Genomic DNA, 576,716 nt, shown 5'->3' with positions numbered 1-576,716 from the left:
ACAGGCAGAGTCCACCTCCTCCAAACCATGGGCTTGCCAGCGGTGCTGACAGCCCTGGGCCCTGTCACAACAGCACCCCAGGCATGGCTCAGCCATTTTAAAGGCTCTCATGATCAGGCTGGGGCTCCTGCACAGCTGCAGTGCCTTGCCCCTATTTTACATTCACTGAAAGATTTTTGAATGGACTTCAGAAGCCATTAGGAACCCAAATGTCGACTTGCACTTGCAAAATGTCTCTGGTTAATGTTTTCCTACTGACGCTCTGCTTTGCTCCCCGCCTGCCAGAGTTTCCTGTGACCTATTTGAAATATCACTCTCCTAAGTGAAAATGTGCCTCTCTTTTTCAAACTTGCAAAACTCACAAAAATAAATAGCCTAATTTGGCCAGTTAATAGCCCTCTCCTGGGGCTCCTCTCAGCAACTAAGAGGCCTTTTAAATACAACATTTGTGACTGCGTCATTAAAGCTCTGCATGATCCAAGCAGGCTAAACCAAAAAGAAAGAAATGCCTTATTTGATCTAAGTTTTCTTTTCTTTTAAATAGTGACACTAGAGACCCATTTATTTTTAATTACACAATTGCTTTATTAAAAGCCTAAATCCTGCAGTCCCTAGTCATTGCTCAGGCAAAACTGCTATCATTGAAGGAAGGACCTGTAGGAGTCAATCCTAAAAATAGGGCAGCTGACAAAGTCTGCCTTTCTAAATGGGTTTGCTTTATTTTTGAAGGATTTCCCAAGTCAAAGAGAACTTGCCTCTGCTTTGCTTTTCAGCCCTGTAACAATTTGAAAGCTGAATTTAGGAAAGCAGTCGCTCCAGAAAGTGAAACCACCCTCAGTTTTCCTTTCAGACTGGCTTTGCTGCCCTTTTTACCCTGAAACACCACCCTCTACAGAGCCATGGTAGTATTTACTGGCATGAGATATGCATGAGAGTTCATAGAATCATAGAATCTCCAGAACTGGAAGGGACCCACAAGCACAAGGATCATCATCAAAGGCCAACTCCTGGCCCTGCACAGGACAGCCCGTGGACCACACCACGTTCCTGGGAGCGTTGTCCAAATGCTTCTTGAACTCTGCCAGGTTTGATGCTGTGTCCAGTTCCCTGCTGGAGCAGCGGGAAGCCCACGTTGAGTCCTGAAGCACCTCTCTGCAGCCCTGCTTCACATGTGGGGAATAAATCCAGCTGCTGGGAGACTGACAGAGGGCAGGATTGATCCTGTGCTGCTGATCCTGTGCTGCCCAAATGCGTTTCTGTCTTTGGACTCTGAAGGTCAGATCTCCTTGCTGGGTTAAAATGATGCTGCTAGAAGTAGGAGTGGGAGCAGGGGAGCCAGCCACATATACTGGATTATATTTCTGGGCTAAACTCCAGAGCCTTCAATTTTATTATCTAATTACCCAACCAAACTCATTCATCTTTATTTTTCAGTCTTTCCCACAGATCCCAGTTTAAATGCAGCTCTGCTATCTGAAGTGCTGCCCAGGCATGCTCTGCTTGGAAAAATTCACAGTTTCTCAGCTTTATTCGCTCAAACTGTGTTTTCTTAGTGTAAAGGATGAATGGCAGGAATCCCAGCCCTGGTCAGCAGCAGAGGTCTGTGTTTGGCTGTGCTGAGGTGAAGGTCGCTGCATTATCGTGGGAAACTGTATCAGGGGAAGTGAGAGAAAGCAAATAAACCTCTAGTTAGAAGTAGGCTTCATCACCAGTGTGACACATCATTAGGTTGCACACAGGGCTCTGTGGTGTGGCTCACTGCGATGCACAGCTTCATCACCCAGTGTAAACACCAAGAGTTAGTAAATAAAAACAACAGGGGGAAAAAACTGACCTCGCCCCCCCCCGAAATTAATGAGACATCAGGAATACATCCTTGGAAGATGGAGTCTAAGGGGGGAAAGGTGATCCATCCTTTTTCCCTTCAGGTCAAAGCAGGAGCTTGGCCCTGCCCTCCTGTTGTGTGCCGGGATAGGGCGTGGCACAGAACCCCCAGCCACGCGTGCGGGAGGGGAGCAGTGTGCAGGACGTGAGCCCTCCTCCCCATATGTTGCTGTCGTGTAGATGTAATCCGTGCCCCATGCTGGGGCAGAGACTCCTGGTTAGCATAACCCTGCCCCGGGGAGGGGCTTCGCTTGCAAATACGTTGCTTTTTCTGTGCTCCTTGCCTTTATTTCCTAAGGGAATGTGGATCCTGCCAGGTTCAGTGAGCGTCCAGAGAAGGCAAATGGCTAGAAAGTAGAAAATTTCTGCCCAGATTTAACAATATTCCTGTTTGCTCTCCAGTTTGCAGGGGCTGGGCAGGGGGAGAGAGGGGAGAGGTGGCAGATGCTGCAGAGCTTGAGGCTGCTGTCTTGCCAGCTTGCCCTCGTCTGAGAGAGGAGAGATGGGAGAGAAGCCCCTGTGCAGCCTTTCTCCCTTGGAGGCCTCTTGCAGAAGGAGCCCTCCTGGCGCTGCTTCCCAGCCCCAGCTTGCAGCCCACGGGATTTGGGCTGGGGCAAAGGCACAGATGCTTTGTGCTCAGTTTGCCCTCCTGGCCATCAGCTGCCCACTGAAGGTGTGGGTCCTGGGCTGGGCCATGCCAGGAGCTGCTCAGCAGGGCAAGGAAGACCTGTTGCAGCCCAGGTAGGTTTGTGACAGGAAGGGTGCTCTGGCCAGGCCTGCACTAGTGGAGATGTTCTACAGGAGGTGCTGGACAAGCCTCAGTTCTTGCTGAAGGAAGGAGCCTCCTGGGGCAGAGCATATGGAGCAGAAGGGGAAATGGAGATGGGTCTGATCCAGAGTAGGGAATGAGCAGTGTCAGGAAGAGCTGCTACATCTGGTGATGGAGGTGCTGAACCCTTAGTGTGCCAGGTAAAAGCCCATCAGGATGCCAAGTCATGTTGTGCTCGTGGGGGCTTTACTCAGAGATGCTTTTACATGCGGCCACTTCTGTTCATTCTGCTTCTCTGGTGGCCATGGTATTTCTCCTCACCTCGTCTCTACCTGCTGTTGTCTAGGCTTTCTCCAACCAGGGACCAGCTGACTTTATCTTCCCAGATGTTTCTTGTGATCTCTCCCCTTCTAGCTTTTATCCCTGACACAAGCAGCACTTGGAACAATTAACACCTTGTGCTCCTAACATCTTATGGTTTACAAGGCAGCTGGTTACTAGGGCAACAACTGCACTTTTTTCTTTCAGTGTATTGACTGAAAATCAACATTTTATATTAAAGGAAAAGAAAAATAATATTCTCTCTAGCCACAGTGAGTTACAACACCATCTCTCCTGTAATCAAGATATTGCTGAATTATGGTGCTATAAACAAACACTTCTGATATAACCACAAACACTGTGGGACATGTAACACATTGGCAGTATATTTCAAGTGACAAACTCATTTATTGCAGGGAGTGGAGGGAGAAAAAACACCTTTCCAGAAGCCACTGCAAGGAATTACAGCAAAGAATGACCAGAGCTTAAGGATACAGGAACAAAGTAATTCTAACAACCTGGCCGGAATAATGCACTTCAAAGTACGAGCAAGATCAGAGCAGTACCAGTAGCTCAGAAGGTGAGGACACAGGACTTGGTTATTCTCTCCCTCCAAGTGGCATAAATCATGATGAATTCCACAGCACTTAATAGAATCACCATGCTCTGAGGCTGGTGTAAGGAAGTAGCTCCCAGGAGGTTGGGGAAGCAAACCCACAGCTATCCCATAAGCTTTCTAGGCTGCTGTGGAGGCTTCCCTGCTTGCAGGTGGGACTCGAATAACAATCATGAATCATTAAGGTACATAACTATCTGGGAGATCAAAGAGATCAGCAGCTTGAGAGGTGAAGTTAGCTTGTGCCAGATGCTGTGGAGGCAGAGAACAGGCTGGGAGCTGCTTGCCAAAGAGATTTCATCTCTTGCTGCTTTCCAGGTGGCTGCTGGGTCACTTTGGTCAGTGGGGTTGGAAGAGAGCCATCATCTGCCTCCTCGACGGTCTGCCAGCCCTGGTGTGTGGTGAGTTCCAGGTCATGAGACTTCCTTGCCCAAACAGGGTGGTTTTGTGGGCTGTTTTACTATGCCACGATGTGCTAGGTTGTTATGGTAGTGATCTGCTGCCCAAGCTGTTAAATACATGCGAGCTGTAAGCGGTGCCTCTCTCGTCTGGGAGCAGGACCATGGATGGAGGAGGGGAAGCAGGATGGGCTGGGCAGCTGTTTGGTGTCTCCCCAGCCACAGATGAAAGGACAGCCATGCTGTGCAGTGGAAATGGGAGAAGGAAACAGGGATATTGCCTCCCCACATCCTCTTAGTAAACCTGCCCCTAGAATAGGTAATGTATATAACCATCTAGGTGCATACATGAATTTGATCACCTGTGGTCAGGAGCTACCAGTGCTTAAAGCTCATTGCCTGTGTATTAAAACTTCTGTATTTATACCAACATGCAGAGTATTAACAGGTTATCCAAAGCTTGCATGGGGTTTGCAGGACTGATGTTGAAGTAAAAAACCTGCTAGATTCTGACGTGTAAGGTGACATAGCTGACACTATTGGTGAGGATGATCAGGATACCATTGCTTCTGGAAGGCTGGGTTTCCAAACGTGGCCTTACAACAACACTGGGGTTCTCTGCCTTTGGTTGTAAGTGAGTTTGGGAGTGAGGGGAATAAACCTTCAAGCAATCCCACTGTAGAGTTTGTAAATGAGAACAAAAATGCATTGAATGGGAGCTGTACAGCTTACAGACTTCTGATGGGTTTGACAGCTCAGCTCGAAAGTTCTGTGAATAATAGGTCTGTGATTTCTGGCAGCCTGTAAGCACTGAACTTCTTTAGATCTCAAAGCAAATAGATACATCTTAACAAAGACCACCTTGTGTCAGCTATCCTTAAAATTATAGCACATAGATTAAAGTAAAATGTGTGTACTTGTCCCTCCTGGGACACCAGGGAAGGGGAAAGCATTATCAGAATTCTTTAAACTCATCTTAACAGTATTGAACCAATTATTTTGTTAAATCTGGGTTTGTTTTCTGCCTCTCAATGAGAACATTTGAAGTCTATCATTTCCATCATTTACGAGTTACCAGTATGCAAGTGTAAAATTTCCAATTGGAACATATGGTATCAGAGGGAACAAGGGGGAAATATCTGATTGCTCACGCTCCCCAAACTCCAAATCTACTCCATTTAGTATTTTGCTCACAGTTCCTGCAGGGGGAAATAAAAGAAATCATCTCTGAGCTGAGACCAAGCACTGAACATTTCACCCTGAATAGGAATCTGTTAGAGAAATGTACAAGCAGCTGAAAAGGGAATAGAATAGAAACTACATTTCTGTTTCTTCACTGAGGTTGTGGCTATGGACAGCTAAGGGCAGAACCTACTGCTGATAAAACCCCTCTGAACCTTCTTCTCCAAGTTCTGACACTTGGTTTGGTGATGTGCCTGAAGCCCATGAAATACCAATTTTCCCTATGAAAGGAGAGACTCTCTGTGACTGCACTAACAGAGGAACAGACACTTCACCTGCCTTAACCCAGGTAGTTACCCCGTTTGTTCAGGGGCTTGCCATGGATGTGGAGCGGCCTCGGGCGCTCACGGGTGGTGAACAAAAGTGTGCCAGGAACTGATCCCCAGCTCACAGGGATGGCTGAGCTGGGGTGTCACAGGAGCCATGGCTGGTGTGATGGTGGATGGACAGTGTGGGCTTGCAGTCTTCCCTCTGCCTGGAACGTTGTTTGTACCCTGAGCTTTTACACAGAACTGGGTTCTGGGGTTTTGTCTGTCCAGGCACGAAGGCAAAGTAACGCTGCTGAGGCAGCCTGCTGCTGCACAATGGCCTTGCCTCTGGCCAGTGCATGGAGACAGAGCAAGGAAAAGGCCAGATACCAGTTGTTCTCCCTCCCCATGGCATCAGGATCATTCTTGTTACAGAGAATGATCGTGCAGAGCTTCCCTCTGTGAGGATAGCAAACGTCCCCTTCCTTTGCTTTCCTGCACACCAGAGGCTTAGCCCTAAGTAACCAGGCTCCAGAATGCAAGAAATAGGCTTCTCTCTCTTCATCCTGGCAGAATCAGGAAGGCCTGAGCCTGTAACCCTGGGAATGGATGTGACCAAATCACGGAAGAGGAGCCTTTCACTTGGCAGCACGATGGTTGTACAGTGCCACACGAACAACCAAATCTATCCTCCCTGCCATTCAGACAGAAAGCAGCTTGTTTTGGAGTAACTTCCCTGGGAGGGGGAGGAACAGATGTTTGAACCAGAAGCGTATGTGACAGTTGGGAGAGACAGCGTGGAAACGCACAGTTGAAAGGAGAAGTCTGATGGGAGTGTGATGACAGCAGCAGGACTTCAGTGACAAGGAGTGGGAAGGAGAACAAGCAGGGAGGAGTGTTACTTCAAAAGCTGAGCAAAGTGCACAAGAAGATGTGTCAGGAAAGCGTCAGAGAAAGGAAGGGAGGAAATGTGAGAGTAGAGACAGGCTTTGGGATCTGTCTGCAAGCATGTGTGACCTGTTGCCTGACAAACAGAGAAAGGAAGGCCTTTTATTCCTCTGCCTTCTTCCACTGAGTTAACTCTTCTTGTGGCCAAGCTGGCTGCCAGCTCTGCTGGAGCTCTTCGAGGTCCCAGTTATAGCTCCTGAAAGATGAAGCTTCTGAAGCTGCTCCACAGCACGGCGGTCTGGGGGTACAGTGTGGAGGGACTGTAGCAGGGATGGCCCAGCCTTTCCTCTGCCTTGGTAGGGTGGCACAGCAGCCACGTGCCTTGCAATTTCTGGGCACTGCAAGAGGAGGAGAAGGAGCAGTGACAATCTCACGACAGGCTTCGGCTCTGCAGCGGTGCCAGGATCACAAGGGCAGGATGCGGAGGAGAGCAAGAGAAGTGTGTGTGAGTGTTCCTCCTGCAGCAGGGAGGGACCTCTCCGGCAGTGCCTCAGCCTGGTGACATCAATCACAGCTCTGCAGTGTCCAGTTTTACCTTAGTTCAGCAGATGTGCAAGGCAGACTGGGAGCGTGCCGCTGGAGTGTAAAGCCTCTGAGCTGGGGGAGGGGGGTGTCTGTAACTTCTTCCGCTGAGGGATTTACAAAGGCAGTTTTGCAGACCCCTCCCTGTGCTCAGACTCACCACTGACACCCCCTGCCCCGTATGCCTTGAGAGATGCAAACTGGTCAGTTCTGCTTTGTGTCCTCTTGTAGAGAAGGGAGAATTTCTCTAAGTACGGAGTGAGCATTGAAATGTAATAATGAAGTGATTGCAAGGTAGATGCCAGCCATGACCAGCTAGGCCAGGAGCTGGGATCTGTCACTGGATGTTGCACGGCTGGTGACTCTCTCCCACGTCACAGACACACTGGCATTTGTTTCTTGGTGAGAAATCTCAGCAAATTAGGAGTCAGACAATATCTCTAATGTGGGTGTGAAAGGGGAAAGGCTGCACCAGGGTGATGGAGAGAGGCCAGGGTATGCTATGTCTGGCAGCTCTGGGGCAGAGGGGTCTCACCATGGAGCAGCAGAGACCTGTCAGTAGTATGGGCTGTGTAGGGCTGAGGCTCAGCCAGCAAAGCGTTCCTTTGTTTATTTATTTTAAGGAGGAAATGGATGGGGAGGAACGCGAGGGGAAACCACTGTCAGGACGCCACAGCAGGGCAAGGATGTTGAGTGCTGGTGGAGAAGCAGCTTGATGAAGGTGTGAAAACTTGAAGGATCTGCCCTTCCTCCCCAGGAGAAGCAACGCAGGCGCACAGTAAGGGAGGAAAGTCTAGGAAGCATAAGGGTGATGCACAGGTGATGTTGGGAGGGTAAAGGTGATGAAGGCCTTTCTGGTGCCTGCTGTACTGGCTGACTCAGGTGCAGGACCCTTCTTGGAGCCAGTCAGAGGAGAGCAGCCGTGGTCCCTTCTCACTGATCAGTACCTCCAAAGTCTCCCACATATGGAAAGAATTTGGGCCAGTATGGCTTGTACTGGTTGTTCTTCCCCCAAGGCTGTGGTGTGAGGTCAGGTGGTGAGGGGCAGAAGGGGGGACCTGCAGGCTGCCAGGGTGGTTTCAGCAGGAAGGAGCATGGAGAACAACTGGCACCTTGATATTTTCACCCAGGAGCAACGAACTTCGCAGCAGGATAGGGCTGAGCATGCCCCAGATGCTTAGCTTTGTGTAGCAGAATCACACCTTTCCTCGTGTGATCTTGCACAGGATCTTAACCTTTGACTTCACTAAGAGTCAGGGTCAGAGCCAAGGTGTATTTTCTAAAGGAACTTGTGCAGGTACTGAAATTAAAATCTCATGAGTGAAGACCTGTCTTCCCTGCAGTCTAAACTCAGAACAACAGAGCAGCCTTTAGTCTCAGGAGATGGTATAAAAACCTTCTCAATGTCTGTGCTGCTTGTAGAAAAACAAATTCAGACAGTATTTGCTCCAGCTGACAGTGGCCAGCCCTTGGTCGATACGATAAGGGCACTGTGTACCAAATTAATCACGGATTCAACTCCATGCTGCCTCATACCTGGGAAACGGTGCATCACCAAAGCCTGGAAGGATGCTGGAGTATCTCTGGAAAGCAGGCTGCAGGAGAACACGGGTGATTTCTGCCTCAGCCCTCCCAGCCCAGGCTTGCAGAGAAGGTTTCCTTAGGACCAGCAGCCTGACTTCCTCTGGCTTTTGCTGCAGCCACACTCCTCGGGGAGCAGAGCCATATATCACCCGGCATTTTATGTGTGCCTAGGAAAGGGAGCCTGAATCCCCTTCCTGCACGGAGAGCTGCCAGGCTGGGGGCCAACACACAACCCTCGGCATTTTATTTATTTACTATAAACCTCTTACATAAAGGCCAGGGGATGTTTTTCATCTGCCATGTTACTGTATGGAATCAATCACTATAAATTTAAATGGAGAGCTGGTAGGAGCACACTTACCTTTTATGTAATAATTGTGCGAGCGCCGCTGCCGAACTGCTATTTAGGATTATTCAGAGCTTCTCGGGTTTCATTGTAAAACATTAGGCTGCGAGAGGTACTGTAAGGGTGTGATTATCCAAAGAGGGTAAGTAGTAGTGAGGGTTGTTGGCCAGAATTACTACAAGAGGGGAGAAATAGTGAGTAGCTGGAAGTAGAGGAAGCTGAGGAGCAGCTTCCATTCATAAATACAGTGCTCTGTGCATGGAGAAATCCCACCTGATTTCTGTCTGGATCAACACAGGCTTGACAAGTTTGACTTAAATTGTCATCAGGCGCGATTCAAATCCTTGGCTGAGTGTAGGTGTTAGCCCTGTGCTCCTCTGTGGAAACCCTAATACAGAGTACAAGTCACGCTGACACTCAGCACGTGCTGCCAAATCCCACCGGCGTGGCCACGCTGCTTTGGGGCATCAGAAGTCGCGCTCTGCCTTCGATGGGTTTGACTGCTAAGGGCCTGTCACAGGTCCAGCTGTGAGCTGGAGGCTGGAAGGGGCTGCCAGCTTGGTGGAAGGGGTGACCTGTTCTGCTTGCTGCCCCTGCTGTGGGTGCAGTCTCCCCTCTTCTGAGCAGAGCAAAGAGCTGGTAGACAGGCACTTGGTGAGGTGGGTGATAGCTTGGCTAGAGGAGCAGGGACCCAGGGTGGGGGAACACAGGCAGGGCTGGGTGTCTGGTGCCCAGAGAGTCACTGCTCTGAACAGAGCTGAGAAGGGACACAGTGCTGGGACAGGGCTTGGCTACCCTGTGATAGGCACTGGCTATCTCACAGTGTCACCTCTGTAAGGACAAGGTGCCTGCACCTTCTTCTAGGAGGCAGGAAAAAAAGAGCAGTTCTGTGTATACACTCGTCTGCTGCCTTGATTCTTCACCTGTGATTGAGATTTTAATTTTACATCCCATATGATTTTCCTGTTGTAACACACGCCTCTGGGCTGTCACTGTAACAATGCCTTTTCTTGGCAGGGAAGGCAGATCTGAAAGGGAGCTCTTGAGCACTCTACTGTGCGAGTTCCTCAAATGATGGCTGTGTTTCTCTCTCTCGTTCCACCCGTTTTCAAATAATTTTCATGCTGGGAATAAATCTGAGTGCAAAACAATCATGTTCAGCATATGATAACCAGAGACAATTGTATGTACACAAGCAGCCACATGGAAAACAAATGAGCTGATTGAAGGACAAAAAGAGCACAAGACAACCCAGACACCACAGTTACTATGCTCACAGTAAGATCAAATAACTGCCATTTACATGTAATTACACATTTTTTTTTCCCCCAGTAAAACAGGATTCTGGAAAACATTTTTACGTCCCCAGTTTATGCAGTGGTGGGAAAAAAACATCTCCCAACAGCAAAAATGCTATGGGCCAATTACACTTAAGCAACACAAAGTTGAATTCTGTCCTGAATTTAATCTGTGAAATTCCATTGAATTCAGTGGGGTTTTGTAACCAGAGGTCAGGAATTGGACACTAGTTTATAAATCAAAGAACAGCAGGGCCTGTGCAGGGTCTACGCTATTTGGATATTTTTAAATATACACTGGGCTGCTGCTGATATCCTAAAAGTCTCTGATGATACAAGGAAGGAAGTTTGGCAGATTTTTTATTTTGCTTTAATCTTTTCAGTATGTTTGTCTTTCTTTTGTCATTGAAGCTGTTTCTCTTTGAAAGGCGTCTACTTTTAGTTGGGGAAAAGCACAAAGCTGAGACATTTGGAACAATTTTATCAACCACCTTTGTCTTGATATGAGAATTTGTAATTAATTAAAAAAGTTAATTATAGATATACAATACACACTCCAATCTCAATAGACAATGTCTTTTAAAACTGAAATGGGTTAACAAACCTAAAAGAAAATTTAAACAGTGCAATTTTTTAGGGAGAAATTCACCTTCCTTTAACTGTAAAGTGATTCTTAATGTATATGTGTTTACATATGTGTGCCTCTATAAAGAATATGTGCACGCATAAATTAAACAACTTAAAAGCCATTTTCATTGTAAATATATTTTCTATTCACTCACTGTAATGTTTCTACACTCCTATGCATAACAGGGATTAAACATATTAACAAAACAGATGTTCAGTGAATGTAAAGTAGAAAGAATTCAGGAGAACTTGGCAGAAATCTACACCCTTTACTATTAAATTCCTTTCCCAAATCACTTGTTCCTTCAACATCATCAAGGATCGATGTAAGCACTTGCTGGTAGCAACCTGAGTTGGATACCTTGTCAGAGTCTATGACTTTCCTGTGCTTTTCTGTGATGTAAAGGTGTTCATGTAAGTCCCAATTGTGCATTGCAACGTTCCCTTTCCTCTCCTTCATCGCTCCACCATCCTGTTGACCTCTTTCTCTCCCTGCTGTCCTGCTGAGAGGAACACCTGCATGGTCCAGCAGCAGGACTGAGCCTCACATGCCGTAGTTTTTCCTCAGATCCATCCTCACTGCTGGGCATCACTTGGGAGGCACCTGAACTTCTGGTCTTTCCCAAAAATGTCACCCCCAGGCTCTGGTAGCTCGGGCATTGCTGGTGGTTTGGCCCATGCCAGCACAGAGGTGTGTGTAGGGGAACTGCCTAAGGTGGACCCAGCTGCCCTTGAGGGGAGCTGTGATCCAGGTCTGTCTCCAGGAGGCAGTTACTTCAAAAGCAGCTCAGTGTGCCATGGGAGCTGCTGTCATACCTTGGTGACAATGTAGCTGTACACAAGTGCACTACTGAAAACATTCCTGCCTCTACTGATAGTTTAATCAGTGGCATTTACTTAATTGTGTATATTCTGTTTTAGTGGAAATAAACCTAGAATTACCCAACTGATGATTTTTCCAGGGAGTCGCTCAAGGCTGCTGCGGCAGGAGGGCCCACCTGAGTCAGCCAACAACTTCCAGTTGTTCGAGCTGCTGTTTGCTGTCTGTTGCTATGGTGAAGTGATGGCACAAAACTGATACCAAAAAGGAAGCGATATTTTCTGAACAGATTTATAAGAAGAAAAAAAAAAAACATATAGGGGAAAGAGAGGTCATGGGAAAGACTGGGTGAAGCTTAAGGGACTTTGAAGGCTTTCCTGAGCCAGTGTTTCTCCTTTGCTTTTTAACTGAAGATCCACCCCACCCTTTGAAGACAATCCAAGAATCATCCTGTGCAGGGTCACCCTGGTGGGTTTATTTACAACCAATTTAATATTCTCCTAAATTGTAAATACTTACAACTTCACATTTTCCCCTTGATTTTTGGGAGTTTACATGCATATGGACAATGTATTAATGTCTTAGCTTTACAGTCAGTTTTTCAGATCTCATGTCCCAGCAGTGTAGTGCAGATCACAGATCAAGAAACCTGCTTTACTCTCCACTTTGCAGGACCTTTATTTTTGACAATTAGATTTTTAACCTCTCCTAAAGCCCTGTTGTGCTGGCAGCATGTTTCCCCACCTGGCTGGAATCACCCAGTGCTTTCCTTGTTTTCTTACACCCAGACCTTCAACCTACTTAAGATGCCAGCTGGAGCAGCTGGACTGTGCAATGCAACCCTGCAGCTGATTGCCCAGCAACCTGACCAGGCAGAGAAGAGACCAAAGCACTCAGTTCACAGCTCCTGTGGAGAGAACTTGTTCCTCCTCTCCAGCCAAGGATTTTGTGTGTCACTCCCTGTCTCACAGTGACACGGGCGTCTGGAGACAGGCAGCTGGTCTTGAAAAGTTACAAACCACAGCCAGACCCAAAGCTTCATTCAGAAATGTGTTGTGAGACAGCGTAGCACCAGGATTCTGCTTCCTGCAGAACATTCTCCTCTCTCATTCATCTGCATGTGAGTGGTTGTAGTGCATCATCTCATCTGTATGCCGGGCGCTGCCATGGTCCTGTTTGGAAGGGTGCTCAGTGGCCAAAGAGGAAAGGATGCACCCTGGAGTTCAGATATTGCTGAGTGCGGGGCTTGGGTGTGGGGTGGGGGCAGGGGCAGGTATTCATGGGTTTGGAAACACTTGTTTGGTGATCTGAAAGCAGCTGTCCTTATAGCAAGATTTCAGGACTGTGAAATAAGTATCCAGTGCAGCTTTCTTGTCCCAGTGCCAGACGCTCTGATTGCTTTGGTTAGTGTCACATCAGTGGTGTCTGAACTACACTTTACCTGTATCATCACTGGCTTCTCTCTAATGTGGGGTCATGCTTCCTTTTATATCCAGCCCTTTGCTGGACTGCTCTTGGGTTGTAATTGCATTGGATTCTTAATAGAGTTTCTTGGTCTGCTGTCACAGCGTGATTGCAAGAACTTGTGTTGCATTGAATGTGGTCTTGATTACTTGCCAATTAAAGTGCAAGGGAAACACTTACAATCTTCTCCTTTAAAATTACATCTAGATTCCGTCTCCTCTGAAGGCTGTGGGAAACTTGCAGAGATTGTTTCCAGTTGTCCTGTCTTCCTACTTTTAGTCTTTGGCTTGGTAGGGTAGGTAGATAAATACACTCTTTCTTTTTTTTTTTAATTCATTAAATAGCTTTTCTTTTCTGTGTGTGTGATTTTTTTGCATTGAAAATGGAAGAAGAAAGGCTCTTCTGAAGTTGAGTGTTGCTCATTGCTCTTACACCAGGTCGTTCGGGGTTTACAAGGTTTGGGATAGTGCATCTTTAAAAAGAAGATACGTGAAAGCAGATGGTCCTGTGGTAGCTGAGCGTGGAAGGAGACGCCTGAAGAAAGTGTGTTGTGGCAGCAAGGATGTGTTAGATGAGGGAGCAGAGACGAGCCAGGAATGTAAGGAGGCAGTATGCAGGGGGCACTCGATTTCCAGGAGCCTGGTAGCGTAGGAGGTGCTGTACTGCGGTAGCAAATCTCATGGAGCAGGTGTGCAGGGGCAAACTGCCTGCCTGCCACCCCCTGGGCAGCCTGGCAGCGTGTGCTGGGAACAAGCCAGGGCTGAGGTGTGAAGGGAAGCAAAAACAGGGAGAGGAGAAAGGCAGGAAAAAGCCAAGAGGAATGTGGACAAGATGACAAAACGCAGGGGGAGCCCACCTGTGAAGGTAACCGTGAGTTTCTGTTTATCTTGCCTGTGGTTATACTGCAAGGAGGTTTTGAACTGCTGCCTAGCATGGCTGTCAATTATTTTAACTTGTATTTCTCACCTCAGTCCCCATGAAGTGCATTTGACAATAATTAATTTTGTGTGTGCAACTGGGAGTGTATCCTACTCCTGCAGAGGTGTCAGCTTAATGGGATATGGCTACAGGGGATAACAGTCTGTGCCACCCCACTAGGGAATTTGGGGTGTCACCTGTTCATCTGGACTAATATTTTAATTGTTGGAACATTAGGTTTCTCATAGTTGAATTGGTACCAGATTAACCTCTGTCTCTCTGAACTTGCATGCTGCCAAGCTCCTTAAACAGCATTGCTAATTTTATTTTCTACTTTCAGCATGTATTTAAGATAACTCTTTTTGTTTCATAGGTTAAAGAGGAAATATTCTAACTGGCTGAGATCCCAGTGAGCAATTACAAATATTTTATTATAGTTACGGGATTTGGAATTCAGCCTCAGGCCGTGGGCATCAAAAATCCATGTGTGGAAATCCCACATGTTGTAAGACTGGGAGGGTTTTGTATGGAGGGATTCCTCCTTGTCTTGCTGAAGTCAAACTCTTCATTTAAAAATAAAAACCCCAGCTCTTGGACTTGTAAATCAGACCTCTGCAAAGAGCTTTTGACTATACCAGTTAGAGAAGGGTTAATTGAGCCTCTTCATCTCCATTGCATGTTAACACAGAAGGTCAGTGGTGGGAGAAGCTAGGTCCACACTGAAGGCTTTTGAAACAGCCCCCTAACTAACCTAATGAATATGCTGGTGAGATGAACAGGTCATTTAACACTTTTCATGTTGCTATTGTCCATCCAACCTTAAATGTCAGCTCTGTCACTCTGATAGGCTGGTTCTGCTTAAAAAGGTTTCCTGGCTTTGTGAGATTCCTAGGAGGGATTTCCCCCCTCCCTCTTTCCTAATTGCTGGCAGAACCCTACGGATGTATTTATATCAGCCTTTTCATTAGGGTCAAGTCTTCACTAGAGAATTTTGCCAGTGGGTACGGGTTGTGAAGAGATGCGATGTGGACAGAAGTGGAAGTGCCAAATGCAGTTGTAATTATCCTGCTGGAACTGCAGCTCAGCGCCCACAGTGGAATGACTGGCTTTGCTGAGGGCAGGATGGTTTGATACATCTGATGAAGTGCTGGGATTGCTGTGTCCACACCAGGACCGTTTCACAGGGCTGGTGAGCTGGAGCTCAGCTGTCCGTGAACCCCCCGAGTCCACTGTGGTGCCACCCTTGGAAAAGGGCTGGGAATGGGGCTGGTGGGGTGCACCTTCTGCTGGCACCTGCCTTGTAGCCCAACCCTCGTGACAGAGTGGGTATCCCCTTCTCTGGCGTTTCTGCCAGGTCTGTGAGCACATCTTTAGCGTGGTGACGTTGGATATTCAGGTTGCTTGAAAAAAGCATCTCCTGTGAACCAAGTTGCATACCTGGTAGAACTGAATATTTATCACAAATGTTTTCCTGAACTTCCTGACTCTGTGAACAGCAAGCATGTTTCTTCTTGGGAGACTTCTATTTTTTTCTGTGACCCATGGTGTTTGGTTGCCTAGAAGGCCTCAGAAAATTACTTATCTCAGGAGGACAGCAGGCAGATGGTCCCAGGCTTCCCTGTGAGATTTCTTGTCTCCTGTACTCCTTGACTTGAATAAGCTCTCCCCACCACACACCCCAGTGCCATGGTCAGGAGCACAACAGAGCAGGTGCTTCCGATTTAACCACACAGTCATGGGCTCAACGTATTCCAAAGGTGAGTAAAGAGCAAAGGGACTGATGCTGTGTTGGTATCCAATACCTCATTGCAGCTATCTGCCACCACAGGCTTTCTTGGCTTTCTGATACCTGCATCAGCTGACGGATATAAAGGTGGGAATTCAGGTATCAGCACTGGAAAATAAAGGCTAATTGGGTGAAATAGCACATCTCCAAGTGTGTATGCTAGAGACCAGAGGAGCTTATGTGGCTATTGCCAGTAAAGCTGCCAAATCTGAGTCCAAGAAGCTCCTCTGTAAGGAAACTGCTTTGACAATGCACTGTGTATTTGAGCTGTGCCTCCAAAATGGGAGCCAGGTAACTTTTATTCCCCCTGGAAATTATAGTGTATGTTTGGGAAGCTTTTCAGCACGATAGCTCATTTTGAGGATATCATTGCACTGAAGGCAGTCCAATTCACTGAGATGCTTTACAGTTTCAATGTGTGAATTCACACCAGCCTCCTCCTAGCTACTAGTAGGTGATGCAGCCCATGATGAAGATAGCCAACAGAACAAGCACAACATGCTCTGCCCAATATAGGACAAACCCAGTAAGAACATCACATCAATTCGAATGAACCCTTTGGCTGAAATCATCCCAGGTGCTGAGCAATTGTCCAGTGAAACCAGCAAAATCTTGAGTACAGGTTAATGTCAGGCTAACTTTCTACATTAAGACAATCTGGATTCATACTGGGAAGCTTGTGAGGGGTTTTGTGGACTAATCTTTTACACACAGTTGTTATCCTCCCTGATCCCTTCAAGGCATTCACTGTCTCACCGATGGGAAGGTGGAGGTACATTGTGACAATGAGTGGATGAGCTGTGGAGCTGATCAGTGGTGTGAAGGATGTAGTTTCCCTACTACACCCACAGAACAGTGTTCCACAAAAATCAGTTATGACTCTGGTCATTTTCAGCACTTTTGTTTCTGAACAGCTTGAGTACATGGTGGGCCTTAATTTGCTGGCCCTCTGGCACAACAGAAGCTGGATAGAGCTGTCAGAAGGCCAGCTGTAATATTAGAACAAATAAAAGCGCAAAAAACCCTGATAAAATTTGCCAAACCCACACCTGAGAGTGTGTCCCTGCTCCTGGCTCTGTCCTTCTGCACACTCCACACTCCTTTGCCTTAGCTCTTGTTACTTGTTTGAGTCCTTGATGCGCTGATTCAGGCCAGTAATCCATCAGAAAGCTAACCCAGCAGAAAAGAAGGTAGAACTTTGGGCTTTGTTTACTCTTTGTTGGGTTAGTGAGCTGCCTTGTCTCCCAGAGGAGCCAGGTGAGGACCCAGAGCTGAGCTGTGAGAGGAGGAGGGACTGCATGGCCTGGAAGATGTTGCAGCAAGGGGTTAGATTTGCTCAGCCAACTTTCTAGGCTGTTTTCTTGGTGCACGGCAGGAAAGCACCCGATGGAGGGGCCAGGTTTCAGTGCGTGGGGCAGAGGCCACTGCAGGAGAATTTCGGCAGTGGCAGTTCTGGGGGCGAGTTGAAACTTTCCCTATGGGGGTTATGTTCACCCATTTGCTACTCAGCCCTCCTCTGCTTTCAAAAGCATGCTGCGAGTGCTAGGATAAAACCTTCAACCCAGCTGTCTCTCAGCTACCAAAATATCTCCTTTGCCCCTTGACCAGCTGTCAAAACTTTCCTGGCCTTCCTAGAACTAGCGTCTTAGGGAATGTTTCCCTTGGCCAGTGAGAAATCGGAGGGATGCTCTGGAGATGCCCAGTGCCTGTCCTAAGCCAGCTCCTAAACAGCCTGTCCATCACCTTGGTAATGCTCCCTGCTTGGTGTTCTCTGTAGGATGAGATTGTGGTTCGAGGAAGAAAGTATTTCAGAACAAAAAAAAAATGTGCAACTCAGGAGCCAAGAAAAAAACCCCTTAATTATTCAACTAGTTTAGAACACTTGAAAGTATCCCTAAAAATAGGTGAGAGGGATGTTTGTCAGCTACAAAGAGATTATCCTGCAGTAGTATTGCTTGCCTTATTTTATGATGATGCTACAGAATACGGTCCCTCAGGTAGCCTCATTAATGTTTATGAATGAACCCCTTGTTTCATGTTTTTGGTTTTAGAAAGTAGAAATAGGGCAAGAGGCTAATAAGACTGGTTATACCATATATGCTTTGGAAAGCCCAAGGAAACGGGTGTAAGGTCTCCATAAGCATATGGATAAAAATTGGATTTTTGGCACTTGCTGGACCGGCTGAGATGTCCCCTAAGGGAGAAATCCAGCCAGGACTTTGGCTAAAATCCTGGGTGAAATTCTGCACACTTCCCAGTGTATCTGTCAGCAGGAGGCTGGCACTCCTCTGTGTCTCTCATCAGTCGTTTTGTTTTGATCTCTTCCGGCAAAGGCAACCTGTGACCATATGTTGTTATAGCCATGAGCACTTCCACAGGGCAGTATCTGGTAAACCCTGCTGCCTGACAGCGTCTCAGCCCAGGGTGGAGGCTTCTTTTCACTATCTGTTCCTTAAAGAGGGCAACTGTTTCTTCTGGCTATCATAATAGGGTGGCAGTTAAGCCCAGCCCATAACAGTATGGGGTGGTTTCTGAGTCTTACAGCTCCATCCTTAAAAATAACAGCTCTTTTTTCCGAGCCAACCAACAATTGTGGTCAGCCACTAATACCAGTTTAACCATTTGGCAGCTGCCCTATAGGAAATAGCTCTTTCAAGAGAGCCAAAGGAGCCTGTGGCCCCAGAACCGCGCTGGGCTGTTTTCAGTCAGCAGGGCATGTTTACAGATTTCCTTGTGTGCAACCGGTCTCTTTAATAACAACCAAATCCTGGAAAGTTAATACCAAACAAATCGTGGGAGCATGTTAGAAAGAGTAACTCAAGTTGATCCCTTCGGCGTTTCATTTGCTGAGCGAGCGGGCAAAACTCCGTTCCTCCCCACCAACACGCAGTTTCTCGCTCTGTAGTTCCTTTTCCATCCATCGCGTGTTGGGACTGTCAGCAGAGTTTATTTTGGGCTCGGTTCCCTCCCAGAGTAGTAGCCGGCTCTACAAACAGCGCGCTGCGACTGGAACCGCCCCTTACGCGGCTTTGGGGCAGAAAGCAGCAATAAGGGGTCGGTGCTACTGTCGGCTGCCCCAAATCCCTGTGGCTCCGCTGGGCTGACCGCGGGGCTGAATTTCCGGCGGGGCAGCGCCGTGGGTGAAGCCCCCCCGGGGGTCCCGCTCCCGCCCTTCGTGCCGTGGGGTACGGGGGGAAGGGGGGAGGTCCCCGCGCCGAACTTTCCGCGCCCGCCGCTCTCCCCCTTTCTTTATTTTTTATATATATTTTTTTTAATTATTTCTCCCTTTCCCCCCGGCGGGCGCTCCGTTTTGAATGAATGACCTCACCCGCGCCCGCCAACCGCCGCGCGGCCGCGCTTAATATTCATGAGGCGCCGCGCCAATGAGCGGGCGAGGAGGTTGTTTTAAACGGCGGAGCCCCGCAGCCAATCAGGCCGCTCTCGTAGGCAGCCAACGCGAGGCTGAGCCGCGCCGAGCCCCGCGTCGTGCCCTGCGCTCCGCTCCTGTCCACACTACTGCGAACAATACAGGTACGTGCAGCCCCGCCGCAACTTTTCGGGGGGCGGCTGCCCCCCTGCCCGCCCCGCCCTGCCCCCCGCGCCTTCGCCCCCTCTCGCCCTGCCTTGCCCCCCAGCCTGCCTTTTTTTTTTTTTTCCGCTTTTTCGCCCCCCCCCTTGTTTTTTTTTTTTTTTCAAATCGTGTTTTCTGTTTCTTCCGTCCTCTTGAGTTTTAGTTTGGGTTTTTTTTTTTAACTGGGGAAAAAAAAAATCGGGGAAAATCACCCAAAACTTTGTTTCCTCCTCCCCTCCCCGCCGCCTCTCTTCGCGCGGGGATCGGCGGTGCCGGGGCAGATGCTGCGCGCAGCTGGCGGGGCGGTGGGCAGCGGGCGAGGCGCAGCCTTTGCCCCCTGCCCTCCTCCCCTGCCCCGCCGGGAGCTCCCCCCGCCGCGGAGGGGCCACCTGCCCCCCGGTGCAGCCCCGTAGCTCCGCGCCGGGCTCCCGTGCCGCCGAGAGTAATATGGCTGGTGCAGCAACTACACCGGGACTAACTCCTCTTCTCCCCCGCATGGGCAGGGATTTTTCTCTGCCGCCTCCTAATGTCGCACGGCAAAACGCGCGGCGCCCTCGGCTTTTATGTGCCCTCTTCCCCGGGTGGGCTCGGTGGGGCTGGCGGCGGTGGGAAAGTTGTCGGCCGTGCGCAGTGCCGTGCCCGCTGTTTATTCTGCATTAATATGGCTGTCGCTTTAGCATCTGACAGGGATAAACCCTGCGCGCTGCGCCCGGCGGTCCCGGCCAGGCAGTTTTTTTCTCGCCACCGACGCCTCCAAACTCCCCCGATCCTTTCGCTTCTGCCTCCGCTGCTCTTCCCCCACTCGAGAAGGTGTCTTTGGTGGGGCTGCGCCCGCGGCGGGGCCCCGCATCGCCTTCTCCCCGCGCCGCGCCGCCCGTGCTGTGGGCATTAATATGGCTGGCGCTGGAGAGCCCCGGCGAAGGGAAGAAAGACGTGTGAGCGGCACGGCGATAGGGAGGGGGATCGCGGCGGGGAAAATCTCCTTCCCAGCGCCCCGCCGGGGGCTCAAACCTTTCGCTTTCGCCCCGGCTCCTCTCCCCCCACCTTCTCGTGCCCTCGGACGGGCTCCCGGGGGCCGCCCCGGGGCTCCCCGCACTCTTTTTCTGGCGGCGCGGAGGAGCGTAGCGGCGGCGGTAATGGCTGCACGGGAGCCTTTGTTAGAGAGCGCTGCGCTAGGCAGGGGCCGGGGGCTCCCGCCCGCGCCCCGGCCCCGCCGCCCCCGCCGCCCGCCGGGGCCAGCGGGGAGCCCCTTCGCGGCGGGGGCGGCGTTTTGGCGGGGTCGGCGGCCGGGGGGCGGCGGGCGCGGGGGCCGAGCGCGGCGGAGGGGAGCGCGGCTTTGTTCGGCGGCGCGGCGGCGGCGGCGCCGGGAGAAGCCATCTTAGCGAGCGGGGCCGGCCCTGGGCGCGGAGCGCGGCCGCCGCCGCCGCTCCCGCTGCCGCTCGCCCCGGCCGCCCGGGGCCGGCCGGCGCCCGCGCCCCGGCCGCCGCCCGGCCCCCGGCGCCCCCGGCCGCCGCCCCGCCGCATTTCAGGGGCACTTTCTTTCATCAGGAGGCGTTTCACAAAATGGAAGATGAATTATTGGCGTCTGGCGGAGCCGCCGCTTGCCCCCGCCGGCCCCGGCCCCGCCGCAGGTGCCCGCGCCCCGCACCGCGGAGCGCGGCCGCCGCCGTGACCTTGGCGGGGCGCGGGTGCGGGAAGGGACGCTGAGCGGGGCCGGCGGGCCGCTCGCCCCCAACTCCGCTCCCCTGCCCCGCTTGGCGTCCCGGCCCCCGGTACCGCGGGTTTTCCGCCCCCCGCGGGGGCAGCGGGGCATCCCGGCAGCGGCCGGGACGGGCAGGGTGCCTGGCAGCCGCTTGTGCTGCACCTGGGGGGGGTTAATGGGCGCAATTAAATATTAACACTGTACTAATAAAAATTAAATTTTCAAACGCCTGGGAAGCTGTAAATAGGAAATATTGTTGCGGGCTTTTTTTTTTTTTTTTAATAAAAGGGGAAAAAATTATTGCGGAAGTGGGGAAAGAAATAGAGCCCAAAAGTTAGCATCATCCTCTCGGTGACTTGCTGATCGCATCTTTGCGCTGACCACTATGCCTGGAGCATGTGTCACTTGGTGGAGCAAGAGCAAGCACTGCTCACCTCGCAGGGCTCCACGGGTCCCATTGTGGTTAAAGTCGGCTTTTATTTGTGCCCTTTTTTATATATAAAAGGTTATTGCACTTTTACGGGGCGAGTAATCTGTTCTGCCTTCCTACCTGAGCAGCAGCTGCTAACATGTGAACTCCAGCTCCTGAAGGGATAAGTCACTGCCTGGCACTGTGCATGCCACTCCAGCCCCAGTGTGGTAGCCAACTAAAACAAATATTTTATATTAGTTCATATATAATGCTTAATAGGCAGAAGTATGTATATTTAATAGGCTGTCTCCAGACTTAGGACATGATGTAAATATATATTAATGTAAAATTTAAATCCAGTGACTGGTTTCTCTTGGCTTGTCTGCAACCCTAGTGTCAAGGAAGAATAATTTAAGCCTCTGTATGGGGAATAGTAAGAGGTGTTGAGGGGGAAAAAAGGACTGTGTTACTGATGGGATATAACGTCAGGAGAAGGTGGTGTGTATATATAAATATATGCACACCATATATGTATATATACATAGGTGTATGCATTCATCCATATGTCATTCACTTGTTATTTTTCCCCCTCTTCCCTGCAGAGTCAAGATGGCTAAAGGTGATCCGAAGAAACCCAAGGGCAAGATGTCTGCCTATGCCTTCTTTGTGCAGACATGCCGTGAGGAACATAAGAAAAAGAACCCAGAGGTTCCAGTCAACTTTGCAGAGTTTTCCAAGAAGTGCTCAGAGAGGTGGAAGGTACCTTAATTTGTGGCTTCCTGAAGGGATAACTTCTTACAGTATCTGCTAGGATGGCTTGTCTGTGTCTGAACACGAAGGGAGCTGGTGCTGTTTTGGTCTTTGAGCTGTTCTTGGCAAGCTGTCCAGGCCATTGATTGCGTGTGGCTGACGCCTGTAGCACTTCTGAAGGTTTCAGCCTGGTATATCTGCTCACTTAGGTGCTTCCACTACAGTCTGGCCTTTTTTCTTCTTCCCAAGCAATGCCCTTCAGCAGTCACCACCTCCTGTGTCCCAGGCATGTGTCCCAGAGAAGACTCTGGCTGTGCTTGCCCCATTCCCTTTGCTTCCCTTTTACTGTGATATGCCAGTGGTGGTTGTGATTCCCGGTACTGGACCTTCGTCCCCAAGGTGGTCCAGTTAGAAAACAAACAGATTCCGAAAGTCCCGTATTGAGTTGGTATGTGTTGGCTTGTTTACATAAAGTTTGCCAGCTATTGAACAGTTGGGTAATCACAGGTTTTTTGGCTTGTTTTTGGGGTTTTTTTTAGACCATGTCAAGCAAGGAAAAGGCTAAATTTGATGAAATGGCAAAGGCTGATAAGGTACGATATGATAGAGAAATGAAGGACTATGGACCAGCTAAGGGTGGCAAGAAGAAGAAGGACCCCAATGCCCCAAAACGACCACCGTAAGTAACTTTGAGGCTCTAAATGTACAAGTATTTCGGTTCATTTTCACAGTCTGTATGTAACATAGGTTTCCACAAAGGAAGGAAGTAGATGGGGGGGCCATAGTAGGATTGGTAGTTCTACTGTCTTGTAAACCTTTTAGGCAGCCTGTAATCTTGAGCATGTATAGTACTAAGAGTAGTTGTCAATACTTGCTACCCCCATGCTCATAGTTATGGAAGACATGGAAGTGACTGGGTCACAATGAGCTTTGTGTATCTAAGATGAAATTAGGTGGGGGGATACATAGCACTTAATTAAAAAGAACACTGAGTGAAGGCTGCAGGTCTGGGCCTCGGTAAAATTGAAACACGTTTGGGTTTATGTTTCATTTTATAAGTGAAAATAAAGTTTCTACTCAGTGTGTGAGTGCATGTTTGAATGCTGTGGGCAAGGGATGGAGGAAGGGGATGCTCCTCGGGCATGGTGCTGCAATGCTGACCGTCCTCTGGTGTTTTTCCCCAAGGTCTGGCTTCTTCCTCTTCTGTTCAGAGTTCCGCCCCAAGATCAAGTCCACAAACCCTGGCATATCCATTGGGGATGTAGCGAAGAAACTGGGCGAAATGTGGAACAACCTCAGTGATGGTGAAAAGCAGCCTTATAACAATAAGGCAGCTAAACTGAAGGAGAAGTATGAGAAGGTAAGTGTGGTTGTCACTTGTGCCTCCTCTGTACCGGCTCTTGCACTGATGTGTTTCTGTAAGGTAGACCCAGTTCAGGTGGCCCCAGCACGGTGATCACCTCCTGCTTACAGCCCTGTTCTCATCGTGCTGTGCAGCTGAGCTTCGTGTAGGTTGGGGCAGAGCAGGATAGAGAGCCACAGGTGGATTCCAGTGAGGAGGGAGAGCTTTCCCCAGCGATGCCCAGTGTTGCTCCAGCAAAGGCTTTGCTATGCTGTTACAGGAACTTTGTCCCGTTATCAGGAAACTTTTAAGAGAGGCTGGGTTCTCATCTCCTCTTCAAAGAAATAGCCATAAAACGCAGGGTTCACGGCCTCTGTCATCCATGGGCAGTTGAGCACCCTGAGGTGTCAGCACAGTGTGTACTCCAGTGCTGGCTGTCTCCTCTCTAGGGGTGCAGCTCTGGAAGGCCAGTCTCTTTATGTAAACTCCTGCTGCTGTACAAATGCTCTGTGTGTTTGCTGCTTAGAGCAAATTAAGACATCCCCTTGACTTTGCAGGATGTTGCAGACTACAAGTCTAAAGGAAAGTTTGATGGCGCAAAGGGAGCAGCAACCAAAGCTGCTCGGAAAAAGGTAGAGGAAGAAGATGAAGAGGAGGAGGAGGATGAAGAAGAGGAGGATGAAGATGATGATGATGAATAAAACTGTACAATACTTGTCTCCATGTGAATACCATAGAGTAGGGGAAACACCATAAATGAAGCACCTCTTATTCGAGATGGTGTCTCTTGCCCGTATTAGGCTTAATTAAAAAAAAATTTGGATTCCGATCGCGTTGTAGTTTCTAAAAGTGCTCTAGAAATTGTAACTGGTTTACATGAAGTGGCCATGGGTGTAGTGAGCACCCTGAAACTGTATCAAAGTTGTACATATTTCCAAACATTTTTAAAATGAAAAGGCGCTCTAGTGTTCTCCTAACTCTGTGCACTTTGCTGTTGGTGTAACAAAGCATTTAAAAATGTTTCAAGCATTTTTTTAATTTGTAAGGTGGTGTTACTATATGGTTATTGGCTAGAAAATCCTGGGTTATAAACTGTACATATCTATAGTTTGTAAAAACTAGACAGATTCTTGTGGTACATGCTTAGAGTTATGATGCCTTAGAGGAGCAGTGATTACTTGGAAAGGCTGTACGTTCCCCGGGGTGCCATGGCCCAAAGCATGCACTGTGAGGGTAGATCTATTTACACTACAGTGGGCGTCCATTTAGCTTAAAGTTGTCTTTCTGTATATAGTGAAATAGCATTCTGCTGCCATTCTTAGTTGTGGAAGGGGGTTCAGCTGGCATGAGAAGTGTATGGATTTTTTTAGTTAAGTGCGGTAGTTTTTAAACTGAAACTGTAGACATCTCTTCATCGTCAACTAAGTGAAGAGCCAGTGCAGCAACTGAAGTTCAAAAACACTCTGTACTTAAATGAATTTGCAACGTTCTGTTTTTTTTGTATGTTTAGAATGCTGAAATGTTTTTGAAGCAAAATAAACAGTATTACATTTTTAAAACTGTTCTTGACAACATTCTAAATTTCTGGTTTAAAAAGGATCTTAACAACAGCAAGAGGTTCATTTTGAAGTCTGTGGCATCCCTCAGGGCTGGTGACTTAGGAAACATTCTGACTCAAGGATTAAAAAAAAAAAAAAAATTAAATAAAAAAATGGTGGCCAGCCAAAACTGGCTGAATTGAAAGAGATGGCTGCTCCAGCTAATATGCAATCGTAACTGTTTATGGCTGAGTGGCATAAGATGCTATGCAAGTTTGAACTTTATTACTTGAACTTGGGAGCCTAAATGAACATTCATGACGTAATTGTTTGTTTGTGTGTGTATATAGCAGCATTCAGAGATGCAGAGAAAGGTAGGTGGCTAGGAATGAGGCTGACACCATGGAATAAGTATAAAAGCATAGTTTGGATTTTTTTTTTCAGTTGTGTTGGGTAAATTTATAGCCCAAATGCATTGCTGTACATATTAAAATGTGCCTTTTTTGTCCTGTGTTAAACTGTTTCAGACTTGTGGTTTTTTCTAGCCTCTTGATTCATGGCAGGAGCCAGGCGCCTACCCTAACTCCCTGCTGAAGTAGGAGCGTGGCGCAGGTACTTAGTGTGTGTCCTTTCTCTAACAACGGGAGTTCTAGCAGGAATTGGGTGCTGTGGGGTGGGTTGGGGCAGCTGGGCATGTCTTTCCCCTTTGGTGACCAGCTGGCTGTGTTGAAGTCTTGCCTTCTTTACAAATCCGAGCTGAGGATGTTTTGCAGCCCTTGAAAGCGAAAGGTAACACGCCTGGTCTCTGAACTGGTGACTCCAATCTCATTTTTACTTAGCATGGAAATGGCACCAGCTGGGAAAACTACAGCACTCCCTCTCTACCCCTGAATTCCTTCCTTGTGCTGGCCGTAGCTAGCAGTTGGTGTTGGCTTGGCAGCGAGGAGGAGATGGGGTGTGCCAGGGTACTTGGATAAATAGCAGGTCAAAGCTGTGGGCTGCTGTGTTCAGCTGATTTAAGAGGCCAGGGTAACTCAGGGGTGTAAATGGTGGGTATGGGCTGCTGCCACTGCTGCTTTGGAGCCAAGTCGTAGATTAATGAGCGCCAGGCTTACAGGCAGTAACTACTTAGAATGTGGTTAAAACTTCTTTGTTGCCTAATTGGGTAGCACATCTGGCTTCCTCTGACTTCTCAGCAACCCTACCATAACTTCTCAACAACAACAGCTTGGCAAAAGTCTGATCTAGTGTTGAGATGAACTGAAACCTGAAAGCGAAACTTTCAGGATGGAGCAAGCTAATAAACTTTCATGAAACATAGAAACATGTAGTAACGTTTATTTTTAAGGCTAAGTTACAGCTTGATCACTTAGAAATACTTCTATAGTTGCTTAATTTTGGTAATTTTTAGTATCTAATGCACAAAAAAAAAACCCAAGTGTGAAATTTGCCCCTATTTTATGGGCAGTTGCATTTAAAAAGCCTCAATAAAGCTGCATCTGGAAAAGAAATAGGTACTTTTGTATTTGCTGCCCTTTCTGCATGTCTCCCGATGCAAGGGAGAAGGCAACTGGAGATTCCAGCACGTGGAAATTTGATGGGGAAGTGGTGGAGTCGAACAAAAAAGTGATGGCATCAGTTCAGGAGCTCTAATACTGTTTCTATTGTCTAGTTGGCAAAATCTCCCCTTAGCCACGTATGGGAATTAGTGTAGATCACTGCTGTGCAAATCGAGCTTGGCTTTGAATTAACTGCTAGTGAGCTGAGCCCCTATTGATAGTATTAGCAAATGAGGACTAGAGCTGACACCTCTTTGTCTTTGTTATATTGGAAATCTATTGAGTTGCAGAGCTTGATTAAGGTCTTGGACCTTACAGTGCGCTGCCTATTGCTGCTCTGCACACACCTAAAATAAGGAATTCCTCGGGAATGCTGGTCAATACAGCGTTCCAGCAGGACTCCAGGGACTCAAATTTGGGTATTGCAGATGTAGTGATGATGTTTCTTCCCCCGGTACTCTGCTGTTGATAAATACCACAGTGTGGATTTATATAAATAACACAATTCCACCCCCCTCCACTGTTCTCTGTTCTGAGATGTCATCTCAGCTATTGGGAACTGCTTAATTTCACCCAGCTCTGTTGTTTTTTGATAGAACACCCTCCAAATGCTCTTCCTCTGCTTTGAAATGGTTGTGGTGTTTCAGAGCAGACATGTCTGCTTTGAGCTGCTGCACAGCTCAAACTTTTAGTTTGACTTTAGTCCCAAGCCAAGCACAGTAAATATGTCTCTTATTAACTCCACAATATGTAGAGAAGGGTAACGATAAAATAGATTTGGGCAAAAGGAGGGAAGGGATGAAGAGAGACTCTTCCTTTCTTGGATTTGACAGAGCTGGCTTGAGAGTGCCTGTGTTTGCAAAATGTGATGTGTTGCATCCCCCTGTGCCTGCTCAAGTTGGGCTGAGGTGGGGACTGGGGGCTTGGTTAAGAAAAAGGGAACATGCTGGCTCTGCAGCTGCTAAAACCTCCTCCCTGCTCTGGGGTAGTAGAGTGTGGTTTGACTGGGCAGGATGGTCCCTCTGGATGCCTAAACCAGTGGCAGAGGTGTGAGAGGTTTTGCTCAAGAGAAAGTGTCTGAGGGTGTTGTGGGGCAGAGCTGGGCAGAGAGGGACAGCACTAACCCGTGTCATGCAGGTTGTTTCCCATGGTTTGGTGCTGTTTGATTTGCACTCAGGACTGGGTGTACTTTTGAGAACACCGTTGCTACCAAAATGCATCACATCCCTCTGAAACAGAACCAGCTGGGGGCCTGTGCTGTGCAGGGCAGAGCCTGCCTGTGCTGAAAATGAGCCCCAGAGTCTTAGCACTACCCAGGGAGGCAGAGGAAACTGCTCTGTACCCTGTGTATTCTGAAATTCAGTTGAGAGATGGTAAATATCTGGTATGAGCTAAATGTGAGCACTTAGACTGGGGGAAGGGAGGGGGGGGCTCTGGGGGAGAGACTGAATTGGGGGAGTTCCCCTGTGGGTCTGGGGGTCACTCTCCACAAGCAGGCACGAGGAAAACCACGTTGCAGGATGGTTTCCTACTGCTGTGTCGGTACCCTAACACATCTGTGGGGAAGCAGTGCATTAATTTTTCTATAATAAAAATTAATTAAAAATCCTACTCCAAATGCATATTGAATCAATTAGCAGCGAACGTCTGCAGCTCTAATGGAGGTCCATAGGAAGGTGAGAGTCTGCTTTGGGGATAGGGCTGGGGATACAGGCAGAGTGAAAACATCTCTCTTGTCTGCTCCCTTTGAACAGCTGATTTTTAGGCAGTTTTATTCACTCCTAATAAACCCTGCAGGAGCAGCAGCGAGGTGCAAGGGCTTCTGTTGGCTCTGGATCAGGTGGTGGCAGGTGAATGGCTTTTCACTTCCAGCCTCCAGCACAATTCTGGCAGCTGCCTCAAGTTTGTTTTCCCTCTGCTCACTCAGGCTGTTGCTTCACAGGCAGAGGAACATCTCCCAAGTAAGCCCTCTTCTGCTGCAGGTTTTGGGAAGCTTGGATGAGGAGGAGAAGCTGAGATGGGAGCAGGAAGCTGCATTTCTGGCCATTCTTTCCGATGAGCCCCACGCTCCCCTCTCTGAATATTCAGCCGAGCTGGCTTTCCTCTAAAAGATAACGGGAGGAACTGTGACAAGTGGCATATTTATTTCTTTCTGCTAGGGCTGCACCACATTTTAATGCAATAAACTGAATTGCAAATCACAGCAGCACTGCAAACAGTGTGCTGGGAGACCCTGTTAGGAAGCTGCTGCTCTTTAAATGTGTGTCAGCTTGCAGTGGGGAAGGGACCAAATAACCAGCATGCCTGAGGGAGTGGGTTTCATCCCCTATGAGGTATCTTTGTCCCTTTCTGGCAGCGTGGGCTCCAGTGGGAGTGGGGTGTGTACCTGCCCCTGCTTGGGCAGCATTTGGCAAAGCACTTTGCAAACATCTCATCCTTCTGATAGGTCTCATCTGTACAAGGTAAGGCAATATGTGGATGAGGGGGGGTGCTCCTTGGCTGTGCTAATTCTCTTGATTGGAGTTGTCTGCTGCTAAGAGCTCTTCCCTGAGTGTCCTCTTGCACCTGGATCCCTAAATTAGGCAGGAGGAAGCAGCACAGCCCTGCTGGAGCTGACAGCTATGTGAGCTCTGACAGTGGTGAGTACCTCCTCCTCTTGTTCCTGGATGTGGCGTGGACTCACAGAAACACTGTAAAGTGGCTAAACCAGGGCTAGTCTTTTATGGAGCAGGATTGGCAGGTGACCATTCCAGAAGTGGAGAGCCCGAATGTTGAATAGCAAGCTGGTGCTGTGATGGGACTAAGACCTTTGGAGGCTGGGATGGATAAAAGCAAACCTTTGTCTCGCTGAGATGAAAATGCATTAACCGTGGTAAAGGGATGTCTGTCCTGTAGCTGTGTGCCCTAACACGGTTGACTTCTTTTGTCCCTGGCTGAATCCAGCAGCCAGGAAAACCACAGCTGGGAACCAAGCCTTGCTGTGGGGCTGGGCACTCTGGTGGTGGTTGTGGTTGACTTTTGAGCCGGTGAGTGCAGGGTGCTGCTGCTCTGACCCCACACCTGCCACCTTGTCTCGCTGCTGGCTCTGTGCTCCTTGCCAAGACACCCGAGGAGCCAGAGCAGCCCCTCTGCACGGGTGTCCTGGGTCTCTGTAGCCAAGCCTGTGTAAGGAGACAGGCAGGTAGGATGCTGTGAGTGATAGAGTTGCTTTTTCTTCCCAGCCCTTCCCCTTTGTAAAGCTCCTTCAGGTATTTCAAGTGAGGAAAAATGCTCTTTTTAAAAATACTAATCAAACGTGGCCTGGCTTTGTTGTTGTAAGAGCTTACTGCTTGTAAGTGTTTTTAACTGCTGCTTTGTGAAGCTTAAAATTTGCTTTATTTAGTTTAGAAAATTAATACCCGTAGCAGGATGAAGTGGTTTGAGGGATTGCTTGAGACAAATGCCTCTTGTCTGCTGCTAATGACTGTGTGATTGCTCTTTTACTCTGTGTTACCTGGGATGTACCAGCAGTAATTCGTGGTCCTGCAAAAGAGACTTGAGAAAATTGTAAGCAGGGATAAATTGGTCTCCAGTTTTCTTAGCAAATGTGTTGGTGGAGTTTTGTTCTCTTTAGCTTTATAGCTCAGACTGGGGATCTTCCCTGGGCTTGGCTTCTGCAGTTGTTTAAGGTAGCTGCTACCTGCAGCTGCTAGCCAAGGTTCCTCCTCAGTAGCAGGGAGAGCACAAGGAAACGTGCTGGGTTTTCTGTGGCTTATTTTTGTTGCTTCATATAGTAACTTAGTTTTTGTAAACTGCTGGGAAGTTTTTCAAAGCAAGCTCAAAGATCAAGGTGCCGTTAAAAGTCTTAGAAGAGAACCCTCTCTTTGAAGAACTTGTCTGAAAGTAGAATAAAATGTGACCAAATAGAATCATTGAATGGTTTGGGTTGGAAGGGATTTTAAAGATCACCTTGTTCCAACAGGAACAACAGCAGGGATGCCTTCTGCTACACCTGGTTTCATAGATCTCCTGGCTTTTAAAGACCCTTTTCTTCACCTGTTTAATTTCATCTTCTCCTCCCATTCCCTGCCCAGCTCTCCCTCAGTGCAGCAGCCTCGGCACATCCAACCCAGCGGCTTATCTGAGGTGTTGTGATTTACACCCAAGTTTGGGGAGCAGACTGGCTGGTGCTTTCCCAGTAGTTGGATCACTTAGGGAAGATCTTCAGCTGTCGTGGGCTGTTGCTGTGTGCCAGCTCAGACACCCACTGGTGCTGTTCCCCTGAGATTTTTGTGCTCACAGCAGCACTGGGGTGAGGGTGGAGGTTGCAGGGATGCAGGAGCTGCTGCTGACTGGGAGTGTGCCGGACCAGCCGGCACGTGTGGGGCTGAACGGCTGTGATGGAGGTGGGAAATGGGAGCAGGAGGCAGCTGAGTGAGGGGTGTGGGTCTCCAGGTCTTGAGCAGACGGCATCCAGCCCACAGGGTCTCTCTCTGTGTCGGGGACCATATGGTGCTGTATTTCACAGCCGGCCCTGTGTGATAAAAGTTCGGCAGCGAGCATAGATGAAAGGGAAGGGGTGGTCTCAGAAATGTTTGCTGCTGCTTGTGCTTGGATCTCTCATGGAGATGGTGATTGCCAGTGAAATATGTTAGGTTATGCCACAGCTGGGCTGGACACACCTTCTCATGACAGGGACAGGAATGGACTGCTGTGGGATGAGATAAGGTGTTAGTTAACGTGTTGGTGGGAAGCACCTGCATATATATCCCCATCCTGCCAAACATGAGGTTCCTGCCCATCAGAGGCACTCTGGTAGGGTCTCTTCTCCATTTACCTCTTTCCAGGCTGTGCTTGGTTGGTGGGGCTGTGCCAGAGCAGGTGTCAGAGCCGTGCAGTGAGAGCCTCTCCCAGCGCAGAGCTGCAGGTCTCTGTGATCTGGAGGTGGGATTGCCTCCAGCCCCACAGCCCCAGGGGAGTGAGAGCCTCCCTCTTGCTAGGTGTGCTTGGGCAGCCCCATGAGGAGGGTCCTGACAAGAGCTCAGGGTGCCCATGGTGGGAGATGGGATCCTGCCAAGGGAGCTGCCGGTTTGCTAGAAGCCTTCTCCTAAATATGGACATGATTATTTTTATTTATTTCTTTGCTTGCTCTGGAATCTTTGCATTTTTTCCCTTAATCCTGGAGGAAAATCAGCAGTGCCCTGCATGCATGTGACATGGCTGTGCACACACTCCCTTTGTGACTTCTTTCTTTCACGGGAGAGAAACATATTCAGGAAAAGCAGGGCCCTAACAACAGGAATCAAGTGTTTCTAAATATGGACATCCCTTTTTGGCCTAAAAAGTCTTTTTTGTACCATGCATATTTCCCCTGTTAATCATTTCCTTTTGTTCCTTGCAAACTTGGGTCCTCCAATGTTATAGAAGGAATTATAGCCTCTCTGTTTGTAAACTTTCCTTTATGATCCATGAACTGCCTTGCATGTTGGACGGATTTGCTGGGTTTTCTTTTTAATGTGGTTGGAAAGGCCAGCACTCCGGTTACTCACCCTTGGCTTTCCCTTTTTTTTAAAAAACAGTCATATTTGGCCTGTGCCCGTCTCGAAATATTGGGGATTTTACAGGCCATTGAGCTTTGCCTGGTCCTATTCACTGCTTTTGTGTTGCACTAATTGGCTTGATAAAGAAGGGCCTGGGCTCTGCGGAGCGCTTCTCCTCCAAGGTGAAATGTGAGATGGAGGGGGAAATATTCAGATGTTCACTAGCAGTTATGCTCGCTGGATAATCTGAATGCATCAGAAATGAGCTAGAGCTCAGACAAAGTAGGGGATTAGGAGTCTGAGATGGGCGAGCGGGTGGACATCTGGAAGCCTGCTGTTTAGCTCGTCTGCTGGGGTGGGTTGCGTCTTCAGTATGTGGGTTATAGGCACCGAAAATGAACAGCAAGCTGGGAGCTCTGTGGATATATTCCAAAATAACGATTTCTGTTGTTATTTACGGAGGACCCCACCCTCCCCAGCAGAGCTCTGTGCGTTCAGGCTTCCCCTCTGACGCTGGAGGGACATGCTCTGATGGCACGGTTTGTATGCACCACCTCTGCCTGCTGCTCTGAGGTTTTGGGGAGAAGCCTTGCACGCCCTCGTGGTGGTGTTACAGTGGATGCTCAGGCCCTTGGTTGCACAGAGGTCCCTGTGATTTTGGACAGGTGCCCAAACAGAGTCCAACAGAAGACCAACTGCTTGGGGGAGGAGAGAAACCCAGCCTGTGGCTTCTGAGCCCTTCCCATGTGCAGAGCCCAGTTCTCCTGAAGCTGAGCTTGCTGTTAGCACGGGACTGCTTCTGCCCCCACCAGCATCTGCTGTGGAGCATTGTCTGCCTGGGGTCAGCTTCACCCACCCCATCCCTCTCTCCCTTCCAGCCCCTTGCCCTGATCCCTGCAGGCACAAGGTTGTGACTTGGTCCTCAGACTGTGGGTGGAACAGTTTTCTGCATTTGATGATGAAATAGGAGTTGAAAAATCCTTCTGCCTTTTTGAATACACAGTGTTGGAGAAGGAATTACAAATATGTTGTGAACAGAAATAGCGGACTAGTGGTTTGCTTTGTTTTGTTTTTCCTCAAAAAAGTAATTTCTTTCTCAACCTCTTGGCATGTTCTCCCTTTCTGCTCCTCCATCTCCAGCACTTTGCTCATGCTTCCATCCCCTTTCTGCACAGCCTACCTTGGCAGCTTCAGTTTTGGCCACAGCTGTAATGTCACTAAATGTGGCTGTACACAGCTGGAGCCGTGCAGTGCTCCCAGTAAATACCCAGTGCTGCTGGAATAGCATCCTGCCTGCCCACAGGTGGGAAGCAGAAGCATCACACTGAGCAAGCTGGCACTGGGAGGTTCCTTGTTCAGGGGAGCAGTGTAATTCTCACCCTACCCAGTTTCTGGCAAAGTGGCTTGAGGGGAAGGTAAAGAGGGGACCTCCAGGCATGAATGCGTCACCCTGAGGCAGATGCACGAGGTTGGTGCTGCTTTGGGTCGTGCTTGGGATGATAAAAGCAGGGGGATTTTTAATTAAGAAGAATAATCAATGCTGCAGAAGAGAGGCAAGTACCAGGGCAGCAGGGACCTGGGCAGGGTTGGTTGAAGGACACGTGTCCATTGCTGCTGGACACGATATCCCAGGGAATTAAAAGCAGGACTGAGGAGTGAGCCTGAAGCAGCCGTGCGGCAGCGTCCACTGAACGTGCTGACTCAGCCATACATGCCTGTGTTGTGTCACAGCTGTGCAAAATTTAGGGAGAGAAGGAAAGCACCGTTTCCATTTTTTTCTAGTTTGTGGGGGATAATCTTGTTTCGCCTGTCATCTGCACATCTGACCCTTGGTGCTCTGGGTGCAGCACCAATGGGTGGCAGTTCCTGCTGTGCTGCCCTCTTTTATTGCCTGTTTTTGGTAAAACTGCCTTGTTTTTATTTGGAAAGACCTTACTGGGGAGCAGAGCTGAGTCCTGGTGGGCACTGGCACCCATGAAATGTGGTTGATGTCTTATGTTTTCTCCGTGTGAGCTGAGGGAGCTGCTGCTGAGGGCGACCTGCGGGTGCTGGCTGGTGTGTGGGTGCACAGATAAACCAGCTCCTTTGCTGGGACCAGAACACTGGGGACCCTGCCTCTTGGTCTGTGCTGGCAGCATCTTTTGGCTGGAGGGATGGAGGTCTGGGGGAGTGGTACAACACTGCTGCTGTCACCTGTGGGCACCCTGAAAGCCAAACCTCTGGAAAGCTGGGTTCAAAATCCTCCTTTTAATCCCAGGATGGGAGGAGGAGTGTGTTTTGCCTGAAAAGCAGGGCCAGAAAGGTGTGTGTGTGCACTATGGGGGGACTCTTGATTTTACACAGACGAAGTACAGTTAAGCATCACAGTCCCAATTCTTCCACCAGCAGCTCAGTGCATTGGAACTGCTCCATGCCAGGGGAAGAGCCTGAGGGGCTGCCCAGAGGCTTTAGGACCCCATGGCAGGGACAGGGCACCCTGCAGCTCCCTGATACTCTTCTGGGCTGGCAAAGCCTTTGCTGTGAGGTGGAGGATCCAGGTTTGGGGGAGGCAGCCCTGAGCCCCAGGTCAGCTCCCCAGTTTGAGCAGGGGATGCTCCTGCAAACAGGAGCTGCTGGGAGTTTGCATCCTCCTCGGCCTCAGCCCTGAAGGAAGCCTAAAGCCTTGGTCAATAATAAGCTTATAAGACAGTAAATCTTGGTAATGAGAAAAACAGAAGACGGCATCTGCTCAACACAATGGTGCTGTGTATGGTCTGGTAAACAGCTATTGAAAGGAGTTGCCCGTTATCAGAGGGGTTACGGCTGAACAGCCCAATTTCCCTGCAGGATCGGGGGTTTTCACTGCCCCCAGCCCTTTAGGAGTGGCTGCTGGAATCCTGTTGGAGCTGAGCATGGGGAGAGGTGACCTGTTGCCCGCGAGGCCCAGAGTTTGCCCACAGGCCCTGCTGTGAGACCAGAGGCGAGTTGCCATCGTCCTTCGTGTGTGGAGCTGAAGGTGTGACCTTCACAGCTGTTGTCGTCTTCTCCTCCTGTGCCCATTCCAATGCCTCTTTGCAATGGCTGCGCTGGGAGGTGTACATAACTTTGGAGGGTGCTCTGCTGCAAATGATTGGGGTAAAAATGGGAAACAGTTTCTTCTCTTGTCGTGTTTTTGGAGATGCCAAAATGAGATGAGCTGATTGGCAACAGGCACCCGAGCATGAATGAGTTGTGCAGGGGGTGGCAAGAAAAGGGAGAGGCTGGATCTTCACTTGAAATCCACTGGGATGAACCTAGTGCCCATGGGGTGGGAGCTGGCAGTGGTCTTGCTCCTGCTCCAACTGTGTGAAGCCAGGTCTGCAAAATGGGGAGGAGGAGGAGGAGGGGAGAGTTAAGGGGAAGGAATCTGCATATGGTGTGTAATGCATTTATGAATTGGGTCTTTAATAATTTACATTACCAGTTTAATACTTTGAATACAAATTATCTTGCCCATATGCTGTGCTGACAAACATAAAAATGGAGTAATCAAAGCTGTAATAGCACTACAGCAAAAAGACATAAAATGCCACTAGAAGGCTTAGGATAAATTATTGCATGCACACACTAGCTCTACGGCTCCCTGGTGCCAAAGGATGCATTGCAATTTCTTCCTTAGACTTTGTATTTGGGCTTGAGGACTGGTGCAGTACCAGGAGTACTGCTCAAAATTCCACAAGATGGGCAGCGTTTAACAAAGAGAAGGAAAGAAAAAAAGTCTCAGACTAGTTTGATAAACACCGCAATTTAAATTCTTCTCTGGCATTACATGGGCTGCCAAGGAAATATAGCCCTCTTATTTGCAGGGAGCCCCCTTCTTCTTCCAGCAGGGTTATTTGCATGTATTATAAACTGCAGTGCTGGCTTGCCATCTTCAGGCAGCTGCCATGCACTGCACAGCATCCCTGTGTATCCTTGTCCATCCCTGTGCTAGTTGGAAGTGGTAGGTCCAGCCTGGGTCAACAAGGGATGCCTAAGCAAGGATGCACCAGGTGATCCAGGCAGTGGGCAGCATCAGTCCAGGCAAACCAAAAGATTCACCTCATTCCTCTTCACAACTGTACTTGCTCCCTTCTGATGCCTGAGTTCTGAGGGGCTGGAGGAGGTGGGAGAGGATGCAACAGCCCTGGGCTTTTGGTGCTGCCTCTTGGCCACTCTTGGGCTGTGGTTTGGGTACAAGGAAACAGTATGGATGGCCTTGAGAGCTCATGGATGCTGCAGGTGACTTAGTGGTTTGTTTTTAACAGTCTTTTGGTGCGTGTGTGCTGGTGTACCAGGCATCCCAAAGGGCACAGGACTCTGCAGCAAAAGGAGCAGGTTTGCAGAGCAGAGAAGCGAGTAGTGCTCACAGGGGATAGCTGCAGTTTGGAGATGTCAGTAGACCTTGTGTTGTACCTTGTGGCAGAGCTTTTAAATACCAGCCCATTCACTGGTGCCACATCTCAAATGTAGCATCCCAGCTACAGGCAATCTTTCACAGAAAGAGCCATTTAAGGCTCACATTTGCATACACTGAATTTCTCAGCTATCAGGGTTACTCCATACTGTAATCCATTCTGTGCTTCTAATACGATCAGTGAAAAATGAGGCTTCTTCCCAAATAAATCATCAGCAATAAAGGAAATGGTGGTTTTCTATAAGGCCTGAGGCTCCTGCTGTAGCAACGTCTCTTCCAAAAGTCAGAGAAATCTGGGCGGGCTCATTCTGTGCTGCCTGAGGTCACTGCCAGTCACCCAAGGACCCAAACCCTTTGTATATAAATGAGTTTTTCCTGCCTTTAACTCCCCCAGGATCTGCTGGTGTCTGTCTCCCTGGAATGTGGTGCCAGCAGCTGGGGTGCAGCACCCCCAAAGGCTCGGGTCACCCCTCTTTGGCTCATCCATTAATGCATGCATTGGTGCACACATACCTCTCTCTAATATGCTGAGGGGGCAGGAATGGATGCCAGTGTTTGGGATCCTGTGCCCTGGTGAGGTGGGCATTCAGGGCTGCAGGAAGAGAGAGCGAGCACCCTCCTCCTGCCCACCCTGCCTGTCCCTGTTCTCCACCTTGCCCAGCTTCTCATGCACCCCCAAAGCCTGGGTTTCCCTCTGAACAGGGTGTTTTGAAGGAGTCCCATTCCATCCCCTGGCTCTGGGCAGCAGTCATGTGGCACAGCAACCCTATTATTGCAGCCAAAACCCTCAGTGCAGAGGCAGCACGAGCTTGTCCTGCCAGGGGTGATGGGGGCTGCCTGGGTGGGCAAAGGTACCTGTATGAGCCAGAAGGGGGAGGGACAGGTGGGCATCCAGCCCCCACTGGAAGAACTTTTCCCATTGCCAGGTCTTCTGGAGAATAAGGCCCTCACTGATCCTTTTGCTCCACAAATAAATTGGATGGATCAAGACCACAATGAGAAATATCCCCATCCTCATCCAGAAGGGATTTTCAGCATAAAAGGCTTTATGTGACTCATAAACTCTAACATTTATTTCTGCACATGAGGTAAATATTTCCCTCTCTGAACGTCTAAGCAATGCAATTTTGTTTGAAGCCTCCATTTGTTTAAGTCTGGAGGTGACAATAATTCACCTGTTTTCCCTTCCTGTGTTCCCCCAAGCAATGTCGTAAGCCAAAATAGAGCAAACTCAGCTCTGGCTGTTTGTCACTTGTCAGCTCCCTCCTTCAAACATGTTCAGATGAGCTTTGTCCTGGAGTTTACATTTGGGCACCTTCTGATCTCTAGCTGTTGGTAAATGGCCCTGCGTTCTCCTGTTTAGAGGAAGAAATACAGCACACCTGCATGGAGCCACTGCCAGGGCAGGCAGGAAAGAGAGACATAACTTAATCTAACTCCAGATAAATCATGATTTCACAGCAATCTGCCTGCCACGGGCAGTTGAGAGCCCCATCTCCTTGGCACTGTAACAACACTTGTCACTCAATGTCCCAAAGAGACCTGCTCACGGCCAGAGATCACAGATGACTGAGAAGATGCCTGCAGTTGTAAACACCATCAATCTGGAGAAAACAAACACTGCCGGGAGCCAGTGTCAGATGAGGATGTACGAAGTCAGCGCTTGTCTCTGCAGACCATGGGATGTGCCCATGGGCCACATGGACCCCCGACCTCACACCTCCCCAGGTCTGTTGCCACCTGAAGCTCCAGCAGCTCCAGGGAGGCAAAGTGCTGCCAGTCCTCTTCCCTGGGAGGGCTTGGGTCTCCAGCTTCTGGAGGCTGTAGCCCACTATGTAGCCCCCACCTCAGGAAGGGGGACCAAAGTAGGGGTTAGCTGCTGAGGGGCAGAGGTGTTGGGGGGTGGCCTTGAGGCACTGTCTGCTTTTGCTCTTTGAGGGAGATGAGAAAAGGATGCTCCCATTTTGGTGGTAGATATGGCTTCTGCCTCCTCTACCCCTGCTCTCCTGCTCCCAGCTGGGACTCCCCTATTCCCCCTGCAGCTCCCTGGGTCCCTGCCTGTTGTCCAGGACGTGTCCATGTCCAAGCCTAAACTCAATGCTAACATGCACAGGCTGTTTCTTTATCTGTCTGCCTCTTTTTTCTCTTTCTTCCTTTTTTTTTTTTAAAGAAAACTGAATCCAAGGCTGCCATGTAGTGATGCTGATGACATTATTGTTAGTCGTTATTTCTATTTCCATAGCTCCAAGAGGCAGCAGAGAACAGAGTCCCACTGGGTTAAATGCAGCACATGCCATAACAAAAAGACAGTTTGGGTGCCAAACAACTCGCAATCTTCTTTTTAATGTAAGCAATGTAAAATTAAGATTACTATAGCAACATCTTGCCCACGTTGCACACAGATAGGATTTGTTGGTCTTTATATATATATTTGCGTGTGTGTATGTGTATATATATGTAATGTACATATACAAATCCTAAATATCTCTGGCAACTTTTCCTACAGTTGAATTTATATTTAATTTCAAGCTCTCTGTATCTCAGCTCGAATTTGCATCCAGCTTTCCCTCAGCAGCCTTCCCTTTTCCTTCAAGCTGCTTTCTGCACACTGTGTGCCAGGCTGAAGTCCCCTCTGCCTGGGGAGAGCACTTGGCCCCTGGTTGGGAGCAGGGACATGGAGAGACTTGACTGGAGAGAGGGCCATCCCATCTGCTGGGGGTTTCATTTTAAGTGGATACAACCCTTATAACTGACTTTATGTTAAAACTCTAAATTTGCTTTCTTCAGTTAGGTTTTAGGAGAGTAGGGTGAACCTCTGGCATGCAAATCCCAAATTTTTCTTCCCATCTGTCTTCTCTCAAGTTATTAGTTCAGCTTTAAATGAAATTTCCTATGAATTATGAACCGCAGCTCTCGTTTATTCTCCATGACTGAATAAAACCTGGGCCCAGAAATACCTGCAGGAAGGACAGAGCACACCCAGGAGCTGAGGGAAAAGCAGCAGGAGGAGGGATGCTCTACAGCTCAGTGTCCCTTAAATTCTTCAGGAAAGCAGCAGAAATGCAAGCACAGTTTTCACCTTGTTGCAGAGGTAAGTGGAGTTACTGATAAAGGAGAATTTTAACACCTCCAGATCTGAGGAGCTGTCTTTGCTTACGAGTCTACAATCAGGGAGGAGGGGAAAGCCAGGCACCAAACTGTGCTCAAGAGATCCGAAGGGTACTGCTTTCTGCCAAAGAAAGACACACCAGAGGGATACCCACTTCTCCTGAGGAGCAGGAGGAACTTGCAGCTCATTTGTAGCAGCTTTGAGGCTGTGGAGTCGAATGTGCACAGTTGGAGGGCTGGTGGATTTGCTGTTTTGAGACCAGACTGTAATGGAGATCTGAGAACCAAAACTGAAAACGTCTGCTGGCAGGTCTGCATGGAGGAGCTGGAAAGCAGCCTGGAGTTGCCAGCTGCAGATTTGTGGTGCCTCTGACTTAGCAGAATTAAATACAAGGAAATAAATCACAGGCAGCTCTGCCTGCGGGGTCTAGAAGGAAAGCAAAGTGTCTGGGGTGAGGCAGGTGAGCAACCCCGCTTCCCAGCGTGTCTGTGGGCACGGCAGAAGCGGCAAAGCAAAGAAGGGATCTGCACACCACACAGGGGCCAGCTTTCAAAGCCCACCCAGGCAAATGGAATGGGCTTTTCTTCAGACAGAACTGCTCTATGAGCAGGAATCAATACCCTTCTGCAGAGCCTGCAAAAATGCTGACGAGTGTAAGTGTGCAGAGCTGATGCCGAGTAGGAGGTTTCTGGATGGAGCTATTGAAGAGACGGGCAGGACAGAGCAAGCGCCAAGTGATGCTTCACACAAACACTGGGTGCTGGCGTGGATCTTACAGTGGCAGCAGAAGGTACAGGGGCAGCTGAAGATCGGATCAGGCAATGGGGAGTGGGTTGAAGACCAGTGGAAATTCATGAGCAATCATGCATTATTGTTGAGCAGTCATGTATATATTGTAAGATGGGCACTCAGCTGCAGGAAAGTTGTCCCTTTGCTGAATCAGCCCCAACCCTGGGCTGATCCATAGGTAGAAGAGACATTGCTACCTCCTTCCCCAAAGGAAGGAGTAAAGGCAGGCTCCAGGGGGCTGACATGACAGTGGGACTGGGAACCTGGCTTGGGAGGAGCCAGCAATGTCTGTAGGGCTGAAGAAACCATCTCCAAGACCGTTGGTTAAAATGCACACACACTTTCTCATCTTTTTCTCTTGAAAGGGAACCCACCGGGACAAGAGACTGTTTATGATGAAAGTTAACTCTGGGCTTCCATGGGTAAGGGCAGCTGCTGTGAGCAGTGTGAGCACCAGTGCACTGGGTAAAGGTTTGGTGTGCAACTTCAACCCAGAGACCTGGTTGTTCACCCCTTGGAAATGCTGTGGAGCTTTGCAGGTGTGCTGGAGTGTCCGGTGAAATCAGGGCTTTTGATGGGAGTATGGCAAGAGAAGGGAATCCCTTCCCTTTCCCCAGGGGGTTTCCCATCTGGGGACTGCACAGTTCTGATATGTACCAAAGTGACAGCCTGAGCAAAGGGAATCTCTTCACTGGGGAAAAAACTCTGGCTTTGGAGTCAACTGGCTGCACCCCTCTGTTAACTCTGCCACACTGACGCTGTGAGTGGCTGCACTTCCGTAGGGGCAGGTGGGTACCACACGTCCTCCTTGGCTTCACGGCACTGCTGTGCCAGCCATCATCCCCATCACCTCTCCACTTTTTATTTCTCTTGACCCCCGTGTTCCCATCAGCCATTTTTAAGCAAGCCTGCCACCAAGACCATAATCGGTTCCCATGTCCTCCTATTTATGCTCTCACCCAGCAATTTGCGCAGGGCTGTCGAGCTCTCTGCTCGTAATTGACGGGGGAAAGCAATCTGCTCCACAAGAGGAAACATCTCCACTGGCTGCTGCGTCCGAGCAGGCTATTTCCCATAATGAGGATGAAGTAAAACAGGATCTCACTAACAGCCATGGATGTAGCTGAGCCCTCATTACTGCAGGCACAGAGGTGGTGTTTGGGACATAATTAAGAGCTTGATATTTGGAGTGCAGCGTGTCGCACTGTCCTTCCCATGCTGCTGCCTCGTAGCAAGGCATTTAGAGCCAAGTGCTCCTCAAGTTTGCTCGAGTCACAGCTCCCACAGTCCAGGCTGCAGGAGGGGCTGCTTGGGAAAAAGGGAAAGCTCCTTGTCTTCTTTCCTAAGACAGTTGTTTCTCTCCTTGCAGAGGATGACCATGGCAAATTTCAGCCTTAGCACTGGAAAGCAGCTACCAATGGCAATGGCTTGAGCTGTCCCCAGCTGGAAAAGCAGCTTGGACTTGGTGTGGGCAGAATGTTTGCAGGTGGGTGTACATCTGGGTGAACTGCAGTGCAAATAGGGGATGGGGAGGGGGGAATGTGGAGGGGAGAGTCCCCAGCGCATCTCAGCAGTTTCTCACTAATACTTTCACACCATTCCTGCCCAACAAGGCCAGGTGCCTGAGCCATCCTGGATGTCTGAGGTGCTGCACAAACTTTTGGGGGTATTGGAGATAAGAGGAACCACCTCTGCTTGGACATTATCCATGGAGAGGAGAGCTTTCCCTCCAGGCTCTCAGGGAGGCAGCCAGTCTTATCTCCTAGAGGCCCTAAAAGGGCACTAACTAGCCCTTTTCCTTGGGATCTAAGCACAGATAAGCTTATGTTCCTCCTCCCTGTACAGGTGTTGGTAAGCTAGGTAATACCCTGGTGAGTCCAAAAGATTGGTTTGACCCCTCCAGCTGACCTCTTATAGGAGTGAACCCCAGGATTAGAGGAGGGGAGAGAGAGGGAAGTGAGAAAGGGGCTGCAAGAGCACTGGGAAAACTGAGAGCAATCCAGCATCCCTGCAGGTGCCAGTGTGGGAGTCTGAGAGCAGTAGGATTCCTGTGTGCACAGCATGCTGGGGCAAAAGGGATGGACTGGAAAGGGGATGGCGAAAGGAGACCTGTAAGGAGCAGGAGCGGGTTTGTTGTTGGTTTTTACTGGTAGAAAAGGTACTGGATGAGGAATCTCAATGGGAAAATATGAAGTGCTCCCTTTTATCCCCCTCTTTTTCTCCTGCTATCCCAGGAGGTCTCTGTGGAAGGGAAAAGCCTGGCCCACACTCGCCTGAGCACATGCATTGTGGGCATAGTGTGAGGAGGATGAGTGGTCCTTCTTTTACTTGAGGCAAAAGCAGATCTGAAACACAAACTGGGGGGGCAGCCCCCTTGGCAGCCTGCACAGCAACCAGACTGCCTTTGCTGGGAGCAGGCCCTCTGATTTGGGATTTTTTGGGGGGCAGGATTTAGTAAAATCGTTGAAAAACCCCACATTTCATCCTAGCACCTTGAGACCTGTAGCAAGACCAGTTCCAGCCTGGCCCAGCACGGGATGCTGCCTGATGTAGCTGGTGGTGAGAGCTACCCCAAAGTCCAGCACATGTGCCCCCAGGGATGCAGAGCTGGGTTCAAGCCCCTGATGGTGCTGCAGGGAAGAGCTGGGGTTTCTCTGCACATAGCGGAAGGGCTGGAGATATTTGCTAGCAGAGACTGTACAAACCCCATGCATAATTCAGCTCTGCCCTACAAATCATCCCACCAGTAAAAGCCTTTTCAGAAAGCACGATTTGATTGCAACAAACTTTGACCCAAATGTGCTGCAGCCGACAGCCCCGTATGACAGGTTTTAAACTTTTGCCGTCACTTCCTTCTGAGAGGCAGAGTGAATCTAGGTCGCCCTCACCAGCTTGTTCGTAATGAGGCTAATTCTGATTTCATTCATGTTGCATCCTCGAGTTTGAGATGGGTGAAAAAACGGGAGATTTGAAAAGGCAAGTCAGCCTCAAAGTCATTCTTCTTAAATCCCATCTCGGAGCAAAGGAAGTGGTTTGATGTTGCGTCCCAAGGCAACACTGACGGTGTCACTTAATATTCAGGGTACGAAAGGAATACAGAGTTTTTCCTCTTTCCCTTTTTATTTAGATTGCAGAGTTAAGCAGTTGAGCTGAATGAACGGGGCCTGTGTCCGCAGCTTTTTGAGCGATTAACAAAAAGGCCTATTCTGGGTGAGTGAGCTGTGAGCTCTGCATGAGGCTGCTGCTCCAGGGACAAAGAAGGGAAGTGGCTGAACACGAGGTTATTAGTTTGTCTGGAGTTTCCAGGCAAGCACGACAGCACAAATAGAGCCGCTTGTTTGTTGATCTGTTCTGCGAAGGCAGCTCAGGGCAAGCTGTTGTATTCATCTGTTTATTGCTGAAGCAGCCAGTGCTGTTTTTCCCAAGACTGGGATTCTCCTACGCCATGCACAGGACGGCTGTGTTGCCTCTGCAGTAAATGTTGCTGCACAGTCCAAACAGACAAGAAAAAAGTTTTGGAGAGAGGAACTACTGCTGTATGTGCTTGGCTAGAGAGCTGCAGGTGGATAATGATGATTCCTCCTCTGGTAATGGTTTGGGAACAGCTCTGCCTCCCAGACACGTGCTGGATTTAAGGGCAGAATTGAGATAAAGGGGGGAAAAAAACGGTATTTGCCCTTATGTTGATGCTAACGGCCATGATGCAGGGCTCCTTCACATCCCATCTGGGGATAAACAGCATAGAAGTAGCCCACGTGGCAAAGGATTTATCATCCACGTTTCTGCTTCTGCTTATGTGTGTCTCCCAAAGGCCATTGCTTGAGTCAAAATGCCCACTTTTTGAGAAATAACAGCTTTTATTGCCTGTTGTTCTTGCTGGAAATAAGTGCTTGCTAGGCTGCTGTGGTGAGAGGAGAGGGGTTCAGCTTCACTCAGAATCTTTGCTCTGTGTGTGTATCTGGGGAACAGAGCAGGGGCTCAGTGGGGCACTGTCAAGGGAGACCACTGAGTGTTACTGCTTGGGGACCTCTGTGTTAGGAATGACTTTAAAATTGCCTTTGCAGCTCACTGAGAGTTATTTGCCCTGGGGAAACCACTAACCTGCCCTGTGATCCTGGTGGTCCCTGTGCTTCTGGTACCTGCTTTTGCAAGGGAGGGAGTTACAGATCAAAGATGCCTTGCCTTGCACCCTGCCTGCAACTAAGACAGTCAGCCTAGAAGTTCAGGGGGAGGTTTTCTGGTGCCCTGATTTTCTATCTTTCTCCTTTCTTCTCATGTCTCTTCCTTCCTTTGAAGTGGGACACCAAGGCACCTTTGAATGAGCTCATGTTGGAATTCTGGATTTTCCATCCTGGTATTCCTTATCCAGTGCTAACCTACCTGTTCTAGGGAGTGCCCAGGGGGCCACTAATTATTTTGGTAAGCATGAGGAGTTCCCCAGGTCCAGGTAAAGGGAATGGATATGTCACTGTCCCTAAGCAGGCTCAGTCAAAACAACAAGACAAATTTGCCTTAAATATACTGAATTCAGTAGAGTAGTATTTGTGGAGAACAGCCATTATCTTTGCATATTTGACAAAAGTTAATTGTCTCTGTGACAAAATCAGTGTAGTAGTCAGCCTGTCCCTGTATAGGAGGAGAAAAAAAATCCTTCATTTATAAGCGATTCATTAAGTAGCATTAAAGCTGTCTCTGAAGACAAAATAATCTTTTTAAAGAGGACTCATGGTAGCGAGAAGGAAGATTAATGCCTCAGCTATTTTTCAATTATGTAAGCTTTCATTTATTACAGTATACCTGGATTAACTCTTACTAAGCTGTGTGCCCTGGTAGGTAGGGTTGGGAAGGGGGGGTGTTTTGTGCCCCTGGACACGAGGCAGGGGCACAGAGAGAGGGATGAATGATTCTCTGCACGTGGCTGCTGTGATGGGTGTGAGTGGCATGGCAGGGGGGTGCCAGGTGATGCCCCTCTCGGCCTCACCATTGCCAAAGCTGTGACGTTTTTGCACAAGGAGTGTGCATTTATGGTGCTTCAATGTCTTGCAGTGATTACATTCTGCTTGATCTTCCTGCTTGCACACATGTACACACCCTCCCCAGTGTAGTTTGGGTACTGAAGGGCTGTGTTTTCTGACTCTAATTCAGTTGCCTTCTCCTGTGATCATGTTCATGATCCTTGCACAAGCAAATGAGCCTAAATTCTTCTAACACACTGGGGATACTCTTATTTCAGTATGATTTATGTCAGTGGTTTCCAGTAAAGTGTAATTAAAAAGGTCTTATTGATACCTCTACCTTCATTTTTTCCCTTGCCACTGCTTCCTAGAGTCTTGCCTTAATTGAAGCAGTGAAGAGTCCATTTAGCAGGAAGGTGGGAGGAAACAGGCTGAATATCATTCATCTAAATCACTCTACCGATGAAAACAGTTGCTCACTACATCTATCAAAATTTCTTCTAAGTGTCTTACGAGAGATTAGTTTCTGCAACTGTGCAGATGCACGCACGCCTGGTAGAGCTCTGCAGACCTTCCCATCCAGGACAGCCACACCAGGCTGTGGAAGAGGACTGCTTTTTGCAGGTATAAATTACGCACCAAAATAAGTTGCCAGATGAAAAGCCATTTTTGTGTTTTTCCTGTTGCATCAGTTTCACAAAACATTACACCCCCTCTACCTCGCACTGCTGTGCAAGCAAGGCTTTTTTAAGCACAAGTGAAAGCCAAAATCTTTGTTGGGCAGCTTTGGTGCTCTTGCCAACACACTTGTATGTAAAGTTCAGGTCCTCTGAAGTCACATCCCAGTTCTCCACAGCCAAAAACAACCTGAGAGCATCTTAAAAGTGGTGCAAAAGCTGCCAGGGAAGATCAGAGTGAAGGTGGAAGGTGCTGAAAGGATCTGTCCATATGAGCTGACCCTGCTCCTGTACCACAGGTAGGTCCTGAACACAGAGCAGCTGAAAGTCTGCGAGCAAAATTTTTTGGTTTACACAAAACCTGCAAAACTATGCAGAATTCAGTGTAGAGTCAAAAGGAAGCCCAAAGAAGCTCAGCTTCAAGCCCAAATCCTCTCTTTTGCAATTTGAGAATGCAGGATATTGATCATTACCTTTAAAAACTCAATTTTTGTTTCAAAACCGAGTGCTCTCCAGTCACGGGGGAAAAGGTAAAGAGACAATCTTGTCTCAGTGAAGTTCTGAGTGCAGATGCAGGGCTGGCTCTGACCCCAGGCCAGTAGGCTGGGACAGACCCTGTTTGCTGCTGGTTTTAGCCTGTGCTGTGCTGCTGCCTGTGCTCTGCCGGCGGGGAATGAGCCATCAAAGCGTTCGCTCTCAGCTTTGTTATCGATTCACTCAACTGGGCAGTTGTAAAACCCCCATGACGGGTTGTGACACAGCCTTTGTGTTTGCTTGGGCACTTTGACCTGCACGCAGAGGGGTGGCTTTGGGCTGAAGCCAGAGGAGGTGGCGATAGGCAGTCCCAGCGCCCCTGCCCTCTGTCCTGCCCTCACCCGGGCTCCAGCACAGCGTCCTGGCTGATGCTGAGCAGCTTTGCTATGGAGACAGTCTGAGAGAGCTGGAGTTGTTCAGCCTGGAGAAGAAAAGTTTCCAGGGATACCTTACAGCACCTTTCAGTACCTAAAGGGCTACAAAAGAGCTGGAAGAGAAGCTGTAGATGCTCCATCCCTGGGAGCGTTCAAGGCCAGGGAGAGCCTGAGCAACCTGGTCTAGTGGAAGGTGTCTCTGCCCACAGCCGGGGGATTGGAACTATATGATCTTGAAGGTCTGTTCCAACCCAAACCATTCCACAGTATCCATAAAATTTATTCTCTGATTTTTTTTTTCTTTTCTAAACAAAGCTGAGAGTTCATGTAGTTGCAGTATCGTGTCCACAGTCTGACCACAGAGGCTTGGTCTCTTCTCGCTCACGCTGATATGGAATAAAACAGAGAAAGTGCCAGGAAGCCCCAGCGGCGGGTCTGGACTGCGGGAATCCCGGCTGTTCTCCTGCGGCTGAGAAGCGTGCAAGGGGGCTGGCTCGAGTGTTAAATTACTGCTGAGGCTTTCGCATCGAACATATTTCAACCGGTAAAAAGTATTACACCGAAAGCGGATGGCGTGTTATTCTGTGGCGTAAGTGGTTGAAAAAAGTTCCCATGGGGATGGGCTCGCCTCGGAGGTGGCTGGGCTGGGAGCGGAGCCGCGGGGCAGCGGGAAGCACAGGCAGAGGGGAATACAAGCAGAGGCAAACGCGGGCAGAGGGAACCCTTCAGCGGCTCGGAAAACGTTCGAGGGCGGGCGCCGGGCGAATGTCCCGGCAGCAGCCCAGGCTGGAGGCGCTCCCGGCCGGGCGGGAGGGCGAGTGGGGCGGGCGGTCAGGGGGGCGCGGGGCCGATGGCATCGAGCGGCTGTCACCGCGTGTCCCCCCACCAAGGGGTGCGGGGTCCCCCCCGCCCCGGGCCCGCCCGGCACCCCCGGATGGCCGCGCGGTGGCGCCCTCGGCCCGGGAGCGAAGCGGAGCCCCCGCGCACCGCGAGCCCCCGCCCCGGGCAGGGCGGCGGCGCCGCGGGGAGGGGGCGGCGGGAGCGCCCCGGGACGGGCCCGTGCGGGGCCTGGGGCGCGCTCCTCCCCGCGGCCCCCGGCGGGGTGCGCTGCCGTCGGGCCGGGAGGAGGAGGAGGAGGGGCCCCGGCGGCGGCGGCGGCGCGGGCAGAGGCGCGCATGGAGCGGCCGGGGAGCAACGGGAGCTGCCCGGGCTGCCGGCTGGAGGGGGGCCCGGCTGCGGGGGCCGCTACGGGTCTGGCGGCCGTGCTTATCTTCACCATCGTGGTCGACGTGCTGGGCAACGCGCTGGTCATCCTGTCCGTGCTGCGGAACAAGAAGCTCCGCAACGCCGGTGAGCGCGGGGCGGGCGCGGGGGGCGGCGGGCGGAGCGGAGCAGAGCGGCCCCGCACCGCGCCCCGGGCTCCGCTGCTCCGGCCCCGCACGGCCCCGCTGCTGGCGGGGCAGGAGCCCGCGGGGGGCGGCGGGGGCAGCACCGCAGCCCCGCAGCGGAGCGGTGAGGGAATCTCCGCTGGGCATCCCCGGCCGAGGGGTCCGAGCTGCCCCGGCCGAGGGATGCGAGCTGCCGGGGAGCCGGAGCAGCGCCCGCCCGTCTCTTCTCCCCGGTGAGCGGGCTGCCGTCGGGTTCCCGGCTCGCTCGCTCTCTGTCCGTGCCGTCCCGCTGCTGCTGTCCCTCCGACTTTTCGAAACTTCTGTCCCCCAGAGGCAGCTGCGCGTGGAGGAGCCCGAACTCAGGTAAAACCCACGGCCCTCCACCCGACCCGCGCTGGGAGGAGCGGGGCAGAGGCGCAGGTGAGAACTCCGAGTGCCGGGTTATGTGCGGAGGAAGAGCGCTCAGGTTTTTAAGACGAACCCATTACAACTCTTGCTTTTGTGTTCCAGCCTTGCATATATTTTAGTATTTTCATCGTCAAGCTGCGATGCTGAAAACAGAGTAAGATATTACATGATTTTTTTCCATGGGTAATTTAGAAGTCTGCATTGGAGCCTCATGTGTTAACTCTCTAATGAATTAATTTAGGAAAATTGTGCAGTGGATATTATTAAACATTTTTAAGAAGGCTATATTGTTTGTGTAATTTTTTTGGTTTTCCTTCAAAGTCTTGTTATTTTAACAAAGAAATAGTACAGGATATCAATTTTAGCAAAGTAATATCAGATATAAGTTGCTCTGTAAGGAGTTTCAAGTAGTCTGTTGCTTAAACTGTACCGTAGAGTATGCTTTGCTGAGGAGTACACCACTGTCTGCTTTTATAGAGAAAGACATAAAATGGCCTTCAGTTTTATAGCTTGTAAAATGGTTTTAATGAAATATCTCCAGTGTTCATGATGTGTTGTAAGCATTTTGAGATGCTGATCTCTGTCTCTCTTGGTCCTCTGTGACTATGGAGTGACTCAACAGAGGTCTGTAAAAGTACCTGATGGGTAAGGCTGCCGGGACAATTTCTCCCCAGTGCCTTTAATATTTGATCGATTCATTAATGATGGATAGTACAGAAATGGGCACTGGCTTGGGCAGGTGCTGGATGTAGGGACCTTGAACGGTGAGTTGCTCTTTAATTGGTACACAAAACACTGCCCATAGTACCCACAGTACACAGACATGCTGTACTGGGTGAGAAACTTAGTATAGTTGGGAAAGGTATTTGCTGTTCCCTTCAGCTTTGTTTTAAAATGCAGGTCCTGCGAGCTTATGATCAGTGATTCCGGGAAGGAAAAAGAGAGACATCCTTCCCCTCTCCCAAGATAACTAGTGGTTAATGGTTAATGTTATCTGGCTGGTTGGGAAACAAGCTGATTTGAGGCTATTAACTGCTTTTCTTACCTTCAAATTGTTAATCACTTGAATGGGTTTCATGTTTTACAATAGCCTCCACTGTGAGTTGAGTTAAAGTTCCTGTGGAGTGAGAAAGAACAACTTTCTCTTGAAGTGATCACAGAAATATTTTCCAAATCCTAGTCCTTGTCAGTAGCCTGTTGTCTGCTCTCCATACAAGCTATTAGGGTGTATGAGTAAAGCTAACACAAGTTGCTCACCTTCCTGATCTGAGGGAAGGGGGCTCTTGTTGCACACAAAACTTGAGTGTGACTAGTGGGGAACTCAGTGTGACAGGCTTTGAAGCAGTGGTAAGGTGTGAGGAGATCTATCCTGCTTTGTTCACCTGAGTTCACTCCTGCTCCTCGTTCAGTCACAGCCTAAACTGGGAACGCCTGTGCCAAATCACTAAGGGGTTCAGCAGCAGAAGGGTGACGTGGTCAGGCTGATGGTGATGGTCTGAAGTTCAGTAAGGTGAAATGTCTAACCAGCATCTGACTGTTGTCGTCTTGTTTTGCTGAGAAGGTCACGTGTGTTTAGGATGTTCGGACAATACTGCTTCTCTCCATGTTGGGAAGCAAGCAGTCTGTCAGCCTTCCTGGACCCAGGACAAAAAGTCAGGGATCTCAGCTCAGTTCATGCTCCTCCTGACATGTGAACTGCCACGTGAATGAGAGGGGCTCAGTTGGAGCCCAGCAGCCAGACTGAAGTCCTCTGGACAAAGAGTTTATCTGCTTATGTGCAAACATACTCTAAGCCAGTTCAGTAAATGAAAAGGGCACCTGTGATGGCTGTGTCAGCTCTTGCCAAATGCTGGAAGCGTCAAGCCCTCCATTTCTGGAGCAAGCCCACGCAAGGTCGCCCAGCTGGACCTAAAACTGTGTTAGCAGGATAAGGTGTATTCAGGCTGCGATGTGTAACTGTCACTGCTTCAGTAGCCGTGGTGGGTGATCCCTCCTGTGGGGATGGGGTTTTTGGTCCTTTCCCCTGGACTTCTCTGCAGTACTGGTCACACTTCGGCACCTCTGCTCTCCACGCAGCTACAACGGGCAGAGTACGAGTGTGTCTGTAGGGCAGGGTCTCACATCAGCAGTTGCCTGGAGCTGAATGAGGAGAAGGAGATGGGCGGTGCTTGTGGGCAGAGGAAATCGGGATTCACTGAAAGCCACAGGCTTCCTCTGTGATGGACAGTTCACGTTCTCTCAGTCTTGCTGGAGAACTGCTGGCGTTAAACTTTCCTACATTCAGCTACCCGGACACTTGTAGCTGTTTGTGTGGTCAGAGAGGTTCAAGCAAAGCTCCAGGCTTTGGTCTGTATGTTCACAGTGCAGGACGATTATGTGATTGAGGGTGAAGGGCGTGGGAAATAACTCTGCTCCTCTGACAGGAGAGATGTCTGTCTGTCTTTATGGGAGAGGTGAACTTCTATGGCAGCTGAAAACTCTGACAAACCTGACCACCCTGATATCCCTGCACTGGGGGAGTTGGGAAGCAAAAGAACTTCCCTGTAAAACTTACCAAGAGAAATCACATTACTCCACTTTCCATGTGGGAAGGTGAAATGTACGTTGATGTGCCCAGTGCTGTTATTGGAAGGTGCTCAGAGCACTAAGCACAGATTAGGACCCAAGTAGGAAATAATATGAGTGAACCATGTATTATGTGGCACATGCAGGATCAGGACCAGCCAAAGGCTGCTGGCATGGCTGAGTTTTACAGCTTTCCATTTCTGGCTCTGGCTAGCTTTACAAGTGTGAAAATCATCACTAAAACCAGCCAATGTTTTTCAGTGAGTAACCTGCTCCCTGGGCAGAGGCTCTGCAATACCCTTCCTTAGCTCTTCTGAACTCGCTGCAAACTTAGGCACACAGCCCAAACATGCATTCCCTGGAAACCCACGTCTCCCAGAAGCGCTGCCTGGAGCTTTGTGTGCAGAGAGCAATTTCTGCTGCCTCACGAGCCCATTTCCCTCTTGGGAACATCACCTCTTGGGGGATCCAAAACCTCTGTGGGGGCAGGCAGTGCAGGTATAACTCTAACGAGGTCACTAGGCTCAACTGGATTTTAATCCTCTGGATATACACCATACACTGCTGTTTGCACAGTGCGGGGGATTTTGTTCTTGGGCTGTCACACCGGCCAAAGTCAAGCGTCGCGCAGAAGTCTGCGCGTGTTATGTCAACACAGTTACCTTTGTCAGCCAAATGCAAACTCTCATAAGAAATACTAGATCCGTTTGACAAGCCCTCCAGCCAGAAAACTGTGTTGACTAACAGGAGTTGTGTTTCCACCCCTGGTCGCTGGCCGCTCCCTGCCCCGCCGGGAGCATGGGCAGGGTGACCAGCCTGCACTTCCCGGGTCAGCCGTTTGCCCTCTGGAAATCCTGGCACAGTGCTAAGTTTTTGTTTGCTTGAGCGGGGTTTTTTATTTATTATTCCAAGACCTCTGGAACTTCCTGGCTGGCCTGGGACATGTTTCTGGTGTTCTGTTTTTTGGTTTTTTTTTTTAAGTCAGTGTTGGGAATTTGGTGAGCTCCTTCGTATAAACCTCCCTCTGAGTGCAGGTTTTCTAATTACAGATGTGAAGGATGGTTAGCAGATGGTGTTGGGTATCTTCCCAACTGACTTTTCAGAGAATTTTGCTTCTATAGCTGGGATTTAAGTCATCCATATTTACAAATATAGAAAGTAATGCTTATACTTCCAACATCTTGTGTATCAGGATACTTTCACTTTTTTAGCATCACGCCCATTGTATTAATAGATTGTTTCTTTTTTTCCTGATATACCTATTGCCAGTAGTTCTTTTGATATCTTTTAGCTTTCTTTATTAAATGTGTTGATTTCTAGCTCTTAATTTTATAGTAGATTTTCAATTTGTTACATATTTTATTTAATTTTTAAATTTGGTTCTTGTCTTAAAAAATTCTTTTTTTAAACCACATAAACATGTTTTTTAATATAGTACTGCTGGTTTTGGTGCGAAGGAGGGCTCTACTAAGGCATCTTTAAACATTTCCCAATAAGGATTGTCACATTTACTTATATTTAGGTGTTTTCTCTCGGTTATTTTTGTTTGATTGTTTCTAGTTTTGGTAAACTGACCTTTCAGAGATGTTATGTTGGACCGTGTTCTGTTTCCTTACCTCAAATGCAGTTGAGAGCTCTGATTGGTTTTCTTCCAGCTACTGCAGGATTTCCTTGTCCTAGAAAGCTATCTATATGTAGGTGTGTTGAGATTTATTTATTTTTTTTTTTTAGCACCACAAACCCTCCAGCATCTGCCACAAGCCTGAAATTACATCTCTTCTTGCTGTAGATTGTGGGTAGATGCTTCAGGAGCTGCTCATCTGTTCTGCTGATTCATTTGTCTACAGAAAACTCCCACCAGTGCTGCTGATGTACCCAGCCTCAGGCCCTCTGCCCCTGTGGGTGCTGGAGTGGGGCCATTGGCTGCAGGAGGTGGGAGAAACAGGAGTGACAGTAGGATGAAACCTGCTGCAAAATCAATTTGGATCAAGGGGAAGAGTGAACTTTAAGCATAATAGCAGTGCAAAGTGGGGAACAGTCTTGATCTGTCTTTTTCTAGAAGGTGACTTGCATAGTGAGACACAGGCCTGGCATCTGCTTGGTCCATGTCAGAGCTGTCCAAGAGGTCTGTGTCCAAGCTGATGTGGAGCGGTCTCCAACAGCATCTTCACCTGTTCCCGCTTGGGTGAGGGTTCAGGTTGGGTTCCCACCCAGGGCCTGGCACATCCCTCCTTCCATCAGTGCTGCTCTGGGCTCCTCCTGGGCTGTGGGAGCAGCTTGGTGCCCGGAGTGTTGAGGAGGAGGCTCAGAGCCGCCGTCCTGCTCAGAGTGGCATTTGTGGCCCTGTTTGCTGCTGCTCCCATGCTGTGCTCCGGGAGGTCCCTCAGGCATGAGCAGCTCCCAAGTTTCTTTGGAGTGCAGTAGCTTCAGAAGTATTTCTAAATTGGTCCTTCATGCAGCTCCATAGGGGTTCCCAAGGGCATTCCATCCCCTCAACTCTGTGAGGTCAAAGCCATCGATATTTGGGTTTGCTTTTCTTTTTCTTTTCTATTTTTGTTTCCCAGGGGAAAAAAACCCCTTCGTGTATTTGCAAGTATTTTTAGGAGTGTTGGATCTCGGGAGCCCCTTTGTGAAAGTCTGTGTAACTTCCAGAAGAAATCTCTTTCTCTCTCTTCTCCCAGGCTTTGGTTTTCAGGACAACCCCAGTTTGGAGCAGGACTTGAACACAGTGTTGTAAGTTGTGGATGTGTGGCTGGGGAATGGAGTTGAAGCACTGTTAGTCACTCAGTAAGTCAGGAGGACTCAGCATGCACTTCCGGTTGTACCAGTGGTTTAAGAGCCAGATGGTATGTGGTCAAGTGAGTGATTATATGATAAATACATGATTCGAGAGGAATGAATCATGTTTCCACTAGAAACAGTATTTCTGGCATTTCTGAACTGAGGAAGATTTGTCTTTGCAGTGTTTAACAAAAGTTCTGTTACACACGTAGGTCTCTATGCAGTTACTCACAAATTAGTTGAAACCAAAATCCTGATGATCTATGCCCAGGGCTGGTTCTTTGCACCCATCCAATCCACTTAGTCTCCTGCTTGCATCTGCTGGCCAGTTTCAATGGCAAGAGCCATCCAGATCTCATTGTCCTCCCACTTCCTTGTCCCTGAGTCCCATCTGCAGACTGCTGAAAAACCCTGTCTAGCCTTTTTAGGGATTTGCATTTGCCCTCACAGTGCATTTGTCAGCACTTGGTTTTGGGGCCAGCAGAGAGTCCCCAGCTCAGAGGAGAGCAGGGTCACAGCAGCCTTAGCAGGAGGGATCCAGGCTTGCCTCTCTGCTGGTGAGGGAAGAACGGATGAGAGCTGTGTTTTTAGGCCCACTGACAGAGGAGGGAAGGTTTGGGGATGTCAGGGGAGGCATGTGAGGTTCCTACTCGTGTCCCTGAGGGAACAGTTAGGCAGGGATGGCAGTGTGGTGGCACTTCCCTTGTGCTGCTGTTGGTTTTTCTTGGCTGGTTCCTAGGAAAATGGATTATACCACATTCAAACTATTCACTACTGGATTTAATAATATTGCAAAAATAACTTACATACAAAAATGAATTTTCTTCAGAACCTTGTGGTATTCCATGGAAATGCTTTCTGTTTATATGCCAGTGTTGCCAAGCATGTACTCCAAAGCCAGTTTCATGCAAGTCATCACTCTTTTAAACAGAATGCAAGAACAATAGCTTGTGTCACTAGCTTGGCCCCGTGCTGTCTGAGGACACAGTGTCTGTGTGTTGTATCATTCTCTACCTGCAGCTTTTCCCTGAAGTTGTCTGGGTCATATCTCTGTGTTGGCATCGCCAGAGAGGTGGGGAGCAGAACCAGGGCTGAGTGGCTGGGAAGCCTTCCTCTGCCACTACACCTTTGCCAGCTTAGTTTGTTTTTCAGCCTCTGCACCTATAGAGAATGTTCTTCTGTCTCTGCATGTCAAGGGTCTTCCTCCTCATCCTTTCTTTTGAGATGCTCTGGGACTTTCTGGACATTGCCTCAGTTGTGGAGTGGCTGGGAAGGTGGTGAAGGTCTCTCAACCCTGTCCTGATGTCTTCTCTGCAGAGCTGAGTGAGCCAGCCCAAATAAAAGCCAACCCCAGTCCCTGGGATTGATTGCCCAGCCTTACAGCACCCCCAGGACAGGCCTGTGGCTCCTCTGTGTTGTTGGGGAGGAGGAGGTCAGAGCTGAAATTCAGGAAGAGTTCAGCCAGTGGTGCCATGAGGATGTGGGCATAAAGAGCATTAACTTAACCTCAAGTGTAGTAAACACTCTTTTCAATTCCTGGTACAAAGATTAAAGGCAAGGCATGGAAACAAAACTATTCCTGGAAGAGGCTTCCAGTAGCATTCGGAAGAGTTTGGAGCTGGCAAAGTTAATATTCCTGCTTTCCTCTCAAGCTTCCCTCTCATCTCCACTCTTCTGACTCTTGGTGGAGGGCAGATCACGCTCACACTGTCAGTATCTGTTAATATCTGACTGAAATTATCTGTCTCTTTTGAGGCTTGCACTGTTAGCTTATTTGCAAATGGCCAGTGTGATCGCAGCACCTCAATAAACAGCAGGAGCAAAGATCATAGAAACCTACAGTGGTTTAGGTTGAAATGGACCTTTAAAGGTCATCTGGTCCAGCCCCCCTGCACTGAGCAGGGACATCCTCAACTAGATAAGGTTGTTCAGAGACCTGTCCAACCTGACCTTGAATGTTTCCAGGGATGGGGCATCTACCACCTCTCTGGGCAACCTCTTTTGGTATTTCACCATCCTCATTGTAAAATACTTTTTCCTAGTATTTAATCTAAATCTACCCTCTTTTAGTTTAAAACCATTAGCCCTTGTCCTGGCACAATAGCCTCTGCTAAGAAGTTTGTCCCCATCTTTCTTGTAGACCCCTTTAGGTACTGGAAGGTGCTCTGAGGTCTCCCTGGAGCCTTCCCTTCTCCAGGCAGAACAACCCCCCCTCTCTCAGCCTTTCCTCCATAGGAGAGGTGTTCCAATATGAAGATGATTTAAGGAGTTAGCTGTCCTGTCCTCTGCTTTCTGTCACTGGTTCTGCCTGTTTCCTTTCTGACCTTTCCAAATATATTGGCACCATCTCTGGGGTTTTCAATGCTCTGCTTTGCAGGGAGAAATTAGGCTTGAATGAAGTACACTGGTCCCTTTTGTGAAAAAGTAGATGTTGTCAAGGCAGAGATTATATCTCAGCTTTTTCAAGGGAAGACTATAAATGATAAAAACCTTTTCTACCATACCTAAGATGTGAGCATTAAGTCAGTGGTGAGCTCTGCCTTTATGTCTTGTGTCTTAAACAGTCTTTTTTATTAATTGAAACTGATTAGGCAAAAATTTTGGACTAAGTTGAAAGCTTGCTGACAAAACTCCTTAGAGTCAGTGTAGCTGATAGGCACTAAAATGGTCAGACATTGCAGTATGGATTGCAAGCTCTGCCTCTCTCGTGCTCGTCCCTGAGAGGTTTCTGTAGGAAAGGCAGAACTATGGGGTGAAAAACACGGGTGTGACCTGTGCACAGCACCCTGTGTTTTAAGGGTTCAACAAACCCAGCCTGTTGGAAGGTGCCCTCCTTCAGGTCACTTCTTGCCCAGGTTAGGAGTGGACTGAACCTCTAGGCATAGGTGGGGGTCTTCTGGTCCTTCAGGGATAGAGTGAGAGAATGGTTTTGTTTGGAAGGGACCTTAAAGATCATCTCATTCCATCCCCACTGGCACCAGCGTTATCCTCATAGGAAAATAGAGAATTTGTTAGGCAGTGCACTCATGTTGTTCCTGACAGGTGCTGATGACCCAGTTCTTAATGACCCAACACTTTGCTGGGGACTTGAGAGGGCCCTGCTTTCAGGAGGACAAAACATTCCCTGCCTGGTCTAGATTCCTGTGGAAAGGTGAGGTGATACTTTCTGCCACCACCTAGCTTGAAGTCCTTCCAAAAGACAAGTCAGGACAGAGGAGCTGGAAACTGATGGAAAACCTAGGTGGGAAAACCAGGGTTTCTCATGCAAGGCAGTGAGGAAGTAAAACTGACTTGCCCTGCCTAATTAGGACAATAGACTAATTAAGTAATGAGAGAAGCCTTTCTAGTGTGAATGTACCATTGCAAGCCATTAATTAAAAGTCTTCCTAAATCCCAGGCTAGGCAAAGCCTTTGATAATAGTGTGCAAGAGCAAGAAATAACCAGCGTTGTGTCCCTTAGCACACACAGAGCCTTCTCCGCCTTCTCCGCGGAGTTTTTAAAATAATAAATTTGCTTTGGAATAAATTATACAGATATGGAAACAGAGCAGAGGGGAAGCAACAAACAGGGCTTACAAGGAGCTAGACTGTTTCAGTCTTGCTGTGGCAGCATCTGTTCTTCCTTACTGGTATTTTGACTCCAGTTCTCTCATTTGTTACTTCCTTTTTGAGACAAATTTCTCCCAGGAGAGGCTGGATTTCTTCTGATTGATCATTAGCCTTACAAAACCAGTGGCTGCTGCTGAGCTGTTCCCATTGCTTTGATGGACCAGGCTTTTACAGTTTTATCTTTGAAAGTGATTCTTTTGCCCATTTGTAACAAACGTGTAAAGATGCCCCTTTTTCCTCCCATGTGGAATGAAGACAAACAATCAAACTCCGACACCTTTTCCCTGGAATGTGATCCTGGTTTGTAATCAACCCTTCTACCACAGAAGATAAAATTTGGCAGAGATGGCTGGCATGAAGGCACTCCTGGTGTTAAAGGGAAGGGGGCTGTGCTGTAAAGTTGTGTACTGTGGTCCTGTGCTTGTTGCCATGCAGCTCTAGGACTGGGGTGATACACTTGTGTTGTAAGGGTCCTTACTGCAACCCTGGGGTGCTGTTGTACCAAGCCCTTGGCCACAAGCTGTCCTTAGCTGGGGTAAAATTCTCCCCAAACTGGAATGGGAGGATACAGCATGTCAATGAAGAGAGAGGGCTGAATAGCCCTTTGCTGAGATTTAGCTTTCTGTCATGGGCATCTAATTCATTTTGAAATAGAAAGCTGACCAGTTATTCTACACCATGTCATTCAAGAAAAGCACTTCTTTATTTAAGGAAGAAGAGAAGCCAGTTCTTGCGAAGCATTAATTCTGTTTGTCCTTCCACACACCCTTGCTTCTCTAATTCTGCTGAGACTGATCTTTCACTGAGGAAATGAGGAAGGTTGGGAAAAGGTGCTGTGTTTGGGGCATCTAAAGGCGCTTGGTTGCTGACTGCAGGATGAGGATGCCAGCACAGACAGGCGCCTGGCAGAGTGTTGCACTTCTGTCTTCAGAAACCAGTGACCCTTTTTGTTCTGTTGGGTCTGTTTTAACTCTTGGACTTTCCTCAAAGCAGGGTTCTCAGTGTGTGCTTTTTAAAGTATTTGGGTTGGATTCAAATTGGCAGCCCAGTAAATACTGTCAGTAGCTGGTGGCAGAGCTGCATTTGTTGTGGCATCCTGGCTGCAGTGCCACTAGCAGAGCATAATGTGTTCCTCTTTGCATTAGAGGGGCAGATGGTTGGTGCCGTGTCATGGATGTTGGTGTTTTAATTCCAGCAGCAATGCAGGTAGAGTGGGTGCTCGTCCCAGGACACGACTGTCTCTGCTGGGTCACTTGCACTGGTTTTGCAAGAGGAGACGGTCCTGTGTGCTGCAGGAGGCTGCCTGGGAGCCTGCCGTGCCAGTGCTGTGTGTAGGCTGGCCATGCTGTGGCCCTGCTGAAGGCTGGAGTGCTGACCTAAGAGCACACAGGGCCTGCAGAGCTTGGCACGTCGCTGCTGGGAACAAAGGCAGTGGATGTGACATATGGATTGTCCACGTGTAGGGTGGTGGGTGCCTGTCCTGTTGTCCTGCTGGACTTTGCATTCCTGGGGACGGGAGAGTGGGGGAAAACAGGGTGGATTCAGTAGAGAGAATCACTCTTGCCCTCCCAGGCATCCTAGAGCTCAAAAGAGAATCACGAAATCATTAAGGTTGTAAGAGACCTCCAAGATCATTGAATCCAACTGTTAACCTAACACTGCCAGGTCTGTCACTAATCTGTTTGCCTATATGCCACATCTACATGGGTTTTTTTAACACTTCCACCAGTTTTGTTGCCTTTCTTTGGACACAAATCACTTGAACATTACTTGAACAAATACTTGAACATCTAATGGCAAGGTGGATAATGTGCAATCATGCTAAAAAGATAATGTATAAAAGTCTTCTGATTTGGGACCATTTGTCCTTCTGATTGGTGCTGACTTTAAAGGAGATGAGGTCTCTGCTGGAGTGGCCTTGAAGTAGCACAGGAATAGAACAGGGGAAGCTGTTGTGGAAGTTCCCTGCAGTGTTGGTGAAAGGACAGCCTGAAATTGAAGTGTCCTTCAGTGGCAAAAGAGATCAAGGTAGTTTTGAATACAACCCCTTTCTTACACCCCTGCCTGTGATCTCTGTGGCTGTGTACTTGTCAAAAATGGTTTTCAGTTTCCTGTTGTGGAGGGTGTGAGTGGTTAGAAAACTCTTGTGCTGGCTTTCTGGGCAGTTTTGAACAAACCTCAGTGCTGTTGATATCCCTGCCACAAAACTGGGCCTGGCAACATTTATTCTTATCCTTCACCCTTTGGAAAGTAAGGCAGAAGATGTGATTTATTCAGCATGGTGATGAGCTGTGGGACTGCTGCTGGACCAGCACACTTCAGACCCACCATGTGCTGCTTTCTCTCTCCTAGACAAAGAGATTTAGAGCTGTGGTACCTGGAAGAAGCTAAGATGTATTCGTGTCCATCTATCCTGCTTCCAGCTGGGATAGAGTTAATTTGCTTCCTAGTAGCTGGTACAGTGCTGTGTGTTTTATTTAGGACTGGGGCAATGTTGATAACGCACTGATGTTTTAGTTGTTGCTAAGCTTGATTTAGTGTTTACACTAACTCAAGGACTTTTCAGCTTCTCATGCTGCCCTGCCAGCAAGGGGACTGTGGGGCACAAGAAGCTGGAATGGGACATAGCCAGGACAGCTGACCAAAGGGATATTCCAGACTATAAATCATCAAACTCAGCATATAAATTCGGGGGAATGCTGGCCAGGGGCCGCTGCTCAGGGGCTGGCTGAGCATCAGTTGGCAGGTCCTGAGCAATTGCATTGTGTTTCACTTGTTTTGTATGTTCTGATTCTGTTATGATTGTTATTACTTCCCTTCCAATTCTGTCCTATTAAACTGTCTTTATCTCAACACACGAATTTTGCCCTTTTTTTTTTTTTTTTTCCCTTAATTTGCTCCCCCATCCCACTGGAAGGAGAGGGAAATTAGCAAATGTCTGTGTGGTGTTTAGTTATCTGCTGAGTTAAACCATGACACCACCCCGTGTTCTGGTTTACTTTACTTCTGTCAGTAGTGCCTAGTTCACGTTTTAACAGCTTCATCAGGGATAACACTTCCTCCTCTTGAACAGTGCTGGTGGCGGGATGTGAGACCTATAGATCAGCTGCCTGTGGAGCTATAGTTTCACCTTACATTGTATTAGTTTCTCTGTCTCATTCCTTCTCCCTTCGTTTAAAGTTACTTTTGCTTTTAGGTGCATTTCCAAGCTGTGGAAAGCTACTGACATTCAGAAACTCTCAACTTCCATCACCAAGAGCACAATTCTTCTGCATTCTCTATCAAAAAGTGTATTATAATTCATTATTCCACTAATACCCAAGTTTTCAAATGCTTAGGGGTTGCTTTTTAAACACATTAACTCTATTAATTCAGAAGGCACATCTGCTAATGCATCAAATCTGGTCTTCCTGCCTCTTGTATTTCTGTGTCTTCCTCACAATCATGCTGTATTAATTTCTTCAGAGACTGTCAATGTTTGCCTATAATTGTGGTGGTAGAAGTAAAAAGCCAGCTAAAATTCAGAGCAGGACAAGGCAATCTTGATATGGAATTTGAAAGTGCTGCAAAATTACACATAAAAGAGATCAAGCACCTCTGCTTCTGCCCTTTCCCTTCCCTCTGAGTAGTAAATGACTTGCATTAAAGCAGTTTAACTGAACAACAAAACACAGGTAAATGTAAGCAGCAAAAAGACAGAAATAGAGCAAGAGGAATCCAAAATGATTTTGTGAAGCAGCGTGGTGCCTTTTAACATAAGATCTGTGTTCTGAATCATTGTGCAGAAACATAACCCTTAGTCCCTGTAAATGGATTTGGATAGCGTTTAAAAGGAAAGTGTGAGATGAAGTTTGGTGTTTGGGTTTGCTTTCAGTGAGCACACTGTTTTTGGGGTCACCTCTGCTGCCATCTCCGTCCCCCCTTTCCTGTGATGCTCCCATGGAAATGGGCCAAGACAGTTTCACACTGGGAAGTGATGGAAAGGCAATGAGTGGGGTTTCAGAACATGGAAAATATTTGCTCTCTTCTGCCAGTCTTCTCCTTCCTTTTCCTTAATCTCTGAACATCTCCACGCATAATCTCATCTATAATTATAGCTGCACTGGAACCGAGAGGGTGGTACCTATTAATCACTTAATTAATATTTATTTGTTCACATAAATTTAATTCTTTTTCACCTAAGTTAAAACCCAGATTTTTATTATTATTTTAGTTGTAGTGAGGGACAAGATCCTCCCTGAGCCTCCTTTTCTCCAGGCTAAACACCCCCATCTTCCTCAGCTGCTCCTCATCAGACTTGTGCTCCAGACCCTTTGGCAGCTCCATTGCCCTTCTCTGGACACTCTCCAGCTCCTCAGTGACTTTCTTATCATGAGGAAACCAAAACTGAACACAGGATTTGAGGTGTGGCCTCACCAGTGCCAAGTACAGGGGGACAATCACTGCCTGTTTTCCTAGCTCACGGCTTCATCTAATTCTAATTTTTTCACACCATTCAGAAAACTTCCCTGAACAGGGAGCAGGAAAGACTATGGAAAGCTGAGCATGTGTTGGCTCTAGTGGTCTAGCCTTCTACAGTCTAATTCCTCATCCAATTAGCAAAGCATGATAACTAGAGGGCAGCATTTTGTGTAAACTGATCAAGACAGCCCACTGCCTTGCAGGGTTGTGCAGAGCAGGTTGTAAATCAGGCAGTGCCTCTTAAGATTCATGTGGCTTCCTCCGCTTCTCTGAGTAGATAAAAGGAGCATAAGGGAGAGCAGGTATTGCTCATGCCAACTTTACACATACTTGGCTGTGATGCTTCTTTTAGGAATGTTTCCTTCTCCAAAGAACCAAATAAGAGCTGTCATCCTGAAAATGATGACTAATTAAGAAACTGCAACATGGAAATTTTAGGAGAGGGAACAGCATGTGACCCTTATAAAAGGCTGTAGCAATTGTGGAGGACAAACAACTGGATTTAGTTCCTGGCGCTACCTTTAAACATTCAAATGTGAAGTAAGCCAAGAGGAGCTGGTTGTACAGCTGTTTGTGCATCACTGATGGTGTGCTCTGGTTTTGCTCCAACACCTTCAAGCCAAAACTTTGGAAGAGTTTCAGTAAGAAAAGTACATTGTAATTACACGGCGGTTAAGGAGATACCATTTCTTGACAGAAGTGTATTTGGCCAAATTTTAAAGACTTTTTTTCTCTTCTTCCGTGTCTACTTCTGTTTAAGACCTGCTTTGCAACACTGGCAGTAAAACCAAAGCTTTTTTACTTCAGAACGTGGAGGAAGATACTGCAGATTTAGTGTTTAGGCTGGATGTACTTTATTGGCACCACCACGGGGGAAGCCTGATTCAGATTTATTTGCAGAAATTTCACCATTTGGCAGTGCTGTCTGGCAGAGTTCCTCTTGATTTTCAAATGACTGAATATTAGGATTGGTCTGATTAGAAAGTTTTGTTTGAATGGGAACTTCAACTAAACATTACCTGTGAACTTTCTTGGGATCCTGAGGCACGCACGTGAATGTTAAGAGTTTAGAAGAAGCCAGTAGTTCCTGATCAATTTAATTCCCATATCTTTTTGAAAAGTTCGAAATAGAACTTTTCCAAAAGCTTTTGTCTAAATTTAAATGGACTGTTTATAGCAACCAGCCAATAATATACTGAGCAAAATGTGCTGAGCGTGTGAAGCAAACAGGGTTATTAAGCCATGAATAAATCATTGGTCCAAATCAACTTGCACTAACGATAGTGCCCATTTAAAGAAAATGTACCACGTAATTCAAAGTGTTTTAGAATTAATAATAATAATTACATTATTAATCACCAGGAGGCAATGTTTCTTTCCCTTGTGGCTGAGGAAACCTTAGTAATGCAGGATTTGTACTTCTCTAGATATAAGCCTCTAATTTCCCCATGGCAATCATCTTGGACACATGCCATTGTATGGGATTATTCCCCTCTGCTGAATGGGGAAAGGCAAAGAAAGATTACAAATTTGGCCCTGTATATTGTTTTAGCAAGAAAATGACTTTTTAATTTCTCTACTATGGGGAATTGCTATGTCCAGATTTGAGTTTTGGTATTTAGAATTGGAACAAAAAGACAGAATTCACTGCAGACTGGAGAAGGTTGATTCCAGCTTGTCAAAACACTTTATTACTGTTCAAAAATGTAAATATAAGCATATAAGGTAAAATTGAACTTTTCAAGGCAGCTCCTTCTGGCAGTTGGCACAGGGCACAGGACCAGATGACCCTCGGGTCTGCTTTGATGTGGCTGTTCTCATGCTGAGAGTGTTCATCAACCCTTTGGTCTCCGTGAGGTATTGAGAAAACACTACCTTAGCAGTCCTCTGTGGATTAATTCAGTGTGGTAAATATTGATGTTATTTGTCTGGCTTTCTGAAAACTTAGTGATCCTCAGAAAGTTTCAGACATTATTTATAGAGAGAGCTCAAAACACAGGGTACTAAACCAAAAGGAAAGCAATCAAAATGTGACCTTTCTGAGAGCTTGTCCAAGACACCATGTATTGCAACTCCTTGTCTTAGTGCTGTGATTTCTGGGGAAGCCTGTTATTTATTGTATTGAAAATAACTATTTGACTTCATACACTTTAGATATATACAAGTATATTCCCAATCAAGAGGGAGAATTTAAAGTTACTTTATGAGCAAGTACTTTCTGCAGTTCTTACTTTTTATGGTGCTTGATGCTCTTCATCCTCCTAAAACCTGGAAGCAGGACAGTTCATGCCATGGGATGGGATGAGATGGAGAACAGAAAAGCACCAGAAACAACTTCTTAACTTAAAATGTTGCCTACAACTCCCTGTTAAATATACCCCTCAGAAACACTGTTAAAGTGGTGGTCCTGATGTTGTTGCCACAGGAGCAGTGTGAGTGTTCCTGCTCTCTTCAGTACACCGGGATCAGCCCTGTTGGCAGTGTCCCGAGTGGCAAAGAAAAGAGGGAATTTACCCTTGAGAAGGCAAGTACCAGGTGGGTTAGATTTCCTACAATATCAGGTTTCTCACTGCAGTCCCTTTTCCTTGTCCTTTGCTGAAAAATAGAAGAAAGCACCAAGGGAGTGGGATAGAAATGAGAAAGAGAGGAATGGTAAGGACATGAAGGATTCCCTGGTCTGTGGGGTGTGGATTTATGTGCCTCATAAAAGGGCTCACGTTTGCGAATGGTTTTCTGCTTTTCCTAGTGAGAAGCAGTCATCCAGTTCTGTTCTCTTGAAGAGAAGGATAATTTATGCTCTCAGCATGAGTGCTATTCCCAATTTTCCACATCCCTTCAGTGCCTCTACCATGTCGTGTGAAGATTTCTTTTTGCCGAGAAAGGTTGGGCCGGATGATCCCTGGGGTCACCTTCCAGCCTGATATTCTGTAATTCTATGATCAAGTGTGCATGTTGGTTCTTGTTATTTTTTTTTTTTGCCTTATGTGGTTGTCTGGTGTCCTCCATTAAGGCCTCTGTGACTGTATCTCTGGGAAAGGTGGGTAGATAGGTAGTCATTCTCTTAATACTGTGTGCCAGAGTCAAAATCTGTGTAATTATCTAAATGACTGCATACCTTGTAGGCTGTAGAGTTGAAGAAATTCATGGCTTCTAAGCTGGAATTTATCTAATATCTGGTTTTGTGTTGGATATTATGTGGGTAATTCACATTGTGTCATCCAAGTTTGCAAAATACATCTCCAGAGTATTGGGTTTTGGATGGTTAGTAATGAACATTAATCATAATTAAAGGCATGTCATTTTTTGAACTTTTGAATTTGTGTCCTCTCAGTGTTTATGTGACTGTTGCACCAGCTGCAAACATTGTTGTAAACACAAGACCACATCCATGGAAAAAAATCTGTAAATGATCAGGAGACTTTGATGGATACTGAAGTAGGGCTCTCCTTTCATGGCATTTAAATAAGGTTAACAGTGCTGTTACCTTCCCAACACATTTTCCCTTTTCTTCATAATACAGAGAAGAGCCAGCTTTGCCTTCCTTTACAACAGAGCCCTGCACATGGATAACAATCCAAATTATTCCTGATACCATCTTTATATAACATTTGCACATTGCAGGAGGATGAGTAAGTGAGAGAGGGTAAATATTTAGAGAAGAAAAAGGTACTCTCATAGCCTCACTAGTGGGTGTGTGACATGGACACATCACCCCCAAATGTGTATCAGGCTGCACCGTGGTGAGGTGGGGCACAAAGCATCTTTCCCATCATGTGCCCAAAGAGGCTGGACCCTGTACTTCCAAGAATCCAGGAGGGTTGGGTTTGTTTCCAGAGGGATTGTTCCCACGCAGTCTCCAGCACGCTGCCCTGGCTCGGACTGCGTGTTGTGAGCAGAGCATTTCAATTTCCAGCTCTGCCTATAGGGAAATAAAGGAGCATGTGTTTTAGGACCTACTGCTTCTCCTTGCAGAGGTCGCACTAGTTCAGTGAGAACTGGCTCTGGCTTCCCATGACACAGCAATCTGAGGGGAAAAAATAAGTGAATCCTGGCTTAAATGGATAATGTGAAATGCAGATGTGTCACTCTGCCTTGCCCTGCTGTCTGCAGGAACAGGCTGAGCCTTGTGTTGCTGCTGACATGAGTCTTGCATTGTTCACTGAAAGTGTCAAAAGTGGAAGGCAAGCTGCACTTTTTGGGTCCCTAGAGGGAGTGTGCCATGCCCCTATCCCTGACTTCCCCAGCATCCCTCCATCCTTGTCCCCTTCCTCCCTCACAACCCGTCTCCTGGTTTCGGTCTTCCTTCAGCCAAATCCTATATGCAAACAACAGAGAGAAATGGGAGGGGGTATCATTTTCCTCCTGCTGTCACATCCATCACAGAATGAATTCAGGCGTGGCTTATGACTTTCAGGTGAACCAGCAGAAGTTCTGAGCATTGTCCTGCACATTCTGCTCTTGGTCCTGAGTGCAACCTCATGTTGAGGATTTTTTTTTTAATTGCATTGTGAGGAAGAATAAAATAGTGAGTTTGACATCTTCAGAAATTAAGGTTTTGATGCATAACTTCCTTGGGGAAAAAACCCAACACAACACTGTCAGTTTTAGAAAGAAAGTAAAAGAGCTTGAAGCCCCAGGGAAATATTCTGCTCCCATTTTGTTCATTCAGAAATTTCTTCTTGGTTGATTCACTGTAAATTACATTTTCTGAAGTAATAATGCAAAAATTGTGTTGTAGCAGGAGCCAAACACTCTTGTTCCAAACCAAAGGTTGTTTGTACAACCTGTGTATTGGTGCGTGCCAGGAAGCGAGGAAAAGAGCAGTGACACTCCAGATGCCACACTTAGCCAATCCTCCCATTTTCAGGTTTTTTAAATTACAAAGTTTATTTTATGTTTTGGATGGAATAACACAGATCCGGATCCAACAAACAGTCTGTCTTCAGTGGCCTGATAAATTGTTCTTAATTTTCTGGAATAGGTTAATTTCATTTAGGTAAGCAAAGGCAAAAAAAGCAGGCTTTTCAGGGCACTGCCAAATAGAAGATTAAGTCAGCATCAAATCCATTAGGGAATTGATTTTTCTATGTTGGCTAACACCATTTCAACCTCTTTGTCTTACTTTTTTTGTTTTCCTTGGGTTGCAATTTAAGTTACCCACCATCTCACTGCTGTATTGCAGCATTACATGGTGGCTGCTCTGCTTAAAACCAAGTTTACTGCCCTCTTAAAAAATTTTTTTAAGGAGATTTCGTTAGTTTTATTTTTTTCCTTGGCAACTTTTTCTTCTTCTGCAAATGTACCATTTCTTTGAAAACTCATTTCTGGAACTATGCAATCCTAACCATTGTTGTAGGCTACTGCAGAACATATCTGCAGCATTGAAGCTGCTTCTATAAATTGTGCATGAATATGTGTCCATTATTATTCAGTGCCAGCTTTGAGTTTCCTTTCTGGAAACCTGTTCCTGCTCTCCATGGTGCTCTTGCTTGTGGTTGTCTTGGAGGTCTTTGTTTTCCTCATTTTAGTTTTCTGTGACAGTGGTTTGGAGCCTCATGGATAGAGGTTCTGGTGTCAGTTGAAGTCTAACCACTGATGGGGACTTTTTTTACCTTTGCAATATTTCTGATGTGTCTGCCTTTTCTGGATTCTTTGCTAATTTCCTGATCTTGGATTTTTCAAGTTCTACCAAGAAATGTGTATGCTGGCAATTTCCCCTGCCTTTGCCAGTGTTGCTGAAGCAATCAGGATTTATGGGAAAAGTAATGGCTTAGAGGAGACTTCTGCTAATAACTTCTTGCCCACAATGAGATTTCATCTTTTAACCCGAGACATTGAAAATTAGTTTCACTTGAAGCAGCACCAACCTCTCCAGAGCACTGTTATTTTACCTCTGATTTTCTTGGTCTTTAGCATCATTTGTACAGAAGATTATTTAAATGTTGATCATCAAAATGAAACCAATTTTTACATAGGCTGGTTCTGCCTTTTGTTGAGTAAGACCTAGTGGGAGATGTGTAAGCAGCAGGAGCCTGAAGGGGAAACCAAGGCTGGACCTCAGTTCTTTAGTCTGTTGTCTCTGGGAACAGAGGATTAACTTTGGGCTCCAGTTACAAAGAGGGAATTGTCTGCAGGCTGTGTGTGACCACCTCTATTCCAACACAGGCATAAAGGAGACAAGGAAGACAGGACACTCCCAGTTTACCCATGAGCTGCATCACTGCTGACCTGCGGGGCCATAGGCAGCTTCTACCCTGTTCCAGGAGGACAAACGGTGTGGTTGTTCTTATGTGGTGTGATTTGGGCACTTTAGACACACAGTGGACCTTTCAAGTTATCCCCTAAAAATCAGCTGGTGAGGTTTCCCTGGAAGAGACCATCAGGCACTTTGCCCTCCAGTCATTGCACCTCTGGCAGCAAAATGTGCCTCTGGTACCATGGTGGGGGAACAACTCCATATAGCTGTGTGGGGAGAGAAGTTCAGCATTTCTCATGTAAACTCCTCCTGCTGTGGGGGGTTGAGGGGAATGCCAGGACCAGTAAATGGGGATGTGCCTCTGCCAGTTTTATGCCACTTCTTTTGGTAGTTCTTGTGTGTCACAGGCTCCTGAGCCTGCTCTGCACAGGGCTGTTCGGAATGAAGTGTTCAGGGTGGGAGAACTACCCTATCTCTCGTTTGTCCTTACATTCAGTTTTCCAATACGAGGCTAGCTCTGACTAATTGAATGCAGAATTACGCAGTGCAATCACCTCCTGTCCTCTAAAGAAACAGAGAATAAAACCTGTCAGCACTGCACCCTCCCGCTGTGGGATAATCTGGGGCTGGCTGGCTGGTTATGTACTTAATTTGTTTGGTTTGTCAGTGTTTATTTTGGGCCTGGTTGAAGCAAAATCCCCTCAGGAAATCATCATCCTTTGGCAAAATGTATAGCTTGGCTTGCAAGATGCTTTTTCAGCCCTGAGAACTCCCTGTGGTTGCTGTGGTACCTCCACAAAATCAATTCCGGGTGTGACTTGTATAAGCCTTGTGCAGTCCTGTCCCCTCCTGGCAATCCCATCAGTTTTCATGGGTGAGACCAGTGCCTGGTGGTGTACAGAAATTTTGGAAGTGCTGATTCTTGGCGAGGGGTGTGGCCTTGACCTATGTGGGAAGAAGGAAACGTGTGGTCTGGTCCAGGATGGCGTTGCTGTCACTGCTGCGGGCCCATCAGCATCCTCCATGTTGAGTACTTGCATGTTATAAAGGAATATTGGAACACCAAGTGAACAACAGTAAAATTCAGTCTGGTAAGATTTATTGGAGGATTTAAGCTGATACCAGATTAACATATTCATAGGGTTTTAGGAACTGCTTGGGTATTAAGAGTTACCTTTTCATGTGAAAACTTTGCAAGGGTCTGATGTCTGTTCTGTGCTAATGACTCAGTCTGTCTTTATAAGAGGTTGAATTTCTTTACATGGTGTTTTGAGACTGAGGGATGAAAAGAGGGAAAATGGCCCTTAATTTTTAACAAGTTCCCATTTGGTTTAACAGCTGCTGTGAGATCTGTCTTGTCTTTTCCGCTGTATTTGCCACTTTGGCAGTGTGTTTCTGGCTGTCAAGAGTCATATAGAGTTTTAATGAAGTGCAACACTTTTCTTTTTCTTTTCCCCACAGCTGTTATTTGTCATTTGATAAAACTCTGCCTTGTGAGAGTTTTATTCCTAAATAAATGATAAAAGGACAGCTCTTAGTAGAAGGCAGTGCTGGCATGAGAGTTTCTGCTTTGTTGCTAACATAGGAGAATCCATTGCTCTCCTTTTAAAGGACATGTTGTGGCTGAATTTGGGAAAGACTTTCAACTCCTGAGGGAACCAAAGTCGGCCTCTTCCCCTGTTCTGCCCTTTGGTGCTGTCCTGTCCTAGTTATGAGTTAAACTCCACGCCCTGCGCTCCCAGTGCCAAGACACTGACTTCTGGCAATCACTGTGGGTTTGTTTTCATTGTGATGCAGTAAATGCCGTTTGTTTCTCCACTGTGCTCCCAAACGAAGGCTGTGAGACTTGCTGAGTCAGCAGACGTGGACCTGTGCTCCTTGGGGTTCATCTTCTGCCCCTGGAGCTGGGAGATGAGGCAGTCAGAGCTGGGTGACATGGCAGCCTGTGCACGGCGTGTCCCTGGGGAGGCTCTTGGGTGGTTCAGACTGGAGAGTTCACTGCAAGATCTGGGCTCTGTTATTTTGTGTAAATCTCCTACTGAAGCTGCAAATCCTGGTTCCTGCTAGCTCTGACGTTACAAATAACCTCCTGATTCCTTAGAGCATATACAGATCTTGACTGAGTCATTTCAGTGTTAGACACTTCACGGGGTTGTGCAGGAGTGGTCCTGCCAGGCTGAAGGTGACTCCCATGCTCTCAGAGCTGACTAAATGAATGTACAACCAACACTGATGTGCTCCCATGCCTGACAGGGAAATACACACCATAGCACATCATGCTGCCGGCTCTGCTTGGGAAGCAGAGACTGTTTGCTGGACTCCACTCGCTAATGTGCAAAGCTCTCATCCATTGCCAGCAATGTGCCAAGGAAATTTTTTGACAGAATCTCTGCAGAGATCTTTGTAGTTCATGCTGAGCTCGCCTTGCATCTCCCTGTCCTCTCTCTGTGCTTCTGGTTACTTGCTTTTGGGGCTCCCTATGAAGGAGAAGGTGGACAACATGCTGAGAGTTTTCATTGCCTAGCTTGATACGTCTGTGTTGCACTGCTGCTGAGTGCTGAAGCTCTCATCCTTCCTAACCCTGCCAAATCAACCCCATCTCAAGAAGGTATTTTTAATGATACGTGATATTCCAACTACCCTTAAGATTTCACTGTGATTTACGACATCAGTGTTTGTGACAAGCATTTCTCACCAGAAGATTCTATATTAAGCCCATGCTTTGTTTCATCCTTAAGCCTTCTTTTAATTTGGAGTTAGTTCATAAACAAAATTACTTTATTGATGACAGATAACAACATGGGATTTCAGCAATTAAATGAAAAATAGCAGGGAATCCTGCTAAGGAGAGGAAATGGAGGGTCACAAATGGCTCTGAAGAGACTTGAAGGCAAGAATTAATGTCTTATGCTTAATGAATGACAGCTCTTTAAAAATGCTGTTGTTAGATAAAGCAATATAGGAATGGAGAAGAGGGCTTTTCAGAAACTGCAGAGAGAGAGGTTTTTCTTTTAGAAATTAGGAAACTTGACCATTTCTCTTGTCTTTGGAGAGGAAGGCAAATGAAAGTGTGACCTCTAAAACTGATAAAAATTCAAACACTTCAGGAGCAAAAGGCAGTGTGAAAAGCCATAGCTCTTCCTCTGTTTTTCCCCTGGCTGGGGGGATATCTCACGCTGTCTGGAGGTGCTGTTCAGTTATTCCTTTGTTTTTGAGCTTACTCAGCCAGCATATGCCTAAACCCATTTTTTATAGCAAGCAGGGTAGAATGTAGTTTGGATTTGGATAAGGGCAATGTCTGTCTAGAAGTCATAAAGTCATAGATTTATAAAGGTCGGAAAAGACCTCTAAGAGCATCAAGTCCAACCATTAACCCAGGTCTGCCATGCTCTTGACTAAACCATGTCCACAGGTGCCACATTCACATGTTTTTTGAATGCTTCAAGGGATGGTGATTCCACCACTTCTCTAGGCAACCTGTTCCAAGTGAAGAAATGCTCCTTCTTGTCACTAATTTTTGGGAGGAGATGCTCTTACTGAGGGGGATGGTCAGCCGACCTCACAGGGTCCCTCCTATTCTGTTGTTGCTGATGGGTTTCATAGTCAAACCCTTGGCTATGCAAACACTGAAGGGAGGAGCAGAGTCTCCCTTAACAGCCACCAGCTGACTTAAAAGGCCCCTTTAGGGTTAGTATTTAAAGGGTTGCATGCAGCCCTCTCCAAACCTCCCTGGTTCCTGGTGGGAGTCACGTTACATTTTACCACTTCCAGGTATGGTGGTGTGAATGTTAAGTGGCTTCAGAGAGAAGAAATCTCTTTGATTTATTTCTTGCTGAGAAAAGTTCAGAAAGTTCATTAGAGAGAAAAAGGGAAACGGGGAGAAAAGTTTTAAGGGGACACTGAAAGCACCATCACTTGACGGTGATTATACAACTATAAAAGTAGGCCTGCTCTTATCACTGCAGATGAGAAAGTAGGACTCGGGGGTATTTCAGGATTAGGCAATTGAGCTAAGTACGTCAGAGTTTCTTTGGCTTATGTGGATGGCCTTTTTTCAGCGTCTTTTATTCTTTCTGTGCTTTTTTTTCTTTCTTTTTTTTTTTTTTCCTGAGGGCAAAACATTGTTTGTGTGAGAGCAGAATCCAGTGATGCTCTTGTATCGAAAGCTGTTGATAGCAGAAGTGTCTGATAGCCTCATCAATTATTATCCACAAGTGTGAGATCTGCCTTTGAATGTGTGTATTGCTGCCTACAAGTCTGACTACTGACTTCAAGATGTTCCTCCAGTCATTGAGGTGTCACAGTCCTATGGAATCTTGTTTACCTTCAAACCAGATGAATATTGTCCGCCACTAGACTCCCACTGAGGTCAGTGTTAGAGCACACCCCCTTGAACCATTTGTCCACACAGATTCCTGTTGGAACATATTTACTGTGGACTTTAATGCAAAAACATATTTTCTCTTTTCACAGACCCACATATTGCACCTCAAAGATGATTAAACTTAATAAGTCACTAGGAATAAAACAGAAGCAGATGCCTCCCAGCAATACATTTGGGACTCCCTAGTCCAAGTTTCTCATAGAATTGATCATTTCTTGTTGCTCTTTCTGTACCCAGCCTTGACATGAGTCCTGTAAACCCTGTGGAACATCTGGAGTGAAGCTTTTGATGATGTTCTGGGAAACACTGTTTTTTGGAGTCCTTTCTGGGAAAAAGAGGGCATGAGAGGGTTTTCCCCCTCCCCTCCCCCCCAGTATCATTATTACTCTTACTTAATCAACTGTTTGCATTGGACTTTTGCCGATGTAATTGTATCAGAGTCCATAAAGTGTTTGCAGGTGAAAGTAACTCTCTATGGGATTAGTAATCCAGTGGGATTAGTAAATAGTTATAAATTAACCAGGAGGTCTAGAACAGATTTTCTTTTACTTTCTATTCTTCTACTTACATTAACTACTTCTCTCACAGTTCACATAGTCTTGACGAAGCCATCAAACCTTGGGGCTCTTGCTTTGCTCATCTGTAATGTAAGGAATATTACTCCTCTTCCTAGCAGATTATAAAGCTCAACCTCAGGTAGCTCAACCTTTTTCCTTGCTGTAGGGCTGGATGCTGGGGACTGGCTATGGACAGGAATGTAAGTAGCTCCCTGTCATGCGTACTGCGGCTGTACCTGCCTCATTGCCAGTTCCAGCGTGAGGGCGCAGGAGAAACACACATGGGCTGTATGGAATTCTGTGATCTAAATCTACCCCATGGGGTTTTTTTTTGTATTACCTGCTTTTGTAACACTGGCCACCAGTTTGTTTGTTTTTTTTTTTTAAATATGTGAAGGCCATCAGAAGAAAAGCCGCACAATGGCAGCACAGCACTGTAAGGCATACCGGGACTGTGCTGTAGCCCGCAATGAGACCATCACCTTGGAGATAATTTGGGTCCAAATTATGTTTCTTTTTCCTAACTGTAGTTAGGAAGTTCTGCTGTGCAGAAGTAGAATAAGTATCTTACCATGATTATCACCCTGCTACTGCTCTAACACCCAAGCCTGCATTTAGGTAACCTCTAATCAGTTCAGTACTTAACTGGCAGTACTTAACAAAAATTGAGCAGAGAGGGGCTGGTTTGTTACCAAGGCCATTTATGAGAAATCTGGTATATGCTCAGCATGTCTCCATTGACACAGAGTGTGCTGGCCTCTGCCCACGAGTCTTTGCTTGGCCAGTGAATTCTTCACCCCAAGCCCAAATCAAGGAGGGACTAGCTATGATTTGGGGAGGCATCCAGCCATTGACTGATCAGATCAGCGCACACTTGGTATATGAGACAGGAAGACCCAAGTAGGTAAAGTCTGGAGAATAACCAAGGAAAGAGAGAGTAAGGATGGAGAGAAGAAGGTCTGCTTTCCTTCATTCCCTCCCAGCCATATTTTCAGCCTGTTTACTCAACACATTGTTTATAGCAAGAGGAAAAGGATGCTGTGCCATTACACTGAGGACAGATTTAAGACAAATCTAAGCTGTACAAAAAAGGACTGCTAAGGCACATGAAAGGCAGCTCTGTCAGGGCAGACTGCAGTGTTCATTTGGCTGTGAGCAAGGCAGCTTCCTGCTGTAAGTTGTGCATCCCACAGCTCTCAGTGTGATGGCTCTCTTCCTTACATCCCTGCATTCCCCTTTCTTTGACACCTGCTTTCAGGACAGCTTTTCTTCATTAATAAACCTAAGATTTGCCCTGTAATACTCTAAGAAAAGTGCAGACTGGTACAACTTCAATTTCATGCCTTTCTAGACAGCTTGCAGGGGTAGACAGATTGATAAACCCACTTGCACTGCATTTGTTTCAGACTGGCCCTACCTATGTGAGATCAGATTCTGGTTCAAAGAATGGCATTTGTTTACCCTCTTCAGAACAGATGAGAAAAGAATTTCAGCCAAATAGTCTGTATGGCATGGACTAATCTGTCTTGGCAGTGGCAAACTGACATCCGTGAAGTTCCTGAGGAGGCAAGATCAGCTGGGCAGGGAAACAGCCCCCAGACAAACCCAGAGAGGGGAACACAGATAACCTTCCTCTGGCATGTGAGCCCATCTCTGCCTCCCTGAGCTGAGGACAGTCCTCACCTCACACAGCTCCTTCAGTCCATCCTAAGGCTTAATTAACAGACTTGCCACAGGCTGCAAAGATGTTGCCTCTAACAGACTTGAACAAGATTTGGTCCAGAATGAATTAAAGGCTAAATGTCCTTCACTGATAGAAATATTTCTGTCTGGTAACTTTTTTTTTTTTGGTAGGTTCACCTCCTACTTCCACCAACTAAGCAGAAAAAGCTGGGACTAGAGAGACTGATCCCTGGGTTGGCAAGGCTGGGATGTCAAGCTGTTAATTGTGCCAGGGTAACATCTGCTCCTTTGCAGTGGATGTCCGTGGGTGTAGTGACTGGTGCTGTCACCAAGGTTTAGTCAACAAACCATGCTGGTGAGGCACAGGGAGGAGCAGGAGCAGCTCCTGGGCTCAGCTGTGGTGGTTCAGCAGGGCTCTCCAGGGCAGTCAGAGAAGATTTTTATCAATAAAATCGGCTGTGTGTTCTCATCTGACTGTATGCTCTGCCTGACAGCTGCCTGGGAATCGGTTGCTTGCACACAGTTCCTTTCCAGGCCAGGAACACACTTTGACCAGCACCAATTGCAAAAGAGCATTATTAAGTCTATTAAGCCTGAGTTCACAGATTTTTTGCTAGAATAGTAACAGATGGCAAATGGTGGCAGTACAGCTGCTGGGACCAGGAGAGGATGGATGTTGGTTTGTCATTTCAATGGATGCCGGCAGTAATAATATTTGTGTTTGTACAGGGCCTTTCCTCTTTCGGAGCAGTTTACAAACCAGGTGAGAAATAATGGGCTTGGAGTTAACCTGGGCTGGTAGAGCTTGCCTCTGGGCCCATGTGGCCAGTATGGGAGGGTAAACATAAGGGCATCAGCCTGCACTCCCTAAACAGCCCATATGTGAATTAGGCAATGCCTTAAAATCACATAGTGCCACTCAGAAGGGGTGGATGAAACTCAGAGTTCGGTGGATGAAACAGTGAAATGTCAGGAGTCTGGAGCACATAACCAGAAGAGGCACTTTTTAGCACTTTTTTGTATTTATTAAGAGCTGGACCAAGACCACCACTTATTCCTCCTCCATTACTAGCAGATTCAATGGCCATAAGTTGCATCCAGGAAAAGCATCACGCTAACAAGGGCTAAGTTTAGAAATTCAGAAGAATTGCAGCATTGTGGTTTTGCCTCATGGAAAGGGTCAGTATTTCCAGGAAAACACAGGAAGAAGTCATTAAAAGGCACTTAAATGAACAGCAAATGGTATTTTGGGAAATTTGAAAATTGTTGGAGATAGGTAAAATGTCAACTTTATATTGTTCCCCCTTTCTTTACACTGTATTCAAATCATCTTTTCAGGAAGGTTTGCCTAAGCTGAGCAGGGCATGTTAGGATTAACGGGTAATAATGGGGAAGCTTGCCAAACAGTGTTTCTCTGGGATGGTCTAAGAACTTCCTTGTGTTTATAAAATATCTGGAACTCTGAAAATGGGGAAATCACTCTGCACTGGTACAAAAGAGGGCTGACCACTTTTTTCAGGGTTCAGAAGAAGATGTAATTAAAATACTTTTTATTCGTTCAAGAGTGAATGTCCAGCTGCCATCTGCGTCACAGCAAGAGAAAAATCCTCCCCTTTACATTGTTTTCGCTGTAATGGTGATATAAGGAAAGATATGAAATCATGTGAACAGGGCTGGTCTCTAATTTCCAGCCCATTTCCTCAGGCCTCTGAGCTCAGCTGGGACTGTGAATCTCATTGGCCTTAGCCAGAGGAAAGCTATGACTCTCTGGGGTGTGAGCACTGCCAACTTGTGCCCTTCGCTGCATTCAATCAGAGCAGCTGAAGGCATGGCTCAAATATGGTTTTGGCAGCAATACAATTAAAAGGTCATGACTTAAAAGTAAGTCTAAAATCCAGTAATGCAGTCCTTCACCTGGCAGTGTAAGCAATTCTTTAGCCATCAGCCAAAAGAATATATAGTGCATAGCAAAATAAATGTAATTCAAGCACTGGGGGGCTGGTCCTTTCTTCTCTGGTAAATACTGGGAGGTTTTTCTCCTCCTCCTGGAAGCAAGTCTCTCTCACAGATCCAGAGGGAAAGGCAGCTTTCACAGCTGTAGTGATGTACTGATGAGAAGGCTCATGTAGCTGATGGTCATGGTTCCAAAACAATGTCAAAGTGCCTGATCACAGAAGGCAGAGGAGGAGGAGGAGAGTTCCTTCTGCAGACTGCCTCCTGCCCTGCCTTGGCCTTGCTCCTGCTTAGGGAGCAGCCCTAAGTACCCATAGTTTTCCCATGGGGAATGATGCCAACAAACAAGGTAATGGTAGCCCAGAGCATGCTGCTGTTCTTTGGCTTCATGGTTGTGCTGAGAGATCTCAAAGGACTATTTTCAGGAAAAAGTTGAATTATTCTGGAGTTTTACTCATTTTTTAGGACCTTCATGGTGTCCTTAAATTGGATATTTTTGTGTTCTGTAACCTTATGTCCTAAGGATACTATGGGTTGGCAATACCTCCTGTCCTTTGTATTATTACCCTCTGTATCATTTTATGCAGCACAGTCAGGATTTGAGAGCAGCTGGCAGCCCAACTGCACTGTCTGTTTAACTGCAGGAAACCACGCTTTATCCTCCTCTGAATCCTAATAGAGTAATGATAACAGATCATTAATTGAATGCCTTTTCCTTTCTTTTGTTTATTCCTCTCTTTGAACAGACTCCCTAAATACACAAATAAAATCCTCAATTAAAATTTATGGATTAATGAATTGAACAACAAATCCTTTTTTTTTTTTTTTTTTTTCCCTATTGCCTGGATCTCAGGGAGAGTTTCCCTGATTTTCACTTGTGCTCCCCTGTCAAACATTTTCAGTTGTCAAAATGAGTAAGTACACGCTGGGCTGTCATGTGGGCATGTCAGATGTATTAGTGCCTATCAGAATGGTGGAAAGAGATGGCAATTAACAGTCTGGGATTCCTCCTGTGCCATTGTGTGTGGTGTTCACAGTGCCCTGGAATCTGGGAGCTTGCATGGAGCAGTGCCATGGGTCATAGTCCCCAGCAGAAGGATGGTTCTTAATGTGCTTTGGTGGGGTAAATATTGTCTACCCTGGAAATGACCCTTCAGAGTTGGCGATGAAAGAAGTGCTTGTCAGAGCGAGGGCTGCAGGGTCAGCATCCCCCAACACCACGGCATTGTTGCCCGTTTAAATTGCAGCAGTGCCTGATCGATAGGATGGCACGTGGTCAGTGGTATCTTTATGTTATAAAAGGAAGAGAATTGATCGGAAAGTGTTTCCTATGAACTGCCACTTAGTTTGCAGAACACACTTCAGATCTATAGGCTGGAGGTTAGTGACACACAGGCAATCACACGGCAAAGTGGCAGGTAAAAACAAACAGGAAAAGGAGGCTATCAGAGGTAATAAAGTCTTGTTGCATGCTGAATAAAGCTCTGTATAACTTTTATCTTTTTGCCTGGGGCAAACAGTACATTTCGTTTCTGCTTTGCAGTCAGCATAAGCTTTGGAAGGTTAAACAGAGAGTATTAGATTATGGTAAGTGGTCATCAGAGGCTTGCTTTACAGTCATTGCCTGTTAAATTGTTTACTGAACCTCATTATATATATATATCTCTGTGAGGTTGACGTGTGTCTTACTTCAGTTTATCTGAGAGACATGCGTCTGTTGACTTTTTCATAAAACCTGAATGAACAAACATAAAGTTTAGGATTCTATTTATTATAAGCTGTGGCTTGTAATACTGTTATGATAGTAAAAAGTCACTGCAAACATACCAGTCACAACAATAAACTTTTAGCATTATGTCACTGTGTATCTTAGCACCTCTTCCTCAGTGTAGGTTTTTAGCCCCGCTTTTCTACAGCTGTCAGTTATTCTGGCAGCAGCTGGACAGATGCCAGGGTCTGATCTCACTGCCGGGAAGAGGCTGGCACAGCAAGGTGACTGGTCATGCAGTGAGCCCCATGGCACTTCATGTCCGTTGTCCTCACGGGTCAGCTTCTCACTTGCTGCCTTTGAGGCTGCTGTATGTGGTTTTGTTTGCCTCAAAATGCCGTGCTGGGCACTGTCTGTTTGGACCCAAATCCCTGCACAGTGGCTGGGAAGAAGGGGCAGCCTGGACAGCAGGCTCAGTTGGAGCTGGACTGTGCCAGGCAAGCAGAGGTTGATCCACACAACTGTATCTCTGCTTTGGTGCAAATGCTGTCGTTCAGGACAATTCAGTTTCAGCGCTGGGTTTACAAAGTAACAGTACTGACTTCAGGTTGCTTTGAGCATCTCTGTCTTGTTCACCTGAAGGAAGCAGTTCTGTAGTTGTGTAAGACTTCAGCAAGGAATGTGAATGTGAGCGAGCTTTATGTGGATAACAGAGAAACAAGAGGTTTGGGCGCTTGCTTTGGACATTTTGAGATGTAGAAAAGGAGACAATTTTCATAAAAATATTTTACCTCCTTTCCCCTCCCTCCTTGCCTTTTAACCTCTCTTATAGGTTCAGGATACCTAAACCACAGCCTGTAAAGGACAGCCCACAGCTGCTGTGTGGGAACAGCAGGGAGAGGCTGGATCTCTGTGACTGGAGTTTGAGCACCAAGGGATTTCCAACAGCCTCTTGAGGCAGGCAGGGCCAGTGACCCTGGTGTTTCTACAGCGGTGCTCAGTTAATCTCTGTGGAACAGCACCACAGAATGAAAGTCAGGTGCTGTTGGGGCAGCCTGCCAGTGAAGAGCTTTACGTACGTGGTTTATTGATTTGCAGAATTCATTGAGGTATTTCCACATTTCTTAGAACCAGGGCTTGACAATAAGTCCTCAGATAAACTGTGTCGTTGGATATTCCAGGCAAAATGAGAGGCAGGGCCAGGGAAGTGCTGGAGTACAGCAGCAGACTTGGAGTGGACAGAAATAGATTTATGGGAGGGAGAGGGGGAGCTCAAAGAGAGGAGTACTAGGGTAGAAGATGTTCTGGGATAAATTCCCATTTGTATTATTTGCACATGTCTATAATCTGCTCAGCAGCTGGGCTTCAGGTTGTTTTGGGGTGGGGTTTTTCCAAACAACTGTGGATTACACTGTAAACAGTGTATCATACCTCTATAATCTGGACTTCTGTAATATAAAAGGATTTATATTTTCTCTGAAAATGTAGCCAAGTCTGTATTACTGGTATCCATGTGTTAGACTTGCTCTTCTCCACCATTCCTGCCTCTTCATGTATTACTCCATGACTGGGGGATGGAGCACAGTGGCACACAAACCAGTTTATACTAAGTAGAAGTTAAAAAAGGAACGGAAAATGTGAAAGCTAATAAGGAAATATAGTCACATGCCAATAAAGATAAAAAGATACATCTGAAAATAGTGTCACAGAAGCAGATAAATTTAAATTGGAGATAAAGTCCTGATGGTATTATTTATGGGCAAGAATCCTTTGTTGTATCATGGAAAAATGTAAAAAAAACCCCAGTACTGAAGATCACTGGCAGGATACTGGTCTTTACCTTCCCTAAAAGACACGCATTAGATGGCTTAATATTCTGCAGTGTCCTTGGGAATGAGGGTCTGATCTCATCCTCCAGAGAGAAAGACACGAGCTGTTGGCCACAGGGCTCAGCACACAGTGGTCTGACAGCAAACCAGGGATTGCGAGGCTGAAGCAATGTTTAACCCAAGTTACTCCTATTTTAATAATTAGCCAATAGCACAGAGCACCCGAGCACAGCCTGGGAACCTGTGCACAGTGACTGGCGGGGCCACCTTGGCCTGACTGGGCTGATCCCCAAGCAGCAGAGACACCCCAGGGGTATTTGATGGGGTTGCTGTGAAGGATGCCCATGGCAACAGCTTTCCCAGGAGGCACTTCAAGCTCTTTGTTATGGGCAAAGCCAGCCCCTGGGGACATGGGGTGCAGGCCGGGTCCCATCTTTCTCCCAGTGGACCGGTCACAGATGAGTGCCATTAGAAAATTGAAGTATTTTATTAAGATTTTATTAGGAATTTAATTTTAATTATTTTTGATTATTATTATTAAAATATTTTTTAATTAAATGTTTTAAGATTAAGGGGCCTTTGTCACCCACGGGACCAGTAGGGCACATGAGGTTTATGGCGCCTGTCGGGTCAATGGTGCTGCTCATGTGCTCGCTGTGGGCCAGGAGATGGCCCTGGCTGCCCTGAAGCTGCTGCTGGTCAATGTGCAGGGAAAAGGAGAAGGAGTTGTGGGAAATGTAGGATGGAGGCAGCAGCCTTGTAGCAGTGTTGGTGAGCCCAGCCCTGTTCCTCAGCTGGAGCCTCCTCTTGCATATTCTGCTTTGATGGCATGCAGTGTGCCACCTCTTCTCAGTACTCAGTCACTGAAAATGCACTGATTTTCAGGACTGACCTTCCAGTGTCTGTTATATGGGTCTGACCATCCCATTCGTCTCACTAGAATAAAATTATGAATTTGAGCACATTGCCAAATAAAATGGAAGATGGTTTTCTTTCTATGAAGTAGTACTGAGTGAACCTTTCTCACCGTGTTTACAGGCACTTAACACCCTGCCTGTGCCATGGGTGTGCCAGCTGACAGGGGAGCTGAGACTGCAAGGTGAAAGCAAAGAGCAGAGGAAGGCAGGTTTGCTCCCCAAATGGATGAGATTATTCTTTTCTTGATAAAACCATCTATTTTCTCCCTGCTGGAGCATTACACAATGAAATCATGTCAAAATGTGCTCTTGGATTGAATCCAAACTGTGAAGACCATCCTGTGAATGTTATTTGTATAGATTTTTTTGCCTTATATTTTTTACTTCCACGCAACTATTCAAGTTAGTGAAGAAAGAGCAGTGGAGACTGCTTATTTCTCCCAGCAGCTGGCAGTGATGTGAGACTAATAATTTTCCCTATGACTTTACTAAGCTTTGGATTAAATCCACTGATGTTCTGTCTTAACAAGGAAATACTCAGGCTTTGCCTGATTCAGAACTGGGTGCTGAATGTGACTCTTTCATCCCCAGCTAAGGCAGAGACTTGTTCTCCAGCTGTGTGTGTATATAAATGTGTATCCAAGTGGAGAGTCATAGTCCCATCAGTGCAGTCTGTGTCCAAGCATCCTCTGGAAGTCTCCTAAATTGGGTTGCTGAGACCTCTCTGTTTTTCTATCTTGAAAACTGTTTTGGAAAAGCTTTCCAGAAGGAAATTCTGGTGCTGGGGACGCATTTTGTTGAAGTGCATATTTTTGATAGAATGAATAAAATCTTCGGTTCAGAAAAACGTTCCATCTCTGTGGTGCCTGCACCATCACTAAGCCTGTCGACAGGTTAGTGGTTCTGCCACTGACCAGTGGTTCTGCCCTTGACAGTGGCATAAATGGATATAATTACATGGGGACCAGGTTCAGTGACCGCATTTTAAAGAGCTCTCAGTAAGTTATTAAATCAGCAAGAAAGCAGCGCTCAGCAGCCAGGCAGGCCCAGGGGCCGCAGAAGCTGTGTGCTGTGGTGAACCTCTGCGTGTAAAATTTCTCTCTGAAAAGATTTCAGCACTTCACATGACCTCCACTAATACTTATTTTTAAGTGGCACTGTGTCAGCTGCCTCAGCTCCACAGTGCCGGGGGCTGTTCTCGAGTCTGGACTGTTTTCCGGTCGGCACGAAGTGGCCTGATATGAACTGTTGACTTGTCCTGATGGTTTTTGTTGGCACAAACATAGCTATGAGCCAACTGCAGTGGCAATGTGGCTGTGCTTTCCGACAGCCCTTGGGTGTATTTTCCAAGTGCTAAAGCCAGTGACCTGGCTGAACTGAGATTTGAGAGTCCTTTTGTGGATACTACATAAAAATACCTCTTTTTAGTGATTTTTAAAAAAATTATATGTACTCTAGTAGACAGCAGGATAGGAGGGTTGGAAGAGGAGGTACAGGTGTGAACAGTTGGCTGGGATGTTGCCTGTATCACATAAGGGCAGAGGTGTTAACACCTTAAATATGTTACACAGAGCCTTTACTGTATATATATACACTCTCTCTATATATATTTATATAGATCTACTATCTAGTAATGTTTTCCTTTATGCCACTGCAGTTAAACCTGAAAGCAGCACAGTCAGGAAAACCACTGCATGTGGTTAGGAAACATTGCAGGTTACTCTCCGTTGCTGTTACTAGTAGAGCAAAACTTTATTTTCTAGGGTTTCAAATTCCAAATGGAGACTAGAGCGAAGCCCATGAGAAGAGTTAGGCCTAAAGAGGAGTTCTGAGTTGCAAGCTGTCTATCTGGATGTACATTAACCTCTCATGGTCTCTTTTTCTTTTCTGTAGGCAACATCTTTGTCGTCAGCTTGTCCGTCGCAGACCTTGTGGTTGCAGTTTATCCGTACCCTCTGATCTTGAGTGCCATCTTCCATAATGGATGGACCATGGGAAATGTCCACTGCCAGATAAGCGGGTTCCTGATGGGCTTAAGTGTCATTGGGTCCATTTTCAACATCACGGCAATCGCAATCAACCGCTATTGCTACATCTGCCACAGCCTTCGGTACGACAAGCTCTTCAACCTGAAGAACACCTGCTGCTATCTCTGCCTGACCTGGATACTCACCGTGGTGGCCATTGTGCCAAACTTCTTTGTTGGTTCCTTGCAGTACGACCCCCGGATCTACTCCTGCACCTTTGCCCAGACGGTGAGTACGTCCTACACCATCACAGTGGTGGTGGTTCACTTCATCGTCCCACTGTCCGTCGTGACGTTTTGCTACCTACGGATCTGGATTTTAGTGATTCAGGTCAAACACCGGGTGAGACAAGACTGCAAGCAGAAGCTCAGAGCAGCTGACATCCGGAACTTCTTGACTATGTTTGTGGTTTTTGTCCTTTTTGCCGTGTGCTGGGGACCATTAAACTTTATTGGCCTTGCTGTTTCGATTAATCCTTCAAAAGTGCAGCCACACATTCCAGAATGGCTTTTTGTCCTGAGCTATTTTATGGCCTATTTTAACAGCTGCCTCAATGCTGTGATCTATGGGCTTCTTAACCAGAATTTTAGGAAGGAGTACAAAAGGATATTGCTGACACTGTGGACTCCCAGGTTGCTGTTCATCGACGTGTCCAAGGGCGGGACAGAAGGGATGAAAAGCAAGCATTCTCCAGCCATAACAACCAACAACAACCACGCTGAAATACACTTATGAGTCCGGACATACTATTTATTTTGGATTACAATTGTATATATAATATATAAGAGCCTTTCTAGCTGTGTGCAATTGCACAGCTGGTGTTGCCTGGCCCCTCATGCAAGGAAGGAGTCTGCTGCCTTTCATGCTTAGCTTGCTGCTGCGGCATCAAGGCTTCGAGTGAGGAATGTCAGAATGGAAAGGACTGATCTTTATTTTTTTTGGTGTGCCATCTTTCACTGTGTGCCTCATTAATCGGTTTGGTTGCTTTTGCCCCAGGCATGCCAATACCCCAAAAGGGAAGCGTTCAGAGTGCATGGAGAAATGCAGTTATGCTTGAAATGCAACCTTCAAGAGACAGCAAACTTGCCATTTATTACACATAAACTTTTTTCCCCAGTCTCTGAATTCTATTTTTCTAGCATTAACTTAACCCAGACTATATCAAATGAAGTTTAAACTGCATGGCTTTTTACCTTTAGTTAGGTAAAGGCTGTTATTAGCCAGCAGGAGTTCATATGGGCCTGGTGACTTCCACTGTGTGTGCGTTCATTTCCCTTTTTCTTTCTTCTTAAAGTTTAGAAGCGAGCCTGGACTTGATGTGAGGCAGGCAGAATCCAGACCAGTGAGTGTCTGATGCACTCATTTTAATTGAATATATACAGATATTAAGTACTCTTGCACTCTCCTTCCCAGGCCATGAGTAAGAATATAACATATGACATAATCTAATCGCAGGAAGATACTTGGAGCCTGATTCTAATTTAGGCAGTATCCTGTCATGGCCAGCATTCATTCCAAATGTCTTTTACAAGTCACTGCTACATGAACATCATAAAAAAAAAAAAACAAAACACATCAGAGTCCCATCTGTGTAATGCAGATGCCGGCTTTTAGGTTCCAGTACCATTTACACTTGGAGAAAAAGAGAGAAGGGGAAGGCAGCATTCCAGAAATCCCTCTTGTTGCCCACCACAGAACATGAATTTGCTGTGGGGAGAAAAAGTGGAGATTTTTTTTTTCCATTTTATTAATATATAAAATATATAAAACTGTAATTAACTCATGGAGCTGGGAGACAAAAGCTACTTAAGCGTAATTATGCATCAGTTCTGTTAAAGCCTGAACTGGGCTATCTGTATGATAGACCATGTCCTGAAGTGCTGGGGAGTCCACTACCACATTAGAAACAACCAAATGGGCAAAGATAAGGCTGTTTCTTTAACGGAGTGTGTGTGATGGCAGCTCTCTGTAAATATGATGACTTCTTTGTTTTCTTAGCCTCATCGTGAATTCATCTCTTTATGCTTTTAAATATGTGGATCTTGCTTTGAAACTGTCCCATAAAATCAACAGGTAAAACTCCCCCTGGTGCAACTCTGCCTTCAGGGTAGCACACCTGACAGTGCAGGAGCACCGAGTGGCACAGTGGGGAGAGGAGCAGGTCTGAGCCCCTGGCGAGGACAGCAGGCAGCCCTGCCCCTGGTTGAGGACAGTAGTCTTTTCTCTTTGGTTCTGGTCAAAGCAGGACTAGTTCCCAGGGCTGAACCCTGAAACACCGAGACCAGACTTTGCAGTAGCCTGTAGGCACCTGGAGCTGGAGGTAGGTAGGAATTCCCAAACTCCTGGCCGGGCTGTGTGCCTAATCCATAGTGAAGACAGCAAGCCATTTGGGCATTGCTTGCTTAAGGCAACTTGCTGCTGAATGTTTGTTCTGCTGATTTGTGGGGGGGAAGAGGAGTTGAGAGAAGTTAAGCCCCTTTCTTTAAGTGGGCCAAGAAACACTGTGTTTCTGCTGCCATGTGGGGAAAGGTCTCTGCAGTACCAAGGGGGGGTCTCTGCATTTGTAGAGCGCCCTGGCACTTTATGAAGTTTCAAACTTGAACATCTCAGCCACTTCAGATAATTGTTGTTTTAAAATGCACTGCAGCCAGCCTCCCATAATAGGAATCAAACAGAGTTCTGTTTTGGCTTCTTAATATGCCCGAGCATGGCCAAATAAAGGTATTTTGACCCTCAGAAAAAACGTGGTCTGTTCGCCTTCCAGAAAAACCACCCTGGGTGAATTCACACCATTCCATGCAAGCAAAATCATTTTGAGTTAAACTTGGATAAGAAAAGCACTGTGAGGAATCCATAACTGCAGGGAGTGTTTGTCCCGTTGTGCCAGGGAGATGTCCTGTGTTCCATGACTAGTCTTCAAAGTCATTTGCAATTAGCCACAACAGTGTTAGTTAGACTCACATTAGCTAGTAATTTGAGGCATCTAGCGCCAAGCAGAATGTACTCCTTTAAGACAATCATGAAGAGTCTTGTGCAGGTTTGCCAAATATCTCACATGCCCTGAAACTGGGGTTTCATCTTTATGAATCCTTGTCTTTTTAACTGAATGTTCAGTGAAGGCAATGTGTTGGTTTTTTTTTTTTGTTTTTTTTTCTTTATGCTTGTATTTGCACTATTTCTTATTCAGGCTCCAAAGTAACAGCCAGCAAGTATTTGAACCAAACCAAGTCCAAAGAGGTCCCGAACAGGCAAGCTGTGAGAGTCCTTGCTATACCTGGTAGGAAGGGGAGCAGCAGGAGGGTGGTAGCTCATCTCTCCAGGACTCACAGGGAGTCACTACGGAACCAAACTATGCAAAATGATAGTGGAATCTGCTCATCTTCTGCTGTCGGGTCTGAGCCCAGCTCCTGCCCAGGTCTCCACAGGGCACAGGCTCAGTCCCTGCTGCGCTGGGGCGGATCTGAGCAGCTCCCTGAATGTGCAGGCCCTGCTGCCACCGCAGGGTGGGGATGTGGGTGGGCACCGTCCACCTGGCAGCACAAAGAGCCCTGGCACGACCTGTTCAGAAGGGCTCTGGGTGGCCCAGTGAAGGTGCCCAGAGCTGGGCTGATGCAGCCGCTGTGGTTGGAGTCCTGAGCTCAGTCCTGCTGGAGCTGAGGTTTGCAATATGAACCATGAAAAGCAGGGAACGTGGCATCGAGCACTGTGCCATTTGCTAGCACTTTGATAGAGGCAGCACTTAGGATAGGATAGAGTTTTATATTGAATTATTTAAAAAGTACCCAAGCAGCTCCTTATTTTTGTGTTAAGAAATGGTTAACAGGGTACAGAGAATTTATTTTTGTTAACAGTTGTTTACAGAAAAAGGGAAGTGTGTTATAACTGGGAATCCTGGGCAGTGTCACAGTTTACCTGTGGGAATCTAGCTTTAATCCAAATCTGAGATTTCAAGGACATCCCACCACTTAAATCATGCTCTGACAATTCCACCTGTTGCATACCTGGCCTTGAGTCTCTCCGAGATCTCACATAAAGTGATTTCAAGTCACTTGCTCTGGATTTGACCTGGTGGTGTTGAATACCTATTCTAGCCCCAAACTCTAAAATTGTTGTGGTGGAAACTTGTGGACAGGTGGTATTGCTGTGAAAGAAGATAATTCTCTTGCCATGAAGAAATATTTTTGGATATTGCTAATGAATGTTGTTTAATCTATTTAAGAAGAATGTAACCAATATATTTATATATAAATGTGTATTGCATATGCTGTTTCCATTTTATTGTTTAATTAAGAATCCTTCAGTATACTTTCCTATTGCTATTTTTGTTCATAAAGGAGATTCATTCCCTTTACTTGTTAAAACTGTAATAAATCTGCCATTGGACTGCTTATTGATATTTCTTTTCCACTTGCAGTTATTTTTTAATAAATATTTGGAACAACAGCTTGGGTTTTGTTGACTCCCAGAAAGCAGATTGAATTGACAGATGGGTTCAGATATAACTCGGCTGTCCAGCTTAGACCTGGAAGTGAATGACCCAGAACATCTGAGACACATCCTTGGATTCACGTGTTTTCTTCCACCTGCTGTGAGCCAGCTGCCTGCTGCACTCTGGCCTTCCTCATCAGGGAAGAAACTTTCTCCGTGCTGCTGTTGGTCTCCTCACTGTGTGTCCCTCCAAGACCCTTTGCCTTTCTTGTGCCTGTGTCTATCCAGCGGGTGCGATGGAAGCAGTTTATCACATCCATTTCCTTGCCCTTTCCTGGGGAGCAAAGCACAGCCAAGCTGTGAACAGGAGGGTGTGGGAGCCGGGGTGGTCACAGGTTGGGGCACAGGGTGGCAGTGGGTTGTAGGGGAGGGCTGGAGACAGAGAGTCACCCTGGGCTGGAGGCACAGTGAGGGCTGACACACACTTTAGCCATCGAGGAGCTCTGTGAGCGTGAGGACTGCTGTATCCAAGATGTTCTATCTGTGTTCTTTCCCCACTTCTGTTTTTGGGCATATTTTACTGTATTCATGCAGTTGTTCAGCCAGTAGGTTCTGTCCATAGGCTGTACCAATTATATTTCCATGCTGACTTGACTGGAGCTGGGTTTTGGGGAGTCTCAGTGCTGCTTCTGAAGCAAGGGAGATGGGAGTATGGAGTCATCCAGCTGTAACTGCAACCTGAGCTCCTGTTTCCTAACCAGATGTCACATGTGACTGTGGTGTTAAGGTAGTAAAGGCTGAGATTATCCATTAAAGAGATGCCCATGGAGCAGATGTGTTGAATGAACAGGCAGTGTTCGTTCAGTGACATCCCAGAGCAGTACTGCTACTTTTTTTTGCTAATCTTTTCCAACAGACTTCACCTGCTGTTTCCACAGTAAAGCCTGCAATGCTCGGTGATGGGACACACTGAAAGCAGTGTTTATTATAGTTGCAGATGCCAAAATGTCTGTCTGAGCAGAGCTGCTGGAAAACCCTTGCACGGACTCGTACCTGCTGTTTCTACCCCGTGGAACCGAATGAATCGAACTGTCAGAAGTGTTATCCGTGTTATTTATTTACTTACTTGCCACAAAGTAATAGTAACTGGGAGATAAGATAGAGCTATAAAAGGCAAGAGGTGTGATAATTCAATACCAGGATAAAATCTCACTCATGGTGACTATTTGGAAGTCAATATTTGTCCTAATGTGTTTACTTCCAAGCTTATAATCTATAACATGAAGCCACTCAATAAAGAGCTACTGCATATGTATTTAGAATTTTATTGGAAAAATGTAAATTACTGGACCTAATGCAGTATTTCTTAGCATAAAAACCCTGTGATAAGAAATGCATAATGGGTTCTTGCTAGAACTCTGTGATGGGATATGCAAATTTTTTTTTGCTGGTGATAAGAACCATAAAATTTGTATCTCTCATGAACTACAGTTGTGAATGGAAGCTCCATAATATTGTTAACTGAATTTTCACTTTGTATTGCTTGTTTATAATATCCATTATTCATGTACTATAAGTAATGCGCTGTACAGCAGAGATAGAATTTAGAGAACATGGTCAGTTTCCAGAGCAACCAAGGTGGGTCTGAACCATTAACTGAAATATGTTTCTATGTTTTCTTCCAAGAATGGTCTTCTGATAAGGATTTTAGCTCAAATGATTGCTTCTAAGAGGTCAGGGAAACTTTAATGTCTTTTAGATTAGTTGCAATGTCTGTGCAGTCACAGCTTGCTTAGATTACCTTCTAAATAGACTTGAGTCATCAAACCTTTTTAAAAGTCTGTCCAGTTGGAGGAGCACATAATTTATTTTGTATGTAGAATATTTTATCACAGCACATTTAATAAACTGTTATGTCTTTCCTTCTGCATTATACTCCTGTGCACAGAATTTTTGAATTTCCCTGTAAATAAGATGCAGAATTTTTTCCTCAACTGTAAGCAGGTTGCTTTGCCTTGAGGTAGGTTTCCACTGGTTTTGATAACTGTGTAGGATAGAGGCACTGATGTGGCATCAAAATACAACCATCTCCTGGGTGAAAAGTGACAGCTGTTTTGCAATCAAAAAAACAAATAAAAAATAGGCATCGAAAAAAGTCCAAAATAATTTGCAGGAAGTAATTGAAAAAGATGTCTCTGGTTGAAGTAAGAGAGGAAGGAATATTTGGAGGGATTGTACATGCCCAAACTGGGACCTGGCCAGGACAATGAAGTTAACGAACCCCTTAATATAAAAAAATGGGATTTTTATGACACAGGGACACACAGCTGGCACAGAGCCTGATGTCTGGCTGCAGGATCCCCTGTGACATGAGCAGAGAAACAGGAAATACAGTAAGGAAAACTAAAGAAACCTAGAGAAACCCAGAACATACTTCTGAAAATATTAGATGTGCGCATGCACTGGTAGTTAATATACAAGTTTAGCAAGATTTTCCTTTTTGGTCTTTCTTTCTCTTTCCCTCCCCAGCTGTGATTTAGTTGTAAATAAAATGATTACTGTCAAATGCTCCCAAAGGACCATTTTGGTTTGGTTTGGTGGTGGCTTTGGAGAGCCTCAGGCTGTAGGGATGGCAGCATGGGCACAGCTGGGCCAGGCAGGCCTGGGATGGGGCTGATGGGCTGATGAGCTGCCCCTGTGCAGGGGGTGTCACACCCACCTCCATGGGCTTATTAAATCCCTCTGGGGAGAGGACGTGTTTTTTTGGTCAGTCTATGGCTGGAGAAGGATGAAGTTGCTGTGCTGTGGTTGCCAGAGGGGCTCCAGTGCCCGGTGGACCCAGGACCATGTGCGGTTGCAACGGGGACTGGTGAGACTAAACCGTGAGAGATGCTTTGCTGAGGTAGGAGAGGTCCATTCTGTCCCAGGAGTGGGGGTGCTGAGGGAGTGAGGCTTGCTTCCTTGGCACAGTGCTCTTTTTGTGGGAAAGTCAAAAGATGTTCTGGAAAGCAGAGGTCTCTTGTGTAAAAACAGAGCTGCTCTATCCTGGAAGGCTTTTTCCCTGTCCTGCTGGTGGTGGTGCAGGAATTAAGGTGACAGCAAGGGGCTTTTTTCACATGCAGCACCTGTCCCTGTTGCTGCCCCACACTGGCAGTGCTGCTGCACAGCCCACCCCTGTCCCTGCAGAGCTGCTGTGTTCATGATGGAGCTGATGGCACTGAGCCCCAGGGCACCCAGACCAGCCTGGGGGGTGTGAGAAATGATGAAAGTGTAGGCAGTGGGACAGGTTAAACCCTCTTTGGGTTAGTCATAACCAAGCTGTGCATGAAAAGTGGTGGCTAGGCCAAAAGGAGCCCTTATCTGCACACCTTGAGGGCAATTGCTTCCACATGAGACTCTCTCCTGATATGTCCTACACCAGAAATTTCCCTCCTGCTCAGGACTCACCCCGTGCCTGCAGGCAAGCATTGAAACAGAGGAATAGATAGGTGAAGGAAAAGAGCTGCACTTAGACTTGAAGCCCTTTGGTTTCTAGAGTAGATCTTTCGCTTCTTTCCTCATTGTGTAGAAATGTGTGTGTTTATATTTATGTTTACACAGCCTGGGTTTTCCTAAAGCAGTCAAGACCGGTCATATCTTACAAGGTATTGACTGCATAAAAGTTCTGGGTTTTTTCTCCTGGGTACTTCAGAGCAGATGGAAAATGCAGCAGGTGCTGCTAATGGTTTTCTACCCTTGGGAAAACTTGTCACAGTTACCTGTTTATCTTGTTTATTTTGACATTTTACTGCCTGAAACTGTTCTGTAACATAAAATCACATGCAGGGTGGTTAGAGATGAAATCTTACAGACTCACTCGAACAACTGAAAATCAATAAGCTACAAGCAACTAAGAAAAATATCTTTTTCTATGCATGTGGAGGAAGGTTAGTATTTTTATTTTTACTGAGGAAATACCATGGAATAACAGAATGATTTCGGTTGGAAGGGACCACAAATGCTTATATGGGCCCAACCTCCCTGCCACGGGCAGGACACCCTCCACTAGACCATGTTACTCAGAGCCCCATCCAACCTTGCCTTGAACACTTCCAGGGGTGGGGCATCCACAGCTTCTCTGGGAAATCTGTGCCATGGCCTCACCACCCTCCCAGGGAAGAATTTCTTCCCTATGTGTTATCTAAACCAAACCTCGATCAGTTTGAAGTCATTACTCCTAGTCCTGCCATTACATGCTCTTGTAAAAATCTCTCTCCAGCTCTTTTGTAGCCCCTTCAGGTACTGGAAGGTGCTGTAAGGTCTCCCTGGAGACCCCATATTCCCATCAGGGAATGCAGGGCTTTTCACTTTGTGTGTTAGTGACTAGAAAGTGTAAAATGAGCTTTGCTTTAACTGCCGTGCACATGCTTTTATCTTTTCCTCTTCAGTAGGTGATGGAAACCTCTTTATTTTTGCCATATTCTTAAGACTTCATGGAAGAAGAATTAGGAGACAGGTAATACAGATGCTGAAGGGTTTCTGTGCCCAACAGCTTTAAAAAGTGAAGTTTGTAGAAGATGAAAAGCGAGGCCAGTCCTGCTGGCTGGTCTGCATGAGTCCTGCTCTGCAGCAGGACTCGGCACTGCTCAGTGCCTTTGTGAGAGCTCAAAACTGGGGATGCTTCTCCCCTGCTGCTCCCATCTGAGGAGTGGAGGGATTTGGCCAGGCTTTGTTCCCAGAAGGAAATAAAGAGTTTGTTTGTCGCTGGGGGTCTTTGGGCTGACAGACTGTATTGCTTCGGATGCCAGACCTTTCCCTTGCTCTGTTCTCTGATGCTGAAATTTTGGAAAACAATGAGTAGTTTTTGCTTCTCTCACCCTAATAGGCACCATCTTGCAAGTGCTTGTAGCTGGTTGCTCGCCTTGGAGTGTGTTCGTGGGTAATTGTTGTTGAGGAATTGCTGTTACATATAAGTGACCTCTTTGCACGGGCACTGAGCTGGGCTGGAACAGCCCAGCTGGTGATAATAGCTGGGGTGGTAATTGCAGAATCTCTCCATCTTCATGCTTTGTGGAGTCTGGTAATCAGACTTTTGGGTAAGTAACAAATTGCACCTTCCAAACTGCATCATCCCCCGGGACTGCAGCGGAGAGCACTTATTACAGCCTGAGATGGGTGTGGGATGGCCACCTTGTAGCAATTTTATAGGTCTTCTCAGTTCTGAATTTGCTCGTAACTCAGAATTCTTCACTGTGCAGTCACATCTGAAATTCACCTTTGAGCCTTTAAAGTAAAATGAATCCTGGACAACTAACTGAATTCAGAGCTTTTGGATGAGAGTTATGTCTTAGTATTTAACAGAAATTAATATTAGCCATTAAACCTCTCAACTGCTAATTAAATGAACTATTTCTATGTTATGTGTAAATTCATCCATATCTTCACGTTGCAGGTGAATAGAATTTCATTAAGGCACTTCAGTAACTGTAAAGGGACAGCAGCAGCATTTTCGGTTATTCTGGTTTTAGTGAATTATGTCACTGTTTTGTACTGATTACTAAATACTTTAATGATATGTCTTGTAGAATTTATTTTTGTTTTGGCAGGGCCATTAGCATGATAAATGGCTCATCAAGGAAGGGTAAATTACAGCTGAACTCAGAGGTAGTGCTTGAATCTTTAAGTCCATAGTTGCTGTAAGTTATTACAAGGGTGTGTAAAAACAGCTAGATAACTTTGTGTACAAGTCTATTTGTCAGACTTACTGCATATCAAACACTGATTTAAGCTGCGTTCCTTTATGTGATGACTGAGAAAGGCTCTCTTTTCCCAGCCTCTATTCTCATAACTTTTTTGGGTAGCAGCTGGTATTGACTTGGTTTTCTAGGTTTTGTGTCAGCTTGAAGAGTGGGTGCTACCTAGTGGCTGAAGCAGAGGACTGAGTGGAGGTGACAAGTCAGGACTTCTTGCCTCTTTCTTTGCGACCTTGAAATGCAGTGTTTTCCCTTTGGTTCAGAGGTATGGTTAATTACGCTGCAAAGCACTGAGGACGAGACAATTAAGTTATCTAAGGGGATTGCATAATGATTAAGCCTTAATTTGCTGCGTGGTTTCTTTCTTTCTCATTAACTCTGCTGAAGCAGGACCTTTGAAATGAAAATATAAGGTGAACATCGTTTTTAGAAGTGTGGAAGGCTGAATGATTCAGCTGTGACCAGGGCTTGCATAGCTTTCTGTTTTATATTGGCCTGGGACAAAACCCACCACTTGAGTCCTGGGTAACAGGTTGTCACATTGCTGCTCTCTCCTGGTACTTAATTTTTTTTAACTGATGGGCTGGTATGAGGGGAGGGAGGAAAAAAAAAACCCCACAAACCCCAAATACCACGTGTCAGAAAAAGACTGACAACAAAGCAGCACAACCATCTGAGCTTTGATCGGGTCTTCTAGCTCATGATTCCCCCCCAGACTTGAGGAGTGAAAGGCAGGAATATGTGCACTTTGCTATTGATGCTTCTTGTGTAGGTTGGATGTGGGTTTACTTGTAAGGATAATAACTTGTCAGTGGGGGAAGTTATCTTAGCAGGACACTTGGATGTCAAACACTGTGGCCAAAAACATCCCCAAGTACCAAAATGGAGCTCTGATCTGCTCAGCCTTGAAAGGGGTGGGATCTTTTTTTCTTTTTTTTTGTGCAGCAGAGCAAATGTTGTGGGAACAGAGCAGTGGGGGAAAAAAACAGATCTGCAGGCCATGTTTGATTTGATTAAATGTGTAATTATCAGTAACACATTAGAGTCCAGTCAAGCCAATTCATCATTTCCCTCGTGATATTTATTGAGTTATTTTAATGCAGACATAGGACTGATTTTATTTTGGTTTATTTGGTGTTCATACTAATGTGTACTGTCTAATTCTACTGTATGCAGGGGTTGTGATAACTTAAATGAGCCAGTTTTTGTGATGAAAATGACTAATGACAATGAAACATCAAATTTGCTGCAATACTCTTTGGCCCTAGTGAGTAATTCTTCCTCCAGTATTGGGTCATGCATATGTACTTGTGGACTAAACTCCTCCTGTAGTGTAATAGGGAGGAAACAGTAGGACTGACCTTTTTCTTTTGTTTCCCAGGAAAATGAACAAGACTAATTTCACTGGAAGCTGTGGTTATGCTAATGTAACACTAGTGTAGGAGGAGAACTGGGCCCAATCCAGTATGGTTTGGTTTCATCAGTTAGAAATTAGGACTGTTGGAGGTTTAAGTGGCAACAAAAAAAATGAAATTGAGAAGTGATTTCATGGTATAAGTATAAATAGATTAAAAAAAATAAATCAAAGATTGCTGCAGGAGTTCACGTGCAGACAAAATTAGCAACATGTTTGTCTGTGGGGGAAAAGCTCCATGTTCAGCTGACATGGGGCTAGGGATTTAGCTGGAGCTGGTAGGTAAAAGTAGCAGCCCTTTTAAGAAGGCAGTGTGGGAATTTACTGTCTGTGTGTGAGGTTGGGGGTCAATCTGTCTGGCTATGCTGATTCCTTCTGGTATTAAAAAATCATTTCTGTACTTTACAAAGCTACATCGTGTCTGAATTGAATTTTCTTAAATCCAAAGCAAGATTGTATTTGGAGAGAGAAACTGGAGATACTGCATTAACATATATATAAGCACACACAGGTAATATTGTTACTGCTGGAGTCTCTCAAGTTGAGGAACAGTAGCCGTGGCTGTGTGAACTGGAGAGAGATACATTCATGTAGAAAATGTATATTTTAAGCTACAGTGAAGGCCTGTCAAAACTGAAGCATAATAGCTCGTGCTCTCAACAAGAATATCTTATCACTTAGATTAGAATCGTTTAGCTTGGAAAAGACCTTTAAGAACACAAAGTCCAACCAAGCACTGCCAAGTCCAGCACTAATCCATATCCCCAAGTGCCATGTCTATGTGTTTTTAAATCCCTCCTGGGATGGTGACTCCACCGCTTCCCTGGACAGCCTGTTCCAGTGCTTGACCACCCTTTCAGAGAAGAAATTTTTCCTAATATCCATTCTGAACATCCCCTGGAGCAACTTGAGGTCATTTCTCCTTGTCCTATCACTCGTTGCCTGGGAGAAGAGACTGATCCCCCACCTGGCCACGACCTCCTCTCAGGTAGTTGTAGAGGGCGATAGGGTCCCTTCTGAGCCTCCTTTCCTCCAGGATAAGCACCCCCAACCACTCATCAGACTTGTGCTCCAGACCCTTCCCCAGCTCCACTGTCCTTCCCTGGACATGCTCCTTGTCAGGAGGGTCCCAAAACTGAACACAGAATTCAAGATGTGGCTTCACCAATGCCCAGCACAGGGGGATGGTCACTGCCCTGGTCCTGCTGGCCACACTATTGCTGGTACAGGCCAGGTGCCACTCGCCTTCCTTGGCCAGCTGCTGTCAACCACCCCTCAGGTCCTTTCCCACTGAGCAGCTTTCCAGCCACTCTGCCCCCAGCCTGGAGCCCTGCAAAGCTCTTTGTTTTTTGCAAACTGACTGAGGGTGCCCTCGATCCCCTCATCTAGATAATTGATAAAGATAATAAACAGCACTGGCCCCAACAGAAATTCTCCCAATTAGCTGTAAAATTGCATCCACTGCTTCGGTTTGTCAGCTACATTGAACCCTTACTGCTACCAATTCACATGGGATGAATTTTTTTGTAGATGGGACAAGACTTGTGAGGGGTAAATGTTTTGCAGACAATTGCACAGCTGCTGTGAAATTAGATATTCAATTAAGTTATCTGCTGGGTTTCATTATTCAGAAAGATATCTAAGGCTTTTGTAACATCCTTTTCTGAATTATTTAACTGATTTTAGGACTGTTGTCAGCTGTGTGAAATTCCATCTAAATGCTTGTCCCTGGGCCAGCTTCAGGCAAGCAGCTTGTGCAGTGACATCCTGGCTCTTTACCATGTGCCTTAGATACCTGTTTCCCTCCATTTCCCTGTTACTGGGGCATTGGTGATTTCAGTGCTCAAATACAGCCCTAAAATTGTGTACTGCAATGGAGTTAGGCAGGAATCCTGAGAAACACGGACCTGAGTTAGGAGACCACCTCAGCACTGGACTAGGCTGGCCAATGGAGATCTTTGAGCACCAGTCTGGCTCCCATTGGACTGCTTTTGGCTCTAGATGAGATCATAACGTTATAGTTACTCCATTGAAGAATAATTACCATGATGGGATTTCTTTCTGTGAAGGGAAGTGCAATCACTTCTTCCTTTGACTTACTTCTAATAAGTTGATTAAATCTGCTATTAAATCAGGTGAAATGAAGGTATTCTGTTTTGGGCCTCTGCTCTGTTAACAGTGGAGGGTATGAGTAAAAAAGGAAAAGTAACACCAAGAAAGTCTGCAAAGAGTGAGATGAACAGTGATTGCTCTGAGGACTCCCTGGTCCTCAGGGAGTCCAGTCAGACTGGAGCTCTGCAGTCACTTTTGCCAATAACATCATCACCAGTGGCTTGGCCTTTGGGGTGCAGTTCTGCCAGAGTCCTTCCCAGTGCACAGGACTGCTTGGGAAAGTCTGTGGAAGGGGCTTTGGTGGCTGGCCAAGCCCTGGTCAGTCCTCATTCGATGTTTATTTTTGTGTATTTTCTTGTCAGGATAAAATATGCTTGGGAGTCTAATGATAGGAAAGGGGGACTAATGAGTCTGCAGGAAACAGTGAAACACAGCAGGATTAGTGCTCCTGTCTTTCCTTGTTCCCACTTCTGTCCCACTGGCTGTGCCTGACCAGTTCCAGCTTGAGAGGATGACTAGAGCATCAGTGACCAGGTGGCTCACTGTTGTTGTACTCCAGCAAAGCTGAGTGCAAGAAAAATTAAGAAATACCAAGCAGGTATTGGCAGTGATGAGGTGAAAAAAATGCATTTATTGATTACTTTTTAGGGTGAATCAATCTTAAAAAGAAGAGCCAAAAAGACTCTTTTTATTATAACATTATTAAGACTTAACTTGGGCAAACTGCCATTATAGCAATTACTGTACTTTGGTGTTCTTGAGGCTCCCTGTGAGACAGGGTTAAGAGGTGAAACCATTTGTTATTTCCTCTAGTATCCAAATAATATAAATTATGTGTCCTGTAACATTTGGTAAGGCTAGACTTCTCAGAGAAATCAAAAGCTCAATTATTCATGTTCTATCAATATTTCGTGCACAAGAATAGGCATTTATATGAGCCTGGTGAGATTTTTGAGACTTTTTTTTGTGTTGTATGTAGGGAAAGACTTTAACTCTGGATATGGCTCTATAAACTGATGCATGGACTTAATTAATCTGAAGTTGTCCTGCTCAGCTGGAGCTTTAAAACAGAATGATAGGACTGATAGGAATTGATCCTCATCATGGTGCAGATCCTCTCCTGAAGATGGTGTGGGACATGGAACTCTTGAGACATGATGGGAAGTCTTGCTGTTAACTTAGCAGGATGTGGAGCAAATTCCATCTGGGTGATGTGCACCTCAGTTTTGAGGACTTTGTGCACACAACTGCAAATTTTGTAGGTGTCCAGAGGGAAGCTTCACTGAAATATAGGTCACAGAGCCCACCAGTCTTTTTTGGAGGCTTTACCATGTTAATCTTTACGATATAACCTTGGAGAGTTGCGTTTTCCCATCTGACAGATGAAGTTGTTTGCTCTGCCCATGTGCAAAGATGCTTAAGTGGTTCCCATCTTGATTCTCCTGTGTTCAAACTCACAAGCCTATACTTGAATTTGAGTTAAATCAGTGACATCTAAACAAATTAGGGTAAGTGGAAAAACAATTCAAACTTGAACGTTGCTCTAGGACCGAAAATGGCCGCTATATTTTTGGGCCTCTTCCTATTACAAGAGCTGAAGGCTTCTCAAAGGGTTGAAGAAGTCCTGTGAAGAGCCTCCCAGTGAGCTTTGACTGTGACTTTTCAGTGATGCTCCTCAATGCTCTGCATCATTCACACTTCCAGCAACACTCTGCATTGTCAAAATGGCACTAAACATTAAACAGAATCACTGGAATTTGCATGAGTTTGCCCTGGCTATACACTTTACCTCTAAGTTTGGTCAAGTCAGATGCTTCAAAAAATGAAAAAAACCCCTGCTGTCAGCTTGCTTTAGAGTCAATTGAAATGCCTAATAAGTCTAATAACTTTTTTAAAAATGATGCTTATTTCTGCTGCTGTCCCTTGAGGTATATCTGTATCTAATACTGAGTACAGCAGTACACTCTGCACTTTTTTTGTCAATTTTCCATTCGTTACCTACTGCTGATGGCAACACTTTCCTTACATCTTTGAGTCACTGTGTTCTGTTATTTGAAGGAGGGATTGATGCTTGACGTGTTCTTGCAGTAATATCCAGTATCATTAGGCTTGAACTTAGCTGCGAGTCTTGGTCTGTGTTCCATTGCTAGTACTAATTGATGTCAGTTTTAATTTTGTGAATCCCTGACTATTTGGATGTGTTTGTATATATACAAGTATACAGAATGCCTGTCTAAAACATCATGTCACCAGTGTTTGTGGGAAGCGCTGGGATCGCCTGTGAAGCATCTTAATTAGTTTTTCCTTTCATGTTGGCATCCTAAATTCTAGGCTTGAGTTATGTATTAGATTTTCCCCCCCTTGTTTGTCAAAACAGAACAACTTCTTTAGAGCAGAACATAATGCAAATACTAATTAAAACTGACAAGTCCAATTGATGTCACCTATTTTTAAGCAGAAGGAAAAAAAAATGAGTAAGAAAAATCTATTCTGCCTTTGTTGAAGCTGACTGAAACGTGATTACTGAAATCTGTGAGCACAGAATGAAGCTCCCTATTCTGCCCCTGCTGTTCCTTGAGGCAGGAGTCAGCCACCCGTGACTTCAGAGGGCAGAGCTGTAGCCCATGGGGGAAGGACAGCAATCCCAACTCCCAGCTTGCTTTCAAAGCTGCTGTGCTGCAGTCACCAAGAGGTGGTTTGGTGTTAGCTGCTGGCAGATGGTCTTTGGCCAGATGTGCAAGCTGAAGAGATCAGCTGGTGGGATCATATGTGAGTGTTGAGACCAGTAATCATCAGCTCTGTCTCTTCAAGGTGCCCTAGAGACTGCCCAGAAGGAGTGCCTTGGTTTGAGTCTCGTAGTTTGTACCCTACAGGGGCATTGCCCGTGCCAGTACAGGCAGAGTGGTGAAAGCAGCCTCTTTCAGCTGCTGTTTGGCAGGGGGAAAGGCAGGTGCTGCCCACAGAGTACTGGCTGTTGTCAAAGCTGACAGGAGCGTGGGAGCCCTTATTGTGTAGCAGGGAGTTTGGATGGCTGATAATTACTTCTTTCCCTCCCTCCCTGGGAGGCAGAAGGTGTTACAGGCACCTAATTAGCATAAAAACCTAAGAAGTTCTTCAGTTTAGATCTGGTTTTCTTCCAACACAGAGCACTGCATCACTTCCAGTGCATCCTGGTGGTGCTGATGGTGTTCTGCTGATTGGCCCAATACGTAGTAAATGCCTGCACTTATTTGGTGAAGTGCATTTCCTTGATGGTGAAACATGTAGGTACTAAGAACAAAATTATTTCCTCTGTGAATAGACACCTTGTGTTCAGTGCAACCCTAGCATGCATAAACTTTTATAAATACGAAAATATAATAGATATACTCTGATCGTGTCTTAAAAGAATCATTGTGCTGTGATGATCAGTGCCTTGTATTTCCTTTCAGTCTGTTTGCCCTACTAATGATAGCTACTATTTATGTTTCTTTTTTTTCCATGTCTTGTGAAGACTCTCCCACTGCTCTCCAAAAGCCTGGTTCTTTCTCATGGCTGTTACTCTTTAAGCCACCCCTGGGATCCATCAGTGTGTCAGCCTCAGTGCCCAGAGAGTTTCTGAGTGCTGGAACAGTCCCTAAGTCAGTGAGGTTTTTTTTATTTTCTGCAAGCCCTGTTTGCCTGGGAAGCAAAGGCTACTATGAAAGAAAACCATTGCCTTTTACTTCCTCCAAATCAAACCCTGTTTTTTCATTGGCATGATGGAGTACTGCTCAGGAAAAACCCATTGCTCATGTTTGGTTTTTCTTGTTATTTAAGAAAACCCAACACCTCTTCTTTCTTTTTGAACCCTTGTAGCTTATTGCAGTGGCTGGAATGGATTGGTTTGTCAGTGGCTTGAGAATGAACTTCCAAGAAATATCTGAGTATCTCTTTAACTGGAATTCACACTTCTTGTCGAACTTTTAGACTTAAACGCTTGTAAACAAGCCTTTCAGAGCACAAAACACTTGAGAGAGGCTCCATGACGCTCCAGGGAAGCAGACTGTATAATCCATTTCCACAGATGACACTCGGAGGGCAGTACTGTGGCAATCTGCTGAAGGCAAATAATGGCTCCCATTTTTTTTTTTTTTTTTTTGATGTCTGGGCTTCTGCAGGGTGAATGGAATATCTGCGTTTTTCAAACGTGGATTGAAGGCCAGATGCAGGGCTGGGCTGGTGCCAGCTGCAGTTTTTAAAGTTTAGGTCTGGAATATGACAGGAGCTGCAGTGTGGCATGTGGAAAATCAGATGTCTCGAAAGGCAAAGTGGCAATCAGTAACCTGACTGATCATGAGAGTGATCGTGGAGAGTGAGACCATGGGACACATCAGGAACACTGTGATCTGCAGTATTCTCTCTAGGGAAGGTAACTCCCTGCTCTGGAGTTGCAGGAGAAGCTCTCTGCCTGGCACACAAGTCCTGTCTGCTTGTGCAGCAGGCACCATCACTGCCACCCAGGTCAGATCTAGCCTGTGCTGGTGGGTCACTGCTGTTCCCACCACCTGAGCTACCTGAGTGGGACACTGCCAGGGCTGTGAAAAAGCAGAAGTGAAGCATCTGAAGTCAGCCAGCACAAATCCACATCTTGCCTCTTGAGATGCAGCAGTGAAATTCAGGAAGAGGTGGATAGGTGCTTAATAACACATTCCTTAGAGCATGGCCATGATGCTGCAGCTGAGCCTCCTGGGGTAAGACAGAGTGGTAAGAGGCACCAGGGAGCAGGAGGAAGAGCAAATGGCTCTGAGCTCTGGAACACAGAGGAGCAGATCAATGGCTCTGTAAGGACCTTCCCAATGGCTTGTGTTCATACCAGGCAAACTGCTCCAGCAGGAGAGTAGAATGTTGAATACAGAGCTGAGGAGAAAAAAAACCACAAACAAACCTGCTACAAATGTGTTCTTTGTCATCCTTAGGGAGCCAATTCTTTTCTAAGTGAAGCCCCACGTGACTTGGACCCATTTCCAGGGAATCACGGTAGTACAAGTGTACCAGACTTTCTGCCACTGATCTCAACCTGTAATAATTGGTAAAGATCTGATCCTTATTTATGAGGAAACCTTTCTCTGGTGACGCTGCAGCCTTGCTGCTTTACGTTTTTGAAACAGGTGAGCACAGATCTGAGGGCGTCGTTTGGGCACTTCCCATTTTCCATCCATATGTTACCAGTTTCAGCAATGAGAAATAAAAGCTTTTCTTTGTTTGGCAGCAGTTAACAATGTGATGTGAGCTCATAATACTTTTAACAATTAATATCACATTAAAACCAACAGGCAAGAAACTTGTTTTTAAGTAAGAGTGAAATCTCAAGTGAAAGTTACTGTGACAAAAACTCCTTTCAGCACTATCTCTGTTGGAGTTAAGTAAGGGACACAGTAGGGACTGGATTCCCACACATGACACAGGGCTGGGCTCTCTCTGGCCTGAGCTGTTGGCAAGGACAGTCAGTGGGATTGATGGAGGGAGATGAGGCAGAGCAGGCTGGGCTCTGTCTGCTTTTCCCACAAGCTGTGTCCCCCTTCTTGCTACCTCCTCCCAGCATGACCTGTGGGGAGCTGAATGCTTTTGCAGCAGAAACACAGTCATGTGAAACCTGGATGTTATCACCGTGCTGGCTCGGCTGCTGCAGGTTGCTGTGAGCACACAGCTCTCCCTAGATCAGCATCGTGTTCCTGGGGAGTAACTAAAGAACACTGCTCAGCAGGGAGAGGGGAGCTTCGGAGCAAAGACAGCTCTGTGGCTGAGGGCAGCATAGGCTGCCAAGGGCCCAGGTGCCTTTATCTCCCTTAGTGCTGGGACTCATGTCTGGGCTTGGTGGAACCACTGCTTTATCCTGAGACAATTTTTTTCCAGTGTCTTATCCCACTGTGGTGGTGCAATCCAGTTGACAGGTCACACTGGGATGCAGTCTAAAGCTGCACTTGCTGACTGCTTTATTCTGAATGAGTTCTGGCAAGCAGCCCACGGGCTGTAACGTGGCCAGCTAACAGCAGGCTTAATGTGAATCTGAGCTGGATAGTTTAAGCCTCAGCAAAAGTAACTGGAAGATGCCCCTAAAACATTCATAAGGAAAACTGTCCTTTTTTTCCATGGAATTGCAAATAAGAGCACTATTCTTTGGCTCAATTTCTTAATGTATGAAATTCTGAATTATTGTCATTGCTGATTTTGAGAAAAGCCATGAATTGAGATCAGCTGAGAGGAGCTCAGCTCACCTCTTGCCAACCCTCTGTTGTTACCCAAGATCTTGGCTTGTGACTGAGTGAAGCATGGAATCCATCTACCAGATGCAGAAAAGATCTCTTCTAACATCTGTCCAGCATGATGGTCACAGAAAGCAGATGGAAATCACATAGTTTATTTAACTCTCCCTGGGTAAAATGCACTTAACTTGCCAAAATACACGACCAATTTTGCACTTCATGCGATTTTCCAAGGTTAATGTTTCTTCTGGTGTTGGATTTAATTACTAGAAGTAGTGAAGTGAGGATTGACAGATTACCAAGACCAAAAAATGTTGCAGGTTTAGATAACTTGCAAGTAATACTGGAGATATTAGACTACTGAAATGCTGCTGTTTCATAACCAGCTTTGCACATGTAACCCTGCTAATAGCCAAGATACTAAATATTTTGTATAGGGATATCTTCTTCGAGGCGGGGGTGTGTAGTTACAATGTGGGTTGGATGCTGTTATTTTCTAACTACTCTTCAATTACAAATTTTCTGATTCTCTCTTGACACTAGCTACAGCTTTTCTTCCTTTCTGGTGTTTTACCTGGCAGATACCTCAAACTTTCTTTCCTTAGCAGCTCAAATCATGTTCAAAGTAGAGTATTGTTAATAATGACACCAGGCATTTGTCTTTCTGAAGGCAGATATTGAAAATTCAAAGCTAGAAGACACAAGCAGAGACCAGAAATATTTGAACCTAAAATCTGGCATCACTTTAGATTCTGGCTTTCCTGCTGATAATCTCTCAGAAATGTCAAATGTGGAGTCCCTGAGGGTAATATTTCTTTTTCTTGAGATGAAGGAAGGAACAGAATTGTCTGGAAATGCAGAGCTCAAACCTTTAACACTGGTTTATACATCATTTTTTGAAGTGAGAGGCATTTAAGTTCTTATTTTTTTCTCATGTTTACAAGTGCTACACAAGTGAAATCCAACTTTGCTCTGTCAGAGTGAGAAAGCTTCTTTAGCAACTGGTGCTGAGGTCCTTGGTGTTGTACAGCAGAAGCTGTTGTAGTCTAAGAAACAGGACTTCTGAGCACCTGGGTGCTCCTTCCACATGGTTCTCTGGCCAGCTGAGCAGTCCTAATGGCTTGACCTCAGTATGGTTTTTAAAGACTTCTGGATCAGGATCAAGGGTGGGTGTTGTTTTGCCCTCAAAATGCCTGAATTACGTCAATGACTTGGATTTATTTGAAAACTTAGGAAGGAAACAGAGCAGTAGCAAAGGGGAAAGGCAGCTGAAAAATAAAGATATGGCTCAGGGTCAGTGATACTTAGAAATAATCAACATAATATTTTTGAGAAATGCTATTAATGCTAGAAAGCTGTGTCTAAATGAAGACTACATTGACCCATGATACTTAATCCCTGAATCACTCAGTAAATAAGGACACTTTGTGTTCCCGTGCATGGCTAGTTCATGGAAACTTAATTTAGGTTTGGGGTTTAAAGGCAGCCTCGTGCTCAAGTTGGGCTCAGCAGGTAAGGATCATGCCCTAGTGAATAAAAAATGAGGTTAACGTAAATCAACAGTGACATATTTTGTTGTTCTATTGTTTTATTTTTTTTCCTCTTGGTTCTTCTGCAAGGAATTTAAACATCAGGAAGTAGCTTGGTTTTTCTTATGGAAATTTTTAACACAGACAGACCTTTCTGTTGCAGGGAGATAACTGACATTTGAATGTCACAAATATGCAGAACTTTTCTCCATTGCCTGGAATTTGCAGGACCTCTTTCTGTGGATTACACGACTTGTACAGTAGAGAGGATGTGTATAGACTAAACAGCTCTTTTAAAAAAGAATAAGAGGAGCAGAACCTGTGAATGCCTTCTAGTATAAATCACTGCATGTTTGCATCCTGTCACTGTATGTCAGACACAGGCTTGAATTGGTTAATCTGAAGAAAGTAGAGTAAAAATTCTCTTTCCTGAGGGACCACAAAGGAGTCAGCTGAACAACCTGAATGAGGTCACCCACAAACTACTGGTGCCTCTGACCTGACCCTTACCATGGGATTGCAGATCAAGTGCCTGAGCGAACTAAGTCTAGCTCAGAAAATCTGCATGATTTTCTTCCCCCCACATAATTCTGAAGAAGATGTGGATTTCTTGCCTAGACTACTCTTGTCCCCAGGTAGTTTTTAGTGCAGTCAGGAGCAGGATTTAGTCCATGAATGAGAGAAGTCTTGTCTTTTCTCCCCTTTTGTCCATTTAGTGATAGTTATGCTTTTGATTTGCAAGGTTTAATCCTCAGGGAAGCCTCGAGGAGTCCATTCTCTGGGAGCTCTGAGGCTGGCAAACAGCTTTGCTCCCAGGTGTGGATGCAACTTTGTGGTGGTGGAGGGTGCTCTGAGGTACTGGCTGTGTACATGGAAGGATGGATAGGTATTATAATGTTTTTTACCTAAGCAACTTCTCCTTGGTGTTTGCCCTAATAGGAGCAGAAATGGAGCTCTACTGAAGCCTTTTGACTGCTCATGGTAACTAATGGCACTGGTATGGTTGTTCCTGTCAGTCAACAGCACCCACAGTCCTGGCAAATCCTGGCTAGGTCTTCGATAAAGATCCCAGTGCTGTTTATTCAAGACATGGAATCTGAACCCCCACCTTGGTCACAGGAAAACTTGACCCTGGGAAGAAAGAAAACCACATAAATTGAAGAATATAAAGGAAAACCTCTGGGCCTGACAACTGGGGAATATCTATGAGTTGCTTTCTGAAATGTACAGGATGTCTTGTTTTGAGACAGATTAAATAAGAGATCCTTGTGTTCTACTGAAATGCAGTTAAGGGTCAACTTGGAAAGAATTTCTTGAATGGGTTAATGAGGCTGAAGTCATCTCTTTTAGTCATGGTTCTAAATTTTGGGCAAACTGTCTGCAAATTAATTCTCTGCAACTTCATCACAAGGAGTTGGAAGCCCAGAGTGGCCTGGTCTCCCAGTCTGTTCCTTAACAATCACTGAAGAAATATAATCAAACCCTTGATTCAATTTCTTCTAATTTGGCTCTACTGGTTCTTTCCCTGGGCTCAACCAGAGACCAGCAGTGATGGAGATGGAGATTAGTGGTGATCAATCTAATTTAGTGGTTGGTACATCTCCAGTGAACTTAAATGGACTATAGTTAATCTAGTTTTCAAGTATGCTTGTCTTGTGAGTGCAAGTTAAAATTTGCTTTATGTGCCTCTTACCAGATGGCCTTACAGCTAAAAGTATCAGAGTGGGAGGAAGGAGATCTGGCATTAGTTTGTAGCTTTTCTACAGCTTCTTTATCTCATCCTGGCATGACTCTGTGAGGAATTCTCCCCAACACAGTGACTTAAAAACCTCCTTTCCCCACTCTCTTTTTCAGGCTGAAAAAAACTCAGGGGAGTTTGTTCTTTCACACTTGATTCTGCATCAGATAAAAGTCTTCTTGCTTTACTAGTAGGTGAACTTAATAATAATAGTAATTATTATTATTATTTCAGTTTTTAATTTTATTATCTATATACTCAGATAACTCTAGAGTCAGCATCTCTGATCAGGTTGCTACTGAGTTCTGTGTCTCACTGACTGTACAATTAACCACACAAAACAAATTAAAATGCAAATGGCAACGAAGCTTGTGCAGGTGAGAAAATGCTGATGTGTGCTGCTAGTAAAGGTGGACCTATGAAGACCTTCTTGCCTTTCTTTTCTCTCTGCTGATGTTTAATTTCTTTATTTCCAAAGGCTGACAACCAAAAACGAGGCACTGAAAGGATCTGTCACTTAAATTTTTTTCCACCCAGCCTTTCATGTGATTGTCCAGATTAAGTCTCTAAAATGTATAAACTATATTTATAAAAAATTCTTCCCTGACAAAATGAGGCTAATTCAGATTCTTAGAGTTTTAGGGCTCAGTTGAATGCAGAAGCCCAGGTGTATTCATTATTTTTTAAAATTCCCTTTTAATCTTCAGAAGGCAGTATGTTCAATAATTGTTGTTTGATGCAAAAATATTCTTGATTCTCCCTCATTAGAGCTTACCTTTACCACTTGCAAAATTCTAGGGCTCTCACTTGAATGTGTAATTTGTGGAATAAGTGGGAGGGCAGAGAGGAGAGAGGAGGATCCCAGGGCAGCTCCTTGCTTTGGTGGGGACACACAGGCATGAGGTGGAGTGTGGTGCAATGACATCCACGGTGCAGGTGGGCTTGGGGGATGGCAAAAGTGAGGAAAAGCAGCAAACCTGAAATTAGCCAAGACAGCAGGGGGTTGCCCAGGAATCTTCTGTGCATATCTGGTGGTTTGGACTGCAAGTCCCTCGCCCTTGTAGGTGCTGAGGTGCTCGGGTTGCCCAGAGGGGTGGCAGATGCCCCATCCCTGTAGGCATTCAAGGTCAGGTTGGAGGGGGCTCTGAGCAACCTGACCTAGTTGAAGATGTCCCTGCTCATGGCAGTGAGGTTGGACTAGATAACCTTTAAAGAACCCTTCCAATCCAAACCATTCTGTGACTCTGTGATGCTGTGAATCAGCTCGGTGGAGGGAAGACTAACTCCTGGATACTCCACCACGGTCAGCTCTGAAGCCCACTCTCCCTGAGGCCTTGCAGAGCTTGGTCTTTGTATCTGGCTTTCCAAAACTGACAGATGGGGATGTGAACCATCAGGGGTTCTTGGTTCCCCTTGTTTAGCAAGCCCCAGTCAAAGACTGGGATGAGTAAACCACACCCATGCATTTATAAAGGTGTTAAAATAACGTGGGGCTTGGCTCCATCTGGTTGCAGTGCCTGCCTGCACACAAGTGCTCTGGAAAGAATAATCTCCTTTTAGTGTTGAAAATGAAACTTTATTGGAAGAAAAAGTTGTCATGGAAGTTACTCTTCCTCACTGCAGCTTCGCTCGCTCCTCTGCTGCGTGACTGAAGCAGTGAGTCACTCGGCTTCCCAAGTAGCTTGAGCAGGAGAGCCTACATGATGACATCTGATTATTGGGGGGGTTCCAAATGTTTTGCTCCTGCTGATTTGCAGCAAGCAAAATGAAGGGCTTGTTTTGATGCAGGGAAGACGGAGGGGGTTGAGAGAGTGGGCTTGTTTGCCCTCTAACATTTCTCACTGTACCGCAACCTCTGTGCTTTCCTGGGAGGTGGTTCCTGCCATTCTGCTTTTTGGTTTTTTTTGTGAGAATCACTCAAGATCTGTAGAACAATTGCCTTGAGCAGTTTCTGTTTGGAAGGTAGTTCCATCAGGCAGGAGAAACATGGATTTATGAGCTTCTTTGGGGCGTGGTCATATTCAGGACCAACTGTGCGCAGTCCAGCAGCAATGCATGACTTTCTATGTTAGAGGAAATCCTTATACTGCCATACAGCAGAGCATGTCAAAAATGAGAAACAACAACAGATTTGATATTGTTTTATCTTTAACAGTTCTATGATTCTATGCCAAAGTTGAAAATTACCTCTAAGATTGCCAAGTCCGACCACTAACCCAGCACCACCATGTTCACCACTAAATCCCCAAGTGGTATTTTCCAAAATGACTGCTTGCATAAAAAAAAAACAAAACAATAAAACACTGTGACTTTTGATGCCACAGCATTGTGTAATCCCCAACTACGATTTGTATTAAGTAGTTTATTGCAATTTAAGGTAGAGCTTGTGGTAGGATCTTGGTGTAAAGCAGGCCTGGTTTGCTTTAGCTCACACAGATGAAGCTGCAGAGGCCACTTTTGAAGGCCTTCCAGCCCCGTGTTTCAGGGAAGTGTATTTCCAGCCACTGGCCAAGAGGCTGTGGAGTGGGATGTGCTCAAGGAGGAGCTGGCAGATGTCTTTGCAGAGGTGTGGGAGACCATCCTTGCAGCCTGTTGTATTTGTAGGAAAGCATCCACTTTTCCTCCAGAATCTGATGAGGTCTGGTGAAGGATGGCTGTGCTTCCAGGCACAGCTGTGGTGCTCATCCAAAAGCATCCCCTTGGGCAATCTGGATGAGTTCTTTGATACAGCCTACCTTACGTTTCTGAGGTATTCTATTATCTTTTTCGAAGTAACAGTTAAAACAGTTGGTAATGGTACTGTGTCTGCACGTGGCTTTTCCTCACGCTCCCCTAAATGACAATTTACTAAAGGGTGTTTTGTACATTTTACCTTGTTCTTAATATTCACCTTATGTAATCCATGAGTTATGAAGAACTACATAATACAGCAGTTATTCTGCTGTTTTGGGAGTTCAGAGCCAGGTAACAAAAAAGCTGAGAAACCTGCAACCATAAATTCTGTTAATCCATGCTCAGTATTATTTTAAATATTTAAAAATTAAAGTCTACCATATCATTCGTATTAACTATATGCTATATGTCATGACTTGGTGCTCTTGTGTCTTCCTTCCCAGCAGCAAGTCATTACACTTTATTGTCTATGATAGGAGGGAGTAATAAAATAAAATCTCCTTTTTCATAAATAACTGGATTGTATCATAAGACTATCAGCAGTGACTTGTTTTATGGCTAACCTTACTGAAAGTCACTGTTTCCAATGGTAGCATGAGTTACAGCAGCACAAGAGCAACGTGCCCTGAAGATGGAAAAAAAAAAAATCATGGCATGTAAAATTTCTTGGAATTAATTTATTGATGTTGTGTCATCCCTCAATGAAATAAAAATCATATATCCATATGAAAAATAATTAAGCAAGGCATACATGTGATCGTGAAATCCAGATCTTGTGTATTGATACTGATTTGTTATATGGTTGAAAGGGTTTGAAAAGTTAAAGAAAGGTAGTTTATAGTGATGAACTGTATTACAGTCACAGCATTTTCTGAAATCACTTGTGAACTGTAGCTCAATGAGAGTTTATCACCTGAAACAGATCTTCCACCTGAAAAAATCCCTTGCATGTAACGTTTGGAGAGTTTTCTATGCTGAGAAGGCTTCTTCCAGGCTTTTGTTTCTGCATGTCAACTTTTTGAACTGATAATTCCTGGAAACAGTGTCAGTAACTCCAGCGTCAACCTTCTCCCCTTCGAGTCTCGTTCAGTGCCCAACGCCCTGGGCAGGGGTTGTGTCCCTGGATGAGCTGTGTCCTTCCTGGGGCTTCTCTCAAGGTCATGGTGAAACAGGGACTTGAGGATCTGAACATGATTTCATGTGACTTCTTCCCCACAGGTTTAGTACTCCCAGACTTCAACCCGGAGGCCTGGCTGCTGTAGGGGTTTCTCCATGACACAGCACTGGCACGTGGACCAGGACAGGCACGGTCACTGCTCTCCCCAGGGAGTGTGAACCCTGCAGGTTATGGCAAAGGTTTTGTGTGAACTCAGCTGTTCTTCTGTGTGTATCTCCTCGGGTTCTGCAAATTACCTTTCTCTGATGGATTCCAACACGTCGTGCCACGTCCAGGGTGACATTTTGATTATGTATGATTCGCACTGTTGAAGAAATTAACAGTTGAAGCAGCTGAAGCTTTTCAGGATATTTTTCCCCAAATAAATTGTATTTTGAGCACCAGCCAGATTCTCCATATGGCTAAAATGTACTAGAACACAAAGACAATTAGCATGGCTTAATAAACTTCATGCATGGTTTGCTATTGCAATATCAGAAAGAAAACAAATATAGCCACTAGCTCTCCTTGGAATAACTTTGTTAAATTGCTGTCATTTGAAATGAGCTCTTTTATGGCTTATGGCTGATATAATTTGAATTGTGATAGGTAAAGCAGCATTCTGTATGTTTAATGCCTTTGGATGTGATGCAGGCCTGCTTGGGTCTTGTAGATATTTCCCCAGTGAGAGGGGAAAGGTAATAAATTGATTTTTGGTGTGGAGCAGAAAGCAATGGATTTGGGGGACACTGGGGCTCTATTCCAGACTGTACCATGCAGCACAACTTTTTTCTGGTGGCTTTTTAACCTGTTTTCAGTCTTTGCCTATTTGCTTTTCTTGGTTAAATGCTGTGTCTTGAGAGCCAGACCTTGCTGGGCACACAGACCTATTTTCCCCATGTCTTTCACCAAGTGGTGAGGTGTCCTTTGTGCTGATGCATTTGGTCTGTCAGCAGAGGATACTGCTGAGCACACTGCTAATTGCTTCTGGTTCAGCATCTGAGTTTGGTATGTGTAGCACTGGGAGTGGGGGGAAGCAATCCCAGCGTGTCTGAATTGTGACTTAAATAACATTTGCACAGATAAATCTGGCAGTCAAATGCCTACAAAAGCTTGTGTTTGGTTTTTGGGCATGAATGACTTAGAGAAGACAACTCTGTGTGTGTGTGAGATTTGCAGGGCTCAGGGTGTTATGCTGTATTGTGACCGTGAAGGTACTGTGAGAATCAGGGATAAACTGTGCTCTTGGGACACCACTAATTCCCTGGACGTGGCCTGCCCATGGTGGCAGTGTTCAGATCACCCTGTGGTAGGAAAACCTGCTCTGCCTACCACAGTTGGCTTCTTGGATGCTTTTAGGTGTGGGGTTACACAGATTGCTCCTAGTGGTGAGTCCCACCACAGAGATGCTGGTGCTCGGATCTCATGTTCCCAAACCACTGTTCAGCATTTGGCAATGAAGGAGGATGAGCCTGGGCTTGTTTCCCCTCAAGGAATGGCAGATATCTCCTTGCTACTAATGCAGTCTGTCTACCATGTTTTCATGAATGAGAGTGCCTGAGAAAAATGTTTATTTACAGGCCACTGGTTTGGAAGCACTTGATGTTTTAATTAACTTTGGGGGGTTATGGTCAGAATGGTTCACACAGCTATTCCATAGCCTGATCTGAATCTCTCTGGATTCAGAACACATCCACCCTAATGCCTTCGGAACACATGAGTGAGTTCAGGTTACTGATGTGCACAGGATGAATGTTTCTATTACCCCATCATCGTTATCATCACCATTTTACTCCTTGCTAGCAGAGTTGACAGTGAGGTTGTAATTAATATTGATTGTGCAAGATGGCAGGAGTAATGGGGAAGGTGTTACATGAGAGGGGCAGGCTGTGATTCCCTCACACTACTACTGCTGGTAGCCTGTGGGTGCAGTACTATTTAGAGAAGGGGGAAATACTGCTAGACAGTAATCTTCCCTGGGAACACCTTTTCCTAGCCCTCTGGGCTTAGGAGTTCACAGTTCAGCTCTGGCAGTATGTGAGTCTCTGGGTTGCCACCCACACCACGGGTTTAGGAGTATTTCTCTGCTGATTTCTGTTCCATAAAGAAAAATACTGCAGGTAGGAAAAAACCTTAGTAACTACCGCAAGTATGTAAGGTTTCTTACCTCACCATAGTGAATGGCTTTCCCAGACTGCTTTTCTTGGGTAGGAGATCCACACAATTTCCATGCTGTGCCTGCTCATTTCACCCTGTGAGATATCTTGTAGTTTTTCCCTGTAACGTTTGTATTCCGCTGCTTCATGATGCATTTGGTGGATTCACTCCCGCTGATTAAGAGAAGTAACAATTGCAAAATATTTTCTTTTCCCGTAGTGCACTGTAGCGAGCTGGCACGCTAGGTTTGCAGTGTCTGTGCTCAACTGCTTGCAGCTGACACCAGGCTCTTGAAAATACTGCTTTGGCACAAAAAATAGAGGTGTTTGCCACATGAAAAATCCTGTAGAGAGAGTATAGTGCTCTCAAGCTCTGTCTCTGGGGCCTCAGCCTGAGTGAGTCATTTAGGGATGTCAGGTGGGGTGTGGGGGAACCCCTCTGGTTTCATGCAAAAGCAAAGAGGAAGCGGAGCTGTGGGTAGGAGAGACCCAGCCAGCAAAGCTCATGAAGGTCCTTGTGGTAATGCTGGGGGGAAATCTGCCTTCACTGCCTTGTCATCGCTCTGCAGGAGTTGCAGCATGGAACTGGTGCTGGTACAAACTGGAGCAAAGCGTGGCCGAGTGTGTGTTGGCTGCCTCTGCGAGCCACAAACCTGCTCAGTTGAGAATAGCTGAGATGAATGGCATGTCTGAACACAGCACATAAATAATTGTATGGGAAGCTTAGTGCTCCCATGCCAGTGTGTATAAATATTCATATTATTCCATGAATCTGTCATTATGTGCAAGTGCTTCATCTTTCCAACTTTACTCCTGCCAAAAGTCCTCACTCATGGAAACGCTCTCACTGGAGGCAATCAGATGATTGATGTGAGTAAAGGGCTGGGGGAGCTCTTCTAACAGCCTGATTTACAGCAGTATTTCATTCCTAATTTCTGCACACTGGGAAACAAAACCCAAACACAAACTCAGCTGTTTTTGAGAGACTTTCTCACTGTAGGGTTCTTAGCTTCACGAGGACTGAATGAAACCACAGAGCTCTTCCCCAGCTGCTAATCGTCTGTGTCTGCTCGTTATTATCAGCAATGTTAGCGAAGTAATTTCGGGGGCTGAATCCTGTCTCCTGAGCTGCTGCTTTCCATAGTCTCAACCAGGCTTCTGGCATGGATCATAGCCCACAGGAGTGGCTCCCTTGTTATGTGTTGTTGCAGTTGTTAGAGCAGGGTGAAATAGTGGGGAAGTGATGAAAGAGCAAAGCGTGCTCCGAACTCTGATATCTCTGCAGCATATATATGTATATTCAAGGATACTAAAGCTTCTCTTACTGAGGTTTTAGTGTGGCTGTATCTCCTGTAATAAGTTCCTAATGCTCTCTGCATTAAACTGGATGATGTTATCCACCATGGTAGGTTCGGGAAGCCCTGACACTTACAGCAAGCTACCTGGGGGAAAATGAACAGCAGAAAAGGGACATCAATTCCAACAAAATTATCATTTCCATAATGTGTCTTTATATGGAAGATGGATATTACTTAATTTAATGTTGCCCTTTTGGAGTGCTGATTCCTGCTTTAATTGATCAGCCATGGAGGGTGACTAATAACATTGATTTAAGTTGTTTTTAACAAGAGGAAAAGTGTTAACCATAACAAACCCAAGTTTCCTCCAGAAATGCCACTTAAAGTCACACTGTACACAAATTGTGTATGGAATGATTCCAACTGGTAGTTTCCACAAGATTTTTCCCCTCCCCAAGACTTTTTTTTCAGCAGTTATTAGCAGTGCTGAAACAGAACAAGTTGGGTCAGCCCTTGCTTGAGATGCAAGAGCTCTCAGACTCTTAGGAGGCTGTGGAAGAAAGAAACTGCTTGTGTGAAAGATGTTGGGAGGGAGATGAATTTCCTACTTGTGCTCATAGGGAAAAGCTGAGACCTTTCTTTCCAGAGCTGCAGGGGAGGAGTCCTGGGGCACTGGTCATCTGTCTCACAGGTTGTGGTGGGACTGTTTTGCACCTGCTCTGTGACAAGGTGGTTGTATTTTTGGCTTTCGAGGGTGCCTCAGCAATGTTGGTTGATTTTAGTAACCTTTTTCTGGGCATGTTCAGCTAAATCCTGCCTTGTCTTTCTGGGATGTGGAGGAGAAACTACTCAGTGCAATCAGTCTTCTGTTTTCCCTTTGTAGGGCCTGAACCCAGTCAAAGCAAGAGTTTGAGGGAGCACCTTGTGGTTGGGAATGTCAGGCCAGGCTACATGGTGACCCCTCTGGGATCCACAGGCAGTACATGACCTGGCCAGGGTACCAGGCTGGCAGCCCTTCTTGGAGAACATGTACCAGGAGTAGGAGAGGGCAGAGAAGGTGGCAAATGCAGCCTAGAGGAGGCACAACCAAGCTTACAGGGCAGGTGGGAGAAACAACTCCTGGTATTCTCTCTTTGCACCCAGTGCCTGACAAGGCAGGGAATCCAGAGGGAGAGCATGAGTGAACTTAACAAAAAAAAAAAAATCTCACATTTATATATCCAGCAAATTGTAATAGTTGTAATCCTTAAATATGCATTTAATTGAATTGCATGTAAAACTTCATCTTTATTGTTTACTGGGCAAGCAGGACACACAGTGCTTATGCTGCACCTTTGTTTCGGTGCATTTTTTTTTATTTTGGAAAACAACCAAATGTACTGGACTGTAAGATGGGCCATTTGCTTGCAAAATGTCTTTTTGCTATCAAAACTGATTCCAATCGTGAACACAGTCGCCCACTACTATTGACAAGCTTGTTTTCATTTCCATATTCTTTACATATTTTCTTTTTCAAATGAAGAACTTAGAAATAGCAGAGGTGGATGGTGCCTACAGCTTCTTCTCAGTTCAGAACTGAAGAGAAAGGCTTTGCATCTTCCAGCAAGTGGCTCTCTTGGTGTGGCTGACAGATACAGAGGCTGTGGGTGATGCTGTCCCCCAGATCCATCCATGCCTAGTGAGGGAAAAAGGACCAGACTTTTTGCTCTCTTGTCTTGTTGCCTCCTGCTGACATCAGTGCTTGAGTAGACATCTGTCTGCCATCCTGGGGATGGAATTTGGAACAGAACCTTGTCCTGCCACATTCCAAATTACAGCACTGGAGCATGAGCAGGTGTTGCTGCCCATCAGCTGAGGTGCAGCAGCTGACTGCCTGTGTGCTCCCAGTTGACTGAAAATACTCTGAGTTTGTGTAAACCTTGAGTTGCAAACAGAGACACTGCAGTAAATACAGGTTGATACTAGAGAGAGAAGGGATCAGTGCTTTCCCATATGGCTTTCATGGTCACATGTCTCATCTGTACTGATTCTACGCCTTCTCATGCTTAAATCCTGGTGTTGAGTGTAGAAGAGTGTGGATCAAAATTAACACAAATGCTGGTGCCAATTAAAACTCCCATTGGAGAAAAAGGGTATTGGCAGTTTTCCCAAAAGTATCCTTTTCTCTGTTTTCATGGTTGTGTAGGGCTGCTAATTTCCCCATGATGAGTCACTGAAAGCATTTATAGAGGTGTAAGAGGGATTTCATGCTCTAAATATAGTCTCAAGTCAGCCCACATGGAGCAACCACAGAAGCTGGCTGCTGAGCTAGTAAATACAACTCAGTGCTGGTCCCAGCTCCTCCTGACTGATGGGGTTTGCAGGGAAGGAACAGGGAGTTACAGAGCAGGAAAAGAATCAGCATATGTAGGCTGGGGCCACAAGGCCTGAGAACACAACATGGTGAGATAAATCACAAGATGCAGATGAATGTGGGTGACAATGGGAGCCCTTTTTTGATAGCCTGTTCTCAGCTCCTCTTTCAAGCAGTAGTCAGGTTCCAGCTGGCCCCATCTTTTCTGGCACTAGCTGTTACTTTCTGTAGTTTGGTTTAGAGGAAAGAATATGGTGGTTTCTCATCAGTTAACTCAGTACCTGCTTGGATCTCAGTTTTGGCAATCCAAAGCTTTTCCTAAGTGTTTTATTTGCAATGATTCCAAAGCTGGGTGGGTAAAGACCTCTTAAGTCTTTCTGTGTTGGAATAAACCTAGAGGAAAGCTTTGAAGGCTGTTGTGCACCTGGGTTTAGGTCATTTGAAGTAAAGACCATCAAATCCCAAACACAGTCCTAGACCAGTTACTATGAAGGTAATGAACTCTACCCCAGCCAAAACCAGCACAACAGGACTACAGGTGATCTGAAAATTTTTATTGCATTAGCTCTAATGGACTTTTCAAAGTTACCTTGAACATAGTGTGGGAAAAAGATTGCCTGCATGCTTTATACTATCTGAAATCTATATGATGGCTTTAACCAATTTAGAACTCGTTTAGGCAGAACTGGCTGTAAAATGAGCTAGAAATATTTCAGAGTTTAGACAGATCCTAAAAGTCAATTTATAGGAAGGCTTCTCAAAGCAGAAATTATCTACTTGGGAACAACCCCAATAAACGCACAAAACTTCTTTGCCAATACGAAAAATGAAACTGTATATTAAACCAGTACTTTATTCTTCATTAATCCTGCTGTATTTCCATCCCTTCCCCGCGACTGTTCCTCCCAGGCCAGGGCTGGGCAGAGGCAGCTCCTCTCCCTACACCTGCATAGCTGAGCTCACTTTCCCACTGGGGTGGGTGTCGCTGTGATCACGTGAAGTCTGTGAGCCAGAACAGGCAATTACAGAGCTATTTGCACACATCATCTCCCTCCACATCACTTTTGCTATGCAGACACTGGAGGAGGGTGTCTTGAACTACCTAGTGAAGTACGTGAAGTGGGGGACAAAGCTAAACAACTCCTGCTTTTTCCTGTTCTCCTGTCCCCTGGTGGCGTTAGCTGTGAGCTGTGACAGCTTTGGTGGTACTTATTTTGCTTTTCTCAATCAATTTGCTTACTTTGGGCTAATTAACCACATCCGTCTGGGTGTTCTTCCAAAGAGGTTATCTTCAGACTGCTCTTTGTTTGCTGTTACAAGGTCTCTGGGCTCCTGTGCCGTGACAAATGTGTGATGGTTGTCCTCATCCGTTGGGGGTGGGGGTGGAGGATGTGCTACCAGGGCAATTCCTTGCTGCCAAGTACATCTGCTGGCAGCAAGCCTGGAGGGTGGCTCTGCTGATAACATTGTGGTGTCCATCAAACTAGCTGTGAATTAGAAGGTTCCTTTTGTAAGATTTTATCAATGCTCTTTGGCAGAGCTGTTGGCCAAGGCTAGCACATTTGGGTTTTTTCCTGTGAGCGGTTAAGACCCCTTTGATGCTGAAAGGTCCTGAGCTGCCTGAGCTCTGGTAAGAACAACACTTGCTTGGTTTTCACTGACCCCCCACCCCTGGGATGTGGCTTGCTCCAGCCCCAAAGCCTGAGCCTGCTCCCTGACTGCAAAGCAAATGAAACGAAGGATTCATTAATGTATTTATGTTCAAATGAAGTAAAGCAACTCAAATGAGAGAGCCCAGCAAGCAGCAAATATAGGGGGCCAAGGCATGCTCCACCCCAATGGTGTATTGTGCTCAGGGAGGTTAGTGCCAGGAGGAAAAACTTGGTGTTGGACTTGTATCCTGGGAGGCTTCGCGCCTCTGGACTTGCAGCATCTCACCTGAAATAATGTGCTTGAGCTTAATGATGTGTTTTAATTACTACTTGAGTTGAGGGTAACACCTGTGTCTTGGTTGGACAAAAGGTAAAGGAGTGTAAAGCATTTTGTTCATAAGTTTATTTTTCAGGCAGTCTGATGCTGTCACAAAGACAGTGATGGAAACATGGGCTGGGATGAGGGAATAAGTCACTGGGGTATCTGTTCCAGCAGTGAGGGCAGCCAATGTCAGCTGAAACTAATGTCAAAACTCGAAGTGGGGATGCTGCAGAGTCCTTCTGCACTTCCTGAGCTGCTCATTCCTGCCCTGTAACCCTCGGTCTCCCCTGGCACTGGCAAGGGTGTTATGGGGCTATGCAGGGGGCAGGACTGGGTTAAGAATCTAATCAGCCTGCAGTAAAAAATCATTTTTGTTCTAAACCAGTCCTTCAGTGTTGCTTTTCTGAGTGCAGGAGGGAAGGACAGGAGCAGAGAGGAACCAGCTCTTTACATTAAGTGATGCTTTCTGTCAGCTTAAACCACTCATGAAATTCCAGTGCAGGCAAACACGTGTGTCCGTGTGTGGGAGCTACCCTGCCTGCTGCAGGGGACACGGAACAAGGAAATTTACAAGAAATGTCATCTTTGAGAAGATTAATGAGGCCTGTGGCAGCCTGGGTGGGTGTGCTTCTAGTGCTCCAGTGCGTGCAAGGGCAGAAAACGCAACCTTTGATCCAGCACTAATGGATTCACTTGCTGTGTGTGAAGTGTCCAAGTGCCCCACTCGCTCGTGCCGTGGGCACAGGGCAGCACGTGGCTGCTGGAGCACTCAAGGGCTGGCTCTGCCTGTAACTGCAGAGGGAGACCAGGGAGAGCTGTGGTGATGCTTGGTGTTTATGGCTGGAAACACAAAAAAAAGAAGAGGAAATGCGTCTGTTTACTGTCTACAAAAGCAAACGCGGTTTTTAATGACACACTTGCATGTTAAACTGGGTATATGTATTTCTACGGGTCGTGGTTTTATTTTAAGGATAATTTAGAGAAAGAGAAGGTTAAATCCCTTGACTTCAAGAAAACTGACAGGGAGCATGCTTTTGTTTTAGCACATCCTGACAGCTGTTTAGTTGGGTTTTCTATGTATGGTTTGGGGAGTATGATGGGAGCACAGATCACAAATGTATAGGTCACAGGGTTACCATCCATCTACAAGAGGACTCTCTTCCCACCATCGACATGCTTTGCTATGTTCCACAGATGCTGTGTTAGGCTTCAGTTTGCTCTTAGAGTGGAATAACTTGTTTCTTTCTGGGAAATCAAAGAGCTGTTCTGCTGTCACAAAAGCACACGGCCTGGCTGTGTGCACTAACAGGGGGCAGCACTCAGGAGCGTGGAAGATCCATGCGAGTCCTTCCAAATAGATTCTCCCCATTTATCATCCTGGTCTTGTGTGCTGTCAGAAGGCCCATGAAATGTCCCAGCAGCATTGCCCCAGTCCACCCATGCAGCATCACTGCATCCAGCACGGACTACAGGGCAGAAGCAGCCTCAAGCCCCACTTATTCTTTAAAACACTTCATTTTTCAATTGCCTCTTAGTTCTTATTCCTTAGACCCACACTGGCTGCAGTTTTGTCCTTGGGAGACTCAAACTGGCTGAAAATTTGTCCTTGGGTTGGAAGAGGCTTGCTGTGTGCCTGGGGCTTTCACTGTCTTCCTCCCTTCTCTCCTCCCTGAGTTCTCCTTAGCAGAGGTCTCGCTCTCCCTGTCACACCAGTACCAAGCATGAGCTCTCTGGGAAAGGGCATCCTGAGGGCTGTGCAGGCAATGAGCACAGCCTGACTTGACTGCACAGGGCTCTGCACTTTCAGCTGAAGCTCTGATTTGCCTTCTTAACTTTGCCCTTGGCAGCTCCCTCATCATCTCCTTCAACTAAGCAGGGCTGGAGGAGCTGTGATGCCACCCCCAGATGTGCTATTCCTTCCCCTGTTCTCCTGGGACAGGAGCGAAAATAGGGATGGGAATGGTTCATTTATTTTGCCCAAATGCTCAGGCATAGTTCTGCTACTGCTCCTACTTTTCATACTTCTCCTATTTTCATCTTGTACCAACCTCCTGACCTGTTTCCCTTGTATGGATCAGTGTGGATGGCTGGATGCTCTCAGAATGATGTTGTAAATCAACACAGGGCACTGCTGCAGCCCCATTAGGGTTGTGCTAACCAATCATTGTTAAAGAATTAATCAGTAAAATAATTGCAAATACTGCAAGTCAGTACTGATTTTCCCTTTAAAGTTTCCACCCAATTTTACATTCAAGTCCTGAATTAAATCTGCTTGACCAGATTGTATCCAGATAGTACTGTTATGTTGTTGTTTTCTCTTTAAATCAAATTACTTAGAAATGGTGGCCTGTTGCCTGAACACAAATATTTTGAAGTTACTTTGGAAGATTTTTTATTCACTTTTGGCAATAACTTCCCATAGATAATATTTTCTTTTCTCCCAAGTAAAGTCACTTTTATGATGCACACAGAGTAATTGTAGCAAGTCAGAAAATAAATCCTGTCTGTAGTCCAACGTATAACTAACAAAAAATAATCAAGTGATGGCTGGAATATTTTTGTGCTGATGGCTGTGATTATTTTTTTTGTATTGCTCCTGTTGTGTTCAGAAAACTGAAACAATGAGTTATCCTGGAAATATTCAAGGTCAGTTTGGACCAGGCTTTGAGCAACCTGTTCAAGTTGAAGGTGTCCTGGGTCATTGCAGGGGGGTTTGACTAGGTGACTTTTAAGGGTCCCTTCCAACCCAAACCATTCTTGTTCTGTGATCTGCACTGAGCTGGGTAAAACACAGGTGGTGCAAGCAGCAGCATCACCCCAGCCTCATGGAGGCCCCACTGACCCCACATGAGCTGATGAACACCCAGTTTAAATCACTTGATTTGCCAGCCTCCAAGCATGGAAAGATAATAAAGATGAGAGCAGCTCAGCCAGTGTATAGGAAACACAAACTGGAGAGAAGTAGGGAGGCAGCAGGGAAGTGGTGCAAAGCTCCCCAGAACCTGCATGTAGGGCGTCCCAAACCCTGGGATAAGCCTGCCTGGTGCCAGGCTTCCCTGCTGACTATTGGTGCTCTGCTCAGGAGTTGCCTTTCCCTGTGCAAGTGGAGAGTTAGTGATGAGCTCCCAAACTTTTGGCACTTGCAGGCTGGTACTTACTCATTGTTCCCACCACGTGCTGAAGTGGTTCCTAAAGGATACTAGGACTGGGAAAAATCTATTTGCATCGTAAATGGAGCCAGACTATTTTCCCAACACTGAAATTTATTTAGCAAAAGATCATTTCAATTATTTTTGCTCTCTAGTTCTTTGGTAAATATATCATTGTGTTTATTATTGGCTTCCTTTTCAGCTCTTTGGGGGAAGACAAAGTATTTAGCAGCAGATCTCAATTTTATTGTATGAGAATCAATTCATCTTAGAAGAATTCCATTATGCTAAATGAGGCTGTGATGTTTGTTATCTCCTGAGAAATTTGCTCAAGTAATTTCATTAGTAAAAGATTTCAGGGATAGCCAAGCTCAGGAAAAGAAAAAAGAAACAATGAAGATGTGCTCCTGTCTTAGTTTAGCACAGCTTGTGTGTCTATTTTTTAAGTCAAATTTTCTTATCTGAGGACAGTTTGCAAAACTGGGGATTGAGTTTCCTGGGGATGCCAAGCTAGTACATCCAGCTGCCAAAAAGTATTGGCCAAGTCTGGGACCCCAAGTTGACTTGGGTGCCATCCAGGCACCTATCTGCTTCTGAGTGTCAGAGCAATATTTCACTAAGTAGATAGCTCTTTAAATTGGGTCGGTTGAGCAGTAGGTCCGTGGTTCTTGGAAGCTTCTTAGTGAAGGAGAACAGTCCTGGCTTGGCTCTTTTTGGGGTCCCTGGCAGTAGCTGGGACCTTTTGAGTGGTGGCCCTTGTTTTTGGGTGCAGTGTGTCATAGGGCTGGGACCTGGCTCCCCTTGGTGGTACAACAGCTGTGCACAAGTGACCTGTCATCAATGGGAGCTGCATCTCTGGGGTTTGGTGGGCTGTGGGCTTGAGAGGATGGACCTCTCCCTGGGGTGAGGGACTGCAACCCACACCTGCCACCTATGGACAACAGCTTGCCTCAGCAAGGCAGGGACTGGGTAAGGAGCATGAAATATGGCTGATAAACTATCAGTTGTCATCATTCAATGCAGAGTTAATTAAAAATGTGGAGGGGCTGCTCCATCGTTTTCCCTGCCATAAGAAATGTTTCACAGTCTCTCTTTAATTCACCATATTTAGTGGTGAATTAAAAATGGAAATGGAAAGAATTTGCTGAGGCTCTCAAGAAGACAAATGATTGTGTCATGTGTTACTTCTCCTCTTTCAACCATGCTCTTCCTGTTATTGCCACTTGCTGCTCAAGTGTGGTGTGTTAGGAAATCCCATGGCTGGACAGGAGACCTCAGGTGTGGTGTCAGGGTGTGCTGACCCTGGGCAGGTGGCACAAATTTGGGCTTTCATGTGTGCAACCATGGGGTTGCTTCCTTTTCTTTTTTAATCTGAGTAGTTTTCCCAGCTCTCTGTTCTTTGTATACAAAGATATTTTTGGAATTAAGCTCATGAAATGTTTTTTTCCTTGGTGATTGATAGACAAATATCACAAGCTTCCGAGCAAATAAATTCCCCCCTCCTGCTTTCCCCGCTCAGCAGTCACCCAGAGGACTCACGCTGCTGCATTAATCTGTATGCAAGCAATCAGGTTGGTAATCTGTGCCAATAAAGGGATTTATGGTCTCACAGAGCACAGAGGCTACATTCAATCTTGCTGACAGCACTAGGGTATGCCCCATTTAGTTGTCGGAAGACAGCAGGGTGTTTTTTCCTTGCTGACTTTAAAGTGATTTCTGTGACCTGAAGGACACGAGTGTGAGGAGGACTAAGGACTTTTAAAGCCCTTCTGTGCAGAATCTAGTTTGGAGTGCAGAAGGCGTCTCTAACACCTGCATGAAACTAATAACAACAGTCTTTATGTCCACTAACCTAATCTTAAGTTATGATCTGATGCCTGCACTTGCTGTGCTCTGATGGGGGTCATAGGAATGCTGTGAGGATCTGAGCTTCCTTTAGGCTCTGCAGTGTTTGTTGCTGAGTTGGATTCTCCAAGGAGCCCAGACCCATTTACACATGATAGGTGGGTAAGAAGCTTCTCAGTGCCATGGGCAAAGATGTGGTCTCTGCTCTTTTGGCTGTCCTGGAAATATAATTTTACCTGGAGTACATGCTGGGGCAGAAACTATTCTATTTCTCCGTGCTTGCTAAGCTGGTATTCAGGCTGTTGCAATTTTGCCTATAGCTATTGCAGGTTCCTCATTAGATCTGGGGTGTGACTTCCAGCTACATTAAAGCATTGACTTCAGCATTTGTCGCTGTGATTGTTACGCCAAGGCCAAGTTAGGCTAGCTTATTACTTGGAAAAAACTGGAGAAGTCTCCTATGTCCTCTGACAAGATCCCAGTGGTAGACTGTAGGATGGACAAGATTGATGAGATGTCCCAGCTCAGTGGGGTCAGGAGGACCACCTGCCTGATGTGTGTGTCACTGGGGGCAACTTCCATCGGTAGTGGACATAGCACAGTGTGGAGCGATGTTGTGTCTTGCAAACATAAATTTAATCCAAATGACATTTAAAAGAAAAAGGTTCAGTGCTTTTAAGAGATTGAAGGTGCCAGAATGCTCTTGGAGTGACCAAACTGGCTAGAAAGGGGGAAGAGGCTGTGTCTAAGAAGAACAAGTCAAAGAAAAGACAGAAGATGTTGTTTTCAAAGTTATTTACCTGCCAGCAGATGGGAGGTGGGAGTCCAGCCTCATGGGAGATTCCTGTAGAGATCTGTTGTTCCATGTGATTTCACCTGTAACCACTTTATCCGACTCATAAGTCCTAACACCCCCTCGTACTCCATCACTGGAGTACCTGCTCCACAGATTCCTTGGTGTGACAACATGACCAAACTGAGCAACAAGAATAAAAATCTCCAGAACTTCCTTGACGTTATCCCTCCATGCTGCATCCTGTGGCTCTTGTGGGCTTTGCCACCTGCTTCAACACACAATCACTCCTTTCTCAGTTTGACCTTTTCATTAAAACTACCAGGAAGCCCCAAGGCTTTGGTTGGGATTGAGCCCTCCCGTGTCTATAAACACTTTAAGAAAAATGAAATGCAAAGGTTAGCAGGAGGCTTGCAGAGACTTTGCTAAACAGGTGGCCATGTCATGGTTTCTTATTAAATAAACAGAGCTAGTCTGGAAATCATCCAAGAGACAAAGAGGTGTTGACATTCTCATTTTCATTGATGCATTTAAAATTTTAACTGTTTCTTACCACTGTAACATATGATTGTGAGCTTTTTTGAGCGTCAGTGACAGCACAGTGTTTTTAAGCAGGCTTTCTGTTTCAGCATCTCTCACGGATGAGTGCTCCTCCAGACCTGTGCCTTCCACGTAGGAAACAACTGAGGAAAGAGGTTCCCCATGCAGTATCAATTCAAGAATAGGAATGAAAGTTCCTCAAGACATCTGGCAAAGCCAAGGGGCTCAAAGCAGTTGAGAGGTATGAAAGGGGAACTTGCTAGTACAGGCAACGTATAAACCCAGAGCAGACAGAGTACCTGGGACAATGGTTTCATCACTGAGTGGGGTGTCTACTGAAAATAAAATGCACAACTCCAGAGAAGCAGAGGCGTTGCTAATGGCCCAAAGCTAAGGCAATGATTAACACAGCATTAATTTTATTTGCATTTTACCCTATTCCTTTAAAGCCATATGGGGAAGAAAAACGTATGGGGTCAGAATGAGGCACAGTTTTCCAGTACCATACTTAGCCAAACAGATGCATAAATCCCATTAGCAGTAATGGAAATTGGCTGTCTAACCCAAGTAATTGAAGTGGTATGCTGAATTTGCTTTCTTCCACAGTAGTGGCTCTGACTCCTGCCTCTTTGGTTGCTGTTGGTAAATAAAATGGGCTTTGTTTCTGTCAGGACTATGCATAAAGAAAATGTCATCTTCCAGATTTGGATGTAGTGCAGGATCTGCAGAATCATCAGGACTTCTTGGTAAAGGCCAGTTGCCAGATGAAGGTGGGGACAGAGGGATACTGCCATAAGGGATGTGCTGGACAGATGTGTGTGGAGTATCAGTTGGTGTCCAAGAGATTGTGCTTGCATAGCTCATCTTTGTTCCCTGCTGAGGTAGGATTACATGATTCTCTGTGTTTTCTAAAAAAACTACCACTGTGCTGTCCTGCTGTGATCAAGGATGTGAGCCTCCAGGCTAGGTGTAAAATTGCTCCAGGCCAGGAATTGCTACTTTTCAAAAATTTTAACCGATTTAATACGTCACCTTCTTTTGGTTAAAGCTAGATTCTTCCTTGAGGGCTTCTTGAATTTACTCTCAGCTTCCAGTGGGATTTTAATGTGGGCAAGACAAGGAAAGGACAGCAATGAGTTATCATCAGAACCTTTACTGGCCCCAGATGTTTCCCCCTGTAAAACTGTGTGCCCTTAAAGCTTGAATGTGCTCTTGACAGGTCTGGTCTTGCAATCTGCCACAGTGCCTCCTCCTGAGGATATCAGGCAGCTCTACAGGCAGCCACTCTACCTTGTCCTGCCTGTCACATTTGGGATGTGGACACACTTGTGTGTGAGGAATAGGTCTGACCCGGGCTCTAAAGCCTCCTGGACAAATGAGCTCCCATGTTGTGTAAAGACTCCTGGTTGGTTCTGGGTGCTTCTGGATGGCTCCACACAAAGCAGCTGTGGGGAGAATCCAGCACAGCATTTAATTGAGTAGCAACTTCTTCTATATAAATCCTTAAGGTGGTGTTATTGGGGTTTTTGTTTGGTTGGTTTTGGTTTTTTGTTTGTGTTTTTGTTTTGGGGGGTTTTGTGGTTTTTTGTTTGTTTTTTTTGAAAGCTGGAAGGACAGTGTGTCATGCAGCTTTGGCAGTCAGGAGACATGTTCAGTTCTGTCCATCAGCCCTTTTGCAAATGAGAAGCAGCAGTTTTGGTTGGGATAGGATTTTTATTCCTGCTGTGTTAACACTCACATGAGTAGCAAATGCATTCATAGCGGATCAAGAAATTACTCTGAAAGCTGCAATTCAGACATTTGGGTATGGTCAGAAAATTACTTACCTTTTTTTCTAGTTTATAAACTTGGAAACGAGACTCTACAGAAGTTCCTCCATTGGCAGCACAGCTGGGAGAGACAGATGAGTATCCATTGCTCTGCAGAAGGATTGGGTCAGGTACCAGGCTATGTAGGCATGATATCTTCATTTTGGTTCTAATATGAAATTGATTCTTTGGCCTGGAGCTCACAGACCTAATGAGGCTACTGCTACCTGCCAGCTGGTGGTGTCTGTTTCTGTAATCTCCTTTTCACTGGGGAATCAAGAGTGACTTGCCTGAATTCAACTCCCAATGTGAGTGGGTTTGACTTTACAACTGCTTCTTGTGATTTATCAGTTATTGGTCTTTCAGTTAACTTTGATCTACATTGATGTATCTATACTGATCTTAAACCATAATGTCATGCAACACAAGGAGTCATAAAGTCACTCACTTTAATTGAAAAAGATGTTGAACCAACATGGTGATCTTTATTAGCCATAGCTTGATGGGACACTCATTTGTGTTATCTTTTCATTCTTTTGTGTTTGTGTAGCATATTAGCCTTTCTGTGATTTTGCTTGGGGTTCATGCAAGACTATTGGTTTCATGTCCATCTGCTTATTCTGGCCATCTATTTCTTTCCAGCCCTCTGGAACACCCATAGCATCCCAAGCTTTGTCAGAAGTCAACGCTAAAGGATGAGAGTGGGTGTCAGGGTGAGTGGAATAATAACTGTTGCCTGTAGATATCTCTCTTCAGCCAAACGATTCTGATGTCAGACCCAGTAATGATCAGGTGCAATGAAATGCACTGTTAGCAAAGTCTCATTTACAGACCCCTATGCAAGGGATATCCTCTGAGGCTCGTGGATGTCACAGCTGTCCCTTGATTTGGAGCACTAGTGATCAAAGCCAATGTCAGCTTTCTCTAGGCAGTTTTTCTAAGCTCTTATTTTTCTGGCAACTCCAGCTTATCAACTTGCTTATCAACTTTTTAAGGGTGCTTGTGTTTCAAGTTCTGCCATTTCTTTTCCATTAAAACTCCCTAAAAGTAAATGTTATTTCTTCACACCAGCCTCTAGCTGGGTTTGGGAGATTTTTAGATCATTAATTTCAGGGAACACTTTGACTCAGGTGATGGTTGAGGAGACAATTACTGCTGTTTGGTTTCCCACAAATTTACTTAGGCTAAGATATTGGTATAAATTTGGCTGTAAGAAGAGTCACCTCTGTGGCATTAAGAGTCTAGAAAGAGGCACCAGGGGCGGACTACCTCCCTTGTGTAGGCCCCTGGTAAATGGCTGCCTTGGCCATACTGGTCAAGCCCTTCAGAAACCCCAGGGTAGCCCTGTGTACACAGCTGTAAACATCACAAGGCACAATAACTGAGGGTGTCTAAGAAGCCAGTGTGTTACAGCTTGGCTCACCCCAAGCAGTCAAGACCCTTCTGTGCCCTTAGCACTTGTGTTGTTTTGATATAACTGCATTGAGGGTGGAAAAACGTGCATCAGTGGGGAATGGCTGAACCCAAAGGACTCTCTGTACCTTACTAAAAATAGTGTCATTTAAGAAAAAACAACGACAATTTTTTTGCAGTTCTGTTAGGGGAATGATAGGACAATTTGGCCAAACATATTTAAAATGTGAGCCTTGGGATGGGACTGCAGGATAAAAGAGATGATGTTTCCACTTGCAGTGGATCCAGTATCAAAATGAATGCTTGGTGTAAGTAATCACAGAATGTCATAGAATGCTTCAGGCTGGAAGGGACCTTAAAGATCATCTAGTTCTACCTCCATTGTCATGGGCAGGGACACCTTTCACCAGACCAATCCCATCCATCAAATCCATATTTCTCCAATTTAGAAACAAGTTCCTTATCCATCCCCAGGCAGAACTCCATGCACTCCAGCTGGTCACTGACACAGAGAGCAACACCCTCTCCTCCTCCTCTCTGCCTGTCCTTCCTAAAGAGCCTGTACCCCTATTCCCCATGTGTTTGTGCAAGGTGAGACACCCCTGCATCCCATGTGTGTGTTCAGCCTTCAAAGAGATTAGCACTGATAATTGGCTTTCTTATAATAGCACCACTACCAGTGCTGCAAGATGTGTGAGAAATGTGGCAGCAGTGCTGAGAAATGCACAGGACCGTGGACAAAAAGCTGCAAGACCCTAATTGGCAATATTCCCAGTGAAGGTACCTGCAGGGTGTTGGCTCCAGTCTCCCAGGTAGACCTGCAGTTATCTTCACTGGATGTTTCCAGATGAAGCACAGTGTGTCCTCCAGAAAAGCAGATGTTCTTCACAAAACCCAGTCTGATAGAACTGGAATGGTTGTAAGAAACGGAGGGCAGGGGAGCAAAAAAGACGATCCCTTTGGACAGACAGATTAGGACGGGTATTTTGTTGCAGGGAGGGAGGCCATGTGGAAACACTGATCAACTGAAATTGAAAATAAAGCCAGGAACCAGTTCTCAGCTAAATGAATGCAGAGGACAATGGCCTGTGCAATTACTTATCTTTAGGAGGGACAGAATTAGAGAATGAGTATGATTTATAAATATGGAGAGGGGGGGATTGTTTTGGTATTAAAAGTTGACAAATTGAGTATCAAAATACAGAGCTGAGATGAAATTTAATTATTCTTTTTCAGTACTTAGAACATCTTGGAGAGGCTTGTCTTCATTTCTATGTTCATTTAATAATTTGCGTAGCATAAAACAAGCTGGAGATGTTTATGGAACCCTCAGATACAGTAAATTATATGGCAGTACCAATTTATCTTGATTAAATCAGTATGAAGTCTAGGTACACAAGACAAAACTCTGCTTCTGGCACTGTTGTGTAATGTTCTAATTTGAACTGAAACATCTTAGTTGGCTGAAAAACAGCCCTGAATATTTCACAGGTCTTTAAAGAGGTGTTGTGCTCAAGTCCCATTTCCCCATGTGGCTTTCTATTCTAAACAAGGTTGAATTTTGGTACAGGGCTCTAAATACATGTAATATCTTTTCACATTCCAAGAAATTGTCTTTAGGTTTTCTTATTCATTAGAAGGAAGTTAATTGTATTGCTAGTTACTTCGTTTTGTCTTTCTTAAAGAGTAAACAGAGTGCTATTATGGTTCACAGCCCCAGAGTAAATCAGGATTTTTATGAATGTGAACAAGATGTCTTCTCAGTCACTTAAGAATGAAGGTTGGCATCTCTCAAACCCATTGAAGAGTTTGGGTGTGTTTTCAAAGCTCAAAATGCAAAAGCTACTGTTAAAATATCATCCTCTGTATCATTTTTTAATGTCATTTTTGCCCCCTTCCTCAACTCAAAAATGAGGCAGAAAATAAAACAACATGGTAATAGCTCTTTCAGAGTGAGCCTTTGTTTCCTAATGCAGGCATGATTTAATGCTTATTGTTTCTTCGCCAATTTAATTCTTCTAACTTCTGGCATGTCCACGATCTAAAGTCAGCCCAGATTTGGAATGCTTTTTCATTTCCAAAGGGGTATGTGATTTATATGTTCTGCAGTGACTAGCAGAGCTGCCCTCAGGTAGGGGGAGAGGTAAAATAAGGATACACTCTCAGCAAACAGCTGTTGCTCTAAGGTGAGGTTACTTGTCCAAGTCAGGAGTTGAGGGGACCTGAAGCTGTTTGGTGTTCTAAGCATAGGGGGAAATTTTGGTGTCTTACTGAAATGACTGTGAGAAGTATTAAGTACATGCAGGATTTCTGTTGTGTCGTCTAAGCAGTGTCCTAGGTAGCGGCACATATGAATTATTTTGACTTCACTTCTCCACAGTCCTGCCTACACACTTAATTTGGTGCATTGCAAGTAGGTGCTAATGGCACCATGTGAGAAGCCTTTGCAGGAATGGCTTCTGAACACTGCAGCTAAGCAAAATGCCCCAAATTAATATCATTATTATTTTTCTGTAGAGGAGAGTCATTGCAGCAAGCAGGTTTTTACAGACAACCTCCAGCTCCCTGCAGACACAGAGTCACTTTTGCGGGGTTTCTCATCTGAAGGTATTAAGTTCTGTTTGAGATTTGCTTTCTGCATAGATAAATCTCCCATTTTAGTCAAATGCAAGGTTTTGGGGAAAAAAATCTGAGTGTTTTTTAGTTAAGATTAAGGACAAACTTTTCAGGATTACCTAGAGAAAAATGCTGTGGATCTGATTTACAAAGATGTTTAACTGGTTAAATTATGGAGGGAGGGTTACTGGGAGTTAAGGGAATGCAAGGGTACCTCATTCTTCTTGCAGTCACACTTGCTAGGATTTTTGACTTTTCCTGCCATTCTCACTCAACACTGCTCTGAAACTTGAGGGAATTAAATACCTTTTGCATAAGCAGCCTAAAGCTACATAGGCATAGTTGCATATTTAGCCAGATAGGCGGCTTCTCCTGAGAGCAGCCTCCTACAGCTTGTCTCGGCAGTAGTATTTGCTGAGCGATGTCTCGGTGGATGAAGTTCACAGGCATAGTCCTACACTTTGTGTAGCTTGGATGTTGCTCAGACAGCTTCCTCCTGATTGTTTCCTTGGAACTGTGTTGGGTTTGTTTTTTCACTCTGTGGGCAATATTCACTGTGGGAAATATTCACTGCATAAAGACATCATCGCAAAGCCAAGTGCAATAGTCCCTATAGCTGTTTCTCATTTGAGTATTACTTTCAATGCCCTTAAAAGCATTGATGTTCCAAGCAGATGCTTGATATAGGTGTTCTGCATCATCTGGTGGGAGTTACTTTCACCCACTAGATAGTACTTCATAATTAAAAGTGTTGATCTCTAGAATGCTGCTTACTAAGCAAGGGAGCAGAAGTGGAGAGCTGCGTGAGATAGCAAGGTATATCCATGCCATCTACAGGTAGAAGAATGAAGCTGGGAATGTGCAACTTTGACATCTCCCATGCTGTCTGGGTTAGCTCTCTTGCATCCTGCTACAGGTGGCAATCAACTCTGCCACGTGCTGCAGTGACCAGCGGGAAGGGGCAAGGGCAGCACCCTGGCTATGACCCCCATTGCTCCCTCTCTGGCAGGGTTGGTGTAGGCAGCAGGGAAACAGCAATTTTGTGGTGGGTGGCTGGGACTGTGTGAGTGAGAACAGCTGTGAGGTTTGTGTTCCTCTCTCACCTTGGCAGGAGACGTGAGAGGTGCCCAGTTGTGGGTGCCATGGTGCTCCTCCATGGTACAGAAGAGCTTGAAGAAAGTCATCCAAAACCAGGCTGCTGAAACAAGGTTCTAATAAAATCCCCATGATCAAGGGCAGAAGGTGGAGGTGTTTATAGGAAGAGAAGGGGTGGAGGAAGACAGTGGAGCCCAACAGTTTGTCAGGGAAGAGAGAACTTTTTAATTGACTGTCAAACCATAACCTTGGAAACCTAAGGAGAAGAGGCATCAGCATGTCTGTCAGCACAGATAGGCATCAATCTTCCCTGGCTAGACAGCAACATGATTACTTCTGGGATAATGTCAACAACTTGGAAGCGCATTAAGCTGATCTGGTCTGTTACAAAGGAAGGGAGGAGGTGGGATGGACCTCCTCCCCACCATTTATTCAAAGCTGTTTCATTTAAATAGACTGTTTACAACTACTTTTTTAATTAGGGGAAATTAAACTCTGCATCTTTATTTTCAAACATTTACTTTCACTTTATTTTGGCCTATTCCAAAATAAGGTCGAACTGAGGACAAATATCAACTTAACAATTTTCTTTCTATATTTCCTAATGTTTTTGGGATTTCCTTCATCTTAGCCTCAGATGTCCTAGCAAAACATATGTAGTGGTTGGTAGGAAACACTACAGATATCTTTAATTTTAGCGGAAGAAAAACCCCTTAAATTATCAGGAAAATTTTACTTAAGAACATTTCCCTTTTACATAACTGGACCAAACTTTTGCTCATTGTTTTGCAGAAGTTTAGGGAAGGTAATCAACAGTACCATACCCTGTTGTACAGCACATTTCAAACAACTAATATGACATTTTCTGAATTAAAAATAACTAGTAGCATAAATGATCAAAGTGGTTTGTCAAAAAGGAAACATCTGTGCTCACTGACAAGCTTTGAAGGCACCAGCCCATTAACACCCATTAAATTGATGATATATGGGGCTGTGCTGGAGAGCAGGCTTTGTGGGCATTCTCCAAACAACCTGGGGTATGTTAATTTTATCCCTGAGGTGCTGACAATCAGTTAAAAAGCCCTTTGGTTTATCTTACCTTCTTCATCCCCACCTGTTTTGCTTTTGGAAGCACAGGACTTTGCCTGGAGGCTCCCATGTCCAAAGAGAGGGTGCAAGTGCATTAAGGGGTGTGTGAGTACCCTCTACATGGGCTGACCCTAATATTCTGTCCTATGGGGTCTAACAGGCAATTTCTGATTTTTCAAGCACATCTTCAGTTGCTGATGGAAAGAGGAGGGGAAAGGTTGGAGACAGCAACCATCAGTGCCACAAAGATTTACAAGGAGACCTTAGGCAAACCTCTGGGTCTTGGCCCTGCAGTGTTTGCTGTTCACCCACAGACCAAACATGGATTACACAGGCTGGAAAGCTTATCCCCAGCCAGTATGTGTGTAGATGGATACATGAAAGGGGGTGTATTATGTGTATAGTATGATATCACACCAGGAGAGTGATTTTGCAAATGATTCCAGGCTTGCAAAAGATTTGAGTGGCCCTTTTTTATTATGTTTGTTTTTCTATGTTTTTTTTTTCAGAGGACCCAAAATGCCACATTTGTTATACAGATCTCAGCATGGACTGTTGTAGTGCCTGGAGTTGGGAGGGCAGGAACCAACTGGGCAAGGAGGAGCAGGAGGAGAATCGATGCTGCTGCTCCTGGGCATGCAGGGCTGACTCACTGCAGCTCATGGAGAAGTGTGTTTGGAGTCTTCTACTGGCTTTGTTGCATTAGCAAGTATAGCCCAGTTTCTCTTTCCCGCTGTGGGTTTTTTTAGCACTTAATTGATTAAGCTAATTGGAAATTGTATGTCGATTTTCAAGAGATGGGGAAAAGTGACTCCTTTCACATTGCTGGGAGAAAACAACATCTTATGGATTTCCACAAAGGCTGGTGCGGAGATCCCAAATGAGGAGTACCAGTGTCTAATCTGTGAGTAGTCAAGCTGCCAAGGCTAAAATCTGATGAAGTTTGGAGAAAACTAATCTCCTGAACCTGGGTGTATATTGTCCCGTGAAAATGTTTTCCTGAGAAAATAATCTACATGTGAAATGAATACTTTTTTTATCCTTTGTTCAATACTCACAGCTGAATTTTCCCAATCTAGGAAGTGCTGACCCTTGCAACAACCTCTGGACTGGACTACAACATTTCTCTAACCTTGTTTTATTGCAGGACAAGTGGGTTGCAGGAGCCTGCAGGACTCATTTGTGAGAGCATTTAGCTACAGAGGAAAGAGGTGAGCCCTGGTTTTCCAAACCCAAGGCTAGTGTCTTAACCCCAGATCAATCTTCTTGCCTTTAAGTTGATTTATGTGTAGGATTTCACTTCTTTATCCTCGTGTATACCGTAAGTCATGCAGACACACTCTGTATTAATAGTATTAATGTGTGCAAATATAGGGGTCCTTACATTCCATGTTTAAATGCCCATTTTGACTAAAGAGAGAGGCATTGCATGGATGCAAACAATTGTTTTCATGTCATATGAGGATGTCTGTTTCAGACCTACCTCCAATTTAAAGTGTAGATCCCCTTTAGTTATTCATGCTGTAGAGACACTATATCCATCCCCTTCTTGAAAACAGGGCTTTGTAGCCTTTGGGACTAAAGATAGTTGACTAGTTAGTCAAGTTGATTAGTTTGTCAAACTGGGAAGCCTGCTGATAGATTCAGAGGAGCAAGATAGGATGTTTTGGTTTAAAGGTAAACGTTGAAGGTGCAGTCTGCTGTCAAAGCCCAGTTGTTTACTTCTGTCCACAGCAGTTAGTTATACTGGCTCAATTCCTCTTGATATAAACCTCAGGTACTCTTGATATACATCTCAGCTACTAACAGGTTCAGCCAGCAAATGTCTGATGTAGAAAGCAATAGAAAACCAGAATTTTAGCCCAGAAGCTCTAGGTATGTTGTGCCATTAAGATATTTTTATTATCTCTGCTCAGCTCCACTGCATAAAAATTCCTACCAGCCCTTTTAAATTTAAGCAAATTAAGGGCACACACTGAACTACTTGTTATTAATATCTCAGCACTATTTTCTAATTCCCAATTCATACTTGAAATGGATTAAAACTGCTAATCCTTGACAAGGCAGCAGAATTCAATGCTAATTTATTGATGTGCTCTTTTAAGAAACTTTGGGTTTCCTGTCTATAAATTAAATTTAAACAGAGCCTTCAAGGTCCTCTCCCAGTTAGAGAGCAGAGCTCTGCGTGCTCACACACCACGTGTCCTTGAGCTTGCAGTGCAGTGTGGCTGAGGAGGGCTTGCCTTTGTTCCTAAAGGGATGTTTGTGCCTTGATAGCTGTCTCTTAAGGCTGCCTGTGCCAGTGGCTTCTCCATCCCACACCATCTGAATTGTCTTGGTTCACCTTGAACAGCTCTCCAACCTCTTGTCTTCCAATAAGCTTTTGCTCCTGTGCCCAACTCAGGCACTGCTCTGTTCTGCAGGTGGTGTTCAATGAGCTGTCTCAGATGTGGGACGTCAGTGCTGAGCCTGGAAGAGGCTCTGTTGTTCTGCAGGGAATTGTTTTAGAGTCCTTGCACTTTTTTCATTACCTTGGAGCCTAATTTTGTGCTTAGTCCTGCCTGTTTATGTTAGTAACATACTCCTTTACCAGAGAAAGTTGATTGTTTTCAGAATAATGCAGTTATGTGGCAATTGTTGCTTTCCTGGGTTGTTGCTCCCTTGGCTGGGAAGGAATAAACACTGTGGAAGCTTAGAAAAAAGCCTCTAGTAGAAATCTGTGCTCTGTGCCCTGCTCAACACTGAGCAGAGCTGCCCTTTGCTGTAACGAGCCTTTTCCAACCACACGGCCACTTTTACAGCTCCAGGAAAGATGACAGGAATAGTCTGTGCATCCATGCCAGGCTCCTGAGCCGTGCTGGCTGCTGGGCTGGGCTGGGCTGTCACAGGAGGAGGCATCTCAGCTGTGCTTGGGTGGCCCAGTCATTTGAACTCTAGGAAAAGCAGGTAGCCAACATTACCTTGACTGTGGCTGATGCTCTGGTGAACCCTGTGTGGGCACTGAGACATCAGTTTAGTTTCCTTTGGGTGGTTTGATTTCTTGTCCTACTAATAATTTTGAGGGTTCTGACGTTTCTGTCTCATGTAAGGTCAAAAAAAAAAAATATAATGTTTTGTGAATTTTAAAACTGATAAATAAGTTGAAATGAAAGCTTCCATGAAGAATATTTTTAAAATGGCAATTATCACCTCGGACATTTCTGGGACATTGTCAGCAAGTTTTATCGAAATTTAAATCGCTTTGGAATTAAAAAAGGGAAACTTCTGATGAACCCAAACAAAACTTTCTGACAAACTGACAGCAGTAACAGTGTTCTTGCCAACTCTGAAAAAAAGTCCTTTTTTTAAGACAACTTGTGATTCCAGGCACTACGGTAGGAAGTAACTGTCTTGATGCAGATGTGGTTTTCAAACAAAGAGAGAAATGCAGGTGGAAAGGGACAGACACAGTGCCTCAGAAGAGGATGCAACCGGTGCCACCTCACTCCAGTCAGTGCAGGGGGGACCAAGGCTGTTTAATAGATGCCTTAATGTGGGTAGAAAATAAGGTAGCTCTCCTCGGTCTTTAAAGGTCCCATGTGCCAAGTTTTTCCTTAGGTATTTGCAGCAAGGCATTGATTTTCACAAATGCTGGGCCAGAGGAGTCAGCTGCAGCCACTGCACCTCCTTCTCCATGTCTCTTTGCCTCACAGAGCTCATCCCCAGTCCCTGTGGTGGGAACTGCTCTGGCTCTTGCTCTCCAGCACTGTTTGGCTGTGCTATCGGATGCTGCTGCTTGGACTCATCCCTGAGCTCATTGCAGCAGGTATTTCCTCTCTGTTTTTGCACAAATTGCAGTGTTTGTCCTGCTGGATCCTCTCTTAGGCATCAGGATTTATCAGCATGCTTTGGGAAAAAGTGCACTCAGGCTTCCATGTCCTTCTGCTGTCCAAATTTACCCATGGAATAAGGAGAATGTACACACGTACCCATGAGCAAACACCAGCTCGTGTTTCTGTCTCTTTATCACCCTTTCTGCAACATTGCTGTGAAGAACTTCTATGCCTGGCTGTCCTCAAAGGGTTCTCAATTAGCCCAATAAAGTTCTGGAAATTCAGGGGAGAGTGAAACTTGTAATTCCCAAACGATGAGGCTGGGTTGGTAGGGTTGGTAACTGGTGAAAGTAATGCTTACCCAGGGTCCTTTCTGTGGTGGATGGGAGTTCCTGATAGATTTTCCATCCTGAGACCAAACACATTCCCACCTGTGTGGAACACAGAGCTCAGCTGGGTTTCCTGGAATGCTTTGTCCTCTCCCCAGGCAACAGCTTCTAAGTGGAAAAAGCAAATGGTGTCTCTGAGCCTGGGTATGGCAGGCGTGGGAGTGAGTATCAGGAGCTGATTCCTAGTAGAATCCACTGTCTGCAAAGTTATATGCACACTAAATTGTCTCAATATAGTGTTTGCTTCACTGCTAATAAGGCTGCATGCCAGAAAGAGGGCAAGACTAGATCTGCCTGGCGTTTGAGGCTGGTTTTCACAGGAGGCAGGACTGGCTCCCATTTACACCACTGAAAATTCTCTGACGAAAAGCCAGTGGCTAAGACATGTAATGTTAATTACAGATAATGTCGACTGGAATACCTGGAGGAGACAGGCAATAGCTGCAGTCTGTGGAATCCAAAGGGACTTGTCTGAGTGGCATTAATTTTTAATGCTTTAATCAGGATAAAATCCCTCTGCAAAGTCTTAAGGGGAGTAGGAGTAGTCTGTTTAATTTTTTGAATATAACCTGAAGGAGAAAGCAATAATTTCAGCAATCTCTAGTGATGACAAAATCCTTAACTGGACAACAGGAAAAACAAACCCCTCAGTTTCACCCAAGACACTTAAAACTAAGCTGAAGCCAGAGAGAGGACAGCATTTCCATTACCTTTATAAGCCATTCTGTAAGATTTAAATCCCTTGCATGCTCTTTTTCTTTTTTTTTTTTTCTTTTTCTAGGTGAGATTTCATGCTGCCCTGATACACACTTCCCTGCTGAAGCTGAAAGGCTTTTTTTCTCCAGGAAAAGGCAGGTTTCTCCTCTCTCCTGCTGCTACACTTGGCTGTGGGGTGAACCACGCAGGGAGCACCTGCACGGTGTGGAAGGGGAGCAGCAACAGGGAACTCTCTGCACCCCCAGCAGCTCTTCATCCAGCTCTGATAAAACCCTTCCTGGCCAGAACACAATAGTGTGTTAATAACCTTTCACAACCCAGAGCTCCATTCTACAGGTGTGTGAGGCATATGGCTTCTCCCCTATTAGCAATGCAAATTTAATCAACTGGAATAATATTCAAAGGGTTGGCTCAGCGTGAGCCAACAGCCAACAAGCGGTTGTCACTTTTCCCTGCTTTTGACAAACATGAGAAAGATCTTTGATTAAAACTTCAATTCTCCTTAAAACCAGTGTCCCTTTGAATGAAAGGAAGCAACGTCCTCCAGAAGTTCTATTGTATTTCCACTTTGTATTGTCGCTTCCCAAGAAAACTGCTTTTTATGTCCAGATTTCAGCAACATCAGAGAGAAAAATCTGTTACTTTCCAGTTGAAAAGCAGTCCCTGTCACCAAGCATGCTGTAATTCAGCAAAGTGACAAAGTTCAGATTGATCTGCATATTTTCCCGTGTGGGACTTTTATTGCATTTCAATTTAATTTCGTATCACGATGCTGTTTGTTGTTCCCTGGCTCTTGCTAACAGCTTCAATATGCTGGATGCCTTCTCCTCTGTCTGTCAAAGAGTGTCAGGTCACTGGGTTTATAGACTTCACTGCAGAGCAGAAGTCTGGAGTGTTTCAGTGCAGCAGCACAGCCTTGATAACCATGGTGGCACTCCTGGGAGACAGCAGTGTAGTCACCTTTAATTCAGGTTGTATCGCAGGTGCCACAACTGAGCAGGAGACTCCCTTTGCTGACCCCTTTCTAGCTGAGCAGAGTCCTGTGCTGCTGGAAGGAGATGTTTTTGTTCCTCTGGGTATTTTGGGGAGCTTTGCAGTGTTTCTGGGCTAGCATGGGCCTGCCTGCCACCCAGAGGACTGGCACTGGCCACAGATTACTGATGGAGCTGATATTTTTGTTCTGGCTGACACACCAGGTTTGACCTGATGGCACTTCATTGGAGTTCACTGATGCTGGTGAAGACAAGATCTGGGCCTTGTCTCCAAAATAGCTGTACCCACATCCTGAGGTAGGTCAAACTGCCTCTCTTTTCTCTTTGCCTATACAAGGCATGTGGTGCTGCACCCCAGGGTGGCCTCCACTTGTCATCTGTGCAGTCAAAGGAAACTAACTATAGCATCATCTAATTGTGGGAGGGCCACAGTTAAAATCTCAGATAATTGTTGTCACTTTATTTTTCATTCACTTAGAAAAGGTAAAATTACCACAGCAGATGATTGTGGTAGTAGTTTCCTTGTGTTCTTGTTCATTAAATGCCGATTGACAAAGGTTTGCTAGCGACTCTCCTATTTTAAATAATGGCATCATTTACAGGACTAGAAACAACCTTTTTATTGAAAGCCCTTTTATCTAAAAGGGCCTTGCATGACACATCCATTTGATCATGAAAAATATCAAAGTCCATCTGATTATTGCAGAAACCTGAAATCTGAATTGCCTGAAGATGCAGAAGTAGACTCTGTGGTGGATGATAAAGCAGTGCTTGACTTATCCTGTAGCCTTTGTGCTACAGCAGTGAGAGGATTGTATCCATCTGCTTCTTTCCCAGGACTGTCTGGATGCAGTGGCTTGTAAGTCTGCAGCAGTGGCTTAGGTTTGTCTGAGATACAAACTTACCAGGAATGTGGAAGCACTGTGAGGAGATGGGACAAACCTGGGTGCTGTGTTTCCATGAAAAAAATAAGAATATGGCCAGTCTAAGGAAAATGCAAAGGTAAAACACAAATTCTGGACTTCAGCAACCAGAGTCCATCTCTGCCAGGAGCAGAAGGATGGCAGGCAGGTCTCTGAGATACCTCCTCCCCGTGTGCTGCTCCTGGTGCTGTGCTGTCCCTACTGCTGCTGCTGCTGGCTGCATCCCTTCTGTGCCTGGGAAATGGCACCTCACTGCCCTGAACCTTGTGGATGGGGTCCCTCACCCTGCCTGAGCCTCTGTGATTTACACAGGAGCTTGTCTGCAGGCTCCCTGCAGAATTGTCTGTTGCTGATAAGTTACTGTTGTGGCCAGCGTGTTTCTGGCCCCCAACCAGGTATGTGCAGTGCTTCCTGAGACACAGTCTAGCTCCTTGCTTGAGTGTTTGAGTGCTGCCCCTGAGCCCTGGAGTGCCATCACCCTGCCCCTTCACCTGTGTGTGGCCTCCAACCTGATGCTTGTGGTTTGTGGGAGGGCTGCTGGGAATTGTCTGAGTGCTCCATGGGGTCAGAGGCTGGAGACTTCTGTGGGCAGGGTGGCACCTGTGGCTCTGAGGGTGTGCTGTCAGCTCTGCCACCTCCCTGGCAGGGCTGTGGTGATGGTCAGGCCATGTGGGAGAAAGCAGTGACACTGGAGGGGCAGGAGCAGAACTCCACCACCATGAGGAGAGTAGGACAGAAGGGTGAGCAATGGTCAGAGCTCACAAGGGAGATGAAAGATGCATCTGGAGCAGGGGAATGGAGGCAAATATCCACCCTCACAGGAGGAAGCAAAGTCCAGGGGCTCCTGATGTATCATCACACAGGACTGTGTGGAGCAGAGATGGAGTGGTGAGCAAAGCAGTGTTCTCACTGTGCTCCACAGGGTGCAGGTCTTGCATGTGACTTTCACAGAGCTTTTATTTTTGTTTGCCTGGGGAAAAGTACACTTCAGCATCTCTTTTTATGACGTTGTTTCTTTCTCTAATAGCCAGACAGGGCAGCGTGTTTGCCTGAACGTCTGTTGTGATTCTGGGGTTGTGACTTGGTTTGGGTTTCTTGGTTTTAATAGAACTTGTTCAGCACTGACAAGCAGTGAGTGAAGACTCTTTGGGCACTTTGAATCCCTTGATTGCTGATTTTTGTTTACTTCAACCTCTTGAAAAGCAAAGCACTTCTTATCTCTGCACGGGAGATGAAACTCTCTCTTCAGCTGCAGCCTATTTAAAAAGGGTGTTTTTCTGATGCCTGTGTTTCCCCCTGAGAAAACATGAAACACAATGGAAGGAGTTTAAGCAAAGAGACAAAGTCCTTGGACTGCAAAGGCATCAAAGCTGAGCTACTTTCCTTTGAAAATAGTCTTGGGTGGGCTGTGATTATTCCTAGGTATTTATAATGCCACCCATCAGACAGGTTTTATCCTAACTAATTTTGTCTTACATTTCTTGATGCCTTTATCTATAATTTTTCACTTTTGATGTACTTAGCTAAATAAGCTCAAATATGCTCCCAGGAGAAAACCCATCTCTGGGAGGTGGTGCATCCTGGGACCAGGCTGTGCAGGCAGCCTTCCACAGGAGCCCAATCTTCCCCAGCCCAGCAGAGTGGCTTCTGCATTGGTTGTGTGTACCCAGACCTGGGTGTCCTCTCAGTGACACCACCCTGTGTGACCCTCTCTGTGCTCTAAATCTACTCCTAAACAGCTGTTGCAATAAACTTTCTTCCTGAGCTTTAATGTCTTGCAACAGAAGTGATTCTGGCTGTTCCCAACATGCTCCTGTTAGCCTCCATCGGACCAGCACAGTAAGGTAGTTCAGTATTTTGCTTATTTGCATATAGTTGCTTCATTAGACTTTTTCTTTTGTTCAGGTTGCTAGTTGTTAGTTTTGAGGTTCTTCATTTACATTCCATTTTTGATCTTGTAAATTGGCTGTTGTCAGGATAGCTGCAAGCCAAGAGAAAATAATGGGCCCCAGAATAGAAGCAATGAGATCAGAAGTGAAAAAGGTCCCAGCAAGACAAAGAGTGGCAAAAAAAAAAAAAGAAAAAAAGAAAAAAAAAAAAAACATGAGGGGAAGATTTTGCCTCTCTGGTTTGCACAAATCAAGAATTTATCCTGCAGGAAACCTTGCTGGTATCAGTGGGGTGAATATGGTGAGTGTAAGTGTAACCTGACCTACAGAAGAACTTGCTTCCAGTTTTCTTGCTTGGAGTTCCGTGACTCCCAGCAACCTTTCTGAACGATCATGGTTCCCTCTGACCATATGCTCCAGGGGTTGGAGGTCTCCAGAGCTACTCTCCACAACTGCATCTTACACTTGAGTGGGTGAGTGACATCTCTGCCCATGCTTGTTAGCTCTTTCTCATTCCTCTGTAAATGGCAGGGTGCTCTTGTGGGGGTCCACAGACCTTTGATAGCAATGAAATTTGGATTTGTCCCAAATCTCGATCATCACCTATTTTCAGAGAAAATAAACTACTGCTGGAGGTTGGGTTGGTTGCTTGGTTTTTGATCTGTGAAATTCCCAAGGACCCTAAAAGCAGTGGGATTCCAAAGCCAAGCAAAACCTACTGGGAAAGAGCAAGACTCAGCTGGCAGCAAAGGGGAAGGGCTGCACAGTGCATCAGTCTGAAACTGCACTGCCCCGTTCCTCTCTGCAGAACTACCAGGTCTAAATTAAATTAAAAGTGGTAGCCTTTAGTAAAGGGCAAGTCAAATCTACACGGGACTCCAAGATGAATGTTTATCCATGAGGAGAATGGTTTGTGTTCTGGCACCTGGAAAAGGAGATGCGGGCTCGAGGCAGCTGTTTTGAGAAGGATTCTTCCATCTGGAGTGGCTCCTTTATGCCCATGAAGCTCAGTGGAGGAGAGACATGATCCCAACAGATCCATTCAAGAAAAGTCATAGTGGGCTGTGAGGTACCTATTGCTTGGCTCAGATATTCTGTGATAAAACAAAGGAACACCACACCTCGGATAGCTGACTGTGGAGTTTGATCAAGTGAGGGCATTAGTGAACATGGGATTGGAAAAGGGAGCTTTTGGGAAAGTTTAATCTACAGATGGAGATGCAGTGGGTTTTATAGCTTCTGACACAGAGAGCTTCTGACAGCTAAAACAATGCAGGGTGCAAAAACAGTCACTGTAGGAAGTATCCATAACTTCATCAACCAGCCCTCTGTGCCAAAAAGAAGGGGAAACAGGCAAACTGAAAAGAGAAGTGTCACACTGTTACTGCTGGTGAGTGACACAGATGCTAGATTTATTTAGAGCCTGGAACTAATAGCTGCTCTGAATGATATACAGCTGATGCGGGTGATGTACGAATACAACCCGAGCTTGAAAATTTCACAAGACAGTTTTTCAAGGCAGGAATTGTTAAGAGGTGCCCTTTACACATCACCAGCTAAGTGGTGTGTGCTCGCTGTTCAGAGCTACTGTGCCAGTTGGACAGCTGCCAGGCTTGTAATGCTGCTCTAAAAGGGATCACTTGCCATGTGGAGTTTTTGCATTTTCTGTTATCCAAACAGACTCACTTGAATGTTAATTTGTTCCCGGCTGCCAAGGACCCAACTCTGCAAAAAGCTGAACCCTGTGGCTGCCAGAGGGGTTGTTCCCATCCCTACTCTGCCGGGCTGGGGCTGGAGGCACGTGCTGGGGACGCTGGCTTGCTGCAGTCAGGGATCTGCAATCTGTCATTGGGACATAAAACCTCCAGCCATAAAAGTGTTTCCTTCTTTCAAAGTGCAGTGCTGTGGCCTTGGCATAACAAAAAAAAAAAGGACAGCAGCTTTTCTCTCTCATGGGAGGTGGCAACTGGAGAAGGCACAGAGGAATATTGGGATAAGAAAAAGCTTCTTGGGTTTTGGAGCTGGGCTGCTGTGACCTACCCTGGTCCTTGGCCGGAGTCTGACAGGGGACAACAGAGTGACACTGTGAGTGTAGGTCTGTCAGGGTGGGTGATCCAGCCCTGGTGGGCTCAAAGCTAAAGCAACCAGGAGCCTTTCCTGTGCCATCAGCTCGTTGCTCCCACTGTGTCTGGGCACCCAGGTCCTTCAGGGGTAGGCTGGGGATCCGTCTGGCTTGGAGGGGCCCTCAGACCTTCTTGCCATCCTCCTTTTACCTTGTCCTTTTCAAAGTGGCAAATGGCCTTGGCCTGGGTTCCAACAGGAATGTTTGCATCTCCTTTCTGGTTCTTTTAAGTATCTGTAGTATCTTTTGATAGGAATACATAGATTTTTCCATGTTCATGTGGGTAGAAGAGAAGACAACCAGGGGATGTCCTGGACTGCCTGGGGGCTGCAGATGAGAAGGGAACGAAATATTGGTGCAGGGAGCAGGCTGTGGTAATGGTACCACACTGATGCTTGGTGTGAGGCACTGGATCCATGGGGAAGCAAGGGAAAGACCCTGACGTGTGTAAGCCATTGGAAAGTCAAAAGGCACAGGCAAATCCCATTATTGGGTGGCGTGTGTTTGATAAGGGGCTGGGATCTGCGCTGAAGCTTCACTGCTTTGACTATAAAGCACCCAAATAGGTTTCAATTTAACTGAAATCTTCCTCCTCCTGCTTAATTACTGTGTCAACATTTTTGGATGCTTAAAGAAAAATGTAATTTTTTGTTGTCTGTTTTTAGACAAGGAAAAAATGGGAGACTGTTCAAAATGTGATTAAATATTTAAAGCACAGTTTCTATTTAGAAACTGGCACTTTGTCAAGTTAAACAACCCATTAAGTTCATAATCATGCTCCATCTTTTGGGGCACAATGCCTTTTGCATCTTTTGAAATGAGTATTTGTGTCATCACTCAGCATGCTCTGAGGGGAAATTAATCTTCCATTGCATTGTTTCACTTTACTGCTGAGTGAAATAATATTTTCTATATCTTTTTCATTGTTTATTTGCCTTTTTTTTTTTTTGACAAATGACTTACAGAGGAAATTTGAAAACAAGTCGCAAAACTGAGATCCCTGATAAGCTTCTAAAATTCCTTAAATATTCAGCTTGAATATTCAGCGATTAGTGTGGTTTGAGTAATTACTTTTTTCCCACTAGCAGATGCAGTCTTTGGAACTTCGAGAATTGCTGTGACCTTGAGGCTTTTCTGGGGTTAGGTGATCAAACACTGAGAGGTGTGGCTTTTGCAAAACAGCAGTGGTCAGTTCTGGGGGATGACCTGTGAAGGCCAGAAGGAGGAATTGAATCCTAGACTTCTGTAAGGACCAGGGATGTCAGAGCACATCCCAAACACGGGTGGACAATGGGGCATCACTGGCAACCACAGTGTCTGTTGCAGTGGTGGCATCCCAGATGTGAGAAGTGAGGCTGTGTCTTCCCAATCCCAAGGACTGTCTCTGCAGAGTGGGAAGTGGGCCCTCTCCCACATTCCATGTGCCAAGCAAAGATCCTCTCTGTGCCAGCTGGGCGATCTCTGCAGCGCTCTGTTTAGTAAGTCAGGGTACGCTTTGGTTGCAAGTGCAGTTGCCATTCATCACCCTTACTGCATACAAAGTAATGGTGATTTGACCAGAATTCTCCTCCTCTCCAGTCCTACATCAAGGAAAATTTTCCTATTTTTGTTACCTCTAAAACTACCAGTGGCAGGCTGCTGTTTCTTTGAATGTTGTGTCTGCTTTATATGACAAGGCTGACTTAGAAAAATGTTTCATTCATAGACTGCTAGCTGTGACAACATTTTAAAACCTTGTATCTTTTTGCAAATGTAATATTTTCCATGGAATGACTGCAAGATGTGGGTTATTTGCATTAAGAGACTCTCAATGAATGCTTGCAGGTTAATCTTATAGCATATAACATAAAACTACTGCTGTAAAGGATAGTGACTGCAGCAGCAAAGCCATCACTTGCACTTTATGTGTTGGAAGTGATGAGGTGGCATCAGCAGAGCAAGCAACTGAGCAAAATCTATTATTGTTTCTGGACTGGAAGGCAGTTTGATGTCTAGATTTAAAAGAAATGTGACCATATCACATTCTTAGCTCTGTGCCTCATACTTGGAACCAGTGCCCAGCTTTTTCAAAGCTGTTTCCTGCCACTGTTGATGGTTCATTTACCACAATGAGTCCAAGCATCCCCTGGCATTGTAAGTTAGTTCCCACCTATGTCCCAAGAGCCTGAGTGCAGTGTTTTCTCAAATGAACTCGTCAGAACACACGCTTTCTCTGTCAAGCGTTTCCCAAGCCAGTTCTTTCCCAGGGGTTACCAAAACACAGAGTTGCATCAACTGAGACTGATGAATCTGGTCTTCTGCAGCTCTGCCCCTATCTGAAGTTCTACACTTCAACAGTGGCTTTACATGTGTCACACATTTTTGTTTTCCTCTTGGGTTTCTTGTTCTGTGGTAGTTTTGTGTGAGAAGTCTGATCAGCTTGTTGGTGTATGATAAGCAGTTACATATCAACTCCAGGGTCAAAGTCTCTGAGGATTACTGTAGCTGCTGGTATTAATTAAGTTTCTTGCTATCTACTAGTGCCAAGAAAGGGAGCTTCAAAAAGTACTCAGAGTACAGACAAAGTCTCTTATACACTGAGTTGTCTTTGTTTTTTTTCAGAGCTCCCAGTTCACTGAGTAGGAGGAATATTCACAGGCGTTGCTGCAACGTCCTGGCTCTTGGAGAACTGAAATGATGTTTCTCTCTTCAAATGTGGGGACAGCATCTATAATCTTACACTGAAATAATGCAATGCATCAGTGGGCTATTCTTTTTTTTGCAGAAATGAGTGTTGTTTATTAGATGAGATATTTCTTCATCCCAAATTTTCAGGACACATTTATTTCCTTGGTGAATATGGGTAATTTGCTCACATTCTGCTACATTTCCTGTTTGATTCTGAGGGAAATACTTGCAGCATCCAGCCTAGAGGGTTTGGTCCCCAATGGGAGGTTGACATGACTTAAAATACCAAAATATTGAGGAAAATATAAGGAAGAGGTAAATATAGCTGTTATTGTCAAAATTCGTAGACTCAATTAGATTGGAAAAGATCATTGAGTTCAACCATTAAACCAGCACTACTTAGTCCACCACTGAGCCCTGTCTCCAAGTGCCACATCTACATGTGTTTTAAACCTCTACAGTGATGGTGATTACACCACTTCCCTAAGCAGCCCGTTCCACAACCCTTTCTGTGAAGAATTTCTTCCTAATATCCAATCCAAACCTCCCATGACACAACTTGAGGCTATTTTCTCTTCTCTATTGCTTGTTACTTGAGAGAAGAGACCAACCCCCATCAGTACAACCTCCTTTTGGGCAGCTGTAAAGACTGATAAGGTCTCCCCTGAGCCTCCTTTTCTCCAGGATAAACACCCCCAGCTCCCTCACCACAGCAAATCTTCCACTGTTGTGGAACACTACTAAACACTGAAGTGACAGAGGAGAGGTGAACTGCTAGCAGCACATCTGCATAGGTGGGGAAACCACTGTTAAAGCTGAAGTAAAAGCCCCAGTGATACAGCAGGTTGTAGTAGGTTACAAATTAGGAGAAAGCTTAAATATGTATGGATATTTTATAACTCCATCATAGGATAATTTAAAGCACAGGCCAAGCAGCAGTGAGAAAAGACTTAGGGATATAATTTTTACACAGTGTTTAGTCACATATTAAATGTTTACAATATACTCCTCTTCCAGAACCCAGCCTACAGGGAAGAATATTCTGCTTCTGTGGAAAAGTGCTTGTCTAAGTGAGAAAACAGGTCAGGAGATACTTATTTACCCTCTATAAAAAGATTGTGATGCTTGCTAGGAGGGGCAGGTTGGAGGGCGCTGTCTAGAACAGTCGGATGCGACCCCAGGTAGTGACTGGAGGTCGTAAATAAATAAAAATCAATAAGTAAGTAGCACCCTGGAATTTGTTCCCAGCACTGAACATGCTGTGATTTGGGTGCTAAAGCAGGAGATGTGTGTGCCCATAAAACAAGTCCAGCTATGAAGAGAATTGTGTGCAGAAATGTGCTTCCTTCGGTGATTCAGGTGTATATGGGAGGTGGGGTAGGGTTGTGATGCCTCTCACATGCTCTTACCTCCTGTTCTCCTGCTACCTGTGGTGGTCTTCCAAGTAGACTTACTTCCTAAATAAAAAATATTGGAGAGTAAATGTAAATTGCTGTAATAATTTACTCACTCCTGCTGTGTTTACTATAAACCTTGGATAAGAATAGCTGTACGTTTAGAAGGCCTGACTGCCTCCTAAATCATGAGAACGAGGGATTCTCTTGGGTGATAAATACTGCAAATTAAAACATTAATTTCTTGTAAATGTTCAACAATTTTAGACTGGCCATGATTTTCCTTTATTTTCACAGGGACCAAAGTGGGGCACTTAGTAGAATGATAACCTTGGTGCTTGCCCAGCCAGGGTTGGAAAGCACATAGAGACTTGTCTTTCTGTTGGACTCTGTAAACCCAGATCTAGCCTGTTGTACCACAGCAGATGCAACTTGCTTTTTCTTTGTTGGAGGGACAACATAACCAGGTCTTTCTTACCCAACAGTGCAACCGAAGGACCCACCGTGCTGCACCTGGAAGTGGTGGAAGGTTCGATGGCTTCAGCAGCTCTGAACTGCACCCCAGCTGCCCAGCATGATGTCTGCTTGAAAGGGAAGCTTCCCTGCAACCAGGGAACGTACCTGATCACTTCCTAATCAGTGTTGTCCTGCATAAAGGTACACTGCTATTTTAAACCCCTGTCGCTGCAGTGGTGTGGATCTGTTGTAACCGTCTGCTCTTCTTTTCATCTGTCTGTCACCAGATGGCTGGTTTTGATGATTTATAGGATGATGTTTCAGACCTCATTAACCAACATAAGAGCATCTATGTGCTAATTTCATCCTGTCAAATATTATTTGTAATAAACATGCTGGTAGTTTCACCCAGTGGGGTTTATTGACTGAAACAGCAATGAGGCAGTGCCCACACACTGACCTGGTGGGTCTGTCATTAGTGAGCAGGCTGGTGGATGCAGCTCTGCTCAGCCATCATGTGCTCCTGAAACCAGCCCTGCTTCAGCATCTGTCAAATGAGAGAGCCCCATTCAGCAATCTCTGCTACTGTCAATGGAATGGTAACACTTAGAGCCCTCCCTTTCCCTGGTAATTTCCAGCATCTTTAAAAGCACACTCATAGCACAGCTCCATATGTGGGTATTTTCTTTTTATCTTAAAGCTCACGCCAGCATTCGTAGCTCAGGCAACAAAATGTTATTTATTTCAAGAGCTACTGAGGTACCATCTGTCAGCAAAGCAAGAAAAATAGCAGTTTCTGAGGGCACAGCTGGTCTCACAGCTTCTGGCTTTGGACCCAACTTTCCTTTCAGTGATGCTTTTGCTCCAAACTACGGAACGGTTGGGGGTGACACCCTCAACGTACCTGTTTTTCTCTGTGCTACCAGAGACTACTTTTGGTGTGTGATTTCTGGAGAAGATTCAGGAAACAAGGCAAGGTAATTAATCCCACATTCCTATTCAGGGTAATTTGCTTTTGCCAGGAAAGGTTGCATTAAAACAGCGTTTGTCTTACAGCCAACTCCTGGGAGGACAAAATCAGTGAGCAGAAACTCCAGAGAGCAGCAAGGCTACAGGACAGACCCTGCTCTGCTTCCTGGCTGGCCAGTGAGGCTGAATGCAGACAGCAATCCTGACAGCTTAGGATGGGAATTTATTTGTCTCTCCTCCAAAATAACTGCAGCCCGTATGGCATTTGCTGACACTTGTAAAACTAGAAAATAATCCAACTTCCCTGCAGTGGGAGTGCTGGGGTCAAAGAAAGACAGTAGTGCTGGGGAAGGCTGTACATGCAGGGCTGAGGAAATGTGAGATGCCTGTGAGATCCAGCCTGTAAAGCCAGAGGGGAAAGCTTCTGGAGAAGACTGTCTTCTCTCCAGGCTGCTGGTGGGCATACCTGGAACAGGAACACCTTCACTACCTCCCATACCCCCACTTGCCCTGGGCAGAGGGCAAGGAGTGGGCAGCTGATCACTAAGGGTTTGTTGCAGGACTCACTTAACATTGTTGTACAAGCTGTTGTACAGCCTGGGACGTTCATTACGAAGGCAGGCTGTTGGTGCAATATAAATAACAATAAATCCTGCTGGAATAGCTATCCTGTGGCTAGGCCCTTTCCAATATTTAGAAAAAAAGAGAGTTCTATGTATTTATTAAAGGCTACAACTGCTGTGGTGACGATTGGTACTGCTGGTGCCCATCTAGATGAACAGATGGTGCTTCTCCTGTGTTTTGTCACTGCTGTCACAGATGGGAGAGCTCTTGTCTGGGGAAAGCCCTGTTTGGCAAGTGTTACCTGCTGGGGTTTGGGATGAAGAAAGTAGCCTGGATGTCAGATCCTTGCAATCTCCATCCAAGACTCCATGACCACTGCCATGGATGGGCACTCTGCAAGCGTCACCAGCAGATAGGACAAAGCTAGGCTGAGAAAAGGTGTTATAAGCCTTCTGTGCCAGCCTTTAGCCACCTCTGATGTTTCACCACAGCCCAGGCAGATTTGCAGGGGGAGGGAGGCTTTTTAAAGTGTGGCAGCTTTTGAATTACTTCCCTGCTGTGTTGCATGCTCCATGCTGCAGGGCAGAGTGTGTGGCACCACTGCACAGACCAGTGAGACCCATTTGGCTGCTGCTCCAGCAAGAGAAGCCTTGCATTGCTCCCACTGTCCCTCAGCCTGCATCCAGCAGCGTTCAGCATCCGCCCGCAAGGCCTGGCTGCAATGCCCTGGGTTTGCCACATATTAATGCATAAGGCACATCCAATCTGAAGAAGAATCTGTGGCTGGGCCATTATCTTGCAAACCCAGGTAGCTGAACTTTTGTCCTGCAAACCCATTTGTGGCTTTTATCAGGGCAGACTTGTATTAGAGTGGCTGAAGCTGCTGTGCAGTGCACTGGGGAGGAAGATTTTTTTTGGAGTAATTTACAGGATCCTTCCCATCTTGCTCCCTGGGCCACTTTGTTTTGGCACATCATAAAAGCCATTGGATGGTTTGGCAACCAGACAAGCCCCTGGTTGTCTTGCCTCAGTAACCCTACCTGCATTACCAGCTCCCAGTTTAAGCTCCTGTGCTGCTTCAGCAGCTGCAGTCTGACTCCAACTGCTCTTAAAATCCCATTTACAGGATTTCCTCTTTGCTTTGCAGGGAGACAGTCCTAAGCAACATGTTTAACTGCTTGACAGGCTCTTCTGGCAGCTTCAGCAGTGAAATGCAGCAGAAAAAGGGGAGGATGGCCCTTGATCCTAAAATATTCTTGTTCTTCTCTGCTTATCATTGATTCTACCACTCAATTTCCCAGCAAAGAGTAAGCCTAAATAATTTAATGGTAGGGATCTTTCCTACTCTGAAAAGCTTCTTAATAGAATTGTAACTGGAAGGAACATTTTCCATTTTCTTAATCATAGGAAAAAAGTTTTGGAGATGATCACCAGTATCAGCACTTCTCTAAAAGTCACAAGCCTAGAATTGTTCAGGATTTATTTTTATTTCTATTTTTATATAATTTGAATGCACAACCAAAATAATGAGAATGAAATTTAAAAGAATTGAAGCAAATGGGCTTTGTTTCCACAGAAGTCTGTTAATGAGCAGAGTATTGATATTCACTTTAGGAATGGGCCTCGGAAAGTTCGGTAATAGGATTTCTATTTTAACTCTCCTGCCTTAAATCTTAATTTACCTCTGCAGCATCTTCAGTTTTCAGATGAACAAGCAATAAAGAGGTTGTTCTTTGTCAAGAAGTGCTTCAGGATATTTCTGCATGTTGGCAGAGGGACACAGAGCCTTCTCAAGGGATTACTTTGGGTCCCTGCACCGGCATCCAAACTTCTGAGTGCCCTGCTCTGAACTGGACATGCGGGTGCTCGAGGATGTTCAGCTGGCTCAGTTACAGCCTGACAGCTCCATACCACCTCAAACCCTTAGAAACCAGTTTTCACAGACTTTTATTTCACAGGTGGATGGAAGCATAATTTTTTTCAGGATTTTTTTTTCTTTATTTTCTGATAAATTTCACTTACTGTATTTAAGCGAAGAGCTGTCTATCCCCATATCTGACCCAGCAGTCTCTGCTCTTTGCCCTGCTCTGTGATACACTGTGGGCACTGAGCCCCAGCATGCTGGGCACAAAGCCTCTGTGATGCACCCACTCTTGCCTTCCTGTGTTTCCCAAACGTCCCCGTCACTTAACCACGCCAATTTAGAGAATAACACTCAGATGATTCTCAGTACCATCTGCCTAAACATTGCTTTTTCTAGGAAGTCAATTAAGCTATAGTGCTTCTTTGTAGAGAACGATGGCTGCACTCTGATGAGAAATGCACTTGATAATTTAATAGGCATTTTGTCTTTTTTCTAACAAGCTGTGTTGATTTCTGAGAGGTCTGCTATTCACTAAGGGAGGAAAATGTATGAACTGAAGTAAAACATAGAAGATTCATTAATGTGAAGAATGTTTAATCTCTGCAAACTAAAAATAAAGCTTGTGAGCTATTTGGATTATTGGCATTTCTGAAATTTCTTTATCATTCAAATGTTAAGACAGTGTGTGGGGAAAATGGCAGCTATTTAAATTAAAAAGAATTGTTTTGAAATAACGGGAATAATAATGTTTCTACTTTTGAAGTAAGAAAAAGAATATTTCCAAGGTCAAAATCAAAATGCTCAGTAATTTTTCAGGGCTCCAGTTTGAACAAATCAGTCCTAGGCTGCAAGAGGACTTTTTGACATGTCAGTTCACAGAAGTTCTTGACTGTGTTTGGTCCTGGAATATGGCAAATCTTCAAAGTCTCAAGTGCAATATGATGGGAAAACTCTTTCCCACTCTTGCCTGGTGCTTTAATTGACTGTCTGTGGTAGAACTGTGGAGCTCCTGCTTGTAACAGCAGGGTGGGCTTTAGCTGAGGGCAGTGACACCTCAGCCTGGCAATCAGCATAAAAATGGTTTCAGCTGAATGTTCTCTATCTTTGGCCCCTACACAGGTTGGATTTGATATTCTAAAAATGAGTTAGTTTATCAGTTAGAAAACAAATGGGATTTTATTTTTATTTACTTTAGAGCGATGTTTGCACGTCTAACTGTGCGCAGGCACAGCAATGTTTAGTTGGCAGATGGTGAATCTGAGGCTGAAAACTGCTCCTGGGAGAGCCTTTTTGGGCTGGGGGAGAGCAGCAGTGTTCTGCTGAGCTGACAGCCTTGGCCCTAACGATGTGATGAGTGAGGCTGCTTCACCCCTCCTCTCTGGGAAACACAGCAGAGGTTTTCCCTGGGAGAGAGCTGGGAAAGGCCCAATAATCCAGTTGACTGTAGCACAGTTAGTAAACAACAGAGCAAACTTCATAAAGGACACCAGGTTTTAGGATGCTTTCAGTTAACTTGAGAGCAATATAAGGTTTATGTAGCAGTTAATAACATGGTATAGGCTCCTTATGGGTTTACTGGTCTCTATATTGTGAAAATTGCAGTTCTTGCTACTGAGTTGAAAGCTCTGAATATAATGTCCTGAGACTAAACTCTGCTGCTTTTTGAAAGTGAGTGTATGTAAATGCCAGAGAGAAGAACAGAGTGTAAAACTGCTGGGATTATGCCTGAAACAAGAGCAAACAGACAGATTTCATGTTTATGACACTGAAGAAATGTGAAATGGCCATCTGCCAAAGGTTCCTGTGAGCTCTCAAATGGTACTGTGAGGTAAAACAATATTGTGATTTAACCAGAGGGTGAGTAATGCTGCTTCTGGCAGCTGCACAGAAGCTGGAAATATTTGCATAGCCTACACCTAAGGAGCTTCTCCGGATCCTGCTGGCAGTGCTCCTATGGAAATGTCAGGTCCTGGCGCCTGGGCAGGGACCCAACTGCTGGGTCCTGGGGCTTAAAGGGCCAATGTTGTTCTGGTGCTGGCAGAGATTCCTCACCTGAACAACACCCAACAGAAGCCCCTGGAACAACCTCAAATACCCTTTAATCGAAATGTATGATTTGGTTTTAAAAAAGCCAAACCACATATTAAATTACTGCAATAGTTGAGGCAAGGACTGAATGAAATGAAATGAAGCTGCTTCATTTGATTAAAAGCTGTAAATTAGTTTTGGAACAGGATTGAGTCTTGTGGCTGGATAGGACCAAACTCTAATTCCCTTTGCTGGCATGTACCTTTGGATATCACGGGACTTAGTGCTGAGCTTGCTAGCATCATATGGCTTTAATCTGCATTTTACATGGCCAACCCCCACCCTGCTCTTCCCCTTTCTATCTGGGAAATGACATCTTTAAGTTTAGGTAAAGGCTGTAATTCCCCTGTTCCCAGATGACCCTTCTGAAACGTGGACAACATTCAAACACTGCTTTTAGTCATCCCTTCCCAGGGCACAGACCCAGCTCAAGGCCAACTTGGCATGATTGTAGTTCCGAGTGATTAAAATTTAAGGTGGCTAATCTGTCAGAAAGCATATGTTAGAGCAGTGTTTGGCTGATCAAGTGCATTGTCTGATAACTGCTGGTAACTTCTGCTGTGTGATCTACAGCCTGATTCCGAGGGGAAGGTATTTAACCTGCAGCAGATTATGAGACTAGAAAGAAATCGTAAAACCCAGAGTAGACTTAAGGGAAAAAGATAAAACAGAAGTTATTGGAAAGCAGCTGGTGAAACAGTTGAGTTGTTACAGCATCAGCAGTAATCAACAGCCCTGCTGAACCGTTGGGCTGCGTGACCTTGGCTGGGAGCAGATAGGGAATGGGGAGTCTAAGTCAGGCTAGCAAAACTGCAGGCAAATGAGGAGATAAAATAGCAGCCTTTCAAAACTGATCCTGTTCAAGGGTACCAGAAAGGATTTCCAAGGCAATTTTTTTTTTTTTCAGGATTTAATTAAAGTGCTTTGAAATTTCTGGGAAGCGAAAAATTGCTTGGCAGAATTGTTGGATTTTGGCGCAGTGAAGGCTGAAGAGCGAGCCCTCGCTGGAGGCCAGGAGGTGGAAATGTGCTTGGCTGGGTCTCATTTTGGAAAGTCTCAGGATTGCCATCAGCATTGTAGGCATCCCGGGCATGGAGGGACAGTAGGAGGTAGGGATCAGCAGGCAGCCATATCAGCAGGCTTGGCTTTGGATACTGCAAATCTCCCTCTTTCCCACCCTGCTCAGAAGCCATATAAGGTTGCTTTGACTCATTTCAAAAATGTTCTGGAGATGATGTTAGTAATCCAAGCTTCTCATAGCCTGCCTGTGGAGAAGTATTAAACAGTTTATGCACTTTTCCTTCAGCCTGTCACGATGTTATTTATGTTCCCATTTGAGCTGCTGGGGCTGTAGCAGTGTGGAGGTGCTGCCTTGACCACACACAGTGAGACAGGACACAGTGGCCTTCCCATCCCTCCTGCCACCTATTTGCTGCTGTCGTGGTCCCTTGAGCAGGTGTTTTCTAGGTCAGGCTGCAATTTACTCAGAGGTTCATTCAGCTAATGGCCCATGCAGTGCCAGCCTGAGGATGAGGGACTCTTTGCCCACCTTCAGGCAATGAATCCAGCAGCCCTTTGCCATCACTGCTCCCTGCGTCCCATTGAGGAGGGCTGGGGTAGCTCTGCTTTAGAAAGGGGAAATGTGCTGATGAATTAGGAGCAGTGGCAGGCTCCCAAAAGGACTTGTCCTTTCTTTTTAATAAGGTGGTTTTCTTTGTAACCTCCCCATCATTTTTAATAAGCTCTTGTGCCGTCAAAGCCACACTTGGCTATCTTTCTCATTTTCCATCTGCTTATGAAAAGGGCTTACGGGAGATGAATGTTTAAGAGGAGATTCTGTTGAGGATGGCTGCCCTGTGCAAGCAAATCAGGGTTCCCATCTGGGTTTTTTTTGGTTGGGTTTTCCAAAATAATGTTTCTGAAATGGGGAGCACACCCTGGCACACGTGTATAGCTCAGGCTCCTTTCCAAAGGGGGTTTAAGGTAGAGGCCAAGAGGGTTCTTGTGATGAGAACTGCGATAGCAAAGAAAGGTTTATGCCATAAATTTAATTTTCTATCTCTTCTTGTGTCTCCTGGAACTGTACCTGTATTGCTAAGTGGGAATATGGTCCTGCTGCCTAGGTGTGATCACATCAGTCAATCTTTTTAGCAAGCTTTCTTCAAAACGTTTAAGTGTGATATCAAAGTGATTCATCTTCAAATTCAATCTGAATGCTTCATCATGCAGAACTGGAAACTCATGTTCAAAGCTGTCCCAAACACTCCTGTGAAAGGCAGAAATTAGCCAGCAGATCGTCCTCACCATGTCTGCCTTGGAGTGATTTGTTACAGCAAAATGAAACTGTCCAAAACTAATAAATAAAAGAAGAAATCCTCTCCATCAGTGCAAGGAGAATGTAGTCTCTATAATTTATTATGGCAGTGACAAACACATCTTTTGCATGTGACTAACTTTTGGAGCTAGTAAAGATTTCCTACAGCTCCTGTCCTCTTCCTTCTTTCAAGACATTACCCTGGTCCAGAGATATTTGCTGTGCCCTCCAGACCCACCTCCCATAGTGACCCACAGGAGCTACGTTTTTGGCTCTTTCTGCCTCAAGCAGCTTGTTAAAGCATGAGTCTCTTCCCAGATAAGTAAGAGGGACCCTTGCAGTGCATGGCAGCGGAGTTGGTATCACAGTGTGCAGTTGTGCTTTTGTTTGCCCATGGGGATGAGTGTGTTGTTGCTGAAACTCCTGCAGAGTGTTCAAAAAGGAGAGGTCTTTTGCGTTTTCATGCTTCAGTGCTCTCAGCCAGTGACCAGTCATCTGATTTAATTGAAGAGTAATTCCGCTAAACCTAAGAAGCGTATTAGTCAATGCTATTTCCTAAAGCTTTGTCTGGATAAATTCGTATATTTTTTCCATTGTAGGAATACCTCAAATGAAAAGTGGAGCTTCTTTAGCCACTCTTTTTGCTTCTAAGAGTCTGAAACATCTTTCTTTTTTTTTTTCTTTTTTTTTTTTTTTAAATATCTAAAAATAGCAATGAGATTTATGAAGGGCTGCAGTACATTCAAAACAATTCCTGGTAGCCTTTCCAATGCAATATTCCTCCTTCTTTTCATGATGTCTCAGACCCTTTGTATGCTTGCCAGGCTGCCTTTTATCTCACACTGCCTGGGAAAGCTGCTGTGTCCCGCTGAAAGGGGAAACGAGCTCTGTGCCCTAAACCTCCTTGCTCTGCTATGTCCTCACTTGGCCCTCTGTACCCAGAAACACTCAAAGACTCACCTACAGCCAGCTCAGGGCAATGGCAGGTGAGGTCATTGCTGCAGGTCCTTGGGGGAGATGCTACAGCCAGAAGAGAGATCGAGCCCTGCTCTTCCCTCTCACTTCCTACACATCACTCACAATTTTCCCAACAGCCCCTTGAAGCAGAGGGAGAAAAGCCCCCCAACCTCCAGGCTGTGACGGGGCCGTTCAGCTGCTGTGGATAACACAGACATCAAGGTAGGAATAATGCCACCTCCAACCATAAGCTGCCCTTGAAATTTTAATTGGGTTGTTACATTGAGATGAAATGTGCTTTCCACTTTTTAATGTGTTTATTAAGTTGGCATATATGATTTATTATGTCCTTAATTATTAATTTTCTTGTTCATAAGTGCCTGGATTTTTTTTGTAAATGATGAGATAGGGAAGTATGATGCTGTCACAGAGGAACCTTAAGTGAAATGGAGAGTTTGGCTTCTTAATGCAATTTATATTTATGAGAAACTAATATGAGACGATTTTATATTATCAAAGTAATATAATACAAGATGATGAAAAGAATTATGGTCAGATAGGTCCAATATGAACTGATGTGAGCAGAAACTGAACAACTGTAGGATTTAGGCCCTAATTTTGCAAAAACTCAATTTGATGGGTAGGCAGGCTGTCCTGTGCTAAGTCCCAAGTTTGAAGAAAGTTCCTGAGCATGGCTCAAGACTGCCTAATATTCTGCTTTCTGTAAATTAGGGTTTGGTCTAGGGCAAAATTGGACATAGGATATATTCAAGCACAATTTGTGCTTGGACTCATTCTCACTGAAGCTTTCCCTGCTGAGTGTTTGCAGAGGATGCGTGTCAAGAGTGTAGTGAGCAAGGCTGGATTAAACTGGTTTAATTCAAGTTTGTAGTTTCTGGTTTGTTTTTTTTTTAAGCTCAAGTAGTGGGTTTAGTTGTAACAGGCACAGACTACCTTGAATAGCAGTGGGTGTCATTCAGACAAGAAAAAGAGCCAGCATTATACCACTTCAGTAAGTTACAAGCACAGGGCACAATTGACACTTTTATTAGTGCAGGTGAGAAGTTTTCTGAGTCTGTACAGAAGTTACTCCTGTACTCTCAGTGTTCTATACTCAGTGCTGTGTCAGACTGAAGTTTCATAACAAAGTCATTCTGAATTAACTAGTCATTGCAGGTAAATAGAAGAAATCTATTTGAATCCCTTGCATTAAATGTTCCTTTAATTCACAGCAATTTCATTTTCATAGAACTGTATGTGCTGCATGAGGATAGCAATGCTTTTATTCTGTAATTCCAATTCAAAGGGGGAAAAAGCAATAGTATTTGAATCCCTATTTCAAACTACTACCTGACAAATTTTTTTTTCCTGATATAAATAAAGGAGTTGTCAGAATTCACTTTTCTCAAATGTCAAGGTCAGCTAGAGGTTTGTAAATTGGTTCATGCCAAGAGAAACTAATGAACCAGTTAAAAAACTGATACAGAGGTTTGGCTCTGTGAACATGTTGGTTAATCATCTGAGAGTCCACTAAATATGCTTTTGATTACTTTCTTGGCTTTATTTCTGTATTTAATTTGAATAAATCACAGTCACACCTCAGTTTGCTAGGAGACATCTCCACTGGGGTCTTCTTGGAACCTTTTTTGGTTTTCTATTAAATAAGTATAAAGCTCTATACCAGTATGTAGAATAACCATAGCAGTTAGTATACAGACATCTTAGATACATCAATATCAGTGTAACATAAAACAGGAATACAGGTCATAGGGCTTTTTAAAGGAATAATCTACTCAAGTGAATGGGTAGCTCTGGTGGACTTTGCAAACACTATGGGGTGATCATTTCCTGAGGACTAATACCCAAAAAATGTCATGACAATTAAAACTTCCCACTCACACTCTGGAGAAAAGAGGAAGAAGGATTCAGTTACAGGCATCCATGGAAACTTCATCATCTCAGAGCTCTGAGGATCCCAACAGACCTAACCCAGGCAAGGAGCAGGCAGCCTCCTTGCCAAGAGCAGGGGCCTGTCCAGACACTGGCAGCAGGAACATCTAAGGTCTCTCTCCTCAGTTTTCTCAGTCCTCCAGACGTTTTTAGTTCTGTGTCATCACCTTGATGTTTTTTCATGGGTTGTTTGAACTTCATTGCCTCTCGCTGGAGAGGCAACAGCAGATTTGCAGAGGCTGTACAACCTTTGCCTGAGGTTTTCCTGATGACATCTTCACGACTGGGCTGTTTCCTCTCCTGATTTATTGCAGTGCATTCCTCTCAGTTTTCATCAGCACACCGAAAAAATCACAGGCACTGGCTCATGAAAATGCAGATTTCTTTTTCCTCTTCCAATTCCAGCTTCATTCTTTCGTAAGAGGGGAACTGAAGTTTTGAGTCAATAGCTTGACTACATCTAATGTGAACTGATGGTAGATGCAAGCATCCTGATACTGCGTTTTGGCTCCTCCACTTCTATTGGAACTCAAGTATATTCTTCAAAATCAGTGTCCCCCAGGCCTGTGTTGCTCTGCTGACACCCTGACAGATGCAGCTGATCCCTTTTACTGTGAAACACAACAGTGCCAGCTCAGCCAGGAGGGGAAGGGCCCAGCTGAGGATTACAGAGGCGTGAGAATAGCAGATGGATGAGTCATGAGGACCCTCTTTCCACACCCTTGGGGAGAGGACACATCAGCACCCCAGCCGAGGGAGAGGATCCCCTGGATAGCTCTCAGGAAAGGCAGTTCAAGAATGAGAAGGCAAGAGGAAGTTTTCCCTCTCCCCAGCCCTTCCTGTGGTGCGTGGATGTGGCAGGCAGGGCTGGACCACTCACCTCACAGACCTGGCCAGGGCTTCACCCACGGAGCAGACCAAGTCCCTCCAGGGGATCCATGGCCACAGAGGGACACCTCTTCCCCCAGGGATTCCTGGCATCTGCTTGTACTTCCAGCTCTCAGTCTTTCTCAAGTCAAAATTCCCACTAACCTCAGTGGCCCAGACTGCCAGGCCATTTTAAAGCCTTTCAAAGGGAGCAATTTAAATAAACATGTGATCTGACCTCCCAGAGGAGGGTAGATAATTAAGCACTAATTTGGGCAACATTTTAAAAGCCATTATGGATTTTATTTGCAGATCAGTAACTGTTTAAATGGCTGGCTCTAGGGCAAGAGAGTGATGTTCATTCTTGCTGGATGGGGAAGGTGCTCTCTATGGGCAGGCAGCGTGTGTTTGGGCACTTTTTGGTTGTGTTTCTGAGAGCTAAAGGAGAGACTGCTTCGGTCCTAGCTTTTTTTTTGCAACAAACATGCATTTTAATTGCTGACAGAGCACTGGAACATGGCAATCTCACATTTGTTTCACTCATCACCAACACAACTGAAGAAACCAAAGCAGATAATTTGAGCTGATAATAAAACAAAAGCATTTACAGTAGGTAGTATTAGAGCAGCACGTGTAGCTGATTTCTAATCGTAGAATCATTAAGGCTGGAAAACACCTTTCAGACATCAAGTCCAACCATCAACCCAGCACCACCACCATGTTCACCATCAAATGATGTCCTCAAGTTCCATATCCTCATGTTTTTTTAACACTTGCAGGGATGGTGATATTAGGGTCTCTAGTGACACTGGGGTTATGGTCTCTCCCTCATCACTCATTAGTTAAGGACAGTGAGCAAATCCCAGAAAAAGAACCCAAAGCTGTAAAATTCATCTGATCTATCATCTCTTGGTGTTCCCCACAGGACATTTCTGCATTGCCTCACAGTTCAAAGAAAGCAGATTATCTGACAGTGAAGTAAAAACATTTCTCTGATTTAAGTAATTAAATGTTAAAGCAGAGAATTTCATTGTACAGCAACAAAAAAAAAAAAGGGTAAAGGAATGCAAAAAAAATTTAAAAAGCTGGGTGCAGTTTTATTTATCTGTCTAAGGGCAGCAGGAAAATACTGATGTCACTGATGTTCTGACTGCACAACATGATCCTGTGTGTCAAGGATCAGCGAGCTGCTGGCCATCCTGCCCCATGGCCTGTCCCTGTGTGGGCAGCTCACCACAGGAACATGCTCACCTTTTGGCCTTTTCAGCTCCAGAACTCAGAAGCCGATATTTCTTTTGGAACATGAAGCTTACAGAACTTCAAATGTTTTCAGAGCCCAAGCCGATGTTGTGCTCATTAGTCAGAGAAATATTTCTTCCTCCTCTGAAATCCTGAATCAGCTTTTGGTCTCAGATCTTATGTCAGAGATTACCACTGGAAATTGTGTTGGTTTTCAACAGCTCACCCTCTAGCTGCGTGTCCAACAGTGAATTGCCTAGCTAATCTCTGCAGTATTCCACATCCCGACCCTGTTACATTACCTTAAAACATAAAAAACCCACAGGAATGACAACAAAAACAACAAAGTGGCTACATCCCTGGGAGCCCTGAGACCTGTTCCCTGGGGTGTGATTAACCACCTGATTTGTGCAGTACTAGCAAGAGCACTGAGGGAAGAATTAGCAACCTGAGGAGAGCACAATAACACCTTAAATCTTGGCCTTGGCTAAGTGGCAGCCTACATTAATATATAATGGTATAAGCTAAATCAAGAAACATAAATAGAGAGGACTACCTTGCATTGGCTTCCATGTGGATCCAGAAGAAATGAAATAACACAGTTTCTGATTTGGAAGAAAACTGAACTGAGGTCAGTTTTTTATTCAAAGACATATCATAACTACTTATATTAATAAGTGCTGGCTGTGACCTAGAATAAAACATAGCTGGATTATTTTCTAATTGTTCTACAATTATCGTAGAAAAACAAAGGGTAATATGTATCTATATTAAATGTGTACCATTACACTGAACATCTGTAAGCTCCGAGTCAGGCAAAGTGACAGCTGGTGATAGACTGTGTTTTGAAACTAAAAGTGCAGATTTTGGTGCTGATAGTTGTTCCATGAGTAGATTATCATCTCCAACTTCAAGACTTTTGGATAGAGACCATGTCAGGCTGGGGCTCTTACAGCAGGTGAGGTGCACAGCCATGTATGGAACAGGAAGATGGGAGTCTGGGCATGGTTTTTTGCATACTGAGCTGGATCAAGGGCTTGCAGTGACCTGCACAGAGGCTCCTGGCAGCACTCTCACTGTGACAGTGTGTGCAGGTTGGGTTCCACACTTGACAAACCTGTGCAAGAGCATTTCTTGTTTTCTCACCGATAAAAGGATGACTGAATGAACAGTTCTTGGTGACAACTCATTGTGGAAACCACACTGAAGAGGGATTACTGGATAGAAAGCAACTGCAAGATCACATAAACAAGTATTGCTAGAGGCATGGTAAGAGGTGTTGTGCTGTGCTGTGCTCAGAGGAAGGGCTGGGTTTACTGCAGCCCAAATCCCTGTGGGAAAGGCAGAGAACTAGTGAGACACACAGATTTTCAAGCAAACACTCAAGTGCAGCATTGATGTTAACCCCTGTCAGGTGCCCAAATGACTCCAAGTTGCCAACCTCTTCCTCACAACCTGCTTGATTCACACCACTGCCCTAATTAGCCCAATTGGGACCCAGCCAATTCCCATATTGCTCCTTGTTAAATTAGTTTCACTTAGGTAGGGGCAGTTGGAGGCTTGTGGCTGGTGAGCCATCCAGCACCTGGTCCCAAGAGAGGAGTGAGGACAAGATTTGCTCCCCCAAGTTCAGGTAGAAGGTAAGATAATAAAAGTTCAGTGTTCTATAGTTGTGCATGGAGTGTTCAAGCCTGTGTCTTTCCAGCAGTTTTCCAGGGGAGATGCCCTCAGCAGGTGGTTGCTTTTCAACTTTGCTCTTCCTGCTCTGTTACAGGGCAGTCAGGTTGATCTTTGTGGATGAGCTGTGGCAGTGCTGTGGGAGGTTGTGTCCACTCCAAAGCCCATCCAGGCTGCGTGGGCTTTCACACCCACCCTACCTTTGAGGGTGGGGGACTACTTGTCCCTTTCTCTCTGTAGTGAGAGGTAGAGGCACAAACCCTGTGAAACCTCCCTTGTTATCTGCCTTTCTGTTTTGTGGGCGTCTGGAGCAACTTCAGCTGCAAAGAGAGAGATGGACCATGGAGATCTTGTAGTTCAATTTGAGATTGTGATTCAGAAGTAGTGGGGTAATTATCTTTCTAAATCTGTGTGTTTTGACAATGCAGAAAACAATTTAGAGGCAAACAGGGGTCATCGACTTGTTTTGTTCTTGTTCTAGAATGACAAAATGTGAATTACTACACCATCAGTGTACAAGGGTTGGTGGTAAGCACGGAAATGTGTCATGTCTCTGTCCTGCCCGGAATGAAGACTTCACCTTTGTGTGCTCTGGGTTCAGTTTGTTGAAATACAGCAGGCAGCATGAAAAGTAAATAGGAGCTCTGTGCTAGGTGTGTGCTAGCTTGCAAAGAGACACAGGTAGAAACCAAAATTCAGGTGAGGGAATCACTGAATGAGCTCAGCATGTGAAGAGGCTGGTTGCTTTGCTGAAGGATGGTAGGTGACAGAAGAGGTGAGAGAACAAGGGTGCCTGAACAGGGCCAGCAATTGATTTGGCTGTAGAAAGTGTGTTTGCAAAGGCTAATCTCTGAAAATAATTGGCATGATCAAATCCAGCTCTCAATTCATGTACAGTCAGGCTACTGCCTAGTATATCCTGCCCATCTCACTTAACATCCAAGAGCTAGCAGCAGTTTGTGCCAGGAATATGGGATGACTCATTTGAGCTGTTTTGTTTGAAGAAATCAGGTCCCTGATTGCACTGGTTATTCTAAAGCCTTTGTCTCCCTCACTGAGAAGGACAAAGTATACCCAGAAGATGTGGAAGGTTTTTTTTCAATATGCAAATAATGTCCTTCACTAAGTTTGTCTAAGTAGAGGTGAAGGGTGCCCTCCACGCTCTGACAAAAGATGGTGCAGCACATGCACATTAGCCAAGAGGTTGTTCTTAGGCTGTCTACAGCTGTCACCTAATTTAGCATCACAGGACAGTCGAGGTGAGTGGGCAGCTCTGGAGAGGGGACAGTCCAGCCCTGCTCAGAGCAGACCCAGCTAGAGCAGGCTGTGCTGTGCCATCCCCCTTTGGGTTTTGAGTATGTCCAAGATCAGAGTCCATCATTTCTCTGGGCAACCTGTTCTTGTGTTTGACTACACTCACAGTAAAAAATAAACAAACAAGTGAAAAACTTTAACTTCTAAACAAAGAGGAGTCCATGGAGCAGAGTTCTTTGCTGTCAGTCCATCAGGTGTAAGATGCCCATGGCGGCATCTCAAACCTGGATGTATTTTTATCTTTTCCTGAATATGGGATTCAGCTGCCAAACTTGTAAAAACATAGACTGTTATATCCATATTTTCCCCTTTTGTCCCCCAACACCACATTTTTATTGGTCTGTTCTTGCTAGCTGTTGCTCTATTTGTCCTCTCCTAGAGGACTGGGCGTTTTTCCTGGATGCCAGTCAGCCTCCTGTGCACTTCACATCATCCTCTTTCCTGTGGCATGTCTGCTCCTGGGCTGGAGGGTGATAGTGGTTTGGTGGTCAGCTTCAAGTTAAGTACCAAAAGCCAGCCAGATCTTGAGCCAGGAATGCAGGGTTTTTTCTGAGGAGAAAAAGAAGATAAACTTGACCTCCCCTAGCACATATGTTCAGTAAGGCAGCAGCTGTAGAGCTGCCAAGAGGAACCCAGGAGAAAAGTGAAATGTGTGGCTTTGGGTTTTTTTTCTCTATTTTCTAATAGAAGGAGGAATTCTTCATCCAGCACAGTAAACTGCTAAGCCTCTAGGTCATAAAAAAATTAAATAGTTTAAATAGTAAAACAATAATTTTAAACAAGGCACAGAGCTGGCATTGCAGCTCTGCTCCCCACAAGAGCTCTATGTGTGCCATGGAGCTGGCGCTTGCAGAACTCCATTATTCCCAACAAGTGCTCAAAGCAGGAATTGGCCCTTGAAGAGAGTCATGGAAAATAATTCCAGAACTGGCATGCTCAGCCAAACAGGATGGGCTCCTTCCAGGCTGAACCCTGAGAGTAGGTGGGGCTGGGGACCAGCTGGAGATACTGTCCAGTTTCCATAACCAAGTGTGTTCATCCATAGCTGTCAAATAAAAAGAGTACTGGTTCACAGCTCCCATGTCCTCAACAGCTACTTCTCCTGCTGGGATCAGAGGGAGAAAGTGGGCAGAGGTTCAGGGCTTCACAGTCATGTTCTTTTAGAGCTGCAGAATCTTTGTTTAGACAAGGAACTGAGAAGAACCTGAAAATAAACAGGTTTTATCCTTTTGTATCTGATTATTTATTTTTTCCCCTCACAAACAAACACTCTTTCTTACATGTAAATACCAACATTTCCTGCAAAAAACTTCCAGCAGAGGTCTGAAATAGTTGTGTCTCTCCAGAAAGTCACATTATTTGAATAATTCCTGCTTCAGACAGGCATTTAGGAAACAAAGATGTCTATGAGTAAAGCATTCCTTTTTTACAGTGAAAAGAGCAGTACTTTGAAGATTATAACTCTCAAAGAGTCATGGTTTTTACGGCTGCGTTCATTCTGCATTCATATTTCTACTGGAAATGACAATTTTGTGTCTAAGGAGTTGTCAAACTGTTTTTCTGTTGAGTGAAATGTTGCACGTTGCATAGAGCAAGTGGGAAACTCTAACCCCAGGATAGCTAGCAAAGTTTTAATATATGTTGTGGGGTGTAAAAAGTGTAAAATTTCATAACTGTTTTGTAAATCAAAATTCCTCCCCCAAAGCCCTTCCCCATTCCAGCAGCTGCTCTGAATTTCTCTGTTTTGGGAATTTTGTGACAGTTTGAAAGACTTCTCCCTGATCCTGTGTCATCAAGCATGCTGATCTGCTTTTTGGTTTATTGTCTTAAAATGCCTTGTAGGTCTGTGTCTTTATTTCCTTGCAAGTCAGGCTGGAACCTGAAGTTTCTCTTTCCGTGTTTGTGGCTGTTATAACTGAAAAGAAATAAATCTGCCCAGTCTAACAGCCATGACCTTTTCAATCTCAAGTGCTTGTACTGAATTCCATCTGAGCTGGCAATTTTTTCCTCCAGCATGCAGAAAAAACTCTTTGCCCTACAAATAACTTTAACAAATGCAAAAACTGGTCACTAATCAGAAAGAGAAATGTCTGTGTTTGGTTAAGACTTGTTAAGCTGGTGTCTCTCGATGTGTGCACTGCTGCCAAAGGGCACCTAGGAAGGAGGTGAGCTGGTATTTGCAACCAGGCTGTTCCACCACAGGAACATCTGGGACAGGGAGGTGATCTGATCAGTAGAGCTTAAGCAGCACTTAATTTGTTGCTATTGATCTTCCAGCAGAGGCACCAGACACAGTGATCAAACACCAGGCTGTTCAACCAAGATTAAAGGTGCCTACTTCTAATTTCCTTTGCTAATAACATGGCCAAGCTTGTCGTGATGGGAAAAACACTCACACACCGTGAGGGAAGAAGGACAGTGAGGTGGGCTGAGAGCTGGCAGAACGGCAGATCCCAGAGGGTCCTAATCAGTGCCACAGTATTTGTCTGGGAGCCTGTCACTAGTGGTGTCCCCCAAGGTTCAGTAATGGGCCCAGGACTGTTTAGCTTACTCATCACTGACCTGGATGAAGGGGCAGCAAGTCTGCTGATGACACAAAGCTGGGGGCAGTGGCTGATACCCCAGAGGGCTGTGCAGCCCTTCAGAAGGGCCTCGACAGGTTGGAGAGATGAGCAGAGAAAAACTGTCTGAAGTTCAACAAAGGCAAGTGTAGAATCCTGCACCCAGGGAGGAATAAGCCCTGACACCAGTACAGACCAGGGACTCACCTGCTGGAGAGCAGCTCTGAGGAGAAGGACCTGAGGGTCCTGGTGGGCAACAAGCTGTCCATGAGCCAACAGTGCCCTTATGCCAAGAAGGCCAAAGGTATCCTGTGGTGCATCAGGAAGAACATTGCCAGCAGGTTGGACAAAGTGATCCTGCCCCTCTACTCAGCCCTGGTGAGGCACATCTGGAATGCTGAGTCCAGTTCTGGGCTTCTCAGGACAAGAGAGACATGGAACTCCTGGAGCAGGTCCAGTGGAAGGTGACAAAGGTGATTAATGTGCTCTGGGATAACCCTGCTTGAGCAGGGTGGTTGGATCAGATGACACACTGCAGCCCCTTCCAACCTGACCCACTCTGTGATTCTGGGGCTGGACATGACTCAGCTTGTACCCTGTGAGGTCTGGGAGAAAGATATTTTCTACAGAGCTTGGCTTGTACCAGGATAACTGGGAAGTGGTCTGGAGAGCAAGGGGTAGCTGAACCAATGTTTGACTGATGGGCAGTTAGTCTGGCAGGGGTAGATGAAGCCAGCAGAGATACCTCTCTCTGTCCTAAGCAGGCTGAGATATTCTGTGTTTGTTTTTGTAGCCTTACATGGGAAAAAAAGACTAGTTATTGTGAGAAACGTGCCATATGTTGTTGCATATGGCGGAAACATCTGCATATGTAACCAAGGATCTGATATATGTGATGAGTTTCTGTTACAAATCTAACAGTGAAGGAATTATCTTTTGGGAATTTTTTTATTCATTTTTTTTAAACTGTCTCTAAGGCTCTTTGAGGGAAGTCAGCCTTGGCTTTACCTTCGTGGGATTTCATGAAACCTGCAGGGACCAGTACATATAGACTGTACAGATGTTTTCACAGCTTCCATCATGCTTTTTGTCCCTCAGTGCTTCCTATGACTCATGAAAGTAGTACAATATAAAGAAATCACAATGTACTGTGCATTCAGTGGTGACACTGTTAAGGTAAAGAATTTAAGAGAGTTACAAAAATAAGCTGGACAACAATAACAAAATCTGTAGTTATAGCAGTTCACATGAAATGGGATAAAGAAGACTGCTGTCATGCTTAAAGATGTCATTGGTAGCCCAGCTGACTAGTTAACCCAAGACATTCAAGACCAGTGGCCACAGGAGATCTGTTCATCGTTACAGAGATCCTTCCATTTTCCCCAAAACTACAGTGTCTTTATCAAGAAGGAGTTTATAAAACACTGCTTTTGAACTGTGTCCAGCACCCAGCACAAGAGAATCTCCCATCCTGGCAAAAGTTGTTAGACTAGAATGGTTAGTAAAAATATGATATATCAGGGAATAAAGTGATGCTTGTCTCATTCCCCACAAAGCTAGGGAGATGCCATTAGGGATCTGAGGGATAAAGTGCTTTTCCTGGCTGGAGAGATAGATGGAGCTTTCCACATGCAAGCAAGAAGTTCCAGCTCGTTCAGTTGTATTTGGAGTGCAAAATTCTCAACCACATGTAAATTCCTCTGAACTTCTAAGTCAGAAGTCATAGAGTCACAGAATTGTTTAGATTGGAAAAGAGCTCTAGGATGATGGAGTCCAATTGTTAACCCAGCACTGCCACACTCATCACTAAACCATGTCCTTAAGTGCCACGTCCACAAGTCTATGGATCTTGGTTGTTTCCACCTTTCAGGAGTGGCTTTATGGGTTTTAATCCTTTAAACCTCTGGGGTTTGCACTTGTTCCAGGGAATTACCTGCTGTGCTGTGGGCTCAGATGGGTGAAGGGGTGGCAAGGAGACTGGGGGAATTGCCAGGCACTCCTGGAGTACACCACTCATACAAGTCCCTACCCATCAAAGAGCTGCCTGCCCATCCAGGCATTGCTCACAAACATCTCCAAATAACTGCATAGTTTCAAGACAGCTGTAATTGGGTGTGATAAATGCAATCCTAATGAAATCTCTCCTCATAATGGGGATACTTGCTTCTTAATTCAGTATTAAAATGATCTATTTCAATATTGAATCAACACTTCAGAAAAAAGCTATCTGATTTGTGGATGGTCTTGGGTGAAAACCATTGAAAAATGAGAGGAAAGAGCCCAGAATGAAGCCTTGTGCTTCAAAATAACACAAAGTAAGAGATAATATATCATCAGTTTATTCAGTATTGCTTCCAACCTGCTCTTATGTGTCAGAGATATGAGAACATATGATTCCTACAGAAGGTTTCTTGGATGGCAAAAATTCCTAGATACTACTTGAATTATGTGCCAATAGCTCAGCATTTGTGGAAGGTGTCATCTAATTAAACCAGAATTTTTAAGTACCAGACAGCATGAAGACCAGTAATAAGAGAGCAAGATCCATCTGTATTACAGATGGGATGTGCAAGTCTAATAGTATGGCTTCAGGCAATGTTTAATTGAGTAGTTAAATTATCTTTTCCAGACGGGAAAATAAATTACTGCTCATCTCTCCAATTTATTTTCGCTTCTCCACATTCTGTTTCCTGCGGGAGTGGTGAGGGAGTATGGGACATCCCCAGATTTGCCTGGGATGATTTATTCTCCCCATGCACCATAATTCCCCCTTCAAGGAGGATGTCTTGCATGCATGTGTAAGTCGGTGTGCATGTAACTGACTGTATTCTCCTCTTTCCTTGCAAAGAATATCTGCTCATCAGCTGTGGTGCTAATCACAGCTATAGGTTATGTGTGTGTGTGTGTGGGTTTACACATATTCTTTTTGAAAATGCAGGAGAGAAAATTACTGGTTCAGCACCTTTCAGTCAAATCAGGAGCTCGTGTCGCATTGGAGCTGTGCAGTTTGCCCATGAAGCTTTTCCAAGCTTTGGGACAGTCTGGACATCTCCACTTTCACTCACAGCATCTTGTAGTGTGGGGTTTTTAGGGAAATGGTGTCAAATTCCAGGCTGTTATTCCTCAGTTGCCCAAACTCAGCCAAATGAGCACACAGAAATGCATGATACTCTGTGTGGTATGTGGGAGCAGAACTTAAAATGCTGGAAATTTTCAGTTAATTAAGTATTGGATCCAGAGGATTACAGAACATTGTCCATGGTCAAGTGTCTGCATACAGACGTAGCTACGTGAGTGTGTGCTAACTTCTGTTTGTGCTGGCTACAGGGACACAGCTGGTATTCAATCTGGGATGAAATCTTCTGCTCCAAAGTCACTCCTTGGGAAGTCTTGAGCAGATTTGAGTTGGCTGGTTGGGTTGGTACCTGGGCACTGGCTTGTGTTGTGTGACTGGGATGCTTTTTGATCTAGCCTGAAAACAAATTTCTCACATCTTGCAGAACCACAGCCTGAATCCCCCATGATTTCTGAATAGTTGTGAATGTAATAACAGGCCTCTGTGTGTGGCAGACAGCTAGACTCAGTCTGCCCACTTCCAAACAAAGTGAAAGCAAGTCATGACTTGCTTTCCAGTTGGCCACATCCCAGCCATGGACTGTGGTCCAGATGAGATAACCACGTTCTCCTTGTGTGGCCTGAAATTCTGCTGAAATTCTGGGGAACAGAGAGTGAAGCAGGTTTTAAAGCACCTGGGGAGGAAAGGCTCTGTAGTAGTACAGCAAGAAGGGCACAGCCCCTTGGGACAGAATGGGACCATCTGCTAAAGGGAATATCCCTCTGCAAGCAACCAGTATTTTGGGAGCTGGGAGTTACATAGCCCTTCTACCTGTGATGGAAAGGATGGGTGTTCCTACAATGGCAAATTAATTTTTAAAAGGAGGGAGCACAGATGCTTTCTAAGCTGCCTGGAACATGAATTTAGTACAGGCAGTTTCTGAAAGCCAGAACTAGCCAACTTCTTCTCTATTAGCCTGTATCTCCTAGACCAGTTTAAGTTTATGCCTTTCAAGCAGACTGCCCAGAGGCCCTGCTCTGTGTCAGGATCAGGACTTTAAGGGTGTCTGCACAGTAAGGATACAAAGGCTTGTTCTGCACACAGGACTATACATAGGAAGGACAGTATGCTTCCTCAAACTGCTTGCTGTTCTGCAGCTGTGTGTACCCTTTCAGAGGTTATTATAACCCAGAAGGAGCACTGAATTTGCACTTACACTGCTGCTGGCACCTCAGATAGTTCACTGAGAAATAGCACTCACACTCCTGCTGTGGTGTGATGACTCTTCCAGGGTCACCATGATCCCTGAGTCTCAACATCTCAAAGTATGAGAAGTATATCTGTCTTCAAGGGAAACAAGTTGCTATCTGTGATTCAGACAGGTTCAGCTCCTTGGGCTGCTCAAGGAGAAGATGAGTGAAGGTCATGGACCTTTGTGCTAGTGCTGATGGCCACCCTGGGGCTCCCTGCAGGGCGTGGCCAGGCCTCCTGGGCTGCACTGACCTCCTGTTATTCTGCAGGAGCCGTGCTTGAAAGGGATCAGAACCCTGCACACCAACCCAGACAGGCACTGGCCCAAGTATGGGGCATGTGCAGCTCTCCAAGGGGAGAATGCCAGACTGGAAACTACATGGAGCAGCTGGCTGAAGCTGCTGTGACACCACCACACAGTCAGGGTGCTTGCAGCTGCACCTTCCCCACTGATGCAGCGACTTTTTCCACATGGAACATCACTAGTTGTCTTTGAGGACATGAATCTGTCTTTTGTCAGTTGTGCCCAGTACCAAAATCAACTGTACAGGGCTGGGTGTCTGCTTTCTACCCGAGCCACCCAATCCATCCATGTCCCACTGCCTGGGGGTTTGACCCACCTCCTAATCTTGGGTGATGACCTAGAGTTTCTCAGGGTCAAAACACCACCAAGCCAGAAAAAGCAGTGTGCCTTTTTGGCAGATCCACACCCAGGGCATTGCTTCTCTGTACCTGCTCCTCACTGTCCCCAGTTTAGTTCTTGCACCCCAACTTTAGCTCTTCTTGTTGTTGTGCTGTCTCACAACCCAAGTGAGAATGAGAGTGATGCCTCAGCTCACACCCCTCGCCTTGTGAGTGACACTTCAAAGAAATCCATGTAGTGACACAAGTGATTTTTGTTGAGTTGTAGGACTGTATTTTATGTTCTGAAGGAACACTTACTTCATATAAAGGCTTTGACATTTTTATAGAAGTGGCTGTAACTGTGTTATTTCATATGAAGAAGAATTTATTAAGCCTAGATCTGGATCTCCTTTTTATGTTATGCAAATGACTAATAACAACCCTTCTTCATTACCAACTCAGTGCTCAGGCCAGGGCTATTAAATCCCCCCTTCCTTCAGTCTGCATCTATCAGGCTGCCACATTAGGCTGCAACATCATCAGAATTCATAAAACCAGACCAGACTTGTACTGGGATTCAAGGCAGCAAAATTAAAACCTGAGTTGCAGAACACAATGTTTCTTTGGCTGTTGTTGAAGTATCTGGGGGCACAGCGTGTTGAATGAGGCATGACAACACCTTCATCACTTGTGATTATAAAAAATTTCACAATCACCCTATAGCAGGGAAAAAAATAAAGCTTCATTTCTCTCACTGCTCTGCTCAGATTAAACATCCTGCTTTTTGTATTTTCAGGAGTGCTTTCCACTGTGTACCATCCGTATGTGCAATCCTCCCCTCCAACACTGCTACTCCTTTCTCTGCTCTTGTCCTGGAGGTGGCTACAGATGAGGGTATGTGACACTTGGAAGGGCTACTGGGGCGTGCCTGGGAAGACTCCATTGTATTCTTGGTGATATTTAGACCTTTCACACTTGTAAGACTAATCTCAGTTCTCTGAAAAATCTTTCAGTGGGTTGGAGATTTCCTTGGGGGTTGTGTGATACACTAGAAGTTTAAAAGCAATAACAACTTTACCTTATGTGAAGTCAACAGAACAGAGAAGTGACTGACAGAGTAGCCATCCTGGACTCATCTGTGGCTGGATATTTGGGGACAGTCCCCTGGGAGTCAGGCGTGAATTGAACTTTAAAGGTGTATCCCAAAAGAAAAGCCCATTTCTCCTCGGTCTGGGATGACCACCTGAATCTGGGTAAATGAGCTGAGGACAATAGTTGTTTCTCTGGCTTCTGCATGTTCTGAAAATACAGCTGAATTGAGTCCTGTAGGTGAGAAAAGCAGAGGAAGACCTTTTTTTGTGGATGTGGATAGGATTTTGTGTGGGCTAAACACCAACTGTTCAACATCTTTTGTGGATGGATCCAGCCCAACTGATCTGAAGTGGCATGTGCTGAGCGAAAAAATACATATCTGAGGGAGTTTCTGGCCATCATTCATGGAAGAAAGGGAGAAGAAAAAGGCATTCCTGTGAGTTTCATTTTCTTAGCAGGGGAAAGTCAGTGCTCTTGCTAGAGCAATTCCAGGAACTGTAATTATGCTTTTGTGTATCAAAGGAGAAGGGTGTTTACACCCGACCTGGTCTCTGGGTAGATGAGATGTTCTGTCTTGGGAAATTGTCACCCTCAGGCTGGCTGCTCTCACACAGCTAATGCAGAGCACAGTTTTCCCCCGCAGTGTAGTTGTAGCAACCTGCCAATGTTCAGCCAAGGCAACACCAGTTTTCCCTGCTTTCATGGCCTTTAGGTCAGACTCTGGCCTGACAAAGAGTGCTAATGCAGATTCTCCAGAGCTCAGCCTGAGACTTCTGTTATATAGCCTTAACTCCATTAAAAAAATAAATGTATTAGTATTCCAGCAAAACACAGACATAATTTAGATACAGGATAATTACCTGTACTGAAATCTGGATTGATGTGAGCATCAATCTGGTCTTTCTGAATTCATGTCCAGCTTTTCATTGGCACTCCTGGACCTGCCCCAGGTCTGCTGCAGAAATGGCTGTGCCAAACACCCACGGTCCCAGCGCAAGGACAGCCATGTGCTGGAGGCTCTGATGGCAGCTGGGTCCTCAAAGAAGCTGCTGTGCTTTGGGTAGGATACCCAAACCCTGTGTTTGGGTACCTGACAGTTCACTGATGAGCAGAGCAGGTAAGGACTACAAAGCTTCAGTCTAAAAATGAAAAATAGATGCTGGATTATAAAATATTATGCAATTAAACAAGCATATTTTTTCCCCATTTAATAGCTAGAAATAAACTTCTTTGATTAGGGCTCAGCTACCTTTCCCCCTCTACTAAAATAATTTCAGAAAAGTGCAGCCTGCTTCTAGAAACAGCTTTAAAACAGGGGGTTTAATGAAACAGAGTTAAATAAACCCCAGACCCTGCCAGACGTTCACGGCCCCCCAAGCCTGATCTGGGGGCTCAGCACAGCGATGCTGAACAGAGGACCCCGCAGCCCAGGGGTTCGCGGACACGGGTGGGTGGGTGGGATGGTGCCGGGTGGGCTCCTGGGCTGGCGGGTGCTCATTCCCTGCTGCGCAGCTCCATCTAGGGGATGCTGCCTACCCGGGAGCCGTCGGGGCCCGGCATCTCCCGGACAGGATTCCGGGAAAGGGAATGCCGTGGCTGCAGGAGCCCCAGAGTGTGCCAGCTCTGGAGCTGCCTCCAGCCCTGCTCGGGGGCACGGAGGCGAGAAGGACTTTGTTATCTAACGTACTGCAGCCCTGGCATCAGCAGGATTTGAGCCTAAAGGATTTGAAAGGAAAACAGGATGCAGTGGTTTGGGCAGGTGGAGGTGACTCTTCTTTGCGATAGCACTGGACACATTGCTCAGGCTCTTAGAAGCATCCCCTCTTTCCACCAGGTCTCATCTTGAGCCTAATCCGAGTAAATTTCTTCACTGAAAGGATGGTAGAGCATTAGAACAGGCTGCCCAGGCAAGTGGTAGGATCACCATCCCTGGAAGTGTTCATCAAAACATGTGGATGCGGTACTTGTGGACAGGGTTTAGTGGTGGACCTGCACTGTTATGTTAATGATTGGACTCGATGATCTTGGAGGGGAAGTTTCTGATATGGTTTTCTTTGTTGGACTATGTAGAAAGCACTTTACTGAGGACAAGGTCTGAGGTTCTCTGAGGAGGACCTTGTTTTTCAGCTCCTCAGGAAGCTCTGTATTGCTCATGTCCCATGAAGCTGCTCAGGGGGCAGGAACACAGATGATTATCAATGTTGGGCTTTGGGGAGGAATGGGACATTGCAGCCTTTACAGGTGGAAAGAAGGGAAAGAAAAAGCAAGCCCTGTGGCATTATGCATTTTCCTTTATGGAAGAAATAAACCCTAAAAATGTGCAGATTCGGAATGTTTAACATAGGGCAAGGGCTGGGGAAGTCCAGCTGTGAGTCAAGTCACTCTGCTTCAGGCTTCCTGGAGAGCTGGTGAATAGTAATATGACCAAGGACTAATTGCCTTCAAATAATTGGAAAACCAGCTCCAGGGCAGCTACAGCTGACAGGGAACCTGCTAGCTCTGTCTGAAGCATATTCAGGAACAGATCAGCAGCAGTGAGAGTCTGTACATAAAGTCAAGACTCATAAGTACTTGCTAGTTAATGTTGCCAGAGGAAAGATCTCAGTTATGCCACAGCAGTGAAAGGAACACCCTAATCCTTAACTGAGTTTACTGACAACTACAGTTACATCACACTTATCCAGTTTGCAATATTTCAGGTTAATTTTGAGGGGTTTCTTCTAAACTGAAGAAGAATTGGCCAGAAAAAGAGACCTTTTCTCTTCTGTGTACAACAGTCATTATGTCTTAACATAAGATTTCATTAAAGGCCAAACTCCTATTAATCTCAGCAGGAAGAGTAACAAGCAAAGAAAAGAGCAGCAAGCGAAAATACCTCATTACAAGAAAGGGGCAGGGAAACTCAATGAAATGTGACTATTTATTTAGAAAGTAATTGCTTTATCATTGGTATCGATGTCAGTGAAACAGAAACATCCATCACCAGCCTGGAGCTACCACCGAGCTAACTCTCATATTCCCATGTCCTGAACACCATGTACTGAGGTGTGGGCTGTTCACTGCAGCCAGATCAGTTTGGGTGAGGGGGAGAAGGGGTAGCAATCCTTTGGTGTGCTGGTGAAAGGCCTGGCAGAGGTGAAGAGGTGTTTTCTTGTTTTCACACGGATAGCAGGAATGTGTGCCTGTATGGGGAGGGAAGTCATGGGGCAGAGACATGAGGTAATGGAAAGTTATGACAGTGGAAAGCAAACAGAATCCTGCCCAGGTCCTCTAAGGCTCCCTGTTCTTCAGCAGCCTCTCAAAACACACAGGTCCCTACATGCAAAACAATTATAGAGGAGCACTGATGTGTTTGCCTGTGTGCTGAAAAGACTAGAGGTAATGAGAAGTCTTCACCTGAAAGGAGGGGCCATCATGTCGAAAGCAAAGGTTGAGAAATACTGGCCTCTGCAGCACACAGGGTGCTTTGCCCCCTTCATATGTCCCCATGATTGCATCTCGTCCAGCCAAGGTCTGTGGAGCACAGTCCTTCACTGCCTGCTGGAGAGCTGCTCCAAAGATCCCTATCTGTCCCTGTGTTCACCAAGGGGGTCTCCAGTGGCAGGCTTGAGTACTTTGTCTTTTCTTTGCTACTGTATGTAGAAAATCAGAAAAAGTTAAGTCTAAATCCTGACACCCTCTGAGAGCTTCAGCTGTTTCCTGACATGAGTTTTAAAGGCTGTGACTCGTGTCCCTGGTGAGGTCTCAGAGGAGCTGTGGTGGCTCCACATGCCTAGTGAGAGGATCACCAGGTCTGGTGAGCAAAAGAAGTGGTGACTTTCTCCCCTCTTTTTGATACCTCCAGATATGAAAATCTCCAAAGCTCCTGATTTTCATATCCCGTATCCCTTCTGTGGTTAAAAACCAAACAGACACACATTTGCATTTTTAAGGTGTAGAAAAGAACCATCCTCGTAAATATTTGACTACACAGTTGTGCAGTGACACATTCTGTGCTGGCCTTTTTCCTGGAGCAAAGCAAGGAATTGTGTGCTTTGGATTAGGCAGAACATTTCACTGAGACACTTCACTGAGAGCAAGGACATGCTGTTGATTCACTCTGCAGCATCTCCTGGTGACTTGCTCCTCCTTGTGCCTAACAGGAAAGCTGGGTAAAGAGAGAAGCCTGGCTTGCACCTCTCCATCCATCTTGGTGGAGAAAATATGAAGTGTGCTACTCAGTAAATTAAATACATGCATTCATGGTGCCTTTGAGAAGTGTTCATTCACCTGAAAGCTGAACTGAGGCTCTGGCTGGATTCATAAATGTCTTTTGGGTGAGTACGGGATCCAAACAAATAACTCCTGTCTCTGTAGCTGACCTTGGAGAATTTTATTAGCTAATCAAGGTGCCAAATGCAAAGGACAGAACTGAAGCCTCGGTGTCAGTTAAAATTTAGTTACTCTGTTAACTGAGTTGAGGAAATGTGGATTACATCATAAGCTGCTGGCATCCTGTATGGCTATTAGAATATTACTATTCATTTTACTGGAGAATGCAAATAGCATCACTGTCATACTGAAGGATAGCTTAGCATGTAACAGGATGGTGGAAAAGATGGTAATTTTATAAAAGTTTATAAATTTTGGTGTGTGGATGGCCCAGTGAGCTGGATCTCTGCAATGCTTTCCAGGACACAGGACAAACAGGGACTAGTTTTTGTGTCAATGCAATGAAAATAACATAGAGATTCTCCAGAGCAGGGAGAAGGGAAAGCAATTTTCATGTAGCTGATGTTGTGAAGCTTATCAGAAATTCTTCACTTTTAAGACTGTTTCAACAACGAAATGACAGGTTTTTAAATCCTCCCACACAATGCAAGTCATATAGTAGTGTCACTAATTGTTGTGTTATAGTATTATTTACTCCCAAGCACTGTCTTTTTTATCTCTGGTTTAAAGTACATGTGTCTGTATGTGTTTGTATCTATCAATCTTCTGTCTAAAACAAATCTCTCTGCTTAGCTTGAGTCCTGTGGGTTCCCTGCACTCAGCCTGTGCCAGAGTGTTGACTGGTGAGCTGAAGGTGTTCTTTCTCCTCCTTTGGGTATGGATATCTCCACCACAAAGACAAAGGTTTTAGGAAGTGAAGAGATCCAGCAGTGTCTAGGAGAATCTGAAATCTGTATTTCTGACATTTTTGGGGGGAGTGTGGAGACAATTTTAATTCTTTCTTTTCCATGGTGATGCACAGAAATAGTGTCCCCCAAAACATGCTCTTTACCTGGTCAATCAAACAGGATGATTCTTATTTTATCCTTATTCCCAGTGTGTCCATCTATGCAGTGTGGACACAGCTGGCTTGTAGATCTCACTTGGTAATACTATTTGTTTGAACTCTGGTGACTACTCAAATGCACCAAATGCTGCAAAGGCCACTTTGAATACAGCAGCTGTTCTTTCCACCTTATCTGCTATGTTTTGCACCTGCAGACAAATATACAAAGCCCCTAACTTTATCTCACATATGCAAAATTGTCTTCCAGGGCAGCAACAAAAAACAAGGGCAAACAATAATTAAATACACGCATTTATTCCCGCTGTTTTATTTTTACTTATTTATCATCAACACAACAGTTTCAAGTAAAAGGTCCTCAGAAGACTGATTCCCTTTTATTAAAGGAAAAAAAAAAATCTGTTTCATGCACATAACCATGACATGAAAAATGCAAGTTTAAGTCCCTCCTTTACCTTGATCTGGACAAGTTTCCATGACTTGGACAAGCTTTTTAGTATCAGATATGGTAACGGGGGCCCTAGAAGTATTTAGCTGAATTTTTGGGGGTTTGACTGCTCCACTAATAACTTCTTAAATGTCTATAGTCTCTGGTGCCAGCTCCTTACAGCACTTGAACAAAGAATTCCCCAATTCTGGTTATAAAAAGATAACAAGAGGTCTGCCAGGACATGATTAGAGCCAGAAACCTTTGATTTCAAAATAATTTATTAATTTTAAAGGAGTTTGGGACTTGAGAAGTAATCAAAATGAGGTCTTTGTTTCATAAATTGGGTTATTTTCAGAACATATGTATTTCAGACCAGAGAATTTGCATTTATGTCCTTGAATGGGCTAATGGAGTACTTTTACCCCCGTACTGTCCTTTCAAGGACTTAATGTTAGTGGTAGGTGAAGTAATTGCATAATTCCACATCTGCCAAGAGAAGTAATTTTTTTGCTCACCGTGTCACTTTTATAACCATCAGTTTTTTTCAGGTATCCTTTTCAAGTATTTAGCGTTTTAGGTTTTTTTGTTTTGTTTCTGACACTGTGAGATCAAGGTAAAACACTGTCCAATTCCTTCTTGAAATGATGGTATGAGATCCCGAGGGCCTGTGCTGCTTCAGCACTCACCTACAAGCAAGGGAAGGCTGCAATTCTGCTGCTGAGGGTACCTTTTGAAGGAAAAAGTCTCTCATCCCAGAGCTAGTAGGCATAAAGTATTACAGTTCCCATTGCATAAACAACAGCCTTTTTATGAGCAGACATTATTCAAGCCATAAAACCCATGCATGTTTCCGTCCTCTGTCAAATGTGCCTCTAGATCTGTCCAGGGAACAACTGCTTTTCCAGTTTATTTGTATGGGTGGAGTTGAGGAACACATTTAATGTTTGTTGTGCAATCCCCTGCTATTCAGACTTATGGATTGCTCTTTCCCTGCTTCTCCCAGTGCACTGCAGCCCTGGCCACATCCCTCCCAGCCTAGAGCTGAGTGAGCCAGCCCCAAAACATGCTCTACTGGTACAAGGTGTTGCCTGTTTGCATTTCCTCTACTCACCATCTTGCTTCCAGTGGTGCCTGTGAATTCAAGAACAGGGGCTTTCCTGTGTCACCTGCAGGGACTCGGTGCTGCCCAGCTGTCCCCACTTGGTGCCTGCAGAGCACTTGTTGCCACAGGAAAACCCACTCCTGGAGCAAGCTGGCAAAGATGTAATGGCGATGATGGCAGGTACAGTTCATGCCTATGTCTCAGCCCTAATTGTTTTTCTAGTGTAGGTGCAGATAAATTCCTTAGAGAATCAGATAAGGAAGATAAAAGCCTAACACAGAATAAACCCAGAAGACCCCACACACCCCTAAATGAATGGTTTTAGTGATTCTGTGTTGGGATACAAAAGTAGAAACGCCTCCAGTTTTCTATGGTTTTTATAGGCACTTAGAGCAGCCCAATTGTTCTGTATTTGCTGAATATTTTTTTCTTGGAAAATTTCTAGTGTTAACTGAAAAATTATCTCCTCTTCGTGACTAAACCTTTTGGCAAAGGTGGACAGTGTTTGTGGTCTGCCTTAGCTAAACAATACTGTGAAATTTTGTCTAACTGTGTCCAAAGTGTCATATTAATCAGATTTTGCACGCATGATCATGTTACAGCCAAGAAACAAATTTCCATCAAATGAACAGGTAGAACTTCTCTAAATTTAACTGTGGTTGGTATTCTACTGTTTTATTCTGATATGGTGGCAAATAAATTATGGAATTATCCACCTCAACACCCCCACATTTTCCTCCCCAGAAAAGAGAGTTACACTATTGGAAAAAGGATGTTGAGGTTTATTTGGTGCTAGAAGAGAGTAACAGAAAAACTGAATGTTATAGAACTCCAAGTTGCAGACTTCAAAGGGAACACACCTGTTTTGCTTTACTAGCTGCATCCCATGTTCTAGACAGTAAGTCTAGTCCCTGGACAAGAAATTAATTTCCTAGGAATTAATAATTCCTTATTATGATTGGTTAGCTACAAAAATCTGAAAAGTTTGACCTCTACTGTAAGTATAGGCACTGTAATGTCTCAGCAGTTGGGGGTAACAAGCTGAGCATTAATCCATCCACTGGAAGATCTTTTTTGTAGATAAGGCTTTAATCCACAACATTCTCCCTGACATAAGAAGCAGTGCCTGAGTCTCTGCACAGTCACAACCAGGTGCTGGTTTGATGTTGCCTGTGCTTGGGAGTGGAAACAACCACTCAGGTGAAGAGTGCAATGAAAACAGTCCATTAACCTTTGGAGTTACGTCATGTCTGGGGAGCTCAAAGAACAGAAACTGCAGTCATGCCAGGTGTGGAGTACACCAGGTAAAGACCCTACTGGGGCTCCTGTCATGCCTTGCCAATACTAAGATTTATTATATTTCAGGGGCTTTGTTGTGGTCTCTTTAGGTTGAGAGATTTCTTTCACGTGTCAGATGATCCTGTTAATGTCAAAGCTAATTGTCATGGCAATTTTTAAATTGTTTAATGGGCTTTTTAAGTCTTCCAGAGTTTAAATCAAACTGTACTACATTGGGTTTGCATGGCAAGGTTTTGGTGGAGAGGGCTACAGGGTGAGAAGATAACAGAAGCTTCCACTATGTCCAACAAAGCCAGTGCCAGCCAGCTCTAAGATAACCCTCTACTGGTCAAGGCTGACCCCATCAGAAACATCACCCTTATAATTCTCCATCACCACAAAAATCTTTTGTATTTTCCAAAGATAACTATGGCTCAAATGCAAGTGGGAAGGGGATATGTTTTCTGTGCTTTGTGCTAACATACACTACTGTTTTAAAAAGTACACCTCCCCCCCACCACCAGCAAAAGAATTCTACAACATCCACTCCATTGTCAGCACTGTTTGTCTGGGCAGAGGTCTAGAAAGTCTCATTCTGGTTTAATTGCATGTAACATGTAAAACTGTTTCTACATTTTTCTCTACCAAAAAAGAGGATTTCTCTTTCTTTCAGTATCTAGAGTCTCACCTGAAATTGGTAAATATTAGTTGACTTCTATCAGCTGTGGGAATGAAGCCTTTCCCACACTGTTAATGTAGGTGCCTCAGGTATTTCACAATGCCTGTAGAAGGCAACCACTTCATCAGTAGCCCAGTGTTTTCATTGCAGAATGACAGCAATAATAGCAGGAGGTGAAAATTACACTGTGAGACTTCTAAGCTCCATTAGCTAATAGGGGTGTCTAAACTCTGCTCTAGCTTATCCTGGAATGTGCAGTAACAGCGAATATAGCTCTGTAATGCCTGGATAAATGGCTTCTTTGCTAACCCAAGCATTGATGTTACTGGGGTGGTATTTCCATAGCACCTGGGTGGGCAACTATGCAGCATGCCCTATGTTTGTTGGGCTTTGAGCCTGGATGATCATGAACAGTTTTAAACAGTCAGCCAATCCGTTCATTTTACCTTTCGTTAAACTTGACTCTTCTTTTCTGGGGTGTAGAGGTTGACAGAACAGATAAATAGAGTATTTACAGTAATGCTGGAGCCAAGAACATGAAGAAACTGAAAGAGGAAGGGGTTGGTAGGAAAAGCTAACATCTTTAATTGGATCAACAGAAAAAAATACACAATGTTCTAGCACAGAAGTCCTCATTATTCAGCAAAAGAGACTTACAGTCCCTACAATTGTTCAGGCTCTATCAGATGTAATAAAAGACTTTATTGTTCCCTACAAATTCCAGGTCTCTTGTATAGGAATTGTGACTCTGCACTGCATACCCAGTCATAAACAATATATATCCTTCCCCCAATCACAGCAAACCACGACTTGAAATAAACCCCTGTCTGACAGCTTCCTGTTCTTCTACACCATCTCCTCTGGGGCTGAGCTCTAACCATGTACAAACACTTACTAATTGTAAGCAAGTGGATAACAGCTTCAAAGCTAAGGCTGCACAATACTACTTGTTTGCTGCTAGGAAATGTAATTTCAAAAGCCAGACCCCTTCTGCTAGATCAGGCCATGTAATTGAGCTTGTTATTGGTTCTAGTAACCACAGTTTGTTCCCCACTCCTGCTCCTTTTCTGGTCATCTCTTTTATTCTGGTCATCTTCCTTCCTGGTACATTACCATGGAAACAAATCTTGAAAAAAAGGAGTATTCACGAACAGGTGGTTTTGTTTTTAAATACCATCTCTTCAGTTTTCACCTTTGCAGCTCTGTTCCTGTTGGGGGGATTCTCTTTCTCCAGCTGCCACTAGATGGTATTGCTTCAGCAGGCACCTTTCCACCTGCTCTTCACCCTTGCTGAGACACAGACCCACAGAAAAGCAGGGGTTGGCTTTATTTTTTATATTCTCCAAGCATCTCCTGGCCAATGTTGTTGAGGACAATGTCTTAGAACAGCAGATATTTAGTCTCGGAATTGACAGCTTCTTGTGCTTGCAGCACAGTTTCTGCTTGAGGGCAAGTTTTATATTTGCTCTATAATCCAGAAGGTAAGATAGGTCTGTGGTCTGCCTGAAATTTCAGAATTCAGGTATAAACCCTGAAGCAAACAGACCAAACTTTGTATGCTCCTTGTCTTTTAAAAAAGTAACATGAAAATGCAAATGAAAAGCTCCTTTTTCTCTCACAGCTGCAAAATTTTTCTAATAGTTTTGTATTTCCTTTCTGTGCTCACAGAAGAAAAGCAGCTGAACATGCGGGAAGTCATTCAGCAAAATTGTTATAAGTCTAGTAGATGAAGGCATTAGTGTGATGAGATATGAAGTAATTTTACATTAAAAGTTAATGACTTGGTCTGGGGGGATTAAGGGGATTCAGTGCTTTCTAATCCTTTATGTGCATCTTTATGGTAAGTTTACATGAAACTTATTCCACTTTTATGTTTCCATGTTTTGTTATTTTCTTATTAAACTGTCTTACATAATTATTTTTGCTTCTGGAAAAACAAACAGAAAAGTCAAACTGGAAGTGGAAAGAACATCATTTAGTGATTAAATGTTCTCTGCATCCACATTCATACTTTTTTAGTCATCCAATTTATACCTTAACTATAACTTAACTTCACTGATTTTATTGATAAATTATTTCTATTCATTGAGAAATAATCTCAATTCATTGAGTAAACAAAATATTTTGAAGAACTAGTTGGAAGGTTTAAGGTAATATTGCACAGCCAACCCTCCTTGCATCCCCATCCAACTGAGTAGGGGCTACAAAAATGCCCCTTTTCCACACCAGCCCCTTCTGACCCCCTCATGCAAACTGTCTCTCTTGCTGGCTCAGCTGGTGGTGGAATCAAACATGAGGAGGACTGCTCTATTTTAAAAGAGCATAAAATCAGTTGGTTTACAGTGAAAGTGTGACCACAAGAGCCAGGCCTGACCTTGTAAACACTAAACCACCTAAGCTGTGCTGCATCTTAACAAGCAGGAAGGAGCCACCAGCTGAGCTATGTTCATTGCTGGGAAAAAAGAAATGCTTCTGACAAAATGCACCTTCTTTCTCATACATACTGGAGAAAACATAATAAAAGGCCTCACTGTTCAGAATGAGAGGGTAGAAAATCAGTGCTGCAGACAGTGTTGCTCCTTGCCTTCCACCTTTATACACTACAGCTGCCAGGGTAATTCAGTGTCCGTTGCCTCCAGCCCAGGCAGAGGAAACTCACTCATGAGTAAGGTCTGAGAGACAAGCACGCAGCAGGAACTACCAAAGTGCTTGTTTCGTGGTCTTACTGATTGCAAGGAAAACAACCCTCTTATATTTCTTCTCTTGCAGGGCAGCAGGATGTCACGCTGGCCCAGGAGGGAAGGAAGAGGCCACTGTGCCGTGCCATGTGCTGTGTGGCACCGCAGCAAGAAGCAGGGCAGAGGCAACCGTGCTGGGCTGCAGGAATGCTGGATATCTGCACACTGCAGGAAAACATGAGGAAGGAGTCATGTGTGGAGTTAGTGACTCACACAATTAAGATTTGGCATGGCTGAGTGGCAAGATAGCAACGTGGTTTTACCATAAAAGGGGCAAATATGTTATTGCCGTGGTATATGAGGTTCAGTTAAATGGCAAGGTCAATTCAACTTCTTCCAGAGCTTTTGTTTGGAAGTTTGCAGGGCTTTGTTTCCTGCTAAAGCTGTTCATTGAGTATTACCAATTAGTTCTCCTAGCTTCAGTAGAAGAAGCACAGTAGCTTCAACAGGAACATAAATGAATAGCTTGAACAGAATATCACCTTGGAAATTATTATTGCCCACCAGGCTGGAGAAGAGTGAAATCTGTCTGAGTCCTTGGTCTCTCGTTTCCAGCACCTGTTAGTTATGTTGGAAATTGTTTCTCTCAGATTTTGACCAGAAATTTGCGCAGAGAAGGAATTTCGATTCCTCCTAACAGGACAGCATAGAGACAATTTGCAGTTTCCTTTTAGTGAATGCCTTAGCCCTGTGTTATTTCATTTATAGTGTTTTGTACTGGTGAGTTCATCAAAGTGTGCCAGTTCCATGAGTTTTATCGGCTCCAAGACCACTGCCATTTGCTGGAAAGCCTTGACCTTTACCCAAGACCTTTGATGGCAATTTTGCAGTGCACAGACACTCTCCATCTCCCTCAAGGAAAGCACCCATACAGTGGCACTGATTGCGCTGCAGTGAACCTGCACAGGGTGGTTTTTCTCCGTAGAGTCAACTCTGCTCAAGCCCAGCAGATACCGCTTCCCTCCATTGCTCCATCCCCTCTTCCCTCAGTCCCTTCATCTCTCCGTCCCTCTGTCCCTGCATCCCTCCATCCTTCCGTCCTTCTGTCCCTTCGTTCGATCCCTTCATTCCTCCATCCATCCATCCCTTCGTGTCTCCGTCCCTTTGTCCCTCTTTCCCTCTGTCTCTTCATGCCTGTATCCCTGCCTTCCTTCATCCTTGAATCCACTTGTCTCTCTATCCTTGCATCCCTTCATCTTGGCATCCTCTGATCCTTTCCTCCCCGCATCCCTCCATCCCTCGGTCCCTTTAGGCTGTCATTCCTTGATCCTTTCCTCCCCGCATCCCTCCATCCCTCGGTCCCTTTAGGCTGTCATTCCTTGATCCTTTCCTCCCCGCATCCCTCCATCCCCCTGTCCCTCCCTCCGTCCCTCATCCCTCCCCTGCCCGGGGCCTGCCCTCCGCTGCAGTTCCCACCTCCCACCGCTAGGCCGCGCCGTCCCGGCGGTTGCCATGGCGACAGCGGCGCTGCCCCTCCGCGCAGGCGCGGCGGCCCCCGCGGGTGCTGAGGCGGCGGCGGGGCCGCCATGGAGCGGTTCGGGCCCGGGCCCGTGAGCGCCGTGCCCGTGGCCGAGTTCAGGCCGTGAGTGCCGGGGCGGGCACGGGGAGGGCTCGGCGGAGGGACGGTCGAGGGGGTTGGGACGCGGGGAGGGCTGCGCGCCAGGCCGCGGCGGGCGGGGAGCGCGCCCGGCACTGCCAGGAGGCCTCCCGGGGGAACCGGGGCTGGGCTGAGCTGAGCTGAGCTGAGCTGAGCTGAGCTTACCCGCGGATGTTTGTTTTTGCTGCGTAGGGAAAGCGCTGAGAGTATGTCAGTGTAAGAAAAGTATTTGTCAGCAGTGGAGGTTTTTTAACTTTGGTAGTAAGCTGGAGGTCATCTTACTCTCTTCTGTGGGTAAGTGCCGATGGAGGAGTCTCCGATTTCCTTAGGGGAGTTTTGAGTGGGGTTGTGCTCGCCACTCCCGAGACCCCGAGGCAAAGTCTAGCAAAGGAAAAGGTTCCGAATGCCTGTTCCTTTTTTGTGCTGCTCGGATGGCCGGTGCATGGCCAGCAGGAAGTGCTGTTGGCTGCAGAGGAGAAGCTGTGCGGGGCTGCACGTCACTGCCAGGGGATGAGAATTTTTTTTCCCCCACTTCCCCTTTTTTTTTTTTCCCCAAAGAAGTGTCAAGGTTAAAACGTGATTTCAAGCAATATGCTGTGGCACAAATATGTCTCGATAAAACTTTTTGAAACTACTTTTATTTTTAAAAAAAAAAAAAAATGCTTTGAAGGTGCCCGGGAGTTTTAAGAATTACGTATCCCTGACTTGAGCTGGCTTTTGTGCATATTTGTGTTTCAAAGCCCTTAAGAACACATGCCCTTGAATCAGTTAGTCTTTGAAAGTCAGAAGGATATTGCCTGGCTGACGTGTTTACTTGAGCATAAAATGATGTGGTCAGCCAGGCAGAGTGAGTGAGAACTGGATGAAGCACACACAGAACAAGCTCTATGTGGTGTTCTGTAAACACAATACCTGTTCTAGCAGATCAAGTTCAGGGAGACCTTACCAAGAACATAATCCTTCACAGTGATTCTCTGGGTTTAGGTCTGTGAAGGCAAAAGAAGTTTCTGTGTGTTGGCTCCATGTTCTGAGTGTTGTTACAGTTATTCCGGCTTTCTTAATGGAAGCTGAGAAATTATTTTTAAGTAGAGGAACAACACGTTAAAAAAATGAACTTTCAGTAGTAAGATGTTCAAGTCATTCTGTGTACTTTCTTCTAAATCCCACCCAGCCTGTAGGATATGTCATTTTCCTGGACTTGTAGTTACTTAAAAAATAATAAAATAAAGGAACTTGGCAAGTTTTAATACAGAAAACTGTCATGTGACAAGTGCATGTGTCTGATATTTAATAATTATTTGTATATTATAGTATACTGATAAACATATTAACATAATACCCCTAAGTTGTTAATGCTTGCAAGGCAGTAACAGGGAAAAAAACCTAAATATTGTTTTTAATCTTGTTTTTGAGCTCTGACTGGCAGAATTATGACATCATTTTGAATACTCTCATTTTTTATTGCAGCAAACAAATGCATATTCCAGGTCTTTTGCTTTCAAATAATACATTTACTCAACTCTTGAAAAGTAATTTGCTTCGGTTTGGGACAAGTTCTTGTCCTGTTTCAGGCGTGTATATTGTGACTTTCTTCTGTGTGTAACTTCTCTTATTTATTTCAGAAATGAGGGTTCATTAACATCAACTTTAAGAACGCTTCTGTTCTTCACAGCTCTAATGATTACATTACCTGTTGGGCTATATTTTTCATCAAAGGCTTATGTATTTGAAGGTAATTCTGCTTCTGCCAATTAGCATTATTATTACCAAAAAAAAAAAAAAAAGAGGAAAAGCACAATCCTGTAATAGCGTCTTTGTTCTTCCTGTTTTGTTTCCTTATGAAGACAAAAAGTTCTCTAATGTCTGTATTAGCACAGAAAATTCTGTAAATGCTCAGTGCATCCTTCCCTGCACTTTGGTCTGCAGTCCAATATTTACTGTTTATTATACAGTGGCTTATATAGGATATAGTGTATTGTTCCCCTTATCTAAAGGGTATCTAACACCAACCTACAGCAGACTTCTTGTCAGAATCATCAAGGATATGTTTCCTGCAGGTATTGCAAACTAATCATGTGTTCAGGGCAGAATAATTTTGTTTGTGGGGTTTATTTTTTGCTTTTTAGAACATCTGTGTTTGTAAGTGTAAAGAAGTTAATTCATATACGCAGTTTCAGATATTGAATGTGGTTGCTTGTAGAACTTTCTTTTAATTTAAAAAAAGAAGGAAGGAAAAAGAAGGAAGAGAGATTTTTAACTGTTTGTTTGAACAGCTAGCCATGCTGTAGTCTCAATTCTGCAAGGCTTTAATTCTTTCCTCCTGCAGTACTAGGGAGTTATCTCCTTCAGAAGTGGGGAGGAGGGAGGGAGAAAGCAGCTGCTTTTAAGAGCAGTTTGTGAGTATGAAACTGAGTTGTTTCAAGACTTCTCTTTGGTGTGTACTGCTGTATGCAGTACATAGAAGGCTCAAAGCTTGTTAAGTAACTTTCAAGATCCCTTTCAGCTTTTTTTTTTATCTGAAATGTAACAAACTGAGCCTTAACTTCACTGTTAATGACAAGATCTGTCAGCACTGAAAGGATTGAGCTTGTCTTTGAAGGGTGGTATTTTTGGAGTGGTGTAATGTGTGGTTTTTGGTTTGCTCTTTGGGGGATTTTGTTGGGTTTTTCTTGAATTAATTAAGGGAAACAGTATTTCGATGCTTGCTCTTCCGATATTTGAAGGCTTATTTCATATGCGATGTGTTCATGTAATTTAACTGGTGGGGAGTTACTGTTTTACGGTCTAAATATAGAAAGCAACAGTCCTCTAAATGTAATTGTTCTACTGTTTTCTCCTGTTACATTGGCAAATAAATTACAGAATTTTCCCCCTTCCTCCTTCCCCCTGCTCCTTCATTTTCCTGCCCCCCAAAGAGAGTTAGGAAAAAAGGATGTTGCGGTTTTTTGGTGCTGGAAGATAATAACAGAAATCGTTGTAGATAAGCTGTTGACATCAAATCCAGGGTATTTTATCTTAAATATTGAATACTGCAGTGTTGCTTTGTTCCAGAAGTAGTTTCAGGGCCTTTGACTATCACGGTGAATTCTTTCCTACGAATCGTGTTGAGCTCAGTCTTTTGATACACGAGCACTTTTAACTTTGGTCTTTAGGAAGAATTGTGAGTTGCCATGTCAAAGTTCCTAATAACTGATATTCTTCACTCTCTTTGTTTTCCCAGGTTCCTTAGGGATGTCCGACAGAGACAGCTATTTCTATGCTGCCATAGTGGCTGTGGTTACTGTCCACGTGGTACTTGCTCTCTTTGTTTATGTAGCCTGGAACGAGGGCTCGCGGCAGTGGCGGGAAGGCAAACAGGACTAGAACGAAGATCATGTCACCTGGTGTCTACAGACTGTAAATCAAGGGGTTTTTTTGTGAGCTGAAGGAAAAGAATTCTTCAAAATGTATAATACACGTGTACGAAAAGGAGGCTGGTGCCTCAGCTGTGGTTGAAATAAGACTTGTGCTCATCCTGACTGTGTACCTGTGTTTTCTGTGATGTCAATGGAAGTTGTTCTTTAGCCAGCCTCTGTTACGTCAGGCTGAGGAGGTCTTCACCTGCAATTAGGATGGAATAAGTATATATTTTTGAAAACTCCTGTAGCTATTTTTGCCTCTGGCTCACTCCGAAAATAATATTGGCATGAAGCAAGCATTACATTTTCAAGGAATTAAATTGCTAGTTAAAAAAGCTGCACTACTTACTGTCCAACTATAGTGGAAAAGATGGAATTTCACTTTGCTGTGGATAGTTTCCTGATTTGTGGGGGTTGTTGTTTAAGCCCAGCCAGCAACTGAGCACCATGCAGCTGCTCACTCACTCTGCCCACCCCGTGGGATGAGTGGAGCAATCAGGAAAGCAAAGTGAGAAAACTCATGGGTTGAGATAAAGACAGTTTAACAGGTAAAGCAAAAGCTGCACACTCAAGTGTGTTTGCTTTCAGCGCAAATCCAGACCATAGCCCCGTGATAGCTATTATGAAGAAAATTACCTCCCTCCCAGCCAGGTGTAATTAGTACATTTCTGAGTTAGTTTAGAAGTAATTTCAAAAAACAGAATTATTTAGGAACTCAGGTGATGTCTTTCTAATGTGAAATAAAATTTTTTTGTTTGTTTTCAAATATATTTTTTATTGCAGTGTAAAATTTAATCTTCAATTTCCTTTATCTTGATGATGCAAAGGAAAGGGCATAGCATATTTTTTGTATGTCTTTACACAGGTATGTATCTCCTTGATATTTGCTGAAGGATGCAGCTGGGTTTCCTGTGGTAAAGCAGTGTCAGTAATAGCTTTAAGCTGCTGGAATGGATGGCAGGGGAAGGAGCAAAAGAAACAATCTGTAGCCATCTGTAAATGGTGTCCTTTATGAAGCAGAGAACACAGGAGTGACCACACAGAAAATTGCCTTCTCTTCATGAATACTTACTTGTACACTGTGAAATGATACAATATGTTGATTGTTTTCTTTCTTCCTTGGTTGTGTGTAGAACTTTCTCTAGTCAAACCATAGTGAGATTTTTGTGTTGTAGGATAACCCGAATTTCATTCCACTTCTGTGCTGTTAGCAAGCTTTTCAGTCTCTGGATAAAACATTCTCCTAACATTCCAGCAAGGCATAAAACTCTCCTAAGACTGATAACGGCTGTTAAGCTGTTGTGCTTGAGGTTGTTCTGTTAATTTGAGTTTTCTGGATTGTTGTATTAGTTTAACCTTTTTTTGGAAGTGTTTTGCTTAACATGGGGCTTGGCATGGTTTTGGTGCTGCATGTGTCCATGGTGAAACCTAGGCATAAATCAGACAACAATTGGTTATCTCCAGTGGCTTGAGGAATGTGTTCCCACGTCTCAATCCTCTCTTATCCACCCCAGTGCCAGGTGTGCACAGGCACAGACACCAAGGCACAATAATGCAAATCAATTTTTACACTTTGCTTCTGACATGTTAACTTTCCTCACCCAGACCCCTGCTGTCAAGTTGCTGCCAGCAAACTGAAGAATCATCTGAGTACTTGAAACACAAAGTATGTGGGCATACTGGCTTCCCATTCTCCAGTGTATGAACTGTGCATTGTAGAGCAAATACTTCCTTTCAATAAAGAACTACCCTGCAATACAAGGTCCAGTAAACAAGCACGTGTGCTGAACAGTTATTGTATAGTGTGTTTAATACTGCTCATATATAGCACAGGGTGACAGAAATATGTAGCACTGCTCACAGTGGAGAATAAATGGAAAGTTAAACCTGTGGTAAAAGGAGATTGAGGTTTTACTTGGTGTTGGAAGACAGTAACAGAAAAACTGAATGTTACAGAACTCTGAGCTGTTGATTTCAATGGGAGCACATCTGTTGTTCTTCACTAGCTGGGTTCTGAGCTCTATATCTATTTTATGCTTTCACAGCCTGTGAAAGTGAGCAGCTTTGGCCTGAGCTTAGGGATGCCTGACTTAAATCACTATTACCTGCCAGCACTGAGTAGGAAATCTCTAGAATGAATGGTGATGTTGATGATGATGCTGTTAACAGGAATTGTTTGTCATACCCTGGCATTGATTAAGGTACGTGAATTTGAAGCAGTCTTGGTAATACATTTGAAACGTTGTCAGAGAGGGATGAGTAGTAAGTCTCACTTAACATTAAAAATAACCAAACACAAAACGCCAAGAAAACAGCCTAATACAAAAACAACAAACTGACCCTCCCAGAAGGTGTTGTTTTCTCTCTCAAGCTGATGGCAGGTTAAGGCTGTGATTTTGCAGCAGGACAAGCTAGAGGGCAGGCTTGGCTACCTGATCACTGTGATGGGCAAGGGAAGGTGTGGTGCTGGAGGAAAAATTATGTTCTCAGTGCTTTGGTGAACAGTAAGATGTTTGATGTCATTGCAATTTTGATGGCTTTTAGACTGCTGTATTATGGTATTCAATTGTTACTGTAGTTAAAGAAACTGTGCTTAGGCTCCTGACAGCCCACGCAGCAGGACAGGGAGTGCTGAGAGCCTCAGGCAGGGGATGAGTAAGAGATGGGAAAGCAAAAACCCCTTAAATAGCAAACTGAGCCAGACATGTATTACCACAAAATAGCCTAATACGGGGATGAATGAAATTTAGGTGAACTGCAGCCCATGGGGCAAGAGGAGGAAGGGGTCCTTTGAAACAATTTGGGGAGATGGGATGAGGGCTGGAATGTGCTAGCATGGCTTGAGACGTGGCGACTGAGGCACCATATGTTTTGTTTGGAAGTGTTTATTCCACTGCTTTCCAGGGTATTATGCAAAACCATTCATTTGAAATATTAAATGTAAGTCATACAAACTAGTGAGCTAATTCTATTTTTAACTTGCAGCTAAAGTTATTTGTATGTTGACAGCTTTGCTGTGTGAGATCTGGGACACACTTACTCACTTTGTCTTGTACAAACCAGGATTGTTACTGGTTCTGAGTCATCTTTCAGGGCAGAGTCCAGCTCTTGGAGTATAAATTTTTCTTAAAAATAAGAAAGAGCAACTGCCACTTTAATGTTTCATTAACTCCAATCAATTGTCAGTTTAACAGAAACACAGAAGCTGCTTGTTCAAGTTGACAGAAAGGAGTGCCTGCTGTGTCACTGCAAGAGGAGGCCCTCAGGTGCTTGAATGGGGCTTGCAAGAAGAAACTGCTGTGTGGTTCATGGCCCCCAGTGTCATTCTCTTCTCTAAAGACGTGCCAGTGTCTGGATTTCTCAAATGAGGACAAAGAGCTTGAGTTTCTTTGTTAGGAGAAACAAATCACAGTGTTGTGTAACAATGCTGAGGTATAGTAAGATGAGATGGAGGTAAACTTTTGGGAATTGAGTTCTGTTTGAACCTGAAGCACTAAGAAAAAGGATTGAGGAAATGCATGTGGATTTCTGTAGAAAGCAGCTTTTTTAGGTGCTGTTCTCCCAGTTCTGAAACCAAGAGACAGACAGAGCCAAGGAATGTCCTGTTTCAAAAGGCAGGGATACTGACTGAGAAGCTTTGTGGGGAGGGATGCCCAGGGTGAAGAGCTGGGAAAGCTGAGTAGTTAATTTGGTGAGTGGCTGGCTGAATGCCTGGGTCTGAGTTTTCTTGGTGCTGGTTTGCTGTCACGCTTCACAACCCTCTTTGTCCTACTGGCTTTGGATGGCATGTTCTTGCTAAGATGACTCCCCTGTGTGCCCAGTGTTTTGAGGGGTGATCAGGTGCTTACCTGCAACTGTGCTCTTACAACAGTACCAACTACTCACAGGCCTGAAAAAAAAGCTGTTGATGCTTATAGTTGGCGTATGACACAGCATGGTTTAATAGTTTTAGTGGAAATGGCCCAGGGCATAGACACAGGGGGTATGCTATTAATTAAAACTGTTTTTAATTGAAGGATGATTTATGAGTGAGAGTAACAGCAGTCACAGTTTAAGAACAAACACTGCTGTGGGTGTGAGCCCCTGCTGCAGGCACCACTGGGAGCCATTTAATACCTTTGCAGTTTTTCATCCTCGAGATGCAGTTTCTCTTAGCATGCTTGAGTCATTAACATGGTTCTGCTGATGTTGGAGATCAACTGGAAGTTTAGCTTCACAGCTGGAATGCTTCATACTGCTCATTTCAAGGAAATGAGTCTTTGACTGTAGGTGGGTTTATGTCTGAAAGAGAAGACAGAAGAACCCACTTTGCTCTCAAACCATGTCACACTTTGAGCCTTTTCCTAGAATAATTCCTACAGAATTAGCAAGCATTGGATAATTCTTAATGTGAAGCCCTGTGATAGAGCACTTTCCTTTACAAGGTGGTGTTACATCTGCAATACAGTGTGTTTTTTCTTCAGTGTAAAGTGTGCCCTCCCCAGAAAATCCAAACCAAAGGTGATTCTGATGATCTGAGTGTTGAAACTGTTTTGATTGCTGTTTCCAAACATCCCTGAGACTTGCTGGGTAGACACTGAATTCTGTGTGCCCTGTGTTTAGTAGAGGAGTCCTGTCTTAATGCTAAATGGCTTTAACATAGCTCCCAGTTTTACTAAGTGAAAACTGGACCTTGGTTTTTATATTTGAATTATAATGGCATCTCTCTACATGATAATGACTCATACGTTACGTTAAACCAGTTCCTTTCTTCCTATCTAGCATTTATTTCTAAACTGCTACAGTTCTGGAAGCAAATATTTTCTATAGTGTGACATCTCTTGTGATCCCTAGTTAAGATTACATTGAGCTTTGTAGGGAGAGATAAGGGTTTTATACCACTTGGTAGGGATTTTGCTTTCCTGCCCATATATTTGCAGAATTGTTTGTGCTATCAGCTCTGATACCCAAGACGTGACATCAGTAATGTCAGAGGAAAAAAATTCCAATTTTATAGGCAATTCCTGTATCAGGTATCTGTCATGGGCCTTGGGCACAGTAATTAACAACACCAGAATAGCAGCATGTTTCTGTGTTGTCATCGCTTATTAGATTCAGAATAGTCCAACTCTGTAGTCAAATGCAGTTTTATTTTAGCACATTACAAGTCTTAAGAACGTGTAAGTGCACTGGGTAGCATTGGCATTGGGATCCAGGCTGCCTTCACTTCTGCAGCTCTGAAAGAAAACTACACTGAGCCTTTTGGTAAGGAAATACTAGAGAGTCCCTCGGGAATGCATGATGGATGCAGCTCATCAAGAAGCTTGTCCATGCCAAAATGCTGTGTTTGCTTTATATCAAGCTTATGCAAGGGATTAATTTGGAAGCAGAGCTGAGTGGCTTGTGAACTTTCTACCTCGGGTCAGCTGTGCTCTAGCTGCATGGTCCAAATTGCAATTTGATGGGATAAATGACTTTTGTGTGCTTTTTATGGACTTTGTTCAAAGAGTGAACAGGTAATTCATCACAGCAGGTAATTCTGCACAGCACCAGAACTAATTTGCTGCAGTTTTACTCAGTTAAAGATGAAGCAATGAAATAACGTGTCTGGTTACATAAGCACAAGTTAAGTTGATCACATCTGTATGTGGATATAATATGGGAACTGATTGACCAGTAAAGCAGACAGAGTAATTTATTTTGTCTTGTCTCCTTGAATTCTGCCAAGACAATTTTCTTTCAGTTCAAACTCAGCACTTTGTTCATACTCAGATGCCTGTGCGGACTGATTGACCGGTAAGAGGAACTGCTGTGTTTGTAGAAGCCACTGTGCTCTGTGTTCCTGTGAAGAACAGATGAGGCTTCACATCATAAGGAAGTCCCTTTGCCCGTGATAGTGGCTTTTGGAGAATAAACACAGACTGGTCCCAAATCAGATGACAATTAAAGTGCAGAAAATGAAGTATTGGAGATAACTGTGCCAGGACTACAGTGGTTTGGGTGGATAAGAAGAGTTATTCAACAGCAACGGGATGTCATCTGACTCTTCATTTTCTCATTTGCATTCCTAGCACGGGGAAATCAGTATAAAGCCATCATTTACTCTTAAGTCTTTGAAAAACACAATCTGTTTGTAATACTTCCCCAGGAAAAAAAATTCTGCTTAAACTATGCCTTTGAGACTTGGTACAAATTTAAGCTGCTTTAGCCAAAAAAAGAGCTTTTGGATAAAACTCTGGTGGTGTTTTTGATGGATTTTCCTCCTCAGAATACCCTGTGTATTCCCTTTGTGCAAAAAAAAAGGTGAATATCACAGCGTGTGGCAGCATCCTCAGGTTCGTTGTGTTGCACATGGGTGTTTTATCTTCCTAGAGATTGTACCACTAAGTATCCAGATACCACCCTCTAGTGCTTTCCTTGGCATGCACTGCCTGCTCTTTTTGCATCTATTCCCAAAGAATAAGGTAGGATCCAGTGATCCTCAATCTTTATGAGTGCACAGGGAGAGTTGATCACTCTCTTGAAGAAGTGACTGTATAATAAGATCTGTCAGGCATCAAACACAGCAAACATGCCAAAGTGGAAGTAGAGAGGAGTTTAGTGCAGCTGGTACATGATAAGCCCTGGGGTAGTTGGGCCTGGCCTTGGGGCAATAGCACATCTGCCCTCTCAGGAGTGAAGGGATTTGCTTTGCTGTGGCAGATCCCAGGTTCAGAAAGGAAGGGCAGGTGGGGAAGGGACTGCAACTTGAATGTTTTGATCCACTGCTCTGCCAAAAATATCTGCCATTCACCTCCATCCATCCACAGGGATTTTCTAGGGATTGTTTCTGGTGAGATCTTGAATCAGTGGCTACTTGGACTGTTACCTAATTTTTCGTAGCTTGATATTCTCTTCAAAGCCTGTGCAGCTCACATTGTAGCCCATGCTTTTCTTCTTTTTCAGTTCTGAGTATTCCATTAAACTCCTGTTTCAGCACTTTCTTTGACATTGTTCAGCTGGCTTTAGACTTTCCTGGGTTTCTTTCGGGTACACCTTTTCTCTGCCTCATCATTTCCTTCTAAAATCTTAAAGTAGTAAAAAAGGCTTATTGAAATTTGCACACCACTGGAGGCTGGGGCTGCACTTGAACTGTGCGATTCCATTATCCTTTCAGTGGTGTTAGTGCTGTGCTCTCGTCCTACTTCACACTTCAAGAGCACATCCCTTCATTTGCCCAAAAGGTTGAGCTGGGAATGAGTTCAGTGGTCAGGGTGCGGAATATCTGGGGGAAGGGTTGGCATGAGACTGGGAGAATACGTCAGTGAGCAAATGGTAAAGGAATTAAACCAGCATACAGACCCTAATTCTTCATGTGTGCCTTGGTGTATGTACATGTCTTAGTCTTAGCTCTAAGCAGTGCATTGTTTGGGAAAGTACATTCAAGCATGACTAATCTGCATTTGTCTCCCTCTCCCAAAACATTGTTTCATTTGAAATGTTTTATTTTTCTGTTTTTAAAGAATATTCTTTTATAATCCAAAAGCTATTTTTCATTTTTTCTAGAACAATTGGTTGGAGTGTTTCTATTAATCTTTCTATTATTTAAGCACTTCTATCTGCAATACACAATAGAAACAAGTGAATTGATTTTTTTGAGACAAGCTTGCTTTTTATCCTACAGAAACGATGACTCATGAGATTCATCCAGCCCTCATCTATATTCCTCCCCCAGCTAATAAGTTAAATTTGAGTTTTGTGTTTGTATTGAAAGACAGCCTGTGCTTACCTCACCAGGAAGCTTGTTTGAACATGGAGTTCACAAGAGGAAAATTCCTTGCCACAGTAAAACTGTTCTTTGGGCAGTAAGGAGCTTTGCAAAGTTTGCTCCCTAAGTGAAGCAAACAGCATTGGATTTAATTAATTGCCCACATTTAGAGTGATCCTAGACTGGTGTGCTTGTAAGTCTTCGTGGTGATGCCAGAAGATTTGTGGCTCTGATACATGAAGAAGCAGCAGAAGGCAGAGACCTGTAATGCTTTGTCTTTGGGCCTGTTAATTCTGCACATGGAGACTGCCAGGATGTACAAGATGTTGCACTGATCTAGGATAAAAACACCCTCTATTTTCATTCTGACTGAAACAATCCTGCAGAGGATGGTGCTGGTGTAACTGAGAAGGAAGTGTAGAGCATGGGGATGGGTGCAGGTACTTCAAGTCAGCGTTGCTGCTCTCACCAGTGTGGTGAGAAGGCTTAGCTGGAAGCTGAACCTTAGCTGGAGCTGGTTCCATGTCAATGCAGCAAAGCCTGTTTAAAGCTAAAATGAGGTATGGCCTTGCAGCTCCATGGTGTGGATGGACAGTGGGGTATAGCTGAGAGGAGAGAGCCTTATCAGTACAACTCATTGCATAAAAATAGACAATTTCTCTGCAAAGCTTTGGTTTTGTGTTGTGTTTTTCTGAGCATCCAAGTACTCCTTTTTAGTGAAGTCTGAAGAGTTACAGCAAAAGAAGAAGCTGCCCAGAAAGAATTTCACACGCTCTGCATCAACTTGTTCCTGTTTGGACACTACACATGAAATACTGCCCTGCAGATGTTGAGATAACTGGTACTTAACTAAGAAAAGATTGATGAGATTGATTTTCCAGAAACAATACAAACTTAACACACATCCCTTGCCTTCACCTTTCCCTAGGGTGGGAGGGACAGGCTGTAGTTACAGAGGCTGCACAATAGACATGTCCAGCCAGAACTATAAGCCCCTTGTATAACTGACTAAGGCCACACTATGGATTCCTGTTAAAAGGGTTTTGGAGATTTTGTGGCACTTCTGCTTTCCTGGAACTCTCCACAGCAATTATGCTGCTGTGAATGAAGTTCTTGATAGATGAACCTGCAGGAGTGCAGGTGACTGATCTGTGATCTGTACAGCAAAGGGTTAACAGAACGTGCAGCTGCAAGAATGAAGGATGAAAGCAACCTACACCATGAACTTGACATTTTCTAATGGAGAAAGTCACTTTGAGCAGACACAGCATAGGGGAAGAAGAGGAAACTCCACCATGGCAGAAAGGGGGAGTTGAACTCAAAGACTGAATGCTCCAGAAGGCATTCACACTCCTGCCTTACAACTCGGGATTATGGTTGCAAGTGCAGCAAGCACCAGAAGTTTAGGTGAGACAATTCTGCCAAAAAGTATTAGACAGCTGTATGAATAATCAAGGAATGTCTTTATAGTTTGACAGGTAATATTTAGTTTCTCCCACCCCATCTCCAGACAGCAGGAAGAGAAAGATACTGTGATTGACTGTAGGCCAGTAGGCCAAGAGAGATTTTTACATTTCTCTAACAGAGTGGATTTCATTTCATGGACACTTTAACACTAGGACTGACCTAAGTGCAAGTCAGGGGAGTTTTGTTTTGGGTGGATTTCCCTTAGGTGCTATCAACAGCTTTTTTTAATTTGATTTTCATAAGTAATGTATTGGTTGTGCATAATCCTGTGCATGGGCTGAATGTAATATTCCAAACTTAGAAGAACAAGGTAAACAAATTCCCAAAGCAAAAGGCAATCTTGGAAACTTCCAAAGCCTCACTTATGATAAAAGTAATTTCAAAGCAAATATCTGTGTGCTGAAAAACATTCAATTTCAGAGAAAAGTAATTTAAGCAGCATGTATTTTTCAGTTTGATGGTGTTCCATATAACACGGTATTAGTTTCCTCGTTCATTTGTAAGTGTCTACTCATTAAGCAAGATCTTCTTTACAAAGTGTAGGGGCTGTTTAAATGCTTTAGGGGATGAGCATATTTATTATGAGCTGATAATCCTTGTAACTTGTTACATTAAAATATAAATGGATTATAGTCTGATGAGAAGCATGAAAGTGATTACTAAACTGTGGAAATAAATGTGCTAGAACCCTAAATAGTGTAATAATCCTCTAAGGGGAAATTGCACCTCATTCATTTATAATGGTATTGTGATTGGCTTTGTTTTAGTCCAACTTTGAGTCAATGCCTCTGTGAAAATCCCATGACTTGCCTTCCAAAATGACATCAAAGATGAAAGGAGAAAAACAGTCTTGACAAAACCAGGTCACTACATCAGCAAGAGCAGAGTGGGCTGAGCAGCTCTGCTTCCTAAATCAAAGCCTTGCTGCAGGAGCAGCGCCACGCTCCTGATGTGTGTCACAAGTGCCATTCCCAGCAGCAAGGGACCAAAAAGTGTCACAACAGCAGAAAAAGGACCAAAGGCCTTGGCCAGAGCCTGGGACCTCTCCTCCCAGAGCACTGCTGGTGCTGAGGTGAGAATGTGGAGGTCCTCAAGGCATCCCTTCTGGGGGATGACCTAGTCCCAGCTATGATGGAGTACACAAGGAATGAGGTGGAATAGTGAATCTTTTGTGCCTAAATCAAGCAAAAAGCCCAGCAAAGGATCTGAGGTGTTCTGCTAGCCTTGTGCTTCCAGAAAAAGCAAAGGTCCTTTCCCAGTCTTGGCTAGGAACTCCCAGCACTAGGAGAGACTAAGGGTCTCCTAAAGCATCCACATCTGAACCGTGAGGGAAACGTATGAGCCTGGAGCCCACCTCGGTCTGCCTACAGAGCAAGGAGCTGTCAGGAAACCATCATATCCCTCTCCTGCCACAGTTCCTGTGCATCCCCAAAAGAGCTTGTTTCTTTGACTATGGATACAAGGCCAGAGTTTCGGTATTTCCACGTGAGTAGCAGTAACAGGACATGATCTCTGGCAGGTTTCACTAAAGCCATCCAGCAGCCTGTGTAGCAGATGCTAATGCAAGCCACATGTCACAGGCTTTGTTCTTTCTGTGGGTTTCCTCAGGCAAGGTGTACCAAAAGCAAAGACCACTTTGGGCTTGGAATGACACACTGCACAATGTCTCCTAATGCAGCCACTACTGTGTGCTGAATGCTGGAGTCTGCTCCTCCCCTCGAGATCCAGCATTTCCCCAGCTGCACCTTGTTGGCAGAGATATCCCAGCTGGAAGCTGAAGTAGCTCATCAGGGGATTCAGATCAGCTGCCTCTCCCCTCAGTGTTCTCCTCATGCACCACAAGAGCTGCAGGAGCACAGAGAGGAGGAGGCACTGGTAGGTCCATGTCCCAGGGGAGGTGGTGATGGTTAGAAGCAAATGAAGAACAAGAACTGGCATCTGCCCTGACACAACAGGTCATCCAGAGAAGGAAACTAGGGGAGGAAAACAGAAACTTTAGTGATATTATGAAGACTTGCCTTGGTTTCAAGTGAGTTAATATCTCAGTGCAAATTAGTTGACTTCTATCACCTGGGACTTCTTTGTGTAGGAATTTGAGCAGAGCAAGCTAATAATGACTCGGGCTCATTGGGATTTAAAATGGAATTCCTGCTTCTTGGTGTAAATGGAAAGTGATAGTGTAGCATGTGGGAGGTCTTTAAGCTTCTGGATTTATTACATTTTGTAGGATTATAATAGGTTTTTTGAAGCTTTTTGTTTCATCTTGAGCACTGGCAGAGGCAAGAAGGTAACTAAAGGTACACACAGAGCATTTTAATGGGGCTTTTTCCTGAAATCATCTGAGTGGCCAAGCCCCCTCTGACCATAGCCCCGCCCTCCCATCTGCATTTCATAAGGGTATTACAGCTGTAATTAATAGGAGTTGTATAACAGTACCTAATTAAACTCTGATCATATAGTGTAAATTTAACTTGATTATCGTTAGCCTCAGTGAACTCTGCAGGAGATTAATCCTGGTGATTCACTCAGCACAGAAGCAACAGCAGCAGCTCTGTGGAGGACCAAAACATTAGTGAACAGCGATGCTCTGCACCCCAAAACCCTGCAAGGTAAGTCCCAGTACTGATGGTAGCACTGGTGTTGGGGAGGGGACTGTGCTAGGACTGGAGTCTCCCTGTTTTCAAATTGGTTAAAAGCCACTGGGACGCCAGCAGGCTGCTATGGCGCGGTTCTTAAAATCACTGAATAAGGAGTCTGTGAGAGGATTATGGCTTACATAAGAGTTTTATGTCTGTCCTAAAGCTACAGCCCCTATGCATTTGTGCACTGTGTACTGTGTCTGCCAGTGATTGATTCATGGACACCAGAATATCCTGAATGACTACAAGCCACATTTTGTTTAAGATTGTTTCAGGGCCTGGTCCCAGTCTTCTGAAAGCTGGTGAGGTTTTGTCTGTGGGAACAGAGAAAAGGCAGTAATTTATTTATTTATATTAATTACTGCATATTAAAATGCTGTGTGCTTTGCTTCTGCACACTGTGCTAGAAAGTTCTATGCCAAAAAAACAAACAAGCCTTTTGTAAAATATTGGGGTTTTCTGTATCTAGTCCGGATGTACAGGGCATGGGGTTTGTCCTGTCTTTGGCTGAGCACATCTGTTTGTTTGTTGCTATTAATAGTTTAATCAATGGGGCTGATTCCTGCATATTCTCCATCTGACAGTAGCCCAGAAGACCCAGATGGCAGAAAAAAAAGGTTTTTTGTATGTGTCACTTTTTTCTTTCTTTTTTTTTTTCTTTTCTTTTTTTTTTCTTATTGCTTAATTAAAAGCAAAGGGAAAGTTTTACTCTTGTTTGCATGAATGGTCACATCAAACAGTACAGGAAAATCTAGGCCAAGCTGCATTCAGCAGTCTAAGGAACATTATACCAATGCACCGCTTCCTTTCACAGTAGCAATGCCTCTTAATAAACGCCAGGCACCTTTTGAACTCTCTTTGATACCGTTAGCTTTGCTTTTCATAAGTACCCAAAGCCCACCTTGCCCCCCCCGAGCTCGCCGTGGTTGTTAGGAGATGTATCCGTGTGGGATGGGAAGGAGAGGGATGCGCGGGGTGCATCCTCGCTGCCTGCAGAAACGGTGCCGGTTATATAACGCCCTCGCTGGGTAACGAGGTGAAACTCTGTCAACTCTTCTGCAGGAGCTTTCAGAGGGTTTGGGGCTGCTGGCTGGCTGTGGGGTAAGTCAGGGACGTGTTGCTCGGGGTGGGGTGTGTGGCAGGGTGCATACACAGGTGTGAGGGTGTGCAGGGCTGAAAAGGTGCTCCGGAATCACAGGCTGAGATGTGGGTGCAGGCGACGGTACCTCAAGCAAACACGGCCTCTCTGCCTAGTTAGTACCTTGCCTGAAACAGATCGTTTTAGGTTGTTGCCGCTTTGTGAAACAGCTCTGTAACTTATTTGTGCTGTCTGTCTGTTTTCCTCTAACGTGTCTGAAACACAATTAAGAATAAGCTGTGCTTAAGTCACAATGGCTTTCCCTTAATATTGGTAATAACACTTCGTGAGAGAAGGCTGTGCTCAGGCAGTGAAACAGTCCAAGATGCTGGCACTATTCAGAATGTAACTTGTTGGGGCTTTGCTGTTGTTTTTTGCACTTACTGTTGTTCCGTGCACTTGCAGAGCTGTGCCTGTTTGCAGCTCAGCTGCTACATTTGTTTGTTTGTGTTGACTTCTGAGTGCATGCTGGATGACTGTGTCCATGGGTGCTGGATATCCATGTCTGTTGTGATTTAAGACTGAACTGTAGATCTGGATGTGCTTGCCACTGCCATGGAAGAGCTACTCGTGTGCGTAGCACTCTCAAGGAGCTGCTGTCAAACGTGCGTCTCAGAGCAGAAAGCAATCTTTGCAGCAAGATGAACAAAGAGAATGCCTGAGCTTTCGGGGTTATGTTTGCACTGTAAGTGTAGTATGTGCTTGAAGTATGGAGGAGTTACTGGGGAAACTGGTGGCTCCCTTATGGACACAAAAGGACTGGGGAGTGGGGCTGTGAATCCACAGCCCAGTTAGCTGTAAGCTCAAAAGATTCAAACAGCGAGAAACAGAGACTAAATGGACCTAAATAAGTGAGGGATCTGAATTATTCATAAACAGAAATGTTTGTTCCTTAACAGTCAGGTGCCTGAATCCAGAGCAGCCTCAGGCCATGGGACTGGCATTGTGAGGGTGAGCGTTGTCCTAAAATGAACTGTGCAACAGAAAAATCGCTTAGTATGAGATACAGGCTCGTATTCCCCTGGGACTGAGAATCTCTTGTACTCAATTTTTAGACTTTTTTTGTTACAGTCTAAAAGGTACTTACTTGATGCCACAATTCCTGTCACTTTGGCTTTTGCATTTGTTCCTTGCAACATTCAGCTGGAGTAGCAGCTTGCCAGGGCCCACATCCTATTTCATCTTTGTTCTCCTTCTCTTGCTATGCTTGGGGTTGGTGGGCCCATAGATCTGACTGGTCCTTTGCTGATTTTGTGGCCTTTGTGTGAGGAGATGGGTGTAAGAAGAGGTGGAGTTTTTTTGGCTTGGTTTAATTTTTTTAAAAATTTTTAATACAAAACAGGGTTTGTTTTTGATCTGGGATAGCAGTGCAGCTGAAAACTGGTGTCTGATAGTCCTGTTGAGGAACAGGTCTCTCAGGACCCAAAGCGTGGTGTTATACTGCACTCTCCTGACCGTCCTGTCCCTCCCTCACCTGTGCTACATCACCCATCATTCATGCCAGAGGTAGAAACCAGAAGCAGTGGACTATATTGAGATTCCAAGTGGTGCTATGCTTTGGCAAGAGGGAAGGAGATACTTGGGGATGTGCTGCCTCTGCTTCATCCACTTCAGTTGTCTCCCTTTGAGCTGGCTTCAGGTGGTTGGAAGCTGATCAGCCAGTTCGGCCCTTGGCTTAAAAGGGAACCACAACAGCTTCAGTCACAGCAGGGCTGGAAAGCTCAGCTTCAGTCTGCCAGGGTCCCTATTTCTGGGATAGGGTGTAGTGGAATAGAAGCAGCAGAGGACTGACCAGGAGACAAAGACTGCTAAATGCACATAGTCATAAAAATCATTCTAATAATTGGAAGTGTTGGGCAGCCTTGCTGGGAACTTAAACATAGAAGCCAAGAGTCAATCACACCTCAAAAACTGTGTTCCACTGTGTCCTTGAGCTAATTTCTGTCTTGCTGGGCAGGAGGACGGGCAGAAACCTCTGCTTTTCCTTTCCAGGAGGGAGAGAGTTAGTCTTGTGTGCATCAGCAATGCAGTGGTACCCCCAGAATGGCAAAGGCAGCAATGGAGTTTGGCCATCCAATACTGCAAGCTCCCTAGCACTGGGTACATCATTTAGGCTATGTAGAATGCCCTAAGTGACAATAGGTAGAGAAATATCACACAGCTGCCTAGTTTTTCATACATGATCACTGGGGTGCTGGTGGCTTTGTAAGTTTTGAAGCCCCATAGCTGAGCCCACAGGGTCCCTGTTGCCATTTGGAGATGGTGAGCCTTGCCCTATATGTCAAGCAGACTTCTCTGTCTGCTTGCCTGTGTTTAATTACCATTATGAAACGGTAATAAAAAATTAAAAATGTCATTACAGTGTGGTGCAGAGATGGGATTTGCAGTCCAACTGCAAGTCTCCTGTTGGAGAAGCTGCTCCAAGTTTATCTGAACTCTGACACTGGGCAGTTGTGCTGCCAGGCAATGGTGCTGCCCCCTGAGAGAGCACTGTGTTACAGCACAGGGCTGATGCACAGCATCTCTGCATCTGTTAGTTGACAGCCATCCTATCAAAGGTAGTTTCCTTTGCTTCCTCTACAACATCAGGCAGAGAGAAGCTCAATTAAGAAACTTTGGAATTTGAGAACTGTAAATGTGTTCATGTCGCTATCTGTCTGCCCTGGCATGATTTTGGCCTTTAAATGGTACACATAGTTTACCTTTTTTTCATGTTTTGTTAACACTTTTAGAGCAGGGCTCTGTGGTGTGGTCCAGGGCAGCTACTGGGGACAGCAAGAGCTGATGAGAGGCAGCCAGGTGGCAGGACTGGGCTGGGCAGGAGCCTTTCTTGGGGCAGGGGCCATGAGATCTCCACAGAGCTGTTCCATGGCTAAATGGTCCAGGAACAGGAGCAGCACTGGTGCTCTCCTGCTCCTCCCCACACTCCTCATTTTGCTTTTTGGATGGTGCCTGGCACATCAAACCCCCTCACCTACAGGCCAGGAGGAGGCTGTTTTCCACAGGCTGCTGTGTATGTGCCTGGGGTACAGCCACAGGACTAGTTGGAGCAGAGAGCCTGAACAGCACTAGAAGCATCCTAAAGGGTCCCCCTACAACCTGGGGGGTTCTGTTCTTTAACTTGAACTTTTTAGAATAAAAGGTAGACTTTACTAAGAGTGGTATTGTTTGCCAGAATCTGATTGACTCAGACAATTTTCTTCCTACTATATTTTGTTTGCAGGAATTAGCAGATACTTTGTTAAACACCAAACTTGTTTTTAACGTTATGATATTGTAACACACATAGGAAGCAGAGGTCTTCCTCTGCATGCATCCTTTTCTGTCTACCTGAAAGAATAGTCCAGCTCTTAACTGCTACCCTGGGGAAGGTGCTGAGCCCTGTCAGCTGGGAAAAGGAGTGCTGATGTTGTCTGATACCTTGGGCAGCTAAGCCTAAGACAGACCAGTAAACTGCATTGTTTTCATTGACTCTGGTAGGCTTTTTATTAGATTGCCATTCCCTTCACAGACTCGAGGACCATACTAATAAAGGTAACAAGTGATGAGTAACAAAGGTGAGCAGAGATGCTTACCTATCCCAGTCCCTCGAACCTATTTTCTGTTCTGACCTCATCTTGGCTAGAATTTGATTTTGAGTCTTTGGGTGGATTGGGCAGCCCCCTGCTCAAAGCACTGCTTCAGAAAATACTGTGCCAGGCTGTATGTTTATTAATAAGCTGATTTTGTAAGGAGATGGAGCACCATGTCTGAGCTCTCGTGGCAGGGCTAGCTAATGATATTGGACAGCGAGCAACTGTCACTTTTGCTAAATCTGTCATATTGCAAGTAAGCTGCTTACAGCATGCAGTGGAGGTGGGCAGAATGACAGTCTAATCCACCTTAGGGCTCTACCCAAAGTGAAATGTGGAGTCTGCTTTTCTCAAGAACACACTTGTCCCTTGGACACTGTTGTCTCAGAGGCACAAAGAAAGCTAAGGAGCAGAACAGGCATCAGCTTTGCTGAATAAAGTCCATCTGTGTGTCTGCTAAAGGCCTTCTAGACACTCATCCCTGAGCAATGATAAAATAGGACTTCTGAGGAACAGAAGTGACATGGAATTTGTCAGAAAGCATATCTTTGTACATTTCCTAGCAATGCAGCACAGATTTGCAAGCCAATCTGAGGATTTCTTTATATAGAAAAGGGGAACACTGTGAGACCCGGTCAGCAGAACTGGACTCTCAGCAAAGCTTTCATGGGTGGGAGCTGGGGAAGTAGCACACAAAGAGGCTCTTGGTGATCTCTTTCTGTTTCCAGTGCAGCAATATGCCATTTCCTAACCTAGAGACCCCAGTGTGACCTCACCTGCACCAGTTCAAGTGCAGCCTGTGGGCTCTGCGATGGCTGTGTGGTGGGTTTGGGGAGGGAGGAAGAAAGGTGTGGGCACCACCTTCTGCTGACACCTTCCTGTGCCACCTCCCGCTGACGTTCAGCCCTAGGCCATTCTTCCTTGTTGCTGTGTTAGGTGTGACTGTCCCGTCATGCTTCTGTGGTAGGAAAATAGCGTATTTTCCCAGGTTTCTCCCTCTCTTTTTACACCCGTGCATCACGAGACACAACATGTTTTTCAGAAGTGATCCCCCATTTTGGCCTCATTTGGCCAAAGTGCGTAGCACTTCCTTGAATTTGAGTAGATAAATAATCATGTTGATGGAAGTGCTGCTTAATATTAAACTAAGTCTGTTGCTGAATCAGCTCCTTGATCTTTGGCAACCTTTGTGCTACAGAAGTATTTATGCATGTAAACATTAGATTGTAGATGGAGTTTCTTCAGATAATGCTGCAGCATATGGGGCACAGGGCTGAACTTTATGGGGCAATAAAACTCAGCACTGAATGCTGTGAACAGTTTCCTCTTCACAGGTCTTTATATCTGCTTTTGACAACTAATCTTCAGTGGCATTTAGTAGTGTTTAAGAACATCTTCATTACTCTCAAATTGTCCTGTCACCTGTGCAGTGCTCCACATGTAGAGGGTGTTTGATGGTACTGTGGTCTTTCCTGGGGTTGCATGAGAAGCTCCACGGGAGGTTGGTATGCTGAATTAAGCTGGGACTGTAGACTGTGCATAAAGTTTGAGGGCTGTCCATTACAGTATGCATTTTGAAGTGATGGGGCTGTACAAAATATACTTGGAATGGGCTTCAGGAGGCCTGTTGTGGTTCCCCACAAGGAGATCCCCAACAGTCAAAGGTAGAGATGTGCCTACACGACTTCAAGAATTAAAGCCAAGAAAAAAAGAAAGGAAAGTGGTTTTAAACACTATCAGAAAACTGACGATGGGAGATAAATTAAATGCCTTACTAAAATCACTTAGTGGCAGGGCTGTAGGTTCAGTGTGGAATCCCTGGCAGTCAGCCCACCAATGCCAACAACAATCACGTGCCTCCAAGATACAGAGCTGAGGTCCCCCCATCTCCTAGAGATACCAGGAGCACATGAGGCTCATGGATGGCCATCACAGACAACAGGTTGTGCTGTCAAGAGTAACAAGTCGTGAGGAAATGGTTTAAGACCAAAGAAGGGAGTTCTGTCTTCTGCTCCTTTCAATCTCTGCTGCATTGGCACAGTCATGGTGAAGTAGTTGAAAGCTGATCTTTAAAAATCGTCTCTCCAAGCATTAGCTCTCAACCATACAAGCATGATTTTTCACACAAGGGAGATTGGGAGTGGCAGAAGTACCTTTTCAAGGGCAGGATTTGCTTGAGCTGGTCATGGAAGTGCACCCTGAGGGCTGCTGAATCAGGTTGCTCGTAAAAGTCAAGAGCATTTTAATGTAGAAGTTGTTTATGTTCTTTCTTGAAGTGTTATAATGAGGATACAGCGATAGCATCAGGGAAACAGGGTCACAGAGCGGAGCCCTGGGAAAGCACATGCCCAGCTCCTCGGGTGCTTACCTTGGGATATGTTTTGGTTGCTGACTGCTAAACACAGCAAAGCTGGACCTGCATTATCACCCTACTGAATTTCAAAAAGTTTGTTGTGTCTTACTGGAAATCAAGCTTCATCATTGAGAGCCTTAACCAGATGTAATTTAGAGGCTGTTGAAAACCACTCTGTCGCCATCACAACACTCCTATTTTTACCTTCAGGAGGAAGAATATGTTGAAATGACCTTTCGGTTTCCCAAAGATAAAGATGTTTCTAATTGGAATGGTACCTATGAATACATGTAACTTTTTTTAAAGGTAGGAAAATGTTTTCTGGTAGAGTTATACATTTGATTTGGGTTTTCTCTGCAGTCTTCACCTCCACAGAACTGAGTGGTGATTTTCGGATGGCTTTAACAATTACTTAGGAGATGATGAACAGTCTAAGGTTTTCAATACTCTTTAGATGGCTCTTTAGGATGAGGCCTATGATGCTGAGTATGTTGCATTGCCACTGGAGAGATCTAATGAGGCATTTATGTCTAAAAAAATCTCCTCAAATTAGCCCACCTACCAGACAGGACATCCACCTTGAAGGCCTTTCTGGGAACCATGAACAGTGCTGGCGAGCACCCCAAAAGGAGATTTCTTGGAAACTGGGCCCTTTTCAGGCGTTTCAGTTTAGATGTCCTGAGCCACTTTTCAGAAGTTTAATGCTATTTATCTCAAGTGGCCGTGGGTGTAGGTTTTTTTGGAGGAATTTAGTTTTAAATAACATTTCCCCTGCCTAGATCTTTATCATCATTAGAAGGGAACTTACTCTGGTTGCATGTGAGCTACTGCTGGCTCTCACAAGCACGGTGTTTACACAAGCCAGGATTTGTTCCTGGAAAGTGGGAAGGTAGGCACTGCTCCCACCAGTGTGTTGTGGGGGAGAGTTCTGCAGCTTGGCTTTGTCTTGATCACTTAACTGTAAGTTCTCTTTGGGCTCCACAAGAGGATATTCTGCAACAGTTCTCACAGTCTGACATCCCCCAGCTACCCATAAATGCATGCTAAAGCTGGTAATTTTATTTTGGGTGCTTTCATTTGGTTGTTTTGTGGGAGGAGAGCTGGAGTGGGTTTGATCCTTTTGAGCTGGTGCTGTGCTTAAGCTCCTTCCTGAATGTGCTAACCAAGGAAACTGAGCCATATTAGAAATAATATGGGTATCATTTACAGCCTTGTCTCTGCTGAAGGAAAACACTGAAACACAAAAGCTGTGAAAAGCTGTGACTGAATTCTAACTTGGGCAGCAGCACTTTTTTGAACAGTGATGAATCTCAGCATGAGCTCAAGTTTCACTACGGCACTTGCTGAATAAGTTAATAATTATATAATCATGTAATAGTTGGTGCAAGAACTGCCTTCTGCTGTGTAGGAAATGCAGAACGGTATTTCCTTTTTTTTATCGCAGCACCAAAATGAAGAATTCACGTTGCATTCACCAGTGCTGAAATTTGGTGGGTTGCAATGGGTTTGCTTTGATAAAGGGCTCAGTAACAATGCTGACAGTGACAGTGCTGTTGGAACAGAAGCTACCATTGGTGTTTGGAAACAGTTCTTGTATGGGAGAAAAAAAGGCCGTTAAGAGATTCTTCTGTGAAATAGTTCCAGACAAAGCACTGAGCTCACGGTGGAGTGTAGGAGAAGAAAAACGTGCATTAAGGCTTCTCTGTTACATGAGTCATCAAAACTTATGTAAATATGCCTTGTTATAAGCTGTATTTATCTTATTCCTGTAGAGAAAGCAGTAGTAATGCCTCTGTCTTTCAGATGTAGGTATCGAGGGCAGTGTTTTGATAAGCAGCATTACGTGCGTCCATTTTCCTGCATTTTCCCTGTGGATCACAGAAGACAAGAAACCAACTAAAAGCAATTTCCCCTGACCATTATTTGGAAACTTTAACAAAGTCACAGACCCTCTAGTCCAGGATGGCAGTGCTATCTAATCTGTATTTGAAAGACAGGTATGAGAGTCTGAATAACATGTCAGTTTAAAGTAATTATCCTTTTCTTTTTTTCTCTTTTTTGCTGGTATGTATCTGTGCATGTGCTTCAGCAGGGAGTCTGTGTGAAGGTTAAGAGGCTTTGTTAGTATAGTTGCAGTTTTCTTGAAATGTATCTGAACTGAGTTGTAGCTGGCCAGTGAGAACTGGAAAGAAATAAAACATGGTTTGACATGAAGAAAAAGGATCTCAAATTGTGTTGGTTCAAAAGTCAGAAAAGGGCTGTGATAGCCTGCCAGAATGAGTCATGTATTTTGGGACTGTTTGTGCCTCATACTCTGTTCCCCAGTAGAAGACACTTCTCTCTTGGACAGCTTTCAGCCTCATGCAATCAGTCCATCTAATTTAAAGACAAATATATGTATATTAATAATGAGAAGAATTGACTAACAGATTGACATTTCATGGGATTTTAGGGATGAACCTCTCTCTGCTGAAGTCAGAGGCAGCTTTGCCATTAAAAAGGGTATTTAGTCACTGCATAGTCTAACAGTGCAATTGCCTTAATAGACTAGAGTTATCTGAAGGGCATCCTGTAAATGTCAAACAAGGTTTGACTGGGGTTTCTTGTGCGTTATTTTGTGACTAACTAGGGTTTGCAAACTAGATTTTAGAAATCTATCCATATTTGGAATACTTTAGAAATTCATCTAAAGGTAAATGAGTAACAGACCAACATTCCTAGGTTTCTAGTGCTTGTATTTTGAGAGCTACAGAGTATTTTAAAGGGCTGGCATCTCTGAAGAAAATGAGAAATTTTGCTGTGATTTACATTGAGCTTTGGAGATGGTTTTGTATTTGGACCACCCTTTCAACCACAGACATACCCCTATGCTACAACCTATAAACAACCCAGGCAAAACCCTGAGGTCTTTGATGTTCTGCCAAAGTTCTCTGGTGCCACAGAGCTACCAGTGGCCACTGTAAAGGTGAGCCTGGCATCAGGCTTTTGGGGTTTATCCTGGCTGTCTCCCTCCTGATGTGTTTGCCTGATGTTTGAACTCTGTGTAAGTTGACCCAGGGCATCCTAGAGTTTCAGCTCTGGAGCCCAGGAGAACAGAAAGGATACTCTTGGCTCCAGCACCCTAACTGGCTTGTCCTTTGTCTAGGACAGCGCAAGTTATTCTTTCCAAGCAAATATTTACTAAGTAAATAGCAGGGGAGAGTTCGTATACAATTTGTTGGTGTTACGTCAATGAAGATTCATTCTGCTGTGTGTTTTAGAAGTTTAATTAACGTGGGCTTTGCAATATGTGTTGGAAAGTAAATAACAGGCACATCTTTATTTACCTGGCAGAAGAGTAATGCTTCTTTGGAAGGAGATGTGAAAGCTTTTCCTAGCACATGCGACTCTGTTCACTGGTATCATGCAGGCCGTTCTGCAGCACACATGCTTCTTAAATCCCCTGTAAGCCCAAATATCAGGCTTAGGGGAGAATTAAGTGCTGTACAGATTCATGGTGAGCCTTTGCACAGGGAGTGAGTTTCATCCTACCGTCTGAACACTGTGCAAACAAGCAGTCAGACCTGAGACTGAAGGAGATGATCAACTCCAGTTGGCTGTTGTGCAGAGCTGTTTATGGAAAACATATCAGATGCACAGGCTGACGCTGCTTTGTGGATTTTATCACGTTAGTGATCAAAAATATCCAACATGAGCGGAATACCCACAACTGAGCTGTTTTCATTTGGAAGGACTTCTTGGCTGACAACTTGGCTGTCCACTGAATTATAAATCTCAGCCAGCAGCATTTTACAATAGAGTCCTGATATAACCTTTAGCAGTGAACCACAGATGGCAACCATGTGAGAAGGCTACTGTGCTTTTGATGCCGTCTGCGCTGTAATCACTCCCATAACCAATGTGTCGTGTCCTGTAAGTGATGCATCATCCTCTGATGCCTCATCCACAGTCTCTGCTTCTGGGGCCTTGCAGATTATTGACACATGAGGTTTCCATTGGGGATTCCAAGGTACAGGCTGGTCAGTGGTGGAAAGTCACTGCCAGCAATGGGAGCTCTGGTTAGAGATAAGAAATCACACCTTATCAGAGCTGTCAGCCCTGTGAATGCTGCCCTGTGAAGTTTTAACTATCTGAACAAGGAGTCCTCATTAGCTTCCCTGGAATCACCTGCATGCTCAGTGTCAGGGATAAGTGTACACATCTTCAGGGCTTGGGATCAGCTGGGAAGGAAAAAAGCCCTGCTTTGAGAGAAGTTCCTCCAACATGATCATATCCTGGCTCACTGGCAAGGTCTGTCCTCCCTAGACTGCATCCCCCAGTCCACTGGAGATGTTCTCATGCTTTCTCTGGTCCCTTTGGTGTAGCATCTCACACCTGAGATAACAATGTGTTTGTAATTCCCTTTTTTCTGAGAACAGCTTTCATCATTTCATAAGCGGCTAAAATTTGCATAGCCACTAACTTCTCTATTAACGTATTTACAACAGGCTTAACAGCAAGGAACAGATTTCTTGTTCAAGATCAGCCATTTGAACAGTCAAACTTCTCTTACCTTTCTCAATAGTTTTGTTTGCATGTAACTGACCTTTCCTCCTCCTTCATTCCTATTCTGGTTTTGTTCATCAAGTATAATTTAAATGATGTTTGGTGTGAATTAAATGCTAAAAAAATGCTATTGATTGCTGTTATGCTTGTAGTGTCAACTCTGTTATTCTAAGGCATCAGATTGATAAATTATTTTCCAACACCCTGATACAATGAATATTTTTCCAGGTTGTCACAGAGGAGTAGAGCAGAGTAGATATGTATTTTTTTCCAAGGTTGTGCAAGAATAGGCACAGTGTTTGCTAATTGTCCCACATTTCCCCATACACATTTGCTGTTCTGCCACTGTGAGTAGGTTGTTACTGGTTGGTTTGTTTGTAGCCATCCCCTGTGCTTGGACAGAGAAATTGCAGTGGGTAACGGTTTTTCTCTGGACCTCTTTAAAACTCCTCTTTCATCTGCCTCCTGATTTTGCTCTGCCTCTTGAAATTTCATGCATTCTGGGGGGCTGGTAGCCCAGATGTTTTCATGACAATGGTGTCTTTATCATCAGGATTTCATAATTAGGCAATTTTTTTTTTACAATACAGTCATTTTGAGATTTTTGTGTAATAAGCAGTTAGATATTATAATTTGCTGGAGATGCATTTTTTTTCAAGTATAGATTAGAATAGATTTTAATTTTACAATTTCAGAGATCTAAATTAGACATTGTAGTAAAGAAAAACTACTTCTTATGTCTATTAGAACATTTATTTTTGTGTTGTCCTTATGCCAGTAAGAGTGAAATACTTCCATATGTTTTTAATCTTAGGTTAAGTTAAAACTGCTGGTAAAAAAGATGGTGGGAAAATTGTTTGCAGTGATGCAAGAAAATGTAGCTAGAATTTTTAAGATACTGCAGTGCTCTGTCCCCTCCTGCTCTGCAATGGGCAAGTCCAAGTGTCAGAAGAAATAAAATCTTAGTCAGTTTGAGCCAGCTGGAAGGTGGAATAACTTCAAGACATTTTGTTCTGATTATTCAACCACTTCTTTTTGGATGTAGCTGGAATGTTCAACCAAAAGTAATTTCATTTCCACCTCTTCCTATTTTGTGTGTGTGTGTGTTTCAGCTGAGAGATGCAGTGGAAGTAATTGCCTGCAAAAATGGGCATATTCCGGTACAGAGTCATTTCCAATCATTTCTCTTAGAAGCTCATTTTCTAATGTTGCTTACTCTGTCTTACTATTCTTATTTCTTTTCCCTCATGTTCAGTAAAATATTAATCCTTTCAAAAGTTAAGCCCGAGTTTGGTCTTTTTTTTTTATCTTTTGCTTCTTAATGGTGAGTGTTAAACACTGATTTCTGAGGATGTTCACAGCAGCAGATGTAGTTGCAAAGAGCAGTGGATAAATATAATTTCTCTTTCTGTGCCTCTTTTATTTCTAGTAGAAAACTGCCTGAAAACTTTACCCTAGTCCATCTCCATTTGTGTTTTGATGGGAAAACTCCTGATGGCTTTAGGCAAACAAAATGCTTTGAAGATGTAGACGTTTTTCTGAACTGGGGCTCCATTAAACTCTGAAATGTCAGGGTTGTGCTGAGATAACCCAGGCACTCACAGAAGCCTTCTTTGGTCTTACCAGGCTTTTAGGTGTTGATGGCTGTTGCTGTTGCCCTGTTGAAGGGAGAACAGGCATGGAGAGCAGCTTTTGCTGGTCACAGATGTCTTTAGGTCTTCCCCGTCTTTAAAGGGTGTTCTCTGAACACATCAGGGCAGGCTGAGGGAGCTGGATTGAAAACAGCTAAAGTAGCACTGCAGAGGTAAAACATGTCCCTCATGAAGTGTTCCCTTGGACAGTTTCTTTGCCTGTGGCTGTGATGCTGATGGTGGCAGTGGTGCTGTGGACAAAATTCAAGGTTGCTCCATGTGTCAGCACGATGGACTCCCAGGTCCAAACTCTGCTGCGTGGCACACGCGGGTTCAGATGGTGGCTGTCAAGGACTTGATGTTAGAAATCCGTCTCTGTAGTTCTGTCTAACCTAAAGCAGATTTTGTGGTCAGCATGAAGTAAGTGACGACCACATCTCGTCTAACTCTTCCTAACTGGACCCACTGTTTCCCTCTAAAAAGTTAAGTAAGAGGTGACGTCGCAGTCTGAGCTAGGGGTGGCTTTCATGTTACGTGGTGCTCAAAAAGTAGGTTACTGGGTCAGGAACAGCAAGTTCTGACTGTTTGCCAGCTCGGCCTTTTTTTTTCCCCGTGATGTTTATACTGCTGTGACCTGCCACGCTGAAATGAGTCTAAAATGAACACGAGCAGTGCTTCAAAACAGCAAGATGGGTTTGATTGAACTTGTCCTTCTGTACTTGCATCACATTATCAGTTCACAGGGTGGTTGCTGTATGGTGGCTTCCTTTTTTTGAAATGAAAAGTAAAGCTAATTGGAATCCAGTGGCTGCCAAAAAAAAAAAAAAAAAAGACCATCCTTTTAAAATTATTAGCTTGAAGCCAAAAAACTTTCTAAACTCACTGGAAAGTGAAGAGATGAAGAATTCAGTACTAGGAGAATTTATTCCCAGATCCAGGGTTGTGTTGGAGACCATACTTTTCAGATGTCTGCAGAATTTGAATCTAGCTCAGCATAGTGAATTTTGGAGCAACAGGGTTTTGATTCTGGCTACCATCGGCTTGAAATGCCCCCCAGCTACTTGCACTGTTTTATCCAAAACTAGTTCCTCCCCCTGCGGGTGTTCTGTCCTTTTAAGCCTCCCCAAAGCCAGAGCTCAAGACTGTGCTGCAGGGCACGAGGACAGAGGGCAGCTGCTGACAGCGTTGAATCCCTGAAAGGGAGTAAAGTGCCAGCCTGAGGGTGGGAACCCTGACAAGGAATTGCAGCTTCCTTCCCAGCGGGACCACAGGGGCCAGGAGCATGATGGTTAGAGTCAATGATCTTAAAGATCTAAAGCTGACTCAGACTGCACATGGGTTTGTACCTGCCCCAAATATCAGACCCCACAGTCTCTGTGTGCTGGGTGATGGCAGCCTGGGAGAAGACTGCTTGTCCCATTGCTGCCGTGGGCTCCTTCACCCCATGACTGGAGTGTGAAGACATGAGCAGTGGCTGCTTTACCCACAGGGCTGGCACAAGCCCTTTCTGGCTGCCATTAACACCAGTGACACACAGCTGAACTGGAATATCCGAGGTGAAATTCCTTCGAGTTGGAGGCAAGTTTTCCTCTTGCTCGGTGCCTTCATGCCCATATTTCTAGATCCTGATACTGCAGCTCTCCTCCCTCTGCTGAAGTGCAAAGAGTGGGATGGGTGGCCTGGCTTCAAATATTTGAATAATCTCAGCAACAAAAATATTATTCAAAGCAAAGCCTCAAAATACGTTCAGTGGCTCACTGCCAAAGCTGACTTAAGAGGAAACTATGTGGGCCATTCAGTCAAGTGATTCATCGAGCTTTCAGTGCTTCCGAAAACTCATCTAAAAGAAATTAAAGAGAAAAAAAAAAAAAAGGCAGGATTCAAAGAGATTGCACCTCACAAAATCTCTGTCTTCAATCAGAGAGAGCTTTCTGCTGCCAGACCAGATGCAGCAGGACAGAGAAAGAACAGCATCACTTAATGCTCATTGCGGAGCTAAAATGGCATCTCATCCCAGCGCATCAACAGCGCTCCCAGAAAATGGCCCGTGCAGCCTGCAAAGGCCACCCTCAGCACTGAGGTTTGCACAGGCCTCTTCATGTTTCTTCTCCACAACTTGAGAATATCTGACTTTCTGCAACTGGAGGAAAACTGTGTTGCTCAAAGAAGGGCGAGGTGAGTAATGCAGCTAATAAATCCACAAATGTCCCTATTTCAAAGCAGGGATCAGCTCATTTTCTCACCGTTTAATGAAATGCAGTCAAACTGCAGCACCTCTTAGACAACCTGTTATTTATGAGACTATCAACCTCTCAGAGCCACACAGGTTCCCCACTGGCAACAGCTCAGCAGGGCCCTGGTTATCACAGCTGACTTACAGTTCCCTCTCTGCTGGCAGTCATTTCAGCCACTACCAGAGAATATATGTTAGGCCTCACCCCAAAGACCCCAGTCCTCCGAGGTGCCGAGTGTTTGGTGTGGGAAGCAGTGTTACAAGAGGCAGCAAGGAGGTGAACAGCTCACCCCCTGCGTGCCCCCTCTTTCTTAGAAAGATGGATCAGATTCTTAGCTGATAAAAGTAGACATGGCTCCATTGCCTTCAGCAGGGCTGTGCTGATGTATGCTGGTGCAGAATCTGGTGTCTATTTAGAAGCAGAAGCTCTAAAGCTTTAAGGAGAGGCATGGCTTTAAAATGCAAAATAACCAGCATTAGTCCTTGCTGGCCTCATTTCCGAGGGGATCGTGTTGGGGTGAACTTGTCCTGGCAGTTGACCCATATGAAAATCTGCAGCTTTCTCTTGTGCTCCAAGTCCCTGGTGAGTTTGCAGGCACTGTGAAGCTTGATCCTGCCTTCCCCCATCCGATTGCAGGGTTAGTGAAGGAAGTCATGGTCTACTGGTTAGAGAGCACTGGCACAGCACACATTGTCACTTCTGCCCTTGCACTGCTTTGGGATGTGATCTTATGCAAAGCCCGTAGCTGTGCCTGGCCTTGATTTCTCTCGCTGAGAAACAATGACGACAGCACTACGTGAGTTCTTTCACCTATTCTTTTTTTTGGGGTGGAAATTGACATAAAAGAGCAGAAATCTGTGTCTGCTCTTCATCCCTGCTGCACAAATAGCTTTCCAGCCCACTTCAACAGCTGCAACATGAAAGTAAAAATATCAAAGCTTGATATATAAGTGAACTGCTTTGGAACTTGCAAACCATTATTACGGCAAAGGAATGCCCTAATAATACTCTGCTTCCAGTCAAAGAAGATACATGCTTTCTAAATTGGAGAGACATGGACTTAATGGTTGGACCCATGGTAAGGAATTGGCTGGATGATCACACTCAGAGTTGTGGTCGATGACTCAGTTGTAGTCAATGTCTCCATGTCCAAGTGGAGACCAGTGGCCTGTGGCATTTCTCAAGGCTCAGATGATCTTTAAGGTCCCTTCCAACCCAAACCAGATTCTGTGGTTTCATGATGCCCTCCATGTACAGGATTCTGATCTATGAATCTATAGTTACACTTAGTAAGATGCAACAGTCACTCAGGGGACTGATAATAGGATATAGAGTCCTTTATCTCTGTGTCATGTGTTGAAATCCAGACCAGGCCATTAGCAATTAAAAGGTCTTACCACATGATGTCTGTCCAGTGACCTGTGCAAAAGGAGCCTCAGCTCAGCAACCAGTGCGTAAACATTCAGGTTTTAGGTTGCTGATTTTCTCTCTTTTCCTTTTTTCTTTTGAAGGGAGGAAACTGTCTTTTGCAATCCCTTCCCTGCTGTCTTTAGCACCATGGCCAGCTGTCTCTAGACAGGCAAGCAGCCAGGCAGACATGGGGTTGTGGTGTTTTCCTTCCCTAAAGATGGTTTTTCCAAAGCAAAGTGAAGTATGTTAGAGCAAGGCCCTTGGGAGAGCAGCCAGCACTGGCTCTACTCACACAGAGTTTGTTTGGGGACTAAATACACAGTTGTTTTCTCTTGGCTTCTTAATACAGCAGCTATTTAGGCATATAAAAATAATAGTTCATAAAGTATGATGCATGGGTTTCCTCTCTTTCTGTTTCTCACATGAAAAAATACCCCAAATATTTATTTTCAAGAATTATTTGAAAAATGGGAGAGAATGAAGAAAACCTTTACTTATTGCTGCATTTTCGTTCAGACACGCACATATTTGTGTTCTATTAATTTATGGTGAGCCTTTATATTATATATATCTTTCCCATTTATTTATACCTGCCACGGTTTTGGGTTTTTTTCCATCTGAAAACAGCCGGTGAGTGTGAAAGGCTCCATAGTTACCGTTCGCTGTGACAAGTGCTGTGGGGAATGAGGTATTTTCTTTTTCTGTCCTCAAAACAAGGCCATGCTAATGTTCACACACAGATGTTTGCATTTGAGAGAGTTTTATAGCAGCAAAGAGCATTGTTATCAGTGGCTGGTCAAGCACAGAATTCAAATTCTCTGCGAGCTGAACCCAGGTCTGTGACTTGCAGCTGTGCTTTGAACAGTCGCCTCTGAGTGATGGGAACTGGGGCTTCTCAGGGGCTGGGCAGCCCCATCTTGGTAGTCATGTGTGACTCTGTGAAAATGGCTGGTTCCTCTGCCACCACCTCCACCCCGCTGGGAACACCAAGGAGGATTCACGGCTGTCCTTCCCTGTAGGATGGTGAGCCTGGCACTGACCTCCCCAGACCACAGCCACCCAGGAGCCAGCCTGCTGCCACAGTCCCCACCCAGCTCCAGAGGAAGGTTCCACCTCCCACACCTTCAGGCCCTTGTGAAACATCACCAGTTTTGGAGGAAAATGGAAAGCAGGGAAGGGGAGGACACAACTGAGCCCCAATTGCTTGGAATGTTTTAGCCAGCACTGCCACTTCCAAGCAGCTCTTCTTCCACGGTGGAGATCTCAGTTCTGGGAGATTCCCTCCCACTGGAAATATTGTAGTGTGGCAAGACATTGCTCCTTTTTCCTCTGTTTTGGAAGGTGCACCTACTCCCAAATATAAGTGCTAAGGAACATTTGCCCAGTGGCATGCCAGAACAGCAGGACAGGAATCTCCCACTTCCCTTTTCCCAGTATCTCTGAGAGCTTTGAATTCTTTCATCAGAGTTTACATCTTCTCTCAGACAACCACCAGCCTTTATCTAGGGGGAAGGAAATGCAAACAGAACCTGTGAGCCAGGTCACTGACCGATGGGTATCACTGTTGGTCTGCTCGTGGTGGTTCAATGCTGATTAAAATCATGGCACAGCAATCCCTGTGCTCCAGTAAGCTCCACAGTTATTGAGATGTTACCTCTCAGGGTCTAAAATTTTGGCCAAGAACCTTTAGCTTCGTGAGGACCAGGCATGAGAGCTGGGGATTTCTCCCTTTCATAGGAATTTATAACACATTGTGATATTCTAAAAATTGGCAAGTGTTGGTGTACCTGCCTGAGCTCCCAGATTCAGGGAGAAAGATCAGCTTATGTGCAGAGAATGGTGGCTGCTGGAGCTATGTGAGCTGTTCTCACGTGAAGAAACCCTGCCCTACCTTAGACTCCCAGGAGGAATCATGGACTCATATGGGAACTTCTGCAGAAATCAAGCTTGGATCCAGCCTTGCTTACTGTGGTGGCCACACCAAATCTGTACTACTTCTATGCTCAGCATCTCAATTATTTTTGTGCTGCACCCACTCACTGGTCCTGTTCCACCTCTCCAACTACTCCCCAGGACTCTGCACTTGGAGTAGTAAAACTCTTTAAAGAAACTGAGTTGAGCCTGATCCAAATATCCCAGGCAGACATGAGCCCTGTTGCCTCCATCACCACAGCATGGCTAATCCCAAACCCAGGTTGACTGCCTGCAGGCACCTGAGGTGATGCTGAGCAATGCTCCTGGAGACAGGAATGGTGCTGTCAGACCTCACTGCTCAGAGCCCAGCAGTGTCAGTAGTCCCACTATGTCCATTTCCTCTCTGGTGTTTGACATGCAGGTCAGCTAATGCCTGGAATATCTGCCTGTGGCATGGGAGGTGATTTGCAGAATTTACATCAGACTATAATGAATATATCTACAGGGAGAATTCCTCACTGAATATTTGTGTTTCAGGTTTTGGGAGGTGCCAAAGGAGAGGAGATTGAGAATCTCTACTTTGAATGAACTAGAGATTTGAATTTTCTACCTTTCTGGGTTTGCTATCCCCCCATCCATACAGACACTTCTCAGGCTGCTCTTGTGTTTTTCCCTTTCTGTGTTTAACAGTCTGAGCTGATGATGGATAGAGGTGCCATTAAGATAAGCATTTGTACTGTACACAGAAGGATCACAAGCATCCTCTTGGATGCCCTTAATAAAATGTTCAGCTCTTTTTGAAAGACTGAAGAGAGCTGTGACACAGATCAAATCCTCAGATTCTTGTCAGCTTAATGGTACTACTCCAGGTGAATTAAGTGGATAAAGCCAAGCTTGAGCATAAGCTACATTTTCTTAATTGCAGCAAAATAAGTTTGTTTTTGTTTTGTTGTTGTTGTTGTTCTTATGAATAGGAAGTGATCAAGGCAAATGAATTCTAGAGTAGGCTCTTTTGGTAGGTTTTGGTCACCACAGGGAGTGATTGTGTTTTAAATACTAGAAAAGTCTTGAAAGCCCACAGCATGCTATCTTTCTGCCTGTTACTTATGGCTATTTAATTGCTCCTTATGAAGCACCAAGTTAGAAAGGTTAGCTGGAAACTGGGCAAATTAGCCATTTTCGGGAGGGTTTGAAAATGTTTGGAGAATGTAGTCACCTTGACCCCAGATTTGCCAAAGCCCACAGTGAAGGAGCAGTGAACCCTGTGGTCTTTGCAGCTGAGTGAGCACAGTGAGCCCTGAACAGCCTCTTCCCTGGGCTGTGAGGCAACAAAAACCAGCTTTATCTATATTTCAGCTGAAATCACAGAAATCATTGCCTTTTCTGCTCCTACTTCTCACCCCTTTCAATTTTGTGTTGCTTGCTAACGAGGTTTGAAATGGGTCTGGCATTGCAGGGGGGATGTGCAGGGGGGATGTGCAGGTCAGGGTGGTGTTGGCCGAGCAGACGTGCAGCAGCTCAGGGCTGCTGGAGCCCTTCTCTTCCTGCATGGAAGGGCTCTGACTGGTTGTGGGATTTGCTGGCTGAGGAAGGGCCATTAATTCCAGCTCCATGTCTGAATCTCAATAGGAATAATTGCACAGTGCCTACCAGAAAATCCCCCTGTGATTTCGATGGGAAAGTGGCTCCCCCACACCTCCTGTCCCATGTCAGTGTGTCCTGCACTTCTGCTGCTTCACTGCTGCCTTTTACCACAGACTTGGATGGACTTCCCATAACGATGTGTGCCTGTCCTTCTGCCTGGATTTTTCATTGGGCTCTGGGTCTCCTTCAGCTTAAAGACTCTGTTTCAGTCTTGCAGGACATTATTTCATTCCTCTGTGGCTTGGGGTTTTCTGTAGGCAGGGCATTTGCCACTGTTGCTCTGACAGAAGCAAGCAGGGGTTACTTAACTACCCACATCCTCTAAAAATAGAAATTTACAGCCCCGAAGTACTTAGACACATTTTCATTAGTGTATACAGTGAGCTTTCTCCCAGCTATCCCAGTCTATTAATAACAGCTCCAAAACCTTTGGTTTGCCCAAGCGTTTAGGAAAATTCACTTTTTCCAGACAGTGGCTGTTGGTATTTCTGTACTCTGAGATCAGAGCTACCATCCTGTTCAAATGCTTGCTGATGGAAAGGGGGTGCATGGCTCACTCACCCAGTTCTTTCTTTCCTGTGGTCTGCTCTTCCCCAAGGAGCACAGAAAAACATGTCTTTTACCTACCCTTTTATTAAGAACTGACCACAGAGAAAGGGACAGACAGGAATCAGAAAATTTGGATATACATTATAGTGTAGGAAATAGCAGGGAGAGAGAAAAATAGCAGAGAGAAGAAAGCATGGAAATAAGGTGCCTTTTTGTTGTGAAAGGATTAGCTGAGAGTCAGCTTCCAGATGCTTTTTAAATAAGGTATTCTCCTGGAAAACACAGATCCTGATCAATTCCAAAACCCTCGGGGGTTTTTGAGGTCAGAGCTTCCCTGGGAAAGGGGACAAACTAAGCATCAGTGTAGTTTGCAAATAGGGTTGTTACTTTTCAGTGACAAATGCAACCAAAGATTTCATGAAGTTTTGGTGGGTCATTTCCCCCTTTTGCCTTTCCATGAGGCTCAGGCCCAGAGCAGGGAAAGTTTTCCTGCTCACTGTTGTTTTCCTGAACCCTTTCAGACAATCATAGAATGGCTTGGCTTAGAAGGGAACCTTAAAGATCATCCAGTTCCAATCCCCTGCCATGGGCAGGGACACCTTCTACTAGACCAGTTGCTCACGGCTCCATCCAACCTGGCCTTGAACACTTCCAGGGATGGGGCAGCCACAGCTTCTCTGGGCAACCTGTGCCAGGGGCTCATCACCCTCACAAGGAAGAATTTCTTCCTAATATCTAATCTAACCCTATCTAATCCAATCTGTCAGTTTAAAGCCATTCCACCTCGTCCTGTCACTCCATGCCCTTGCCAAAAGTCCCTCTCCAGCTCTGTGGTGTCCTCATTTAGGTACTGTAAGATGCTGTAGGGAAGCCTTTCTTATCCATATATTCCTTATATATATTTCCTCTGCGTCCTTCCTAGTGTTTGCCATAATCCAGCCCTGAGATGTTTGCAGCCCATGAGGTGCAATTCTTCTGTGCAGAACAACATTCCCTCCTCCCTCTTCTGGCCTTCCTTAATTCTCTACTCGCAACTGGAAAGGCTTAGTTGACACACAGGTTGATTCCTGACGATCCAGGAAAAAGCTGCCCTATCCATTTGCCTTGAGGTTACAGTTCAGCCCCTGCTCTGGCTCTGCAGTCCTGTCACTTATTTGCATTTTTCTGTACATGGTTCTTTCCATTCCACACATTAATCTTTCTTTAAGACTCTACCCCGTGCTGAACAGACAGGAGGCACAGATGGCTTGATGCAGGTTTGTTTGTTTGTTTGGTTTTTTACCTCTTTAATTTCTGAAGTCCGTTGAACAGCAGCAAAGTTTAAGTTGCATAAATATTAAATATATTATTTTCAATGGAAATTGCACCTGCTTGTCTAACCCTCCACTATTGCCTAATGCTCAGGAACATTTCAGCTTTATTTTCTGGTGTAGCATTTGGTTATGCTGGGGAAGGGATGGCACTCCTTCTGTGCTATGGAAATCATCTCAGGCTGGTTGGTTCATCTCAGCTGGTTCCCCTGGGGATAATTTTGGGACATCCTTTGGAAGTTCTTTCTCCTTGACACTTATTTAAACAGCCTTCATGCTACCAGAGATTAACTCCAGCACCTACTACAGACTCTGTTTCAGAGTTTTAAGGTCTGGTCAGTGGAGATAGTTTGGGTGCCCATGAACTGTAGGTGAACACCTAAATTAGCATATGGAGTATGTGCTTTGAGTGTCTCCTGTCTTGTTAGTGCTGAGCAGGGAAGTAAGAGCACCCAGCCCCAGGCTGGTGATCCTCTCTGGCTTGGCACAGCAGGTGCCCAGGCCTGCACTCTGGATCTGGGCCAGTGCCCTGGGGAGGATCCCTTTGCTTTCATGGGCCATCCTGCCTGGTGACCACAGACAAAAGGGGAAACAACTTGGCCACTTGTCCCTTCCCACTGAGGGATGAATTGTCTCCTCTGTTTCAAACCCAAGCCTCAGCTCAACCTCACAGCAGGGCAGCGTGTTTCAGAGATGGACCTGATTTTTGGAATGCTGATAGAACTCCATGTGAGAAATTGCAGAATAGATTAAAAATTTCCTTGGGCACTTTATCACTTCCCCAGTTGCAGGGGGTGACACCCTGTGGTGGGTGACACAGGCTCAGAGGTAGTGAGGTTGTTCTTGCATGGGACAGCTGCTTGGGGCTGCTCTTGGCAGTGCTCTTGTATGGTACCCCCAATAGCCCCCACTCCCTGCTCACTGAGCTGCCACTAGTAATTGGGACTGCTCCATTATATTTTTAAAAAGCTGGTTAGAGGCTGATTTAAAAAATACAAATCTGTCACACTGACAATGTAGATTTTTTAATGCGCTCAAGCTTTAAAATCGTCTGTTTTGACTTTTTCCAAAGTTTCCTTTTTGGCAGCTCAATTGCAGTGCTCCCTACTGGGACTGATTTAAGGGGAAGAAGGGACATAATGTACTTCAAAGTGTAAAGGGTGTATGTTTGTTCTCCTGAACCGAGTAAGTGGCAAACTCAGAGGGTGAATAAGATAAGTTCATCAACTATGTACTTTTAACTTTCTTTCCACCAATTATGATGAAGTTTTGTACCTCCCTGTCAGGTCTGCCATATAATAATACTGGATAGTCATGTGGCTTTTATACTAACAGTAGAGAGTGAAGGCACTTATCCCAGCTCTGAAATACAGAACTCATTAAAATGGGATTGAAGGTATTTAATATCAATTGTTATATTTTCTATTTGTATTCAAAAATGACCAGCTTCACTATATGGGGCAAATTCAGAATAGATCTGCTGAAGTCACAAAGCCCAAACTTACACCCTCAGAAACATGAAATTAATCTCTCTCCAAAGAGTTCTCGGAAAACTTGAGTTTCATGTTTCTAGATGAGTTCACTTACATGATTTCAGAAGAAAATTTTTGCAAATACAGAGAAATAGAGAGGGGGAAGGAGAGTTCCTCTTTCCTACCCCACAGCCCCAAGATCTGGGCAGGTAGGGGCCCAGAGTCGGATACAGCCCACAGTACACTGAAAGGATGAAGAGAGATGTAGGGACTAGACACTGGCATGGTCCAAGATCACAATGCAAGTCCCAGTGTGGGTTGATCAGCCCCTTTATGCTGCTCTTCCATTCATCTAAGCCAGCACAGTGTGCTGCCCACTGCTGCCATCTCCAGCTCTGCAAAGAGTTTTCATGAGGAACAGGCTGTGTTTTAGCCACTGCCTGGCCCTCTGGTCACTGCAGGGCTGCCCTCCCTCCATCCCAAATCCTCCATTTGTCCTGGTGCTCATCTCGGCTCTTGTGGCGTAGTCTCTCTATCAGCTTGAACTCTGCTTGTACATTTTTCCTTCTGAGCTTAGAGATCCATGTTTTGGCACATCCTCTTGAACAGCTTCAACCAAGCGTGAAGGGAGGCATGGTGCTGATCTGCAGTGCTGCAGTGCCAAGGGATTCCTGGCAGCAGACGTGACCCTGCAGTTTCCCATACAGTTGGGTTTGCATCAGGGTTCAACTCACCCTTTTGCTAAGCATCAGAGTCCATCTGCTGCTTTGGGATGCTGACTGCATGTAGTCTAGTCTTACCTTGGATATGATGAACTTCTGTCCTTCTCAACTGGTTTCTAATGAGTGTCTGAGGTCTACACTCCTTTCTGGCCAGTTTTAAGGAGATTGTTTTTCCACATAGAGCCCAGCTTATGGACCTTCTTCTTTGGGTTTGTTTTCAGTGCTGAAGGTTGCCCATCAGTCTCTGGTTGTAAGAATTACAGTCATCATGCTCAGGACTGTGTTTTCCCTTCTGTCCTGCCACAAGTACAGGAAATCCAGCACCAGGGCTTGAAGAAGGGGTGACAGTGATTCCACAAAGTGACTCCCCTGTGCAAGAGCAGGACAGGGGTTACTAGGTGGAGGGGGCTGGCAGAAGGGACTGAGACCATCAGGCAGAGACAGAGAGACCTTCCTCTGAACCCCTCGGTGTGACATTTAACCCTAAGCCCAGCAGCAATGACTCCAGTCCTTACAGCTCTCCCGTTGCTGGAAGAAGTCGGGGTCATGGTTATAACTAAAAGATTCCTGAGCTGAGAGTCAATGCTGGCAGAGTTTTCTCCTATACCTCCAAAGGCTACTCTTGGGCCTGGCTGCCTGCCATTAGCACGATGCCACTCATCCAACCCTCAGACAGATTAACCATCAAAAATAATAATAGAAAAGACTACTACAGCCTTCATAGGTTCAGTCCCAAGGGTGCTGGAGGTGGCTCAGGAATGGCTTCATCTCCCATTTACGTCTCTGAGAAAGAGCTGCTGCATCTCACTTTGCACTTCTTCCATCTTCATGGTTGCAGCTAACAGCCACTTTTGTGCCTGTTAACAGATTAACAGATGACATACTTTGCTGCCAGATCATCAGAGGGAAAGGAATATTAAGATGTTACCAGTGTACTCATTCGTTGCCTCTATGGCAGTGAAGAGAATACCTGGGCCGTGCTAAAGCCCACACACTGCTTAATCCTTGCACTTTCCTGCTCTGAGACCCATCTCTGCTCAGGAAAGACAGCCCAGAGGAGGGAGAGACAACACAAATTGTCCTGCTTGCTCAAGCCCAACAAGAGGCTTGTCCTCTAGTGAGGGATACTCGAATGGCAAAGAGGTCTGCATGCAAACTCTTTTGAAAGATACTGGGCTTAAAAGTCCATGAACAAAAATTCAGTTCTCCTCTCACTTTTTTATGTATCTTCATCATTAATGTTAGGTGAGCATAGAGAATCGTGGTTAAAAACACACCTTAAACACCACAAATCAAAAGAAATAAATGTAACCCAAGAAGGAAAGATCCCAGCACACTGGAGGATGGATCATGCCTTTTTTTCCCAGTTGAATTTCTAAGTCCCCAACAAAATACTGGCCTATGCATTAGTCAGATAGTTTCTCTTTTTCTAGGAAGGTGATGCAGGAAAATAAGATGTTTCTTCCTTTTCCAAATTACAGAAGCAAAAAATGCCGTCTGTTATGCAAACTGACTAGTATAAAGTTTTACAAGGCTGCTACTACAAATACTGCTTGAAAAGAGACTCCAAGCCTTGGCCCTATATATATATATAATGTTCTTTACTTTGAATACACAAGGATTTCAAAATAAATTGCAGCATCAAAGAACACTCTTCTGCCCATCGTAGAGAGTATGTGAAGATAATGAAGTAACCCACTCAGAATTGTTCTTTTGCAGCAAGTGCTGGTACATTTTTAAGCTACTGACAAGCCTGTTAAATAACTGGCCATCTTTTAAGCTCAGGCACCCTGGAGTGTAGGAGGCAAATAATTCTCAGGGGGGATTTAACACAGTTATGTAAAATAATCTGAAGCTATCCTGGTTGCTCCAGGAAGATTATAATTAAGAGCAGGGTTGGCTTTTTTAATGTCTGCTATCATCAGTTGATTCTTCTTCGTAACAAAGCAAAACAAAAGTCTTGCTCTTATTTGTCTGAGCAGCAGTTTCTGTTCCTCTCGTGAAGAGGAAGGGGATTCGGACATGCTGCTGAATGCTCTGCTGTGAGTCTGGGTATTTATGTCACAAAATATCTTTTGAATAGTAATTTTTAACATCTGATTGATCTTCCATTCTGTTTGAGCAGAGGAGCGCTATCATGCTGGGCTAGGTGCAGAAGGCACTCAGCACTCCCCTAACCAGCGTCACCCTCTGTAAAGGCTTGCAAGCAAAATCCCTGGTGTTGGTGTTCAGCTTTGACAGTCGGGAGGTTGGCAGATGCATAGCCTAAAGTTGGGGGAACAGATTTTTTTTCCATAAGAGCCTGTGACAACAAGATTTTAAAGCAGTCCTCTGGCATCCTAACACGTCCCTAGCATGCACACAGAGCACAACACACATACTCTGTATGCACTGTCTCTGTGCTGCTGCCTGATGGGTAGTGGGGTGAGGAGGGGACCTCTGGACTGAGCTGTGCCTTCTGTACTTTGATACCTTCTTGTTTAATCCATTTCTCTCCTGTCTCCCCTTACCACATGTCTTCTGCTCCCTTGTTCACCCCTGCCCTCCACATGACAAGTTTTCTTAGATCCTTGATAAAATAGTTTTTGAATTACCCTGGCTCTGTCACGGATTAGAGAGAAAATCCATCGCCATGCTGGCTGTCTGGGGTGGGAGTCTGGCTATCTGTACCATTGCATTAGTTGCTGCTTGTGCCCCATGTGTGAGGAGACCTGAGAGGGAAACCCTCAGCTCATGTTTGGTAAGCTCCTACAGCCATGGCAGATCAGCCACCGTGCTGCTGACACTCTCCCACAGCCCCAGGGTTAAACCACAGTGGCCAGAGCAGAGGGAGCATTGTGGAATTTATTAACTGGTATCCATGCAGTGTTTTTTTAGTGGGGCTGCCATTTTTTTATTGCACTATAACTAAAGCAGAACTTCTCACAGATGACTGCGTTTAGGGTCGTTTGGATGCCCTGCAATATGTTCACATATTTTCCACTGCTGAATGAAAAGGAGAAAAAGAGTGTGATACTTGTTGTAGGTCTCTGCCTTGCTTGTGGATGGTCTAGATTTCTGCATAGCTGCTTCTCTGTTACATGGGGCTTTCAGATTTCACTATTGATTAGAGTGGTTGTTTTTCTAATTAAAAGAATTCCCAAGTCTAGCTATTGACTTGGGCAGTAAATGTGCCGGGTTATTAAAGATAAGAGGCTTTAGTCAGAAAATATGGTACCCTCTCTCACAAAAGAGGTCAGTGTAACTCGAGCAAAAGAGTGTCCTAAAAATCAGAAAACAAGTGGAGGAAACGGGAAAGTAGGAACGAGGCAAATGCTGCTTATGTAATCACGGCAAAGCAAGTAGGACAGAGCAGGGAGCGGGGCAGTCGTGCTCGGCGTCCGCCTGCCCGCTCCTCACAGCAAAGCACAACTGCACGTGTGGTTCGTGTCCCTCCGTATGTGGGGCTGATCTCACCCAGCAGAGCCTGTAAGATGGAACAGAGTGCAGATGTAATCTGCACATCGCGAAATGACAGCGGTGGGAAAGCATCTCCTGTAGGGCTCAACTCTCGCAGGGCTTCAGCGTGCAGCTGCTTGTGGCAGGTCAGAGGGGGGTTTGGAGGTGTCCTTCAACCCCTTCTGTAAAAGTACTCCTTTTCAGCTCTTGACACACAGCCCCAAAATATTACAACAGCACAACCATTTCTGGAAAACAGAATTTTCTGCACTGAGGTTGAAGTCACTGGGCAGCCTCCCATGCCTTGCCCAACAAACTGCTTGTCCACGGCATAAGATGTGCCCTTCCAGGCAGTCTTCATCATCATCTTGGAGCCAGAGTCTCTGAAGGAGCCCCTCACCCTCCACTGTTTCTAGAAACAAGCCAGCACAATTAGCTGGGAGTCAGCACTGAGCTCTTAAATAACTGAACTTGGTTGAGATGAATCCTGCCCTGGGGAACCTGAGTTACTTGAGGTAATGCATAATTACCCTTGCTGGAAGTTATTCACACCTCTGGGCATAGGTCTTGTACGTGGTTCTCCGTGTGTAGTGGTAGTTACAGGATTTGCAACATTTTATTTGTATACTCACATCCACCACCTGAGGACATGAAATTCCTGCTTATAAGTGTCAATAGACAAGTATGCTGCTGGACAAACAGAAATGAGTGTACGTCAGGGATGGAGGTACTAAGAGCCAGCCTTGGCACCGAGGGTGTGATTTGTAGCTCTGCTTGCTCTCAGGCACATGGAGGCGCTTGGGCCCCTTTGCTGCTGAACAAACACAGAGGAGAGCAGCAGTCAGGGCTCACAGGGGTGTAAGATGGTGCTGGTGATGAACCCAGTGAGCAGTGGGAGAAAGGCAGGATGACCAGGAGGTTTGGCCAGGGTGGCTCTGAAGGGCCATGCTAAGCCTTTGTGATAAGCTCCTTCCGAAATAGGCTCCTGCACAGTGATGCAACGACACAGGGTGGCAAACAGTTGGATTTTAATAAACACACACCCATAGGTGGAAAAACCAAACATGTCTTTGGTCCTGCTCTCTTCCCATCAATAACAGGTCTTCTTTTTTCCATTCTCCACCTCAATTTTGTCAATTTTCCTTTGCTTTTAGAGAGCCTCTCCTTGCATCAGATGACTTTTTCCACTTCCTTGTATAAATTTTACCCTTGTCTCCAGTCCTGAAGTATTTATAGCTCAATGGCACACATAACCATTGGGCATACAGTAATTTCTCTTTGAATACTTTCCATATCTCTCCTGTGTGCTTTTCCACCCACACATGTTCCATTGCCTTATCCCGAAGGATGTCTTTATTCCTCCTTTATGCTTTTGGTGTCTCTATTGTTTTTTTCATGTCTTTCTTCTTGATGGGTTGGGTGTTTTTGCACATCACACAGCTTGAAAAAATTTCCCTTCAGACTCTTTCATTGAATCAAATCTTATTCATCTGATATGCACACAGACTAAAATTCCATCCTGAGTAAAAGAGTGACCTACCTGCTGCGGGGAACCTATTTTTGAAGAATTTTGGGGACAAAGGCCTCAAATTGGCCTCTGCAGAGGGAGTAACTTCACCCACAAAGGAGTCCCACTGTCCACAGCACAGCTGTGATTCTGAAAATTGTAATTGTATTTAGATAGTTCTGTTGTTGTTGTTCTCTTTCCCATGGTATTTTTGCACCAAAGCAGAAAACTAAAAAAAAAATTTTTTTTTTTTTTAAGATATTGACACAGTTTTTCTGATGGAAAAAGTAAGAATAATGGTTATTCAAATTGTGAAGTTACTTTCTTCTTGCTTTTATTCAGCCCTGTAGGGAAATACACAGGGAATAACTACCTATGGCAAACACATTGCTTTTGCTTTGGTGTGGACTGGTGGCGAGTCATGCATCAGAGCACACAGATGGGAAGGCAGGCTCACAGGATTGAAAGTAATGACTCTGAACGAGACTTTGAGTCACAGTTAAATAGTCACAGTGCATTAGTTAGAAGGACCACAGCCAGGGATATTAAGTTACATTACTGCTGGTGGTGCAAGCCTTCCTTTAAGTCAAGAAGGATGATGAAAAACTGAAGAGGAACCAGAGTGACAGAGGGACTGGAAAATGCATATTTTGGTGAAGGTGTCCACAACTTCCATCAGCTTGGCTTACCAAAGAAAAGGTTTAGGGCTGACTTGACTGCAGTCTAGAAAGAGCTGATATTCCCAAGGAGAAACACTTAAGAGCAGGAAGCCCTCCAGTTTAGCACATAAAGACATAATGAGAGTCAGTGGCTGGAAGTTGAAGTTAGAATTCCTAAGCCAGCTCAATTTGCACAGGTCGTTATGGCTCATCAGAGATGAGAATAGATCCTCCTGTGCAGGGCAGTTTCAAGGCAGACAGACTTTCTAACATGCCAGTGGTTGGCTTGAAGGTGCTGCCAGCCATGGACACTGACAGCACCACCTCATGTACCTGCACATAAGGAACAGAGAGTGGCTGGTGGTCACGGGCCACACAGGTTGGTGGATATCTGACACTCTTTGTGTGCTTGAGCACTAGTTTAGGCAGCAGTTAATGCAGACATCACATGTGCTGCATCAATGCCTAGAGCACTGATGAGATGGCCAAGATAGATTTATGTTATAGGAGCAATATTAGCCTTTATAAAGAAATGCTGCAAGAAATATAGCACTGTTTGGCCTGATTTTCAAAGACAAAGAGCACCAAGAATGAGTTGAAGTTTCCTTAGCATTTCTGAAAATCAAGCCATAACTAATTAACCCCTGCATGCCTGTGTGCTTAATTTTTTTTTTGCACTTGATTTAAAAGAGGAAAAGAGAAACTTCAGGCTTCTCAAAACTTTGCATCAAGTTTGTGGCATAGTCAGAACTCAGCAGATCCTGAATAATCTCCCCATCACTACTTCTTCCTCCTTTGCAATTAACTGAGCTTTTACCATCATCAATGCAACCTATTATATAGCATAGACCGTGTAAGCTGCAGAACAAACCTCGAGAATACACCTGACTGCATTCCCCTTCAGAGCTGCGATACGCCAGCCAGGAGCACATCCTGCCTTTAATTATACTGGAGAGGTCTTGGTGATTTGGTGTCCTACATCAGTATTAGGAAGCTTGGGCATTGAATTGCTATAAATCAGGAGCTTTGCTGCTCTCACAACAAGCCCAGTGGGAGCCTGACTTTCTCAAAGAGCTTAATTAAAGAGTGCTTATTGTCAGCTCACCCCTGTAGCCCATTAGAGCTCCGCAGAGATTTCTGTTCTCCAACATCATTGTGAAAAGTGGGACAGCTCTTGCTTCTTAGGAAGCTCTGTGTTCGTAATCACTTCCTCACATGTCAATACGGTCCTGGTGATCTTATAGTCATGTTGCAATTAGCTGGTGATAAGTGTGAACAGGGCATATCTGAATAACTGTTTATGGAGATCCTATTGGCTAGACAGTTACTCAACATAGTCATAATTTGCCTCCTAGACAGTGCTTTCTCTGGCTGTATCTTTGTGTGCTTGAAAAAGCAAAAGTAATGTGTGACATTTCCAAAAAGCAATGATTTTCTCTCCTTGGAAGAGCGTACATCCCTGCCCTCTGAGGGCTGCAGCCCCTTGTGATTTACAGAGAAACCCAAGTTCCCCTGCAGTGGAGGCCCTTCAAAATGTTACTCACTGTTGTCTTGAAATCCATGTCACAGTAGAGTTGTGCTGTGGTTAAATGAATTATTCAGACCATCACCTCTGCTGGTTGGTGGAATCAGATTTTTTTTTTTTTTCTGTGCATAAGGCTGGTGTGCTTGGGCCCCAATCAGTCTCATCCATCTTCAACAGGGTATTTGCATGTGCTTTAATACTGAAAAAACAGACATGGGGGTGCACAGTCAGGGGAATGGGTAGGAAGAGAGTGGTTGTCTTTTAGGCCTGTACCTGTGCTGTCCATTGGTGGTATTATCACTCACAGATGTGGAACACAGAGGATGGTGCTGTCACCGGGGTTTCACTTGCACTGCTCATGGTGCAAGGCCACTTGTGGGTCAGTTCCTTCCCAGGCTTGTCCCACCCACTCCCCAAGCTGTGCAGAAGCCATCAGGCACAGTCATCACAGAGCGTGCCCTGGGAGTGCTGAGGGGAGTTTTTTCATTTGATTCAGAATGGACACTTCTCCCCATTGCACAGGCATAAATGGCCACCTTCCTGCATGCTGGGCTTGGGCAGTGTTGCAGCCAGGCAAACCAGGGCATTGCACAACTTCTGGCTCTGCTGGCTAACCCACATCCCTAAGGAGCTGAGAGGACAGACTGATTCAGGTTTGTCCATTCCTAAGTACTATTTCCCAATACATTTATGGAGTCATCCTGCCTCCAAATTTCAGCCCGGAGAGGTCAGGGATGTTTGAAGGCTTAGAAAGAAACTTTGGACAGGAAAAAATGAGAAGAAATCTCAGGGGTCTAGGCTATGCAAGTCCTTCGTAGAACTTTCTTATCCTTCATGATTGCAGTCATGAATCAGTCTAATATTAATTAAACTCTGGCCAACTATATGTGCCAATAAGATTAAGGAGCAAAGGGTAGGCTGTCATCCTGCCAGTGGCCATTCCTAGTGCAAAAAAAAGTGACTTCAACAAAGCCATATGATAGACAGGAAGCTCTTTGCATTGATACCACAAGGAAAAGAGTGTTCTGAATGTATGTTGTGCTGGCCAGAGAGGTGGTGGAGTCTCCTTCTGCAGGGATACTCAAAACCCTCCTGTGTGTGATCCTGTGCAATCTACTCTGGGTGAACCTGGAAGTTCCTTTTTGAGAACAAAACTCCATTTGGTGTGGCGGTAAGAGCAGGTCAAAACAGTGTGTTACATGGGAAGTGATGTAAGGTATTGATGGACACGCACCAACATCCTGGCAGCATTGAGGGCAACACTCTGCACCCTGTGTATCTGCTGGCATGAGACTCAGGGGTCTCTCCCTCACTTAGGATGGGATCTTATAAAATCTCCAGAGCTCTCTCTCTTGCATGCAATGTTTCACACACTCACCTAGTTCCTTCAAACAGAACAGTCAGCCCTCTGAAGTTGTACGTATCATGTTTCACTGAAAATTGGCACCTGATAATTTTAATTGAAAATTCTACCTGATAAACTAACTGAGGAAGTTTCAAACTCCTGGGCTTTACCTGTTCCTTTTCCCTAAAATGTCTTAAAACTGAAAGCTCTGCTCCATTTATTAACAATCAAATCAGAAATTAAGACTTAAGAGCTTGAGTATACTGAATGTCACAGTACTTCTTATTAATGCACACCCAAAGCTACTCCTTCATCTGCACTTTAACCAGATTATCTCTGATAGTAAGTAGGATAAAATTTTCCTTCTTATTTACTAAAATTATACTGGCAAGGAAAATGTATTTTGCACGATCACTTCTCAGCCTGAAACACTTCTAGGCTAAATATATTCTTCCAAGATATATGCTTTGGGCATCTGTTTTCAAGCTGCATTCTTCCTGCAAGCAGCACAGAAGATGCTGTTCTTTGCCATCACTATTTACAGCGTAGGTAGATCTAAAAAGAGAATTCTGCCTGAAGATTTCTGTTTTCTCTTTGTTCGGTCGAAGGATATAACATTAATTTCTCCCATTTTGAATTGCACACAAAATGCAGTCATACGCCTGGCTGGAAATCTTGGTCTTACCTTCCAAGCTAATCTAAAAATACAACTCAGGCCCTACAGTCCCAAAAAATTAAATCCAGTGCTCCAACATGCAGTGGAGCCTAAGAGAGTGAACTTCTTCACAGCACAGTTCTCTCCCCTCATTACAAAGAGAATTGATATTCACAAAGGCTTCATTCCCTTTAAAATTTTACCCATTATATGTTTTATGAGGACATAGAAGCAAAGGTCCCTTCTGTTACCCTTCTGAGAGGATTTTAAGAAAATGCAAGTAAGTTCTCTCCCCACCAGACTTCATGAAGGAAGGGATACCTCTTCTCTTCATCTGGGAAGTGTAAGCAATACTAGTTTGGTAATAAAAAAACATTGCCTGATTGTGAAGCCTTATTTTCACAAGTGTCAGACTTATGCAAAGTTCAGTGTCTCACCTTGACTGATCATTAGTGTATATTTTTCCAAAACACTCTCCAAGGCAACTCTTTTCAGCCTTAGAGGTCATGCTTAAATAGGCCACCATGAGGAGGCCACAAGTCCCACCCAGGCAGTTTTGCTCTGTGAAAAAATTCAGTATTTGTTTCTAGCATTTGCATCTGGGCTCTTGTTTGTTAGATCAAGCAAAATGTTCATTTGCTTACACTCGTCTGAATGAGGAAAGGTCACGATACAGAGACATTAAGTCATAGGATCCTTGAATCATAGAATAGTTTGGGTTGGAAAGAACCTTTAAAGGTCATTTTGTCCAACCCCCCTGCACTGAGTAGGGACATCTTCAAGTAGATCAGGTTTCTCAGAGCCCCATCCAACCTAACCTTGAATGTTTCTGGGGAAGGGGCACCTACAGCCTTTCTGGGCAATCTGTGCCACTGTTTCACCATCCTTGTTGTAAAAACCTTGTAGTCTAAATAGATGCTTTTTTTAGTTTAAAGCCCTTACCCTTTGGTCCCTCACAACAGGCCCATCTAAAAGGAATGTCCCTTTGTAGCTGTGAGCAGCAGAAAAGCTACGTAAAGGAGGGAATTATTCTTCCAAGGATAACAAATAATTACTGTCTGGGATGCCTCAGCTCTGCCAGTCAAACTCAGGATGAAGAGTCTGCCCTGTGGATAACCAGATTTCCAGCACCCACTGCACAGGATTCAAATGCTTTTGCATCTTATTTCCATTTACTGTGCAGTGTGTTAGTGCTGCAGCTGTTGTGAGCAGGGGAAGCTGCACATTCAAACCTCTGCTTTGGCCTGGGCAGACCAAAGCTCACACTGCTCCTGGTCAGGCACAGTGATGAGAGTGGCCTGGATTTTTGAAATCCACTTTCTAGGTGGCTTGGAAAGATGAATTGAAAGACCCACATTCAGAAGAGTGGGTTCTCTTCTGATGCAGAAAAGCAGCCCAAAAAAAGCAAACAGACCATCATTCCTTCTGTTTATAATTAGTTGATGGGCAGAAGCCAGTATCACTGAGAACTCTGGTTCTGAAAATCTGAACAATAAAAAGCAAGCTATTGTCACAGAGAGCAGAAGTTCTTCCAGCTCCCTCTCTTCCCCAGCCTGTCAGCACACCCTGAGACTTATCTGGGTTGGGTCACAGCCAGCTTGCCCTCATTCAGGCCCTGATCCTGGCAGGACAGTAGGTAAGCCGATCAACTGCTCCAGCCAGCCCCAGCAGCCAAGACCTGAAATAGAAACGCGCAGCTGAATGTTGGCCGTGCCCAGGGAGATCTCCGTGTCCTCACGGAGGGAGGAGGAGGACACCTTCCTCAGAGATCATTTCATTGTTCCCTGGCCCCAGAGTGTTTTGGTCAGTGATAGCAAAAGCACCTGATGTTCGTGTGGACAGTGGGTTTTGCCTGTGGCAAGTAGGAAATAGCAGAGTCAATCAGTCCAGCACCTCACACTGTAAGTCCTTCTTTTAGAGGAAACCTGTCTTGCCCATCCTCACCACTGGCTGTGGCTGAAACCTTCTGTACTGAAGTGTGAAGGTTCAAAAAAACCCGAAGCTGTAGTCTCATGGTCACTAATCTGTGACGAAAGCTGCTTTTCAAAGAAGAGGACTGATCTGACTTCTGTGAAATTAAGAGGTGTTCTCCAAGCTCACAGTGGCTGTGATGAAACACTGAGACATGTGATGAGGAATGCAGGAGCTGCATGAGACCGTGTGCTGTGTCTTCCACCAGGAGGGCAGGAGCTGCAGGGCTGGTTGAATCAGGAGGGCTGCTGCTCCAGCGCAGGCAGCAGAGGTGGGTCCTGGGCATACACAGGCAGGCAGTGAAAAATTTGGGCTTAATCGTGGCTGGGAAAAACTCTATCCTTTCTTCTAACATAATGGTCATGTTTTTAACCTCTGTTCTCCCTCTCCACCACTTTCCCTGGAGGCACTGGGTTCTCAGCACTGTCACCTGTTGTGTTGAGGGGAGACTGCAGTGCCCATGCCACCCAGAAATAGTGGAGTGCTGAGACACAGAGGGCTGTGCTTGCTGAGGATTTATGAAAGCACCTGCAACAGGAACAGCCTGTTCCTTTCTCATCCTTATAGATGAAAGGTTAACGTGGCCCCTAGAAAGAAACACTGACTTTCAGTGAAAAAATTAATTGAGGCTTCTTATCACTTTCAGTATTTTGACCTGTCTGCAGTTTTTTGTACTGGTTCTCATATTTCAACCATTCTTAAGAGGTTTTTTCGATCTGATAAGGTCTTTATTCACAAGAAGCTACATATTTATTTACTGAAGGGAAGACAGCCAGAAGGGTTTCTAAGCAGATACAAATGTGTGAACAGTTAAGCAGAGACTATTAGACCAGCTTGTGTTAACAGCATGATTGACGGGCAGGTAACATTTAGTCAGCCACCTGCTTGGGGAGTTGGGATGGAGAGCGCATCACCCCAGCACTTTCTGAGGCACAGAAATCACACAGGCTGCTCCTGCCAGGGCTTATGAGTGCCCAAAAGTACTTGTTTCATCTTTCCTCTTTAGAGCCAAACTGGTCTGTCCAGGGAATACAAGTCAAAGCAAACACGGCGAGCTGGTGGGCAGTCACTACATAAAAGTGCTCAGTGTGGAGATGGAAAAACCCCAACCTTCAATCTGAAAGAAGACCTGTAGTCACTGTTAATTCTTTGCAAAATTTAGCACCCACAGAAGCAGGAAGGGTTAAAGGCACAGTTCAGGCAAAACTCTTTCTTGGGTATCAAAGCCACTATATTCAACTGAAGTATCTAAGTGATTTATGTGGTTCTGTTACTTACTTGGGGCTGCACATGAGCAGCATTTCCTAAGATGCTGTTAAAGGATATGTTGGCTCCTTGCAGTACATATTGGATTCCAGGTCTTAGGAAACACTTTAAAATTAAAAAAAAAAAAATAATTGTAAAGTAAGCTATTGCTTCCGTATGTGAGTGGAAACTAATTTAATTATGAAATGAAACTTCTATACAGCACTGCCAAAAGGGCAAACAACTGAGAACTTCACCAAAAGGAGAAAATTGTCTGTCTTTCAGCACATAACCATTTTGTTCTGAAAGGCAGCAATTATGGAAATGGGCAGAAGACTGTTTCACTGATGATAAATCTACAATATGTCAAGCAATATTTGAAGATTCATATTTAATTACTGTGACTACACGAATTAAACAGTGGAAAAAAGTTGTCAATGCTGTTTTTTAAAGTAGGGAAATAGATCCAAAGCCAAAAGCAACATCATTAACGTCGGTAACTAAAAGGAAGAGAATTTCCCTCTGGGCTAAACCTTGTGATAAAGGAGAGATGTCAGTTGTTATGCACTTTTGAACATGTCTGGCAAGGTTAAGAGGTAAATAGCCAGAATAATTATCGTCTGAGTTGGTAATGGTTTTCTCAGCCGCATATTTACTCTGAGCACATTCTTGGTGTTTCAGGTTACTCCTAACTCTTGATCACAATTCATTGGGCTTTTTTTTCCCCTCCAGAAATTATTTTAAGGCAAAGAACTTCAGAAAACTCCATGTTCCACTAGTTGTCCTAGTCAGGGTAGAGCTTCAATGAGTTCTTATGATAAAGTAAATGCAACTCTTCATCCAACTTGGTGGCATTTGCTCACCCTGTGTCACAGGCTCTGCCTGTTGGGGAGCTACACAAGGTTTGGCATGAGGAAGCACATCTGCCAAAGGGAAGTGTGGGCTTACAGGCTGTTTAGAGCTGTTTAGAGTTGACCAGGATGAACACAGCAAGGACTCTGTGTGCTTTGTTTTAGTGTGCACAGCTCTGATCAGTGGCAGCATGCATGAGACCCCTCCATGTGAATGGGGAAAGACGTTTTCAGAAGCATCTTCTGGAACAAAGTGTTACAGGGCATGTAATCCTTTCTCTGCAGTGGGCTGGCTGGCACAGGGAGTGCCCTCCATCCCCAAACTGCCTATGGTGTCCAGCAGTCATGCAGCCACCCAGGTCATATTAGACACCAGGAAATATCCCACCATAAAATGCAGAAGAATTAATCACTGTGCCTGAATACTGAATCGCTCTCAAGGACACAGAATTTTGTAGGATATATGAATGGGAGTGGGTCCTTAGGAGGATGCTCTGTGTGAAGTGGAATGTGTGCCACACTGCTTCAGTTGTCATGGCAAGTATTCATATTTCCCATGGCAACAGAACCAGTAAATAACTGTATAAAAAGCTACATTTAGTGACCAGGGCATGAGTTATTTCTCTCATCAGCATCCTTAACTTCAGCACTCTGCTGGAGATGAAACACTCCACTGAAAGGTAAGTGTTTCCTTTGGCTTGTGACATGTTTCCTCTTCATAGTTGCATTATGATTCACCCACCAGTTGATGTGCTAGTGACACTATCTGTGCCACGTACCTGGTACTGCGTGGTGTCTGAATTAACTGAAGGAGATGATGACAGGGCAGCAAACCCACAGTAAGTGCTGCTTTTGTAGAGCTTTGTGCGAGTGCTGCCTAATGCAGGTCACTTGCATTGTGCAAGTGAAAGGACTGAAGCTCTACAAGAAACAATGCACGTTTTAAAATTTATTTTCAAAGTCTCTTGCTCTTGTTTTTCCTTGGTTGAATTGATTTATTCTGTAAACTAGCACCGCCACCAGTGTTAAGGGCAGGCAGATGTATTAAGGGGACAAGAGAAGGATGAAAACTGAGGGAAACTAGATGTCACTACAACAGCAATGATGCTCCAAACAAGAACAGTTTTTTGCTTTAATGAAAAGTTATTTGTTGTTAGCTAGCATTTTCCTAAACAGTGGTTTTCAGTGCTCTGAGAACCCCTGGGCTCTGCTCTGCAGAACCATATTGTTCGTATGCTCTGCTGAATGCAAAACCCCACAAACAAACAAACAAACAAACAAAAAGCACCAACAAAAAGCACACAAAATAAAACAAAACTCACCTCCTCAGGCTCATCTGGCTGCCTGCAAATGTGCCAGGAAGGTGCTACTTGGCTCACCAGAGAAAATGGGTGCTCCCCTTGGAGTAAGAAGGCAGAGGGGATTTCTTGATGAGGAGAGGACAGAAGAATTTGATCCTAGGACATTCAGGGGTGCAATGAAAGGCTTTGGGGTCAGGAGGAGAAGTGTGGCAGTACATAACTGCCCACATGGTCACCACCATGTCTGGGCCAAGTAAAGAGACAAGCTGTCCAAAGGAAAAAACCACAATCCATTTCCCATGTCTTACTTCTGCAAAACATTTCCTGAGTTTCATGGCAAGCATGGTCATTAGGCAGCTCCTCTCTCCAATCCCGGCCCTTCATTCACAAGCCCTGATGAAAAATGATCTTGATATTCCTGTTTAGATAAGGAAACTGCAACTCTCTTGGATATTCATTTTCTGTAGACACACAGAAATGCATTTAGAACTGCATAATAGAATCTGATTTCAGCAGGTTAGTCAGAGGTTCATTTTCACTTATTAAGGCTGACTTTTTGCAACACTGCTTGTAGACAAAGTCTGTCAAATAATACTAGTTTCCAGAATCATATTCAATTCATTGATAGTGTTCAGCACCTCCTCTGTGCCCAGAAAAAACATGTGCTTTTCTGTGAGTAGATAGTGCAATAACATCCCACGCAGTTCTGAATATTTTTTGACACATTTCAGTATCATTTTGTGGTAAAACTCAGCGATAAAGTATCACAGACTTGCGATTTAACTTGCTTTTGTTTAGGTATGAGCAGAGTGGCACAGCCTCAGCAACATGTGATGCTTTCAATCCGTCCTGCTCCCTGGGTAAAATCTCTACTGAATATCGGGTCACTTGTTTTATGCATTCACGAACTTACTGAGGTTTCTATGTTTTCAAAAAAAAGGCAGAAAAAAGCCAGTGGAAAACAGTGGAAGTTACCAAAGAACCCTGTTGACTTTGGTGCACTTGGGATAAAGGAGACACATTTTCTTTCCTGTTTATCCTAAAAGACCATTAAGAGAGGTGTTTGGAGAGCTCTGCCCTGGGGCTTGTGCTCCAGGCTTCTGTCCTTTTCAGTGTCTGGCTTGTGTTGTCAGTGGTCCCTCAAGACAATCAGGCTGTTTAGTTCTTCTAAAGAACCACCTGCACAGCCTGTGCTTGAAAAGCCACTGCTTGACATTTATAATCCAACTGTCAAACTGTACCTGATCTTTCCACAGTGGTTAAATGCATGCAGCTATTTGAGGTGAGTGAGTCTGCATGGTATCGGGTACATTTATATATATATGTATTGTTTATTCAGTCTTTGCCAATCAGGGTGTGGTAGAAGAACTGTCAACCCCAGTGTCTTCTCAACACAAATGCCCTGTCTGCTTTCTGCTGTGTCCTTATGCCACCTTTAGGAGTCTTGGTTTTAATGTCTTCTTGTAGAGAGCTGAGAAAGGGCCACACTGTCACTTTGTCTTGGAAAGGAAGATGTTACTTTCCTTACAAAGTGAAATCAGGCAGTAGCTTCTCTCAGCCCCTCGTTGCAGGTCGTTCTGCTGAGGGAGGTCTCCCCACCAGCAAGGCTGTGCAGGGGGTGAGCGGGGCCACTGGGACTGCCCTACTTCGTGCCTGCAAGTCATAGCCATCCTCCAACCCTGTAACCCAATTTTGGAAGGAGATTAGGATGTAGTTGGGAGCCCTCTGGCTGCAGCCCAGTCCAGGCAGAACAGAGGAGGTGAGTGGCAATAGTTGGGAGTAGGTGGGAAAGTGTGGATGGAGGCAGCTCCTGTCCTAGCACAGCCTTCCCAACATATGTGTCCTTTGTCACCTACATGTCCAACCTGGGGGTCTGGTCAGACCCTGGCTTCCAGTAGGAAGCTCAGGTGACAAGGACAGCTTTTCCTCTACCATGTTTGGTCAGGAGCCCACTGGGTCTTGTTTAGGAGTCAGTCATTGCTGCTCTAACTCAGGATGTTGAAAACTCCATGAGATGATGATGTTACCATTGCATCTGCTCTGGGTAAAGACCCAAGAGGAGAAGTGGAAACTATCAGTGCAAGGAACAGTTGACCTGCACAATTCACCATTGCTATGTGTGGGACCAAATAACTGAGAATGGAGATGTACTAGAGGGAAGCTTTGAAGCATTACCACCTTGTATGAATAAAGCTTAGTATCAGCATAAGTATTATTAGGAAATATCCATGTTTATCAATGTGGATTTAGTGTAATGAGTGGTAACCACTGTGATTTATTAGGAAGGATGCACCTGCAGATGAGGGACAGGAATTCTGTACTGACTTGTCTGTTGTTCCTCTGTCTCATCCATGGGAGATACTACAGCTGTTGCTGTTGCCTGATGCTCCCTCTGCCATTTGTCCTCTGCCTGCTGAATTCAGGGGGATTTGGGCCTTTAATGTAATTATTATTAAATTTCCATTTTATGTCCCCGTTCAAGAGGCCCCTCAGTAGCTGATTATACTAATCAGAGGTGACTTAACCCATATTTAAATGCAGCAGCCTGAATTTGTCTTCAGCACAGTCTCCAGAAGATATGAACCCATCATCAAAGAAAATTAATTCTTAGGTACATTATCCTAGGGGATCAAGCTAAAATGTGGTCAAAGAGCTTTAGCCCTAGCTTGTATGCCCTCATGAAAGGATGTGGGCAGAAGAAGGCAGACATGCTCTTGTTTGTGCAAGTTTTCCCCCCTCCCTTGTTTGAGTTAGGTAGAGTAACAGATCACAAGCATACTTATCAGAAAATATTGTACTGCAGTTAAGAGAGAACACTTTTTCTGTTACAAAAATAATAATTATTGTTGGAAGTATGATCAGCCACATTAAAAGTATTCTTTGTTCCTTTTCCAGGCCAAAAATCTGACTTGGGTACCTCTCAGGTTTTCAAATAAATACATTCATTTATCTGGCCATGGTATTGCTCCCACACAAGAAAATACAGGGCCTTAAACACACACAAAGTTTGGATACCACTCTTGCTTCTCTAAGAACTATTTAAACCGTTTATTTTCTACAAAATAAGGTGCTGGGAGATGGAAATGCAAATATTCTAGTTGGTTCTCAAAGGCTTAGGTGGAATTTTGTCCTAAATGGTGATTAACTCATATATATTCCTAATCCTTTAAAGCAGTTGCATAAAGATTCCAAGTGGCCCTCAAAGATGCTGGGTAGGAGAGCAAGTAGTTCCTTCCAGCCCACAGGGATGCAAGATTTTGTGCTAAGGGGGAAATCCTGTTCACAGTGGAGTAAATGTGGTTTTTGCTCTGCTTTTAATGGAGTTTCCGTTCCTTTTTCTGAACTTAAATGAGAATGGGATTTTACCCATCTCCTCACATGACTGTGGCGCGAACCTGAATTCTATTTTTGAATCTTTTTAAATGGGGAAAATTAAGGTGAAACTAAATAAGCCCAGATACCTCTCCAGATGGAGGAGGACTCCTAATTGTTGGGTGTTGCCTGAAGCAGAGAGCTCTGAGCAAACAGTCCCCGCAGCACAGTAGCAGTGCCAGCAGCGCTCCCGGTGCTGGGGAAACTGCTGTGTCACCTGGCTGTGCTCTGCTTACAGGTGGCAGCGTTGTGCCTGGCCCAAGTGCCCTTCCTTCTCCCCACCACAAGTGCAATTGATGCTCGGGATGAGGAAAAGGTCACCCATACCATGGAAAGGAAAATGCACTGCTATTTCCAGGAGTTTTAAGTGAAAGTTCAGACTTCACAAAGATAAGGCTAGATAAGGAATTGCAGGGACAGAGTTCACACGGGCAAACTCTTGGGCAGGATACTTTTTTGTTGTAATAAGTAAATGAGACTAAAATATTTCACAGACTTTCACTATATTCTTTACATTAAATCCAACAATTAGTTATTCATGTCCCAGCTTTGATTTTTTTAAATAACCATTATCATAATTCAGAGGCAGGAATTTAATCCACAGAAAATTCTGTCCTTGGAGAAGATCAAAGTGAGTCCTGTGGTGTTAAGCACACACCTACAGTACTTGATCCTGAAAAAAATTAAATGCATGTTTCAATCAACCTATCCCTTCTTACTGGTTCCCGTGCATTAATCTAAGCCTTTGCCTGAACATTTTCAGTACCAGGAGCAAGGACCTGTGGAGATGTCCACAGTGGGAGAGCAGGGGTCTGAAAAAGCAGCAAGCAAACAGTTGAGAACCCCAGCAGGCTTTGATGGCAATGGCTCTTCATTCCTCTGCATCTACCAGCGCTACAGGAAGAGATTGAAAGTCTCTTGGGTGACACAAATACGCACGATAAGTGCGTAAAGAGAACACAAAGGTGAAATGGCCCTGCTTATCAGGCACAATTAAAATGAATAGAGGATGACTAATAAAGAGGCAGTTTAAAATCTTTACATGACACAGTGTCAAGGCAACAGTGTTGTGCAATAGCACTGACACAATTAACGCTGTGTCCCTGCCTTGGGTAGAGCTGGGTTCCCTCTGGCCTCGCCCGCACGCTCCCATGGCGAGCGCTGGGTGGGCTCCACCGCTCCAGCTCTCCGCTCACCGCCGCATCCCGGAGCCACAGCGAGGCCCGCGCACAGCCAGCCACTTCGGAGCAAGGCAAGGGTGCTTTTTCCACTTTGTCATCTCTGTTATTCTCTTTCCTTTCAGTTTGTATCATCTCAGCCTCACTACTATGTGAAAAGGGGGAAACATCATGTTGAATTTCTGGGGTACGCTTTGGAGTGAGATGAGGCTGAGGTGCCTGATCCTGAATCGTAGATGGTTCTCGACTTAGCACTGGGCAATGCAAGCATTTCTTGGGTAGGAATTTTTGCAGTGTGTAATTCAAAAGCTCCAGGTGAGATTGTAAGTGGGAGTGTGATCTTTCAAAATACAGCCAAAGTTATCCCTCTAGTTCATCATTTAATTGTGTTAGGGGCTTAATGGTGTCTGCCAGGCTGCAGGATTTGCCTATGCAGCACAGGCTGGGTTTTATATATATATATGTATATATATATGCACATAAGAACATATATAACAACATATGTAAGAATATATGTAAGCACAGCAAAGAATATACATAGAGAGATAATATATATATAAATAAATATATATAATATATATAAATATATATACTCTTTGTTGTGCTTATGTTGTGCGTATGTTGTTATATATGTTCTTATGTGCACATATATATATGTGTATATTCTTTGTTGTTCTAATTTTCTAGCCAAAACCAGCTCTCCCTTGGTTTTATTGCTGCTGGCATGCCTTTGCAATGCAGCATTGTTAAAAACTAACAATATAAACAAATTTGAGGCTATGCCAACAATCGCTGAGCAGAGCCAAAGCTGCCCAGTGCTGCAACTTGCTGAGCAGTGTGTGAATTCTGCTGTGGCAGAAATGTCTGTTTCCCCGTTCTGGTTTAGCTTTTGGAAAGATCTTGGCGGAAAGGGTGTTATTCTAAATGAGATACATAAAGTAATTGACATGAAAACTCCCACACCATTGCTGCAGGAGGAGGGGCCCCTATGTTTGCCCAGCCTGCTGGCTCTAGGTGCCAGGGGCTGCAGGGGAGTTCATTGAAACACTTCCAATAAAATGTGTGATTTCTGGACAGAAATTTTTGCAATTATCAGGTAAAGTGGTATTTCCCGGTGATTTGCTTTATTAGAAGAGAGCATAGATGCTGTTTTCTGTGCCTGCCAGGCTTGAGCGATGGGGGATGGCCATGGAAGTGTTCCAGCAGTGTGAGCACACCTGGCCAGCTGCCAGCACAACTCAGGGCAATGGCTATGGCAGTTGTACCTTGAGGGGAAACCTGGTGCAGCCCCTTTGGGGCCATATCCTGCCTTCCTGCACTGCCCACAGCATCCGTCTGTGGGTGCTTAGGTCGTAAGTGCCTCAGTTGCAGAGTGCAGTGTTTTCATTTTTCCAAATCTACTGCCCCAAATTTGTATCTCCATGCCCATGTAGGGGGACAATGGCATCCCCTCAGAGATTGTCACTGGAGTAACAGGACTGCACTGCAGGCTGCAGAGACACAGCTTATGTCAAGTAAAAGTGGAGAGAAACTGCATTTGATACCTTTTTATATCTTGCCTGAAAGGGAGCAAGAAGGATTTTTCCCCACATGAACGAGGAAAGGGTTGTTGTATTTTGTGTGACAAGGCTGCACGACTCAAAAAAGCACTCTAAGTGGGAAAAAGAGATTGGCCACTTGTGGCAGGCAGCACAGCCAAGCTATTTGCTTTGCCTCCAGTAAGAACGTAAGTAGGAAATATTAACTGCATGTAAAAGTGCCCTTTCTCTTGTCCTCATCAATAGCAGCTGATACTCCTCAGGGTTATTACTGTAACAACGTCACTTCCCTTTCCTCACTGGCATCAGGCTTACATTAAAAAACTCTCAGCAAAGTCTTTTGTGCACTGTCCCTTTTTTGGTTCTGCTGTTGTCTCCTGTGCTGTGCTTTAAGGCCCTAGCACGTGTGGGGAAGGGGACATGCAGGCTCCCTGCCTATCTGCCTGCCTGCTCCCTTCTTCCAGCAGAACTGAGGGCTGGGAGAGGAACAGGAAATTTGGCTGAGCAAAGAAAGCCAGGGGAGAGGATGCCAGCTGTGGGAAAGGGCTACTAGGCAATAACGTGCTCCCAGAGGGAGCGGATCTCCCAGCATTGCATAGGTTGAGGAGCAGCTTTCCAAAATGAGCTGAAGGGAGGGGGGAAAAAAGACAAACCCCCCACACAAAAAAATCTAACTTGTTGGTAAGAGAGTGTACGCAGTTTTGGAAGGAGATCACATGATGTAGCTGCTTGCAGCAGCCCGGGGCCGGGGTCAGAGACCCAGCGATGTTCGCCCAGGTCGCCCTGTGGCATCACTCAGGCTCTTCCCACAGCAGCGCCGGTCCCCTCCCGGCAGTGCCTTGAGAAGAGAGGAGGGGGCTGCAGACCAGGCTTGATGTCTTTGGTGCCTACTGCTTCCAGATACAAAAAGGAGCATAAATCAAATCCGGGAGATAGGCAGGAGCCCATGGCACGAGTGAGAAGCGGTCCCAGCCCCAGTCGCCGGCGGGACCCGCTGCTCCAGCCGCCGGCTGCGGCTCCGCGCCCGCAGCTGGGCACGGCTGTAGTCGCAGAAAGGGAGAAGGAGAAGCTCGACGTCCTTGGAGAGGAGGGAAAATAGTTACAATGGAGAAAGGGAATTAAAAAAAAAAATCTATGAGGAAGGAAGCAGCAAATGTTAAATGGGTGAGTCACGGTAAGGGATGACTAATCCCGTCAGGGCACAGCTCGTGCCGCGCAGGGAATCGGTGCGGCGCGGGGAGCGCAGAACGGCTGCGGGACCCGGCGGGGCAGCGGGGGCCGGGCCTCGCCCCGCTCCGCTCCGCGCAGAAAGAGCCGGGCAAGGAGCGAGGAAGGGTCGGTCCCGGCCGGGCTCCGCGGCCGAGGCCATCCCGCGGCCGGTGCCCGCGGACCGGCGGCGGTGACCTACTTTCTGCCGGCTCCTCCCGGCGCACGGCACCGCCGCTCCCCGCGCCACCTGCCCGGCCCTGCCCGCGCCCCGCGCCCAGGGAGGTGCGCGCTGCTCCCGGGCGCTTCCCCCGCCGCGGCTGCCGGTGCGGCGGCTGCCGGTGCCGGTGGCGGTGCCGGGGCGTGCCGGTGGGGCGGGGGAGCAGCGCGCCTGTGCAGTGCCGGGGGGGCCGGGCCCAGCCCTCCGCGTTACACAACCGGCCGCCGCCACAGGCGAGTTTCACAAGTCCCGCCGCGTTCGCCCCGCAGCCCGCGCCCACCCTGCGCACACCCCCGCGCCGCGCCGCGCACCGCCCGCACCGCCCCCGCCCATGCCATGTCACCGCCGGGCTGCGGGACCCCGCGGCCAGCGGTAACCCCTGTCGCCGAGGGGGCACCGGGCCGGGGCTGGGCATGGCTCTGAGAGCGGCTCCGGGACGCGCATCCTCCTAGACGGTACGTACGGACCCTGCCGGGGTGAGGAGTGCGGGGGGGAGTTGGGTGTTCCCGCACTTGCAGCCCGCGGGGAGCGGGGGGAGCCCGGGAAGAGCTGCGGGGCCGGTGCGCGGCACCCGCCGCTCCTCCCTGCCCTCGTCCGACGCTACCCGGACCGTCCCAGGTAAGTTCTGTAGAGGAAAATTGGCAGCCACAACTTAAGTCCTTTGATTTCCCTCTAAAATAAACGTGCCGGCAGGACGGGCATGGGACGCAGGGCAGGTTGCCCGGAGGGCTCTGGCTGTAGAGGGCAGGTGGGAAGTGGGCTCCGGGACGGGGATGCCGGAGCGCGGCTCATCTCGAGGCCGGGCACCGACATCCCCGTCCCGCAGAGCCCGGGAACCCCTGGGCATGGAGAGCCTCGGGAATAGCCACGGGCTGAGCGCAGCTGAGAGCTGCGGGGATTTGGGGTTGGAGGAAACCGATTTTCGGGAGTGTGAAATGGATCTGGTCGCATTCTTCTCGTTCTGTCTGCAAGTTCCGTCGTTGGGAGAACGAATGTGTTTTGCTGAAAACACTGTGGGGAAAAACCTCTAAAATGAGTCTTGCGCCTAAAGATAGCATTTGAAATCCATGTTGAAAAGTTACTCCTCCTGCCAGGGTTATTGTGTCGTTTGATGTTACAGAATGGTTACATTATAAACGGGGAAATATGAAGGTTTTGAAAGTCCCTCATAGGTTTCAGCTGTGGATTTGTGAATGATAACTCCAAGCCTTGATCCTTAGTGGCAGAAATTGTGAACTGATTGCTCTGGGTAGCTCACACTGGAAGCACAGGTCGGAGCTGAGCCCTGTGTGATTCATCAGTGAGGTGTCACACGCGCTTTGGAGAGCTGTTGTCCTTTGTAAAGTGCCACAATCCCCGAAGGCAGGAGGCTCCTGAGCCATCGCAGAACAGGTCTCTCCTCGGTGGATTTTGGAGAAGTCCAGCACATCAGTCCCTTTTGGGACACCGAAGTGCCAGCTACCCCTGATCCCTGAGTGAAGTTATATTCTTCAGCTGTGAAGTGACCCCAGAGATAATGTCCCTGAAATCAAAGGCTGTTAAAATGCCCCATGCCGTACCCACCTGGGAGGGTGAAGGATCACCTGGGAGGGCAGGATTATTTATCGGCTGAAGTTTATTTTGTTGTGTGCTGTGAAAGCAGTGGTGCTGGTTTCACTAATGGGATGAGATGTTGTGGTGTAGACATGAGAAAATGTTAGGAGTCGCTTCATTTTTGAGCAGAATATTGGTTCTCCCCTGTCCTTATTTTGCTGGATCACTGCTGGCTAATCCCTAGCTCTAGAAATGGGAATTTGCCTTAAAGAGACAGCTTCATGGGTTTGATATGTAGGCTTTACAGTCACCACAGGTCCTACGCATGTTGTTTGAAGCAGCAGATAATTTCAGGAGTACACAGTGTGAAGCTCTGGTCCTGAGCATCTGACAACATGTGCTGTTTCGGCTGGGAATTTGTGTAATTTTTATGAACTTCCTGTGTGGCAGTGCCTCACCACAGTTATCCAGTCAGAAGGAATACATTTGGATTTTTAAAAAAAGTAATGGTTTCCCTGTAACGTGCTAATCAGAGTAAGCCAGTGTGTCAGTGCTGCACTGGGGAGGCACAGAGCCCTGTGCAGTGATGCACCGTAACAACAGCACGCGGGGCTCTGTGGCTGACGGAGCCCTGACAAATGCAGCGACCACTAATGAGGAGAGGAGGCTCCAGAGTAAGCCAAAAGTGGAAGTTTCTGTGCAAGGGAGGCATTTGTGTCTCTTGGGCTAAACATGTTTACTACTGAATCTTTAGAATCCTTCTGGAAGATGTAATGGGAAAAATGCAAATGGCTTTAGGAGTGGTTGCTTGCTGATCATGTATCCTGTTCATTCCAAGCTGTGGATTACAGTTACTTGATTTAGAGGGAAAAGTAGAGTTGGTTTGACTTCTTTTTTTTTTTTTATAAACTGCAAACTTCAGTAAGATATATGATATATGTTCCTGGGTTTTAACCACTAAGACTATGTCTGTACTAAATTATTTTTTTGGTTAATGACACACATCAAGTACACAAAAATAGCTCAGGGTTAAAGATTAAAATTAGCAAATGAGTAGTTCATAATTAAAGTCTCATGATGGAGGAAGGAGCACTACAGTGCAGAGATACTGCTGTTGAATCCAATTTCTGCTCATTAGTAATATCAAAAAATTGGTAGGATGTCTTTACAGTTTGGAGCCAGGGCTTGTCTGTGCACAGAAGTTGCATTGTTTTACCCTAAATTACGCAACCTCCCAAGATTCACATGTAATGGTACAAAGGTTTTAATGCCAGCATAGCTCATTCCTTCAAGACTGGAGGAATAAGGTATGTTCCTATACCAGAACAACTGAATTCAGGCTTGTACTGGGACAGTTATGTATCCTAGTGGAATAACATGGCTTTAACCAAAACAGGAAAACCTATAAAACTCAAAATAGTATGAACCAGTCTTTTTCTGGTACTATTGAAATTATAGAGCTCTCTAATCACTTCAGTTCCAAATCTCTATTAGGGAAGTCAGGCAGGTAAAGCAACTGCATTCATTTTTTAGGACCTGGGTGATGGTGACCCCCTCATCTCCCATGAATCCTGTCTCGCTCGGGGCCGTGCCCTGCTCGATGTGCCACATGTTGTTCCACTGCAACAGCAACTCTGTGCCCACTGGCGCAGCCGCGGTGGCACAGCTCGCCTGGCTGCAGCTCTGCTGGGTCTGCCCTATTCTGCTACCCAGGCTGAGGCCATTTCTCTTTTTTCCTGGTTTCTCTACTACTTTTGGTGCCCACAGGACTATATAGCACAGCACTACTTGCCCTGTGGCCTGTATGCTGAAGGAGCAATGCCCCCGTGCAGAAGTCCTGCAAGACCCTATTTATTGTTACTCCAGTCTCACTTAAGCCCAGGTTTAAGTGAGGTTGATGTGGTGGCAGGCTCTGACAAGCACACTGGCCTTGCTGGCTGCACATCTGCCCAGCTTCAGAACCACCAGATTCAGTCAAACTGCAGATGTGTGTGCAATTAATGAAAGTCTTTTACCTACTTCATATTCCTTTATTGGCTTTGGCCTTGTCTACATGGGGAGATTGCATGAATTTAGTTTAAGTCTGTTTTTAAAGTGATTTGATTAACCTGATGTGACCTCACATAAGGACATTCTTAATTTGGTTCGAATGAGCTTATTTGGGTTCAACCAAAACCTGCACTTAGTCAATTTGCACAGAACTGAAATTAGATGTGTCTAAACTGAAAGGAGAACTGATGTCTCTAAATAATGACACAACTTTCTCATGAAAGCAGAACCTTCTGTAGAATCTGGAACAGAGTGTAATTACTAACAAATCTGCAGGCAACTGAAAACTATTCATAGCAAAGTTTTAAAAAAAAAAAAAAAAGAAAACAGGCAAAACTTAAATATCTTAGTGAGACAAATGAAGAAGTACCAATAATCTCAGTCCTGGAATACTGAAAGCAGTGACACAAGGCTTGCATGGCTTGCAACAAGACTGCTCTTCAGATGCAAAAGAGGGCAAGCATTTGTGTTCTATACCTGGAGTCCCTATACAGTCAAAAGGTAAAAAAGCAGTGCAGGAAACTATAGACTGACAGGTTTGAGTGCAATAGTACCCAGCATCTCATGACGTATTTTGTAGGAAAGAATAATTAGACATGGAAATAATGAGGAAGCAGGCTGAATTGCAACAAGATTTTATCAAAGATGGATTGTCTAAACTAACCTAACATCTTTTTTGTATAGCAGTTTATTTAGGTGGGGTAAGGCAGGAATGTAATTTATCTAAAGACAAACATTTGATACCGTGCCCCACACGACATTATTGCTTAAAATGAAGATGGTTGTTCAAGACAAGAATTGAAAAGTGGAACAGGAGCTGGCCAAGGAAAAGACACAACTGTTGCACGAGAATAAAGTTGTCTGGATGGAGAGAGGTATTCAGAGAAAGTCATCAGTGTGGAGGGAGATTAGTGGTGTTCCTCCCATGGGACAAGGCTTGGGCCTGTTGAAAGGATCCACTCTGACCTGTGTGCAGGGTCTGGGTGTGTGCCCAGGAGCTGTGTGGAATGACAAAAACTTGGGAGGTATTGTTAATACGGAGGAGGATCAGGTTATCATGTGAAAGGAATGTAGATGACTTTGTTGATCAGAGTGATAGACATAAAATGACATTTAATAGTGCTGAGTGCGAAAGTTTAAGCATGAAGACCAGTAACAAGAATTTCCAGTATGAAACAGGAGCTCATCAGCTCCTGTCCACGACAGAAGGGAGAGAGATGGATGCACTGGCTGCTCAGGAGATACCTGGGAGCAAGCAGTGGCATGAAGCTGTGAAGGAGACCACTGACATCCTTGGATACCAAAAGAAAAATTGTATGAGACATTTAGGGAAATGTGATACAATCATTGTGCAAATCATCATGCAGAGCATCAGTGGGAGAGTTTTCCATTGTTGACTGAGTAGGTCCTTGGGATTTTGCATAGTCAAGAAAATGTTAAATTACTAGGAGGGCTAAAGATGTGGTTACACAAACAAACTATCTGCTATATGAAGTGAGGTTAAACACCATCATTTGTTTAGCTCTGTCCAGTTCAACAAATGAAGAGACAGGTTCCAGTATTTTTTTTACACACAATTGGCACTAAATAGCAAGAAGACAGAAAAAAAATAAGGTAAAATATAGCATCTGCACAAGATCAAATTGTGTAAGTTGGTCATGAATATATTTGGATGCCAAATTAGAAGAAAGCTTCTAGCTACCTAAGGATTGAAGTTGTGTAAGAGTCTTTCAATTAGGGTAGTTTTGAGATAGATCTTGATAATCTTTTGAAAGAGATTATACAATTAAATCAGAGAGTTCCTGGAGATAGGAAATTACGTTTGCAGAGTTCTTTGATCTGCAGTATAGTCATATTTTTAATGTGTGGTTGAAAGGAGAAGGGACCTGATTTGTTTACACTTTTAACCCCATGCATCAAGGCTTCTGCCATTTTCCTGGGAGCTGAGAAAAGAATTCATTTCCCCTGTTGCTGCAGATTTGAATCTTTTTTTCTCCCGTATCTGCCTTCCTCTCAAGCACTAGGCATTGAAAATGTGCAGTGCAGAGAGTCCTTGTAACATTAGACAGGCACAATTGCCTGCAGATTTTTCTGGCATGCTCCCTGGTTTAACCTGCTCATCAGATTTTGGGCCAAAGAGGTGTTTTTCCATCAGACTGTGTTCCAAATAACCATATTGTACTTCGTGGTGTATTTTCTGTGATCTGTTGCTGGTGTTAATGAACTTGGTGTGGCTACAAGGACAGGCAGTGCTGGCAGTGATCTTCACCTGCCCTTTGCTGTGTCGCAGCACAGTTTAAATCTTGCATGCCTCTGATGTGTATCATACGGTTTGTTGTATGATGAGGATGCGTTCTGGGCCGTCTGATGCTTCTCAGCAGGTTGAAGAGATGTTATTAAGTAGCCATTAACAGAGTTGTTTTCCAAGACTGGAGTGCTGGGGTTGGTGCTCCCTTTTGACCTGATATTCCTAAAACCAGTTGGAAACCCAGGCTTAATATCAGCTCTGGTGCTGATCAGAGCAAAATTCAGTAAGTCATGCAGGATAGCCTCTGGAAGGAAGAAGTGATTTCTGATAGATTAGTAATTTTAAAAATGCAGTTTAGTTGGTGGAAAGTTGAATGTATAATAACCATCTTATTACAAGAGAGAAGGAAAGAAATAAAACAAGACAGAAAGGAAGCAGGCAAGGAAAGGAAGAAAATAGCACAACTTAGCCTGCAGCAGAGATCACCTGCTAAGCTGGCTGTATAGGGAAATTGAAATATGGAAAAAAGGCAGCTCAGAGGGGGATAACACTGAGATGGTAGAAGAGGAAGTGCATTAACCAAACTCCACAGAGCTGTTGAAATGCATTGAATCATCTGACTGTGACTTGTATTCTTGGGCAAACACAATTGTATAATTGATTAATTTGTCGACATTCCTTTAGTGCACAACGCTATGGTAACCAAGAGGCTCACTAAACATTGCCGCGGAGAGCGCTGCAAAATCCATCCTTCTTCGGGAGGGAGGCAGAGACCTTGGAGCTCTGGCTTTGCAGGACTGATGCACACACACAAACACACACAAGTGCACACCTGAGTGGCTGGAATTGGCCTCCTGTTAATGGTGGTGCAAGGTGAGCATTAGGGCAGTTTGCTGGGGATGTACGTGTTGTGGGTGTGACTGAGGAGGTGACACTGCCTTGAATGCTGGTGCCACCTGATCTTGGCAGAGCAGATGGACTGGGGACAACTATACCACCCTCCTGCTGGGTCCCTGACACCTGGGGGTCCTGAGCAGGCAGGGAGACCAAAGGGCTTGGTCTTCCCTGCGCCACTGCTCCCATGGCATGGAGGGCTATGCCACCCTGCACGTCACCCTCCATCAGCCTCCAGGACCTCAGTCCTCCAGGGCTGCTCTGCAGGGGCCTGTGGTGCGAAACAGAAATCCATTTTCAGAGTTTAACACCGAGTTCCCAGGGCTTGGCTGGCTGCTGTGTGGTACCTGCAGTTGTACCTGCCCTGCTCCCTGTGCCCCCTGGGCAGGGGTTTCAGCCCCTCTGTACCTGATGGCAGCGACACAGCTCAGCAGACACTGCACTGGACCTCTGTCTCCCCTCAATTAGTGTTCCCCCTCACCTGTAAGTAAGTGTGAGTTGAGTGTCAGCTATAGGCAGATTGATTAATTGATTGACTAATAGATAAATGCAGAGATACTTGTAGGTGTGTTTATTCTTGTTTACAGACTGGCCAAGCTTAGGCAAGATTTCTCGAGTATGTAGCAATGGCAGGAATCATATCCATAAAAATGCTAATCTCCTCTCTTGCTTCATCTGTTCAGCCCACAAACACATACACATACACACATTCTTAAAAGAAATTAATAAGGTTTGTTGCTTCTTTTCTGGACTCAGCCTACTTTAATCTTGGTTTAACTCACAGTGCAGCACATTGCTTCAGGACAATAAAGTTTTGACCATAAGGAACATACCAAGTAAACCATTTTTTTTGAGTAATTAATGAACAATAGATGAGCTGATAAGAGGTCCTATTGCCAATAATTATTTTGCATAGTCGTGGCAGCATTATAGGAAGATATTCAAGCCAATGTAGAGGCTTTATCTGAAGGGGATGAGATGAACCCCTGGCCCTGATGAAGGCAAAGGCTGAACTTCCATCAGCTTCTATGCAGTGAGGACCTCTCCCAGAGTATCAGCTGAAGAGAAAAATAAACATCCCTAGGAGTCGGTCCTTGGGCTTAGGCTGTTTGAAGCTCTTCTGCACGAACTGCAAATATGTGTTTATGTATAGAGGAGGATGCTGTGTGTTTGGTCCACTGTTGGCTTGTCCCAGCAAAGGCAGCAATTAGAGAGGCTGTAATAGCTGGGCAGGGTTACACCCCTTGCTGAGGAAGTTTGACCATAAACCTGTTAGTCCTGTCTCTGAGTGCAATGTACACTGGTTTGATTTACATTGACTTAAAAATATTCACACCGATCAAACTGTTTCCAATTAAATTTTATTAAGTGATGTATTAAGCGTGTGTGTTAAGTGAGTCACATGAGGAAAAAAGGTGGGACTTTGGTTGACTCCGCTACTGATGTATATATTAAAGATGAGTATTAACAGTTTGACTTTCCTCTCAAATAGAATAATCATAATGGCTTCCTTTTGGGGCAGGCTTTTAATGGAAAGGGCACAGCAGGAAGTATTAATAAAACAAACTCTTTGTGCTAATCTTAACACCTACATTTTCTATTTAATTTTGCTTATGCAGAGGGCTGAGCCTTGTCATTAGTGGAGACAATGTGTCAACATAAGAAAAGTGAGTTACTGTATTTTCTCTCTGTTGTAAGTTCTGGGGTTAACCTCCCACATGGCAGGGGTGATGTGGAGCTGTGTAATGGCAGAGAGGAGCATACAGTGGCCCCTGGGTGCCAGTCTTTGGACAGACAATTCTCATTGCTCATTCTGCTGGAGCAAAGACTTCTGTGAAGCCAAATCACTTTCTTATTTGGCGCATCTTGACATCTCTTGGAACTTGGCTTTTCAACTGCAAGACCTCCTGGTACCTATGTGTCACTGGGGCTGGAGCCAAAATCCATTCTTTGGGAAGTTTAACACAACTCAGAAAGCCTTGCTGAAAATTATGTTACATGGGAAAATTGTCTATAACCCTATTTTTCAACTTTCTGGAAATAATTCAAAGTACAGAAGGAGACAGTCCCAGAAGAGGGTTGTTAGAATAGGCAACCAGTAGAGCCATCAAGATCTGGAGTGTTAGAATGATTAGTTTGCTGGTAGTAGCCCGTTGTGACTAGAGCAGAATCTCTGTTATCACTTGAGAGATGATGAAAAGACTAACACCAGGAAGAACAACTTCTGTGTTTTGATTTTTTTTTGGAAGGAAAGCATATGAATATTAATAAATGATCCAGCTGGGATAGCATCTTTCTTAAAAATTGTCCTTAGAGATAGTGTATTACATTAACAAACATGAATTTGGTTGTACAGTAAGTAAAATTTTATAAATATAAATCATCAACTTATTTCAAAAAGTTACAGTGCCAATGAAACTATTCTGGGATTTTCTAGTATAGTCTGGTTTGAATTGTTTGAATAAGAAGATATACTGGTGAATAAATCAGATAATGAGCTGCTTTACATAGAAGGCATAATGCCTATTTATGATGTATAGAAGTCCTAAGAGAGATGAATTGCCAGTTTAATCTTCTTTGGAATGTGTTTGAAATCTACTTTTATGTGGCATTTCTGACTGTACCAGAGATTACTGTTCAGACACTTATACAGACTTCATTTCTATTTGAATTACTGCTCTACAAGGTCCATTGCAGGCAAATGTTCATTTACTTCAGTTGGTTTTATTTAGTTCCTTGACCTTGAGGTAAAATTTTTAGTGATTACAGGTGTTGCCAAAAGTTTTCTTCTGACCTAGTTGCTCAGAACTTAGGAAGCCCGGTCTTCCCCCTGGATGCACCTTACCAGAAGGGGCAGTAATACAGATCAGCTCTTTTGTCATTTGCATCTCTGGCAGGATGTGGCAGAGCTGTCCAGTTGACCTGAGAGGGACTAAGATTTCTCTCTTGCTCTGTGCAGAAATGAAGAGTATATCGAGATAAATATTTTTTTCTGTTGTGTTTTTTGTTGTTGTTGTTTTGGTTTTTGTTTGTTTGTTTTTGTTTTCTAAGTCCTTGTGGTACGTTTCCTATGGAAAAGAGGATTGCTGGATGAATTAAATCAGTTTAACTAAACAATAGATTTCTCTCTCTAATAGTGCATTGGCATTGATCGTTTACCCATGAAACAGCTTTTATTTGAGGAAAAAACATGGAATTTATTTTTGTGTCTTTCCTGACGTGAACGTCCTGCTTTATGAGGGAATCGCAATCAGCTTTACTAGCAGCTGATTTTTCTCCCAGCCTTGCAACACTTGCAGCAGCTTCTATCGAAGGGCTCTGATGGGGAAACATTGCTGGAAGGTTGGCATGTAATGCCGGAGCCTGGCAGAGCAGGATTGCTGCTCTGCGTAGTAGGAGCATCTGGGAGATACTAAAAACTTTTGACAGGGGTAGTGAGATAATTCTCAAGATAATTCTGTGTCAAGCTCTGCTCTGACTTCTATCTCCTGCCAGGCTTCCCAAGCCCTGGGTCAAAAGGTTAGAGAAAATGATGGGCTGATTGTGTCATCCTTCACCTGTGGCTGCAGAGCCTCCCCGTTGCAGTCAGTCACCACCAGACCCGGAGAGTCTGTCGTCACCCTCCTATTAACGATGACTGTTTCTAAAACATTAACATTCATGTCAGGTCTAGATAGGGATCAGCAGAGGCTTAAATCATTGTCAGGAACAGATGTGAGATACCTAATCAGTTATTTCCTAAGGAAAATGAGTTTGATTGCATGAATAGTTGTAAATATTTCATTCAGCAATTCAGCTACTACAGCAATGGTAAACAAGCTTCTGAGGCTGAAGAGAAGCATTTTGTGGTACTGTACTTGATTTCTTATTCATTTCAACTTTAATGTAGAGGAAAGCTTAGGTACTTTGGATTACATTTTGTGACTGCACTGCTCATAACCAGGGTCTCACTTTGAAGACAGCCAAACACAGAAACATTGAAAGATTTCAATTGGAGGGAACCTTAAAAATCACCCAGTTCCAACCCTTCCCATAGGCAGGGACACCTTCCACTAAAGGAAACCCCTTCCAACCCCTTCCACTCAGGGTCCCATAGAGTTTGGCCTTGAACACTTCCAGGAATGGGGCATCCACAGCTTCTCTGGTCAACTTGAGGCAGTGCCTTGCCAACCTCACAGTGAAGAATTGTCTCCTAGCATCTAATCTAAATCTCTTCTCTTTTGGTTTAAAAACATTCCCCCTTGTCCTATAACTGTCTGTGAAAGTCACTCTTCTTTTTTATAAGATCTCTTTAGTCCTTGAATGCTGCTACGAGGTCTCCTCAGAGCCTTCTCTTCTCCAGGCTGAACAACCTCATCTCCACAGGATGGGCACAAAGCTGGAGGTTCTGCCCCTGGGAGGTGCTCATGGCACAGGAACAAATTTTGGCTTTGATAGGAAGATGACAGCCTGAGCACCAAAGTGCTCCAGTTTTGCACTGCCCGGCTGGTGCCAGGCTCTGGTGGTGAGCACAGTCCTTGGGTGGAAGGTGAGCCAGGATTAGGTGCTCTCTGCCCCTTCGGGCAGCCACTGCTTGGTATCTCATCTGGCTCTTTGAAGCATTTGCTCTACACAAGCAAAAATTACATGCACAGCTTTAATTTTTTGTTTGTTTTGCCCTCCTCACTTGTTAAAAACAAAACTGAATTAAATTGGAAGAAACTTTGGCATTAGACTGGGGTGGGTGTAATACCAATTTCAGTGAAGTAGGTGAGAGTTTCACAATTGATCTTTTGAAAAAGGACTAATGAGAGGACGCAAAGGAAGGAGGAAGTTAGCTTTTCTCTCTGCCTAATTGAATGTTTTCCCTGTTTGAGTTTCAGTTAAACTACTGTGCAGTTTGCTTGTGATTTTTAGCAGATGTGCACAAAAGCAGTGCATGGAGGGAGGAGGCTGGGAGTGCAGATGATGTTTGCTTCTTAAACACGATGTGGAATTCTGAGGAAACTGGGGCTGCCAGCTAAAGGTCATGGGCATTTTTAATTTCTGCTGCTGGCTTCATACTACTGTGTAGATATTTGACAGGGATCTTGCTGGCCTTGGTGGTATTGTGTAGTCAGATTATCACTGAAACAAGTTCTGTGTGGTTTTTTTTTGCATGTACGTTACAGTGTGATTGTTTTCATCAACTGGTCCTAATGTGTATTTTCTCAACCAGCCTGATTTTGTTCTGTCAAATATAGTAATGGATGTTTTTAGTATATGGATATACAATTGAAGGTGCTTTGGTCAGGAAAGCCCTAGGTACTAAATTCATATTTGCTGTAATTTGGAAATTGCTGTTTTCACCCAAGAATTACACAGATGGTTAAAAATAGAGGCATGTGCCAATGGATCTGGCTAAATGAAGAGCAAGCTCTTCAATGCCCTTTTCACTCTGTCCCAGGTGAAATATGTTTTCACACTGCAGCCTTTCTCACACTTCTGGCCTGGTCTCTTACTTGAAAACCAGGGACTGTCACCCTTGTCAGTCACCTCCACACAGCCAGGATTGCTCAGCAGGATGGCAGTGTCCACTGCTACTGACATTAACTTACTTAGTAGAGGGTTATCCTTTGGGAGAGATGGACCCACGTGTTTCATTTTGTGATCGTACTGGAGTCTTGATTTTTACTGATACTAGGAGGATTCTTAGTCCTGGGCTATTGCAGGTGTGAAATAAAGCATATTTTAAAATGTTCTGCATGCTTGCACAATTGTGGTAACCCATAGACAGCATTTAGATGTCCAGAAAAACATGTATGTCCTTTATTGCAGGGATGCCCATTCTTGTGGAACAGGACCAGTTCTCTGTCCTGCATCCTCCCTCAGCCATTGGTGAGAAATCCCCCCGTCTGTGGCAGAATCTGACAGGGGACCCTGCACTCTGCAGCACTGTCAGAGCAGCTAAAGAGACCAGAGCCCCTTTGAGGGCGTGACAGCAGAAATGTTGCTGTTTGATCCATTCCCTTTGCCCCGACCTCTGTGTTTACTCAAATCTTTTTCACATTGGCATTATCTGGGAGGGACACATCTTTTCCGGTCTTCAGTAGTTAAAAAAAAGACAACCAAAACCAACCTTCAGGAGAATCCCCAAAGCGAATTGGACATTCAGGCATGCTGAGTCATATTTTGTTATTATGGCTGATTATCCAGCCAACCATGCAAATAAACTGCAGGGGGAAAAAGAGAATGTGTGTGAATAGCTTATCTACGACAGAATGAGGCCTTGGGTCTTTGTGCATAGTATGTGTAACAATAATGACCTAGTAGAAAAGTGTTCCAGTGACTGACATATTTGCAGGCTGAAAAAGATAATAAAGTAATGAGAGAGAGATCTGTGGATGTTTATCTTCTCTTTTCTTTTTTCTGAAGGGAAGTTTTACTTTCTCATTATGTTTGTAGTACATATTAATGGTACCATACAGAATGATGAATATGATTGCAGTTAATTGTTTAAATATTCCTTTTTTATTCCTGAAGCTTTCAAAACAAATAACTGTCTTGTGAGGAGTTAGTTGAGAAGTGATGTGTGCAAGATAGTGCAAAAGAGAATATTGGATGTAAAGTTAAAAGTGCCTCAGAGAAGAGAAGGAAAAGTGTGTGTGGGTGGGTGTTTTAAAAAAGGACAAAACCCAGTTATATTATTAACAATACCGGTTATATTATTAGCAATATACCAGTTATATTATTAGCAATACCAGCATAAGTGGCAGCAATTCTTCTGGAAAAAAAAACTTGTAAATTTCAATAGTTCAAATCCATCCTTGGTGTACCAGTGGTGGAATTATAGTTGGATCAACATCTTCTCTGTTGCTTAAGTCTTCTAGTGTTACTTAATGCAAATACTACAAATGAGTATGACTTTGTCCAAAATGCATTTGCTGACCTATATTTATCATCTGTCTTCTTCACAGCAAACAAGAGGAGACATCTGTGGAGAAGGTCTGGTAGCCACAGAAAATATTTTGCATGGTGGTGTCTAAGTGGTACCATTATGAGCTATTCTCAGCTCAAAGAGCACTTCTTTAGGGCAGCTGAAACACAAACGTATATTTGGTGTTCGGGCCCCTTTGCGACCGTGTTATATATTTGTAATGCGGGAAGTAAAACACTGGATGGAAAAGTGCCACTTCAAGACACCTGAGAGTGATTTTGGAAATTGCGAGTGATGAGGGGAGTTTTCTCACAACAATGCTCAAGTCTAGCCCTTAATCATACACTTGAAACAAGTGGGCTTAGACCTTACGAAAGGTGTTTACTTATTCAGCTTTAAGGCACAGGCCTTGATCGGATTAGCAGGGTTTGAATAGGAACAGCAGCAAATAGAATCAAATGAGTGTGAATGATGCTGCTGTGCTCTCTATTAGAAAAATATCTGCCAGCTGCCATTGCAGGGTATAATCCTGCAAGGTGCTGACGCCTCCAGTTCCCATTGCCCGAGGGAGCTGAACCAGGGCACTTCAGGCGTGCAGCTCCCATTACTCACCTTGGCTGAACAATGTTTTTTCTCTGAAATCCTTCTTTTCCCTGTTATATAAAGGCTGGTTCTTTTCTGCCTCCTCCTTCTTGAAAGGCTCTTGATGCTTACAGGGACTGAGTGCATTGCTGGTTATTCTCAGCTGCAAGATTACAGAGGATGGCAGCGGTAAGGTCAGTGGGGCATGAACATGGCTCAGCTGGAGAGCAGATGTGAGCAGATCTTTTAAGGAGAGCAGCTGAAATTCTGGGAGCCAAATGAGGATAAGACAAATTGTGAAACCTAAGGCTTTATTTGAATTCCTTTTGATTTAGGTGCACATTATACCTGGAATGCTCCAGAATTAAATACACCAGGAGTATAAAGAAGTTCCTCATGCTTGAACTTGAACGCAGGAGGCCAAAGATGTAAAATGAGGTCAGTTAGCTCAGCTGCAGTGAATCCTTTGATATTCATTTAATGGATAAGTAGATAAAACTCTAAGTAAGCTTGCATGGGAGAATTTGAATTTTAACTACTAAAGCTCTTTATAATTTTCTCACAGGTCTTTTACACAGACTGGACATTAGGACGTTTTTCTTTATGGAGAGGGTGGTCAAACACTGGAAGAGGCTTCCTAGAGAGACCACCCGGAGAGGTGGTCAATTCCCCAAACTTGTCAACATTTAGGAGGCATTTGGACAGTGCTTGTAATACTATATTTTGGTCAGCCCTGAAGTGGTCAGGCACATGGACTAGATGATCATTCTAAGTCTCTTTTCACTGAAATATTCTGATCTATTCTATTCTATTCTACTGAGCAGTTAAACAGTACAGACAGCTAGTGCTCTTCCTCTCCTGCTGCAATACAGCTGCAGGTCTCCTCAACCTGTTTTCTCATCTCTTCTGCCTCCGAACCAGAGGTGAGAGGTGACTCTGGCAGATCCATTTTGTCAGTCTTTGGATTTGAGATTTTTGTCTGAAATCAAAAAGTTGAAATCTTGATCAGGAGCTGGATTCTTCTCTGTCATAGAGAGACTTTCAGTCTGATTCAGACCTATCTGTAATCCTTTTGCCATAGTATTTCCCTTTATTGAATAACTTCCTTATGTATTAAGTTCCAGAAATTCCAGGCCGGTGATATACATGGGAAACAGATTGCAACAGAGAGCAGATTTAATTACTCAGGTCTAGGATTACTGAAGCAGAACATTTTTTTCTTCATGTTGTTTGAACAGGGAGAAGAATCTTCACTTTTTTTTTATTTATAGGAAGAAGTTTGAGATCAAATGACTATGAGCTGCCTTTTCATTGGTCAGTCAGTGATCACTTGAGGGAAAAATAATGAACTGGGGTTTTTTTCCCCCTCCTTCATTTGAAAATCAGGTCTTACCAGTGCTGCTTATTTAACAGAGTTCTAAGACTATAGTCTTAGATGCTTCAGGAAGCTTATTTTAGGAGGGAAGACTTGACTCAATGCCAATAGACAGAGCTAATCATCAGGACATCTGGATTCACTTCTTAACTCTGCTGCGTGACCTTAGGTCAATGATTTAGGTCAAGCTTTTCCAAAATGTTTAGTATTTGTAGGTGCTTAGGCTGGGTTTCAGTATTACTGAAAATTAGGCTGTAACTGCATTTACTGTTTCAAATTCAGCTTCCCAAAACTGGGACACTCGTAAAAAAGAGACAGAAGTAAAATGTGTGGCCCTGTTTCCTCACTTGTACAAGCAAGGATGGATAACTGTGTTTGTAGAGTGTGCCGAGACTTCCTGATGTAAAAGCATTAGAGAGGAGAAAGGATGGCAGCAAGCTGCTTGCAAAGCATCAGAAAAGTAGACCTTGTTCAGTAGAAATCAAAGGATGCTGAACAAGGACCAGACTTCCAAGACCTCCCACGTCACCGGCTGAAGGACTCCCCAGACTGTGTGGAGGACCAAGCAGATCTAAGGAAGTGCAGAAATGACAGAGCGAAGGTTGCCTGCTGTCTACAGACTGTCTGTGCAGCTTCCAGCCCTTCCAGCTGCCTTCCCACCTGCTGCCCAATGGCAGCAGAGGAGCAGCTGAATTGCCCTTTCTTGAAATAGAGATCCAGACACGTAGCACTGATCATGGTCAGGGCAGCACGGGTGTAGCAAGCTGTGTGCTTCCAGCAGGCTCCGATTTGTGTCACATACAGTCTGTGTGTGCTGGACAGGGGCAGACCTGCTGTGCAGGTGTGGAGTAGCTATGCTAAATACCTGGTCAGGTAGCAGAAGAGTCCTGAAAGTATCAGACTCCTTTCATGAAATGGGCTATGGAGCTGCTACACTCTTCTTGCTTTCATGGGTGATAGGTACGTCACTTCCACACGTGCATCCTGACTCCGAGATCGACTGTGGTTGCTACTGGGCTTTGGAGTGAGCCACAGCATGTTATAGGGTGATAGCCGGGGAGTAATGATTGTAGACAGAAGATGTTCAAGTTTGAAAGAAAATCCTCCAGTCCATAAATAGCTCCCACCATCTGCTGGTCCTGCAACCCAGGAGAAGGTGGAATGTGAAGCCAAGTCAAACACAGTCTTTTTCCCCTCCTGGAGCAGAGCACTTTGGAAGTGTGGTCCTGGAACCACCTGGGACCCCCTCCTGACCCCTGTTTTACTGTGCAAGGCAAGCAGCCTTCAGGCCTTAATATTTGTTTTTGCAGTATGAGTTCAACCTCCAGCACAAACAAACTAAAGCAGAAGTGCTCGTTTCCTCATCTGTGCCATCCTCGAGCATCTGAAATGCATTTTATATACAAAACAGAGAAAAGCAAAGAAACAAAGCAAAAATGTATTGTTTTAGGAGAAAAAGGGAACAGCTAAAGACATGAATGCTACTATTTCCTCTTTCAGTGAACTGGTAGTTGCTGGGGGTGTTCTCTTACTGAGAAAAGTAGACGAGAAGGTATTTAGTTTAATTAGATAGCTGGTTTTCTTTGCTATCTAATGATTACATTTATTCTGTGCACAGAGAGAACATAAGGCACAAAAGCAGGCAGTTTAATGACACACAGACTTTCTGTGGCTCTCTGCTTAGGCTGAGTTTCACCCATAGTAAACAGAAGAGAAGAGAAATTACAAGAGGGATTTCAGGGTAACACATCCAAAAAGGCAGCTTTGACGTGTTTGTCCTAGTATCTACATAGTTGCCAAAACAAAATCCAAACCCGAAAAAGGACGGGATAACCTCACTTAATGCCATCAATGCAGTTGATGCAAACTGTGTCCTCTTGGTGGGAGTAACACACAGCACCTCCCAGGGAGACGCTCCAGCTGGTGATCCCTGAAAACAGAGCAGGAGGTGTCAGGGTGCCCAGCACCCTCTTTGCAGGCAGGAGATAACTCTGCTGACATAGCAGAGTGTTGGCTTCTTTTAAAAATGCTCCTAGCTTGTTTGCTCTGGTAGTGTTAAAACTATTCCAAATGAAACCTTGAAATGAGCTGGAATTTCGATGCCAGGTTTGTGATCAGATGCTGTTCAAATTGCTTAAGCTGCAGAACCAATGGCTTTGGGAGGGATTTTCTTAGCTTGTTAAGCCACTATTTTCATTGCTGAAATTTATTGGGTTAACCTTCCCACACCCCCTGCTCCTTTGTGATTTGCCAGAGGAGTGAACATGATAGGAAGTGGCCTGAGGCAGGAGCGAGGGAGCCCTGCTCACCTCCCTTCCCATGCACCCAGCAGGAATGGTTACTTAACTCTCAGCATCAGGAGGTGAGCACTGCAGGAGTCATCCTGAATGTCACCACTGCTTTCCTGGGCAGAAATTGCTCTCAGTATTTTTTTTTTTTTTTTTTTTTTGCAAATTGCTCTGAAGTAAAATGTGTTTATATATATGTGTGTCTATGCACTCACCCACACACGCATGCATTTGCACACAGAAGCAGAGCTTTGAGAGCTGGAAATTTTGGAGAACGTTCTGTTCAAAAGACTTTTGACCATTTGCTTTCAATATTCCTGCCTTCTCTTTATCTCTGTGTACCTTTCCTGGAAGTAGTTCCATGAAAACACACATCTCAACTGCTGATGAAGGATTAACTGTGGACAACTGTCTTTGCTCCCATCCTACACGACGAGGAAAGCTGTGTTATTATTTGAGGATTATTTGGCTCTGTGTCTGAGTCAGGTGTGTTAACAGAATTGTTTATTGGTTGGATATCATCGTTTCATACTACAACACGCATTTACCTTTCCTGTAGTAACTGAATGGCCAGAAATGAATGCAGGTATTCATCCAAGACTGCAGGGGAAGTATTATGTGCATATGTGTTTTGATCCTTCCCTCCTTGTGCCAGGAGAAGTATAGTTTTCTACTGCTTGGGGTGGTGAATCAGCAGTTCTGCATTTTGCCGTGCTGTGAGAATTTTAAGGGGCTATTAGACAAATTGGTAGAATTAATTAGATGCATGCTCTTCTTGTTACAGAAACCCCAGAGACATTATGAATAATATTCTACAATGTTGTCTCTTTACTCTGCAAGGTTCAGTAATTTGCTAGAACAGAACAAACTTGGCCAGCTATTTTCACCAGGATCTGACAAAAATCCTAGAGAACAAAGCGTTACACTCGTCTTTTGTTTTCAAGTATCTGTTAGTTCTTAATGTTTTTCTGCCTTTCTTTTGTCAGAAACACCATATGCTGGTAAAAAAACCAAACAAACGCCGAAACCAACAAAAACCCAACACATCACTATTGTTCCTCCCTGTATCTTTTATTTCACTTCTGTGCTGAATCACAGTGTTCTGATACAGTCGTTTTTTATGGCGTAATTGTTTTGTATAATCCATTTTCTTTGGGCACCTCTTAGCTTCTGTCTGAAGCTGATACTGTTAAAATGAATGTAGTTATAAATCTGTCACAGGTAACAAGCTAAATTTAGAGCTCAATAAACCAGGAGAGAGTAGGCTGTAGATAAGTGAGTGTGTTGAGATGCAGTAGTTACAATAGTGGCACGAAAAGTCCACTTCTGACAAGTTAACAAAGGGGGAACACAGAACATTTGGTTCCTTCACTGACTGACCACCACCACCCATGTTCCAGTAAACAGAGAGGTTGTGTGAAAATATAAGTACAGTCATGGCATGTCTGTGTGTGCTGTGACACCCCAAAAGACTGACAGGATGTGTTAGCTGCCATGGATGGGTGTGCTGTGCTGGACCACTTCCCTCAGCCATCCCGTGGTGTGGATGTAGGGTGGTGTTTCTGTAAAGTTTGGAGCTGCACAGCACTACCACTGAACTGAGGGAGATCCCAGTTCCTCAGAAGAGGGTCTGAAACTGGGATTGGGAGCTATCAGGCAGGACAGGACCCAGTGCTCCTGAAGCCAGTGTGGTGTGGGAGCCAACACCCCTCAGATCCCCATTAGCATGATCCCTAAGGCAGTGTGTCCCTAAACAGAGCTTGATAGCTGTGTGTGCCTCAGACCTGGGCAAGCCAAGTTCCCACAGTGAAAGGGCTGAGTGATTGTCAAAACTGAGATCACTGTAAGATTTTTTTTTTTCTCTTTTGAGAAAGGGAAAGGGAAGAACACAGAGAAGCAGCAGCAGTGGAAAGATGAAGGGAGGTGATATAAGAAACAACAAGACCTAGAGAAAGTACATTCAAGAAAGATCTGATTCTCTGAGTTGCAGTCCAATAGATGTTAACTAAGGGGGATAAGTGGAAGAAGGGCAGGAAAGAGTGAAGAACAACAGAAGGCAAGGCATGGCAAGGAAAATAGAGGGTGAAATGCAAGCAGAAAAAATTAAGCAAGCAGATCAAATAACGCAGATATGCAGCTGCCACACCTGCTTTAGCCTTTACATGTCTGTGTGGTGCTTTCACACTAAGCTGTGACAGAGCTGTGGTGAGGCTGTGCCCTGTGGGATTCTCAGGTGGAGGGGAATGCCACAGCTGTGCTGAACAGCTACTGCTGCTACTGCCCACTCCAAACATTTGTCCCAAACATGGGCAAGTTTGTTGTTGAGACTACTCAGAATAAGAGAAAGGCCTTTGCAGAGGAGGGCTGTGAGAGCCGCTGCCATGGCTTTCCTCCATGCTCTGTGTGACAGGAGAATGCCCAGAGGCAGGTGGCACAGGACCAGGGTCAGGGCTCTGGTGCTCCTGGGCATCAGCAGAGGTGCTGATCCTTTCTGTGCTAAACAACCATAAAGATTCAGCCGCACTGTTTGGTTTTTCAGATGCCATTTGCATAAGCATCTTGTTGTTGAATCAGTAGCACTTTACTGAGGAGGATAAATTCTGTCTTTTAACAATGAAATCGGCTGTTTAGCTGCCAACCACAGTCATGCCCTCCTGTTGCCTCAAGAAGAATGAAACACTGGCATACTGACATATAAATCGTATTGCTGGAGAATGCATTAACTCCCTTATTTATGGCTGCATTGTGCCACACAGTGCTGCATGTTGTAATTGAGGGCTCTCTGATTAATTCATTGCATGTAAAATCTGTGGAAATTATTATCACAGCACATTTCCATGATTAAAATATTTCCTACATTGCAGATTTGAAGAGTCCCTAACTGCCGCGTGTTACTGAAATGAAAAATTCCATGAAAATTTTAATACAAGCAAAACAAAGTTTTTATGCATAGTGAATGTTTTTCATTAGACCAGCTGTTATGGTTGGGAAAAGCAATCCAATCATTTGGTTTTAGGGACCCTTTTTAGGTGACCAGTGAAAGCTTCATTCATTGCTGATCATGAGGCGATGGGCAGCATCACACATAGAATGATCTTTGCCTTGCCATTAGTGACAAAGCCAAATAATTTAAACTAAATCTATAATGAAGCATTCATAGGAACTGTTGGTTTCAGGGCATAATTCTTACTAATGTGATGTTCCATTAAGAGTTATCCTAAGGTAATGTTAATATTTTGATGATTTGCAGCAAGTCAATAAATGAACATTTTCTTTAGTCAAAAGTCTGCAGTTTTAGATAGCTCCTGAAGTCAGACAGTTCTGCAAAACAAAGAATTTTTAAAAAATTCCCCCTTCCATTTTCTCTTCAGTTAAAAATGGGCCAGAATATTGCAGATAACATGGAGTAATGCTTTAACTATTAGCTGTGTGTTTGTGAAGTCCATTTGTCTTGTTAAGGCTGTCATTTGGCTGCATTACCCTTTCTGTAACCCTGGAAACAACTTCAAATACTGTGGTATTTGAAAAGTCTAAACCATAACATGCCCTTACAATGCTATGAATGTTTTTTGAGACTCCCTGTACAAAGAAAGAAAACAATTCTTTTCCTTTTACAGAGGGCATTAAGCGTGATGGATGTGCACTGCTTTGTGAGAAAGCTGATCCTCACCTGTTGTAAGTGGGGTGAGAAATGATGCCAGCAACATGGACTAGTTTCCTCTTTACCTGCCCACAGAGTTCAGGAATCCCTCTGTCTAAGGGAGGGAGAGGATTTTCAGTAGGCAATAAATAAATTTTGATCCCTCTGGTTAATACAGTTAAGGTCAAAGAGATTCTATCTGGAGCTATTTAAAATAGTCTTAACCTGCAGACATACTGCTGTCAGTAGTGCTAAGTGCCTTATCTGGCTGAGGAGTGTGTACAACCCTTATGAAACTATTCTTAAGTATTCTGGTTACTATATTTAGCTCTGTCTCATAACAAGACAAAAAGCACTTAGCTAAATGTAGTCCTGAAGTGCTTAATCCGATTAAGAATATTCTGTCCTTAGGTGTCTTCTACTAAGACTTTTTCTAGCTCACCATCCTGCTGCATCATGCAAAAAGCTTCTCTTTGTGTTGGGGCCTGTGAATTCTTTTATGGCCATGTGTTCTGTTAGCACCTCGAAGTCTGGTGTTGCCTGAGGGCATCGCTCACATCCATTAGGAAGCCTCATCTTCCCCTCTGCCCCTGGCACCTCACACCAGCCCTGCTGCGGCAGGGTGTGATAACTGCTGCTGGAGACGGGAGAATCCGCTCTGCATTCCCCAGTTTAGACTCAGTGAGCAATGACTGGAGTGTTGACTCTCTTGGTGACCAAACAACTTCCCTCAGCTTGCTGCTGTTCAAGTTGGCTGGCAGGCCAACCATGTGAACGAGGCAGAAAACCCGCCAGGCTTCCCGGGAGTTTTCAGTTGTTGGGCAGCATACGGGCAAAGTTTCTACATAAGGCTTTGCACTCCAAGCTCGGGAAGAATCCTTTTCTTTGGCTGAATTTTTGCTTGCTTAAGTCTGGATACAAAGAACGTTCCCTGAAAAATTGTGGTAGATCTGTTTGTGTATCCACAAGCATTTTTTTTTTTCATAATTTAACCCATTGCTTTAAATGAGTTTCCTTTATATCTACGTATGTCTGAATTTATCACAGGTCGCCAGAACTTCTGTAGGGATTGTTCTTCTAGAAGAGAAACAGCTGTAGGGTTGTGGTAGAACGGAACTGATGGATGAGCAGCAGTGACTGTGATAAGCACCTTGGCTCTGCAGTAGCTCAGTAGGGTAACAAATAAGATCACACACTCCTTTTGAACTGGAATAAAAGCATGTAACTTGACCAGCGTACAACTGCTGAGAAAGAACAGAAGCAGAGCAGATCCTCTAAGTTTAAACTTGCTACTCAGGTGTTGTTTTCAGTTGCAACTTCACTGAGGGTGCCAGGAGTTGTGTGATAATTTCTCTGGAAATTCATGTTCCAAACTGAAAATAATCCTTTCATCCCAACTCCATTTTTTACCGGTTCACTTACCACTGAAATACATCAGATATTTTATATTTTACCCTTGTACTTCTGCTGTGTCAGAAGATGCAGTCCTCTTGCAGTAACTTCCATATTACTGTTTACAGTGACTGTATCACTTTATCTGAGGCAATTTTTTTTTTTTTGAGCACACGGACTGACATAATTGCATTTATTGTCAGTGAACAGGAATTTGGACTGTTTTCTTGAGTTACTCACCTAAACTTCCTCTGCAAGTCCTGTCACTGTATCACTCTCCAGGATCTGTGTTGCTCATGGTGTTAAGCTTCAGCCTCACAATGTCCCCACCCTGTCCTGGCTGCCCTCTCCAATGCACTCGCCTGACATGTGTCCCTTGTAGCAGTTTTCCAGCCAGCTTCTTGTGTGTCCTTCCCTGCTGGGCCACATGGCTTTTTGCACATGAGAGGTCACATTGGCTTTCCCAGGCTGCTTCTGTGGTGGCTGTAGTGCCCACAGATATAGTTCTCGGCCAGGAGCCCAAGAACTTGGTCCAGCTCCCACTGCTGGAGGCTTTGCTGAGCTTCCATCAGTCATACTTGAGCATGTTTCTAATTTGTGGTGGTAGACTTTTCTCAGATTGAAGTGATTGCTGCTCTCTAGGATGTCTTGCCTGCAACTGTGTTTTAACTGGACTTGCTTTTCATTCCAGGATTAATTTTTCTCCGTCTCTATTTACATGGTGATAAGAAGTGCTAAGCCCACTCTGTCAGTCTGGACTGATGAATCTGAGGAGTAGAACAGGTAATTTCTAATTTGGCTTGTAGCTTTTGGTGACTCAAGCAGTAAGAACCACTCCCTCCCCATGGAGTGCATTCATATTTTGGAACAAAAGAATCCATACAGTTTCTTCTGCCCAGGTCGTCTGCAGGGAGGGAGATCCTTGCCCTGGAGCAGGGAAGGAAGGATAAAATTTTGTAGCTTTTACTGTGAGCAGCATCTTTGGTGTCCTGTCAGTTGTGGGTGGTTTTATTTTGTGCTCCTTGTATAGCCGCCAAGTTGTTTGAGCTTGGAGTAGTCTCAAAACAGAAAAAATCTTTTGGATGTACCTATTGAAAAATGCTCCTTGGGTGCTGGGCAACGTGGGAGGGGTTTGCAGGGAAAGTGCTCGCTAGAGGTGGAGGCAGATTGGTGCTGATGCTGGTTAGGGTGTGGTTTCCTTTTTGGAGGTCTCTGAGGGAGGTAAAACCCAGCAGAGCTGACCCAGGCGACGCAGCATGGAGTGACGGCAGCTGTCTCACCTGCACCCGCCTGGCTTCCCGCCCCTCGGACTTAGCTCATCTGAGTCACAGAAAGCAAAGCACCAGTGAAGAAGTTACACTTGTGTTGATTTTTCCATCATTTAATGGGGCTCGAGAGCACTGTGTCCTTACAGGAAGTTGTTGCCAACTGTTCTCCTTACCTGTGCTGCAAGAACAGGTAAGGCGAAGGCAGCAGCTCAAAATGGCTGTTCTGATGTAGGAACATATAGAATCCGGGGAACCCAGGTCACATTCCCTTCTTTTCCTTGCTTAGTGCCAGGTGAGGAAATTTTAATTTGAAGTCTTGGGTGTGAACCCCAATGCTAGGACGCAGCTCAGATGATGGGGGGGGAAGTCCACAGGCTCAAGCAGCAGTCATTGGCTGCAGGATGCTTTGGATGAACCTGTCTACCATATCATCTCTTAGATATCCTGACAGTACCCTGCTTGGCCTAATACTAATCCTTTAGGGGATTAGCACAGTTTCTTTCTTTCTCCTATGTCCTTCCACTGGGAAAGAAGTCTCAGATGTATTTCAAGCAGTGCAGTGCTTGAAATCAACTGGCAGCCTGTGATTTCCCAAAACAGGGCCAGGCGAGGTGCTGCCTGGTACAGACATCAGTGTCAAATCGGCTCTCACATTTGCAGGGAAGATGCTGACTCCTGTGCAGAGTGAAGTGCTTCAGCAGGATTCCCTATCCTGGTGCAGAGGGGAGTACAAAGGCAGGTTGAAGGGCTGCTGGCTTGCAGCTCTTTCCCTCCAGGGTCGTGGTTATTGTAGTTGTATGGGAGTGTAGCTAAACGGCTTCACTCCTCAAGCCTCAGTAGCTGACCGAGCAAGCAAGGAAGTACATAACAAGAGTGAAGTTTGGGAAAGGGAAGATTGAAACATCCTGGAGGCTTTAAAGTACAAACCAGTAAGCTCCATATTTTGATATTCTTAGCAAGATCAGGAAATATATTTCGGTAAGTATTTCTGTCTTTTCCTTCCAGAGCCCTGTGTTGTGTAAACGAACTGATGGATGAAGATGAGAAGGACAGGGCAAAGAGGTATGTCAGGATTCATGCCTGGAGGAGAACTGTAAATGCTGTGTTGTCCAGTGCTTGACAAAGGACTTGACAGTACTGATGTCAAAGCCCCCTGCAGTTTACACCACATAATTAAGTCACCATTCTCAGACTTCTCATAGTGTTTGCCCACTCCTACCATGGGTTAATCAACTGAGTGGTCCTTAAATTACATTGTTGTGCCCTTAGGATCTCACGTTATCCCATGATAAATATTTATTATCTTGATGCAGGACTTCTGACCTGAGATTTTATTGGCATCAAGCAGTACTACCCACCTGGGATATAAACTTAGGGAGTAGTCCTGCTTTAGCACGGGTATGAGTTAGTCTCCCATCAGAGAAGCATTTGGCTCAGTTCTAATTAGTCATCATACACAAGTGCCAAAACAGAGATGGCTGTGAACGTAAATGCTGGATCTGAGAACCTCCAAATGCCAACTAGAATATGAATGGAAATGCTTTCTGCATACCAAACTCAACCTAGATCACAGGAAGCATGTATCATCATTAATACACTTGTAAAGCAAATTAATTACTCCTGCAAGATGTTGTATGAAAATAGGGTTCTCTCAGATACGAGCATTGGAAAGAACACTGAATGGATTTGCTTCCTCCTTTATCATTTTTAATGGAAGGGAAAGCCCTAATGAAACATTCTTAAATTGTATTAATGTGAGCTGGAAACTAGTGTTTCTGGCTGGAATCTGTGTTTCTGCAGCTAGACTCGACACAGTGTTTTGCAGGGACAGGGCAGTTTGCCTCACCCTGGTTCGAGCTGCAGCTCTTTCATTCTGCTTAGTGGCATTTATGTTCCTGTCGCTCAGGGCATCACGCAACAAATCTGAAAAGAAGAGGAGGGACCAGTTCAATGTCCTCATTAAAGAGCTTTGCACGATGCTGCAGGGCCATGGCCACCCTCTCAAGATGGACAAGTCCACAATACTGCAGAGGACCATCGACTTCCTACAGAAACAGAAAGGTACTGGAGGCTGCTGGCTCTGCATTTGCCCAGCAGACACTGAGTTTCCACTCAGAAAAGGAAAACTCTTTTTCTCAAGCATCTCAGACCTCCAGAGAGAGGCATGAGCCTAAGTGAGGGGCAGAATAAGGCACAGGAGTTGGCCTCAGGAAATGGGCTAAATTGCTGACCAGTTAAATGCAGATAGATTTGAAAAGATTCTCTTTAATGCAGAGACATCTTTTCCATCAATGGTCTCCACATCCCCTGGCCTGCTTTGCACACTCAAACAGAGCATAGGGAAGGAAAAACTGAGGAACAGCACCCACTACAAAAGCGAGGGGAAAGAGGATTCTATGCCATGCTCCCAGGTCTCCTGGATTAGGAGATGACTGGGTGCAGCCTTTCCTGCTGCCTGGGCACTCCTGAGAGCCTTACTGAAACAGCTCCAGAGTCACAGACACCCCTTGCTCACAGGAATGCTCTACTGCTCTGAAATTAGTCCACTGACCATAATTTTTGAAGGATATATTCAGACTACCCGAAATGTCTTCATTTCCCTTTCTTGATTTCTAATGTATTTGTATTGTGATGGCATAGAAAACGACTGTTGCATGCAAGAAGGGTTTGTGTGAAGATCTGTGGATGATTCCTCTGAAAGCCCTCTTTAAAGAAATCTAGTGTTACTTGAAAAGGAAAAAAAAATCTAAGTAGCATGAGTCATGTTGCTTTTTTGATGTTTTCTCTTTAAGAAATCACAGCACAGACAGAAGCCTGTGAGATTAGACAAGACTGGAAGCCTTCATTTCTTAGCAACGAGGAGTTCACCCAGTTGATGTTAGAGGTAAGAAGAAATTAAAGCTGCACAGATTAGTGAGAAGCAATCAGTTCAGTGGAGTAGTTCAGAGATGCACAGTTCCTTTTCACCTGTAGGTCCCAATGCTAATGATTTCTACTCTGCTGGCACATACAATACAAATCTGACAGAGACCAGTGTGCTAAATGTGCTTTGCAGACACAGAATTAAAAATATGATTGCTTCCCCTGAAAGATAAACGGCTTTTCATTTAGGAATGGAGTCTGATTTGGCCCAGTTTTGGCCTGGTGAGAGAGGAAAAAGAGAATTTCCCATCTCAGAAGAGCTGCTAGAGCTAGCAGTTTTAGGGAAAACTTGAAAGGACCTGAAAAAAGCAGAGCAGCTCTCTTCCTCCCACATCCCATTAGCCAGGCAGCTTCAGCTCTGCTGCCTCTGCAGCTGCTTGCTGTGAGCTGCTGTACTTGTGATGCGAGTGCTGTCTCTTGTGCTTGGATTGCTTGGATTGCCTTTAAGTGCATTCAGGAGAACAGCTCCGATACTCCCACCTCTAAAATGCTTCACTGGTCTAGAAACACCCCCCAAGCCTGCATTTCTCCTTTCTTAAGGCTGTGGCTCTGGGTCTGTGCTCGTGCTCCTCTGGCAAGGACATCTCCTACCCTGTGTGGGCAGCTGCTGCTCTTTGCCCCACCAAAATAAGGGTGTATGCTGGGCTGAACTGGGAGGTGCTGCAGTGTCTTAGTTACTCCTTTTCATCAGGATGTCATGACTCACCTCCCTGGAAAAGTCTGTTCATTCTTTCTGGGAATCTCTCTCACCAAACAAGCTGCTTGTTCCAGCTGAATCAAAACAAATTCCCCCCTTAGATTGCAAAGTGGCGGGGAGAGCGAGCCCTTTAATAATTGCTGGCTTGCTGGACTTTGTTAGACTTACCCAGTTAAGCAGTTTGCTTGAAGTCACTGTTTTTTCTCCCAGAGAGGACTTATTTTGAGCAAAGGCAGTGAGGTGGGGGCAGATGGTGAGTGCTGTATCTTTGGCTCCCTGTATCCAAGGTGCAGAGCAACCTAACAGTGTCTTTAGAAGAGCTGGCTTTGTGCACGGTGCTGGCCAGCTATTAAACCTCCCAGATCTTGATGTTAAAGAAGAATAGGGACAGACACTGAGTAAATGGTACAAGGAGATGTTGTGAAGAACAGGGAGAACACTCAAGGAGGAAAGCACAGGCAGTGACTTAAAAGGGACAGAGAGCTTTGACTCTGGGACAGAAATCATTGCGAACATGAAAGGGGAACAAAACAAGCCTTAAAATTGTTTTGTCACTAGCCTTACAAACCAGTACTTTAATCAAAATAAATAAGGCTTTAAATCTTCTCTATGTTGTCCATAAATTGCTAAAAATAAATCATTGTATCAATTTACTATCTCTCCTCATCCATCCATCCATCCATCCATCCACCCATCCATCCACAGTGCTGGGTTTGCTGTGATGATATCTACCATCTCCTTACGCACTGAGTTTGTTAACTCAGTTGTGTAACTCAGAACACATAATGAAGCGACTGAAGTCACTGGGATTGTGTGGGTGTCGAAATTCTAAGCATCCCTGTTTTGCTTCATGTTAAATAATTGCTCACTGGGTGAAAAATACAAGTCAATTTAACAATAATGAGCAAATAAGAATATAAGAAGAATGTTGAATTAGACGGCATGTATAATTTTTGGTTTCCCACATTGAACTATCATTTCCATGATTAGCTTCTGCTAAATTTAGGCTGTTAGAAGCATCACTAAAGAATCAATTAGTCTATTATATTCTAAGTTGTTACCTTGCATAATTATTTTTTTTCTTCTTTTTTGTCTGTCTATTATCATTAGGCACTGGATGGCTTTCTCATTGCTCTTACCACTGATGGGATTATTATTTATGTATCTGATAGTGTTTCATCTCTGCTCGGACACTTACCGGTAAGTTCTGACCACTCAACATGAAGCTCATTCCCCTCCTTGGTGCAACCTGTCATTGCAGGCCTGGGGATTGATTTTGTCCCACCAAAGAGGCAACTGACTGGTGTGGGGGTTAACCAACAAACTGTTAGGTAGTTTCTCAAGCTTCCTGTGAATAATAGATTCTCTCTCAGGGTCTGTGAGTTATCTAAAAAAAAATCAGCTGTGCAAAATCACTGTACCCGTAGCTCATCACTTGGCTGCACATCTAAAAGATGGTCTGGGAGGTGTCCAGCCAGGTACATTGAAAATGTTATGTTTGTGAAATCGGTGCTGAAGGTCTTTTTAGATAATGTAAATATTATTTCAGGACTAAATCTATGCTCTTCTGATGACATTGGGTTTTCCTACTTCTATCCCGTAGTCTTGAGTAACAAATGTGTGGCCTCAGAGTTTTCTGGGAGAATTTCTAGAAACCAGTTAGCTGTCAGGTGCATAAATTTCAGCTTGGCCCCTCAAAAACATTTTTCTCTTTATCTGGTGCCAAGCATGAGGCACCAACAATTTGAGCACATGGTTAGCTGAATGTCCTGGTCTGCAAAGAACAAATCCACGCTGACATTTTGGTAGAACCCCTTTAGTCAGGATGTGTGGGTTGATCAGCACTGAATCACTTGCAGGTTAAGCTGATTTTGCCAGATGTTCAGCCTAGAAGACAAATAGAGGATGTGAGGAGGAGCTCTCTCACTTCTGTCATGCTTCCAAATGAAAATGCTTCAAATTTTCATTTTGAAATGATACTTATCATCATGTTACATTCCTGTGGTACCAGGGTTTCTTCTCCTACTTGCATCTCCCTGAACTGAGGGGGCAAACTCTGGGACTTGTTCAACATTTTAGAAATAGATATTAACCCTGGGGTAAAATAACCTAAGGGCTGTGTTCTGCCCTAGATCCATCTGCAGATTGACTGGGCTTCCTTGTCTTAGGCATCAGCTAGACCAGGAGTGTCTGTGCTCTGCTGTGGGATGAAAAGGTGTGTGGTTGTGTCAGGCTGTACTGCTGAACATGACAAAGCATTCTTTTGTATCAGTCAGATTTGGTGGACCAAAATATATTAAACTTTCTGCCTGAGCGGGAACAGAGCGAAGTGTACAAGCTCCTTTCTCCACATGTGCTCATGACAGATCCTGTTGCAGCTGATTTTCTAAATGGTAAGCTCTGCTCTTGTCTGTCGGTCAGGGAAGTTTGCCAAAGATGAACAGCTCCCAGGGGAGCCTGCACAGGGTTCTCCAGCTATTTAATTCTTCTGCCTGCCACTGCTGTTTTGCTGCATTTGTGGGTTTTAGTGCACCACATCATCTAATGTTCCTATGTGTTCCCAGTACTTGCTCTTTGATTTGGACAGTCTTTGTTTTGCTGTCTGCTTTGTCCCATGGGACAGTGAAGTTGCCCTCACTAGATGTTTTTCCTCAGGTGGGACTGAACCTGAGGAAGGAGTGAGGGCTTAGGGAAAGGAAAATGGTTGGAGAAATCTCACAGGGTTTTGGCAGAGCCTGTGTTCCTTAGGAAGCTTGCATGTCTCAGGGCACAAGAGAAACTCTAATGTAACTTAAGCATCAGCCTTCCTATCTGAACAGTCCATCCAGATCTGTATTGCTGGCTGCTGTCCCACGCTCCAGAATGTCTGTTTCTCCTAGAAAACATCCCCAGCACCAGAGCAGGCAGCAGCATCTTCCTGTCATCCACATTTTACCAAGCCTGTGTTGGCATCCCCCTTTCCCAGTGGGTTCACCATGGCTGAGCAGGACTGGTGCCCCGTGAGCATCAGTGGGAAGTTGTGCTGCTGATGCTCTGCCCTGAGGGTGGTTTCCCCCTGGCTGAAGGCCGTGTGGTCTAATCCATAGAGTTCAGACTTGGGGCAGAAAACTGGATGAGAGCTTGGCACGGTGCCCTCCACTCTTAATGGAGAGGCTGAGGGTGAGTTCAGTGCCCTTTGGATCTGGGTCCTATTGAGCAGAGCCAGAGCACAGTGCTGCAATGGCATGTAACTGCTTTGCATGAAATTCTGCAAGCTATGAAGTCAGGGGAAAATCCCCCTGACTGGTGTAGCCAGGGCTTCACACCCAGAGTACTGGAGTGACTACAAAGCCACGGGAGAAAGGGTGAGAATACATTTCCTTAAGCAGAACCAGCTGATAATTGCTCCTAGTATTTATATATTTACTTTGGGGTTTCAAGAGCATCCCAGCAGGGTTGGTGTAAGCACCTAGATAAATTCAGTATGTGAGTGTGCTAAAGTGCAGACTTCTAATAACATTGCCTGTGTCTCTCTCTCTTTCTCTCATTTCAGCAGAAAAACAAATAGAGTTTTGCTGCCATTTAGCAAGAGGCAGTTTAGATCCAAATGAACCCCTGATGTATGAATATGTGAAATTTGTAGTGGATTTTAAATATTTTACTCATGGTAAGTTACTGCTCCAGCCTACCTTCTTCACCTCTTTCCTTTAAATTGTGTCCTGATCTGTAGCATCCTAAAGACCTTGTTTCAGCTGAAAATGCCCTGTAATTGTCAGGGATGAAATGAGCTGTGGATATATTGAATATGTTTTTGATACAAAAGTGGTGATGAGGCTGTAGATCAGAGGAGTGCACTCTCCTGCATGCTGTGCCTAAAGCTGATACCAGACTGATAACGCCTCCAGTTGACCCACTGCCAATTGCAAAGCAGCCTACTCATTCAAATAACCAGTAAAACATACTGTTCTGTTTCACTCGTGGCACTGAAATGACACTTTACAAAGATTAAATAGTTTGATATACCTGTAAAATCCTGAATCTTGCAAATGGTGACCTGGAGAAAGGCTGACAGGTAGACTGCAGCTGCACACTCTGAGCTGCTCAGAGCTGGGTTACAAAGCTCCCCTGCAAGCCAGGGATAGGTGGTTATACAGCCCTGTAACTTGGAGCCTAAAGGGTCATGCTTTACATAACGTCAGCGTGTATCAGTGTGGCATCACTTTGTGGGTAGGAGGAGTTGGTTGCTGGGGTGTCATCAGTCACTGTACCTGTCTTGACATGAAAAGAAAGCTCTCCTTCCTCTTCTTCTTAAATAAATTGTCTGGTTGTGTCTAGTGCCTACACCCTCCTGTAATGGCTTTGAGTCAGCTATTGCACGAGCTTTCAGGTCAGCCACGGAGGAGCAGATTTGCCTCGTCGCGACTGTTCGTCTCGTCACGCCGCAGTTCTTAAAGGTGAGAGCCCTGTGCCCGCCTCTGCCCTCTGTGTGGGGCTCAGCTGGTGCCCGCCAGTGGAGCTGCCGTGGGCACTCCATGGGTGTGTGGGAGCCGGGCTGCAGCAGCCCCTCGGGGAGCAGCACGGGGTGTCTGTGCAGGGATTCAGTAAAGAGAGGACACCGCTGTGCTTGGGAGTGTATTTTGGAAAGGTGAGGAATGAAGCGGGAGCTGCTTTTGAGAAGAGCTGGTTGTGCGATGGGATGTCCCAACGCAAGCACCAAGATGAGGTGAGCTTGGGAATTTGCAACCTTCAAAGGCGTGCATCCCGCCACCCTTGGTGTAAGGAAGCCACCTGCACCTTGAAACAGTGTGTCATGGTTGAAACCACGTTTCCTGGGCTCTTTCTGCTAATCTGTAAGTGTCCCGTGGTGCAATGCAGTTACGACAGGGATAACGACCGTAGGTGCTGCTTGCTCAGGAGGGCATCAGCCAGCTCCGTTATCCATATTCACATGCCAATATTTGCAAAAAACTGGGGAATTTTGCCTACAGAGTGCTAGATGAGACCCTTGGACTATATATCCTAGCTCTGAAATTCAGCTCAGGGTAAATTATTCAGCCACTTTTCATCAGTTCGTGCATCCATAAAACAAGGCTTATGTATTCCTTAGAGGAAAATAAGTCAAGGACTTTATGAGCACTGCATTTTGCTATGGTTTATTATATCAACAGGATGCATCCTTGGTCTTGATAGCAGGCTCCTTTTGTCACTTCACAGAATTAAATGTCTCAATGTGCCAACTGTTTTGCAGGAGCTCTGCAACGTTGAAGAGCCATGTGAAGAATTTACATCGAGGCATAGTTTAGAATGGAAGTTTTTATTCTTGGACCACAGGTAAGAGATTTGGGTTTAATCACAGAAGAATAAATAAACTGTAGTTTAAAAATAGGAAACTTTTTGTGTAGCTTTTGCCAGAGATCCCAAGAGGAATAGCTCTAACTAAGTGCGACTGAGTAAGTAACACTATTGTGAACTTACTAGGCATCCTTAAGTGCTTCACTCTTTTCCATATTTTAGGCAGGTAAGAAACTGTATAAAATGATGGAAAACATCTAGAAAAATGTCTAACTTCACCAGGATAATAAGTCATTGAAACTGAGCAATGTCAGTCCTGTTCCCTGTATGGGTTTAGTTCTTTTGTTCTACCACTACATCTTCCAGGCATCCTTCTAAGTCTTTTGTGGTGTCAATAAATTTTTGATTTTTCGCCTTGAGAAATGATGGCATTTATGAAAATAAAAGAAAAAACAGCAGATTCTAAGATTTAATTTATATTAGTTTTTGACAATGCCATATGGTGGGCTAGGATTCAGCTTGGTGAATGAAACAGACTGGAACTGCTTTATTAAGCTGATTAATATAGGATTCATTTTCTTCAAAAGAAGCTAGAGGGTTTTATTCACTCTTTTACTTCTCTTTATTTGACATGTATGCATAAGCACGTTGCAAAATCCTACCCTTTCCACTATCCCTCGCCTCATGAGCTGTGCAAAGATAGTAATTACTAGAAATAGAAGACTAGTAAATAAGGCTGTAAGGAAAAAATATCTATGAGGAAAAAACCTAAATATCATCTGCACATTTAGAGCAAGAAAGAGAGAGAGCAAATATAAATTATTATTAATTTATAACTTATTAATTTATTAATTTTATAACTTTCATTTGTGTAATACACAAGATGTGTCCCTCACACATCATATTTTAAAGCATGGAGGAACTGGCCCTGTGACAGCCCTACAGTTGATGCTGTGTGGTTTGAGACAGTCAGATCATTACTGGTGTATGGAAATCTCACTGGAGTGGCTTTGTTGGACTTTAATTGGCCTGTCCAATAATGCATGTTTTCAGAATCAGCTGAATTAATGTTAAAGATGGTAAAAGAGCCCTAAGCCCCTTACCTCACTGGTGGAGTGAGCTGCTGTGTCCCAGCAGCTCCTGTGAATAAGGTGAGCAGGAACTACTTTGAAACCTGACAAAGAGTCTTCTGATGAACCTGGGTTATGACTCAGAGAGGAATCTCCGTGCTGGGTGCTTGCAGCCACTCCAGTCCCACTGATATCCCTGGCGAGGAAACCATTGTCACTGAGAGGAAATTAAGCTGATGCAGATGCTGAGGCAGAGCTTGTGACAGCCCCAGATGTAAGCAGTGAGCCCAAACCCAAGAATGAGCATGAGATCGTGGGGGTTGTCTCATTTAATCATTGATTCAAACTGCTCTCCAGTACAGTCTGCAGGGTGCTGTGAAATGTTGCTCTTTCTTGCTTATTTGCATCAACACAGGCTGCCTGATGCTGAGATATGCCATCAGCAGGGGCAGAGGGTTCCCAGCAGGAGCAGGAACCGGGACCTTTCCTATCATGATCACAACTTAAAACAGAGTAAAGATAGATAGTGCAAAAAGGATTCCATAGATCTGGATAAACATGAGAGAAACAGGAAAAATCTGTATTCTGGGTCTATCTGTAAATATGTGTAGAGGAAGAAAGCCTGTCAGCTTTGATAATGATCTATTCCTCTTCTGCACTGTGGTACTGTTTCTATTTTCCCTTCATTTATTAGAAGAGTGCATCTGAAAGGCTCTCTGAAGACTGTGCATTCCCATTTGCACAGCGAGTTGCAGGTCTCAAGGCTGGAACTTAAGCTAACAAAACACTTTTAAATTGCTCCACAGGCAAGGCAGCTCATTGTCAATGAGAGATGACAGATGAGGAACATTTTGTGGTTGCTTTCTCATACAAAGAGCCCTGGCAATATTCAGGAAAGCATAATACTTTCCTGATCAGCTTAAGTGTTTATCTGATGTGCATCTCAAAGACATTATAGTCTTGAATAGAAGTATGTCATTAAAAATAGGAGAGACAGTGATGCATTCTGCCAAAGTGACAGCAAGGAAGGACACTTTCATAAATACTCATATTATCATCGTTAACAGAAATCTGGGTCACGTGAGGGAAAGGAACACAGTGCTCTATGAAAAGTTACTTGAATAAATAAAGCTGCATTGTGGCAGAGACCACTGTGTACTCAGCACACTCTGTTTCAAGAGGTTTGCTGTTGAGAGGAGAACCGGCTTTCCCAGCTAACCCCTTGTGCTGGGACTCAGGAGCTCCTGCTCACACCCTGATCCTCCAGGGACTGCTGTTGAGCAGACCCCTAGCTGTCCTCTTTTTCCTCCCATTTCCCATCTGGTGCCAGCCTGCCTGCAACTGTGGGGAAGAGGGAGGTTATAGACCTGCCTGGGCTCTCTTTAGTTGACTAATCTGCATGCACTGTGTCTCTCAAGAGTGCAAATGAGAGCTGAGTGCCTTAGCCAAGAGAGAACTTCCCATGTTAATAACCAAGGAACTCAGGACTGATCCATCCAAATCCAAATGTACTACATTTAAATCACTTTTTGCTTCTATTCTTAGCCACTTTCTGACACTCACCTTCCTTAAGAGCACTCAGTATACCAAGAGAAAGGCAGCGGGGGAGGCAGGTTTGATAAGGTACCATCCCCTTCAGCCTGCCCTATTTTGGGTCGTTAACCATTTCACCAACACACCACCACCTTATTGCTACGAAAAACGCTGATATTGGCAGGTGAGCCCCACACTATCAGCACATCCTGCAGCCAGAACAAACAGGTGGAGCCACGTTAGCACAGGTCCTGCCTCACTGAGGGAGTGTGGAGCTTGAGCTGGTGCGAGCAGGAGTGTACCTGAGTGCTGGAGGAGGGAGGGTGGCATGCTGACATGGGGAGGAGAGACAGAAACAGTGGTTTTCTCCTCACATTTCAGTGTTGTTTCATAGTCATAAACTATCAGGCTCCAGTGAAGGCTGTGCACATGCTCTGTGTTGTTAGGACACTTCTTTGAAAAAACCAAAACTCATATTTTGCCTAGAAAATGGAAAATCTAGAAATGACAGCACAGTAATGAAGTAAGTCACTGCAATGTGCCTACCCAAATACTTCATTGATTCCTTATCTACCTGCCAAAGCAAAAGCAGTCCTAAATCTGCCCCATACCTATTGCTATCAATACTACCAGTATAGGAAGTTTTGCTGGCTATAATTTCCTACATTTTTCCGTGAGAGCCATTGCTTTTTCTTTTCCCCAAACTGGTCCTGACACACGCTGCAGCTTCCCACTTGCTCTTTCTTCTCCAGTTCCTACCAGAGATGACATTTACATCCAACCTACTGGATAATTTTACTCCAGCTCCAAGTTGTTGTGCACAGGAGCAGCCGTAGCGTTTCTCAAGCTGCGTGTCTCACAAGCATCCTTAATGAATTGAGTCACTCACATACGTACATGCCTTTCTCTACACCCACGTAATGAATAGGCTGTGAAACAGTAAACACACACCTTTTCATTTTCTCAATTTTTACCTCTCCCTCGCTGTGGTTTTTTTTTTGTTTGTTTTGTTAGTATATGAAGATACCTTTTTGCGTATGTGAAAAACCATTCCTGATTTCCCTGCCGACTGAACGAATGAGGTTTTTGTTGCTGGTGTCACAGCCTATCTGCCAGATGTCAAACTATCAGGTTTTGTGCTCATTCCCTGCCCTTTGCTTCCTTTCTAGGGCTCCACCTATTATAGGATATTTACCCTTTGAGGTTCTGGGAACGTCAGGGTATGATTACTACCACGCAGATGACCTGGAGCTTCTTGCAAGGTGCCATGAACACTGTAAGTTCCCCTCCCTCTGCAGCCTGCCTGCCTTTGATCTCATTTGTCACTTGTGCAAAACCCTTTACTGTCATCACAAAAGTCATCTGCTTTGGGGGCAAGAGGGAATTCTCTCTTCCCTTGACAGACTGTCACAGCTGGCGCTTACCTGAGAGGTTGAAATCTGCAGAATTCACTCAGATCAGGAACTGTTTGTGCAGGTTTCCTAAATTGGCAGATATCTTGTCTGAGCACACGTTGTCTGAGATTAATAGATTGGAAGTCACAACTTTCCCCCTTCTGCCCCCAGTTTGTGAGGGCAGCCCCAAATTCTGTGGGTTTTGTTGATTGTCACAGTTCTTGCTGTTCACCCTGGGCTCCAGAACCAGCCATGGGGCTCAGCTCACCAAAATGCCTTCTGAGAGCAACATTTGGTTCACTTACCTGTGCAATTAGATGTTGTGAACCTCACTTACTCATCAGTAAAATGCTTCTGGAGACTCAGAATTTTTTTAAAATCCAGAAGTACCGAATACAGTTTCCCTGTGGGTAAAGATGCCTCATGTTTGGTCGGCCTGAAAGTAAAGCAGCAAAACAGAAGAGTCCAGTTCAGGCTGATGAATGAACACCAAAGAGGTGTTGAGTTCACCTTTGTGCAAAGAGAAATAGTGTGACCCCTGGGAGCCAGGGCACAGGGAGAACTTCGCTTGAGTACTGCAACAGTGCAGCCTGCTGAAGGCTGGAGCTGATGTGAGGGAGGGCAAAAGGTGTCTGCACATATGGTCTACTCTTAATCAGTGTGCTGTTCCTACCAGATGTGAGATGCCTTACTCCTGAGTTCATGATTTTCCCATTTTATTAGGTGCATTTCAGACTACTGAGCCAGAATTATGTCTGTCCTCCGGTGGCTTTGCATTGCCAGGCACTGCAATAAAAAATTACTATATACTTTGTATAATGCATCTGGGTAATCAGATATTTTGCTGAGAAATATTACTTACAGGTTTCCTGTGGGAAAAATGTCTGTTGGTCTCTCTGTTATCTCTGCTTGAAAGGAGAGTGTTTTGTCAAAAAGGAAAGAAGGACACCCCAGAGAGTGGAGCAAGTGGGATGCTGTAATTACTCTGAGATGCAGAGCAGTGCAAAGCAGGGACCAAGAAACTCCACAGCCCCCCAGCCCACTGGAGTGAGACAAGCTGCTTCCTCTCTGAGTTGCAAATCACCCCCAATCTCTGCCACTCTCAGTTAAACTGTTAAAACTCCACTATCTTATCGTTTATTGGGATTTTGACTTCTTCAGTGTCTGAAATGCGTTCTCATGTACATGTGGAAGGCAAATACTTTAATTAGTGTTATTTATGCTTATTTCAGGGGAGCCCATGGATAAGTTATAAGTATGTAGTTAGTGATACAGTTATACCAGTTGTGAGAGCAATGACAAAATACCAAAGGGCACTCCTGAAAGTCAGCAGAAAAGGACCCAAACAAAAGCTGAGTACGTGGTTGCGTATCATCTGTCATGTTTATAAAGCTCAAGAGTTATTTTGGCACTGACACAGTCTGTGGGAAGTGTGTGGGACCCGATGGTTTTTCTAATCACCTTTGCACCAGGAAATCCCTGTTTGCTACAAATTGCTTTCTTTTTTTGTTAAACAGTGATGCAGTTTGGAAAAGGAAAGTCCTGTTACTATCGGTTCCTGACCAAAGGCCAGCAGTGGATATGGCTGCAGACACACTACTACATCACCTACCACCAGTGGAATTCCAAGCCCGAGTTCATCGTTTGCACTCACCTGGTAGTTAGGTAGGAGCAAGCCCCAAACCCTTCCCAGATTATGTCTCGGTGTTCGGCCATTACTTTTTCTAGTTCTGTTTTATGTTAACCAAATATTTGCTGTGCCTACTGACACGCTAAGATGGTATGTAATTCCGTAAAACTCTAATGACAGGGAACATGTTTTTTAATTACTCTTTTTCCTTTTTCACCAACCGGGCCAAAAACCTGGAAGCCATTGTTGGCCAAGTCTACGACCTGTAACATTCCCCTTTTATCTCTAGTGATGACATGGCCATTGAAAGAATGTTAAGAATGAGGTGGCTTTATGGCCATGAATGGGATCATATATCTCCCACAAAACGTTTTGATCAGACTTTTAAATATTTATGACTTGAAGTTAGCTGCTGGCTTGCAAGCCTTATTCCTCACCCCAAATCCAGCACAAGATCCTCCCCTAGTGGAAAGCTGCTTACACTGACTTCCAGTGCCGTGCTGGAAGGCAGTGCATGTGTGGAATGTTCTGTGATATGCACATTCTGGAGAGGTATCTGCTTTATTACCACTGCCATCTCAAAAAAGACTGTGTTCAGAGTGAGAATATATTCACTGAAGGGCTTGAAAAAATAGTGACACACTGGTTTGCCCTATTAACTTGAGCAGATTTATTGCTCCCCATGTATTTCTTTATTGTCAAGAATTAATTTGTGATATTTTTATGGTCCCCCTCTTTTTCCTGTCAAACATCTGGAAAAGCAAACATTAGTAAACTGGAAATACATGGAACTGTTGGAGTGAGTCAGAGAAGGGCCATGAAGATGGTCAGAGGGCTGGAGCATGTCTCCTGTGAAGACAGGCTGAGAGAGTTGTGGCTGTTCAACCTGGAGAAGGGAAGGTTCTAGAGAGACCTTTGAGCCCCTTCCAGTATCTAATAAGCACTCAGAGTCTTTAAAACATCCTCTCTGTTTTATTCCAGTGGTGAATCGTGGCATTGTTTAGTGTACATACTTTATTTTTTAAGAGGGAAAAAAGTAAGGAAAGCAAATATGCACTTTTCCAGGCACATTCCTGGGAATTCCTGCACTTTGCATTGCACCTGGGCAGCTGCTGGTTTGTATTTGGAGCTTCCAGTGGAGTGCAGAGTGTTCACTCTGATGCAGCACATTGTGTGCACCCTCAGAAAGAGGGAGCTGAGTTCCTCCTTCCCAAGGCCCTGGCATAGGGATCACTGAGCTACTGTATCACATGGAAAAAAATTGATTCTTGGTCATCATGAGGTTGGACAATGAATGTACTCTTGTTATGGGAGTTTACCTGCACAGAAGCTGTGAGATCATTTTTCTGCCTGATTATGGAAAATGGGAAACTCCTTTATTAGGAAAATTGTACTGAGGACAAAGACACCCATTTTGTCTTCAACAGCCAAGTGCACTTTTCTTTTAGATTAGTTTCACTTGAAGGTATCCAGGGCCAAAATTTGCAAAGGAACATCTGCTTTTGTGCTTGGAATGATTAGTGCAATTAATCCTACAGGCTGTACAGTCCTGGGTGCAGTGGGATGGGACACTGCCCTATTTTTTCTGATTTGTGGAATTTCTATATGATGATGTTCCTCTAAGTACATTGTACATTGAGAGAAAGAGTGTATGTGTTGTGCAAAGCTTGGGACTCAGCGTGAAAACTTCACAGCGGCCTGTGTAGTAGGGTACTTACCACAGAGTAAACAATATCTAGATTGAAAAACTGGACTTGAAATGGGGTTTGGGGTTTTTTTGTTTTTTAGTTATGCAGAAGTTCGGGCTGAGAGAAGGCGAGATCTTGGCCTTGAAGAGTCATCAATTGAACTGGCATCCTCTTCTCTAAAGGTACCGTGTCCCTTCACAACTGAGTTTGGTGCTGCACACCCAGCCGGTTGTTTTTCTCTGCAAACAAGGGGTCAGGGAGGTGGAGGACCCCTCCAGTGCTGTCTCTTCCCTGCTGACCATCTCACCACTTGTGCTTTGCTCCCCGCAGAGCCACAGCAGCTACCTGGACGTGGGGCAGTGCGGCAGCAGCCAGGATGCCAGCCGGGAGGGAGTGTCGCTGTCATCCCACAGCTCCCGGCGCTCCTCGCACACCGCCCTCTCCGACTCCACCTGTAGGTGCCAGGGACATCCCAGCATGGGGGCAAGGAGTGGGCTGGAGGACAGAGCAGCCTCCAAAATAGTGGGGCTTGGCTGGAAGTGACCAGGGCGGGGTGGGAGGGAAATGCTCAGCACTGAGACTGGCATACCGTGTCATAGAAATTTATGGTGCAGCAACAGAGCCACGGTGCTGTGCTACTTCTTCCTGCTTAGCCCACTGCCAGTGTGAGAGCAGCTTTCCCTCGGTGTGTCACCAGCTGAGGGTCATGGCTGTTTGCTGTGGCTCAGAGGACAGGAGGTGGCTCTAACTAGCTTGACTGATCCCCCAGCCTCACTGACAAGTTTTCTTTTGGGATAATATAATTTTATTATGGGGTCTCCAGTGCTAAATCCCTGCAGAAGGAGCACAGAAGGATGCCTGCCTTGCTGGCAGCTTCACCCCAGCTCCTGTGAGTGCCACCCCTTCCCTGGGACTGGCAGTGAGGTGATCACAGTGCCCGTGCAGGGCCGTGTGTAGGAAATGACTCGAGGGATTCTTCTTGAAATACTTGCCATGGGGAGAGTGGGAATCTCATCTGGATTCACCCGTGGAGGGCAGACTGAAACGTGGGGGTGGCATCAGAAGGGACCCCAATGAGTCGGGCAGGAAGCCAGAGGGACCTCAAAGGGGCACTTTGGGGACCCGCTTTGGCAGTGCTTGGGTCACTGTTCATCTGCATCTGCAGAGTTCAGGCTCAGCCAGGGTACCCAGGCGCGGGGCTGCTGTGTCATGAACTGTCTCTTTTCCAGCCACGTCATCCATGCGGCGCACGGACACCAGCACTCCCACGCGGCCGTCAGTGCCGGGGGGGCAGGCAGAGAAGGCAGCCCTGCGGCTGGCACCAGTCGGAAGCACTCAGGTCAGTTGGCCTCACAAGCAAAAAGCCTTTCTGAGGCTGTTAAAGAAACCTTGGTCTCTCCCTCAGAGGTGCTGGATCCCCCGCTCTGAGTGTGCTGGGATTTCTCGGGGCTGTGGGGAGCAGCACTGGCTGGCAGAGCCAGTGGAGAGAGGACAGAGGCTCTTCTGCTGCCTCCTTTCAGGATTCATTTTGCTCCTCCAGGCTAAATGGCTTCTTATGCCACCAGCCTGTTTCTCTTGGGGTTTGTACATATGAAATGTCCTTTATCCAAAATGGATGATGACACCAAGGACTTGCAATTAGCAGGGTCATGCAGGAGTTGTCTAATTCCCTGCACTTGTTCATCCCTGGTATGAGCGGGTACAGCACCAGCTTTGAGCTAGAGGTGCTATGGACCTACAGTAAGGCAAAATTTTCATTTCTAGGCCATAGCCACTCCTCAAGCCCCTGGTGAACACCTCCCTCAGCACCCTGTGGCTCAGCTGGCAGTCCCCTCCCAGCACCCTGTGATGGTACGTGGTTTATCTTTGTTAAGTACGCTGGTGTGACCAGTCAGTGGGGCAGCCTTGGTGGCTCTGATTCATTGCCCTCACCTCCTTTGCTGGCTCATCTCAGAGTGAGGGCAAGGATTTTCTGCCCTTTCTGTTGCAGCGTAACTTGGGCCTGACATTTGACAAATACCATTAGCAGCACAACTGAAAGCCCAGCCAGGAGGTGGGGCAAGGGTTTTGGATAACACCCAAAACCAAGAGTGTTATCTGTGTATAGACACTGCAGAAATTTAACAGACCAACAGCTGGAGTGAGGCACTGAGTGTGAGCCAGATGTGCTCCTGCTCTGGAACTACAGTGGTACTTTGGTTAAACATGCAATTGCCATTTTTTTGTCAGCACTGTCTTTTCTATGGCAAAAGCTGAAAAGCAGTTGTTTTTCTGAAGCCAGCATCACTATGAGTGTGAGTAGGTAGGACTGGTCCTACCCTGTGATCCTTTTTCTCTTTTATCTGCAGCCAGTGTACCATTTCGCGACCCAGCTGGGGATGATGCATCAGCTGAAAGAGCAGCTGGAGGAGAGGACTCGCATACTCCAAGCTGACATCAAGACTCAGCAAGAAGAACTCCACGTCATCAAGGAGCAGCTCCAGCTAGTGCAGGACTCCAACCTGCAGGTATTTGCTGTCCTAGGGACTCCCAAACTCACCAACCATTTGCTTTTCCTTTGAGCACAGAGATCAGTAACAAAATTGTGGCAAAAGCATTCGGAAACAAACTTTGGACAAACTGGTAATTTGGTCTCAGGTGTGGGAGTGGTGTCTCCCAAGAGCTGAGTGACATCAATACGTGGCTAAGTATTGAATCAGTAATATTCAGGATTTACAAAAAAACCAATCCCAAACTAATCCAAAGTCCTCTCTGCACAAAAAGCTTGGTGGTTCAGCATCTGATCAGCGCTGCTGGATCCCTTGTGCTGCTCCTGAAAAACACAGCAGGCACAATGGATCTGGAACGGTCATGGCTCTGAATAAATATTTGGCCCAAGCTAACATTTGATTTTCCTTTACTCGTGGTTCACTCTGCCCCTGGATTTAGAGATGCTGCTGCTGCAGTGTTATTTCTTCCAGGCAGTACCAACAACAACTCGTGTGTCTCTTTCACTTAAAGATGCTGATGCAGCAGCCGATCCCCGTCGTCTTTAACAACGTGCAGCACCCGAGTCCCCGGAGGCCACTGCCCCAGGGGACACCCAGGCAGAGCACAGCCAAGAAGTCACAACAGTCAGGTCTTGTGGGGACAAAGCACTACTGCAGCACCCACCTGCCGTCACCGCGCCAGTTCCTCAGGGACCCCCACGGCACGGCCGCCCAGGTCACTGCCCGCTTCCTTGTCTTCATCATTCCCATTCCTGGCTTTTAAATACTTGCCTGCCATGTCCCTCCTCCCCCACCATGGTCTCGTGCATCCCCTCTGTGTTGGTTTTTCTGCACTGCTGGCATTACAGAATTGGTGTTGGGAGTGAGTTGTGAATGATGTCATTCAACTTCAACGGCAAAAATGAAAGCAAGGTAGCTGAAAAGCACTTGAACCTGGGGACTGCTGGAGCCCCCCTGGCGACCCTAGGGAGGAACTGAGTGGGAAGTCTGGGCTCTCAGTCACTTGTGTTTGTGATTGCAGCACAGTGTTTGTTTGTAGCCACTGTTTGTTTGTGGCTTCATAACACAGGAGCGTAGGCATCCTTTTGAAAGATTAATTTTCCTCTGCTCGAAGAGTCTTGGAGGGCAGCTTTGAAAAACGGTTTTGTCATCACTAGACCTAAATCCACTATTAAGATGGTCACTTCTTGGCAAAGACTTGAGTTCTCCAAAAGCAAAACAAGCCAAAACTTCTGCTCTAAAGGACAAAGAGATGCTTTCCTTGGGGACTTTGGATTTACACTTCCCTCTTAAGCTGTTCTCCTCCCCTTCAATCCTTCTGTGCCCTTACCCTTGCACTCTGATTTCTCAAGGGACTGTCTGTCTCTGCTGCTGGCAATGCCAGCACCTGCCCTGCAGGGACAATAAATGCCAATGGGTTGGTTGTCCTGAAAAAATACTGCTGTTCCTACTGCTGTGTTCGGGAACAATGTCTTGCTGTTCCTTCCCCTTTTCCCATCTGCACGTTTTAAGCACTTATTTTAACGTTCTGTTAGGGAGTTTTAAAACTTACATGGGTATCTCTGTTTCAGGTACAGCAGCAGCAGCAGCACCTACTGAGAGGAAGCCAAGGCCAGCAAACGTGTCTGCCAGGGCAGGCAAGCATTTCAGTGCCCCTCTACAACAACCCCATGGTGTTCTCACAAACACACCCCATTGCAGTGGCTGCTCAGATGCCGCCTGACAGCAGCGAGAGGCAACCCCAGTCTGACTACAGCCAGGACAGGAGCCTCAGGTACCCACAGCCCTACCTTCCAAGTAGCTCAGTAACCTCTGGACATCTGCTGCTGTTAGAGAGGGTAAACAGGAAAAACTAGTCTTTCCCAAAACAGTTCTGAAGCTCCAGAGTGTCTTTTCTCCAGCCAGGACAAGTGCCATGGCAAAGCCTTTTTTTTTAATACTGCTGGTAACATCCTATAAAACATGTACAACTGTCCCAAACTATTCAACCACCTTTCAGAGATACAGTGCCTACAGGATCCAGCTGTTCCAAAATATTGTTTAAGGAAACAGGATAAACCATGGAGGCTTCATCATCTATTAAATGTATTTCTTATGTGAAATAATGTAGCAAATTTCAGCTCACCTCTGCAAGTCCGTTAGAATCATAGAATCATGGACAGGTTTGGGTTGGGAGGGACCTTAAAGAGCATGTAGTTCCACTCCTATGCCATGGGCAGGGACACCTTCCACTAGACCAGGTGACTCAGAGCCCTGTCCAGTCTGGCCTCGAACACTTCCAGGAGTAGGGCAGCCACAACTTTCCAGGACCTCACCACTCTTACAGGGAAGAATTTCTTCCTAAGATCTAATCTAACCCTGTCCTCTGTCAATTTAAAGCCATTCTCCCCTTGTCCTGTCACTACATGCCTTTGTAGAAAGCTCCTTTAGGCACTGGAAGGGGCTTGAAGGTCTCCCTGCAACCTTCTCTTCTTGAGGCTGAACAACCCCAACTTCCTCAGCCTGTCTCCATAGGAGAGATGTGATGTGCTAAGAAGCATCCTGTTCCATTAGCTAGTTTTCAAGGTGGTGGTTTGCCTGCTTTCATGGAGAATTTTCAGGGATTTGTTTCTAGAAACTGACAGGAGCTTGAACCTCTCCCTTCCCTGACCATCCTCTGTTTTGTTCCACTGCAGGATGCTGTTGGATCAGTCCATCCAAGCCATGATGCCTGCAGCCAACAGCAGTGGCCAGAGCAGTGCCAGCAGGCAGCAAGGAAAGTGAGTCTTTGCTGGCTCTTTTTTTCCTACAGTGTTTTACCAGGGGCACTTTATGACACTGAAAATAACTTGGAAAAACTTGCACCTGGTCATGCAATCACAAACTGTATCAGTCTGAAATGAAGGAAAAGTTCAGCTGGTTAGGGGAAAAAGTAATGAAAATAATTTTTTAACTACAAAGAACTTTATGATAAATAAAGTGCTTTGGGAAAAAAAAAATCAACTGTTCTCTGGCTTCTGCAAATCATAAAAATGCCTTACCAAGACATGGAGATGTACAGCCTTAAAAACCTTAATTTTCTGCATTTCCAGTCTGTGTTTGGTGGCAGGGGGAAATCTGGGGCCTGTTGTTACCAGGGTCTGTGTGGTTTGACAATCCCTGCTCCAGTCTGGTTCCTGCACCACCTGGGCTCCTCAGTGCCTTGTTCTGGTGGTGGGTCTGGGTTTGGGTTCTTACGCCTGATTTTCCTCCTCGTGGCAGATTCGTTGCGGAGCAGCAGACCCTGCCTCCCCCAGCACAGGTACAGCCAGCTACCTGTAGCACCGTCCGACCTCCAGCCCCACCGCCCATTTTCTCCCCATCTCTGATGATCCCACACACCAGCTTCACATCCCACCAGGCCAGCACACCGGTTCATCTCCACCAGTGGCCACAGCAACAGGTTCAGCAGCACCGTCTCTACCTTCAGGTATTGGAGCACAGGTTTCTGAGGAGGCACAGGGATGGCTTTGGGGTTGGTTGGGGTTTTTGAAGGATGATCAAACTTGGTCAGTGCACTTGCACATCCTCCATTCCCGTTGTGTCTGCACGAAGCCACATGCTCAACCTTTCTAGGCTGACTGCACCTGCTCAAGGCCGTTATTTTGCCACAAACTCAGTTATCACCTAGTGTCCAGGAGAAATATCCAGTTTTTAAAACACAGCTCTGGTGGGAAGCTTGCTGTAAACATGAAACATGATAAGAGAGAAGCTCTTTTCAAAACATGCCTCCTGCTGTTATGTCTCAGCAGAGCAAGGTCTTTATCAGCTGCCATCATGGCTTTCTTTTAATAAATGGGTATTTCACAACACAGATCTCTGGAGAAGGTGATTTTGGTTTTTCAACACTGTTTTCATCAGTGTATGCTGAACCAGTGATGCTGCCAAGGAGAGGGGTTGTTGAAACTAGTCATTAATTATTAACACACTCTCCCAGCCTTGCCTGGTTGTTACAAGTGGCAAGTTACAGTCCTCCAGGCAAAGATGGTAGAACAAAAAGCAGCAGGAGCTGAAAGCAGCCACACAGCAGGACTGGATTTAGAGTGGGAAATGAATTGTTCTTGTCAGCAAATGTGGGCATGAGCCATGCCCACTTTGGGTACGTGTCCTCATAGGCTGCACTGAGGTCCAGAGGACCAGCAAAAGGGATGGCAGAATGATGCTGGGACAGATAAATAGCTCCAGGGCAACAGAAAACCAGGCTTTGGTGTCGCAGTGCCTTTCACAGGGGGTTGACCAGCAAGTCCCAGTATTTGGGATACCGGCCACAGAGTGGCACATGGCCAAGGTCACCCTGCAACCTCTTCATTGGTTGCCTGAAAGTCCTTCCCATGGAAGATGAAAGTTGCACATCCTGCAGATTTTACCATGCATCTAAGTAGCTTTTGAAGGTCTCCATTCCTGCTGGGCCCTCCGTGGGGCTCGTAGGACAGATGGGTTCTGCTTCCTCTCTGTTGTACTGACAGCAGCAGCATCCCAAGGGATACACCTCGTACCCTCAGTGGGTAGAGGTTACCTTTAGGACTTGGTACACACACTCCTGGGTACAACTCTCAGCATTGGCCCTGCAGCAAGAGAGGGAGTGGCTGGATGATGGGGCAGGTCTGATCTCTCAGATTTGTGTCTCCCAACAGATGCAAGGTCCCGAGCTGGTGCCTGGGGGTCCAACGCAGCGCATCTTCCAGCCACCCCACGCTCCACAGCAGAACCCCCTGAGCTACTTCCTCCACCCACAGCAGCAGAGCCACCACACGCAGGGCCAGCCCTGCAACCCGCCTGACCTGCCCGAGATGCAGCTGCCCTGAACGTTGGCTCTGGGAGGCAGGGACCACGTGGCCGCAGCCGCTCAGCACCCCGGGCGCACGCAGAGGAGAGCGCGGTGCCGTCAGAGCACGGGACGGGTGAGGTCGGGCTCCGTGGGAAGGTGGTGGCAGGAGGAACAGTCCCTGATGGGGATGGATGGCTGCAGGAGCACCCCCTCCGTTGGGATTTCCACGCAGCCAGTCCGTGATGCTGCTCCGGCAGCAGTTTGTGCCCTGGCCCAGCACCGCGGTGCAGATGGAGGCAGCGGCTTTCTGGCTGCAGGGAGGTCAGTTATCAGGTCGCCACAAAACTTGGTTTGCAATGGAGAAAACCCTTTTCCATTCAGGACTTCAGTGCTGAAAGTCACTGTGAATTTAAGCCCAGCATTTGAAGCACATAGACAGACTGTACCGGTCCGCAGGATGCCGTTGGATTACCGTGTACATAACTCGTTTTGATGTAGTAAGTCCATTGTGGATTTTTTCCCCCTTTTTTCTATACCTCAGTCCCACAGTTTTTTGTTTTCCAGGAGATTGGATAATGCTGCTAATTTACATAACACCACTTTTGCCTGAATTTCTTACTGTTGTTATACCAGCTCACATCGCAGCTAGTACAATATTTGTCATGTTTTATTTTTGGTTAACAAGTGCAGAGAAATTTGTAGGGTTTTTACTCCCTGTAGCCAAGTATTTTTCAGGTTACAGACAAAGAATCCTTACTCCTTCTTTTTCTGTCTGTTTGTTTCATTTCGAGTGCTGTAGTTGTGTATGTTTCTATACATAAAAACAAACAAACATGCATAGACTGGCATATGACAGCAAACTTTCTGGTTTTGCTAGGTCATGTTTCAATTTGGCACACCCAAAATGTACGATCACTACACAAGCGATGTTACAAGCCCGTAGGGTCAGCAATAAATTGTATTTTTGTAAAAATTGTCACTTTTTAACTATAAGTTTATATTTATGAATTGAAAAAGAAGTTTATTCCTCAGTGGGTGTATAGTTAAGTGTCCCTACTGTTTGTGTCTTTCCAAAGGAAAAATGAAAATGTACATTTTCGAGGCGTTAGTAGCTGAGTACTTACTACCTTTGGGCACTGTTAGAGGCCAAATGCAGGAGGTGGGTTTGGCCATTACTTTGCAAAATAGTGGTTATTTAGGACCAGGTCCATCTAGCAGTGAAGCTCCACCTGACAATCAGAGCAAGGTTTAGGGAGGGGTTAATTCCTAAAGTCAGAACCAAGCAAACCTGCTTTTTCTTTTTTTTTCTTTTTTTTTTTTTTTTTTTTTTTGGCATTTGTTTCCTTTTTTATCTTGTGCAAGCTGCTTGCTTGGCTCTTTGCAACATTGCGGCAGGTGGACGCTGGTGTTACTGGTGTTACTGATGGAGGAGCCTTTGGCACTGTGTTTCAAGAAAAAGGGGAAAGTGGGAATGTGTCAAAGCAATAGCTACAGCTAATGGTACCTTGAGCTACCCAATGCCATAAGCACAGATCTGTCTGCAGCTCTATCTGTATATCTGTAGCTGTATCTGTAGCTGTATCTATATATCTGTAGCTGGCTCACTTGCCCCCAGCAGCCACACAATTTCTGTGCTGCAGCACGGTGAGGATTTCTTTAACTTTGGGCCCAGGCTGAGCTTGGGGGGCAGAAGAACACGACTGTTTCAGCCTGGGTGAACAAGGCTATGGCAGCCAGAGACTCCTGGAGAGCTCAGGAGTGAAACAGAAGTGTGACAGCTCTGCCTGGGACAGGATTTTGTCTGCAGCCCCCCTGCTGCTCTCAGACACAGCCTGGACCAGCCCCCTCATTTCAAACCACAACAAGAAATTCTGGCTACAGCAGAGCCACGGGCCAGCCATGGCACTGCTGGTAGTGGGATGTGGAGCACCTGCCTTTCCAGAGCAACCTGGAGCTGAAACAGTAACACCTCATCCCTTGGCTCTTGGAGACCAAGCCCTGGAGAGAGGGTGGGGGCTTTCCTGCCCTGGCATTTGTGATGCAGCAAGGGCCAGCACAGAGCCTTTGGGGTAGGTAACTTTTTCTTTTTTTTTTTTTTTTTTTTTTTGTCTTTTCTTTTTTTAAAGCACTATGATTTTTAGTCTCCCTCTCCCCATTCCAAGACAGCGGGATTGCTCATGAGGCTGGGGCAGGAGAGAGTTGTATTTTTGGGAGTTGTTTGTGGTTTTTTCCACCATAGCCTTGGAACATGTCAGAGGGGAGGCAAACACATACATTTCTGTTGGGGGTCCACCACTGCACAGTTTGTGGCTCGGGGTGGCTGGCAGGAGGGAAAGGTCGAGCATCTTCCTGCTTGCCCATTAAACCTGCATCATCCCAGTCCACCACCACGGCTGGTGAGAGGTGTCCCATCACCACACGTGAGCCCACCTATGGCAGGTGCCAATCAAGTGTATCTCAGAGGTGGTGGTGGTTGGGGTCAGGGGCTTGGGGGGGGTTGTATTTTTTTAACAGTGCTTGGTAGGGAGGCAGCTGAGGCAGAGTGGTTTCCCAGCACTGCTGTGGCTTTGACAGCAGTGAAAGAAGAGGGTTGGGAAGGGGTTTGGGGGAGGTGGGGGGTTGTGGGTGTGCCGGATGGGGCCATGCCATGGGCACAGCCCTTCTGATGGCAGGGAGAGCTGGGGGAGGCACTGCCCCCCTGCTTGCAGCCTCTCAGCGAGGAGCACAGGAGCTTTGTGAGGATGTTTACATGTTAGATCAGCCTTGCTGAAACAAAGAGACCTAAAAACGCACTTTATCATGTGCCCCCCCTCGTTCCCAGTGCCCACCCCAGCCACTGGCCTCGCTGCTGGTGGGCAGGGGGGCTGCACAGTCCCAGGCACTGCCTCATGGGTAGAGCCTTGTTTTCCAGACATGCTCCAAAGGACAAAATCCCACCATCCCTTTCTGGGGCTTGCTCGGTCCCTGCTCAGTCTGCCTCCAGCTGAGGGAGGGAAGGCTGAGTCAGGGCCATGGGGTTTTTGCCTTATATTGTCACTCACTCTCAAAAAATATACAGATAAATAACTTTATTCAGGTTGATTTGTATTTGTTTACCTCGGTATTAGCTATGACCTGTGTTTTTAGGACTCATTTGGAATTGAGGGTTGCTGGTGGGTTTGGTTCACACTCCCCCAGCTGCAACAAGAAAGCACAAGTGTGACTTGTTGGTCACAAGCAGAGGGAGGAAAGTGACCAATGGCACCTGCGGCGGGGTGGGGCTCCAGTGTTGGTGTTGGCCTATCAGTCATTAATGTTCTGAGGTTTTCTAGTACACAAGTACCTATATATTATATCTCTCTATATATAGATATATGTATTTTCAATATGCATATATGTGTATGCACATGTATATCTATATATAAATATATATAGGCCACACAATTCCAGACCTCTGAAAACACAGGCAGCTTTAATTAATAAAGTCTTGCACTTTTAGCGTATTTGTACATATAAGCTAAAGCCTGGTGGGTATAATCAGGCTGGTTTGACAAACACAATGAAAAGTTACTGTATATATTGTAAATATTCCATGAAAAAAAAAAAAAAAGAAAAAAGAAAATAAGAAAAAGTCTAGAATTGAGTATAAATCTTGGTTTATTTTATATGATGTTGAATATAAATAAATTTATAAATGTTACTATTCTTAAAAGTATTTTGTAATGGGAAAAAGAAAGTGTCTTATGAAGATGAACAGTAAAGATTTTATTCTTGTTTTGAATCTATGTCCCTGCACAGCTCCATTGAATGGGAGCCTGTGCATTTTGACAAGCTTTAAAGAGATTGTACATAGTATTTAAAAAAAAAAAAAAAAAAAAGATAAGAAGAAATAAAATAATACTTGTAAGGCCTCTTCCACACTATGTGTTGTTGTTATTCCCGGGGTGGTGTGGGTCCATTGTGGATCAGAACCTGATCCCTGCTGTCCAAGAGGCACAAGAGCAGCAGCATCACAGATTCGTTTGCATGAACTGCTGAAGGGATGGGCCTCAAGAGGGAGATGGGGATTTCCATGACCAGTGCCAGAAACAATGGGGGGAATGCATCAGAAAGAACAAGGCATCAAGGTCAGTGTAGACACATCTGCACACTGTAAATGTTTAATTTGGATGCAAAAAGCGAGTGACAGTTCTGGGCTCACTCACTCACCATCTCAGCACTGAACTCAGGCTGTAACAAAGCCAAACTAGTCCCAGACTTCAAAATCTGGCATCCCACCTTGGCTTTTGGTTTGGTCCTTCTTTTGGAAAGCACTGACTAAATGTGGCTTTAACGTGGTCAACGCTCTTGAAGGAACTTCTGCTATGCACTGTCATGAGAAATAATAGTGCCTCAAACACAGGGTTTTTTTAAGTGAAACAATACTTTATTTAACACCTCATTTGTCTTACAGTACTTCTTCATACAATACACTGTATAAAAGCCAATCTGTCAACACAAACGTGTTGCCTTCTTGGTAAAGTGACAAAGCTAGAGCAAAAAAAGACGAAATAGCCTATTTTTCTGGAAACAAATTGGATTATTTCCTTCTGTTTTAGTCCAGATAACAACTGAAATCTCAATCAAGAAACTTGTATGGTACAACTGGATGAGAAACTTCTGGTAAAATCAACACACAGCTATTTCTTAGTCACTATGGTAGTAAACTCTTCTAAAATTACATTATTATCCAGCCATTAGAGCGATGAACAAGTGGCTTCGTTTAAGGAATGGATGGAAACTGAGAGTGGTTTTTTTGTATTACACGGCAGTGGCCATTTCCATGTCCTGCAAAATGCTACCAGTTGAATTACCATCAGTTGTCCCCCAAGGTGGAAAGAGCTGGTGTTTTTATTATTTGAACTGTTCCCTCCCCTCGTGTGGTTGGCGTGACCCCAAGCCCCGGGGTCAGCAGCTCAGGGGTCAGGGCTGCCACTGCTCACCCGGAGCACAGGGAACAGCACCAGGCTCCGGAGCGGCACATTCCGTATTGCAAGACCGAGGGATCATCACAGCCTGCTGGCCATCCCCCTGGGCTGACAACTTCATCTGACAGAAGGCATTTTATGTGCACAGCAGCAACAGTAACAGCTCAGCAGCCAGAAAGCCACTGCCAGTGTTTTGGGGTAACCATGACACAGCTGCCAAATCACCCACCTGTGATGCTGCAGCAGGTAGTGCAATTCTCAAACTGTACAAACAAACAGCACCACTAATTTTAGCAATCTATACCCTACCTACAACTGTCTATTTTGTACTGAATGACGCACCTTCATTTATTTCCTATGACTGAACCAGAAAAATAAAACTTCACAGAAACTTACAGGAAAAAAAGGAACAGAGATGAGTGAAGTGACACATCAGAACTCACTTAACCACGCTGCTGTTCAAAGTTCAAACACACTTATAAAAATTTCCAAGTTACAATTTGAATGGAAAGTCCCCCCTCAGGAATTAGCTCAGTAATCCTGTCAGATGATCTGCAACCACCAGACTCCTTCTGCCTAATTCCCAACTACCCGTGCCAGCTGCCCCCCTGCAACACCAGTGTGACACCCCAGCGTCCTCATGAGATGGAATGTGAGTCTGGGTTCATCTTTGCATCACCAGCTTCATCTGACCAAAAAGCTGTATGGCACAGTGCTCTGAAGTCAAGGCATCACCTTTTGGGAGTGGAGAGGGAAAGAGTTGCTATTGCTCTAGCTCCACTAAACCCAACTAAACCTGCATTTATTTGTTAGCCATCCCATCTGGAATAGGGATGGAAGGAGCTAGAATAAGAAAGGGAAGGAAATAAGCTAGACACTAACTCCAGAATTAATGTCACAAGCAGAGCTTCTCACCTTAAATCTATGTGTGTATATATATATATATATATATATGCTGGTAATAATCTCTCTTTATATGTAGATATGATAGCTGACGAGCTACTGCCTAACTGGCAATGGCTCCACAGTCTCTTGGATTGGCACTAATAGAAAAGGGAATTGTAAAAAAGGTGCTCAGTTTGCATAAACAGGTACTGTACTTTGCAAGTTCCTTCACCACATTCTTCTGTACTTGGAAGTATCTTGGTTCTCAAACAAAAAAATGTCCTTGAGTTTTAAGACTTCCATATCTCTGTTACTTTGTTTAGCAAATAGTTCACAGCTTTGACTACTTCTTGGCATAAACAATATCCGTCATAAACCTACAAAAGCTTCTGGGATGGGCAGCTGCATCTGTTTTCATGGGGATCCATTAATTTCGTCACAGCTATTTTCAGAAGAATTACTCACTGATCAATCCTTATCTGAGTACATCCTGGCCCAGAACTACAAAATCATCTGCTTTGCATTTCTAAACAACTTTGGGAAAACAGTGAGTAAATACATTTTAAAGTTAGTAACACAGTGTGGCCCTACTAATCCATATCCACATAAATGGATAAATTAATTCTTACATTTTATGCATAAAAATACAAATCAGCACTATATTGTATCAAGTGTAATTACTTTGTAAAGGCTTTTGAAAAATGCTTCCTCATTCCTCACATATATAACTTTTGAACTGACTGTTCATTCAATAAAACTTTATTTTACATTAATACCTGAGAGCATGGGGGAGAGTATAAGACAATTCATAAATTTATTTGTCCTGCTGAAAACTGTATTTAACATCAATTGTAATGATGGCATTTCACAAAGTGCCTGTAATACAAGCCAGAATTTCATTTTATTCTTCATTCATATTAGTATTGCAAGAAAAGCCTCAGTGAATCATACCATCCCTGTTCTGCTTCTTTACAAAAAAACATGCACAGTATAAAAATAATGCTGCTCTGCAGAGAAAGATTGTCATACAGGCTTTAGAAACAGACATTTTAAACTAGTTTAGCACAGAGTCCCAGTTTACTTTTCTGTTGTTTTTAAAAGACAAGCTCTTTCCCTCTTTCTCTAAACCCCTTCTAGCACCAGCTACCAAAGACTCAAGGTCAACATTTCTCAGCATTAACGCTGGCAGAATTTGCCTCCACAGGATCTCTGCTATATCATTTTTTATGTGTTAAAATTTCAAGTCAGATTCAAGGGGATTTTCTTGCTGCCTTGAATCCTGGCTGATGGAAAATATTACAGCAGCAATAATCCAGAGGGCTATAGAAAAGAAGTAGCAATTACTAGGTTGAGGTACGGATTCAGGGTAGGCAAAGGAGCAACTGCAATCTGTCCCTTCAGCATTCAGATAAAGATGGTCTGGGCTTGGTCTTTGCAGACACCAGCAAAACTCTGTATTTCATCAATATGCTCCTAAGAAGCTCCTCTTGCCAGACAAAGGACAACCACCATGTGGCCAGACAGATTTAGCCACTGCTTTCCTTTGATTTCAACAACCAGTATTAGCTTTTAAATCCATGTGCAGCCTGGATGACCAAACAAGCTTCCATCCTTTTTACCTGCATTGTAAGAGGATTGGCATGAAAACGGGAAAGAGAACTCGAGGCTGAGCTAGAAAGGCAGGAAACCAGCTGTTTGTTGCAAAAACAGATGTGGGCTGGGAGGATGCAGTCTGAAAACTGCTGACAAGAGGCTGGAATCTGCAAGAGTCCAGGCCCATTGGGAACATCAAAGCAGAGGAATTGAGAGCAGGGCACTTCCTTCTCTAATCTTAGGCTTTTGTGCCTACCACACCCTCTACCTTTAGCCTTCACGCTGCTTTGACCTCAGTCCACATGCAAGTTTGGAAATAACTAATTAAACCAATGTGGATGACCACCTCTAAGCTGTTGATACTCCCTTTAAGTGAAAATGGCAGGAAGTCATTCCCCTTATCACAGTAATAGAAATGAACCTGGAGAGACACACTGTAACAACAGCCATTCAGATGGGTTTGCAACAGGTCACACCCAGTACTTCCAAGCAACATTGCATATTTTACTAACATGGTAAAGACAGTTTATTATTCAGTCCTGTTTTTTTTTTTTGGAGTGAAACTTATGAACAATGCAAGAAAGTGATTGTGCTTCAAACTATTTGTATTTACATTACATACCAGTAATCTGATATTTAAAGCTACCTCTGCAAACTTCTTTCTCTATGTAAACACCAGACTTGGTTTCCTTAGTTGCAACCTTCATTTTTAAGCGCTTTGTGGTTAATTCAGAGTCAAAGGTAAAGAAAATTACACTCTGGTTCTTGCTTTAAGTTGTAAATTTTTAGCACTCTCTATTTTAACTTTTATGTCATGAGGTTTTTCAAAAAATCTCACAAAGGCCGGCTCATTTAATAAGGACGCCAGAACCTGTTCAAAGGCAAAAGACCACTCATGGTTCCCTCTCAAACTCTGTGCTCTACTGCCTTCAGTCTGCTCAGAGCTGCTTTCCTCCTGCCCTTCCCTGGGGATTTCAGCAGGCACCTCGGTAATGGGAACTGGACTTTGGACTGGTGATGTGGGACTCTGCAGCCTTCTCCCAACTTCTTCCATTTTCAGCAGGAGGCTGGTAACCACGGCGATAGCCCGATACAACAGCTCCTCCTCAGGATCCCCGTGGAACAGATTGTACAGAGTTTTTGAGAACTGGATGAACTGGGACTACAGAGAGATATAGAGGAGACTATTCAGAGAACAGCAACACAATCCTGTTTGACTACAGGCTGTGCTCTCAGCTCAGTGCCTGCTGCTGCCAGGCACCTGGTGCAGCTGCTCTAGTGACAGTACGGCCATGGACCAGCCCCGATAAACCTACCTGGGTCTCAAAGTCCCTCTCTTCATAAGTTACAGCAGTTTTACAAACACACAGTCTAATGATTAATGTGAAAGTCTGAAATTCAAGGGATCCTACAAATCCTTCAGAAATATTGTAACAGGACTTGACTTAAAAGATGAACTTCCAAGTCAAAACCAGGCTTACATAAGACTCAGATAGTTTACCTGATTCATTCTTGGCAAATCCTTAATGTTTTCTTCTTTTTTAAGAAGTTCATCTTGCCATTGCTTCAGATATGCCTGAATATCAACCTTCCCTTTTCCTAATTGACAAAAAAAAAAAAACACAAACAAACAGAAATAAACAGAAAATAACTAAGAGCTTCCCATGGGGGACAATGAGCAAAAGGAACTGGTATCCTCAATGTCATTCCTTCTCAACAGAGTGGTAAGGCCAAGGACTAAACAGGATCAGAGTTTCCACTACACTCTCACCCGTAGGATGTAAAAGTGGATAGAATGTTAACAATACTCTAAGGACGATGTTACTTAATATATTTTCTCACCACACAGTTTCCCAGCTCTACTCCCCCAAAAGACACAGCTACCAAATGTGTCACCAGGATTTTTTACCTTTTTCTGGGCTGCCCTTCGAAGAATCACTTCCAAGACTATCCCCAACAGATGAAACTACAGTTTAGGAGAAGAAAATGAAGAAAGAGTTATTTATTTGAGAAAAGAGGACCAGTGGTTCATTTCCTTTATCAAAAATTCCTTCCTTAAGGAGCAAGAGCCTCAACAGCCCTGTGTTCTCAGCACAGATTAGGTCAAGAAACTATATGATAAGATTTGTATGCTTTCTATAAAAATAGAAGCCACTGTGAGCTAAGAGGTCACAAAAAAACCTGCCATCAGTTATACTAAACAAATAATCTTCATAATGTTCACTGTGCCCAACCTGAACAGTGATGAGAACAGTAACTGTATATTACAGATAAGGTACTGGGGGTAGATTTCAAAAACCAAAAAACATCTGTCTTCCAAAGAAGTAAAACCACAGAGCTTTCCAAACAGAGTATTTGAAACAGTATTTTATCCATTCCACAAACTTAGTCCCCACAAAGCTTTTTTCAGCTCACTTGCTTTAAAATGAAAGCAAAGGAATTTGAAACACTTGCTTATGTGTCTCAAAATAATTATGGATTTAGGTATTTTATTTCTTGAGGAGGAAAAATATCATTCCTTTGTGCCTGGGATGCAAAAGTGAAGGCTGCTTACTGTGCTGAAAAATGCTGACCAAATACACTTCTCTATTTCCATGTAAACACCCACAGCCTTGAAATTCAACCATCAGAACAAGCTATCCACAAATTCTTTATTAAACTGTAACTACTAAAGAAGATCTTTGCAGAGGATTCTGTTAACAGTGATATGATTTACTGGATTTACTAGTTTTCAGAAGAGAACTCCCCATTTTTCATGAGATAATTAATAGATTCCTTCTAATACCCTGCAGGCAAAGCCTCACACCCTGGAGCTTACCATTGAGTTGGCTGAAGTGGATCAGTTCTTCTTTTGAAAGATCATCCCCTTTGGAAGGGCTTAGAGATGCTACTTCAGTAAAAGCTGCAATAAACAATTGAATAAAGTAGGTTTGGGGACTCCCAAGCATCACAAAAGCAGTGATAAAGACAACAAAGGCCAGAAACATCTCTCCCCAAATGCCTCCCACTTACCTGGAGGGATGTGCAACTTAAAAAGAAGCTTGAGTTTGTCAGTGAAGCTTCCATTATACATGGTGTCTGTTAGAGGAAAGAGGACAGTGTTCAACTGGACCAAACTTTAAAACACCCTCTTAACCTAAACAAATGCACCCCAGGGAGGTTGGAACTGGACACGTGCCCTACCTTACAGGGAGTATAGCTAGGGATGAAACTTAAGGAAAGCAGTACCACCTGTGCTGAGCCTACACCGAGGAAAGAACACTAACAATGTCTATGACTTACTAAAATAAAACCAGAGCACCAAAGAAACATAGCACTAATGTCTTCTCAACCCTTTCCCTTATATTTTTGTTTCCTGAACAATACCACTTTGAACAGGATGAACGGAACAGAGCAATGAGTCAAGAAAACTTTCAGTTCCCCAGAGATATGAGGCACTGGTCATCCTGCATGATCTGTGTACGAGATGGCTCAGTATGAGGAAACATTTATCATCAAGCAAACAAGCTGAGTGACGAGATCACGCCATTTCCTAATTTTCAGATTTTTGATGGCTAAGCCATGTCTAAATTTAATCTCAAATGGGATTATTCTGTCACATGATAAAAGCAGTGGGTGGAAGATGACACAGCCCAGGAGTGTTCCCAAGACAGACTCCCCTGTGAATATGCCAGTACAAGTGTTGTTCCCGTACCAAGGACACAGGCAAACTGCTTGAAGTTTATAAGGCAATCGGAACTCTCATCCATCAGTCTGAATGTCCACAGAGCAAGTGAGTCTCTGTTTGCACAGTGTGACCAGGGGCTCAGGAGATGGAAGAGAACCCTGAACTGCTGGCAATCGATCCGATACTGCTCCAGATACGGCAGACTGGCATCGTGATGTTGCAAGACAGGACTGTTTACGCTCCAGTAACAGGAAAGAAAGTGCTCCTTCTGCAAAGGAAAGAGAAAATATTAGTTCTCTGAAACAACAAGTCTCTCTGGGTGAAAGATGTGAGAAGTTAACTATGTAGTTAGATTTAAAGCTGGCATGTAAAACATATGTTGAATCTTTTACCTCAATTTATTAAAGCCATTTCACAGTCTACCCTTTAAGATGGCTATTTGGTAAGTGAGGAAAATGGTACATTACCTTGAATAATTCATAAAGCTCTTCAAGATCACTAGGACTGAATCTTACTTCTTGAGACACAACGCGTAGCTGAAACAAAATTAAAAAAAAAATAAAGAGTCTTCCCTCTTTGGAATAAGCCCATGGAATAAAATTATGGGAGACTTAACATTACACTAAAAGACATTTTCCACATTCCAGGTTTGGGCATGTTACAATTAGAATAGCACTTCTTTTTAAAAGCAATCAGAAGATTATAGACCAAAAGGAATAATTTCTTAAAAAAAGAAAAAAATATATAATATAAAGTTTCCTTTAAAGGGGCAAATGCATGCTCAGCTCTCAACAGTGACGCTGGATCCTCCTTTTAATAAATAAATAAATAAATAAATAAATAAATAAATAAATAAATAAATAAAAATTTTTCACCGTCTTTTTAAACAAGGCTGCTACAAGAGCAGCTTCCATCTGCACAATATGTATGTTTTGTAAAATGAAATGCAACAGTTACCATCTTATTGTAAACCAGCAGCATTTGGGATCAGTTTTCTACAAGCCACATTTACTACAGAAAGAAGCACTGATGGTTGAACAGACTATTATTATCATCAGTTATTGGAAATAAGTCACTGTTTGAAGAGAACAGGCAAGCAAAAGAAGCACCTCACAACCTCCACCTTCATTCAGCAGTCTGGACTAAAAAGATGATAAAGGCAGGTGAAAAGCTGCCACATTACCAGACACCCACACACATCACAGACAAAAAGTTGAATATAGTATAGTAATCTCTTCAGTGCTGCTTCCCAGAGTGCAAATGCAGGTGATTAATTGTTTTACTGTAGAGTGCTCTATGCCTCTAAGAGAAATGCATTTACAGTTTAACAACAGCAGATAGAAATATAGGTCAGCCTGTTCCAACCCACGCGAAGTGGGAGAGATACTCCAGCCTTTAGAAGTGGTCAGGGATGGTGTCACTTGCAATGAGACCAGAAGGTCATGCTGTGGTTTCAGAGACTGAAAACATCACAGGCCATACCTCAGTTAACAACTGACACTCAGCAGACAGGAGCGGCTTTAGCGTATAAAATTATATATTTGGCCCTGGAAAATGTAGCTCTTTTCAGAACTTTCCAAAAGGGTTATCAGAGGGAAGGGTTAAGCTCTTGCAAGTCACTCACCACATTCTGCTTGGTTGTAGCTTCCAAGGTCTGGATCACATAAAGCCTGTTCCTGCAGCGCATGCTCTCAACATCCTCGTAGCGAATATCACCGTACCTCTAAGGAGAAAAGCCCCATTCCATGCAGTCAGCTGTTGCTAGACACATCTAAGCAGATGAGTTTGCCTTTCTTGCAGCTAAGTGTAATACAGGTAGGGACACAAGGGAAGATCCCAGAGACCCCGAGAAACAAATAATTTATTGGAGCATTAAGCTTCTCCCTAACCCGTGTAACTTTTAAAAGAGTGTTTAAAAGGTGTTTCAAACAGTGATGGAGAAAAAAGAAACTGGAGTAGTTCAGTGTGTGAGAAGACAAAGGAAGGGATTTTACTGTGTGTTGGCTCTATACCCAACTCTGCTATCACATGGTGACTACTACTGCAGGGCAGCAAAGTGAAAGATGTGCATGTTGTCAGGGTTTGAAGTTCACTCTAGTGAAATTTAGAAATAAGCTAAGTAATTTATGAACTGTTCCTAGCTGCCTCTGGAATTTCTGAAGGACAGGGTAGGTGTCTGAGCACTGGAGCAGAATAAATACATTTGCCTTTAAGGAAAAGTGGGATAGCAGGCAAAAAACTAAAAAAAAAAAATTCTCAAAGAAATCATGCAACAAATTATTAAACAATTAAAATCTAAACAGAAACTGATAAATCAAACCAGGCCAACATTCTTTCTCAAGACTTTCACATAATCTCATTTATCTTGTGAGCACCCATACAAAGCAACAGTATCACAAAGAATAACTGTTCAATTCTTCATAACCTATAACCAGACCTATCTGCAGAGTGGCAACTCTCCATTGCAGCAATCTTCCCATTTTGAAATTTATTTTATTTCCATAGTGATATGAAAATAACACCCTTCACCAGACCAGAACTGTGTTGAAATTAACTGTCTGGTCAAAATGGGAAGAAGGAAATTGTCTCTCACTTTGTACCAGCAGTTCTCAAGCCTGGGGCTGTGGCACTTACCAGCACTGAAGAAACTCAGTTTCAACTGAAGATAAAAATTTGCAACTGAAAAAGGGGTTATGAGAGAGAAATGGGGATATGGGCCTAAGAACAGGGCTGACAACTTGGAACTGGGAGATTCAGGTTCAAAGTTCTGCCCAAAACTGTTCAAAAGCCAAACCAAATCAGAGACTACTGCTTTGGTGCAGTTCCCTGCCTGCAAAGGGAAGGGAAGTAGAAAAGTATTTTCTTTTGCTTTGTCCTTCAGTCCTGATTCCACCTCTGTGAAAGCCTCAGCTTCCACTTCTGAATGCAATATACAGCACTTCATTATTTACCACCTCTGGTCTCCAATCTGCAAGTATTCAGCCTCACTTTGAGAACTCACCATGAAAAGAAAGACCTAGAATAGTTTTCAACTTTTCTTTCAAGAATCTTACAGCATTTCCCAAACATGATTTTTCAGTATAACATTCTTGTAAAACAATACTGATAGAACAGACTTTTATATGATTAGCCTAATGCTAAAAAGACTGTTCATGGGAAATTGAATTTCTGATTCTTGTCATTGTTCACCCCATTAAAAGCAATGCCTTCTTCTCAGTAAAAAATAAAAAAAGACAATTTCTAAATTATACAAATTACAGTTAGTTCATCTTTTCTGAGTCAAGGTCAGGACATTTTTTCCAAAAAAGATTAACGGATCTTTCACTAGAAACATATGAATGAGAATCAGAAAAGAAAAATAATTATACAGATAAAAGAAAATAGTTAATACAAAAAAAAAAGTGATCAAATCTTTTATCTCAGCTTCCTTTCACTTCTGAGCAGAAGCTCTGGGCTGAGCAGAAACCTATCTACAAATACATTAATACTCTGACAGAAATCATGCCAAGGAAAAAAATGCCTCATGAAAATCTGGGGAAAAATAGGAGAAGCTACATATATTTCCTCCCCAGTGAAAAGCTCCAAAGCTTAACTTTGCAGAAACCAAACCTGTAAAGGTTTTCAGTGAGGTTGAACAAAATAGAGCCCCATTTTTACCAATCTAGGCAGATTTTCTACCCTAGTTTGTACAATGCAGTTGCAGTATTTTTAAAGTAGCCCAGGAAACAAACACTGCATGGGATGCAAGAACATACCCCCAAGAACACATACTTCATTTGACTCTCGGATCAAATCTGTGATGTCCACTTTTGGGTGGTCACTCTTTGTGTCACTGAGGTTGGAGCCTTGCTGCACAGCTGGAGGCAAAGGACTGTCTTTGTTAGTGACACTGTCAAAAAATCTGCACAAAGCAAACACACGAGAAATCAGCAGGAACCAGTTCATCACCAGAAAACAACAGCATTGGCATCTACTAAAGAAAAAGTGCACAGAGAAGGGGAAATAGCAAAGAATATGAGAATCAGTGGCAAAAATGTGCTACAATAGTAACAAAAACACACAAACGTGGGAACTGCCCACCCAGAGAAGGTTCCAGCCCTGGGAGGTTTTAGTCAATACATTAGTGATGTATTGGTTGATGTGATCTAGTGTGAGCAGCAATCCTCTTTGGAGTGGGAAGTTAAACTAGACTCTTGCCAAAGCGCCTTCCACTTGGCATTTCCCTGGTTCTCTAATCCATCTAGCAGGGTTGTACTTCCTAACTGGGAGAGACAAAAAAGCTTGTCCTGAACTGTGAACGAGGCAATCTTAATTCCCCCAGATGCATAAGCCAAAGACAGGCCTGATTTGCACCTGCTCAGCAGACCTGCATCACCAGCCTAAACAGATCCATTGGGGAAGCAAGATTTTACAATAAACACCAGGCTGCATGGTCTGTTATAACAAAAATTACATCTTTCTCAATAATTCTGTAGCTCCTACCCCATTCAAACATGTAACATTTAAAACCCTGGCAGTTATAGCAGCTGCTACCAGACCAAAAGAATAACAGTTACACTGATACCTGTTGAGAACAGTGACTGCTTCTGCATCATCCTTACAAGTGAGCAACTTCTCCATGTTGTATTCCAGCACAGCAAGGCCCAGCTGCAAGATTGCCTTTATTCCATCATAGAAGAAACAGTCCACCACATTGACTGCACTTTCAATAGGCAGCACACTGATAAAAAGGGTAAGGAACCAGGAGAGAGAGACCGAGGAGAAAAAAGTCATGTCCGTCATGTGGTCTGTCAACTGAGGCAGGTGAACCCTGATGAGCTCCTCAAACACTGCCTGATCTACCAAGGCACCTGCAGGGAAAGGATAACAAAACCACCACCCAAATCTTAATACAGAGAAGCACACTTTTCTCAGAGCACCAGCCAGAAATAAAGGCCCTGTCCTAACGCAGCTCTGTTTTAAAGCACACACAGGCCCAGTATGGAACCACTGGCTCCCTTCCCTAAGCTGGAAGCTGTGCACTCCATGCATGGTCCAGAGCCTTGCTGCATGCTTAAAGGGTGTCAGCACTTTGGTGAGTGCATGGCTGCTTCCAGTGACTCCCCTGACAGCCAATACACCCTCTCTGCAATGAGAGAGAAACTTCACATCCAACTTGCTTCCAGCATATACACCTCTAAGAACTGCATAGGAGATCAAAGGCTAAGTCTGGACCTGGAGTAACCCTTTTTCCTTTATTTAACCTGGCTGAGTTTCAAATAAATTAGTATGAATTGCAGTTATAATTTCAAAAGAATAGTGTAATAGTCTAATTGAATAATTCCTGAGTAGTTATACCTGGAGTAATGACAGTATCTGAAAATCACATCCATTCCTATATAAGAAGGAGCCGTGGGATGTTCTCTGTAACCTCCACTTTCTACTCCATAATACTGAACCAAATGCAACAGTTTCTCTACACTGGTCAGTCTTTAGCTCACTCCTTTCATTAGTTCTTAATGAATGACCATTTACATTCAATTCTAGACAGACAAAAAGAGAGATGGATGTTACCAATGATTCGACGATTGAAGTAATCGGGGAGCATCCTTTCACACACAGCAACCAAAAGCCAGAAGGCTTCCTCCTCTTTAGCATACAGCAGAAGCACTGATGTCAGAATATTCATTGCCTGTGACATTTAAACAGGAAAGGAAACACTTACAAGGAAAGATGGTAAAAACACAACTGTTACCATTAGTCAGAATTTATATTTCTGAAAGCACTTTACAGCACGTTTTTAGAGTGCTGGGATAACCTACAGTCATATCCAGTATAAGACTTTTGCTTTTATGTTATTAAATACAGAACATAGTATTTGAACTATATACAAATATTTTTAAATGCTAAATGGTTAGTTAGAATGCAAACACATTTATGAAGTGGACATGACAGCATTTATCAACAAATTCAAGTAAAAACTCGTTACACAGGAGGATGAAATAAGTGAAGTAAGTGAACCATCGAGCACGAAACCATTACACATTTCTCTGACTGATTTCATGCAGTGCTCCTACACTACCATCATGAGCTAATAGACAACCAACACCGTGACTCTCAAAGCTGCTGTACCTGACAATATCCAATTTGAGGATTCCTGTATGCATAAGCTGTGAGAACTCTCCTGAGTGCAGAAATTCCTGTGTCACTTTGAAAAGCAGGATGCTCGGGTAAGGAGCGACGCAAATCCCGTTCAATTTCATCAGTAGCCAAGGTGCACGTTCCTAAGGACTTTTCCACCAGCTCAGTGTAATAACCAGGGTTGGATGCCATATCATTTACAGCACCTGCCAACACACAGTATTGCATGGTAGTAGAGGACAATGGTAAAGTAACTATGTGATTGTCTGCAATTTATATAAAGGTTTCTGGTGACATTCAGGTACCTCATGAATCTCCAGATATTACTGTAGTAATGTACTAGAGTAATTCTACTGAAATTAATGGAATTACTCTGAAATGAAAACAGAAAAGCAAAACAAAATAAGGCTTGGAGGAAATTTAAGTCATTCCATTATAAACTTGATTTTGACTAACTTTTTTGTTTGTTTGGGGAAAGGGGGCTTGCTTTCACCTACAATTTTGCCTAGCTTTTCTGACGAACACAATATCTTCCCATTTGTAGAGCTGACAACATATAGGGAAAACTAGGCAAAAGACTAATATTTATCTAATGAATTCTGTATCTGTTATGTCATCACCTAATAAGACAGAGATATTGGGCTGGTAACAGGAGCATAAATGTCCTTGTAACTCTCAAAGAACACTGGTAAAGATCCATGTTCACACATCCTCAAAAGGAACAACCATACAGTAGGCTGAATGAGGAGGATAAAGTGCATTTGTTACAATAAACAGATCCTCTGGAAGAGGAGGAAGCTCTGCCCAGGAACACGCAGTGAGCACAGCTAGCAGATAAGGTCCTGGGTGGCTCCTCCAAATCTGCAGCTTGTTTTCTGAATATGACACAGCCTTCCTGGGTGACCCTGATCAAGCCAGCGGCTGCTGCTTTTTTCTAAGTGTTTCAGTGAACAGGAACAGAACTGCTGCAGAGTAGCAGGGTCTTAATTCCCTGGGCCTCTATTTCCTCAAGTTATGTGCTCTGACACAGGTGTGTTCTACAGAAGTAGGCCACAAAAGCACACTCAGAGCTTGGACAAGAGATCTCATATGTGTAAGACAGTCCACAATTCCTGTACAGTCTCACTCTTTAAACCAAGCAAAAGCATGTAGCAAATAACTGCTTGTAACTGGGGCCAAATTCTCTGCCAGGAAAACATTTTCTGTGCGTCTGGTAACACTATCATCTCTGAAAGCTTAAACCAAAACAACACAATCCCACAAACATGCTTTTCTTTTTAGCAGGTAAAGAGGCTTTGCTGAAACTGACTGTCCCCTGGAACAGCATGTATTACTATTACTCTGTTTCAATGGAGTTTGTTGTAAAATAAGCAAATTCTTGTTCGTGATTTTGAAGTGTCTTTCTTCAGAAAGATTTGGACAAAATGCCAGAGGTAAGAGAACTTTTTGTTAAACTAGAAGTCAATAACTAGACTACTGTCAGTAACTAGAACATCCATACAGTAGAGTTCCCAAAAGAACCAGTTAGACTTATTATGCAATACCTGAGAAGAGCAGCCAGAGCTCTCCTCTTAAGGCCTCTGGGATCCCTCGTACAACCAGATCTCGAGTCTTCTTTGTTCGAAACATACTGACACCATGTCCCCGCTCGGCAAAGAGGATGTTCCATGACTGTTCCTTCATTTTTTCTTTCAACTGTGAAAAGCACAAGACAACAAGTATTAAGTACATTGGTAGATTCTCCTCAGGTTTCAGAGAAAAAAAGTAAATTTTGCTCAAAGTTATATTCATGTAAACTGGAAATTACAGCGTTGGCATCTGTACTGACGTGTGAAATAAATGCTGAAGCAAATCAGAACAAAATCCAGCACAGGTTTGGCATAAAATGCCATCTCCTACATGGCCTGCTATTCTCTAAAGTATATTATTACAAGAAAGTCTACATCAGCTTGGACAAAAGGTAAATCTAACCCAGTATCCCATCTGACACAAACCAACAAGTGCCACAACACAGTAAGGTCAAACAAACATTTCTCTGAAGCAAAGTAACTGTTGATAAGGTGCTCCAGCTCATGTGAGGCTCCAGGGCTGAGAATTTCTGTGCATGTAGCACTAAGATTTAACATTGTTAAAACAATTAAAGGTGCCAAAAGGAAAAGTAGATTTTGTCCACTTTTGCTCAAAATACTACAAAACCCAGAATTTTAAAATCTAGGTTCCCTTTTGCCCTGCCCAAAGGACAGGACATTTATGTTCTGATATTTCTAAAACAAACAAACAAAAAAAATTCATATCTTAGTTTACCCAGTTCTGCTGAAAGACTTATTTTCAAATAAAATCTGTCTTCTTGCACACACTATAGAGAAGCAAAAATTGGATGTCATACAGCAAAAACAATTAAATAAACATTCTCCAGAGCATAACTTTGTTGGGCAGCAGTGCAAAAGAATGAAGGAAAGAAGAAATTAAGTCAATTTCTCACAACATTCTCCTTGCTCCCAAAGAATTTGTAGTGACTTTGTATCCTGACAATTCAGATAGAAATGAAACACGCTCACTATCATAAAACAAACAGCCAACTCTTCCCTGAGGGGTGGAAGAGCAGGAGAAATTAGCTCCATGAAGATAAGGCATATCATTATTAAACAAGATGAGCAGCAAATTGAATGGAGCCACAAAGAAGCACCCTGTGGACTCCAAATACAGAAAATGCAGATGAAGGAAGACTGGCAAAGCCCCAGAGGAAATCGGCAGCCTTGCTGGAATACATTTTGATATACTTCAGTCCTTTGCAATTAGATTCCCCAAACTGTTGGCCATTTTATCCCTTACCATTTTAGAGTCAAGATTCTCAGAATCCTGAGGGTGGTAGACAGTCATTAGGGCTTCTGTACCCACAGTTTTGCTGTTATCTCTCTGACCCATCTTTGACGGTCCCACCTCAGAATCCTTTGGATGATCAGAGGCAGAACCAGCTGCAACCTTGAAAAAAATTTAACAGTGGGTGGTTATAAATGACAAACAATCCTCCAAGAAGCAGCACTGATACCAGACCATCATTGTTTATTATATTAAATTACAGGTACCAGATACAGACTTCCAAAATAAATAAAAAACAGCAGTCACTGCTCCACATAGGTGGGTTTTCAGGAGTCAGTACTTGAAAAAAAACAAAGTGCATCTCTACAGCCAAAAACTGAATTATGAAAGGACAAATATTGACAGTGACAACTGAGAAAATTAGAAGAGACAGGGAAGTCTGACCATTCATCACCACCAAAATAAAAACATTCATACAGTGAACTATACAGAAAAGCTGAGAACACTTAAAAACCGCTTTAGAACTGGGATTGTTTTTCAAAACACAATGAATAACAAGGGAAAAGAACCCAAAACAGAATGCATCCATAGTAGCACCATTGTTTAACCCATTCTCTTTCATACAGGCAGTTCTTTATTTTTCCAAATTTTAAAACCAGAGGTACATGACTTATGTCAAAATAATGCAGATATAACTCAAAATAAGGTAATCTAAAAGGGAATGACCCTGAGCAGCAAACCTCACCACCCGGGTGCCCCAGGGCTCTGCTGCACCCTCATCAGTTGAGCATTTCTGCCAATATCAAATTATCTTGCTTTTATTGCTCATTTTTGTCTTTTAAGAATCAAAATCTGGAGGTATAGATTTTGCTGACTCATTGATTACTTTCTACCAAAAGATATTTATTTGTACACTTCTCCACTCTTACAAATGCCACTTTAAGGGCTACTCCAGCTGATTCTACTTAATTTTTTTCAGGGTAAATTATTCATGGAAGAGATACTGCAAATATAATAAATAATGCTTCTTAGGGATGTTTTGTCATTGGTTTCTTATTTTTCATGCCTGAAACCACACATACGGACTTCTTCATATCTGGAAACAACCTTACAATCATTCTATCAACTTCCTGAGTCAAACAATAGGCTGACAAAAATGGACACAGATCCATGCAATTTTACATCACACCAGTGGAATTTTGTTTTAATGTAAATGGTCTGAAGATAAGAGATGGGAACATGTTTTTTCAAAAGAGAAAATTAAAAAAATTTAGACAACTCGAAATCTAGCGGTACAGTGGACACTGTACTACCTTGTGTCTAGAGTCAGTTTTAACTATGAGTCCTGCATTACACAGCAAAACATTGACAATGATACATAAACTCTTAGTAAGACCACACAACCTGATTCCTAGAAACAGGTTCTAAGAAATTAGAGTTAGCAGAGCAGCTACCTCTGTAGTTATGGCGTGTTGCGGACTCGAAGTTGCATTGCATTTCATTCTGAGCTTTGCCACCAGCTGTTCGAAATCTCTGACCTCCGTGAAACGAAAAGCTGTTTTTCCTTTGGTGCTGATGCTGACTCCTCTGTTGGCTGGATCTGCCCTGTCCACCCCTGTGACCTGCGGAACCAAGGATGCATAAATCAGGCAAGATATTTCACCAGCTTACTTCTAAAAGAGCAAGCTTGTTAAAAACACACGTGTAAATGAAAACAGTGGGTATGAAGCACCACACAAACAGATTAGCACACAAGTTACAAGTTGAAAGTTTAGTGGCCTGGAGCTATTTTAGCACAGGGTAATAAGAATTATGCAACAGATTTTTGACTGAGAATCAGAAATCTTCAAAAAGGTTTTCCCAGCTGTGAGTTCTCAGGTTGAATATCTTGTCTCCTTACACCTGCTGAAGCTGTTGCTTTTTTTTTTTCCATCCAAAAGCAGACAAAACATGACTTTTGCAAGTAATCAAATGAAACAAGTTTTACAAGACTGAATTTCCACTGGGAATACCCTGTCAAAGACAGCTGTCATAACACATGACAACAGGAGCTGACTTTAATTGCCATGATGGAACAGTCACAGATTAGAGCAGTTAATACACTTTAATTATCCAAGTACAAGTGTGACAATCGTGAAGATCTAGGTTGACTGGCATCACTGATGCATTCACATTGTCAAAGGTAAAGAATGGTAAACCACTGAAATGAGGTAACTCTGCAGTACTGTAGAACAAACAGCGAGGGACTGGCAATCCACAAGAATAAATTTAGAGTCAAGTTCCTTTAAAGCAGCCTCTTCTTGTTTTTCACAGCTTATGAAAGTCTTCATTGTTTGCAGGACTATTTATAGATAATCAAATACATTGCTTTATGTAGGTGGGAAACACGAAGTGTTGTTGAAATTAGTACAGCTCACTCCCTATGTCAGGTGTCTTATGTCAGGCAGTGTGCACACAGAGCACGTAAAGCAATTACAGAGCAATTACAGAACCTGATTAATTTGTAGGCTACTGTAATCTGGATGTTGATGAAAAGCTTTTAACATTGGAAGACTGATGTCCCAGATCACAAGAAGTCAAGACAGGGATGCAGAGTTGTTTGGTTTTTTTTTTTTCCTCTACATTTCTTTGCTTTTTGTCTCAAGAATTAATTTATCTCTCATTAACTCAGCTTCAAGAACTAAGTACATTTTTTCTTTTTAAAGTTTTAAAAAATTTGGATTCTGTACCCAGCTACAGAAATAGGAGTAAATAGAACAGGGAAAGAGGATATAGAACCAAATCTGAAACATGAAAGCAGTTTTACAAAACTACAAACAGAATTCCTACATGCAGTATCCAGGAGAGGGGGAAACACATGACATCAGATAAAGTAAGAAGATTCTAATGAAAATCTGCTAAACTGGCATTAAACTACACAAGGTTCACATTACCTCTCTTAGTGGAATGATTACACTGCACATGCTGCCATCCTGGCTAGCAAAGCAGATGTAGTTTTCTGAAATGCACATTTTTCCATGGGTGTTGTAATGAATGAAAGGAACCCATAAGAAGCACTCATGAACTTCCTTCAAGGTCTCTTCTTTAGGTAGCCTGAAGAATGCACTAAACTGCTCACTGTGGGCACGGCTCTCTAGGCCTCTGGATTAAAACAAAACAAAACAAAACAAAAAGACAGGAAAGAGGAAAGAAAAATTAAATGAGTTTTAAATGTCTTTACAAATACAAAAGTCAAAAATATCTTGGGAAAAGACAGTAAAACATCATGCTTTCCCATAATCCATGGGGTCAGTCTAGAGGGTTCAATGTTTTGCTTGAAGAGGCAACAAAGGGTCAGACCACACCTACCTGTACAGCCACTTAACAAAATACTTAAATACGTCACTGAACAGGAATAAATTCAATCATGTCCTTACACAGTAAAGCACTGTGCTGAATCAGGGCCTATAGGGAGTGCAGAAAAAGATACTAACAACCTGATCTGCTCTGTTTCCCCACACATCAGAGTAATCCCTTTAAAACTAAAACCAGTTTTGGCCTGACAGAGGGTTAATTAGGTAGAAATGCAGCACATGTTGTAAACATCTGCCATACCCTAATTTTCCACAGATAACTGCAGCCGGAAACAATGTTTTGGTTGTAGAGCAACACCCCTCTCCAGCACTGCTACCAAACTTAGGGATCAGTGTGGTCCAACATTTTAATGAGACACTTGGTTAAGAGAACAGCACCTTTGCTGGCATTTACAGATCTCCTGGAGACAAGGATTCTCTTCCCCTTTGCCTAAACAAGTACTGGGCCCTCATAGACAAACTCTAAGCAATACATCACCTCTTGGTGATTTGCAGAGGGTCATGAAGGACAGGATCATTCTCAAATGTTTCCTTGTCAAAAAGTCTCCTAACAGCGTAGTTTGCCAGCTGTTCCATGAGAAGGAATGTTTCACTAATGTGCAAAAACATGGAAAAATAATGATCTTCCCCACGGGAGCATACATGAATGCTCTCTGTCAGAATCACATTGGAAGTCTTCTCAAGTCTTGATATCTCATCCCAGGAGATAATAAGTTTTACTGAAAATACAAAGATAAGGAGATGTGAGTCACTTCTCAGTAGCTACTACTCTTGTATGAAAAAAAAGCAAAGCAGTAGTCAGCAGCACTAATAAAATATAATAAAGCAACATAGTTAAATGGTAGCACATTTGGAAAGGGCTACAGACTAACAAGCCCAAAACCCATTCTCCTCACATTTCCTAAAAAATAATTCCATTAGAATGAACTTTATAGAAAGAAAAACATTAAAAGCCACACCATGTATGACAATACAAGCTTACACCATGTTTTCTTTGCTCTTATGTGGAACTGCAAATGGCAAACACACACCATCATATGAGCCAACCCCTTTCAACAGCTCACCAACAGGGCTGCTAAATTAAATCAACCACGTTTGGCATGCAGAGGAACTGTGACCATTAGCTATGGCCTCTCCCAGTACAGACAAAAATTAGCTTTGAAAGCATCCTATTTTCTTTATGCTTTTCATTTTTCACATAAATACAGTTACAGTTCACACTATTTGAGGCATTTGTTTGGGCATTTCAAGCTAATGTTTGAAACCAGGGGAAAAAAAAGGTATGTGCAATTATCACCAGTGTGTAGTGCACCTGTCTGTGAAGACATAACTGTAATCTTAATAATGCAGCATGATCTAAAGATGATGGACAGCTTTTAGCTACAGTCAACTGCAACTGTCTGTCTTCTTTCTGAAGCTTGTATGGAGGAAGCAAACTAATGGATATTGTGTAGTAAGTTACACAAATGTATTCATTTCCATAAATTATGTTGGCAGTTTTTTCTCTCCTGTGTTGACATCTGCTCACATGCAAAATAGCTCCCTCGGGAAAAATTCTCCCTAATCTAAAAGACAGCAGCATAGTATGAAGGGACTAGGCTTAGCATCCAGGCTTACTTACCTTCTGCTCCAAGCAAAAATGAGTAAAAGCTAAGGAAGTTGGTACTGAGATAAAGCCATCCTTGACAGGGCACTCTGCCCTTCCAGTAACTGCATGAGTAATAGGTAATCAACTTCTCCTGCTCTGGTAATCCAAAACACTTCTCAAACTTCATGAGACCTTCACGAAACTTCTCAGGATCATCTTCTTTTACAAAAGAACTTTTTCCCTCTTCAGCAATCAAACCCTAAAACAAAAAATCCTGTTATTTTATATATGCATCCATGTCATATACGCACCTGCCTACACACAGCACATGTCAAACAACCTTACTTGGCTGTAGGGCAGAGAAACATGAACACTGGAGTGTGTTAAAGTTAACAGTAACATACTATTCAACCAGAATTAAGCAGCTGTACAATGCTGTACTTGGATATTCTACAGGGAACATATTATGCACGTATGGTTAGAGAAAAAAAATAGTTAGCTTTCCCAATTATGTCACGTGCCTATTACTTACTCTTATCTTTCCCTGGACAAAGCTCGTAATATCTTCATTTGAATCAAATACAGATAAAGTCTTCATAACATTGTGTTCTAACCACTCCCAGTGTTCTGTTATTTCTTCTCTGCTGGATCCTGATTAAAAGAGAAAGTTAGTATTGCTTAAAATCAGAAGAGACTTTCACTAAAAGTATTAATCAAGAGAATACTTAGCAAATTCCTGATCTGCAGAGTAATTTAGCTACACAAGCCCAAATCACAAGTCTCAAATTTCTTGTTATCTCTTGTGTACACTGCAAAGGTACTTGGTGCACATTAAACATGTGCAATGCTGTGGTTTTATCTTTCAAGCCCTTTATGCAGCTCTATTTCTGGCCTTTAGATCCAGAAGCATCACAGCTTTGTCAGCACTGTGTGGGCTCGGTGCTAAAGCCTGACTTGGACTGACAGTCCCTTCCTCTCTGCAGCACCTCCCCAGCACAGACTCAGCATCCCTACAACACTGCCAGTCTAATAGCCTAGAATGTGGGAAATGTGAGACCAAACACATGAGGCTCAGAAGAAAATGAAATCTAGGCCTTTGATATCCTCAGCTCTTTGATCACTGGCCCATAACAGTTTCCAGATCAGAACTTCAAGACTGGGACCTGCTGTGCAAAATCCCCTCTAACACGTGAGGATGTAAAGCAAACATCACCAGGAGGCAGCAAAGATTGAGATGACATGAATGTAACAGTAGAGTTCCAGCAAATTCACTGCCGAGTCAGTGCTTTAAAGACAGGTGACTCCCCAACACATGCTGGGGGACAGGGAGAGGGAAAGAGAGGGAAAGAATTCATATAGATTTGAATAAAGGTATTCTAGAATATAAATTAATTGGTAGCTTCATCCTCCACAAGAATGCTCACAAATCAAATCAGTCAGTGTAATTACATGCTACCAATACCCCCAAGCAAGAACACACCTTTAACAATTGCTTTTTTCTCAGCTTACTTTTTAAAGGCTAATTAAACAACTTTCAACAGACTCCACAGAATTAATTAAAGTGGCCTTGGGAATGAATAGAAATTGCTCTAAATACAGTTAAATAGTCAGACTGTATTACACCAGGTAGATTTGCAACAGCACTTAAAAATTATATGAAGAGTAATTAACACAGCAATTAAAGAGCAAAAGTAATTCTTTTTCTCAGACTACCCATGTAGACCAATTATTTGAGTCACAGCGTGAATCAGATGCACATAGGGGACATAAGAAAGATGAAACTATTTAATAATTGTTTAAATGGCTTAGGAGCACTGTTTCAGATCCTTAATATATAGAGCAGGAACAAAGTGTCATCCCATCAATTTCTTCCTGGAACAAACAATCTGTTTTCTAACAAAAAGTACAATTACATTATGTAACCTTTTGGTGTAAAGTATATTTGTGTGGCACAGAATTTACATAAATTCAGTCCTAAGATGAAGACTACCCTTTGTATTTTCCCAAGGGCTGACCTGATGGCAGTAGAATTCCCCAGAGTATACTTCCAATAGATGTACCCAAAGTACCTTTTTGATAGCCTGTCACCACCAGTTCTGATGACTTCAGAAGTGGTCCTGAAATGTATTTACTGCCAATTCACAAACTGTTCAAATTCCATCCGCTTAATAAGGCTGCCCTTTTCAAATGACATGCAATGAATTACATTAAATTAAAGCTACAAGAACAAATCTGTATTTTGCAGACAGCTAACTGCATAGAAAAGACAGCAAGAGGCACAAGTTTTCATTTAAGGTGATGCACTGAAGATTCCTAATAAAGAGATAACAACAAAATCCAATGTAACAACAGCCTAACTGTTCCTAGGGCAATTAATCATGCACATATGTGTTTGCAAAATGGCAGGATTTCCTGAAAAGCTCATCTTTTGCCACAGGCAACTAAAAGGAAGGCTGAGAGCCCAGAGAAGTCTAGATGGAGTCTTGTTTCCTTAAAGAACACTACTAATTAAAATACATCAAAGTGAGGAAAATTAACTAAAATACACGGTTCTCTTTCCCTGTAATATAGATGCATTCGGAGCTTTTAAAAAACTTAAGAAATAGATTAATTCCACAGCAATGACTCTTCAGCATTAGACCACATGACAATATTAATTGATTTCAATATGAACACAAGACCATGCCTCAGAAGAAAAAACAACGATGCATGCAAAGAATAAAAGGCTCCTCTCAACTTTGGGAATGGAGGTCTCTTTGGACAGCCATTAATTAAGCAGCCTGTAGAAAGCAATTAAGACTTCATTTTCAGGAGAAGCTGCAAAACTTAAAGTGAAAATAAAAACTTAAAAAAAAAAAAAAAAAAGAAACCAAACCAACCAACCCCCCAAAAAAACCTCACAACAAAATAAACCCTGTCTGCCACACTATCAAAAAACATGACCTAGGAAAAAATCACATCCTCTACCCTTAAGGTTAATTTACTTTTCCATTCCTACTGATTAATAATGCAACATGAGAAAGAGAAAGAACGTTTATACTACAAGAGCAACTGATATGAGGAATAATTCAGCTCTGATCATGACTGGGAACCTGGTTTGTTTTAACATGCAAAGACAAACCAGACAGAAGTATTAGGATAAGCAGTTACTGTTATTCCTACCTACAGCACACTTTGGGATAAGCTGTCCCTTAGGAGTCCACCCTGAACTGTGTTAAGTTACACTTGCAGCTTACAGGAGAAAAGATTGTGCCTCTGTCACTCTGTGAGCACCCAAAGGCCGTGGTACCTGATGGACTCCTGCGAAGGCAGGAGATCAGACGGTGTAAGAGGAAGAGCCCATAGGTTTATTCCGAACAACTGGAACCACACACTGCTGCCAATCTCAGGTTCACAAATGATTTTAAACCAAGGAGAGGTGATGAGAACGAATAATGATACGAGAGGACTGACCCAAAAACTGACCCCATTCTTTGCACCCTCCTCTTTCCCTGCACGAGCCCAGGACGTACCGCACGCGATGGACCAGTAGACCTGAGAGTCTGGAGTCTGGTGCAGGATGCGAAACGGGGCGACTTTCGACGTAGAGTCCAACACTGCATCTAATGTTCCCACCAGGAGACCTGTTGGGTTTAAGAAGATGTACACAGCACAGTCAAAGTGAAGTCTGGAAACATACACTCCCCTCTTCTCTCGTTTCTTAAGGAACAGGAATGCTGCCCAAGTGAGGACTAATGAACTCTGAGAAAATACAAAGCACAATTGAGCACAAAGTACTCCCAGAGGAACTTCTTTGAGAGGTGATGATGCTTAGATCCAGTAAAAGCCATTACAGACACACAACGAGGATGAAAAAGTTTTTGGATATGACCCCCATGGAAGAGACAGCCCATGCAGTGTGGGAAACCAGGGGACAACTAGAAACATAACAGGGCTGCTCCCAGCATTCAGTGAGCACAGGCAGTAATTGAACTACCTCTTAATTAGTCATTGACTGTTGTTCTGTTTTCCAGTCACAGGAAAGAGCCGTTGGAAGACCATAATTGGCTATGTCACCTCCCTGCTGGAAAGTGTTAAATTAGCTTCCATTTAACAGGATACAGAACAAAATATACTAATTTCATTAAGGAGACAGACTTCATCTCTCCAGAACTGCAAAACGTTTCCTGGGAAAATGAATGTGCATTTTATACTGGCCAGCAAAGTCATTCTCTCTCGCTGCATAGTAATAAAAATATTAACCCAGATATCTTAACAGTTCCTTTCAAATCTAAGAACCAGGGAATTCTAAAAGAAAAATCCATACTGAAGAAAAAACATAAGCTTTTGCTTCCTGATGCTAAATAAAACATTTTCTTGTTACAACAGAAACAAAAATACAAGCAAAAGTATCTTATGCTTCTTTCCTGTATTTCCTATGTTTGCACCATTCTAGCATGGCCACAGAATCAGAAAGTCCAACTGAAGCAAAGCTATTGAAGCAAGCACACAAGGCTCTTATTCTCCTACCAAAGAATAGCAAAATAAGAGATGAGATTCCCAAAAAGCATAACACAATTACCCAGAGATGCTGTAAAGTTTGTTCTACAAACCTGCTGAGATCATGGATGCACGGTATTCCCAAAAATGCTATTAGGGTAGAGAGCTGGCATGCAAAGCTAATATATCACTTACAACACCTTTAAATCTTTAAATACCCTTCCCTGTTTAATGGAAAATGATCTTTTGATTCTGGCTTTTAATATACTATAGCAGCACTAGATTTAGACAATTTCAAATGCATCCCTGAAAAGTTATTTCAGAAATTTTGGGTTGGCTTCTTGTACTTTGTGGCCCACTTTCTTTCCATTAACCCCCTCTCAAATTCTGAAAAACAGCAATGGTAAAAGAATACAAGAAAGCAAAATATGGCAAAATTGAAATGTCTACACACACAGCCTCAGAGCATGCATTTCCTAAGGACACACCTTCAGCACAGAGCATGTGGGACTATCTTACTGTGACTATTCAAGTTCCAAAATGCTTTTGCTTCTCTTCAAAAACACAGAAGTAAATAATTATAAAAAAACCACAAACACAAACAAAGAAACAAAACCAACAAAAAACCAAAATAGACCAGTACATTACATCAAACAAAAACACTCTCTGGTCTTTCTGCAATTCATAGATTGAAAGTTGCTGCAGGAAAGTAAAATTATTCTGTAGTTCCTGACTGAAGAAAGACACTGAATAAGTAACAACATTTATGTCTGTTTAAAGAGCTTTGGCTTACTGAATGAGTCATTACACTGAGCTGATCTCAAAGTTGGCTTTGCTTCAGCATTATTTCATTCACAATTCTCCTAATAATATTTTCTGTTATAATATACAGTACAAGGACATTTTTGAGCATTCATAAGGCTAATGCACCTCAGTTTGAGCCAAGGGTTACAGCAGCACACTAGAAAGCAGCACTCCTTAAAATGCCGTCACAGCTTCTGTCTGCTTGGAAGGACACTGGATTTTAGACACACTAAACTGTACCAGGTCACTGCAGCGGTGCCACCAGTCAGTGCTGCTGTGTCCAGGAATGGGATCTTGGACTATCAACACTCCCTCAGTACAGTACAAACTAATTCCATGGCTATGGCTGCTGGCACAACTGTGAGGAATAAGGAGAGGATCACTCACCTTCTTACCCTTCTCCTGAAAGTGCTCCATGACTGCCAGTGTTTGGAGTACTTTATTATCAGTCAGGGTTTCTGTACTCTCAAGTTCTTGGGTGATTCTCAGGAAGCACTCTGATGGATTGCTATTTTCCAAAGGGAAACAATTTTAGGGATAACCTACAGAGGGTCACCTACTTTCATCTCTGCTCAAAGTGAGACCCCACAGTCTCTCCTGGGGATTCCACCTAAATCATCCTTCTGTCTCGCTCAGGGAACAACTTCAGCTGTACCTACAGAAGGTGACATGTATTTATGGGGAAATGCTTTTAGAAAACATCTTCAGTTTCCTAGCTGCCTGAGTAAAACTACTGGGAAATACCTTAGATACTTCAGTAAATAGGGTAAAATACCCTAGGAAAAAAAAAAATAGAGGGAATTAAGAATAGGTTTGAAACACGGATATGTTCTTCACAGGAGTCTATAAAAGACTTGGTTAGCAAAAAACCAACATTAGCTCAGAGACATGCCCCAAAAACATATCAGCAATGAATTTTGCTCTCAGTGGTACCGAGTTAGGGCAATAAAGTCAATATATTACATGTCAATAACTGCTCAGCATTTTGCCATTTGGAAGCAACATCACTTTGTTCTTCAATATTTATTTCACCAAGCACATCAAGAGAGTACTAATATTGGCAGAGTTTTGGGTCCATTTCAACCCACAGTCTCAAAGATTTTTTTCCCCTAGAATAGTATCAGTTACAGCTTTTTTTTTGCTAAGGTTCTGCTTTATTTACAGTAATCTGACTCCTTCCTATCCTTTGTGGGAATAGTGTAATGCAAACACTGATATCAGTTTCCTTTTACTGATGAAGAATCAGAAGCAAACATGCTTTCTGTCTTGTTTTTAACAGAGCACTACTCTTCTGCAGCAAAGTTAGCACAGGCCTGGTCTCTCCTCTAATGTGTATCAGTGCCTTTGAGGTCAGTAATTAATTACAGTAAAACGCAAGGGTTCTCCCTACCTTTCTAAGCACACCAATATAACAAGCAGGGAAGACTAGTTCCAACCAGATATTTCACTTTTAAGTTTTTCTACTCTCACAGTTGCATTTCACTCATCTTTGTCAAGCAGAAAGAGAAAAATGGAAACTGTGGAAGCAGAAAACAAACAGAAAACAATTTGTTTGCTCACAAAAGCAAGGCTGCAATTTTATGACACCAAATGCTCATTCGCATCACTACTCCTGAAATCCCCATCTCCTAATCAAGGTCCTGCCTGCACTAGAACCAAAGCTAGAGTTTTGTGACCAGCATGCTCAATTCCATTAGACTTTGGTTACAGCACATGCATTCACGACTGTATTCTTATCCATACACTCTGAAAAACCTGAGCACCTCTCCCAGAGCGGCTCTGCAGAAGACAGAACAAACAGAGGACACAGTCACACCTTGGGACAGTCTGTCATATGACAACTATCCAGTGGAGAACCAGTCAGACAGGTTACAGCACCTGTATCCTTAGGGGAGGTCTAAAATGGAAAGAGAATGAAATGTAAAGTTAAGCAGGTGCACATCTGCAGGAAGAGAGCCGAGGCTGAGCACAACCAGCCCAACATGTTTCAGTGTCACCCACCCGAGCCAACTCAGAGCTGTGCTGGGTGTGCACACAGGCCACAACAGCTCCCTGTATCACCCACAGATTACAAACTGGTCCTGCTGTAACTACCAGTCCAAAGGGATCAACCAAACAAATCCAACTGCAGCCTTCATTCTGCATCTAGGACTGCACCAGAATTCTCTGCCTTCCTTCAGGTAAGTGTCTCTGCTGTCATTTATCTTTTGCTCCTTAGTATGTACTTTTCTCCAGATACTGGCTGCTTCCTCAAAACTCACATCTCCCCTCCTTAAAGCCTGTCTAACCAAGTGTATCCCTGCATTTTGGGGAATCCTTTGCTGCTGTCTCCTCAGTGCTATCAGTCCCTCAGTGCTGCCAGTCACCTCCAGCCTTGTCTCACCAGCTGCAAAATGCTCTTCAGGAGCGCATGATTTTACTGGTACATTTGTGATGATTTCCTAAGACAACAGCTGTGCTTTTCTTTCTCCTAAAGGAAGCTCTAATTTTCTCGAGTGACACACAGCAATATCAAATTAAACTTAGGCATAGCAAATCATGCTGGCTTATATCTAGCAGGTTTGAATATTTCAAAACCTGCAAACACAAATGTAACTGCATTTTTATCCAACTGTCTTGTTAATCTTAAGGACATCTCACTCTTTTTGCTTCTGTCCAGTGAAAAACTTAACTTGCTCAGATGAAATCTGTTAAGGGTCTAGAAGAAAAGCTAGAGAAATAAAACATGCAACGCCAACATAAAAAAAAAAAGCATAGTACAACAGCTATGCATCCAGTTCTTTTCCCACATTGTCAAAAGCCATCAAGGATAGGAGAGCAGTGATAGAAGCCTCACCTTCACCAAAACCCAAAGGGCACCAGGAAGGCCCAGCTGTGAGCCTATGAAGAGGTTTTCAGATGAACAACTAATTCCAGTTCTCATTGTTCCATTTTAATCACAGTCCTTAAGTGAATTTTATCACACAAAAAGACAACCTTCATACCAAATCAATTTCCTTGGCTTCCAAATATATCAAGGCAGAGAACAGACCATCAAGCCTGATCCTCACAAGACTTCCAAGCCTGCAATATATCATCCTTGGTTCTAAGCCAAAGCCTTACGTTAGCCATCTATCTATAATACTATTATATGCCTAGAAGACAACCTGAGGTTTTGTGATGCTTTCTTTTCACACTTTCCATTCGCCCTGCCAGTGGTTCAGATGCCAATGAAGAATGCCCCACCTCCAGCTGTGAGGGCCATTTCTACATCAGAAATTCACCAGCCAGAAGTTTGGACTTTGTGGTTTCATCCAGCAGAATTAATAAACGTTTCCACAGGACAATCTGGCCCATGTTTAACATAGCTTGCTTTAGGATAGCACAATTAGAGAGAGCCCGGAGAGATGCAAAACACTCGAGAACCACATCCCACCGCGGAAGAACTTTGGGCTGATTCCCTGTAGCTCTTTTCTCCTTGACAGGGTCAGTGACAGACACCAGCAGACTATGAAAGAGTCGGTTCTACTCAGAATAGCCACCACCACCACAGAGGTCTCAGAGGTAGCTGGGGCCCCTGCAGTGCCGAATGATACAAACAGACAAGAATTAAAAACAGACATTCGGGTCCATGCCTTGAAGTTCTCATGAAATAAAGTTTATTATGCAGTGATCAATGCCCTGTCACTTTCCGGACCCGCCCCTCCCGACAAGCTCCATCAAACCACATACTCGCTTTTAAAATAAGCGACCAGAAATGCCTGAGCAGGAGCTCATCTCAAACAGCCCCAGATACACACAGGAAAAGGGATCTGGAAACGAGCATTTTGCCAAAGCCAGCCCGATCCGTCCTTGTCCAGCCGCGTCCCCTTCCACCGGGCTGCCCATGGAGCGGTGCGGGCTGCTCCGAGCCCCAGCCCTGCCCGGTGCCCCCGCCGGGCTCTGCTGCACCTGGGGCCGAAAGGAGGGACAGAAGAGCCCCAGGAGAAATCCACCAAGCTCCAGGGCTGCCGTTCGCGGCCGAGCGCTCTCCCTGCCCCGCTGGGCGGGGGTCCCAGGGCCGGCAGACCGCCCTCCTCCCGCGCCAGCCCTGCCCCTGCCCCTGCCCCTGGCAGTACCTGCCAGCCCGCCTCCGCCCTCCTCGCCGTAGCCCCGCCGCCTCTGCAGCACGAAGTACTGGTTGGAGCGCTCCTGCACCCACAGCTTGAGGGCATTTTTCAGCAGCACCTCCTCGGGCTTCAGCCACATCGCGCGGCCCCTCACGGCGCTTCGCCCCGGCCCCGGCCCCGCTCCGCGATCGCAGCTGCGGTGCCAGGCAGGGGAGAGCGGGGAGGGGGAATGTGGGGGGAGCCCCGAGGCACGATGGGAGTTGTAGTCCTCTCTGCCGAACGGGCTTCGCGGCGCTGCTGCCTCAGGACTACAGCTCCCGTCGGGCCCTGCGCGGCCGGGGCCGCGTGGCGGCGCTGCCGGAGCGGGGGGGGCCGGGCGATGGAGGGCTCCGCTCGCAGCTCCCGCTGCCCGCTGTGGATCGGGGGGTCCCGGCACTGCCGAACCCCCTGAGCGGGGATCGGGAGGCAAATCCCGGCACTGCTGTGTCCCCGGAGCGGGGATCGGGTGGTCCCGGCCCTGCTGTGCCCCGCGTGCAGGGAGAATAAACTCTTGTGCCGCTCCCCCACACGGCCCCTGCCCCGGGCGGGGCGGAGGTTGCTGTGGGCGCTCTTCCCGTGGCACAAGCCCCGTGTTCAGTTCTGGCCCAGCCCGCAGGACAGGCAGACAGACAGACAGACAGACGTCACCGCGGACGGTGTTTGGCTCCCAGGTGCGTGTTCCTGGCTCGGCGCTGCCGCGGAGTCTGGGGCAAGGAGGGAAACGGGGATAACCCCCCGTCCGGCAGGGATCCGTGAGCGGCGCCCAGCACGGCCCCCCAGAGCCCCCAGCTCCGGGAGCAGACAGAGGGTCAGCGTTTCCTGTTTACCTTTCACGTTACATAACGGCAATCTGCCTCACCGCCTCCATCACTCAGCACAGTTCAGTGCTAATTTGCCTTAACAGCAGCTTGACTCGTGGTCTCGGTGTTCTCATGATTTGCCTGCAAGACCTTCAGCATTTGTCCCTCAACGACTGGCTCTTCAGATTATCTGCAGACTGACTCTTAGCAGTTGTTCTGCGCTAGAATAAATCAATTTATCACGTTAAGGAACAAGGCAGTGGCTTTTATACTCGTCAGGACTGCATTTGCATATCAGTTCTTACTACAGTCCTCTGTTGATGTCTTCTCCTGATTTCACTGAATCATCATAAAATGGTTTAGGGTAGAAGGGACCTTAAAGTTCATCCAGTTACAATCCCCCAGCCATGGGCTGGGGACACCTCACACTAGACCAAGTTGCTCAAAGCCCCATCCAGCCTGGCCCTGAACGCTTCCAGGGATGGGGCAGCCACAGCTCCTCTGGGCAACCTGTGCCAGGGCCTCACCACCCTCACAGGGAAGAGTTTCTTCCTAATATCTATTGTATATCTGCTCTCTGTCAGTTTAAAGCCATTCCCCCTTGTCCTGTTAAAAGTCTCTCTTCACCTTTCTTGTAGGCTCCCTTCAAGCACGGGAAGGCCTCTGTTGTGTCACCCTGAAGCCAGGCTGAACAATATCAGTTCTCTCAGCCCTTCCTTCCAGGAGAGGTGCTCCGTCCCTCTAATCATCTTGCTGGCCTCCTCCTCCAGCAGGTCAGTGTCCTTCCTGTGCTGGAGACCCCAGGGCTGGATGCAGCACTCCAGGTGGGGTCTCACCAGAGCAGAGTAGAGGAGCAGAACCCTCGCCTTGACCTGCTGCCCACACTGCTTTGGATGCAGCCCAGGACAAATTTGGCTTTCTGGGCTCCAAGTGCACATTGCTGGATCATGTCCAGCCACTCCTCCACCAGCAAAAAGAACAAATTTAGAGAGTAGTTCCCTCACATCCTGCTTTCAAAAAATCAGGTGCTAGGACTATTCTGCCATAGATACCTGGCAGCCAAGAACTTCCCAAGGCTGTGAGATGACCTCAGGACTTGCTTTGTATGGACACTGGTCAGCACAGCATAACCCCAAGCTTCCAATAAAGTCAGGATCACAGCCACCCAGCTGCTCCATCTGCCTGTTACTGAGCCCCTGCTCTTGCTGGTTCTTCTCCAATCTCTTCACTATGTCCCAAGGAGCTCCAAATGTCTCCCTGAAGCCTTACACTTGAAAACACTGTGCTTCCTACATGGTATCTTTTGGTACTGACAAAAAGCACAAACAAAAGCTTTGCAGGGGTGGAAGCCCCACTGACTCCTCTAATCCAGGTTGCTGATGCTGGGAGCTTCCCAGAGTTACCATCTTTTCCTACCTCCATGCAAGATTCACTCCTAGTCCTGACAGAACCTGTCATTTGCTACATCTGGTTTGAATAAATCCTCCTGTTTCTCAGGAACTTCCCTGCAGTTTCCTTCCCTTAGCACTCTCTTTCCAGCATAACTGACCTTCCTGAGATTTCAAGGATAATGCTTTATTGATTGTGTATCATACAAAAAAATCCAGCACACAATTGTTTAAACTCAGCCTCTCATTTAAACTCTTTCTAAAAAAAAATTGCGCACATCATGCACTAACTACAGGTTGCAATCTTGGCACTTTCTCTTTATCCTGCCTTCCTTCATGCCTTTCAATAGTACTTCACTACCAAAAATGCTGCTGCCAGCACCAGTCTATTTGTGAGCACAGGCACAGCGAGGTTTTGCCAAGCGCTCACAGAAATTGTTTGCCAATACCTGTCCAGTTCCAGCTGTGTAATAACCACCTACTCAAAGGCACCAGTGTGAAAGCAGACCTGAGTGTGCAGCCACATTTAACTCATGGGGAGGCTTCAAAACTGGGTGAATTGAGCTGGCATAAAACTTTTTTTTTCTTTTCTTTCAATCACTCATTGCACCACAGCAAGAGAAGCTGTAGGATTAAAGAGTTTTGCCTTTGGCACTGACTATAGGTTTAGCTAATACTATTCTCTTATCTGTTTTTGTAACAGAATAGGAAGCAACAAATTTCTGGTGCTCTACCTTTACTAGAAAGGAAAAATTAAATAGAAGTCGTTAGCCAGCATGTGGTAACTAACACAGATCAAACATTAGTGAGACAAGGCAAACAACTCCCACACACACTGGCACACAGCTCTTCGTGGGGCAGTTTCTTCCATCCCCCTACCTGAGTAACAGACATTGCTGCAGATTCACCAGCTGAACCAACAGAACAGTTCCTGCCTGGATCCTGCTCTTCTAAGAGCATTCCCAGAGAGAGTGTTTACCATTTGATTGTCCACAATTAGACAAGCCCTCGGATATAAGAAATTAAGGACTTAATACAGATTTTCTGAGATGCCCTTGGCATTTCCTACTCTTTTAGCTTGGCTTTTGGTGACTCACACGTGCTGGACACGTTAGGACATACATTGCTTGCATATGTAAGACTCAAACTTTGTTAGTTGGATAAATATTTAACAGAAAAATGCTACTGCTTGGAAAATGTCTGTTTTGTTTTCCTCTCCTTGTTTCAAGGTCTTGGACGCCTTCCTTTTTTCCAGTTCCCTCCGCCATTTGATTCTTCATCAAATACTGTTAAGATGCAAAGAGTGCCCCTCTATCAGCTTGGAGGAATTTATTTATAGCCACTTGAAAACTTTCTTAATCAGTGCATAATCATGCTACAGTCTAATCAATGCATTCTACAGCAACAAAGATCCATTTAGTGCTGCAGAATTTTTCTTTCCCTTATTAAAGACCTCCTAGAAATTGTAAATTACTTCCCTCAAATAACCATAGTCAAGATCATATAAATAAATAGCTATATAAATAAGTGTTGGCTGCACTCTGCATATTTAACAACTGAAAAACCAGTGCATGAATGCTGTAATTTAGTTTCAAGTTTCTCTTGAAACCAAAATTAAATTGCCAAAGCCAGTAGATTTTCTTTGGTTTCTCTTCCTACCTGCCAGCCATTACACCACTGCAGGAGTGCAGCCCCATTCAAATCTGCACAGGAAAAACATCATTTTAAACCTGGGTGAAAAGACAGGGCTACCTTCTGTGCTGGTGTGTGTTAAACATGCAAGGAAATCATGTTAAATCACACAGACAAGGTATCCTGTCCAACTGTTATTAGGTCACTTGAGAAGTGCAGATCTTTCCATCTAAAGACTGAGATAGTCTTAAGTCTCTCCATTTTATGGGAAGAGTCCAGCTGCCCTTGTGACTCAAACTGCTTTTATTGTTTGCAGCCCCATCATAAGTCCTGCTTTTTCCTTTAAGCAAAACTGTATTTCTATAGGAACTGTATTTCTATAGGAACAGCTGAAAATTTCCCTCAATATTAGAAAGTGGTGTTATTTTGCTTTGGGGTTTAAAGTGAAGTCCTGCTGTTGTAAAGCTTGGTTTACAAGACAGCACAGTAATCCAACACCAGGTGACGAGGCTTTCACTCCTGCAGGGATTAAAAAAAAAAAAAAAAATTAATTCCCAGTCCCCTTTGAAAGCACACAAATGTTCAAGTGGAGTGTCTAGATCAGAGCTTTCCTGGGGGAGGGAGGCGACAGCAGTGAGTAAACACTTCCAGATGATGCTGGAGTCTGTTCAGTTTGCTCTTTGGGGGCAGAAGAATTGACGTGTCTGTGTGACTCAACGGGAATATTAACCGAGTCAACAGGCGGACATTTTAGCAACTGTTAAAACTCATGGGCACATAATTTCCATTATCTTACACACGAAGTTAATGTATCTGTAGCAAACCCCCAAACTGCTGCACAATAACAACAGGTTTGTACTGCATTTCGGGAATCCTCAGGCACATTCCTCTTGGCCTCTTGCTTAGAGGAAAGAGTCTGTCGTGCCCCAGTGCTCAGATATATTCATACATGACCCAGAGCCATTCCAACCTCGTAGCTTCACCAAAAACAAATGGAAAACCTGCTGCACAGTCCCCTAAGAGGGGTCAGAACGACAGCTGCTATCCGTGGAAACTTGGAAGTACAGAGTGAGAGCGGAGCTTTGAAATTTCTTTAAAGCAGTCTGACAGCAACAGACCCAAGGTCAGTATCACAGATGGTGTTCATGAAAGTAACACTTTCATTTTTAAACAAAGCCCCTTGCATAGCTCCTGGTTACAAAGAAATCTGCACAGACAAGAACATGGCAGACTCACAAGTTGAGCTGCAAAACTAGAGAACCATTAAGTTCTACCTAGCTCAAATACAGATACAAATGCTGCATTTGTTCCTTTAGCAGTAGGTCACATTGATATAAGAGTCTTAAATATCTCTCTGAAAATCAGCATAAGTGCCCTGAGTTCCAAGCAAGCCCATGTCTTGACAGAACACTTACACATCACCTGATCCTACAGCAGTACAGGTTCATCAGTGTGAGATGCTGAACTCCCTAGCACTCCACTAGTGCACTCCTTGTGCATCCACATTACCCTTAGAAATATGAGTACTGGGGAAAAGGTAAGTTTGTTGCTCTTAAAAGAGTAAATATAAAGCAAACTCAGCATATGCTTCCATATGAGAGCTGGTAATATTTCACGTCAGTCAGGATCATCAAAAATAGAGTTTTATTTACATTTTCATATTCAAATTCAATACAAATTACGAAATATTTACAACCATTTAATTTGTACTACAACTAATAAAATGCATTGCTTTTCCCCTCCAGATTCTGAAGTTCTTTATTGCAGGTTTTAAGACAAAGTCCTGCTAATATTAGAAACTAGTCAGAGAGACAGAGGTAAAAAAATAAAGTGCATTTGTAAGACGTCCTTAGTTACCTTTGCTGGGCAAGGCCAAGTCACTTACTATTGAGGCACCCAGTGCTCCTCCTTGACCCCATCCCAACTCCACGCAGGTGGCAGACAGCTTCTCCAACCCTCTGTCACACTCACAGGACGTCAGCTCTCCCTGCAGCTTGTGCACTTGAGCAAGACAACGCACGGCAACAGTGCAGCATTTTTCAGAGGCTGGATCGTTTTCTGGACAAAACACAGCAGATCCTTTGGGAAGAATCTATCTTTTCATCTTCAATTTACTCTTTCTGAAGTCATCCCAGACTCCCACAAAGCCAGGATTCTGGCATGTTGCTGGTGCTAGAGATGGTTATAAGTCCCCAAATCACTTGAGGATCTTTCAGACTGTTTAACATTAACAAGGCTTGAAAAGTTCCCGGAGTTGTTCCCTTTACAGTACTGTGCAAGTCAGATTTGGCCTGTCAGCTTGCAGCTTTCTTTTCTTCCCCTTTAGGAATGTGTGGTTGGCAGGTTGGAGTTGAGAGGTAGAGAATCAGTTGGTTTACTAGAGAACCAAAGACACTGTGGACGAAATCCAGTTTTACAAGCATTAGTTCGCACTTTCTCCTATCAAATTAGTGCACTGAAACGTTAAATACAGTGCTGTTTTTAAAAAAACTGTGTGTAGTAAATAAGCATTAGACCAAATCAAAATCAATTTGTTTACAATGAAAATCCACTTGAATTAAAACAATAAACAACGAAAAAACCCAACTCAAAACGATTCCCAGTAGAGACAGCTACAACAATAAAGAATCTTCTCATTTAAACAGCTCAAACACTGAAGAGAAGCTTTGTTGAAGATGGAACTTTTTTTTTAGCGTTAGAATCTGCTGGTTTTCTTTATATTTAAGACACCTTTATCTGAAGAGTGCTAAAACTCACATGGGAAATGCAGTTTTAAGAAAGGCAAACCATACAATTATGATTTGAACAAGTCTATTTATCTAAACATTGCCAACGCAGTATTTTCTGCAACAGTCTTGCAATTTTTGGTATAATATGGAATGGCAGTAGGCAGCTCCTTGCAGAAGGCTTGCACCGTGTTGCTGGGCACGTCCTTAGAGCGTGACTTCACAAACGATCCTGCCCTCAGAAACTGGCGTTTCATCTCCCTCAAAACCTGGGTTGTCACCTTGTGAAAGGGCAGTCACAGTGGAGGGCTGGGACTCTTCATTTACAGGAGGTGCGTTGTCACCTGTCCAGAACAAAACCAAGTCACGACAAGTTAAGGAGTGTCACAAGCCAGCTTTACTACCTTAAAGTGAACCACGCTCACTTGGTTTCCAGAAGCCCACTGCAGTGGTCCTTTCCCAACAACTTTGCAAAACTGTAACCTGGTGCAAAGGGAACTCCAGTTCAGGTTTGACAGTGTTTGACAGAGAGTTGTTGGGAAAGGACTTTTCCTACAGAGCTGGAAATCCAAGGCCACGCTCCAAATACCACTCTCCTTCTGCCCCTAATTAGTTTGTGAGCCCATTCTTGGCACTACCTGTCATTTCTAGAGGTACCTGCTCAGGTCAGCAGAGGTTGTGTGCTCAAGCCACAGGAGGCCCTGAGAGGCTACAAAATCCAACTAGGGGACTGTCAGTTCTTGTATCTTTAGGGCTGCTGGAGGCAGGCATCAGGAACAATTCCTAGAGACCAGGTTCAGGACAAACTGTGGGGGCCAGACTGGTTCACAGAGGAAGGTCTTGTCCCTACAGATTGACCTTCTTCAGATGACGTTCCTGTGTGTCCTTTCCACTCCCAGTGAGAATACACAAGAACCTGAGCCATGTAACCAATCCAACATCACTCTAGTTGCCTACAGGGATGCAATTTCAGCTTCTGGTGCTTAGCTCATAGCAAGTGTCCTCTGCTCTACTGGGGTGCTGGAACAGGGCACTCCCATACACAGATCACCTGCTGTGTAACAACACATCAACACAGGAGGCAGGCAGCAAATCCCACAATTTCCTATCAAGTAGGCTTCCCACAGGAAAGAGAGCATCCCTTTCACCTCCAAAAGCTTTCCCCTTACTCCTCTTCCCAAGGCCATGCCACAATCCAGGGGATAGCTACTTTTGTTTGTTTACCTGGAACCTTTCCATTTTTAACACCAACAGCAACACTGAGCTTGTGTTTGCAAAGCTAAGTACAAAAAAAGACATTTTCAATTAGCTTGCTATTGTTCAGAAAGGTTAAGTATTTGGAGAGGCTGACAGTCTTTTCAAATTAACTGAATTTCAAATTCCCTGCAAGCGTTCAAGGATGACTCAGCCTTGGTAGAATCTGAAATTCAGTTGAAGTACCTGTCATCCCTCTCCTGCACCATCTAAACTAGAGCAGGACTGACTCCCCATAAGTTTTCTGTAAATAAGTAACTACAGACCTGGTGGTAAAGCAACACTCACTCATCCAAATGAAATCTCCACAAAGAGATGAGGGACATCTTTGGAAAAAATCTCTTTGCCCTGGAAGTAGTAAGCCTCTGATTTTTTTAACTACTCTTCTCACAGGCTTCATCTTTTGATTCACACTAAGTTTGTGTTTTATTTGAAAACAAAGATCAAGTGTCAGATCAAAAAGAAGATCAAGATGTTATTGAGGCAAACTCCTCCTAATTCACAGCCTAAGCAACTAAGTGCAAGGCAACCTAGCAAGACAGAAGAAAAAGTAGACATACTTTCTGATGGTGCATGTGCTTCCTGAGCAGATTCATCCGGGCCCTGTACAGAATCATATCCAGATGACGCTGTCTCACTGAGATTATCGTCCTCATTAACCGTGGTGACAGTGGATACAGGTCTCTGCCCACTGGATCCTGAGGCTTGCACAGACTCAGACCGTCTTTCTACATCCATCTTTGTAGAAAAAAAAAAAAAAAAAAGAGAAAATGGTTAAGTTACAAGTTGATAGGAGGCTGCATCTTTCCAGGAGACCAATGCTTGCAAGGACTGAGTCCAGGGCACTTTTACCTAGAGATAAAAAAATTAAAATGGAATAAAATTTCCACTGTTAACCTCCAACATCATAGGGGAAAACCAGTTATGGTCTAATTGAGTAGGAAGTTCAGACACAGCTTCTGCATTCTTCACTCATTTACTGCCCAGTACCACAAAAAGAGTCTTCCTTCCACTCAATGCAGACATGACTCCCCCAGGCAAATTCTGGCATACATTTTAGCTGGTTCAGGCAGTGTCAGGCATTGGCAAAAGCAGTTTCCCCTGGCACTTGCAGCAATGAGCAATTACAGGACACATCAGAGGTTCCTGATGTATCCTAGGAAATCGTGTGGCTCCAGGAATGATGTACATGCTAACAGATTCACTTTTCAAGGACTCTGGGTACTGAGGAAGTGAACAAAGTCTGCCTAAAGCTTTGATAAACACCCTTAGCTGCAAGCACAAGAGTTAAGAGTGATTATTCCATGCATGATTGTCAGCTTTGGCTGATGGTCTGCCCAAGGCTTTAGGGGATACCAACTCAGACCAGATCACCTGCAGCTTTCCCTAAAAGGGACACAGCAGTCCTGTAGCATCTGGCCACTGACACGGCATCACCAGTGCTCTAGAGGTAGCAAGAAACAGCTCAAGATGTGGTTACTACCCTAGTGTAATGCTGATAATGGCAGCTGCCACTGTGACAGACTGCTGGCTTACCTCAACACCCAAAACCTTGAGGATGTCACATTTGCACAGTGGACACGTCCCATGTTCCAGAAGCCAGGGGTCAATACAGGTCTTGTGGAAGACATGGCTGGTGGAAGAAGGTAGCCAACAGGTTAGGTTTCATACCAGGAAGACAGCTTATATGCCACCTGTGAAGAACCCTTTGGTAACAGTGAGAATTTATTCCTTCTAGAGTGGACAACCTTATTTTGCCTCAAGTTTCAGTTGAAAGTTATGGATAGTTGATCTCTCAGCCTGTAGCTGGTTTGTGCTTATTAGTATCTCAATACAACTTGCTAGAATTCAGCATTATGATTTTTGCTACACCAATCCAAAGCTTTTTTTTTTTTTCCCAAATCCATTTTCAAACACATTCCCAGCTGATAATTTAACTAAATATGATTACTGATGTCTCAGCCTCAGCTTTAAGGTTAACTTCTGTCACGCAGATGCAGATGACTAAATAGCACTTGTTTCTGTTAGAACTACATAGACAAATCATCTCACAGAGTAATGTCCTCATGCTCCCACCCATTTGCTTTGTCTGTGCAATCACTGTGTATTCCAAGTGGATATTTGGCAGGCTGTACACTCAAGAAAGTAAATATAGTTCAGCCATCACAGATGCAAATGTGTGCTTCTATTGAGACATTCACTTCCACAATGGGTCTAAATTAGGCCACAGATTTAGAAGGATGACTTGAAATCCTGTAATCTGCCTGTTCCCTCAGCCTGAATAGAAACAGCAAGGCAGACAGGCACTGCTCAATATTAATCAGCTCTATTATGAGACAAGTGCAGAGATCACCACATCCAGGGCTCAGTAGCTTATGGCCCAGTAGGATCCAAGGATTCTCCAGTTCAGCCCACATAACCAGCACTTCCTTCCAGCTGCACCAGCTCAATGTTTACAGTACAACCTGAAACTTCCTGGATGCCTATTTCCTTGGATTTAACACTGGACTTGTGTATCTGCAACTATAAATGCCTTCAGTTTGACTCTCTGGACAAGAATGCCCTTGGCAAATACCCACACCCCAGGGACTCAGATACCACCAGAATGACTCACAGGAGCATTTGATTGCTTGCTTCCTTCATAGATACAAATAAAGTCTCAGTGTTGAGGTTAACCATCAAAATCAAGTGTGTTCTTGCAGTAAATATCAGTTTATAAGTCATGTGAGAGAGAATTTAAAATGGTTGATACTGGCAGAGATCACCACCGGTGAAGATTATCAAGCCCATCCAGTCATCTCAAGCATGTGCCTCTTAGAGCTGCATTTGGGTCCGGGAGGAATGAAACATCACAAGTGTATGGAAAAGCAGTCTTAGAGCAAAGCATAATGCAGCAAAGCTCAGAAGAAGTTACTCCACTCTTACCCCCAAAAGTGATGCTTTGTTTGCAAGTTCATACCAAGATTAGCAGAGTTCATAGGGAAATAATGAGAAGTCAGGTCTCCTATCAGCCAGAAGTATCTGGAGCTTGTTCAAAAGTTTCTGTACTTGTGGCACTTAGTCCATTACTAAGCAAGACTACCCACGAGCATAAACATGACAAGACAACAGATTAATCATTCACACATGCCTGAAAGCTTATTCAGTTTTGTTTTTTCTAAAGTATTAGGCATTAGATCAAGGAAGTTAGTTGATAACACCTTAGGAAATCAACTTTGTGTTATCAAAAGAGCTTAAGAGGTCCTACTGCTTGGAAGCAGAGAAAGCCTTTGCAAAACTGTAACCTGGTGCAAAGGGAACTCCAGTTCAGGTTTGACAGTGTTTGACAGAGAGTTGTGTCACCACACAACATCAGCTACGGATTTTGCTGTTCTACAGAACTTTTCATACATCAAAATTTTTCCAAGTGTTTTTTGTAACCCTTGCTGTGCAACAACTTGATCAGCTTTGCTACACAGCAGAAGGAACAACAAGTAACAGCCATGCTTATGGATTTGGGGGAAAGGGGCAGTTTGGAAGATCAACTTACTTGCAAGTCAGAACACGCATTACATCGTTTGGCTTGTACTGTTCAAAGCACACAACACAGGAATCCCCATCTGGACCAATTTCCTAAAACAGTGAAGTGAATTTCCAGCATTAACAGACTTTGAAAGCTTCCTCTGAACTCCAGTCAGATTTACTGCAGACAAAAGGGTCTAGCTAAAGTCATCCAAGATGCTTCCACATATAATCTTACATAAACACACTGTGTGGATTACTCACAATCAAGCTGACACTTCAACAGAAGCATTTAAAGTTTAAACCCATGGTTTAGAATTTCAGCTTGGATTACTGGAGGCAGTACTGTAGAGGTTTAGAAACTGCTAGCTCCACTTTTAGTTACAAAAAGAAAAGCCAGGGAAGCTGATTAGATATGCTAGTTTACCTTTAAGCATCCGTGCCAGCAAAATTAGGACCTCTCACCTCAGCAAGACTACAAGCAAGCAGCTAACAGAATAATCTGATTTATAAGAATATAAGGAAGTCTTGCACCCTGGAAAAGGACCTGGTCTGAAAGAGGAACTGTCTCTGCCACCAACAGTTACAGGCTCAGAGAGACTTCTTCATCCTGCTCCAGTACTGTGGACCGCTCTCCAGGCTCTGTGCAAAGGCTGTGCCACACCATACATGAGATCATAGGATCAGTCCTACCTTGTCCCCTTCCTTCAGGGTGCGCAGCTGCATCTCCTCAATGGCCTTCTTAGCCCTGGCCCGTAGTCGTCGCTGTGACAGAAAGCAGTCCTGGTTAATTAAACACGGTCATTTTTCTGTTGAGTTACTCATACTTACCCAGGTGCCTACTAGCAAGCAGGCAACAGCTTTAGAACCCAGATGTTATCACAACAAGCCAAGTAAGCATGACCTTGCTGTTTCAAGGCAACAACTGATGTGGTTACTGAGTAGAGGACGCACCAACAAGGCACTAGCATCTGCTTTGCTTTTACCTAACCTTCTCACAAGCACAGGAATTACAAGGGTTTCTTCTTGATCAGATTAGACCCAGCCAAAACAAACAGAAGCCTTAAAACTGACTTGGTACAGAAGACCGAACACTGAGTCCGACAATCAATAGTTTTACTCACTTTATGGTACCTTCCTGCCACACAGTCACACCCTGATGAAAGGTGAGAGATTCTGTACCGATCAGCCCACTTACCACCAACACACCCTCAGCACTCCTCTGTCTCCACTGATTTACGGCTTGCCCAGCAACTGTTGGTGTCCAGCTGTCAACGCAGCCCTGGAATTAGCCCAGGAGCCAGCCTCTGTGTTTAAAGGTCACAGGCTGGGGCTGTTCCACCAACACAAAGAATAGGACTGTCCTCTCCCTCCCTGGTGCATTTAGTGCCTCAGGACATGGAGGCGTATCAGGCAGCTCTGGAAGTGCTGTCCCAGCACAACACTTACCTCAGGGACAGACCAGTCTTCTGTTTCGCACCTAACCAAAAAACCTCTTTCCAATTCAGCTGCTCTGTGCAGGAACCCCACACTGTCAGCTTTCCAGCATTCCACCTCCTTAGGCGTTTTAGCCCAGTCACGTGAATCTTTTCCAAGTGCAGTGCTGGTGGCACAAGTACAAAAGGACGAGTGGGTGGAAGGCTGCTGCTGACACAAACTCACATGGACTGGTCATTCAAGTCTGCACAAGATTCCCTGTGCTGAAGCAGTTAATGGCAAACAGCTTGATTTACATCGTCCCCTGGGACACTGTCAAAGAGTCCTGGTGCAAAATGAGCTATTTGTGTATCAATATTGGTTTTGTGACTTAAAATAGAGCATCCATGTGCAGGCTTTGGAGAGTTTAATAGCTGATAATTATTGTCAACTATCAAGGAAGAGACAGGTAGAATCCAAAGGTAAAGGATGCAAACACATTTTCAGTCATATTTTTGTACGAACAAGAATTACATGAGTTTTCCTGGAAGCTTTTGCTGAAGACATGAATATATGTTATGATTAACTCTGGACTGATGTTCTCCCTGTCAGTGTTTGAGAGAGAAGCTCTTTACTGAGGCCCCTAGAAGTCTGAGCAGCAAATGTGGTAAAAATCAACATGTGGTAACATCAACAGAGGAAGAATGCAGCAATATTACTACTTCTCATACACAGCCAGAACTGTCACCACTACTTGTTATTAAATGAAAACTAAACTTTCTAGGAATGTACTCCCTCATTTGGTATCTCATCTACACATCTCATGTCAGGCCAAGCATATTAGACAGGACCCAAGTGGTTGCATTGTTAATAATTTACCGAAACAATAATTTAAGTTTTGCATAGGCACCAGTTTAATTGCTCTTCATTAAATGCACCAGTGGCAAAGTCACCTTTAACATTGATTTTGGCAAGTACAGCAGAACACCCTCCAGGGGATGGAGAAAGGAAGCAAGAGGAAGAATGTTATTGAATAGTCTACCAGGATACTTGAGCTTGGAACGTCAAAGCATTTTGCAAAGCCAAGTTTTTCAAGAAAACGTTAAATGTTAATTATGTTAGAATTCTAAAAGTCACAACCCAGAAACTTTAGGAAAAAATAGCTAAGTTTAGGAAAAAGAATCAAGATATTTCAAAACAGGTCAGGTCCCAGCTCCTATCCAGGCTCTGGCATGTTGAAGTAGTGAGGTACCTAATTGGGAAGATTAGGTTTGGAGTCACTTAGTCCTCAGCCTCCCCCAGTCCAACGCTGCTAATTTTACCTTCAGCCCTTTCTGCATAAGGGGGCAGAGTGCCTTCCTGGCACCCTGGGAACATGGTCATGGCAACACAGGCAAGAAAGTTCTAAGGAGGTCAGGAACTCCTGCTTTTCTCCTGGAAGCTAAGGAAGTCCTTCCCCACAGGTAGCTACTGCCATGAACACAGTTCTAAATTGTAGAAAGTTGAGCAACCCACCTCCTCCAAAGCCATTAGTTAGGTAATTTCTCAGCTGCAACATCTAATCTTTATGAAATCAATGGAAGCAAAGATTTGAGCTGAAATTAGAAACCAGGTCACTGATAATATCATGGGCCATTCTGCATTATTAAGAAAGGTTGCTATATTAGGGAACTGAATTTGTCAGTGCTCCGCTGACTAAAAAGTTAGCAAGCCATCCTACCACACTTGTCTTTGCTCACTAACCACATGATGCAGTAAGAGACTGCAGAGGTGGGGACTTAAATTTCAAGCCCAGAAGAAAAGATGCATTCAAGATGCAGGTTGCAAACAGTTTAGCTAGATAGCTCATGAGGAAAGAGCCACTCTGTTTTAACTAACTGTGGCAGAGACATACATGATACTAAACTTCTCTTTTCACTTGGAGCAGAAGACAACAGTGACTGGCTCTTCTCAACAGTCACTCAACTTTCTAAAGAAACCACATTAGTGACTTCCATGCAATTGCTGCTCAAGCAGAGTGAGAGACAGCTGCTGCCTTCAAAAGTCTACAACAGAGAGCACGTTTAAAGCCTGGGTTATATGTGATCAAACCACCCCAATGGCGAAATTTGAAGGTTCTGAACAGCCTGACTGGCTATAAGACGAGAGATTGCTTCAGAGAACACTGAAGTCTCCTTTCTCTCAAGCCAAAATAAAAGGAAAAACATATTCCCAATATGGTAACACCCAGAAGTGATCCAATGCAAGCAGAGGTTACAACAGTCCCATGTGGGAAGGGTGAGGGTCAGCTAAGAGCAGTTTAGCTCTCACAGCCTCCAATACATCAGCATTACGGCTGCACTGCAGTTCAGGGCCTAAAATTTGTAGGAGACACAGTCAGCTAAACACAGTCAACTGTTTTCTCCAGACAGTTTACTTTTTGCTATTCTTTAGGAAGGTTTTAAGCTGTTGAAAGGTGTATATCTTAGTACTTTAAAGATCACATTTCTTCCTGTGGAACAAACAAATTCAGTCATTTTGGAGTTTAACCAGTATTTTGCCCTCAAGATCCACCTGAGGATATCAAAAAAAAAAAAGCAATGGCACAGACTCACCTGCTCCCTGGACTGGGCCCTTGCAACAATGAGTCTCCGAGCAGAGTAAGAGACGTAGCAGCCCAAGGTTGCTGCTGCAACAACGAAAAACGACACCGAGATGAAGAGGATGGTGAAGATATTCATGGAGAGGCTGCGCTTTTTCCCCACCTCGATGAGCATTGTCACTTTCATGCCGCTCTGAATCCGCCGTAGGATCTCCATGCCTTTCAGGTTGCCGATCATAATTGCAACAATCTTTTCAGCACCTGCAAAGGAGAAGGGGAATCCATGTAACAGTTACCAGGTGTAGTGTCAGTGTCTTAGGTGTTGCAGTTTAAGTGCTACAGTAAAGACTGTGGGGAGTTTCTAACTGGTATTTGCAGATTCAGCCTGAGCTGATGGAGTAAGTGACATCACATAAGCTTGTCCAGCTGAAAGGTACGTCCAATTACCTGTGAGCTGCATATTTAGAGCATGTTTAGAATTCACTCATCCTCACAGCACTCCTCACTCCTATATAGGACACTCATTGTCCTATTTAGACACACTTTGGTGATTTACATTTTAACATGCCTTTGAACTACATGAAGTTAAAAATAAATCCTCTACAGAGTGAGGTCACTGAGGATTGCAGTATCTGTGTGGGGATTGCTTCCTGTAATGGATCCGACTCCCTTCCTGCTCAGCTGCCACTTCTTAACACCTCTTTTCTAAATCTGACAGTACTGTTGAGTACTTCCCCAGACACTGAGCAGTCAAAGCCATAGATTAGCCTTTGCTTCTGTATTCTCAGCAGCAACTGAGAAATGATTTGAGTGAAATTTGGTTGTGAACTATAAATGTTTTTGTGATTTTTCTAATGCAAATTCAGAGGGAAGCAAATATGGAGAGAGGTATGCTCAGCTTTTAATCATTGATGGCAAGATGGCAAACACCATCCTGATTTTAACAACAGGTTTTAATCACTCAGTTGAACACCATGACAAGTCAAAAGAACCAAGGATTTTATGGTAGGAAGAAATTTCAACCAACTCCAGTCCCCAAGCACAGACCAAAAAAAAACTGCTTTCCTTTCAGTGACATACAAGGGTTTGAGGACACTTAATACCATTTGCAGGAACTTCAGACAGTCCCAGTGTAACAGAGAGGCTCCTAAGAGGTAAAGATAAAAAATCAAAACAAACAAAAAACAAACAAGCAAACAAACAAAAATGGAGAAAAAGGGAGATGAGTAAATTATCACTGGTATCTCTCTAAATTAAATACGAGAAAAAATAGATTTGAAGATGAGCCAGTCAGGAGTCCCACTGCATTAAACCATCACCTGCACAAGACTGATAATATACATTGCATGGTGGAGGAAGGAAGACTGTTATGGAAGTGCTATTTTTAGCTAAACCAAACCCAGCCAGACACTTTTATGGGGAGACTAATCGTTTGTCCCTCTGCTAAGAGAAACCATATCCAACTTTCAGCTACCAAAAAACGAGAAATGGTGCTAAATCACAAAGGCTGTCATTGGAGAAAGTGCTCATTAGTTTTCCAGCCTGTTCACATAAAGTCTGTGATGCAGCATGGCAAGCAACTCTCCTTAGTGCAACTAAAGTTTAATGAGAAGGACATCACACAGAAGAGAGGAAAAAATAATTAAAAAAATAAAAATCACTCAAGCTGCAACTACTGTCCTTTAAGATGAACTAGGGCTTATACATGAGTGAGAAAATGAGCCGGAGTCAGGTGTTAGGAGCAAGCAAAGAATTAAGCATGGGTCAAGTCAGCAGCTGAGACACGCTTTCATAAGCATGGAAGAAAGTGTGAAAGATCAGGCTAAAACAATGAGAAAATAAAAAGCCTGCCAAAAAAAAAGGCTTGGTCTGCCCTATTTCCCTTCGTTTCTGCATGTCTCACAGTAAATATAGTTTGTGGTTACACGCAACACAAGACACAGCACAGGGATTCCTGTTAATGAAACATCACCATCAGCCTGCAAAACCACCCCAGCTACTAAGCCATCTGCTGTGGATGAGTTTTACCCTTAAAGAAAAAACCATCTCCCATTTAAGTCTCAGGCTGATCAGTTCACAAAGATGACTTTAGATGGCAGCTTTAATTCCTCCTGACTCTTTTCAACCCCTGAGATTTCTCTCGCAGTTTCAGCTCTGCTTTAGATAAGCACATGCAAGCAGCCAGCTGGTGGCTTTGACACTAGCACAATGAAGGCAGAAGAGTGGCCATTTCCATCACCACCACGTTTAGGACACTGCTGTGCTTCTAGAATAAAAGCATGAGGATCATCCCTGCCCAACACTCCCTGAGCTGCTGGATGGGTCCCATCATGACAGGAACTGAAACATGTAACGGTGGCCTTGAGACAAGACCTGGACAGAGACTTCAGCATCATACTGGAAACAAGGTATTTGAGGGGACATCTGCAGAGGTGTCTCAAGCCCAGCAGCTGCCCTCAGCTGTCAGCTTTCCCTCCACCCCAGACTCCACCAAAGCAAAAGGAAAGTCAGTTAGTTGTGCATGGCAGAAACCTCACAGAAACCCAAGCTCCTTGCCCAGGTGTTGACAGCTTTTGTGGTTCAGGTAAAGCTTCTCTAACAGTTTTTAAGGGACACTAGAAGGTGAAATTAAGCTGCTGCCTGTCTAGCTAATAATGGGCTCACTGCTAAACAACAGCAAGACCTGTTTACTTAAACATTCCCCAGCCTCTTTCCTTTCCCATTCCCTGCAAAACTGGAGAAGGAAAGTTATTGAAGTCTTGACAAACACAACCTGCCTCTGTAGATTTGGAGTTTTGCAGGAGGTACCTGCTGGTCAAAATCTGAAGGAAATGGGTTGGCACAGATGAAGCACAAGAACCTCAGCGTGTGTTGTGTTGGGGAAGAGCTGGGGCACAAGCAGATTGGGCACACAAGGACAGTGCATGACTGGGATCAATGTTTTACCTTCCTGTGTCAGGTTGACTTAAATGCAGAGAGGAGTTTGCATCTATTTATACCAGTATCAATACCTGTATTAAACACTGCCCTGCAAAGACTTCACTTGTTCTGCCATTACACTTCTGCTCCCTGTAAACACCAAGTTGGAGGTTTGGCAGTTCAGGGGAGAAAAGCAATGTGTAAGGGCAGCATAGAACTGGGAGCGTTAACTTTTGCATAGTAAACACCTGTCTTTTCATATTCATTTAAGGGGATTATTATAATCCAGTACTAATCTTGTGTGTGCTACAGATAAATCTATCGTGAACCAAGAAAATTGTAGGTTCTGGAGAACACTCACCCCACAATATTTAGCAGACTGCAATGGAACCTAATCAATGCTTATCAGCAGTCACTTCTAGCAATAAAATCACAATCTCTTCATATATTAAAGCACATCAAGGCAAGGTTCAGATCTCAGGGCCAAACGAATCCCCCGACCAAAGACAACTCAAGAACTCCAGCTCCAAGTCAGCTCCTCTACCCCCACTCAAAAGTAGTTTCTCAGCTTCTTCAGGCATTGGAACCATTTTGCATTGTTTAAACCAAGCAAATTCCACTTCAGTGAGCAAAAAACAGACTTTGGAGTTTGAATTCTCAAAGAAAGGTCAGGCTCTCCTTACCCAGAACAGAATCAATATCTGAAGGCTCTTTCAGGAGATGAAATACAAACTCTCAACTTGATGGCTGTATCTTTGCTTTTATCTACATGATATGGTACTTCCAGCACAAGAGATCAGCACTAGCTGTGTCTTCAGCCTTAGTAGAAGTACTCCCCTGGTACCCCTCCAACCCCAGCATCAGCAGAAAGACATTAGGAGATCAAGCCATCTCCTGTACTTTAACATGAAAGACACTGTCAGTTGACACTCCAACCATTTCCTACCAGATTAGCACACCTGACTCCTCGGGCATGTAAGAGGAGTATCTGATATACTGGCTTCAGGTTGAAAAAAAAAAAGAAAAAAAAAAAGAAAAAAAGAAAAAGACATCTTAAATATTGCTTATCTCACTGTACTGGGATTTCTGGTGGTTATCAAACAGGTTGGTACAAGCTTAATGTTATCTGTTACAGTAGGAAGGAAAATAAACTATCATTGTACACAGACTGATCTGGTATTACTGACATGACGTAATTCACCTCGGGTGACAGGCGAGCACTGCACACAGAAGCCATCCTGTCTCAGCACTATAACCACTCTAGGGACACCAGGGCTCTCCCTGGCCTCAGACCCCGTGAAACCAGAGCCTGCAGGCCAGCTCTGCTCTCACCCATGGTACAGTGTGGACAAAAAAGGGTGCTGATTGCTCTCATCCAGACGCACACGGCAAAATCTCATCAGGAATGTGCCCATCCCCACAATCATCCTCCATCGCAGACACTGTCAGAGGAAACGCCTTTATTGCCCTGCAATAAGCTCTCCCCTTTGCAAGAGGGGAGGCTGACTGAACTCATAGTTCAGGAACAATTTAAGCCTGGATAAGCTGACATGTTTGTAGGCTTGTCTCTTCTCCTTCCCTGCTCTGCCTGTTCTCCACTCCAAACATTACCTGGCACCAAGATAAAAGAATTGCTCACTTCCAGGCTGTTTTGCAGTTATTTAAAGTAACAGCCCCTTGTGACCTCAGCTTTTTGATTGAACTGTCTTCTTCCTCACACTATCTCCTAGGCTTAATTAAATCTACTTTCAGCTTGCTTTACTTGACAGATGGCACTATGCCTGATCTCTTCCTCCTCCACACACAACCCTTTCAGCACACAGAGGTAAACATTCACACAAAATCATGGAATGGCTGGGGTAGGAAACGACCTCTGGAAATTATCTAGTCCAACCCCCCTGCTAAAGCAGGTTCACCCAGAACAGATTGCACAGGATCACATCCAGACAGCTTTTGAATATCTCCAGTGAGAGAGACTCCACAAACCCTCTGGGCAGCCTGTTCCAGTGCTGTCACCCTCACTATAAAGTTTCTTCTCCTATTCAGATGGAACTTTCTGTGTTTCAAGTTTGTGCCTGTTACCCCTTGTTCTGTCACTGGGCACCACTGAACAGAGTCTGGTCTCATCCTCTTGACACCCAGCCTTAACATATCTTTTGTTGAAAATAAAACGTGTTTCTCCAGGCTGAACATGCCCAGCTCCCTCAGCTTTCCTCATATGAGAAATGCTCCAGTCCCTCATCATCTTCATAGCCCTTCACTGGGTTCAATCCAGGCTCTCCACGCCTGCCCTGAACTGAGGAGCCCAGAACTGGACTCAGCAGTCCAGATGAGACCTCACCAGGGCTGAGTAGAGGGGTAGGATCACCTCCCTTGACCTGCTGGCAATGCTTTTGCTAATGCACCCCGGGATACCTTTAGCCTTCTTGGCACAAGTGGCTCATAGAGAGCTTGTTGTCCACCAGGACCCCCAGGTCCTTCTCCATGGAGCTGCTGTCCAGCAGCTCAGCTCCCAGACTGTACTGGTGCCTGGGGTTATTTCTCCCTAGGTGCAGGACCCTTGTTGAACCTTTTCCACCCAGCTCTCCAGGCCTCACTGAATAGCAGCACAGACTTCTGGTGTACCAGCCACTCATCTCACTTCTGTATCATCAGCAAAATTGCTCAGGGTGTGTGCTGTCCCTTCATGTCACAGATAAATATAGTGAACAAGACAGCAAGACACATGAAAAAGTGTTAAAAGTTGGCAGGAATACTCAGGAATGGAAGGCAAGAAACTCTATTTTTAAAAAGGGGGAGAGAAGCATTAGAGAAATTTAAATATGAGGCAGAGCCTTAGAAGAGTAAGGACAGCACAGTGAGATCAGAAGAAAAGGAAGAAGAGAAATCCCCTGCTAACTGGTGTTTGTGTTGCACAAAAGGAACTCCTGTTCATGCCCACAGTAGCCTTTGCCTGGAGGAACATGGCACCACACGCTCCTAACCAACACAGCATTTATTAACGGGACTAACAGGTCAGCCTAAGGAGCCTCCTCGGTGAGGCCTCCAGATGGGCCACCCAACATTACTGTGGAGAAAAAAGATTTCCACACTGGGAAGTGCCAGGAAACTTTTACCAAACAGGCTGAGTGTCTGAAGGAGCACATCAAGACCAAAGGTGGTTTTACATGATGTGAGTTTCCATTGGTCCACAGGGGAGATGGAGGTGGAAACAAACCTGCACTCTGTTTAGTTTAGGTAGTGTTATTATTTGTCGAGTGAATCCAGCAATTACCAGCCTTTTTCTTCTCCCCCTCCCCTTTCTGAGCTTTTAAGACTTATGTAAATGCTCCCAGGCCCTAAATCTTAGAACATTTATAACATGAAATCATCCTTTAAAACAGCATCCAAGACAGTAACACTTATTAAGGGCACAGAGATTAACGAGATCTGTAGGTCAGCGCTCTTCATGTGCTCTTTGGTCAGTGGCACTTGCAAGAGTAAAGTATCACCTTTCAGTCTACCAAACAGCATCTAATACCCCCTGGAGAAACAGTGAGCAACATTCCCTAATGAAAATTCTTTAGTGAATTTACTCAACAGCTTTCAGCTGTTTTGATTTAGTAAATACATTGCTCACCCTCCTTGAATGAGATTGAGCTCACTGCTAAGTATCCCTTGCTCTCCACATGCTGGTGGCAGCTAAGTGCTCACTGGGAGCAAGTGAGTTTGAGAAAGCTAGTGGCAAGATGATGTAAGTCAGCACAGTGTGAGCCAGAAGGCATCTGTCTGTGGAAAGATGACAGCTCACAGTGGATGCAGTGGGGAACCATGCTGAGCTGAGCACTGTGTGCTCACCAGCACATTCAGGACTGGAGGCAAACAAGCACTGTCATTGTTTTAGGGACATGATGTCCCACACAATGAAGCCTCTGCTACCACAGCTGTCACTTAGGATTTTAATTCATCCTTTCACATCTCAACAGCCCACTAAACCCAAAGAGCAAGGGTACTTCACAGACCTATTTCAGGTTACCTAAAGGGTGATGCCTACCCTGTGGTTTTCCATGGCACAGAGGTACCTAAATTATATCACCAAGAGCAACAACAGGGGTAAGAAGTTGTCAATAGCACTAGTTAGTCTATCCAGCTTCTCAGTGCCTCTCCTGCTTGCTCACAGACCTTGGTACTGTGGGTAGCCCCAACTCACTGTCACACCCCACCTTACCCTGCATGTGGGGAGATCAGGGTCACCAGCCAGACCCACACACCATGGCTGGCTGTATGAATGCCACTATAGCTGTGACATTAATTTACTCCAAACCAGGCAGCCAGGAGAACCAAACTGAGCACATAAAGACAAATTTGCAGCACATACAGATGGAAAAGTTGTTCTCAGATGCAAAGAGCTACAAACTCCAGACACTACAGACAGCAAATACCATCGAGGCACAGCAGACGCATGCAAGGCCCTTCTCAAAAAGGAGTGCTGGTAGGAAGGGCTAAATAATCTGCAGAGTCTCACCTGGCCATGGAACATGAGAGAGCAAGTGTCATCAGTTGGACCTCTCATCCTCATTCCTCACCTCAGATGTCCTCAGCACAAGTCTTCACTCACTGCAAAGGTGAGGTGCACTAGTTGTTTACAGAATGCTTACAAAGCCTCAGCACAGCCTGCCTTGGGATTACAATTCTGTCTCAATCTTTAACAGTTTTACAGCTCACATCAGCCTTTTAATACCATGGGAAAGTTTTAGCTTGTTTCTGAAGATCCCACCCCATACAAGGTTGGAGCAGAGCATAATTAGACACTTTTGCCATACACTGTTTTCTCTAAGCATATGGAGATAAGCCTTTACCTCAGTGAAATTCCTGCAGAACAAGTCAAGTGGCTGTGCTACATATTTAACCTTTCCTTCCCCTTTCACCCACTGATGCAAGTTTACACTTGAACCAGATCTTGTTAGCCTGAGACACGCTGTTACTGCTTTAGCCAGAATTGTTTAGCTGTGTTCCCCTAGAATAAGCCCTCTTCAGATCAGGCAATGCGCTTCTCAAGCGTACAGTTATACCACAAGAAAGGAACCCAAGAAAATTTTCACAGTTCCCTTCTGACCTGCAAAGAATCCTTCTCCACCAGCTGCAGGGACATACTGAACACCAAAGAATGCTTTCCACGGGTACCACCATAGCCCCAAGCCACCTAACAGCCTGGTTCTACCTTAAGGCAAGGTCCACCTTTAAAACAAACCAACTCTTGCCCTGAGCTTTTCCCCCACATGCTGCTGGTTTTCTCCAATCAAATGTCTTTTACAGAAGGTCAATAGAGATTACAGAGAGGTGCAGTTATGAGCACACAGAACTGTACTTTGAAACCTTGCTCAGCCTGCCACAGAGCGGTACCATCTTCTTAAACTGCGCGCAATTAAAACTCAAGTTTGCTAATTGATACGGGTTTGTGCTTATAAAAGCACAAAGTAAACGTTACTTTGGACTCCATTAAATTCTTGGCATTCTACATGTTAAAGATGATTAGGCAGGACTTGATCATATCTGATTTGGTTCTTTATTGTGTTCTGTTGTTTTTATTGTCAGGGTGGTTTGTTTTGTTGGGTTGTTTTTGTTGTTTTGTTGGGAGTTTTTTAGGGGGGTGGGGTTTTGTTTTTTGGGGGTTTTTTTGGTGGTTTTTTTTTTTTTTTTAAGTTGGCACTCCAAAAGGTTATATCAGAGCACTAATATGAGCAATAAAGAATTCATCAGACTAAACATGATAAGAAAAAAGTCTCTGGAAGCAGGATGAGTAGGACAAACACTGCTTCAAATACCGGCCCATTTAAGTCTCTAAATGATAAAGTTGCTTCAAAAGCCAAGTTTGACAGCTCCAGAAAAAGGCACACAGCACTTTCAGATAAGGTTCTGTTACTAACTTGGTGTTTTGTTGCTACCAAAGTATGCATGTTGCATGTATGCATGTTGCAAATGTATGGCATGTTGTGCCATACCTTTTATCAAAGCCCACCCATAGAGATCTTCCTTCCCTGGCAGGGCAGATGACAGCTACTGCCCTCAGCACTGCTGGCAGGAGGAGATGCTACCCCAGGCACATCAAAGCTCTGAGGCTTTTGCCCCAGCAAAGACATCTCCCCACCACTTCCCATTGCCTCAGCTTGGAGGAAGTGCTTGGCCTTGTCTGGTTTCACTTGATGGCATATGATAGCCCCAGTTAGAGCAGAAATGAAGCCAATGAGGAAACCCAGGTTGTGAAGTCACCGTTAGCACAGCTACAGCCGTTACAGCCACAGCGGGAGCTGCACCTGCACAGAAACAGCTCTTTATGAGCAGGACCACCTTCACCACTGCCTCCAGAAGAGCTGGGGCACCCAGTGCCACCAGCAGAGGCCAGGAGACCCATCCCAAGCACAGTTCAGCAAAGGGCAGCATGACCAGCTCTGACCTCCTAGGTGTGAGGTGCAGTGCTGTAGGCTGAGCTCATCAGCATTACACAAGCAGAATCCTGCACTTGGCAAAGCACGTCAGGCTGGTGACTTGTAGCTCGCTTCACCTTGGCCGGGCTGTGTTCAAGGCCTGCAATGTTTGTCAGGTTTGACTGGAGAGCACTGGCTCCCAGCAGGAGCAGAAGGCAGGGCTGGCCCAAGCACAGCATGTCACCAAAGCCCCGTAAGCAGAAGGAAGAGCATCGCTGTGGGAAGAGGCAAGAACACGGATTTACAGACTAACGTGATGATGGAGGAAGAACTCAAGTCTAGAGAAAAGGGAGGCTGGAACAGGAAAGAAAGTGAGGGACTAAAACAAGGACGAGCAACAGCAGCAACAAGCTTAGCCCAGTAATTGTGCTAGGACATGGCAAGGAGGAGTCACACAGATTAAATATGTGGTTTGACAGAAGCTGTCTTCTCCAAGCAGTCCCTGTCCTATTTGTCTGCAGTTCAGCTGGGAAGTTTCAACATGCCCTCGAGCCAGTAACCCATCACACAGGATAATCAGGACAGCTAGAGCCACTCTGACATAAGTGCCTCAGCAGAAAGCTTAAGGACAGCACAGGAAAAGGAGGGAGCTCTTCTTGGAGCAGACCCTGCAGAGAGCACATGGCTTATTTCAAGAGGCAGCTCCCGGCAAGCTTAAGATGCTTTAAGTCTTCCAGTGGCCAGGATGGAGAAGAGGGCAGCAGCACATAGCCCTTCCCCTCAAGAACAGGTTCAGCAGTGCCCTACCCAGGCCAGCAGTGCCCTACCCAGGCCAGCAGTGCCAAGGGAGCTCCTCCAAGAGCTGCAGGATTAGGCAGGCACACAGTGAACAGGGCTCAAGGCAGGGATGCTCCTGTCAGTTCAGCAGGAGGAACTCGCCCAGCAATAGCCAGATCTCAATAGCATTTGTCAGCTGATAACTTGATTACATAAGAAAGCTCTGCCTCAGAAAGGCCTGTCCAAACTGTATGTTTTGAATTCTTAAAGCAGAGTACCAACAGTCCCTACAGCTCATTAAGATTGCACACAACAAAAATCCAGAGGCAGCTACTGTTTCCTTGTCTCACCAGAACACTTGCCATCATAGCTAAAGACAGAAATCCTCCCCACCCCTTCTAAGAGTGGTACCGCAGGGATATCATTATTTTTTTAACCACGCAAAGCTTGAAGACGTACTGTTCATTTTCACTGTTTTATTTCACTCCAGAAGATGTGGCTTCCCAAAGCAGTGCCACTTCACAGAATTCCAACATGCCCAGGAGGTGTGTGCGTATCTGTCCAACAGCTGGGCAGAGCCACCAAAGCCACTCACCCTGCTCAGGTTGTCACCAGAAGGCATTCACACAGCCTTCAGCCTAGGGCTGTTTCTCAGGTAACATTAGCCTAAACACAGTCAAATCTCATTCTTCATTTGAAAGATGGGCAGGTCAGAGGAAAAAAACAAAACACTTCTGGCAAGTAGGAGACTTGCTACAGCAAGAGAAGTGGGGCTCTGTCATCAGCCTCTCCATACTGGAAAATAACCTTTAAAGGGATTCAGCTTCTTCCACTGGAGAAGTGGCACTTTTTACTGCTGAAAAGTTGCCTATGGAAGAGTCTCGTACTCCGTCTATTTCTGAGCTGGTTAGTGCAAGCATAGGGAGAAAGGATGTCTGAGCGTGGAAACGCTGCCTATTTCACTGCCCAAATCAACTCCACAGACTTAACAGGCTTTAAAAACCTCAGCATGCATCCTCGCTGGTGGATACAACTGAGGCCAGAAACCCAAACCAAGTGGAGACATCGCCAGCCCCGCACACCTACAGCCCGGGCCCGGCCCGGCCACAGAGCTCGGGAAGCGCTCGCTCGCCCTCAGCCCCAGCCCCAGCTTTCGGGAATGATTACTTATTAATCAGAGGAAAACCAACAGCAGCCACATCGCCCGGAACAGCACCGGCCAGAAGCTCCCCTGGTGCGGGAGAGGCTGGGACATTCCCGGCTGTTACCGAGGAGCCCGCCGGGGGCTGAGCCCGGGCAGTGCCCTCTTCCCGCAGCCGCTCCCAGCGCAGGGACCCCTCTTTTCCCAATTCCCCCCCGGCCCCCGGCGCTCACCGTGGTGGGACATGGGCAGCACCTCGTTGCCGGTGCCGCGGTAGTTGTAGATGACGGCGGCGGCGGCTCCGCGCTCCGCGGCCAGGCGGATCTTGTCGGCGAAGGAGCAGCCGCCGCCGCGCTGGATGAGGGCGAGCCAGCCCGGGGACCCGCCGGGCGGGGGGGCCCCGCTGAAGTTGGTGAGCGCGTTGCAGGCATTGAAGGCGTCGGGGCTGTCGGGCAGCACCAGCAGCCCCTCGGCCGACTGCAGCGGCGAGTCCAGCCCGTACAGGCCGCTCTCGCCCGCCTCCCACCCGCTCCGGTTGCGGTCCGCGCCGCTCTCCCACGACACGTTCAGCCAGGCGGTCCACGCCGCGGCCGCTGCCGCCCCGCGGGGACCGGGCTGCGGGGCGGCACAAAGCAGCGCGGCCAGTGCCAGCAGCGCGGCCCCCGACGGCATCCCCGCACGGCCCGGCCCGGCCGCGCCGCCGCCTAAAGCCGCCGCCTCGGCTGCCGGGGGAGGAGCGGGGCCGCCCCCGCCGCGGCCCGCCCCCCGCACCGCACCGCACCGCACCGCACCGCACCGCACCGCACCGCACCGCACCGCACCGCACCGCACCGCACCGCACCGCACCGCACCGCACCGCACCGCACCGGAGAGGAGACCCCCGAGCGCTGCGGCCCCGACGGTGGGGAGGGGGGGCTGCGAGTCCAGTCCCCTCGCCCGATCCCCTCTCGGGGCAGTGCGTCACCAGTGTTTCCCGGGGGGACGCGGAGGGTCACCCAGCCCGGGTCACCTCTGAGAAGTGGGGGTTTGCTGAACATTCCACAGCGAGCCATGTCAGTCCTGCCTGGAGTTTTTGGCTTGTGGAGTACTGGGTTAGCACTGGTCACTCACCGGCCATTGGTGCCCCTGTCATTCAACAGATGCCATAAACCTGCCACTTCAGCCAACAATCCCTTTTCCTATTTATGTACTGGTTGTGTTTGCATGGTTAATTATTATTTGATCTATGGAGCTCACAGCTAGCAGTCCTGTTTCTCCAGGGCCTTGCAGTTATTTCTAGGGCAGCCAGTGTGCAGGCACCAGTCCCTTGCTCTGGCACACACGCATTTTTGCCAGGTTGTCCCACATCAGGCAGTGAGGTCAGAGTGCTGGCAGTCACTGCAACCATGAGCGTGACATGCAGTAGAGCCCTGCCAGGGAATTTGAGGCAACAAAGGAAAATAACAGGAGAAAGAACAACATTTTGAGCTCCTCTTCTACACAGAGCCACTCTTCTGTCTGAGAGGCCCTGTTCCCATCAGCTACTCTGCAGGAATTGCCCCTAGCCCCAGGAGCTGCTCAAACACATCCCCATGCAGCCACATGTCACTACCTGCAGGCTGGGACTCTGGGTGGGAGCCCATTATTGAGAAAGGAATATTCCTGGGCAGTGATTGCATGGCACAAGATCAGCTGCTGCCTGTGCAATTGCCAACTTAATTAGTGTAAACACAGAGTTCAACCCTTAGTTGAACTGCTTAGTTTTACACCAGGCTTTGGGCTGAGTCTGAATCCATGTGGTTGATAACCATAACTTGCTGTCCACCTGCACTGCCCATTTCCCATCCCTTGCCCTGTGCTAAGAGCATCACACTGAGCGTTACACAGACAAACCCAGCTCAGGTTTGAAGGCCTCCCTGGGGGTGGGGCTTTGGAACCAGCCCACTCCACTTCAAAACCAACCCTGTCCACCAGCGTCCACCCCTGCCAGCACAGCAGCTACAGGTTTTGGCAGCTCAGTAGCACAGAGAGACTGGCTTGGTTTTGCTACTGCAATAGCAGCATGCAGAGCAGGTAATGAAGAGCAGATGAAGCAATTTGCTCAAGATCAATATTGCTAAATACACAAAGCTTACTAAGTGAACCCTTTGGTCCAAACCTAAACAAACCTCTCATTTTCTCATTCCACATCTAAGTAGAAAACTTATTTCAAAACTAACAGCTCTAGCTATAATCAGAAGTAAATCTGTAAGCAATCAGTGGTTTTGTTTTGAAACCTGTTCCACGTAGGGGCAGGGAACAACTTAACACCCCTCTGAAAATATAACCAAGCTTTATGCAATCAACAGTAGCCAATCTGCTCAGCCTCAAATGCCTCCAAAGCTTTAGGGATGTTTAGCTGCGGTGTTTTCATGGAAGGCCTTGGTCAGATGACTTGCTCCAGAGTAGGGAAACTAGGTGTACTAAAGTATCCCAAGTTTTTAAGCCATCTGAAAACAAAATTAAGATAGGAAAATGGAGCTTGTCCCTGAGCTCAGGCACTATTCAGAATTAGAACAATTTAGTGAAAAAAAAAAAGGCAAGATCTAGCTTGCAAAGCACATACCTATGCTGCAGACACTTGTAGGTTCATTTGTGTCCACTAACCTCCTAAAATAAACTGGTGCCTTGAAAGCAGACACCAAGGCTTTCTCTACATCACTCTCTAAAATAATTTGCAAGCTGTACAAGTGAAAAGCAGTACTAACTCCAGAGACTCAACCCTTTGCCTACACCGCACCAAGCTCAGAATTTAACAGCAGGGTCTTTCTTACTAAGCACCAAAGTCAAGGCTCAAAAAGCATAAAACATTGTTTTCCCCATCGAATTTCTGGATGAGAGCAACCATCACCCACAAACACCCCTGCCTCCTCAGAGCCCAGCTGGGCTGTCCTGAACCGAACTGCAGAGAAAGAAAGGCTTGGGTTTCACCACTTCACCCTCTTTTACTCACCAGGATGCAACATCGTGAGAGGGTGGTTGCCTTGGTCTTGTGAATTGTAGATCACGGCTGCTGTTGCACCCCTTCTGGTTGCCACCCGAATTTTTTCAGTAAAACTGCAATTGCCTCTTTCGATCAGTGCTATCCACGGCTCGCTGGTGACGCTGAACTGAGTATTTTTGTCGCAGGCTTGATAATTATCAGATGTCGGAATGCCCACCAGCCCCTGGGCACTGAGTAGAGGAGAATGAAAGCCATACAGGCCACATTCACAGCGCTCAACCGTCATGTTGCTGGTGCTGTTGAAATAGAACAAACTTACAGAGGCCGTCACAGACATTGCCTCTGTAGGGTCAAAGGAAACTAAAAAATCCACCAGGAGACAGAAAAACCACAACTGCTCCACTTGCTTCATTGCTCCTTCCTAGCAGCAGAAAATGGGGATGTCCAGAGGTCTTTTCAGCTGCTGCTGATCCCTCTTGGAGCACAGCCTGCTGCAGAGTTCCAGCGGGAACCTGACACCACCCAGGTGAGCTCTCCAAGTGTCAGGGAGCTCAGCGGACGCGTTGCCAGGTCCGGAACCCTGTGGACACGCCCAACCATTGCGGGGCAGCGGCGCAGGCGGAATGTCCTGTGGCCCAAACTTCCTGCTCCTTCTGCACCACACACATCACTCTCCCCCTCCTTCTCCCCCACCACTCCACAAACTCTGCCTTCCACGGTGCTTCCCAAGAGAGTGCTCAGGTGCCCCGCTCCTGTTTCAGCCCGAGTGTCACTGCGGAGGAACAGGTCACCTTTCATGCAGTTACATTAGCTCAGGGTTCTCACTTCAGGATCAATCTGCGATGCAAATGGCCTTGTGACAAAGGTCACAAGTGGGGGGGGATGTATTAGAAATTATTAGAACATTTACCCTTCTTACAGACAAAGATAACTCAGTCATTCCCTGCATTTCTCCTTTTGCATTCTTTCAGCCATCTACTCTGTTGGGTCCAGCTGGTTCTGGTGTCTGTAATTAAATGATTGTGCTATTCATTTATACCAGCGCAAAAGATGTAGAATCATCTGAACTGAACACAGAAGCAAACTACCTTTGTCAGCCCATTTTCACATTCTAGTTTACTTTCAAGGTGCACATTGAGGTGTTCGAATGATTATCACACAATTCTCCATTTTTGCCTGCAGGCTCTAGAGACTCTTTTTCTGAATTCAGCCAGGATCATATTCCCAACAATTACTGATATCACCTCTTGTTTTCTTAGATTAGAACAGAAAAAAATGAAAACCTTATCAATGTGGACTCTACAGTTCACAATGAAAATAAAGAACAAGCTGTAAAATTATCAAGTCCTTTTTCATGGTTTTCTGCAAAAGTTGTGCCACAAACCCAGTGGTGAAAGCCAAGAAAAGCTGCAGTTGATGGCACATATTGTGACAGAAGCTCGACCCAGTTCTCCAGGACAGGTCCTTGAGAAGAGCAAACATGACTGTGGATTCTTTGAAAACTGAAAACTGAAACAGCTTTCAAGAAGTGAAACAAAACATGCAAAGAAACAGTCCAAGGTGTTTACATATATTAATTCATTTATTGATAGTCTTCACTTTTCCATGTTGCACTAGCTCTACAGCACATTAATTCCAAATTGATCTTACCTCTAAGACCTATGACTTAGCAAGTTTTGTACACTCAAAAGTACCATTAGCTACATACAGTTTGCCTTCCCCTGTTTTATTTTGAAATTAATTCTGGAAACATAAGAACCATCCTCAAGAATAGAAACATAATGCAAACATAAGATTTTAAAGTACAGTGCTTTGGCTGGATACGAATTCTACAGGTAGGGAATGTGCTCCAATAGCACTTTACCCTCAGCTGTGGCAATACACAGCAGCAAGAAAGGTGATTCCTGTGACACTGTGCAGGACTCAAGACTCAGTATCTTGGCTTAGTGTGGCAAAATTGACACGCTTTGACAGACTCAGATCAAAAATATTTTGGTTTTCTATCTGTGTCAATAAACACCAGGTGAAATAAACCTTCCAGCAGGTTTCTTTGCAGAGAGGACCTTTGCTCCAGTGTGACAATGCTGGTTTGGGAGGGAGGAGGGAGACAGGCAGAGTGGTGGAACCACATACTAACACTGCAGCACTCCAGCAGCTGAAGTCACCGTATTAAGTCCAGTTTAACTTAGGGGGGTGGTGCCCCTATGGATTGATCCAGAGTAATAAAATTCCAAGTCTACTACAAGCATTGAATATTCTCCAGCTACACACTGCAAGAGTAAATATCTCTCATTCCCAGCTTTTGCCACGAAAAATTTCAAACAATGCTTGTGTAAAATAAAATTATATCCTTTAATGCCTTAAGCCGATGATCTTTATTCCACACCCTTCTGATATTTCTTTCAGAGTTAGGAAGTCCTAACATGCAGGATGAAATGACTAATGCTGTACGTTTAAAATATTTAAAACTAAGCAGTGCAATGCAGCAACAGCCTTTGCTGCATTTTTATGGCATTTACCCAGGGAGAGGCCCACTCACAAAACCACTTCTTTTCTTCTGCTGTGCACCAGTCTGGGAAGGGCCAGCAACCAGCTCTACTCTCCTGCCATGCCACGAGCACAAAAGGAGTGTTTCACACCAGCACAGCCTGAAACTCAGGCAATCCTCAAAGAAGTGAAAAAAAGTTCTTTCTTACGTAATTTCTTGCTTGTGCCCTCTGTTGCTTTGACTGGGCACCACTGAGAGGAGCCTGGCTCCATCATATTTACTCTCCCTGGTCTCATCAGGAATTTGTACACGTGGATGAGAATCCCTCAAGCCCTCTCCAGATGGTCCCACCCCAGCTCTTGCAGCCTCTCCTCGCAGTGGCAGCTCCTGCCAGTGAAGGGCTCTGTGCCCTCTGAGTCTGCACCTCCCGCTGCATCAGAGACACAAAGCAAGGAGATGATTTTCTTGGACAACAAGCAGAAGAATTTAGTTTACACTAAATTCTAAATTCTTTACACTAAATTTAGTTTACAGTAAATTCTTCTGAGATAAAAATTAGGCTTGGAAGCTACAGAATGTCCTGGGAACAAGTTGGAAGGAAATGCAGATCCACAGCCATTTCTTTCAGTTACTGTCAAGTTTGCTAATAATGTCTATATTACAGCCGAGCTGAGGTGACAGTTTGTCCCTGCTGTACAGGAGTTCTGCCTGGAGCCCCTGGTGGTCCAGTGGTAAAGGCGCCGCGCTATCACCGCGGAGACCCGGGTTCGATTCCCGGTCAGGGCCACTCCCGGGCAGGTGGGGCTCGTTAGCCCTTAAAGGCAACCCACCTACGTCCTAAGGACCTCGCTGCCACCGTCCAAGCTCGCTTGGCCCCGGCAGATGAACCTTAGGATTAAAGGGTGGGCTCAGTTCCGCGCACACTGTGTCTCACCTAAAAAAATCCAATGCGCAGGCTGGAAGGTGGAAAGACCTTCCCCGGATCTTCACTCGTGAAGACTGGCCATTATTATTACAGGAGTTCTGCCACGGTCCTGCTTTTCCCGAGTCACGGCGGCTTTAACCAGGCGAAAGTTGGTTTTCACTGCCTCTGAGTAAACGCCTCGGAGAAAGCCCCTCAGAAAACACCTGCAAATTTAGCTGAGCTGCTCAGTTGGACCGGCGGCCAAAGGGCAGCAGGAGCAGCGTTTTGACTCCATCGTTTCGGTCTCTCCCGGTTTCCCGAGGCCGGGTAGGGAAAACGGGACCGGCGCCGGGGGCACAGCGCCCCCTGCCGGCCGCGCACAGAGCGGAGCCCAAAAACCCGCGGAGCCCAAAAACCCCGCGGAGCCCAAAAAACCCGCGGAGCCCAAAACCGCATCGCTCCCGGAGCTCCCGCGGACGTCTCGCGGAGCGGCGCTGGAAAGCTGTTAGTATAGACGCATATTCCATTTCCTTCCCGGAGAAAATCCAGTGCTGGAGCTACTCTAAAGAGGCGCGCTCCTCCCGGCACGAGCGGAGTCTCTGCACCGTGAGATCAGCCCAATCTCACGCAAAGACACAAACACCTGTAGAGAATCTTCCCGATTAGAGCAGCGTTAGGACAAGGGGGAATGGCTTCACACCGACAGAGGGTAGGGTTGGATTGGATATTGGGGAAAGATTCTTTCCTGGGATGGTGCTGAGGCCGTGGCACAGGTTGCCCAGAGAAGCTGTGGCTGCCCCATTCCTGGTATTGCTCAAGGAGAGGTTAGACGGGATTTGAGGAACTTGGCCTAGTGGAAGGTGTCCCTGACCATGGCAGGGGGGTTGGAAATAGATAATCTTTAAGATGCCCTCCAATTGAAACCATTCTATGATAATTCGATGACGCTGATGATGATTTCCCCACCAGTGATTTGTGTAATCAGACAGGAATGGGAAAGTAGTTACTCATATTTTGACCTCTAAAACTTCCCGCAGTAAAAGCTCCTAATAAATCAGTTTTATCTCAGGGGTGTGTGTGTGTAACAACAAACCAATACCCAGTATCAGGAAAAACTGATTACCAGGTAAAAGGACTTGCAGTGGAGGATGAGGAAGGAGTCATCATGATGGGAATTTTTTCTCCTTGTTCCTACTCTGCAACTTTAAATTATCTTGTTTCCTGCACAGCTGGACTTTGCCCAGAACAAACTATTTCATTCTGGTAGGACTAAGTGGGTGTGTTATAATGTGAAACACACAGGTAATATTGTACTGTTGTAACAGAAAATAAGGTTGGCTGGAAAGCTCTGTTGATTTTATGGTAAAATTAGCAGGAAGGGATAAGGATGGTGGGAAATTTCCCACCAAGGCCTAACACACAGTCAGGATGCTGGGATCCCTATAGCCTGCACAGTAGCAGAGAACACAGATGATGGCTGAAGACATCAGGGCTGGCCCCAACCAAGAACCATCTTTTAACTCCAGAGGCTGCTGCTCCTGCTTTCTTCAGGAGCCCTCAGATCGCTGTCCAGCAGCAGGGCAGATTTTTCTTTCACTGCTCTGCATCTCATAGGGCATCTCATCTGCAAAGGTCCCCTACCCAAACGACAGAGAGGATTAACTACAAAGTCTCCTCAGACCTCTCTGGGAGATGCCACCATAGCAGATTCCAGACAAATGGGAGATTTCTTCCCCCACCCCTCTGTACAACTCTGCTGGGGAAAACAAACAAACAAACAAACAACTTCTCCAAGCATTCTTGGAGAATTAAGCACCATTTGCAAGCGCTGACTCTGTCATGGCATCAGGAGAGTCAGAGCTGAGGCAGTAAAACAAGCCATTGCACTCTGAGTGCCATAAAGCTCATTTTTTATTGTGTTGTGCAGTTCCTATCAGGCAAACAAGCCTCAAATCAAAGCATTCCTGGAGCAGCTCCACCAAAGTATAGTTCAAGGAATTGGATACATATATGTGTACTTTGTACTAAAATGCTTAATAGACAGATTGACCTGGAGGTACACACAGAAATAAAAGCCAAGCATATCACAGTGACGTTCTCAGATCCCTCCTCGTGACAGAACCAGAGCTATTAGGGCCGGAATAGGGGATAATAATAATTTTGTCTAAACTTTCATAAGGGAATTGGGGAATCATAGGAGAGGCTGAGCTTGGGCACTGTTCAGAAAGAATTAGAACAATTTAGTAAAGAAAAAAGAAAAGCAATAGCTAGCTTGCAAACTGCAAAGCACATACCTATGCTGCAGACACTTGTAGGTTCATTTGTGTCCACTAACCTCCTAAAATAAACTGGTGCCTCCAAAGCACACACTAAGGCTTTCTCTACATCACTCTCTAAAATAATTTGCAAGCTGTACAAGTGAAAAGCAGTACTAACTCCAGAGACTCAACCCTTTGCCTACACCGCACCAAGCTCAGAACATAACAGCAGGGTCTTTCTTAATAAGCACCAAAGTCAAGGCTCAAGTTGCATAAAACATTGTTTTCCCCATCGAATTTCTGGATGAGAGCAACCATCACCCACAAACACCCCTGCCTCCTCAGAGCCCAGCTGGGCTGTCCTGAACCGAACTGCAGAGAAAGAAAGGCTTGGGTTTCACCACTTCACCCTCTTTTACTCACCAGGATGCAACATCGTGAGAGGGCGGTTGCCTTGGTCTTGTGAATTGTAGATCACGGCTGCTGTTGCACCCCTTCTGGTTGCCACCCGAATTTTTTCAGTAAAACTGCAATTGCCTCTTTCGATCAGTGCTATCCACGGCTCGCTGGTGACGGTGAACTGAGTATTTTTGTCGCAGGCTTGATAATTATCAGATGTCGGAATGCTCACGAGCCCCTGGGCACTCAGTAGAGGAGAATGAAAGCCATAGAGGCCACATTCACAGCGCTCAACCGTCATGTTGCTGGTGCTGTTGAAATAGAACAAACTTACAGAGGCCGTCACAGACATTGCCTCTGTAGGGTCAAAGGAAACTAAAAAATCCACCAGGAGACAGAAAAACCACAACTGCTCCACTTGCTTCATTGCTCCTTCCTAGCAGCAGAAAATGGGGATGTCCAGAGGTCTTTTCAGCTGCTGCTGATCCCTCTTGGAGCACAGCCTGCTGCAGAGTTCCAGCGGGAACCTGACACCACCCAGGTGAGCTCTCCAAGTGTCAGGGAGCTCAGCGGACGCGTTGCCAGGTCCGGAACCCTGTGGACACGCCCAACCATTGCGGGGCAGCGGCGCAGGCGGAATGTCCTGCGGCCCAAACTTCCTGCTCCTTCTGCACCACACACATCACTCTCCCCCTCCTTCTCCCCCACCACTCCACAAACTCTGCCTTCCACGGTGCTTCCCAAGAGAGTGCTCAGGTGCCCCGCTCCTGTTTCAGCCCGAGTGTCACTGCGGAGGAACAGGTCACCTTTCATGCAGTTACATTAGCTCAGGGTTCTCACTTCAGGATCAATCTGCGATGCAAATGGCCTTGTGACAAAAGTCGCAAGTGGGGGGGATGTATTAGAAATTATTAGAACATTTACCCTTCTTACAGACAAAGATAACCAAGTCGTTCTGAGCTGCAACTGATGGTACATACCGGGACAGAAGCTCGACCCAGTTCTCCAGGACAGGTCCTTGAGAAGAGCAAACATGATTTGGCAGAAGATTCCTGGAAAATTGAAACAGCTTTCAAGAAGTGAAACACAACATACAAAGAAACAGTCCAAAGTGTTTACATATATTAATTCATTTCTTTATATGCTCTAGTTTTCTGTGTTGCACTAGCTCTACAGCACATTAATTCCAAATTGATCTTACCTCTTAGACCTATGACTTAGCAAGTTTTGTACACTCAAAAGTACCATTAGTTACATAGAGTTTGCCTTCCCCTGTTTCATTTTGAAATTAATGCTGGAAACATAAGAACCATCCTCAAGAATAGAAACATAATGCAAACATAAGATTTTAAAGTACAGTGCTTTGGCTGGATACGAATTCTACAGGTAGGGAATGTGTTCCAATAGCACTTTACCCTCAGCTGTGGCAATACACAGCAGCAAGAAAGGTGATTCCTGTGACACTGTGCAGGAGTCAAGACTCAGTATCTTGGCTTAGTATGGTAAAGTTGACATGCTTTGGCAGACTCGGGATCAAAAATATTTTGGCTCCTGCACTGATGGGAAGCTGCAAGATTTCCAGAAAAGAAGTTAAATAATAAAACGAAGAAGAAGCTATAAGGGACCGTGGCCTTGGCGCGGGTGCGGGAGGAAGAGGAGCTCCGTGACACCGCCTGGGGCACCCGTCTGTCCGAACGGACAGACGGACAAACAGCCCCGGCGCTTCGGCGACGGCAGCAGCGACAGCAGAGACTCTCCTGACCTGCCCTTGCTCCTCCTCCTCTCCCTCTCCCGGTGTCCCGCACCCTCTCCCTGTTTCCCTCTCCCGTTCCTGGTCTCTCTCTCCACCTGCCGGCCCGGCCGTGCCCCCGGCCAGCCCCGTCCCCGCCCTGGGCGTCCCGTGTGGGCTGTGGCGCTGCTGGGCGGGCCGCTCCGGCCGGGCTGGGACAGCCTCCCTCGGCTCCGCCTGCCCCGGCCCCAACCCCTGCCCCTTCTCCGCCCCGGTCCCACTCCCGGCTCCACCCCCGGCGCCTCCGGGGTCCGGGGGGATCACCCTCCCTGTTCCCGCATCCTCTGCGGGTTCCCCGGCCCGAGCCGCCGGTGCCCGCTCCGGGGAGGAAGCCCGGCCCGGGGGGCTGTGGGGCCGTGGGGGCCGTGCCGGGTCCCCGGGGGGCTGTGGGGCCGTGGGGGCCGTGCCGGGTCCCGGGGGGCTGTGGGGCCGTGCCGGGTCCCGGTCCGAAGGCTGCCGGCCGCGTGTGGCCCGCAGGGAGGGCGAAGGAGCCCCTGCAGGAGCGGTACCGGGCGGGTTCGCCGCCGGGCAGCGGCTGTGGCAGCGTCTCCGCGGGGACCCGCCCCACGGATGGAGCCCCGGTGAGTGGTGGGGCTGGCGGAGGAGGAGGAGGAAGAGGAGGAGGAGGAAGAGGAAGAGGCTGTGCGGGGTGGGCGGCGAGCTCAGCCCGCTGCTCCCCTTGGCTCGCAGGGGGCCATCAAATGCCTTTCCCCCATCGCACCTGGCAGTGGGGCGAGCTCGTCTGTGACGGGGGCCAGCGAGAGAAACCGGGGCGTGGCGGGCGGGGATGAGCCGAGGCTCATCCCTGAGGGAGGGTGGAAGCCGCCAGGACACCTCATTGGGGGTCATTGGGGGCGCGGGGCATCCCGAGCTGGGTGAGGCGTACCAGACAGACCCCTGGCACGGCATGAGCCCCACTGACGACATCGTGGCCCCCTCGCAGCCCGACGGCACCCTGGCACCCCTGGAGATCGTGCTTACAACATGTCCAGTGGGTTTCATGGCGTCATCCAACTCCTGGAGTGGTCCAAGCTCCCCAGCAGTCTCTTGGTGATGGAGCATGTGAGGTAAATACCCATCTTCCTTATCTTCTCGGCACGAGTGGGATAACAGGTTTTGGGAGATGGCAGTGGGCACATGAACATCCCGCTCTTGCAGCTACTGAGGAGATTGATGTTGTCCTCCCATGGCTTGCTGGAGGAGGCGGCATGTGTTCAGTCATTTCTGAAATCAAATCCATCTGGGATGACCCCAAACGAGAGTTTTCAGCTCGGTCACGCTGTGTCTCACCTGTTCTCTGGACAGTTCTCTCCCCTTCCTATCACTTCACAACTGCTCCCTCTTTCCCCCCAATGAGTTCCCAGCTCATCATGGTCTCCACACCACAGCCTTCCCTGCTGCCCCTCGCACCAAAGAAGACAAAGCCCGGGGTCTGGAGGCTCGTCCTGTCCCTGCCTGCACAACAGCTGTGTCTCAGGGGTCCCATGAGATTTTACGGTGCAATTCAGGCCCTCTCTCCGTCCCTCAGCTGTCGTCACTGCGGTATTCCCATTCCCTTTGCCTCCTCCCTCCACCATGATGAGCTCTGTGAATCCCCTCAATCTTCCCCACCCCACGCTCCACTGGGCAGTTATATCAGGGTCTGTCTACAGAAGGGTCTTTATATACACGTGCATGTAACAAACATGGACAGGGAAAGCGTTCCCCAAGTTGCTTCCACACTCCTTCCTTTATATGTAAAAAACACATACGAACACACCCATATACAGATATACTAAAAACATACGGATGGAGATTGCCCACACACCTCTAACTCCAACATCACTTACCTTTTGAGCTGGTGGCCAGCTGACTTTTTCCCCAGCTCTGTGTGAGTAGCTGTACAAGAGCTGAACTGAGCAGAATTTAGAAGCAGTTTAAAGATTTCTAGGCAGGAACTGTAGCTGATGACCATCTGTGTAACTCGCCACATTCATCAGGAGGGGGTGCTGGTTCTTTATGAATACAGAACAATGGAGACACAAGACTGGAAAAATCACAGCTCTCTGGATTTGTGCAACCTGGGGAGCAAAAGAAATGCCATCTGTCTGCTTTTGTGGACACAAGGTACAAGGAGCTCCAGTGGCAGAGGGCAAAAAGGGCTGGTGGCAGGTTAAGTCCTCTTTCAGGACATCATACAGTGGCACAGGACAAAGCTACAAGCACCCACAGGCACACTGAAGAAGACTGATGCTGCAAATCGTATAGGAAAAGCTGCTGTCACACAATCCATTGGTATTTATAACTTTTATTTGCAATACTTTAGGTCCAAGTTTCAAACTGCAATATTTTTACACTCAAGACACAGTCATGCACAATCCATATTTCAATTTCCTATTGCTTCAACCACAATTTAAAATAACTTAATATTGGAAACAAAACCCAAAATCTTTAAAAAAAGGATGCTGAGGTCAGTAAGATGGATCCATGCCATCAGCACATTTACAAAGTAAATAACTTAGTTCTCTTTTTAAAAAGATCAGTTACCTCTTAATCCAAAGTTACAGAAGATTTTTCACTACACATGATTTTTGTTTTTATCTTTCATCTTTTTCTTTTTTCTGTTTTTTCTTTTCTTTTTTCTTTTTCTTTTTTTTTTTTTTAAACAGATAACACGTCCTAAAAAAGGAATGTACAGCAAAATGAGATACATTTCTGATAGACAATGAAAATTAGGCTCCTCCTCTGTTTACTTTTGTCTGGATACCCTGAAGAAAAAATATCTAGCAGACACCAGCGTTGGTGTAACCTGGTTGCTTTGGACTAAACTGGAGTTTAGCACTGGTGACATCCTGATCCAGTCAAGAGTTGCAGAATTCTTGCAGATCTGCTCAAACCATCTGTCTGCAGGCGCAGCACCTGCAGTGCCGACACACCAGTGCACCAGAATCACTCTGTTATTCCCCCCTGAATTTGGGCTCTGCCCAAGGAGGGGGTGCTATGGTCTGTGCAGTCCTTTGCTATGAGTTCCCATCTGGAGAAGCTCCCCTTCTGCTGGTGTCCCTGCTAAGGCAGATACCAGCAGCTCCTCACACCTGAGGCTTTTCCCCTGTTGCTGTGCTACAGACTGATTTAGCAGCATTGCTGAACGTGGAGATACACACAGTGACCAAGAGCAGTTGCTTTTGTACACCTTAAGCCCAAAGGTCAAAAATCTCAGCACACATGGATAGAAGACACTTGCAGGCTCCCTGTTTGCTGTGCTGATCCACATCTGACCGGCACCTGACCAGTTTTGCATGGTGAAGAATAAGAACAAGGGGCAGCTCCCTTCCACCCATGCAGCCAAGGGAACCCCTCTGGCCCTGGAACTCAGCGCCTGCTTCTTCAGTGACCAGTTCTGCTGTCGCTGAAACCAACAAACAAATTCTCGCTGACTCCAGAGGGAGCAGCAGCAGAGCCTGGATCGGATCGCCAAGTCTAGGGCAGGGCTGGACAAACAACACACATAGCACGCAGCAGCAGACTGACCTGACTTTCAAAACTATCACTTGCCACTATTTCTTCACATTTACAATAGCATCACACCAGCCTAAGCCACCTGGCAGCCCTCAATGCCAGCATGGACTTCAGATGGCAGGCCCTGGGCTCCTGGAGTGTACACCAGAGGGGATGACTCCCTCTCCAGACCGAGCTTACAGATGAAAAGGCTGCTGTGAGAAATGAGGGCTCGTCTTTATCTGTGCCAGTTACGCAGTCTTGGGCAGCAGCCCCTGAGCACAGGGGGAACAGAGGGCACAGAAACAGGGACAAAACCAGTCAAGCACAGGGACTGGAAAAACCTGGGACAAGTAACACACTGCTTCAATTCTCTCTTTAGGAAAGCTCTTTCCTGTTTCAAACCCCTGAAAGGCATAGAGGGCAGGGGCTGACACGCAAACAGTACTCATGTTTTACTTCACACACTCACCTTCACAGTGTTCTAGAAGAAACTGGATTAACTGTATTCTTCTCCCAGAGTTTATCTAGTTTAGCATTAGCAGCTCAGGAGCTAAAGGAGCTGAAACCTCGGGCCACAAGAGCTGACCAAGAGAGAACTTTTTGATCAAACTAATGCTGCTAACATTAGTTAGAATGTTAGAATCACGGAATTGTAGAATCCTTTAGGTTGGAAAAGACCTCTGAGCTCACTGAGTCCAACTGTTAACCCAGCACTGCCGATCCTCCACTAAACCGTGTCCCCAAGTGCCACATCTACGTGTCTTTTAAATACCGCCAGGGATGGTGACTCAACCACTGCCCTGGGTAGCCTGTCCAATGCTTGACACTCTTTTGGTAAAGGAATTTTTCTTAATAGCCAGTCTAAACCTCCCCTGGCACAACTTGAGGCCATGTCCTCTGTAATCAGGAGAAGAGGTCAACTCTCACCTTGCTACAACCTCCTTTCATGTAGTTGTAGAAAACAATGAGCCTCATTTTCTCCAAGCTAAACATCCCCAGCTCCCTCAGTTGCTCCTCATCAGACTTGTGCTCCAGACCCTTCCCCAGCTCCGCTGTCCTCTGGACAGGCTCAAGCACCTCAGTGACCTTCTTCTAGTGAGGGGCCCAAAACTGAACACAGGGTCCAGAACTGAACACAGGATTTGAGGTGTGGGCTCACCAGTGCCCGGCACAGGGGATGGTCACTGCCCTGGTCCTGCTGGCCCCACTACTGCTGGTACAGGCCAGGATGTCACTGGCCTTCCTGGCCACACACACTGGCTCATGTTCAGCCTGTCAACCAGCACCCCCAGCTCCTTTTCCTCCAGGTATGAATGGAATGAAGAAGATAAGGACCAAGGCGACAATTCCAAGACAATGAAGTAATGTCTGAAGGCGGCCAGCCCAGTGACAGTGGAAACCTGTAAGAAATCAAGTGACCACCAACCAGAATTAAGGGACTGAACTTTGGGATCAGGTGGTATGGGTATAATTGAGAGGGATGAATTGGGCTACGGGTCCCTCTCTGGAGGTACCAGCTCGAGCTCTCACCTGAGAACTAATAACAGAGGAATTGGAGGCCTTCACTCAAACCTTGCATTCATCAGCAGGATACCAGGGTCAGAGCCTGTTACAGTGACTGGCATAAACCTGTAACATCAGAGAGTTGTGATTCAAAGGTGTGTACAGATGTGCCTGACAGCTCTTCTGATCTGCACTCGCAGCTGCCAACTCAGGCCACTGTGCCCAACCACGGCCCTTCTGGCTTTGTACATAAGCTGGCCAAGGCAGATGTTGTGAGCAAACCTCACAGAAACCCTGTGTGATCTGCAGGCAGCTGTGAATGCGGTGCCACCAAACACAGCAGAAGGCACCTGACACAGAGGTGCTGAAGCTGATGCATGGTCTGCTAGGAAACTGTGCAGGGCAAAGCCACTGTGCTCACAGGCTATTAAATCAATCAGCAGTTTTCAGTATTTCCAACTTTAACTAATGGTATTGCCCCCTGTTTCCTCAGTCAGGGTCACATTCTAGTAGAACCCCCAAGTGCTTGCCTGGGGGAATTGCTGAGCAGCAAGAACAAAGTTTGCAGGCTTGTACATGGGGCAGTCCAAAGGGCACCCAAGAAAAGCAAGTGGGCATCCCTCCCTTCTTCTCTTTCCTGTGAGACCTCTTCTCTTTTGAGATGGCTCTTGTCACCAAAGGTACATGCAACCATTGGTAGGCTCAGGCCAGTGATGGTTTGTAGGCACGATGCACACCTAGGATTATGGCAATTGGCTTTAAACTGCACCCAAAGAGAGATGTATAAGCAACATTCTGCAAGCTTCAGCCAGAAAAATAAAATTTACCCTGTAGGCTCAAGGACAGACACAAGCAAAGAGAAGTTTTAAAGATCCCTGAATTGTAAATCACACTTCAAGAAATGGTTTCTGCTGAAAGACAAGGGATATCCTTTGCCTGCTTCCTGAAAACTGGTGATAAAATTAAAGACATTTACCTGGTCAGGGAAGAGGAGAGGGAAAGAAAAAAAAAAAAAGATGAACACTTATATTTATAGGTCTTCATCAGCTTGCCCCACCACCCATCATTAAAGTTGCTGCATACCTGGGCATGAATGAACAGTCCACCAGGAAGGTGTGTACACCACTGCCTTGGTAATGCACAGCAAGGCAAAGGTGGCACTACTGTGCATGCCCTGCATGTCAAGCAAAAAACACTGGCTCCTGCCTTTAATGGTAGATGTTACAGGGCTCTCTCTGGCCCTTTGCTCACTGGATTTGCTCAGGACTGGACTAACGACTACTAAGTATTTACATGCTCAGTGTGAGGAATATTCAGTAGCCACACCAAGGACTATATATTGGAAATAACCACCATAGGGACAGTAAAGTACGGTGACATTTCCTACAACTAGAGGACAGGAGACAGGTACTTACTCCCTTCTCGTAGTGACTGGAATGTGCTTCATTTTTGGTGGCAGGACATGGGGAAACACTGACCAAAAGACCTGCCAAAGTGCAGCCACTGGCCTCAAAGAAACTCAGCACAAACCCTTGAGTTCATTTGTGTGTAGTGGAATGGCCAACCAGTAGCCAAAGATGAAGAACAAACACACACATATTTACAAAAGCGCTGGACACAGAAGTGAGAATGCAACCCCAGCCCAAGTTTGGGATCCACCCCTGAGAGCACTGTAAGATCCACCCCCGTGCAGGTTCCCAGGAGTGCATGCAGGAGCTGTACGGAATTTTACATAGGTATGGTTATCTTTTTTTTTTCTTTTTTCTTAAATAAATAAACTTTTCTGTGCTTCTCAAACTTCCCTGACTTTACTGCTATCATGCTTCTGTCCCAAAACACAATAAAACCACAGTGCACTATTGGCTCATTTTCACACATCTTCACTGCAGGGATGGGAACCATGATCAAGCTCTTGGATGGGGTATTTTACTGTTAAATTTAAAAATGAAGACAGTTAACCAATCCTTTAAAACCTTGGAATGGAAGTGTCTGAAACTTTTTTAATTTTTATATTGCAACAGAAACAGCCTATTTCTAATACTTCAGAAAAATATATCTAATAATGCTTAATCTGAGGATAGCAGTCAGAAAGCCCAAGATGGTTCCAGAGATATAAGATATTTGTCTCTTTCCTTTCTGCAAGGCCATACTATTGCCAATCCTAATACACTCTGTGAGCCTGTATATCATGTACAAGACGTGACCACTTCAGGACTGGATTTTTATGGTTTGGTGTCGTTGGGTTTTTTTAATATATCTACGTCTCTTCTACATCTCCTATCCAAGTTGGGAGGATATAAACACAGCTGCAATCTTTCAGTACCTAGTGAGTGAAAATTTAATGCCAAGACTGTCTCAAGCATGGAGCCACATGGACACTGGAGGTTCATTTCCCTGCATGTCCCAAAACCCCAGCTGGGCAAGTACAGTCCATGCTGAAAAAAGCCACTGGCAGAGATTATTTCTGCTGAATATTGTCTGCCTCCCCAGAACTGATTTCAGAAGAAAAATCCCTAGCTTTGCTGATGCAAAGAAAAATAAATATAGTATTTAATAAAATAAAAAGTTAAGGCCTCCTAAGACAGCGGTTGTCTTTAAAAAGTCAGTGCCAACAATATTCTGTATGCTGGGGCATACACTGATTAATTAAAAAAAACACCTACCATTTGATTTTCCTGTTTTTAAAATCTGTTATCTTCTGGGAAGTTATGGTGGTGGGGTTTTTTTGAAGTAGAGATGCTGAAATACTTACAGGTAAAGAAAATAAATAGGAATTCCCCTTCCAATCAAATAGTGTCGTTTGTCAACAGAAGTATTTAGACTGTATGTCCAGCAAACATGTGCCATTACAAAGTGCTTTCCTTTTAAAGGACGGCTGTCTGTTCCTTTGTGGGTAGGAAAAAATAAAAGCAATACTGGAAACAGAAACAGTCACTCATTTCTTCACTTCTTACAGGAATACACACGTTTCATTCTGATGAACGCTTTACACGTGGAGGGCAGCCCATCTCCAGCCAGAATTACTCTTTCACAAGGAAGTCTCTCCCACAGACACAGAACTTGAGCTGACAGAGAAAATGGGACCTCACAAGAAGGAAACAAAGTCTTTTGAATAGAACAGAATTGTTCAGGTTGGAAAAGACCACTGAGCTCATCGAGTCCAACTGTTAACCCAGCACTGCCAAGCCCCCACTAAACCACATTCCCAAGTGCCACATCTACACGTCTTTTAAATACCTATAGGGATGGTGACTCAACTACTGCCCTGCACAGCCTGTTCCTAGGCTTGACCACCCTTTCAGTGAAGCATTTTTCCCTATATCCAATCTAAACCTCCCTGGTGCAACTTGTGGCCATTTCCTCTCGTCCCATCACTTGTTATTTGGGAGAAATCAATTCCCCCAGGGCTCCAATCTCCTTTCAGGTAGTTGTACGTTGCTGGCTCACGTTCAGCCACTATTGACCAGCACCCAGGTGCTTTTCTGCTGGGCAGCTTTCCAGCCACTCTGCCCCAGCCTGGAGCTGCAGGGGGTTGTTGTGACCCAAAGGCAGGACCTGGCACTTGGCCTTGTTGCACCTTGTCCAGTTGGCCTCAGCCCATCGATCCAGCCTGTCCAGATCCCTCTGCAGAGCCCTCCTACCCTCCAGCAGATCAACACTCCCACACACCATGGTGTCATCTGCAAACTGACTGAGGGTGCCCTTGATCCCTCGATCCCCTTGTCCAGATGATCAATAAAGATATTAAACAGGACTGGCCCCAGTACTGAGCTCTGGGGAACAGCACTGGTAACCAGCCCCAGCTGGATAAAACTCCATTCCCCACCACTCTCTGGGCCCAGCCATCCAGTCAGTATTTTACCCAGGTAACAGCACACCCATCCAAGCCATGAGCAGCCAGTTTCTCCAGGAGAATGCTGTGGGAAATGGTGTCAGAGGCTTTAATAAGGTCCAGGTAGACACATCCACAGCCTTTCCCCCATCCACTAGGTGGGTCATGCTGTCGTAAGAGGAGATCAGGCTGGTCAGGCAGGACCCACCTTTCACAAACCCATGCTGGCTGGGCCTGATCCCCTGGCTGTCCTGTACGTGCTGTGTGATGATTGCTCCATGATCTTCCCTGGCACCAAGGTCAGGCTGACACACCTGTAGTTCCCTGGATCCTCCTTCTGGCCTTTCTTGTAGGTCGGTGTCACATTTGCTGACTTCCAGTCACTTGGGACCTTCCACTTAGCCAGGACTGCTGGTGAGTGATGGAAAATGGCTCGGTGAGCTCTTCCACCAGGTCCTTGGTACACCTGGGTGGATCCCATCCAGCCCCAGAGCCTTGTGAGCATCAAAGTGGTGTAGCAGGTAGCTGGCCATTTCCCTTTGGATTATGGGGGCTGCATTCTGCTCCCCACTTCTGTCTTCCAGCTCAGAGGGCTGGGCTCCTGGAGAGCAACTGGTCCTACAGTTAAAGACTGAAGCAAAGAAGGCTGACAGACACTCCTCCCCCTGTTCACCCCCTCTGCCAGCTCTGGCCCGAAGAGGAGGGGTTCCTCTCCCACAGCTGTGCTCACCATCTGCTGTGCCTGCTCCTGCAGGGGTTCCTTTATGGGGGCAAAGCTTGGTTGCTTTTGGCCTGCCCGGGTCTCATCAGCCACTGTTGCACCAGCTGTGGGCTCCTGGAGGCTCCCTTGGCTTCCCCTGAAGTTCCCCTGGCTCAGGAAACCGGAGCTGCTCACCCTGGCATGTTATCAGGCCATCTGAAAAACTGTACCTGTTGTGCTCCCCAGGAAATCAGGAAAAGTTAATCCTACTTAGCAGTGGTAGCTCAGGGAGCGTTGTCTCCATCTGCTGCCTCAGCCAAAGACACTGGGACGGACAGTGTGAGCGAGGGTGGGTCAGTCTGCAGCAGTAAGGACACTTGCCACACAAAGGCTGCAACTAAACAGGAAGCCAAAGTCAAACAAGCTCATGGCCTGATTCAAGACCAGCCCAAGCACCCTTTGTTCCTGCTGGCAAGACATGAAGGCAGTGAGTACCTTAAAGGCTACTGAGCCCTTTGCAGGACCAGGCTGAAACATGAAGATCTATATCAGAAAGCTGTGTTACTGTGGGGTTTTTTTGCTCACTGGGTGTGTTGTTGCTTCAGTTGCTGTTTTAAAGGTCTTGCATGAGCTGTACTCCTAAAATACAGCAACAAATACGCCGTGCAAATGCTTTTGCTGAGTGAAGCCGTGTTGCGTCTTCCTTTCAGAAATTAATAAATAAAACACAAATTGCATACTGAAACTATTCTGCTCCCTTCCAAATCCGCTGACTAGTCAAGCACAATCCTCAGGCACGTCCCCGTCTCCCTCCTCCCGGCAACCCAGAGCTGCATTGCGCAGTGCCTGCTGCACGCCGGACAGCAGAGAGCGGGCTGGCCTGGTGCTGGCTTGGTGCCTCGGGATATTTCTGCAATCCACTCTGCACTTCACACGTTTGCTCTGGCTCGGTGCACAACTCCAGGTTCCACGGCGCTCTCTTCCGGAGCTGGCGGCTGCGCCGGCTCCTGCAGAGCTGAACTGCGCAGGATGCTCCTCAGGGCAGTCTTGGTTCCCACAGCAGAATTCCTGTGCCTAAAGGATGCTCACCTGTGTGGGAGCCTGCGGAGCAGCCCGGCTCCTTCCCCCTCTGCTGAGAGTGCTGCAGACGCTCCCAACCTTTCCCAGGAGCTACAAGACAACCAGGAGAAGAGCAGGCAATCCTCAGAAGAGACCACCCTGCTCTGTTTTGCCCTTCTCTACTCCTGCAGAGACTCAAGATGGCAAATCCCACCAGGCTGCACATTTCTCAGCATGGCCACGATTCACCTCGGGAGCAGCCCACACCCAGTTTGGCTCTGAGACGGGGTGATCAGTCCAGTCCCAGGAAGAGGCAAGCACCCAGGGCTGGGCTGCTGCCCCTTGCCACTACAATGCCTTCTTCCAGCCTGGCTCTGTGGATGCTGAGGCTGCCCTGTGTGCTCTGCCAGGGCTCTGCTGGAGCTCAGCACTGGGCAAGGCTGGGCCTGCTCTCACCTCACACTGCTGTGGCAGCTTTGCATCAGATGAGCCCTTTCCGAGCAACCAACTGATCTTTCCACTTTTTCAGTTGAGTAAGACTCTCATCCAGGCAAAGAGATTGCAGTTAGTGATACAGATCCAACTGGCAAGAACCAAAACACTACACAGTCCCAGCTGAACACTGTATCTCCACAGGATGTTTTGTCTGCCCCACTCTTCGTTCCTTTTTGGTTGGAAATGCAATTGCACTTTCTTCCTCATCTAGAAGTACCATGACTGGGCAAAAACTGGTGAGTGGGCTCTATTCAAAAGGCAGTGCAGTCTGGAGTTGATGAATGAAGAATTGCCCTTCTCAATTCCAAACCATACCAAAAACCCCATAAACAGGACTTTACATCGTTAAGAAAGAACTGACAATTTAAAAGTGAATGTACAGCTTATTCACAGGGTGAGAAGGAAGGGAATCTTCCAACTGAATTTGCTTTACCTTGGAAATGATTGAGGCAGCAAAGCATTTTCTGTCATTACCTCTCTGTCCTTAGCCCCATTTCATCTTAAAAATAAATTAAGGAGCCAGAAAGCAGGAAGAAGACAAATGATAATTTTTTTTTTTACTCCTTGAGGAACTGGGGTGGTCCTACCACCATGACTGTGACCGTTGGTTTGTTCATCCATCCATCTGTCCCGCAGCACGAGAGTTGAGGTTTTACAGAGTTTGTGTTCTCAGTCCTGCTCCGAGCTGGCAGGGCAGAAAGCCGACCTGAAGTGCTAGCGGCTGCTGTTCTTAATCGCTTCCTTCGCTGCAATGATCAGAGGGGTGAGGCTGGAGAGGGGCTTGGCTAATTTTAAAAATGGATGCTGCCCAAAGGAATTAAAAAAAAAAAAGAAAAGAAAAGAATCATTAATTTCCAAACTCAGTTCCTCACAGGCTCAAGAAGGATTCCTCTGGTTACCAGAAATACACAGAAATAGGATTGAGAGGAGTCAGACTAGATGACCTTTAAAGGTCCCTTCCAACCCACACTTTTCTAGGGTTCTACTTAGTAGTTTGAAAAGCACCAAAACTGGAGGTTAATATGGGGCAGCGGGGAGGGCACCTGATGCCTCTGAGTTTATCTGATGAGAAAACCGATACCTGGGGCAGCTGTTTCCCCTGCAGCCACTTCCCTCACCTGCAGAAGCTCCTTGGCAGACCCTCGCCTGTCCACGTCCATCTCCAGGCAGCAGTTGAGGAAGTCTCGAAACACAGCCGACAGTCGCTCAGGGTTCTGCAGCTCTGGGGTCCCGTTTGTGGCTATCAGATACAGCGCCTGGAGAAAAAACAGGACACTGTTTCATTCATACCCAGAACTACTCACAGAGACACGAATTTTTAAGCTCCGGTCTCCAGTGGCAGTTTCTTCCCTGGCAGAGGGCTGGAGATGATTTTTCTATACCAACAAAAAGAAAAATCCTGATGCAGTCACAGCTATTCCAACATCAAAATGATCTTGCCTTGACAGCTGATTTCATTGGCTGACCTAGTTAGTAGGAACTACATTGGCAAACACACATTTTGCTTCTCCAAGTACTGACACCAGCTTTACAGACCACTTTTAAAGAATCAGTGTGGTCTAAATATATTATTTCAAAAGATTATTACATAAAATGCATCTCTGCAGTGTTCACTGGTCCCTAACATACAGCTTCCACAAAACAGAAGTCATCAAGTTTTTTGCTCTATTCTTGATAAAAAATGGTTACTGGATGAAAAAAAAGAAATCTACCATCTTATTGTTGGATAAAGAAACAGAAACATTTGGAGCCTCATGTTCAACACAGAAACATTAAGTTGCATGCACAAAATACTATGATGAAAAGGCATAATTGGGTAGACAGAAGCCACCTGCAACTATGTCTTTCAGCAGTCTTTACATTCCAGATCAGCTCCACTTATGTGGTAGAAGGAAAACTTTTAATGGTCTCATCAGAAAAAGGATTAATTCCATCCCCATGGTAACCCTCTGCTAACTTTGATACTCAAGTAAATGCATTAATGATGACCCCATCCCAGAAACTGCCAGGCAAGAAACAGGAGGTTTGGGTAGTTGGATTATTGAAAGCTTAGGCTTGATGACATGGAGAAAGTGGCTGGGATATAAAAGAAATATGTTCATTACATTTTTCAAGAAAACTACTGTGTGCCATCAGCTAAAAATCTTTTCTGCAAAAACCAGTCTTGCTTACAAGCTCTCCTGTTTGGAGGCAGCTGAGACTGCCTCCAGAGAGTTCCATGCCTGCAGGTACAGCTGCAATGCTTTTCGTAACAGTTCTTCAACTGGAGAAACTTGCCACTGAAAAATTCTTGTCATTCAGAGATAGAGCTCAAAGAAAGCTCAAAAAGTGCATGACAAATTTCAAGCACCGCTGAAGGCCAAAATGGCAAGTCTCTGCACTGGCACATGTCACTTCTCTTCTAAGGTTCTCCCAGTGATGCAATCAAAGCTACAGCAGGTGCTGATGTGCTCCAGGAGCATTTCTAGAAGTGGGCCTTCACAGAACTAGTTCAAGCTGATGTGAATGGGATTGTACCTCATGTAAGACAAAATATGGCACAGATTAGAAAGACAGTGCTATCTGACGGTATTTCACCTTACCCTGAGAGGATTTTCATTAAGGTAGGGAGGTTCTCCTTCCACCATTTCTATTGCCATGATCCCAAGTGACCAGATGTCCACCTTGGGGCCGTATGCTTTTCTTGTTACAACTTCTGGTGCCATCCAGTAAGGAGTCCCCACCATTGTGCTCCGTTTACTCTGCTCTGGAGTGATCTGAGCACAGAAGCCAAAATCAGCTGAGGAGAAAAACAAATACTGTTGAAGCCAGTTTGAATTATGAAAGCAAGCAAAAGAATTCCCCACTCTTAAGTCTGAGAATGCAGTGCTGAATCAAACTGGAAAAGCGGCCGTGCTCTGTTTCCTCAAGGCTGTAGCCAGGGAAATACAGAACTGGCCACTTAAAGAAACCCTCAAGTTTCACACAGTGGCTTTTATTCATTCACTTGAAGCTTTAGATTGTAACTCCCTCCCCTCTGGAAGGGACACACACAAACCAAAGCCACACCTGACACCTAGACCTCTCTGCACATTGCAGGTGTGCCCTTAGCTCACAGCACGCCCACAAACACCACTTTTGGGGAACTGGCAGTCACTCCAGAGCAGCCCCACACCACATGCCAGGAACACTGCACTTGACCAAGAACACCTACTCAATTTGACAGATCCGTCCATCCCAAGAAGAATATTGTCACTTTTGATGTCTCTGTGAATCACTTGGTTGGAATGAAGGAAATCCAGGGCTTGCAGGCACTGATGGAGAAATGAGAAACGTGAGGGCAAAAATTCGTAATGTGATTTCATCACACAAAAAAGGAAATGGCTCTATGAGATTCCTGCTTCAACACTCTTACAGTCCCATCTTTCTCAGTGAAGGCATCAGCTTTAAAAAAGACACGTCAGTTGTTGCTACACACAAACACAGACAGAATGACACTGCTGCAGTGGACGTGCCCTTTCTTCTCTGCATAGTAACAGCAACACAGAAACAGAAGCAGCACCCTGTCCATGCAAACCAAAGCACAAGGGGGGCCCTCACCTCCCGACAGACAGCAGCTATCTGTCCTTCATCCATACACGTCTCGGTGACAACGTCGGTCAAAGAGCCTCCAGCCAAGTACTCCATCACCACCCACAGCTCGTCACCCACAAGGTAGCTGGAAGGAGAAAACAGCGGTGTGGAGATGAATGTGGACAGCTAAATTATCTAATAGTCACAGCTCTACAGCTGATTCTTGTTTCCAGCTCACTTTTAAGTGAAGACAGAATAAAAGGAATAAAGGACACTCCTTCTAGGTTCTACAGTACTTGGAATCTGTGCAGTCTAAATGGGAGAGGCACAACCAGGAAAAAGAAGATGTCTTAGGTGACAAGCAAGTGAAAAATGCAGTTTAGTAACGGCGAAGATAAATCGTGAATCAGCACATGCCACCAGCCAGTTCACCATCTTAACTCATAAATTCCACCATTAACTCTGGGAACAAGGCAACACAACTTTCAGTCATCCATGACAGGAGGGTGGGCACCACTGAGGACAGGAGTTGGTCAAGTGTTTGGAAACTTGCAAAAAAAACCATCCAGAAACAGGAAAGAAAATTTAAAACTTGGCAAATTAGGTGTTTCTGGAAACAAGAATCTAGTCTTCCTGGTGCCCACAGCAAGGGAAAATTATTGGGAAAAGCCCAAGGGAAATAATTTCTACCTAAGACACAGAAAAAAACAAACCCCAGAACAACATGGAGGTAGTGAACTGGCATTCAATTTAGTAAGATATGTCTGATTCAGGTTTTTGAAAACAAGGCTTCAAACCACATATGCCAGAAAAGATTAATGCAGAGCCAATGCAAATTCCTCCCATCCACTGGAGATGTGCAGAGAAATAATAAAGAGCTTCATGTTCTGCCAGTGGTCACAGGAGTTTTTTGATCTTTGGCTTGCAGTATGTAAACAAACACTCACCTGATAATACCAGAACTACTTACCTGTCTAAGTAGTTAACAATATTGGGATTCTTATTTTCCCTCATGACCAGGATTTCATTGATAATTAGTTCCTTTTTGGGCTGCTGTTGGAGATTCATTTGCTTTATGGCCACCTAAAATTACATTGAAAACCATTAACCTGAGTAGTCAGTTGCACAAGATCAGGATGAACATGGAGTGCATAATTCTATGATTTTTGATTGTAGCAGCAACTGCTGCTATTCTTGGTTGTACAACAAAGCAAACACAGACATACATTATGCCATCCTAAAAAGATCATTAAGGTTCCACAGCAAAAATACATTCCTAGCACTTCCCAGCTTCTTGTTTTTGCTCTTGTAAAGAACATTTATTAACACACTTTACACTTGCAGTTACTGTCACAGTTTAAAAAGAAATAATCCATGCTTTGGTATTTTTAGGGATATGCCCAGGGTTATAGGGAGAGCTTAGGGATTTAGACCCCTTGGAAACCTTAATGTAAGCACAGTTAGCAAGTGTAGCACTGCAGGTGGATAAGAAACTACCAGTAAGATTCAGATCTGAGACTCTGCTGACAGCCAGAAAGGAGAACTCAGGAATCTGAAGCTGGAGCCCCAAAGAGCAGTGGGATCCTCCAAGACACTACCTTGGCTCTTCATTACTAACAGGATGACTGTGAGGAGCTATCATTGACACCAGAGCAACACACCACTCTATTCTTACCAGCTGCAGTATGACTGAAACACAAAATTGTGCCTCAAACATGACTTCTCCTTAATTGTACTTTGAAGATCAAACACATAATGGAAAAAATGGTAAACACAATTACTGTCCAAACCTGGAATTTAGATAAATTGGGCCTGAATGATGGCAGTCACCATCAGCTTGTTGATGAAATAGATTTAGTAATTAAGACTAAGCCAGAGTGTCCTTCTCTGGAAGACACCACTGCCCTCCTCCTTTCTGGTAGTTCATATGGACAAACTCTTTCTGAAATTAAGTGACGTAAGGAAGCTTCTTATTCCTCACAGCAAGAGGTGAATCTGTGACCACCTTCATGTGACCTGTCTCACTGTGACAGATCTTTCAATATTACAAGTTGTATCACTAACCCATCTGTGGCCACACGCACAGGCAGATTTTATGCTGCAGACACAGAGCTAAACTGTACATCTGAACCAGCATTCTCTGTAAAAGCACAACTTCAAGCACACCGGGGAACAGAGAGGCAGCAATTTCTAAACCAATACATTTACACTGGCAATCAAACTTATCTACTTTTTATCAGCACAAAAGCTTGCTGGGATTTCTCAACAGATCTCTCTCCATTAAAAAAAAAACCATTCAGGGATTATGTAACACGGTACCAGGGTGGGACCAACAATAGTGTAGAGAGCACCTGTTCTGAAGACAGAGTAAGTAAAAAATAAATCTCTTACAACTGGCCTTAAAAACTGTGGGTGAAGCATCCAGCCAAGCACGGAGACACCAAGGTTCTTACTGATCCTAGACATCCACAGGCACCTTTTCAGGCATTTATCAACACCTCAATTCCAGCGCTGCTGGAAAGCACAGCCATGGCAAGTGTTCAGTTACTGAGGCACAGAACCACACTGCCCTTAAAGAGCTTTCACTGAAAAGCTGAAGACAGCAGATGATGGATTTTGCCAGCTGACACCAGTACAGGCTTCAGAGGAACAGCTTTTGCAGGAAAGACCTACTGGCCACCCAAAGCTCCACCCACAGCTCAGAGCAGAGGGGAAAGCACTCAACAACTGCAAAATCTGCAGGGATTTCTGACACTTACCTCTTGTCCTGTGGCAATGTCAATGGCCGTATAAACAGTTCCTGAAGCCCTAGAAACAAAACAGCAGCAAAGAACTGAGAAAAGGTTTAGTCCCTGGGAGTGAAAGCTAGCCTAGAGAGGAGATCTCTGCTGTCTGGAGTGTTTAGAAAATACCTGGGTTTACTGACTCTTCAGTCAACAGCACAGCAGCCCACCAGCCCTCAGCCATGCAGGGTGTCCAAGAGAAAACTGAGGTCCAACATGAAGGAAAAGGGCTGGTGCAAATCTCCAATGGACACACCAAACCATTTTAGTTCAAAACCTAAGGGGGAGGGGGCGTGTCTACAAAAACTGGAATGTAATAGATTTAAATATTTTTCATTTTGCCTTGCTGTATTTAGGTGGGGTTTTTTTCTTTTTTTCCTTTATGTCTGTGTGTGTGTGTGTGTTTTTCCATGAAATGTAACATACAGTCCAGTTGGGCCTTCTCACACCTCTTACTTGAAGCCATCTGGCAAACTTGGGTAACAGCACACTCTCATTCTGAGAACCCTGAACACGTGGCAGCCATTTGAGGAAAGCATCTAATCCCAGCTTTCTCCAGCACTGCAAGGAAACAGCTCTCCAGCCATCCTGAGAGGTCACAGCTAGAGCAGGTCAAGGCATCTGTTGTTTCACACACAAATGGAGAGGGACTCAGAACAGAGGATCCTTAGACAGCTTCTTTGTGTGTGAAGAACCGTCAGCAGCTGCTTCTGTTTGGTGCACCAGGCACACCAAGGACTCTTCATAGTGCTCATGTTTTGCTTCTGTGGCACACACAGGTGTTGTATTGCCACCAGAAATAAATGGCATGCTCACCTGCAGCCTAGACAGTGTGGTTTGCCATCTGCCCCTCATTCAAAGATGTTCTTCTCCTGTAAGGACTGGAAAAGCCCCAGTCAGAAGAAACCCTTTTGGGTTTCAAAGCAACTGGGGGCTTGTAAACCCTTTCTTCTAAATGGCCTCCTTCTAAGCTAAACCACAGCTTTCCTTCCATCATTGAAGAAGCCCATGTCTGCAGAGGCAGTGAGGCAAAGGAGAGCCAGGGTGATGAATGCACAACCAGCAAGTGTCCCACTGACTGAAAGTGCCAAAATCAGTTTGCTCCTTTCCTCGTGATCCCTTGCCTTGTTTGTTTACCTGCAGGCTGAAATATTTCTGAAGCAGTTTAATTCATCAGAGACCTTATGTCTGCATTGAGAACAATTCTCTAATTGGGCACACTATGTATTCTTTCAATATAAAGGCAAATGCATTCTCCTATGGCTAACTGACAAGATTAATCCAATTTGTTTTCATAAAAAGTCAACAACATTTATTCAGAATCGCTAAAATCCTCCTGAGCAAAGTCCTATTAGGCTTTATTTCAAAACAGCTCCTGAAATTAGGATGTTTTTGGGATGCTCCAGGCCACCTGTGAGGAGTTTAAATAAAGGTAATTTAAGCAAAGCTGTGAATTAATTGCAAGGGCTCTGCAATTCTGCATTATGAACTTTTACTTCTAAGTAACTCATTTCTGATCTGTAACTTTTAATTGCTTCTGCATTACCTTGGGTTTACTGCAGTGAGGGAAGTGCAGGGCTCACCATCAGATCTTGTCACTGTGATGCAGTGCAGGACAAAACCAGGCTGCTCATGGCTCCACACTAATTTGTCTTGCTAGCAAGAGCTACCACTGCTTGAGCAAACACAACCTCTTTATCAAGTGCTAGTTAACTAAGTTTCTTCCAGTGTCAGCAACATTTTCAGTCCTCAGCTGGAGACACATGACAAAACAGGGACTCAGCACTGACCTGTTATGCAGCACAGGCCTGTGAAGCATCACTAACTCTTCACTGCAAAGTGGCTGTTTCTTAACCTACCAGCTGCACGAGGCCATGAAGTGCTTCGTGCCAGTCAAGCTGCTTTTCCTTAGGTAAGCAGTCGCTCCCTACCTGCAGTTCTCCGAGCAGCCACAGCTCTGCCTGCCTTGCAGAGCTCTCATCAGCAGTGACCAAAAACCTGCTCACTTCCACCACCACCGCCTGCTTTCAGCATAACTCACGGCAGAGGTGGGCAGCTCTGGAACTGGCACCTGCATTAACTGTGCACATCAGCACCTTCCCAGGCAGTGCCTCACAGCCCAACTGGGCTGCAGACACAAAAACTTCAGCTGTGCAGCACTTGGGGTGCTCCTGAGCATCCTGTCTGATTACTTTCCTGATGATTTTTTGCTTCAGGATCTTTCCCTATCACTGTAAATTGACCTGTGGTATTACAGGCATGAGTTGGTAATGACAGCACACTCACTCCTCTCTAAGGAGGGCATGCAGTCTTCAGGCTGTACTAAAAGCTGGAGGAAACCAATTTAGATACCCTTTTAGGCCAGGTATTGGCCACTTGTCTTTCCACCAGCTGTCAAGGTACTCCAAGGCTCACTCCTAGGACTATCAAAATAAAAGACTGTGAGGGTGACGCTCACGTTCTCACGGTGACAGCAGTCATCTGCTTCACATGCATGTTTATTCTGCTCTCACTTCTTCAGCTGACACTTCTCTTCTGAGAGATGGGAACAGCCCTAAGTGTCCACTGACATTTTACAAATGACAGTAGGAACCAAAGCTTCAAGCAAAAAGCAAGCTGGAATTTGAGAAGGGGTTTTTATACAGTGAATGGAGCAGAAACACCTTCCCATAAGGGCCTTACCAAACCACAGAGATCCAAGATAAAACTTGCCAGAGAAGGAGCATGAGCGTGTGTCTGCCCTTCTGCAGCGTGGATCCATTCTAGGTCAGCAACAGGCTACCCTGAGCTCAAACCTCACAGATAGTTAAGGCAGAAAAATGTCTCCTGATGCCAGCACACAGCTTCTGTCCCACACTGACAGCGGCGCGATCCTGGTGTGACACAGATGGTGCCAGCCCTCCTGAAACTACAGCACTGCCAAGGAAACTCTGACGGTGCAGTCAGTCCATATTTGAAATGCAAGTCAGATACCTAATTTTGAGGCAAGCTCTTTTGTTCTTGCCTCCATACACAGGAAGTATTTCAAATCAATTTGGTTTACAGTAAGCAGATCTGAGTTTCAAAAGGGAATACCTTGGGTGATTACTTTCAGTACAGGCCTAAAACCTGCAGGATCCATAAAGGACCTGCCATCACACAGATGATGCATTTTCCTCTCAAGTGCATCGACACTCTATTACTGAATTTTTGCTTTTTACTACCTCTGCTAGAAAATAGAGCTTTTTATTTAATCTCCTGTTTCAGTTCCTTAACTATGTGGTTATAAGCCTGACCACTGAATATTGTTTTAAGCAAAGTGTCTGAAAGAAATGTTATTGAGAACTGTTATCTGAGTTGCTCTTTTAGGTAATGAAGTTTTTTCTCCTTTATTGAGTGCGGTCATATTATTTTGAGACACACCACAATTATTTCTCCTAAGAAAATAAGCAAACAAGTGCCACACACTTGAGGGACAGGAGATTTTCCAGGTCCTGCTCCTTGCCACAGACAAGATACTGCCAGCATGAAGTTGACTTTGATGATGCCTTCTGACCACAGTTGCAAGTTCTGATCAGTACTGAGAGACAGAAGGATCTAAACATGTCTGAACATGCTTGGAGCTTGCCTGACTTCACACCTCATATTACACCATCAAAACACGTGGCCTGTGGCTCTGCATAAGTAACTGGGATTGGACTTACCCTTGGCCAATTTTTTCAAATCGAGTGTATTTCTTCTTAGGATCTCCCACGCTCACAATGCTCCCTGAAAGAAACAAAATGCAAGATGTTGACTTCAAAACGGAGATCCCGCCTTGCAGCAGATCCAAAATGCAACCCCAGTGCTGAGCCCCTTGTAGTCAGCTGGGAAACAACAACAACAGCAACACCAGAGGCAGCTCCACAGCACAGATGGCCTCTGCAAAGACTGATTTCCTACAGTCCTTGACAGGCAACTAAGCATGGAGAAACATTCAGAGCAGACAGAGATCAGAAAGGAACAGGTACCAATGCAAGAGTTTGTCCTCTACAAACATTAAGGAGAGCTGGAACAACAGTGCCTTTATTTTCTTGGGAATTGTCGCAGTTAACCAGGTTCTGAAAGCGCTACACCATCAGCTTGGGTTCCAGACAACCTGGTTCCTCTGACCCTTGCAGGCTGGCAGGGTCAGGACAGGTCCAGCAGGGCAGGACCACTTCAGGATACTTGAGACTGTGTTGGAATCCCGGGCAGGCTCACACTGCCATCCACAGCGGGCACTGCCTGGCGTTCCTGGAGCGCTGGGAGAGGGGAGCGAGTGCTGTGGGGCAAAGAAACCTCCTCTCCTGCAGCTCCCATTGGCACTCTTGCCAAGGGCTGCAAAGTTATTTTAGCAGGGAGTGCACCAGATGGTGTTGATGCCCTGTCTTCTTGCCGTGCTGGCAGGCAGGATTCCTGGCTGGGCATCCGGTCAGATGCCTGTTTGGATGCTAAAACCCTCTGTTCCACAAAAATGGTATTGACAGGGGGAAGAGGTGTTTGTTACTACTTACAGTGAATGGTGCATCACCTGGTTTTGTTTTGGAAGCACAGGTAAACAAATAAGTGTATGTTTGTATTTGTCATACAGGGATACTGCCAGATCAGTGAAAAAAAACTACGCTGTGGATCAGTGGAAGTCTTTCCTTTTGAACTCATCTTCTTAAACTATTTCCATGATGTAAATTCCAAGGTAAATCTTTAGAAGTCATCTGCATTGAGCCATCACCTTAGGCTTCATTGTTTGCATTTTTGCTAGGAAATTACTGGACCAGAGTAAACGGTATTGTTTCTTTAATTAAGCCTTCAGATTTGTTTGAGTCTATCAGATTTTGGCTCTTTCATGAGACATAAACACAAAATCCTAATTACTGCTTTCTTCCCTTCCCGTTCAGACTCCCCACAGCTCTGAGTGGGCAAGAAGGCATCAAAGAGAGCAAGATTTAATTTTAGCTTTCAGTGGCACGAGTTCCACGATGGGTGATGGAGCCAGACTGTCTCCCACCCTGTGGCTCCCAACCCCACGAGGCTGTGCAGCAGCAAAGCAAACACTGCTGGAATGCTCTGCTCAACCTGGGCTGGACAACAGCAACAACACTGTGCTGTCTGTATGGCCAGGTGCTGTTTTCAGCAAGTTAATGGGGCTGTGTACCTATTAGAACAGACACCAGAAGTTCATGGAAGTTCATTAACATGAGAAAAGAATAAAGAAGACTGAAGAAGAATGATTTTGAAAAATCATTTTTCCAAATTCGCCACTGATTTTGCAGTTCAGATTTTCAGAGTTTTTCCTCAAGACTTGAGTAGCTCCTTTCCCAAGTCAGTTGTTTGTGGCTGGTTCCCTGTGCTTAGGCCAATGCACACCAAATACTGCAGCATTAAAATCAACAAAGTGACAGGTATGCAGCTCCAGCTCAGACCAGCACTCACTACTTTGGATAAAAGATAAACATATCAGCTATTTTGATGTCTTTAAGCACTTTCCTTTATCAAGTCCTAAATTAAGTGGATAAGAAAGCAGAATTGGGCCAGTTCTGTTTTAGAGTTATCAGTAGAACATGGTCATGATTTCATTACAGACAGAATTTTGTTTGATCTTATCTCAATACTACAGGCTTGACTCACTAATAAACTCTAAAAGCTCTAAAAGAACCCAAGGTATTTCAAGAAGAAAAGAATTATGAAAGCAATTTCAGATAAAAGAGGGCATGAGACATCTTCCTAAAAGTAGCATAAAAACAGTTGTGGGGGAAGTAGGCAAGGTGGAGCGGTCATACCAGATAAAACAAAACAGAACAAGCACCACACTGCTTAAATATAATTAGTTCAGGACTCCAACAAAAAAGCATCACCCCCATTTTCAGATAGCTTCATGAAAGCACAAAAAGATTTTCATTGTCCACATCACAATTTGCCCAAGGCAGACCTTCAGACCTTGCTCACTTGGTACCAAATTGTTAAGTAAGAAAAAGCATGAAAGCATGTAACACTTCAAAGATATAACCCCCAACAACTCCAGGGCTCAGTCCTAACCCAGCCTATACAGAAGCTTGAATAAATGATACACACACTTATGTTCATAATGCAGGGTGCCTGCAGATCTCAGCCTGCCTCAAGCATTTAGCATCAGTTGAAAAAGCATAATTCCTCTCTCTGTAAGCTGACACACCTGCAGGTAACTATCTGCTCTGGAATTTATTTCACTGTGCCCTCAGCTAAAGCTATCGAACTGATCCCTTGGATACTCCCTAATGGCACTGAGATTCATGGCAACCTGCTAAGGGTGCAGAACACTACGCAAGCAGCTGAAATCTCACAGCTAAGGAAGGTCTCAGCCCCTGCAGTCACAGCAGCCATCAGTGGCAAGGCAGGTATGACAAAAAGGTGGAGCCCTGACAACCACTCTGAAGAACCACAGCCAGAATGCATCCTGTTATGAGCAGTTGCCCCCTCTGAAGACCCAACATTATTGGCTTTGAGATCAGACACAAGGAGGTGCAGATCAATCTGCTTTTTGTACTAACAATTAATGGTAAACACAGAGTAAACCAGGATCTGTTCTGAACCCAATGTTAACCGTTATCGAGAGCACAGCACTGGCACCTATTAATAAAAATATTATAAAGCTATTATAAAAATAGGGTTTTTTTAATTCCAGGGCACACTGAAGGACCTTTTTCCTCTCTATCCATGGTGTCAACTGATTTTCTGACAAAAATCAGGAGATCTCGCTGACAAAATTGCAGAATTCTTATGAAAACAAACTATAGAAGTAGGAACAGTAATAACAGTCATAAGAAGGACAGCAAGAGAATAGCTGGGGCAGAAGAGTTATTTGAGGTTGAAGGAATCAGCTTAATGCTGCAGTTGTCTACTATTAAAAAAAAAACCACACCCAAAAACCCTATAAACAAAAACCAAACCCAAAACCCAACAGATTTCTGCAAAGTATTTTGGCTCTGATGACCTGTGAGAAGTCAGGAGTCTAAAGAGAATTCAGGAACCCAAATATTCTGTTCAATTTGGCCACTAACTCACAGGAGTTCACTAGGTCATTCACTAGGTCACAGCCTTCTGCTTTTGAAACAACCTCTGCTTTTGCCTTTAGAGCAGGAAGAAGCTCAGCCAAACCCAATCCAGCCTGAGCTGCCCTCAGAAGCAGCAGGAACACCCTTCCTCAAAGCTCAACAAGTTTCTGTAGGGAGCTGTAAATGGCTCTGTGACACTGAACTGAGGAGGAACATTTGGTACAGCTAATGCTGAGATAGGCACACAATACACTGCTCTAGAAGACATAAAATACACAATACATACTCAGTTTCTCTAGGATCTCCTCATCTGTCATCTTGGATTTTTTTCGCTGCCGGTCTGTGTTTCTGTACAGAGTGTTTGTGTTTGAGTTTTCAGGTTGGGGAGTGGTGGCTTCTTTAGCTGGTGCTGGTGCAGCGGCAGGTTCAATTACAGAGCGTGTGTAGATCTGGGAGAAGAAATTATCTCGTGTCAGAAAGATGGCAGAGATGTCATTTTTCTCATATTTCTCATCTCTCTCATATTTCAAATGTAAACCCTTAGGAGGATGGTGTCAGCTCTAAAACTGTTTGGTTTTGCTGTCCACTTCTCATACTGCATGGGCAAAAAATGAAAGGTTACAAGTTCATGGCCAGTTTCACATTCAATTTTCATGATTTTTTGAAAAAGTCCGTGGAGAGGGGCAGGTACATCCAAGGACAGTGTGTCCTATGTATCCTGCCAGGGTGTATGAACTGTGTCTTTGAACCGCTCTCTGCTCACAGGGAGCCTGCACAGGTACTGTGGATGAAGTGGCTCACTTTTACACCCACAGCATTAAAGGACATGATGCTACCTTTTATCTGATATGAAGAGAAAGTCACAGCCCCTGTCAGAATCCCAGGAAACCGACACCTAAACACGAAAGTCGGAAAACGATTTTCCAGGTGTCAGTGGCTGGGGTGAAGCACTGTGTCACGGCAGGACCTCTGCCCTCAGAGTCCTCAGCCATGAACAACAAGTGCTGTCTGATCAGAAACTTGCAGCTCTGCACTGCACCAAACACCGAGCTAACCAAAGCTGGCACTTACTGATTTTGTATGTTCAGGCCGTGGTGCGATGACAGGTGGAGGTTCGTTGTCATCTTCTTCCTCTTCTTCATCTTCATCCTCTTCTTCAGACACAGAGGGAGCCAGAGGAGGTTCTGATGCTGTTTTTGTGCTCTGTGGACAGACAGTGGTGTGAGTGGCAGTCACCATCCTGCCACTTTGGAGTTTTGATAGTTACACAAAACCTCAGTCTTCCAGGGATCAGAATCCAACCTAGACATGCATGTCCTCCTATGGGCCCCAGTTCTAACTTACAGCACAACACAATTTAAAGGTATTTGAAGTCAGGTGAGTTGAACTCCACCAGTCCCATTTGCTGCTCAGAGGCAGAGAGTTATACCACGTCATCCCAAATTTTGCTGGTAAAACAAAAAAAAAATGAAAATGTGCCTTGTGAAGTGTTTACCAACTGCCTTCTAGCTGGCTCAAGAGGCCACTTAGGAGAACTGAAGCAAATTGAAGGCACCATTCTACATATTCACATCTCACTGGCACTCTCTTTAAAATGTCATCCCTTTGGTCCAGCAGAAATACCAGGAAGGGAAGCCCACAGCAAACAGGGAGACCTGAGCTGCTAACTTTGGAAAGCTGTCGTGCTGACTGTCTCGCTGCTGCCTCTGCCTGCTAGAAGAAAATACCACAGCATCTGCCAAGGTGTCCCTGCAAGGCTTACTGTGCTCTGGTGAACACCACACTTCCTCTGAAAAGTGGGTCTTATAAGATAAGGGAAGTGCCATCGACTGAAAATCTGAAGCGTGAATATTCAAAGATAATTTTCATTTCATTATGCACAGTCTGCTGTGTAATCACAAACCTCACACGAAGTTGCTTAACACTTAAAAATAAAAGCCAAATCCCCATTCAGTCACTTGCTATTTAATGCACTAACAATAACCCTAATAAATTTGGTCACTATTAATGTGGATGTCATTTCTACATCTCTGGGAATGCTCCTGCAATTCAGCATTAATTAGAGTGGATGGTTATTTAAAACTTTCTTTCAATGGTTCCAGTGAGTTACATATCAATTATAATCTGATTTATATTCAGCTATATATCCAGCTGTACTAAGGAGAAATCATGAAATTTGATAGAAATGGGATTCTAAGTTGTTAAAACTAAATTAAAATGTGCTCATTAGACAGCACTGCATACTGTTGTGAATTATATATTCCATCACGGCTAAAACCAGCAATCAATCTTCTGTCTGCAAAATAAGACTTTCACTTGTTTCAAAGCTCTTAAACAGAATGAAAAAACAGCCAAGGAAAGCCCATGGCTTTCTCCATAATCCTTAAACACCAGGGGCATCAAAGGTTACTTTCCCACTCACCGAAGGATGGGCTTCTATGTATCCATGGGCGCTTTTATCTGCAATGAGCAAGGGAAAATGAACCAGATGCTGTTAGGAAAAAAACCTGCCTGTTGTGGGGAATCCCACAGAACAAGTCAAAGTCAACACCACCCCTCCAGGAGCCACAGTTCTTTTACACAGCAAGGAAGAGAACAGGACAAAATTCCAGATTGTGTCTAATTTTGCCCTGTTTGCCAGTAAACAAACTAAATAGAAATTTGGGCAAAAAAATGAAAATTGTTCTTTAACAATCAATGCTTCTGTTCCACCTGAGAGCTAAAGCAGCTTTTTCTCCCCTCTTTCCTGTGTTTTATTTTTTTAAATAAATTGCATGCATTCATTCTAATTAGCATGTGACAATGTTTCCCCCAAAAGGCTTCCCCAAAATCCCCCTTAACCATGGCAGTTCTATTCTGACAACACAGGAACAGCTCCTGTGCTCAGGAACACAAACTGTTTTGAAGTGTGCATTTCATCATAAAGGGAATCACTATTTTAGTGCACAGTAAGTGCAAAGGTAGTCAAATCCTTTAATCAGGGAATTTGCAAAAATTCTGGAGATAAGTGCAGTTTTCAAAAGGACTTCTGAGAAGCTTTCCTAGTCTGCATTTTGGAAGTTGTCTTGGTTGAACCATCAAACTAAGGAATGACAGCTCCAGTGCCACAGACGATCCCGTGGAGGGAATGGAACCCCTGCAGGTCACATTCCAAAAGCTGCCCAGACCCCACTGGCTACAGACACCTCCTTTTGAGCTGAAGTTGTTGACAGGAGCTCTATCAAACTAATGGTATCTTAATGGCATTTTTGTTTCAAAATCTTGGTTAGTTCTAAAAAACAGCTACAAAAAAAAAGTCACCGTTTCAACGTTTCAATGACATTCTGAGGAGATAAGGAATTCATTTTAGGAGAATTCCCCAACATGGAGTTGGTTCAGGTTCCTTCTTGACAACTTGAATGTTGAATTTTGCTCTGACTCATTTTGAAGCCTGATCTTCCTTTTTCATAGGGAGATGTCAACTTACCTCCTGACGTAAAGCTCATGTATTTCTGGTTGTTAACTGTTTCTTTGGAATCATAAAATTTGAGAACATCTAGAACAGCCTGTGGGTTCTTCTTCTGCTCCAGTTTTGTTATGTTGGAGGTCTGTAGTAGCCTGGCCCACTGCTCTGGAATGCCCTGTAGTTGTCAAGTGGAAAGAAAGTGGGTTTAGAGTATTTAAAATCCGCAGCCTCGCAGATCTTTACCAAGATCCCATGCTCCCTGCAGCACAAATTTACTTGCAGGAATTTTGACTGACACCTCACAATTAAAATTAGATGCAATCATTCTCTTCTCTATCAACATCTAGCTAAAACCAGGACCCGACTTTGAAAAAGAAAAGAAAGTAATGACTGTGAGAGGAAAAAAAGTGCATGAAACTCCTCTGGAAATCAACTCTGCTCTTCCATGGAATAATGATTTAAGGCTTAGCTTGTTTGCCTGGTGATTCAGTGCAGACATAACAAGACAATTATTCTCTACTGGTGGACAACACAGTGTCTTTTAGGAGCTTTACACTGGACTTTTCATGCTTAGGAATGCAAACACATTTTGCTGAAATGATCACTGCTGTCTGATTAGAAGGTGAACCCCACCCTGATACAGTTAATTTCCAGCATACCAGGGAACACTGCGGGGTAAGGAATCTGTCTTTCAGCTCTCAAAAGCATGACACTGAGGTGTCCCACTGCTGCAAAGGATGCCTCTAAGTTCTCTACTGCAAACATACAGAAACCAGGGACTCAGAAAACAGGCTGAGAGTGCCAAAGCCTTGGATGAATTCTTGGACATCTTATGGGTGAGGGTGGCATTTGAAAATTGATCCAATCACTGAAAGCCGCAGCTCTACACTGAAATTCTATTTATGAAAGCTTGCTTTAGTTATCCAGGATAATTCCCTAAATTTGACAGCCTGTCATTTCCCCCCTGTACTGCACAGCTGACAGCAACCAGTGAATTGTAGGGCTCACTGAAGAAAAACGACACCTTAGCCTCAGTGCCACCCCGATCTGCTTTCATACAGCTTCTTCCTCAGAAGTTCTCCACAAAACAATGTGTGACATGGGCCTCCAAAGTTTAGGATTGATGAGAAAAAGAGTGGGAAAAGCCAAGCAACAAATCTACTGCACACACATCAACCTGCTGCTGCAGTGCTATGACATCTCAAAGAAGCATTTGGGGCCTGTGACGCACCTCTGGGAGCTTCCCTGGGCACATCTGTGAGCCATAGAGATCTGGCTGCAATGGACGTAAATAAAGAAAGAAAAGAAAGTTAAAACAGAATGTGGGACAACTCAGAAGGTGGTAGGAGGAGGAAACCAATGGGCCAAAGTGGGCAAACTCCCATCTAAAATGGGAGTTACGAGGCGGACACCAAATAGTTCTGGTGGTGGACAGGCTACAGGAAGGCAGGCTTAGGAAAACAGAAAAACCACAACCATTCCAAAGTTTGGAAGCATCATTCCCCCTCCTCTTGCTTTTAAACCAGTTTTTCTCTTCCTCATAAAAATACATTCCTGAGAATTAATGGCAAGTGACTGGAAAAATTACTTGAAAAATTACTTGTGATTTCCTGTCCTAATTAAAAAAAACAAACCAAAACTATCTGGCCTTTTGCTGTTTGCCTGGTTTTGAAGCCAGGTTAACACTTCTGAATGGCTCTATACAAGTTTTTTCCAAGCTTGGGGGTTCTGCAGCCCTGAGATCACCATTGGCCAGTGCATGAGTCCCCAAAGTGATGTGGAGAGAGCAGCCAGTCAGATTGTGAAATCTGGGAGGTTGTGTATGGCCACAACTCAAATAATCTTTATGTATCAGACTGAAAATCTTGTGAAGAAATGCTTGGTTAGATTAGGAATGTGCAATTTCTTTGGATCTACAGCCATAACTTTTCCCACTTACTAATGTCATAATCCTGAAGCTTTAAAAGTTTGGTGGGTGACCACTTTTTCTTCTGGATTGGGGATGAGGAAACAGCTTCAAACGTGCATGCCTTACAAAGAACACTCCCCAAAGCCCTGCTAACCACACTCTGTCCTCCATTCAGAAAATGCAACTGTTTCTTCAAATAAAGGAACATAAAGCTCTAGCAGCATGCTCCCCACCCAACAGTTTCCAACCAATTTTGTTCTCTGCTTCAATAGCCCTACTTCTTAGCAAATGTGGTTGCTCCAAGCACAGACAGTGAAATGGAGACATAACATCTGTTCATGATGGAGGGCACAGCTTGGTGCTCAAGCCTGAAAGCCAGAACTCAGGAGCCCATGCAACTGTGCACTGGGATGCAACTACCAACAGTCAGGGGATGCAGCTGGGGGTGATGGTTCGGTGTCAGAGAATGGCCCAATGGGTCGCACATAACCAGGAGAGCAGGCACGACTGGCATGACAGCTGCAGTAATCAGAAACAAACAAAAAACCCCACCCCGTGTATTTGCACATCTATCAAACGCTTCCATGGCACTTCCAAACTTTTGAAAGAGACAGACAGAGTGACCACTAGACAGTGGGAATATTTGCACATGACATGGCTAGTGAAGTCCCTTCAGCAGGACCTACTTACCACATGACTACCCAGCTGATACACAGGTTCTATCCAGGTTGGGACAAATCAAACAAGCCTAATGTGATGTGGAACATAATGCCAGCATCTGGGATTAGCTGGGACTGACAGCTAGTTCTTAATAATGCAAAAACTCCCTTGCTTTCACTGATATTTGACTGCACTAAGGACTGCAGCATAAGCCCTGTGCTGGCAAGCTGCACAGGGGAAGTCACCAGTCCCTTTGGTTAGTTTTGAATTGGTTAGAACCCTCCCAGACTGCAGCACTTGCACTTCCACACTTCAGGAACAAGTGCTACTGCAGAAATATTGTGCAGTTGCAAAATAGCAGCCATCTGATTCTCCACTGTTTGGAAAGGGGAAAAGGTATTAGAAAGGAACCGTGCTACAGCAACAAAGCTGGGTATATTTAGCCATGAAGAACTGCTGTGCTCTATAAAAGGCCAGGGCCTGTGTTGGTGGCATCTGACACAAATTAAAAAAATAAAGAAGCAAAAAGCTCTGATGCTATCATCGTGTTTTGACACACGGGATGATAACAACAACAACATTCAAAATGATCCAAACCCTGAAATACTGATAGAGAGTGTTTGTGCTTAGAACCTAAGCGTGTTAAGCTTGACATCCCTCCTTTTTGTTCCAGCTGGCAGCGACATGAACCAACTGGGACCCTCACCACGAGTCAGATTATGGGAAACACAACTGTGACCCGTCGTGTTTGCACAGAGCCAGAAGGAAAAGGCCTGAAGCACAGGGTAGAAATAAAGTGAGAAGGTTGGAAGGAAGAACAGATATAGAGTAGGAACAGCTGAACATTTAGTGGGGAGAGAAGGGAAGGTGGAAAGGCAAAGATGGACAGGCAGAAGTGATGCAAACACAAAAGGGAGAAAATAAAAGCAGAAAATAACATAACATATGATACAAATGCAAGGAGAATGGCACAGGAGATTAACCTGAACAATAAAGTGGCTACAGGGAGAGAAAGAGAGGAAAAAAAGGAAAAGCCAGGATAGACAGCATGGAAAACAGAGTTTTAAAAGCTTTATGCTAAGTTTCTGATCAAAAATGGCCACATCTGGGCTTTTTAAATGAGCATTTAGTCAAGCCCTAGGGTTTGGCACAGAATAAATTTTGAAGTAAGATTTTATATATGACATCTATTTTAAAAAGGCTAATTAACTAGTTCACTTATTTTAAACGTAGCTGTATTTCCTAATTACTAAGGATAATTCAATTTCACTACTCCTTTGAAGACATGCTGTCATTAAATGCCTTTTTCTCTTCTACTGTTATTATTACTGCTGCTGCTCCTACCAAAGGACACAGAAAGTTTCCAGCTTTCTGAAATGTCTTTGTGAAAAAAAAAAAAAAAGCGGCAATCAAAGGAAAAAAATCATTGAAAAAATCACGTTTAGGGTTCAAATTCTGAAAATTGGCCATCCTTTTTCCAGGTAAATGATTTGTCCCATCCTGTTTGGTGTATGCAGCCAGTCAGCACTACCTCACTTCATTCACAGTTTGACATAGGGTGATTGCACAGTCTGACCACTCAGCTCACAGGGCACTACAGGTGGCACAGAGAGTTGCTGATGCTCCCTCTGACCTCCACAGCTCAACCAAATGTCAGCTCACTGCCATCTCAGCTTTAAGGATTAATGAGTTCTGCACCTAACTAGTAGATAAGCCCCCTGCACACTTCAGGGAGCTTCTGTCAGGCTCATTCTTCCCAACACTTCATGCACTTTGTCGAGATACAAGCAGCAAAAGCTGACAGCTATTTCATTAAATACACAAAGCCTACAAACGTGTCTGATCATCTCACGTGTCAACATATTTTGAAGAAATTAAATTCCAGTGAACGGACTTCCACAACGCTGCTGCTTTCTGGGTATCTCCAAGGGCTGCCTGCAGAGCACGTGGACTTTGCACTTTGAGGCTGGTTGTCTACCATGCACGTGTGTGGGGGCTTTTTATGCTTTTCCAAAGACACTGAAAAACCAACCCTTGTAGCAGCTTGGGGGACTGATAAAAGCATACACCTACGTCCTTCCTAGTTTTCATTTTCCACAGACACTCTGCTGACAATCCTTGGAGGGAAAAAAAAAAAAGCAGCCTGAATCACAAGTTAAACACTCCAAATCCTAAGCCCAACAAAGAAAAGTCTCCTTCTTCACAGCCTGGGTGCTGTCATCTGATGTTTCTGGCAATAGGAGGTTATTTTACCAGCAAGAAACCAGAAGCTCTGGTAAGTACGAAATACAGCAGTTACTTACTGTGAATTCTCCAGTGACGGCATCAAATCCCACATGAATGGTATGTTCAAAGTCTGAAGGAAGAGAGATCTCAGGACGTTCTTTCTCTTTCTTCTTGTTGGCTAGAGGCAAAACGTTAACAAGCACTTATTTTCTGTACAGCTTTTCATTTAAAACTTCTCACAATCAGCGTGCCCAAAACAGTATTTTAAAAGTGGAAAACAAATCAATTAACATCCATCTGACTTGACAAACAGATCCAAGCTAATACAACACCGTCCCGTCAACTCCTGTTGGGGAAGGTCTAGAAGGTGTTATTTCATTTTGGTTTTCTTTCAGCCAGTGTAACTGCTGCCAAAGCAAGCTGCTCATGAAGCAGCCTTCTTAGGCTATCACTAACCAGTAGGATTTGTATTATCAGTTCTTCTTTTCGCTGAGTTTTCCTATCTAGCAACTAACTCCTGTTTGTTAACTTCAGTCTGTGGGTTTCTGTGGAAGTAAATCACACAGCAATCACGTGTGTGTGGATCTTTTTTTCTCCGACGTGGCTTGAACACGTTTCAAAACCAGCCAAATTAGAGAGGAGAGGTTTTTAAGACAACCGGGTTCCTAGAGGTTCTGTGAAAACTGGCAGCTCAGGAGGTGACTCCTCTGCCAAGTAAAAGGCTGAAGCAGCAGCTCTTCATTAGAAAACACAGAATCTGCACAGCAACACGATCCCACAAATGCTGCTGGAAAAGCTTCATTTGAGCTCTCAATTAACTAAGACATATAATCATGAAATGAAGGCTTTATGAGTCTCCAGAAATTCGTTGCTTTCATATCATTCCACCAGTACTCCCAGAGTGTGGAGTGTCTTACTGAAGCAGACAGGCCTGGAAGTCAAGTCAGCCTGCATATGCTTCTCATCTCTCTCGCCCTCTACCACCTCTTGAAAGTAACGTGGTCATCCATCTCCTGCGCTTCTGACAGCTGACAAGTGTCACTTCAGCCCAGTTTTACTGACCCTGATAAAGAATGAGTGGAATAAAGGCTGAGAGAAGCTGCCTTTACTTTCCTTCAGTGTTTCAGTATTATATCTGCCAGCTCTGTAAGTTCACCCAGGGGTCTCATCCAAAGGCTGAACTCACTGTGTATCAGCACCCTCCCAGCCTGGGTCTGTCCTTGCTCACAGGCAGTACCCCCACAAGGCCTGTCTTTGCACATCTTTCTTATTCTGCCTTACAGCCTCCTTTAGGTGGAAGATGCTCTGCTCTTCATCCAGAGTACTTGGAATGTTTCTAGTACTTTCTCTGTATTGCTGCATTTATCCTCCTTAAATAATTGTCACCTTTCTCTGTGCTGCACACCCCCACCCAATGCTCATTGATGAAATATTTTCATTTATCATTCAGTAGAGATGGCAGCAATATCTCAAACACAAATGCAAAGGCCTTTCCCCTTCTTTTATTGCTAAGATGATGTTTAATTTTCAGGGCAGATGTTGCCAGTTAGATGTCATCTCTATGCAGATAGCAAAACCGACTTCTACTACCTCATCATTTGCAAGCAAATGCAGTGAAAATTAGATTTAAAGACTTATCAACTTCAGTTCACAGCAACAGTCAAATCTAGAAGCGAAATAAGGGATTACAGAAAACATTCCATCTGAAGCAGCACTTGTCCATTCCAGGACTCTCCTGCTGGAGGACAAGTGTTCATTCCCCAAGATATGGCTCATCTACTTCGTGGACCTCTGCCTACCAGACTGTGATACAACACCTATGCTCCAAATGCTGATAAACTATAAATGAAATGCAGAATTAAGCATCTCTTTACAACACCCTCACCTCTGCCCAGTCTAAAAACTCTGACACTTCTGTCTGGGCCCTGCAAATCAAATCACTTTTATTTCATACACACTGGCAAAATGATACAAAAAGGCATGACTTCTTGGAAGCATTGACTGAGTGGATTCAAGGGGTTTGTACTGGACATGCTATTTGATTTCCTTGCAAATGCCTCTCACAATACCCTCCTGCTGCACAGTACTTAGCCAGGAAGGCCTCCACACCACCTCAGCACCTATTACAGATGAAAATAGAACAAGGAAAGACTGTTCTGTCTCCCACGGTCTGCATCACCATCATCATCCCCATTATGTTAAAAGAGCGGTTGTTTGGGAGAAAAATGTGACTCAGCTAAGTGGCAGCTTTTCTCCAGAGACAGAGGAAGGGTTTGATGCTTACGCTCTCCTGTTCACTCACCTCCTCTTCAGCTCATTCTCTTCTTTCCTCCACCCCTCATCCTTCCATTCTCACTCCTGCCATCCTCTCATTCTCCTCCCTGCTCTGCTCCTCCTGTCCCACCCCAGCAGCCTTGTCATTTTCTTTCTCTTCCATTAATCTTTACCCTGCTGGGTATTCCTCCTTCTCTCTTTTCCTGTTTTTCTGTACAGGGGGCAACCAGATGCCTCAAGGCCACACTCTGCACCCACCTGCAACGAAGCCTAAAGCAGCTTCAATTGCATTGATACCATTCACCCAGTAACACAGATGGACCTCTGCAGATGAAAGAGGCACCTGAGCTGTGTGGGCCAGCTTCCCTCTGATTTTTTTAAGTCTTCATGGAGCCACCAGTGCACACAGAGTATTCATTTATTTCAGCTGTAGATGCACAGAAGGGCCCCACAGAGCCACCAGTGGCTTGCCAAAATAGGTGTTCAAACACAAACTGAAAATGCTGCAGTCCAGCAGGGGAGTGACTGCAAAGATTCCTGTTGTCCAGGCACAGCAGTCCTGGCACACAACCACCTTGGAGGGAACACACCGTACCACATCCATCCTCACATCCCTCCTGGCTGGTGAGCAAAGCAAAGACAACAAAGTCCCTGCAGGTTCAGGCAGAAACACCCTGCCACGGTGTTTCCTTTCTTCATGTTCTGTTTACTTCTACCGGTGGTGAACTATTAATACAACGCTGTGATGCTGCAAAGCACTGCCCTAGATGAGAGCAGCCGTATCAGTGACCTTCTGTTTTATAAGCAGGGCTCTCAAAAACGTGTCACAGAGTCTGTGAAGCACGCACAGACCAGCTGATACTGTGACCCACAAACCAACCCTGCAATGAAACCACCTCAAGGGGCTTGGCCAGTCAAGCTAAACTTCCTCCATTTATTATTTCACCCAACAAAATTAAGCTATAAATCTTACCTTACTTTTCCTCACAGTCACATTTAAAATCACGACACTTGTGTGTTTCCTAAGACTGCTCTGACTGGTAGTTAATTACATTTTTAATGCCAGTGATCATTTCCAGGAGGGATTTTTTCTGGATCTCCCCTTCTCTGCATGCATTTCACACAGTACCTCCTATTTAAGAAATGCTCCCTCAGAGAAGGATAATACCATTCTGCTAGCACTCAGGGGAAGAAGTGACCCAAGTCTTTCCAGGTATTAAAAAAGCCGGGAGAGATTTTCATTTTGACCTTTAAAAAGAATCAATGGAAAATTAATTTTGTTCTCAGAAGGGGACATTTGGGGGAGCACATTGCAGAGTGAACCGCCCAGGTCTGCCTGAGGCTGAGGGCAGGAATGGGGCTGACACTGTGCCTTCTGCTGCCTGTGAGGAGTTCTGAATGCCAGGCTGCTCCAGCTGCTCCACAACAACCTGTGGGAAAGGCTCACAAACACAGCAACCAAGCAGCACACGTGAGCTGGAGTTCCATGGGAATGACCACAGCTCCACAGTTCTGAGCTCTCCTTGAAGGGACAGAGATGCACACTGAAGGCAGCAATTCCTTTTGAAATCCATCTGGATTTCATGCTGCTGACCACAACCTCTGAGCTCAGCATTTCAGGCAGTTTTCAGTCCACCTCACTGTACACTTATCTAGACATTTTGTCTGTGAGGGTGCTGTGGGAGGCTCTGCTGAACACCTTACTAAAGCAGAAGTAACAACCACTGCTCTGCCTTCACCACCAAGCCTGTCATCTCAAGGTAAAAGGCTGTCAGTATAGCTCAACATGAATTCTTCTCTGTAAATCTGTGCTGACTATTCCTGATTGCATTCTTATCCTTCATTTGTGTGGAAATGGTTTCCAGGAGAATTTGCTCTACTACTTTCCCAAGGACCGAGGTGAGGCTGACTGGTCTGCAGATCGACAGATCCTCCTTCTTAAAGGCAGATGTGATATTTGCCTTGTTTCTGCCATCAAGAACATCCCCCGTCACCCCAACCTTTCAAAGATAGTAAGAGTGGCCTTGCAGCGACATCAGGCAGCTCCTTCAGCATTTGTGGGTGCAGCCCATCAGTTCCCATTGGACTGGAAAAAAGAATATCCCTTCTCTTAATTCTGTCAATACACTACCTCAAAGAAAGCACCTCCTTTCTGCCAATGCATTTCAAAGAATGCAACTGAAATGCTGTTTGCTGTATGCTTAAAAGACTCCCTTGCTGTAATCACACCTAGCACATTTTAAACCAAGCTGTTCTGTGTCCACTCTGACTCTAAAAGCAACAAGAAAAAAGAGCCTTGCTCCTCTTCCTGGAATGTAAGTCCTCTAAAAAAACCCCTCAAAGTGTCAGGCACACTGCCCTCTCACTTCTGCGAATGTATTTCCAAAAGTACACAAACCTCATCTGTTTTTACTGCTAATGCAAAGCCAAATTCAAAGGAAAGGATTCCCCAGCTTAACTATAAAGCTATTTTTAAAAGGCAAGTTGCACAATGTGGGCACATTTCAGTGGCTTTTCGGAGACAAGAACGTAACTGACTGAACACCTCCTCCTCTCTTGAAACGTGTTCCTAGAGTAATTGGAACAGAAGGCTTTGGTACCAGGGTCTGCAACTGAAACAGAAAAACAGCGGCAGAAAGTAAACACGGCAACCAACAACCACCAGTAAGCACAGCCATGGAGCCACCCATCTGCACTGCTGATACTTTACTTTTATCCCCTCCTCCTGGGAAGATGGAGCGCAGCCTGGCTTTCTTGTTCTTCTCCTCAGGGGCCATGGGAAGCGGTTTGGAGCTGTGGTTCAGTGCTGAAGAGTCGCGGTTGTTGCTGTTCATTCTCAACGGTGGGGCTGGAGGTTTCTCTTCAATATCCAGACTATCGGACATCTTCAGCAGCCCTCACAGCCTCCTGCAAAGCACAACACACAACATGCTTGTGAAGGGAGGACGCCAAGGCCGGTAGTCTGGGGAGGAGAGAGGGTGAGAAAAGCCTTCTGGTGGAATAAGAAAACCTCTCTGTTAGAGGTTTGGTCTGAATAAAATTACTGCTGGTAACTGTAAATAAATTCAGTGGTCAATTCCTAAAAAACACTGTATTATCCCTGTCACAGGCTTTTTAAGTATTTGCTTATAACTTTTCCCCTGTAGTTGTTAACAATCCAAATTGTCTTCTAAAACGGACTTCCAAAGTAAAATTTAAATGATTTACTGAAACTACCTGGCATTGTAGTCAATCATTTTTATGAGGCAAGAAACAAGCTGCATATTGAAGGGATATGGGTAACAAGCACTAAGAATTCTGTTCCCTCCCTGCTATGTTTGGAGAGCTTAGGGCTTCAAAAGGAATGGTCTTCTCCAAGGAAACTCATCCAGAAGTACAAATTAAAAAAACTTTCTTGCACATAAAAGTGAGTATGTGCTTACCTTAAAATCAATCAAAACTTAAGCTGGAAAATGTTCATATCCTGAAAACAACCCAAGCCTCATTCTGTCCTGCTACCACACGGCTCTGTTCCCACGGGAGGTGCTCACCTCCACCCGCACACTGAACCACAGGCAAGCCACCCACCAGGCATTGCTCCCTGGAGCTTTGCCTTCAGGCACAGGAGAGTGGAAAAGATTACACACTCCCAACTAATGGAGTCATGAACTGGAGGCAGATGTCAGAGAGGACCACACCAACTGGGAAAGCACAAGAGATCCTTCACAGAGAACCATAGTCCTCAGCATGTACCTGGTCCCCACGACAGGGCTCTACCCACACAGCCCAAGTGTCCAGGTAAAGAGCTGCTCTGGCAATGGAGGGACACAGCCCATCCTCCTATGGAAGCACAGATGGAGGCAGTAATGTGCTTTATATCACCCAGGACAGCTATACCCGTGCCCAGGCTAGGGCTTGTGCCAATCTAGTTTTCATGTACAGACTAGCCTATTTACCTAGAGAACTAAGTGCTTTTGTAGATTTAGGTCAAACAGTTAATATTACTAATCTTTGTGATTTCCATCCTGAAATGCAGAAGGTTTTCTAGTAAGGAAGGAGGGGGGGTAACAGCCAGTGATGAAAACCACTGTAAGGTAACAGGGGGAACCACTGGTGCTGTGTGTGTTATCCTGGGGAAGGGACAGCCCATGATGTCCAGGTACTTCTGCACAGAGATGGGTGATGGAATTCTCAGCCTCTGAAGCCCAGCAGAGACACCTGGACACGTCTGCAGCAATTCTCACAGACCAGGAGCTCATGCAAGAGAGGCTTTTATTTGCTCTTTAACCCACCTACAAACAGTTTTCCAGTGCCAAAATCAGGCTCCACTCCCAAGACCGCCGGCGTGAGGCCGACCACAGAAGCACCAAGGCACGTTTTCGGCCCGTTATCAAAAGCAAGACGGTTCCTCTGTGAAGTCCATTATGGGGCACAGTCTCAGCTGTCCCTCAGAATGGGACAACTGTATCTGCCACTGCATCTATTTGTAAACAATGCCAGTTTGCTGAAATAGGTCCTCCCATGGGATTTCATTCCACAAAGAATACTATTAACGGTTTCTGGCCCAATTTGCCTATGATGTAATTATTTCCAAGATTTTGAAAGGAACACTATATTTTGTTCAGAGCTGTTTCAGGCTCAGTTTCAAGAACTGTACAAAGCTCTTTTATTCATTTCTAAAACAGAAAAAAAAAAGAGGGGGGGAGATAGCTTAAAAGGTTTAACGGTTGATATTAACTTTCTAAAGCTGGTCTAAATGAAGACTAAAGCAAACCACAAGATAATACACACCAAGAGAATTACAATTTATGGTTTTCCTGATCAGAGCCCATCTGCTCTTCCATTCATTCTAATTTTGAGAATTTCCATGTACCACTGTGTCATGACAAAACAACATTCACTATCACATAAGATTTCAGATTTTAAATATTTTGTACTAATTCACTCCAACCCCAATTTAGAGAAAATCTGTAAAGAATGGAGGGCAAACAAGACATATCCAGCTGAGAAAACTCTCAAGTTTACATTGCAGAGAAACGTCAACACCAGACAGCCCAAGCCAGACTCTATCCTTGGGCCAGGTTTTCCCATCTTAATAACAAGTCCCTGCTAGTCTAATTTTGCATAGGGCAACTCCATCAAAAACCACCTTCTGTCTATTGGAAATTATTACAGCAGATCCATACATTCAGCAAGATAAATTCTGGTGTTCTTTCTCATTTTTCTTTAGCCTTTTGTTGTTGTTGTTTTGGTTTGGGTTTTTTTTTTTGAGGGGGGAGGTTGTTGAATTGTTTTCTCTTTAATAATCAATTTAATAATTTAATACCAATTCCTGCCTCCCAGAAATAATCTCTGCTACCTCATCCTTTCATACCTCACCTCCTGTTCATAGAGACACAAGTCTCTCCCCTCAAAACACACCTTGGTTCCATGAGTTTTTCCTTCACCTCCTGGCAGGTTCCCAGGCAGCCCTGCTCTCTGTAACACCAGCTCAGCTCAACGTGCAAGGTTTGCATTCTGCTGGAGAGATATGGTCACAAAACTTCCATTTCTTAGGTGCAAGATGAAAAATTCCCAAGTCTCTGAATCTTTGTTGATCCAAGTTTTCTAGGCAGTACTTCAAGAAGCACATAATCCTCCCAAGACCTTCTCCCAAGAAGCTACTGAAAGCAAACCCCTCAACAAGACAAAAACAGCTTCCCCTTCCCTCCTGTGTCAGAACCACAAATTCTAGAACAATGCTGAAGTGACACAGCCCATGCCCCAAACCCACAGGACTTTGATTGAAGGGTATGAAGCAGTTCCAAGGACTCTGAGCAAATGTTCCCCAGCCCTTGTAAGCTCGGGGAGCCAGCACGGCATTGGTTTACACTCCGGTCACAGTTTGCAGACTTCTCCTGCAGCCCTGAGTGCTAGAAAGTAAATTTTTAAAAGCAGAAGTGAGATTGCAGAATAATTCTGCAGCGGAGATGAGATCCTGGCAAATCCTGCACACAGAGCTGTGGAATACTGTGCCTGGGTTCTGAGCACTGCAACAACAGAGCTGCCAGAGAGAGCACCCACCAGGGCGGTGAGGGCCACCCAGGCTGCCAACAGGGACAGCTTTTGGAAGAGGCCAGCCTGTGCTCACCAAGAGTATGGAGTACACAGTTAACAGGATTTTCCTCATCTCAATCCTCAAGGACCCCGTGACTGCAGCCAAAGCAGTGCTGGTAACCCTTTTAAAAGGAATTTGAGAGACAATCACATTTGTGCAACGAAGAGGACAGGTGACCAACAACTACCCACCTACTTCCAGAGAAAACTCTTTTCAATGCCAATTGGCTTTAAGGAAGCTTTTAAAGAGACAGACTGCACCAAAATACAAGAGTGTATTTGAGTGTATTAGCTAGAGCTTCCAGCCAAGTGGCAAAAGCTAAAATTAAATTCTCAGCCAGGTCAGTTGCTTCTGCAAAACTATCACAGGGTTATAGAAGATGATCCAACATCCCTCCCGTTCCCCCATACCTCTTCCAATCACCAGTTTTGTTAAGTGTGAAGACAAACACTGACTTCAAATATATAGCATTCAGCTTCTCTGTGACTCAATTCCCCCTTTGCAAAAACCTGCCTTACAATATTTTTGCATCTAATTCCTGCCAAGCTAGGGAGGAGAGGAAGGAGGATATTTGAAGCACCCAAATGTCTTCAAAACAACACACACACACAAAATTTGTTCAATTCAGTTCAAGTTCAGAGCAGAACCTCACGCTGGGCCTTGATCTCAGTAAGCTCTTCACCCCTGTGTATCTGGGAAACACTGTGGATAGACCTTGAATAGCTTTCTTAAGTTAGCCCCCTTATTTCAAAGTCTGCAGCATTCAGACATGACTGGTTCCAATTAGAACTCACAAATAGTATCCTGTTTGCAGAGACACTGGTGCTCATTTTCAAAGCCTCAGAGATACTACTGCAGCTTGTGATGCAGCAAAACTGTCTCCAAGATCCCTTGACTGGAAGGAACCATGCCAATTTTCAGGCAGTAGCTTTGCAAATGTAACTTGAAGATACAAGACTCACTCTTTGTTTATAAATATACTTCCTGAAAAAAGATATTTATTACTTAGTTGTATGGGCCAAATTTTGCTCCCAGTGACACTCATCCATTTCCAAAAATCAATGGTGATGTAACTGAGAAGGATTCTCTCTACATATTGAGTAATGAGACACTCTGTTTGTTTAAGGTATTTATAGAGTACTTTCCTGCCCAGTTCAGACCTGTATGTGCTTTTCCACATCTGCACATTTACTTGCAGTTTTCTTACAGTTCCTCCCCAGAGCAGCCAGTGAGTTGCACAGAACAGATGCAATCACAGCTTCGCTGCTTTCATGCAAGATGCTTTACTCTGCAAAACTTGGTTAAGTTAAAATATAATACTGAGGCCTTTTTGATTAAAAGGACATATCCAGCATCAGCTGAAGCAGAGACAACTCTGCCTGGGTATACTCAGGGTCCGTAACACCCCAGGGCAGTCTGTGCCCAGTTCCTTCCACCCTCTGGGTGCCTGCAGACCAGGGGTGGGTGTGAGGGGCTGGCTCTGCAGGCAGGGCAGACCCACCCAGGGTGCCCTGGGGAGTAAAGACATCTTCTTCTGGGACCTCCCCCACATGCCCGTGTTGCAAGCAACTACTGCACCCCTTCTTTATACAATCCTGAAAAAAGGGGGCATTCACACAAACTACAGGAGGAATTATAACCCCAGAAACAACAAGAACACTTCCCTTTCATACAACTGTCTCAAAGCACAATACAAACATTTGCCAATGAAACTTCTCCATTCCCCTCACAGGCAGGTAAACATGCTCTGAGCTGAACAAATTATTCAAACTGAGTAATTTCTCTGATGAATGTACTCTCTGTTCCTGTTTGCAAACACCCTGTAAGCAGCTTATGATTTCCACCAATATATTCATTTATTCAGAAGTTATCCTCTGTACTTGCTACAAGTGACTTTTGGCCTCTAAACTAGCTGTTCATAAGAAGCTCTCTGTGTGGAGGGGATATTTTGAATTCATGTTAGATCCAAGTAAAACTACCTGGGTCACAAGTACTTGGAATGAAACATCCATTTTGAGATGGGATAAACAAGCTCCTGTTAGGAATTGTGGCATTAAGAGTTTTACATAGTGACTTACTAATACTGGTTCAAAATTCCCTCTCGACAGTGCACTTGCAGTGACAGTGCCAAAAAACAAATACAGAAGGGATATTTGCACAGGAGCTGTGAATTTAATGGTTTTGACTAAATATTTGTTTAAATTTAAATTAGTATGTCCTTTGTCCGGACCTCAAGTCACCCAGTTAAATTGCTAAGAGCTGGGAACGGACCAAAACAGTGGAGTTTGTCACCACAAAGAAAGAACCTGCAAACATATTTTTGTCCCCCCTGCTTAATTTCCATCTGACAGCATTTCTCAGCTCACGGCCTTTGAGGATCCATCTCCCCTCTTCACAAGCGTAGCCTACCTATTTAACTGCACTTCTTTCCACAACTCTTCAACTCCTTCTCTGCAAACTGCCAGTGCAACCACAGGCAACACACTTCACAAAACGCATCTGACTTTCATCTCCCAACACCCTCCAGCCCACCCGCTTTGCACGTCTCTTCCCACGCGGTCGAAGCTGCTGCTGCTCTGCAGGCTCCCAGTGCCCTGTGCCTGCTCCCACTACAAAAGTTTCACAGCTCCTCACACAGGCTCACTTTTCCAAGTGCAACAAGTATTGGGACTTGCCCAGCTTTTAACAGAGCACCTCTCCCTTTCCCCCTCCATACAAAGCCGTGGTTCAGGTTGTGGTCCCAAAAAGTAAAACATGGAATTATTTTTACATAGTAAAGCCAGTGGTGCTTGAAGTTTCATGTATATTTAAGGGTTGTGCTTAAGCAGTGCTTTATGTACCGGATAACGTGAACAAGGATGCCGGGGCTTCAGCTGTGGGACACTGTGAAAGAAAAACTGGAGAATCCTTCTCCACCCTGCTGGGATGGGGCTGAGCTCTCGAGAACACCCTGAGCCCAACATATTTTCCTTGTGGGTGTTTTTCGATCACATCAAAACAAACACAATTCATTCAAACTGTGCTCATGCTGGAGTCCTGGCCACTTAATAAACCACTTGAGCTGTGGGATGGTTACATGACCTGGGAGGGGAAGAAGTGTGTGTACAGAGGGTGTGGGACAGTGAAACAGCTTTCTCTGTAAAACCTCATCCAGGCATTCATTAATACACCCCATCACAGACCAGCAAGGAAAGGAAGTTTATTAAGTGAGCAGTTCACAGCATCACAGCATCAGTAGATGGTCTGCAAACTGGTAACTATTTTGATAGGAAAACTGACTTAACTTCATAGGACAACAAAGGTTTGGACACAGCACACCCTGATGATGCAGGAAAACCAGCTGGATCACAAGGACACTTCCACCTTTCTGGCTGCCTTGGGAAGAGCCACCAGCACCTCCACCCACTCAGAGCCAGTCCCAGACAGCTACATGGGTATTTCTGTCATGTGTTTTTGAATCATGGTTTGAAACAAAAAGGTGGTGCTCTAAGCTACTGAATCTGGAGACATGCTGAGATTACAGAGCAATGGACACTCCAGGAAGAGCTAAAGGAGGAAAAAGTAAAGGACACCACAGCCCTTTTTTTCCCTTTTAATGTAATGGGAAACACTTCACTGGGATAGATAAGAAACAAGAAAAAAGTATCTAGAAAAGGCATTTATATGCAAGAGGAAAACAAAAAAATCCTTACTCACTCCCTGTTTGCTTTTTATTTATACAGCTGAAGGACTCCACAAAGCTGAAAAGGATGTCTCAAAATCAACTGTGCCTCTCAAATATCCCTAATTACACAGGACTGTATTCCTTGCCCTTGTCTACACATGAAAGAGCCTGTGTGAAATGAAATGTGGATTTAAACCATTGCAGATAGAATGAACTAATTCTCCATATGGACTTTATTATCCCTAGTTGAGAGCTTAAGCCCCAGGTTCACTTTTGTTCCCTAGGACTTCTCAAATGTAAACAAAGAAAAGTTCTCATTGGAGACACCAACATCATGACTGCTGCACTAAAAATTTCAAGACCTTAATTCAGATTAAAACCAGCCACAACAAATGGTTTGAGTTCTAATTTGAGTTAGCAACTGGAAGTCAACCCTGAAGCACTGTCCAAGATGGGGTATGAGAAGGCAGACCCGACTGCAAGCTACTCACCATTAAAATGGACCAGTCTGACCCCAACTGGCTGGACAGGATCACAGGAAGGTTCTGCAGCCCATGCTGGACCTTTTCCAGGTTCAAGTTGAACACCTGTGGCTCGCTTAGTTGACCAGTCAACCCATGTACAGAGTCAAAGGGTCTGTGCTCTTCAGATATTGCCTTTTTCAGGTACAAGAGAGAATCACAGAAGTGTCTCAGCAATGTCTTAACCCACTGATTGTATCAGTTCAGCTGGAGAACAGCAAAGCCCCAAAGAGGTCCAGAAAACCCAAACCCTGGCCTGCTCCTTACAGGAACACTTAAGAGTGCAACAGATCTAAGCTTGCTCCCATCACTATTCAGTATCAAAGGAAGCCTCTTCTTGCTTGGACTTCCATAATGAAACATATATATAAAAAAATCCTTGAATTCATATTTTCTGAGCACCCTAAACTTTTACTGAACTCCAGCTGGTGCACTAGGGCTGCTTTTAATAAACCACTTGGCACCTTGCCTATTATGTTTTTCATTTTGTTTACATTAGAAAGAATCAAACAAAGTTTGGAAGAAGAAAGAGGAGGAAAAAAGAATAAAGGACTGGTTTCCCTGTTCCTATTCTCTGCAGGTGTCAGTGCTTTCTCTGCTCTTGCACAGTTTATTCTCTGCTTGACAAACTCACAGAAGATGTGCCATGATAAACACGACCAGGTGAAGCCCCAGCCCAGCACCACTGCAAAGCTCACCAAAGAAATGTCCACGGCCCTTTTCCCAGCAATGGTCCCCACGGGCAGACCAAGAGCTGGTTTGGCCTCCATTCACACGTGTGCAGCTCTCCAGGAAGGCAACAAGAGGGAGGGCACCCTGTGCTGACCACGACTACACATGCTGAAGCGCTAAACACAAGCAGCCCCAGCCAGCAATCACCACAGAACTTTGCAAGAGACAAGGAAGCAGCAATATAATGCAGCAGTTGAAAGTTATAGACAGCTGTAATTTTCCAGCACCTTCCAGTCACCTTTTAGCTCATTTTGCCTTTGCAGTCCTTAGCTGAGAAACCTGCTGTAGTAAATAACACTAAACCTCTGTGTCAGAGGAGAAGGATGTATCTGACATTCAAGGGACTCGACTCAACGCCACCCCAGGATTGCCAGGCAGAGCTGGGAGACAAACCACGCTCCAAGAAGGAGAAATAAACAACAGGGAGTATGCTGTGTGTCCCCAGCTCTGCTACTGGGGGGCTGCATAAAGACTTCCAAATGCCACAAGCAGAGACAGAGACCAACACCACATGAGAAGATTTGCTGTGCCCACCTTCCCAAGGCATGCCTGGAAGGATGCAGGTCCTGCCTCCCAGTAAGGGAAGGACGAAGCCCAGGTTGCCCCGTGCCTTTTACCTGGGAGGTGGATACAGTCCAGATTCTGCATCAACTCTTTAGGGCACTAGGGCAGGAAGGCATTCATATCCCCATTCGCTTCCTCGGGGACAACGTTTTGTCTTTTATTCTTTGCCAGGCCTTTTATTTACAGCCGACTGACTTCATATATCTAATATTCACCTGCTACGTTAGTGATCTTATCGTGCGTAATGGCCCATCTACCTTGGGGGAATTATGGATCTGGAGCAGTCACAGGGGGAAATGGAGCAGTCGCTGCGTGCACTTATTTATTTCCAGTTGCCAGCTAGACCTTGGCTTCAGAGCAGCAGGATGGGAAGACTCGGAGAACAAATGTACAAATGCCATTCTTAAATAGGTCAGGGGAGAAATGACACCTATGTGCACAAAGCAAAACAAGATACACACACAGGATCTGTTGTTTTCTCAGCTACCACAATGGCCTGATATTTTTAAACTGCTTAAACAGGGATTCAGCATTTAACGCTTCGGCGCTCAAAAAATAATCTTCTGCTCCAGAGTGGTGGAGCACTGGAGATTCCTTCTTGCCTGACTTCACATTACAACAGAGGAAACAGTTCACCATCCTCTTAAGACCTAAATGAAAAAAATAAAGGTGTTTGGGGAACTATCCACAACTCCTCTGCACTTGTCCACAGCCTCCTGCAGAGTCTGCAACTATCAACTAAAGACAGTGGGCTCTGCAGGGAACTAAAACACCCAAAGGTGGTGGCATCCAGGTCACTCCATCCTCAGTCACTGTACAGGAGAATGCTTGAGCCAGCAGGGGCTGTCCTAGTTTTGGAAATCACACTGTACCCATGCAACAAATCCTAGTTGGAGCAACTGGTAGTAGTCACACGTCCGGGCTTCATTCCTGCTTCCTGCAAATTTTCATTGGGACAAAGCACTGAGCTTCTCCCACAACCACAGGTTGTCTGAAGAACATGGGAGCATGTTCACAAGTCAAGGATGCAAAAGAACTCCATTTTTTTGATATAAGCAGGTAAGAGCCAAGCCCCTTCCATTCCCAACACATCAGGGTGCCCCATCTCAAGGTCTCTGTACAGAACACGCAGAGTCACCAGCACAGCTCCTGTGGAAGGGAAGCTCCTCCACTGCTCAGTGGGTGTTTCTAAAGCAGCCTGAGGTCCTGATGCAAATCCCTACAAAAGTCCCAACTCCCAGAGCAGCAGTTGACATTAATGCAATCTTGTATCAGGTCAGAGAAGGTACCGAAAATAAGAAACCATCAAAAGGCACAGAAACAAGTAAACAAACAAAAAAAGCAAGGGAAAACAAAAGAGGACAACAACAGGACCCAAAATAGATTCCTTGTGCCACACATACATCAGATGTATGCCATAAAAGCTTTGCAAAAACACTTGTTCTTAAAACAGCCCATCAACGTTTACTCTGCTGCTGGAGGAAGCCTACTACTGTCTGACACCCCTACTTTCTATTTACAACAACTTCAGCCTTTAAGAAAAAACTAAGTACATTAATTGAGGATTTTTATGAGGCACAAAATGACCTGCATTGTTACACGTTCTATAAGCAGCAAAGCAGGTTGAGAAATGGGGAGGACATCAGAGAAGCAGTATCCAAGGAGAGAAGATGCCCAAGAAAACCTTAACAGCTCCTCCACCTGTCTTTATTCCCAGTCATTACAAACAGAGGCCAGGTGGGCACTAGGACATACAGCCTGGTGAGCCTGTGAGAGGGCACTGAGACAGCCAGTGAGGAGGCAAATCCAGCTGCACTGACACAGCACCATGCCTGAGCTGTGTCTGATCCACAGACACAGCACCAACCAGAGACAGCTCGAGACCCTCCAGCCTGGAGAGCAGACAGAGGATGGGAAGTCTCCATGCTTGCCACAGACCCTTGCAATTACATGCTGGAACCCTCAATGGGCCTGTGAAACAACTTGCCCCACTCACAGTACTGACAAACTCCAGCTGATTTTGGAACTGTAAAGAGCATTTCCACGTGTGCATAGACAGCAGCAAACTGCTGCTCCTCAACAGCAGCTGCCACCTCAGACGGGTACCTGGCTACAAGATGCCCACATCCACAACATGAACATATTCCTTTCCAGGCCCCATGCCAGGAGGAACAGTAGAAGCAATAGGAAGATGGGTGGGATACACTGCCAGCCTCCAGACTCACAGCACCCTCAGCTCTGCCTCGGTACAGACCAGTGCCTGGAGCTGGTCCTCACCAGGGGAGAGGAGCAGGGCTCTGCCTCTTGCTTTGTTTCCTTGCAGGACACATTGGGAGACAGAGCCACATGCTGAGGGTACCAGCACGGGACACTGCCACAGAACTCACAAATAACCTCAGACAAGTTCTTGTTCTTCTCTCCCTTGCTTCTTAATGTAGATAAGAGGTTGCTTCTATTTTGTCACATCTATGAGACTTTAAAGAACCTAATAAAGAGCCAATTTACTTTCAGAAATCTGACAGCAATCATGTTGCCAGCACACAGTACATGCACTACAGTGTCAACAACCTGGAGAGCAAAGGAAGACGAGAAAAAGGACAACAAAATACCGCCTATGAGCTGAGAAAACAGGAAGCACTGGAGGGGAGATCAACCTCTGGAAATGCTGGATTGTTAGGACAAAAAAGGGTCAACAGAAGTGAGAACAGAGCCTGTACACTGATCTGTCCTTGAGGAGGAAAAGACAAGAAAACTGCAGGTAAAATAATTTTACTGAGTGGCAGAAAATCATGAGAAATGAGCACGACACTGTTGCCAGGATCAGTGCCTAAAAAAAAACCCAACACAGAACAGCTGATATATTGTCTTGTCTCAGACAAAATGAACCTGTCTAAAGGCACTATTGTTTAGGCAAAATCGTGAAGCAAAGGCTAAATGCTCTGGTTACAGAGCCGTGCGTCACTGTGGCTGTGAGTAACCGAGGAGATACTACAGGTGTCCCAGGAGCTGGGGAACAGCCCCAGACATGCACCATCCTGGATTACAGGGAGCCTGATCTCGCTCTAGGGAAATGCCCCCAACAGCTTGGCCCCCTGGACTGTCCAGTGAGCGTGGGAGAGTGACAGGCCCAGAGAGCGAGAGCATCTGCACCGAGTAAGAACATGGTTACAGGAACCCAGGACACACAGAGACACAGACTGCCTGCAAATACAGGCTCTGTGGTCCAGAGCACAGCAGAAAGCACACACAGGAAGCACAATAACTTCAGGATGCAGTTTCTCCAGAAAGTAAATAACAAGTGAGAATGCAGTACCTGAGGATGCTCCTGTGGAAAGAAGATCTCTGCAGTACAGCCTCAGCAGACAGACTCTCAACAGCCAGGCTGTGCCCAAGAAGCTGCCAGCCACTCCACAGCTATGTTTGCTGCTGTGCCATTAAATCAAAGATGAGTTTGATTCCAGCTGGATGTTAGAGCCAGCTGCAGTGATAAGAGGCAATCTTAGACTGGAGAAATGCCACCAAACATTGAAAATGCAGAATAAAAAAAGGGTTCTGAGGTTAGTGGACAAATAGAGGCTTTTGATAAAAAAACCCTCACAAAACCAGAGGCTTTATCACTTTATCTTGACAAAAGCTGACAGACAACAATCCACGGCTTGGCAGCAGGTCCATGCAAACATGAAATGATAAACACATTTGATAAGTATAATTTTTGTAAAAACTTATGTCCTTACAAGGCCTTACAAGAAAGATGCTTTGATTAAAAAACTAGAACAGAAAAAAAAAGACCACAGAACACTCTAAACCAACTATAAGCCACACTAACTAACAGGCCACAACGACTAACCCTGATCTATAAATCATTGTTGAGCGAAACTGTTCTCAGTGAGGTTAATTCCCGGCCCTGCATTTACCTCTGAGGCCTCTGAAGAAATTCTCAGAGCCAAAGCTGTGATGAGCACCTTGAGCTGGAGCAGCTCTGCAGACCCTGAAGTCTGGGAATATCTGAGGCCATCAGCACTGCACTGACAGGCAGTGCTCGGGGCCAGGCACCTCCATCCTGGGGGTTCCTCTACAGCAGAGGGTGGGGTCAGGTCACAGCAGGGACCTGGTCAGACACAGGTCCTACCCCTGAAGGGCTGCCCATCAGCCTGATGTCGCTCCTGAGCAGAGCAAGGCTGGAGGCAGCCAGAGCCAGGAGCCTGTTCCTGAGCTGGAGACCCAGATCAGCCTTTGTCTCTCCAGCCACGCAAAGAAGCTGGAACACAAGAAGTTGCTCTGCCACTACCATGATTCTGTCAGCTCCTCCCTAATTCACAGCCTTAGGCAGATGCCTGCTTTTCCTTGCCCAGCCCTGAGGTACCGAAGTCCTACACAGCAGCTCACAGCAACACCAAGATGCCTCAGCAGCAAACCCAAGAAGAGCAAGCATGGAAAGTCAGTGCCCCATCCCATTCGCAGCTCCCTAAGTCCATCTGCTCAGACACAAAAGGAGCCACCAGCCACACTCCCTGGAACACAGCCTGTCCACCACACCTTACTCATCACCAGCAGTGTCTGGGTCACAAGGCCAGGAGAAAGGGCCATGAAAACAGCCCCATGGAATATGTCCAAGGGATAATTGCCCCTGTTCTTCAGAGAGTATCAGCCTGCAGCACTTCCTGGCTGGTCACTTATGGCAGCAAAGACATGCAGAAAGGGAAACTTTACAGAATGACATGTGCAGGTCCCAGTGGAAGAGAAGACAGGAGATTAACACACCACATTATTACCCAATTCTAATGGGAGACTCCAAGACAGTTCAGCGTGCCACAGACAGTAATGCAATACTGGCTTCCTGATGGGCCAGATCACAAGAAAAGAACCCACTGCCCTCTCTTTGCATGACTACATGTCATGATACAGCAACCAGCACTGTCCTCAGAACTTCTGTCCATAACGTGCACCATCAGAGTGCCCCTGTCCTGGATGAAACAAGTTACAGCAACTTGTACCTGCTTACACTCCAATCTTTCTAGCACTGCTTGGCAGACCAGAGATCCACCCCACCAGTGTGACACACAGACCTGGGCTAGGAGAAAGCCAGCCAAAGATCTACTCATATAAATGTTCAGGGGCTTTTTACCCCCTCTGTAATAAATTTCAGAGGGAAACTTAAGAGCAGACTCTAGGAAAAGCCAGTGACCACCCACCCTCTTTTGCAAAATTAATCATTTCTTGCGGCTCAAACAGCTCTTATTTGTCACCAGAAACAAAATAAGACAATAAAACCATAGTGTACCAGGAGAGTGAAAATATTTACCTTGCATTGAGTAAACTTTTCCCAAGGTGCAGGCACAACTGTAAACAGGAGGAAATGTTAAGAAGAAAAGACACGGTAGAAGCCGTTTGCAACTACACACCTCAAAGCCAGAAGGGATACGAAATTGGATCTCCTCTCTTCAGGAGTAAAGAAAATTGTCACAAAGAACCACAAATTATTTATTAAAGAGAGTATGATACCACAGGGAAACAAAAGGAAACCTAAAATAATCTAGATGTAGACATTTTTATCAAGAGAAACCAGATAACAGCTTATGGAAGACAACTCTCTCCTTTATTATCTTTAATTCAATTCTGCTTATCAGCATCGTCATTACAGCTGAAAGTGCAAAGACTCTGACACATTTCAAGTCTCGTTCAATTCCCACCAAAGTATCCGAATAGACTCCAGTAACGTTGTATCAGATTTCTATGGGCCCTTCCAATCGGAGAGCTAAACGCTCCTTTAAGAACTAAATGAATTCAGCTTCCTTGCCTTTGTGAGGAAAAGCCCTGGCTGCCTGCCCTTTCTCTGACTCAGACACACACTTGGCCCAGCCATGAGAAGGGCTCCGTTCCCTCTGCTCCCACCGAAGTCAAGGGCATCTCTAAGGCTCAGCACACCGAAAACCAGGCTGCCTGCCACGGGGGCCGAAGCCAAGATGCCAGCCAGTAAATGCACAAACCCCGGGAGGAAAGAAAGTGTGAAGGCAAAGCCCGTGGCCCAGAATGGGCAGCCCTGTGTGGCTCTCTGAGCGTGCCAGGCACATGGAAGTCCTGCTGCACCAGTGGGCACGATTCTCCATTTCACCCTGGGACCTGCGAGTCTAATTTGGGCTGACGCAGAATGGAGCACACTGAACCAGCCTCTGCTGCGAAATGTGGGCCATCACATCGTGGTTTATTACTATTTCATTATCTTCAGACTCTGTTCAGCCTGCAACAGCTCCCAAATAAATTCAACATTTAACAGATCTTGTTCGTCTATTACTTCCTGGTGTTTTAAAATATTTTTCTTCCATTATCTAGAAAATATTTATACAGAATGGTAACATTTTGTGCATCTGAAGAGTGATTTATCTCAGCTTTATAAAGCCCTTCACCAGCTACAATTAAGTAAATCCCTTGACACCATACAGGTAAATGCCAGTAGCAGCCATCCCTAATTCTAATAATCTCACAAAACACTTCTGGAGCAATCAGTGAATTCTTATTAGACAAATCATACACTTGTCTGCAGAGCCAGAATCCTGGGTTTTCCACTGCTGAAAGTCTCAGCCTTTCAGTCTAAGTGACAAAAAGTACTAAAGGCAGACACTGCAGACTGTACACCACACAGCCTGTGCCACCCAGAGTTCACCCCTGGCATCAGAAATTGGACACAGCTCACCTGAGCTACCCAGAGCACAGACCACAGTCTGCAAAGAGCTTACAAACTAGGAAATCAATGCACAGAGATTAAATTGCCACTCCAAATTACCCTAATGAATCTATGGATGTAAAAATTACATAAATCAACAAACATACCACCACATGTCCCTCTGTCCCTGACACACACCTCAGGAGCCCAAACTTCTCCTCTTGCTGCCAAGCATTCCCCACCAGCAGTAGTAAGCTCTCCAGCTAAGAAATGCAACTGAATTGCCCTGATTCTGCCCCCCGTACATGGAGCATCTACTACATCAAATCTATATTCTGAATAAAATTGTACAAAGTATCTCCGGTACTCCAGGGAACAGCAATCACTGTCAGCTCAAAACAAGGACAGCAAAATCATCTTTTGCCCCAGTGTACTGCTGCAGTTGCCAGGTCTCCACCATCCAGAACAGCCCAGTGCAGATATAGGTCTGTGGAAAGTCCACCTCATCATCCCTCTACCCCGAGCCATCACGTGGTTTGCAGCACTAACTCTTATGTACCACCCACTTGTCTTGCCCTTGGAAAGGTGCACACCCTCTGCTATGTTCACCTTCACCTTCTGACATTCAAACACTCACCTGCAGCTCTAGGGGGCAGATGTACCTGCTCCCACTCCTTTCTGAATACTCTGCATGCATTGACCACGTCCCCTCTGCATGTCTGCAGCCCCTGATCCCCTTCAGCTACATCACTTAGTGGCTGATTTCTTTCCAAAAATTAATTCTACTATTGACATCCCCATAATTTCTCCATGAGAGCTAAGGCCTTTCAAAAATACAGCCTTCAATGTCCAAATCAAACCCCAAAATCAGAAGGGCTTTTCCCATCTCACCTCCCCGTGCAGGAGCACAGGAAGAAATTACAGGAATCTGCTGTTCTCTTCTGCTCTGTAACTGACTTATCAAGGGGACTCTGGACGATTGCATAATCACAGTGTGCCTCAATTCTCTCATTTCTCAGTGGCTACAATTACTCTGTAACAAATCCCTGGTCACTTGGGACTGATCCTGTACTTCAGATCCTGCCTCCCTGCAGGCACGTTGCAATCCGACAGGCACAGGCCAGGCTCCTGGGAAAGCCAAGGTCTCTGACTGGAGCTGAGCATCAATTTTTCAGCAAGTTACATGTTAGTGGCTTGAAAGAGAATCTTTTCATGGGAATATGCCACTGTTCTGGAAGGCTTCATCAGAAGGATGACAAGACAGAGAGGGAAGAGCATTTCTGTTTCCTCAGAAAGCAGCTGAAGGAAGTGCAGGCTTTTGGGCTGCTACCAGGAGTGGGAAACCCGGGCTCGATGTAGGTACCAGCCTTGCAGGTGCAAGGCAGGGGATCCAGATTCCCCACAACAGTTTTTCCACTCCTCCAGGAAAACTTCCTAATAGCATTCCTTCTATTCTCACTCTTTTCTAAAAAGCTTTAAGAGATCTCAGTGCCAGGGATACAGAAGAGGAAACCACTTCTGGCCCTACAAGAGGGAGAGCTCAGGTTCCGCTTCCCTGGAAGTGGTGCTGTGTATACACAGTGGCCAGGGTATCACGAGACGAGCTCTCCAGAATCTAAGGATGTCAGAATCTCCACTCAACCTCCCTCCAACACAGAACCAGCCTGCTGGCCAGCTCCCAGGGATTCTGTGCAGATAATACATTAATGGCTGGTGAGTGCTTAGAAAAGGTAGAAGGTGAGGGACTACTGTTATTTTCCAATATTATCATGGCTTTCCGACACGTAAGCCACAGGCAACTTGGACATATCCTTTCCATGAATCTGTGATGCTGGATCCTACAAAAATCAGTTCTTCCAAACACAACATGTGAGTTATAACAAGTGAATGATGATCTTGGCCTAGAACCTTTTAAGAGAGCTCTGGAGATGGGCACAGGGCCACACACTCTTAATATGCAAAGGCAGCTGTGTGACATCGCTGTGCCCCAGGGGACTATTTGAAGAAGCCCTTCTGCCAAAAGCTACTGTTCACCCAGGGGTGCTGGCAGAGAGGAAGATGTGTCTCTACTAAACCATTTCTATGTAGCATCTGCTGACTTAGCCTAAAGTGCCACCAAAGGGATTTGGGGTAACTTTCCAGCCTCACAGCGACAGAGGCTGAGGCAGACGTTCTTCCAGCTTGGCGCTATGGACAGTAACTCCCACCAGACGGGAGGAGAGGACCACCAGGACTTGGATCTACTGCAATTCATCACCTTCCTTTCAGCTCCTTCACCCAAACTGTCAACATGGAAGACACTGGTCACGTGTCTCCTTAGAAAATTACTTATTACAATCTAAACTGTAATGCCAACACATCTAAAGTTGGCCTAACTCTTTCAGCAGCCAGTATTACTTAATCTGACAATCCAATTGTACAAAATGGATCAAAGCTAAGGTTGGAATTTCCACAAGCACGTTTACACTGGGTGTCTACACCACTCAAAGCAGAGGATTTATAAGTGAAACAGTCAGGCTGCTGCCACTTTCCTGACAAGCCCAGAACTTCTTTCCAGTAGCTAAAGGGGCTACAAGAGAGCTGGAGAGGGATGTTTTACGAGGACATGTAGTGATAAGAGAAGGGGGAATGCCTTCAAACTGGCAGAGAGCAGGTTTGGATTAGATATCAGGAAAAAATTCTTTACTGTGAGGGTGAGGAGTCGCTGGCTCAGGTTCCCCTGAGAAGCTGTGGCTGCCCCATCCCTGGAAGTGTTCAAGGCCAGGCTGGATGGGGCTTGGAGCAACCTGGTCTAGTGGAAGGTGTCCCTGCCCATCAAAGGGGCTTGGAAAAAGATGGTCTTTAAGGTCCCTTCCAACCCAAACCATTCTATGATTCTAGGATGATTCCTCCTCTCACACTGACAGCATGAAGTACCTTCATTTCTTTGTAAGACAGAAGACCAAAGAAACATCTACTCTGCAGCCAAAGCTGTGCCTGCAGTTCTAAAAGATGCTCCCAAATTTGCTTTTCCAGCAGGCATATCAGCACAAGGCACAGCCCCCCTCATCCAAAGTGCCCTGGTGAGCAGATGGCCTATGATGACTTCCATGGAGAAGCTGTAGGAGAGATGCACTCCCCTCTAGCTGCAGCATCAGCATCTACCCCAGAAGAGAACACTGCAGTTGTTTTGGTGCCCCAGGAATTACACACCTCTACTCTTTACACATCTACCCTCAGTAAAAAAATCTGCTTTAACGACTTGCTGGCAACAGCTGTCAAAAATCCAATTTATGTGTATGTATGTGCACACATCAGAAATCAAGTGTTTCTCATCCAGCTTTCTCACTAATCTCCTTTTTACCAAACCCTGTGGATGTAGGGTAATGTGACATTACAGGGACCCGGGTAGATTATCAGTGCAGGCAGCGTGCAACACCTCTATTTCTAGGTGTGCAATCGCCTGCAATCCCTGATAATGCACCTTCCCAAAGGCTTTGGCAAAATGTGCCTTTTCGTGGCAGAACATCAAGAGACAATGAGGCAATAAATTCTCCTCTCCATCCTGCCTTTCAAGAGATAAACGACTTGGCAAGTTGAGTGATAAAGAACCAATCTAATTATGTGTCATTAAGCTGCAACTAATACTGGTAGAGAATGGATAAGGGCCTGTTGGTTAGAAATGCTATCAAGGAAAATCTAAGATGTGGTATTAAGGCACACATTGAAAACAGAGTACATTTTGTGCTTCTCCTAGAAATATTTAATTCTATTCCAAGCCACCACCTCTTGCTGTTTTACTTGACGTGAGCACTCTTCACCATATAGAGCTCAGCACAGTCTCCCATCAGTTGAACGCTGGGCCTTTTATCAGAAGATGAGTGTCCAGTGCTACTGATGGAACTCAGCCATGATTATCTGGGTAGACCATTTTATCTGGGTAGACTCTTTTAGCAATTATCATCAGCACTAATATAACTTGGGCTTCTGTAAACTGTAAGGGTGTCTTGATCTGATTTACATTCAGGGGCATTATATAATAAGGTGCAACATATGATCCCAGCCTCACAAGCTGATACTGCAGACTGTGTAAATGGAGATGAATCACTTCCTAAGTCTTTGCAGAAGGTTTGTTTGCCCTCAAAGAAACAAGTTTCCATTCCTCCAAAGGCCACATGGAGAGCAGAACCACATATTCTTTCCTGTCTCTAAGGAAGCACCTCCAGGGTAGAAGCCCTTTTCTGAAGGACTGGACCTACATCTGCAGCCATGCACAAAATGCCTGTCCCAAGACCTCCTGAGAAAGGAAGTCTTGTGAGAGGCAAAGGACTTTGAAGGGAGTTACAGAAAGGATGAACATGTGCAGTAGAACAACAGAAACCTTGAGACTGTGTTCTGATTGCAAATGCCCTTCAGGTGCCATATGAAGATGAGAATCGATGTGTTATTAAACACAGCTATATTTATAAACCTCGTGTCTGTAAATTAAATGAGAACTTGAGATCAGGCCATATAACTGGAGGCAGAACTTGGCCAAAGGCCATTATTTTTCATAAGGACTGGCCTCTAGGCCAGCAGGTGTTTCATTAAGTGCCCAGATAGTTAACTCAGACTAAGGGAACAGCAGTGACAGATCATTTTTTGCTGACAGCAATCTGAGCACTGAGCCCTGACACAGGTTTGAAAATCCATTCAGATCCCAGAAGCCTGACTGCAAAACAATTCAAGATGTGGCAAGACATACATCCTCTATATTTAAGACTTACCTGGGATGTTGCTTGGGATTTGTTTTCCCCTGCTCTCTCAATTCTATCCTGTTTATATGTCTAGAAATTAAAGCTGAAGGACAGAGCAGTAAGGTTTTTCCAAACACCACAGGAAAAAACACAGGAAAACTGTCTTCCCATAAAGTATCAGGCACGAGTTGCAATGGCATTTTCACTTGTTTTACTAGACCCATAAAATACCACTTGTGCTGAACAGGTGCAGGGTGACACATCAAGTTTTAAGTATTGCTCAAACCAAACAAGAGCATGGGTGAGTCGCTGAGTTGAGGGGAAACAACTTTCTGGAATGACACCAGCACAAGCCCAGTGTGGCAATAATTCAGGCCCCACCTCCTGCCTTCAGAGTGTGAAGCTCAGGCATTAATACAGAAATGCAGCTCCCCAGGCTGTGGGATCCTGGGTACCGAAATTCTGTTCAGTGCTGAGTCTCAGGCAAAGCACAGGCAAGGGAGAGCCCAAAGGAACAGTCTCTAAGATGTGGTTCCAGCATCCACAGCTGGCCTAAATTTTACTCCATGCCAGGAAGCAGCTCCTTTCTCACACATGGCTGCTGTTACCCAGGGCTGACACCCACCACGGAGCAACTGGGCATGCAGTATTAATAGCACCAATGAGAAAATTAGGAGCCCACATCAAAGCACTGCAAGTTGTTTTGGTAACATTTGTCTTGAAAAGTAGGTGCAAAAGGAAAGGTATTACACTCAGCTAAGCATGTTTAGAGGACTTTCTTTGTAAGATGTGATTCTGCAGCTTTCAAACACGCAGACACACATATGCAGAATGACCCCTTAAGGACGGGGGAATGCTGCTGTCAGCTGTAACTCAGCAAATCACAAGTTGCATGAAGAAATAAAAATCAATGTTGCTCTGAAATTTAGCCTGGCAGTCAAAGCTCTCATAACAGTACAGTTGGGAATTTCTGCTGTGAACACGGTTTTTCCTACAACATGGTCATCCCCTTGGAATTTGAGTCCCAAGATTGTGATCTGCACTGCACTGAAACCCTGCACTGAATTCAACAGAAGCAAACCAATAATTCAAATGTAGTACAAACTCATTTGCTAGAAGTTTTCTAGTACCAGACAATGATATAAGAGTATAGTCAATTAATCTAATTAACAATCTCACCTCCTCCACTGGACCAAACTACAAAGAGCCTGTTTGCATCAACAGAGGCAGCACAGCTGAAACATGGCTGAAAATGTTGTCAAGCCATGTAATCTCCATAAGATGACCCTTGGATTTGGGGATTTAATAAATTAGGGACAAGTACAAAACAGAGAAATATTATTATGAGGATACAGTGACTGTTACTGTGTCCCTTTTGACTGGAACTGGGACTGCTCAGCCACAGCCAAGTCTCCACACGGGCACAGCCCGATCTGAGCTCCTCTGCCTGCACTCCAAGCAACTCTACGCACGTGTCTGCTCTGAGAGCTGTAAAGGCATGTGAGTGTAGCTGTGCCCACGCCCTGCAGGGTGTCCATCATCGTCCTGTCCTGCTGACAGCTCCGGGCGTCTATCACTTCCAGCCTGGAGGACATGTGCTCCACCACTGCATGGCACAGGGAAGTCTTCATGTGATTCTCGATGCGTTTCTCTGATAGCTGCGCTACTTTAACATCCACCCACAGTGAGAACCTGACATCTTTTCAAGTAGTTTGTTGAGACACTACAATCTGATGACTCAACTGAGTTATTTGTCTTAATCTGCAACAGACCTTGGAGTTGCACAGTGAAATACGTATAGGCTATTTCCTCTCAGAGCAGGTGAAAGATGGAATTAACAGCTAATCCATCTGCTGTACTCTGCTCAGTTAACTGGTTTCATTTTGAATCAAGCCCTGCCTCTCTTCTGCTTCATCCCATCTTACACATGTGCAGCCTCCCTGCCCGGGCTGCTGCTCAGGCCAGACAGTCTGAAATTACATCACTGGCATCTTGATGCAGCTTAGATGGCATCACCTCAGGTTACATAGGAGCACAGGACTGGGAGAGACCCACTGGGTCACCAAGTACAGTCCCTGCTGTCTAGGCAACCACGTCACCTGCCCCCTTTGTAAATGAAGCAAAAATAGTTATGAACCACACTCCACTGGGCACACCCCGGGGTAGCCGTGAACGATACACTGTGGTGTAAACTGACTTGGCAAAAAGTACAGACACATCCAAGACAAATTAGAAACTGCAGTAAGCAGGGAGGCAGCTTGGTCTAATGGCCAGGGAATGGGACAGGCAGCAAGAAGGCTGACACAGCTCCTGTGCTTCCCTGTTCCACCGGCAGCGGCTCCATCCCTCAGGCTCCTCTGGGCTGAGACCAAGACAACAGCATTGTCCCTCCTTCCTTCTTACATTGCTTTCAGCACTACAGACAAAATGAGGGACACAAGAACTAACTATTTTTATCCACCTTATCTCCCCAGCAGGGTTTAAAGCCCATTTTAAAGCCCTCCTTTGCAATTCAGTCTGTGGATAATTTGCTACCTGCATCTCCATAATGTTTAACCTGTCATAGCCTGGTAAAGGTGTAATTTCATCCCCAGGCTCTTCTGACTTCAGACTATGGAGCTTCTCTTTGTGGATAAAGTATCAAAGCAATAGCTCTGAGAGACAACAGCCCTTTGCATCTCACAACCCATGCATTATTCTCTCTAAACATAGTTTAACAGGCCGGAATCAAAACTTTTTCTCACCCCTTCTGTCTCCTCCCCACTGTGCACACTTTAAGAAAGAACAAACACAGATAAGAGGAGCAGACAGAGATAGAGAGAGGATGGTTTATCCCACAGGCAGAGGATTACTGCATCATGATGTAATGACCTTGTTCAGAAAAGAAAAAGGTTACTAACACGACAGCATGAGTTGTAGAAATACCAGTTCCTACCGGAACAGGGTAAAATAATGCCCATTTAAAGTTACGCTGAAGAAAACGTAAAACACTTGTCCAGTGAACTGGAGAGAGAAAGGGCAAACTTCAGCCCAGCTGGCCTGGGTATAATTCCTCTCCAGACACACATAACACACTGAACCAAGCAAGCAGGAGTATTGCTCAACTAAGAATGTGGGAAAAGGAGATACCATTCATCTTTCTATGCGTTTGCATCTTCAAACATCCAAGAGTCCCCTCTGTACCCTAAAAAGTACAGGGCAAAACCAGCTACCTTTGTGTTTCACTTCAACTGCAAACTACTACAGAGCCAACTGTTTCATTTGCCCCCTGTGAAGACTTCACATTTGTATTTTTTTGCCTGTTTTTCCCCCTCCAGAACAAGTGGAAGCCGGAAGACCACAAGATGCCTGTATATGAAGCAATCCCATGAAAGAATAAATTGAGGTCAGGCTTGTTCTCTCTGTTTAGACAACATTTAGGACATCTTTGGCCATGACTAAAACTCCAAGGTTGAGTTAATCACATTTGTGACTACAGGTTCCTCAAAGGGACTTCTTTCTAATGAATTTTCAAGTGCTATGGAAATAACAGGTATGGTATTTTACCACTGAAAACACTGTAAAAGAACATTGATGCTACTGCCCCAGCACAGCACACTTATTTCTCTGCACCGTTGTTATTCTGCTGAAGTGAAACATATGTTATTAAAGCCAATATTTACCAACAGATACTACAGTGGTGAAAGTAATATAATTCTTCCATGTAAAAACAGGCTTCCAACAGGAAATAAAAGACATTTGGCAAGTCTTAGCCTGCCAAGGGCAACTGCTACATGTCCTGTTTCCAGGACAAGAAAGCCCTCCAGTTACTCCAGATACTTCCAGTGGTGAATGCTGAGCTTGTCTGGTAAGTTTTCCAAGCCCAGTTGAAGTCCTGCAGCAGACACAGAAAGCTCTCAGTCTGAATTGGCACCAGATGCTTGAGAAAACAAGTGAATTTCATTTTGTTACAGGAATATGAGAAGGCCAAAATGCTTTATTTGTCAGCACAGGAACAGTCACTCTTCTAAGAACATGAATATTTTGTTAAGCTGTTACAAAATCAGACTCTTCCAAGGAAACCCTGCACTGAGCAACAGTGCCATGTGCCAGCTTACAGTGCTCTCTACACGTGTATGAGACAGGAAATGTATTTTCTATAGCAGATGAACAGCAATGACAGCCTTCAGACTAGAGTATGGAATATAATTTGCAGCAAATTCCAGCCTCTCACGAAGCAGCCTACAGCATCTCCCTACTAGCTCCAAGACTCCATACAAAGCCCAACTCAACATCCTGCGTTTACTGCAGTGTTTCTTCTCAATTAAACCAAGGAAAAGTGTATTAGCCATACATCAAAACTGCATTGCAGCTAGAGCTGCCAATTACTTATGGCAAAAGTAGGCTGATTCATCCGACTGGATGTGGGCCTTGGCTGGAGTTTTCCCAAAACGCTACAAGAAAAGAAGAAAACCTCAGTGAACCTCCCCCTCATTCCCACTCCTTCCTCCCCCCCAAATCACAGTCAAGAGGCCTGTGCTTGCAAAAGCAGCATTTCCTGGAGGATTCTTTATCCAAATCACTCCCTTTCTAAATTCAGACAAAACACACAACAACTCAAAATATATTTGCATATGACATGCACGCGTACAAGGACACCCCTCCCAAACACTCACAAGCGAAATGCAGTGCAAAGTGTCTAAAACACCCCTAAATCCCCACTCCACTGGGATCCCTGCATCTTCCATGGCAAATCCCGTGGCCACCTGTGCAGCGTGTCATGGCTACCTGACAACACTCACGTGGCAACCAGCCTGAGCAGGGGGTGGGGGTCTTGTCTCTCTTTGCTCAGAACACTCACAGAGCAGAACATTTCTGCTAAGCACAAGCACATCGTGAATCCAGCCCCTTTAACAAGCTCCCTGTTCCAATGCATTTAACACCTAACATACCACAAATAGCTATTTGCCATCCAACATGTCCCTCCTTCAGCTTGTGTGTTTCAAATGAGCCCTGTGGCCTCGGGGTGCCAGGACTCCTTTCTCCCTGGCACTGCTGAATGGCAGAACCTCAGGTCTGTTCTGGAAAAGGACACAGGAAGTAACATTTCACCATAAATTGTCCTCATTAGTTGAAATGGCACCTACTGGCCCAGGTTTTCAATGTCCCCAATCACACCACCACCACCACCGTTCTCCACAGCGAGTTCAGGACACAAAAATTCAGTCATGTTTGCTTCTAACCGCTGTCTTCCATCGCTGTGACAGCACCCTACCGATGACCTTGGGCATCTCACTTCATCCTTTTGTTTCCAGTGTGTCTGACAGGAGTCAACCTGGCACCCAGCCTCCCCTGGAGCAGTCAGGCCCTGCCTTAACACATCTCTGTTTTTTTTCCCAGGCCTGACTTTGAGCTATTTATTGTAAATCTTTAAAACATATTTCACAGAAAATATGCTTCGAGATCCTCAGAGTGCAGAGAAATGTTTGCAGCGTGCACCTGCTGCTCACTGCCTTCTGGCACCAACATTCCAGTGAGCACAGGGGGAGGGAGCCTGAGCTGCCTGTTCCATGGCTGAGGGGATGGGTGGTCAGACATGGTCAGCTCCATGGATCACAACACAATTCCTCACCAACACTGCAGGGCAGACCAGCGCAAGGCATCTTCTGCCTAATGACCCCACCAACAAAGGCCAACAGTCTAACGAGAACTTATACTTTAAAGGCTGCTTGGAATATGCAAGAGCACAATTTTTACCTCTCCTTGCCCAGAAGTAAGTCCTGTTGTGGGCTGACTTCTAGATTACATTTCCCAGACTGCTCCTGGGGTACACACACAGCAATGGGTGATTTCTGTTCCAGTACACAAGCAATTACAACTCGGGAAAACCACTGCAACAGATTCAGTCCTCAAACAGAGAATCACACCTGTACAGCTGTACCCATGAGACCAAGCTCTGCCATTCTGCTGGGACCAGCAATGCAAACACCACGAAATACAGCTCAAAAAGTACTCAAGAATCAGGTAACAGACCTCTCGTGTCATGTGCAGACCTGGAAACTCCATTCACCTGCTGCTGCTCACTAAAAGGTGAGAGGACAGAGGTCTTGCCACATCAAGGACTTAGAACTGGGAAAGTACCTCATATCCAGATTCCTATTGCTTTTCCTTATTACATGAAGAAGCCTGGCATTCACCCTGCATATCCAGAGTGCCCCACAGATCATGGAGAAGACTGACCATGCCCTGAAGAGCACACTGCTCAAAAGCTCTCACTGCCTGCATTATGGGCCTTAGATTCTTTGTGGACAATTTACTTCAGAAACACACAAAGGCAGAAGGAGTTTCAGCATTTCAGTAGGACTTCAGCTTTCAAAAAGGGTCCAGGACACAACCTCTGTGTGTGAGCTGTCAATATACTGCAGAAGAGAATCACACTCCACTCCCAGATTATTCCTTCTGAAGTGCTTAACATTATTCATTAATGCCACTAGAAAGGAGGATTCTGCATTCCCCCAGTGAGAGAACAAGAGCATGGAGAGAAGGTGTGGGACAGGATGCGGGGCAGAAATGAAAGGGAAGACTGTCCCCACAGACTGCCACTCTAGATACTTCCAAATATTACCCCACCTCTTTCTGCTCCATGCATCCTATGAAGTGCAAGGAGCCTCCTCAAAAAGAAACAAACCAGGGAGCAAATTCTGTCTGCTTTAGTCTTTTCTCTTGCTAGAAATCTCACTTCTTCCCAACATGAATTTCCAAAGTCTCTGGAATGAAGAGAGGGGAGTCATAGCACAGCACAGCTAATGTAGACCATATCTGTAGGAAATAAATAACCAGGATGCCAACCTGAGCTGGCTAGGCTTGCTAAAAAGATCAAAGGAGGATGTAAGCAGCTCTTTTCTGGAGCAGGCAAGCATCGTTTCAGTTGCTGAAATATTCATGCACCAATAGGAGCTGTGGTATCAATGTCTGTCCCTGACACAAACAAACCTGAGCTCAAAGCATGACAATCTGTGTTGTGCAGAGCAGAATCACAATTAAAAGCATTTTCCAAGCCTCCATTTCTGCATGCACATATTTGACAGCTTTTCTGGTGACACTTCAAGAGCATCCCAAATCCAAGTCCACAGTCTTCTGCCTGTGAGGGCAGGAGACATTAAAAACAGTTCTAGCAAATGCCCAGGGTTTTAATTGTGTGCCTTCCATTCTTCCCTCCCAGGTTTACCATGCACCAGCAGCCCCGTGTTTCATCTGGGGAGTGGCTGGGTGCACCTGATAAATACGAGCTGGCATCTGGGCACTGCAGGTTGAATCAAGACTCTCTGCAGGGAAGCGCCTGGAAAATTTCTGATCTGGAGGATTTTCTCCTTCACAATAGGGAATAGCGAAGGAGGAGACAGCAAATGGAAAACACTAGGCCTTTCACTCTCCTTGAGAGACACACAGAAGTACTTTCCAGTGCCCTTTCCAAATAAAGCAAACTGCAATTTTTTGATGCCAGCAAATGGACAGGGACTGGGGGGGCCACAGAGCTGCTGCCCCTTCAAAAGCACCGTCTGGAGAAATGAGCACACCCAGGTAACACGGAAAGGAGATGTTTTAGTACTCCCCATGTCATGTGCACCCGACTGTGCATGCACCCTGCAGAGCAGTGCTGGGCCTGCTAAGGTGCCAGAGCATTTTCAACACTTGAGGATTAGAAGGGAAATGAGAATGGTCCAGCTCTGGAGTCTGTGCTGTGCTGCAATGTCAAAGTAGCCCCTTGTTCCAGACTTAAGGGGATCTACAGATGGACAAAAATGGCACTGCAGTACCTTTACTCATGGCAAAGCCAAGCTGGACCCCAGCAAACTTTCACTGGTCCATGTGCACGGTATCACTTTCAAAAGTCAAGGGGTCACATCCAAATCTGTGCTTCCATCTCCCAGAGAAAGGGCACTTTTGCCCTCAGGATAGCAAAGAAACATGTAAAACTTTCCCACAGATTCCCTGAACATGTTTTGGGATCCAAATTGCCTTAATTTGCTTCTGATGTGACATGTGACCAGAGCAGAGTAAAGGATGTGTATCCAACCTTAACTGTGCCGTTCCCCATCTTTACAAGCCTTACACAGTGCTGTATCAGAGTGTCCCCCACCTGTACCACACTGAGCCCCAAACCCAGCCCTGCCACGTGCAGGCACTGAAAACTAATCACACTGTGGAACTGGCAGCAAAGACTCCAGGGCAGAGACATGCTTTGCTCTGCATCATTCAAGAGACAGCTGCATCTGCCCATACACTATTAGAAAAGCAACTGAAAACAAGAAATAACACTGGTAAATAAGCACACTGAATATATAACAACACTATTTTACCCCTAAATACTTACTGCACACAGTCATGCTGGTAAGTCTTTAGACCAAAACAAAGCAACATTCATGGCAGAGCTTTCCCAGCTGAGCAGGACATGCCCCTGTTTAAGAGGGACATGATTTCCAAGTCTGCCTATAGAAGGGACGATGTGACACTGGACATCCCAGCACCCAGGGGTGCACTTAGCCCATTGCTCTGAATCAGACTTGCAGGTCGGGCCGGTGGCACATGCCTGACACAAAGATCCTCCCAGCCCAGAAGCCAAAGACCTGGAACACTGGTAGGCTTGCCTGTCCCCCACCCAGAGCTTCCTGGGGTCAAGAGCTCCAATAGCTGGGAACACGAGACTGCATCAACAAGATCACAGACAGGCTTCCTGGTCTGACTGGGTGGATGCCACGCTGCTTGTCCAGAGCAAGGTGTTCCCACCTGCCATGTCCCACACCACTTGGTTGAGATGGTGAGTGCCACCTTGCAGCCCAATTCCCTGTCTCAGGAAACCCAGGAAGCCAACTCATAAGTGGCACAGCCAGAGCTAAGCTGCAGCTGTGCAACTGAACGTGCAAAATGAACAGTCCCTGGGCTATCCCCAACAAAGCACACTGCTACACTTGCTGTTCGCTGCACACAAGCCACAGCTGCTGATATTCACCTGGAAAAGACCTCCAAAACTCCATGCACTGAGCCTGAACACTAGCAAACCACAGGTACTTCTGTCACATCTTTCCACTACAGAATTGCTGCTAGGAGCAGAAGGCACACCAGCGACAGCAGGTCTGAGATAAGACGTTCACATCAGCGTCTCTACCTATGCTGACCTGGGCCCAGTGAAGCCTCCCAATTACCACTTGGCCTAATGCCATTCTTCAAATAACAGGCAAATCAAAGCCAACATAAAAGAAGGAGAAGATACACAAGTTCAACTGTTTGTGTCTGAAAGGTAAAAAGCAAAACAGAGCTGCAAGGAGAAAATGCTAGCTAAACACAAAATAGGACTGGCAAGTGAAAAGGTTTATTTCTGCAGGTGAAAGTTAATTCATGTTCCTCCTTCCCCCTCCTACTGCTGCCCTCCCCATTAAGTTCCTGGGAGAAAAGCTTCAAGCACCTTTGGCATGAGCTAAGGATAGTAATGAAAGAGGAAGATCACAGTGGGCTCCCGCCTGCCCACTGTGTAGCACAGCAAGGAACAGAAATCAGGACTCAAACCAGCAAGGCACAAACTGACAGCACTGTTAATGTCCCAAAGTCACAAGGTGTCCAACCAGAGCAGCAGCGGAAGCCAAATCTGGCAACATCCCCCCCTGTGACCAGTCCTGTGCAGACATGGCTAAAATTAAGGAGGAGTTGAAGGCAGATCTGAAAGACCTTCAGCTTCCCAGCTGGTTTTGATCCCAGAACACTGGCAGCTCCAGGAACACTTGGATCCACAGTCACAATTAAAGTATTACAAGAAAAAGAGAAGAAGGCTTTAGGCAGAGGGAACAGGAACTGAAATGGGACTATCCCCACAAACCAGCTCTCCTCTAGGAGCACATGCTGCCAGGCCAGAAAATGGCTAACACGGGAGCTGGGTTTGTGTTATGGCCAACAGTATGTTCAGAGCTGAATGTGCCTCACCTATCCCTATAACTGCACGTACAAAAGCTGCAAAGAAATACGGGAGAGTGGAGGAAGACAATCTCTTATGCCCAGTTTTGTTTTTCCAGACCTTCTGAGCTGGCTCAGGACACACAGGACAATCTAAACTCCAACTTCCATATTTTTTGAGTTTTGGTCAGATCCTTACATAGAAATTGCCCAAGGAACAGTCCACCTGGAAAGGTGACATTTTCTCCTGCGGGACCCCCCTTACACCGTTTTGCTGGGCTTGTTAGTTTAGAGGGCACGAAGCCCCCATCAGACAGCCCCTATGAAAAGCCACCGTGCTTATGCTGAAGCCCTGAGGTGAACGAGGCCCAAGCCCAGGGCCTGTGACAGCCAAAGCAGCTCACCCTGGGCATTGCCTCCTGCAGCACTGCTGCCACAGCTGCCTCCTAAACTGTTGCTGCTGCAAGCAGTGGCCCATGAGGCCTGAAACTTAATCCTGTAACAGGAGCTCAGGGCTCACAGGAGCTTCTGAGACTTACTTTTAGTTATCCAGAGTTAGTCAGTTAAGAAATGCCATCCATGCAGGTCTCAGTTCAGAGTACAACCTCCTCTACAGCACAGAGGCAGCTGCAGCCCCTCACCCATGAAGTCAGGCACCCCCCAGCCCCCCACACCATGCCTGCCACCAGCTCCTCTGCCCAATTCCACGCTCCAGGAATGCAGCTCCAACCCATGCAGCCACAAGCACAGGTCTCCCTAACCAGCCTGTGCTCACTGCAGAAAACCCGGGCTCAGGGCAATCCTTCCCTTCCATGCAAATAACCTGTCACGGCAACGCAGCCTTGAACAACCCACCAGCCCACGTGCCAAGCCTAAACCCCACTACAGCCGACCCCTGATTTACTCTGTATTCTGCTCACAGTGCTGGGTAACCTGTGACTGGATGCCTGAGGCTCCTCTGCAGCCATGTGCCCCACTTCCACTTCCCTGGGCAGAGTGTCCTCCTCCCGGGCGGCTCCGGAGATGTGCCCGGGTCCCCTTCTCCCCGCCTGACAGCCAGCGAGAAGGTGGATTCACACGGAGAGGAGCCAGGGCAGACGATCTCATGTCATCACCCCTCCAGCCGCAGCGTTCCATTCCCTGTCCCCTCGGGCTGGCAGGCACAGCCTGGCTCCGGCCCTCCCGACTGCCCATCCTCCTCCTCCTCCTCCTCCTCCTCCTCGCTCCGAGGCGGTTCATGTCTGAGAGCAGCTCAGCAAAGCCCACGCTGATCTCCGGCCTCCAGGTTCCCTGTGCTGAACGGCATCCCGGGCCGAGCCCAGGAGGACAACAAAAAGCAGGCTCCCCTCCGCCGCAGCCCCGGGCAGGTGGGGCAAAGGGGACACAAAGCCTTTAGGAGCGTCGGCCGAACTCCCCACACAGACACCCAGGCTGTTCGCTGCTGGCACACACTGTGCCCACCCCGCAAACGGAGCCACGCGAGGAGAGCCAAAATCCAGCCTCTCATCACCCCCTGAGGCTGCAGGTCCCGAGACAGCCCCGCTCTTCCCAGCCCGGGCCCACCATCTCTTTCAGCTGCCGCTCACTTTGAAGCCATGGCTTCTGCTGCCTGAATTTCCTCAGCCTTCCACATTCAATACCTCACTGTATTTAAAGCACGGCTCATCTATGGCACCGGTGAAAACTGGATCTGAAAATTGCCTCAATGACCAAAACAAGGCGCCACTCGTGCCGAGAGCACCCCCGCTTCCCGGAGGAGGGGAGCTCGGAGCAGCCAGACATCACGCCGGAGCACTCCCTCGGCTGCCTGGTGCACAAGTCTGGGACAAAGGGACAACCCAGCACAGGGACCGGCTCCAGTGTGGCATCAGGCACCACCAGGCACGCACAAGGGGAGACCACCCTTCCCTGAACGGATTTCGAGAAAAACTTGGCAGGTGGTGCTGAACGGGTCAATCGGATGCGCGTTATCAACAACGAGTATTAATATATATATATATTAAAAAAAAAAAAAAGAAAAGGTGGAGTTATTTATAGCCCAGAATTTCTCACTCCTCTGCAGAAGCGCAGCCCAGAGGCGGCATTGTTGGGAGATGGGGAACACACGCACCGCGGCCGCCTTCATGGCCGGTGCCGGCGCTGACACAACTTCAGCCCGGGCCGCGGCTCTGCGGCTCGGGGAGCCCTCCCCGCAGGACAGCGGGCTCCGGGCACCGCCGGCCGCCCGGCAGCGCAGGTGTCACTCGCGGCAGCGGCACCGCGGGCACGCAGCGACAGCCCCGGCACCGGCGCAGCCCGGCCCTGCCCGCCGCATCCTCCTCCCATCGCCGGCACACACGGGGCGCCGCAGCCGCGGCCACGGGCACCGCGCTCCGCCGGCGGCCGCAGGGCCCGGCCGGGATTACCGGGAGCCGCGGGGGGTCAGTGCAGCCCGGCCGGGGTTACCGGGAGCCGCGGTCGGTCACTGCAGCCCGGCCGGGTTACCGGGACCGGCAGCGGGTCGGCGCAGCCCGGCCGCCTTCCCCGGAGCCGCGGTGGGTCAGCGCAGCCCGGCCGGGTTACCTGGAGCTCGGTCGGTCATCGCCGCCCCGCCCGTCCCCGCCGCCGCCGCCGCCGAGCGCCCCCCGGGCGCGGCCCGTCCCCCCGCGCCGCCAATCGCCGCGCGCCCGCCCGCCCCGCGCGTCGCGGGGCCGCCGCAGCCGCGCTGGCGCAGCCAATGGGCGCGGCGGGCGGCGGGTGACGACACACGGGCCGGGGCTGGGGCTGGGGGCAAATCTTGTGTTTCAAGGCGGCCGCGGAGGGGAAGCGCGGCGCGGGGGGGCGGCCGCCCACCGAGCCCCTTCCCTCGGGGGGGCGCGGGCACCTCGGGAGTGGGGGCAGGCACCGGCCGGGGCCGGAATGGGTCCTGCGAGGCGTCATAACGCTGCCTGGGCTTCGTCGGCTGGGAATAGGAAATGCACCGTGAAATTCGGGGCTCCCCCGGATGACGTTGCGTGTGACAGCCTGTGGGCTTCTCCGCTCCGCATCCAAACGTGGGAGAAACCCAGCGGGCAGCGAGGCTGGAACAACCAGCTCCGGCCACTCCTGCGACAAAGAGGGCACTTCCCTGCAAGGATCCCCAAACGCACCAGAAGGAAAATCTTGTTCACGGTCTGTGTTTTCCTCTCTCCTTCATTCATTTCGAATTACGCTTCCCCAGGCAGAGCGTGGTCCCGTTCCTGCTCCTCCGAATTCAGCTCCTCCATGAAAGGTCTCAAAACTAGAAACAGACCCTGCTTTGATGAGGATGACCTCGCGTTTGCAATATTTCCAGGAAAAAAAGAGAAGAAATCCACATAGGAACACGACCGATTTTAGACCCCCCGGGGCCGTGGACAGGCGGCAGTGCCGGGTCCGAGCTCGGGGCTGTGCCCGATCCCAGGGCTGGCATGACACGCTGCCAGCTGCTATCCTGCCCGTCCGAGCGCAGTGGAAGGGGCTGTGTTGTTACATACCGAAGTGGGCATACCTTTGACCAATTTTTTTTTGTTTGGTGTTTTTTCCTGATGGAGAGCCACAAGGTGTGTTTGATAACACATTATGCAGCAGCCTTAGCCTTTTCAGCCATCAACGCGCTTGTAGCAAGCGCGGGTAGAGCCCTTCTCAAATCTTCGTTCCCGAAGCCTAGCCATGATGATGATGATGCAGCAGCCACGGGCAAGCAATGAAGACTGCCTTCTGCAGGCTGCTACTGCCAAAGGCAAGGCAGGTCACACGTACCAAGAGGAGATAACAAACCCTCCCAGCCCCACCACACGGCATGTGATCCTCTCTGACCACGACTGGTCACACTGTTGCCTTAGAGCTCGTTCAAAGGACAGGTTCTCCAGAAGCAAGAGCTCACTGAGTCACCCAATCCACACTGACGTGACAAGCAGCCCCCACTGAATCACCACCATCCCTTCCTGCTGTATGCTGAGGTCTCACCAAGGTTTTCTTCCCCAGTATGAGTCAAATCTGTCACTTAGCTGGCTGGCTCTGCAGTGATCACAGTCAAGCCATGGAGCAAGTTGTCAGTGCTATTTCCATCCCACAGAGAAATACCCCTGTGGACAGGTAACTCCCAGGATCCTCTAAGGTCAGCAGGAATCCTGCAGAGCTGCTGTCCTTTGACAGTGGAATAAGAGGCCTTCCACTTTCTGCTGCAAGTAGCATCCACCCTGGTGACAGCACAGCATGCATCCAAGAGGGATGTCCATGCAAAGATTTTGGGGAATGTCCCTTGACTGCAGTGATAAGGGAATGCAGCTGACACTGTCAGGGTCCCCACAGTCTCACCTAGCCCTGCAAACCACACTGGCTGCTGCAAACTGCTATTTAAAACAGCCCAGATCTGGAAGGGACTGAGCAGGTGGGGGACCAGCAGTACCCAGCCATTTCATAGTGAAAATTATTCCTGATAGCTTGGAAACAGAAGGTGGGTCTTTTATCAGCCCCATGTCACGCACCATGGGAGGTCTGTGTCCCGTTCCAAAGGAGGGAAACAGCTCAGTGAAAAGCTACAGACAGAGCACCAAGTCAGGCAATTGCAGATGTTGGGATTGAACCTGTGGGTGAATCACTTCCATTCATTTTTAGAAGTCCAACTAAAAGCTAGTTTTAGCATAAACTATTAGCAAAATTGCTCTTACAAGCACCATAAGAAAACTGCAGCCTGGTGCCTTGGCTCCTGTCTGACTTTTCCGAGGGCTGGGCGAGAGCACACGAAGGAAGAGTTTCAGTTTCCTTTGCCCTGTGAAAGAACAGAAACTTGACTCTGTTACTGCATGTAGTGAAAAAGCAAGATCAGATAGATCCCTTACTCACAGCCTTGTCCAAAGTTAGAACTCTCCTGGGAGCCAAAGAACCCTTGCAGCTATTGACTCCGCATGTGGAGTTTTTCCTGCAAATCACGGAGGGTTTTTGAACCTGTGCATTTCAGGCTTCCTGGGTTCCCCAGCTACCCTTTAAGCTGCTGAATGGGGGCCAACTGTCCCATACCCAATAGGAAGCTGATTTGGCATGCTTGTCCCATGCCATCCAGGGAAAGGAGACTAAGAGAGGTAGCAAAAGCAAAGGCCACAAAGCTGCAGAGCTCCCTTGCTCCTCATCCCAGCCACACACAAGGCTGACCCTGTGGGAGCTGGAGGGCTCCTCCACACGCTGTGAGCATCCGGGTGTGCTGACAGCGGGCACGTTGCTCAAGCACATTGCTGGGAGGGGGAAAAACGGGGTGACCGCCTGGTCAAGGCACCCACACAGTCCTGGCGTGCGGGGCTCGGCAGTGCAAGCTGGACTTGCTCCACGGGCTGGGCCAGACCTGCAGAGCGTGGCTGAGCCTGATCCGGCCCAGACATGGGCATGGTGACAGTTTTGTCCCCACAGGGCATGGGAAAGCAGGCCAGTCCCTGCTAGACATCAATCCCATGTGACTGTCACATGGGTGTCCAAGCAAGTCAGAAATACTTCAAGGCTCTGCACGCCCATGAGGTCCAATCCTCCGAGACCCACAAGGCCTGCCCAAACCCTGTATTTTCAGGAGCCACCTGGTCTCTGAGCAAGGGTCTCATCTTGCAAAAGTAAGCTCAGAAGCTGCCCTAATTTGAGCCCCAAAGCCCAATGCTTTAGAAGTCTGAGAAGCAGGAGGAAGGACTTGGCTGGACCAGGTCCATCACAGGCTCCTTTCTTGTGCACTAAAATAGGCAGGACTGGCTGTATCACAACCACCTGTGCTGCAGTGTCTCTGTGTTGGGCTGTGCACAAGCTTCCCAGCCCCTCCCTGGGGCAGTCCCAACCAGGAGTGGCCTAGGGGCAACTGCTCCCTGAAGATGCAACCATGGAAATTCAGGGCCAGGTAGCCAACACAGCATAGCAAGAGAAAGAAATATTAGCTCTGAGCAATGAATAGCCTTCTCAAAGCCTTCCAAAGATGCCTGAGGACTTCAGAAGCCAAATGCCAGGTAACCTCAGCTCTCAGATCTCATCAGATGGAACCTCCCAAATTGATGGCAGTGCTGCAGACTCGCACTGCCTGACCATCACCCTGCCCTGTGCCAGAGGGGTGTGCAAGGCTCAATGTCTCAGCAAAGGACACCATGCACTGGCATTTTTGGAAATCAAATGTACACTTAGTTGGGATGGCCAGGGAGTTTCAAAAAAAAAAAAAAATGTTTCTTGAGCAAAAAGAGGAATCTTTTCAAAGAGCTGCCTGATCCTGCTTTCACAGGAACGTGCTCAAGCAGAACAGGAATTCAGGAAAGCTCTGCATCTGCACATCTGCAGGATGTCTAGAGTCAGTGCTATGTAGGATGTAACCTTAATGGGGTATGCAGTTCCAGAGGTGGCTCAGATACACCCTAGTGAAGGCATAAGGTCATGGAACAAACCCCTCTGCTTCAGCAGGGCAGGAAAGTGGACACGGTCTCTGTCTGCACCAGAACTGGTTCTGCCACGTTTATCACACCTCGCTGACAAACGTGACACAATCTGAGCAATACAGCATGACTGCTACTGGGGTATCAGGTTTTCGTGGGAAGAGGGTATCCCATTACGGATCCCATTGATCTCCCACACTTACTGGTAGCTGCCAGAGAGCTCATCCTACAACTCTGACAACTAATTCCCATCCCCACTAACAAAACTCCAGTAAGTAGGAACCTACTCTGGCTGTGGGTATTGCAGTACCCTGCAGTTCTCCCCCCCTGCCAGGCTGCAGAGCCACAGTCCCACTCACCAGGGCTGCACTACTGGGGGACTCTGGGGGCCCCTCCATCAGCCCTGCCAAGCCCAGGCAGCTCCAGGGGGGTCTGAAGCGGCACAGCAGCAGGACTGGATTAGCTGTGCCAGGGGCTGATGTGGGGAGCACTGGGGGGGAAGGGACACAGAGGGATGCTGAAAGCCAACAATTAAATCTGGGGGCCTGCTTGGCCCATGATGTCATGGCTTCCCAGCGCTCCGGCGATTGGCTGCGGGTGAGCATCTGCTGAGAGCTGGGGATGGTTATTTGCCTGAGGTTCAGACCTTTCCCAGTGGCTCTGAATCAGGCTGGTTGTCCTGACAACCTGGGTAGTGGCAGCTCCTGATAACCACGTAATGAGGTTGTCACAAAAAGGAGCCCCTCCGTCAGAGGGGTTTAGGGATCATTAATGTTTCCGAGGGAGCGTGAGAGAAGAAGAGGTAAGGGGACCATCTGGCGATGCTGGAGCACGTCAACAGCCTCCCTTGGAAAGGAGCTTCATTAGACAGGAACCACCTACCGACACGTAGCGATGGGAACAGGCAGGCTGCCTGCCAGCAGCGAGGGGGTCCCAACTGCTCAGCTGTGGGATCTGCTCTATGCTGAGATCCAGGCAAAGACAGAGCAAGGAGGACACACAAGTGCTGCCTGGGAATGATTTGAGTTGCTGAGCAGTGCTTGGGCACGAGGCAGTAACTCAGCCTGGGACAAGTGACACGGTGAGGGTGGCACACAGAGGCCTTCCTACTGTGCTCCCTCTTAGAGGGTAAGGCACTGAAAGAATCTCTGCCTTAGTTTGCCCCATTTGCAGGTAACTTCTGGGAATGTTTGGAATCCCTTCCCACTGCCATGTCCTGTCCTTCTGCACAGGGCAGGGCACAGCCTGGCAGCAACACAGCTCATCCAAAGAGAATTCACACATGGCTCTGCTGTCCTGAGCATCCTCACAGCTCAGGTGCAAGACAGGACAGAGATGGCCCTTCTCATTCCTGGAGACTGAGCCTGGGGGATCATGTGAGGCACCAAACAGTGTCTTCCCCTGGGATCTACCAGTGCACTGTCTTCTCATCCCAGGAAACTCTTTGTCCTTCACCTTGTCTTTGTGAAACATGGGTTTCATTCACCCTGTACTCAAGAGACCCGTGAGGTACCTCCCTCTGGCAGCAGTAAGAGTGGACTGGGGTGCTGCAGTCTGAAACCTTCATGGATGGCAGTAATACCACAGCTTGGAGAAGCTCAGTTGCCAAATTACTGATCCCCAGGACCAGGTCCCTGGAGAAGAATGCCCACGTTCACATTAAATAACACGCTTCTTAAAAACACTTCCCTGCCAAAGTCTGAATCTTTCCTAAGAGGAGACAGAAATTACCTCCATGGATAACTCCTTATGAATCTTACAGCAATAATTGACAGAATATGTCTTTTATGTAATTTTCATGTGTTTTAAAAATATCTACTGTAAACACTTTCTAAAGTCAGTGTAAGACTTTATTAATTAAGTTTTCCTATTAAAAGCTGTTGTACTTTTAGTTTATATTTTTACCTCAAACCATAATTTCTCTACTCAAAATTAGTGCTTCAACTGTGGATTTAACTGAGATGTAATAAGACTATTAACACATGTCAATTAAATACCAATCAACTACTAAAGACTGCATTTAATAGACACATTTCTTAATATACCACTACTATACCTCATTAAAATGGTGTTGAATCTTCACAACTGTTGTAAACAATCAAGTGGGATATAATCCACCTCCACGAACTAGTAAAACTTAATGTAGTGCTGTCCTACTGGGGGAAGTGAGTGATGTAAAACTCAAAGCTGAGACAAAGATACAGTTGATTGCACATAACAAAAATACCCTCAAATTAATAGTAGGCACTGGATTCACAAATCCTGCCTCTCCCATAAAGGACAGGAATGACTGCAAGGAGATCCCCATCCTGGAATAGGGTTTTTCAAGAGGGAAACAACATGAGCCAACACTGCTTAAACCTACAATCCTGCCTGAGCTGTAATTAGTGATTCTTCCCCAGGAGAAGTTGTACAGCCCAGTACCATTGCTCCTCCAGTTTTGGCAGAGGGGAAACTGAGGCAAAGAGCTGCTACAGTGGCTCATGCTGGGCAGCAGCTCAGTGGCAGCTGTGCAGTAACCTCCCAGTGGAATCGCTTCCCACGGATCCCCAGTGTCACTCCCAGGCCCCTTTTCTTTTTTGGAAATTGCAATTTAAATCACCTGCCAGCACGAGTAGCAGGACTAACAGCTTGAATGTATCAAGCCCTACCTTAACACAGCTTGTAAACAGAACACATCACAGCTTCCTGCAGAAACAGCAGTGGGATCCAGAATTTTTCAGGAGAATCCCTGTAAAGTCCAATTCTGTCTAGTTTGCACTTAAACATCTCCCATCCTCCTTCTTGGGGAACATCTCATTTGTCTGAACACAAGCAAAGACCCACATACCTGCTGGATTTTATCTGCTCAAGATGTTGAATCCAATCTGCTCTCAGGGCTGAGAAAGCCAAGATTCACCCTATCTATCCAAACAGCACGGAGAGGTTCCCAGTCCTTCCTGGCATCAGAGATGCTGAGATTCTGAGATGCAGCACGATAGCCCAGACCCACAGGAGTGTGGCCCAGCACAAACACCAGATTTACTGATAGGTGGCCATGCACAACCCCCTGCACTACAATGTCCCAGCAGAGGTGAGAGATCACTTCTCATGTAGGAACAGCTACACATTAAGCTTTAAGGGCACAATCTGACAGTAAAACCACCACAGCAAGATGGGCCAATGCAGCAAATTTATCATCTCCAAAAATTGTCATTCAACACTGATTCTTCATTGGAACGGTCACACATCAATCACCCTGCCCATGTTTTCAACCTGCAAAATGCCTAGAGCTGGGGTGAGACATATAAAAACCATTCCCCAAGCTGTTTATATTTGTTTTAATATGAAAAGCATTTTCCACCACACTAGATTTTTAGACAAGTTATTCTCCATTTTTTTCCCCAATTAATTGTGAGCAGGAATGATACCAATTCTTACCTGCTGGGAGACATCAAAACAGACAGGCTCAAGAGGTGAAATGTCACCATTTTACAGGCTGTGTCCAGGCTTAGCCATGCTGTGGCAGTGTCTGGAGCTGGAGTTTTAATTTACATTCACCTCGCTGTAATCATTAGGACTAATTACTGCAGCTCTGAGGTGGAGTAAGTGTGAAACAGCCCTGCCCTCACAGCCCTCAGCTCTTGACACCTGAGCTCAGCTCTGTGCTCAGAACAAATGTGACAGCAGGAGACCTGCTGAGCTCCCACCTCCATGTACAGGCTTAGAAGGGGTAAACCACTGGTAGTACCTGGTATTTTGGGGTTTCAGAAATGCTGAATATGGAGGCCAATAGAGAACCTGTGACTGTCCAGAGCATCTCAGCATCCCAGAACAAATCCCATGAAGGTAGCATCCAAAGGGAAGGTATGAAAATGAACTGATTAAAGCCAGTTAGGCTGTTAGAAAATGAAATGGCTTTAAAACCTTTTACGCTGGAACCACTATCAAATCTTTTTAATGCCTGTTTCTCGGTCAGTCATGTCTGCAACAAAAAAAAATCTTCCTCTCTGGCTCTTTTCCACTCAATGCAGTTGTGCTTCAGGAGGAGAAAGGACTTAGGCAGCGATTCAGGCCTTTTTTTTTTGCACTCCATCACCAGAAGATTTCACATGGGGGATGATTCTGGACTGAAGATACTGGAGTGTTGCTTGCTGTGGAAGAGAAGCAGTGTTGAGCAGTTGCCAGGAAAATTCTGCCATGTTTCATCTCTTGCTGCCTTCAGAGTATTCTGGGGAAAGCAGGAAAGTCTGATGCCACTGAAGTCCAGGATTTCCCTGTGAGCCCTGAGACAGGCTCCATGGGAGCAGGAAGGGAGCCAACCTGTGAAGGGTGCAACAGTGAACTGCAAAACAGGATGGAGATACAGACTCACACCCAGAAACAGATGAGCTGAAGAGGGAAGAGTCAGCTCCCTCTTAAGATCCACTTTCCCCACAACAAATACTGTGAATCTGAGAATTAACTACATACTGGATCAGTGTGACCTCTGATTTCACAGCTACAGCAACTGCAGGGGTGTCATGGGTGAATATGAACAAAGGTGCTGTGGATGGAAAACACATGGCACTGCAGCATGGCTTGTGAGGGCTGGAGAGTGATGGGTTACTGCTGTGTTGCAATGCAAAGGTTCTGTAGGCATCAGGATAACATCAGCCCAGAGGGCCCGGAGAAGAAAAAGGTCTTTATGTGGTTCCTATTCCACAAATGAAGACTTCATTGCCTGGAGAATATCCCATGACAGTTAGAGTTTATTGCCATGCCAGCTCAGGGCAGTGCCCTCTCAGCAGCTGGAAGACCAGAGACAAGGGCTGTCTGTGGTCTCACAGCACTTCCATACCAGCCTGCAAGACCAAAGCCTTACAATTGAAAAAGCACGATAGAGAGTGTGTGTCTTGACTTAGAGAACACCCTTCCCCAGCTTGCCGGGGTTGTGACCTGGGAAATTAAAATGCAAGAAGCTCTCTGGCTGCTCAGCAGGCAAAGTGGGTGACACTGGATGAAACAATCAGTGGCTCTCAGCTGTAGCACACAGGCACCAACTGCACTGGCTGAAGTGTCCCTCTTCCCTTTTGAACACCAAGATTAAGGAAAGATGTGTTCATGAGATCCTGAGCACAAGACAGTCCATAGGAGGAGGGTGAGACCTCCTTGAAAGGTTTTCAAATCCCTTTCAGTGATCAGCTTCCTTAGAAAGCTCAAGGAAACATCAGTTTTACCATGTATCCATAGGATGGGAGAACACCTGATTCATGGCAACTTTATGGAAGTTTCGTTCTCCATCCAGTACAGATCAAAAACAAATGTAAAAATGCATTTCAAGAATCACGAGCATGACTTTCTGAGTCAAGGATGCAAAGCATGACGAGTGCAGGAAGCACTACACTTCAGTCCTCACCACTGGCTGTGGAATTCAGGTGTTCAGAGAACACAGGTTTATGATTCTGGTGCCTAAAGATGTCACCTAATCAAGAGCTGGGATCAGGAAGAAATCCCCAGCTGACATTAAAATGTTAAATGCAATGGACTGAACTCAGTTATTACTTCTATTGGAATGGCTAATCCATGAGATGGGGCTGGAGGGTCTGATTTCCCAGATAAACACATGACAGCAATGCCACTGGAGACAAGGGCTGATTGAAGCTTCTGACCTGTTCTGTGCTGCTGTGCCAGGTCAGACTCCCCTTCCACCCTGGGCCTTCCAACATCTGGGCAGCCAGGAAGCTCCCATGGGATCAGGGAATCCATGACACAGCAACAGCATCTGGGTGCTCTCATGCATCACAAAGGCTACAAACCTGCATGGCTGCCCAACTATTCTGCTGACCTCCATGTTCCATGAGATATTTCCTTCTTTTGGTACCCATAAAATCCAAAGGATTTATGGTCCCTGGTAAACCCAGCATACAAACAGAGAAACTGTCTCCTTCTGTGAGCAAATTAATTTCTCTTGTAAAAGGACTCAGATTAGGCCTTCACCTCTTCAGCCAAGGTACCAAGACAGCCTTCCTTGTCATGGAAGTGCCTTTGCAGGTAGATGTTAAAGTCTCCCTGCCAGTCTGAGCTGCTTCAATGCAGGATACATCATAAACCTTCCCCTCCCCAAAAAATCCTTCACTGAATGAGAGGAAAATGACTGGGGTGTGTTGACAGCTTTCAACTTCCTGAAATGGCTTTGTGAAGTTTTACGGGGACCCAACCCAGCCAAGAACAATCACCCTTAAAATAGAAATTAAAATTAAATGCCCTTATTTCTTCATGGGGAAAAAGCACCATATTCCATCAGAGCATCCACTCCACCTCTGTGTCACTCTGACACTTCCACTGACAGTCACGCTTGGCTTCTGCCAGTGACCCACTGAGCCCACCAGGATGGGGTCATCACACTCAGTATCCACCTCCCAAAATCCCTCCTCTGCTGTATGGAGCAGGTAATGGCTCCATACAAACAATCTTTACAGTGAAATGTCCATCCCACATAGAGGCCACTGTCAGAGAGGAACAGAGCCAGAGGCTGGATTTGGTGGCATCCCACTTACTCTCCTGATGCCATGTATCCACACTGGACTCCAGCCTACAGGATGCAGCCAAATATCACAGGTGATTCCCTGACATTACTCCAGTTTACATCAGTGGAAATAAGACTGGGCTCCTGCCCTCACTTTTCCTGTGCTACCAGCACGGCTTCACTGTGCAGCTGCCAGTGAGAGTGGCAACCCAGGCTGCCTCTGGCTTTCTGCAGGACCCAGGCTCTCACGCTTCAGTGCATCCTTGCAGTCGAAACAAGATGTTTGCTCATACATATTTTTAATCCTGTTGCTACCCTGGCTCCTTCTCGTTAGCTGCCTTGCACAGCCCTTGGTTGCACACAGGGAAACAGGCCAATTATCCTGAACAGCCTGGGGAGAGCCACTGCTCAAGGAGGTGCTGGGTGCTGTCCCAGCGGGAACAACTGCTCTCCTGTGGCGAGGGGAGGAAATCCCAGAAGTTCAGAAAGTCTCAGCAAGGCAGGGAAAGAAATGCCAGATAAATTCCTCATCATCAGAGGAAGAGAAATGTCGTCCTTCTGGCACACATTGAGTGTTACCTCTCAGAGGGCTGCACACAGCCCTGCAGATGCAGGTGAGGAGCCATTTCTGGAGAGAGCAGCTCCTTGGGCAGAGCTCCGGGGCTGCCATGGGGCTGGGCAGCTCCAGGGCACACTCACCCTTTACAGGACAAAGTGACACATGGCCACAGACTCAAAGCTGGACAGTACAGACATATGCTCTGGGTGGGATGGTTCACCTATTGTCAACATTTCAGCTTGGACTGAAGCTCCCAAGGATCACCTTAGCCAAGCCCAGTCACACTGACCACACTGTCTCCTTGGAGCTGGCACCTGCAGGTCAAGCTACAGTCAAGGCTACCAGCAGACAGCCTGATCCCACTCTCCCTGTGCACAGGGCAGACACATCAAGCCTGGGCTGCAGTGTGTGACACAGAAGAAGATAAGTAAGACACAAGCAGTGTGGCTTTCGGCCAAGCCAAAATCTCTCTGTTCACTTTTCCACACAGACATCATCAGAGAGACCCACCCCCTGCTCACACAAGACATGGGCTCTACCTCCCATAAGAGATCTGATGTGTCATTTCAGGCCGAGGCATGTGGAGTCAAGCTCCTCCTATTCCCAAGGAGGAATCCCAATCCCCCTCTTAATCCCAAGGATTGTACAGTTTTAGCTAGACTTACACTGGTGTCTGCAGTGAGGCAAGAGGAGGCTGACTCGCTCTTTGGAGGTCCAGTCGTCCCCCAAGCCCCGCACCAGCAAAATGGATTTTCACACTCAGTCCTGCACACAGCCTTGGGCAGTCCCACGTGACTTTCTGTGGCAGCCACGCTCCTTCTGAAACACTGCGTGGTCCTGAACAGATTGTCTGCACAGCAAGGTGAATCACAGCTGTGAGCAAAATCTCTGGACGATTGCTATGGCAAAGAGACTGGCATTGCTTCATACCACTGCTGCCAATTATCTCCTGCTTGCACAATGAATCCCTTATCACCTTCCCTCACCAGAGCCGGGCAGAAGGAGCTTTGCAGACTTTGCTTTTGCCTCACTAATCATTGCTGGGCTGACAAGTCCCATGGACCGGGAACAGACTAATCTTCTCAGAAACAGAGCCCATACCTTGCCTTCACTGACTGCTGAAAATGTGCCCTCAGATGGCCTGTGATGCCGTTTTTGTCTTCTAATGGAAGCTGAATGTCACTGCTCTCCCCAGCAGGAACAAATGCCAGCAGACTGAAGCCCCAGTTCTGGCCACGACTTGCACCACACATCAGCTGGACAGGTCTGTCCCAGGAGAGGGCCCCAGGCAGGCACATGCCACCCCACCTGATTCCAGCAAACCTGGTGTTCTGTAGGCCATCCTGTTGCCAAAAACCCCAAAATTTTGGCAGTGACATCACTGAACTAGTAGGGCTGCATCACTACATGTCCCTCCAGTGTCCTTGTACCCACCAGGCCTGGAAAGAGGAGCTGCTCTGAACGGAAATGGGGTCTCACCAACCCCAGGCTATCTGCTTCCTGCAGCACTGACCACCTGCCCCAGAGTGTCTGAATTCAGCCTGTGAACGCTGCCCTATTCTGCACTTCTGCTACACAGTGCCCAGAAGTGACTGTGGGCCTTCAAAACCCTGAGACCATGTTGTGTATTCATGATGCCATCTGCTGGCACCTTCTCCCTTCATTAACCTTTCCAAAGCCACTTTGTGGGGTGTGGAGCTCTTCACACCCAGAGCACACCGGAACCATTGGCTCCAGTCCCCTTCCTAGGGGAAAAAGTCTGTGCCTTCTCCAGTATCCCAAACTCTCTGTTTTCATCAGCTGCAGGAAATAAATCACGTGGATTCATTACATAATCTGCTACATGAATTGTTTAAGTAAAATGAACGTGTTTTCCTGGTAGGGAAAGGATAACAGTTAAGGAAATACTTGAGATCTCAAGACATTCTTTGTGATGCTCCTGCTAACTGGATAAGAAGATACCAATGCAAAAAATATCCATCCAACATACACACATACTGGCTTCTTCCTCAAAAGACTGCCTGGCCTCTGGAACCTCAGTTTCTCAGGATTGCAGCTGGAAAGAGAACCCCCAAGACTCAGTACCCAGGTATCCTGCAGAGTGTACTGAGAGACAGAAAGAATGGCTCTGCCATGAGTGATCTCAACAGGGAATCACCCCACTTGCAGTGACAGGCACTGAGGGACAAACATGGGTAATTTATCCAGTTTACTTGGAAAAGAGAAGCAAGGGGATCCCAAACATGCACACTGTGCACAGCAGAATATTTCAATAAAGGGGCCCAAGTCAAAAGCATCTGCTGGACACCACTGCTTATTTTTCTCCTCCAAAATATCCAGGAGACTCAGCAGAGCCTCCATGCTGTATGAGCTGTGCCCACTGAAGGAGAGCCAAGGAACACCTACCCTCATCAGGGCAATAATTACCCTCATGGGAGCTTTATGAACAAAGTCTGTCAAAATTAAAGAAGCTGGCAACAGTGGGAACATGCCAATCTAACTGACAAGTTATACGAAGGCTGCTGAGAGATGAAGAGCAAAGGATTGGAGCACAGAGGATGAAACACATCCAAAAGTGCAACAAAATCTCACTAGGATGGATTAAGTCTCCTTAGTACAAGCTCTGGAAAGAGCAGAGACCCTTCATCTCTGAGCCACAGATGCTTAGGATTTGTCTTCTTGTTTCATGGCTGTCCTTGACATGGAGCCAAACTCACCCTTTTACACTCACAATTAATGCCCTGCAGGGCAAGATCTTCTTACTGCCTTGTACAGACAAACACATCAGCCTTCCCTGAGATCACAGCACCCAGTACCCCTCTCCCTTCCTTTTCCTTCCTTCCACTCCCTGCTCACTCACCCACTCCTGTTTGCTTTTTCCCTTTCACACAGGAAAAATTCTTAGAATTGGAGCCAGAAAGATACTCCAAGAGCCACTGCAAAGCAGGAGGCTTCGATCCTAAACTGTGCCAGGAAGGCAGCTGAGTTATGCACACACCTCATGATAAAAGTGATTAACCATCATTACCAGGTTGCTGTAGTGTCAGTTCTGGAGCTCACTCTAAAAAGGACAATGTCTGATGATACTGAGTTTAGCAAAAGAGAGAGAGAAAAGAATTTAAAGTCCAGAAAATCTGTCTTTCAGAGAGATGAAATAAGCTCATTGCCTGTAAGTTAGTAATGAGAAGGTTAAAATGCATTTCACTCACAGTTTGTATGTACCTGTGCAGTGAAAAATCCTGAGATTAGTGGATGCCTGAACCTTTTTCAATTTTAAGCAAAAGCACGATGAGAAACACAAAAAAGATGAAGCTGGAAATAAGGAAGGGGAGCATTTTTAGAACAAAGCAATGCACAACTGAAATAATTTACTAAGTGAAGCAGTAGATTCTCTGACTTAACAGTTTCTTCATCCCCACTGGATGTCTGTCCAAATGACCTGTTCAAACCTAAGTAAAAGGTATTGATGTTTAAGTAGAAATCTTTGGATAAAAGCTTGTGATCCATTTCACATGGGAGGTCAGACTGTCTGGTTAGAACTGTCCCATCCTCTTGTGAACAGGGCCATGATGGGAACACTGGGATCTGAGAACTGGCAGCCAAAGACAACAGGACACAGCAGTAATAGTTTCCCCTTACCTGGGATCACAGAATCAATTAGTCAGTATTTTAGGAAGGAGAATATTAATTTGCCTGCCCAGGTTTTCTCCAGCAGGAGTGAAATATTAAGAAGATGTATAGCATGACTCATATAGACAGTACACAGTAAACAAATAATGAAAATAAACCATTGGAATATGCAGTATGGTAACTCCTGTTCCATATGTGCTATTATTAATTGTATTCCCACAGCAATATACGTCTGCTGCACCCTGCAGTCTAAAGCCCCTTGCTTCCTAAGTGTTAATTAGGGCTCACAGTAAATGCTGAGAAGTGAAGGAAGTGTGTTTGTCTCTCTCCTACGCTTGTAAAGCCCCAGAAGCAAAACCCAAAGGGACTTGCACAAGGTCACGAGTGAATCAATAGCACTGCCAGAAACAGAGCTCAAAACTCCTGGCTTCCAGGTTCTTCCCACAGAGAGAGAAAGATTGGTAACAAATCCCCAAAGAGGTGGGAATGAGCAAGAAAATCACAGTGTGAAGTCTGCCTGTCCTCACAGGTGAGTTAATTAGATTGTGGCCTAATTAAAATACAGCCTTTGCATCTTGCCTTTCTTTTTTGATGATGTTGGCAGCAGGTGTAGGGTGCCCATAAGTTAAAAATGCAAGCCAGCTTCTAACCTTGGAGTGGAACTGCCCTACAATGGGGTGAGAAACCCAGTGACTGCAATATGGAACCTACTATGCTCATGGAAAGCTTCAGTGGCCACAAATGCCTGCAAGACAGAGGGAGGGAAATGAAGACAAAAAAGACTCCTCCTCCCAGTGCTTCCCTCCACAGTAAACTCAGGTTTACAAGCACCAAACACTTGCCATCTCCAAGGAAGTTCCCAGGTGTTTGGTTCGTCTAGAGAGCAGCTCCTGCACCTTGGCAATTATAACAAAAACTGCAAAACCAAGTGGCAATCTGTGACTGCCTCTGCATCCTAGGGAAGCTGGTCAAACTAGGACATTACTTGTGTAATGATATCTCTCCTCCCATTCTGCCAGGAACATGGTAGGAATGAAAGGGACACAACTTACAACAGGCCATGAAAATGAACCACTAACCAAAGATTTGACCTCCACACACAAAACCTGACAAATGGGAACTCTTACCGCAATAACAAAAAGTTTTTTTGTCTAAAGATTGTTTTTAGAGGGCAATGGTCAGGTCAGTGAAAAAGCTGGGTTTAACTTGCCTAATCTCCAGCGAGTTTTAAGGGTCTGACCAGGAGCTCGCTGGAAAAATCCGACTGTTGTCGTCACCCCCCCGTTGTGCAGAGGCAGAGGGGTCATGAGCAAAAGCAGCAGCCTGTCAGTGCTGGGGAAGGGGGGCTTTCAGGTGGCCAGGGAAGAGTGCAGCCAAGGTTCTTATGGAAGTCTGCAGTTCACATGAGGATGAACAAAATAAAATACCGAAGTCTCCCACTGCAGAATCAGCTCAGGAGTGTCAGGAGGTGAAATGCTAAACCCGAGCCAAGCGAGTGCGTGAACGGCTGAGCCACAGACCCCGAGCGCTCAGGAGATGCCCAAGGCAGCTTCACCCAGGCTGCACCTCCAGGGTAATTCTCCACCAAGACAGACACCCTCCAGACTCAGACAGTGCTGGAAAGGGTAAGTATTTGGCAGATAAAAAGGCAAAAAAAAAATCTGTAAACTCCAAAGGTAAAAGATATTACTCTTGCCCTTAATAACTCACAGATGTATTTTTCCCTCTCTCATCTGGAAACATTTCAAACCAGTGTTGCATTTCCCACTGAACCATGATGCCCACAGAAGGGAACTCAAGTAAGACGATATAGTGCATTGAGAATGAAGTTTCCAAAAGCATTTGAGATAATGGAAGAGAAAAGGAGGGATCAGAAGCAGCAATGAACGAACACAGAGACAGGATTTCTCTGTACAGCAGAACTCTGCACATCAAAATCATGTGGAAATCCCAGCTTTCCTGGTTGTAACAGGAAACAGCCCAGCAGATAGAGTGAAGGCTCTGAGGCAATTCATTTTCCAACAAGACAATGCAGTCTGCAGCCAGAGCATCACATTGCAGTCATGCTGCCTGTTACTCAGCGTGAAAAAAGATCAAAGAGCAAGTGGGAAGTGATGCAGCGAGGCAGGGTGCAGGTCTGCAGCCACACTGTTCTCTCTCTCTCACAGCTGAGAGCAAGGAGGGCCTGCACCTCCACAGAGAGGACACTGAAAACAGAGCAGCCCCTTCCCCTGCCTGATGGACCACCCTGAGCGCTCTGCCGAGAGCCCCACACACATCCAGCGGCACTGCTGGCTCACTCCAGCACACAGGGTTAAATGAGCCAGAATTCCAGAAAGGTCTGGCTGCAAAAAAAAAGCCAAGAAAGCTCATGTCTTTATGAACTTTCATCAGCTTCCAGTCTCTTTGCTATTTTGCTGTCACCCATCATTAAAACTAAGTAACGTCTGGTCTTGTTACTGTGTTAACCAAGAGACACTGCAGACTCACAAAGTCAAACTCAGTCTCACCTGCTGGATACTGGCTCCTGGTATATTTGATGGGAAAGCACAGCATAACAGGGAGAGAACAGGGAACTCATTCCTTGGAAATGTAAATGCCTGATGCCCTACCCAACTCCTAAAAGAAATATCGTGAAGGGGTTGGAGACACATTTGTAACTGGGATGATCCTACACAGGCACATCAGTAAATACTGATGAACAGCATGGAAAAGGCTGTTTCATAGATCCACAAAGGATCTGGGACAGAGAACATCAGCAGCACAATGTAATGTCCAGCCCTCACACACTGCCTTTACAACAGGCAGTCAATATTCCTGTAAAGCTGCCTGCTTGTGTTTCAGATCTGTACTAACTTCCATGCCCATTTTGGTCCCCATCTCAAAAAGGTTCTGTTCATCTCTTCTTCCCAGTCCTGCACAGCCACAAGCTGCTCATAGATTTCCATGACTTGAGAAGTCAGGATAAGGATGCTCCGAAACCCGAAGCAAAACAAAACAGTGCTGGATGCTCCTCTGGTCACCAAAAATACAAGGCAGCACACATGGGTGCAAAGCTTGCTGCTACTCGGACAGCATTTTAGGAGGATTCCTGGTTTTCTTCTCCCTTCCCGATGCTTCCTTACAAACCAGGCTCTCTCCCTGTCTGGTTCTCCTGTGCTAGAAGTCTCGTTGCAGCTGCAGGGAAAGGCAAGCCATTTTGCTTGCATGGCTGCCCTGCATTTCAGGCTGATTTGTATGAGACGCTGCCACCCAGCACGATTTGCATACGTACCCGAACGCCAGACCTGCTCAAAAGGAAGCAGGAAAACCATTCGTCTCTCCCCTCCCAAAAGGTTAATGGCATGGATTCTTTGCAAATGTTTACTATTAAGTGTTTCCTAAGCCTCTGAGCTATAGAATTTGTACATAAAAGGAGGTTCACCCTCTTCCCCCAGTCCCACAATCCTATTTGCTTCAGATTAACATGAGTGACCTCTACTTCACTTGAGCTTATTCATTGCCCACGGAGCAGGGCCTGGTTTTACTGAATTATTTCCCTGCCATCATGAAATGCTATTCAGCTGCATAGGAGGGGACAAGGCTGCAGATGCAGGTGTTAGCTTTCTAGAACATTAACCATTCAACACCCAGACAAGAGTCCTATTTAAACCTTGCCCAGATCAGGAGGGTTGCAGAAAACTATGACATAAATACAAGATACCTGGACTCAACATGCCAGAACGCTGGGCCCAAAGGTGTGATAAAGAAAAGAGGGGTGAACTACATCCCAGTAATTACATGAGATCATACACGTCAGGGGACAAAGCAGCCCTGCCATGAAACACCTCATCTCAGCATCTCTTGCAGCTCCCTCCCTCTCTGTCCTCAGCTGTGTCAGTCACCCAACGTGCCCCACACTTGCTGTCTGAAGAGTGCATGAGAGGCTCTGGGGTGGATGCTCTTTGAAATGGCTTAATTTAAATTGACATATGAAGTGTCACCTCCAAATTAAGCCAGGCTGAAGAAAACCCTTCAGGATCTTTCTGTTCCTTCTTCTCTCTCTCTTCCTTCCCCTCTCACTTCACTTTAAAAGAGGGCTTACACATCATTCACCTCTCTGGCCATCAACAGACAACAGCTCCTACCTGAAAGGTGTCTTCAGCTGAACACTTAGGGCAGGGAAGATGTGCCCTCATTTCCTCCAAGAATAACAGCCCAGACTGAAGTCCCTCCATAAGTCAGATCTCCTGTGTCAGACACAAACCCAAATTATTCTGGCACATAAGCACATCTCTGAGCTGAAAGAATGGCCACTGGGCAATTAAAATCTGTCTCAGTCCTTTGTTCTCCAGGCAGGCTGCCTGACTGAGTGGACCCTTTTACTTAGGAAAACAAATATTAGGCCCGATCTTCAGCTGGCAGAAAGCCACAGAGTGCCATCAATTCTTCTGTCACCCTGACTGAAATTTTGACCTATGGCTTCCAAATACACCGAAGCTCTTACTTGCTACTTGCACCTCCCATACCTTCAAGTGGCACAGTAAGTCCACTCACTAATTTTTGCAGACCAGGGACAGATTTTCTCACACATATGGACAATATTGCATCAGGTTTGGCAGCTTTTGCTGTGATTTACAAATAATCAGAGTTCCAACCCAGCCCATAAATACTGTATTTAAATGTTCCACTCATTACTACAAAAGAAGATCCTGCCTAGAGAAGCAGAGACTGATACTTAAAGCAGAGTAGACAAGTGTAAAGGACTGATGGCAATAACTGTCCTTCTCATGGAGCAAGGGAATCAAACTATTTAAATACTTTCAGCACCCAGACTGTCCCAACAACTATTCCATCCTATAGCTTTCCAAAGAATTACATATCATTCCTTACTCTGCACAGACAAGAATTTGCTTTTGCATTCAGTGAATGGTGGCTGGGTTTTCGGTTTAAAGAACAAAACCATGTATTTACTGAAAATAACATGTGACTCTTGTCATGAGCAAAGCCATTTTAAACAGTCCAGAACCTGGGGGAACCAGCCAGAACACAGAGGGTGTTGTGAGGGCCCCTCTTCAACACACACATACTGACCTCCAGTATGTGAGTGCTGTAAAAATAAGCCAGAGACTAACAAAGATTGGGAGGATAATCAGAATAAGGCAGACTCCTCTAAGGGAGATTGGAGTAACCAGCTTTTTTTAGCTTAACCAAGCAGAGGCTGAGAGGGGTCATCGCTGCAATCCAGAAATAACTCAAAGGCAAACACCAAGGAAGAAAAATAGCTAGTCAGGATCAGTGACTAGAAATAAACAAAGAAGAATTAAAAAGCCACGAGCAAATTTGAACTGGAAATTATAATGTTTCTATTACCAGGAGGATGAGGCAGAAGCTACTTTTCAACTGAAATAATGGTGGAAAAAAGCCCTAACCCTCTTTCAGTGTTTGTAAAGCAGACTCTAGGACATGGTACCTGCAATCAGTAGGACTGAATCAGACACCCTTGAGCTTCCTCACTACATTGGGTGCTCAGCTCAAACCCAAAGAATGGGAAAAAAAAAGCTAAAATAGAGAAAAATGGCAATATTCACCACTGCTGTCAAAAATCTCTCGTTAAAACTAAGCCACAAATGCAGCAAGCTGTGCAAGGAGGAGAAAAATGTCCTCTCAGTGAATTCAGGCTGCCTGATCATTTGTGTCCTTCCATCACAAACACAGACACTTGCCCCACACTTGCTCTCCAGCATGAATTGCCAGTTGGGATTTTCCTGTAACACATCTACAGGGAGGCATCAGGAAACTCTCTGTAAAAGCTATTGGAAGAACTACCCAAAACACTGTCTTGCAGTGAAGAAAACTGCTAAAGAGGAAAAGCAATCAAGTTTTTCTAGTCTCCTATTTAGTGTCTGTACCCAGAATTTGCAGGAATCAGAAAGGAATAGAAGTGCTTCCATATCAATATATTCTTTTCCAGGCACTCACTGAGGGATCAGACCCCCATTCTGCATGGACAAGCAGGAAGTTTGCCTGCCCCTGTCCTACACCACTTACAACCCCTGTTACTGGCAGCACAGCAGTAAAGGAGATGAGAGGACAGGGAGCTGAAGCAATGGAGAGCACAGAAACTAAGCCTCAGTTCGTTCCTGTCTGCACAGCACATCGGCCTCCCAGCACAGAGAGGTTACAAGGAATTATCAAAGAAAAACCAACCCACTGAAATGGAGGTTAGCTCAGAATTGATGAGTTTTTTCAGAGGCACAGTGATATCACCAGAGAATCAGCAACTGGGTCTCTCAGGACTGACAGAGCAAAACTAATGACAAACATCTTGATCCAGCCAATAGGTGAGACCACTTAGGAGACGCTGCCTAAAGCCCCAAAGACCCAGCTCTCACTTGAAGGAGGCAGTTCCTTCCAGTTTGCAAAAATTTGACCAACATCTATTTTAGTTTAATCACAGGAGCAAACTTAATTAACAGGGATGGTACAGTAGAAGGCTGTGCAAAATAACTTACTGGATTTCTCTTTCTTCTTTCCCACAGAAAAAAAAGTTGTTTGTCAGTCCCATCGGAATGCCTTTGATCTCAACACTGATCTAAGCAGCAAAACAAGAAGAAATGAAGGAAAAAATTAAAAAGGCTCCCTAGAAGAGAGCATCCATCCTCTCTCTACACGCTGCTTCTCCTCTGCCTCCCCAGACACAAGCAGGTGACTCCTGAGAGCTGGCAGGGTACAGTGCAGGGAACAGCCCCACACACTCCAGTGTGCCTCAGGTACTTCTGTAAGGCTCTACCAGATCCTCCATTCTGCTCTGGTTTTGCTAATGTGTTAATAAGTGATCGAGGTTTATTGTGCTATAGCTACATTTTGCAGTCATGCACAGTGCTCTTCTCAACAGCATTCTCCCTTTAAATTCCCACGAGCAGGGATGCACAGTCCATGCAGTTTAAGGATCTACTGTACTTTGAATTTTGAAGCCATCCCCATTGCTAGATTAAAACTGCACTGGCTGGGACTATCTAAAAAACCACAGTTATCAGCCCTCCACAGGCTTGCAGAAGGTCAGGGCTGCCAGGCAGAGAAACCTAAAATACAAGAAAGACTCTCTGTATATTAGGTCCTAATTTAGACATGGCTTGGGTATTTCAGCGCTCACTGAAGTTTAGGCATGTGAGTCCTCTCACTGAAGTCACAGGAGCTATTCATGAGCTCAGCAGTTAGACACACACGAAGCACCCTCCTGACTTGTGACTTTGGATCATGAAGTGTGTGAAGCAGAGTCTGCTGCTCAACCCCACCTTGTGCAGCCCTTTGCGTGATGATCTTATCAGCTCTGGGATCTCAGAACCACGGTATAATAATTATTCAATTTAAATTACATCAGCTGAGATCAGATTACGCTCAAGTTTGGCTTTTCCAGGAAAAACTCAAAGCATCCATAGACATGCATTGCCTCTTCTGATGTCAGCAAAAATTTTGCTATTGATTTCATGAAAACCGGGATTTCACTGCAACATTTAATGCTCTGAGTGTCACTAAGGAAAAGTGAGACTGTCCCAGATTTCCCTACAGTTGTTAAACAAGAGAATCATCAGTTCTAAAGACAAAATCAGAGCAGTAAACAGTGTTACTTGCAGTGATGATGATAATTGGAGGGGGGGAAAAGCAGAATTAATATTTCTCTGCAGCACTGGATGTTCCCAGCAAATGCTAGAAAAGGCAACAGTGTTTGTGTGACTTAAGGACTCAGTTTCTCCCTTGCCTGTGGTGTGACACCCAGCAGCAGGGGTGGCTGTGCAGTCCCTCAGGGGGTGGGAATACAGACGAACTTTCCCTTCCCCTCAACAGGAGCGTTCGTGCCAAAGGGATCCCAAACCATTTGCCTGTTGCTGGGACTTGGTGCTTGCTCTGCCCCCAGCCGGGCACGGCAGCCCCAGCAGCCTGTCCAGCCTGATGTTCTCAGGAGAACATTCAGCTCAGAGAGTTTCCTCAAACACCCTGAAGCTCTGCTTGTCATCAGTTCATCGAGACACACAGCAATGACAGTAACTTGATAAATCTCGGTGTGCAGGAGGTCATTTTTAAAGCATCATTATGTGCATTAGAAAGCTTTAACACTCACAGCACTATAATTATAATCAAGCCTCATCTGGCATTACCTAGCATTGGGAAGAGTGTGGTGGGGGTAGTTTGGTTTAATTCCTAATCTAATTAAAATTCTCTTTTGTTCCAGCAGCCAAAGCCATCTTCCATTTAAGAGCATACCAATGCCTACCTGCAATTATGAAATAAGTAATGTCATTCAAAAGCAACTACTACATACAAAAAAACCTCTTGCACCTTGGATATCCCGGTGGAAAAACACGACTTACAAATCTTTAACACAGAGCTGGCCAGTTCTGGTTCCCTACAGCCCAGTAGTGCTGTAAAATAAAAATTTACAAAGGTGGAAAGCTCACAGTTTTGCAGGGCGAAGGCACAGCTGTATTTCATACCTCATAAAACTTATTCTGTGCAGCACAGACTTGAAAGTAAATTTTTGGGGTGAGGGTCAGGGAGGATGCTTGGATCTCTGCACAGTTGCTGGGTCCAGTTACAAAGCTATCAGCCTCACTGGGAGAATTACAAGGCAAAACACCACATCTTGAATAATTCAGAAAGTCAGTTTGAAGGACGGTAGCAATTCCTTCTCACTTTTAATCCTGTCTCCCTCTTCCCCACACTCATCTCCTGGGACTCTACTAAACATAAAGCAGCAGGCAATAAACATATCAGCCATTACCACAGACAGATGCATAAAGTCCCACTCCCTCCCTTCTCCCCCATGTGCCCATCAGAAAGGAATCTCCCATCCATCCTCTTCTTTCTGCTGACTTGGAGTGAGAAAGGGAAAGCAAAATATTATCGATCTGATGTCCAAATTCAAAAGTGCAGAGCATCCCCAGGCTCCAAGAGAGGAAATCCCTGGTAAGGTCGTGTCAATAGTGTCCTCTGCCCGGCCATGCTTCTCACAGCTGATTAAACTTCCAAGGTGCCCAACATTACAACTATGGGGTGAAGTCAGAAAGTCCAACTGGGGTTTATAAATCCCAGTTTAACACATTCACACTGCGATTTATGGACATGGTACATCAATGGCTGGGCTCAGCATCACTAAATCAGCCCCTCCTGCTACAAGTATGAAGTAAAGATGGATAAATCAGAGCATTTCATTTAGGGTGATTTACATTGCAGATAAATCAACATTCATCAGTGAATGATTTGTTAACACACTGCAAGATCTTCTAATCACTTTCTGGTTTTCTATCAATCAAAACTTTTTGAAATTGCATCACTAAATCCCAGACTAGAGGGGCAGGGCCATGAATCAAGTCTCAGGGGCAGAACCAAGGAGGCTTATGGTGCCAAGTGATGGTTTGGTTGGGCTGGGCTGGGTGGCAAGACAGATGGGTTCAGTTCTGGGACTTCTTGCACAAACTGGAACCCAAATTTTGCAGGAGACTCGCTCTCCTGTCTTGTTCCACAATTCCTCAGTCCCATGGCTCCACATATGAAAGTGAGACCAGAGCATGTCCCCCTGAAGGTTGGATCATGAGGAAAACCCCCTTCAGAAGAGCACAGAGTGTTAAAACCCTACTTGCAGCTACACTGCAAGGCAGTCAGGGATTTTGGCCACCCCAGAGAGCCATGGGAAGAAGCTGAGGTCTCCCTCAAGGTGACAGAGGAAGCTCTGATTCTATTCTATTCTACTATATACCAAATACCTGCTAGTGAGGGAATCAGAAAACCATTCAGTCTCTGATGTATTGGTAAAACACATCAGCAGAGGGGCTGAACAGAACCAGCAAACAGGTACACACCACAACTACTTCTCCAACATCTTTGCTCAACCATTTCCACAGCTAAAGAACATGGCCCTCAAGGACAGGGAGATCCCAAGGACAACTTTCCTTCTGAATCTCAGGATAGATGACTGCAGGTCCTGGCTCCACCCTCATCTGTCTCTTCTCCATGTCATTCTCCATCCCTGTTTCCTCAGCTGTGAAGGGGAAATTAGGAAAGTGGTCTCATTTATAAAGCATTTTGAGATAAGCTGACGGCAAATGCACTAGAAGAGTGATTTGTTCTTCAGACATGACTTCTGATCTCAGAGGTTGCTCAGTCTTCCAGCATCTACAGATCTAAAGACTCAGATCTAAAGCACTTAGGCTGTCTCTGTATTACATCTCAGAGTTTTGATAAATTCTCTTTTTCCTCCTCCCAGAAACCCAGAAGTTTGATTTCTTATGCAAAGCTGAAAACTTCTCCATCACAAAAGCATTCCAAGTTAGTCAGAATCCAAAATACAAGAGACAAGTGTGCTTCTTTAGGTTTCCAACTAAAAAATCCTTTCTCAATAGTTAGGCCTTGGCAGCTCCTGCTTTTCACAGGAAAAACTCCTGTCCTGTTTGACCAACCTTCTGTTTCAGCTTTCCCGTTGGGAGTGTAGCGCTGAGAAAGCAATCCTGGAGTAATCTGCAGTTCAGCAGACGTGGAGTTGATTTGCCCTGTCAATGAATCACTGTCTGAGTGGTGCATCCATTTCTTTCAGCAGCATTTGAATTGACCTAAGGCAGATACTTTCTGAAATGCTGTTACACAGATGCAAATAGTTCTTACACAGTTCCTACACACAGCAGCACATGCAGCGCTGTTCAGGAAGCCACTCACAAAGTCCTGTCTGTACGGGATGGAAAAGCAGCACCAGAAAATTAGGACTGACTCTAAAAGGCATTTGGTTGGGTTTATTTTCCCTTTACCTTAAGCACACACAGGAGAGGTTTGCGCCAGCAGGAGATGTCAGAGGGAATCCTCCCCTTCAATTCCATAATTACTTTAACAATTTGGCAATCCAGCTGGATTTTGACACTTTTGGAATGATGTCACGATCCAGAGATGCTTGCTGAGAACAAAGCAGAACTCGAGTGTCACTTTAAATATTAGTTGATTGGATAACTTGTGCTTTTAAGTGGAGTGCATGGTTATGGGCACATAAACACCACAGTGCTGCTGAGCTCTGCTGGGACCCACACCTTGCATTAACTGCAGGAGCTGTGAGCCCAGACAGAACCAGTGTGCTTTGGCTGCTGGATATAGGGCAGATTCCAAACCTTTCCAAGTGCTAGCACAAAGTTATATCAGCTTATTTGTGTAGTCTCCCCCACAATGGGGACTTGAGATCTATCCTTCAAATATTTACACACACACTTCACACACCAGACTAGACACAGCTGAAGCAGAGCTGTGGGTATGCATAATACACCTTTTTTTCCCTATGATATTGTTATGAAGTAGGAGGTGAGATTATTCACATATTAGGCCTTCAGTCTCCAGGGAACTGTCTGTGATTTCTATATTTATACTTTCAGGGTTGTCACAGAAAACACTGCAAGAGATTTTGATCTAGCAAACTGATGCAAATTAAGGAAAAAAAAAAATTGGTGGCATTTCCACCTCATCCCCAAAGCTCAGGAAGACACAGGCTCTCACATTTTTGCTCTGCTCTTTCTTAAAACCAAAGGACAGAGTAAAGCAGCAGGAAGTCATCACCCAAATGGCAATCATAAAATTGATCAGGCTATCAAACAACTGTCATCAAGAAGCAGAAAACAGATTAATGAGCATTCATTATTGACTGGTCAAGTAGCCTGGCAACAGTTCTCTTCAAACGCTGACAACAGCAGGACTCCCTAATCACCTCCAAGCAGGACAGGACCTTTCCTGTGCCACTGGGCAGCACAGCCCTGGCCTTTTGCTCTTCAGCACATGGGGGAGATTAAACAGAACTTAGATGCAATAATGGCTGCTGTCTAAGCACAAATATTCCAAAATCTGAATTCCCTATCATGTAAGCACCAAGAAAAATGTGCAAATCTAGATTGATTAAGAGATGCATAATTAAATATTTTGAACAGCTTATCACAGGTTGCTGCCTCTTAACCAGACAAAAATACTAATAATAATGTTTTGAAGGTGAGCAACGAAGCAGTGGTAAGAAAATGCAAGGGTTCATGTGGTGGACATCCAGGTCCCTGCAATGTCAGTGCCACTCCGAGCCCTGCAGAACTGTTCAGGTTGGATCAACCTTATTACAAAGGATGGGTCTGCAGGCTGGGAAGAGAGAGCAATCCTGCTCTCCAGTGCACTGCCCAGGCCCACTGTTCTAGTCTGGGCATTGAACTACCCCAATTTTACATGTAGCTCAGCATATGCAGCTACACACAGATTACCTTTTTTGTGTCTGGCCAGTTCAGATGGGATGCACACACATTCCAGCTCATCATCTACGTGCTGCCCGGCAAAGCAGCCCAACTCCAAGGACCTTCCAAGCACAGAGCAGAGGATATTTATTTTATCAGGTTTCTGAAGAAGTTCAAGAACATTTTACAAAGGGCAATGAAAGGGGTGGAAAGCACCTTATGTCAGCAGTTGGCTCAAGACATATGGACTTGATGGTTTGAATGCTGCCAAGACTGGGACTGTGTTGTTCTCGTGCAGCAGATGAACTGCAGCCCTGTATACAGTGGGTGCTGGCAGTTGTGTGAAGAAGAATATTCTACATCAATGAATCAAAAGTGAGTGGGTGGCTTTTTGGTTTGCTTGAGGGACTGCTTCAATCGGGTAAAAATAAACAAAGGCTCCTCTTCCATGCACAGAGACACACCGTGGACTCCCCTGCCATGTGTTACACGTGTCCAACTCCTTAGGTACAAACCAGGGAATAGAGGGTGTGAAAAGGCTGGTATGGTCCTGCACAAGCCTCTCTGTCCTCTCCCCAGTGCTGCTGCCCCTCTCCTGAAGGAACTGAAGCACTCAGCAGAAGCAGCTGGCACTAATATTTATAGAAATCCACAGAAACCCTGCCATATGCTTTGCTTTTCCACCCCTTCTCCCCTGCCCCAAGTTTCCTTGTTCCATGATCCAGCAAGACCTAGGAGGGACAATGGCACCAGTGCTGCATGTTCCACACAGCAAGAAGTTCCCTTTGCCTCTGAAGGTAATCCAAGCACACACCAGAATTTAGTCTAAGCCAGTACCGATAAGATTCAGGTAACTCCAAAGCTCTACATTCACTGAGATAAAACACCATTATCAGCAAGGAAATTAACTTTTCAATACCATATATTTTCCTAAACTAATAAATCTTCATGCCACAACCCCCTGTTTTTTGTAATGGGGACAAACACCCTCTCTGCTGCCCTTGCGTCACTTCAAGTCCTTCCTTACCAGAAGCACCCTTTTTTCTAAACTAAGCAAAAGTAGAGGTAAAAATACCACTACCAAAAAGGAAAAAAACAACCAAACAAACCCAAACAGAAAATCCCAGCTGTCACAATGAATCACTTTCCAAAGGGAAGATGTTCTGGGATGCTGATATTTCACAGTGTTGTGAAGTCCTGGTTTGGGACCAAAGATCCAAAAATTGCCCCAGGATAACCTTTAGCCCAAATTATCATCTGAGGTCCCAGTGACTTTACACACACAAGTTACCTCTTTCCCTCCACCACTCTTCTGCTTTGGGCTTCAGATTTCCACAGAGAAGAATTTAAAAACTCAATCCCCACAGGCCATTTTATTTATTAATGGGCAAAATTCTCTCAGTTCTTTCACTGCTTTTCCCACAGCTACCAGACAATGTTCAGATGCCCTTCTGCTTGTGTTATCCATGTACAGCTAAATTACATTTAATTCAATTATGAATGAAAGCCACAGGAAGCCAATATGACAACTCCACTAGATAATCTTCCACCTCCCTGCCACAATTTCATCCATTTTCTCATTTTACTTCAGGATTCCTGGCTGCCTCACAGTCTGATTTCCTTATTTTAAGACAAAAGCAGTAACGTTTCTTTTTAGTCATGTCAAGGATTTTTAATGTAAGTAGAGACAGATTACGTTTTGAGATACCATATTTCTTAGATAGTCAAACAGTTCCTTTTTACACTGTTAAATTAGAAAAAGTAAATGGTTAATTTTCAGCACCAGGAGGGACATTAGTCTTGCTGCATGCTTCCAACAGAGATGCATGCACAAAAATCACTGTGCATTGCACAAAATATAAATAACTAAAACAAAATAAAGCTATATAATTATATGGCATTTTAATGGGATTTTATAATTATATTGCACTTTAATGGGATTTGGACAATTAACTCCCTCTAGCTCTTTGCAGATCTCTGCCTTAGGCAATGACCTTGTGCCAGTGCCCACCCCAAACCAGTGTATAAAACAAATTCTAGGGTGACTGATGGCTCTGCTGAGGGACAGTCACGTCCACAACGAAACCAGCCACTGCTGCCCTGCTCCAGTGGCCAGGAGTGCTCTGTGTAGCCATGAGCCAAGGGGGGATTTCAGCACACAAACCGTAATGCTGAGAGCCTTCAAGGAATCACATCCCATCCGCTCCCTTCTGCTCCACAGCCCAGCCAGGCTGACTGACAGGGAAGGGCATCATTTCACCAGACACCGATGCCACATCTTAAATGAACACGGAGGGGGATGTTGTCTTGGGAAACTCCCTGATGAATATTAACCTGTGCCAACCTGTCCCTCTTTTAAGGGCTGGCAAGGCAGGACAAGTTCACAGATGCAAACTTATGGATCAGGAAATCTAAATTCTCCCTGGGAACTACATTTCTAAATAAAACCCATCCTTTCAGTGCAGTGCTATTTATAAGGGCAGCAAGTTTATACTACTCATTCCCTATTTAGTTTAGCCTTTCTCTAATATTCATTATCTCACTCTCGACTTCTCGCTGTCTGCATATCCATTGTCACCTCTCATTTAGGAGTGACTCATTCTTAAAAGGATTTAGTCAGCTGTGAACAGCCAAGCTGAGCACTGTGCATGGCATAGCCAGGGAAAGAGAAACTCCAGAAATGTCTGGACAGATCTATTCAGATAATCTCCTCTGCAGACAGAGCGAGCAGGCATTCCAAAATAACCCACCTTGAGTCTTTGGGAATTTTACTCCAGAATTTAGGGTCAAATTATTGCTGCTGTCATGCAGACTTTAGATGGGTAAAGGTGCAGGAGCCTTCTCCTCCACTTCATCCCTGCCCATCACACCCCTCCAAAGCAGCAGATATTTATCTCACTTTCTCCTAAGCACAAGAAGCAAACCAGAACATTTCACCATCTGTCCAGCAGCAGCATCCAAGAGCACAGATTTGACCCACTATCCCGTTCTTCTACGTGCCATAAAAAGCCTTCCCTGAGGAACTCACCATCTTTTGCCCCTTGTTAAGGCAGGGGTGCCTTCTAGTGGGACTCATCTGAAAACACTGCTCTGTTAGATCCCATCTCATCTGAACACACTGCTCTGTTAGATCCCCTCTCATCTGAACACACAGCTCTGTTAGATCCCATCTCATCTGAACACACTGCTCTGTTAGATCCCATCTCCTCAGCTGGTGGCCGCCTTTTCTCCCGATGAGCTGGCTGGGATGGAGGCTCGCAGGTCCAAAGGGGAACTGGGTGGGTGGCTCACAGGTCCACCCAGGAAGCTTCTTATGGCACAGGAGGTCAGGAGAAGTGAGCAGCTGCTGCTGGGGCTTGAGGGAAGGGCAACCTGTGCAACCCTCACATCTGTGGGAAATGACAAGGCAGCCTCCAAGATAGCTGGGTACTGTACTGTACTTACTCACTAGGGAAAGGAAAAGCAAGCCCTATATTAAATGAGAGTTCGCTTTTAAGTTTTAAGAGCGTGGCTGAAGATCACAGAGGTGTCCAAAAAGCTGTGCTAGCAAAATGCATCCAGCTTCCTCTTCAAATGAGCCTAATAAACTGGGAAAACCCTGTCAGTCTGAATGCACTGTAAGTTAGTGAGGCGCACATTTAGTCCCCGACAAGGCTGATTTCCATGCTGCAGTCACGTGCAGTTTAACCCAAGAGGATGACAACTCACCACACCACCTCACCTCTCTGTGGCCCAAGTGCCCCTGCTTTTGGGGTTTGGTTCAGAAGGACAAAATAAATCCATCTCTTTCTTCCTCACCCACACCCCTGAGCCTGCGTGGGCCGGCTCTGCACTCAGCTATGTCACAATGGAACAGCTTTCTGCCCACAACAAGGTCATCTCTCCCTGGGACTGTCCTGCCAGTTCCTGGCATGGAAAAGTCAACTCTGCCTTTCAAGTTCCAATCTGCAAAACAAAGCCATCCCAGAAAAAGACACAACCGAAGAGAGATAAAGGATGCAAAACAACAAAGATTCCCCCTGCTCTTCTGCTCTTCTTACCAGAAAAGGGCAAAAGTCAGAACTGGTTTTGATCAAGGCCCTGTTGTTGCTGAAAGTAGTACATTTGAGGGATGGAAAAGGCAGGCAGATAAACGGTTCTAATTTTGGCATATCCTGCTACAAATGCACCACACAGTAAATCACCCCAAACCAAAGCAGAAGCCAGCAGAACTGGTGTCACGAGAGCAACACTGAATCCAGACCTTGGTTTCAGTATCTACACCAGAACAAAACATGGCACACAGATGTCCCCACCAGAACATTGGTTGTGCTGATTTTCCTTTCACCTTCCCCTTGCTTATGTTTCCTGGCAAATTATATTCCTCAGGGGGAAAAAAAAAAAAAGAAAAAAGAAAAAAAAAAAAAGTTTGCTGAAGGTAGAAAACTGGAATGTTTGCTGAAACCAGACTGCAAGACAATCAGAGAGCAAGTGTTGCATCTGCAAAGAAGCATTTCCCTGCAGAACCAATTCCAGAAGCCATTTCCATCCAATTAACGAGGTGAAACAAACTGTTGCTAGGCCAAAGGAATTTGCTTAGCCAATCTATTTGGACGCTGTTTCCGCAGCTTTCATTACAAGAAGCTGGCAACATGAGTTCTCTTTCCTGAAATCAGGAGGATCAAACAAGAAATAGCCTCTCATGGATCAAAACCACACATGATGGCAACCATTACTATCCAAATTACACAGCAGAAAACCAACTGGACAGATACAGTCCAGCAGATCATGAAACTAAACCTACCTAAAAAAAAAAATTGGATTTTCTTGAATGCAATCCGGTTCAGGTTATAAATCCTTAAGAGTTTGTCACAACGGTATAGCTCTACCACATTTCCAAACCAAAATAAAATTGAGGGAAATCACTTTTCCTACAGAAACAGGAAAAACAAACAAAAAAAGAAAATGGGGAACTCATTTCTTGAGTAAGAGTTCCCTAAGAGATGTCCAGCTTGCTTGGTCACAGCTTAGTACACATCAGGCAAATCTTGTGGATAAGGGATGGACAGAACCTAGATCAACCTATTTCTTGTTCTCCCTATTTAGACTACATTTACTTTTCTCATTATGAGTGTATTAAATTGAAAAACACTGGGCAGGGAGCTCAGTAGGGAGCCCCCATTCCCGCTAGTGCTTCTGCTGCAAGAGACAACAAATCTCTTCTTGCTAATCCATGTATTGTAAGGAAGTCCTTAATAGTCTGGGCAGTAGATCATACCACAAAATATAGTAAGACCTTGTAGGAGGAGTGCTGTCAGGTTCCAAATGGCGGCTGTCTCACCACAGCAGTAGGAAACAAAAATTCATTTGCCCTGATCTCTTGCAAAGTTGAACATTTAGACCATCTCTTTGGCACCAAGCAATCCACTTGCATCTTGAGCCCTTCCCACATCTTGCAACAGTGAACAAACAGCCCCGAGCGGCAGGGACTTTTCTTCTTCTAGAAACTCTTCACCCAACTTTTACACCCCTCCACCCCGCAATGATTCAGAAAGAGATTAAAAAATACTCCTTGTAATTAGCGACCCAGTCAAATTAGATTCCCATTGTTTCTCCTTTAGCTCAACCATGCCTGCAATCCTGTCTTTAGCTCTGGTTAACCACTGTTTGTCAGTCCGGTCCGGCACACAGATGAAATCCAAACAGCGTGTTCATTCCCAGGGGCAGCTCCGGCCGGGATGCTCCGCTCGCCCCTGGCACTGCCAGACTCGGGAGGAGCCAAGGCAAAGGCACAGGGAGAGCTGCTCTGCTGGGAGACAGAAACACCCAAGGTGCTTCTCATTAGAGCCTGCTGGAACTCACACCCCGCTCTCGCCTTCCAGCCTTCCTCCCTGGGAGCATCCTGAATACAAAACGTATGAAAAGCACATGGGGAGCCAGGAGGAGGGAGGGGAGGGGAAGTCAACATTGCTGTAATGAAAATTGTCAAAGCTGCCTTCTCTTTTCTACTCCTAGATACAAAAAAATAGGAGTAAGGAGATCGATTTTCTTCCTCTTTATTGCCCCTCCCCCTTTTATTTTCTATCTGTCCAAGCCTCTCCAATTTTGGCAAAGTACAGAGTGGAAAAATTACACTGTTGCCTTTTTCTCCTCAGTTTTGCTTTGGAAATTTTTCACAGAATGGGTTTTTTTAATTTGAGTTTTTTTCCCCCAAAAGAGTGGGGAGAAGAAAATACAAAAGAAAATACCCCTATAAAGACCCTAAGCTTTATTGATGCAACTGCATGTTGAATTAAAAAATGCTAGGGTTGGTGGAATGGCACATTCAAGAAAAACCAAAGTAAGAAAAAAAAAAAATCAAACACAAAAGGAATGATTTCTTTCAAAATAAAATTAGAGTTCTGTTTCCTTTCCACCCCTCTAACAAAGAACAGGAAAGTATTTTATTCCGATTTTGTATAAATTTTCTACCAAAACCTTTTTAGGGGTCATAAAAAATAATTTTAATTCTGTGCTTTGATTTTTAAAGCACGGCAGCTTGGCATGTACCATGAAAGGTGCCTGGTGTGCTATTGCCATGGCAGACCACTGTATTATATGCTGAATGTCTGTCTAGTGCACTCATCTCCAAAAAGTGCCCCTGGTTTTCCTGTGCCCTGTGACACCCTTGTCCTTCTCAGGCATACAGAACTGATCAGTAAGATCACCCACACACCGTGGATGGAAACATCACAAGAGCATTAACAGTCTTCCCACAGTCCCTGAATTACAGTTAAATAACCAGTAAGTTGATTGCTGTGCACCCAGGTTATGTCACACTTTGTAACCAAGGCAAGACTTTCCAGGGAGCCATTATGGAAGCCAAAAAGCAGCTTGAACTTTTAGATCAAAAAGTCTTGCTCTACACAGGAAAAATTTTATTGCAAACAGACTCCCTTTCCTAAAGGGAGCCCACACATGCCCTAACAGTTCACCTTGAGTTAGGAAATTCCCTTTCACCAGCACTGGGAGCGCACGTGCTGCTTGCTTTCATCAAAGGAAAATTTGGCGGGTGGGAAAGGAGGGGGAGAGGTAGGTGTTGGTGTTAGGGGAATTTGTCAGCTGCAGAATCAGAGAGTAATCTCTAAAACCCCAAACACTTCAGCAATAAATGTGCATCCCCCAGGAGGTACAGGCCCTGGCGACGGCCTCCCCGTCAGCGAGGAAGCCGCAGGAGGACAGAACCACTCCTGCTGAAGGACAACCAGGAATGGGAATTCACCTGGCAGAGCGCACAAAACACAGCAGCAAAACAAAACTTGGGATGGAGACATCCTGGGATTCGTGCCCTACCTGGGCACGTGTTTGATTTCCACACTCCCACAGCAGCGAGGGGAGGGCACGGCTGGCACGGCAGCGGGGGCACCTCCCAGAGGCACCTGAGCAAAGCAGCCTCGTGCAGGAAACCTCCTACCAGCACTCACACTGAAGGTACAGAATCCAAAGCTTTGCCAAGCAAAGCATCCAAGAGGGACAGCTGGAAATGCAAACCAAAAGCAAGGTTTCCAATGAGCATTTGTTTATACTGGAGCGAGCCCAGTGCAACCCTCACCCCCTCACTGCTGCCCGGCTCACGCCTCTCACCTCTCGCCAGGGCCCTCCGATTGAAGGGTGAAGACACCCCTGCCCTTCCTGCCCCTGCTGCAGCACAACAGCCTCCAGAAAGGCAGCAGAGGGCCAAGCTGAAAGAAATGAGCTTTAGTTTGCCCCAGCATCATTGCCAGCCTCTCCTGGAGGTTCCCACCCCAGCCCTGGGCCGATCCACAGTACCTGGTGCCTCAGTCAAATCCCCTGTGGCTCTGGGAGCCGGCTACGGATTCATCCTCAGGGGGTTTAGAACCCAAGGTCTGATCCAAGCACTTTTCTACACAGGCAAATTCAGATCCAAACGAACATCCAGAGCCAGGCCCCACACCCCGTGCTAGCGTGGCCAGAATCCAGGTGTGAGAGATGTTTGGGCTCAGGCTGCCTCAGCAGCTCTGCCAGTGCCACGAGTGAAAAGCCCACTTTTCTGAGAGCCTCCCTTCACACCACTGACCAGAGGGGTTTGCAGAGGGTGAAGTGCCCAGAAAACAAGGACCTGGACAAAAGAAAATGAAAATCAAATGGGAATAAAACATAGAAATATGGGAAGAAGGGAGACATAGGATGCATGACTGACATTTGATAGTCTCCACCCCACTTTGGTGTCCCTAAATGCCCTCAATGTGGCAACAAAGCAATTATGCCTCACTCCAAAGCTACCAAGAGCACTGGGAATCCCCTTACTGGGTTTGTGGGGTTCAGGTCCACAAGGCAGTGATAGATGGGTTTCCCTGGGGGTGTGGGCAGGATTGCCATCAGATCTCAGAACTTCACCCATTTCCCCTCTGGAGGGCTGGGGAAGAATTCCCCACCAGAAGCCACATTGCAAGGTTCTCCTGGGAATGGCAGATCTTTCCCTGTCTCAGTGGATGCCCAGGAGCATGGACTATCCTCCTGATAACAAAGACATGTTTTTCTGCCTGAGACATCCCAGGCATTTCCCAGAAGTCCCAGTGTGGCTCAGAGCAGTTACCTTTCAAAGTAATATCTTTTTAATTTGCTCAAGGACACTTTGTGGTGCCATTATAGTTTCTCTCCAGCAAACATGCTATTACACAGCTTGGAAATTTAATTAATTAAGCAACATGTACAATTTCTTTCAGCAGCTAATGCAGCACAAAGGAAGATGATCTGCTCTTACTTCAGTGCCACTTCCAAGAGGCTCTGAAGTCTCTGGGCAGTCAAACAGCCCCGTTCTGCCCCCCTACATCATTGTTACATCATTGCTACAAAAAAGGGTTAAACTGAGTCACAGCTTAATCCATTCCCAATTATATTGCTGAAATGAGAAGAAAAAAAAAAGTCAATCTTGGGGGGGATCAATGCTTTGCTTCCATAGAATAAACAACCCCACTCAGCAGTTTGCTAATTTATCATCATTCATGTCAAAAAAAAGCTTTATTGGAAGTGCAATACCTTTTGTTTCCCTGGAAATGGAGGGTTTGCCTTGCCTCTCCTACATGGAATGAGAGAGAGCAAATCCACCCAAAGTGATCTGACAGCTCTCAGTGTTACTAATAATACTTCAATACAAGCAGTTCCCTGATTGTATCACCAGAAGAAGTCACTGATAAAGGACACCAAAAGGCAATATCCCCTGTGGAGATTGGGAGCATCAGGTAAACTCCTTCATTGTGCTCTCAAGTGCCCAGGGCTTATCAGCAAGGCTATGAGGACTGTGTTACCTTGTCAGGAAAAGAGTCTGGACCTGCAGGGCCAAAAGACAACTGAATCATCAGAGTGCAGTGAGTAAGTCACTTAACAGGAGCCTTGTTACTGCACTGCTTCAGTCACACAGGTTTCCCTCTCGCTCCTGGAGCTGGTGGAGGGCACACCTGTGTGGGATCTCTGCTGGGATCACACAGCTGGATCCTCACACTACGGACATAACCACTGAGACAGACCTATTTTATAGCCTCCTCCCGATGAGAGAGGAACCCAAGCAAAAGTCTGAAGTCCCTAAAGCTCCATCTCTGCCAGAATCCTCCCTTGAGTTTAAACATTGCTGTAGTTCGGCTCAAAATGCACAGCACTGTTGTGACACAAACCCTGTCCGTAATGAGCAGGAGCAGCTTCAGCTCTGCCACGGCCAAGACTCATCCTGCAGCAGCACACACAACCCTCCCATGGAGGGAGCAGTCCCCCAGCTGTCCTCCTCCCCACCCACTGGAGAGGCTGGGAAAGCAGGAAATCCTTCCTGATCTTCTGTGAACAAGCCCTCTGTCACAAACCCATATTCCAAGGACCAGGGGGAACACTAATTAAAGGAGCAAATATGCCCTGGTTTTGAATATACAGGCGGCTCCTCGACACAGCCTGGATTTCAAACCAGCTGGCTCTTTGTGGGGCAAACAGCTGCTGGATTTGTCAGGCTTCAGTGCCTGTTCAGCCCAGCACCGGGCTGCGAATACACTGAAAGAGATTTCCACCAACACATGGGAGACTCTACCTTCTCCTCCCTCAAGCAGGCACATAAGCCATCCCTTTAAATGGGGTCAGTGTTAATTAACCCACTTTAAGCCCCTTTATGCAGAAAAGAGAATACTTTTCTCTTTCTGTGAACACACAGTTTCACCTGCCAGCTACCACTACACTGCACAAAACAGCTCCCTTCTTTCACCAGCAGGGAGAGGGATTTTGTGCACTCTTCACGTTCAGGAAGATCCCCAGCAAACAGAGGTGGAAATATCAGCTTATTTCATGGGAAAGCACAAGTAGAGCTGTGGAATGAAAGGTTTATTCAGAGCACTCTGTCAGGAAGGTTTGGCTTGGCACTTTTCACAGAGGGACTTCTGGTTTTGGTGTATACACACTGACTGGAAAACAAGCAGGTAGAACATATAGCGTGCACCCTCATTAAGGACTCTCCTTTCTTTACTGCTATTCACACACACACACATTTCTATTGTCTTCAATCAAATGCCAACTCATTTTCTTTCCCCATCAAAACACCTACAAAGCCCAGAGGACCTGCTGGAAAAAATATTTCCATTATAGCATCTTTTAAATATCAAAAGTATCTCAAAGTAAAGACTGAGCATAAGACTTACTAATTGGTTGTCAACAACTCAAACGTGGATTCACATGTTTCATGCCAGACTTACCTGTAAAAAAAAAAAATACAAAGAAACAAAATATATTGATTCCCAAAATTTTATGTTGGGCAATTTTCTCCCCTTTTACTTCTGATTTAAAATTTTAGGTTATTTTAAAGCTACAGAATCCTGTTTATTTGCTGGCCTTGAGCCTGGGCTTTCAAAAAAGCTGACCTTCACTGCAAAAAGACCAAAGTGTAATTACAGGACAAGCGTTATCCTTAGATTGAAGTCCAGCAGAGGTGCAGCACTGCCACCCCAGCCTTGAGTGCTCAGTGGGGTAAACTCCACTGGGAAGAGTACAAGGTTCAATCAGTGACCTTGGGGTAAAAGCTGGAATAGCATTAACTCCCAGCACTTGAAAATCAAGAGTCAGGATTAAAAGTAAATACACACAAACAGCAGTCTTGGGGTTGGGGACAGAGGAAGGTTTCTCCTCTTTGGATCAAATTTCCACTTTCTCTTTCATGGATGAGGAACACAGGAAATTACTTCCTTAAGGGATGCTGAGACTTTCCCCTGAATCCAAGAGCTGGGGCCTTAAGGAAGACCTCAAAACAGTAACATCTGTAATAAAATAACACTGCAAGATGCAAAATTAAAACTTTGCACCAGTATCCACAACCCCTCTTTTTGAAACGAAGACAAAATTCCAGATTTCCTCAGTTTTACTTCAGAATATTCCCCTGAGAAAGATCCTTTCTGGCTTCCATTTGCTATGGTGTGCTTTCCCCTGCTTCCCCCTCCCTTTAACCTAATTTGTTCCTAAGATGTAAATCTCAGCGATGCCGATTTCATAACCAGCTCATAATATTTTTACATTAATATTTCACATTATAAAAGACCAAAAAGACTGCATGAAGAAGACCCTACCGTGATTTCTTGTTTCTGCCTCAGAGAAGATAATGTTGATTAACACAGGGCACATTTACCCCACTATAGGGCAGGTATGGTAGAGCTGTGTGTGTGCTGTGTATCCACATCCCTGCTCTCCACCCCAGCTGGGGATGTCTGACTACTGGACCCCAGGCATGATTTTAATGGGTGATTTTTATAGGTGTGACAGCTGGAGTAAAGCACTTAGCATTTGTGAAAATCAGGTCTCTTGGCTTCACAGCCAACCTGGGCATTCAAAAATCATTACTCAGATCCTAAAAAATAATGAGATTGGCTTAGAAATAAAGATGGGTTTTAGATATTACAGGTTTTATTTGCCTTATGGTGTTTATGCCTCTTGCAGCTTCAAGCTCCAACCAGGAGAACTAGAAACTGTCTTTTAAATGAAAACAGAGAATCTTCCCATAAATCACCTGACTTCTGGAGCTATGATTTTAGGAAAAAATATACAACCTCATCAGATTGATGATTCACAGTGACTAGCAGCACACACCCCTATTAGAAGTATGTTTTCTTCTAGAGGTTTCTTCCAGGCAAAAACGGTACTGGAATTATCATCTCCCTTTGTGGATGCTGTTACCCAATCCCTCCCAGTTATCACAAAGGGGACACCTACATTCAATAATCAAACACATTTGCACTGGCACTTACAGATCCATACAAAGTGTATTTCAGGGGAAACCTCTTACACTGTTAGAATTGTCACACTCACTTCATGCAGCCCGAGCCACAGCACGAGAGCCTGTGCCCTTTGGCTGTATGAGAGAGACATCAAGGCTCTCCTGAACCCATCAGTGTCTCCCCAGGTTTGGGATGCAGCGATCATCAAGCAGCCTGAAGTCTGGCTCTCTGGGAGGCCTTGATGCAAAAACTGCCAAAGCTCTGGGGAAGGTTTAAGGTAAGATGTAGCCTTGTACCTTACTCACTTTGAGGGTGGGAGATAAGGGAGCAGTACATTAATTGTACATCAGCACGTCTAAGGCAACCTCCTCCTCCAGCGCTCCCGTACAGGCATGACAAACCAGCCCTAAGGTGATAAAAGCCTTCCAGACATCAGAGAGGCTGATCAGTGGCACACTAGGGATGCACTTGCAAGTTCCCTCTTGAATTAAAAAATGCAAATGATTCTACAGACAGAGGGGGTTTTTAACCTACATTTATATATTTCAGCCCTGCCACACTCTTTGAGTTCTGTCGCTGAGTTCTCTTCTGGGAGAAGGGGGATGGCAAGGTGATACAACTATTAGAGTAAACAATCAAATACAAGCTTTGCATGAGACAAGACTCCATCCACCCTCTCAGGATCTCGAGCTGGCAGGAAGGTCACACCTCCATCTCCTTCCATTTCAGGGGACAGGCCATGTCCTTGCACTCCTTTGGTGGCTGCACATCAGTGTTTGTAAGATGGCACTGCAAAACCATAAGATTTGGTGCTGTAGATCACCCTGGAGTGCAACATGGCTGAGACACTCAACAGGTTACTAGGATGAAAGATTTTAAGATGGCTTTTAAGAGCCATCATGGCTGTTTCCAAGTTATTTTTCCAAGGTGTAAAGTCTACCCCCTTTTCCAAGAAGTTTTCTTAGAAGTAGAGCAGCAATGTACCATTGCCATGATGATGCAGAGGCCCCCAGGGCAGGGATCAGGACCTGGTAGCTCTTTATTGATGCTTCACTTCCAACACCATAACCAGAATCAGTTTTGGCTGGTGACAGAGCAGCTAAGGACTAATCATGAAGTTAATTGAAGTTAATTTTCCTACCACTTTCACCTGTGTTGGATAACTGAAGGACATTCAGCTATTGGTGCAATCAGAGATGGAGTTATACAAAGGTGGAGAGGATGGGACATACGGCCACTGCAAAAGAAAAATGAATGCAGGAGCAAAGATCATCACAATCCATCCTGCTTAAAATAATCTGAGAGGTCTATCTTTACATAACACAGTTTGGGAAGAGATATGCACACTCACTGCCTCCCTTCTCTCCCTGCAAACTCCCCGTGCTGCTCTAATAAGAGTCCCTGGTAAAACAAACTAAAAACACACAGCTTTTCAAAGAAGGCATCAATGCCCTAAAATAAATAATCCTTTAAACCCTTGTGCATTGCAGCACTTGCTGGGCCTTAGGCAGGGAGAAAACAAGACAAACTGCAGCTGTGAAATATGAAGTAAGACAGGAATGAGAAAACATTCCTTTCTCCTGAGGAAACATATGCAGAGCTGCAAGCATTTTGATCTACCAATTTAAATTAGGCCTTGCAAATCAGCTGCCTCATACACACACAGAGCTGGGAAACAGCTCCTGCTGAGCACATGTAGTACAGACCTGCAAGCAGAAGGTGTCCCAGCAGCACCAGGAGATGAACAGAACCAGCAGGAGGAAAACAGCAGTCCTGCTCTTCCCAGCTCCTTTGCTGTTACTGCTTTATTCAGTTTTCTTCCTTGCCTGTGTTCTGCCAGAACTTTTTCTGCTTAGAAAAGGAACCATAACGGTGCACAAATGCAAGGACATATAGATGTTCTTTAAGGTTTAAATATGTTTCAGTCTGCAGGTATAAGGTGAGTGCTCATGGGAATAATGAGGAAGGAGAAGCTGGTGACTGGGGAGAACACACTGTAGCTCTTGTTTTCCAGCCAAAAGTCATCCCAGCATGGCCAGGTACACTCAGCTCAGGTGCTCTATTAGAAGCACTTCAGCTCAGCCTTTCCCTGGCTTTGCAAGGTGGGAGGAAGGTGCTCCCACTTCCAGAGCCCATCCACTGTGTCTAACTCCATGTTACGTCTGAAAAAGGGTGAATGAACAAGTTCCAATTTCCTAGTGCTGGTTCCTGGTTAACCAGGAAGCTTTGCTTCCCAGCTGGGACATCACACCAAGCAGTAGCAGCAAGTTTGGAGAGATAGAGAGAAGGTTGGTTTTCCAAAATCTTTGAGTAACAGGGATATCTCAGCATCTTAAAATACCTACCTAGGAACCAAGTGCCTTGGGCAGTTTAGATCAAGTCAGAGATACAAAAATAATCGTGACAAAAGCTGAGCCAGTGTCAGCATCCAGTGTCTCCAAGAGCCATCCTTGTCCTCTGGCCTCCCCAGCTGTCCTTCTCATAACAAGGGGAACAGGAGACAACCAACAGAACAAATGGAATATGCTGTGGCAGTAAGTTCAGTTAACTCAGCTTGAAGGAAACAATATTAGGCATTCCAAAAGCAAATAATTACACTCTCCCTAACTAAAGCTGTCACTCTAGAGAGTCTTGCACAGAAAAACCAAGACTTGCCCACTGCAGTCCTGCCACCTCTGAATATATCTGTCTTCACAATTTATTTTTAACCTCTCTGGACACAAACTTTCCTTTGCTGTTGTTTGTAGAAATGTACAAATGGGGCCTTCTTGAAGATGGGAGACTTCCAGGCTGTGATAAAGGCTTGGAAAGCTGTCTAGCACTGCTGCAGTCTCTCCAAGAGTTTTTGTGTCCTTTGCAGAAATGTTATTTCACAGCTCTTCAGAGGACCTCAATAGATTTTGACAGATATCCCTACACCTTATGTAAGCACCAGCATGCTAACCAAACTATTTTTCCTAACCAGTCACCAATGAAAAACATAAGGAACACAGCACTGACATGGGCAGACACCAACTCTAAATTTCTAACAATGGTCACTTCTGGCCATTTCTGATTTCACTCACTCATCAGAACCTCGTTGTTACTGTCAACTGTCTTCCAGTGGAGTGGCACATGTTATTTCTAGGGAAGAAACTAAAAACTTATTTCAAAAGGCTTCAATCAACCCTGTCAGTATATTTTGCAGGAAAAGAATCAATTAGGAACACCAGAAATTAACTGAAATGGTTTACTGTTTCACACCATTAATTATCAGAGTGTACAGTGTATCCTCCAGATATAAATATTTCCCCCTATATGCCAGTCTCAGGGACTTCCTTCTAGTTTTTACAGCAAAAACTTCTGGGTTTTAGATTTTCTGAAATACAGATTCACCCAGAAACTTTAAGGAGTGCAAATACATGCTGCTAAAATATTACTCTCTTTTCTAAAATATGTATGTATTATTAGATTCACCTCTGCTGAATTTCTCTTGAGTTTGGTACAACTTACATGAATTCTGGCACTAAAGAGAAGCCTTCTCCTCATTGTCTTCATTTAAGGGAAAGAGGTCCAGCCTTGTATTTCCAGTGCCTCCAGACTAAGCAAAGGATAGTACTGAAGAACACTTTGTTGGCTCTGTTGTACTGTCAAGCTCTTGAGACAGGGATGGGAAAGAACCAGCATTGTGCAACAATCCCCTTCCACAGTGTAATTAACTCTCATTTTCCCTGCAGTGCAGTGCTTGTCTCCTTCACCCATAACTAAAAGAAATAACAGAAAGCTCTGGAGGCAAGGGAGGGGACAAAAGCAGCTGCTCAAAGTTGTTCTCCCTGTTGGCTGTACTGCTTACTTAGGTAACTGGCTATTTCTTTTCATCAGAGGTCACCATAAATAAATTCTGCACACACATCAAGTTGGAACAGAGCAATCAGGAGAGTCAGCACCCAGAACCCAAAATTACACTCTCACTGTATCACCCAACAGCCTTGGGCAACCTGTTCCTTTCTCATTCCACCATAAAGTGCTCCTTCACCAGGGCACCACAATAAGCTTGACATCAGCTGAGACCACATTGCTTTACCATGGCCTCACCATCTCCCCACACCTCAAACACCCTCAGTTCCTCTTTGTATCCCCACTGTGAGCAGTTTGGGGCTGAATCTGGCACAGTCCTAACACTCCCAGTGCCAATCCAGGCCAGGGGACACCAGGCACAGTATCAGCCATCCCTCATGTCCTCACCCGTAAAATGGAAGCCAAGATGCTGTTTTCTCCAGAAGGCTGCAGGCTGGGTGCCAGATCAGGAACAGCCACTCACCCCTGGCAGGGATGGAGCAGAAGACCTGCCAGTTGTAAGCTTTGTGTGCTCTGCCTCTTTGCAGACCACCAACCCAGGCAGCAGGGCAGAAGGACCTGGTTTGCTGACTACCAGTTGAACTATCCTGACTTGTACCTGATGGGCACTTGACAATGAGCAATCTAAGTACTCACATGCTGAACAGAAGCAGGAATTGCTTTCTAATCAGAGCCCTGGACACCAAAAGAACCATATAGCTAATAAGCACAAACAGGATCATCATTAGAGGAGGCTTTATTAGGTACTTACAACTGAGTTTGTAGTCATTTGTCCTGACAATAAGCTTGGACAAAACTGATGCGTGGTGTCCTTTAAACCTCAGCTGGTTTAATTAGACTAGTTGAGGATATTTGATATCCCATCCCTTTAGCCCCTCTAAAAATAATCCCATTGTATGTCCTATTTATTAATTTTGATTTATATCAAGACAGTCTTCTGTTTCTCTAGGGGGTATTTACAAAAGTTAAAATGCAGAGCCAGCCAATAAATCCATCCAGTAGATAATGAAATGACCTTCCAAGGAAGTAAAACCCCATCACCCTGAAAAGCCAGAGAAGTCTTTGTTGGATTTGCTGAAGGTAACTATAGCTTGAAAGATGGCATCTCTGCCTAAGAGGTTGGAAAAAGTGGTGGCTATCATGTTGGAGTGTATTATTAAAAGTGACAGTTATCTCTGCATGCTTACAATTGGAACTTCTGATTTCCTAGACTATAACAAATGCAGCACTGCTGTTCTGGATGGCCTAGCATTAATAAAGCAAACCAATTTTGAATGCCCAAGGCCGGGACCTCAGGGACAGCAGATGGTGCCCAGGATACCCATTCTCACATTAGCATAAGAATAGCATGGAGTGGGTCACAGATTGCCTTTGAGCAAGCTTTCAGTTGTCCACACAGCCTCTGCCTCCTACCAAATGAGACAACAGCATTGTTTGGGCTTTTTAATTTAGGTAATCGGTGCTTCATTACACCAAATGTATTTCACAAGCAAGTCAAGTAACAAAGAAATACATCTCCTTTGTAACAACCTGCGCTCGATGAGCACCTTATTCAAACTTTGCACACACAACAGAAGGAAATGAACAGCCTTTGTTCATATGCATTAAAACACTTTAGACAAATGACACAAGAGTTCTTAAAATTAGAGCTTTTTTTTTTTTTTTTAAATTGCTTCTAATTTTGTGTGCAATCAATTGCAGCTGTAATTACTTGTAAGCACAAGTGGTATATTCACTGATATCCAACTTGACTCTCTCATTGAGAACCAGAAGAAATTCCAAATAGAAAACTGGAAACTGTGACTCAAATTCTTTAAAAAGAGCATGAAATCCACATGCTCACCTGGGTTCAAAATTAAGACTGTCCTATCTCAAAAAAGGCAAAACTTCACCCCATTCCTAATTTAAGCCTCATAGTTAAGTAAAAAGCAGCAGATCAAGACTCAGGATATCATATTCAAACTTTCACAAGATATTTTGCCCTTTCTGGGACACACAGGTAAGTTCCACTTTAAAAAAGGTCTCTCACAGAATGTGAGACATCAATAATGAACAAAGCCTTTGTGCTTAAATGTCTGTCTTCTTGGCTGAGTTAATTCAGATTTCTGAATTAATTAATAATTAATTTCTGATTCCTGCAAAAATGCTCTGCAGTTCTTTTATAGTTCACACTTTGTGCCTCTTGGACAGGCATGCTAAGCTGAGCTTCTTCCTGGTTGTTAACCCTCAAGAGAATGTTTCAACTCCACCTCATCACATGAATCAGGCAAATCAAGTCTGGAAAAACCTATAAGAAGCAGCCAGTTTATGGAAAAACAGGAAGCACATTAACTGAGAGATGACCTACTACCTCACAAGCTCTCTGCAAGAAACACACAGAAAGGCAGAGCTCATTTCATTTTTTTTTCTTCATCCGAGAAACATGACGAAAAAAAAACGGGTGTTATTTCCACTCCCAAACCCGAGGGACTACAGAGGAGCTAAAACAATCCACAGAGGTGTCATGTGCCCACATCCCTCATCCTCATCACTGCACTTACTCTAGGAAATAGCAATCATGGCTTCACCTCTTTGGATCCCTCTTGATATCCCCATGACGGGAACTTCTGAAGCAAAGACTGGTATTAAAAATCTGCAGGGTGTCCAATAGATGGTCAACCTCACTCCAAGTCAAAAGCACAAAGCTTTAGGGATGGCAGTGCCCTGGATTCACTAGAATGGATCCTGGCAGGCCCTCAGCTTCCCAAGCTGTTCTCCAAAACAAGCCTGACAAAGAGCTAGCAAAGGCAAGTCACTCCACACCACAGGCACACCCCAGATTCCAGACATGGGTGATGGTAAGGCAGCTGAGAATTACAGATTTACACACAACACAAACTGGCACAAGGAACAGACGAAAATCTTTTGTTGATGTTGCTGTTCTTGTTTCTCATATAACACAGTTTTCATTCCCTAAAGCCAATGTACTAATTGCCAACTGAAAATAAGTCATTTCATCATCTTACTTGAATAAATACCAATAGTTCTGGAGCTTGACTGGAAAATTCAAGAAGCCATATCTGGGCAGTGAAAGCAAATGACTATTTCTGTATCTTGCTCAGCACATTTCCTTCTATATGAACTGCATGAGAATTATGAATTCTCCAGACACACAATGGAATTAGGGAAAGCTTTTGAATAAACTGGAAGATGTTTTGTGTCACAAGGTCACTGGTCTCCACTGAATTATGAGGGTCCCTTCCTGGCTAAGGAGTTCAGAAGGTGGCTGAGGATTTTGTAGTTGACAGATGAAATATGTAAAAACAACAAGGAGAGGGACTGAAAGTTGGTTCCCTAGGTAGTTATAAGCAGAGCTGCTTAGGGCTTATTTTTCAGAACTGTTGAGTTTCAAGAATTTCAATTTTCATTGGACTTCTTTCTAATCAGATACTTGTGGGGATGGAAGTTCTAAAAATCATACCAAATGAGAATTTACAACCTTGCCAGTGGAACATGGCCCACTGGAAAGACCCTCTGCTCAATACTCAGCATTGTTTAACAGAAGAAAAGGTAAATCTAGCAGCATTTCTTGACACTACCGTGGGGGAAAGAACCTTCCACTGTTGCAGATGTCTCCTTCTAAGTGGTTCCAGAAGGGGAGCAGATGCAGAGAGGTGGTAACACTTCCTGGAGGGGAAATGTCATCTCCTCCTGTCAGTGCTAAGGCTTCTCACACTCATCACACAGAGAATGAGTGATGGAAAGAAGACAAACATTACAGTAAAACACCATGTAAAGATATTATGCTGCTTTTCTGGTGGATATTTACAGCCAGAGAGTTGGGATGTGCCTGTAAAAGTATTATTTTAAAGTTATCTCTAATATCTAATTTATTCTTCTCAGATTCTGTTAAGCAGCCAAGTTGGGGTGTTCTACAGTAAAAACCCACACTGTAGCTATAGCACTGCAGGCAAGTGCTGAATGTTCTGTAAAAACATAAACAGTTTCTTGCCTGCAAATCTGCTCTCCATCATATTTCTAATCTTTCACTCCTCAGTTCCCAAGACACCAGAATTTCCTCAGTTCTGTGGTTACCTAGAGTTTTCTCATGGAAACAAGCACCAAACACATCATAAAGAAAACAAACAATAGGCAAAAATCCCCTAAAACAACCCTTCAGCTTATTATTCCCTTATTCTTCCTGTGCAGGCTCAGAGCCAAAGATACTCCAGCCACTGCTGTGGAGATCAGTGGTAAAAGTCATTAGCTGCTAGCAGAGGAAAAATCTTAAAATAAACAGTTCTTCGAGGTATAATTTTTCCCCTGATAAAAATTAAAGAGAGGCAAAGCCAAGAGACCTCTTTATCTATCCCCTTCATTAATTAATAATATAAGCACTAACCTGAAAATACAAAGGGACAGTTTCTTTAACCCTGTGGGAAAACCCCAGAAATCAGGCAAAAGGCTTCTGTCCCATTTGTCCCGTGGCTGCCACGATCTGTGGGTGGTGTGGCAGAAACGAAATCCCACACTGTGATGGAACCTCGTGTCATCTGCCATGGGCATGAGCTCCCCCAGAGCACTCTGGGGTGAACTTCTCTGAAGTGCCTTTCTGAACATGAAAGAGGAGGATATTCCATTTCAGTCCTTGCAACTGTTAAGGATTTGCAGTGAAATGGTAGTCAAAGACCTGTCAGCCCAAAAAGTGCTGCACTTACGGAGCTTTTGTATGATTTGCCTCTGGCTGTCTTTGCAAAGGGTGAGGATAATACATAGTGTATTACAGAGATGTAAAAGAGATAAATAAAACTAATTTTCTATCTGGAAGAGGCAAAGTGCAAGGAGGTTAAGGAACAATCCAGCCTCTTACAGGCAGGCAATGGGAGAATCAGGGACAGAATCCAAATAAGCTGATATAGTCCTGTGACCTCAGCACTGAACGGGTATCTTCCTGTATTTATGATCCTCTTTCTCAGATACGTTTGTCCTACCAACATGTACTCCAAAGAGTGACATGCTGGTCTGGGATCCCTGCTGCAGGAGCTTGTGCAGGTGAGGAGAGAAGGTTCCTTCAGTAACAGTCTTTCCAGAGCTTCTTCTAGAGGTCAGAGATTTTACTGCCTTGTTTGGTTTTGGGCTCTTCCTGACTTTTCATTTAATCTGGAGGATTTGATTCACTGTTTCTCGGCAATAAACTGTTTTCCTTAAAAGGGCTAAACAAACTTTGATGAGGCCCTTGAGCAGGGGAAAAACTGATGAGATACATTAAAGGTTAGGTGTGGAGCAAAACTGAAGATCAGGGCAAACACTCCTACTGAGTTCAATGGAATTAGACTGGGATTTCTATGCATATCTTTTCCTGCTGCTCTAAATCATATTTTTATGTATTTGTGTAACAATCTCAGAATGCTGAAAGAGGGAGCTGGTAACCTCTCCCATACTTCACTTAGCTTCTCCATGGATAATATCAGGAAAGAAACAGGATTCTCTGGCTGCCTGCAGTGAACCCTCACATTGGTGTTTCATGGGGCTACAGAACTACCACTGCCACTATGAAGTGGGCAGAAATGTTTTCTGCCTACAACACAGATAACTAAAACCTAGAACTCATCAACCAGGCAGTCATCCAGACAATGAACTTAACAAGACTCAAAAAGGGGATTAGAAATGCAGACAAATATGGTCCACCAAAGAATTCTGGTAAGGTAGCACCCAGAACATGTCCATGTTAACCCTTCCTGTATCACTGCTACAATCATAGACTCACAGAATGGTTTGGGTTGGAAGGGACCTTAAAGATCATCCAGTTCCATCCCCTGCCATGGGCAGAAACACCTTCCACTAGAGCAGGTTGCATTATCCTGCTTGAGCCTGTTGGAAAAGATATCATTAATCAACTCCATACAACCTAACAACAACAGTAGAGAAAGGAGCAGTGGTCCAGCAGATGGGCAGGATGGCAAAAGTTAAATCTGAACTTCTCAATTTCAGCACTCACAAATGGTGTATTTAGGAGAGGACATTATCCATTATTTCACCTACAAAGGTGGTTTTATCTCTCACACAGTTTCATTTCCAATCTGCTTTGGCTGACACATGTTCATATCCCAGAACCACAGAATATCCTGAGTTGAAAGGAACCCACAAGGATCATCGAGTCCAACTCCTGGCCCTACCCAGGACACCCCACTAATTCTGAGAATGTTGTCCAAATGGTTCTTGAACTCTGTCAGGCTTAGTGCTGTGACCACTTCCCTGGGGAGCCTGCTCCAGTGCTCAAACAGCCTCTGGATGAAGAACCTTTCCCTAATATCCAACCTAAACCTCCCCTGGCACAGCTTCATGCTGTTCCAAAGCTCTTGTTCAGGCGATCCATATCTTTCTCTTTCCCTTTCCCACAGAAATTTATCCCATCTGCAGTGTTTGATGCTCAAGGTCTCAAGCTGCCTTGCAGAAAATGCTGCCAGCTGATGGCATCCAAGGTCTGAAGTTTGGGAAACTGCTGACACACTGGTTGGTGACTTTGCTTGGGGCACAGTCAAACAGTGCAGTGTCAGGGAAGGAAATGTCTTCAGCCATACAAATATGACAGGCTGGATCCACTCCAAAATCAGACTAATCCCTTAGGGGAAAAACATGCCAACAAATGGGGTTCATGACGTGAAACTGCAAAAGGCTTACGGAAAACCCCACAGGTGGAAGAAGACACATCAATTCAGCCCTTCCTCCAGTCCTGTAACCCGGCCCACAGTCTGTCACATAATGCTGGATTCGAAGGCAGGATTTAGGAGACAGGTTCACTGCCAGGCTACAGCTGTGCCAATCTTACCTTCACATCAGAGCAAGCCACATGAGGATCTCAGTGCACTACATACGATCTCACACTGCCACTGCCTCCAAAACCCTGCCTGAACAAGGTCTAGTCAGAGAAAAAAAGTCAGAGAAAAAACTGTTAGGCTGCCTGCAATGTGCAGCAGCTATAAGAAGGATGTTTTCACATCTATTCTCACCTTCTCTCTAATCTATCTGTCTATCTATCCATGTCTACCAAGATGGAACCAGACGCTTCCAAGAGATGTCCAGTGAAAGGTAAACAGACACAAACTGAAACACTGGGAATTTTGATTAGATTTTTTTTTTTCATAAGGATGGTCTAACACTAAAATTGCATCAGAGAGGTAGTAGAATTTCCATTTTTGGAGATATTTTTAATTTAACTGAACCAAGCCCTGCTGAAAATTGGTCCTGCTTTGAGCAATAGGTTGGACTAGGTCACCTCCACAGGTCACATCCATCCTAAATTATTCTCTGATTTTTCTTGGGTATATTTGGAACCATACCTTAAGGCTTTAATAAATATTAATACCTTCCTATAATACTTAAGCTGACCCTCTGCACTGATGAAGAATGGAGACGGGCTGCTGGTGCTCAGCTAAGAAGAGTAATAGCACTACCCACAAAATACCCCCAACAGTCAGCATCCACTCTGGAGAGCTCCACACTCAGAAACCTTCTCCAGTGCACTCAGTGAACACTTCACCCACCAGGAAGTGTGTCCAGGGACACGCTGTCCATACCCTGCTGTGCTCATCAGACCAGGACCCTGTGACTACAGACAACTGGCTCCATAGTGAAACCTTCCAGAATGCATCTTATTCTATCTGAAGGGCTAAGGCTTCAAATAGGCAATTTTAAGGCACTCACTTAATTTTAGAGAGCACTGGGAGTGTTTACATATACTGGAATAGTTATGATCTGATGATTTAAAGTGAAATCTATTGATGCCCAAAGGTATTTTTGGGCCCATACTTTCTCCACTGTCTGTCTGTTTTCATGTAGTTGTTTGCCAACTACTGACAATCTGTTTAGAAATATCAGGGAACATGAAATCTGGAGGTGTATCAGTGTGTGAGCGTCCACTCCAAAACCTCTGTGAAAATAACCTTCAGGGATGGCAATCAGCCAGAGATGCAGTTTGCAGCCAGCTAAGACACGAATAAATATTCATGGCAGCTAAGGATTTTGTATTTAATACCATTCTGCTAATGCAGATAAATATTCAGATTTCCTTGGTTCCTGGAGAGAAAACCCAGTTTAAAAGAGAAATCCACACAACAGCATTCACATAACATTGCCACTGCTGGGAGGGGTTTAGGGGGAGGTGTTATCCTCATTTTTAAAGACCAAGATGAAATCTCTGCAATTCAAACATCTACATCAGAAAACAGACACAGAAAGACTCATGGTTCCCCCTGGATCACTGGATCAGTGCTGCCTCGTGGCAGAGGGGTGGCTCCACCTGTACCATACTGTTCAGCACTGTGCTCTACCTCTACCTTTCAGGACTGTATTTCAGTAGCAGGTAAAGCACCTCTCACTTACCTTGACATCTTTACAATGAACAATGTAATTCAAAGTTAAGATTTTACTACTTTTACTCCTACCCACTGCTCAGCCTTCTCTGTGTTAAGGCAAATGTTTACGTGGTATAAATCCCAAGCTCACCACTGAGTGTAACCCCCTCTGAAGTGATGATTACCTTCACAAGACTCAGTTTACACAAAAGATACATAGTTGAGTTCGACTTAGCCATGCTATTGCAGCTGTTAGCTGTGTTACAGCAGCAGAGCTACACAACCACCTCACTGGGTAAAAGCAGGGCTTTCATCTCCAGCCAATCAAGGAGTTGTGTCCTGTCCCCACCACAAATTTAGTCCCATCCCAGGCAGAAAGGCAGAAGTTATTCAAAGGGAAGCAAAATCAAAGAAAATTATTTCCCTTCCTCTGGAGATTCACAAGCAAAGGGATAACTGTGTTCCATAGCCCATTATTAAAACTCTTTGCAATTAACCCACGACCTCTCACACCCCAGCTGGATGCTACAAGAAGCTGTGACTGCAGGACCACTGATAAGTCACTTCACTCCCACACATAAGTCAGGAACCTAATTCACATGCTTGAGAACATGAACTTTTAAATTGTTTTCAACACACCTTCAGACTTCATGGAAGAAAATGAGCAAGATGACAGATGGATCAGTTCTTTTTTCTTTTTTTCACAAAACAGTTCTCAGTCTGCATTATCTCACTGCTTTTTCATCCTTCTGTGCCATACCTTCATTTCTGGAAGTCTATGTAGACTCAACACTTGCACTTTCTCTTCCCTTGTCATCGTAGTTTCTGTAAAACGTTCAGAAAGGAGGGCAAGTAGCTCCTAAACAACTCTGTCACACTTGTGACTGCACAAAAAGGGGCAAGAGGAAAGGAAATGGAAAGGGAAGTGCAACCACAAGGCAGTGAGAGGCCAAGGTCCTTTCCCCAGCCTTTCACTGGCCCTGAGTAAATCACATCCCTTATGTTGCTATACATTTAAGTAATATTAAATCCTTCAGGCTTCTGGCAGAACTTCTGAGATACAAGGCTCAGCTACCAGTATACAGGTTTGAGGCATCAAAGCACTCCGGAATTCAAGGTGTTCAGCTCTCTTAGACATCAAACACAAATTTAAAAAGGCAAATTAAGATAAAGAGAATCAGCACATTTATGATCCCTAGTTAAGAAGTACCTTCAACCTAAGAGCTATTGGAATAGCCCTGTCCATTCAGCTCGTCAGCTTCTCTACCTTTTGAAATGCATACCAGAGATCGCAGCAGTCAACATGTATTCTGTCAACATGTATTCTCTCAGTTAAGATATACTTATCCTCAGCTGAGGAAGCCATACAGACCACAAGTTTCACCTTTGTGAAGAAAACTATTTACACCTGGGGGTGCAATAGTTTATTAGAGCAGTTACTTCTTTAAAAGAGTGGAAAAGATGTTAAGTGTTCCAGCGGCCAGTAAGTCACCCTTGCCAGGACCTCTCTCAGTGTTAGTGACTTTGCTGTAACAAACTCTTTACAGGGTGTCAGTGCTCACTATCTCTGTTGGACACACTGTGCCCAGAGTCTGCCTAAAGAGAAAACCTGAAGGCTGCACTGAAGTGACAGTAACTGGGCAGAGGGGAGCTCTGCACCTGACCCAAGGGTAGGGCAGCTAATTTAACCTTCTGTCTTGTTTCAGTGGAAGTCCACAGTGCTCATCTCCATTTCTAGTATTCTAAAATTCACCATTACCAATCTCTTAAACTGCTCAGCCAGTTGATGGTGATCCCTTAAATTAGGGCATCAGATCCAAACTGGGAAGGCTAGACAGGCAGATGGATTATGTCTCCAGCAATAGGAGTCTGAGGATGCGACTGGCTCCAAAGACACCCCGTTCCAATTAATGTCTTCCTGTGAGTCTGGAAGTGTCTCATGCAAAGACACTCAAGACCATCCCGTTGAACCTCAACATTAAAAATAACAAAGGTAAAGTTGGGAAAATGTTTAATATGTGAAAAGCAACTGATCTTAAGATACTGGAATGGGAAGTCACTAAAGGTACACCTGGCATGGGACTGATCTCATCTTGGTGCAAAGGACAAGCAGCTTGGCTTGCCAGTGGCTCACAGGAGGAGCCTGCAGACCCCTTGGCCTCCCCTCCCCTCCCGCACCCGCCAAGCTCCCGGTGCCCTCCCTGCAGCCACAGCCCCGCAGCGCAGCCCCGGGTCCCGCAGCGTCCAGGCCCAGCCAGGCACATCCCATCCCATAGAGCCCACTCTCCCAGGAGCCTCACACTAACCAGACCCCCCGCACAGAGGGGAGGGTTCGAGGTGGTTTGAAGGCACAAATTCGGGACCTACCGAAGAGAGCCGGGTACTGACCGACAGCTCGGGGCTCCCCCCGGTGTCCCCCCCAGCCGCAGCCGCAGCCGCGCACGGACCCCCGGCCGGGCTTTGTTGCCGTGACCGCGGATGCGGGGCCCGCCGATCCCCTCTGGCCGGGGCAGGGCCGTGCCGGGCACGCCAGGTACAAACGCAAAGCACAGACCTTCTCCCTGGCCTCTCCGCGGGGAGGCTGCGCCCGTCCTGCCGGCCGCGGCCGCGGCGCCGGCGGGGAGCTGGGTCCGGCCGCGCCGCCTCAGCGGCCGCACCTCGATGCGCCGCCCGCAGCCTCGCCGCGCCGCTCTCCACACCCGCCTTCCAGGGGGACAAAAACAGGGCTGGCGGGGGGGTGGGGGTGGGGAAACCTTCCTATTATTATTATTCTAATATATTCTGGGGGCTTGTGGTTCCTGCAGCCAGGCGGAAGTGAACCCGCTTTCGCCCCCCTCCTCCTTCCGCGATGCTCCGGGGCTGGATGCGGGAGGTCCCGCAGCCCGGGGTGCGCTCCCGGGCCCCGCTGCCCGCAGCGGCGTCCCGGTCCTCTGGTCCCCGGGCGGGCTGGGGAGGCGGTGCCGTTCCCGAGAGGCAGAGGTTGCTCTGAAATCAAAAAGGGGGGATCATTCTCTCCACCGCAGTGAGGGCGGGCTGGCGGAGCTCGGTGCCCGCAGGGAGCGGCTCGGCGGCCCCGCTGGAGCCCCGGGCGGGCAGCGCTGGCAGCGATGCCCTCGGTGACGGGCGGGCACAGCTCGAGAGGAAAGGCTGTAAAACGCGGCGAAATGCAAAGGTGTCTGCTGGCTCCGTAGTGACATCCCGTGGTGCGGGGCCACTACTGCCGATGGCCGGCTGAGCCCGGCCCCCCGAGCTCCGCCGGAGCAGCCGCGCACCCAGCCCGGAGCAGCGCCGGGCGGATCCTTCAGGGACCCGATTCACCATCAGTGGCTTGGTTTTAAACCAGCCTTCTGCCCTGTGGTGCTGCAGAGCTGCGCTGCTCTCTGGCACTGTGGGGATTTGTGCCCTACAAACGTTCCAGAGAACGGCAGAGCAGCGAGGGCTCAAGAGCTGAACAGTGCCGCTGGCCCCGTGCCTGCACTGGGGAGCAGAGCGAGAGACACCAAATGAACATACAGTTAACTAAGGCTAATGTTAATTTCTTAATTTAGCATGTGTCATCATGTTAAATCAGACTTGCAGAACATCTTCCTCCAGACAAGAGTCACGGGAGTAGAGATGAGGTGGTGAAACCCTGTCCCTCCCTTAGAGAATTCCCCTATCCACCTCCCCTGTCAAACAACACACTGGGCACATGGACCAGAACACCAGAACCTGTCCCTAGGCAGGAGGAAAGCTGGAAGTCAGCACTGAACAGGCACAGCTGAGCTAACCAGATTCTACCTCACAGGGATGCCACTAGTTATGAGGACTTGGTAGCATCAACCTAAAAATGTCTCCACAGCCCCTGGCAAGCTTGGTAAGATCCATGCCACCATGTTTAGAAAGCTCAGATTGCCCAGATCAGAAAGATTCAGGCTAGCCTGGGCACGCCTGAACACACAGCAACTGAAACTCCTGATAATTGTTTCGGGGCATGTGGGTGCTGGTGGTAGATGGATTGGAAAAGACCTTCTAAACTCTACTACAGGAGTAACATCAGATGATGCACATGTCTAGAAGAGATGACTGGGACACTCTTTACTGAGATCTCTGTTGTCCCCAGAAGCCACCCGCTCATCGTGGTAGAACTTAACCTCCATAAAATTCTGGTGCTGACCCTTCTTCCCTGTAGAAACAGTGAAATTATCAATGATGCTGACATCTGTTTTGTCCAGTGGCTCATTTTGGACCTGCTATTCTGGGCTATGCATATTCATTTCTGTGCTCAGCTTTGTGTTAAAACATTTCATTCCCATCCCAAGAGCAACACAGTTGCTTAGTCAGCTGCTGCATCTGTCTCACAGAGTCAGGATGTCTGCAGCCTCCACACTGCCAGGGGATGGCTGAACAGCCATGTCAGCAGAAATGCCCTCTTCCAGGTAGGACTGGCCAGAAGATTGCACCTCATCCTGAGGAGTGCACGCCTGGACACACTGGTGCATAAATTGTGTCTTGCAGCTTAATTACTGGAACTCCCTGTGCTTTGAAATAAACCACAGCTGGTGTAAAATGCAGCAGATGTCTGCTTAGCAAGGGAGAGCAGCCTGGTGCTTTGCTCACCCTGGTTTCTTACTAAGTACAGACTTTGGTCTTCTTTTCTGATATCCAAAGCCCTTCACAATCTTCCACAGCCAGCTCCTGTTGGAGCACTGAAACCATTGACCAAGGGGTAAGACAAGACTATGGGAGTTTCATCTTTTCCAGGCAGTATTTCTGTTCTGTGGAACTTACTCTGCCTCATGGAGATACAAATAACCCAGAGCTCAAAGCAGTCAGAAGCAAATACAAGAATTCTCTCCTCAGCTTCATTTCTTCACACAGAAACATGCAGAGAACACTAGTACCCAGCCCAACAAACCCAAGCCCTGTAAAGTAATCAAGCTGTTCCTCTTAGTGGCTAGCTAAAAGCAGAGAAGGAAAAAGCATTTTTCTGTTTTAAAATACTTGGGAGGCACACAAGGCCCATAGAGATGGGAACCATCTAAATATATATAAAGACATAGTGCAATAAATGAATCCATCTGTTCTAATCCAACAGTTTCGTAAAAACAATGAAAAAAATTGACAGTTTCACGAAACCACTAAAGCACTATTGATGCTTTCAAGTTTTTTAAATTTTCCAATGTCTATGAATGTAGGAAATCAACCATCTCCTGTCAGATTCCTGAACTGCACAGGAAAAGAAAAAGGCTGTGCATGAAGCTGATGCAAACAAAACCATGATGTAAATTAAAGCAAATTGCCATTAACAATCTAACACAAACTATTAGAAATCACTTTTCACACCCCAAAATACATTTCTGATTTCCATGATAAGTCAGCACATGCGTCCATCACCATCCTTCTTCCATCCCAGGGATCTCAAAGCATCTCACAGATGGTGCTTAAATGAAGCCTTACAACACCTGCATTCCTTCTCCCCAGGGAGCACTGAGGGGCACAGAGATGTGCTCATCGTCTAACAGGAAGTATTAGAGGGACCAGAAAGATGTTGGTGTCCTATCTGCACATATGCCTTGCTCTTATTACTAGAGAGCACTTCCAGTGCTTGTCTGCTTATAATTAGACAAAGTTGTTCCCTTAGAAATTGCCCTGAGCCATCCACTGGCAGCTTTGCAGGCAGGGCAGGGCACAGAAGCAGCGTTTTGCTTCATCCCAGTGGGTTGTGCCTTTTCTCAGCTCTGTGTCTGAGGAGTCAGAGCAGCTATGGAGCAGCACTCATTGATATACTGTGAATTGACACCAACCAATTTGGTTGGTTTCAAATGCTCATCTTTTGGTACAGCCAGGTGACAGGTATGGGAAACAGCCAAAGGTTTCCATACATCAGGGAATCCTACCAAACATCCAGGAAGAGGATCAACCACCATCTCACAGGTGGATGTGTGTTCTGAGATCTCTTGAGATCTGACAGTTTAGCCCCTAAAAAATTCTCCAGTTAAATTACAGAGATACCCACAGATCTCAGAGAGCTATCAAAGCACATGTGTCCAACAACACTATCCATTAAAAAGGCACCAGTGTTCAAGTGAAACTACCCAAAAATCAGTCCCCCAGCCCATAACCAAAGCCCCGCCTCAGTATGATGGTATATGGAGAGCATTACATATGGAATATGAGACTACCTGTGGCTCTGGAAATCATATATCATAGAACAAAAGAGGGAGTTGGCCATAGTTGGTCACTTCTGGAGATCATCTCTGGGTTACCTTTGTAACACCCTCTTCTATTTTCCTGGTTTTGTTTGAGTTTTTCTTCTAGAACTTGGTAACTGATGTCTCACTGTTATTATCAGCATTTCATTAATAACATACTGTCAGTGTCTATAAAAAGTACATATTTCAACTGATAAATGCTACAATATGAAAAAACGATCTGCTGTTAATAAAACACAGATACATTCCCAAAGGAAATGAATGGTCTTAAAACCCACAAACTTGAAGTAAAAAACCACTCTGCTACATTTGAAGTAATTACAAGAGAAAAATGACAAAGACTGTTTCTTCTCAAAACTTGGCAATTTTTATGTCATGCTACTGATATTATTATTGAAAAATGGTGCTTTTATTCACTACTACTTCTTTTACTTTGGCCAGTGCTGCAGCCAAACATCTGCTTGTTAATTTAGCAGAGTAAATTGATGGTTAGTAACTCAGGAGTTTCCAAAGAAGATCCCCACAGACATTTCCTAAGGAAAATCCTCTCTAAAGCTTTGTAAAGATGCACTTAGGAGGGGGGAAGAGTGAAGAAACAGAAAGATCCAGCCAAAGCATCCATGTGAATGTTTGGACAAGTTGGGCTCTTCTCCTGAAATGTCTCAGTGGAGGTTTGGGGACAAGTTTTCAGCCAAAGGCATTCCAAAGCTCCGAGTCCAAGCTTCACACTGAACATGCCACTGTGACTGAAGAAAGCTGTGAGTGCAGGAAATGAGGCTAAAAGCAATGGTGAGGTAGCAGATAGTTCACTGCCCAAAGGATCCATTTCTTTCCCTTCTGTCTTTAGAGAGAGGCAGAGGAAAATTAATCATGATTGTTATAGTTACACATTGTGAGCCTGTTCCTGCAAGCACACTGACCTGGCTCTATGCTGGAAAAATTCTCAGGAGGCAGCCCAGCTTCACCAAATATATCCCAACAGACGGAATCCTGTATATCCAGGATTTAAGAGACAAATCCCCCAAAATCCTACTGTCTAAGCAGATACAACCCAGACAATTGTCATCAAGCCTCCCAGGTCCTTGGCTTACACTGTCTCTACGTGCTGTGCCAGGGTAATGGAGAAGTGTCAGACCTGGGGAACCTCCCGGGGCAGGTATAAAAAAGGCACATTACATCACCACACTCTGGCAGCACTGCCACCAAATGCCCTTCCATTCATATTGTTGACAATCAGTTATCGTGAGCCAGGGTTGAGACAAAAAAAATACTACAGGCAAAAATAGTGTATTCACAGAATGATTTTTGAAAGATCTAAAAGGAGCTGCTCAAATACAAGTGTAAATAGTCTTAACTATCCTCACAAGGCAATTGCATCTGTTAGGGTGAACAGATAAATGTAGAAAATGACAACTCCTCATTTTTAAGTGACAATGAGTTTCTTGCAGGCTAACTACACAGCCCTGGAGACTGAATCCTCACACTCTCCACAGACCATGGCAGCATACAGGAAGAGAAGCAAGTTTCTCCAGAGCATGCCTGAAGCCCAGGAATGTCTTCTCCCAAAGGCACTGAGGAAACCTGGGTACCAAGAGGGAAAATTGTATGGTTTTTTGTGCCTGTGACACACCTGCCCAAACACACTCCAGGTTTTTTTCAGCAATAAGAACTGAAGGTGTTATTTTCTTACACTATGAGGGTGGCACACTGTGAGTTCAGCAGCACTGGGGTAAATCTGAGGCACTCGCTGGGATACAAACTACGTTGGGATCCAATCGTGTACTTTTCAGCCTGTTCTGAAAATAAACAGCCTGCTGTTTACTTTTTAACTGGTTTTGTACTGCTGGCCTTCTTTTTCCAGACTCCATCAGTTAAATGTACAATGTTAGGACATAACTCAAGGCTTTGCACTCTCTGGGCTGCTATTAATTCCTAGCAACAAAGACATTCACCACAACGTGCACAAGTAATTGTGCAGCTATTTCCTAAGCAGTACTTCCTCACCACCACTAAGGGACAGTGTTTCCTACATTTCTACTAAAAAGAATGCCATATCTGCAAGTTCAGTTTTAATTAGCAATGGGTAATGCCTCCTTTTATTTAATATGTTAGGTTTGTTTAATAAGTAAGTTGTTCATGACACAGTGAATTAAAAGCCCATTTGTTGTACTTTCACTACCTCTAGAAGGTACAATCAAAGGCATAAATAGCTTTGCAAAACACATCCCTTTTTGCATTATTATTTTCCAAATGCCTAATTTGTGTCTGTGAAAACCTCCTAAACTGTCCTCATCTGTGCTGACAATTCAAATATTGGTAAATCTGCAACCCGATTCTCTTTGATAGGTACTGATTCCTTTTCTATTTATACCAGACACACTTCAGCCATCGACTTCACTCCGAGTGAACATAAAGCCTGCCATATTCAGAGGCAGGACTTCACTAGCAGTCCCATTTCTTCAGGCATATTTTGTGTTTTGGAAAATAGTTTAACCAACTTAAAAGACTCCATTAAGTAACTTTCTCTCAATTTGTGTTTCTGAAAAATACTCTGCAAGTCCCACTCGCACCAGAAAGTAATTCCTGTGTGGAAAGGCTCTGGCTTATTACAAAAGGCCAAGTTTTACAGGACAGTATAACAGAGGTACTTGTTTTTCCTTATTTTCATGCTCACACAAATAAGGAATGTCCATGAAGTAGCTGTTTTACTGATAACAAATTACTGTATCAAGCCCAGTGCTGTATGATTTCAAGACCATATCCCAACATTCTATTTGGTGTCTCAAACATTTAAAGACATTCAGATTTGTTGGCTACAGGATTCACAGCTGTACACTCAAGCTGATAGTGTAGCTGCACAACCAAAATCCAATTCTCTTTGTTTTCTCTTCAGTGAGAGAAAGCACAAGGCACATCATATTCAATTAATAAAAAACAATTTAAAAAATCATGAGTCCCATGAACAGAAGGCTTCCCAAATTCTGTACTCTGCTGAATAGTACATCTAACTTTATCTGTGCAGATAATCCAGTGCAATTAGCCCCCACTGGTGCTAGCAGGGGACAGTGGCATAGCCAAGAAATGGATATTTTTAGCACCCACCACCTAACCCTGCCCTGTAATTAACTGCAGAGCCCCACAGATTTCTGCCTGATTAGCTGTTCAGCTAATGAGAGGCTCCAGACTCAGCCACCATGAACCCTGAATTACCTGCCATTCACGGCCCAGCCTTTGTGACTGCCCAGAGCCCAGCACAGGTGCCGGGCTGTGCTGCAGGAGGGACACAAAGAGCGAGGGGGCCCCCCGTGCAAACCCTGCCCAGCTCCCCTGACTCCAGTCACACACACTGAATGCTTTGCATGGTTACACACATGGCAGAAAAAACTGGCAGTTCCTCTATGGTCATTACCCGAGGTATAAAATGTTTGGCTTTTAATTAAGATCTACAATATCAATGTCACAAAATGAGTCTGAAATTACAAGAGGGGGAGCTGATCTGATTGTAAAAAGCTCAGCTATTCAATTGAAGGCCAAGACTTGGTCATAACCAGAGAAAAGTTGAGGTCAGGAGTCCAAGTTCAGGAGTGGAGAATATAAGAAGCTGAAGGAAACATTATATCCTCCAATAATCCTTGCAGGAGATATGATTTCAGCATGAAAGGATGCAGTCCAGCTTTCAAGTTTCCAAGCAAAAATCGTTCTACTATAACTCTGCTGTGAGATAAAAGCAGACATGTGATCTAGTAATACTGGCCTCTTTCACTGGTGTTTTTATTGGTGCTGCCCTCCATATTAAAGAAAACAAACACTCTGCTTTTAATATTAAAGATAACTCCAATAGGTCTCCTTTTGAGAACCTTTCTCTGTTAGTCCATGCCTTGTAATACAGTGATCCTTGTGTTAGTTTGGAAGGTGGCCTTTAAAAGGAAAAGCAAGCACAGCATTGTCTTTTTTTAAAAATTCTACCCAGTTTTGGAGGCTTTTGTTTGGGTGTTTTGTTTTTGGGTTTTTTTTCCCCAGTATCGGTTTCTTCTCCTTTCTCTTTTAAAGGGTCATGGTGGAAGAATAAATAAGGCTGTCATTTCACACGTGGTTCTCCTATTTCTTAACTGAAAATTGTATTTGCTGACACAGAAGTTGGGAGTATTTTCATTTCTCTTTTTTGTTTGCCAGCTGCTTATAGCAATGGACATCACCATTTACATCACTGATGAGTACTTATATGAGCTGGAGCACAAGATAGGATGCTGTTGACCTGATCATTTCTGCAACCAAAATAGGTCACACATAACTCTGCAACATTAGTAACATCCAGATTCCTGTTTCCCACAATGGAGTCCTCATTCCTGCCTGAGGACAGCACTTAACACTATGTATTTACCCATCATGACAACAATCTGGGGAGAAGGCTACAAATGAAAAACGAAAACACTGAGGAAACCCTCTCCTCTTTGGTTAGAGTGCCACAGCTACCCAAACCATATCCTCCTAAAGGAGGGAGACATTGGCCTTGGTAATTAGCCAGACATCAAAACCTTCCCAGGGAACTCCTCCTCCTGAGAGGCACATGCAGATCAGGACAGGCTGTCTAAACACAGAGAGCCTCCTCTCTCTTGCTGGGTTATTTTCCTTCTCTGTAGGGGAGCTCCAGCCAGGGGAAACTCCAGCTTTAACAGAAGGTGCCTTGGTTTCCTCCCTGTTTTTACAGCAAGAACAAGCTACAAAGGCACCCTTTCGATAATGTCTCATTTTTCAAAGTCAAGTTCTCTTCAGCACTGAAACATTTGAAACTTCAGTTCTGCTCTCACTGCAGCTTTATCCAGCTACTGTATTTGTAACACAGCGGGAACATTGGTACCCTGATCTGAAGTGTACTGATGTCAAACAGCAGAAGACACCTCATGACTCGGGATGCTCTGCTCATTCCAAGGAAATGTCTGGAGCCTCACTCGCACATGAAATACTGTTTATGTTCAACAAGTCGGAGATGCAACATCAGGAGGGATTAGAGACCCAGTCTGGGCTTTCCACCTCTAGGACAGACAGGGACCCAAAGGAATAAAGGTCTCATCTCCTGGGGCCTGGGCTCCGAACAGCTGAACTCCTGCTCACTGCACTTCAGATGCCAGGCCCGAGGGTACTTATAGGGAAATTGTATCGGCATTAAAAACATCAAAATTGGATTATACTTGGACACATGCTGGCAAGTATTTGCAATGGATTCAGAATAGCTGGAGATTGGCCACATCCACATAATATTCCTAAAGTTGGATAAAATTTAACAGCAGTAAATTAGAAAACTTTGCCAACTCCAAAGCACTACCTCAAACTTGGGCCAAAACGATACACTGGCACTCAAATGCTCTAGAAAGACTTTTCCCTTCTTCCAAAAACTGTTGATCAGATAAGAAGAGCTGGGCTGTGGACCACAGGGATAGGGATGCTGTTTCTGGAGAAGGATGGGCTTTGGAAAAGGGTCTTTTTGGCAAAAACTAAGGAAGCTGCAAACAAAAACCTAAAATATTTGCAGAGCTCTGTGTGGAGGTCAGAGGAGCGGGGCTGCTGGGGCACCTGTAAGTCCCAGTGAAGAGCCTTCGGGACCAGGGATGCTCTCCTAAGCCACCACTCTGAGTTTCTCAATGATGAGGCAAATGGAAATCTGAATTGTTATGGTACATGGAAACATTCCTTCCAGAGAGATATTTGGAGCACAAGGAGAAGTGGAGGGGAGTGTAGAGGACAGAAAGAACAAAGAAGTATTCAAAGGGTGAGACAAGCTGTTGGTACCTCTGCCTTTTGCCACATCTCAGTCCCAGTGCCCGCTGAGCCAAACTGTGAACTCCGTATTTACATCACAGACCTGTGAGCTGCTCACGCCCGGCACTGCTCCCCCCAGGCACTTCCACACTGCCCTGCCCGGCCCCTGGAGCCCCTCAAACCAACGAGACTGTTTGCAACCACCCCGGAGAAGCAGCACAGCCTCGGAGATCCCTTCCCTCTTCCTCAGGATTATTCGGTGCGATATTTAAAAGATTCTGCCCATCTCTTAGAAGTGAAGTGGGGGGAGGATCTGTCTGATTGTATCTGTGACCCTGGCAACTCTTCACAAGCAGAGACAGCTGAGTCACTAATATTTAGAAAAATAACATAATTGACTGTATTCAGGCCTGGGGAGGACCCCTGCTGGGTATTCACAGTTAAACATTAGCAACTCGGTCATTCCTGGCAGCCTTTGTGAAGGGTTGCCAGGGCTGTAGATTCAATTAGATGACCTCCGACAAACTGATTTCCACTGCAAATATCTTTAAAAAAATATATTAAATCCCCAATAAATACAGTGAAATTGGAGGAGACAGCCCTTCCTACCTCATTGAATGTCCCAAATCACCCCAGAGCCCCAGCTAGATGCCTGCCTGGATGTTCTGCATGCCCGGGCTCCATTATCACTGCTGCCTAATGTGATTTAGCCCTGTCTGTGGACTGCACTCTTTAAATCTGAGAATGTGACAGTGTCGCGGTTGGATGCAGATTAGGATACAAAATGATATTGAAAAGGTAAAAACATTTGCATGTATCTTTCTTTTCCTTGTCACTGGGCAGGGGTGACAATTCTTTGACCACTGCTTTTTTATCTTCAGACAGCTTTTTTTCCATTACTAACCACTGAATCATTTTGATGTAAGAGGAACTAAGATGAATCAGTATATCCAGTGTTTCTTACTATCCACTACAATACACTGTGCATTACACTGAGCTGAAATATTTGCTTTATTCTCAGTAATCTATACTAAAGGTGATTCATGGACCGCTAAATCATCTGGGAATGAAATTTTTAAATTCTGGCTTATGCATAGAGTTTTGTGATAAGCCCTACAATAAAACAACCTATGTGGACACTATTTGTTAACACTATCCTAATAAAATCAGCTAACACCTAAATTGCACTTTGTAATCGCTTCTCATAATGTCTGTCTCCTCAGACTACAGGATTGCATTTCATTTAACATACTCTGCCCTGGTAAATTGGTTCTCAGCTCAACTTTTTTGTTTGCTGCTTTTCTATCCCAAATAATTCTGAACAGCTACCAAATCCTCATCTTTCTTGTACACATAAATGTTTGAGGAAATATAAAGAAGCAGAGCAGTGCTGGATTCTCACTATGCCCCTCCAGAGAGAAGCTTAACAAAACAATGTTTTAAAATAATATATCCCATTGTTGGAGTTACAATGAGATATTAATTCAGCAGCACAAAAATTGTAACAGGGTAAGAGCTATTATGAAATGATTATCCAGAGAGCCACCAACTAGCATTTTCCCACATGGCATTGTAACTATTCTTTGTACATGGTGCAAAAGAATGTACTAAGGGTATTTACAGAGAAGAAACTTTTCTTTACATATAGTGTAAATTGGTATATGGAACAGAGACACTGCATGGAGTTAAGTCTAATTTTTTTCCCTCAATGTTCCCTGCTGAGCAGTGCCACAATTAATCAAGCTTTCTAGGTTTTAGTTAATTGCTGGACCCCAATAAATTGGTTTGTACTGGCACTGGTCCAGGTCTGATAATTTCACAGCCTTGCAAACTGCTGCATGTTCACACAAGAACCTTGAAAGCAGGGAGCTGGGATAAAAAAAGAATAAAAGAAACTCTTGTTCTGTGACGTTCCATTAATAGTTAAAAAGCCAGCCCACAAGCAACAGTGTCTTCACTGTTTGTTTTACTCCATGTGTTTTATACTGATGCTTTTAATGATGAAATGAAACCCCCCCTTTCCTCATTTTAAACTTTTTTCTGTGGATAGTTATTCACAAAGAGCCATTTCTAATTGCACCAGTGTCCTCTTAGACATTTCCACTGTTCCCATCCTCTGCTGAAAATTCATTGTGACTTTTTGACACAACTTGGCCATTTTCTCCCTTTCTCCCTACAGTTTTCTTTATGTGATCACCATCTTCTGGTGAAGAAAAATTCAAGACTGGCTTTATGAACTAAACAAGAGAGATGAGCGGTCCCCCAGTCTGGCCTAACTCAGTGCTGGTGAGTGCCCCCTCAGTCAGACTCTGTGAGGACAGCGGGGCTTCTCCTAAGCCTGCAGTCAGAACCAAGCAGGCTGGAGCCACAATTCAGTGCAAGTCAAGGCATTTGGGTCTGTTATGAGTAAGTGCACAATATTGTTACCGGTGGCAAAGACAGCTCCACAGCTATCAGTCCATTTTACAACTGAGCTCAGTTACACAGAGGACTTTGCGTCCTCGGCCGTCGCTGGTAGCAATGGGATTTGCGAGTGCTCAGCCCCTGGCAGGCTCTGGCTCCATGCTGGCACATATTTGACTTTGTTCTCCCTAGAGAAGGCTCATTTGGCAAGTTCAGTTTTACTAATGGGTTTCAAAAGCACTCTCACACCAGCAAGTTTCTAAGCAAAAGAATTACATAATACCCGAGGTGTTCGGTAACCTCGTTGTTATTGTCTCTGGCTTACCAAGGCCAGATTAGCAGCACTAATCAGGGTTTATAAAAGTATATTTGAATTGCAATTGGAGCCTCACTCAGCCTGCCTTGACTCCTTCTGTCATGCCTTGGGAGACAGGACTGGCTGGGTTTATCTGGTGGATCTCAGCTGCAAAGAAATGCCTCAGCAAGTGGATCTTTATCGTGGTATGATCAGTCTGTAAGATTTGTTCCTGCTTTTCTCATGCATAGTTAAACCTTCAGTAAGTGCAAAACTCCAGCAAATTTCTACCAGGTGTGATTCTAGTCAACAAGTGCAATGGCAAGAAAGAATGTCTGTTGTTTTTATGTGGACTATACCATCTGCTGCTGCTTTCAAGAATGTGGGGTAGTGAAAAAACAATGAAGGTGAAGCTGCTCCCAGAAATCAGAAATAATCACTTATACAGATTCTTTGATGCTGCTTTTCACCTGCTGAAAATAGTCACTGAGATGTTGTCACATGCTATCTGGATTTACACTTTGGAGGAAGCACTAATTGTAAGTAGTGCAGGCTTCCTGCCCACAAAACACTGTTCAGACAGGAATCATAGATGAGAGTTTGGACTGAAGATTTGGACTTCCTGTCTCGAGAAAAAAAAAAATGGCCCTTTCAGTTTTTTGAATCAACTAGGAATTTAGAGCTTTATTCTCAACTATTTTACTGATGTTGTGCCTACAACACTCATTCCATTCAATACAAGATTAAATAACACAAAAGAAATTCATTACTACTATGACTAGAAAAAGACAAAAGCCAAATCTGGCACAGCTACAAAATCTTTTTTTAATAGGTAAATTAGATTAACAAAGAGGATAGGTTAGAAATCAGTGGTTTCTGTCAAAGATTACAATGCACCTCTGACAGTAAGATGTACCTGTTCAAGAATTTCTGAATTGGACATTCAGCTCTCTGAGTAAGAAGGTACAAGAGAAGGGATGACAGAGAGGAAAACTTTCTGTGAATGTAACACAAATCAGCCCTTTCACAATTTCAGTGTAGTTTGTGCAGATTCCTTGGGCTCTTTTGAAAGTTTGAGAAGCATTTGCTTCTACATATTTTGGTGATGACACTTCACTGCTGTTTCACTCTCAGTAAAGCACTGAGTACGAGTGTTTTGATACACAATAGGGAAGCTCATGCAGCTCACGAGTATACCAAAAAAATCTATATTCCTACAAATTGCCTTGCAGTCTTTCACATTACAGATATGAAAGAGAATTATAGGATCATAATTACAGCTGCACTCTGTGGTGGTAATAGGTATCTTATTAATATCTGAATTGTTTAGATTAGATTAGATTTGATTAGATTAGATTAGATTAGAAACAGATGAAAATGAGGACTTTGAAATCAATGCAAAATTCAGGAGGGCCTCACTTCTGAGTGCAGGTACCTATTCTATACCCACACACTGGGATTCTTGACATCCCACCCAGAAAAGCATCATTTGCTCTATGATGGAATGGAAAATGGTGTGGTTCCCTTCTCCTGCATTTTCATGTTTGCTGCTGGCACCTCTTGTGACCTCTTCTCACCTGCGTATTTGGAAGTGGAATTTAGAGATGTGCCTTTCATTTGCATTTTTCCACAGAAAAATGAAAGATTTTCAGCTAATCTTCAGTCCCAGCTGAACACATCCACATCAAAGTAATGAGGAATTGGGCTGCAATTTGACATTTTATGTAATGCTGTTGTTGTTTAGCAAACTGAATTGAAGTCTCTGGTTCACTACATCCATCTGTCTCACTGCTAAGTAAGTTAATTAATTTCTAGTGCTAGAGTCCACTGTGGATGAAGTCAGTGCTAAGAATGAACAGGAGGGTGGAGAATGCTCATGACCATCTTATGCCATAATCACAAAATTATGCACATCTGAAGCCCTCTTTGTTGAACAGTATATGTGAAGACTGCTTGGTGAACATCCAGACTGTATTCCCAGTATGATAGTTGGGGGGGGGTTGATCCAAACCACAAAAACTAATTTAGACATTTTTATAGAATCCTGGGAATAATTTTTAGCATCTTAAGATTCATTTTCCAAAGAGCTTCACTGAATTTATAGGACTGCAAAAAACCAAAGGAATTCATTACATTAAGAACTTCCTTTCATACTTTTCTAGGGTGAAAATTTGACCATACATAAACAGAAGGAAAAAAAAAAAGACAGGGAGGTAAATGGGAGTTGTGTCATGTGTCTCACATCTCTCAGAGCTCCATGTCTGTTCCAAATAAGAAAACTCTACATGGTGTGTAAACATGTTAGCATTGGCATGAATCTTTTATCCTGTTCTTTTCCCCCTCACTCTAACTGAGAAATAATAGCAGGATACCTTCATGCTGCTCAGTTGTTGTGAGGCACAGCACAGGGACCTGGACTTCCACTGTCAATGTCACATTATTAGGTGCTTAACTTCCATTATCTGTAATGAGAATTACATGGCTGAATCTCTGTGCTTTTAAAAATTTAGGGCATCCTTGAATCTCTAATGCTCACCAGCAGCAGCAATTCTTTCCTGTCTGGACAACTATGATGCAGAGCATATTCAAGCAGTGAGTTGTGGGCAGCATGAAGGGTAACAATTACATATCAGGTGCCTTCCAGAGCTCTCTGTGTCACATGTGTGCAGCAGCCCTGAACTTCACATGCTGCAGTAACAGCCCAGTGCTGAGATGTAAGTCCCATCAGTGCTGTGGCCTGAGGGGAACAAGACAGACCCCCTAAGATGGGGCTGTATTAGCTGTGAGACAAGACAAAGCATAACAGGCTGTGGTGAGACACAAAGAGTACTGGTTTGTACTTGTACTTACTCCTGGGTGAGGCTTGGGTAGAGCTGGGAAATGAGGAACAGCTTGGGCACGGGTGCAGCATGAGCAGGATCCACAGGAACTGGCAAACCCTGCCAGCTCAGCCAGGGTCACTCACTGAGAGCCACCTGTGAACGTTCCATTCAGGGACAATGTCCAGCATGTGCCACATTAGGCTTTGGCCTAACAAGCGTAACCCTCGCTGTGACACCAAGCCATGGGAAGATGAATGACAGGACACAGAGGCAGCCTTTGTACGTGACCAAGAAAGAGGCAGACCCTGACAGTGTTAAACTGCATCATCACTCAAAAGCCCTCAGGGACGTCCCAGCAACTGATGAGCAGCACAGCTTGAGCAGCAGGATCAGGAATAGGAGTCAGGCTGGGGCAGCCTGCCTTTGGAAGTCTGGGTTTCCCCCAAATCGCCCATTCATTGAGTCCCAAGCCCTCACTTGAGAGAAAGGCTCTTTCAGCCAATTCTCTACAGCCTAAATCTGACAAAGAGTGGGAAAAGGAATCTGTTTTGTACATCTCCACGTTCAGCAAAGGTCTTACACCTGAATTAGTATCTCCAGAGACCATTAGACACCATCATCTTCTGAAACAGTCTTACAGAATGCAGTGGGAAGTGCTGGCATCTGTAGCAACTTTTCCAAAGCACTCTTCAGGCCAAATAAGGAATTTCTTTTCAAAGAATCTCTCTGCAAAAGAATTCAGGTCACACAGTCTATAGAAAATATTTCATTTCTCATTACTACTACACTGACTATGCATAAAGAGCACTGTAACACTTACTGCTGTCTTTACACACACTGGGCTTTGTCTCAGCACAGAGAAGGAAATACATGCGATATTGGCTGTCTGGAGGAAGCTTGACAGAGGTGGGTAGCTGTGTTGGGTGAGTTGTTCTGGAGTTGTCATCTACACAGTAAAACTGAGCTCTGCCCAGGCCCAAAGCTGCATCTACCAAAGTCGTGTCGATGCTATAAACCCAGACTATCAAGACTGTCTACAAAGACCTGTGGGATTCCTACTGACAAAGATTTGCAACAGCTCCATTTCAGTCATAGATCTGAGTGTCTGTTATTCAGGCACAATTTATCTCACAGGCTGGGCCTGGACAACACCTAAAGGAACCCACCTAAAGCCTAACCCAGCACAACACCTAAAGGAACATAACTACAGCCCCACGATTTAGAATAATGTGTGCATACACTTAATCCTTCCCTCCATGAACATGAATATACCTCTGTGGGACCAGAGCGTGCACAGCACAGGTTCTCTGCTTTCATGTGCAAATTACAGTCATATTTCTGATTACTTCCTCCGTTTGCCCATCCCTCTTTCATACAGTGGCTCTTCCAAAACTATCAGCCTGAAACTGTAGCCATCACATTCAGGAATAAGCACTTTCAGTGAGGATTTTTCCTTAGGAACATGGATTGCTGCCAGTGCACAGCACGGCAAAGAGTAGCAGAGTGACACAGAAGTAGGCATGGAGCAGTGTTTTCAAAATGCTTAGCTCCAGGGCTTTCTCTTTTCCTTATTTAATATTAAAAGTTATGAAGTTGCATTTGACTAACACACAGCCCTGGTTACTCATGAAGTCACACTACAAAACCCTTAGTAAGTCATCTATCCCTTTCTCATGCAGTATAAGATTTCACTACACACTGTACCTTCAGTATTTTGTCTAGCTAAGATACAATGGAAGAAATGAAAGTTCTGCTCAATTTTCAGCCTTCAGAAAATGTCTCCCAAGCATGAGAGGTGTATGACCTCCCATCAGTGCTCCCCAAACACCCTGGTCCCAAACTACGGGAAATAGGTTGTAATTTGTTTCTCCACATGATGTCTTTTCATACCTCACCCTTTTTCTCAGATCATTTGTCAAGAGTTCACTGATCTCTTCTTATTAGTTACAGGGGCTACAAGAAGACAGAAAAAGAATGTTTGACCAAGCATATAATGAGTCATGGGTTTAATTTAGTTCCACTAGAATCTCAATGTGACCTTGAAACCTTCTAACACAATAAATCAGAGCAGAGGATATCAGCAGAAGGTGTCAGTGGATGCTAACTCCGGTCGGCTCTGCTCCGCAGGGCACCCTGCCTGGGACAAGCCCATTAAAGAGCCGTCTCGGCGTGGAGTCCTCTCTCCAAGAAAGCCGCCCGTGGGGCTCTGTCACCCAGCCCGCAGCCCGTTCGAAGGACCGGAGCGCGGCCCCTCCGCCCGGGCGCGGGTGCCGCTGCCCGCAGGTGGTTCCCGCAGGAGGAAGGGGAGCGCGGAAGGCGGGCGGGCTCCGAGGCTCCTGTGCGGGGTCGCCCCTCTCGGCGCCCCCCGGGGCGGAGCGGCCCCTCCCCGGCCGTGTCAGTCAGGCCGCGGTGCCGGCGCGGGGCGCGGGGCGCGGGCGCGGCGGGGCCGGGGCGGGAGGCGGCCCCGCTCACCCCGCCTCCCGCCGCCGCTCCAGCGCTCCAGGGCATCCTCCGGCCGCGGGGTCTCGCTGCGCTCCCCGCCGGGGCAGGAGGCGGTGGCAGGTGCCCCAGCCCGGGACCTTCCGGAGCGCCCGCCCCGCAGCGCTCCCGCCGCTCGGGAGTAGCGGATCCCTCCCTCCCCGCTCCCATCCATCAGTCGGGAGTCGAGGGCTGGCGGCGGCAGGACCCCGTCGTTCCCCTGCTCGCCCCCTCGCCACCGAAGCGAAGGAGAGACCTAAAAGCCGCTGGAGAAGACGATGGCAACGTGAGCGGGCAGCGGATCCGCCTGGCCGGAGCCCCGCCGTCCCGCGGCGGAGCGGAGCGCGGAGCGGCGCGGTGTCCCAGCGCTGTTGGCGGCGGTCCCCGAGTGGAGCGGAGCGGCCTCCATCCCTGCCCCAGGTTTGTGAGCTCTGCCGTCCGAGGCGCGGCGCCGGGGAAGGCGCGGTCCCGCTGCCGGAGCTGCGGCACAGGCAGCCCAGCGGGGGCACCCGACGCCCCCCGGGCTGCCCGTCCGGCCCGTGTCACCCCCCGGGGGCACCGCGGGCACCTGGCCGGGCCCGGGGCAGGGGGGCACCCCCGGCCCGAGCTCCCCTCCCGGCCCCGGGCGGGGCTGCGGGCGCTCCCGGGCAGGCGCCCAAGGGGCGGCTGTTGTGTCCGAGCAGCGGGAGCCGGGAGGCTCCGGCCACGGCTCAGGGCGAGACCCGCCCGCTCACAGCCTGCCCTGACGGGGATAAAGCCTCGGGGAGAGCGGAGGGAGCTGGTTCCGCTGCGATGATGCAGGGGCAGCGCGGCCGTCGGGGCAGGACCGCTGTCCCCGCCGCTCCATCGCCGCAGCCCCGCGCCTCGCAGCCTCTGCCAGCTACCCTCGGCACTGCCTTTTCTCGCTATTTTCGTTGGGTTTTTTTCATTAATCATAAAACGTGGCGAGGTTGGACACTGCCTCTTGTAGTTACCAAACTGGAATCTTTGGAGGGCGAGGCGTTAAAAAGAGCCCCATCCGCGTTATTTCACTAAGTAATTTTTGGAAGAAGGGGATCACTTTCATTGTTTCTGCTATGCAGAAAACACACCAATAATTAACAGGTTAATCCTAACTGAGATTATTTAAATACAGGAATATTTTTAGGACATTGCCCTTTGGGGAAATAAAGGGAGTGTGCTAATAGTGAAAAGTATGTGTTTATATTTGGAGTAACAACAATACAGAAATTAAAGAGAATTAAGAAAGACATCAAAAGTCTCCATCCCCTTTCTGTTATTAACTCCTCCATCTCACATTACTGTGCAGCATTTCTGAGTATAAGCCGTCCAAGTTTTAAAATATTCTTCCTCTTGAAGACCTGACATTTAAAATGGATGGATTTCTGAGCCTTTCTGTTCCATCTAACCAACCTAGCTAACAGGTAAAGTGCTGCACAAAGGAGAATTGTGTGCCATTGATAATTATTGTTTAGTTAAGCAACCCCCAAGAAGGCCAAAATATTTAAGCATTCACATTTCTTCTAGTCTCAGTGATGTGCTACTGTTGTTCTAAAGGCATGCATGATGTCCTGGGACTAAATTATGAGGGTTTAATTTTAAACAGGTTTTTAAAAGGATGTTTGGCTTTGGAATGTCCTATGTGATTTGAATATGTTGAAAGGAAAAAATTACTTAAACCTTTCTTCTGAAATTGAAATATTATTCTCAACTCCCAAAGTTGAAATGGAAAGTTATGTTTTGTTACTGCAGGGGGATCGTGCTTTTAAAAAAGTGCTTTTGGTTTGTTTTGTTTCTTAATATCTTTTCAGATGCAATTTGCATTATTTTGAATGAGGTTTCTGAGTACAGACAGAGTAGTTGTACAGGCTTGATTAGTTAAGGAAGATGTCCATTTTGGTTGTGTTTTGGGAATACAGACAAAAGCAATAAAACCACTGATAAAATCAGATCACTTTGTTACAGTACTATCCTAGTACTCAACAGTTATAGTTAGAAGATTTTAATTTTACGGGCTCATTAACTTACTGTTTAGTGAGTTTCTCTAAGTTATCCACCACTCAATTTTGACTATACATATATAAATTATTATTTCTGCCTTGATTACCTGTGACCTGAAACATATTCCTGTGCAGTTCTATTATTTACATGAAATCTGAAGAGGTCAAATCAGTTTACAAAACACATTGTTTATCTTTCCAGTAGTGACTCTTTTTGGTTTTTTGAAACTTTTGTAAAACTAATAGTGAATCCATATCAAGGCTCTTAATATCAACCCCAAATCATTCCAACATTGTAAGTTATGGACAAGTGCACTCTGGGAAGAAAACACTTCTGTAATGAATTCTGACAAACAGCAAAGCACCAAAATAGTTCTCAGTTAATAGTTCTCAGTTCAGAATCTTAGGTTGGCTATCAAAACCAAAGAAGTTCTACTTTAATTATTTTCTTATTCACCTTTAAAAAATGAGAAAAAAAGATAAACAGAATGGCACATGCAGCGAGAACAATACCACATCTGCACCCCACAGAGAAGAATACATTAAGCTTTGCTCCATAGGCAAGATTTTGACATTAAAGATCTGCAGGAATGAAGATGGCTTGTCATTCCCCCATTCTACTCTCAGCTATCAAGGCAAGGGAAGGGTTAACTCTAGAAAAATTAATTATACACAGTCACAGAACAATAGTGGTTGGGAGAGGGGCGAAGGGGCGAGTTGAATAGTGGTGGAAGCCTATTAGATGCGGTGAGGAAAACTCCCAGTGACTGCAGCGTGGCCAGGGGCTCACCCTGAGCAGGGATTCCCATAGTGCAAGGCCAGGACTCCAGGGACACCCAAAGTTAATTTTACCACGAGCAAACATGTCAAAACTGACACCTGTGTGTCCTGAGATACACCCAAAAGAGATGCCCTACAAGAACATGTGGCCCCTTCTCCAAAAAGGAAATGATCTGAAGGCAAAGCTGTTTCCATGAGAGGAAGATCCACGATACAGACAGACTTTTTTGTTCGGACAATTTAAGATTTCTGTGTGCTGGATGAAATCACTGAGTATCTTACAAGATTTTATTTTAATTACTTTAATCTTTTCTTCTCAACAGCTCTACATTCTCTACCTGGAGGCTCTTTCTTTTGCTTTTGCTGATAAAGATGAGAAAAAAGTGGATATTGGAGGATTTTCATTTTATCTTTTTTGGCGTTCTCTGTCTCCTTTTCATAGATGGAGGTAAACTAGAACAAGTAAAACGTAAGTAGACTTCAAACAAAGCTGTCACTTTCACCTAAACTGGACATTTTCCTTCTATTTTCAGATGTCATTCAGAAAAGAATGTCCTGTACCTTCTAACATTCTTCCTCCTCCTAATGCTGCATTCAGTAGAATCAGGTCACACCCACATTTGGGGCACAGTTTCCTAAAGCTGCACAGGTTACAGTGCATCACAAAGAACATAAAACATCAACTGGAGAATCTGTTTTATTTCAGATATCCTGAGTCAAGAGTGTGCTTAATTCCATTTTAGTAACCTCTGTAAACATCTGACAGATTATCTGGAATCTGTCCCATGTGTAAGACTATTATGCTGAAGTTTTCAACCAGTGCAAAGCTCGTCCAAGACTGTTCTGTTGTGTTGTAAAAACAACCTCATATGAACTGGATTAGGTACATCCTTTGAGAAATTAAGAGTCTAAGCACTGTCAAAAACCTGATGAGAAGAACTGAAAAGAATACAAACAAAACAGAGGGAGTATTTCTACAAAGCCTGTTATCCTTGGGAGATGTTAACACATTACAGAAACCATGGCAAGGAGGAATAACTACCCAAATAAGTGCAGGAGTTATTGACTGCTCCTGTTAATAGCTTTCTGGATGAAAGAATGAGTTGCAGAAAGGCCCCCTGCCCTGCTGAACTCACTCACAGGAAAACCAGGGGCAGGTATCCCGGTTCAAAAAAACTGTGTCAGAAATTATCAACCTCCACTTCAGTTGTCTGCTTTCTCATATCCTGCATTTCATCTGTCATGCTTCTGTATGAAGAGAAAGCAGATCACAGTTTCTAACAGTCCCCAGCTCTTAGTACTTTCTTCTAGCCCAGTAAATGTGAAGAATGTCCCTTGCTTGGATGATCACATGCAAGACATGTATTTTGTTAGATACCCTGAAGTATCATCTATACTGATAGTAACAAAATAACCTGACTTTGGATATCCTTAAGACAACAGGAAGCAATTCTCACATGGAAACACATGAGAAATACCCTTTTATCAAAGAGAGTTGAGTTTTCAATGTGAAACCATAATGTGACAGGGAGAGACAGGACAGTAATGTCTGACAGATATATGGGTATCACAAATTGTTCTGAAATACTAGGACAAACTTCTTCTTTAGATTGTTAAAATATGGAGTTACTGAACATGCAGTGTAAGCACAGTGCATTTATCTTCCCTTTACAGGCCCCTTGTTCAAGATGTCTCTGTAGTACAAACTGGGATATCCCAGAGTTGGGCCCATTGCTCTGGGTTTGCCCTGAAAAGGTTTTGTTTCCTCTAAGTCTGTCTGAGTGAGGAGCCACTTTAATTTTCTTACCTAAACAGGATCTTAGCCTTTGTTTTTGCAGGTGGAAGGATAAACTCACCTGTATGACAGCCATTTTATCAGCTCTTTTAGGAGCTGAAATTTTGGAAAGATGGGAGGCCACATCATTTATTTTGGTTTGAGAGGTTAGAAAAAACAACATGTGAAACTAAGGATGTTTCCATTGTGTGATTCTCCAGGGAAAGAAAGAAAGAACAGTTTACAGAAAACTCTGCACACCCAAATATTCACTTTGTATGAACAGAACATTCATTCATAGCTCTTCCAATTCTTTACTGTTTTACAGATTCAGATACATACTGTGTGTTTCAAGATAAGAAGTATCGTGTAGGAGAAAGATGGCATCCTTATCTGGAACCCTATGGCCTTGTTTACTGCGTTAATTGTCTTTGCTCAGAGGTAGGACTGCTGACTGATTGATCTCACAACTTCTTCTACTTACTTCATTGACTAGAATCTTTTTTGTTGCAGCTACAATTTGACAAAGCCCAAACCTGTTTTCACTAGTGGGTCCTGATCATGCTACAGGAAATAGAGGCAGGTGATCCTAACAAAGGGAAAAAATCAATAGAGAAGGCCAATAATGGCAAAAAATACTTGCATGGCATAGACAAAACAGCTCCTTAACTAGTCAGAAGCCTTGTCAATGCTGAGCATTGCATCTTGACTAATCAGGCCCCACCACCTAAATATTATCCTTGCTGTTCCATCAATATGGATGATTATATTTAACCTGAATTTGGTGGTGCTTTGATCTGTCTACAGTGCCAAAGAGGCATTTCCACAGTCAAAGCATCTACTGCCTTAAAGTGCTGAAGGAACAGGCTTAGATATCATTGTTAGAAAAGGTCAGTGAAAGAAACATGAGAAAAGGGTATGGGGAGCCCAGAGAATTGGATAGAAAGTGAAAGGACAGGTCCTTGACTCCCATCAGTAGATGGCTGATGTGAAAACACAGCAGTCAGAGATCCCTATAGGATGTAATATCCAGCTGGTGGAGGGAGGCAGGAAAATGAGAGCAGAATATGTCCCTTGGAGTACTTTAAAATAAACAATAAGGGATCTTAATCACTAACACATGAGACACTCCAGATGCTGAGTTTTGTCTGCTGTATTTAATGCAGAATAAAGTATTGCTGGCTATTTTCCCTTCCTGCAAGTGTAAAATATTGGGCCCCTGTGCAGCATTTGCTCTGAGGGAATCTGCTACTACAATTTAGTGCAGAGATGCACAAACAGTAGTCCCACAAGCTTGGCTGCAGCTCAGATCTGTGCAGCAGAATGCAGCTGTAAGAGAAGAAAAAAAAGGGAGTAGGAAAACTCCTTGTTTAGAGTAAAAAAGGAGTTTCCACTCATCTTTTGCTGATGTATATGCAAAGTTGAAAACTTGCCCAAGAGTCTATGCAGAGTAAAATGCTTGTTAAATTGCTGTAAGGATATGACTTGGGTGGGAATTAAATTAACTGGAAACCCTAGAGATCTGGATACAAATCATTGCTCGGTGATTTTTAGGAAGATGTCAGAGAGTCTGGAGGGATGGGAAAGTGCATGGTCTGCTCCTCTAGAGAACAGCACTGCTGGGACCCAGACATACCCACACACACCCACACACCGTGAGGCTCCAACAAAGAGTCTGGTTTATTTCTTTCCTTCACACTTGGGCACTGAAGACAAAGTGACAGTTCAGGGCAGAAGGTTTAGTAAAGATGGAAACTGCTGATGGCAGTCCCCAGTACATGAACTCAGGAGTGAACTCAACTCTAGTCCCTTGTTTGCTGTGTTTTACCTTTGGTGTACTGGGAGGGTGCAAAAAGTAACCTGGGTTTATTTCAGCAGTGAAGATGCTGAGGGATGTCTGGGATGTGACTCTTGCTGTCTGGAAGGAAGACTCTAAATAGCAACTGCAGCATCCAGCCACTCATTTGAGCTTTGTCCTGGCCAAAAACATGCCCTCAGAACGCTGACCTACAGTAAAAGCTCCTGATTCCTTCTGGAAACCTTTAAAATTTATAATTTTAACAACATAAAAGCATTAGAAAACCTGCCATGGCATAGCACAAGCACAGACCATAAACCAGCATAAAAAAATTAAACTTAAGTGTGCCACACAGAGCAAATAAGAGAGACTTGAGTGTGACCCACCGATGATTCCCTGTCAGTGAGGCAAAGGGGGCAAAGGATATGTACAGAGTCTAAAGCAGCAACTGATTCCCTCACACTTCAGAGAAAAACAAAGAAATCCCCAGGGATCTTCATCATCAGTGTGATCAAAATGTCTTTGATTGCCTCAAACACCACGATCCAGATGATCTCTGCCCAAAACAAGTCATATCAGCCAGGCAACACAGAGATGTCTGATCCATGCTCTGTCTCTAAACAACAGTCTGTCTGTCCCTCCCCCAAGCACAGACAATTCCAGTGTTGAAGAAAAAAAATGAGCCAAATTAACTAACTAAACAGAGAGCAAATTATTCAGCCTGGAATTTAAAAAAAAACCAAACCAAAACAACAACAACTTTCCTGTTGTTGTGTGTATGCAGTATTGTATTTTTACAAGTTAGAATTTACATACTTAAGCCAGAGTAAAACTGAACATAATTCAGTGTTCTCACTCTGTTCCCCCTTTCTTTTACAACCCCTCCTCCTGCCCCCAGTTCACAGTGGAGCCTGTTGTCTGTTACTGTCAAGTAAATTTGAGCACTCACAATTTGTCAGATCATTATTTTACTCTCCAAAATACAGCAACTTTTTGCTTGTGTTCCCAGTCAGATCTGCAGACTTCAGGAGCTAAACCAACTGCTCTCCACACTCAGCACTGATAGCCCAGCTCGGGAAGAGATGCACTGACTCTCTTTGGTACCTGATGCAGAAATGCTGATCATGGCCCTGGCTCACAGAGACCAACAGGCACTTGAGTGCTGCTCTGGTCAGCAGGGCTTGGTCTCCCAAATACTGCTGTGAATTTAAGTGTAAGATCGGTCTCACTGAGCACAAGATCAGTTAAAGCAGTTCTGTCCTGCTGCAGACAGTGGGGTCCTGCTGGCAGAGCGGAGCAGCAAAGTTGGCCCTGCAAAATTTAGTCCCAGCTGATCATGCACAGAAAGTAAACATTCACCTCAGGAGATTCTGCAGGACGTAAAATGAAAGAGGGAGTGAGGTCATGGAACAGGACAAGCCAGCAGTGTGGAGCCAGCTCAGCAGGCAGTGCCAGCCTTTCTTCCACAGCACTGCTTGACAGGCTCTCAGGTGAGGGTCTGCTGGGCAAGGAGCTGTGTGGACCAGGGATAGGCCCTATCCTGTGAAGGTCCTACAGCCTAAAATTTACCCCTCCTCAACAAAATCAGTATATTTCATTTCAGTCATCATTGGAAACAGATGGTGATACCATTTTTAGTGTCTCTTTCCAAAGCAGATGCACAAATATAGTTAGTGGCTAGCAATGATCTAACAGTATGATTCCAGCCTGTGGTCTGCAGATATTTAGGAGTCAATGAATTATTTTGAAAGAGATGACTAGAAAGGCCTATACATCTGCTGTCTAAGGAAGTCTGCAGCTCCCCTGGAAACATTTCAATGTTCCAGAAGGCATATGAAAATGAAGTGGGTTTGGTCCTGACACCACCTAAAACTAGTCATAGCACAGTATCAGTGTTCATGCTGAAAGATCTTTCTTGCTATAAACATGAGCAACTCAGAGCTAAATTAGAAGGATGAATTATAGATGGGAAATAGGAATTTGAAATGGATAGTCTTTTCTGGTTACACACACTGGAGAATGAAAATTTCCTGTGTTTTAATTATAAATCAAACTTAGATGTGGTCAAATAGAATATTATGTTAATGACATGAATAATGAACCCTATTCCCAAGACTTACTCATATTTCTTAGAAAAATGGCTACTTACCAACTGGTGTTTTTTGTCTACTGGGAAACCCATAAAATGAAAACAAAAGACTCTCCACAGTTTTCAGGAACAATTACAGACACTATTGTCTCTTGTGGTCTTGAACTAACCCTCAGTAGGGGATATCTCAGAGACCTACCATTAATTATCCACGTCTTAGTTTTGGAAATGCAATTCCTAAGCGTAATCTCCTCAAAAGAAAAGGACAAATCGAGATTGTTGCAATCCATTTTTAGACTCTTTCTCTGATTTTAGGGTTTGTATGGATTTCTGACCTTCAGCATAGATTCAAAGGCAGTAGAAGTAGTCTGGGCTTAGCTTGGTGTGAGTGAAACCAGAATGTTGTAAAAAGTTTTTTGGTTTTTTTTAAATATCTGGATGTAGAATAGAGAAAATGGAAATTTGTAAGACATTTCATTAAAGTATCATGTATTATGTTCCACCTGCAGAATGGAAATGTACTGTGCAGCAGAATAAGATGCCCAAGTCTACACTGTCCTTCCCCTGTGCACGTACCACAGCTGTGCTGCCCACGGTGCCCAGGTAAATCTCTTAATGACAAACAAACAGTCCTTTCTGAAACAGTTATTTAATATGCTGAATAACAGCAAAATTAAATGTATGTGCTGGAAAACTTCTGTGAAGTAAACATCCTACTGTATCCATTTAGGTCATGAGAGGCTTGTCCTATGTAAGTTATGGCATTTCCCATGGTGGTTTCTTTATAGGAATCAGAAGTATAGATTTGGGAAGGGATCAGGTAAGCTAACAAGGCCAGTCCCCTACAATCCAGGCAAAGGACAGCAGAAGTTTCATTGACTGTCCACTCCCCACTCCTTATCTCTAAACTCCATCACAATAAAACACCCTCCCATAAGCTTCCTGAGTTTCTGCTTTTGGTGCTTTTCGTAAGAGCAGGCTGAAATGCTTATTGCAATGGTTCTCTGTTAAGAAGCGATTGAAAATAGCTGTGGCAAATGTGCATTTTTAATAGTATCACTGTACAACCAGCCTGGTAACATTTGCCTTTTACATCTCAAGTCCAGGCACAGCTTCATAATTAGTAGAGACTGTTGTAAATCATAGAAGCAGTGCTGTAGAAGTTTATGACTATATAAATCCAATTGGATATGTATAGTAAATTCTTCCAGACTGTACATTTATTATATGCTCATTATTAAGAGTCACTGTATGAAAGAGGCTAAGCAGGATCTTTCACGAGGCTGTTACAGCGTTCCCGACGTGGCCTAATGGCTGCTGGATTTGACTGGAGCTTTTCCCCTGAATGTCTGTCTTAGTGGCACCCCTTATAAAAGAGTATTCATGCAGCATCATAGAAAGGGGTTTTCTTTGACTTTCTCCAGAGAGTTTCATTGTCTGAGGAAAAGAGCTGTTCCCTGACCAAACCCTGGGAGCTGAATGCAGTAGGCAATGGCAGAGGGACAGGAGAGCACAAGAAGGTTGCTGTTCAGCTGGGATGGGAGTGTGTTCACTGCACTTACTGGGTAATAAAGGGCATCCACCCATCAGCTGGGGTAGGATCGATCTGCCCTGACAATTAAATACACTCTCTATCAGATATGCATGTCAATATTTGATCTAGGTATCTAGAATCCCTTTTTAATCAGTGACAAGGAAGAACCATTTCAAGCATGTAACTCGTCTGATGCCATGATGCCACTGTTGTGTTCTAGGATGAGATTGAGCCTATTCAACTCTAGATCCAACACTTTGGCATTTAGTTGATGACAGAGTTCTATCTATGGTGCTCTAATGCACAGAAAGTTTGTAAGGCAGTATGTTTTCTCTGGCCAACTAGTACTGTTGGTTAAAATGGTAAAATGCTGGGAACACAAACCCCTCTTGTGTTTCAGATCAAAAGAAGGACTGGTATGCCCAAAAATTGGCCTGTTTTTCCAGGTAATCCAAGCATTAATTGGCAAGGGAATCGTCTAGATACCCTTTATAGCTGTTGAAAACATGCTGTCCCAGAGGGTGACATCCTATTACCAGAATGAGAAGACTTTCCCTGGAGATGTCTGTCGCTCTCCAGTGATTATTGAGGGAGCACAGGAAAATAGTGTATGCTAGATGCTTGCTTTTTTGACAGATTAAGTTAAATCACAGAATTCCCACTCAGAATGTAATTGGCATCTGCAGTCAGGAACTTTCTCTTTTCATTTTTTAGTATCTTTGTACAGTATTTACTATAGAAACATAATTCTTCTAGATTGAATGTTTCTGCTTCAAGTGCTCTTTGGTAGTGAACTATTTGGCTTTTTTTCCTGTTCATAAGGTTGTAAATGCCATGATACATACCAAGATTTTAAAACATTCTACAATGGCCTAATAAGGAAGAGTAAGGACCCCTGTAAACTCTCAAATGCATCTTATCAAATTAAGTTCTTGCTAATAATAGTCTTCAGATGGAATTTTGTACTTTGAGTTTGAACTGATAAATACAGAAAATTATCAGAATGAGCCAGTCTGGAATTGTGATCCATTATCTTCTCTTAGCTGCCCCTACAGTCCATCAGCTACATATGATGGGCCATTACATTGTTAACTGGGCACCATCTCATTAAAAATGAGAGTCCCACTAAGGTCTATTTTTACCCTAAATGAATCTGTAACTCAGACAGATCTGCTCCAAAGTTAGTCAAAAGAGAAGCAGGAATCTCCTGAGATGTCAGGGGTTATTTGCATTCTGCTTTCTGCAGTGATTATGTATATCATATTTGGTGCTCCATCTTCAGTGGGAATGTTCATGCCTGATCTGAAGAGGAATCTCCAGCATTCTTGCACATCTTGTGCCAGTTTTCCATTCCTGTGTGTCTGGTATACAATGTCTTTTGTGCAACATGCCATGATATGCAGACAGTTCACTTCTCTGGTTTCCCTGGGTATTTTCTGATGGTATGAGTGGGAGCTCTGGCCATTAACCATCCACTGGAATCACCCTCAGAAGTGCTTGTTCTGTTCTGTCATGTGGTGTTTCCCTCCTCTCTCAGGCTGCACTACAGAAGTGAGCAGTGCTGGTCAGAGTGACCTGGGGCTCTTCTCCTGCCCCTCTGCAGGCCCTGCAGACTGTAACTGCCCAAATCACTGCCTCCTGATTTCATGAAGCAGAGGTAATGCCAGCAGGCAGCAACTTTCATTGGACACTGAACTTCTGAGCTACCTAAGTGGAGGAGCTGTTGAAGGGATTCCTTTGAGAAAAGCTGGCACTGCTCTACCCCTGGAATTAATGCCTCCTGCATCCATAGTGACACTGGACTTGCTGACACAAAGAGATGCAGTGTTTGTATCCTGTCTCCCTGGCACCAGACACCATGAATCTTAAGTAGCTGTCAGACATGCTATGAAGCATCTTCTACTTTCCCCAGTGGTTCAATCCTATCAGCTTCTACCACAGATTCATCACAAACTTTTCCTTTTTTTTTTTTTTAAACCTATTCTTTCTAGAATTGGCAAAATGCAGACCTTGTGTCTTGTATAGATCTAGATATTCCTTCCTTTTGCAACTCTGAAAAGCATTTTACCATCTGAATTGTATTCTTATCATCACACGTGTAACCAAAAATACTATGTTCACATTCACTGAGACTCTTTTCACACAATAGTGAGACCCAAAAGGACATCACATGGGAATTCTTCTTCTGAGCTTGCACTCCACCCTTCCATCTTTAGGATGCTCCAGGCATTATCAGAGGAGAGGTGATTTGTAGTCAGGCAGAGAATTCACCACCATTCTTAGATCTGGATCAGCTCTTGATCTAGAGTGGACTTCAGACCACCTGCCTCTTGTCATGAAAATAAACTTCATGTACGAATTCTTCAAGCATTCATCTGCAGCTGTCTTTTATAGCACTACTACAGACAGTGCCTTTAAAACTGGAACATTTATTGCAGATTGTATAATTTCTACATACAACAATTGCAAATGAAAGCATTTAGAGTCTGATCAAAGATTAAAATTTTTGAGTACACTCTGGAATACGTAAATCTAAGATGGGAAAAGGTTACATCAAAACCAAAAATTCACAACTGCAGGATTTAGAAAGGGTTTCTATATTCCACTTGCTGGTTTGATTTCTCAGCAGATAAGGCTACATGCTGATGTATGAACCACTCCATCTGGCTCCAGTGTTTTTTAAGCCTGCTGCCCCGACTAAACACACTGGCTTCCAAGAATGTTCATTATTAGTAACACATTTAAGCGTAAGCTTCTTTGGGACTACGAATTTTCTTTATTAAATTCAAAGCATTTTTCTGATGTACTTTTGTTGTTTAGATATAGAAATAACAGCACAATGCCAGGTGGTACTTGTATGCATAGCTGGACTAAAGATAACCAGGTGAGGTACCTGACAATAGTGGTCTGAGAATATCACCTAAAAAGAAGTGAGCTCCCAGGCTCTCAGTGATTATCTTCTTACCCTTCAATTCACTAACGTTTTTGGGGATGGAGGAAGGCACGTGGTGCCCAACTCTTCCATTCTTTATGCAGGTCTTGTTGCTACCACTTATCCTTCTCACATCACCAAGTGAGAGAGTCCCAGCAATGGGTAGTTGTCAGATAGTGTAAATAAATTGTTTATTTGGAAGTAAATATGATTTAGAAATATGATACCGGCATTTTCCAGGGAGATGCCGAATTTTTTCCTATTGAAATGTGCTCAGATAATTCAGTTTGTTTCATGATTTGCCTTTGTCACGAGCTTCATATGGAATGTTTGCTATAACAGCCAGATTGAGGTTATCACTTGTTTCCATTCTGCTTTTTTGACTATAAAAATTCAAAAATCTATCTGTACATCAGCATCCAAAATACATATCTTCCCACATGGATGACAGAACTTCCATTCTTTGGACTGACATGATAGGATAGGATAAGCTGCTCAGAAGTTTTCCAAGATTAACTTCCAAGACCTTCAAAGAGGTTTCAGAGAGGATTCAAAATGCACCAAAGCTCCCCTCAATTTGTTGCCTTGGCGGGAGAGTGATTGGTGGATTCACATAACAGTTCAACCTGAGAGCAGGAATTAAAGTAGAGCAACCTAGAAAGTGTTTTATGAGTCCTTCAGAGTTGCTGGGCAATTGCTGGGCAATTTTTTATGCCACTATAAAAGAAAACACAGGAAATTAAGCTGCAGAAAATATATTAAAATAATGTGAAGAGCTTGACTTTAGCCCTAGAAAGCTAAAAAACAACCAACAGCTTTTCGAATGTTTTAACTGAAACTACATCTTTGCCTTGAATCCGTATGAAAGTTCATACTGCCTAGATAAGGTGCTACTAGTTCCTTCAAGCAATGAATTTCATACACTTTCTACAGTCTGACCATATTAAAGACTAGCTGTGGTGATTAACTCTGAATTACCCTGGAGTTTTTAGAGCTTAACCTGGTCCTTGAAGTTATTTTAATGCAAAGCATTTTGTGGCTTAATATCGTTGACACCTGCACCTCCAAGAGGCACATATGGATTTTGTTTAGAGCTTGTGTTTGCAGTTTTTGGATAGTGCACAACTTTTCCATCCACATTTACTGTCAACTTCAGCCACTGCTTTTAAAATGGCATCATTGCACTGCTTTTGTGCACATCCTCTATGTTTTTTTACAGCACAGATTTGTAATAATTCGGATTCTGATGCATGACTGGGGGAAAAGGCTAAATGCAGACAGACTGACAGTTGATCCACTAGTCCACTATAGTCAATCAACAGATTTCTATTAACACTGATAGTCCTTGGACTAAGTCTTCTCTGAAAACAGATGCAGTTACTGACTGTGATACAGTCACCTCTCTAGAAATACTAAGTAATATGGTAGAAATACGAGACAGGAGATGAAAGGGGAAACTGCCTTTTCGCTATACCACACACGGTAGGTGTTTGGGCCAGGTTCCAAATCTATTTAGTTCAATGGACTTCAGATCAGACCTTGAGGTGACATATTCATGTAGAGTGGAAACAAAAGCAGAGAGAAGAAATTAAGCAAAAGAATTTTTCATAGGAAAGAAATCCATTTGGTCTGTTTTGCTGTGCTATAATTCCCCAAGGACCTCCAGCCACAAAGGTTATTTAAAATAATAGCTGACCCCTAGAAGATAACCTTGTACTGAAACAGTGTAATAGGTTTTCTGTCAGAGGTTCCTGTACTTCCATGAGATGATGAATCAGGACTTAGTTCTGGTGATGAAGTAGCTCTAGAATATTTGTGGTTTACCCTTCTTGATGTGACAGTGGGGGTAGTTTCTTTCAGCATGTGCTATCCCAGGTCACTGTGACCCTTGTGCTCCGCAGTGTCCCTGGCTGCCTGTGACTCAGAGATTCCCTTCTCTCTTCTCTCTATCCCCTCTGCATTTGGCCACTCTCACCAATTAGCCCCAGCATACAACACTCACACTCTGGTGGCCAAAATGTGACCACAGAATGTCTCCTGCACTGAAGGCCCTTTTGGAGAAGTGAGCCACAGCAGCAGAATGGGGACATCCATATTCCCAGCTCTTTGCTTCTTCACACTGGCCTTCTGGTACAAATGGGTCAGCATTAATTGGATCTCTGGGTACACAGGAAACCTACTGTTGTTACTGTAGCTTGTTTTCACTGGAACTGCAGGAAAATAGGCAAGTGCTCTGTATTACATAAAGCACTGCTATTTCTGCATGAAATGCACTGCATAAACACAGAATAATATAATTTATGCAATCCCTTTTCCATATAAACGTGTGGATTTTTTCAAAAAGAATATTTAAAAAATACAGTTTGGCTTGAACACGTAGCATCAGGGTTAGTTCAATCAACAGAGTTGTTCCAGATTTATTCAACATAACTATGATCAAAATCTCGCTGACTGTCACTCTCCTAGCAAGCTGCAAAATCTGTTTCTCCAGGATGCTTCCCTCACCTCTTTAAGTCTTAGGCTGCTCTGTTTTGAATTTGTAAGGATCAGATTATCAACACATATTTATTCCTCCATTCCAAATACGTCTCATACTGAATAGCTGTTTCTTATATACAATAACCATGTTCCTTTGGCTTGTGTGAAGCAGAGGGAAGATCCTGACATGGAGGATTTCTGCCTGGAGGCAGGCTTCTCTCTCTCTGACTTGGAATGGTACTAGCACTTAGATTTCTCCAGGACTGGTAAGATCTTTGGCTGAACCCCTTGGAATGCATCACCAAGGCAAGAGCCATCACAGGACTCATTACCACTTCTTCAGAGTTCTGAGTCCTTAGGTGAAAGAAGGCTGGTTCAGTTCAGTTATTGGTAATCAGAGCAGCTCCAGGGCTGCTCACATCTTGACATGCTTATCAAGCTGTCAGAGTGGCTGTTCCAGCACATATCATTGAAATGCTGGAGAGAGGAGTTTAGCCCTGGTCCCCTCACAAAATGAATTTTGAAGCAGATGTCAGGTCATGAGAGTACTGCCCACTTGTGTTGGACAGTGTGTGTGCCTGAGCTGATTCAGGTCTTACAAAATTTTCAATAAGCAAAACAGGGACAAGGACTTTTCGAAGCAGCATGTGAGACGACCAGTTAGCTGGTGTCCAAAGACAGTTTCCTGCACCAGGATATAGCCCAGAGAGCTCTGAAGTACCTCTTGCAAGTAAACTGACTCTCCCAATTGTGTTCATTAAGTAACAAAACTCCCTGGGAATACAAGTGAATGTACAGGAGAGATGTCAGTGCAAACTGTTGTCCTGGACTTACAGCAGAAATCAGTTGCTTGTCTCGTGAACAGGGTTCCAAAACAACCTTCAGCCTCTTGGTCTGTACATGCTCAGTGTTGATTCAGAAAACATGTTTCATAAAATCCTCTCTGGATTCAAATTCATAATCTATCATCTGTCTGGTTAAAAAACCCAGACTATCTGCAAAACAGTTCCCAGTATGGTAAGTTTCTTAAGGCATTAGACCTTGTGATTAATTTCATATTGTTTAGCACTTGATTGTTTTTATAAGGGATGGTTAATAAAATAGACAAACTGTAAAACCCAAGGCAGGCTGAACGCCCAGCCTTTCTGCTGGATGTTAAAAGCCTATCTTTTTCAGTAAATGACATTAGGTGATTCTGAACGCTGCTGTTTAAAAATAGTTTTTAAGTCAGCAAGCCAAGAGGCTGTAGGATTTTTAAAAAATGTTCTTTGCCAGATGTTCTGATACTAAAATAAGCAATGGTGAGAGTGTTAAGTACTAACACGGATGGCCAGGATATTGTACAAGACAATACCTCACAGAGATGCACTAAAACCCCACAGAGCCTTCGTGAGGTGCTGCGCAGGGGCCCAGCAGACCTGCTGAGGGTTAGGCAGTAGCAGGAGCTTTGTCTGCACCTTCCTTGTCTGACCTGTGCAGTCCCCATTTCTGGAGGACACTCCACTTCCACTGTTACTGTCTGCAGGTCAGTAAAGCTCAGCACAATGACTTTCAGCAAGCCAGGATGTTTGGTCTCATTGTCCACAATGGCAAAGACACCCAAAAGCAATTGATTTGCTTGTCTTGAAGGTCAGACATCACATCATAAATACTTCACTGATTATCACGCCCTGACTGTACTGATTCTGAGGTGGTTTTACCAGTTTGTTAGTTAGTGTCTAAATTGTTTATTTATCTGCACCTCTTGTCTTTGTCCAGAAGGATCCAAGTTCAACACTTAATTTATTGTAGTAAGGCCTGGATCCTAAAGCCCCTCCTCAAGCAAGTCAGCCCCCATTTCCCAAAAGGCCAGTTTGCCCATAGCTGGTCACTGCTTTTCACTCTCTGCATATAAATGCTTTTACAGAAGTAACCACTGTTTCAAACATCAGGAACTGCTCATGGAATTTGTCTAAGCTATTCAAGGGATTAGTTGCAGATAAATGATGCTCTTCTGCTTCATATCCAAGTAAAGATCAAGAATTTATAACAATCCAGGAAGGAACAGAATTGTAAACAGAAGAAGTTAAAAGATGGTGTTTCCAAAACTGACTGTGATCCATGTGACACAGCTTCTGTTTCTCCCAGGAGACTGGAAAGTTCCAGAAGCCAGGAAGGCCTGGTCTGTGTACATGTCTGACTGCCCTCAGACCTTGGCCCTTGGACACCTCAAGTCATGGGCAGACCATCAGGAACCCAGAAAGGCTTCCATGAAAAAATCTGTGATTGGAGAAGATGCCATTAAACCAGAAAATTTCCATAACATGTCTTGGTTTATCACATTCATATCCAACACTGTTTTGTCAGACTATCAGGAAAGCACTGGTGCTGCAGTTCACACCAAGGTAGCATCCCTTCATGGCAAATGTTTTGCCATGCTGTTCCTTCTCAGGCTCTGTCAAGTGAACCACAATTCATGGAATACATGAACTATAGTTCTCATAGTGAACTTCCACATCAGGCTGTACAACAGGTCTTAGTTGATACAAATTTTGTTTGTATGGATCAACAGTTCCTCACAGTCCAAGCATCTATCTCAGTCTCATAAGCAGCATTCAAGCAAGTACCTTGGCTGAGTCCTGAAGGAAACCTGTCTGTTGTCTTCATTGAGGCTAGAATTTACCTTGAGTGTGTGGGACATCAGTGAAAAACAGCCTAGGTAGGCAAAAGGAGCTGGACAGAATCCCATGTTTGGAAGAGAGGAATGTTTGGATATAAGGTTTCCAGCATAGCCTACAATTGCTTTCAAAAAAATAACAGTTTTGAAGCTAAATCATTTTTAATACAGTTGTATTCTGTTGTCTGTTTGCAAAATCTGAAAGATTCCTTCAGCCAGGTTCAACCTTTAAAGTTACCTACAGGATAAATTCAAATCCATAGCAATGAAGCCCAGGTTGGACATCTTGGCCCTCTGCCATCCCTCATGCTCGTGCTGGTGATAAAGCTCTGCTCTCCATATTGCAGACTCGTGGTCTTGATCGTGCTAAAATTGTAGGCAAATGTAAGCATGGCCTCTCAGCTTCTATACAGAAGTCTGAGCCCTTACAGAATAAATGCCAACCACAGAAACAGAGATATTTCCTTTTTGATTGATGCTATACCATCTTTACTGTGGATGTTGTATGTTGCTTCCACTGACGTGTAAAGAATGCCAGAAAAAAAGCTCAGATTGAACCCAGTTAATTAAAAGGATTCACACAGATGGTTTGCCTGGTACTTTACAGAGGCAGCTAATTAAAGCAATGTTAGTCAGCACCATTAAAATGCCAGATAAAGCTTTTGGAGCAATCCTGATTAGGAAGCAAGGTTTACAAATAGAGCTTTGAGCAATGCAGTGTATTTGCAGTTAATTACTCTAATTCTAACCTGTCTTAACTAAGGCACAGAATCATGCATGCTGATACCAATATTAATGACAAGATTTTTAAAGCTCAAATTTGACACTTATTAAAATAATCCACGATGACTCTAATTTCACATTCCACAGGACAATATGATATCATGGGCGAATCTGAGCTCCTCTAATCTATGAGTCATTCAGGTATTGGTCTCTGCAAATGTCAGACCACGAGCCAAACACTGCTTTAGGACAGGCATCCCACGTGGGCACAGCAACTTCCTGCTGAGGCTGTGTGAACAGGGCCTTGTACCCAGTCAAGAACCATCTGTATTCTCCCATTTCCCCTTCCATTTCCATTTCTTTCCGGTTTTACTGCTCTTCCAGTTGCCCAAGAGGCAAGGAGATAACTCAAGATTATCTCTCCTTCTGCTTTCCATGAGGTGACTCTCAGAAAGCCCAAGAAACTGTGGAGATACAAATTTTGGGAGCTAGCGCAGTCCTGGGATGTGCCTCTTTATCCAGGTTTTCCAATATTTGTGCCTAAGTGGTAGATGAATTTGTCACTGGAATCTGTTGCTGATGACTTGCAAAGGATGTGTCTTGGTGGGAGGACACATCTTGCCATTCCAGAATGTCCATTACTGGCAAACAAAGTGTTGAAAGCACTGCATTTCTGTGCCAAACACAGGTGTTGTCAGAGCTCTTTGCCTCTTTTTAAGATTTTGGAAAGGTATCATTGGACACCCTTGACTGCACTGAAATAAAGATGTATCTGATGTTTCCAAGTGCAAATAATGTGTGTCAGGCAATGAAATGTCAGATAAGGAACATGAACTGACTGCCAGTCTCCTACAGAATGGACTTTGCTGACCCAATAGACTCTCAGACACTGTAGTACATGTATGTTCCACAGCCTGATTTGACATTTACCATTCAAAATACTATTAATATGTGATGGACCAGTGTAACTAGATATATGCTTTGATGGATAACTAAATGTTAGTGTTTAATGCCAGCACACGCCGGCAGAAAACTGCTCTTTCACTTGAGCTCCCAGCTGGAAAATGGGCATTCTGTGGTATCGTGGTGTCACAAAAAAATCTCTCCAGGTTTATCTGATAGGTAATGAAAGGAGCTATAGCAAAACCTGATTTTTTTAGGTCAGGTTTCTTTTACATGAAAGCCCAAACCCACTGAATGAAATTTCAGCTGCATTCCTAGAAATTTGCAGTGGTTTGGGCTCCAGAGAACAAACACTTCACTGTTACTTCCACAGAGCTCTTGTTTGAAATGTCTTTTCCCATGCTGAGATGCTGAATTCATGTGAGTGTAAATGTATAGTGCCAGGTCCACTGGCCAAGTGGAATCAAGTGGCTTACATTTCATAGGTAAAGTGTAATCCCTTTGCACAGTTTATCAAGTGCTGATAGTTAAACAGTCCAGGGATGTTTTAGCATAAGGTATGGATAGCTTTATGTCTTAGGAGGACATTTAACCACATAAATTAACAAGTGGGCACATAAATGACACCCATCTGTCCCAATATCAAATGCTACAGAACAAGAGAAAATACTGCAGCATGAGACAGGGCCATTAGAGCTGGCATTGCAGTTGATCATCCACATCCTAAGATTAACTGGGACAGTCAACTCAAAGTGTGAATTACTAAAATTCAGCAAGATAGCAGCCTGAGAATATCACTTGTACTTTGTAGGATGACAAGACTTGTCCTTCCTTAACAAAGAGAAATGAGGGAGAAGGGAAGCTTTTCCTCCCCCATATTTACAATATTGCAAGTTATCAAGAACATTTGCATGAAGTGTTCCTTTCCCATTGCTTCCAGAGGACTCCCTTTTCTCAGTAAGCAGCAAAATCACTGGGAAATCCTGTGAATACAATGGCACCACCTACCACCATGGAGAAATGTTCGTGGCTGAGGGGCTTTTCCAGAACAGGCAAGCAAACCAGTGTGCCCAGTGCAGCTGCTCAGTAAGTAACACAGTCTGACAGAGCCCTGCTCTGTCTGTGCTCCAGTTCTCCTCTCTAGAAGACATGAGACTGAAATATAAGCAATACACAGCAAAGGCTGGGAATTGAGAATTAGTGCTGAAACTCCTGAGAGTGCTCAGAGCCAGTGTGCAGCACCTGGTAAATGACAGGTGACCTCTTACACACGGTGCACAAAGCATACCCTGTCAAACAACTGCTCTAAGTGAGCTCACAGTGCAGAGGCAGCAGGTAAAATACTGCTGCTTGGCACATAGAGAATATTTCACTTCAACCTGACTGGAAAATGTAGCACTAAGCCAATGACTGATTTCATTTGGACTGAGCTGATAAGTAAAGAGCACCAAGGCACTGGGCCACAGAGCCGTTCCTGAGGTGTCACCAGTTCAAACTCAGTATATTTGAGCACTCACCCAGTGACTCTTCAGAGCCAGTGTCTGAACCACGACATCCCTACCAATCCAAACAGCTCTTCAGTATCAACTATTGGCAACTCTGTACCTCCTCTTATCAAATCATCGTCATATTGTCCATTAACTAAGAATTTAGCAGGCCAAATGCTGATCAGACTGCTCAGACTTTTCACTGGTCTAATATTCTGCTTTTGCATAGAGTGGCATTTATATAAACAAGGATTTAAGCATGTCCATAAAAAAATGAATATACAGAAAAACCAATGACTCCTTCTAAACTCCCCTTGTGTTTTACTGGCAGGAAGGCAATGTGTACTGTGGGTTGAAGACTTGTCCCAAATTAACTTGCTCTTTCCCAGTGTCTGTCCCAGAGTCCTGCTGTCCAGTTTGCAGAGGTAAGATCAAGAACAGACTCTGAATTTACTCCTTTCCCTGTCAGAGCCCTGTCTGTCCACCAGTGCTGTCACTCAGGACAGTATCTGTGAGTTTCCCATGAAATTACAATCCAATGCATGTTGGGAAATTAAACCACAAGTGCCAGCAGGGTAACGTGGCTACCTTTGTTTTCCTAAATTGAAACAAGGAGAGAACTGATGATAAAGTTGCACCCCATAATGAGGTAAATCAAGGAGCATGAGGATCTCTGTGCAGTGCTGCTTTGCACACAGATTGTCCCTCAGTCTTCACTGCTTTGCTGTGTTATACCCACAGTGTCTTTACAAACCCTGAAACGTTCTGCCAGGCAAACTGCTTGTAAAGCTTTCTGTTCTCGATCAGGCAAGGTGATAGTCCTGGCTTCCCAGGGTGAAATACAGTGATACACTGTTTTAGATGTAATACTTTGACAGGTAATTAAAGTAAATCATTGTTAATCATCTGATTTCTCTTCCTATATAGTCATTTGAGCTGTATTTGAAACCAGACTCTCCCATTTACAAAAATCAATTTAACTTTCAAAGTACAAGCTGTCAGACACAGCTATACAGTAAACCAGCCTTCTGCTGGAGAAATCAGACACTTCAGCCAGAGTCACTAATGAGAAACCAGTCCATTTGCATTTCCATATGAGGGGTAAGATTAAATCAGATTATGCAGTAGAGGCGACCCACTGTCTCCACTGATGCAGGGCTTATTTAATTTATTCCTTTGTCAACTACTCTTATTTTAAAATGTTAAAAAGATTATTTATCTCATAATCAACTTTGTCCTTTTCAATATGGCATAAGCTGTTTTATCTCTGTGATTCTTACAAAATGAAAAGCTAAACAAAATGTTTGCATCAAGATCTAACACAGCTCATGGGGAGAAAACTGTGAGTCAGTTTTCCCTGCATGGCCAAATAGATTAACACATTAAAGTTTGCTGATTATCATATTAATTCCTCTACTACTAATACAGTTGTAGAGCTGGGTGAGACTTTTCCCCCATGTACTTCCCAAGGGCTTTCACAGTTACTCCTTTAACTGACACTGCTCTGCTTCACCTACAGGAGATGGAGAATTATCATGGGAACATTCTGATGGAGACATCTTCCGGCAGCCAGCCAACAGGGAAGCTGTAAGTGGGACCTACAATTTAAAGACGTATTTTCCTGCTGTGCTGTGCACTTGGGGTAAAAGAATAAAGGATGATACCAGGTCTGAACACCTATTGTTTCATCCTGGGTTCTGTGAATCTAGCCCAAAATAGGTTTCTTCCACTCAACCTGAATTCACGAGTAATGTTGAATTATAAACTCCCATGAGCTCCTGTGGACTCTGGATTTGGTCTTTGTTGTATATGCTCTATAAGGATAAAATTCAACAGCATTCTGTTTGCTGTTCAAGCATTTTTAAATCATAATTGCAAACACTTGCTTCCCAGTTAACATACATATATATGTATTTACTCTAGGGGCTTCCCTATCTGTGGGGCTAAGAGTTTCCATTAACAACTTACTCCTCAATAAATAATTTTTATAACAGTATTTGGAAGAATCTGAAGACCATTGGAGCCTTATGTGCACTACCCAAATACATGAACCAATAGGTCTTTAGATGAGTGGGGAGAATCATGCCTTCTAAAATGAGTGCTATAATCTATACTGTTCCTCCAGGTCCATGGACATTCTGAAAAATGATTCTCTGAAAACAGTGGTTTTGCTCTAGAAAGCATGCTGTGCACTACTACTACTACTACTACTACTACTACTACTACTACTACTACTAGTGCTACTGCTGCTACTGCTTTCCTTCGCAAATGAAATGAGACCTCCCAGGCTGTAAAACCAATTCTAGTAAGGCTCTGCTCAGTCTGTGCAAGGCTAACCTGGGCCTTGCATGAGAGTTTCAAGCTGCAAGCAAAGAAGCAGCTGGGTAGTCATTCTGGATGTGTTCTGCCACCGGAGCCACGGTAGAAAGCAATTTTTATGAAGAAAACTAGACAGGCTTAAAATTCTTCTCATCTGCTCCTAAAGTAGAGTAGAAATCAGTAAAGTAGATATCTAGCTCTGAACACCATTTTTAATAAATGGAGCAAAATAGGCACATCTGGGTCGTGTTTCTCCTTATGCTCTAGAGATCCACACCAGGTCAGGTTCTAAAATTGGCTCTCTGTCCATTGACAATTTGGGATTTCAGATGACTAACTCAGCTAAAGACACCTACACTGACATCCAAGACTGGTGAGATGAGTTACAGCTGCACACGTGGTTCATGATGTCTGGTGGGAGAGGCCACACTCTTGTTGCCTGTGTTAAGTTTCTGGTACAGCCCCTTTCCCCGTGTTCATTGCAATGAGACATTTACTTCCCTGCTCTCTTTCTGTCCCCAAACAGAGACACTCATACCATCGCTCCCACTACGACCTGTCACCCGGCTCTGCGAGGCAGGTAGTCAATATTCCACGATTTCCCAGTGCCAGGAGTAACCGTGGGGTCCTGCCAGATCCCCAGCAAGCCTCAGGCACAATAGTACAAATCGTCATCAACAACAAGCACAAGCACGGACGAGGTAAAGACAAGCACTTCCTACAGTGTCACTCTGGGTCAGGAATCAATCACCTACAGCTCACAAAGACTTCTCAAAATTACAGCAGGATCTTGGAAATTCACACTGGTATCAGGAAACCCAATGCAAAGCAGGGAGGCAGAAAGCAAACAGGATACAAAATTCTTTCTTGACCGAGATCAATTCCGCCTGCACAGACAACAGGGCAGTTCACCCTGCAAAGGCACCACACAACTGTGTTGCTCTCTGAGTTACTTTGTGGGATTGGGCTACACAACCCTTTGAACTCATGCAGTGTTTACCAGGGAAGTGAGTGCTTTGTGCCACAGAGGACACCACGATGCCTTTAGATTCAACAACTTGTTCACACATACACTTGTCCCATAGGAAATTGTTCACAGTTATTTTCTTCACACTCTCTCCTATTTTGTAACTTTACTGGCCGTAAACAGCTTATATTTAAACTGCCCTACAAATCTCAGACCATAAAGTATCAGGGTTTTTTCTGCCTCCAAGGCTTAGCAAATCATTCTAATGAAAGATAGTATCATGTGTTCCCCCTTCTTAAACTAGTTGTCTGAGACAGTGGGATACAAGGGATCCTTTTCCTCCTCATGACTAATATTAAGAGGCAGAGCAGGCAATTAGCCTGTACTGGATGCCTGAGCTGTAAAAAGGCAAATTTAACCAAGGTAATGAATCTCACTCTAAGAATCCTTTAGTGCCTCCTGCTAATTAGAATATAGGACACGCTATATTATGTGGACAGCAGAATTCTGGCCCCATGTGGGAAACCATATTCAAGCCATCTTCCTCATGCACTAGAGGAAGGACAAAAATAAAGGGAAAATACCAATTCACCAGTTAGTGGGACAGCAGGTTTTGTACAATAAAAAGGGTGGGAGGCTCAGTTCCCACAGTGGGTGTACCTTGGAGAACAGAGATCTGCAGGAAAAGGTCGAGGAAGACATAAAAGAAATAACTGTACAAACACATGCTCAAAAGAGCATTTATCCCCAAATACCACTCAATATTCACTTAGAAACTACCCACAAGGAGTTAAAAGCCCTTGTATTAGGGCCAGCTAATCTTTTAAGGTATTAACTAACAGAAGGAATGTTGGCTATAGGATCTTTATTATCCACCTGAACAAGCATGAAAAAACATTCAGATCATGCCAGTGTTTTCTGCTGAATCTAGGAGCAGGAATCTCCATGCAGTGCAATGTCTTTGACATGGAGTTCACACATGAAGACATCATCAAAGCAGTTTCTAACTGACTTGCTTCAGCAAATAAAGAGCCTACAGACGAACAGCATAGTTCTGGATGCAGTATAATTTCAGACACTCCCTGCCTGGAGAGTGTCTGAGAGATCCCCCTGATGGAAACAGGAATGCTGACCATGGGTTTTCTTTTGTTCCTGTGCAATTAACAAGTGTTCTATTAATTAATGCACGTGTCCCTTGAGATGCATTTCAACAGGTTAAAAAATAAATACACAGCAACTCTCCTGACATGGAAATACTGTGTGTACAGATTTATCATTCTGAACATGAAGAGCACTAGAAACAGGGTATCAGGGAACTTGGAGTTATTTGCTGTATTTTGGCTTCTACTAGAGGCTTCATCTGCTCCCTAAGAGTAATTATTTAACTGTTCTGTGCTAAACAACCCTTAAAAGACAGAAAATGTGTATCCACACAATGTCCTGTATTATCCCTTCTCCTGTCAGGGAGAAATCATAAAGGATTTATGTCCATAAAGAATCTGGAAAACTCTGGTTGGGGGAAAAAAATCCCTGTAAGCAGAGATATAACTAATAATATGATATTTCAGCATGTAAGCAGCCTGCTGAGCAGCTGAGTGCCTACCAGTTTTCTCATTTATAGTTTTTTCTCCCATGTTCTTAGTATACAGATAAAACATGGCTTTTTATTTGAGAAACAAAACCATGCCTTAAGAAAGAGTTAAAAAGTAGCAAGTTAGAAACCAAATGATAGCATAACCCCATGAAAGACAATACATTGCAAAAAACACTCCCCATAAATCTCAGTAACTCAGTGAAGTATAAGCCAGTTGGTTACATCTGTTACCAGTTAGATATAAATTTCAGATTACAGATAAAAATTAAATTGCTTTTGAAAGTTACAGGCAAAATTGGAACATATTTTACAAATAAAAACATTAATAAAAATGATGGCATATTAGAAGAATTGGAAATATTTACAACATATCCCAGCTTCACTTCAGTTGCTTTTAGAAATCAGGCTGTGTCCTTTATTTCACCTTGTTAGGATTAGTCTGCATTTTTCTTTGTGTTTATAAAATATTTAAAAATAAAGAAGTAGGGTTTATAGGACAAATGCAAACATGGTGTAAAGTGATATAACTCCCATCAACTGCTGGGTGACCCAAAGTGGCTTCTACCAGGCATGGATTTTTCCACTCTCCTTGTGTCAGCTGTATTTCTCTGACTCCCAGGGGCTCTGATGAATAAATACTCTGAGGCTCTGAGATGCTATTGGAATGAAATTTCAGTCCCATATGCATCCTTTCACGTTAATGTTTTCTTGTGATTCCAAAAGCCAAATGGCTCTCTATACCTACAGACATATATATTTCCACAGAGGACATTAAACCTCATTTTGCAACATTCCCTTGCTTTGTTCTGCGTGTTATGGAGCAGAACTCTCATGCAAAAGCAATAAAAGGCCCAGGTGGCACTAATCCATCCTGCTGATGGCATGGCTCTCTTCAGCTTATGGCTGAAGCTGTGCAGATGACTCAGTAGCAAATGACATGATTCTGTCATCTGCAAATTCAATTCCAGCAGCCAGAGCCACTGTAGCAGGCTGTGTCCTGTGTGTGGACTGAGATTAGGAGGGGAAGGAGGAGTGAGTTTTATGAGCTGGTTAATGGTGCACAACTGTTTTCCTCAAAACAGCAAGGGACATCAGTCAGCAGAGTTGGAACCACGGCAAAACTGCTCAGAAAAGGGTGAGCACGGGCTCAGACTCATTTTGAGCAACGAAACCCCAAGTTAAAATTACCAAGCAGAGAAATGGGCCAGAGAGACACTAACAGATGACATATGGAGACACTGCTTTAAACAAAGGTGCATGAATCAAACAAATGTGTATGGAGAGGCAGCCAGTGGACATACCTTTTCCATTTGTACTTTTCCTTCTTTTTGTTTTCTTTCCTAGTTTGTGTTTCAAATGGCAAAACATACTCGCATGGTGAATCTTGGCATCCCAATCTCCGGGCCTTTGGAATCGTAGAGTGTGTGTTGTGCACCTGCAACATCACCAAACAAGAATGTAAGAAAATTCACTGTCCAGAACAATATCCCTGCAAATACCCTCAGAAAGTAGAAGGAAAATGCTGTAAAGTCTGTCCAGGTAAAACAAAGTTGATCACAGACCACCTTTTTGCTGTGCATGTTGAGGGGCTTGGCTCAAGCCTTCCAGTCACAATAACCTTGATACAAACAGCAGGAGCTGTGCCCGTTCTAAGGTGTGTGAGAGGGCTCGCTGGGGCAGAGCTGCTCCTCAAACAGGGGCCAAGCTGCCTGGCACATGTGTTCTGATCACTCACTGCCTTCCTCTCTGCTGTCAGCACGACTTCCTAACGCTCCTTTCCAAGAGAGTATTACAGAAATGTATACAGAAAGTTCATTACTGTCAAGACTCCTGTCCTTCCCCCATGACAAAACTTTCAAATCATTTTATAGCTTGTGAAATCTGTGTGGAGGTAACATCATTTCTGCTTTTTAAAATGTACCAGAAGGATTCAAAACTCCGATTGGTGTCAGTTACATAACTTAATCCATAAAATAAATGCTAGCTTATCACAGATTTAGCATTGTGTCTACGCTGCACTAATGATAAAACTTCTGTAGACATTACTAAAATAAATGCCTACAGCTAGTGACAAATCTGCTAACAGGGATCTGCTGATGGTCTGGCAAATGACCAGCCATGTTGCATGTGATACTTTTAAAAGGTAAAGGAGTGTCCAGTTCCCTTATGTGCCTTTAAACTTCTTCCCTAACCTGTACAGCCCATTTCTGTGTTTATTTGCTGATGCACTGGGCAGAAATGCTCAGCCAAATATAGAAACCTTCATAGAATGCACAATTGTCATCTTTTGCTAGCCTTGCTTACTGGGGAAAAAAGCAGTGGCAGTAGGCAGGCAGGAGGTGTGTTATCTAGAGCTTTTGGATACTTGTGGAGCAGAGATCCACAGCTTTCAGTGGAAGAACAGTCAGCAAAACCTGGCTAACAGGCTTCGATTGAAAATTTAATGGCAAAAAGAAAGTTACTGTCTTGTTCTTTGAGATTTTAAAGAAAGCTAAAATCTTGTATGTGTGGAGAATCATTAGGTGTTTCCACAAACAGAAGTCCAAGCCTCTGAGTTGCATCATCTCTCTTACATTCTTGTCCAACTTCCAATTGCAAACAGAATAATTACAATTTTTACTTATGTGCTCTACAGCTTTACCAGGTGAGCAAAAGATAATGTGCCCTGTGGCCAGCCCAGACTTGCAGTGGCCAGCTGGCTGCTGCTGAGCAAAACACAAACCTCCCAGGTTCTGCCTGCCCTTCTCTTCAGTAAAGCATTCATTTGGTTTTCTTCACTCTGACCAACCACCAATTTTCATTTAGTTATTACCTCTGAGATTTCTACCATTATTTCAAATGTTCTTGAAAAGGGGACAACAGATTCAAAAACTGTGAGGAGTCTCCCAGACCACATGGTGTTACAGCTCATTTCCTTAGGAGACTGGATTATAACTATAAATACTGTCGTGCCACCATGACCAGGTCACCAGAACCTGGCAGAACAGAACGCTGTGAAGTGTCTGGGGCTTAGCTGGAGATGGATTTGAGTGGACATACAAATGAAAATTCTACTTTTAAGCTAAACCTGCTTGGCTATTCGTGCCAAGTAAGTTCTGGAGGACTTGATTACAGCTGTAGTATGTGTTTTGGGCTTTTTTTGTTGTTGTTTTTAACAGAAGATGTGCCAAGTCAAACCTTTGACAACAAAGATTACTTCTGTGGGAAAGAGACATTTCCTGTCTATGAATCCGTTTTCACAGAAGAAGGAGAAACCATCAGGAAAATTGCAATAGAGACTGAAAAGCCACCTCAGATAGAAATACATGTGTGGACAATTAGAAAAGGTGAGTTGAGCAAGTTCTTTCTTTAAACAGTGTATAATCTGCCATTAAAATCCCAGGATAGTTTACAGATCCAAAGATTTGGAGACTGCTGTTCTCTCTGGCTCTTTAGGATATCACTGCTACAGCCACTTCCAACACAGACAAGTTTTGCTGAATAAAACCCATTAGGAACACACAAAGCTGTAGTTCTGCAAACTCCTGCCCTTCATTGGGAGCAAAGGCACAATGACAAACAGGTTGCCAGCAATGCTCTGTGTAATTTATTTCACAGAAATGGGTTTGAACCAAGTGCCTGGAGGTTCTTAATTGAGGATGGATCAAAAAGCTTTCCATTGAAATCAGTCTGTTCTATCTGCCTTAGTGCTGCTACATCCATGTTGGTCTAGAATATGGGCAAAAAATGTGTTAAGGATGAAAACAATATCTTTTACTAGACTAACTGGTAAAATTAGAACAAAACAGAAAAGCATTGAGAAGCACTGGTGCAAATCATGAACTTTCAGTGCAATAAAAATAATCTTCAGCCTCCTAAAAATCCAATCTGCTTAATCTATTTTAAGTAAAAAGCATATGATCCTCATAGGAAATCCTCACACAGTGCAGTGTACATGGAAATGATAGATCTCCAGAATGTGCTGTAAAGCAGAAAGCCAAGGCCAAAGTGGGAGCAGAAAAGAAGTCCCAGAGCACTGGATGGTTCACATGTACCAGGGGTGTTCAGGAAGTCACAAAGCCTCCTCATGATTTGACAGTGGTGTTGTGTGCTGGCTCATGGCAGGCAAAATGGTATCTGCAAAATGATCCTGTTTTTCTCCAAGACACTGGGATTTTTGGCTTCTCTTGTAATCTTACATTTCCAATTTACATAATAAGGAAAGATTCAGCTGTTTTGGAAAAGAATTGGCTGATTCTCATACCCCTCACAATCCATGGAAAAATTTACAGGGGATTAGCAAAAAAATGGGTGAGGGAGGGTGGAAAACAGAATAAAGAAAAAGAACAGGCTGAAAATGTTACAAAAAGGCAGGTTTAGAGCAAGGGGCACATTTGCAGTAACACACATTTCTCATTTCTTTGCTGAAGGGATTCTGCGTCACTTCTACGTTGAAAAAGTGTCCAAAAGAGAATTTGAAGAACTTCCTTACTTCAAGATGATAACAAGGACAACCCTTAGTAAGTAAAATTCTGACCTCTTGAGGTTTCTACTCTCCATATTATCATAGCTGTGAAAAACATTCTCTGCTACTCAACACAGTCAGATGGATGTATTAACTTTTCCTCCTCCATTTCTTTTTTGTATTTCATCAAGTCTGGGATTTTGATAGTAGTTAACAACTACTAATTCAGCTGATTTGATGGTTGAACTAAGATAGAGATATTCTTAATTGCCAGTTCTTTTGCATTACAACTTGTCATTTTTTCTACATTTTTTTTTCTAATTAAGTAAAGAAGTCCTTTCCCAGGAAGAATATACTCTTAATAAGACAAGCCTATTGAGATACAGTAATTTTTTCATAGAAGAAGTTCCCTAATTTTTTGCTCTCAGCCTTGCTTAGCTTGCCATTGTTATCTGTAATGCAGTATTCTAGTTATCAGGACAGCATGCATTTATATTAACATTATCAAAAATGTTAATTACAGACAGAGTTCATAGTACATAAACACTTAGACGTGTTGCTTCCCACTTCTAAATACTTTGGTTTGCCAGGATATCCTGTGTCATAAGTGGTTGAATAAATAGAGCCAACTTACAGGACTAGTTGATTAAAGAAAATAATAATAATAATCTACTCCTTGTTTATTATTATTAACAAGGTGATTTTGCATGGAATATGTTACGTGACTGTAAGATACTTTGAATATTTTCCATGGGAGGATTGGACATTCCCTCTTTGACTATTGTGACTCAGTTGGTTTCCAGAGTGCTTATAAATGTCTTCAAAGTTCCCTGTGCCCTTTTCTAAGTCAATATCTGTCTCCTTTGTGTTTTTGTTTTCAGGCCAGTGGAAAATATTTAGCGAGGGAGAAGCTCAGATCAGCCAAATGTGTGAAAGCAGAGTGTGCAGGACTGAGCTCGAGGATTTGGTAAAGGTTTTGTACCTTGAAAAGTCTGAAAAGGGTCACTGTTGAGGGAGACAGCACTGGAGGGAAAAACATAAGAAAACTTATGAAAACTTGGATCTGCAGCTGGACTGCAGGCTTATTTTGCTTAAGTCAACAGTTGCCCTAAAAACCAAAACTATAATGCAGTAATTATTCACATCATGCACAGCAAATTTGCTGCTTTATGTGTAGTGGTCTGTGCCAACCATTCAAATATCTCCTCCAAAGACTAGGAGGCTCTGTATTACTGGTGGGGGAAGGAGAAAGAGAGACTGTGCTTTCCCAGAGTTGCATTTCTTTACAAGTTAAAAAGAGAAAACAGAACATTATTATTATTATTATTATTATCATCATTATTATTTGGCAAGTTTTTCAAACTAATGAGAAGAAGGACACCTAATAAATGTGCAGGAGCTATGGAGAGCATTATTTCCTGTGCTAAATTTATACCATTTCTGGTGTTGAAATCACTCATGGATTTCTCTTAGTAGTGGAGGAAAAATACAAGTGATACAATACTTGTGCTGGAAACATAAAAAGCAGATTTAAACCAACAAACTCCTAAGCAGCCTGCCTTTGGGATGATGTCTTGTAGTTGAGCAAACAAAGTCCATAAACTGAGCAGCAGGTGTTAGTGGCAACCACTATATTTTTGTAGCAATTGGAGCAAATGTTTGCTTTTAAGTGGTTTTCACTGTTTCCTCCACCCACTTCTCTAAAAATGTGAAGTGTTAGCTCCCTATCACAGCCCTAATAACTTCATTCTTCTGGTCCCTATTAACACATAGGGCCTGATAAACCACCTTCTAAAGTGACAGGGCAGAAGGCAGTAAAGTATTTGCAGTGTTTTCAAAACACCTAGAGCGTTAAACTCACAATTAATAACTCCTCCAAAATTGTGACAGGGATTAATTTATTTGTTCTGATTTGTTACAAACCTAATCTTCTGCATTTTTCTGAGAATGACCTCTCACTTCTCACGCTTCAAGGACATCCCTCTCCTTGACAAACAGCAAACAGATACAGCAGGCCTTTAGAGCACAACAGCTCTGTGACAACTGTTGTGAAGAAAAACAAATCTGAGAGAGTCTGTTAAATTTAGTGCAGCATGTCTACAGCCTGTCTACTTATTCTGCAGAATAAGTGCAAGTATAACTTTAAAAACTGTTTTCTCTGAAGAGTCACCAAAATCCTGCACTGCACCATGGCTTGGGATTGAATCCCAAGATGTGAGGGGCTCTGCCTGCTTTTGCTCCCATTTTCTACTCCACAAGCAGATGGGAATACTGCTGTTCAAACACACGCTAGGAAACAAAGCTTTATGGAATGGCCTGAGCCAAGGGCTGGGGCTTCACAGGGAGTAAAATCAACAGCGAGAGCAAAGATTTTGAGGTTTGTTATTCTGCCAGTGACAGCACTCCAGGGTGTCCCCATTCCTAAAGGGATGAAGGTGTGGCAGGCGTTGGTACTGGATGCCAAAGGCCTGTTCAGGCAGAGCTTCGCCATCCTGAGGGATCCTTGGCTCGAGCAGCAGGCCCTGGCAGCCCCATCAGCCCCACAGGCCTCAGGACCAGGCTCCTCCAGGGCACCAGGTCCTGCCCGTGCCGCCCCAGCCTCGGGAGCAGTGGGATACAGGGCTTCTCGAGCAAGAGGAGCAGATGAGGAGAACAGACAGGAAGGCGAACGAAAGGCTGAAGGGAGTTTGGAGAATACACACAGGGTGAGCTCAGGAGCTGTCCCTAGGCCTGGACGGAGAGCAGGCACAACCTGGGAACACCGGCCATTTGGAAGTACAGCAAGTTGAAATGCAGGAACACCTGGCCAGGAGAAGTCCTCTATCACTGTTCATTAAAAGGAGAGCTAAGTGGACTGTCCCACCCCCTTTCCACAGGGACTGTAGCTTTCCTAAGTCCTGTCCTGGTGTTGGACAGGGGTGTAGCATATCCAAACCAAGGTCCTAAGACCTCACTGCACCAGAGGTTACTGCAGTGTAACTGTAGAAGCAGCAGTCTGGCATCAGCAGCACTCATTGCAGTGGCATCTACTGGGTTGAAATGTGCTGCAGAAGTGTAAAAATTTATTATAAATCTTTAGGAAGAGGTTCTGAGGAACTGTAGCGTCTGGTGAGAAAACCAGCAGTTGATTTCTCACCCAACAGGCATTGTCTGTTTGTAGCAGTAGCTGGTGAAAAAAGACTAAGTGGGAAGTGTACAGTGTTTGTAATTTTTTTTTATGAAGAAGGCAACCTGCTTTTTGTATTTGTGACAGGACAGGTGGAATCCAGATTGTATATTTATTTTATAATAAACACTTTTTAAGAAAAGCAAAAAACAACCATAAGCATAATTTAGTAAAATGTAGTGGTGCGTTTTTCCAGTTTCTGGTCACTTAAGACAACAAAATACACAGTGCCATGTTCGTCATTCTCTTCATGAGATGTCTGTCTGTTACGGTACTTATTTATGTACTTGTATCACTTTGACCTGGTTTGATAAATTAATAAACCCTGACATTGATAATAAAACAAGATGGTTTGCATATGGTGCTGTTGTGTCAAGATGTTTGGTTTCAGTTTCCCTGTTTGCAGTCTGGCTGCTGCAGCCTCAGAGAAGGCAAAGCCACGTGCCCAGCTGGGTGCAGTGTGTGGCTGCCTGCTGGGAAATCGGTACTGAGCTATGGAAGGATCAGACTGGGAAATACCCAATTTAATTCAGCTTTAACCTACCCAGCAGGCTAAATTTTAGAAATCAAACCACTGCACTGACAACTGAGAGAACAGTACAGGACATACTGTTTTCTGGGCAATACATATTCTGAAGCTCAAAATAATTGGGGAAATGTTGATGGAGTCTGTCTGTGCTAATGACTAAAAAGAGATGACTTTCAGGAACATAAGAAAAAGATGTAAAACATGGCCTCACACATGGCTAGCAGTGTAACAAAAATGGAGAGAGTCAGCCTCGGCAAAGATGAGTGTTCAAAGTAAATCACTTTGAATCAATCAGTACATCAAATCTGAAATCCAAGATGTCCCTGGAAATTCCTAATGAAATTGATTTCTGTTATTTCATGGTACCCTTCATATTTATTTTGGCCACCTTTTCATTTTAGCAAGGAGTCTGCTACAAGAATCCTTTCCATGAGGACACTCCTTAGGCACGTGTACTTGCTCTGCTTCCTTAACTATGTGAGGGGTGTTCTTCCTGCTGGTTGCAGATTGAAAATCAGTAACATTCAGGGTTGCAGAGCTGCATCCCCATTGAATGTATACTCTCGATTTCATAACATCCAAATGCATCTTATTTCTCACTTCACTCCTATCCCCCTTCATGTCACAGGGATCACCTCTGGCTCCACAGGACTCCACAGGCCAAGAGAGGCTGAGTACTGAGAGACCAGAGCCCCCTTCACTGCTGTGTTCTTCTGAAAATACTTACACCTACCCTAGAACAAGAGAAAGAATGTGTCAGCCTAACTAACACTCTCATCTTCCTACACTCTCCATTAAAAAAAAGGTCAAAGCATTTCACAATTCAGATGATGACTCCTTCCAAAATAATTGATAGCACATGAAGTATTTGCGTAATGTTGGTGTGCTCTGGTGCCTATTGTGTTATCCATCTAAGATAAAAGCCAAGATTTTTGTAATTTATTGTGGGAGGGGTGAAAATTTACAAAGTTAATCCCTATTTCCATTTATTGCTTTTGTTTGAGGTTTGAAAAACGTCTTCATCTTCTGATCTGAGGTTTTGGACTGTTTTACTTCTTGGATAAAGTATGTCTGCAACTGCATGAGTATACGAGTATGAACCCACAACCCTCCCTTCTCACATAACACCAACCCAACTGTGAGCAAGAATGCAAAGCATCCAAAGCAAAAACAAATAATTGATTTTAACTTGGCAAAAGAGTTTTTAATGTAGACACACTGGATGATAGTTCAGCATGTTCACAAAGTGCACTGAGCCTGATTGCACTACCGCTTAAAGCAAAAACTCCCAATCTGTCCTCAAGTGACCTCAGCTCAAGAGACACAGATAGTACATCACACTAAGCTTTACTTATGGGTAACTACTACAAAGAGCACCCATCGTCAGTTATCTCCACACCAAAATCCAATCTATCTCCTATAGATTTACTCTCCTGTTTCTCTCTTCTTTATTTGTTTGTTTCAGGATCAACACCACAAAATCAGGCATGTTAAGGTCATGATAAATTCAAACTGCATTCTGTTCCTGTTGATGCAAACAGCAAAACCTCCAGTGTCTCTAAGAAGGGTCCCTGGAGGGCTCGCACTGATAACACTGTACTGGCATTACACCCATCAAGGATTCACTGTGTACCAAAGGCACATTTTACACTTTCCATAGGCAGATTCCCAATCACTTCATGTTCCTTAACCAGGACTGTTGCTCTATCCTGTTCCTCCCCAGCCCAGTTCTCCCCTCTCTGCCAGCAGCTGGGATGGGACAATGAATTGAGTTCTAATTCTGGAGGCAAAAATAGGAGCCAAGTGATGCTTAAGGTTTATATACTGGGGTATTTTTGTTCCACATCTCCAAATGGGAAGAGTCAGACTTTCCTTTCAACAAATCCAGCTTGACATTAACATGGCATTTATTCTCCTTTCCTGTACCAAAGTGTTGTGCAGCATGGCCAGGTTGTATCCTGCTAAATACGCACTTTGTGGTAGCTGCAGCTCAAAAGAGACTGAAACAGTTCCTACAAAAACTTTTCTTAGTGTACCCAGGGTGGAATGTGAAGTGTTGTAGAAGCATCAAACAAGAAAAGTGAGCTCATGGGCCAGCTTTTTCCTCAGTGAAATAAAAAGACACTATGTAGAAGTATTTATAGTTATGGCTGCATAACTATCCATAAACTAAAAGGCAACAGTCACCAACTAATCAATCTTCAGAAAGGTCTTCCTAGAAAAAGGAAGATTTGATTTTAAATGCGGTTATTTAGTTAACAAAAAAGTATTCTTCGAGACACATGTACAGCTCCAAGTGATGATGTGTTCCAGAAGGCTGGGGTTTTGTATCTGAGATCCTATTTTCAATTCTGTGCTATTAGAAAATATTTCCTTGCTTTGAATGCCTTATTATATATTCACATAAGCTAAGTCCCACAAAATCTTTGGGTTTAGGTCTAGCCAGACAGTGACATCCTTTCAAAAAGGGTCCAATGACAACATTAAAAAGCATTAGAGAGTCTTTACAATCAGAACTGATTATCCACTAAGTTTAACTTTGCCATTTATATTAATGCAAACCAGGTGTAAAATTATGCAACTAAATCCTACCAGTAGCCCTTCTCACTCACTTCACACTATGTGAATTATGATAACCAAGTCAAAATTAAAAAAAAAAAAAAAAGAAGTGATTTTGAGCTTTAGTAAATGTGCTGGAAATAAAACCCCTGCTGCTATTTTCTGTGAAAGATTTAGTTTATAAATTATGGATTGTCTTCACAAGTGAGAGGAAAAAAATTCAGATTTTTGTATTAATTTAGTCTAGAATCTCTTTTATCTTGCGATCATAAGCAACTGAAAGATTCCATTGATAATAATGGCCAAAGCCCACGGAGACTTAGGAACTTACAACAGCTTTTCCCACCCTGATTTTTCTTCTTACTTCAAAGTCAGACATTTTTTAAAGACCTTTGCACTGATGAGTCCCTGCTGAAGGGACTGGGCGCTTCCCATGACATCAGCTTGTAACAAGTTCCCAAATCCTTTACAGTCTGCATGTGTTGGGAATTATTTACCCCATCTAAATCATGTCCATGATGAGATCACTCTATCACAACATGAGACAAAACTATCACAATTACCATGCTCATGATGATTACCACTCACACTAATACATAGAGTGCCTGAGGAAGATGCAGTCACTGAGTTACTTTTCAAGCAGGAAGTTAAACCCTAGAGAAACTGAGGAATAGAGAAACTCCTGACAATTGAGAAACTACATTTGCACACTGAATGTTGCAAACTGCAGCTCTTTTTACTGACCTCTCCATCTTTTTTTTTTTTTTTTGGCTATGATTAAAATTTTGAAAGGATCATTTGTTAGAACAGCACCTTTCGAATGAAGCTCCAGCAAAATCAATCTACTGAAAGATTCTCAAAGCCAAGAATCCAGTAACAGCCAAATGGGCTTTTCCATTTCTTACACAGCTCAAACATAACAGAAACTCAACTGTTCCCTTAAAATGCATTTCCCTGTAAACCTCCATAATAGTCTCTGAAAGTTTTTTTGAAACTCAGTAGAAAGAGATACATCAAGTAGGATTTCAAAGAAAATTAACAGATCAAATTCTGTGTAACCACATTAAAGGGACATCTGACCCAATAGAAGAATGAGCACTTCAATCTGGACAGAAGGCACAGGAAAAAAATTTGGGCAAATATGATATTGTCTGTTATAAGTGTAAGGAGAAAGATTTTTCTCATCTTCCCATTTTTATTTTAAATTGCAGTTTTCAGAGCCACTGTTTATCTCCCAATGCTACTCCTGCTGAACAACTTGTGAAATCTTAATAGATTCCCAAACAGAAGTTCCCAGGGGACTGCTTAGCCCAGAGGATTAGTAAAGAGAGCAGAGCAGTTGTCACTTTGAGTTCTAGTTCAGGGCAGTGGGCTGAACGCAGCAGACCAGTTTTTATTGCCATCTCAGAAAACACAATCGAAGACCTTGCTTGTAAAAAAAGATTGCTCTGGTCTAACACATGAGAGGCAGTCAAGGGGAAACCCAGGACCTCTTCTGGGGCTGCCTCAATCAGATCAGCCAGTGCATCTTAAATCCACTGCTACTGCTCTACAATACAGTACCTAACATATATTACTAAATAAATAGCCAAAAACTGTAGACTTCCCACTGGTATCAAAGTAACCTGATTTCTATCAAGTGTCTCCTCTCTATCAGCATCCCTCCAGTCCCAGAGCTAAGGACACCTTCTTGTACCTATTCCACTCTGAACAAATCCTAGCAAAACAAGATTTTGTGGCCCAAAAAAGCAGGAGAGCCAAAATCTGCTTCCTAAGAACTCTTGACGACCTAGCTGGGAGAAACTCTGGAAAATTCCAGCTCTGCTGCCAGGGAAATCACAAAGGATCCTGGCCCATTTCTGCAAAAACTTGTGAAAAGCCAGTCTGCCCTGCCAGCAGCATAACTGTTATTGTCACTAATTGCCAACTGTGAGAGAACCCCAAAAGAAAGTTGGCGATTAGGCTTTGGAGAGCTCAGAATGATGTAATGTTTGACAATGAGCTTTTGACTTAAAGCAGGTAGTCCAACAAGTTGAAAGTGCATTTAGATAAAATATTTTACAGATCAAAAGCTTCGGGTGCCACATAAACTCTTCAATTTGAAGATCTGACTGTTGCGTAAGAGATGCCAAAATTGGGGAGGAAATGAGAAAATTTGACCTAAGCCCTTCAAAATGAGCTTTTAAATAAGTTAAAACAGATTGTTGGGCTCTTTCTTACACCTTTAATTTTGCCCTACAAGCTAATTACTTTGGATATGCTTACACCTCTTTTCTCCATTATAAAATCTCATTAACTCCTCACTGGAAACTCATCATCTTCCACTATCTTGATAAAACTCATTTTTCCAAAATAATAAATAAAAATAGGGTGAAAACATGCTTAAGGCAGTGATGGAACTCTTTTATGAAGTGAATAGGTGCTGTCTGTGCCAATACAGTCTGTTTAATCACAGCCTAACATTTTAATTATGTATATAGCTAAGCAGATTTGCTTGCATTGGCTTAATTATTCTGCATGATAATATGAACAAAGGGCCTCTGTTAAAGTAATCAACAAGAATTTTAGCTGGCTGAGTTTCCTCAAATGTTCCAAGAGCAATGAAAGATCTGATCATTAAGCATTTACTGCCCCTGAGAGCTATTTTAAACCTGTTCCCTTCATATCACAGCTGGCCTCAAATTCTTTTTATCTGAAAGCGCTGGTAAGGCAGAACAAAAGAGTGTTTCTCGTTTGGAGTGAGCTGTCTGTGTCATCTGAGTGATGTTCACTAGCAGGAGATGTCTATCTTAATGAGCTTTTGGCCAGGAACAGCGCTGCCACTTTCTAACTTTTGTCCAGTTCACAGGACTCCTGATGCAGGGTGTGCTGGATGTGTTAGAATTGTAAATGAGCCCCGGCAACTGCACATTGCCCGAGGATCCCACAGTAACAATTAAGCAACAGAGGCTGCTCTGGGGGCCTCTCCTGGCAGATAATTGACCCCGACGGGAGCTATGCAGAGAACCCACGCTGAAGGTGAGGACACAGAACACAAGTGAAGGTTCATTATCTTGCAATGAAAGGCAAGTTAGCACCAGTGGGAACTGGGGTTTAAAGGACCAAAGGGTTAAAGCTTTCATTTTTTGGAGGCATTTTCTATTAATTTCTCCTTTGCCCAACAGAAGCTGACTGTTTTGAAATACACTCCTTTTTAGTGGGCCCTGGGAAACAGATCAGTGGTAACCACGTAAACCCTCTGAACCTACCCATGGATGTGGAGAAAGAGCCCAAGAACGCTAGAAAGCTGTGCAGAATAAGAAACAACAATAATAAAGACACGTCTTGATTAAAAAGCTAAACATCCTGCCACTGTAGAAAGCTCTGAAAGAACACCAAGTCAGTGTAACACAACAAAACGTGATCCCTCTGGTACCCTGCGAGAGCTGAAGTCCAATTACTTTCTGATCCCACTTTCCTCTGCAAGCCTCCCTCATCAGCATATTTCCCACCACACACACACTCTGCTCTCAGAGATTACACCACAGGAGTACCTGTCCTTGCTGCATCTGGAGAGATACAGCTCACCTGCCCCACTGAGGAGATCAGGGATGGGGGAACAGAACTGCAGGGGTCATCCAGTACCACAGTGGGCATTTACATAATTTCTATGTGGAGTTGTTTTTCAAATATTCATTTTCTCAGTTAATATTCTCAAATATTCATTTTCTCTTTTTTTTTCCCTAACTTCTTCTTAAATAAAATTTACCAAAATGTTGGTGATAAACACAGCAAGAAAGAATTCAGGAAGTTCTAAAAACCTGTTAGCTTATTAAGTGAGAGGCAGGTTTACTGGGGGGAGCAGGGAGGACTGCTGGACTTACAGGCAGCCCCGTGGAGTATCTGTTTCATCCATGTGACTCCAGTAGAAGCTGTAGCACTCCATGTCACCGTGTCACCACCCCACCTAATTCAATTACACATCCAGCCTGTATCAATGTGATATTTCTCCTATGCAGTGCCATTTACTCCTGAATCTGCACTCTTGTTTTGCTCTCAGCCTTCTGCTTCTGGTGCTGCCCAGCTGTGTCAGCCCTACACATTCACCCTCATTCCCTGTCCCTGTCACTCCTGGTAACAGGTCTTATCATTTTCCTGAGGCTTATCATTCCTCCTTGCTTTTCAGTTCCTCTGTCCCTCAGACTGCAAAGCACATTCCTTTCAAACATCTTTTTTATGCAGTTGGTCATATCAGTGAAAAGGCAGTGGTGATGGATGATCTTTTTGAATAAACTTGTGCCAAAAAGAATGAGCACAGCTGAAGGGAGAAAGTGTGTGTCACATCGTTCAGTGCGGAGGCATCAATCCCACCAGCCTGTCCTGCTATTCAAGACAGCATCTCTAGGTGACAGTTATATTGTTAACACACTACATCATTAAACAAGTCAATAACAAATATGTATTTTTCAGTTCTCACTTATTAATAAAGTCAAAGCCATGTTAGAACTGACTATTCACAGGATCTTACTTCCTTCATCTATATTCTAGTCCAGTCCCTGAAGCTTTTCCCTTACCTCATCTGCATTTTTCCTCATTATTTTCTCCTTCCACAAATTCAATTAGTTTGGCCACCAACTCAGAAATGTCAAAGGCTACTGGAGAACAGTGTGGGGCTTTCTTCTGTCATCTTATTGGAAAGGATTGCTTTTAAAAAGCCTGAAAAATAAAAGGAGAAATAAAATGAGGCAAAACAATGACTGAAACTCCTACAATGCACCTGTGGTTTTTAGAGAGCTGGGTGTTTGTGAGTGGTTGGTTTGCTTTCCTCAAATCTGCCCTTTTGAGACGTAGACACTCACTCCTGGTAGGAGATGGTGAGAAAGAAGGAAGCAGAACTTTTACAGCTGTGCAGATGGCAAACATGAGGGAAGGCTCTCTAATGGAAAAGAAAGGGTGAAGAAACCACCACACCAGTCTTGTCTTGTGTCTTGCTGCAGAACTATGGTTGAATGACTTTGCAAATTCTTGAGCAGTTTCCTGTGCAGCACTTCATTGTTTGCTTTCATGCAAGCTGTGGGCTTGGCTCCCATGTTTGGTTTACTTCCTCTGTAGGGTGAACCTGACTTCCAGACATATTTCCATTACCACAGCAATTAGAGTGGACTATGAAATATTCACAGCCACATGCCTGGTCACAGCAAAAAAAAAAAAAAAAAAAGATCCCCTTAAAATGTTCTCAAATGTGAATATCTATGGCACAGTACGGCCATGATGCCCCTGGGAAGAAGGGTAGGTAACAGATCTTTACCAGTCCTACCCTAAGAGCTACACTGGGCCAAGCCCCTGCTTTTACAGGTCAACTTTCACTGTTTTCAAGCAGATCATCCCCAGCACATGGTTAAACAAACAAACAAGACATCTCAAACTTATTGTGGTCTCACTCCAAAAATGCAAATCCCAGATTTTATCTGCATCATCAGATTTCATTTTGGGGGGTCCAAAAATATCCACAAAGCTCTGGAAACATCAGAACCTCACCAGGAAATGCAAAGAGAAGTGTTTTCTCATACTTGTCCATTCCTCTGGCTTGCAATTTCCAAAAAACTGGGGCTAACACATAAGTTTCCCACTGAAGTTGCTTTTATGTAATTCACACTCATTTAATAATCCTGGCTTATGAAAATATAGCTCTGTATTAGATACATTCTGATTTTCACTTGGAAACAATTATAGAATTAATCACCCTTGATTTGGGGAGAAAACAATCCCAATTCTGTGTAGTGGATTTGCCTTGATACGCAGAGAAAGTCAGCAAGAGGTTCCCCAGAAAAACAGGTATGGATGTGATGTACAAGTGCCCCTATGTTAATGTCAAACAGTTACCACCAGGAACTATCTACACCCCAAGGTCTAAACCAAAGCTTGCTTTTCTCCTCGTTTGATCTAGTGAATAGCAACAAATTCAAAACTGGTAAAAAAAAAAATTTCTTCTGCCAGCAGTCTTTGAAACCTTGTGGCAGGAGACCACACACAGGAATCCACAGTGTTAAAAATAGATTAGAAACTTATGTGAGGAAGAAAATCAATATTTAAACCCCTAATCATTTCATTTTTATAATGTGGCAGCAAGAAAGAAGCAAATATGAACTGATTTCTGGCAGTATGCAGTGTTAACATTCTGGCTTCATTTTCCATACACAGATCTACCAAAATAGAAACAACCATTAAAGCAGTTTAAAAAAATAAACTTGCTTTCACTACAGATAATAACACTTCTCCCCACCCTGAAAAAACATCCTTTTATTTGTCAAGTCAAGAAAAAAGGTCACGACAGTTTTCATAAAATTTGGACCATTTTCAGCCAGCTCTAACAACGACAAATGACAGCTGAGAGCAGAAAGCCAGTGCAGGAGGGAGGGAGAGCTCTGCACTGAGAGATTCATGCTCTCCTGTACTTGCATTTCTGTATTATTGCTATTTTATGTGTTTAGAAAAGAATTTATACACACAGACATCCAGCCCTGAATTTATGCCTGCTTTCAGGCACTTATACCTCTGTGTCTCCTGCCTGTCCTTCCAGTTCTTCCTTAATAACTCCATCCTATCTGGGTTAATTTCTGAAAAAGCCCCAACTATAGTTTCTAGAAATTTGTGAAAAATACAACATTGATCCTGCCTCTCTCCACCTCATTTCCTTTTCTGGCTGTGCTGGTTTTGGCTGGGATGGAGTTCATTTTCTCCATAGTAGCCGGTATGGGCCTGTAGTTTGGATTTCTGCTGGAAACAATGTTGATAATTGGGGGATGTTCTCCTGATTGCTGAGGAGTAGCTGACACAGAGTCGAACCCTTCTCTGTTCCACCCCAGTGAGGAGGCTGGGGGTGCACAAGGACTGGGAGAGGGGACACAGCCAGGACAGCTGACCCCACTGACCCAGGGGACATTGCAGACCACAGGACCTCGTGCTCAGCAATAAACTGGGGGCAAGAAGGAGAAAGGGGGGCACCAGAGCTGCCCTGCTGTGTGCAATGCTGAGAGCCCAATGGAAGCTGAGCAGCAACCCCCGGAGAGAACCAAGCACTGGGAAGCCAACCACGTTCTGAAGATGGGAACGTGACTCCCAGAGCGAAATCCAGCCTCTCCTGATGGAGCACGTTGAGCAGCACAGCACAGGAGCACTGCCTGCCGTGCACATCCTCCAAGCAGCATCCTTGCTGGCAGAATGGTTTTCCAGGGCTGTAGGATGGTGGTTACACAGTTCTCTTAGGGACTAGGGAAGCAGCTGCTTGCTGTGGCAGTGAGATTCCACCAGTGATTTTCTCCCAAGTGAGGAGAAGACCTTCATCAAGGATGTCAGAGCCACTCCATCGCCTGCACTAACAAAGCACAAGAGCAGAGTGAACCAGGACAACATTTACAGGGGTTTTGTCCTACATTTTCAAACTGGCTTCTGGTTGTGCAGATTCAGAGTCACCTGGCAGAAACCTCAGAACACATCTTCTTTAAAAGTGAATATTTCCCTAGTATCTCAAATTAGACACTCAAAGAATTAATAAATCTGCAGCACTAATATTCAGTTTCCTATTTTCACTAGTAGCAGCTTTTGCAAGGATAATTTAATTCTTCTGTTTCATCTAGCATTGAGGCTTGTAAACTCCTTTGAGGATCCCTACCAGGAATTCATCAACATGAAGGATATATACTGGGAAGATCATAATCAAGTCAATCAAGGGGAGAAATTCAAAAGCTCTGCCACTAAAGGAATCAAACATAAAAGCCTCCCTGGGGGGGAAGAGGTTTATGTACCATGCCTGGCCTATGTTAAGAAAATTAAAACTCGTTTCACAACATAAAAGAGCCAAAGTGTCAAGTCACTAAAACCAGTTTCCAGTACAGATGCCCTTTTCCAGACTGGTTTATGAGGGAAATACGAATTTATAATACACTTAAAGAAACACAACTGACAAAAACATAACTAAGGGATATATACAAGGCAGACAGCACAGAACATAAATTAAACAAGGACAATTTAAATGCAATTTAGCAGCCGTCCATGTTGCTATAACGAAGAACACTTCTGTTTATATACATGGCAAACTTCTTACTTTTTTCAAAGGAAATATTTGCAGAGCAGATAATTTTAAGTGTCTGCCTAACATAAGAGTTGAGGTCTGCTGTTATTATTTCCCAGAGTTCTATTCAGATAAGAGTAGCAGTGTATGAGAAAGGGAATCCAGACTGCTGCTGGGGAATGTGTGTCAATGAAAAATGGACTTGGGTTTGCTGCTTTTTGGTTCTCTTGGAATAGGTGATTCTCCTCTTCCCTACCACTCATTCAGCAGTTTTGTTTGGAAAGCCTGAATATTTAAGGTGACACATATTTTAAATAAATAGTTCAGAGCAGGATGGAAAGAAATCAAGTTTTCTGAAGAAGGTTGTCAGTGTTCTCCAGAAAAGGAGAACAGGGTATAAACTGATTGTTACAGGGTGCATGTCAAGAAACAAGGTATCACTTTTCCTTCCATGCAAAAAGGATCATCTACCAGTTCCTTTCCAAAACTGTCATTCCCCTTTGAAACTGTGTCATATAGAGGACTGAGCAGAAATGAAATAGAAAATTTGACTGAACAGAAAAATGGGGCTTTTTAAACCTGCAGAAGTAAGATGAGCCCTAATTTTATGTTAGTAGAGTTTTGGGAAATGCAGCTATATAACTGGCTAAACATTTTGTTGCCTCCAAGAAGAGCCATAAAGAACCTGGTGGAGATTTTTCAAAGCTGCCTTAGGGGATGGATGTCTAATGCCCATTAAAATTAACAAAAACTGGCTCCTCAAGCCCAGTCAATGGCTTTGAAGAATCAGCTCCGTGGGGGTACTATGGAGTATCAAAGGGCAGGGATGAGTTGGATGGTTAACTGCATCCCATGGGAGGCACTGTTTGTTCATCTGAATAAAAAGGAAGTGGGAAGAAAGGTGACAAACCCAACAAAAATAATAACAGAGATGGAGCTCAATACCCAGATAGATTTTCCAAATGGGCTTTAATAATTTTAAACATTGTGGAAGGTTTTCTAATGGTAACTGGAATTCTGTGACTGAACTAAAGACTCTGATCTTTTTGGTGTGATGATACAATGTAGTAAATCACTATTGGTAAACTCAGTTACTTATCTTTAAGTGTTTCAATTTCCTCATGTTATTCTCTTAAGGTTAAGACAATCTATTACATAGTAAGAAAGAAACCAAATTAATTAAAATGTGAATGTAAGTGGTGAGAACTTCCAACGACCCAAATAACAGCTGCATTAAGATTGAATTTAATTTTTTTGTTTGTTTTTGTGAACATTGTTAATTCTGAGCACTTTGAAACAATTTCCACCAACTGGACTTAAAAAGTATTTTTAATTTAAGACCTTGTATTATTACAAATGTTTATGAACTGCTGTTCTTACTAAGAACTGATAATATCCATGGCAGAAGGGTTGGGAGTAGATGATCTTTAAGGTCCCTTCCAATCCAAACCATTCAATGATTCTCTGATTCTACAATAAAACTTAAGAGGCAGCAACTTAAAAAATTGATAAACTTCAATCCAGAACAAGAATCATCACAACTTATAGACACAGGACATATTTGAAGAAAAGGTTTAAATAAGTACATGAATAAAAATACCAACAGCTCCATAAGACTGGATCAACAGTTCATATTCAGGAATTTGTTATTATTTCTTCCGGTGGGATTCCCAAAAAACACACTGAGTATGGGCAACACATCCTGTTTCCCCAACATTTACAGGAAGAAAACTCTTCCCTAGAAAGACTCCCAAAACGAAAGATAAAATGGCTTCTTTTGACATTATGTACAAAATCTTTTTCTTTTAGCCTCTTTCAATATTTGCAGGGGGTGTTTGCTGCAATGCAGAAAACTACACATGAAATGAAATGGGAGCTTTGACAATATTAAGTTTCCCTTTCAATTAAACACCTCCTGCCTTCTTAGACAACCCACACTCGGTAGAAGCATTTCACTCAGCTTTTCTCCTGACCTCTGGTTCAAGGGTTTTATTTCCACAGAATAAAATGAGAGTGGGTCCATACTTAGGTGCCAAATTGGGGTGAAAGTCACCACAAGAACATGAATAATGCTCAGCATTCCCAGAAGTAAATTAAGTCTAACTAAACAAGCCATGGCAAACGGAGTAAACTCACACTCCAAGGTGGATGTTCACACAGAAGGCAGCTATAAACTGAGTGTGGCCTGCAAATCAATCAGCCCCCTGCCTCTACCTAATGAGACCCTTTTCTTTATTACATTTTTATGGACTTATAAAAGCAGCATAGGATGGATTATATGGGCTGTCTGTCTACCCTGTCCATCTGTCGCTCTGCCATTGGTGTTCACCCCCACAGACCAGGATAGTACTGGACAGGGGCTGGAACTTAAAGGAATACAGAGCTGACTGAGAGAGTTTTAAATAAATAACAGGACAACAGCAGTCATAGAACCACCTCCCCACTAAAACACTGATTTCAACAACACCAGTTTGTAACAAGGACTGTAAAATCAAAATGAGTCAACAGGAAAACTCCTCCACAAATGCAGCACGACGCTTCAATAGCCTTTGTGTGAGTGTGGGTGAATGTCAGTCCTAATTCATGTTAAAAACACTGACAATTTCTCAGAACTCTAAATGGAACACAATTACTTAAAAAAACAGGTTCTGTTCTATTTGGGTAGAATTATTCCAAAGTTCTAGGATAATGACTTCATTTAACATGCATTGCACCAAAGCCATTTCTGGAGCTACTCCCACAGAATCAAAGCTTTCCTGTTCACGTAACTCATTTTTGTGATTCTTTATTTTGTCAGTGTTGCTGTAAACAATGTGCTGCCCATGGCAGGGAGGGGAGAGGAGAGATTGTTTAAGGAAAAATAGTCATCCCTCCACAGAATTTTGTAGTTACATTTACCAGCTGCATAAGTGTTCTGATAAACTGCCAAAAAGGGTCACTATAAAGCAACACTCCTTTAAAGTTTTAATCCCTATTAAAGGAAATTATCTGGACTCTCTCCAGAAACATTCTGGGGGGGAGAAAGGGGCAAAAGCTTCCGCAGAAGATCAAATGTTGTTGATTATAAATTCATTACCAGCATAGCTGCTAACTTCAGTAAATTAACAGGGAACTTTTATTACATCCAATCAAGGTCTTGTTAAAGATAACAAGTTCTTTTCATTCCTTGTATTTGTATAACAGTCACTTTTCTGGAACTCATCAAAGCTCGTGGCGAATCCATGTGAAAGTACGACTCTTCCTTTTAACTGCTTTTTAAAAAATAATGAAACCTTATGATCGCAGTGAAAATGCATTGATTATGTTAAAAATATTCCAAAACAGAAGATTGGGAATTATAGAGAACTCTGCCCCAGTATCAGCAAAGAGACTGATATTCCATAGCAGGAGAGTCCTAAAATGATGAGTTTTTCCACAGTTGTTTTTTATTTTGTTTGTGCAGAAGAAGCTTAGTTAAACAGTCTCTAGGAAATCTGATAGTGCAACAAAGATCCATTATGGTTTCACTTGAGAGCAGGCATTCAGTCAAATATTAATTGCTAAAAAGCTATTTTACATAATCAGTTCAACCATACGATTATGTTAAGAATCCTTTTTTTTTTATCAAATAACCAAAAGTAGGAGGGAAGAATGTTTTGCTTTGAAGTTTCTCACTAATAATACATTTTACAGCAAGTTAAGGGTTTTCTAAAAGATAAGTACTTCAAAAGCAAATATTTTGGTGACAGGCTGTTGTACTGAGTTCCCTTTCTTACATGCCATGCTCTAAATACATATTTTTCATGCATTTCTTTTGTCTACTGTCCAACATTACCAGTGATGAAAGAAACCTTTCTGGAAACTATTTAAGAAAGTTCCAATGCCCACTGAAATCAATGTCTAGACTGGATTAGTTTAATATGAGAAGTATTCATATAAAACTTAAAATTATCCCTACAGTAAAGTATGATAAAAGCATACACAATTGATGAGAGTCATCATTTTAAACAAGGCAATGCAAAACAGTTTTTCTCAGTCCCACCCCTCTAGCAGTACTTAAAGAAAATAAAGCCAAATGGATAATGTGTGTCTTTTAAGGTAATCAACTAAAAATCCTTCTAATATACAGTAATGTACTTCCACATTTTTAAACATTTTTCCTACACTCAATCAGTAGCTTATTGCTTATTACTAATACTGCTTGAAGCCCTTTGTTCTAACAAGTTATTCAAGTAGAAGCTTTTACTGAAAGTGCAGTTCTTTTGTTTATTTCTTTTCCACGTCTGTTGGCCAAAATGAAATACTCATGCACAGAGAAGCTGAACATGAAGATGGTCATTTCTTCTCCTCCCAGTAGGACACAAGTTGTATCTGGGCAGCTTTCCACTGTCTGTTGTCCCAGCATAGAAGTGTTTGAAAATCCTCTGTAGAGGCACAGTCCAAAAGTCAAGAGGTGAAGCTGAGAGAGCAGCCACCTGCAGTCTTTTTATTTCGGCATAATATCAAATACATTAGACTTAAAATGTTCTTGGACAGCTCTAGCATCCTGTAATTCCCATGTAATGCATCCCTCCTCCCCGAAGCAGTCTAAGGTTCATTGGCTCTGCTTAGATAAAAACACTCACTGGTAATAACCAACATTCTGTAATGAGCTGATGGAAGGCCTGAGGAGCAGCACTGTGGCTCAAGGTACAGGAGAATCAGTGCTGAATGCTGCCACTCATCTTCTGCTGAGCCTCAAACAAGTCACTTCATCTTTGTGACATCTCCTTTGTCCTCTGCAGACCAAGGAAGGAAGAGTTCTAGAGTTCTGCTGCTGGTTTGGCCCTTGCTCTTAGCCTGGGTGTCTCAGCTACCTCCAGAACAGGAACAGAGCAGCTTTTTCCTCAGAGCCACACTGCTGGCACTGTGTTACAGCACTGGCCAGCTTATGTTTGCCCTCCTATTCTGGATTGTTCCCTCTAGAGTCTGTGGCTGCCATTCCTTCAGCAACAGGACAAGAGGACACGGCCTCAAGTTGTGCCCAGGGAGGCTCAGGTTGGACATCAGGAGGAATTTCTTCATGGAATGTGTTGTTAAACATTGGAATGAACTGCCCAGGCAGGTGGTGGAGTCACCAGCCCTGGTGGTGTTCAAGAAATGACTGGACATGGCACTTAGTGCCATGGTCAAGTTGACCAGATGGTGATCAGTCAAGGGTTGAACTTGATGATCTCAGAGGTCTTTTCCAACCTAAATGGTTCTGCAATTCTGAAATCCCTGAGTAACCCAAACTACCTACTTGGACAAGAGTAAGTACTGGGGTAATTCACCTTCGTACATGAAGAGAGAAAAGTCCTGGATACAAGGTGAGATTTGAGAGGGAAAACAGGTGTCCCATGTACACCCAAGTGTCCCATGTTTTTCACTGAACAGGAAAAGCCGAGCTCAGGCTGAGCTGAGCTATGTTGTCCTGGCATTTCTGGAAGACGCAGGTTCCTTGCAGACCCAGGCCACAAGATGCTGCTCTGTCACTGCAGAACTGGGTCTCTCTGACAACATAAGAGGTTCTCTGCAGGACACAGCAAGGCAATACCTGTATTCAGTAAGTGGGTCCTTCCTGCTACAGTCACAACGAGACCCAGGAAGGATGAAAAAGAAAACAACAGATACCTAACTTTGGAAAAAACCAAGGAGCTGAAACGAAGCTGTCCAGAAAAGATAAGGATTGATGATGGAAGAGGAATCATAGAGAAGGAAGACAAAGTGGACTCTGTTCACAAAAATCTCTCTTCAACATCATAACAATAAATTGGCCCTGTGTGCCAGAAGCTGCCTCAAATGAGATACAGTTCCTCTTTATCTGTGTTTAAACAAATCTGCTGTCATCTAAGTTTGGTGACACATGATCTATAACACCAAGAAAATTCACTCAGCTTCCCCTTTAGAAGCAGATCCTTGTTTCAGCAGCAGCCAAGGCTGACACACATTCTCCTTGGGCTGGGGACTGTTCCCTTCTTCAAAGCAAGCAAAATGTCAGGAAAGCTTCTCTGCCACAGTTGGCACATAACAAAACATATTGAAGATTTTTCTCGCAGCAGCAGGCAGAAAGAAACAAAATCATGCCACTCCCCAAACAAAATACAACATGAGGATTTGTTTTCTGTATTAAAAACTTAAAAATGTAACAGCCTAAGAACATAAAATATTAAATAATAAGTTGTATATAAGGTTGGTAACAACACCCATACATACATTTCCTCCTTTGAACCACAGATTTATTGGCTGATGCAGGATACATAAGTATTCTCCACCTTGTACAAATCAGAAGAACAACCTCAGCCATTGATATTTATCATGTGTTCAAACACTGATTCAAATTTAAACATTTAAAACTGGGAAAAAATGACCTTAATTGGTTTATAAAAATGTTTCCTTCTAGTACCAACAGCAATTACACATCATTAAATATAAGCTAAACCTCCTATGGGTTTTTTTTCTCCTTTATTTGTTTGCTTTGTTTCTGTACTAATGTTCCATCCCATTAAATTCACTGGCCAAATTAGTCACTGTTATCTCTTTTAAGAATCATTTCATAATTAACCAAATAGAAAAAAAAAAAAAATCAGGTTGTTTCCAATTCTCTAAAACCGAATCCTACCCACCCACTCCAACATCTGCAGATGGTAAGCACAGCGTGTCTCTTCACTAATATCAAGAATGTTAGTTAACATCTACATACAATAATCTTTTGATCTTTACTGGGACTGTCTATAAGGGCCAGTTCTGCAGTCATTGCTCAGGCAGAGCTGACTGGAGAACCAGAGAGAGCTGAGCTCAGTTAAAGGCTGGAGCTCTTTGCTCCTGGCAGTCGGAGCAGTGGAAGAGTCCCACAGAAAGCAGCAGCGTTAGGGGGACATTTGCCTTTGCCTCCAGCAGGAAGGTGTCTCAGCCCCGGGACTCAGCCCTGTCTCAGTAAAACAACAGCTCGTGGCAATACAAGAACAAATTTTCCGTGGAGCCAAGAGGTTTCAGTAGGAACTGGTTACATTCTGCCATGGTTTCAGTGTCTCTTAAAATTTCACAAGGGACAATAATTAAGAAGCAATGAAGTGTGAGAGGTATTCAGGACTGTTCGTCTCAAGCATTTAAAAAATAAGTCAAATCCAAATATGCTTTTTAATTGACCTTGGGCTTTTTTAAACTGCTTTCAAGTCTTTGAGGTTTGCGTTTCTGAGTTTTTCTCACAACAAGGGGCTCAACGACTTCTTTTGTAAACCAAGACACTTGTAGAATCAAATTATTCTAGTTGAGGTCTTAGGAAAAAAATTCTAAAAATCATCAAAAAAATTAGTTATCTCTGTTTATCCTAAAGATTCATGATTACCTTCCATGGCAGTTCAAGGACAGAGAAACCAAAATTAGTTTTCTGAAATATGGAATTTCTTTTTATAATGCTTATCATTCAGTTCTGTTTATTTCAAACTTCTGCAGGTTTCATTTTGTATTTACAAAAGCCCTGACTACAGAACCACGTTAAACCAGGGGGGTTTTCCTCCTAATGGATAAGACCAGGAAGGTGATTGCTGTTGGGTTGGGTGGTTTAGAGAACAAGCTCCCTCCAGACTTGTTCTTTTGAGGAATGCTGCTGCAACCACTGCAGACTAAAGAGATGCAAGGAAATGTGGGTTTCTGTGTCCCAAGAGTGGTGATTGCAGTCACTCACTGAAGGCTGAGCAGACTGCATTTCATCGGTCGATGGTTATTCCCAGAACATGCAATTAAAATGCAGCTGTTCATTAGGAAAATGATACACTTTGGTTGCATAAGGAAGGGGCAAATAAAGGGGTCAGTTTTGGTCCAAAGTCAGTCTGTGAATAAATGCTGGACAGGAGATTTGAAATACAATTTGATAACCTGCTGTAAAGAGGCAAAACATGAACCAAGAGCAACAATAAGCTTCTGAAAGTTGAAAACGTGACTTGGAAAAAGTCTTCAAAATTACTTTAAATAGTCAAAAAAATCAATACTAGCAACACACTGAATTTAGCTCGAAATAAATATGTACCCCAAAAGATATGAAGTCTCATAAACTGTTTATGCAAGATTTAAAAATTCACAGAAGAATTAAAGGGCAGATTCTCACTTTCACACAGGTTTTTGTTATTGCTATATGAGGTCAGAAGCCTCCCAAACTGCCAGGTTCATTCCTGGTTTAAGGTCAGTTTTATTTACTGCAATATGAAAACGACCTTTTTGCAAATATAGAGTATGGTATGGGGGTTGATCTGATTGTTACCTAAATTAAGAAGAGAAAACCACTTGCTGCTATGCTTTTTATTCACCTCCTTATTCAACACTGACTCCCATTCCTTACACGTCAGTAAAAATTGTTGTTGGGAGTTGCACTCAGAAAGGGGAGATTGGTTTATCTATTGCCCTAAACCTAACCCTAACCCATCCATACCTCTAAAAATTATGTGTACTCTCACTTCCAGCTCATTCTCTGTCAAATATCAGTATTTAGAACAGCCATTTACATTTTTATATTAAACCATGCTTATTCAGACAAAGCTCCTCAGAGACCTGACTTGCCAAGGTCACCTTTCGTGTATAAATTCCTACGTCAGAGGCCATATTATGAATTATTAAAACTAAGGGAAAAAACTGCACTGGATTATTATCTTTTCATTATTCATTTTCGTATTTATCACAGGACCAGGAAGAATATATGAAAATACATGCTCTTCATCTCTGAGAACACGCTTATCCAATTCAGTTCCAAGTCAAACCAGATAACAGATAATGTCAATTGAATGAATAAATTTTTAAAAAATTATTAGCTAATGTGAGGAAACCAGACTACTCATAAGAACTAGCAGTCACAAGGCTGCCAGTTTTCATCCACAACAAGAATGTCTCAGGGTCTTTTTTGCCTTCAAAACTAAGAGTTTTTTGCCCAAATCTCAGTGGGAAGTTGGAAGACTGTTTATTTTCTCTCTTCCTCTGGATTTCTAACTGAAATCCAACCTGCTTGTGATATTTAATATTCCAGTAGTAACTGCTGCAAAACCAGGAATATTCAGGACTGACCATACAAATGATAATTAGGGAGCACATGAGGCTCCTCATTCTCCAGAATCCACAGTCCAGTTCTCTCTGGACTGTCTCACCTCTATCAATCTCCTCTTAGAGAGAATAACCCAGAATCACATCCCAAAAGACACTCAGTGAGCGAATCCCTCTTTTTACAAATTCTAACCCAGCAAACAGACACATCTGATCTTCTGAGCAGCAAGGTTGGTTAATGCCCAATTCCCACACTTATTTGAAGAACTGGATACTGTTCTTGAGTAAATATAGTGGATTCTCCATTAAACTTCAACACTTAACATTCCAAACCTGAACAGCATTTTGTGGAACAGAACATACACAGGAAAGTTAAACTTCCATTTGGTCCTGTGTAGGGCTAAGGATTGGACTCAGTGCTCTTTGTGGGTTCCTTCCAACTCAGCATATTCTGTGATTCTGTGAATTTCTATGCAATACATTTGTCAAGTGAGGGAAGAAGCTCCTAAGTCCAATATTCTAAAATTTGACAACATCTGAAGTGATGCTCTTCAGGTCATGTTTAGAGACATAGTTCAATAAATACCCTCTCTTATATTCTGGGGTTATCAGAGCTCACACCTTACAATTAAACCCATTTGTAGGCATCAAAACAAAAACATCTCCCTTTAGAAACCAGCATCCACCTGCATCATACACTGACTTCAGTATATTTTGCAGGCACTCATTTCAAATAGGGACTTTCTTCAGGTGTGCACAACTCCAGTCAGCCAGAGTGCCTTCTCTCTTCAGTGCTCTTTAGAAGACAAATGCAGAAAAGGCATGTTCCTTCCTCCCTTGCAGTGAATGGATTCTTTGAGGAAATGGGAGTATTAACTGTGATACAGCTACCCTTTTTGTCAAATTCTTTCACAAAGAGATCACTGCTTCTGGGACCCACAGGCCCATGGATTATTCACAGACCACACACTGGGAGGAGATACACTGACCTCAGGTCTGTTACATCACCATTAGTGTTACTCCACCCAGGATCTGAATAGTTCATTTGGATGAAGTTTCAGAAGTTATCAAGAGCAGCCCACATAATAAGCCACGAACTTGGGCTGATTCAGTTTTAAAAGTCTAAACAGAGCTCAGGGAGTCAAAGAGGCAAAATTTTCCATAGTTTTTTTGGGGGGTGGTGTGGAATTTTTACTTCAGATTACAGATTCTCTCTTTTATTGCTTGGCCCCAAGGAAATGAGAGAAAGCTTTCATCTGTACTCATTTATCTTATCTGTCATTTAGAAGAATCATATAAAAATCCCTTTTGGATGACACAGCCTCCTGAATTCTACAAGCTGGACGTGAGCAAAAAGCCCAGTCTGCAGGGCCAGACCGCAGGGTTCTCCTTCTGCACAGCTGAAGCAACACGGAGCAAGTGAGAAATTACTATGGATTCCTTCCCTGGACACAAGGGATCCTTTGGGTGGATGGATGACAGGGTAACCTGCTTTACTCAACAAACGCACGTCCTTCCTGGGGCCTGTCGGGGGTTTGAAGCAACAAAATGGATTGGGAGCAGACACAACAATGCAAAAAGTCTTTGGGCAGCAGAATAAAGGACTGCAGCCCAGCCTTGAATGTGTGCTAAATTAGACTAAAAGCCAGAATATTATTAAGACTGAGGGAACAGAAGGAGACCTGGCTACCATGTCCTTCTCCCTTCAGATGAACTGAGCACAGACCCAGCAAGAGGGAGAATCGTGCTTTTGGTTTTTCATGTCTCAATCCACTCATCCTTTCACGTGCCCACAGGACAATGGGTGGAAGTAACAGAGAGGGTTAATTTAATGGCTGCACTACAGTTGACTGGTGTTGAAGCCAGGGCAGATGTGGGCTTTAATTAGAAAGCAGCTGCACATACATAAACCACAGCAATCTTAATCCAGAGAGTGACAGTGTGAATATAGACCTCTTGCAAGAGCACATACCTTTAATCTGCATTTGTCTGTGGGTTTAGGGGGAAGGGTTTTAGCAGAATTCTATCCAGCAGCTCATAGGAGATAGAAGGAAAAAGTACATATATGTCTAAAGTTCAGAAAAGGGTACTAAGAATGTAAACAAAAAAGAATAAAAATAACCACATGGATCAAGTTCCTCAGCACCAAAACAGAGCAGTAAAGTTTTCCATTACTTTTCACAGAATAGAGCTCTCCCACTCTGAGCAAGGCTCCAGCTGTTCCCAGGGCTTTCCCCTGAGCACTGATTATGCTGGACATCCTGTGAACCCCCCACCAACTGGTAATTATATCTAGAATTGAGCCCTTTAGGAATTCAGGCACCCAATTTGCTAGGAATACTATGGAGGAGGAGGAGGAAATCATGAACAACAAATTGACTCTGCTAATTTTTACCATGGTCCACTGGGTCGAATGTGGAGGTTCCCCTGTCAGGAGGTCAGTGCAGAGGAAGCAGAGCCCCCAGACAAGTCAGGTGCTGCACATTCCTCTCCCATCTGGAGGCAGCAGCAAAACTGAGCATCCTGCTCCCAGTATAAAAAGTGGGCTATCTGTAAAGGCCCAGCAAGTCCATTAAGTCTGAACCCCACAGGCTATGCCCGAGTACTCCAGAGAGAACAACTTTTGGCCTTTCTCAGTATCCACAGAGGAGTGTCCATGTCCTGCCTCACCACATGCACTGCACACGCAGTGTCAATGGTGCAATGCACTTTATACTGTCAGCTCTGCTCGGCTCTAAGAGTACAAATCTTCAATGGATCTGAATGTAGAGAAGTGGATGGATAAGCTGGGAATTTTTATATCTCACATATACTCCAGTAAACCATTTCCCCTTCTGTCTTTCTACATGCAGTCTCACACTCTTAAGATGCTTACTATCCACTGACTTTCTCACTCCACCACTGTAGATTATTTGGATGAGAAGTCCCTGCCTCTCAAAAACAAACAGAGAGATAGAGAAGAGGACAATCTTGTCAAAAATTGAAGCAGCCTCTATAATAGCACATTGGCTCCTGGCAGGACCTGTGGACCAGTGGAGAGAGGAAGCCAAACTGGAGCAGGTTTTCTGGCAGCACTTGTGACCCCGCAGAAGACCCAGGTGGGAGCAGTCAGCTCCTGAAGGACTGCACCCCACACCCTCACAGGAGGGACCAACACTGGTGCAGTCTGTGAAAAACTCTAGCCCATGGGAAGGACCCATGTTGGGAGAAGTTCTCACAATCAGCCAAAAAAAAAAAAAAAAAAAAGCTGGGGGAAATCTTGTGTGGGATCTACAGAATGTCTGGGCAAAACTGCCTTATTTCTAAATCCATATTGGAGTCCATCACCTCAGTAAGCCTGGCCCACATACACAGACAGCATGACCTTCAGTTGACAGATGAGAGCAGTGCAGAGTCTTGGATTCTGTTTAAAGGCCGCCAGTGATTCCCTGCCAAAGGACAGCTCACTGCTGGCCCGGGGCAGCGGGGAAGCCGCTCAGGCACTGAGGCTGGCTGGGCAACACCGGTGCCAGAGCGACAGCACACGACAGGAACCAGAGGGGCAAGAGGGAAACAACTACTAATAACTCAAATATCAGCTTTTCCCTCTTTTCAGAGGTAATAAAGTGCCTGTATATCCATAGGTAGACACTCTAATGAGGGGCCTGATTTCCAAAACAATTGAGTCTCCAGTAGTTTCTGTGGAAACTGCTATATAAAAATCAAGTCTCTTAAAAGGGACTAAAAATGCATTTGCAAAGCTAAAGCTGGGCCACTGTTCTTAACAAGAACATCTTAATATTTTGGTTTACATATTGTAACAGCTGGGGATGGCACAAGGCTGATCAGCAAACTGAAGTGGGATTAGAACATAAAGCCGGTATTAATTGTCTAAGCAAAAGCCAAGGTTGGTAACCTTTTATGTGGAGATTCTGCAGACTGAATATTAAAGAGAAGAACTCCAGAGAAACCTGACAGATTTTCTTTGCTGCAGCCAGTTGGGAAGGGAGAAGAGAAGAAAAGAGATATTCAAAGAAATAAAAAAGGGGGAAAGGAAAATGGGTAATTAAATATTCCTTTGGTAGATTATTATCCTGAAATAATTCAGGATGACAATATTTTTTAATTCCACACAAACATTTGGGCCTGATAGTTTGAGAATTTTGAACCTTGTCCTCATAACTGATGCAAGTCAAAGTGCCAGAGTGATGGGGATTATTGACACAGAATGCTGTAATTTTAAGACCCTCAACACGACACCAAAGGGTTCCACCCTCTGCCATCTTCCTTTAGAAACTGCTAGAAAGGGATATTTCCACTTTGAGCAGAAATCAATGGTCAGGTCGAACAGAAACCAACCCTTCATAAGGTAGATGAATCTGGAAGTTCTGGTCACACACACAGTCCATAACTGGACCACTTCTTAATGCAGGTTATGACTGGCTCCCACTTCATTTGTGGAATGTACCACATTTCCTTCATTCCCCAAATATCCCAGTGATGGCTGCTGGCATTTCTGTGCACAGAAAAGTCACTAGTAAAGTATTTAATATATTGCAGCTTCTTCAATTCAACCTAACTGCAGGAAATAGCCATTTTGTCTGTCAGAGCTTCAGGAACCAATTCAGTCAACACCTGATAAAACACTGGTAAGACCTTAGAAGTGCAGGAGTTACCAGCCTAGAGTGAATGATCTGTGAGTGAACTGCACTGCCTCCCAATAAAATCTTTCTACCCCAATCTTCAGCTATAAAATAATGTGCTGCAGTAATTTCTAGCACCCATATCGTGCTGCAGCTACTTTTTCATGTATCTCCTTTTGCACAAAGCACATTGAAGTGAGGAGTGATGGGAAGGTCAGCTTTGTTTTGGAAAAGTCCAAAAGCTCTTTCTGCAGCACAGTTATTAGGAGAGCTGTGAGAAGGCCCAGTGGCAATGATATATAGATAAACATCTGCATTCCTTACATACCACAATCATTTTAGCTTCAAGTAGAACTTCACACTTCCAATGCTAAGCAGATTGTATATGTGCCAATTAGACACCCAAATTCTCTCCCCCCAGTTGGTGTCAGGTATCCATTTGATAATTTGCTTTTACATTATGAAGAGCCATGACTGACTCAGTGATCCTTTCTTTAGATTTGCCAAAGCTCTCTCACATGCTGAGCAAACACTTAGTCCCCTTACAATACTGTATGAGCTGATTCTCTAGCCAAAAATATTCCACTACCTTAGAGATGCATTGCAAAGATCCCCAATTATTTTATGCACTGCCTACTTAAAAAATAAATAAAGACTGAATTACATTCCTGAGCCCAGGATCCTCTTGCACTATACAAATGTAAGTATTTAATTTGGCTTTCCCTTTATGTTAGTTTGTTTTAGTTGTTCTGTGTCTTACTCAACCACAAGAATGCAGTATAATTGGACTTATTCAGTACTGTGTGTTTTTGGTTGCTTTTTGCTTCACAGTAAAAAAAAAAAAAAAAAGTTTTTAAAGAAGGTCTAAAAGTGTTTTTTGTTCCTCAGTTGTGAAACTAAAAACTAGACAAACAAGCAAAAGAAATTTCATACCGAGAGCCTGCAAATAAAGGCATAGAGTTAAAAATGAACTGTTGTAGCGTTGGTGAAAGGAAGAGGATTGTCAGCCTGGAGAGACTGAAGTCTGCTGCTCATCCCTGCAGAAACATGTTGGAGATCAGAACTGTGCAGTGCCTGCTCCAGAACCCTCTTGCTAGCATAAGCTGGAGGTACAAGGGAGAAGGGGAAGAAACTACACAACAGTCATGGGGTGGCCTTCCCTGGGAAAGTTTATTCTAACCCACAGGATCTCAGAGGTACCAAAATCCTGCATCAGCTCCTGCTGTAGCAAATGGGAAGATCAATGCTGAAGGACCAGTGCAGGTCACAGGAGGTTGTCTCAGCACCGCAGTGCCTCGTGCCCAAGCAGCAGGACTGACAATCCCAGTCACGGAATCTCACAGTCATTAAGGCTGGAAAAGACCTCCCAGATAATTGAATCCAGCCTTTGACTGATCACCACCATGCCAACTAAACCACAGCACTAAGTGCCACATCCAGTCATTTCTTGAACACCTCCAGGGACGGTGATTCCACCACCTCCCTGGGCAGCCCATTCCAATCCATTACAACCCTCTGTATGAAGAAATTCCTCCTGATGTCCAGCCTGAACCTCCCTCGTGCAGCTTGAGGTCATGTCCTCTCATCCTGTCCCTGGCTGCCTGGGAGAAAAGGCTGATCCTCACCTTGCTACAACTTTCTTAGATCCTCCTGGATCTTGGAGGGCATCAGCAGAGCTTAAAGATGCAGGGATGCCATCTGGGACAATACGGAATAAACTTTGTGACTGATGCTATGTGGGTATCTTCACTTAGATCCACAGTAGTTTACAAGCACATAAAGCTTCCCTAAAAAGACATGGAGGATTCTCCTGTGAAACATGGTTTTTCTGGCAAGATCAACTCAGCCTAAGCAGTCACTCCCATCCAGCTCCGACAGCGTTTCGGTGCAAAGTGCACGGTCGGGGTCGGGGCTGGAATGTGAAGTCCGGCCCTTCCCAGCACAGGGAGCGTGCCTGGGAGCGAGTCTGGCTGAGGGGAGCTTAGGGCAGCTCTGGAGATGCTTTTGCCTGTTTCTATGAAACGTGTTAAATGAACAACAGCCAAACCAAAACAAATCTCCACAGGAGGCTGAAAGCAGCAGCACCCACAGCAACTATAATCAAATATTCAGTAGTAGCTCCCAATTAGTTTTTAAATGCCCGAGAAAGATGTCCCACCCAGAAGCCCCATTTGCCACGTTTTAAAAGACTGATTTTCTTATGCTAAATTCTACACCACACAAAGCTCTATATAGTCATAAAAAGCTCAATAATTTTACTAAAATTGCTGCAATTTCAGATCTTCATGTTCCATAATATTTTATAAATGAAAATTGGATTGTACAAGTATTTGAAATGAACATTTATTCTATGTCTTGTTCTAGTGTTTGATTGTTCATGAGCACAGTGCACAAAACTGATTCTATACTCAGTTTTAAAATTCATTTACAGTAAGAATTGCATTAGCAAAATAAAGAACAGCAAAAGGGGAGCAAAACAAGGAATAGCAAAAGAGGAGCACTATAAAGCAGAGGCACACCCTTCTGAGACAGAACGCAAAGCAACAGCCATGACTAATAAATAAATAATTCACCACAAATTTTATACCTTACCATTTTCTGTTTCAGGGGCCAATACATAAATATTTTGCAGATGCCATCTACTGGGGAAGTAGGAAATCATGCAGTAAATAAAATAACTTAGGGAACAGTTTTTAAAATCTCGTCATTTCTTTACTTGTGTTAGCTGTTACAACAAGAAAAGTGACCGAGGCAATTGGCTCTTAAGCGTTTATGATGAGCCAAAAAGGAACTGGGGAAATGTAGGCACACGAATGTTAACATCACTGAGGTAGCAATCAAAGTAGAAATAGGGGTTTTTAACTAACACTGGTCAGAAAGCTCAGAAATCACTGCTATCCTCAAGAAGTCCCCCATTTAAACCCAGAGAGATCAGATGCTCACAGACCTAAAGGTCTCGTTCTCTCATTGTTTATACCATGCTGCCCTCTAGCAACCGAAAACCACTGCACAGCATTCATGAAGGGTTTTCTCAGAACACAACTTGGTTTTTCCTTTCCAAAAACGTTTGTTGTTTGCCTCAACTGTGCTTTAAACTGCATTTTAAAGCTCTTGTTCGGTAAATTTTCTTCCATAGTTTAATAGAAACAACAAAACTGCCTCCTTACCTGCAGTGGTGAAAGTTAAACATATTTGAAGACAGCTACTGCTTTATCAAGATATCTGTACCTGACTAATCTTTGCTCCCTTAGACCACCTTGTTCCCTGATGTATTATCAGGCAGTCTGGCTGCAGCCCTTTGCTTGCTCAGTGCAGACTGCACTGTAAGGAGAACAGTCTGGTGCCAGGGAACTCCACCAGTGGCTCCACAGGCCCCTAAAAACCTAGGGAGGATCTCTAAGCAGTGCAAGTTTTTTCCTGCACTTCTTGTACAGGGCACCTTCCAGTTCAAGCTGGAACTATAAACCCCAACCATACCAGATCCACTCATGGGGTCTGACACACCCTAACCCATTTTGGCCCTTCCACACCTTTCCCCCCATAATTTGTGATCGCTCTCTGCTGCCAACTCAATCCACCTGGGAATTGAGATGCCAATAAAATACGTAGTCATTGAAATTAAAAGTTACACTAAAAATTTTTAAGGGCACTTACAAAACAAATAGTTATAATTGCATTTCTTCTTTGGCCTGATAAAACACATGAAAATTCCCAAGGCCTGTGATGATATTCCAGCCTAGGAACATTCACCTCTAAGGCACCTTGAACAGTGAAGTCAGCAGGAGCTACAGACAGACAGAGAGACTTTTCTGAGTGCCTGACCTAATGAGAAGGTCAAATTCTGACCTCTAATTGAGTTGATAGATGCTGAAAAAGGGCTTCATTTAGAAAATCTTGTTTGAATTAAAACTAACCCAAAGTAGCTCCAGTTCTAAAGTGGAGAGAAAACGTAAATAAATATTCTGATTAAATGGCTTCCATGATTACAAACAACAAATGAACACAAATTTACTCTTAAAATAACAAAAAAGGGCATCTCAAAGAAGCACCAGAAATGCTGACAAAAGGACCAGGGTGAGCTGACAGCCACTGGGCTAAGGGAGGCTCTTCAGCCACCTGCAAGACCAAACTGTTCTTTGAAATGATGCACATTGGAAAGTTACAGCAAAGTAAAGGTCAGGCATCAACAGAAACATAATTCAAAAGGCAAAGAAATTCATATTTTACAGAGTATACTCCCTGAGGACCTAGCAGAAGATCACTGCTGTCATATGAGCTGAGCTGAGGAAACACTGAGAGGAAGGTGCATTTGAGGCCCTGCTTCCAGCCCTGCTGTTCCCCCAGGCTGAATTCGGCTGCCACAGCTGCAGCACCACGGGCTGGGTGGCTCAGGAAGGCCACGCTGACCTGCATTGCCTTTTCCCCTCCTTCTTTTCAGTGTCTTTTGTAGGCAGCCCAAGTGCAGGGGATGTGAGGAGCAGAAACAGCACTTGGCACTAGAGCATCTCAGCTCTGCATTTGAGCGGGTTTTCGTACTGCCCAAATAGGACGGCAAAGTTGATTGTTAAATATCACACATTAAATAAACATAAAGTAAACATATGGGGGGTGAAGGCAGGGTAATGTATCTGCCTTAGGGACAGCAATTTCATTTTTCAGCAAACTGCTATTTTATATCTACTGGGAACTTCATATTAAACTCAAAGAATTTCCATTAACCTTTTCCCCATAAATTTAGACCTCGGGAGGGGTTTATAAGTGACACCACTGAAAAGCATGCTGCAGTAGTGGAAAAATGTGTTACATGGAACAAATCAGTAGATTAAAACCTCCAGCTCCATTTGTCCAAACAAATATTCTTTTCCATTAACCATAACACAGGAATCCTGTACCACAGTCTTTGAGGCTGATTATGTGAAACCGCTTTTAAATACTACTTTTGAATTTCTCTTTTTAACTAACCAGTGGGACATTCTTAAAATACCATCAAATTATTTCCCTCGTTTAATATAAATAACAACACTTTTTGAAATGTTCAGCTTCTTGTCCACACCCAATTTGCTGAAAGGTCAGAATTAGAACCACTGGGATTCCTACTGGATAATTTTTCAATGTGTTACAACCAGTAATTGTGAAATAGTACAGTTAAATTTCAAGTAGGATTCTACAGGCCTCAGGCAAAATTCCTACTGTAGTCATGAGAAATTTTTCTTGAGAAAAGACCAAGGGATTAAACTGTTGAAGGAAAAGAATAATTTTATGAGCCCTGCTGGCCAGTTTACACATAGATAAACTCGTGTTGGAACTGGCAGGCCATTTGGACAGGAATGGCAAAACTATCTGACCCAATTAGACCTGACTCAGCTACTGCAAAATCTCATCTCTGGAAATCAAAAGTTTGCATATGTAGGGGGAGACCTAATACTGAAAAGACTTATGAAAATTATACTGAATCAAAAGAATGGTTAAATATAGTCCTAATAGTCCTAAATAAAGTCCTATTGCAATATATACTTATTTTCAGGTACATGCTTCAGTGCTTTCCTGATTCAAGATATTAATGAACACAATGTCTTCTATTAACAGTACTTTCTAGACTGAGAAATACAAAACTTCAAGAGTGTCTGAGGCTATAGAAATGTCTGACATCTTCACTCATAGGAAAAACACCACGAGCTGAGAAAAATACAGTGCCATGGAGAAATCAAACAGAGCAAAATGCTCCAGGGGACAGAAAAAGTACCAAGGACTCTGTGAGGAGAAGGGAATTTTTAGAATGATGGCAAACCCCGCGAAAGCTTAATTTTCAAACACTGTGTTTTCTTCTTTTTTGTTTGGCTTGTCTTTTTTTTTCTTCTTCTTCTTCTTAGTTATTATAAAATCACTGCCCTACCTCAAAGGCCCACTGTCACACTGTTTTTCTATGCATACTTTCCCAGGATATTTGGATAATCTGACCACAGGCTGCAGAGATTGAAATGTATGTTTAAAGAAGAGGGAGCTCTAAGCCATGGTAGAAGAGAATCAGTGCCCAGACACGGATGAGGTGGGGAGGGAAGGGACAGGCACTGCAGCAGCTGCAATAGCCAATTTTCCCCACAGCCAACATATCAAACAGAACGACACTGATGGGCTTCAGGCTGCACCTGACTTTTAATGGAATCTGTCCTGATTTGGACACTTCAGAGTAAAACCAAGTTCAGCTGTAAAGCTCTCCTGTCACAGAAGTCCATGCATTTAGAAACTGGGCTAATCACATCTCTGAGACAAAGCATCTTTCCTTCTCCTCACTGGGAAGCTCATCCCAAGAAAGGATGTACCAATTATCTAACTCAACTTGTATGCACATCTGAAATGTGTAAGCTTAGAAAGAATTACTTGGATTTACAGCTGTGTAATGGAGTAGAACCAGGACCATTTTACCCACTCTTTTCTTTAACATTTGGAATAAAATTTTTGGTAATGGAGTTGTTAGTATTGAGGAGTCAGTTGCTTTGGAGTACTCTAGTTTATATTATTGTACATATAAAACTGAACAAATACAGTAAGGGCAAATTGAGCATTTCATAACATGGGAATAAGCGTGGATTTGATGGTTGTTAACAGCAATTCCTGACTATATTCTCTTACTTTGCTAAGACAAACCTGCAGTGCTTGGGCCAAGCAAATGCAGAATGTATCAAATGAATACCTTAGGGCAAGGAACACAATGTGATGTTTCATTATAAACTCAGGGAAGCAAAGTATATACTTGACAAACTCTGCTCCCAGACATTGCTGAGGCCATTGATAATTCTTTATGTCTCATGTGAGGATCACCAGAGGAAATCTCTGGAACTACTCATTAATCAAACAAAGCATAGCACAGACTTAGAATTTTTGAAATGGTGCCAAAAGCATTTGTGGAGATTTGCAATGACAACTGATGAGAAGCTCAATGCCTAGAGGGAGAAAGGGTTGTGGCTTTCCTCAGATTTTGTTTTGGTTTGGTTTTTTTTTCTCTTTCACTGATTGCTTCAGAATCTTTATAAGGAAAATCTTCCAGTCTGTCCTTTGTAGAGAAGAAAATCAATTTTCCAAACAGTTTCTATTTTACTGGCACCTTTCCTGTCTTTATACAGAATGAGACTCATCCATTCCAACAACAGGTCTCCAACAAAAAATACAGGGCAACGGAATGGGTGTGGAATAGAGTGGGATGAGCCCCATCAGAATGCACTTGGCAAGAGAAACTATTATAAAACTGGGTTTTAAACACAAAGGAGAACGTCCCAGACAGTAGAGCAGAAAGGCAAAAAGCAGAAGAGAAAAAATGAGTGAAGAGATTCTGGCAGATAGCAGCAACTGCCTGTGTCTAATTAACCTTAGCTGAAATGAGAGAAATATATTCTAGCAAGACCCTGTGAATCAGTTTCCAGCTACAAGAAGAGACCTTACTTTTCAGGTTCCTGTCTTAAAATGATACATTTTGCACATTTTGCACATTTTTCCTAGTGAAACAGGTCTAGCTACTGAAATGTGGAAAAGGGATATTGCAGTAATCAAGGCCATTAACCTCAGGTTGTCCTGTCCTCCCAAACCTGGACCCTTACTGTTCAAACAACTTGGATAGACACAGTCTTTGAGGCACTAACACTTATTCTGATGATATTCCCTGGTCTGTTTTTTTTAATCCCACATTACTTCAGGTAAATTAATCCTTAAAGTTTTCATACTGCAGTGTCAGGTACAGTGCTTTTTCTTTTCCCTCTGATTTTAGCAGGACTGGCATTTGAGGTCTTATTTCAAACCATGGTTACAGCTTTGGACAATGCAAAGTGTCATTTAGTACCAGCCCTGTCACTGTCATATGAAGATAATTATCTGTCAGTCCCCTGGAAGTCTTCCTACTTCATTGATTTACATGTGCCAGACATAATTTTGAAGTTCATGCTCCAAAGAGACTATCTCTTGAGGAAAACAATTGGTGACATCCTGCCCAGTGAAGTGTGTAAAACATTCACCTCCATTTCCCAGTTTATTTTGCTCAACAAGTTCTTGTAATGGAGTTCTCATTTACACCCACACCAGTCTGGTGACTCAATTCCACTGGTAGAAATAGGACTTTGTATCTCCAGATCAACCAACACTACAGGCAAGACTCTCACATGTTATGGAATGCTCAAATCCTGAGCATTCAAATCACATCCTGATGTGCAGATAGACAGATGATTTATAGATCACAGCAGACTCACGACAGGCTCACAGCTAAGTCAGTCCTGGTAGGACAGCACCAGTTTCAGGTATTTCTCCACTTCTGTTCAGGGAAATCACAGGAAAAAGACAGTATTTAGCTTACACTGGGTGCTCAGGCAAAACTCAAGTCATATGATATTAAAGAAATGACTCAGTCGAAGAAAAGAACACGAGCATTGAAACATTTAATTCTCATGAGTGTGTTAGCTAATTTAGAGCTATCATGACATAAAACATCATTCTTAGTGGAAGATGTACTCTCTCCATACATCTGTTTGATAGGCACCATAAGCATTGGTGTTTCACCATAAGAACGATGAATGTATGCTAATGCCTTTGTTTCCATGCCAAACCACCCATCTGTTCTCAGCTCACGATTCTGTCACGCTCTTTTCTTTTCACTTTTGCCCTCTGCTATATTTAAGTTTAAAAAATACAAAAGTATGCATTATCACATATATGTAATTTATGATCTAGACCCTCAGTACTAATGAAATTCAACAATGAGAGAATAGAACAAAGAGAGAATGGTTCTGAATACTAAGTTTCCAATTGTTCAAGATGTAGCGCTGCTTTATTGCCTTGCATTAGCAACCTCTTCATAACACGGAGAGACAAAAAGTGTTTGAAATAATTACCTCATTTGTGAGGGAAAAAAAAAAATCTCATTTTTTAGGGCATAGTTCATCTGCTAACACACAGACACTACAGATAGTCTTATGCTGATATTTCACTAGCAGTGCACCACACATGATGAATTACCCACTAGTTGTCATTACTACTGGCTTCAGGTTTTAACTTACGAAAAAGGTGCCTACAAAGTCTTTTGTGCTATCACTTGCTGCTTCAAAGACAGGAACAGAGGTTTGCATTAGGAATCTTTAGGAGATTAGTAATCAGACTTCCTGAGCTCACCATGACATTTATGATATATATTTATATGCCAACACTAGATGTGTGTAAGTGCTTCCTGCCTGTTGTCTGAGAGTGAACGCTGCAACGTGAGTCATAATTATTCAGTCCATAATTTCTAATATCCTACATTTCCTCTTGGTCAGCAGAAGTACTTCAGAAAGAGCCTGCTGGGGTATAAATACAAATTAAATGACCAGCCTACTTCAGGGATTGTCTGCTCTTCCAGCTCCTAGAGAAACATTTATGATCCGAACAGTTAAAACTGTAAATAGACCAAAAGACCCAATAATGGGCCTTTTCCTCCAAAGCACCTACATTCACATACTCACAGCATCTTCAAGATAAAATGCTCAGACACTCTTACAGAGCTTCATCAAGTCAAGTGGCCAGTCCTACCAGGATGATGAAGTGATCACGCCCCACTATGGCTGAAGCACATTAGACATTTTTTCTCCCTGTGATGTTGTTATTCTTTGGCACATACCAGAAAACTGATGTTAAACCAAAGGCACATTCTGAAGTAATGGCAATACTCAGCTCTTTCCTCAGATGCACAATTGCTTTCCAAAGCAGCAGCTTCTCATAATCCAGTCCCATGTGGCTTGAATCTAACTCAGCTGCAGCACTGAAGCCTTTTCCCTTTTCAGTGTCAGTTCAAAGGAAACTGGGGAGCAGCTCCAGTCCATGCTCTGGCAGCTCTAACACTGGCCTAAGTAGGTTACTGATGATTACTTTTGGTGCTACTTGGGAAACTTAACTGATGTCAAGCCAATGTACCCAGATTTGTGCCAACTGCTTCTTGTTCTCTTCTAAATCAGGGAGGTAACATTAAAAAGTGCTGGGGAACAAGCTGGGGGCTGAGGCTGAAGTACGCTCTGCTCTAGTGGTCTGTGTAAGCACAAGGGATCCACAGCGAACACTCACAGACCAGAACAACCTGCAGTAGTCTTTAAGCTGCTGTAGTTTGTTCTGGGTACAGTATAGAGATTCCAGGGTCCCCTCCAAGCCTGTGCCAAACAATTCTTGATACTTTGTCCACAAGTCAGTGTTTCCAGAAAAGTTCCTAAAATGTTGTGCCTTCCTTCCTTCCTTCCTTCCTTCCATCCTTCCTCCCTGCCTTCCTGCCTCA

General features: G+C 44.7%; 8 protein-coding genes and 1 long non-coding RNA gene across 32 annotated transcripts; 6 read left to right on the top strand and 3 right to left on the bottom strand.

Annotated features, from left to right (window-relative positions):
* Positions 1–19,184: 19,184 nt before the first annotated feature.
* HMGB3 (high mobility group box 3) lies at positions 19,185–25,624 on the top strand. The gene is made up of 5 exons (XM_050310554.1): positions 19,185–19,322; positions 22,079–22,235; positions 22,766–22,905; positions 23,412–23,586; positions 24,126–25,624. Exons 2-5 carry the CDS (start codon positions 22,086–22,088, stop codon positions 24,267–24,269), a joined length of 609 nt encoding a protein of 202 aa, XP_050166511.1. The 5' UTR covers positions 19,185–19,322; positions 22,079–22,085; the 3' UTR covers positions 24,270–25,624.
* Positions 25,625–28,197: 2,573 nt separating this feature from the next.
* GPR50 (G protein-coupled receptor 50) lies at positions 28,198–89,820 on the top strand. 8 transcript variants are annotated; one of them, XM_050310320.1, is made up of 4 exons: positions 38,489–39,689; positions 40,862–40,918; positions 41,866–41,982; positions 83,369–89,820. In XM_050310320.1, exons 3-4 carry the CDS (start codon positions 41,973–41,975, stop codon positions 84,235–84,237), a joined length of 879 nt encoding a protein of 292 aa, XP_050166277.1. In that variant the 5' UTR covers positions 38,489–39,689; positions 40,862–40,918; positions 41,866–41,972; the 3' UTR covers positions 84,238–89,820. The 8 variants fall into 8 exon arrangements, with proteins under 8 accessions (XP_050166273.1, XP_050166272.1, XP_050166277.1 ...); XM_050310316.1 differs by adding an exon at positions 28,198–38,326 and having other exon boundaries at positions 39,509–41,982; XM_050310315.1 differs by adding an exon at positions 28,198–38,326 and having other exon boundaries at positions 38,841–41,982.
* Positions 89,821–185,371: 95,551 nt separating this feature from the next.
* Positions 185,372–190,670, top strand: VMA21 (vacuolar ATPase assembly factor VMA21). Its single transcript, XM_050310574.1, has 3 exons — positions 185,372–185,468; positions 187,106–187,215; positions 188,704–190,670. Exons 1-3 carry the CDS (start codon positions 185,413–185,415, stop codon positions 188,844–188,846), a joined length of 309 nt encoding a protein of 102 aa, XP_050166531.1. The 5' UTR covers positions 185,372–185,412; the 3' UTR covers positions 188,847–190,670.
* Positions 190,671–200,664: 9,994 nt separating this feature from the next.
* Positions 200,665–298,759, top strand: PASD1 (PAS domain containing repressor 1). Of its 9 annotated transcripts, none has more exons than XM_050310220.1 (22): positions 200,665–200,683; positions 270,806–270,897; positions 272,388–272,444; positions 273,289–273,443; positions 274,175–274,266; positions 276,112–276,201; positions 277,274–277,394; positions 278,534–278,647; positions 279,316–279,434; positions 280,229–280,311; positions 284,045–284,151; positions 285,787–285,934; positions 287,688–287,769; positions 287,918–288,041; positions 288,817–288,926; positions 289,352–289,438; positions 289,936–290,094; positions 290,588–290,791; positions 291,648–291,850; positions 292,752–292,835; positions 293,317–293,524; positions 294,729–298,759. In XM_050310220.1, exons 3-22 carry the CDS (start codon positions 272,413–272,415, stop codon positions 294,897–294,899), a joined length of 2,493 nt encoding a protein of 830 aa, XP_050166177.1. In that variant the 5' UTR covers positions 200,665–200,683; positions 270,806–270,897; positions 272,388–272,412; the 3' UTR covers positions 294,900–298,759. The 9 variants fall into 9 exon arrangements, with proteins under 9 accessions (XP_050166177.1, XP_050166173.1, XP_050166172.1 ...); XM_050310216.1 differs by lacking the exon at positions 200,665–200,683 and adding an exon at positions 201,693–201,814; XM_050310215.1 differs by lacking the exon at positions 200,665–200,683 and adding an exon at positions 247,393–247,673.
* Positions 298,760–299,246: 487 nt separating this feature from the next.
* Positions 299,247–329,373, bottom strand: TBC1D8B (TBC1 domain family member 8B). The gene is made up of 21 exons (XM_050310211.1): positions 329,215–329,373; positions 323,347–323,457; positions 320,367–320,485; positions 319,868–320,093; positions 318,725–318,965; positions 317,827–318,034; positions 316,348–316,515; positions 314,906–315,055; positions 313,618–313,768; positions 312,065–312,279; positions 311,507–311,624; positions 310,518–310,803; positions 309,725–309,854; positions 307,578–307,676; positions 306,421–306,489; positions 305,981–306,221; positions 305,299–305,364; positions 305,105–305,188; positions 304,196–304,252; positions 303,788–303,885; positions 299,247–303,448 (listed from the first exon to the last, which is right to left on the bottom strand). Exons 1-21 carry the CDS (start codon positions 329,342–329,344, stop codon positions 303,038–303,040), a joined length of 3,378 nt encoding a protein of 1,125 aa, XP_050166168.1. The 5' UTR covers positions 329,345–329,373; the 3' UTR covers positions 299,247–303,037.
* A 5,318-nt stretch (positions 329,374–334,691) lies between these two features.
* RNF128 (ring finger protein 128) lies at positions 334,692–375,668 on the bottom strand. Of its 5 annotated transcripts, XM_050310567.1 has the most exons (11): positions 375,607–375,668; positions 368,413–368,643; positions 367,565–367,823; positions 365,775–365,846; positions 364,819–365,105; positions 344,556–344,803; positions 341,239–341,310; positions 340,574–340,656; positions 338,581–338,677; positions 337,605–337,782; positions 334,692–336,134 (listed from the first exon to the last, which is right to left on the bottom strand). In XM_050310567.1, the coding sequence occupies exons 3-11, from the start codon at positions 367,567–367,569 to the stop codon at positions 335,998–336,000; spliced, it is 1,179 nt and encodes a 392-aa protein (XP_050166524.1). In that variant the 5' UTR covers positions 367,570–367,823; positions 368,413–368,643; positions 375,607–375,668; the 3' UTR covers positions 334,692–335,997. The 5 variants fall into 5 exon arrangements, with proteins under 5 accessions (XP_050166524.1, XP_050166523.1, XP_050166522.1 ...); XM_050310568.1 differs by lacking the exons at positions 364,819–365,105; positions 365,775–365,846; positions 367,565–367,823; positions 368,413–368,643; positions 375,607–375,668 and adding exons at positions 337,015–337,069; positions 356,017–356,462 and having other exon boundaries at positions 335,989–336,134; XM_050310566.1 differs by lacking the exons at positions 365,775–365,846; positions 367,565–367,823; positions 368,413–368,643; positions 375,607–375,668 and having other exon boundaries at positions 364,819–365,484.
* Positions 368,855–535,461, bottom strand: PAK3 (p21 (RAC1) activated kinase 3). Of its 3 annotated transcripts, none has more exons than XM_050310557.1 (15): positions 535,342–535,461; positions 404,240–404,436; positions 399,333–399,433; positions 394,482–394,635; positions 393,438–393,475; positions 392,087–392,218; positions 391,302–391,464; positions 387,671–387,734; positions 383,964–384,012; positions 382,175–382,287; positions 381,232–381,349; positions 380,846–380,945; positions 380,235–380,431; positions 378,771–378,908; positions 368,855–378,456 (listed from the first exon to the last, which is right to left on the bottom strand). In XM_050310557.1, the coding sequence occupies exons 2-15, from the start codon at positions 404,412–404,414 to the stop codon at positions 378,367–378,369; spliced, it is 1,632 nt and encodes a 543-aa protein (XP_050166514.1). In that variant the 5' UTR covers positions 404,415–404,436; positions 535,342–535,461; the 3' UTR covers positions 368,855–378,366. The 3 variants fall into 3 exon arrangements, with proteins under 3 accessions (XP_050166514.1, XP_050166516.1, XP_050166515.1); XM_050310559.1 differs by lacking the exon at positions 535,342–535,461 and adding an exon at positions 490,425–490,447; XM_050310558.1 differs by lacking the exon at positions 535,342–535,461 and adding an exon at positions 436,949–437,032.
* Positions 500,660–507,828, top strand: LOC126637373 (uncharacterized). Its single transcript, XR_007628312.1, has 3 exons — positions 500,660–500,806; positions 502,188–502,294; positions 507,473–507,828. It is a non-coding gene; the product is annotated as an uncharacterized LOC126637373 (long non-coding RNA).
* Positions 508,067–541,996, top strand: CHRDL1 (chordin like 1). 3 transcript variants are annotated; one of them, XM_050310561.1, is made up of 13 exons: positions 508,306–508,426; positions 509,316–509,430; positions 511,110–511,255; positions 512,889–513,001; positions 516,957–517,050; positions 528,614–528,759; positions 529,492–529,585; positions 530,680–530,747; positions 532,006–532,180; positions 535,385–535,579; positions 537,202–537,366; positions 538,450–538,539; positions 539,366–541,996. In XM_050310561.1, the coding sequence occupies exons 3-13, from the start codon at positions 511,159–511,161 to the stop codon at positions 539,494–539,496; spliced, it is 1,368 nt and encodes a 455-aa protein (XP_050166518.1). In that variant the 5' UTR covers positions 508,306–508,426; positions 509,316–509,430; positions 511,110–511,158; the 3' UTR covers positions 539,497–541,996. The 3 variants fall into 3 exon arrangements, with proteins under 3 accessions (XP_050166519.1, XP_050166518.1, XP_050166517.1); XM_050310562.1 differs by lacking the exon at positions 509,316–509,430 and having other exon boundaries at positions 508,067–508,426; positions 537,199–537,366; XM_050310560.1 differs by lacking the exon at positions 508,306–508,426 and having other exon boundaries at positions 509,413–509,430; positions 537,199–537,366.
* Positions 541,997–576,716: the final 34,720 nt, after the last annotated feature.

Source organism: Myiozetetes cayanensis, unplaced genomic scaffold (assembly GCF_022539395.1).
Source record: "Myiozetetes cayanensis isolate MyiCay16 unplaced genomic scaffold, myiCay2020 scf15, whole genome shotgun sequence".
Taxonomy (NCBI): Eukaryota; Metazoa; Chordata; class Aves; order Passeriformes; family Tyrannidae; genus Myiozetetes; species Myiozetetes cayanensis.
The sequence above is the reverse complement of the archived record's forward strand: the minus strand, read 5'-3'. Positions and strand labels throughout refer to the sequence as shown.

What these genes read in the sequence shown, in the direction of transcription:
- HMGB3 (XM_050310554.1), top strand. Translation starts at nt 22,086, where the DNA reads ATGGCTAAAGGTGATCCGAAGAAACCCAAGGGCAAGATGTCTGCCTAT. An exon ending in AATGCCCCAAAACGACCACC is followed by an intron (nt 22,906 to 23,411) that starts GTAAGTAACTTT and finishes TTTTTCCCCAAG; the next exon opens with GTCTGGCTTCTTCCTCTTCT. An exon ending in TGAAGGAGAAGTATGAGAAG is followed by an intron (nt 23,587 to 24,125) that starts GTAAGTGTGGTT and finishes TTGACTTTGCAG; the next exon opens with GATGTTGCAGACTACAAGTC.
- GPR50 (XM_050310314.1), top strand. Translation starts at nt 48,212, where the DNA reads ATGGAGCGGCCGGGGAGCAACGGGAGCTGCCCGGGCTGCCGGCTGGAG. An exon ending in CAAGAAGCTCCGCAACGCCG is followed by an intron (nt 48,387 to 83,368) that starts GTGAGCGCGGGG and finishes TCTTTTCTGTAG; the next exon opens with GCAACATCTTTGTCGTCAGC.
- VMA21 (XM_050310574.1), top strand. Translation starts at nt 185,413, where the DNA reads ATGGAGCGGTTCGGGCCCGGGCCCGTGAGCGCCGTGCCCGTGGCCGAG. An exon ending in CCCGTGGCCGAGTTCAGGCC is followed by an intron (nt 185,469 to 187,105) that starts GTGAGTGCCGGG and finishes TATTTATTTCAG; the next exon opens with AAATGAGGGTTCATTAACAT. An exon ending in AAAGGCTTATGTATTTGAAG is followed by an intron (nt 187,216 to 188,703) that starts GTAATTCTGCTT and finishes TTGTTTTCCCAG; the next exon opens with GTTCCTTAGGGATGTCCGAC.
- PASD1 (XM_050310212.1), top strand. Translation starts at nt 271,499, where the DNA reads ATGGGGCTCGAGAGCACTGTGTCCTTACAGGAAGTTGTTGCCAACTGT. An exon ending in TCACGCCGCAGTTCTTAAAG is followed by an intron (nt 279,435 to 280,228) that starts GTGAGAGCCCTG and finishes ACTGTTTTGCAG; the next exon opens with GAGCTCTGCAACGTTGAAGA. An exon ending in TGCAGGACTCCAACCTGCAG is followed by an intron (nt 290,095 to 290,587) that starts GTATTTGCTGTC and finishes TTTCACTTAAAG; the next exon opens with ATGCTGATGCAGCAGCCGAT.
- TBC1D8B (XM_050310211.1), bottom strand. Translation starts at nt 329,344, where the DNA reads ATGTGGCTGAAGCCCGAGGAGGTGCTGCTGAAAAATGCCCTCAAGCTG. An exon ending in TAATCATTCCACTAAGAGAG is followed by an intron (nt 316,516 to 317,826) that starts GTAATGTGAACC and finishes TTGGTTCCGCAG; the next exon opens with GTCACAGGGGTGGACAGGGC. An exon ending in CTTCAATCGTCGAATCATTG is followed by an intron (nt 310,804 to 311,506) that starts GTAACATCCATC and finishes CTTTCCCTGCAG; the next exon opens with GTGCCTTGGTAGATCAGGCA.
- RNF128 (XM_050310564.1), bottom strand. Translation starts at nt 356,455, where the DNA reads ATGCCGTCGGGGGCCGCGCTGCTGGCACTGGCCGCGCTGCTTTGTGCC. An exon ending in CCCTGAAGGAAGGGGACAAG is followed by an intron (nt 340,657 to 341,238) that starts GTAGGACTGATC and finishes TCACTGTTTTAG; the next exon opens with GAAATTGGTCCAGATGGGGA. An exon ending in TCAAGGTTTTGGGTGTTGAG is followed by an intron (nt 337,783 to 338,580) that starts GTAAGCCAGCAG and finishes TTTTCTACAAAG; the next exon opens with ATGGATGTAGAAAGACGGTC.
- PAK3 (XM_050310557.1), bottom strand. Translation starts at nt 404,414, where the DNA reads ATGTCCGATAGTCTGGATATTGAAGAGAAACCTCCAGCCCCACCGTTG. An exon ending in GGAGATCCTAGAGAAACTGA is followed by an intron (nt 387,735 to 391,301) that starts GTATGTATTGTG and finishes TGTTTCTTTCAG; the next exon opens with GGAGCATTGTGAGCGTGGGA. An exon ending in ATTGTTAACTACTTAGACAG is followed by an intron (nt 381,350 to 382,174) that starts GTAAGTAGTTCT and finishes TTCTCCTTCCAG; the next exon opens with CTACCTTGTGGGTGACGAGC.
- CHRDL1 (XM_050310562.1), top strand. Translation starts at nt 511,159, where the DNA reads ATGAGAAAAAAGTGGATATTGGAGGATTTTCATTTTATCTTTTTTGGC. An exon ending in AGCCAGCCAACAGGGAAGCT is followed by an intron (nt 530,748 to 532,005) that starts GTAAGTGGGACC and finishes GTCCCCAAACAG; the next exon opens with AGACACTCATACCATCGCTC. An exon ending in CAAGCACAAGCACGGACGAG is followed by an intron (nt 532,181 to 535,384) that starts GTAAAGACAAGC and finishes TTTCTTTCCTAG; the next exon opens with TTTGTGTTTCAAATGGCAAA.